This window comes from Pezoporus flaviventris, unplaced genomic scaffold (genome assembly GCF_033815535.1).
Source record: "Pezoporus flaviventris isolate CSIRO_AGI_PZ_B2104156 unplaced genomic scaffold, CSIRO_AGI_Pfla_v1 ptg000001l, whole genome shotgun sequence".
Lineage (NCBI taxonomy): Eukaryota > Metazoa > Chordata > Aves > Psittaciformes > Psittacidae > Pezoporus > Pezoporus flaviventris.
This window is the reverse complement of record NW_026892549.1, coordinates 10,393,128-10,969,843: the sequence shown is the minus strand read 5'-3', so window position 1 is coordinate 10,969,843 and position 576,716 is coordinate 10,393,128. Positions and strand designations below refer to the sequence as shown.

Here is a 576,716-nt window from a genome sequence, read left to right as displayed (position 1 = left end):
CTCTTGTGCTCTGTTGAGAGAATAGAACTTGTTTGGTCTATGTATTTATTCCACAATAAATAAAACCTCCAAGGGGTTTAGTTATGGACTAGGTATAAATTTGGGCTTCATGAAAAGTTCAGGTGTTATGAAATGCTCAGAACGAGGCAGATTCACACCAGTGACAGCTGGTGATCAGAGCAAGATGCCCCAGGCCATCCAAGAGGTTGTGAAGTCCATGTTCTGTCCAGCCCCAGTGCAGGCCCTGTCTGCTGGGGGCTGGTGTGAGGATCTTGTGGCACTCCTGCCAGGAGCTTGCAGTTCCAGTGTCTGGAAACAGTGATAGCATGGATCCTTTTCTACTGAAATCCTGCACTAGAATCTAAACCTAGAGTAATTCAGCCATTGTTAGCCTAAATATGCCATCTCATGTTTCATTCAGGCTTACTTCACCATGGTTGTTTCTCACTGATTGCAGCTGAAATGAAGACAAATCAGGCTTATTATTTTTAAGGGTTGTGAATATTTTTATTTTTGGTTTTTCTGTGGGCCTGATTCTAAAGTGGTAGCCATTTCCACCAGAGTAAATTGGGAGCAATCACCATGCTTCTCGTTGTCATTCATCCTGCGGTTAAAGTAGACTCTCATTCATCGGAGTGAAAGGTCCCTCGGTCTTGAATAATCAGTATAACATGGTGGAGTATTTAGTGGAGCAGGGACTGAAACACAAGTCCATTGTTCCCATAAGTGCCCCAACAGGTGCCTGCAGAAAGTGGCTGCTGTCACTTCTTGCTTTCTCTCTCTTCTTCTGTTTATATAAAAACTGAAGCAGGGAGAGAGTTTCATTTTACCCAGGAGAGAATCTTGGTGTCAGGTCACTGTAATGGGAGATTTGGGGTTTAATCCCACTGGAGAAATCAGGTGTTGATTCAGATACCTGTGAGATGAATGAGTTAAGCTGCTGGAAAGGCTTTACTTTACAAAGGAGGCAAACTGGTACTTTCTGTCTGGAAAATAACATGGTGGGCGGATATGACAAAAAAGTATAAAATCATGAGCGAGCAGGGACTTCCCAGTCCCTCTTCCTAAACAAGAGCAGATTTAAAACAAAAGGAGCTTTTTGCATTTGTTTGGGCTTTGTGTTGTTTTGTTTTTTTTTCCCCAAACTTGTGATTTAACTTTGTAGCTCCTTGCCAGAAGAGGCTGTAGTAGATGTTGAAGGTTTAAGTATGTTTGCAGAAGACCAAACACGTCCATGGAAGAGTGATCTTTTAAGGATTAGAGAATATGGAGGAATTACCCTTTGAATAGGAATTTCAGGAACTGCAGGTTGTTGGATTCTGCAGTTATGTCCCAGGGGAGGGTATGGTTACTTCTGCCGATGTAACGAGCTGCACAGAAAGAACTGCGCTTTTCCTGCCACTCCCAGGGCTGCTGCCAGAGGCCAAGCCATGAGTTGTAACACTCTTGATCTGAGCACCACAGCTGGATCTGCATGGATAAGGGACTGGGGAGGGTGCCATCTCCTACCTTTCCCCACCTGTGAATCCTGAGCTTGGGCCAAGCCCTCTTGCAAGATTGGGTCCCTGTGTCCAATTCAGAGCCAGAAAGTCCTCAAGATTATACATAGGAGAGAGCTGCTGTGTGCCAGGGGAATGTGAAGTCTTTCATACTTCTCTGCTGTTCACAAGCAAAACTTCACATATATGCATGTCCCACATCACCCACAGAAGTGCTTACAGGCCTGGGGTACCTTCAACTATAGGCAACAACTTACACTTGCCTACCTAAATCCTTTCATTGATCCATCCCTAAAAAACATTTCAAGGTCACCCAAAGATGCCGTGGTAAAGACGATGGCTGAAATCTGTCTCACCCACTGGAACCACCCTACTCATGATTATTGGCATAAATGTCTTAATCTTTTCACAAAGATTTAGCAACATTTTAAAAAATAGGTTTATCTTTGGTAATATTTGCTTTTATTTATGAAATTCCTAACATAAATAAAGTCTGGTTAGTGTTAACCTGAAAACACAAGGCTTTAAAGACATTTTTGTCAGATCATGGTAAGAGCAACCTTGATGCGGTTTGCCAAGCTTTGCATTATAATGTATGTCATCAGTAATGTAAGTTGTTATAATTTACTTCTGACATTAAGATCTTGCTTTTGGGCATATAGTTGCAAATGTATCCTATTCACTTTCTTACTTTCTAAATGCCCTTCATGTTTCAGTAAGACAATCCAATCAAAACTAAAGACCAAATGCACTGTAAAACAAACCAAGCATACAAACAATTCTTAAGCGTTCCTCTTATACGTTAGCTTGCTTGCCCAAGGCTTCTAAACTTCTTAAGCTATGTAATTGTGAAGTGCACAAAAGTTTTTAAAGGAAACATTTATACCATGTATTTTATGCGGTTTTCAGGTTCAAATTTGTAAAAAGAGAATCACACAGATAAGAATTTATCATAAATCTAACCAGCCTGGCCTAAGACTCACCGCTACTGAACATTCTCGTTCAAAACAGTTTGTTCTGATTTTCTTAAGTGACAATTTAAAATAATAAGTTTTATGATGACAGCACTTTGGAGGTGTCTAATTGTGCTAAAAGGTGTGCAATCCTTGATTAAATGAAAGTCCCCCACAAGGAGAGATGCTTTAGTTTAATGATGGTCATAAAGCCAATTTTTAAAGCGATAAAAGTCACTGATTTTCTGTCTTTAGCCTTAGGCTGAATTCCATATTCTATATGTGCTTTCCATCAAAACCATTTTATGTTCTGCTCATAAGGGCAGAATACATCTGGTTTTGCCTTTTACCACCCATTAGTACAATGCATATAATTTCTTTTTTTTTTTTCCACCCGGAATCCCTGAAAAACACTTAGAAATCCATGGCAGGAGTTTGGATTTTATTAAAACTTGATATTAACTTGTGCTCCAAAGGCAGTGGGGCCCTTTGCACCATTGTGGCAGTGTGTCTGGGTGGCCCCTGCTTTGGTAGTGGCTGCCTCAGTTTGCAGAGTATCCAAATTGCTCCATTCATTTTGTCTGGCAACTGGAAGAACCACTGGGGATATTTGAAATCCCAATGTTAATGTCTTTGTTGCTGACTGAAGCATGTCAAGGAGCAGCAGCTTAGAGACTTCCAGGACGGGGTCTGCATTCGCAGAGATTGTGGACATGTGCTTGCAAAATCCCTCTCAATTTCTGGAAGAAATCACTCCTATATAAAGCCACCAAAAAGAAAGGGTCGTGTACTAGTTAGGAATCCTCACTGACTTCCCTGGTTTGGGGTTTAAGCTGATAAAGGATTGGATTTTCCCTGTGCGATAACCATTTCCCTGCCCTCCTCAGCTGCAAATAATTAAATGAGTTTCAGTAAATGTGACATAAGATCAGATCCCAAGAGCTCCTGCCAAAGAGCACTTTTAAGGCATGAATTAAATACAGGTTGAAGTACTTTTAACCAATCAGCTGGTTTCTCACAGAGAAACGGGAGCTTCTTCATTTAGGAGCCTGACATTTTGTCCAAGTTCTGCTGAGCAGAACATATCACACCAGTTAACGCGGTAATGAAGAAGTGATGGTGGTATTTGCACTCGACTTGTACGTCAGCATAAATTCTGTTACTTGTCCAGATCCATACAACTTCCCTGAAATAAAGCGTATTTCAGCCCCATTAACCAATTTAAGATCTAAAATGAAATGAGATCAATTTAACTTAAATCCATCATAACCAAGCTGGCTTTGAGAATTACTTTCTCTGGGTCTGTAAGGATACTTCCAGTAACTGTTCCAGCAAGATAATGTATTCTGGGCTTTTTAAAGGGCCCAGCTACCCACAAAATTTTAATTGCAAATACTCAGATCAGATATATGGACTTCTGCTTTCTTAATGTCACTACCACCCATGAAAACCTGCAGTATTCCTGCATTAGAATTTCAGGCAATAAATGAATTTTAATGTGTTAAAATGGTACATTTATAACTCAGCCACCAACACAAAACAATAAATGGTTTTAAAAATAATTACTGCACTTTAGAACAGCCATTATTTCAAGCAGTGGATTTCAGTTGTGTTCACACAGTGCAGTTAAAAACGTTTAAATATTTTCAGTTTTCAACAAGATGGTCACCCAAAGTGGATGTCTGAGAAATAAAAACTGGAATTAAAACCTCAAAGAGAGGTTACGTTTACCAAGTTACTTGTGAGAGCTGCATCATGGTTCTCAAGGCTCAGCCTGCTGCAGTTAGCCAAATAGGTGTAGTTTCTGCATAAATTAATTCATTTTCTCACAACACCCATATAGCCAAATATAATTCTCAATTTAACCTGTTTCTATGGGGTCACCTTTGTGTGACACCCCTGTACTGGTGTCATCAGAATTAATAGGAAAACTTGCCTTAAGCTTAATTGGTATTTTAATGCCTACATTTTTAAATTACTTGAACACTTTCTTAATTAAACTGGAACATTAAAACTGAAACTGCTCTTTATTTTTTGCTGTTTTCTTCATATTAAAATATTTCAAAGATAATTGCAATCCATATGGAAGAGTGCTTTTTGTAAAAAAAAAATTAAAAATCTTGTACTTGATACTAGATGTTAATTATAAGAAAGAAACAACTGGGGAAAAAATGTAATAGGTAGTCCAAAGGCCAGCAGTGATTTCACCTGAATGACTGAACATAGCAATTGCTTCCCAGCTGTTTAGATTCTAATCTCATTGTGGATTTGTATTGCTTTCACTGACTATATCTTTAATATCTACATGGACAGATGCTGTAGTGGTTGTTAAGACATTTTAGGAAACTTGCATCTTCCATCACCATTGTCACAAGTTAAAGGTCCAGAGACCTTAAGCTGATGGTTCAAACTCATCTTGCCAAAGCAACAGAGTGAAAAAACATATCTTTTCTTTTACTGCCCATTTTAAAGAAAACGAAGTGAATGACGAATTCAACATCAGTAAAGTCATTCTGTCCCTCAGCTTGCAATGTTTGTGGAGCTTTATTTAATGGAAAACTGAGATCATTCTCATATACAGATTGTTTATTGTGTAGATGTTTGTTTTAATGCCTATCCTGTTCCTTCATCCTCACCATCCTGAAATTAACCATATTCAGCAGAAAAACCATATACCTTTCTTCCCCAAGCAGTGTTACAGTTAGGGATGGAAATGTGTTATTGAGCTTAAATTAATGTATGAATTCACTAAACATTTTCAAGCTCTGTGCCCATATTCCTTAGAGACAAAACGTTAGCCAACTGCAGTGAAAAAGTAGAAAGCCTTTTATGCTCCAACACAAGCAACCTTAGTGACTTCAGCTTCCAGCTTACACAAGCCTACCCCACTTTGAGCTGTAGTCACTGAAAATCAAATAACTTTCTACTGATGGTTTTAATCTGGTCTCATTTTTTTTTTCAGGTATACCAGTGCCAGTTCAGAGTGACTCCACTTTGCCCTGTGTTTTTTCCAGTTTTATATCAGCATAAAGAAGACCAGAATCAGACCCCAGTTTCTCTCTGATGTGTTGAACCAGTTTTGGCATCATGCAGTTCTGCATACAAAGAGCCAATGGCTTACAGCAGAGTAGTGGGCTGCAGGAGGTTTGCCTGTCTTTTCTTCTGAATTAAGCTTGGTATTTGCTCAAAGAAAAAAATACACTGCTAGTGCCAATTAGATAACTGGATCATTCTTTTTCTTCCATCAGAAATTCCTTTCTCTTTTATTTTCAATTCTAAAGGCCCAGCTTCTAAAGCACACTGTTGCACATCTGATTAAATGGGCTGTTTGTGGGACTGAGCTCCAAAATTATAAATGTCCTCTGAGTTTGTAAGCAGGTAATATTCTTCAGAGAGATTTTCACTTTTAAAATGGGAAACAAAATAGAATTTTCATCATCAGCTGAGCTCAGAGCTATTGCTGTCTTTTCTCTTCTAAACCTGCTTTTTACTCAGTTACTAGACCAGCCTCCCTCATGAGCCTCTTCCCAGAAGCAGCAAAAAAGGCAGAATTAAAGGAGAGACAGAGTAAGGGTGGTTGTTTGTCACTTGCCCATGTCTTGTCTTCCAAATAGAGCTTCCCTTTTCTCCCATAAGAAACTAGAACAGTTAATTATGTAGTCTACAGTCCACGTCACCCACAGTAGCTGCAGCCATGTACCTTCACCCTGCTCACCACAGACCAGTGCCCGTTCCTGCATCTCAGCCTGTGATGCAGCATGACCCCACCAGTCACCACACGGCAAATCCTCTGGAACGGTTTGTCCCATACCACACACCCCGGGGCAACGTGCTGGCTTGTTCCTGGGCAAGGGACAGAAGCTGGAGGCACTTGTTCCTTTTCTATTGATAAAAATGGGAGAAATTCTGCTGCCTTTAGTTGTTTTGAAGGCAGCGATGTTTGATGTGCTGGTTCTTGCCTCTGGCTTTTTCCTCCTACTCTTCACCCAGCAAAATAAGCTGGAGCTCTCAGAAAGGGCCTCTCTTTTCCTCCCAGTTAATTACACAGCTGAGTCTCTGGTCTTTGTTGCTGTGAACACTGATAAAACTTGAAGAGCTTTAGAGCATGAAAGTTCCTGCAACCACTTTTTCTGGCCTTTTGTGGTTCCGTACCCTATCGAGTCAGCAATTATTTTAAACCTTTATTGCAAGTCAATTCAAAATAAAGGAAAAAATTCATGAAATCATGGAATGGTTTGTGATGGAAAGGACCTTAAGATCACTCAGTTCCAATCCCCCTGCCATAGGCAGGGACACCTTACACTAGACTAGGTTACTGAAAGCCCCATCCAACCTGGCCTCAAGCTTCTCCAGGGATGAGGCAGCCACAGCTTCTCAGGGCAACCTGTGCCAGTGCCTCACCACCCTCAAAGAGAAGAACTTCTTCCTAATATTTGATCTAAATCTCCTCTCTTCTGGGTTAAAGCCATTCCCCCTTGTCCTATCCCTACCTGCCCTTGTAAAAAGTCCCTCTCCAGTTTTCTTGTAAGTCCCTTTTAGGCACTGGAAGGCTGCTCTAAATTCTTCTGAGACCCTTCTCTCCAGGCTGAACAAGCCCAGCTCTCTCAGCCTGTCTTCATAGGAGAGGTTTCCTCCATAATTTCTCTGTAATCATTTTTTATGAGCCCCTTTAGCAAGATCCTGCTCCACATGCAAATTCACATGAGCTTGCTGGGTTTTGTAGTGTTACTGGGATTACTGCTCAAAATGCTTTTACTGTTATTTCAGGTGCTGGTGACATACTCTGGTAAGGTTTGCTTTTAGGAGAGAAGGGCGCATCCACCCAAAGACAGTCCTGCCAAGCAGTGCCTGGCATTGCTGGCAGAATTTACCCTTCTGTGCAACATTGCCTCTTTTTGCATTTGTAATAATATGGCTCTTTAACACACTAGAAAAAAGGTTCTGCATTTAAACATGCCACAGGAGTGAAGATTAAGAAAGCAAGTGCAGACGCCCAGCTGTTGAAAGGAAAAGGAGTATGAAATTGGGGGTGGGGGACAGAATTAGCATTCTCCTCACATGCTCGCTGCCTGCTCGAATCACAATGCAGGCATTATCAGTGAGGGTTGAATCTTTGTATTATTTCCAAGTTTCCCCTATTGTCAGTCATTGTGACAAAGTGCAGGACAATCTGACACAATGATGAATCACTCCAGACACTGAGTTTTCACATGGCTGTCACAGGATCTCAGTAGGCTGTGTCACCTGAAAATGCCACAAGACTAAAGCTGTGGTGTACTTCAGAACAAAAATGGAGTTTGGTATAAACTCCACTCATTCAGGACTTAAACATGGGAGTCTGGAGGGATGGCTGAGATTTTCCTCTTCCTTAGGAAATCTCTGCGTTTTCATCCAGAATGAATGAAGTAAGGAGCGGAGCTTAGGATTTATTAACATGTCTTGCATGCAAACCAGGAAGATATGGTTTGGATTTTTATGTTATGGAATGGAAGGATTTCTGTTCCTGCATAGAAGGGTTTGTACTGTGTGCATTTTTTAAAATACTTTGCTCAAGATGTAATGCCTATCAAAGGGTATTTTATCCCAATAGTTTCAGTTGCATATATAAAAATGAGTTTCTTGCACTTACTTTTTTTCTGCATGGTAAAGTTATCTAGCATGCATTTTATTTTCTCTGTGGGTCAGGTAAGATGTAGCTGTACTGATAACTGATTGATATATAGTCAAATGCAAATATGCTTGTTTAAGTACATGCCTTGCCTTCATGTATATTTGCTTGTAGGTGCTATTGTGAGTCTAGCCCGGAAGAACATTGCTTTCTCCCACATTATTATTCACAAAGGCAGCTTTCTGAGTTATTTCTGTTCCTGCACAATATTCATGATAGCAATTTGATACCTTAGCAGTTTCAAGGTTATCAAGTGATTGAAAATCCTACTGCTTATTTCAAGGTGTTACATATAAACTGTACTGCCATCCATTCTAGTAATATAATAGTTTTTCTTAACGCCTTTCATGAACTCCTGATTTAAAGTGTAAGCTAAATTCAGAAAGGGCCTATCAGCCCCAGACTTTCCAGTGCAGCTCAGCTGCTGAATACAGTCCTCTGAGTTTGTACTGCTGCATGTACACTTAAGCAGGCAATATTTAATCTCTTTCAGAGATATTGATATATCAGCTCCCAAGTGAGGACACTGAACCACGGCCATAATAAGAAACAAAGAAATGGCTATTTATCTCATGTGTCGAAGGGCTAGTGCTCCTTTGATATGAATCTCATGAGCAAGAATTGCAGACTGTACATCATATGGATTAACTTTATACCAAAGAGCCGCTACAGAGCCATATGATACTGTAGCGTTCATTAGCGATGAACAAATAAATGCCATTGAATGCTTAATGAGGGCATTGAAGAAAAGCCCATCATTTCTCAACCTGTTTTGGGGGCTCCCAGCCACCCACTGAATTTTGGCTGTGGATGTAGTTTGGGTGATTTCTGATTGGTGAATAGGGTTGCTTGATGGAGTTTACATGGTGGCATCTGCTTAAGTAACAGATGTCTGTGCCACTAAGGTGCTATGTTCTCACTTTTTATATAGAAAGAAATTGCTTCTCAAAGAGTTTTTATTGTCTTTATGCAAATTAAAATACAAAATTCCTCTCCTTAAAGGATCCTCATTATAACAAGAACCTTAAATAATCATAAATACATATGCAGCCTCATAAAATCTTTTGCTCTTTGGATATTAAGGAACTTCCTTCTGCGCTGTCAATTGTGCATGAAATTAGTTCTTATTTCAACTACCAGTATGAAGATACTAGCTTTTATTCTGTGAAGCCCCACTGGATTTCTAAACAAATAGTGCAGAATAGTTGCTTGTGCCAAAGTATTTCGAGGAGGAAATTTTGCATTCTGCTTCTCATGCAGTGCTGAAGAGTAAAATAGAGCTCTATACTTATTTCCCAGAAGCCTGGTGACAGAAATATACATGTTTTTTATCTTTCTTTTACCAATTTTCTTTGCTAGGCAAATGTGTGACATCTTTAAGGATTCTCTTTTTCTTTTAACCAGGGATTGAAATCTGTGAGGAATCATGCCTGGAAAAATGCCCACAGTTGCCAGCCTACTTCGGGCTGAGCGTTAAGGTATACAAGTGCTTACATTCCTGTTTCATCTCACATCATAACTTTGCATCAGGTATGACTTGCACAGCCCTAGTTTCCCTATCTATTTTGTTTATTTCCAGTGACAGGGAGGAATGAAGTCCCTTTATTCTTTGCATTACGTACATATGGACCAAGCAAGATGTCAGGTAACATGGTACTTTCAGGCAGGATGAAGGGCCTGCTAAGGGAGGCCATGGCCCCAACCCAGTTTGTGCAAGAGTGATACCAGACCCTGAGACAGGTAAAATTGTACTTTAATGGGATGTTTTGGGATTTTCTCCTGGCTACAAAGTTCAGGACAACAGCTCCTGTGCTGGACAAAATGATCCTTGATGAGGTCAAGATGTACATGCTAACACCAGACTAGAGCATCTACCAGCCTCATCCAGGACCTTTGGAAAAAAAAAATGCGTGGAGTTCAGTCAGCACTGAAAAGCACCTACCTGTCACCTCATCGCTCTTAGGCAGAAGAAATTGCCCCACAAGGACCTCTGAGGTCAGCATCATCTGCCAACCCCATGATGATTTGGCTGCCCCATTCCTCCCTGCCACCCAAACAACCGGGGCAACCTGGGCAGAGCCGTGGCTGGGGTATGTGTATCTATTCATCTTGTTTTCCTTCATGTGGGCTCAACAATCACCAAACCCATGGTAAGCTTGAGAGAAATGGCTAAATTCCTGCAGAGGGGGGAGCCTGGATCATGCCCGGTCTCATGTACTTTGTGCTCGGTTTTGTCCTTTTAGAGTATGTTGTATTAAAGGAAAAGAAATTGAAAAAGAAAGCGTAGAGAACAGAAATGTGATTCTTTATTTTTTTCTGACCTGTGGGATGTGATGCTGTAGGAGTCAGAAGCCAAAGTCTGTTCAGTGTTTCAGTGGATAAACCTTATTTTAGATAGATATTTCTGATATGACCTTTTCCTAACAATATTTTTTCACATATCTATCCAGTAGACTGAGTAAGGAGGTGGTGGATGTGCAGTGTATTTTTAACCTGATGGCAAGAACATTAGTAACATAGAAGGGTGCTTTATTCTACTGCTAGCGCTGGCATCTGTTTCACAAACATTACCAAGATAATCACATTCTTCCTGCATCTGTTTTGCTTTAGCTCACACAGATAATTCAAGGGTAATGCACCTTGTCTAAGCTAATTCTAAATACATGCCTCAAACACAACAAAAAGCGCTTGGTGGGTATTTTGACCCAATGCACTACATCAAAGTAACCAAGTAAGCTGTAAATGCTTTGAATAAAATAGGACAAAAATTGGCATTTGTCCAGCCATGTTTCTGTCTGGCAGTTATTTGAGTTTTAAACTTTCCCTTTATGTGAATATGCATCAAACTGAAGTGCAACCTGTGAGCTATTCAGGTGCTCAAGTGAGAGCTGTGCTGAGGGATAAAATACACAATGGTCAGTGTGTTCTCATGTCTAAGATAAGTCCTGGAACTGAGACTTGACCTTTTCAGATAACCTGCAGGATATCAAAATTGCCTATATGGGACAACACCTTTGGGATGGTGCCCCTGATGAGGGGGAACTTGGAGCTGTTCACTGGGACTTTGACCTCTGGATCCATACATTAACTCCTGAAAAATGGAATTATGCAGATGATTGGTGAAAGTGAGGTTACATGAAACTAGCAAAATTGATAAACATAGTAAAGGATGTACTTAAATAAAAACAGAATGTTTGTTGCTTATGGAAAGTCAACAAGAGGTCACACCTCTGGAGACACATATCAAATTCTGTTTTGTATGGTTAAGAAATATCAGTGACCATTAGTATCAGCAGCTTCTTTAGGTACTGTGATCAAGTAATAATCTAAGGTGTCAGAAGCTTGAAATGACTCCATTAGAGCCAGGAAAGAGGAGAATTTATGAAGACATCATTAGCATTTCCTTTTCAAGCTTCATGCAAATTTCTTGGAGGGAACATATGCCAAGAGTCTTCCGTTAGCTGTTGGAGCCAAGAGGAGTCCCTTTCTCAACATTGGCTTCTGCCTGTCATCTTCTAAACAGTATGTCATATGGTTTCAGAGAGCTAACACTACACTGGACATCATTCTATTCATAAGATTGATTTCTTCTAAACACTTTAAAATGGTTTTGAATGTTAATTATTTTTAAAATATTACTACTCCTAATAAGCAGTATGATAAATGCATTTAAAAATAAATTATTAGCACTCTTCCTATTTTCAAATGCATTCAGACTTTATCAGTAAAGTTTAATTTGGGTTTGACTGACGTTCCAGTAAAATGCTCATCAACATAAGAGAATAAAGTAAAATGAGGATTTTTCAACGGACTCCTGAGAGTGTATGGACAGCAGAGACCACTCTGAATCCCTCCTAAACAAAAACAGCTTGTATGTAGCAGGTCAACATTTGGAAACACACTATGGTGAAGAGGAGTCTGAAACAGGTCTTCATTCCTCATCTTTCAATGCTAAAAAGCAGATTCAAGCATTTGAAAGCAAAGGCATCAGAAAATGAACAGAGAAAACAAGTGAGTTTGTCTCCAACAGGAAAATCATTTAGTGCTATTTAAAGTGATACACTAGTTACCTTCTTATTGCACTAATAAATACTCACAAAACTATAACACAGATTGACTTGAAGAGAGTCCTTGCTTTATTTTGAGTAACTGCATTAAATGGCAGGGTCTTTGTCCCAAGGTTAGGAACTGCTTCAACAGTAAAACCATCCTGGATTTGATCGTACACCCAGCATTGTAGCATTTGATCATACATCTCAACAGCACTGTAGCATTGGGTTTTGGGGACTAATTTCTAATTTACCCTGGTATAAGTGTGAGTTAATTTATGCCTACTTTATTTTTCTTTGCTCTCACCTGTTCACATCATTGATATTTTGCTTTCCTGCCTGTCTCTGTTGTCCTTACTTTTTTTGTATCTATGTATGGTTTAACTCAAAACTTTTTATAACACTATTACTGGTGGAATTTTATTGGCTTTTTTTTATGAGGAATTACAGTAATTTATCATTTAAATTAAAAACAATATATGATAGGAAAACTTTGAGCATGCTTAGTGGTAGACAGATAGATAGGTTGTCTTGCCTGCAACCATTGGTGCTGTATGTGAGAATTCCTCAGGGCCAACAGGAACAAAGAGCAAACCAGGATGAAAAGCTAGATCTTCAGCTTGTAGTAAGAGACTTTAAAATGTCTTGTTGAAGCATACACACAAAACACTGCTCTGTCATTGGGAATAACAGGCAATAAATTGATACAGTCTTTAGGGAACTGAAAATGAGAAGTACAGGAAACAGCAATTAAGCAATTTCAAGCCTAGATGCTGTCGCAGCCTTTCAAATAATCACTGGATAAGTTTTGCCAAGAAGAATAAAAAAAAACAAAAAAAAAAGAGAGAAAAAAGACAGCAAAATCAAGGCGCATACTCAGGAAAACACAGAACTGCAAAATCAAATTAATGAGGGGAAATTCCCAGTGGATGGAAGAGGAAAGGACTTAAGGACTGCATCGTCCCCTGGGACAGTGGCACAGGTCACAGCTTTGCAAGGAGGAGCCATGCAGGAGTCATGTGGCCAACAGCCCTGTCTCTGAGCCCTGCTACTGCCTTTGCATGCTGTGCCCTCCCAGGGACCTCCTTGGTTTTGGCATGGGATTTCTGTAACTGTGGTCGTGGTGGAGGAGATTTGCCCTAAATGGGTGATTCAGGAAACTGCAGAGATCTCCTCTGGGAAGCTTCCCTGAGAGCCTGCTGTCCTCTTAAGTCCCTGCAGCCTCTCCCCAGGCTTACACCACACCAATCTGATTCCCTCATCAAAAAACACAGCTGGGTAGCCAAAGCATCCAGGAATACCTGCATCTACTCCATGTGAACCAGCTGATTTGGGCAGCCTGGCAGCTAAGGAATGTCCTAAGCAGAAATTTAACAGCAATGCTGCCCCTTTTCTGACTCTGCTTGGGAGTTCATGTTTCGATCATCATAAGTAGCAGCCCTCTAAATCTATGCGATTACTCAGATTTATCCTTCTAAGCAGTCATACAAGGGAAATAATTTGGTTGTCCTTGATGAATTCTCTAGGATAGTTTAATACAGAATCCCTAAGTCTCTTTGCCTGATGATGAAAAAAATACTGAGGTTTAACAGGCTTGAAACTGCTTATGGTTTTTCTGATGATGACCCAAGATGAAGTCCTAACACTGCTGAGCATGCAAGGACTCATTTTCTGCAAAGCAACACTGTCCACGTGTATATGGAGAATTCGAGAGTTTTATCCTGATATTTTAAAAGTATTTCCAAACTAACTCCATGACTAAGGAGTGTGACTGGGGGTTACGCACTGCAAATACCTTGTATCTGTTTGTGCCATGTCCAGAATGACCACAAAATGACATTTATTCCTTTTGAACTACAAAGTTACTTTGTCTGTTCCCAGAAATCTCAGTATTTCGGAGAAAAGCTGGATTTGCAAACATGTGCCGATCATCTGGACAGCATGCATGTGGGAGGGTGCAGGCTTTCTGAAGGAACAGGACTCGTGACACATGGGCACATTCTTAGCATCTAATGTGAAATATGTCTTGCCAGAAATGCGTCTTTTCAGGACCAGTGAGACCATGATGCAGGGGAGGTCTTGAGCATCTGTTTAACAGCATAAGCAGAAAGTCATGAAAATCATTAAAAACAAAAGGAAACCAAACTAAAAAAAAAAATCCCACAACAAGTAAGAGACAGCTAACTATATGAAATCCCAAATCTTAGCTCCAGGTAATGCAATCATCTGAATATCTATTTCTTCCCATTTGCATGATTAATTGATATCTTGTTAAGTGCTCATTAGGGACACTGCAAATCAGCGTGGAACAAAATAAACACTTCACAACAGAGAAGAGAGTCTCTAATTGTGAGTTACACTGGAAAAAATGGGTTTTAAAAATTCATTTGAGGAGTCATCCTGTATTATATGCAAGGTAAACATGATTGAAAATTTCCCAAACTGTTACTGGAGACTGTATGGAGCAGCCTGTGCTTTCTCACGATGCTGCTCTGACTTTGGTGAATTCCAGACTGCATGTCTGGCCAGTGATCTGAATAGCAAGAAGTAGTCACAAAAAATGTTTCTAAAAAGGTATTCAAGCTTATTGACATATGAGTCCAGAAGACTGTATATCTTGGTTAATTTATACACATATCTGAATGCTCAGGTTTACATGTGAATAAGATTTCAAGTCAAGAAATTTCCTGTCCTGATGATGGAGGCTCTGCTGCAGAGTTGTTTTCTGTAAATATAAATGCTGCATGTAGAGCAGGAATATCTAATCTGTAAAATGCCTGCTTTACAGAGCATTTTAGAGGTAGTAGTGTTGACAGCAGAAACCAGCAATGGTCCAGCATGCAGAAATCCAATGCTTAAACTCCTGAAAAATCCCATGTCCCTTCTCTCCATGTCTGCAGGCAGATGTCCATCAGTTTGATAGGACCATGTGCGTGCTGAGAACAGTGCCTGAACAAGTGCTTTTGCTGGACCATGGTTATTGCACAGGCCATTACACAGATATTGGAGATTTGGAAACCAGTCAGTACATGCAAACCAGCTCTTCATTATACTACTGTGGATCCTGAGTACTCTGGTAATAAAATAGATTAGTAATAAATAATGATAAGTAAGGAATGGAATTAACAACAAACTTCAGTTCATACAACAGGGCTAAAAGTATACCTCCTTTATTGTTAGAGTAACAACACAAAGTAAGAAGTGTTAGCATAAGGCCCACACAGTGCTCTGAACCTGTAGGGGTGGTGTGGTGAGGATGACTGTGATTAAGGAGTAGATGGCTGTGGTTCTTCCTAACTGGGAACTTCCTAACTCCCTGGGGAGTTTCCACCACAGCACCATGGCTCTCCGTGTCCTTGCAAAGGGAGCAGTACGGGGAGGAGCAGGCAACTGTTGTGCCTTCCCATGCACCCTGCTTGGCCAGGAGAGGTAACAACCGATTAATACTCTTGCACATTGTAGCAGAGGTATTACAAGCTTTTTCTCCCTGTTGCAGCCTGACAGTTCCAGTGGGAATTCTGAGCTAAATGGCTTTTTTTTTTTCGTGCACCAGAGAGTAATTTAATTTATTTTCTCTCTTGCTTGTTTTCCATTGCCACAGCAGAAAGGACAATGATGGATAAAGGGAGAAAGCAGGAAAGCTGCGGCAGTGATTTTCCATTTTATTTATAGTGACGCTATGTAACAAAATGTAAAGATAGATCTCATTGCTGACAGTTTTGTCGCTTCTTGATTTCAGGCTGGCACTTCGGACCTCCCACCTCCACCTCCTGTGAGGAGCGCTGCCCAAGGAGAGGGATCAGGCAAAGGCCTGCATTCGATGAATGGGGTGACTCACAAGAAAGAAAAGGTGCAAATAAAACAGTGAACAATTTAGAGTTTATTTTTCTTGGAGGAGACACCTCAGGCTAAATCTTGCTCTCCTGAAACTGAAGTCAAAGGGATGAATCCAGTGAATGATGGGAGAAGACTGGAAACTAGAGACATAGCAAAATCCTCCCAAAGGAGAGAATGAGAAATATCATTTCAGCTGAAAACAGAAATGCCTGGCTTCTGTTACAGCCTTTTCCAGATAGTAACCTATTTGCATGACAGGTGAGCAGTGAATCATGCTCTGTGAGACTTTTTGATCAAAAAAAAAAAACACCGTACTGAAGGAGACAATGAACATTTCAAAATCAATGGCCTGAACAGCCAGCAAGGTATCAGTGGTGATGACTGCCCACTTGAAAATAGCAAAAAAAAACCCCTACTGGGGTGCAACCTGAACAAGTACATCAGTACTACAATCAGTAGTATCATTAGCTTTTCTTTTGAAAGCCACTGGTACAGAAATGCACCTCTTATTCACAGCACTGCCTGGCCATGCATCTTATTTTAGTAAAAGAAAAAAAAAAGTATTTTAAAAGCATGTAAGCAAATATTGGATGAGAACAATCAAATGACAAAGGAGTCAGAGAATGATCATGACTTGTTTTTAACTCCGGGGAGGTGTTCACAAACCACAGAGAGAAATAACATGCAAGTAACTTTTCAAGTAGGGAAAGAAAACAGTACTTAATGGACACGTCAGCCTTGCTTTTTGTTTGTTAAGTTTTTTTATTGCCTGTGGCTGGAGGAAGCAGCTGCAACACCCGTTTTCATTTACACTGCAGGTGCGATGGGAGTCTGCCACACCGGGCTACACTTTCGAAGTCCTCGAGGGACTGTATGAGAGAATGACTTTGATGGATTGTAGTTGCACTTGAAACCGAGCTAGGAAAGATTAGCGCGTCTCAAGCAGAGAGATACCACTCACCTGATTTTTTTTGCGCTGATGAGATAATTTTTCTAATTAACCTTGATAACATTTTCAGACACACAGGCCTGTCCACACAAAAATGGAAATAAATTTTCAAATGGACATCTCACTTCTACCCATGTTTTCTAGCAGTAAATACAGAATTTTAACACCTTGGTTTCCAGCTGATTCAGTGGGAAGACTAAAGCTGACCCTGCTTAAGAGAAGCAGAAATTTCCCACAAGAGCCTTTAGCAGAAGTCCACACTTCCATAGGCATCAATGTGTTTTGTAAACACTGATTGAATAAGGAGAGTAATATGAACTTAAAAGTAGCCTTACAGTGTCAGATGCTAATTTCTCTTCCCTGATTAGCATCCCTGTTGATGCTAATCAAAGTCAGTGATGCTATCCTTTTCCAGCAGGGTCTCAATCACTAAAAATATTTTGGAAGCCAGAGCATGCCAGAACCTGGCCCTTTGGAAATATTCAGTGTCTGACCTTTGCCCCTCACACCATCCCACTTAGGAACAGGAAAAACCGTCTCATAATCCTGCTGAATTCACATGAAAACCATCCTGGAAGCAAAATGAACTATTCCCCCTGCTCTCACTTGCTTTGTTCAGTTTTGAAATTACTGAGGTTCTTCAAAGTTTCCAGAGTCCCCTTGGTCTTGTCTACCTTTACAGCAGCACAGATTTTGTACTGCATAGAGCTGGGAAAGCAGTTCTCCACTTCCCAAAAGGAGCCATGATACCTGTGAGAAAGAGCAAGTAACTCCCTCTTCACCCATTCACCATGCCCTTTGAACCTACTGTGGGTGACCCAAAGCAAGTACCATTCTGAAAGGCTTTCCTGAGGTGCTTGCTGGAGGTAGTGTTTTTCTCTGCTACCTGAAAGATGATAAAGCTTGCCAAGAATGCAATATGAAAAATAATCTAACACATTATCTAGGCTTCATAAACCTTCATACAGGCAGAGGAACTGAGAAACTGTAATATAGGTAACAACCTGTATTTTCCCCAGGAGCTAGGAATCTATATTGTGGGAGAAGTTTTAGCAGGATATTTGGCTACAGTTAAACAGAATTTAAGAGGGGGCCAGTGAATATTTGAGTTTTAGGAAGATAGCAATTTTAGAGATACCACGATCTCTTTCATCTCTTCCGAGGTTATGCTGATACCTCAGCAGCAATCTGCCTTTCCCCTTCGCAGAGAAAGCCTACCCCAGCTTTTGCTGCAGCTGGTTTTGTAAAAAGCCAGTAGTTAGTTGACCACTTTAATATGACTTTATAGGTCTTTTAACACATCTGTTAAAAGATGCAGTTGCTTTGGGTGAGCATTACTGTCTTAGGCAGAAGTGATTGCTCTGTGGGATTGGCTTTCTTTACCTGTAGCAAGTTTATTGCATTATTATTCTCAAAAAAGTCTATGACCATTTCTTATCCAATTTAAAAAAAAATTGTAAAATAAAAGTGTTTAGAAAAATAAAACATGCCAATGCTCACAAGTTATTTTACTTTAAAACTCAGTTGTGCCATTGGCCTGAATATGCTGATGAGGTGCCATTCACCCAAGCCCCAGAGACAGTCTTCATGATGGTTCACAAAATAATTTGCAAAACTTTCAGACTTCATGTTACGTATATATTTATTTCTTTTTTCTTAAGGAGTAACATGGTTCTGAAAGTGTATTTTGTTCTTTCAGACATGCTTTGGTGAGGGTTTTTTTTCACTTTCCTCATTTCTGAGGCATACAGTCTTTCTACCTTGTCAGCCTTTGCCATAACTTTTGAAAGACACAGGCAGAGAAAGAACAGATGGAAATAATGATAATTACTTACTTTGAACATTGCAAGAAGTGCACGAGGTCCATCCAAAGTAAATGGAAAGACTATTAATCTATTGTACTGATATTGCCTCTGTTACCATAGGATCTGAGCACCTCAGCAGCTTTCAGGAATTTATCCTCAGGAATATGTGAGGTAGGGAAGCATATTTTTCCCCATTTCATTGAGGTAGAGACAGACTTTTTGTGCTTCCCACAGCCATACACACTGATGGAGCAGGAATTTGAAGCTGAGTGTTTCAACTCCTTTGCCTTGATGGTAACCTGATCCCGTGTGACCAGCAGAATGAATGGGTTCTGGATCCAGATCACTCTGACAGGCATCTGTCATCTTTACTCCCAAACACTTCAAGCCATATGTGGAGTATAGTACCAAGCATAATGACCAAGTGGCCTATAACAGCTATTTAACGGTCTCACAAGCCTTAGCACATCAAAAGTTGGCTCTAGTGAAGCAAATCTCTAGAAATTAAGGCAATATGAATCATACCAAAATCCATGTGATTTTTCTACAACTCACTAAAAGAAGTCTTGTCCCCCTTAAATGAAATGTATGTTAATTACTGAACGGGGTGTGAACAGAAAACCACTTACAAAGGAGCTTTACTACGCATGAATAACATGACTTGCATGATAATCAGGAGCAAAGCGTGTGAGGACATCTCACTGATGTTTCTTGCCCACGATTCACTGCCCCAAGCACCTTGTCCTATGACATCTGTCATCTCCTTTAATCCACCTGCCACATTCCTGCTCTGGCTTGCTCTTACTTTCTCACAGTACATTCCTGGGACAGGGTTTACCGTCTGGTATTTATTGGCATACAGAAAGTCTTGTGCCCTGACCTCCTGGTACCTTTCTCCTGTCGGCGAGTCACCGTCCTTATGGCTTGCCCCCACAGCTGCATACACCACAGCATCCCTGTAGCACTGAGCAGCTACAAAACTCCTCCACAGACCCACAGCCCACACAATGACCTGCAACAACCTGGTGTTGGCTATGCAGTTCCCTCATAAACAGGATTGCACACAACAGTTTGGGATACAGAGTCCTGGGTTGTGAAGACCCTCCTAATTTAAACAATGTGTTTGGACTAATCTCAGCTGAAGATTTTACACTACTAGAGGAATTAAAACTATATGCTAAGTGGTAGATCTCACCTGTTATATTTTGCTTCTGGGTGAAAGCAGTATACAGTTCTAGTGACAGCAAACAGAGTATCACCAGTGATCATTTGTGAAACAGGAGGCAAGAATATTTGGTCTAAAAAAGAAATATGTTTTAAACAACACAGAGGACACAAAATATGATTTTGGTGTTAAAGGCTTGATTGTTTAGGTTTTGAAGAAATAAAAACTGGAATATTATACAAGTGGTCATCAAATGTACCTACGCATCCACTACATGTGCAGTACATGAAGAGTAAAGTTTTCAGGTGTCATGCGCGATACATGTACAACAGTAGCATATATATTCATTTGAAGTAAATGTGTAAAACATATAGTGCTCATATAATTTCCAGGAACTATGTAAAGAGAGCGTGAAGGGCTTAGCTATAAGGATTGAAATAGTAGGGAGAATTCAGAAACCATAGTTAAAGAACTTAAAAAGAACATCTGAAAAGATGAACCTTTTGATAGGATTTAAACTGCCTATGGGATTCAAGAGCTTTAATCAACAAAAGCAGCTTATTCCATCAATGTGAGCAATAGCAGAAGAGGCATCATCAGTAAAGAACATTGTAGAAAACAATTTCTTCAGTTTAAAAAACTGTTCAGAGAAATCTGAGACTCCTCCCTTTGTCTGGTGACCATCTGGATGGATTTTGCCTTGGAAAGCCTGTCTTGAACTTGAAGCAAACAAACATTTGTTCACATGGTAGGAAAGAAAAGATTGAAGCAATGTGCCAGAACTGGAAAAGGCACCGACGCGTATCGGTATATTTACCCAGAGCAAGAAAAATGTTCTCTTTGTTTCTGGGACATTATCTTTAGTCCTCTTGTAAAGGTCTCCTTGACCACCCTGCATAGTGCAAAGTCAGGGAAAAGATACTTATTTTTTCCCGTAAATGACATCTATTTCTATGGCATACATTTGCACTCAAAGGTCTGTTACCAGAAGACTCTCTGGACAGTGCTATATTAGAGTCTCTGAAGCTTAATTTCTGTGTTCCTTAACAAGGTTTTAGTCACCCCCAAATCAGTTTGTGTTCGGTGGTTCCCTGCAGGGAGGATGTGCCGCCCTGGCCTGGCACTGCTGGCACCCCAGCCCCGGAGCTCCGCAGGGTTTCTGGTGAGCTTTGCAGGACCAGTACCCGGCGAGGTGGCGGTGCCAGATGGCTCCTGCCCTGCTGGGCCAGGCTGCCAGAGCCAGACCCTGGCTGCCATTTCAGGCAGCTGGCTGTCACACTGATGGACTCAAAGCCATCAGCTTGCACCAGGGCCCTATCCAAGACCTATAAAGAGGGATTGAAAGTAAACTCCACAATGGGGAGGAATAATGCAAAGAGGCAGAAATTGTTATTTTCCTCTTCACTTAGGGTTAGCCATTACAAATTTGGGTGGCATTGTTTTGGATGAACCCTGGACAACTCTGTACCGCAATATATTCAATCAAACACTCATTTAAATAAGCTCACAGTTCAGGTGTTGGTTGTGAGTTGTTTCCCATTTCAAGCTACTTAGCATCCCTGGCTGTTTCTTCACTAACTGAAATATCTGATATCCTTCAACAAAAATAACAGTGACTGCTAACAATATACTTATCAAACATAGAAGCAACCTTTATGCTCTTCAGCATTCCTGGCAGTTAGTATTTACTAGATCTCTGAACCTGACTTACCCAATGCACAGAGGCAGGAGGAATGCTGTATTTCATATTTCTTCTTTTCAGAGCTTTGAGTACAGTGCAAGTAACTTTTTCTACAAAGTCAGCTAATACAATCCTTCATCTTAGACATGTATAATTTGCAATGTAAAAGCAATGGGTCATCACATTTGTATGAATGCACATATAGGGTAAAAAGTTTGAATATTTTGGAAGGAGCTTATACATACTTCACAAAGGACATTGATAAATCATACACTGGCTCTTCCTTATTTGTGCATCATCATTGCTCTGGCAGAAAGACAATTGCATTGCCTGACTTAAAAGCAAGTAGTTTAAGGCTAGCTTGTTAGTGTACATTTTGACAGTTTAATGGGCATTTTTGAGAGTGCAAATATAGGTATATCTAAAAGATATACGTGGAAGATTTTACGTTCAAGATGAAACACACCTTTTCCTTAGAGATGATTTTGACTTTTTTATTTTAAAATTACCTTGAAGTGAACTATGAATTCGTGTTAAAATGAACAGCAAAGGTTTTTAAAAAAGGATATAGGTTAGAATGCTTTAAATTCCAGTAAAATCTTTCTGAAATGTTTGAGCAAATTGAGGGCACCTATTCAAGCACATATTACTTTCCCACCAGCACTGCAGTCTGAGAGCTGAATTATTAGGAAAGTTCTTTTGTTGGATTTCAGACAAATCACTTTAATGTCCCAAAATTGATTTGGCATGAAATCATCAATAGACCCTCCAGAATACTAATAGCATTAAAGGCAGAGGCCAGGACTGTCAAACTTGCTTGGCTAAAGTTAGGCTCATAAATTAGTCGTTAGCCATCCAAATTAAAGTCTTCTGCTTCCAGATGTGCTCTGTGTCCTATGGTCCATCTGAAGAGATTTCAGCAAGTGACACATGGGGGAAATGGGAACACTAGGAACAAGGGGAAGAGTTTATTTAATGGCTTTGCTTCTCAGCTCAAATCTTCATCTGTTGCTGTAGTATTTTGTAAAAATGCTATATATGCTGAAATGCTGTAGTAGTTTGTAAACCACCCAGGTAGTTTGTAAAGAACTAAAGTTCTGTGCAGTTATTTTTTAACAAATCCACAGATCTTGACTCTGACCCGCACATCTTTCTTCTCATCTATTGGAAACACTGGCACAGCCCAGTACTCTGGGCAGAGAGCAAATTCCTCATAGGTGAAGATGATTAACCTCTTCTCCCAACTCCACTTTCTACAGCCCTCATGGCCTTGGGTGAAACTTCTCCTAGTCTGTACTTTCTTGTCTGTAAGAAAAGGATGATGATGCTTAATTTCCAGGTATGCAGTGAACATCTCTCATTGTATTCAGCTACTTTCACTGAAGCACAAGTTTTTTGTAGGATCTTTGGCATAAAAGTACAGAGCAACCTTCTTCTCCCAAGTAGTTGTATTTATGAAATTTAAGAGTGTGAAACAGTATTTGGACCAGGTCTTTTGGCAATAAGATATGTAATGCACTATCTCTGTAATATCTGGGGACAGGAGCCTTGGGTGACATAAATCTGCTTTTTTTAACTTTAGTCAATTTGAAAGAATTTCCTTTAGTGGAGGTATTGATTCAATTCAGCTGAGGTCCAGGCCTCTGCCTTTTCAGTAGCAACGTTTCCTAAAGCAACGGGGACAAGTACAGTATAGGAGGAGTTCTGCAGCCAAGCAACAACTCAAGGGAACTAAAACCATCATAGCTGATTAACAGAAATGAAAGCTGCTCAGGAAAGAATCAGAGTATGAATTTAGAGCGCAAGAATTAATTGAGAAGGGGATTCTCTTTGTACTTCTTCTAGTAGGTCAAACAGTTCATTCACTAAGATGCCTTTGAAGCTGCTAGCAAAAAAAGCATCACTGCAAAGATGAAACAAACCACTGAGTGAAGTCATATGTTTGTCCTAAACCCTACTATTCTGAGTGAATTAGTTGCACAGTGAATAGCAGAAGACTAAGCCAGAGATGCTCCATTAGCCTTTCCAAAGAGAGGGCAAGAAAGGGATAGCTGTGGCAAGAGAGGAGCTAAGGGTAACATGCAGCCTTAGTACAAGAACAGGGACATAGTGCTGGAAGGTTGAATTGCTGCTTTGTTTATGCAGCTGTGCATGAACTTCTGCTTTTCCTGCAGAAAACAAGGACCGAACACAAATTCGGAGCAATATGCTCCCTTCCTGATGGCATTCCTTTAATGATGGTGGGGGCAGGTGAAAGTTACAGTGATATTGTGGTGACTTAGTAGATGGTTATTCAGGTAGCCATGAATTCAGTGGGAGTTTTTACACTGATTTTAATGGAACGTGGCTCACAAGAAAGAAAAGCAGATGTAGGCACAGGAATTGATCGGTAGGATACAGGAAAAAGACCACAGCTCCTGCTGAAGTCAATGGGAGGAAGGGTTTTCAGTAGTAACATACAAAATCATATCGGAGAAAAATAAACGTGCATGCAGAGCAAAGGAAATGCAGTGTTTGGTTTTTGATAGCCCTTGGCTGCTTGAAGATACTGACAGTAGGAAAACTCACTTTTCAAATTTGCCTCTGCTTTTGATGTAGAAAGGCAATGTGGGATGTTTGTCCCAAAGAAAGCAGGAATAAAAGAGATATTAAGATTTCACAGTCCTGCACTTCCTCATCAGATAGGAGTTGTGGCATATCATGCCATCCTCTGCCTCCAGCATCCAAACTTGTACTTATGGAGTCACTCATCTTTTGATGAGGATCAGTTAGGTATAAGAAATGGAAGAAAATAGGATGTAGTCATAGAATATGGCACATTTTGTGATGTAAATTGTGAAAACAATAGTTGCTTTCCCCATATTTTTCCTTACCTAAGCCTCCAAAACAAATAAAAGAGGGTTTTCTTTTTGTCATGATGCTGTATTCTGTTGTATTTATTGTATTTTCCAGCCTAAAGTGCTTTGTGTGTGAGATTAAAAAGCTGCAAGTCTCAGGCCATCTGGCCAACCAAATGGATTTAGTGTACAGGATCACTGCCAGATGTATGCCAGTTGTAAGTTTAATTTTTGAACATAGAAAGTGCCTGGGGCTCTGTGTCTGTTATTCAGAGGAAATCAAGCTCCACTTTTCCAGAAAAATCCAGATACAGTTTGAATCTGGGTGTATGGTCTTTTCTCCTTCACATGGTTTAGGGGTGTATTCTTTGTTTCTCCTAAAGAAAAATTATAGCAAGAGGATTTTTCATATATCTTACATGTTACGTATGTTTGATCACATCTGTCTGACCTTACAGAACAGTAGGGACCGCAGCAATAAGTTTTTATAAGGAGCTGCACTGAAATTGTTTACTCGAAAGATAAAATTTCAGAAAGTATTTCTAATTAATTTGCACATATATTTATTTATGATCAATTTGGAGAATACATATTTTTTCAAGTATATAATAGGTTATAATATCTCAGAAGTGATATTTAATTGATTTATTTAAATGAGTAAAGGAAGATGAGATATTTCTATCTTTACAGACTGTAAGAAGGATAAAATGCATTGTTTTTTTATTTTGCAAATGATCTCACATAACAATGTCTACAGTACATCTGAGACAGTTATTGTGAAAATGAGGAAAGGTGTGAGCACAGACTGAAAAAACACACCAATTGAAATCCAGGATAAAAGCAGGATTTAGGCAATGGGAAACAGTGATTTGCAGGTCTGGCTCTCCTGCCTAACATGCTGCTGCCTACATCAGTGTATTTCTTTGCAGCTGAAATACTGAGGTTGAATTACTTTCTCCTAAACAGACCTGAAGACCCAATGAATCAGAGATAAATGTTTTGGGGAAAAAAAAAGAAAGACTTGTTTGTCAGGGCAGAGTTACTCTCCCCTGTCTGATGGAACAGTGAGAGAGGAGTTGGTGAGTGCCAGACATCCATTTGCAGTAGCCAAAGGCACCTGCAGCAGATCTTAGTGCCCTTGAGAGGCACAGCATGCGGGACTGCACAGGATCTGGCAATTTCCATCACAGTCCAGTTTAAGTATATGTAGACAAAAAGAAGTTCAAATGTTCAGAAAAGGAGAGTGGTGGCAATGTTGCTGCCAAGAGGCAAAGCCTCTGATAGGAATTTCATTGCAAATGTCTCTGACACTAAAAATAAATCTCAGTCTTCCAAAACAAGGGCTGCATTAGCCTTGAAATCAGCAGGTCTAATTGTATTCTTGTGCCTGGAAATAGACAAGAAGATTTGGTTAGCAGCTCAGATTGGTATGTTAGCAGCTCAGATGATAACCCATCATCTGAAAAAGGCTCCATGTGGTTTTGGGTCCAACTTTCCAATGAAGAGCCATAAAAGAAAAGCTGGCACTGTAATTTGTAGCTTGTTTTATGCTTGAAAGTAATTTTCCCTGTGATATTAGCTGTTTTTCTCTTCTCCTGCAAACTCATTCAGGGGGTTGGAATCAAGGAAACCAAACAAATAGTAGATTTCATAAAGTAAGGAACAGCAAATTGAGCAAAAGGAGGATTACGAAGACTAAATCTTTTGTTCAAAGAGTGATTAAAAAGCATTAAGTTGGATGAAGTCAATCTGGAGCTTAGCTGCATGAACCTTCTGCCCTGTTTTTCTTCTGCTTGGTTTTCCATATATTAAGAAATTAAAGAGAGGGAGAGACCTCTTGAGGACTGCTGAGGTGGGGCTTTTTAAAAGTAATAGGCAAAATCAGTTGGACATAAGCTCTGTTTCCTGGTTTCCAGGGAATGTAAATTGTCCAGGCCAGCTGCGTCTGAGAACAGCAAGAATAAGTTAAGTGCTCTTTTCCAGCAGAGGACTAGGGCAATTCACACCCAAACATATGTGCCTAGGGGATTCCTCCAGGCAATGAAATTTAGGGATTTGTAGCCTCCTCTTCCCATGGTTAACAGAAAACAGTTCCCCTGCCCAACAGCAAATACAGCTGCAGTTCATTGCTGAAATAAAGTGACAGGGTAATTGCTATTTGCTTTGTATTCAAAATACCTTTTTTTTTTCCCTTTTCCTTTGGTTTTAGATTAAATAAGCACAAGATGAGGGCATCCAGCTCTCAGAGCTGTGTTTGCCTTAAAGAAATCTACTTAGAGGAGCACAGCTCCCTTGCAGGAAAGACCAATAATAGTATGAAGTAGGAGTTATCAGTGGATGCTGTATCATAGCCATGGACTTATATCAAGAGAGACTAAAAATAACAAATAGTCAGGTTTCTGCACTCAGCTTTTGCACAGCACTTGGAAAGCTCTAGCCTTTTTCCTGCACTGTGTTTATACAGAAAGATCAAGGGTGGGGAACAGAGTACAGCTGTAAGCATAAATGAGGTTGGTATATCTTTTTTCCACAGCTTTTCCATATTTACTGACTTAATTGTTGTCTTCTGTTTAGACTGTTGTTTAAAATTAATTGCCAGTTTGATTTAAAGCTAATTGTTCATTTCAAAATCACCTGTCTCCAGCCATTTCCCATGATGGGCACTTTGGTCTCTGCATTTTCGTATCCTCCCTGTTTGGCTTGATGACATTTCCTTTACCTGAAATATTTGTATTTCTGGTCTTTAATGTCCTTATGAACATGGTAATTTTAGTCTTTATTTCCGAAGAATACCACCCTTGGGCAGCAGCTCTGCCCCATTGCTCTGCCACGTGGAGCAATGGCTCATAATGGAGCAATGTGAAGCACTCCCAGTGCCAGCAACATTAAATGGAGTTGTACTGAGCAAAACATTTGCTCTGAAGCCTTTTGCTTTCCTTGGATATTATTTTCCCCCCTGATTTACACTTCCATTTCTAATGAAAACCAGAAGGAGGAGTTCTCCACACCCCCTTCCAAAGGCACTTGAAAAGAGTTTGGAGGAAAGCTATTTTCCTTCCAACAGTTGTTTTTGATATTTCATCTTCTTCCGCATTCTATGACGAGGTGAAAATGGGGATTTTGGTAAACTGAAGTTCTCCTTTCCCCCAGAAAAAGCTAATAAATAGTCTAGTGGCGAGAGCACATGTCAAGGGCTGAAGACATTGCATAGCTCCCCACTCTGTTGCTTACCAGAGACTGAGTTTAGGTCTTGGCAGTGCAGGGCCTGGGGTGCCTAATTGTCTTAATCTCCACTCTTCATTTCCTCCAATCATTCTCACTTCTCCCCCAGAATAACTATTATTCCCATGGAAATTTGCTTAATCCGCCATTTTACCAAAACTCCGTGTGGTTTTCTCTGAGAAAGTTGAAAAACTGAAACAGGACTTGAGTTGAAGGAGCTGGTTAGCTCCAGCCATAGGGGATAAGCATTTTTATGTCGTCTTTTTTCTTTCTATTTCAAGTACAGTGGATTATCATAGAATCATAATATCCTCTCAGAATTGCTTTTCCAAGGGGTGATGCTGTATAAATCATGAAAACTAGACATGGAAAATGTTGAGCAGGTCTCCTGGTCCAACCATCTGCCAGGAGAAGATTGTTCCCTGCAGAATTTTCCCCATTGCTCTGCTGTAGCAAAGTAGCAAAGAGGTGCTTTATCTGCAAAACAGCTCCACACCTATTTATAGTCCTGCAGAACTCATTATCTTTAGTTACAGAGAAATTACTTTACACCACTGTTACAGAATAAGGTCCCTCTTTCTATACTTTCACAGCTGAATTTGCTCACATGCATGTCCCTAAAGCCACAATTGTGAAAGCTGATATACATCTGCAGCTTGATAATTAAACCAGAAACATACCTTATCCACCACAACCACATATCCTGCCCTTCCGTAACACACTGATAACCAACTGGCAACCACCTGATTACTCCCCCACAAATAACAGGGAGCACAGCAAAATGTTCCTCTGTGTCTAAAGCAGAGAAGGGGCATTTCATTACCAGATCCTCTCCCTCTTTGCTAGAAGCTACCAAACAATAAAATGGAAAGGAGAGATATGGCTTCTGACATCTGTCAGTGCAAGTAGCCTTTGGTTCAACCTGGGCTGTTATAAATATTATATTAGAAGTATTAGCAAGAGCAGATTGGATTGCAGCAGGTCCAGAATGAGACAGCCTGAAGGCTGGCAATAAAGCTGGAAGAAATGAAATGGTTTGGCATAGGCATGTTCTGCTTTGCATTGTTTAAGGAATGAAGAGGACTGGGGGAAATAGTTCTGCTTCGATTCAGCTCATCCAGAATATCTATTTAGAAGAGCCACTATCACCACCTTGGCAAAGATAGACAGCCCCTGCATGAGCAAACACTGACATACGACACTGTCCTCACAAAGTCTATTTAATTACCCTCATCACTCTTTTATGCTTTTCTGGGCATGTTTCTCTATGTTTAATTAAGTTTGCATCACTAGTGGAGGTGGGCTCAGTCTGGGAGTGCAGATTCAACTTGCACAGGCTTCGCTGAGTGAACCTAGGCACATCAATGAGGGACAGAGATTGAAGACATTCAGGTACTGAAAGATGAAAAAATAGTTACTATCTCCTCTTTGTTTCACACAGTGAGAGCTCCTGAAACTGGCAGTTTGTTTTTACTCTCAGCTATAGACACCACAATGATAATTTTTTTTTTAATCTGGTTCAAATCTCTGTATCTTGGTCCCCCACCTGCATTATGGAGAGAAAACTATTTCTCTAGCCTGAACTTCTGTGAGACAATAAAAACTTTCTGGCAGAGGCCATGTGAGTTCCTCAGCTAAATAGGAAAATTCATTATATCAGTTGAAATTCTGACAATTTCAGGGGAGCAAAGAAAATCAAAAGTATCAATATATCTTACACCTTCCTGTTACTGCAGTTTTAAGGGCTACTTGTAAATAAAAATAGTTGATCAAAAACATTAATTTTTCAGGTCCATGAAGTTACTTGGGGGGGGGGGGGGGGGGGGAGAAAGAAGGGTAAAACAAAAATACTTTGATGTTTCTCCTCCAGCAACAAGAGAAAAAAGAAGGTGAAAATCATTGAAGAGGTGGACATTTCCACACCACTAGATAAACCCTCTGCCTTGGTGTACACAGGGCATCAGGGGAGGGACATGCCAGAAATTGGCCTAGACTATATTTCCCTAGAGGCACAGAGAGATATTGAGGGAAATCACAGTCATTCTGTATCATGTGATGGAGAAATCAGGATCTGTTTTTTCTCCTCATTTTAAGAATGCTACAGACTCGACAGAAACCACATGAGAAAGCTGATGAAAAGAAGAGTGGGGAGAAATCATTCCAGTCAATACTTCTGAAGTGTGGGCTTGCATCATTTGCTCTGCAGCCTTTTTATCATAGCAGAAATGCTCATATATGGGAGAATAGTCTTAATCATCTTGGGTAGAAGGTTATTATATAAACAAGTATATATTTAATTGACCTCTCTTTGCTCTCTAGAAGGACTTTCCTCACATTTCAAGTTGGAGGAAGGTCTAAAGTCAAGAGCACTCATCACAAAAAGGTACTTGAAGCTTTCTCTTTAAGGATGTGCAGTTGCACAGCCCCTTCAAGCAACTTTAAACGGGTGCTGTGAATGGCAACTCAAGAAGCTGCTCTATCATTAGCTTCCACCTGAGTGTAAAAAAAAAAATACACTGTCTGACCTTCAGTGGATAAGAAACACTGGCTGTCAAGAAAATGTCAGTAAAATATCCCCAACTGCTCTGGTACTGTTAGCCACTTCTGGCATTGTGCCTGCCTTACAAAATGCACTAAGGACTGTATCCTCTGCAGGACAGGCTGAGGCATCTACACACCCTACACTGTAGTTACAATGCCCATCCAAGGATTGGAAATGTTTTTCTGTTACCACCCTCCTGGACTATCAATTTGGTTGGTTTGAAACATCTGGGTGTGGTGCTTTCCTCTCAATCTTGACTCATCTTGGTGCTAGCAAATAACCCCATCACAGATGTGTTTTACACATCTGTAAAAGCAGAGTGGTGCTCCTGTCTTCCCAGGTGACACAGATTTGTGGTGTGAGATGCTCCTGCCCTGCCTGCCACTATACCTCATCGAGGTGTTGCCCACCAGGCAAGACTAGCCCAGAAAAACCTGCCCATCACTCTACCACCATCCTGCTGGGATGATACCCAGTGTGCAGCCAGCAGGTCTGGCCACAGTGCCTCTTGCTGTCACTTTGCTGCAGCCCATTGCTATTTGGGGGTGTATTTGTGTACCACATACAGCATAGGGTACATGCAGCCATTTGCTTTCTCTGACTTCTTTCACAATTGCCACTACAATTTCTGCTTTGGCTCTCTTCCTAATGACTGTATTATTAGCTCTATTTTCATCCGCTCTCAGTTGTTTATTTTGCATAGAGTTACTTTGGCTCCTCTACATATCACAAATTGATTAGCTGAACCAAGTCCACAAATGCTAACAGAGAAAGCATGTTGAGCAGGGTTTTGTCCACCCAGTGTCATTTTCACCCTTGCAATGTGCTGCTGCTCCCTGGCAGCCCGACTGCTGTCCTACTGCACTTCCAAACGTACAGTGGCACAGGGAGAAGCAGACTTCTCAAAGGTCCTATTTTATTCTGGCTCACTGGAAATCTTTGAGGGAACGAGGAGATGCAGGATATTAGGATATTCCCTAAGAGCAAACAAAAGCAGAAGGGAAAATCTGTCATTGTCTAGGGAAAATCGGAGAGGGGACAAGTGGATAGAAGTAGAAATAGGTGATCTCCATTCAGCTATTAAAAATTAAATAAAGCTGCCTATCTCCCAGGTGTTGGAAGAGGAAAGAGCACAGGTTATATGCATGCGTAGTTGGAAGAAAGTCCTAGCTAGAAAAGAGTTTTATAACAATTCTACCCTGCTCCCAGCCAATCCATGGGTTTAGCATGCTGGGATCTCTGGTGGGCGATAGCCCACTTCCCAGCAGAGAGAAGTTACGGAAGCTGCGCACAATTTTTAATGTTTAATGACACAAAATCAATTGGAAGAGGTTGCAGTTTCCACAATTAATTTAGGAGATCTCTCAGAACAGGAGAAAGTGGGAGAGTTTCCATTAGCCCTGGAAATCTCATCAATGATAGGAAAATGGTTATAAACAACCCCGCACTCAAATAAACGTATTAATAACCTTGTCCTCACTCATTTCTCATGTCTCCCTAAGACAGCAGTTTTGTCACCAATAAGGTCATACCTTGGTCTCAATTCCACCCTGTCTTTACACAGACACAGAACATCCATATGGTTGTAAGCTCTTTTAGCAGAGTGAGCTCTAAACCATGGCTCGTGGTTGCTGCCCCATGAGCTATCCCTGGTCCAAGGGGCAGGAATCACAGATGGATAATCCCTCTCCCTATGGGCCCTGCCGCATAGTGAGAGGCACTTTATCCAAAATACAAGGTAAGAAGCTGTCCTGCCCTGTAGCTGGGTGGGAAGGGGCTCCTAGTCCTGGGTGCATGATGGCGCTAGCATGGTTGATGAGAAGGTACAAGCTGATTTTGATGGCCCTGATGCCATTTGCCAAGCTTAATGCTGCATGGCATGAAGTGCCCGTTTTCTGCCCTTGTTTTGCTCAGACGGGGGGAGTGTGATGCCTTCGCTAGCTGGAATCTCAAAAAATAAATAAAGTTATTTTTTGTGTCTTTTAAAAATCCCAGGGCTAAGCAGAGGTAGCAACAGTCCTCACTGCAGCTCAGTGCAAATCAAGAAGCTGTTTTCAAATCTTGCAGGTTGTCTCCAGGACTCCAGCTAAGTGAAGTCAAGGCAGGGTTTGTAATGCACAATTTAATCAGTGAATTTGTAGATCTCAAAAGGCGTGCTTAATTTAATATTGTTTCTAATGGCTATTGTCTTCATGCTTGCCTGTTTCCCCGGTGCTTTTCCCTTTTGTAATTACTTGAATGGCCATTTCCAGGTGCACTGCATATATTAGCAAGCACTTTCATTTTAGTAATGAGTAAGACACTTTCAGTGTTTGTTTCTTCATTGCCCTAATACTCAGTTTATTAAAGGTCCTGATTCTACTAAAAGAGAAAAATTAACATTTACCACTTCTTTCTGCCTCATTTTCCTCTTATACCTTATGATGTCTTTGAAAACAGAAGTGTTAAATTACTTACTGGCCAGGGTCAGACCAGATTTAAATAATCAGAGAAAAGTAAACTAGATGGAGATGCTTGGCCAATGCCTGTCCTCACTCCTTATCAGGATGACAAGTAAGATTTTGTTGAACTTAAAGCCATTCCCCTGGTCATCAGGACCTCGGGGCTATTTTAAGCTCTGAAAGGAGTACCTGCAGTATGTTTCCTACACCCCATTACTATCCCTTAGCATTAATGTGCATTTTCCCACTCCTTGCCCTGCAGCCTGGGGACTTGTGGAGTGTAGGAGGCAGAGCTTTGCCCAGTCACCCCAGGCTGCTGATTAACACTGTGGCAGAATTTCAGCATCAGCTGACAACCTTCATCCTGCTGCTGAGCAGGATTTATTATACATGCTCAACATCCCTTTGCCACATGCTAGTCTAATTTCAGATTAGCTGTTTATTAGCGTTATTACAAACATGGCTCTTCATCTTCTATTAAATGGTACTGCAGTTGCTGGGCTTCCCACATGAAGCCTGTAAGGAAGCACTTGGTTCACTAAATTACCCTGAAAATGTCAGACTTGCTCTGTATTATTAGCTGTACGTCCTACATCCTCTTTATTAGGATTCTGTGTCTTGAGGGTGCCCTGTGGCATATAGATTTTTTAAAATACAAACCCGTGTAATTTTGCTGTTTAAAAGAACATTTAATTAATCTGGATTCATTGCTTGTATGGGGCAAGTTAAATGAAAACTAAATAGAAGGCATATGATTGCATGTTATTAAGAAGAGCAACTGCTCCAGAGACCAAACTCTTTTAACACAACATTAAACTGAGCTCATTTCATATGCACAGGTTAGGAGAACATATTCTGAGAAGATCAGCAGAATGGTTATGGGCACTAAACAGCTTTTAACAAAATGCATCTTTCAGGGAAGAAACCTTGCCTAAGCTAGACATAAATATGCTAATGACGGGAATGAAAGCTTCGCACAGATTCTAGGTAACCTTTTAAAAATGACCACTTTTATAGTGTCAGATGTAAATGATAAGATTGGCTTTGTTTATTATTTCACCATCTATAAATTAACAAGGGCCACAATGAGCATAAAAATAAAATACAAAGTATTCTGCAGGCTTGAGTCATTGGTCACATCATGACTTTTTAATGGTTTTTAGGAAAGCAAAAGGAATTGTGATTAAAAACTCTATTACACAATTTCCCATTCCCTACTCCATTTATGTTAACACTATTGGTACAATCAAACTATTTTAAGAAAAGCACTCACCAAATTTCCAAGTATCCTAAGCTGTTTTTTCAAAGTCTACTGCACCTATGTCTTTTTCCAACCCCATCCCTAAAATTCACCTTGTCTGTGAGACTACAAAGCCTTCAGCAGTGCTGTGGCCCTCGGTGGGCAAGAGCTGCTATTTTTTACATGAATCGCAGCCATCTCATCATACCTTTATAGCTCTCAACTGCTCTGAGGTTAGGACTGCCTTTGGTATTTTTGTCCCTTGTTTGGAGGAGGAATAAGGGTTTGGATGTGCATCACTGCATGGCACTGGCTGGATGTTGTAGCCCTCTCCCCCCTGCTTTCCTGTGCATCCTCCTTGCCTGTTGATTTACCTGTTACTAAGGTTAAAACCACATCTGCTGACAATTTTCAGCTCAAGCCCTCTTCAGAATGTGACAAGGACACCACATCTATTTTCCCTGCTTGCAATGAGCATGCACAGCTAAAAGAGGCAGCTCTCAGCAGGAGTTTCATGACTGAAAAGCATTAGAAAAACTAGAATTACCTGTTTCTTCCAATGAAGTAACTTAAAATCAAGCTACTTGGCATTGTAGCTTCTGGTGGGACCAGCAATGTGTGTCCCTGGTATGTGTTCCCTGAGCACTACTGCCTTTCATGCAAATAATGAATGTCAACAGTGAAGACATTGCTGTGAGAAGCTTTTGCTCACAATCCTTCTCACAGTCACAGGGAGAACACAAGTAAGAGGCTTCCCACATATGAAGTAGATGCACTCAGATATGAAGCTGCACCATCTCCCTCCAGTTTGGCTCCCCTGCTCTCTCCGGAAGGAAGCACTGGTCTCCCTATTCTGCCTGACTCCCCCAGCTCCAGAGAAGCTTTAAAAATCCCCTGGGCACGAAGATGCCTAATGGCCAGAACAAATACCTATGTCCTAAAACGGGCAGGCCTTAATTCCTCTGTTCATCCATCCCCTGAGCCGGTGTAGGCGGCTCTGCTTGCTGCCTGGTGCTCCTAGCATGGCCCCAGGGCACCTTTTGGTGGGTGGTACAATCCATGACCCTGGGCTCCTCCAAGGGTTTGGACTGCCGACAGGTGTCACAGCACATGCCCCCAGTTAATAAACAGAATAACTTTTGCCTGTGTGTTAGGCCAGACATGTCCCTTTACCTCTATCTAGGTCAGCAAGAGCCATGGGAGTATAGAAGTGTGCTCTGAAAAAAAGAGGAAGAGACTTTCCTATTTTTAGGTTGGTTTAATTGTTTTTCATGCTTTTCAGAACATCTGAGAGGAAACTCTTCCCCAGGAGTGTCACTTCCCCTGTTCGCCCCTCATCTGGGAAGACCAGTGCTGTAGGAGGTGCCTCTCCTGCACTGCAGCCCAGGCACAGCACCAGCTCTGCTTCTCTTGGGGTACCTCTGTCACTGATCTCTCTTGTCTTCTCAGTGTGCCTACTTTTTATCTTTCTTTCCAACTGCAAAAGAAACGGAGCCCCTCCATGCATTGCTAATATGAGCATGCAGAATATACAATATCCATAATAATACAACAATACAAAATGCATAATAATGCACCATATACATGGGAAACTGAATTATAGCACACAAATGGAAACAAATAAGGCAGACTTGGAGCAACTCTGCCTTCCAAATATAAATGTGCTTGTCCAGAGGTCAGGCTTGTAACTTCTGGGTTTTGAAACGAGCTCCTAAATGGAGACCCTGCATCTTTTTTGTTCGTTAACACAATCCACCCCTGGGACACATCAATACAGCTGCGGCTTTGAGATGAGTTGTAGCTAATATAGTAATGAGCAGGGATGTAATTAGCAACATTGGAAGGGCTGCTGTGGGCAGATGGGAGCTGAAAAGACTGCGCTTGTTGTGAGACAGGCGTTTATACATATTGGCCTGGGAGTCTAAAGCAACGTGTGATGAATGACCTTACTGATAAACCATTTGAACAGTAAACCATGGCATCTGTGTCCCTTGCTTTGGTACAGGGCAGTTGTTCCCTCTCTATAAATCATGGCAGAATGAGGTTTCCCTCAGTAATCTGGGTTAACCTTTCCTGCAAACTAATCTGAGTTAGATAGCTGAGAGTTTAAATCAACTCTTCACCTGAAAGGCAAGAAGCCCCAAATTTCTCTGGCCATGGTCCTTTGCCTTCCAGCAGACCCCAGTTTCTCCCTTAGAGCAAGTGCCGTCTTCAGGCACAGCCTCAAAATTTCTGCAAGGTGACAGGAAGAGTAGCCAGGAACAGACCTGAAGGAAACAGAAATACTGCAAAGTTTATGCTGCAAAGCCTCTGCCTTTGTCAGAGTGCAAGCTTTTAGTTGGTTTGTTGGGTTTTTTTTAATCATATTTTTTTATCCCACATGCCATTAGCTACTGCCAGGCATGCAGCATTACAGCAGCCCATAGGTACTTGAGTATTTATTTCATAGTTTCTGCCCTGGCAGTGCATGCCCCTGAGCAGCAGTTCACTGGACTTATTTCAGGAAAGATCCCAATCCCAGTAATAGCTTCTGATGGAAATATTCTGTGACTGCTAACTCTCAAGCTTTCTCGGGTTTTGTTTTCCAGAAGGCAGTAATTTCAGGTAGTCTCAGCATCTGCTTTCGCACTGAAAAACCCAAGAGAACCTATTTTTCAAACATGTACAGCAAAAAGCCTTTTACTCTGTTTTCCCTGGGACTTAATGCAGGACATCAGGGTTTATGCTCTCGTGGGCTGTGCAAGCACTGCTATCAGCAGCCTAATACTTGCCCTGGGCTGAGATGTCAGTCATTGTTAGGAACGAATGACATTCAGGAAGAAGAGATTTAGTGTGTAAAATGGGTAACTATACTTCTGCACTGCAACGTCCTGTATAGTGTCTCCAGTGATGGTCATTTCAGCTTGGGCTACAGGCAGCTCCAAATGGTTGGACTGTCATGATTGTTTAGTGTTTCTCCAGCTGTGGTTAAAAGTGGTGACCCAGGGAAGAGTATCCTATGTCTCCTATATGTACAGGGCAAACACATATGATAATTTTTCTTTTTTTTTTTTATCCACCTATTTCTGCCCAGGGATCTCCTACACTGGACACTGCATGTTCCTCCTCAAAACAGTTCTCATCCACTACGTTGCTGTCTTCTCTTGAACCCTTGAAATAAAGGTTTAACATGTGTTCCTCTTTCAGAAGGAATTCCAGAGGTCACCCAGCTGCCATTTCTTTGTTCAGGGTTTATAGATACCAAGCAACAGCAGCCATGAGGGAGGTAATTTCTGTCAGGAAACTCATCCATGATCACTGATCCTAATTTATATCAAATCTTTACAGTCCTCTTCCATAAATAATGCTCTGTTTTTCATATTAAAAAAAAAATAATCATTTGTTATTTACACAAAAGATGCACCTAAAAACCACTGACTGAGATGAAGACTCAATTGTGCTAGGCACTATAAAACAAGCAGTAATCCCCAAAGAGCTTTTAAAGTAAGGGATTGATAGTTTAGATCTCCTAGGAAGACGAGTCACAGTGAATCTTTATATTTCTATGCAAAGCAGAGAAAGTTGTTGGGCTTTCATTCCCTTCAGTTCTTGATAGCACAGATAAAGCACCAAGCAAAATAGCTGTGTGACTTTGCAACTTGAATCACAGACAGAATATGTGTGCAGATTTGGCCAGAGGCATTCATTGACTTCTAAGCAGAAATTTCTTCCTGAATCGGGAAAATGGTGAGCTGGGTATTGCTCCTCGCTTAAAATGTCAGCCCCACAGTGGCAGGTGTGATTGCTACAGGCTTCACAGAGAGGAGCAATCCCAAACTCTTTACCATAAAAGCATGTTACTGACTTCCCGCTATTGCACCATGTTCATGGACATGCCCCAAACAATCATTTTTAGAGTGGCTCAACTCCTGAGCTTGCCTTGGTGTGCATTGAAGCAGTTTGTTCTAAGCAAGTCATGTTCACTACCCTAATCTGACATGAAGCCTGATGGAAAAATCTGTGATCGATTATAGCAGCAGGACAAAGAGATATGAGAAGAAAGCAATGCAAAAGAACAGATATCAATCACTGGTTCACAACGAGCCTAAAGAAGGTAGCTGGTGCTATTACTGAATTTGAAGGCAGTGTAGCACATCTTTTTGCTGTTGTAGGTAAACACTCCGAGCTGCAGACTGTTTGTCTTACAGACAGACCGATTCAGTATGAAAAGTAGATTTTGAAGTATGGATTTTGTTGGAAGGGGACAAAATGAACTATTGGTTTGCTACCTCGAAAACAGTGTAGCATGTAATGAGTGTTTGCAGTGGTTTCACAACTGCTTATTACTGTTATTTTTAAGAGTGTTTTTTATAGTTATAATTTTTAATTGATTATGAAGTATATGGTGGAACAAATTTGTATTGAACAGCAGACAGAATCAACAAACTTTAGTGTTGAGTTAGCTTTTTTCTTGTTCCTAGACAAGATCATACTTCAAAGCAAATTAAAAATGTGAAGCCAAATTCTGATTGCAATGCAGGCAACAGAAATCTTCCTGTCAGTCCCAATAAAAGCAGGCGTAAGTTTTCAGTATTGGTCCGGTCCATCCAATTCACATGTCTTTCCATCTTTATCTAATCTAATACATGGTCACAAGATAAATTACAGAAGTATAAGATAAATTGCATTGCTATTCATTTTTTGCAAGATCACCTATACTCTGGACACTAATTCATCTCCGACAGGATCTATTGTAACATACCAGATCCTCGCAACAGCCTCCGAATACTATAATTCCATTTTCTTTAAGAAAACAAAGAGATTGTATGTGCTTGCCCTCAGCAAAATAAATGATATCTCATTGTCACCCTGCAAAATCAAAGTTATAAAAAGATCAAAATGTATTTATAGCATTAGAAGTCTCAAAAGTATTAGGTTCTTATATTCTATTTGAGTAGAAAACTATTACATGATTTAGATTGAGGGATTTCAAGTGGGAAAGGATGACAGTTTATGTTTAGGGATTTCAAAGAGTCATTAATTTGGTTATTTCTGTGTTTGTTTTGTGGTTTTTTTTTTACTTTGTTAGATACTTGATAGTACAGATAGAATACACAAAACTGAGTGAGAAATCTGCAGTATGCTGTAATAATTATTTCTGGTGCTTAATTAGAGCAGTTCAGCTCTCTTGAACAAAAGCACCATCCTGAATCGCTCCAGTACCACTTTGGACCCAGACATTCATGCATCTCTTTTAAGGCAACTTATTTTCGCTTACACTCATCAGATCCACCCCTACCTTCCATACGATCTCTGCTGGGTAATGAAGGATGGCAGTTAAATGCCTCTTGATGTGCAAGAAAACAGTGAAGAATTGAATGCCAGGTGTTGGGAGGTACAAGCTAAAGAAGGCTGCCTTTGCGAGTTGTAGGAGACCTCCCCATTGCCACTAGTGTGAAGGAACACCAGGACACTGCAGGCTGGTACGATTGCAACACAAAAGCTGGTGTCAAGCCCATTGATGGTAGACACCTTTGGTTCCACCACTAGTATGAGCTGTTGAATGAGCTAGGGTGGTGGTGGGCACTGGACTTCATCCTGAACCAGCCCCATGTCTCACCCCAATGTCCCACCACTCTGCTGCTTTGGAAAAGGGGAAGCAGTAAGCTGATGGCAGTTTTGGCCGAGGATACATGTTAACACCAGCCCACGTAATTGCTTTCTGGAAGTCGGCATTGCCACTTTGACTGCCAACAGCTGCCTTCTCCTCCTTGCGCTGCTACAAATCACTGCGAAATGGTGCTGTGAACCATTCAACAGCTGCTGAATTTCACCCAGGAGATTGCTGCACCTCAGTGGTAAGTGAAGTGGCTTTGCATATCAAGATTTTAAAGCAATTTGGGACATTTTGAGATGGAAGACAGTATTGATGTGAAAAGACAATTATATTTCCTGCAGAACCCACTATGCACCCCATGAACACAAGAGCGATATTCAAGACAAGAGCATGTATTGCAGGATGATGTGAAAACCTGGCCTTGCTGGTGGAAGCAAAAGTTTTCCTTTTCAGGGAGGTGCAAGCTGCATCTTACACTGTTTAGGAGCAGTTGAGGCATAATAGTTACATCCAACTAATTGGATGCATTGCTATAGGCACTTAAGAAATACAATAGGCATCTGCACTCAGCTAGATAGTTATCCTTCGGTGTAGCAAGCTGAAGTCAATTATGGAGTTAAATTGTGAAAGATTTGACCTGATGTCATTTATATCTCAAATCATAATTAACACTTAAAGTTCAACTCTATGGCAATTTTCTTTTAATAACACTTAAAACCCATCTAGAGCTCAAAGAATTGCATAGACATGATGAAGGGTGGCTTGAGTGGATGCTAGAATTTTAGCATTAGTAATTAATCCTCAAAACACCTTTGCAAGGCATATGGGTAGCATCATTTCTCTTCAGTTTCTTCTTTAAAGAGAAGTGGGTTTTGCCAATGCCTCCCAAAAGTCCATGGCACCTGTAGATAAGGACTGAGGCTTTTTCAGGTATTAAACCAGTGAACACTCAACTCAGCCACGCTCCCATCTTTTCGTCTTGGTATAATTTTAAATGTAACCAAACTCTTTAGAAAGATTATGAACAAATTGCTTGTTAAATGGCCTGGTTTTTTACCAATTAGAAGCTATGCAAATGCAGAAGAAAAAGTCTGCCATAAACACAGCTTCTGCTTCTAAGATTTTCATGTGGATGAAGTACAAATCTCATGGGGAGGGAAGAAATGTGCTCTTGGACTAAGACCTTGTAAGCCAAGATTCAGCTGGCTGCAGATTTTTATGGTCAAGTTATAACTGCCTGTAAAGCAGGTTAAAATGGAAGTGCTGACAAAACTTTTAAACTGCAACAGCGGAAATGGTGCCGCAATAATTTATAATCTACAGGCAGCTTGGATTTATTATCACAATGACAAATGCACTGTCATTGCTAATAGGATATTTCCCAGCAAGGACTTCTTGTTATGCAAGCCAGGTTCACTATGTCATGCAGCATGATAGCAATAAAGTCTACAAGAATTTGTAATGAACTTCAATTACTAATAGATTATGGTTAATGGGAAATATGTGCAGTAAAGATATGGGTTTTTATATGCGCCTTCTGGTACTTTACAAGGCAATGATTTATGCTACAATTTATGTTAACATTCTCCAGTATGAAAAAAAGCCTAAATTGGTGGAATGCCACTCCATCCATAACAAATATTTAAGATAATTCTGCACATCATGTAAATTAAGATGTAAAATTAGATATTAATCCATTTCATTTTAGCATTTGTATTTTTATTAAAAATGAGGACTTTGCCCTACTGTGTAATGACATTAAAAAATCCTATCATGGGCTGCAAGCATGAATTACACTGATGCAGTGTAATGGCCACAGCAACTGAGCTGTAAGTGCATTTGTTCAATTTGCTGTTGTAATTAACAGAGCAGTGAGAGTATTTTTCTATGTATGTTTTAAAGTAACAGCCCTTGAAACCGCTCAGGCAGGTATGTCTGACTCACAGGGCATATATACGTGATGACGGGGCTCCTTTGGAGGGGGTCAGCCTTTTCATTCCCCATTTTTGTTCTCCCCCTGCCTTCCTGTGTGGCATTGCTCTAAACCCATGCCTGATCTGTGGACATCGGGCTATTCCCTTCCCTGCACAGCAAACCTCCCGCAGGAATGACTTTGGGAAATAATCACTTGATGCAGCATCAGAGCCATGAGCTCATGTCCCTTATCAGACGGACACAGGCCCAGGTGTTTGACTGCTATTTCAAAGGAGAGCTGTTGTTCTTCCTCCTCCTCCACTCCCTCCAGCTTTTTTTCTCCTGTAATTGTAATATAATCTGTATATTTCATCCCTGGCAGTCTTCAAGGCCAGGTTGGACAGAGCCTTGGGTGATATGGTCTAGTGTGAGGTGTCCCTGCCCATGGCAGGGGGGTTGGAACTAGATGATTTTAAGGTCCTTTCCAACCCAAACCATTCTATGATTCTACGATTCTATATTCCAGATTTATGTAAAAAAAGATGTCCCCAGTTTAAAAACAAACACTGTTCAGAACCATCTCTGATGGTGGAGGGCATGCGCCATTCCCGCCAGTGCCAGGGCACATCAGGGACATTGGTCGGTGGGAGTGGGAGAGAGGCGGCCATGAGGGATGAGGGGAGATCGTGAGGGGAGATCATGAAGGGAGAGCATAGGCAGCCATGAGGGAAAATCATGAGGGGAAAGGTGGGTTGGTTATGAGGGGAAACCATGAGGAGACAGGAGGGGCAGTTATGTGGGGAGAGCAGGGGCTGCCATGAGGGTGAGGGCACATTGTGAGGGGAGGGCAGGGACAGCCATTAGGGAAGACAGTGAGGGGAAAGGAGGGGTGGCCATGAGTGGTGTGGGGAGATCAAGAGGGGAGAGCAGGGGCAACCACATGGGAAGATCATGAGGGGAGTTATGGGGCAGTCATGAGGGGAGATTGTGAGGGGACAGGAGGGGTGGTCATGAGGGGTGAGCGGAGACTTGATGGGAGAGCAGGGGTGGCCATAAGGGGAGAGGTGTAATTTTGAGGCGAGAGCAGGGCAGCCATGGGCCATGAGGGGTGGCCATAAGGGGACATCTTGAGGGGAGCTGAGGGGTGGCCATGAGGGCTAGCAACAGCAGCTCTATAGTGTGGAGCCACAATGAGATTGCAGATGAGGGGCAGTCATGAGGGGAGATCAGTTGCCCTAAAGTGACATGGTTTAATGGTGGGCTTGACGGTCCTGGGGTAATGGTTGGGCTTAATGTTCTTAAAGGTCTTTTCCAACCTAGCTGATTCTGTGATTCTATGATGAACACAGAATATAGACGCAATGTTAAGGATTGCATTTACCCAGTCACACTTCTGCAGTATTTTTACACTTCGTATCTGAAGCATACCCAAATACGAAGAACCTGCATAGTATTATACCAGAAAAATATTTCTGATATATTTTTAATATAGGTAGCCTGATACCCAGCTTGTGTCCATCGGTGTTATTCTGATTTAAGATCATTGCTCTGGGTGAAGCTCGGTATAAAGACTATAAATTCACTTTCTAGGAGTGCAAGCAAGGAAGATGCATCCTGTTAGCCCACATGTCCGCCTGCAGGTTTGCAAAGAGCGAGGCCTGTCTGGAGATGTGCTTTTGGAAGAAATTGCTGCTGGTTGAGATAAGGCAGACTTTCTAAGAAGAAAACAATTAATTCAATGCAGAAAGCACATGGGTAAGTTCAAAAGTGTATAAATGCCAATCCATGGACAAGCTGGACTCCCCAGACATGCTCTGGAATAGCAGTATCTTGCCGTACAATTAAGGGCGATCCTTGCATGAAAATGTGGTTCTTCAGTTGGAAGTTGTGTGAGAGATTTACAAAAACTCCTTCAGTATTTATAGTCAAATAAGCATAAAATTGTTCTTCCCCACACTCATTTCCTACTAAATACTTACAGACTCTACTTCTTGGAAATCTGTGTGTTACAAATTTAAAATTAATTTATCCCTTAAGGGTGCTCTTCTGATTCAGTTTTTCCCCAGCCCCTTAACAGCAGCAGCTGCATATACAGAATGGAATTTATTGTGTTTTTTCCCCCAGATTTTTAATGAAATTCTCCTCAGAAGCAAAACCAGTGGAAGAGGGCCACTCCAGCATGTCTGCTTTCAGATAAGGAGTTTTTTTCTCCAGCCTGGGGTGAAAGTGCCTTTTTCTCCAAGTGAATTCTGCTTTTTAAATAAGACCCCATGCAATGCCATGCACCCAGCAAGTACTCTTTCTCCCTGGCCTCTCCCTTTCTTAAAGGGGGAAGGAACTCCTATATGCTTTCACATTGAATCTCAGGGGTTTTGTGTGTGTGTGGTCCTATCCTCCTCTCTTCTCTCCAGATCATCTCTGTTGTCCCTTGTCTTTCCTGGTCTTTCCCACATTTTCAGGACATCCCCAAAAACTCTAAAAAGCTTTTTTTCTTGTATTTCTTACCTCTGCTAAAGCAGAAAACAGCAGGACCTGCATATGCATCTTGTTACTAAGTTTTGTTGTTGAATTTTGTTGGGGTTTTGTTGGTTTGGTTTTTTTTGTGTTTTTTTTGTTGTTTTTTTTTTGTTCTGGCATTTCTGTGGCTCCCAAATATATGTCATTCCTGACATGGTTGATGTGGCAATATTCAGGGGTCACCTCCTTCACAAGCACCATTTAGAAGAGGTCACTGATAGCACAAAAGTGCTACAGAAATAATCGCAACTTTGTTTCCAATTAGAAATGCATGCAGCAATCTGTCCTAATGAGAGATTTTCTTTCTTTCCTGCTTCAGTATGTCATCATAGCAACTCACAGATATACTGAGGTCTTCTAATGCAGGAATCTGTACACAGCACTGTGTTAAAGTGGTAATAGATCTTCTTCTGTTTAACAGCTAAGAAATGTAACGGAAACACTCTAAAGTACACTGGAATTAATATTTGATCACTAGGAGAAGTGTGTGTTTTGAATAATTCACCCTAAAACAGCTATTAATGCACAATATAGTCTCTTGAAAATCACTTCAAATCATTAATAATCTATATTGTACTAGAAATGTACATGCAGAAATAAAACATAATTTCTTGCAGCTAAAACATTACCTAAAGTAAACCATTTCAACATTGAATCAAATTATTTCAGTGGCAGAAATCACACCTGTCTCACGGGATAAATTGGGTATTCAGACTATTGAATTCATTCAAGCGACTATATTGTATCCCAGTATGCATTGTGCCTTGTAGAGAGCATAACACTTCTTAAAACCATAAAATCATTCAGCAAAACACATGCATTGACTATCAGAGTAGAGACAGCCCCACATGGAGAAGGAACTGAGGAACACCTTCTTGCTGAACATCCTATACAATATACTAAACAGATTTAGCTGACACAACTCCACTGAAAATCAAACAAATCCCACTGAAACTTGTCAGTTTGGCATCAGTGTTTAATTCTACATTTTCATTGTTACAAAGCTCACAAAACATTGCTTCCAGGCTAGAGAAAGGTTTGTGTGGTAAACTAAAAGTATCAAAAAGCCCTATGTGACAATAGTAGCTGATTCCTAACAAAGGCTTTGCGTCGGAGCTCACTAGTAAAAATGACCTCTCCAGGACAGTTGTCACCACTGCTATGTCTTAACCATCTTCAATCGCACTCCTCTTGCAGTGCCAGAAGGACCTGGTACACAAATCACTCTGCAGATGCGACATCATGAAAATAAAAATGTGGGAAAAAGGAAGGGAAGCAGTGCCATTAAATAGAGTTGGCTGCAGAGGCAGGAGCAGGCAACCACTGCAAATGCAGAAGGCATGAGGCCACTTTCACAATAACTGGAGGTATGAGATCAAGTCACAAGCTCAAGAAATCCCACTTAGCAGCCACGCACATGGTCAGTCATTCTGAGCCTCCACTCTTGCCAGCTGCACTGAGAAGTTGTCATTTGCTTATTTGGTCTGCAGAGAGTTTTTAAATGATGATGAAAAGGTTATAGATCTTGATTATTTCTTAGGAAATAGGTTTCTGCAGTGCCTGAGTGGATGGTACGAGTTACATCTGATTATACACTATCTGATAAAGCACAATTAACTGCTTAGTGAGTTACACATTCATAGATTGGTACAGAATTAATCAGGTATTAAAGCTCACTCATAACAACAGATATTAATACGGATTTCTTAACAGGCTCGAAAAATAATGTATCAATACTGAAGTAAACTAAGCCATTTCTAAAGGATGAAAAATGTATTTCAGCTGTTAACAGTTTGCATTTGACTATTTGCTTTAGATCAGGAAGCAAGAAGAGGTTAACTCATGGCTCAATCACTACTACGCTCAGGTTGTTATTAAAAAGTACCTTCCCATCTCTTTCTTGACTGCATTCAGGCTTTCTTAACTCTTCTATTACCTGACGCTTTAGTTCAGGAGGAGCAGTTTTAGAAAACTCACAAGTTTCTGTCAGGAAGTCCAGCAACATCTCCCCATCCTTGTTCCCTTCAATAAAGCAGCTTGTTATGTCCATGTGGGATGGGAGCTCATGAAGCTGGCACTTCAGCCCAGATGAATCCAGTATCCTTTTTATGTCAGCAGAGGAAACATAAGAGCAGAGATCATCTAAAGGGAAGGAAGACCCGTACTTCTTCCATAGCGCTTCCCAGCCACTGGTTCCTGGGATAAACCACCAGAAAAATGCTCAAGAATAAGGAAAACCACAAGATTTTTATCACGTATTTTTTTTAGCAGTTGTCCTCACTGTGAGCAGGATCTTTCCAGAACTGGGACATATGTCCTGAGGCATGGTGGAGATGGTTGCCTCCCTGCTTCTGGCGGCCTTGGGATTGGGGGTTGCAGAAGGGAATGGGCACGTTACTTACCCTGGAGCTTCAGCACCTCCCACCAAGCCCCCAGAGACAAGAGCACCTCAGTGCACTTAATCATCCTCCCTTCCACTCTCAACACACTGCGCCTCCCTGCTTCCTACCCATAGGCAGTATCTTGCAGTGACATCCTTTTATAGTTGACATGCTGAACACCAGCTATACAGTGCCATCTTCATGAATTAAACTATTCCTTAGGTTTCTGCTGCGGTTTGGAAGACCAAATCCTCTCCTCTCCCTTCACCTGATCACATGGTGGTTGAGCTACATTTGAGCTTCATTGAAACACTTATTACCAGTAAACTATCTGCTATGTGACCTACATGGGGTACAAAATCCTGATCACATTGTCCATGAAGCTGGATGCGTAATGGAGAAAAGGGTGGGATGGACAGAGTCCAGAGTGAAACTGCACCATCCTCCCAGCCTTCAGCTTTCTCTCCCACCATGCTCACATGCTGTTGGCCATGGGCAATGAGAGGGTTGCCCCTCACCCCAAGCAGACCTCCCCAGTGCTGGCAGAAGGATGTTTTGGCTGGGTACTATTTGGATCTGCAACAATGAAGAGTGAGGAAGGAAAAGGCCCCTGTGGCACTGCAGTCACCTAGAGAACCAAGCCCAAGCCAAGCCCATGTTTCTGCATGCACCTCTTCTCAAGGGACGTTTTACAAAGAAAACAAGCTGGGTGAACTGAAAAGTCCCCAGATATGCCTTCACATCTTTATTTTCCCTCAGCCTGGATTTCTGATTCAGCATTTCTTCTATAAATCATTTATAAAGGATCACCCAGAATGACTGGACCGGATGAAAATAACTTCAAGCCTAATGAGCAGCTCTTGAGAGTTATGACAATAAATCTCCATAACTACTAAACCCAGTTGCTCGGCAATTTTGCAAATGCTTTATCTGCAAACAGTTATTTATAGCCAAATAAACAGTTTGGTGTTTAGAAGAGGGGCTACAATATTTTCTTTCACCTTGCGGAAATTGAATGCAGAACACTAATTGCAGAAAATTTGCTGGTGTCAGTGTTGTGTGACTCAGTGCCATCTCTGAGCTGAGCAATTATACACTACCTGAACGCAGCATTATTATAATAGCTCTCAATAGGCCCAGCATATGGCACTACTTTTGTTTTCAAGGCGATGTAAACAGATTTTTTAAGTATGTTAAAAATACCACCACATAGCTCTTGCAACTCACCTGCTCTCCCAGCAGGGGCAGTGCAGGAGGGACTGCAGCCCTCACCAACTGACCAAGCCCTCTCCTATCAATCCTATTCCCTGTTTTTTAATTAACACATCCTAATGTGTTTGTGTTGGAGATGACGTTACATTCATTTTTTGAACTGAGCTTTGTTCTGCTTATCTTTCAGTGCCTCTTTTTGCTTCAGTGCTCATTTTCATAGCACTTCTTCCTTCTCCTCCTCTGCTCCTCTTTCCCCCACGGTTTTCCCCTTCCTTTCCCCTCTGCTATTCTGAGCCCTACTCCTTGTGTCTCATTTTCTTGCTGGGCCCAGAAATTTATGCTCCATTCTGCTTCACTAGAAAACACAGAATTGTCTGGTCCAGAGAGGACTTCGAATACTTTTCATTTTTAATGTGATTTCATAATGTGATTTTTAATCACATTAATTTTGAATACATGTGTTTCCCCCTGTATTCACATTTCATGAATATCCAAAGGGACAGGTTAAGCAACTGGAAAAGAGTTTCAATTAACTATACACAGGTAATCAGCAATAGTTTGATATTATGATCTATTCCACTTCAGCCAAAGAATGAGAACAGTTCTTTCAAATAATTTAAAATCAGATCATTTAAAACAGGGATTTCTTGTAGTGAGATGCTTGAAAACACTTTAAACTAAAAATAGCTTGGAGACAAATAGTTTGAATAAATTAAGGTCAGGGAAGTGCCACTTCATTGCGGACACTTCATGAACACAAAAAATGAACTTCATTAAACACATTGCAGTTTGCAGACACGACCAAATTCAATTAAAAATTAAGCTTAAACCTCTGAACAAATAATATATCTGGCAAAATTATCAGATGCGACTGTTTACACAACTGAAATTTCTATAGCTTGTGAACCAAATTAAAGGCTTTCTAGAGTCACATTAGACCCCACCATTGCAGTATCTCTAGCATACTTTGCCCACAATAATAAAAGGTCATCATTTACTCTGCTCCCACATTTTCCTGCTGGATTGACCACAGAACATCTCTTTTGAGATCCAAAACAGCTTAAGAATGCTGTTTTCCACCCAAAATGATGAAATTAAGGAAATGGGCAGTTTGAGAAGAAAATGAACCATATGTGCTCTAACACCTGCTGTATGGCAGAGCCGAGCCCTGTCGTAGCTGTTTGCTTAATGCTGCAAGTCTCCAGGAGTGAGATAATGTGGTACCCGGCCTGAAAAGTCTTTTACAGAAAATAGCTGATGTTGAAAGAGCTCTTGTGAGTGAGAGCCGCTGGATGAAGCTGCTCACCTGCTGTGGGGTTCTCTGCAGCGTCCATCACTGGCCGGGCTGTAGGATGGGGAAAGGTAGAGGGCGAGAGAAAGATGTTTTGTGTCCTTGGCATGGGTTTTCTGGCTTACAAAGCCTTCTACTTTACAACCTGCAGCATCGAGCTGTGCAGGTATATAGACTGTGCAGATTTCAATCTATGTAGACGAGTGGACACCATTTGTTACTCAGTGAGTTCACCTCTACTGGTGAAAAAAAACATGTTATAAATAAAAATGCGCACTGATTTCTAGATGGCCTGTGTTGAACTTGCAGGAACCACAGAACTCCTCATGGTTCTTGCCCAGTTGAGCAGCACTGGTAGAGCAGCTCTCACCTGACACCAGGATAATGAGGAGCTTCGCCTGCTCTTCCAGGAGGCTGTGGAAATACTGGATAGTTGCTGAGACATCTTTCACATAATACAGCATCTGGAAAGAGCAGAGATACTTGCAGATATGGTGAGGTCCTGGTGAATATTGTAAGTGGTACCACTAGGTAAAAGAAATCAAATGGGGGCAATATTGACAGAACTGCAGCAAGACAATAGGACGTTAGCACAAAATTGGGCAATGGACTCATACTGCAAGCTTGTGGCTGTCGCTGCCCTGCCTGCTCTCTGGCTCTCCCAGGACTAAGCTTATGGTCATTTGTTAACCTGAGATAAACAGATTTTCCTTTCTTAACATTGAAGATTACTTGTAATGGTTTCAGTAAACTTGGAAATACAAAGGCAATTTCATGGAGAGGACACCCACCACCTGGTTATTTGGACTACTGTGCCCAAAGCTGCTTTGCTGTAACTCGTCTTTCATTTTTACAGTGCATTTTAAATTACAGGGAAATAAACTCACCTTTCTTCCCCTTAGAGTGGATAATGAGGTCATATACTTCATGCATACTTTTAATAGCCAAATCTTTGGCAACATTTATTTTGCAGAGATTTTTACCTGGATCATGTGAATGAAGTCCCATCTTTTAGACTTATTTTCTGCACTCATTCGACTTTCATATTCATATGCTGTCTCCTCATGCCAGATAAACTTTATGTTCTCAAGGTTTGATGCTGCAGCCACATGCTCTGAAATATGAGAGAAGGCAGGACAGAGTTATCTCAATTGCAAATACTAGACTGATTTCCATTTACAGCTTTTATACATCCAGAAGTCATATTTAGGTAAAGAGATCTTGTACCAATTCAACCCAGCAGTAGAATATTTAAAATCTTGAGCACATATGTGAGAAGGGGGCTATAAAGGTCTTTGTAGGATGAAATCTTAAGAGGGTCTGATGTTTTTCCCTTTGAACCCTCATTTGGGCTCATCCAGTCTTCACCTGATCAAAAAAACCCAACCCAACCCAACCCAAACCTAACCAAACCAAACCCCAAACAACTCTTCCCCATGACTGAATTTCAAGATGTTGGCTGAGATAAACAGTTCTGAGGCCATGAGCAGTACATTCCATGCTGAATGGGGGAAGAGTTGATGGCCTCTTCACTTAGGTGCCACACAAGCCCTACATGGCTGTGCAGAAGCCAGGCCATGGCAAAGGGTTTTCTAGAGACTGAACAAACGAGGATGGATCAAAGGGGATTTAATTTTTGAGAGAAGCACAATTAAAAGCTCAAGAAGGGCAGAGAAAGTAATTGGCTCACTCTGGGAATGTGTCATGGGGATGGTGGGAGAGGGAAGGAGCTTTCCTCCATGAGCAAGGAACAATCACTTGACATTTGTCTTCTGCTGTGTCCAAATAATTTTTCAAAAGCCCACAGTTTCAGCCAACTGCTTCACGTAAAAGGCATAATAGTATTTTAAAGCAAAGAGAAGTATAAAGAGTGACACATGGCATGTTTTCATACCTTGACAGAATGCATATCCAGCACCAGAGGAAAGCAGAAAGCTGGAGATGGAGTAAGTTATACCAAGGCCCTGGCTCACTGCATTTCTTTGCCTTTTATGGGAGCAAAAATGAGAGATAACTTCAGAATTTAGGGGATGCCAGAATATTAATGTCCATCTGCTGGCATATGGAGCTCATCTCACTGCGCTCCTGCCTGGAGCTCAGGATTGCTCCAGGACAAAGCTAGCCCTGATGCGATTTCCGTGCTTCGCTGGAGTTAACATAAATTTAAAACTCAAATGGCCCAAAGGCAGACTGAGCCTTAGCTACAGAATACATGTTCAAAACAACATGATTTGCTAAGACCAGGGCCTTTACACCACTAATCACAATGTTTCTCCTTTAGGGCTCTGATTAGGCCATACCCCTATTGTGTAGATGAGAAATGGTTTATCAGTCCTCATCTCCTCTCTTTTATGGCTGGAAATAAGCCACCCTTTTTGATGCTGCTACTATTACTCTGTTTGCTTCTATTTATCAGTCACCAGCTCCGGCACTTGCAGTTCAGATTTAATTTGCTGTTTTAAACTCAGGCTCCATTCAGCAGCAGTTCATATCACCATCACAAATAATCTGGTGCAATGTGGTTCAATTCAATTTCTAGAGAGTCTGAAAGGAGGTGCTAGGAAAACTGAAACCATTTCCAGGGTGGGATTTTGAAGTCGAAATTTCAGAAAGGGCAACCTCATTCTGATTATGGGAACTTTCTGCCCAAAGATTCATCTGAAGCTAAAATGTATCGCCCTAACCATTTTGAAAGTTTTTCCTTAATTTTATCCTGGTTGTGTGCCCTAGCTGGGTGCCATCAAAACTTCAGTACCTGCAGTTGTGCCATACCATGCAGGCAATGTCAATGCACCTCAGTTGTGGGGCCACCAACACTCCAACCACGGTCACCAAGGAGCTTCACCTGGACATGGACTGGGAATGAAGGAAAGCCACAGCCTGCTCATGGGGCTTTGAGGAGAGCCTCCATTCTACCACGCAGCCTAACAGAAACCTCAATTTGTAATCACTGCACGTCCCCATCCCAGTATGAAACTTCTCCTGTGAGCCTGGCTTCTCCTTCCCAAGGGGAAAGTATCTGTTTAGGCAGAAAATATAACTACTGAATCCTCAAAGGTGCAGATAATGCTTCCAGTTCTCTCTGGAAGATCTTAGGGCTCAGAAACCTAATTAATGATACCTATTGGGGACACAATTAATTACCAAATAAGAAAGTTTAAAGAAAGAAATGCAGATTAATATTTCATTTCTAGTTTAACGTAAAACTTAAAATAAGGACAACGTCTTACATTAACTTTATTCTGGAAAGAAACTCACTGAAGTAGGACTGCCAGTTAATCAGTGGTAGGACCACTAGGAAGATTCAGCACAAATCCAGTCTCCCATAGCCTGTGGTCCATGGCCCAGACAGGACAGAAATGCTATGTGCAAGTGCTCAAACTGTCTTATAGGCTGAGTAGATGATCTGTTGTCCATGCTTCACCATCTCAGCCTGGAGCAATGTAAAAGCTCCTGGGATTTTGCACATGCCATCATTTCAAGGATCAGGTCCATGTAATACAGAGACAGATATAAAAAAATACATTTCCTGGAAGCCTTTGGTGCTTCTGGTGACTGGGAACTCCCTCACTGCAGGGAGAAAGGGATTGTTACAAGTTTTATTATTTTTCCTTCAACTTCCACAAGTTGCTTCATACTAAGAATGCTTCATTATTAAGGACTTAAGCAAGAGTAAGGGTTGGAGATTTACAGTGTGGTTTATAATCTGTTATTTACTATGGTTTGGAGCATTTCCAACAGCTCGGACTGCTGACCAGTTTCATTCTTTTCTGCCACATTCATTCAGCAGCTGTTTTCTGGCAAGGTGTGCTCTGCTCAGGGCTGCTTACAGTCTGTACTCCATAGGCGGTGTCTCCTCCATAAAGGACCACAATTACCTGGTAAATTAAAGCCTGGTAGGTGTTAATCCAGTCATACTCAAACTGTGAATTGATATTTAATGCTCACTTGGTAGGGCAATTTGACCAAAGCACCCCTGCTAACATTCAATTCTCCTTAGAAAACTCTTTGTCTTTCCTTCACAAATGTTGCTCAGACCTTGGGACTGGTGGAAGGAAACAAGCTCTAAGCCACTAAGCACACAGCAAAAGTCCTTCCTATCCCTCTTGCTTTCCTTACAATGTTTTCTAATTCAAAGGATGCCAAGTAATTTAGTGTAACACTGTGAGGTTTAGCTAATTGTTATTTGTAAGCAATTTTTAAGATATGTGAGAATTACCATGAGACACTAGAATTTTCCCTTTGATGCTGAGGGGGGGGGTCCTGATTCAGCGCAAGTTGAAGGAGAAAAACTTTCTGAAACGTGCAGATTTTACTCTATTCCCGTACAATCACCCATCAGTTCCCACCTAGTTTAGCTTTTTAAGTTTGTCTAGCCCAAGCATTTGCCATGCAGAGCTCTTCGCAATGTGAGAAACTAAGATTTTAATGAAAGACTAAACATCGTTGAAAAGCAATGATGGCAAAAAAGCATAAAATAGGGACTTTTTTTTACTTTGTCAGAATTGGCTCTTAAAAGTATCTGAATGCAGAGTAATTCTAATGAATTTAGCATATTTAATTAAAATTTCATTTATTTAATGTAAAAATACCTTTGTACTTGAAGATTTGGTCAGCGCTTGGTTCTATCACATGGTTGTTGATGGTGACCCCTGGATATCTGGCTTGTACTTTTGAGAGTATCAGCAGGTCAATCTCACCTAGGGAAGCAAGCAACATGAAATACCAGATGAAAGTAAAGCTCAGGCAACTCCTATCTCCACGATGATCACATCCCCCGTTGGTGATGCCTGCCATTCATGTACAGAAAATGTACCACACAGGTACATGTAGCTGCTTTGTATTCTCACCAGATTGCCACTGAAGGTTTAGCTCTAGGATTTGAGAAAAATTTCAGTATCAGTTCCAACTATCTTTATTCCTCCTCTCTGACTGCCACCATCAGTGCCAAGGGAAAAACAGACACATTCATGTACATGGCTTGACGTCCTATTTTCTGGACATGGCCTAACTTCCTAACTTCCCCGGGCAGATCCTAAATGGCTTTGATAGTACCAGTTCTGATAGTCCCAAATCACCAGCAAACCTGGCAGGATTTCTTAAGAGTCAGCAAAGAGCATTTCTAGCCAAGTGCCTCACTGGTTACGAAGTCATGTGGGTGAGGGAGCAGAGAATATGTGTTTACACTGGTATCAGAGGCAACATTCATGTCTGTTTGTCTTTACTGTACTATGACTTTTTCCATAAGTATGTGCACATACCATCTGTATTTATCTAACCCCTGTTTGCACAGTACCCCAGAACTGACTACTTTTTTTGGTGAGGAATAGTTCTCTCTGGACACTGTTCAGGCCAGCTGCAATTATTTTACTGACAGAAGTACCAATAGATCCAGCATTTCAAAATTTAAAATGAGCTGCCATTGCTCTTGATCACCTCTCCCCATCCACAATATAGGAAGCGGAAAAAATAACAGAATTAATTAAGGTATAAAGAGTGAAACAGAGGGGTAGCTGTGGTGAATAACAGATCCAGAGGCTGTGTTACAGACAAATACTGAGCTTCGTTCTGAAATATTTCCTTGTGCTTGCACACAAGTCCATTTTATAAAATTCTCTACAAATGAACCAAATTATGTACTCAATGAAAGATCACCCAGCAAACTCTGATGGCGAGACAGGCCCTTGCTGAGGGAGGGCTCCCCCACTGTATTTGCACAGCCTTTACCCATCTTCATGATTTTCAGTGGTCCTGGGCTCCCACCACTTCAGCATTAGCTACATTATACAGAAGATTTGAGGTACAAAAGGAAAATACCATGGATTCAGTAGTCATAATGTGCTCCTCAGAGCTCAACCCAGCATATCAGCTCTTTCCCCAGGAGGGTCCTTTTCACTATGAAGAACTCTCTGCCTATTTCTGACCCCACCACACATCATCACAGGTCAAAATCCAGCACTCATCTCAGGTCTCATCTGCTTATTAATGCCCTGAGAATTTAACATAAAAAGTGAAGAAGGGTTCCAATTTTTCAAACTTACATGTCTTTCTTACAGCACTAACAACACCAAAATTTATATGGCATATGATTCTTTGAGGGAGGGAAACTGAATTTCTGAAGCAGCAGAAATAGCTGCAGCTTTGCAATCACTGCAAACCCTGTATTCTGCTGAAAAATCGGAGCAAAGCCAGTCATCTGCTCACTGCCATTGTAGAATTTGAGAACAGAGAATTTGTAATGAACTACTAGAATATTTTGATTTTTGGTTCCTTTACCAACTTTCTGTAAAAGGGATTAGCCCTTTGAAAAGACTTCGTAGTTCCTCCTAGAAAAAAAAATGAATTTTGAATTTATATATGTGGTTAATATACTCTTCTGTTGCCAAACCACCCTTGTATTGCTTCTAAACACCCCCCCACACACACCCCTTTGATTAATAATTTAATCCACAGCCTTAACTGACTTCGGTTAGCTCTTTTATATGCAAACAAGTGTCCCGAGGCATTTTACAGTCAAATCTGTGGCAGCTTGCATTATCAACAATTTGGCAATTAGGCTATCCAAATTATTTAAACTCTCCAACACAATTACCTTTTAAAGGCTACCACCATGTTCACCATTAAGCTTCTAATTAAACATTTTACGTAACGGAATAGTTTATAGCACAGTTGCTACTTTATAGCAGCATTGATGACTTTTATGGTTTTTAAAGGTACAAAGTCCTGTGTGCTGGAGTGTGAACTTAATAAAGCAGAAGCTGTAGGCAAAGGCAGGCGCTGTACATGGGCTGGTGCAATGGGATATGATGCTACATTAAATGGTGTGCTTGTCTCTCGAGGTAGGAAAGTGGAAAGGAAACTTTCCTTCCATGCTCCCTCCTTGCAAATCACAGGGGCAGATGAGGCCAAGGCAGCAGCTTCATCACTGCCCTCCACCATCCAGGATTAGCCGGGGGAAGGGGGGGGGGGGGTTGGGAATTTGCTTCCCTTACCTCCCAAAAACAGGGGAAGAGAACAAGCCAGAAAACAGCAGGGGGTTTGGTGGTTTGGCGATTTTTGCATCACAAAATGAGTTTTGCCTGCATAGTATTGCTTGAATGTCCACTTAGCTGGAACATCCCTGGTTAGGGAGTTGAGTACCTCACTAAGTGTTCCTGTTAGAAACAACACTTTTTTTTTGGCAGAATAGTTTCCTTTGTGTGGAGAGCAATATTACTGCTCTCTCAAAGTGTTTTATACTAATGCCCACCATTTGCATACAATTATTTTTACTTATTAGGAGAGATTGACAAAGCTGAGATCAGTCTTTGGAGATGGCATGACTAAAGCATTTAAACTAAATTAACTGTTAATATAAAATTTAAGTTTGATGACTTAATAGGCAGAGCAGAATTAGAAACAGAGGCTTTAATTATGGGCAACTTAAGCAAGAATTTAATGAGAGAAAGCCATTTGATGTTCTTCATATTGTTTTTCCATCCAGCAAACTCCAGATTAGAAATTTATTTCTTCCACTTTCTTCTGGATTTATTCTGGAGCTTATGTTCAGCTCCAGTGTTCTGGAGAACAGTAGCTCCACGAGGGGCTCGTTTATTGACTGTGGTCAGGAAGTACATACAGGCAAAACAGCGCTCAGCCTAGGCTATCACATATCAGGGCAGGAGGCAGCAGTGATGGGTAGTTACTATCTCGGTAAGTAGGTACAGGGAAGAATAACTGTAATAAAATTAAAAAAAGAAAAATGAAATTTTTTTTGCCAATACAAATTGAATATTCTGAGGAATCTAAGCAATTTGGGGGTGGGAGTGTTGCACAGAAGTACTACGGGGCAGTCAAGCCTGCCTCTGCCCTTGAGGAGGGATGGTGTAGAAGGAGGTCTCTCATAGAGAGAGGGCGGGGAGGCACAAGCTGTTCCCAGATGATGTGGCCACACACCAGCTAGCACCATCTGTCCCCAGGAGCTGACTTTTCAAGAAAAAAACTTATTTCCTCCTCTGCTCCTTTCTGCAATTTTTAATCCCCTATTCACTGGGGGAAAAAAAAAAACCAAGATATCAATATTGAAGTCCATAGCATACCTGCTCCACCACCAACGCTTAGAATATTGATTGCAGATTTCCCGTTTCCAATACTGAAAAACATTATTTATACATTTAGGAGAGCTACCCAGTACTGGAGAGCGTAACACGTTTAAAACACCTTAGTGAGGCTTTGGCAGAGCCATAAAAACCTGAGCCCAGAGAAGGACCTCCTCAGAAACAGGGTTTAACGCTGGCTGCCTGCTACCCAAGCCAGCCCACAAAGCAAGGGGTCCAGAGAAAAACACACACCAGAGCAGGACTGTTATTCAAACACGTGAAAGAGAGACTAAATATTACCTGAAAAGATTACTTTTAAGAGGATGCTCACAATCAAACTTAATATTAGAACATAGTATCTGCTAGTGCATTTTATAGTTGATTCAAGGCAAGCTGTATTTGCATGCAATGAAACAATTCAGCCTTATCTCCTTCCTGATAGGCGGGACCCATCCCGAAGAACAGCCATTCAGCAATGTGTGCACTTGAAATCTCCAGCCAAGCCCTAACAGAGACCCACAGACACTGACAGACAGGATGGCCAGCAGGGAACAGCAATATGCCTCCTGCAGACAGCCTTCTGAGAACTTCCAAGTCTGTCAGTGCCATTCAGCTCGATGTGACCACTTCCATGTTACCTCCCTATCACAGCTGGCAACTGTCTCTCCATGAACTCCTGCATGCACTGGTGCTCGGTCGAATTCGCGAGGAAGAGGCGGAAAGACTGGAGGTATCTCTCAGGGTCACTAAACAAGCTCCTCATTGGTGATGCCATATTAGTGGTTGGAAGGCTACAGGATCGGTCAGGCTGCTCCTTGCAGCTCTTCTTGCAGATCTAGGGAAGGAATTGATGCAAGGGGTTAACCGATGTACAAGGGGGTAGGTCAAGCCGCTTGCTTAACAATGTTACTACTCGTTCATGCTTATCATACTCGCGATGTATGCTAGAACAAGATAATAAGGACATAGCTATTGTTAAGAGGTAGGGACCGTGACTTGATTTCCTTCGGATGCCTAGGCCAGCTGAAATTGGCTCTGCGGTTTGACAATGACTAAGCCTCCAGGGAGCATGCATAATAACTAGGGGTGAAAAGTTCAGGCTCGAGGAAGACTTGTTTACTTAATCTTGAGGCCCATGACCACCAGGAGGCACTGCACAAGTGCAAAGGACCTTTCAGCTTATTATAATACGAAGCAGGAATAGGACATGAATATGTACATCCGTGTTGTGCAACCTCATGCATATGTATAACATTAGAGGATAAATGTAAAGGGGAAAGGATGCTGAGGTGCACATGTCTTTGAAGGAGCTATCCCCCATGCGCCTCAGCGCCGAATAAGGCATACCTACTTTACAACTTTAACAAGTTGTGGAGTCCATCCGCGTATCAGAATAACAAATGCTAGAGAGGTAAAAACCATGCCTGGACTTTGCTCTGCATTCTCAGCCCTGCTACTGCACTTTAGAGCACTTAAAAAGGTATTATGCAATTTTGAAATAGAAGCTGTAAATCAGGTTTGAGCAGCAAAGGTAATATATCATCTTTAATCTGCACAGAGGAAATGCCAACATTTTTTAACTGTGCTGACACAGGACTCTGTTAAAACCCAGTAAAAAGGCCTTTAGATGGTTCTTAAACATAAGAAAAATTCCCTTATTTCTTGAAGTCATGGAGAAGCTCCAAAGACTTGGTCTGGATTAGAAGAAAGTGCAACACACATCTCCAGAGGTGCTGGAAGATGCCTCTATCTCTTTTTTTTAATCTTTTGATGTTCTTAGAGGGAATGTTGATGGTGGGGTGAGAACAATAAAAACCTTATAAATGCACTCTTTATTTTTCTAGTTCCTCTGAAGATACTGGTATGACTCCCACAGGCTAAGTGGTTAATTCATGAAAGCCATGTGAGTCACTGGAATGGATGTTAAGCTAAACCCAGTTTTACAAGTTGGGAGAGAGGGAGGCAGAGCATGCTACTGGGAAACACCCAGCTGTACTGTGAAAGCTCCACAGAGATGTGTTCATCCCCTCTCAAACCACAGTTTAAGTCTGTCACGTCTTGTAGCAAATGGCAAGGAGAAAGAGGAACCCCCTTCCTTCTCAAGGGTCCCAAGCTTAAGGATCACAGCGTACATCCCCAGTGTCTCCTACAGTCTCCTCTGGCTTTCCTGCAGAGGTTACATCCTAGCCACCTCTTGCTATTTTTATTGCTCCCTTTGGACTGTCTCCAGTTAAACCCCGTTGTTGCAGAAGTGCAGCAGCCAAGGGTGAAAGCCTCCCACCTGCTGACACCCCCTGGCTTCCAGCACAGCTGGGATGGCTTCCCTCACCCCACCGAGACCCCACACCCCCTGCCTTTGCTCACCAGCATGATCACTGAAATACAAAGCACAGGTTTTTTCCAGACTACTTCTCTTGTCCATTTGAATTATAATTCTGTTCCCTGTTGTGCTCAATTATCTCCCAGCAACAGTCCTGTCCCTCCTCCCAATCATAAACAGAAACACAAGGAGTAGTGGGCTCAGGTTCCCACTCATCATTACCTCCGTTTCTGGCAGTGAACTGCTGATAAATTTTCTGACAAACTGTGCAACCAGTTTTCCACCCACCCAATAGCTGTCTTATCAAGGCTATGTCTTCCTCGCTTGCTTACAAGAATGTCATACCAGATGGTGCCAACCCTAAAGCCTCTGTATAGGAATGACTCCTTCTCCCCTGTACACCAAGACAGTTACACCACTGCAGAAAGATGGTCACAATTTCTCCCTGACATCTCCACATTTCCTGGCAATCACCTCTTTCTGGTGCTCACTCTTTCTTGAAGAACGATTTCTCCTACGGAAAGCTGTCACGCTCAGCAGATCCACCCCAGCTCCTCCTTCCTTTTCAATGATAACATAAGCTGCTTGGCTTTGCCCACTTTCTCTTGATGCTCATAGAATCACAGAATAGTTTGGGCTGGAAAGGACCTTAAGATCATCTAGTTCCAGCACCTTCCAGTAGACCATGTTGCCCAAGGCTCTGTCTAATCTTGCCTTGAACACTGCCAGAGATGGAGCATTCACCACTTCTTTGGGCAACCTGTTTCAGTGCCTCACCACCTTCACAGTAAAGAACTTTTTTCTTATATCTAACCTGAACTTCCCCTGTCTAAGTTTAAACCTATTACCCCTTTTCCTATCACTATAGTTCCTGATGAAGAGTCTCTTTCCAGCATCCTTATAGGCCCCCTTCAGATACTGGAAGGCTGCTATGAGGTCTCCACGTGGCCTTCTCTTCCCAGGCTGAACAGCCCCAACTGTCTTCATACGGGAGGTGCTCCAGCCCCCTTTTCATCCTTGTGGATGATCCTCCAGACTTGCTCCAACTGTTTCATGTCCTTTTTATGTTGAGGACACCAGAACTGCACACAGTACTCCAAGTGGGGTCTCACAAGAGCAGAGTAGAGGGGCAGGATCACCTCCTTCACCCTGCTGGTCATGCTCCTTTTGATGCAGCCCAGGATATGGTTGGCTTTCTGGGCTGCGAGTGCACACTGAAGCTGGCTCATATTCATTTTCTCATCGACCAACACCCCCAGGTCCTTCTCCGCAGGGCTGCTCTGAATCTCTTCTTTGCCCAACCTGTAGCTGTCACTGGGATTGCCCCAACAAGTACAGGACCTTGCACTTTGCTTTGCTGAACTTCATGAGGCTGGCACTGGCTCACCTCTCAAGTGTATCAAGGTCCTTCTGGATCCCACCGCTTCCCTCCAGTGTATCAACCGAACCACAGAGCTTGGTGTCATCGCCAGACTTGCTGAGGGCACACTCAATCCCACTGTCTATGTCACTGACAAAGATGCTGAACAGGGTAGCTCTCAATACCAGTCCCTGAAGGACACCACTCATTACTGGTCTCCAGTTAGACATTGAGCCATTGACAGCAACTCTCTGCATGTGGCCATCCAGACAATTCTTTATTCACCAGCTTGTCCATACATCAGATTTATGTCTCTCCGGTTTAGAGACAAAAATGTCTTGTCTCTAAAGATATGCAAGGGTAACACAAGGATGTCTTGTGTCTGAGATAACATCCAAACTGTGATGTTTTGGTTTTGCATCCCATGAAGCCTCATCTCTAAACATCCCAAGGTTCCTGAAGGCAGATGCATGGTGAAGGTTTGCAGCAATGCACTTCCTCCAGTGCATGCAACCTCCAGAGCAGGACCCAAGGTGTGATTTTCCACCCATACTACCTCCAAGGCAGACTCAATTTTTGATTCACTCGCTGTTCCTCACCCTCTCAGTCAGCAAGGATATTTTCAAGAGAAAAAAACAACAAAACCAAGGATGTTAAAGAGCAATGATGAAACAAGACTGATAACTTGGAGACGGGAGAGCTTTAAAAACTTTTTTGGGTCCTGGATGCCCACGACAACTGGTAGGAATAAAATGTGAAGATGATGCCCCCCCCACCCCCCAGCCACAAAGCTTTCCCTTTGCTACCTGTTTCAGTGAGCCTGGTGGTGGTAGGTAACACAGGCAAAACAGCCCATGCATCACACAGACCAACAAATTGCAGATGAATTGACTCTATGGTGGGGGACCATCACTTGTCTCGCAGGGTGATATCTGCCACTCACGTGCATGGAGGCAGCACAGTGCCCCCACCAGGCTCAGCTACCACACATGAGCCTCAGAGCAGCAACCTCTCCTTCTCACAGATGACCAACACTTGAATACCCAGAAAAATCTGAATTTAGCTGGGGAAACCAAGTATGAATTTTGCCATAGAGAGTAAGGAAGCACACACCTGGCCGTAAGTCAGGTGAGAATTACTTGCTGCTAACCCACTCTGAAAATAAAGTGGTATATGCCTTGTTTGCCCATTCCTCTGCTCTGCCCAACACCTTGCTTTTACTTTAAATGCACAAAGAGGCTTTGCAATTTGCCACTAATGTATTTTACTGCATTCGATCTTGAAAAAAATATTTTGCAGTTAATAAGAGGAGATTTAGACAATCAACCTTTCTTCTGTGCCTCCCTCTATTTCCCATGATTTAATTTGCCTGTGTTCACTGCTCGGCGGTCTCTAATGAGCAGCTGAGATTCATTTTCATGTTAGACGCAGTTCAAGAAATTTGTCTCATTTCTGTCATTATGCTTTTGGCTGTTTGCATTTGCCCCATTTATTTCACTTACATGTTTTGCTGTTTGAATTGCAGCCAGTTAACTTTAAAAATGAGTAAAGAGAAGGAGGAAAAGGATTTTTTTTTCTGAATGAGGCTAATGGAAACTTGGATAATGATGTTCATTTGGGCATGCTCCCTTCAACGATAATCCAAATTTATATACAGCTCCCTAGAAAGACTGAGAAGTTTTGAAAACAGACTGTGTTTACACTGCAGTTACTTATCTACCCTTTGTTTGGGCTGGTGCTAGTAGAATTAAACCTGCTTTAAACTCACCCCAAACCGCTTTAAACCTTCCCCATGAAGACAAAAACCAAGTGTGCGTGCTCTCAGCTGTAACCTATTTGCAGCAGGAGCTTAGGTTTATTAGCACAGGACTGCATTTGCCCATGAACACCAGCAAGACAGGGATTCCTCTTGGAGGAATTTAACGCAATCTGCTAAGCTAGTGCTTGCCTCGCAGGCAGCTGTACTTACATGCAAGTGGTCTGCGGCTCTTGGGGCTGTGGCCTCCCAGGCACGACGTCGCTGCGGTGCCCAGGACACACTCCCGGCTGACCAACTTCCCAGCCGCCACTGCCGTCCCACCCCCCGGGCTGCGACGTGGCAGCATGGAGGAGGTTGTGCCGCCTGAGAAAGGAGCAGTAAACATCTTAACCTCGTGCAGCGGCAGCTGCCTGCAGAGACAGTGGGAGCAGTTCAAACCCTGCCCTCCCAGCACCCTTTGCACCGACCCTACCGGCTGTGCCCAGGGACACGCGTGGCACAGCCACCAACACCCTGGGAGTATTTAGATGCAGATCTTTACAATGTGTTAATTAGTGTCTGGATGAAAAATAAAGCCCTGCCACTGGTGTATAAGAAAAGCAAGTCTTGATAAATTGGAAATAGTTGTCTCAGTGTGTGGCACACGGCAATGTGCAGTATCATTACAGTTTGCCTCCCATTATAGATTACTTTGCTTTTTAGCTCGTTTTCATGCCAGCAGCTGACGTTTTGCTTATCCTTTACTTTTCATGGCTTAAGCATTGGGAAGCATTTTCCAAGATGTGTGCACCCTCCGTAGCCCTGTTAGGAGCATTTTTATCCCACAGAACAGAAGCGTGGAAAAAAGCATTAACCCATGTCTGCTATCACACTGTGATTTGGTGTTCAGACCATTAAAGTATTTGCCCTGTGTGTGCCTCAAATTATTCATTGTGCCTTCATGTTTAGTGTGAAGGGGTTGGTTTTGGTTTTTTTAAAAAGTTAAATGAAGTTTTCCTTGGGGCCTTAGGTGGAGAAATGAGCGGTTCGTGGAGAAATGAACTAATATCACAAAAGTCTTATAAAATAATGCCAGTAATATTAATTATTATGCTTTCAAATGCACAGTTACAGGAAAAAATGGATTTAATTTGACATTTAGCTGAAAGTTTACTGAAATATAGATTTCATATCAACAGTTAAACTTGTTCAGCTAGAACGATGACTCTGTGTGAAGGTAACCCACCGTATGTTTTTCTCTCTCCACACACAGCACCATTTCCAAACCCCTTTGAGGGAAGGAGGTACAAAGCTGTTTGCCAAGCAGCAAACCCAGAGCTGCAAGGACACAGTGTTTCAGTACCTTCTGGTGGTCCCTTGGCAAAAAATGATGCCAAAGCCAGTCAGGAGGGACGAGCAGACCCACAACTAATTTGCAAGTGGACAATCACAACTTTATTTTCAAAGGCATTTTAAAGGAAATGAAACCCCAGCTACTCTGTGAGACAGCTACAAATTGAGCCAGCTTCTCTTGGTTTGCAGCATCCCAGCTAACAATCATTTTGCAGCAAATAGTTCCCACGCAGGCTGTGGCTGCTAACCCTGCTGCAGCAATAGCTTGCAATGCTGTGCAAAGTCCTGTGCTGGCTCTGTACTGGTGATAAGCACTGCTGTTCAAACATAGCTGAACAGCAAGATTAGTGGTGTTTTCCTGGCTTTCTGTGCAGTTCTGGAAATCCAGACTAGTTGACATCACCAGAGCTGTGCAAACTGGTAAAAAAGAATACAAACTCCGTCCATCTGACCCATGCTTTCCTCCCTCTGCAGTTCACCAAGTGTGAGTTTTCTAAGTGCCAGTTGCCTTTTAATATGAAAGCCTAAATTTAGAGATCCAAAAAGAAAAATTATATTCATCTGGTTATTTTAAGTGATTCATAAAAAAAAAAAATAAAATTAAAAATGCTACTTGTTAAATTGCTTCTTTAATTTCCCTTGGAGATACATTTTGTGAGCTCTAAGCCAAATCCCAGCCATTTCAGTTCTACATGGGCTCAGTCCTGTCCTGATGATGAGTAAATGGGGAGGAAGGATGTTGCACCATTGCCTAGACCTTACTTTCCTTGTCTTCCAGCACCTTCCCTTCCCATTATAAACATTATAAAATCATTATGGAATCATAGAATGGTTTCTGTTGGAAGGGACCTTAAAGATTATCTATTTCGAACCTTCCTGCCATGGGCAGGGACACCTTCCACAAGACCAGGTTGCTCGAAGCCCTATAAAACCTGACCTTGAACACTGCCAGGGATGGGGCAGCCACAGCTCAATATTTAGAAAAGTTTTTCACCTCCCTGTGGCATTTTACCATGTGTCCTCCTGTATATAGCACTGTCCTAGATGGCAGGAGCCTGAGTTATTGAAAGGAGATCCCACAAGCCTTGAAGTCACCAATATATGGAAAATAATAGTTTTTGCGCATTAAACATCTCTCTGTCATGACAGGTCAGGGAACAATTCACATCTCTGTAGAAAATTGGCCAATAGTGGTGTAGTATAATTATTAAAACACAAAGTTGTAAAATGAGTCCACCCATAAGCCTGTCAAGGACCCAAATAGTTGTCACTGGCCCCTTAGGTGAGGAGAGAGCTGTGAACAGTCAACATCTGCAGATTATTTCGTACTCTGGAGTACATCTGCATGGTATTTGGCTCAGAATTTATTCTCTGGGAAGGAGGAGAAAGGATTTAAGTGTTACGGTCTTGATACAAATGAAACATCATAAATTTCTCCTTCCAGGGATGCTGCGAGTGATGCTGGGAGACAGTCCTCACTGAAGGAGGAAAGGTGCAGGGGAACGTGCCCTGCCACATGCTCCTTGGGAGGCCACCAACCGTGCCCAACCTCAATGCAGGATTTCCCGTAGGTTGTGCTTCAGCAGCCTCATTGGTTCCATGACAAAAGTAGGAATAAGCAGCACAAAGGTACCCACAGAAGATTTAGAAAAGCTGTGATAACCGATTAATCAATTGATGTCTTCAGAGATTAAAAGTGCTAAAAAAAGCTGGGTACAAGCAAGGTGTGGGGGCTGAGTGCTATTTTCATGTGAAGATAGGTGTTTAAAGCTGCATGGTGCTGATTTTTATCTTGGAAGATATGGGAGTGCTGGAATAGACCCTCTGTCATGTGCATGGCTGCAGCGACCTTCACTTGGGTGAAGACCCATCCCTTTAGAACAGGGACCAAAGCCTGGAGTCAAAGCTGAGCAAAGCTGAGCTTGGGAGCAGGCAGGGGGAAGGATCTGAATGTCATGACCCACCTGCCTCAATAAAACCCAACAGTCCAAAGTATGTGGGTCAGATGTAAGAAACTGGATTTTCAAGAGACAGCAGGAGTGGGAAAGGTGGGGCAGGAAAGACCTAATTGCTATCCTTTCACCATACTTCAGAGCATCTGTTTATGAACCATATGACTGAGCCCAGAGATCCAGGAGTTTATTGGGCTTACCTCTGGATCTGATTTAATCACACTCAGACAGCCAGATAAAAGCAAAAGCTAGACGTTGCTTAATGTCTAAAGAATTATTTCTGCTGTCCTCTAATAAAGCACACTGATGTAAGCTGGAGTTGATAACAAGATCGCTGCACTGGGGTAGCAAAATCTCATTTTTCAGGACAACTGAACTGTCAGTGCCAAAGAACAGACAGGTTATTGTTCATGCTCCTCCAAGGTTGCTTTTATTAAAATGGAAATTTCCAAAGCTTTGCATGCATATGCACACAGCTACAGGTGCAGACACCTCTTCAAGGGGAAGAGGGTGGATGCCCCCTTCATCCTGCAGCTCATTAGTTGCAGCAGCCCTTATAAACCAGGGTACCCTGGGGAAACTGCCGCACAGCTGTTTCTGTGCTGGGTGAAGGGGCGCGTGTCTTCACAGCCCACATCCTCACCATGGTTTTGAGGTGGGTTGGGCAGGTTTGGCAGCCTCTGGTGTGTGCAAGGTGCTCCCCTACAGCTGCAGCCCATGAATTTCAAACACAGTTTGAGTGAGAATTTGCCCTCCCTCCTCAAACCCAGCATAGGCTTCATCACCTCAAAACTGGGCCTTTAGTTCTGGGCTGCTGCAGCTCTTCATACAGGAGGGGCAGAGCACACCAGCCCCTCTCCAGCATGGCCACACTCAAAGCACTGCAAGTGGTTCACCCTTGTGGGCAGTCCCCACCCAATAGAATAGAATGGACTGGACTGGACTAGAATAGAATAGAACTGAATTTTGCATTGGGAGAGACCTACAGTGATCATCTGCTCCAACTACCTGACCATTTCAAGGCTGATCATAAGTTAAAACATGTTATTATGGACATTGTCCAAATGCCTCTTGACAATATTGACATTGACAATATAAAAAAAAAGGGGGGGGGGGGGCAAAAAATTCATGCCTAGCTGTATTTTCACTTGTTGTAATACATGGAGTAACTGCAACAGGCCTAACCGGAGCTTGGCTATCAACAACAATTTATTCAACAAATGTGCCCTTTTATCTTCCCAAGCGCTTATGAGGAACAGATTAAATTTTTACAAATGTGTGCCTTAGTTAAAATAGTTTTGCTTTTTCCCCTCCCAGAAGTTAACTGAATCAAAGATTGTTTGCAAAATATCTCATTATGGAACACTCCAAACCTGTGCCTCGTCATTAGCAAAACAAATCAGTGCCCTATTCCCAGCCTGAAAAAAAGAAAGAAAAAAAAAAAAGAGTATTTCAATTAGTAATTTGACACTGAAATTCTTAATGAAATTAGTCTCGGAAAGAAACTCAAGTTCAAGGAATTTCATTACTGTGTCTGGGTTTGGAGGTGGTAAATGATGGTGCACACCTCCACCGACTGGTGCTTCTTACCAGAAAGAGCTGGTAGAAAGTGATGCTGCTAGAAATCAAATAACGCAGAGCTGCAGAAACTGCAGCTCTCAGCCTGCAAAGCCTCAAGGCAGTGATGGACCAGACATGAGACCCCCAGCCTCTCTCTGCCCCTGAGTGCTATGCAGCTCAGTTTTTCCTTGAGACTTCAATCTCTGACAAGAAACTAGTTTCTGTGCTGAAGAAGCATGAAGGACTCGGTGAAGACCTGGCTCAGGTTATTGATGCTACGGGAAAGCAGAATATGCCAGAACAAAGGAGCTGGATTTCCTTCTTTGCCACTTCTGTTACTGATTTAGGTTTTCCACACATTTTAGCAAACAACAATCATTCATTACAAAACATTTTGGAAGCATTTTACCCATATATGGGAATAATTGTTTTCTCTCTTCAAGATGCAGTGGTACGAGGACAGAACTGACAGAAACACCCAAATATCTACATATGAATAATACCCCCTTGGACAATTTTTTCCTCAGAAACTGTCACATGGGGCTGCCCCTGGAACCATGCCAACTTAGTGGAACTTCAGATCCACAGAGCCATACAGAAGTTAGGCAGCAATTAATACTTGCTCATGCTTAAGATAATTTCCACTTGTAACAACAACAGTCTGTTATCTATTCTGAAACAAGTATTCCTGGCTGAGAAGATCACTCCCTTTCCCATACCTATGCAATATCCACGTGCAGCTGGCACCTTCCGCGTTACTAATTTCCCTTTACCTCCTCCTCTAGCTGTTCCCTAATGAGCTTGCATGGCAAAGAGGATCTGAACAAGCCACATTTGAAAAAGCAATCAACTGAAATTAGAAGGGCTTTCTTCTAGCCCGTGTCTGGGAAGCCATCACTCCCCCCGGGCACATGGCACTGACGGCTCCTCACACTCGGCTCTCATGTTCATGTAGGGAGCGTGGCTGTTGCCTTTGCAGCATTATTTTGACAACTGAATATTCCACTTGCAGCTCCTCGGCATAGTTCACATGCCTCCTAAATCTCTCTGCTTGAAGTGTAATATTTTCTTGGTATTCATATCTCTTCCTGTGGGAACTTACGATAAGCTTTGGAAACGGCTTAGACACACTCACTCCCCTCTGATAGAGTAGCCGTGTATGACTCTCATAGTCAAAATCTTTGCATTAAGATGACTAAAAAAAACATGTATTAGGAACACTTCAAATGTTTGTAAGTCATCATTCATGCCAAATCCCAGTGTTTAAATTACCCTGATGTCATGAAGAGTATCCTTTGACAAAATTTGTTTTATTATCTTTAAGTCTATGAGATCTTGGTCTGGACTGGACAGCAGCTGTCAATACCAGCACAGGGGTAGCATTCCCACTTGGTGTCTGTGCAGCCCAGAGCCTATGCACCCCTTCGATCATGGAAATACTGTGGCGACGTACATATACTAAGCATCTAAAATGATCCATATGTCTTTTTGAAGAGTTTCTGCTTTCTGAGACAGATAAAGTTGTCCTGCAGCAAGTCCAGCCCCTCCACACTAGTCAGTTGTCTTTGCCTTTTTTGCTTTCAGCCCCAAAGTCTTTTTCCCTTCTGCCGACTTCGTTACAATGATGTGATGTTCTCACAGGTTACTGATGAAAATGTTTGATGATAACAGAGGTTCAGAGAGCATCTGGACTGCCTGTGTGGGAAGCCAACTCAGCAACACTGGACTTTCCCTGGGGAACCATGTGGCCCCAGACTTTGGGCACAGATGGGAGGAGCAGCTCAGCCACGATGTTGCTGTTTCTCCCAGGCCTAACAAGAGGCCAAAGGTGAAGGAATAAGGAAAATGAAGACCAAGGGAAAAATGAAAAATGAAAGTGAAGTACAGGGAGGGTTGCTTGCTGCGTGACCTCTACCTCTCCAGTCCTCGATTTCAGGAAGCACACCCAGCAGAGTAAGTTTTAACACACCATGTAACTATTAACCACAACAAACCTTATAATTAGGACCACTGAAACAGGCAGAAATTTTTGCAAAACCGAGATTAAGAATAATTTATTTGTTTTTTTAAAAAATGCCAAATGTTGTGATCAACTACAGTCATGTGCAATTAGACCTTTGGATACTGCTATTCAGAGTGGAAAATGAAATGGTCTGTGACTCACCAGGGCCTCGCATTGCCACACTCTAGCTTGGCTTTGAGAATAGCCATGCTTTAATTTATACTACATTTTGTACGGCAGTTTGAACTAATATATTAGTTTCAGAGCTGAGTGTACCACCTACTGCCAAAAAGAGTTGCAAATGTGGAATTTCACAGTGAAATATCAGTACAAAACCACTGCTTTCTTGCTAGCAGTTATCAGTACTAGGTACATGGATCATGTAAAAGCCTTTGGCATGGTACTATAACATTGCTCAAGTGAAAATGTACAAGAGCTTTTCATGGACAGTGCTGTCATTTTTATTTTTTTTTAATTACAGCTTAATTTGGAGCCAGCAGAAGCTTTGACTGGATAGCTTCTCCCTGCAGAATACGTTCATGTTTTAGCAAGGGATGCTGAAAACACCGTCTTAAAACTTCCCTAGAAGTAAAAGCACTACATATTTCCACCCTCCTACCCTCCTCTTATCCCCCACCCCCCTCCCCAGGAAAAGTCATTCCCAAGGAAATGACTGTTTGTAACTCAAGCCTTAAACTGAAGGTGTATATATTTGCAGACGTGAAGAATTTTGCCTGAAAAGGTATTTTTCAGAAGGTTATGTGTGGGAGAAGAGGACTGTGAGGGATACCTGCAGGTAGTCTGACTGTCAGTTTGCAGCAGGGTGGACCTGGAAGGAGGCAGCTTTGTGCTGTCCGCAGCTACCCGCAGTCCCTGATCACATCCTTTGAGCTTCTTACCCTGTCACAGCCCAAGTAATTGACATTCCTGGCATGATGTCCTCGCCTTTTCACTTGCCCTCCTTATCTATTGCATTGCTTCCTGCTCTCACTTCCCTTTCTGCCCTGCAGGCCTACAACTGTTGCTTGCAATAATTTTTTTTATACCATTTCTATATCTTGCCTCAATCCAGCCGGTACCATTGTAGGCAGTTTCCATGTGTCACTGCTTCTTTCAAGCATCATATCCTCCTGCATGATACTGACACATCCAACTCAGCCAGCCCACTCTCTCCTTTGTGCAGTTTTTATATTGCAAGTTATTTAAACTCCCAGCTATTTTCCCGATTAAATAAACCCAGGACCTGTTATTGTAAAAGTATCAGGGTTTTATTAGAAAGCTATATTGCCATCTTGTTATTTTGATCCCTATTCACCTCTCATCTTCCCATAGACAAGGCCTCTGAGTTTCTTTATGTATATATGTGTATTCATGCTTTTATTGAGCAGGAATCATCTTTGCAATCTCTACTCTGAGAAGAGCCTGCTCTGCAGATCATATTCAGTGTTTTACTTGGGTTTGATTTTGTCTCTGCTCTGACAAATGCCTCATGAAGTTAATAGCAAGAAAAGAAGGACTTGAGGATTTGGCCCTGATTTCAGTCGTAGGAATTCATCTCCTTCTCACGCTCTTCTCTCCCTGTTGCAGCCACATCCAAATTCTAGGAATATCTTCTGGATTAGGTTAAGGAAGGGTGGGAATGGCACATGAAAATGCAAAGAAAACTGAAATTCATTAAAGCATAGCATTTACGTCAAAGATAGATAGATAGTTTTAAAAATACACCATCTTGATGTAGTTAGTGGATTTTACTAACCATGCCATTCAGAGCCCAGAGGAGGGAGAGATGGGCTGTGGTGGTATCCCCTGGCTGTGGGATTCTTCCTGGTATCACAGGGTTAAAGCTTCAGCCTCCAGCCTTCAAGCAGGAAAGTGCAAATGTGGTCCAGTTTTGGCTTTTCGGGGGTCTGCGCAGCCACAGGTGAATAAAAATGTGGAAACATGCAAGAATCAGCAAGGCAGCTGGTATTCTTCTATATTTTTTAAATATTTAATTTTTTTTTAAATAAATATGTATTTATTTCCCACTCTTTCAGCCTGCAAACAAAAAACCCTGTTCTGGCACCCTATTCCAGCCAGTTGCTGTCACACACAGTGCCTCATCCAGTCTAGAGCTGCATCAGCACGTAAGTATGAGCTTCACAAAGGACACAGCTATTTTGGGGGTGCCCACAAGTCCAACCCCATCTGTCAATTAACAAATTTAAGCAGAGCATGAAGTGTCAATCGGACTGATGCCAACACACAGAGAAAACCTGGCATTTTCTGCACTGCACTGCAGCTTTTTCCCCAAGGCATGTACCACCCTCAGGAACATGGCATAGGGGCAGTTCTCATGGATCCTTCAATTCTGACTAGACATAGGGGTAGCAGTTTTCACAGTAACCCCCTAATCTATTGGGGGCCAGATTTTATCCCTCCCCTTCCTAAATTACCATGGGCTGAGCTGGGCAAGAGCCAAATCTAGCCATGTTTTAAGCAAGAAGAGGAGACTGTGGCTACAATGGCAAGGTGAGGACAGGGTCTCAGCTATGGGTGTCATGGGTTTAATGCACTGCTGCACTGTGGTCCCCAGCCCTGCCCATGGATCTGTGTTTAATGGTGGGAGACATCACCAACATATTTGCAGCATCATTCTTTGCTACAGCCAAACCCTTCCCTGCACCAAACCCCACAGCATCTCCTGGACCAGTACACTGTGTCCTGGAGAGGGTTTTTCAACCCTTTCCCAGGCTGGAGGGTTCTCCATCCTAATTCAGTGCTGGGAGAATCTGAGGACTGCCAGGGTCAGCAATACTCCTGGCATCAGTGGAGGAATGAGTGGGACAGCCTACCAGCCAAGCACTCCAGGTCAGGAAAAAGGGGTAGAAAAGGGATTTGGACAGCAGGGGAGGGGGGAAAGTGAAGCCTGTCCCAGTCTCTGCAGCTGAGCTTGGTCTCCTTTGGGCACCAGGACCCAGGATTTCCACAGCCCCTCCAGCCGCTCCTGCTTTTGACATCATTGTCAGGATTTTGGGGAGCTTGGTGGGCTGTGGAGAGCCAACCTGACCTTAGTTTGGACCCTCCAAAACACAAGAACTTCCCCAGCAGTCTTAAAAGCTGCATCTGCCATACACAGTGGCTTTAAAAGAAGCTTAATATAAAACTTTGGAGCCACCTTTTCCAGATAGAGGGTTTACAGCATGGGAACAAGGCAGAAAAATTGGGGAAAAGGGAGGTTGCTGTTGTTATTATTATTTAAAATTCTTATTTATTTCCCCTTGTTATTATTTATTGCAATTTGCCTCAAGGATTTTCTCTCTCTGGAGTAAGGAAATAAGATCTTCAGCAGTCATTCAAAACCAGGGGCACATCTCTAATTCAGGCCCCGGCAGCAGACCCTCCTGTAGCCAGGGAGATGCAGCTGTGCCATCCAAAATACATACCGAGCTGCTGGGTGTTGTGGTAACATGATAATGACATAAAAAGCCCTGATAAAAATATGCCTTATTCTTCCATTGATCAGTGCTGGATGTGGCAGGTTCACTGAGAGAAGTAACCTGCCAGACACCCAAATGGTGGCTGTTTAATTTTCCTGAAGTTAATGGAGAGAGTGCCCATAATTACACATGGCCTTCTGTAACTTTTCAGCTTTTGTGATGAAGTCAGAGACAGCATCATGGCTCTTACAGCTATTGATTATTTAAACTAATGGACTGAGACTGGTTGAATCTACTGCCGCAGGTCCAGGCTGCTCCGACCATGGTCTTGGGGTGCAAGGAGTGGGCTTTTCACCTCAATGTGGCCCTGCATCCAGATATCTTGGGACCAAAGCTGGACAATATCTTGTTTGTATGCACAGAGCACTGTCCCTGTAAAGGCACAGGTTGCTGAGGAAAATAGTTCAAAACTTCTGAAGATATAATTTAATCTGAAAAGAGGGGAGAAAAGGCTAAGGTCTAAGTAAGCACATACAGTATACAGCCTGTATCGATATCTTACAAATATTATGGGTCTTTGTGTATTCTTGACCAGATAAAACTGTAATGACCACCAGGCATAAAAAACACATGAAATCTCTGTGTTAAAAGCCCCAAATGACTCCTGTTTTTCAAAGCTTTTAGAAATCTCACATTCAAACAAAAGTTTCCATCTCTTACCTGCCCAACATTGGCTCAATGCACAAAGATATTTCTTAGCATTGAAAGTATGAACCATATTTAGGGCGATGAAGATTTGCTGCCACCTCTCCCCTGTGGTTCAGATCAAGGCTTGTGCACTAAACAGCTCAGCCCCAGATAGGAAGACTTGTGCCCTTCTGCCCTGGCAAGGCCAGCTTCCCTCCATGGCTGATTTCCCACGCAGGCAGTGCTGTGAAGGGTTCCAAGGCCTTGGATTGTTGCCCTGAGGATCTGTTCACATCTCTGTTTCCTCTCCTGGTCCCATATGATGTCAAAAGTACATTCATAAAGAATAAGCTACTATTTAATGGACTAACTATACTGCCCATAGGCTGTTTAGAGGTAATGTAATTTTGTATATATAAGGACGGTTGGATCAGTCACATACTTTACAATATCTTAGCTGTTTAACAAGCGATTAGACAAAAATACAGTCCTGATATGAAAAGGACTGGGGAAATTTCCCCAGCATGACCAAGACCCCCAGGCTCCATTGCCTGACTGTGTCTGGGGATGTTTGTGGTGCCAGGGTATCAGCCTCTCTGCTGCTGCTACTCTAGCTGGACATAGGTGTCCCATAGGTCTCAATGGCAGCACTTGACAACATCTCAGATGTCCCCAGGCACCTTGAACAGGCTATGACATGTGAGACCACCTCACAGCCTCCCTTGTTACCTCCCTTCCAGGCACATCTGGTGGCTTGGTCACTTGCCCCTCAAGGAGCTGCTGTAGGTCAGACACAATTCATGCCCGTTTCATTACAAGAAAACCACAAAAATCAATAAAAATGATCTTTGCCATGTGGTGGTGTTGTCCACAGGTTGGAAGCCCGGCTGCCCATCAGCAGGGCAATGCTGACCTCTGCTGACTGAAACCAAAATTATGAGAAAGTACCTGCAACAGCACCTGTTTAGGCAGATGGCTTTGGTGAAGTGGCTGTAAAACCACCCAGATGTAATACGATTTCCATGTCACCTGATCTGGGTGAGCACAGGTTTGTAACTTCAGACCCACAAGCCAGATCTTGAGGAGATGCTATAAAAGCCAATCAGGCTACAAGTCTGGGCTAAGCCCTTTCCCAGTGGTGATTTTGCAGCAGGGAGAGCCAGGCAGCTGATGCTGACATGTACACCCCATCCAGCACAGTGGGTCAGAGGAGCTAAAAGTGGAGCAATTGCATTACAAAGCAATTGCAATCCTGTCGAGCCCCTGACTCTTCTTTTTCCCTATACGCATCAGTCACTTGATTCCTCTGTGTCTCTATTTGCCCAGCTGCAGATTAGCAGCAGTAATAATACGCCTTATGCAGGTACCAGAAGACACAACTGATGGCAAAACCTCCCCAAAGGTTTTCCCTTTACATGCTGCCTGCTCAGGAACGACAGACACATCTTGCGCCTCTTTGTATCGCCTGTACACCAGCTTTTAGTTCCCCTGAACCCTTTTTTCTTCTCTCTTCCTCCTCAAAGAGTTGCCAGATTTGGTGGACCTGAATCCAGAACCATCTACCCCATCTTACTCCCTTATAGTGAAGGCAGACGAGGTGATGGCTGACTGCACACCCACTCAGTGGGTCTCCCAGGATAGACCACCTTGGCCACACACTGTGATGAGAACCAGTGAGGGCTTTTTGCTAGAAAAACTCTTTGACTTCACATACAATACAGAAAACTTTCAACCCAGCTGGCATACAAGGGAAAACTCGTGTTAATGCAACACCTTTGGGGAGGTTTTGCCATCAGTTGTGTCTTCTGGTATCTGCATAAGGTGTTTTATTACTGCTGCTAATCTGCAGCTGGGCAAATAGAGACACAGAGGAGTCAAGTGACTGACACGTATAGGGAAAAGGAAGAGTCAGGGGCTCAGCAAATGGTCACCGACTCCTTGGCACACGGACAAACCCAACAACACTCCCCCCTGAGTGACTTCTGGCTAAAGGGTACAACCCATAAGCCTCTGCTGCTCCTAATCAGAGGGAGAATTATCTGTGTTTGTGGTCAAGGTGGTCTATCCTGGGATGTGTATTTCTTAGTCATTGTCACAAGGGCTAATTTATCTTTGGTAATTAGTTACTGTGCCTTGGAGCACTGAAGTGCAAATAAGCAGTTAACATTGATCTATTACAGCACTTCCCTGTGTAAATAGATAGCTCTGGTGTTGGCTGCTGCTGATCATCAGTGTCTTTCATGATCAGAAGAATCACTCAAGCATCGGCTCAGCTACAAGCCAACAAGCATGTCTAAGCTTTTAAAACCAAACTCAGGGAACATATCTTCTCTCACCTGCTTGTGCTCTAGAAGACAACAGCAGCATTTCCTTCCTCTTGTTCTGAGGCACAAGACCAAAGAGCTCCTGAGGGGCAGGTCATATCAAAGACAAGCACAGAAGCTTGAAGACTAGGGCCAGCAGAAATGTCCTTTGCTTTTCTAAACCTCATGACTGCTTAGGTTCAGGCTTTACAGCCACTACACAAGCTGCATGGCCAGCTCAGGACCATAGTCTGCCCTCATTGCCCCATTGCTGTTTTCTAAGTAATTACATGTGATTAGGTGTGTTTTCTTTTTAGATGCAAGAATGTAACGTCACAAGCTCAGGAGGAAGGATCTGTAATAAACCTGTCAAGACAGGATGTCGTGGTTTAAGCCCAGCCAGTAACTCAGAACCACACAGCCACTCACTCACTCCCCCTGCCCTTCCTCCCCCCACCCCCGGCTCCCAGAGGGATGGGGAGGAGAATCAAAAGAATGTAACTTCCACGGGTTGAGATAAGAGCAGTCCAGTAACTAAGGTATAACACAAACCACTGCTGCTACCACCAATAATAACAATGATAAGGGAAATAACAAGGGCAGAGAATACAACCGCTCACCACCCATCGACCGATACCCAGCCTGACCGAGCAGTGATCTAGCCCTTCTGGGTAACTGCCCCTAGTTTATATACTGCACATGATGTGCTGTGGTATGGAATACCCCTTTGGTCAGTTTGGGTCAGGTGTCCTGTCTCTGCTTCCTGCTGACTTCCCCTCCTCCCTGGCAGAGCATGAGACTCAGAAAGTCCTTGGTCAGACTAAACATTACTGAGCAGTAACTAAAAACATCAGTGTTTCAGTGCTGTTCCCAGGCTGAAAGTCAAAACCGCAGCACTGCACCAGCTGCTAAGAAGGAGAAAAATGACTGCTACTGCTGAACCCAGGACACAGGAGTAGAGCGATGAGACCACAGACTGAAAAATGTGAGGCAGGAATCCAGAGTCCTAATAGCCGTACCTTGGTTGTGGGGCTTGCTTTTGTGCAAAGGCTAGAGGAAATTTTAAGTGAAGAGGTTTAAATGGAAAACATGGTGTAATGCACCACAGGGTCCTTGGGAATGGCACAGGTCATGCTGGATGAGCACTTCTTTAGGAAAATTATTTACCTATTTACTTAAGACTGAAAAAAAAACCCACCATTCTAATCTTTCCTGTCTTTAAATAAGGACTGGATAAGGTGCCACGTGGGGTGCAATTATTTCAATTAGAGAGTCATCTGGAGATGATGAAATGCGTGAGGAAATGGCTACAAGGGTGTTTTGAAAAGGCAAATCTCAGACCAAAGTTGATTTATGATGGAATGTCTCTGGACTTATCACGGATAGTGATTTCATTAAAAGTCTTAGCAAAAATGACAGAAACATGAAATCTATTGATGACAGACAGGTAGGGGCTATCACCAATAGCAACAGGGGTAGGGATGCCATGGGGAAAAAAAAAAAGAGCCCAAACAGCTGACTTTGAAGACTTTGGTAACAGAATCCACCAACAATTCATTGCAGCAGCAGCAGCAATGGTCCCGAACAAAAGCACCTGCTCTAGCCCAAGCTCATCAATGGGACCACCAGGGAAGGAGAAATGTACATGTACTGGTTAAGCCCCAGCATACAGAACAGATGCAGACATACAACGTCTGGCAAAATTAATGAAAGAAATAGATTTTCATTCCAAGGAAACTATATTAATAAAATCATTGAAAAGAATGCATGCAACGCTTGCTAACTTACATGGAACAGAAAGAGAAATAATAATTAAAAAACCCCGACATTATTATACACTAAGTAGGGTGGACTATAAAATACCTATTCATCTAGAAATAAATTATAGATACTAAAATCTGTTAGAGCTAGAGCAGTTTTTCACTTAATTAAATGTGATGTTATTATTTTGTAGGGAAGTGATTTATTCTGTGATACCTAATTATTTCTTTGAAAAAGTTGCATGCTCGTCTTTACAACTGTGAAATTAAAAACAGGCTGTAAAGTCTTACTTTGATTGAGAGACTTTTCCAGAATACTGAAAGAAATGTGTCAGTGCCTGAAACCTGGATACACTAGCCTGGATATACTGGCTTTTCCACAGCCATATTTAACAAAGTGCAGTCAAAATCCTATTCCTTCCTGCCACAGGGGTTGAGAAGCATTAGCTGCTTGCAGTGCTCAAAAATTATCCCAGTTCTTCATCTGAGGTATGAAACTGGGCTGCACAGATTCAAAGTGGCTGATTTTATCATGACCCCAAAAATGTGAAGCAGGTGGAAAAAAATCTCTCCCCAGCTGTTAGCTGCATTGTCCTCATTCAGTATCTTTTCTTTTGCTGGTTAGATTAGAGATGGAGAGGACTTTGCTACTCATGATCACATTACTGACAACAGTGGACAAGTTGCAGTGACCAACATTTAAAATTTGGGTATTTCAGTTTATCAACTGAAGTCCTAATTTTCAGACATGTTTTCTTCATTCAAGGCTGCCAAAATACATCCGTGAAAATCAGATCACTAGTATGAGCTCCTAAAACAGACGTAGGAACTAGGTAGCTAATTTTGGGTGGCCTCATTTGAGGTGGTCTCTTTGGCTACCTAGGACCAGTTCTAATTGCAGTTCAACAGGAGCTGCCAGTTTTATAAATGAACCAACACATTGCACATATATGATTTTAAAAATCTTCTTATCAATTATTCTGAGTCTTTTTGCTCCCTCTGGATTTATTTTAGTCTGATACCTTCCACTTTGTTTGAACTTCCACACTTTTTTCCCCCTCTCTTGCACTTTCTTTCTTGAGATATCCAAACCATAGGGAAAATAAATAACCGTCATGGTTGGACTTCCAAGCCTGTGTGGTATAAAGAGAGTCACAATTAGACAAAACCAATTGAGGGTCTGGTGAACTGATGAATAAAACATGCTTCGATAAAAGAATCTGCCTAAGTAGAGAGTATCATTATAATGTAGTTTGAGTGCAAGAAGGCTTCTTTCCTCACTCGAACTTTCTCCAAGCCAGAAGAGCATTTACAGACTACTATTACTGAAATAACCATCAAGGTGTTCAGTAAAGTAGTTATCCACCTCAAAAATACAGGTTATCAAATAAAACTCTGTTTCTGAGTATTTCAAACATGGAATTTTCTCAGCTGCAAATTCAAAGGGAAGCAGATGCCTAGGAGCCTTATTATTTGAGGAGTTATTAAAGAATAGAAATCATCAAGAGAGAGCACAATAGCAGATCAGGTTGAAAAGTTACAATTCACTTTTTTTCCTGGCAAGTCAAATATCAAAATAAATTCACTTCAGGCACATTCTCATCAGTTTTCATCAGTTTTCTCGCAAGACTTTTATTAGCACAAATGATCACAGGAAGCAAACTTCACGCTGAAAGTGCTCTACCTACCTCTGAAGGGTAAGTTCATTAGGAAGGATTAATTGGGTGAAGGCATTATCTCCTTTGAGAAGTCTTTTTCATGTCAGCACTTAATAATGTTCACTCTATTCAAGCTAACTCCGGAGTGCAACTTTCCACTGTCATTCTGAATAGGCAAAACACCACTCTCTCATGTCAACTATTTTTATTTCCATTGTAATGAAACAACCACCTGTTACTCAATGATCAAAGGAAGATAGATGCCACTGTAGAGGACAGAAAATGAGGTACTGGAGGTTCAAAGGACACATTATATCTGCTGATGTGACCTGCTTTTGCTCAGTGAACTTATCTACGAACATCTCAACTCAGCTGTACAGGGTAGGCTACAGGCTTGTGCAATGCTTTGTGCCAGAGCCCTGCAGTTGCTGAGACCAACTTCTGTGTGTAACAAAGAGCTTAAGTCACTTTTTGGGCATTGTGAAGGCCCTCTACACACTCATCACTGAATAATAGCCTGCAGGAAAGATGTATGAAATCAAATTTTTATAAGCATCTAAAAGCATTGCCTCCTGTTGAAGTCATCTAACACCATCTCTGCTTGGGACTGAAAAGATTTAGAGCATTTGCATTCATTGTTACAGGAAAAAGAAAATAAAGTTTCCAGCTCTTTAGAAGAGGAAGAATTTGATGCCAGTGCTGTATTTCTGCTTGTGCAATCAGCCCTATGAAATTTGGAAATTGCTCAGGATTAGGTCTTACCAATTTTTTATATGAATGACATTGCAAAGTGCATGGTTTACATTTGCCTAAGCTTTTTAAGTGGGGTCTTTCTCCTGTACCGTGATGGCAGCATCAACTAAGGTTTTGTAGATGTTGTAATTTCCTTCTCTTTCAGATAAGATTTAACTGACATGCAAGATATTTTAGGAAGAAAAGACATTAGTTTTAAAGAACTCAGGATTTTCTATTGCTGTTTAGCAGGATGCATAAGTCTTTTGAGTCATATAACAGGAGAAACCTGCCACCTTGAAGGTTTTCTAATTGGTTTTATTCTAAATTTTGGGTTTCTATGTTTAAGTACTTTCCCCAGATTTTCATTTTTCAAGCTGAAATTTCTCAAGGTCAATTTCACCCAGGCAGTAAATGTCTCTGGAATGCATGAAAGCAAAAGACATGAAGAGAATGGCTTTACACTGAAAATTTTACCAGGAAAAAAAAAAAACAACAAAACCCCCAATACCAAAAAACAAAAACCCAGAAAACACAAAAATATTTTCATAACTTTCCATCACATGGCAAAAAGAAGTAATGGTTGTCAGGGAAGGGGCTTTTAATTGTTCTGCAGGAAACTGATCCTGAGAAACCTTTGCAGGTGAAGCAAAGTTGGGTTTTTTTTTTTCATCCCATTTGAGGAAGACAGTTCCCTTTGCAAGGTGTCACCAGCAGATCATCATGTGCTTGAAGGGCTGAAAGAAGCCTGGGGTCTGACAGGTGGCTCTCCTGGCCTGGCTGGAGAAGAGGGATGGTGAGGGACCCCTTGGGAGAAGAAGCGATGGTAAGCTGGCATGTAGGACATTTGAGGACAAGTTGCGTCCCTTGCCCAAAAGCAAGGATGTGTGCCCTGGTCCTGCAGGGTTTGCTTTTGTAGATCTTCTTTCCCTGCAGCATTTAAATATTATCTGCTTAGATACATGTTAGCTAAAGGATTTATTTCCATCTATAAGGGATGAAAGCAGAAAGGGCTGAGAGAGGCAGAGGGGCTTCTTGATTAGAGGCATGTAAAGGCAGTAAATTATGTAAAGGCAGCAGGTGAGGGCACAACAAAGGTGCTTTGGGGCAGCATAGGGCTTTGATTCCAAAGTCCTGGGTTGCTGTTATGAGCAGGTATTTCAGAAGGGCCCTGATGGGAACAACACAGAAAGTCTCCTTTGCCTGTGTATCCTGGCAGGATGCTCTTGGGAAGCCTTTCACTTCACTGACTCATAATCACAGATGAAAAGGGGCTGAAATGAATGTTGTGGGAAAATAGGAAGCAATTCTGAAAGCACAGAAATAGAAAAGCTTACAAGATCAAGTGAGACCTCCCTTGCTTCTCAGAGGAGTTCCCCTCCACCTTTGCCTCCCAGCAGGGTAATCTGAAACCCAACTGGAGTGATGGGGTCTTGTACAGGTGAGAGGTTTCTTGCTGGGTCAAGGCACCAAGGACATTTCAGTTGAATAAAAGACATTTATTTCCAAAGTGAAAAAAACGTGAGCCTGAGAAAAACCTTCTGTATGTTCTACATTCAATTCCAGTCCACACACACTGCAAGTGCTTGAAATGTAATTTATAATGTCAGACCCTTTTACACTTTCAGAGAATTATTTATTATTACTATTGTATTGGCATGACACTTATCACCTCAGTAATAAAGCCTCTCATTTATAGTAATTGATCTAGCCTTATGACCTGCCTGCAAGGAAAGGAAGATTTTAAAGATGGAAAACTGGGGGCCAACAAGAAGAAGGGATTATGGCCAGACTGGGAAAGCCTGTGGCAGGGCCCCATGCAAAATGCAGCTCTCCTGACGACAGGGACAGCTGTTAATTACAAAAATGAACTTCTCTTTGCATGCTCAGATTTAAAGGTTTCTCCATTGAACAGCCAAGTTTTTAACAGCAGGTACCCTCTGATATGATTTCTAGCTTGATTTTGTAAGCAGAAGATGACAGATCAGACGCAGTCAGGGTGTACCTGAATGTCAATGGCAGATCGAAGAGCACAGTGGCACACCAGGAGTCATGACCAGCCCTGACAAACCTGCTGTATGGGCTTTCAAAGACGGCAGATTCACCTAGCACAGAGGCAAAGTCCTGCCTAAACCCAGCCCACCAAAAAGCAGCATCCTACACCACAATGCTGATGTTCTGCCCTCAGAACAACTGAAGACTGATAATAAAATCACTATACCTAATGGAAAAAAACATAAGCAGTCACTGACAGCCAACCGCCAGCCCACCAGTTCTGCTTTGCCAACTGTTAACTGTCAGCTGGAAACACACTCAGTGTCGTTGTGATGAGCTCATGTGTTTTTCCCCAGAGGACTGAAAGGTGTGATCGAAAAGCTTTTCCTCCATCTCTTCCCCTTGCAATGTTAGGGAGCATCTCCTGGCTGGCTCACAGTACCCACCTCTCATCCCCTGGGCCACCAGTGCTGGGGCTGGTAAGGGCTGTTTCTCCTCCTTGCTGATTTCCTTCTTCACACTGTTCTTACTACCTCACAACACCAAGGATGTGGTGACTCTATGGTGAAACAAGTGCCATCCAGTTCACTGCAGACCTGAAACAAAGAGCAGAGCTGAGCTGTCATGTTTGCAGAGGCCAGATGGTCCTCACATTAGATGAAATTCAGAAAAAAAGAAGAGATTATTCACCAAGATGGAAAGTGGGTGTGGAGAGGCATTGGAAAGGATTTGTTTGCTGCTCATCTTTGCAAGATAAATGGAAACTAATTAGGCAAATTAATGAGGAAAGGCAAGGAGGAGGTGTGATTGCCTGGATGTAGCCTTCAGTCCCTCACTGACAGTTTGCCAAACAGGAGGGGAGGATGGAGGAAGGAAAAGAAACATGTCAGAGCAGACTGACTATTTTCTATATTCCCCACTTTCCTTCCCTCCTTAGACAGGACAGGATTCTGGTCAGGTGTGGTTTTTGCCTGAGCCTGGATGAAATTTCATATATTCCTACATTTTTCAGGGACCATTGTAACACCGTCTTTTGAATATGGAATGCTTCATGAAGTCGTGTGTCATCCTTGTGCAGGGGCCATGCTAATCTTCTCTATATCGTTCCAGTTTTAGTATATGAGCTGCTGAAGCTACCAGTATAAATGCTAATTATTTTCAAAAGCATTTTGTTGCTGAGTGATGGAATTGGAAGATTTGTTTAAATTGGAAGAATTCAAATTCTTCTTCAGTTCAGAACAAGAATGAATTCAGGGACCATATTTGATGGAGGGGTGAGGCTGCTCCTTTGTATGTACAGGGACATGAAATACAACTCACCCATACAGATGAGAAAGCAAGTTTACTCTCCCATTAATACCTTTACCTGGTTTTGTAGTATAGCTCATATTAATGTCCTTAGTTCAAAATTTCAAAACCCTTAGAAATATTAATAAACATTATGCAGTAGCTCAGGAATAATTTATACAAAGTGCAGTGAAGGTACTTTCTAGCAGTGCTTGTTGTTTTAAGGCATTTCTAATCAGGTGAGACACTCCTAGTGAAACGCTCAGATGGGCACATGTCATTTGTTTCATATCTCCATAGGCTCTGAAGCCAAAAATCTGCATTAACTTTTGGCAGGAATTGCAAGTGAGGCACTATGGGGGTTGGCCATGACCCCAAATTCCCTGAGCACAGGAAGAAAGTTTTCCTTGATTTCTCTGCCTTGACATAAGGCCATGGAGCAGGGATGCTCTGCCGAAGAAGGGAGCTGGAAAGGGCAAGACCTTGGAGGGAAGCTGTAAGAATTAAATAAGCTCAGGAAAGATCTCCAGGCTGAAATTTGTACTGTTGTCTTTGTTATTTTTAAGTGTGTACAAAAACAAGTCCTGGCACAAGGGGTGAGTTTGGGTGAATAATTTTTAGACTGAAGGTTGTTCACAGTTGAGTTTTTTGATTCTCCAGTGTTAATTATTTCTGCGCTGTGATGGATCATGTGAGGCACAGGGATTTCTTTGCATTCCAAAGTGGATAACCGATATGTAAAATCGGAGAATAACCCGTAGTTGGTAGTGAATAATTGAGAAGGCCTATGAGATAAGTGTATTAAATCGGTAGAATTTTAATCTGAGGTTTTTGAAATATTGTTTCCTTTTCCCAAGTAACAAATGACATGATCTGCACAAGCATGTCAAACCAAAGTCAACATTTATCTACACGAAAACATCTGCAAATCAAGATCTTACACACTGTTTGTTCAGCACTGAAAGTATATCAGCCTTTCCAGAAATAATAAAATAAAAACATTTACCTTCTGGATGATCATTCAGATATCTTATAAAGTAAACCCACTCTGAGTCAGGAAAGCATTGAAAAGTGTTCATGAAATCAAGGGATTTGGTCTTGTCATAGTGAAGTCAATGGCAAAGTGCCCATAGAGTTAAATCCTAAAGAAAACAGCCACTGGAGCAATGAGCTGTAATCTTCCTTAATCCATAATATCAGCTGTTGACAGATACATGGAGAGTGATTAATAGGATGCTAAAAAATGTTAACAAAGCAATAGGGACTTAGAGACTGCTCTGAAAATTTCTTTATCACAGTTCTAAATTCACCAGAGGTACCATGATTACAGTGTATGACAAAACATATGTTTTCTCTACCAGCTTGCTAGCAGGTCTTATCAAAAGTGTCATCAGACTATCAAGAAGCAACTAGTGGAAATGAAACTCCTGTTCTTCTCTTCCCTGTTCCTTCTCAGAGATGAGAAGAAAAGCCCATCTGGGATCTGGCTGTCTCACATGTTCTACAAACCCTGGTCAGACCTAAGATCTTTCCAGCTCTAGCTCGTACTTGAAACATTTCTCTCCGAGGGATTTTTATGATTAATTTTATTTTTAACAAGACTTTAAAGGAGAATGGGGAATGTACATCACATAGCCTACATTTTGTATCAGCTGCTGCTTTAGCTAAAACCAGCAGCCTTAAATAAGACAGTGTAGGAGGGCTGCTGCACAATGTCCTCTGGGTGTCCAGGCTGCAGCCCCAGCTCCCGTGCCAGGCAGATCACATGAACATATTTGTATTAGAGGGATAAGCTGTCAGTTTATTTGTTTTCCTGTTTTAGGACTGATTGAAAGGAACCTTTGCATTGATAAGGGGGCTTTTAGAGCCATCCATTGTACAAAACCAAGGAGATTTCCAGGCTATTGCTGTCAGGTGTCCCAGCAGCTTGGTACATAGTAGAGGGACCATGCACTGGTCCATAGACGTCTTCAGAGACCTAACCAGGATTCTTGCCATCTAGCAAGATTTAGGTTTCTGTTGATACTTCAGTACTGGATTTGAATGACTCCAAAGAGCAATGGTTAACCAAAAAGTTATTTTAGACTTGGTTTGGATATTTCTTCTCAGTCTGGAGGATATGGCCTTCAAAAAATACTGTACTTTAAAAAGTAGCATGATAAACACCTTAGAATGATGACCTATGAAGGCCTTTGTAAGCTCCAGGAATGTCAGTATGATCCTGTCACCAGTACGAAGATGCACAGCCAGCAGCTTCAGGGAGATTTGTCTGGCTTTTGCTGCCTTCTCTGCTGGATACGGAGCATGCAGAGATGGTTTATGGTTTGGGTCATCAGGACTAACTCAATCAAAAGACACTGCATGTTGAGCTCACAGTTACTCCTGCCCTTCCCACCATAAAGCTCGTTGAGAACAGTCAGTCTCTCAGGAAACCCAAATTCTGTTCCTACCAAGGACTGTCTGACAATATTTTCAAGGAAACAGCTCTGAACCATGCATGGATTGAGGGCAGATGGAAACTTATTTCTAGGCAGAAGCATGTCCTGAGTCTTCCTGGGATTTCCTAAGTACAACTTTGTGGCAGCCTCTCCACCACGTCTAGATTGTGCCTCAGGTTTCTTCACTCAAGGGACCTCCAGAACTAGCATCTCAAATCTGAAGACTACAGGACAAAGCTTGGTGTCTCAATGAAAACTATTAATACAGATGCTGTATGGCTCATGATTGTTAGAGATCTCACTGTACAGGCATGCATTTATTTGATATATTTCTTTATGAGGAATGTGTGGAGTAACCAAAGATTTTCTATGTCCTTGATATATATTTCTGTGGGCAAATATTGAAGGGTGTGAGGAGGAAGTCAGCATCTGTATTTTTATGTTTTGTTCCCTGATTGAGGTTAATTTTAATTTTTTCAGTATATGCTCCAGTATTTTACTGAGCTTGTCTTTCAATGGGATTATTTTGAAAAGAGCTATTAGATTTTCCTGTGCTACTTTCTTTCCCCTCCTAATGTTCATGGATAGAAAAGGCTTAATGTTCACTACAAAGGTAAACCATTCAGCCCCCAAAACTAAATACAAGCCCAATAAAAAACAAATTCTCCTTCCTTGATATATAAAGAGCTGCTTTCTGTAAGTCATTTTTAAGAGGCTGTAATACACAATCAGAGCAATGACATGCCATTGAAATAGGCATATTATTAACTTGAAGTAAGGATAAAACCTGTAGCTGAAGCATTTAAAAATAATGTAGTTTGGGTTGTGTAGACATTACTTCTACTCCAGAGTACACGCAGCAGCTTACTACATGTTCACAAAAGCATTCACTTTGGGCTGGAGCTAGCTATCATGCTGACAGAGCAGCACAGCTCCCTCAGAGAGCCCTGGACCTGCTCCTTCCTAACTGCAGCACTACAAATTGCCGTGAAACTCACTGAGGAGTAGGGGTCATCCTGGACTGAGCTTAATTCAACTCAAAGGTAAAGCAGAAGCAACCTCTTACTCCTGACACCCCCTTCCTTGTGTTTTTCTGCCCCGGGCAGCCCCTGGTTAGCTCTCTGCAGCTTGAGAGTCAGCCAAGCTGCAGCACTTCGGTTGTTGAGTGAGGACAAAAAAAAACAACCCACGAGCAAAACCTGTGTAGCCCTTGTTGGCACCTCTGCTGTGCAATTTTGACTTATTTATGACCTGGAGCTTGGCATTAAGAACATGACTCTCAGGAAGAAAAAAGCGTGGTCCCCAACAGCTAGAATCAGGATGCAGTGACCCAGCAAAGAAAGCTGAGCTAAACAACTGCCCCATCCGCCTGCCTGGCTGCTTGACTCTGCCTCCAGCTCAGCATCTCAAGTGTGTTGGGAGGCGGATTTAATCCGCTGGCTGCTGCAGCCCTCTCGTGGCCACGCAGACCCAACTGCGCTGCTGCGTCCGGGCTGCTGGGAATGCGCAGGCAGAAGTTCCCTGTGGGAGGAGAGCCTATTTTAGAAAGCACAAGTAGTTATTAAATAGCGTATTTGCCCAAGAATAAATATGTATATAAATAAATGGAACACACACTCACGATAGCATTTGTTCCAGGTGAACAGGCAGGATTGCCTTTAAATAACTTGCTTTTCAAGAATCAAAAGAAAAAAATACAGATAAAGCATTAAGCAGCCATGTTTTTAATGGGCTTCCCTGTTTCATCTCCTTAGGCTGTCACTAAAGAGTCTGCTTTGAAGAGCTCCTTTTCTTCTGAGCATTTGCACATTGATTTACAATGGTGTGGGTAAATTTGGTGCTCACAGGTTTTGCTGAGTATCTGCTTACCGGAAACATGTCTACCTGCACAGAAAACTCCAAGGAGGGTTAAAAACCTCTTGGTTTGGGGAAGATCTGGGGGAACTTGGGGTGTTCCAAATGTCTGCAAAGACTAACAGATAGTTCTTTGGAGCTTGAAAAGCAAGACTGTTTTTTTGGTATATTTTGGTTTTCTTTTTAATCTACCACGTAGAGACAGAGACATCACCAACACTTGGAAGTATACCATGGGCATTAACCGTGGAAGGAGAACACTGATGAGAGCAGTGCTGAGAGCCTCCCAGCAGTACACTCACTGCCCAGTGCTGCAAGCAAGCACAAGCAAAGGAGATAGATACCTTCAGAATAAAAAATAAAATGGATCAAAATGAAAGGCTTGTGCATAGGTATGGAATACTATGGAGGAGACTGTCTGGTTTTGACTGATGTTTCTTAGACTGACAGCAGTAGTACTTACAGACCAGTGTGCTGCAGTCCAGACAGAGAGATGATGTTACGTTTTCCATTGCTTTTCTCTTTCATTCCTTACAGTGGTTTCAGGACAAATGGCTGCATGTCAAAAAGGTATGAAAAAAAGTGCAAACCAAAACAGAAACCCAAACAAAGAAAACCAAACCAAACTAAGTAAAAAAAAACCCGCCCCAAAACAACCCAAACAAGCAAAAAACAAAACAAACCCTGAAAAAACAAAGGACAAAGTAGAGCCACGATGACCGTATGAACTGACATTACCTTTTCAGATATGAACACTGATACTGGTCAGTCGATCTGGGCAGAGAGATGGTGTGTGGGCTGCAGGTAGGTTTATTGGGATCATAGCATGTAATAGTTTACAAGCCAATGTGCTGACCCATGTGCTCATGATGCTGGAACAAGCCTTTTGATTAATAACAGGCATCACTAAGGCAGCTCCTTAGGGTACACACAGACATGTGCTTTCCAGCTTAAGCACGGAAAAATCAGTTTATAGTGGCAGGCTCTGTGCCTGCAGGTATCTGAGCTGGTGCTTCCTGCCCTGAGAGCTCTTTGCAATGAAGCCAGTGGGACTGCAGGCAGCTTTCCCCCCTACGCTCAGGCACAGCACGACGAGACAATGCAATGCCAAGCCTCACTAACATTCCGTGCAGCATCTCCCTCTAGAGCTGGGCCCCGGGGGCACATCCTTCAGCCCTTTGAACAACTCAGGTCCCTGTGGAAATAATCTTAACTTACCTGTATTAACATCTTAACTACATACATTATATTTAAGTAACATTGGTTCTGTTTTGCTGCACTGCAGCTATGTGGCTTTGAGTGAGCCAAGCTCCCTTCCGCAGATGCAGCGTAAGGACAAGCTGCAGCTCGCTCACAGCTTTTCCACATCCTCAGGCCCATCTTTCTCACAAGAAACCCTTAATGTTTCCATAAAATGGCATTTTTGTTTTGTTTTGTTTTTAACTAAATAACCTCTTTGCTCTTCATTTTCTGTAAGCCCACATGTGCAGAAAAAAAATGTGACCTTTTTGGTTTAAGATTGCTTTTATTTTAAATGGAGAAAAACAGTAGTAAGAAAGTAGCTAAATTAATGTCTGCCTGAAAGAACACAGGGCAGCTATCATCCTGGGATCCAAAAACATCTCCAAACATAATAACTGGTAATTTTTTAAGACATGCCTATATTACGAGGTGCTGAGATGATTTTGGCAGTAAATACCTACACTGATACCCGCATGTGAAAAAGCCTAGCTCAGAGCAACGTACATCTCGTATCTGGGTGCAACAAGGCACATTACTTGGGTGCAAAGCAGTAGGGACACCTTTCCAATCTTGCCCTGGCACAGCTGGAAGCAGTGGGTCTCTATGCAGCCGGCACGGAGGCTGCAGCTTCATCCCAGCTGAAAAACAGCACCTGGTCATATAGACATGTAAACATGCTGGCTTTATAAAAAAAAGTGGAAATCCCAGTGTCAAAAGCACAGACAGGATGCATACTGTCCAAAACCAAGTCCATGTAGGCTTTTAGTGAGATGAAGCTCTTCACTCTCTGCAAAACGTTTTCCTAGGGCTAGACTAGGACCTGGTGTAGCAGAAGTGTCCCTGCCCAAGACAGGGAGGTTGGAAATAGATGATCTTTAAGGTCCCTTCCAACCCAAACCATTCTATGATTCTATGACTGAATAGCCAGGGTGGCCCCGATGACCTCAGCAGGACAAAGAGCTCATCTCTGGTGTCACAGGTGGCCCTGGCTGGGAATGAGAGGCTGCAGCTGAGCCTCACTTTCTCACCTTCTTGCCCGTGAGTTGCCTTCTTTCTATGCTACACCCTTCTGCAACTGCATTGCCTCCATACCCACCTAATTTGTCTTCTACAGTTGGTCCGGACTCTAGGAATCAACCACAATCATACTCAAGTTGTTGCTGAAGATGATCCTCCCATCCTTTTTGCTGCTGCACTCTGGCTGGCAGAGAGCCTCCTGCAGCTGCCGCCTCAGACCTGGAGGGGCCGTGCCCAGGAAGTTTTTTGTCCCTGTCAGGAAATCCATCATGCAGCCTCCAACCAGGTCCCCATCAATAAAGCACTCAGTGATATCCCAGCCCGACAGGAACTCATAAATGCGGTATTCAATACCAAGTCTCTTCAAAATATCTGTGATGCCGTTGGAGGTGATGTAGTGGCCACTGTCCGTGGAAGGCAAACAGTGTCTGTAGTTCTTCCATAGGCTGGCCCATCCACTACTGTCTGACAGAACAGGAGGAAAGGTTACTTTTGCAAAGCCAAAGCAGTCAAACACCAGCTAATGCAACTACTACATGAGTTTGAAATGCTCCCTTGCTGCTGACCCAGAGCTTTCCCTTTACTTGAGTCCACTTACAAACATCCATGCCCAGGGAGAAGTAAACCTGTGGTCTCCCCACTTCTTCCAAAACTCTCCCATTAAAAGAAAATTCATGGGAGATGGCCTCAGGCACTGGATTTGGCTAGAAGGATTACACACAGAGGTACCAGTGTGCTGAGGCTGCACATGCACACTACCTATTAAGTGCCCTCTGCTAGAACATTGTAGATGTTTTTATACATCAAACCTCAATTTTAAGTGCATATTGAAGAATACGTAGCTGAAAAAGACAGTCCAAGCTAGCAAGGGAAACAGCCTACCAGCAACGTGAGAGGGAGTATTAACGGCAAATATGGGGAGGAAGCCTACACCCAAAGACAGGTCCTTCCAGAGCTCAGGTAATGTTTTTACAGTGATGATTTCACCATGAAGGTTTGATCCTCATTTATGAATAGCCACACTTCTCTCTAACCAGTAATTTCACAGCAGGAGGTCTCTTTTAGTTATGGAGCTATTTATCTATTTAATAAGCATGGAAACAATGCCACAAAGGGGTCCCATCACATATTGGGGTCCAAGAGGCTAAGCTCAAGGTTACATGCTCCCTATGAAATACAGCACTGGTTTTATTTAATTATTCTAGAAGAATAAGTGCTACTGAAATCCTGAGAAACAAAAAGTAAAGGTGCCTCTTACCTGATAAAATTATGATCAGGAGTTTACCATGATGGTCAAGGCAGCTGTGGAAAAATTTGATAGTACTGGGAATATCCTCCACACGGTACAGCATCTAGGACAGAGTTACACACAGCCACTATTCCTCCTTCACAGTGCAATGGCCCTTCAAAGGCTTAAACACTTTCTCTATAGAGCTGGCTTTAGCTACTTCACAGTTGCTTCCCAGCCTGTCCTGACTCAGCATGCACAGTTAAGGATGCCCCACAGGACTGAGCATCACCAGCTCTCCACTGGCACCAACAGCCTGGGGGCCAGACCCAGGGACCTTCTGCTCAGCTTCAGCCACCAGCCAGGTGCTGACCTGCCCACAGAGTGGAGTCTCCTGGTTTGTGTGGGTGGTCCTTATCACCAGGGACATTTCTCAGACATGCCTGGGACATGGGTAGGATGGGTCTCTTCCAGATATTGAGGAATTTGCGCTAAGGCAAAGCAGGGCTCATCTCAAAGGCTGCCACCAGGACTTGTAACTTGACACATCCATCAAATCCCCAAAACACTTTCTGGTTGTGAAATCAGCTTTTATGAAATGAAAGCAGGATGTAATGAAAGGAAAATGAAAGAAAAGCCACTAAAGCAAAAGAATAACAGATTTTTTACAAAATATTATTTTGCACATACAACAGCAGTGTCATCAGTATCAGAGACACAGCAGCAACATTTCTGACCCAAAACCTGACACAGGTGTTCTTTCACTAAACTTCTCTTCAGTGCTCTCCAAACTACTCTGATAAAGCAAAACAATCAAGGTCTTTTGCAGCAGCAAAGCATGATTGTTGGTTTCTGTGTGACAGCCTGAGACTTGTCCTGCTTTATTATCTACCATACACAGTTAAACCAGTACAAACCAGGGACCAAAACCAGGGTGGATAGAGAATGAGGTTTGATGTTTGTATAGCTGCTGCAGAAGTTATGGCTCATGGGAGATCTCAGTGAGACCAGTGCTCAGCTCTGGTACCCTAACTTCATGCATATGGCAGAAATTAAGGGAGTGGCTAAAGCTAACACTCCTATATTAAAACAATACTCCATTACCTGGATCATATGGATGAAGTCAAATTTCTTGTGTGCACCTTTCTCTTTCACCTGTTGCTCATACTCTGAGGAAGTGAGCTGGTGCCAACTAAAAGAGACATTTTCCAGGTCTGGAGCTTGATTCACCAGCTCTGTTTAAAAAGTAGTAGAAAAAGATGATTTTCACAGAAAAAGTCATCATTCAAATAGGCAATTCTTGATGTACCCCAGGCAGAAGGTATAGACTTACCTTTGTAAGCTGCCACATGTTGTGGGTTGGGCTCTACAATTTCGTTGTCAATAAGGACACCTGGGTGTGCAGCCTGCAGTATCCTGATCATTTTCAAATCCTGCTCACCTATTCAATAAACATAAAATCATTGCTTCAAAAAGTACTTAAATGTGATGAAAAGATGCAGTGTACCTGCCACCTCCCTGCTGCGAAATCCCCCAGGCAGAAGGGAGACACTTTCTACCTTGCAGCCTGCATGGTGGCATCGAGCCCAGTGGTAGTCTTACCATGATATTTGACTACTTCAGGTAACATATCATTACAGATAAGACTAAGAACAAGGACGAGATAAGCAACAGTGCAGAAACCTGCTGGTGGCATTACTCTGTGTCATGGGACAAAGAGGTCAAAATAATTAAAGGTCAATATTTAGAAAAAACAACCAGGAAGCCTTAGTTTCCAACAAAACCACAAAGTTTGAATTGATGCAAGGAGCCAGTTGGCACAACTGTGTAGCTTCAGCATGGCACAGGGTGGTCCATGCCTTGGGCAGTGCCACAGGGACGTGATGACTGTTCTGGTGTGACACAGCTCCCAGACTCAGGGAGCAGCATGGCAAGAGGAAAGTCCCATTGACATGCAGTAACCTGGATCTTCCCTCTTCAGGGACCAGCCACCTGGTCTCAGCTCTGAGCATTGACTGATTTTGGAGCTGCAAATAGAAACTCACGTATTTGTGTGTAGGTACCCTGCAAATTTGGCTGTTGGTGCTCCTCTGTTGCTGTGTAAGCTCTGAAGGAGCAAGCAGCATCCTGTCCTATCCTAGGAAATTTCCAGCCTCTTTTGAAATGATGCAGGTTACTCCTGTTTTCTCCCAGAAAGGCCACAATACACCAAGTTCATCTGGAACTACAGAAACAAACAGCAAAGGTGACCACCTTAAGTGGACCTCTGTGTGAATCCTGTCTGTAGCTTATGGTGGGGCCTAAAAATAGGCCTGCACATGCAAATGCCACACACAGAGATCTTGATATTAAATACTGCATCTTCCCTAGCTGACGTACAAGCTATGAGAAGAGTCTTCATCTTTGACAGGTGTTGCAGTAAATAGAATTCAAGGAGGGAAACAGAAGCCATGCCAGCACTACATGGACATCCAAGGAAGGACGAGCCTTTTGAAATTGGAGAAAAAATAACCAAGACCCCTGAGGAATGCAGTGGCAGCAGTGCAGGGCTGGCCAAAAGCACAAGGAAAGAGGCTGCGGCTGCATATGTTGAAGGACCAATAGTTGACAGGATGGAAGATCCCTATAGGAAGGAGCTGATTCATTTTAGGCAGTCCTAAATGCCAGTTAGTATGTGCCTGGGATGGGGAGCACCAGCAATCAGAGGTGCTGACATGGGCTCCTTGCAGGCTCAGGGCAGACAGGAGGTAAAGCATCGCTACCCCATGCCCTGGAGCCACTGTTGGTGGCAAATAGGTGTATCACAGCAAACACGTTTCATAAAAGTTGCTTGGGTGGGGTTTTTTACTCCATCTCTGTAAAATACCCTAATCCAGTCTTTGCAAGAGCAGTGAATAGTGTCCTCATCTGGGGTATCTGCAAAAACTAGCAGTAAAATACAGTGGTTCAGAGTAGGAATTTCTCTGCACCAGCTTGCCCTGCCAGCAATTCTTCAGTACTAACCACAGTGAGGGTGAAGCACGAGTGAAACCGCTCTGCAAAGAGCAGCCCATGCATCACTAACTGGGAGGTTACAGCCCAGAGAGTTAAATCAGCCATGGGTAAACATAGGGCGAATGAGAAAATGTGATCTGGAGCTGGCAACAGTATTTTAGGATGTAGAGTCAGTCCCTAATCCCCATTAATATTTTCATCAACTAAATTAATTCTGGGGTCTCTGTGAAATCAGAGTCCAAGCCTGAAAAGGTCAGGGATCAGATATAACCTTTTGCTCAATGCCATCCCAGCTTACTCCCTGCCTAGCCACAGAAGTTCAGCTCTTGCAGCTGTGGACAAGCTGTGGGGGTGCAACTCTGTACCACGTCATCTGTGAGGGGCAGGAAACCCAGGACATTTTAAAGGTTTTACTTTTCTATTAAAACACCTTCTGAAAAGGAAATAAAAAAAAAAAATAGGACTGTGCAAAAAAGTTCATTTTCCCCTAGTGTTTTCCTGGAGTCAGAATTTCGGGTTTGTAATACTTAATGAAAATAGAATGCAATTGAGAACTGAGTGATTTCTTCCTGCTTGCTTTCTCATCTGCTCCAAAATATTCCCAGCTGGGGAAAATAGTTTAATGCTATTTTTCTCTCACTCAGGAAAAGAAGGGAAAAAAAAAAAAAAGAAAAAGAAAAGTGAGAAAAATACTTGCATTTGAAAGTATTAGCACTTAACATTCATCTGAAAGTACTTTTTAAAGCAAAAGCAAACTCTGACAAATCAAAGTGCCACTTCTTTTCTCTACTTCTTATTTATCCCCAGTTTCCCTAGGAGCAAAGTTGGATGTTTCATCACTTTTTTTATTTTAAACACAAATTCATTTAGAACACCTTCAAAGCTATTTTCCAAAACACGGGTTTCTCTCTGGGGGGAAATACCATTTGCAGTTAAACCTTACTTATCACTGGATATAAACAAAGTAGTAACAAAAACGCACATCTTGAAAAAGCTGAAGCAGCCCCATGCTAATGGTGGTTTGCACCACCTGGAGCAGAGCATCGCCCAGCTTTGGCCTTGGGGATCCTTAAAAGCAAAGCAGAAAGAGAGGTCCTTTCAGATGGGATAGTCTAAGATAGGACTTAGGGTGGAACAAACCACTCAGATCTCTTTAATTCTCTCTGAGAAGGTTTGAAGATGCTCTCATACCTAACCCAGTTCTTGCTTTGAGACATACAAAGCCAGGTGAGAGTCATCAAGAGGAACAGACTAAGCCAAAATCATCCCACTCATCTCACTTCTCAGAAAGATTTGAGAAGCAGTGTTTCAGAAGGGAGATGTGAGAGGGAAGGAGAGGAGATTTCTGTCATCCTGGCTCAACACCCCATATTGCCATTCTCTGCCTCAATGAGAAACATGTTATTAAAACCCGATTTGCTCAGAATTTTGGCATCACCTTCTGCAACCCATAGGGACCCCCAGCCCCTGTCATCAGGAGTGCTGCTAAGCTCCTTACCTGTGCCACTTCCAACGCCCAGAACATTTATAGTTGATTTTCCATTGCCGAGACTGAAATTATAAATACATATTACTTAACCACAATACGTCACACGACTTCACGTTTCAATTCTAGTATCTCAGATGTGACATTTGCCTGGAAATTTTCCTGTTTTGCCACATGAATTAGGCTAGAAATTCAAGCATCACTTTGGAAAGCAGCTATAACCAGCTGCGTGGTGGGAGCCAGCCCCATATTAGCAAGCTCACATATCAAAGTACAGTAGGCATCAGGACATAGTGTTTCTTATCCTTTGCCAGAATGTTTCCTTCATGCAGTGAATGGCACCATGGAAAAATGCCTCAGGGAATCCGAGGGTGAGGGGTTCCCTTTGGGGGTAGCAGTGCTGTGCCTGGCTGGGGTGGGCACTGCTGGGCATGCAGGGACAAGGTGAGCCAAAGTGAAACCTATACACCTTAAGGAGAGAAGTTTGATTTTCCAATATTGGACATAAATAACCAGAGAAAGTAAAAGATGAGGTTATTCAGGTGATGGGAAAGTCTACCTTTTAAAAATCAATCTTGATTTGAAATTGGGAGGGAAAGTCAGAATCTTCAATACTTTTTATCTTAGAAATACTACTTTTGAGAAGACCAAAAAAACCCCAATCACGTGGTTCATAGCAGAATATATAATTACAGCCTGGCTTGAGGAAGAGTAGCCCAGGCCAGAGGCTCCTTACTGCTCCGACATGCTTTATGGCCTTGTACTGCTTTGAGGCATGGACTGTGCAGGGTGATTGAGTTTCCCATACACAATCTCAGGAGACTCCACAGAAATGATTCAACAAGAGGAGAACAAGTAGGAAATCCTGGAGGGTGTGAGTTAGTCAAGAGCTTAGCCCTAACTAGGGCCAAGACCCTTTTACAGGCCCATAACCATCATCATAGGAAGCTGCAATGTTTTACATAATTTAAAATTCACATAAATAATTAAATTAAATCTCCCCCCAAAAATTATTTTTTTATTAGTATTTTAATGCTTTTTATATATATCTGATATGGAGAATAAAAATTTGACTGCCTAAATTTTTTTCTCAATGGAGAATAGAGTTTCTGTAACAGCCAAAAATTACCCAACTTGAAAGGGCTTTCATGTGGTTTGTATCTAGGCTGTTCTAAAACTATCTGCGGATATCCAGTCTTAATGTATTACATCAATACTTCACAAACTGATTATCATTTGGTACTTAAGCAATGCAAATCGACTTAGGATAGAAATAAGGAGGTCTTAGGGGATTGAGAAAACCAAGAATTAGTCACTAGAAGGGAATTAGAGATGTGTTTCTGTTTGGGCTGATGTCCAAATGTCCCAAATGCAGGGAGAAAGTACAAGAGATCTTTCTTTTGAAAGAAACAAACAAAAACCCCAAAACCTTTAATCCTTGGAAAAGGACCTAATGAAAAAGGATGGACATGAAAATTAGGTCTTGATTCTTTCCTTAAGATAAGCTGAGAGGCAATGCAGTGTATTAGTTGCAATGGCATGTATTCTGGAGTCATTAAACGGAATATCCTTGTTCTGATTTTAGCTGGGATAATTTTCTTCCTAGTAGCTGGTGCAGTGCTTAGTTTTGGATTTAGTCTCAGAACAATGCTGATAACACACCAATGTTTCAGTTGTTACCCTGATCTTGTCTTAGTGACTGATCTTGTCAGTCTCATGCTTTGCCAATGAGTAGGGGCACAAGAAGCCAAGAGGAAACAGAGACAGGACACCTGACCCAAACCAGCCAAAGGGGTATTCCATACCACAAAGTGTTGTGCCCAGTGTACAAACTGGGGGGAGTTTGCCTGGAGGGACTGATAGTTGCTTGTATTAGGCAGAGTATCAGTCAGTGAATGATAAGCAATTGTATTGTCCACCACTTGGGTTTTGGGGGAATTTTATTTCTCTGTCTTTTTGTTGTTTCCCTTTTCATTACATTATTGCTATTATTATTATTATTACAATTATTAATATTAATGTTGTTGCTGTTGTTATCATCATAATATTTTACTTAGTTTCAATTATTAAATTATTCTTATCTCAACCCACAGGTTTTACCTTTTTCTGATTCTCCTCCCTATCCCACCAGGACAGGGAGGGGGGTGAGCAAGCAGCTGCATAGTACTTAGTTGCTGACTGGGCTTAAACCATTTCAATCCTAAAGATTACAATTAAGGGACTTAAAAATTAATAGCATTAAAAGTTCATTCCTGCTCCAGAAAGTCCATAAACATGTTTTCTGATTCTTGAATGCAGGTTGCCCTTCCAGGATAACATGCCTTTCCCACCTTGGTGGAAGTGCTTTCTTACCCAGCCATGATGTTGGGCAATTCTTTCTTGTTGAACTCATCCATGCACTGATGCTCTGTTGAATGATCCAAAAATGACTTGAAGGCCTCTACATACTCCTCAGCTGTGAGACTTCTCATGGAAGGGATCACATATAGCTCTTGAGAAACAAATACAAATTGTGTGTTAGTGGTTTCAAGGCAAATGAAGGATGAAAGCACTTACCTTGTGGAAGAAACCCAACACAAAAGAAGCCAGAGATTTGGGAATATGGTACAGAGGACACATGGGCTAGGAGCCGTTCAGAACACTTCCCAACCTGTTCACAATCCGGTTTTGAAAATTATTCTTAGATGTCCTTTTCTATCAGCATATTTGTTAAGTGCTTTATTACTACAGGTCAGCCTGAGGAAAACAACTCCAAAATGCTTAGCCAGATATGGGGTACTCAGTTTACAGAAAGGGAGGTAACTGGAGAGTTTTTCTGAAAGAATCAAGGCAAGAAGGTGAAGGGAATTGCCTAGCAGGTCCAAACCTGGAGGGGCCATCGCTCACACATATGCTGGATGGTGTAACTGAAATCACCAGCTGTTGGCACACTTGCTGTTAGGGAGAAGGCAACGCAAAAACTGCCACCTGCAGCTCAAGCAAATATAGTCAACACCGAACACCTGATTTCTGAATCTTGCCAGCATGGGACTGCAATGCACTGCCAGAGAGGTGAATTTCTGACTAGGAACTGCAGGCTGTGGGCAGGAAGGACACCAGCAGCAAAAGCATTTCATCTGAATAGGCTCATGCTTAAACATGCATGGCTGAGAACAAGAGTTCTAGCTCTAACACCCAGGTTGCAAGCAATTATTGCAAAGACTCACTTCATCACTGTCTCATTCTAAGGACAGCCCTGCTCTAACCAACTGCTTGGGTCTGAGGAGCAACAGTAAAACTGAGGTTCATGAGAAGATTCCATGAGCCGAGTACTCGCCCTGGGGTCTATCTCAGAGGGCTGCAGTAGGAAGGCAGTCATAGTGCCAGCCTCAACATGTGAGATCAGCATAGGAAAGGTAGCATTCAACAGGAAAAAAAACAGCTTTTCCTCCTAAATAAAATGAGAATGAAGGACAGAACTCAGCAGAACATCTTCATCATCAGTTTTGCCTTTTGAGGAGCTGCTTTTTAATTATCAGCTTTTAGTTGCACTAGTAAGAAAACTGTATGTCTCATATGAAACTGTGCTGTTTCCAAATCACATCATTGGCAGCTGTGTTTCTGGTAGGCATGTATGGAGATCCTACATGTATCCAGCCCTATTGGAGGTAAGTATACCAACATCTATCCTCAACACTTTGACATATACCCTAAAACCTGAAATCACCTGAACTGCAGTCAGTTTAGCATCCTGGGGTTTTGTTGTTTTGTTTTGGTTTTTAATCAATCTCAAACTCCAGAAGAACTCAAACATGTCTGCAGTGATAGCAAGCTGAGTGGGCATTTTACTTTAATCTCTTTATTTTTTTCTTTTTCTCCCAAATACCTGAGTTATCGTGTGGAGCTGTCAGAATCTCTGCTTCAAAGTTCATGCTGGGGAACCTATTCCTGTAAGGAAAGTATAGCACTTCAGTTATTTGAAGAACCTGTATGCTTTTTTGAAGCTGCATTGAAAATGCAGAACAAAGAGAAGATGTTCCTGGACAAATTTTCCTTGTCTGATAATCAATACTGTTTGTTCTCTTTGACTAGGCTAAAGAAAGTCAAAATTTCTCAATTAGCTGATCACCTGTAAGTATCAGCAACAGACTGGCCACCTGCACCAGTGCTTGTCTGAGATGTGCTGTGGAAGCTTTTCCTGTCTCTGAAGAATCATTAAGCAGTCAATATAGCGGATATCACATACACACTCTGTGAAACCTTTAATCATGAACAGAGTAAAAGAAATAGCAGTGAAATTAGGAAAAGGCTATAGTGAGCTTCAGCATCTGAAGTGCTAAAAGATCTACTTGGCCCAAAGTTTCATGGATCTTTCTGCTGTGACTTTTTTTTTTATCTTAGGATTTTTCTGTCTGCAAATACTACCTTGGTAACTTCTAGAAGGTACAGGACTCAAGGGGCAAAAGGCCATTTGACAATAAATGTTTTCACTCAGTCACGTGTTTTCATTCTTAGTTTAGGGGGGTTCTGTGAAGATTTCCAGCAATTAAATCACATCTTCACTTTCCTTTGACAGTGTGCCTCATCTACGAAACAGGGATGAGGTGCCACTAGCAAAAGGAAGGGATGAAATTAAATTGGAGCAAGGACCCCAATTCTGCAAAGAAAGTGTTGGGGTGAGGTTATCTATGCAAGGGGAATAGTCATCTTCTGGGTAACCACATTTCAAAATCAAGATGCACAGCAAGACTTCGAGGTGACATTCCTGTATAACCTGGGTTTAGACATGTTTCTGCTCCCAAAGCTTTGCTGTTAGAACATGCTTCATGATAAGCAGTCTGCAACAGCAGTAAGCATCCCCTGAGTCCCCTCTGTCAGGGAAAAAACTCCTGAGTGAACAAGAAATGAGCCAAGAGGCAGAAAAGAAAGACGGGAGTCTTGTAGTGGGGCTCTGATATACAAATATGCAATGACTGTGCTAGCAAGTAGCAAGGAAGTGGTCATATGTGCAAATAACACACTGCTTTGGTTGATGAAGGAAAGAAAAGACTAAGATGTCCCAGAAGTCTTGGAGATGCTGGGGTGGGCTGGAGGCCTATAACACCAGTTGTTTTCATCTGAGTTCACGGCCAAAGTTGTGTACTTGGCTCCCACAAGGTATGTCAAAGGTCTTGGTTCCACCACCTTGACTTCACCTCTCTCTAGAAAAGACGTCAGAGAAAGGCTGAAGTCAGCCCATCTCCATGAGCTCCAGCTTGGCTGCAGGCCAGTTCCCCCATCTCCACTCAACCCTGTAACCTCTTCTATCTTTGCCTATCAAAACAGAGGACTATTCTGTACTCTCAGCTGGCTGAATCAAGCAACATGGTTTTCAGAATAAATCTCCTACTAAAATGCTGAAGGGCAGTGTGCCTTCCCCTGTGCAGAGCGGAGCTACTCTTAGGGTCCCGGAATACAACTCAATTTCTGACCGGTCAAATGTTTCCAGCCATCCCAGGAGACCTGCCAGGTGACCTGGACAGACTGCAGCACAAGTATTCACCAAGATGGATGATGCCAAGGTAACTCTTCCACCGAGACTTTTGCCATTTCTCCCCAGGCAGGGTTTCTAAGATTAACACTTGTTGCTGGGAAGGCGAAACAGGCGTAATTATCGCTAGGAACAAATGGACTTCCTCTAAAATCTGGCTTAAAATCTAGCTGTCCATCCCAGCACCTCAATACGCAACAGCAAGACTGAAGCAGTGACTGCCAGGGAGTGAGATGCTCATGGGCAGATGATCCTGACATGGTTCCTTGCTAAGTCAGAACTCAACGTTAGTGAGGTTAAACCTGTTCCCCCCTCTGAACGGAGCAGGTTGCATTACTGAGTGTAGGTGCAGGACACAGAGGGAATTCAGAATGTCACTTTAAATGATGCAGCACCTTTAAGTTCAAAAAGTCACTAAATTCAAGACGTTTCTAGCGACACAAATTGCAAGAACATCTCTAACTCACCATTACACCTAAACTTCGGCTGCTAAGGGACTAAAGGTCTCCTCACAAAGGCTGGTTTAGACCCCATCCCTCCCAGGACACGGGTGCATCTGCTGTTACTCCCATCTTGCGCACACCCATCTGTGACACAGGGACAGCAGGGGCTGGCTCTGACACCCAGCCGGATGTGGCAAAACTTGCACCCTCACTCCCTTCCAAAATCCACGTACCTCTTCATCTCTGGGACGGGGTCCATGGTGTGGCACGTGCCGTGCTGGGACACGGCGGCTGGGCAGGGGCTGGGGGCTAGCCAGGTACCTGGTCCCTATGTTAGCATGTCCACCTGCCGTCCCGCTCCGTGCTCGCCATTCAACCCAGCACGACGGAGGTGGCGACCCTGGCGTGATTCCGCAGCTCTGCCGGCACCTGTTGGGACAGGCAGCGTCACTGGAGAGGGAAGGGGAAACCTGAGCTCTGTGAGGAAGCAGCAAGGGGCCGGGGCGAGCCGCGCACGGGACCTGACGTCTGCGGGGCTGTCCTCATCGCACAGCAGCTGCGCTGTTTTCAAGGGGAGGGAAACAAAAGGGACAGATTGAGACTTCTAAACCTGAGTGGAAGTGGCTGAGGGGTTCAGCCAGCGCCGGGAGACCTGGGGGCCGTTTCCATCCACGTTTTAACATGCTTTGAACCCTGCTGCTCCATCTTCACTGCCCTGGGCGGGAGGAGACGATCTCCTGCATTCTTGCCATGCTGCTGCCTGAGGGATGGACATGCTGGGGATGCGCTGAGAGATCCCTGCTTTCTCCAGACAGGAGAGGCTCACTGGCTGCCCAGACACCTGAGCAAGTGATCTTTCCAGCTCTGATTCGGGGAAATATGGGGCACGGTGGCAGTGCCAGGGGGCACTGCAGCCCTGTGGGCAGCCTGGACCCCCCGTCCCTGCCCCACGAAGGGGATGGGGGAGCTGGGGAGCCAGGGTGAGGGGCAGCGAGCCCGGCCTGCTCCCACTCTGCTTGCTGAGCCACAGGGATTAAAAACAAGGAAATATTTTTAGGGGAGAGCTGTCTGAGACAGACGTGGATGATGTCACCCAGGGTGGGATGGCACAACAGGAGATTCAGTCGTGACAATCGCAAATACAGAAAACCCCATGTGCTCCCTGCACCTGGATTTGGCCTTTTCTCCTACAGCACCCACAAGACTGATGCCTCTTTTGACTAAAATCTAATAACACAAGTGTAAAAAAAGAAGGACTTAAGGACTTTGTACTTTCAAGTGAGGCCCAGGGGTGGGAAGCGCAGCATTAAGATCCTCTCCACTCCCATTCCCTGAAGGCAACATGCAGAACAGATTTAACAAACCCTCCTCCCTTGCTGAGATCCCTCCCCCAAAATACCACCTGCCTCATACAGCTCAGGGAGGGTAGGGATCATGTTCTCAGGTAGGGATGCTTCACCACAAAGACACCTGTTTTGATTCATACTAGATTTGGTTTCCAATTGAATTTAAATTGGAAACACCCCGAGGCAGGTCTGCAGCAGCAAGTTAAGCTAGAAATGGCCACATCATTGCTCCTAACTAAAATATTTGAATCAAAGGTGAGGAAAGACCGGAATACCTTTGCTAGGTCTAAAATGCAGGTTTGGCTCCTGGTCCTGTTTGCCCACCCAGGCCATGATTCTACATCTGTTGTTTCAGTCCCTAAATATTTGCACCAGAGATGCCAGACACCACCTGCGCAGTGGTGGATGGCACCTGGCATTACCCAGCCGAGCCCCACATGCTGCAGCCACAACTGCCTCGTGTCCTCCAGCCACCTCCACCTTGTCCCAGCTAAGCCACACTGCCCAGCCAGGCCCAGGAACCCATCCACCCCCCCATGCTGTCACCAGGGATGGGTACCCCACAGGTTCCAGCAGGAAGCCGTACCTCCCCGGAGCAATAGGAGATGTAGAGAGCCCTTCAGCCTCCAGGAGCTTGGAAACCTCCTTGTACATCCACCGGGGGCTGATACGCCTCCCTGGCCCCCCGTGTCCTCCCCTCCCCGCAGCTCCAACAGCCCACTTAGGCGCATGCCACAACTGAGCCGGCATTAGCCTACAACAACAGCCTTTGTTCCCCTGTTGCTGGAAACAACAGGACATTGTGGGCAGCTGCCTGAGCTGGCAGGAATTGGTGGCAGGGTGGCTTTGGAGGATATACCCTTCAGACCCTGTGCTTTGGTTGTTCTGGCAAGCTCGTGACTAAATCCGCTCTAAACTGCATTTTTCGTGTGAATTGGAAAAGCTGGGGGTTTTGATTAGGGAGACGATGGTTAAATCTTGAGCCAGGCTGCAGTGCGAGATTAAACAAAGCAACAGTGATTTTCCCCGCATGCTGTGGCTGTGGAAATCAGTTTGGGGCTAGTCGTGCAGAAGTAGGTCACTCACTTTTCCCAGGGTGAGCCTGCCCAAAGCCGATGTCACCCATGGTGCTCAGCCCCCTCAGCGCTACACCTCCGTCAGCCCACCATGACAAGCATCAGACTGTGCCTTCAGGCAGGAAAGCCTTGGCATTTGGAAATCAAATTTCAATGAATTTATCATCTGAATATTGGTCAAGTGTTAGGCTGATGAGCGTCAGGAAGGTCCTTGGCATTTTTACGGAGTTCTTTTTGGCACTGCTAGTTTATTGTTTGAGATCCTCCCAGCTCCACTTAAAACAACTGATTAAGGCCCATGCAATGTAACTTTGATTTTCCTGTGAGCAGAGCTCTTTTCTTCTGCAGCAGTGTTTCTTTTTTTAATTACAATGGTTTCATCAGTTAGAGAATTTCAATTTCCTAGACACATTTTCTAAGGTATAGCCAGCAGTTTCTGTACTGTCCTAAGTGAAACATTTGATTCAAACGTGTTATTTACATTAGGCAGGTTCTGGTAGAGAGGAAGGTAACCAGAAATTTGGAGTACCCATTTTCTTGATAGTTAAAGACAAGATTTGCCATTAAAGGAAGAGGTTTTGTTTTGTATTAATCCTATTAAATATTTAGCAGCTCCTGGGCAGCAGTAGGTCTTGGAGCTCAAGAACAGTATTTGTTTTTAAATGTGTATACAGGGTTTTTTTCCTATAGGAAAAAGAACAGGACTTCTGATAAATACTGAAAAAGATGACATGGGAAAAGCAGAACCTGTCTGTCCTGGGGACACAGCATTCACTGCTGCTGGGCCCGGCCACTTCAGCCACATTTCAATTCAACCTCACAAAATAACAAAGCATCTAGGTGTGGAGATCAATTATTTTTTTTTTAACACAGCCCTTCCTGCCTCTTTACTGGAGCCTGGCTGCTGGTGCAGTTCTTCAAGAGCTTTCAAAAACACCCTTTTCAAACTATTTGACTGCAGGTCATATCTTATGTAGCTGTAATTACAGAGCTAAGGCAAGGGCAGACAGAGAATCCAACGTGACCGCCTTCAGAAAAGGCCCTTTGATTCAAGGTGAAGACCAGCTCTTCCCCTACAGACCATACAGTGTTGCAAAAAAATGATATCTGAGAGCAAAGCCAGGAGCAGAGGCGTGTGCCCTTCACCCCTCCAGAGCTCGTGGGTCTTCAGCCAGGAAAATACACTCAGAATTTAAATCCCCATGGCTGTACCTGTGCTGCTGCTGCTGACATGTGCTGGGAGCACAGCACTGGCAGGATTAAACACATCCGACAGGTACAGTGCTCCAAAACCAGGGCATCTGTAGCATCCTGCTGTATCATGGAGAACTGTCAGCCAAGGAGGGTTTGTCCTGAGCTCAAAGTCAGCAGTGCAAATAGTAAGGCCATAAAGACTGGTCCTGAGGAAGATTTTCTGGTTCAAGAGGACAGACTAAGGGGGACAGGAGTTTTTTGTTGAGAAACAAGGCTGTGATGCATGACCCTTAGAAGGCTGCTGGGGAGGGGTACATCCAGGAGAGCTCAGCACCACAGGAGCTTTGCTTTATGTTAAGGTTTCTCAGCTGTGCTGGTGTGCTGAATTGGTGCTCCTCTGCCTCAGTGGGACTCACCAACTAACCTGTAACTGGGAGCAAGTAAGTCTGCAGGTCCAGGAGTTGTAGCTGAGCAGTTTGGATCACAGAATGTTGCAACATGATGCAAACTGCTGGCAAACCCAGAGACCCATGGGTGCTGAGCTCCCATAAGGGCCATAAAGAGCTCAGAGAGCATCTAACACAAAAGTACCAGTGAATTATCATTATTACTGATTACATTTTAATTGCACCTTAAATAAAAGATCAGAACTGAAATTCTGTTAGCTTACCTCCTCTTAAAGCAAGGCTGAGCCCAGTCTTCACAGCAGATGTGACATGGCACTGCCTCCAAAGAGAAGAGGCCTGAACTCTCTGAGCAGCCAAGGTACCCCAGGAAAACCAGTCTGCCAGGCAAAAATCTGTTACAATCCTGGAATACTTCTTTTCATGCCATCTGTGGAATGAGATGATGAGTCACCCTTTTCTGGGTAAATAGCAAACAGTGGAAGAGAGGGTACGAGTCCAGTGGGGGATGCTCACCTTACACAGAAGGTTTGGCTGATCTGTGAATCTTTCTGGTTTGTCCTACTCTTAAAAAGAATGTCCTTAGCTAAATTAACATTTTGTTGAAAGTTGGGTTAATGTTTCTCTTACATCTTACATCTTACTTAATGGTAAGTTCTGCGATCTGTCAAACCTTGGTATTTATGCCAGGCAGCAAACGTACCCATTGGTCCCTTTGGAGCCCAGCAGTTTTCTGCTACCACAGTAGTTTTGGCCACAAAGTGATCAGAGATGAAGAAAAACCTTAAAGCCTGAAAACTTACTGAGGAATATTTATAAAAAATTGAATTCAAAGAAATACATCAAATTGAGAAGCTTTGACTCAACCCAGCACTTCTGACGCAAAGTCTAGCAATGTGTTTGTTTATCATTTAGCAGATTGCATTAGCACGTAGAGGAGAAAATGCCCAAAAGAGAGGGACTACGGGTTTATTTTACCAAAAGCCACTAGATGGGGATGCAAGGACACTTTTCTGCTCTCGAATCCCCATTTAGTTGTGCTTGAGCTGGCCTTTCCAGCTGCTGTCTTTGCTTTTTCTTTTGAGGAGCTGACAGAGGTCATTTGGAAACTTACCACTCGCTGACTTTTCATCCTGTACGAGTCAGGCCTTGGGCAACACTTACGATGTGATTACTGCTTGCCAAGTATTATACTCTGCATTAAGACTCAGCAGAGGGAAGACTGAAGGATTTGGCTTTCAGTTTGTGGATTAGTCTTCTTTTATAGTCTGTGGAAAGGAAAAGTTCTTTATATTGAACACTATGAGAAAAAAAGGGTATTCAGCAAACTGGTAATCTCTGAAAATGGCTGTACTTTGGAACAGTTACTGTGGAAAAAAGCCAGCAGATTTTCTTTGGGCACAATAGTCAAGTCTCTGGGCAATTATTTTTTCTCTTCCTTTGAAGTCCATATATCTCCTATGAAGAAGAGAGATAGATAGAATCAGAAAGATCAGTTTGGCAGAGGGGTAGGCAGGATCAGTCCTGCTCTCTAGGGCAGAAGCACTCTATAGATGCAGATATACCATGAGCACATATGGGGAGCTGGAATCTATGCAGTGAAGACGCAATGCTACAGGGGTAAGGAGTGAGGAGGGCTCCAGCTACACAGTACTCTTCAGCTCTGACCTCCATTCACTTTCGGTTTCTGCAGTGAGCACCCACTCTTATTATTTCATCCTAAGTGTAAGGATATTTAGTGTTCTTACTAATTCCCAGTCCCTGACTCAGGTGAATGTGAAGAAACTCTCCTAGCACATTTTTAATGGTAAAATTTCAGCTTCTGTGTTGTGGTGGGGTCTTCAAAATTCACTCCAGGGTTCAAAACACAGAGATGCTTTGAAAAAAATCTGAATTAATTTAAAAGCAATTTCTTGAAAGCTTTCAGTGTTTGGCAGAGAGAGGGGAGAAGGTGTCATGTTGTCTTGGGGAGTCTGAGAAAAAAAAGCTCTGGTAAGCACCCTGAAAGCAAAATCATCTTACATCATAATCATGAATTCAGATAACTGGGAGAATCATTCAAATACTGAAGTGATGAAATATCTTTCCTACTGAACATGCTTAAAGCATGGCGCTAATGCTGCAAATACATAGCAATCCATGTTTTATGGACTGAGAGGCACAGGCGGGGGGATTGTTTTGTGTTTTAATTTGCATCACCATTAATTGCTAAAACCTGATTGTTATGTTTCATTTAAAATGAACAGAATACAATTGCTTTTTCTGGGCGGGCGGTTGGAAGGGTTGCAGAGATGAGGGCTGAAGGTGCGTGGGACTGGCAGTGGTGGCTGTTTCCCTGCACACTGGCTGCCAGACACTGCCGGCAGCTCCTTGAGCCCATCCTTCCAAGTGCTGCCTGTGCTTCCTGTCAAGGTATTCAAGCTTGTTCCCAGCTCAAGCAGGTCCTGAAGACTCTGCCTATTTTTCTTCTGCTATTTCCCCCCCCCCCCACTGCTTAGTAGTCTCCTCATGATGACAGCAAAATGTCTGTTTTCCAGGAAACCATTTGAGCTTTATGGATTAGCTATGGTAGGCACTTGCAGACCTCCATAAAGCACGTTGACAAGCTCTCTGGTGTATTACTAACTTGACTGAAAAATTGATCAAACCTGATAGAGTTACAGGGCCCTGAGCCCCTTTACAATCTGCTGCTGTGCTGCTCGGCTGTTACAGAGGCAGCAGAGCCAAACTCTTGCCTGGAAAATACACCTTCCTCCTGCCCTTGGCTTTGCAATGTGGCAATAGCTCTGCATCCAAAGTGGATGATGTGCAGGATGTGCCCTCACAATTGCTATTGGTCCTCCTGGGGCAAGCTCCCCCTGGCATCTGTGAGTATACCTGAAATGCAACAGAGAGCACTTGCAGGGTCCTGCCTTGCCACAAGGCTGGGACACCAGCTGCGAAATGCTCAGGGCTGTCACATCCTCACCCTGATGCGGGTATGGCCTCAGGTACCTCCTGCACCCTTGCATCCCCCCTCCCATCTGCTCCAGCAGCAACTCTTAGGAGAGACTGCTTAAATTACAGGGATATTTCACAAACTCATTAAATGTGGGCATAAGCTTGCTGGGAAAGATGGGATGCCGTGCAGTAGAAGAGCTGCTGGTATACTGCAAGACCTTAGAATGTCTTTTTTCTTTTCCTCCCTGCCTCCCAACAGCTATTCTTTTTGCTCACTGAGACTACCAGTCCCTAAGAGCAGAGTCTAAGTATTTGTGCTTTATTTCATCCCAAGAACAACTAGTCTTTGGGAAGGCAGGTGGGTGTCTGGTGTATAGAATCTCCCCAAGCATCCTCTAGTATCTCAGTCCCACAGAAATGCCTCCTGCTTCTGTTTATTATTTAAAGTTTGATTTTTGCTGAAATCCCAAATGAAGACTGAATAGCAAAGCCAATACCTGATTCAAAGTGTTTCCAAATGAGGGGTCAGGTGGGATATGAAGGATGTTAAGATAATTAACAAGGGATCAGAAGTGGATAACTGAAGAGCTAAGGCACTTGCTTTCAGTCCTAAAAATGCAGCCAGAGCCAACATGCTCTTCGCCACATGTTAAGCTGTGCCCACACTTGAATGAGACAGCAATACTCTGATTACCATCAAATTCAGTTCAATAAGGCTGATCAATAAACACAAACAGGTGAGTATATTGACAGGGGAAGTACTACTGTCATGGAGTGATGTCATGTCATCACTCACATGGGTCTCTGCTGCCTTTGAACCATGCACTGCCAATGGGGAAAGGACAGTGAGGGAAATGCTCAGCTCCTCAGTTCCTTGGAGTCATAATACAGCTTACAGCCTCCAACTACGTTAACTTAAACATGACTTTGAAATTATTTCCCTGATGACCCCTGTTGCCTCCTTCTGTCGTTGCTCTCCTATGTGACCACTAAATCTTGTTGTCTTCCCCCAAACCAGATTTCAACTACTTATCCCAGAAAGGGTCAGATTGCTGAGCTGGGAGGTGACCAACAGCTCCAGGCAGGTGTGAGGAGTCACGAAAAGACCGGCACCAAACATCTCAGTAAACTCAATGTGCTAAGACCATAATGGCTTCAAAAATCCCAGGGAAGAAAAACAAATGAAGCAGCTCCAATGCAACCCAGCCATCTCCTCTCTCTGACTTTAGCTGTGTACCATGCCATTGGACGCATCTTTGTACAGCCCATGTCCATGCTGCAGATCTTGTGTTTGCCCCTGTGTAGTAGTCCTCTGCTTTAAAATGCATATCCCTGGTCACTTCCATTCACATAGTGCCTAAGGAGTGCATCCTAAATACAAATAACATTGCAGAGGCTGCTGAAGGTACCGCCTGCAGCTTAATGCTCTTTGAAGAGCAACTTGGTTAGCTCTGGCACATTCCCTTTGGTGGGATTTAACATGACTCCTGAGCTTTCAGCAGACCTAACCCAGAACTATGGATTTTGTCTTTTTTCTTTCCTCTCCTTAAATAATACATATGTGAGTGAGCTTTCCTAAAGCAGTGAAGACGCTTTTTATCTCGATTACTAGTACCAGCTATAGCATGAAAATTAAAATTCAGTATTTGTTACCAACACTTTAAATACTCACTGTTATCAAGTTGTCACCAAGCCTTTAATTATTTTTCAGTTTATACCTAATTTCCCACACTATGATTGCTTTAGTAATGTTAAAGTTGATCTGCAACTGTAATAGAAAACGTCCAAGTCCTTTATGATGCTGAGGATTCGAAATGACAATGTTAATAAAATTCACACATCACCTGTGCCACAAGCCATCATCAATATAGTGCTCATCTGCAGTTGGCATGCTATTTAATTATGTTCTTTTGGTACCAATAAAAACACTTAATAATACATTCAAAATGAGTAAACAGGATATAACACTGACTGTGATTCTGCATCTACTTAAAGATTGGGCTCAGGACCATAAAATCTCACTGCCAAAGCCTCTCTGCAGTAGACTCTGTATTTTGAACAATGCCGTGACACTGGAAAGTTGTTTATGAGGTACAGGGTACATGCACCCAAGATTCTGGAGATCTGCCTCACAGGCAGTTAAGACCAATTATGCAGGTAGTTCCCCTTGTTTACAGAGATCATTTGTTTTAACACACCGAGCAATTTTGACTCAGCAAAACGCTATGCAAAGAAGGAAGCAGTGGCTGCAGTGACAATGCTGCTGTAGAAACTCTCACAAACCTCACTAGATACGGCAAAAAAAGCAATTTGCCAAGTTTCTTGTCAAGTCCAGAGCAGGAAAATAGTGGTATTATTATACCTGCTGCAGATCCCTGTCACTGGAGGAGCCTCTGAGGAGCTCTTCCTACTGCTGTGCACTTAATAACCCTGGATCTCTGAGGGAAGATATGAAACAGCTATTTTCTCCTCTTTTCCCCTAAAAGGCCATTACCAGCCAGGGCACACTTTGACTCTGATGTGCAGGCAATGTCTGATGGACACCTGAGGCAGCTCACCTCAGACTGATGGCTAAACTTCACTTAGCACCTATGCCTGGCTCCCCTTCGCCTCCAGCCAGGCCCAGGGCTCTCAGCTAATGCACGTGTCTGGGAGCACCATGAGCATTCCCAGGCTGTGCACAGAGGTCCCATCAATGTTGTGCAAGTCAAGCACTCTGGAGACAAGCTGGGTTGAAGTTTTCATACTGTTCATGCTAACAGACTGAAGTAGAGGAAAAAGAGGTTTAGCATAAGACCTGCCCAAAATGCCTGCAGTGTCACCAGCTGGGAGTGAGAAGGGAGAGCTAGCACTGAATGGAGGCACCAAGTGGGAGACATGCTGGGAATGAAGCTGGGCTGGAAAAGCAGAGAAAGGTTTTGGGGAGAGCTGTACATAGGGAGAGGTCCCTGCAATCAGCCTTGGGAGAGGAGGGGACTGACCCTGCTCACTAATCAATGTGCCGAGGTGGGAGACCAAACAGGAACAGAAAAGGCACCCAAAGCATGCCCTGCTGTTATTCCAGGTTTTACCCAGGAGCAAAAGCAACCAGCAGCACCTCATGAGGGAACTGAGGTGGCATCATCATTTTTTTTACATGCAAGTTTAAAGTCCTTTGGCATATCTCATTATTTTCTGTCTTGGAAGATTGTTTGCAATTACTTAGAAAACCCTCCAAGTCTCGAGGCCCATCCCACTGCAGAGCCAGAGGGCTCTCCCCTGACATCCTGGCCTCAATGCTTCCAACTATTAGGACTTGGAAATTTCATCCCATGCATTTCTTTGCAACAGGAAAATTAGCAAGGCCTGCTCCCTGATGTACATAAACCTAGTTCATAAACCTGATAAACAGCAAAATAAGGAAATTGTGTCTGATCCTGCCCCATTTTACACTGTGTTTGAGCACCCTGAACCTAAAACGCAGGGGGAAACCTCGAGCAGGTCAGCATCTTCAGACTAGGGTCTCCCAGTCACCACCATAGTTTGCTCTTTCAGCTAGTGTATAAGTATGTAAGTGCGTAAGTGTATAGTATATAGTATGTAAGGCTTACAGGTGCCTGCCTGCTGCATGCTGGCTGCAGCTCAAATACGTTGTGTGGCATGATGTTCTTTCTTACTGTCTAATGACACTTCTTGACCAGAATTAATTAGCAGATGTACAAAATAACCTCTCTAACCAGCACCTCCATTTCTAGCCTGCAGCACCTTCTGCAAACAGATTTTACATGTCTGAGATTTAAATTCAAGTTAAATCATAAGAGCTGATCTTCCAGAAATGGGGAAGCAAAGGTTGCTAACATACTACCCATGTGCTCAAGATTGTTGCATATTTTATGCTGTTCCTCTCGGGTAATTGACTTAATGCCACACACAGCTGGGAGCATATCTGCATCCCCAAAAGGACCACAGCACTCAGAAGACGTGTTTTTTCACCTTCCCGTCTAACAGCTTGACTCACAACTGACTCCCACCAAAAATACTCACTTTACACAGATGTTGATGATTAGAGCCTGAACCAGAACTAACTTTTCAGAAAATTGTACTTATTGTAGGACAAATTGTGTCTGCTACAGCAGAAGCCAGCATAATTGCTCAGGGGAGCATGGGGCTTATCCAGCAGTTAATTCATTATTTGTACCTGCTCAGAGCCAGGATAGAAACAGCAGGCAAGGCATCAGCAAACAAGGTACAAACTTGAGTATCTCAGGATCAATTTATCCAAATAAAGATATATTGCCATCACAGCAAGGTTGCAAAACATTGCTACAAGTGCTTATGGGTGGGGAAATAAGAGACGGAAGCTGTTTTACTACTGTCCATAAGTTTGGTGATAAGCTATACAGACTTGAAACAATTAATACTGAATTTTGGCCTTTGCCATGTCTTCATATGCACCCCAAATTCAGAGTCTAAAGGGAAAACACATCTCAAACTGGGAGGGCAGATTCTACCTTCACAATGCTCCCAGGATAATGCAACCTTGTACCTGCCAGCGGCAGCTGTGGCTGGTTTTGCTATGTGTCAAGCTTGACGCTTTAGAAAGAAATTGCAGCTTGAAAAAGGTGTTAACAACCAGCAGCACCAGTAGCGCTGCAGATGCTGAGCTCTGCCATCTTTCTAGTAACACGTCATACCAGGGCTGTTTTTGCTGCATGCTCCTGAGGATACCCCTCTAAATACACCTCCCCAAGGGACAGAGGCTTCTCCAAAGCTGCCTGGAGCAACCCCGTGTCAGCCCCCTTCTCTACTGCCCATTCTGTGCATTGCATCTGTGCATGCAAGCCCAAGAAGGCAGCTCTCACCCCTGCCCCAGCAGTGATTTTCCCTCTGCAGAGTGGTGTCCCATGTCCACGCAACAAGACAGGCGGTGGTGCCAGAGCTTAACTTCTCCAAGGGCCTCTGCAAGATATGGGAAGCCAATTTAAAATAAAAATCAAGCCATTCATCAGAGCACACAAACAAGCTCGGGTGCACAGGCACTGTGTGAAGTTCAGCCTGGCCTCGAGGCAAAGCAAAGCTGCTCCTAACTGCAACATCACCTCTAACAACCTCCACAAATTGGAATAGGAAGTGTCTCTATTGAGTGTGGATATTTCTGCACCATTTTTTTTGTACTCCTGACCAGTGAAGGGAATCACCATGAAACTTCCTTTGCTTTGCTGCGTTCACACTGGGTTTGTGGTAGCATATTTGTTTGTAATACTAAACAAACATATACTATTTTGGCTAACGTTCACCTAGATCTTAATACGTTACCTCTATCAGATCTATTATTGCTTAATAATTTTATAGAGTTTAATTATTTACTAATGCAAAACATAAGAATACTGCCAGTTCTTTCATTCCCATAATATAAAATGCAGAACTGCCAGGTGAGCAAGGCGTTGGACAGAGAAGACCAAGATGACGTGGTTGGGGCAGTCACATTTGCTGTGTGAGTGGCCATGAAACTTCCCTACACGATACAGGCAGGGACATTTTTTTTATTTCAATTGAGAAATATGTTAGTTAAAATAATCTCAGGCACATTTATGCTATTTGTTCTGTGTCATTACACAGCCATTTTTACTAAAGCAAGCAGTAATTAATCTGTTTGTCACCTTTGTATTTGTAGGTAGTACAGATACAGTCATTTTTCTACTCCTTAAATATAATTACTTCCCACACGGTAAAGCAGTGAATATGTTTGATTCAGTAGGGGCACTTGTATAGCACAGCCATCTTTCTATTGGTTCCTAAATGCAACAGAAACAAATACAGTATGAATTCATGCAATACACTGGTCAGAGAAATACTGAGAGAGAAAAGAATAATAAATCCAGCCTGCACCATACTGCACAAACCACCCCATTGCCTTCATTACTGGCTGCAGCACAGAAAGACCACTACAGACAGAAATAACACCACCATCTTCAGTCATTTCATGACTTTTATCACCACTTGGGCTGGACCTGCATCTAGCTTTGGAAAAAGCAGAACCCAGGGAAGAGAGAACATCCAGAGTGAGTTAGTATATCTGGAAGGTGAGCAGCAAAATCCACCCATGAGATAAAGGAGGGAGCAAAAAGCTAAAAAAAATGATTTGCATTTCCCTTCTGATCCTGCAAACACTTTAAAATATGCTCACAGTTACACATGTAAAATATCCACATTGGAATTATTGACTAGCAAAGATTTGTAGGAAAAAGAAATTGAAGAAACCTGTCAGTGAAGACCTGTATCTGATCTCAGCCTGTGCACAGCAGTGTACACAACTGGGGCTGTGCGGGTGCAGCCGCTCACACACTACTCGGGGCTGACGCTGCGCAATCAGTGCTCACACAAAGCATCAGTGGTTTGGTGCACAGCTCCTGGCTTGAGTCCTGCAGAGACTGCGGAGATGCAGCCAGCTGTGAAGTGGGTGGGAATAACCCGTGCTCTACTGGCCCTAGTGATTCTGCACCATAGTTATGGATTAGCACCTTGGTTTTAGTCCATGCCATGCTGCTGAGCATCCAGATGAATTCCTTTTGCTCCAGTTTAACCTTGAAGGCAAAACTGTTCTTTCAAACATTAAAAATGTTTGAAATATACTTGGGAAGGGAAAAAAAAAAAGTAAGCTGTTAGGAGACCTTGTTAATGCGAATGCTGGTGCTCTGGTCAGCACTAATATGAAGTGCTGCCTCGTGTGCAAGGCAGCTTGTCTGCTTCACTCCCTGCATGGAGAGCAGCTGAACTTATCCACAAGGAGTGGGAAAGTCCATGCCTCGGTGACAGCTCTGGGTGAGAAGAGTGATTGAATGCATTACAGGTTAGGGAAGGTAACACTTCCAGAGCTGTCCTCCAAGTACAGGAATGAGAAAGGAATTGATTTCACCTCCCCCTAATTCTCCTTTCTAGTAACAGAGTGTGAGCTTGTTGCCTTGATAGTAGTAGAAAAAAATCCCAGCCAGCCCCTTTGCTTTCTGGAAAGGGTAATTCACAGGGGAACACAAGCAACACAACAGCTGAGCTCTCCTGCAAAGGGGAGAGAACGTGGGGGATGTTCTCCAGCTCTGCCTGCCACTGTCTCACCATCACTCATCTCCCACCTGAAGCCACCCTTGCACAGATGGCCACAGAAAGGGGCTGAGGCATCCAACGCAGCTCTGCAAGGAAGCCACAGATTCCTCCTCTGCTCATCAGCAGATTCCCTCCTTCCCCGGTAAGGGTCAGTGGCTGCCAGCATTGCCATGCCATGGCCTCTGGATCTCCCCAGGGTATTTTGTGCTCCCAAGTTCTCTCTGGTGATGTTCAGCCCTTGCTCCACTTGCATGGATAAAAATGAGTGATTTGGGGAGCTGCTGGCACAGCAAGGGTTTGGTCCCTGATCCCTGGTCACATCAAACCAGCAAAACTATCAGTTTCATGAAGAGCAACCCATCACCTTCCCAAATTAACCCAGATTTTTCACCTTATGGCTGCTAGAAGAGCCACACTGGGACAGCACCACTCCACTCAAGCAGCAGCAGAGGAGCAGAAACCAGGTCTTTATTTTACAGCCAAGGTCTGCTTTCAGCTGGGCAGCAAATGAACTCCTTAGGAAAGCAGGACATACTCTCTGCAGAAGAGATTTCCCATCAGTGTCTAGGTCCATTCCTGAAATTGGTCATTCGATGAAGTAATTCAGGAGTAGCGCCCCACATCCACAGCCAGACAATGCTGACATTTTGGTTCTTTCCCAGCCATGCTGCAATAAATGGAGCTGTCAGGTCAGAGCATGCCGTTTCATTTTCATGCAAGCACCTATTTAATATTCATCATGTTATAGGGGGACATTTTTATGTCAGAAAACCCACAAGTGCTCTCCCAATGACTCAAGGGCAATATAGAATAAATTGTCTTTAAACCTGTATAATGGATGCTGAAGTCACAAACAAGGCATAAAATAATATGGAGGTAGAAACTACTTTTTCCTTATTAGGTTTATCAAAGTAAAACTAGACTGGCAAGCTTGTTCTATCAAGCAAATGGATGTGGTAAAAAAAGGAAATGAAAATTCTGATCCATATTCATTGTTTCAGTGTCAGCAAGGGAGAAAAAAGCTCCACTTTATTTTTTTCTTTAGAAAGCTGATCTGAAGTTTTACAGAAAAAAAGTAAGCAAAGCTGATAAGGAAACAAAGGAAAATCAAAGATAATTAATGGACACAAAGCAAGCAGCAGAAGAGCCCAGACAAAATATCTAATATTAAGCAAATTGCGAAATGCAGGACATGCTTGACTGCACCAAACAGCAGCTCCAGGCACTGACAGCATCTTAATAGGGAGATTTCTTTTCCAAAGCTCCCAGCGCTGGCCTGGGCAGAACTGCTGCTGTCACTGGCCTGCAGCCGATAGCTACTGACCCCTGCATTGGCAGTGGCGTTTATCTCCAGACACATAGCAGATTTCTCTTTTCTGTTTAAATTAGGTTCTAACAAAGTCCTGTCAGTACTTGAACAGTCGTACCCATGGACCTGTTGCATTTGTAAAATAAAGCTGGACTGTTTCTCCGGTTAATAAGCCTTCGACAGCAGAAGTTTAAAGAAGATTACACGGACTAGACTAGACTAGACTGGGATGGGATAAGATAGGATAGGGTAGGGTAGGGTAGGGTAGGACAGGACAGAATAGTAGACCTCTAAGATAAGAGTCCAACTGTTAACATTGCCAAGTCCACCACTGAACTATGGCCCTAAACACCACATCTACATGTACTTTAAATACCTCCAGGACCTCCAGGGATGGTGACTCCACCACTTCCCTGGGCAGCCTGGTCCAATGCTTGACAACCCCTTCCATGAAGAGATGTTTCCTAATATCCAGTCTAAACCTCCCCTGGCACAACTTGAGGCCATTTCCTCTCATCCCATTGTTTGTTACTTAGGAAAAGAGACCGACCCCCACCTCACTACAACCTCCTTTCAGGTAATTGTACAGAGCAATAAGAACTCCTCCCCTCAGTCTCCTTTTCTCTAGACTAAACAACCCCAGTTCCCTTAGCTGCTCCTCATAATACTTGTTCTCCAGACCCTCTGGACATGCTCCAGCACCTCAATATCTTTCATATAGTGAGGGGCCCAAAGCTGAATACAGTATTCAAGGTGCAACCTCACCAGTACAGGGGACGATCACTTCCCTGGCCTACTGGCCATACTGTTTCTGATACCAGCCAGGATGCTCTTGGCCTTCTTGGCTGCCTGGGCACAAGCTGGCTCATGCTCAGCCACTGTTGACCATCTGGGGGTCCTTTCTGCCCAGCAGCTTTCCATCCACTCTTCCCCAAGCCTGTAGTGTTTCATGGAGGAGTTGTGACCCAAGTGCAGGACCCGGCACTGAGCTTCGTTGAACCTCATACAACTATCCTTGGCCCATTGATCCAGCCTGTCCAGATCCTTTTGTAGAGCCTTCTTACCCTCAAGCAGATCAACACTCCCACCAAAAGAGTCTTAATGCTGGTGTGGCTGCACGTGTATTTTGCGTTTCTTCAGCCTTGACAAATGAACACGTTTTCCTCTGTAGGACAATGACAGGACAAAAAATTTTCAAGTCAGTCCCACATGCTGCAGCTGGGACCAGGTCCTACAGCCAAAGCTGCATTATCCATGCTCTGGGCTGCAACACTCTTCATTGCATTTTAAATTTCACTGCATTTGGTGCTTTCCCTCCTCCCCGCTACTCCCCAACATCCACTTCCTAGCTTCCCATGAATAGGTGTGACAGGCAGCTTTCTGGTTTTCAGGAAATGCAGAGGGGATCCAGCAGACACACCTCAGAGAGCAGCTCTTCATTTCTAAATCATGTTCTGCCAGTACATAAAAAATACTACACAACTTCACAAAGTGAAGAGGTTGGTGTTTTTTTGGTGGTGGTGGTTTTAGGGAATTCTTTTTGGTCAACAATGATTCATGTAGAGGAGTGACAAGGGAATAGTAGTTTGGTCACTTCTGCCTTTCTACAGCCCACTGAGTGTGATGAACAGATTTGTATTCCTTTCCCTTGGTCCCACGGACTCATCAGCATAATTTTTTTTGTGGAAAAAGCTTGATGAGACTGGGAAATTATGCCAGCCCCATACTCCTGTGGAAAACACAGAATTATTGGAGAGCAGTCTTTGTAAATATACTCTTTCCTCTGAAGAGGACAGTGGTTTTAATGACAAATCAAGTGAAATCTCACTTGGAATGAAGCAAATAAAATAGTAAACGTTTCAAGTTACCGCTCTGCTGTAATAGAGACTGCATTTAAAAATAATTGCTGTGGATCTGCCGTATCATACAAAGGAATAGAGGACAAGGCAACTGTGATGTGACACATCTGCGTTACAGCTTTTCATCTCAATTCAGTCCTTAACAGGCTCAATCAGCTGACTGCATTCAGTACATGAAATGATATTTTCCACCGGCCTCTGCTGTAGAAGTAGCAATCTCCTGATGCTTCCCAGCAATGAGAAACCTGCCTGGCTGTCATCACTGCCACCACAGAGTGCAGCCATCAGTCACGGGGTAGAGCTTATACAGACATATGTCTTTGATGCTCCTCTGCTGAGCCTATCATTCACAGCCTATTGCAATAGAAACCAGAGCTAGACTGGGATTGAGATATAAAACCCTCGTTTCTCTGTTCCAGGACTGTCGGACACTAGAAGATGACATGTTTTGTCCAGTTAAAAAAGTGGTGTGGGGCCATCAGAGAAAACAACAGATCACTGAAAATTGCTCTGGTAGGACCTGTCTCTGCTGTGACTTTTCCTGGCAGTCCCTCAGCATGTCTGTCACTGGGAGAGATGGCTCAGACACACTGTCTGGGTTCCAGAAAATGCCCTTCTTGCACCTCTCAAAGAAAACAGTTCACTGGTGCGTCAGCTGGGCTACAACCACCACAAGCTCTACATTGTGTACTTTGGAAGAACAAACTTTTCTGTCACAGAGAAATCTCTTATTAGAGAGAAATCTCTTATTAGAAGTCCTGCTTTGGATTGCTTATCTGAGGATAAAGCTTTTGTTTCATCAGAGGAAAAGACTTAAAACACCCACTACAAATAGCAAAAAAAACCTGATACCAACTATCACTGTGGACTTGCAGCATTGCTTTTTCTCAAAGCAGGGAAGATGATAGTTTAAATCTCTGTTGCATCCTGTTGCTGAAACAATCCTGGATATCCATCCTCAGGTAGACCCCAATTATTCCACTTTAGTAACTTTGGATATATTTGGTCTACTTAGTGCACAAAAGCCAAGAAGCTTAATCTTTCTGCTGCGGAAAAGCAGCCACAGACCACATTTCTCATGGTACACTTGCATGGTACACTAGTCTGACCCATCAGTTGATGGGATGCTCTTCTCTAATCCAGTCACTGAGCTAAATTGACTAGCAATGTAGATGATAGAACCAGATTGTGTAAGTAAATCACTTAATTTGCCACATTAGCTGTTTCAGGATTGATGAATTCATATTTGCAAATGACACTGAAGGTGGAAAACATCAAGGAAGCAACAGATAATAACCTCCAAATGACCTGCTCATATCCAAGTGAAGTCAATAGGCATCATTTACTCACTTTGGATCAGATAATCCCTCCTTTGCCATCTCCAAATACAGTTTAGATTGATGGTACAGCAGTGTCAGAGGAGTGACACCAACTACAGTAATTTCTGCTAACCCTGAGTTTCAGAACACCATTACCAAAGGCTAGTTGCAATGAAGAGAGGAAATGTCTCATTGTTCCTTGGCCCAAATCTACTGCTGCACAGTGCTGTGATTACTGGCCAATAGCAGCAGCCTGGAAACACCATTTCTGGGCTGCGTTCATCTGCTCAGATACTTCTGCAAGAAAAGATACTTGAAGCTACGTTAGGTAGAAGCCAGATTGCATAAAAAAAAAACCCTGCCGTCTTCCTCATCCATAAAATTAATGCTTGGTGCTCCACTTGATCCATGTACTGTTGAAAGATTCTTCACTGTTATGTTTGAAGAGGTTTTTTTTCCAAATGTCATATTGGCATGTAACAACCACAATATTCATAACATGCAGGTGAACTTTCATAAAGCAGAGGAGAAAATTAATATTCTTCCTCATCAGAGGAAACTGAATCTGATTTTTCATTCCATCAAAACATCTCTTCACAGACAGGGTAAATCCCATAAATTGCTTTAACGCAACGTATCTGCCTACAGTCCATTCTACACACTATTGTAACAAAAGCATGCAATCAAAGTAAATGAGTATAATTGCCAAAGGATGCAAATATGGAGTTTCTGGATATTTTTTCAGACATTTCATATGTGATCATTTTACCATATGTTTACATTTTAAAATAAGAATAAACTATATTTGGTTGGAGGACAAAGGCTATACATTAAAGATTCATGCAGAAAGCATCCTGTAGCCATGATTACCATTATAAGTATTCATTCAAATCTAGTCTTTTCTCCCCAGATGTAAATGTAACCAAATCACAAAGCATGTCCAAATAATAACCCGTTTAAGGGCCAGTGGGGTCCTGTGCTATCAGACTTCACAGCAAGACTCCCTTTTTATTTTGCTCTACCAGGTAGGAACAAGAAATTACTCTGCGCAATTCCATTTATTTAATGGTAGTTCAGGTGAATTCCTCGGGTTTTTACCCTCCTGTTTGTAGTCTTAGTTATCCTGAGGGTCAGACAGACTTCCTTAAGGCAACCTCAGAGCTGTACAACTCCGTTGACTGGTAACAATCCCCTAATACATCACATCCCCATCTGTGCAGCTGTACCAGGCAGGGGTGACTGCTGCAACCCTACAGAGATTCCCTTCTCTGCAGATGCAGAAAGACCAGGAGGAAATTACATGCAAATTCCTTTATCTTCCATGTCTGACAGAAATAGAAGGCATGACCCATTGTAAGCATTGTGAGTCAGGTCATGTCACATCACAACAGCTTAACAGCATGGCCAGTGGCCACAAGTCATGTCAGCAGTTAAATGACAGTAACAGAGTCACCTGTCAGGTCATGGCTCCAGGAATCCAGTAATACATGCATATTGATGATGCTTAATAGTATGCGCATAGATACATCTTCATAAAGATAACATAAATCAAGCTCCTGTCCAGGACAGGTGCATGTCACAGCTGTAAGATGTGGAAGTTAATTAATTTAAATTACATTTTAAACCAGACAGAACCATAATCTGTCCTGAGGCACGTTAATACATTAAGATATCCCGGTACATCTTTCAAAAGATCCTGAGTTAGATCATTTTCTTTCTGCATTTACTACCTCCCAATTGAAAACAAGCCCCAAAATTATATTTAAACTATATTTTCCCTTCCATTAGTAAATGCAAATTAAGTTATATATTTAGAAAAAATATAATCAGAGGGCTGGAGCACCTGTCCTATGAAAACAGGCTGAGAGAGTTGGAGTTGTTAAGCCTGGAGAGGAGGCAGCTCCAGGGAGACCTTAGAAAAGCCTTCCAATACCTAAAGGGGCCAACGACAAATCTGAGAGGGACTTTTTACAAGGGCAGGTAGGAACAGGACAATGGGGAATGGCTTTAAACACAGAGAGGGGAGATTTGGATTAGATACAAGGAAGAAGTTCTTTATCATGAATGTCTTGATACACTGGCACAGGTTGCCCAGAGAAGTTGTCGCTGCCCCATCCCTGGGAGTATTCAAGGCCAGGCTAGACAGAGCTTTGAGCAACCTGGTCCATTGGAAGGTGTCCATGCTCATGGCAGAGGGGTTGGAACTGGATGATCTTTAATGTCCCTTCCAACCCAAACCATTCTATGATTCTATGATTCTGTCATAAGTCTTTCAGGAAATCATCTATGCCATGCTAGCACCAAATAATAATTTCATACTTATCAGGACTGATGAAAAAAAGAAGTACTCAAATGATTTTTTTTTCCCCAAGGATAATATTTTCTTCATTTCCTGATGAAATTTGCCATGAATGTAAGTGCACTTAAGTAAAGAAACTACACAATTAGGCTCTTCTTCAACACATATGAATACAAGCACAAGCTAAGCAGTGGTTGTCTCAAAGAGCAGCCTTATGAGCCTTCCGCTTGTTTTATTTTGTTTGATTTTACAAAGCTGAACAGGTGCACTGATTTCCTAAAGGATATTATTGAAGTGCAAGAGCTCTGCAGCAGAAGCTGTCCCTTAGCCCTGTGAGACAGCACCCTGCAAAGCGAGCAGCTTCACAAGCAGTACCCAGCCCCAGTATAGAATACAGCCAGTCCCTCTGAAGATCCCGTGGTGCTTTGGCCAGAAGGTGCTATAGGATGAGGTGGGACATAGACTGCATGAAGACCACCAACTGAAGCACAATCCCAGATCCATCTGCTCACCACACTTTGCAGTGTTATACTTTGAGCTCCTTGCCTCCCCCAAGCAGTTTACCATATAGCCCATACCTCATGTGCTGAACATTATGATTTGGGCTGTAATTTACCCTGACACGGAGGGCAATGACCACATGTTGCAGTTGTCATTTTTTGTTACTATTACATCAACTTTCCCATTTCAATGCCATTTTGAACAGTATGCTTAATTGACCGCATGCCTTCATTATCCAGAGTACCGTTCTGCTCACATTGTACACTGCAGGAAAAATACATTATAGTATGGCAGTAGTCTTCCTAATAGCACTAGATTATTACTCCCCATGTAACTTTTACACTATACATGTTACTCAAAGGTTTAGTACAGATCACTTAAAAATGATTTAGTCCCCTGATGTTACTGGGCAACACCAGATCTTGCTTCTTATACCATAACCCATTATAGCTCTAAGGTAGAAAGTAGGACCAGCAGAACATCTTCAAGGCCATAATTAGATGAGACGATTTCCCTTCACAATTCCATCAGTCTTTCTTTTTTTAATACAAGAAGAAAGCGCATTCTTGACCTCGCTTTGATGACACAGTATGATCTAGATTTGATGCTGTGAAAGAAATGCTGGATGGGTGGGATCCTGGCCAGGGAAGGGAAACCTATCTACAAGTCCATAATTTTTTCAATGAAACTGTAATATTCAAATCACTTTACAAAGCTTTGAATAGCAACATAAAAAGATGAGCATTGCCTTATACCCTAGTCATACCCTTCTATTGTGATGATCCACTCTCAAGCAATTGCAGACTGAGAAGGACCGAATAGGTGCTAAGCTGGTAACAGGTTTTTTTTCTACTCTTGTCTTCCTCTTCTCTTTTCTCATCCTCTTCTCTTCTCTTTTCTCATCCTCTTCTCTTCTCTTTTCTCATTCTCTTCTCTTCTCTTTTCTCATCCTCTTTTCTCTTCTCTTTTCTCTTTCTCTTCTCTTCTCTTCTCTTCTCTCCTCTTTTCCTTTTTTCTTCTCTCCTCTCTTCTCTTCCTCTCTCTTCTCTCTTCCCTCTTCCCTTCTTTCTGATTACTGAAATAAGCAACAGCATTGAGCTAAAAATAAGACCAAGCATTCTCCAGATCTGCAACTGTTCTCTCAACTTGTACTTGTCTACATTTCTTTCACTAATCACTACAGCACAAAATATGCCAGAATTGTTTGAAATCCAAGCCTAACCTCAGACACAGTCAAAGACTAATAATGAATGTTGTTTACACATATTTAATTCAACATACCAGAAGCAATTTTCTCACTCTCTTTAGCATTTTATTTGTTTATAAATACAAGTCAATACCACAAGATGGCACTTTCTTACTTGCAACACACACTACTATAAACACTTACCCTCTTCAAATGTTCCCAGATGTTTAAGACAAGTAACTTCTCAGTGGTTTTGAAACATTTAAAAAAGCAAGACCTTCTACAAACTGTATCTGTGTTTGATGCATATTAAATGAGGTCAGGTAATTAAATTCAAAAAAAGAATTTATAAATATTTCAGATAAGAAAATTTAAATATAAAAGCAGAGTTTGTATTAATTCAACTGAATAGCAATTTAGACTGGCCGTAATGCATCTACATGGTTTAATTTAATTTAAAATACTTTTTAAACAACCAAATCCTCTAACCATTCATCAAAACACCTATCTACTCAACTCTTTAAAAAATATTCTTGGTTAAGAAACCACCTATGCTTTTCCACAACAATCCTTATTCTGTCCTGTAGGTGGAAATGAAGGAAAATCATATTCCAGACTAGAAAACAGGATAAGAAGGAAGAAACTTTAAAAAACCTGATAACTTCAGACACTTCAACTCATTCTTCCTTATGATTCTCAAAATATGTGATCCAGTTCTAAAGTCTTTGAACGAAATGTAAGCACTAGAAAACTCATTGTTGAAATATGTGAAGAATAAAGAACCCTGCACTAATATAGTGCATAATGATGCTGTGTCAAACTTGTCATTTACAGTAAATGTCACATTTTCCTCAGGATTGTCATGCCTTTTTTTTTTTTTCACTAATTCCTCTTGATGTCTGTAGATTCTCCTTTTTTTTTTTTCATTCCCATTGCCCAACAGGAAGAGATGTATGTTCTGGTCTCCTCAGAAAAAGTTTCACAAGATCCAAGTCTTTGACTCCATTATTTTTAACAAAGAGGTGGCAAAATTCTAAGCTTGCAATACTTCTGTTCTGCCCTGTATATTACACATCAGGAGATTCCTCAAAAAACTGAGAAGTCGGAGAGTTCCAAAAAAGAAAGCAGTTAAGGCAGTTGATGTCTACATTTGGATTTCTTTTTTACGTTACATATCAATGTCACCGTCATAAGCTAAGGTTAGAGGCTTCTGCTGTGGAGGAGTGCTTTGATGCTGCTTTGTTCTTTTGCTGCAAGAAAAATATTTCAGGAGACAAAATTATAAACTGTAATAAGCTCAGAAACACCATTAAAACCCAAACTTCATCAAAAAATCAACTTCCCATGCTGGTTATTTTATCTTGCAGTACAGTAACTACTTCCAAAAAAGCCACATGGATCTGCTTCTGTGCTATTACATGTGTGGTATGAACACAGCCTGCTGAAAACAGGCAGCCAACTGTGCTCTTCATCTGGAGAGGAAATAAAGCATATTTGTTTCCCATGTCTTCGCAGAGCTGACAAAACAAGGAACACCTCGCAGAAAAATTGAAACATGAACTGTCTAGGAGTGGGATATTCTCATTTTTCTTTGTCATGGCATTGAAGCAACATTAATTATTATTGAGAAATACACTTCCTCACCAGCCTTCAAGTGATGGAGAACTATGTAATGGAATTCAAAAAATCCTCTGTGTGCTCCACTGTGAAACCACAGAGAGATGGTAGCGATATGGCTTGGAAAATAAGGAAGCTGCAACTCCTAAGCAGACTCCAAATGCTGTTATTTAAGCTTTTAACTGAAGAGAGGCTGAGAGAAGGACTAAGAGAATGAGTGAGAATAAGCACATTTTGGATTAAAGAGGGCAGTAATGCTGGCAGGCCATGGTCGTGACTCTTTGGTTGCCTGTCCTGATCCGACAGGGGTTGGGAGAGCTTACACCATTAATGTTAGTAAAGACCAAGCCAGCTCCATGGTCTTCAAGGACAGCTACAGGCACTGCAGGACACATGGATGCTAGCCACTGTCCCCTTCTTATCCTCCAAGATGCATCAATGGCAGTGTCTTTCCAAATACTGGAACCATATAACACAACACTAGCTCTGCCAAGCCAGGCCTACCACCCCTGCGAGGGGTGACGGCTGCTTTGGAGGAGGGTAGACATCCCCTCCCCACCAGTAAAGCCCACCACCAGTGATGCACTGGTGTAGAGCAGAGCTTCCATACATCCAGTACCGTATCTCTAACAGTGGCTGGTAACCACAGCTTTAGATACAGAACATGTTTCCACCTGATGTATTCATAGCAAAAAACCTATTTAGGGATTTCCTGAGCTAGAGCACACATCCAGAAAACCGTAATTAACACCAAGAGATCCAATCTCCCATGAACTGTTATGCTGTCTTTGAATCCATTTATCTTCCTGGCATGCACAGTCCCCGGCAGCATTAAGTTCAAAAGGTAATAATGCACTGTGTGAAAAATAAAATCTTTTGTTTATTTTAAATGATCATTTCATCAGATGCCTCCTACTTCTGATATTGTGGGAAATAAAAATTCCCTAGCACCCTCTTCTACTCCATTCATGATTTCATAGATCTCTATTGTATTTGCACGTCAAACACAATTTTCCAACTGAATGCCCCTATTCTATTTAGTCCTTCCTTGAGCGGAAGCCAGCTCCTTGATCCAATCGGCCTCCTTGCCGTTTTTCAGTTTTACTTTATCCTTTTTTTTTTTTTAAGAATACAATAAAAAGCCCTTTCTAATCCCAGCAGAAGTCTGAATAAATATAAGGCTCTATTGATAACCAAAAAGAATTCTTTCCCTGCATGGCCATCATGCTTCTTCACAGTTACATCCGTTAACATTACAATTTTGAGAGTTTTAAATTCCTGTGACACAGGGGCCAAATAAAGGCAGTTAAGTAATCCAAGGCTTTCATAAAGCCCTGAGAATTAAAGCTCTGCAACACAGACTGTTGTGATATATTTTGGATTGTTTAAATAAAAGCAAACTAGCTTTTATTTAAGGACAAAATACTTGCCATACTCACCACATCAGGTAGGATGTAAAGATCAGGAAAACTATGATGAGGAACCCACCAGCTGATACTCCATATACCCACATCTTCAGTTTACCATCTGTTGGAAGATGTGGAAAAATGACAGAGGAAGAATAAAAAACTTTATTGTAAAATAAACAAATTCCTAACAGTGTAAGTAAACAGCCCACAAGCAAAACTAGAAGCATCTTGGATGGGAAACAAGCAAGGACTGACTGGAAATAACCCATAAAGCCCACATTTTTGAGAGGAAAAAACAAAAGATTCCTGTAAAAATCAACTGTTTTAAAGACAAAATCTTAACTTTGGTAATGAGTGTAGATTTTCCTCAATGAAAACTTAAAATGAGCTCTTTGCCTCAGTTTTCCAAAGCAGCATTATTTTATAATCTCCCCTCTGGCTAAATTCCCGCAGTTCATTACAGGCAGCCTGGGCTTTTGGTGCAGCGTAAGAACCCAGCCAGGCTCCTGCCTGTGGAAAGGACCAGGGGCATGAGATAATTGCAGTAAATTGCTCAGGAGCTTCAGTGGCTGTTCTGGCAAAGGTGGTTCAATATTGAGCTGACCCAGACAGAAACAGGGGGAACACCTGATATGTTTAGCCTAATGAAAGGAGGACTGAGAACGGATGGGATTGTTTTCTGTAAATACTTGGGGGTCAACTGGGGTAAAAACACCAGCAAGCACAACTGAACCAGCTACTTGGAGCTAAAAAATGCTTGGGCAACAAATGGGAATAGATTCAGCTTAGAATAAAAAACAAGAATATGCTTTGTGTTGGTAAGAGGGATCAAGTTGTGCAAGAGCTCTCTAGTCGGGCCACAGGAGCAAGAGACATAACTGGCTTTCAGACAATGTAATGCTCTTGAAAGGACTATTTGGGCAGCAATGACAGTGGATCCACTCTGTGACCCTTGCAGGAACCTCATGAACGTGAGCTTGAGTGTGTTGAAACTTTTCCTTCTGATAGAAAGTCTCAAAACAGTATTTGGATACATCCTTAGTACTAATAATTTTTATAAGATCAGTATTTCTGTTTGTTGCTTTATTCTGGCAGTACAGCTTTCCTTGTGAGGAGAAGCATTGGTATTTTTTCCATGCAGCAGTAATCTGAGCTGATTCACGTCAACAGAGCTGTTAATACTGGAGGCAGGAATACGAACCTGTGCTGTGCCCACAGACATGATTTGACAGAGGCCATTTCAAATTCAGTCATGCGAGTGGGAAGTTACTTCATGGACAATCCCTAGGACTGTTTTACATTTGATGTCTGAATGCTGATTTTTTTCAAAGAGAAACATATTTAATCAGATCCCATTCTTTCTCTTTTTTTTCTTCCAGGCTTTGTGGAAAAGACAAGTACCTCTCACAGATTTTCTCTTCTCCACAAAACACATAGAGCTTATTCCCCATGTCAGAAGAGCTCTGTTCATTTGGTCTGGGTTAGTTTTGTTGTGGGCTCTTTTTTGAAGTCTAGCTATGAAATTTTTCACCCTCTCAACTGGGGCTGGCCACAAAACATTTAGCAGTCCTGTGAAGGAACTGTCACAGCCACAAAAATATGCCATGCCTGCTATGAAAGCAGCTATAGTCTCAATTCCCAACATAAAGGCATTGGACCATGCCATCCTCCAGTTTAAACGATCCTATTTAAATTGCCTCTCATGTTGAAAAAAGTTTCTGTATCTGAACTGTGGCCTCCCAGAGTATGGCAAAGAAAGTTAAAAAGCAGCCTGATTAAAAATCAGCTCTATGCTTTCCAGCAGAGCTCTTGAAAGACCAAAACCAGCAGACTTATTAAATCATAATAAAATTTGTGTTCCAAACTGTAAACAGGAAGGGAAATCACAAATGCACTGGAGAAAGGCATGTATATTTTTACTGACAGATGTAAGTCCTCAGACGTACACAAATGTCAAGGGCTATGGTACTGAAGGGCAGTAAATGCCATCCATACAGGGAGCATTCACCATAGGCCTGCTAACAAGAGCATAACTGGTTTTGTTGCAAACCTCCAGACTAGTAAGCCTGAGAGCCTGTTTAAGGGAATTACATATCTTGTCAAGTTAGACAAAAGGGAGTGATTTGAAGAGCACCAGCCTTGATACAGACTGAAGAGTTACCTGCAAGATGCCATGGGGTTGGTGATAAAATTAGCACATATGGAGCATGGTTATTGCTTCCCCATATATTGCTTCTATAACATTTCTGCCCTAAAATTAAATAACACCATGCTCTGTAAAAGCTCCTTAGTCCCTATTTCTGTCTTGCAGTCCCTGGGGGAGCACTGGCTCACAGATGCTGCACTGAGGTCAAGCCCACCAAAAGCTTTCAGAGCTATAACCTCAAATGCTGATTTAAAAAGAGAAGGTTGCAGCATCCACCTACACCTCTCTCCCTTTTCTAACCCTGTAAAGGTACCAGCTGAAGAGGTGACACCTAAGTAAGACAGCCTATCGAGGGCCACAGAAGCTGACAAAAAGGCAATTAACCCCAAACCTGTGACTCAAACTGCTGTGAACTGCATGGGCTTCAGGATGATGGGTTTGTTCAAAACCCAGCCAACTTCAAAAGGCTTTGGACTGAGCTCTGTGAGCTTGAAGAGTGTCAATGCAAAGGTTAACTACTGTATGCAAATCAAACATGCAAATGTAACATTCAAAGTGTGATCACATATATCAGATAGAATTATGGCTCCCTGAATCCTGTAACAGAACCATTCGTTACATGTTTTCTGAAGTCTTATGTTCATTACAAACTAATAAGAAACAAATGCAATGTCAGGTAACAGAGGAGGGGGAAGACTGTGCTGCCAGTGTTTATGAATACGGGGAGAACTAATATGTTTCAGTAAAACTTGATGTGCCTGACACCGTTGTCTCTCATTTTAAAGTCCTATTTGCATTTTAGAAATGTATTTTGAACAAATTAATTTTTCAAAATAAAAGTCAAAATGGCAATCAGCTATTACAGCTACAGCACCAGTCCTGTGGACTAGTGTGGGCACATCTGGTATCTGGTTCCAACTGGGAAGCATTTTATGATGTAGAAATCAGAGATCCTCCTGGGATGTACTTCTTGGGCACAGCAACTTGCCTGCTTTTTGTGTTTGGCTTTGGGGGTTTTTTAATCTCTTCAACATTTTAAACTCTACACTTTCTATCCTGTTTTTTTCATACACTTTTGAAATATGGCAAGAAACAACCAATGTTTTCTGTAATGAAATCTTAAGTACTTTCTGCTCTGAATCTTCTAAAGTGCTAGTGATCAGTGTCTTCCCTGGTCCAAACATATTACTTCTAGAAACATCATCAGATAAAAGTTCTAAGCATCCCCCCAAATCACATATGAGTATACTTTTGCAAAATATTATTGCTTCATCATGTCTTTGTTATCTCTCAACATAAGAGATTGTGATTACTCTGAATAGGTACAAACAAATGAAAGATGGCATGCAAATTGGAAACTGGGAGGTTTCTCTGCAGCTTACAGACACAATCTCTGATGTTATGATCTGCAAAGCTTGTACCTTTCCTCTATAGAAATGTTGTAAAGACAATTTATTCCATTCATATTTAAGTTTTTCACCTGGATTAAAAGGTTGAATAGACCATCCTTTGAAAATGTCATGCATTTTTGAGTTGACAGGTTTATTTTTTCCAGCAATGGTCTTAACATCAGCTTTCTTATCTTCTAAACCTGGTACCTTCATGCAGTAATCCAGGAAACCATTTGATCTCATTATTTCTGTATATCCTCGCTCACAACCGCAGACTCCTCTCTAGGCAATAAAAGGGAATTCAGTATTAAACCAAATAACATCCTCTCACAGAACAGTGCAAATTGTAGGCATACCACAAAGAAAATGCAAGGTATATACTGCACATGCAACTTAACCACCAAAACAACCAAGCCAGGAACTAGTGTCTGTAAACCCTTTTCAACTAAAAAAAGCAAAAGTCTATTTGGGGAACTGGTTGAAAAAGAGTTGGTAACTACAGAGAAGCCCAACATACAAAAATTTGCATCCTAACAGGCTTAAGAGGCATCTATGGCTTGATCTAAAATCCTCAGTAAAAAAATTCCCACTGACCCTGCTGGACATTACAAGAGACAAACAAAAACCAATCCCACTTCAGACCCAAACCATACCCATGTATTTCCATTCAAGTATTTAACAGGGCTATCTGAAATGAAGCGTGCTTTCATATAGCCAAATATCCACTGCCCTAGATCAGCATAAGCAGATTCTTCAAGAGGTTTCTTAGAAGTCTGTGGTTTGGTAAATAGATAATTAATTTTCTGGACTTCTACTTTTAAAAAGCTTTTTTAGATTTTTGTTTGTTTTGTTAATGTTCTTGTAATTACAATGCCTGTCTGACAGTCTGATAGCATCACTTATGATTCAAACAGGTGACTGATTTACAGTCTCTGTGATAAGAGGTTAACTTTTGACATCAGTTTTGTTGCCACTGTGTTCCCCACGTGTTAAAAGACATGATCCTGAGCTTTTCTGGTGAAAAGGTGAAGTCTAAATTTAGAGTTTTTACAGCAAATAAATTCACGTTTGCATTATTTTTACGTTCCTGTAGGCTCTGAGTACTCCCATGACCACCCTCTCAGCCACTTTCAGTTACCCATGAGCTAGTTTCAATTGTAATTTCTCAGCTGAAGCTGAGAGCTGTGGAGGCTATTTTCAAAACATAAATATCTAAATCCCAGCTGCCCCTGGCTACTTTAAGGGTTCTAGGTTTTATACTCCATCACAGTACTGACATGTATAAGGCATTCTGGGAAGCTTTTACTCTGGAGTTCAGTACTGCAGGAAGGGAAATTCATAATCTCTTGTCTCGTGTTTGCTCAGAGGAAAAGAAGTGGCAGTGGATCCACAGTTCAGCAACTGTTGCAGAAGACAGTATGGAGTTTGTGGGATCATGATGCTGCAGCTTCCCTACATTCATGAAGGCTTTCTGTGCCCATGGAGGAGCAGGGGAGGACATACTCTTTTATCTCTTCTACTACAGAAGTTTCAAACAGTCCATTTTCTACAGGACTGTTCAATAGCATTCAATTAAAATTAAACCAAGAGGTTCCAAAGCTCCTCCACAGAAAAAAAGCAAACTCGTAACACCACATAAATACTCCATCACTTGTTTATGCAGATAAACAGGTGACTGAAAATTCCCACAAACTGAAATTCCCACAACTTCCTCGAGGTGGTACCATAGACACGCTAAAATATCTTCTAGGTCCCGGAATGCATACACAGACTAATTGAATAGATTTTGTAGTGTTAATTTCTCAACCATATTCTGCAGGGAGCAATTACCTGTGTGCAGTAAGAGAACGGTTTTGTGCACGCTGGGCTGCAGTACCGAACTTCCGCAGGTTTTGTCCGAAGTGCACACCCTCCTGGTAAAAGAAAATATGGAGTGACTTCAAGGGCATGCTTTAAAATGTTTTTGACTTGGATCACAATAGTGTAAGAAATGCTTGCTTGCTTGCTTTATATAGTTAAATACTAGCCTATTGAGCACATTAGCATAATATCTGTAGGCACTGCATTAATTAATTTGCCTTAACAAGGCAGGGAATTATTATCATACCCATCTTGTTAATGGAGAACAGAGATACACAGATTTAAGCAATTTGCCACAGGCCACATAGGAAGTTCGGGACAGACTCAAGAATTAGATGCAGAACTTCTGTGTCCTCATTAATGCCTTATCTACATAAGAAGACATAATTCACATAATGCCTTTGCCCATCCTCACTTGGGGAAGTCTGTGGTTCTATAGGCATAAAAACATGTTAATGAGTTCTTAACTGCTCAGCAACATTCGCACATAAAACTTTAGTTATTATCTTAACTAGTCATTATAAATAGAACTAGATAAGAACATCTGCATTTTCACTTCTACTCTCTCTCCATTCACCCTGTGCATATTGAGAGAGATCCTACACATGTGCAAGCCCTACTGCCTTTGCCAGTCTCTCATGGAGCTTCAAAGTGCTGACCATGAATTTCCTTTTTCATCCTGTGTAGGCAGAATTTGTAGGTCACGGCAACAGCAAACATCTCACAGTTTGAGAGATTTGAGATACCTGTGTGTTGAATAGAAGAAGAGGTACAGAAACTGGGCTCTGTACCACGTGGTGTGATATTCTCTTCTGTTCTCCACTATCACAGAAAGGTTGCACTAACAGCTGGGCAAGCCAGCCCAGGCAGCCCTTTTAATGTATGTGTACTCATTTCTTTCCATGACCAACTCAACAGTAGGGGCAACTCACCCAAATACTGTTAACACATGTGTGACATTGACCTGTCAGCAAGGCTGGTGAGATCCCATCTGCCTTTCCTACACACAAATCTGAACTGAAATTCTGGGGGGGAGTTAGGAGGGATGTCCAACTTCCCTCTGAGCAGCTGATGCGCAAGAAGAACCTCGATGGTGACTTTTTATTCATAATTGTGCATGAATGACAATTTGTTGATATACCTGTGACATTTATTCCATCTGAGCGCTGACACCACACTGTGCGTACGTTGTCTCGCCATAGGCTGGTTTTCCACAGGTAGTCATAACACTTCCCTCCTGCGATATTAATACCAGTTAGTCTTCACCTTGCAACAAAACCAGAATAAACTCTTTAATGGGAGGAAGCAGCACTGTGGCCATGTTACCTGAGCAAGGCCGTGTTTCCATTGCTTGTCCAGAGCAGCTCTCCTGGTTCTTGGGAGACTGAAGGATAAATGCCCTGGATCGAGACTGGTGTCCCATTGTCTCAAAGCTCCTGCCATTGATGCAGGTGAGCTCGCAGGAGCTCCATTCTGACCACTCTGTCAGGTGGCAGTCACCTGCACATTATAAAAATAAATCACAGGTTTTCAAAAGGACTCAGCTTTAAAGGATAAAGACAATCCAAGCATACAACAGCTTTAGTAGTGAAATACCCACAGTTTATCGCTTAGTGGTATGCAATATTCAGATTTTATCTTCATGGGGAATCTCGTTTTCTCAAAAAGCAAAAGAAGGCTTTTCCAGGTGATCTAGAAACAGCAGGCTGAGCATTTACCCGATCAGCATTTACCTGATTTACTTTAAGTGCAAATTCTTATGACAGTTGACACTACTCAGAGCTATGGAAGCATCGCCATCTCAAGACAATTATAAAGGCAGAAAGGCATCTTGGCTTTCCAAAGACTTTACCTGGGCATGGCACAGTGCATGGTAACTGCAGCACACTCTCCTTCAAAGGCAGTTCATCACATAATGCGCTTTCTACTGGTCTAGATGAAGCAGAAACAGATGCATCATGCACTACACATGTGAGGTTGCGGACTTGCAATCCATCTCCACACTGTCCACCCTACAAAATGATAGAAGGGAATAGAGACGCCCATTGCTGATGTTAGCAGATGACAGAAGAAACACAGTTGATTCCACCTAAAAAGACTTCAAAGATACAAATTTGGTCTTTAGACTGCAATAGTATCCCCAGTTATGGGAAGACAGATGGAGATCTCCTCTGTACACATCTCTAGAGAAGCTCAGAGGCAAGGGCAGAACCACACAGAAAAGCATGCTGTAATCAAAGCTGGAGAAGAGGTGGGTACCATGAAAGAATACCATCTTTGGGGACAGACCTTCGTACCTTTTACTAGAGCTAGTGAATTTACTGATTCTTAATTAATGCCCAATTACACAAACACAGAAATTTTTGGCTTTTCTGAAGAGGCCAAGAGAAGAGCCTGCCCATAAGGAATGGACATTTCTGCTCACATCCTTTGATGATTCGGCCCAACAGAAGCACTCACATAGTTTAAACTCTGCAACAGCAAAAATTCTCCAGCACACTTAGTTAGACCAGAAGGGTTATTGCTCACTAGGTTGTTTGTGCAATTTATTAAAGGGAGCTGTTGGTTCTGGAGTACACACAGATCAACAACTCATGTCAAATACTCTACCAAAACATCATCCAAAGCGAGCCATCAGCTGTTATACCCACATTTGAACAAGCAATAGGAGAGGCTCCATCTGAGTCACTCTACGCTTGTCACCCCAGTTCTGAAATACTTAATAATACACCAAACTGCTTGCTGAAGAAGACTTCCTTTACTGGAAAATCAATATTGTTTGGCTAAAGTGATGATCCAGTGCTCAGGATGCTGTAAGAGCTGAAGCAATAAGGCTGTTTCCAGATGCTGGAATTGTTTCATTCTCATCTGAAAAACAGAGCTGCAATGATGTCTGAGGTGCACACTTTAAACTTGTGCGATGCTTTACGAAACGTGCACCTGAAGCCTTGTGGAAATGGCACTTTGCAAAATTTGGTAAATAAAACTCAAGAAGAAGGACGAAACATTGCTTTTATATAACCAAGGGAAGTGCTCCTTTGGATCACTTGGCATTGGATTCTTTTAAAATAATAGAGTTCATCTGCAGAACAGAATGGCTCCTGCCGAGTGCATTCATTCAGCAGTGGGTTTGCTAGCAGGAATCTCAGGAATGGCTTTCCTGCACACACCTGGCTGCTTTTTAATTCTCCCCATCCCTTCTGTTGCAGAGCCACAATGAAATGGAAATAAGAGCATTAACTAGCTGGATTTAGAGTAGTTGCTAATCAAAAGCATTTGAGAGAAGTATTGGTGTAGATTTATAATATGTATCCAGATTTAAAGGTTTTAACACCATGTCTCACTTTAGTCAATATGTAACTTACTGTTCTAAATTACTGTTTCACCACTGAAACCTCTATTGTGGTCTGAAATTAATGGTGTGTGAATAACTCATGCAGCTGTCAATTGGGTTACAGCTCTTAGAAATGGCTACTGGAAACTAGAAGATGATGTGGAGAAAATTCTCAGGGGAAATGGGCACTAATCAAACTGCAGTATATTTCCAGCTCGAAGTTGCTCAAGGAATGATTAAATGACTGGAAAGGACAAAAAGAGTTCTTAAAAAGAAACTTATTCTTTTGTAAACAATATAGAAGTATTCATACATGAATTAATATGTAAATATTCACACGAATATAGAGATAGAAACAGAAATATGTGAAAACTGTAGTTTTTTCAGGTGCAGCATTGCTCACTGTAAGAGTCCACATGCAACATTTTTCATTATTCTTTGTATCGTGCAATATTGGAAATACATTCATATTTTCCAATGTTCAGAATAAAAAATAAAAAGGAACCATGAACTTACAAACAATCACACAAAACCAGTGTGTTTTTACAATCAGCTGAACGCACTGAAAAATGTCCTGTCATTTACAGTAGGAGATGGTTTTTGGTATATTTGGTAAGGTCACAAGCAATACAGGAGCACTGCATTAACTTCACTATCATCTTCACAATTATTCACGTCCCCCAAATTATACATTTGAAGATCTAATTAATAGGTATGGAATCAGAGGAAGTTCACTGCTGCAACAGCACACTGAGGATGCAGGGAATAGCTGCTAATCAGAGGGGAACTGCCAAGGTAATGATCACATATTCAAAACTCAGGGGATCAAATCTGTATTGTAAATGTTCTTCCTTGGAAGATGTGATCATCTCAGATTTGCCTAGAACCAGCAATTGCTTCTTGAGCCATGAGCTCCTTGTAGGAAATGTGAGGGGATTTAACTTCCAGAGGGGATTCCCTCCATTTGGCTGCAAAAGTTTCTACTCTGACCCTATGGGAAATGCAGAACCTACCTTGGGTTCCCTAAATACAGGCTGGAGGTATAGGCCCTTCCAAGAGCAACCTCATGGAGCCTCCACCTCTCATCTCCTTGCTGCAACTGACCACTGGTAAAATAAGGAGAAGGTTTATGCCAGGTCTGTGTTCTGACAGCCAGGTATCTTCTGAATTTAGCAATACACTAACATAAAGCAGCATCTACATAAACTTCTCTCAGATCACCCTCTTCAAATTTAACACACTAATAAGGCAAGAGATAACAGTCCTAATGAGAGGCTTTACCCAGAAGTGTCTTTAAGAAAACTCTTCCCTTTTCAGCTTTTACTAGGGTGCATGTGTGTTCACAAGTCTTTTAGGTAAAGAGTTGATTGAGCAATGCTTTCACAGGTTGATGAGCATTTAATCAGCTAAAAGTTTTCTCTAATGAGGAAGTGTTGTGTGACCACATTTAAGGGAGTGCTTTCAAAACACATTACAAAGGAAGGACTACATTCTTAGTCTTCTTAGGAACATTAGGCAGTAAGTGCTTCATAATGTCTAGCTACTTATATTCCCTTAATGGAAAAATTGAGAACAGTGTCAGCCACTGCTGATTTATTTTTTTTTAAAGCTAATCAGGGTAAACCACTTCAACTCCAGTAGGAAAATGATTAATGTAATGTAACCCTTTAAGATTAGGTGTATTGACTACTTCCCAAGTTGTGCATCCCTCTGAATGCAGCAGAAATGCCCCATGCCCACCAGAAGTGTGCCTGTGATATGTGTAATTACCTGGAGAACGATGCACTGATTCCTGTACCGTGAAAATCGGCAATACAGAACACTTAGTAGGCTCTGTTCCTAAACATGCAGACACCTCTAATTTTTCACATGAAGTCAATTTAGTATAAAATAGTCCTTCTGCAATTAAGACAAGCAGTCTTAGTTATCTCATAATACAGGAAAAAATATTTTAGCTCCGTAATTGCTTGTCCTGTTTATATTGCTACAGGACGACACTTTCACAATACTCATTTTGGCCTTAGCATAGTACGCATTTACCTTATTTCACAAAGCACCCTTGAGAACAGGGCTTCTGAAAGCTTTCTTTAGAAAGTCAGCTTAAGCTTCTTTTCCAGTACAGCACAGGAATAAATCACCCTGTATTTATGAACTACATTTAATTCCTAAGCACCTCATTAAGGAGAAGTGAACCTGAATAAAATGGCTCCTCTCCAAAACAAAGCAAAGGGCAGAGAAACTACATCACAGTAATTTAAGGAGAGACACAGTTTCTACCTCCACTGAATGCACGGGATGATATCTGGGTTAGGGAAGGCTGTGATTACTTGCTCTGGGCTGAAATTTAACTGGGTTCTGGATGTGCAGACTTTTAATTTGCATGATGCGTTATCTATCTGGAGTATGCCAAGGCTTTAATTCAGCTTCCCTACTAATTCTTTTATCAGCTGCATTAGTTCCTATGGTTGAAGGTCTCTTCGCTAATGTTTAACAGAATTTACTTATGTTAGCTGGACATCAGCTGATGTAATCATTTTGTTACATTTATGTTATACATAAATGAATACTGAGTGCAGTACATACAAGGACTATATTCATATCCCTGGCTGCAATGAGTTGTTCTTTGTTATATAAAATACAAATATATTTCTGTTTCTCTGATCTTGGACTGTCCAAAGACTGTCATTCTCCAGATTTCATTTGTGAAAACTTGAGAAAGTTCTGGGTATCTATTTTGCCACCTGCAGTATTCACTACACATCCATCTACTGCACCTAGAAACCATGTAGGTATTCAAGGCATCTGTAGAAGGCAGAGCAGAAAACACATGGGATGTGTCTATGTACATTATTGGCTTCAATGTCCTATATGGTATAAAGTGGACAAGAAGCCACATATCTGTGTACAAGTCTTGTCCCCTGGGACCAGGCAGGCCACTTTTCCACCCCAATCAGCCTTCTCTCATCACCACCTCAGCAAACCCAGCTTTAAGAAGCCCAAGTGGACTTTGCCTGAAAAACCTCACTGTGAAAGATTCACCTCTGCTTAAACAGGGTTACTGACTAATATGTTTTAATATTGGAAATGCGATCAAACAGATAAGGGTAAAAGAAGAAACACAGAGGGGAAGAAAAAGTCAACTCAAGACTCAGGCAAATCACTGGCAGTGAAAAAATGACTGCTCCAGTGCCAAGCAGAGGTGCTGAGTGTAGCTAAAACACACTGCAACTGAATCCAGCCATTCTTAGATCATTAAAAAGATAGCCAGGCTAAGGAGAAAGTATAAAACAGCATTACATATAGTAACTCATGGTACTGTACTGAAGACCTTGTGAGGAAAGACCTGCTATACAGTACTTTACTTAAAAAAAAAAAAAACAAAACGGAAAAGAATAAAGATAAAACAGGCTAAGCTCTCTTGAAATCTAGTGCATCTATTTTCTTGTTAGAGTTACTTTATATAATTAAATTATAGGTCACCATGACTATGTTCACTCAAGCACATTTACTCCATAAATCTCCTTTAATACCTCTATAAGCTCATGGTTCTTGAACCTGTATTGCTATAAATCGCTGCTGATGGCTAGAAGATGAGGTGCAAAGGTTTACCGCTCCTGAATTTCCCCCGCTTTCTGACAGATCTTACCAGCACCTTCAATGCCCACAGAGACACCTCTGACCCATGAACAGTAGCCTCAATCGATTGTGCTATGTAATGATGATTTTGTTGTTGACCCTGGCCGCAGGAAACCTGAGGAGCCTTTAGGGAGTGCTGGAGAAAGCCGTACCTGGACTCTGCAGGGAGACCACGGGCCAAGCAGCCAGCTGTAGCAAGGCTTCACTGGGCAGCTCCTGTGCTGGGTGAGTTGCTCCGGGCAGGGTCTGCCCTCGCCCTCTGCCTGCAAGACCACGGAGCGTCCACGCACCATCTGGCCTAGGTGAGGGAAGAAAACAGGACACAGTGAAGGAGACCCAGAGGAAGAAGGAAAGGCAGATTTTGTGATGTATCAGTATTCCTACTTCATTTTCCACTAGTAAAATCTGTTAAAACGGCAATGAATTGGGAAGACTTTTTGGATAACATGGATGCAATTGCTAAGTCTAAATGATGCAGTCACTGACATTTTCAAACGCAGTTTTAAAACACAGTTTTATATGTTTTCCAAATATATTACTTGTTTATGCAGCATTTAAATATTTGACTAAACCCTGATTATTAAATATGACAAGAAAATACTTCCAATAGCAGCATCATTTCTAACATTATGTTTCCAGAGATTCTTAACAAATGAAATTTTCTTTCTATGAGCAATTATATGCGGCTAATTTGAAAACTGCAGACATTGTAGTGGCTATTACCGTCCATAACCACTTCTGCCATTCCCATTAAAATCCTATTTATTATTAGTGAAAACTTCTTCAGCCACTGAATAGAAAAAGCAATTATGTTATTACCTTTGAAATAATAAAACTGAATATGCTCATTAAAGTTACAGCAATTCCATTTCCGTCTCCTTTGCCATCCATTTACATCGAGGAATGTTTTCACTCAAAATGTTTCAATTAGAATCCAGCTCCAATTAAAAAGAAAGGTGAAAAAATAAGAAGTCCTTATGCAATGGGATGCAGAAGATTCTGCTGAGGATAAAATTTCTGCCTTGACTTTTCATAGGCATGGATTTGAGAGGCATTTAAAAAGTAAATAAAAGGTGTGGGTAACACGGCACACACATGCAACAGGACAGAGGCAAGCAGTAACTGCTAACTCCCTGAGGTGAAGCTCTCCCATTTGGCTTGCAGTTGTTCAGCTGCAATGCAATTGGAAGTACAGAGGAGTCTGTGGGGTAGAGATCTAACATCCTTGTGGAGTGGGAAGGCTGCAATATCCACCCAGATCTTTCTCCCAGCTATTTATGCATGCACTTTTGAATTACTGATACTGCAGCTGGGTTTAAGGTGCATCTCTAATAACTGTCATCATGACTGCCTATGGAGCAAGGTTTCCAAAAACATTTAAGCAAATAAAAATTCAAAGCAGACACACCTGAAAAAGCTACTGATGGATACCTTAGCAAGCTCTCTTACCATTCGAATGCTGCTCCCTTGCTCTGACCCATTGAATTCCATTTTTAAACCCATTTAAACCAATTTTAAGACTTATTCCTTTTCCAATTTTAATCCTCTGGACCTGGGGAGTTTGTAACAGAAGTGATGATAAAAGCTCTTATCCACATGACTGTGCACTCAGCCATCATGGAATCAGATACATTAAGATATAGAAAAAAATCACACCAGCTGGGAGGAAAGGTAAGATACTCCTGCAGTTCACTGGGAGTCAGAGCAAGGAAGAAAAATCTCCCAGCCTGCTGCTGGCATACTGCAGCTCTCTGCTGCCCAACAGGCCAAAAGTAGCTGTTTCTTCCTCTCCAGCAATGGACCCAATTTGCTGGATTCTTCTTAATTCTGAATGCTGAGAACTGGTAAGCAATGGAAAAGGCTCTTTGGGAAATGGTGGGAAGCCTGTGGCTATGGGGTTTTGGGTTGTTTTTGTTTGTGGCAGCTCACCCAGGGCAGGGAGCTTCATCGTCCCGCCAGGCAGGAGTTCCCAAAAATGCAGCTGTGGAAAAGGTGGTCTCCTAAGGTTAAAAGATCTGATTTCATTAACAGGGACTTGAATGCCTGAAGCATCCATCAAGCTATTTTAATTAAAGAAATAATTTCCTTTCGTACACTCTGTTTAACATCTTTCTAGCAAAATGTAAATGGGAAGATCACTGGATAGAAAACACAATTTCCCTTTTAAGAAGAATTAACAACCATTCCGTATTTATTTGCATTCTATTTTCCTACAGTTGGTTATCCAAACCATTTAAACTCACTACATTCACACTGGTCCGCTGGTGCTTGACTCATTTAGTCTAGTACTTTTTTTCCTATACTTTGAAGAAATCAATGAAGAAAGAAAATTCATTGAAATCTTTCTTTGCACAGTCACTGCAGTGAGTTTCTCAAAGCTTTGTGATTTTTTTTGTCATTCCACTAACATTATCTAGGTGCGTGGTTACTCAAGTGGCAGAAAATCTGCCTGGTTTTACTTTTTAAATAACTTATCTTATGCTGCCTATGGAGAACAAGAAGAATCTCAGTGCATCTGAAAATAATTTGCTTTCAGTACAAACTCTGCAAGAGTCAAAGCAATCCCAGTTCTTTCTTTAATTTCCCAGTGAATTTTTCTTTGATTTCCCAATGAATTGGCCACATCTCTGGTTCCTCTGCTCTGTGGAATTGAATGATACTAAAATTAAGACAAAAATGTGTGCTGAAAATTGCTGTCCTGGGTTCAGCAGTAGGACTCGTTTTTCTGCTTCTTAGTAGCTGGTGCAGTGCTGTGGTTTTGACTTTCAGCCTAGGAACAGCGCTGATAACACCGATGGTTTTAGTTGTTTCAGTAATGTTTACTCTGACCAAGGACTTTCTCAGTCTCATGCTCTGCCAGGAAGGAGAGGAAGCCAGGAGGAATCAGAGACAGGACACCTGACCCAAACTAGCCAAAGAGGTATTCCATACCACAGCACATCATGTGCAGTATATTAACGGGGGGCAGTTACCCGAAAGGGCTTGGTCACTGCTCGGTCAGGCTGGGTATCGGTTGGTGAGTGGTGAGCATTTGTATTCTCTTCCCTTGTTATTTCCCTTATCATTATTATTACTGGTGGTAGCAGTAGTGATCTGTGTTATACCTTAGTTACTGGACTGCTCTTATCTCAACCCGTGGGAGTTACATTCTTTCGATTCTCCTCCCCATCCCACCGGGAGCTGGGGGAGGAAGGACAGGGGAGTGAGTGAGTGGCTGTGTGGTTCTGAGTTACTGGCTGGGCTTAAACCACAACAATTGCAAATAAGTGCTCTTCATATCCTCAAATTTGTCATTAGTTTTGAAAGGAGAAAAAAAAAAAAAAAGAGGCTAGTGTTGTTAATGCTGGTTACTTAAAACTCCGTTTTACATCAGCTGCTGAAATTTCAGCTCAGAAACATAGGAGCATATTTTGAAATCAGAAGAATAAGATTTTCACCCCCAAAAAATTCCTGTCAGTCTTTGTGTTTTATTCTCACAAAGTGATGTGTTGCAGCTGAAACCAACACAATTAAAATTCCTGCTAGAGTTCATCCCACTGAAATTGCTGACATGTCATTATCTGTTTGATGAGCATAAGCACATCATATAAAACATGGCCCTATCAGGCAGCCACAAGACTAGAGAAGGGATCAAGTTACTTCACAGCCTTGGAGGTCAGGTTTGGTCAAGTCACAAAACAATGGGACTGGTGACAAAGGGAGCTTTTGATCTGCTTCTCACTGTCAGTTCCTCCAGCAGGTACTGGGGCATCCACAGCTCAGAGAGATGTTTTGGTGGCCCCTCTTCCAGCAGTGTGTCCCAGCACCATCAGAATGGAGCTTGCAAAGTTTGAGTAGCAAGTGAAAGTCATGAAAATTTCCTCTTCAGAAGCCAAAACCAAACATGTTTTCCCAAATCAGTAACAAATCAGTGAAAAATAAAACCACCAAATTTTTTAGTTGCACACACCTTTGTCCCCCTCATTTCTGTTACATGGATCAGTCTGGAGTTGGGGTGCACATCTCTGCGACCCACAATGGTCTCTGCTGAGCTCTGAGGCCTGAGCAAAGCATGTCAGTGTGTTCAGCCCTGTGTAAAGCAGGTAAATCCCATAATTTATCTGATGAAGTCAGCTTTACAAGTAGCAAAGCATGGGTTTAGGTGGGTTTATACTATTTAGCACTCCTGTTAGACAACATGGGAGAAATGCTACGGGATTGGAAAACGTTTACATAGAAAAATTCAGGATCCTTATGTATTTATCTGCTTTAACAAAAGAAATAAAATTTGCTGGGGATTATCCCTGCCAAACATCTTTCCAGTAACTTTTTTTTCAGGCTGTTGGAGAATCATCCATTACTATACATCTTTTCATAGTAGTACAGCTACTGATACAAGGAACCCTAATATATAACCCAACATCAGCCTAAAGCCCTAACCAGAATCCTGAACAGATGTTGCCCAGAACTACAGCTGCAACAGGCGAATATCAGTTATACATCTCCGTAGGCTCAGTGCAGGCAGGAAAGAGAGATCTACTTTACTCATCATCATTTATAAAAATCAATATATTCGCCTTTGGCTGCTGTGTACCAGAGCCATATTAGCTGTCAGTGCCACATACATACCACTTCATGTTTAAATGCAGTGTTCGATAAAATAAAACCTGAGCAAGAGAGCTACCATCCATTAAAATATAACACAGCAAACAGTTATTGGAAGAGATGGACAGAATAAAAATACTGGTAACAATGCTTGAGGTAAGAAACACAGGAAAATATAAATCTTGCAACACTAAATTTTGATCTGAACGATATTTAAATTATGTTTCCATTTGAAGTCATTTATGGCACTTCAGCAGGCCCTTCACACACTCTCCAAGAAAAGTCAGAAAAGCAGCATATTATTGTGAGCAGAGCCATTAACAGTGTGTACAACTGACTTGCTGTGAATTACTTCTGAGAACCATGCATCTAAGTCCTACGTCTTAGCTTTATCAAATAGCAGACAATTACTTATTTGGCAAAGGGAAGCTGAATCAGTGTTTACTGATCCCCACAGCTCATTTTATTGTCATCCTTTGTTGTTCCCTGTCTAATTTGAGGTTTCATCCTATTCTTACAAATGCCTGTGAGAAACTCATGGTGATATCCAAGGTATGGCAGTCTATGCACCTTCGGGTAGGAAACCTTAACTGTATTAATCTTTGAAGTACCACCTACAGATGAGTACATAATTAATGTCTTTTCTGTTAATACCATCATGTAGTATTTATAACCAACTGGAACTCAATGAAGAAGTTGAAATGACGGTGTTTCTGCTGTTGGAACTACACAAAGGCCACGGCCACAGGACTGGTTCCAAGGTCCCTCCATCACAGATGTTTGAGATCAGTGTAGTTCCATGCTTGATAGCTGCTGCAGCAAAACTCAAATGAGGACTGGGGCTGCAGTAAAATATACCATGTGCTTGGAATTACCTGGATGCAAAGCAGTTTCATTTCATTGACACTCCTGCTTTGGGCTGTGATTCAAGACTCTTAGGTCCCTGCAAAACTATTCAAATGATAGACAAGTACTGAAAAAACCTTGATTTCTTTATGATGTGATTATTAAGACAGCTTTTCTAGCTGCTTAGCTGCCATAGGTTCAGAAAACAGTATCTCCAGCTTTTAAATCCTACACATCTATGGTGTGAATTGTATGAGCCAGCTCTCTTGCTAGCAGCGTAATGAAGTTACAAACTTTGAGGATCAGAAGATGACCCATAGACTGAGCTCAGCTTGGGCTTGACTGTGTGGCTCAAGCAGCCTTAATGAGGTTTGGCATCTACAGCCACGACACTCACTGGAGTGCTTCAGCAGGGCAAAGATGTTTCCAGTTTTCCTCTGCAGAAGCCCAGTTCTGACTTAGGACATGAAGTAACTAACTGCCTCTTGCATGTATTGGCAACCATTGGCCCTTTAACTGGTCTTGAGATTTTAAATAAGCATTTGAGGATCAAAGGCAAATACAAAATGTACCTTTACTTGAGTACATCCTTCTGCAAACTATGCAATGTAAGAACACAGGACAAAAATAAACTTCAGGCATTATATACAGTCAGCATGCTAAGAGCTAAAAAGAAGTTGTTACAACCTGCTTGTGCACACACAGCTCTGTTTATTTTATTAAGTGTTTGAACACTCAAAGAATTAATTTAAGTCAATTCTGCAACATGAGTGTTAACACTCCAAAACAGATTTTGGGGAAAAAAAAATAAATTTGGAATTAATAGTACTCCTAGTATGTTGTTGTTAAAATGCTGTCCATGAATTATTCATTTCTGTTAAGAAAGCACTGCTTTACAAGAGGGCTAAAAGCTCAGCAAAGAAAGAACACCACTAATCTAAATATTAAGCTTTTTCTGTATCATGCTTTGATCTCTGAAATCCATCTGAAGGAATCACTTTATGGACGTTAAGAGCTTTTTTCTTTTTAACCTTAAGTGAATTTGATTCAAATATACATTATGGCTCTTGAATCTCAAAGACCATTAGCTGTACATTTGCTGAACATCAGAAGCCTGGGAAATAATGTCACAAGCTTATTTTGAATAAAACTTTCAATGCATTTCCTCCTGTCAATACTGAAACGGTTTTTAAAATCACATAAAGTTAAAAAAAGGCCTAATCCTTTCACTTTTTGTATGCTGGTCAGCATTACTGGCTTTAGAAAACCTTGCTAAAGTTACTGGAGTCATACAACTATTAAGGCACCTGTGCGTTCAAGATGGAGACAGAGGCATATAATAAATGATGAAAAGTAGACTTAGCAGTTTTTCTTCAATGGGATGTAATTATGTTTATCTGTTTCTTAAGAACCCTGTAACTCTCCCCAGCTCTACATACTCCCTCTGTCTCAAGGGTTAATGTTTCCTAGGACTGAATTCTGACAGTTTGAATTAATTAATAAATTAACCCTCCAGACACCTGTCTACTTGTTTCCTAAATTGCATTTTTCACTTTAGACTACTTTGAAAATAGCCTGTTTTGTTCAAAAACCCCAAAACCTCAGGACCCCAGTGCAATCCCTGCACTCTCCCCCCCTGCTCAGGGTCCTCCTGGGGCTGGAGGTCCCATCTGTGTAGCTTTGCTGAGGTGGATGGGGGAAATGGGACAGAAGGGGACTCACCGCCAGTGCCACATGTGTGGGAGCACTGAGACCAGGCTGACCACGCTGAGAGCTGGCAGTCCACTGTGCACCCCACCATGCACCGACTGCTCGTCTGCACCGGCTTCTCCAGGCGAAGCTGTGAGATGACAAGGAAATACAAGTGTCAGCCCCACCGGGTTCCCCAGCCACCTCCTGCCACAGCTGGGCAGCAAGTCAAGACAACGAAAATTGGCAGCAACCCTGGTGGGACACCAGAGAGTTTACAGGGTGCTTTCCCAGGGGTGCAGTCAGTGAAAGCAGTTTCAGTGTTGAAGCATTTCACATCTAAGAGTTTCTCAGTGTTTGCGTCTTACACTGAAAGGACAATCCCAAACTTCTAGTAGAGCACAATCTCCCTGGCCACCAGCTTTGTCAGAGCCACTGGGATGGTCAGGATTGGTAGCCATGCCTCATGCATTTCAGTCAAAGAGTGATACCACCCACTAACATGCCAGGGATGCTCTTGTTACCCAAAGCACCCAACTGCTGTGCTCCCATCACTAAACTCAACTTCTCCACTGTTCATAGAAGATGTCTTGGCATGGGTCAGAAGGCACCAGCTTTCTGGAAACAAAATGAACCTCTGGGTGTTTCCGTGCCCCATGCACATGTGTGGCAGAGCTGCGTCTCACCCGCTGGCAGAGCTGTGTGCTGACAGTGGCCCCATCGCTGCGCTGGCAGCTCAGGAGGCGGCGCCGCTCTCCATGCCCGCAGGTGGCATTGGCATCCAGCTGGCACCCGCTCCAGCCTGTGGACACAGAGCAAAGGGTGCAGTGCTGCAGGTCATGGCTGTCCCATTTGACATCTTTTTACTCAACATGTGGGCTACGTTTGCTGAGAGCAGTGCTTCCCCACATCAGGGCATGCCAAACCAAAGAACAACCCACACAAAAGAAAGCTGCTCTCAAAAACTGAGCAAGTCTCTGAGGTGAAGCCACTCGTTTTGCACTCAGATATCCCCTTAATGAAACCAGTACATCAGAGTGCACAGAAAACTGCTAAACACTGCTAAAGTGAATCAGTTCAATCCAGTTGGTGCATTTACAAGTCTGAAGTAAAATTTCACTTTGATAAAGCAGCTGGGAAAGTTTCTGCAGGATAACTGGTTTAACCTATTCCTTGTCTCAAGGCAAAACTTCCATTATTTAAAACTAAGCTCTAACACTCGTGAAATAAAACCGGTATTTCTAGTGGAAGAAAATTTATATCTTATTACTTGTCTGAAATTATGATAGTCAGAATACAACTAAACTGAAATAAGCCTCAAAACACCACTTAAAATAAACAAAAAACATGACACAAACAACTAAAATTTCCATACACCACCAATAAACAGGAAGCATGAGAAGAAAACCTATTACTTTGTGTCTTCCACCTCTGATCAACATGAACACATAAATGTTCTGCATTTCTGAAATGTGACAATAAAAAAGGCATCGACCTGCTGCCTGTGTGTTTCTGGGCCTTTTATTTCAAACAGGCTGAGTTTATATTCAGGTATTTTAACCTGCTTTGTTGTCCCTTCCCACAGCCCCCAAGCTCCTCTTAGATCTCTCCTCTCTCTGCCCTTCTCATTTATCCGAGCTGGTCAAAACAAAAGTTTTTCCCTATTTTGGCTACTCTGTTTGCAACATATCTAACTGCTTCTAAGGTCCTAAATAATGCATTTTGCTCTGAATATCCTACACCTGCCCATATAACCCATACTGTCTTCAAACCAGACTTGTTTGACTTCAGACTCAAATGATAACCTTTTAACTGGAATTTTGTAATACTGTTGATAACCCACCAAAAAGAAGAAATTCCATTTAACCTGTTTTATTTCCAGTGTACCTGCAATGACAATTTAAATACAAAAAATATGCACTGTCTGCTAACCTGTACAAACCTAGGCATGCAATTAACTTTACTGAAATCAGTGATGTCTACATGTAGCTCTTTAATGTGAAGGCTTTAACCAACATCACAAGCAAACATAACTAAAAACACACCTGAAGAAAGCCTTTGAGGAGGTGAATCTTTTATGGAAAGATATTTGGAAAAGCAGAACATCAATTTAATATGCATCGCTATTGGTGTGAATTCCCACTAAGAATATACTGGAAAGTATCTTCCTACCTGTTAGATTGTATTGATACTGGAAGCAATTTTGGTTAAGAATACATGGCTTCATTTGTGAATCTTCAGGGCAGGGCTTTGTATTGACAGAAGACCTTAGCACTTGTCTAGTTCGGATTTGCATAATATTCGGATCACACACCTATATACAAAAGTGACAGTACAAGAAACCCTATTAAATCATACAGGCACTGACCACCTGGGGTTGTTACACGCATATTCATGGCCATATCAAGGTACAATATAATCACACTTTCATTCTAAAGATACTTAAAGGCACATGAAGGAAATGTGGTTCAAAGGCAAAAATCCAATATTATAAAAAGTCATATTTTTTTTCACCCTGATTTCCTATTTTAGGCACTCTTATACTATTTCTATACTTTCTTAAAAGGATTCATGGGGACAATAGGCTAAAGACTGTGCCATTTTGCTGTGCTCTACTTTCTATCTCTTTCCAAGGCATTAGGGTTAGGCAAATTGCGTAATACTGAATAATGGGACAGGATTTCTGATACAATTAATACATTTTTAAGTAATAACCGATGTTACAGCAAAGCTTTCATTTCCAGGAAGGACATTTGTAATTGCCTATCATTTAAAACGCTGACAAGAAGACAGGGTGACTTTTCAAAGTATGCGACACAAATACCGATGCCCAACTGCCCAGGATTTGCTTGTTTACATTTTCATGTGAACATCATAGAATCATAAGAATACTGGGTTGGAAGGGACACCAAGGACCATCTGGTCCAACCTTTCTTGGCAAAAGCACATTCTAGACTAGCTGTCACGGCACCCTGTCCAGCTGAATCTTAAAAGTGTCCAACACTGGGGAATGCACCAGTTTCCTGGGGAAGATTAGTCCAATGGCTGATTGTTCTCATTGTGAGAAAGTTTCTTTTGTGTCCACTGAGAATCTCCTGAGAGTAACGTGTGTCCATTACCCCTTTTCTTTTCAATGTGACTCCATCTTTGTAGCCACCCTTTAAACACCGGAACATGGTGATAAGGTCTCCCCTGTGCCTTGTTTTCTCTGGGCTGAAAAAAACTCGGCTCCCTCAGCCTTTCCTCACATGGCAGGATTCATCTTTGATCATCTTTGTAGCCCTTCTCTGAACCCTCTCCAGCCTGCCCACATCTTTTTTTTATAGGGGGGACCAAAGCTGAACACAGGATTCCAGGTGTGGCTTGACTAGTGTTGAGTACAGTGGGATAATGACATCCTTATCTCTGCTTGTTGATGTTGGCCTTCTTGGCTGCAGCTGTACACTGTTCACTCCTATTGAGCTTCTTGTCCACTTGGACCCCCAGGTCCCTTTCCACAGAGCTCTTCCCCAGCCAAGTAGATCCCAGCCTGTGTTGCACTCTTTGATAGTGCTTACCCAGGTGCAAGACCTTACACTTGTCCTCACTGAACTTCATAAGGTTCTTTTTAGCCAGCTCCTCCAGTCTAATACAAACCAGCTGAGACAGGTTTTCATTTGTGTTTGTACATCACAGGAATGAACATTGTTTTAGCAGCCTTCCATTCTTACTCTGTTAGCATTGTGGCATGGGGCTGTTTTGCTTTCCATTTCACTGCAGATTTGAGAATAGTGACCAAATACTTTCAGTATTCTAAGAAACATTCCCTTTATGGTAGAAGGAAGCATCTGTTCACACCTACAAATCTCCTCCTGCAGCCTTCTGGTTAACACACCTCTGCAGCACGAGAGCTGTTCTCTTTGGATGACATACAAAGGTGTCACCTGACTCTGTTTACATGTTTCTTAGTTATTTCCCTTGGTGTACTTAATTTGGGGCTACAGCATAAGCACTGGCTGGGCCATGAGGAACATGGTTCCACTGCTGGTGCCCCAACCCTGGCTGTCGCATCCATGTCTCAGGCCAAAGGGAAGTACTTCAGGAGGAAGGAGTCATAGCACCAATGATTAAATGCCTGTGACACAGGGTAAGGCTGAGGTGAAAAACACTGAGGACTGCTATTTTGTCTCATCTAACAAAATTATTGTCTCATTTAACAAAATCACAAAAACATCAAAATAAGCTTATTCTGAAGCCAGGGCGATTACGTGAATATGCAATAGCCATTTTGACTGCAAGGCTGGGACAGAAAAGCAGCCCCAAGTGCAGGGGAGCTGACCTGCTGAAACATTCCCCTGCAATCCAGTACAGGGGGAATGAATCTGTGGTAGTGGGCACAGCTAACTTAATGGAAATAAATCCCTATTGAAGGTATTCACAGCCATTTACTGGAGAAGAGAACCTATTTCATTCCTAATGGTCTCTCATTAGGACTAAAGACCACTCAGGAGCAGAAAATAAACCAAAAAAATCCTCAATGCGTTTTCATAAATGCTTGGGAATTTAAAACATGATTTTTCTACTAGAGTGGTTTAATTACAAAAAATAACTAACATTTCAAAACCACAGGCGGCTTATCATACAACTGACTGCTAACACTGAACCCTACATGGATAAAGCATGGATAATTCCTGTATTGTGAATATTAAAGAGAAATGCAATGGCATTGCAGCATAAATCTGCATCTCGGACTGCTGAAAATTGGATTAGTTGCACAGATGATAGCATAACTAAACAGAATGAATATCAGGAAAAACAGGAAAAAATTCTGGTCTGGTTTTAAAAATGTATGTTCAGGGACAATATTCCTTATGTTTACACAGTGTGAAGGGAATTCTATTATGTCCTTATTGCTGACACAGACCTTGTCATATAATTTTAAATGTTAATCTTATTTGAATATCCGCAGTCATCTAAAATAACCAATTGTTCTTAATTATCTGAAAATTAAATTTATGCTAAGTGTTTACCAATAGTTTACTGCCTTTTCCACAACTAGTCTGATTGCCCGTCCTCACAGCTAACAGTAATAACTTAAATGATTTGCCAATAAAACGAAACAAATAAAAAAATCAAAGAAGGTATCTCAGTAGCTACTCCTAATTAATGTTTCTCTGCATTATGTCACCAAAGGGTAAAAAAACCCAATAAATGCTGTGGCAGAAGCTGAGTCTGTGCCATCTCAGAAATACCTGCTTTTGCTCCCTTCAAAATATGAACCTGTAGGGAGAAAATACATCTCATTTGTAGATAAGTAACTTCTTTAAATAAAATGGCATGCACCCATCTAGCATGCATCCCGCTGGGCTTGATTACAGGGCATTGATGCAGCTCAGTGCTGCACATGCTGTCATACAGCCCCTCCGAAAATTTCCTGGCGATCAGGACCATTTTCCCACTCAGTTGTCCTCCTGGTGGGTAGCAGACCAATCTAACAGGTAAAAAGCTATCTGGTGTTTGCCAGGATCTAAATAAGCGACTGGTTTACTGCAGCTCTGAAGCTACTGTTCCCACTGTACTGATGAGCCATGTTGTTCAGAAGCCAGAGCTGATGTGATAAGCTCCCCACTTTTACTAGTTCTGAATAATAAAGAATCTCTGTAGAAAATATGTTCATTTAATCAAGCTGAGTACATGGGAAACATGCAAAAATTCAAAGCCGGCAAACCGTAACTAATATCCTGTAATATTATTTGTTGAATTTCTCTTTACGTCAATTGAGAAGTCAATTTAGTTTTATAATTGATTTTCTGGCCTTACTCTTTCAAGTTAACTATGTAAAAAACTTGAGCCAAATACATATGGAACTGAATAAGCAGTAGGAGGGAATGACTTGCAAAGAAAAAGATGAAAGTTGGGATTTTCAAAGGAGCAAGAGGGAGAGGAGCATCCAGTTACCCTGGAAACCCATGGGATTGGGTGCACAACTTTTGCAGGACCTCTCCAAAATTCCAGGCTGGAAAAAATAAATACTTATGACATGGCAAAGGTTGAGGAATGGCTTGGCAGATTCAAAGTCATTCAGGGATGTGAATGGTGACAGTTAAAGAGGAGGGATTGTTTCCAGTGGGGAGTTGCTGAGGGTATTAACAAGCAGTAACAAACAGATGTGTGCAAGCTGCACAGTAAAAGGAAGGTATTATGTCACTATTATCACCTCTGCTATCACTACCAATGGTATGCATCTAGTCCTGAATTTGTGTCTTAAAAAATACCAAGCGAAAAAACAGTCACCATCAATGGCAAATTACATTTTTAGGAGGTAGGACAGACACAGCAGTCAGTAATACTATAGCAAAGTATCGAAAGAAACAAATATTTGTGTAATTAAAGTAAGAAATCATCTCAGCATTAATTAAGATTTGGGCAAGATTATGGAAGGGGTTGTTTCTGAGTATTCTCACATAAGAAAAAAATGACAAAACCAATTGACTGTTCAAATACTCTTCCCTACGAAACAGTGATGGTGCTGTTCATGGATCAAGACTGGGTATGCTCTACCCCATTAGGAATCCCAATTTCTTATCAGAAGCATATATGAATCTACAATTTTGGGGGTTTAAAAATAAATAAAACCCACTGTGATTCCGCAACCCGCTACTGAGTATATTCATTTACAACTCCTCTCTTCCCACTGAGTGGATGCTATACTTTCAAAGACACTGTTTTACTTCCCACTGTTCTATTAATAACTACTACTTTCAGTGATCAGATTAAGCTTTTTTTTTCTATTATTTTTACATTAATTCAGCCATTACCTCCTGTAAAGTAATCATAACTGGTTTGTGCTCAGCATTATCCAACACTTCTACAGTGGAAGAACAAGGAAAGCTGAAAATGGACAGCCAACAACACTGTTAAGACAGTACATACAACGGAAGTGTTCAGTAGTGGGAGTCTGACTTTGACTTGGATTTCTGAGATCATCTCTTTATGGTCATGCTACTTATTTTTATGCCTGTGGTTATAAATCCCACAAACAGTCTCTATAGTTGGGGAATTTGGTATGTACCAATGAGGTAGAATTGGGCATAACAGCAGATCTCCTAACAGCAAATCTTCAAGGTGATAGATTGCAACAACTTATTAGAGCGGATTTAGGCAGCGTCAAAATCAGGTGATGGTTAAACTGAGGGCAATGCAGAATCGCTTGCAGATGCTGAAGCTCTCCACATGCACAGAGCTTGCGGATACGTGCCAGGGCCCAGATCAAGCAACTCTTACACAGACTTCATGTAGAAGAAAGATAAAAAGAAGATGGGGTGAAATTCAGCCTCTCACTTAGGTCTTGGCTCTAGGCACATCTCCAGTAAACTTCAATAACATCAACTCTGTTAGCACCTCCACTTGATTTTTCCAGAGGCTCTGCTCTGCCAGACAGCCGGGGCTACCAGGAAGGAAAAGTAATTCTTATTGCAGCCTGAGGACCATCAGAGCAAGTGGAAAACCATTGTCCAACTTCTGCCCCTATTCTGAACAAACGAAACCCACTTCTGACACCACCCAGACTAGAAATAGATTATAAAGATTTAAGGATCAAAGAAGGATGATGAATATAGGTGCTGATTGGCCATAAACAGATGAAAAAAGTCCTAAGACACTGAGGTGTCTGTGATGCATAGAGGTAGAAGGTGAGAGGCTTGGAGAACTCTATATACCTTCAAGGTTATGTGCTAACTCAGTGTAGCAGTTAAGTTTTACAGACTATGCGGTTTGTTGGATTTAGTCCAGGTTCCTTCTTGATGAGTGTAAGCAATAGGGGATGTAATTCAGGCATATGATTCCTTTGGAATGGGTGATAGGAATGGAATTAATTTCTGGATGGAAATAATGATGGGGACCTAACTCAGGTCACACATTAATAACCTACAGAGTAGGATGTCATATACAGACACAGAAAGTTTGTTTAGGTGTATAATTATACTGCCCCAGCCTACTTTATTGTATTAAATCTCATCATTTACTTTATCCTTTTCCATGAAGTGTGAAAAAGTTGAGCTAGAGCCAGGGATCTATAGGCCAGGTTATATAAACCACTACAGAAACAAAATATTCTGAAGCAATGGGAGGCACATAAAATTTTAAGTTAGAAACGATTCAGAGCTTTTCCCAAAGGACCATTCAGAAATTGTAAAAGCCTTCATCTTGATTCTATGAAGGAATTCTTGGCAGTATTATGTACTGCATTTTTTAATACTTCTTTTAGCCAATCACAGTTCTCCACCATGACCACTTGACACTAGTTTAAGCTAATGTAAAAAGTGAGGGACACAAACATGCACAAAGGATGTACCCAGCCTTTGCTCTAGCCAGTAAGAGAACAGACAAAGCACAGAAAGTTTGTTCTGGAAGACAAGAATAATATCTAAAAAAACCTGAAAAGTTATGAATGCCAAGGTCCAGGGTAAAAGCTGTTAACATATCACACATTAATTTACATTATTAGACTCTCCTTGTGGTGGATTTTAAAAGCTGTCCATTGATCCAGGCTTTCACATGCATCAAAATTGTACAACACAAGCGTTGTAACCCATTAGAGAGCCCTTTAAGCTGTTTAATTTATCAGATTGTATAATGCATAGTGCACTATAAATAGCTGGCCACATTATATTTAACTGGCTATTCATAAGGAAACATACAACCTCAAACTCAGGTAAATGGATTGGCAGCAACAGGATTTGACTATTTTTAACAATGCAATGAACCATTATATTGTTCATGTGGATGTTTTGTAACAATTTAACAAGTCATTTACAATAACATGAGCAGTCTTTTGAAATGAAAATGCATTTGCATAAATTTTTCTTTTTGAGATGCATCTAGGTTCTAAAACCTTATCTGCCTCAAAAAATAATGATTACTTTTTAAAAAAATGATTGAGATGAATAAAAATAAAAAATAAATCTAAAAATACAGCAGTTACCAACTTCTTGATAAAGCTATTAAAAAAAACCAAGCTACAGCTATGCATAAGGAGCAGTGTATGTTCTTACAGAAAGCCTCAGACTAGCATAATTCTCATGCTTGACCTGAATAAATTATCTTTTGGACTAGAAACACAACTCTGTGCAAGCTTCATTCTCCAATCCAGTCTCCATACTGCAAGTTCTCTGCCAAACCTATCTATAAAGGTACCAGTTGGGATGAAGACTTGGGCAACACACACAGTAAGCCCCAGCTCTGCAGGAGTCCACAATTTCTCTTCCAGTTGGCATTTCCAAGCTAATGACTCCAACTTCTATTTATGATGAAAGTAACTACACAACCTGGGGTCGGCTGTAGTGCCTGGTGCCACTTTTAATGCAATCAGTTGCTGCAGTACTACACTCCCCCCCACAGATTCAAGAGAATAATAATTCAATTGTCTCAAGTCCTGAGCATTGTACATCGCTACTGATCCATGAGGAAAATGCTCACTGAAAGAGAGACAGCTGTTCTCACTCACTACACATGTAACCTCCTATAATTAACTAATTTCAGACCTCTTGGAATTAGCTGCTAGAAATGCCAACAGCTGAGGCAAACAAGGAGGCCACTCTGATAGGCCACAGGGGCTGTGACAGCTATCCACACAACAGAGAGCTAATAAAACAAATTTGAGGTAATTATTTCAGAGACTTGTAGCACAACTCACATATTAACTCCTTCTAAGAATGCTTTGATGAATTCAATTGAAGTCAATTAATTACATTTCCAAGTCAGATGAATACAAAGTTGAGGCACCACAGGAAGTACATGTTATTCGATCACTGAATATGTAACAGACTTGATAGGATTTCAGTTTCCAGATTGCTTAGCTGGGTCTTTAGGCAATCAAGTGATGATGTCTGACTGACTATGCTATTGTAGCTGGAATGAATATGAAATCTCTGAAGCAAAATGCAAGTCAATCCAATTTGCTCATCATTTTTTTTTCTAACTAGCAAGATTCAAACTGTTATTTTAAATGGCTTTAAACCCCTGATATTTAAGTTATATGGATGTTACTTATTGTCAAAGAAGAAAACTTTATGAGCCAAAAACCAGCCTTCAATCAGAAGGAAAATTATTTTGAATTTACTTCTCACAATAGAGAATGTGAGAATAACAGGGATGCTTTAAATAAGTAATTATGAGTTTCTTGAATTCAGTAATGAGACAAAATCTCAAAAGTAACCTCGTGGTATTACGGTTCAGACAACTGCATTTCTGGGTCACAGCAAAGTGCCATTAGAGGAAATATTAAAATTTAGCTTTGTATAGCAGTATTAAATGGCAATATAATCAAGATGCAAAAACTGCCATTCACTTGGAAAATACACATTAAAGAATTGTGGGACCATGTGAAATTACAAAAGACCACCCTAGAAATACAAATATTTAAAAGCAAAAGGGAAATGCAGCCACAAAAGGAAGAACAAATACAATGCTTTAGCAGAAAGAAGTATTGAAGGAAAATACTCCCCATTGACAAAGCAGTCCCCACCTTTATGACCCATTGATTTAAATAAGATTCAAGAGCATTTACTGTGCTGAAAGTAGAAAATACACATGGGTAGAGTATTGCTACAAGATAAAACCAAGTAATAATCTAGAAAGCATCCAGAGTACAATAACATATTGACAAAAGGTACACTAGATAATCTAAAAGCCCTTTTTATATTCAGCTGATAAGAGTTAGTTATTCTGCTATCAGGATGAATTTATTATCAACACCATAAAATATGAGCAGAACACCAAAGCAACTGGAAAAGAACTCTAAAAAATCACTTTTTTACTTTTCAAAAGAACTGACCAAAATCTCTGGTAAATATCTCAAAGAGCTACTTGGGCAAAGATGAGGCTGAAATTGTGATTGCTCATCTTAAAAACCAGCATGTGCCAAATTTCATAAATCCACTTTATCTCCAGGAAGCCAAACATGACCAAAGATAAAGGAAGGTTTCCTGGAATGCTCTTTGGCAGCTGCCTCACAAGAGTGCTATGACTATAGGAATGCCAACTATTTTGGTATGAAATGTAAACCTGCTTGAAGAAGGGCAGCCTGAATATAGTGGTTTTCCAGTCCAATATGATGTGATTCTTTTTCGTATTACTTGGGGAAGAGAAAGGAGACATATTTAGAAAATGGATTTTTGGTGAATATTCATCCTCAAAAGACAGGCCTTTACTTCCAGTTTGGCATGAGTCAGACACCATGCATGAGTATACCAACTATAGAGCAAAATTCCCTCTAACACAATTAAAAAAGCAGCCCAAATGAGCAGGAGGTTCTATGCACACAAACTTACTGATGTGCTTTGGGGCACTGTGGGAAGCCATTCGACACAAGGCTGGAGGCACAGCAGATCTGGCCAAAAGATTTCACATGAGATTCAGCTTCAGATGCAGACTCCTATATTTGGGTGTCTATATGTAGGGTCTCTGTGCAAGGTCCAGACACAAGCTCTCACTCACAACCAGTGGAGCTATTCAACTGACCACACGCAGCTCTTATAACAAAAGCAGGATCCTCTGCAAGCTCCATTGCCTTTGTAACTCCACTGACCATGTCCACCAGCTCGTGGTCATCCTCAGTGATCACCTTTCCTAGAGCAACTCGAGAGATGAAGGGTTGAATTAATTATCCTGGTGCTGGTGATGCCTCACTCCTGGCCACCACTTTTCCTTTGATCCCTGCCCCATTAGACAAGTATCCCTACACATACTGAAGATACACCACTGTCTGTCATAGTACAGCCATTCTGCACTTAGAGCAAGCCCAGCGGTTGCTGTGGAGATGCTAAGCATGTGCAGCCTGAGAGGGACTGTGCTGTGTGGTCCTCTCAAAACCAAACACAAATGGCCAAAGTAGCTATAAAAGGGAGACAGCACTGCTGTAAATTCATCAAAAGAGGGTTTTATCTGTCCATAAAACTTCAAGCTGTTTATTGCCTCATATCTGGACAGAACTATTTAAACACATGCTCCATCAGCACGCGGTCATCTCAGTTTCACAACAAAGCATTGCAGAACAGCTTGTGAAAGCATATTGTTCAGTTAATTGGATTGGCATACAGATGCCCTCGCATTTATGAATTAACATCAACTATGGCAAAGGAACATACAAGGAGACACAGGGACTGTGGCACTCAGCCTGCAACTGCCAAGAGCTATGCTGCCTGATGGAGTGCAGCCCACAAGTTCTGGGCACCCCTTTCCTGCTTCACCATTACCAAAAAGGAGCATTCATGTAAAAACTCAGGGTGTCTCCCTATAAGGACACTCGGGTACTTAAAGCTTCAAGCTGTCCTTCATAACCAAGTGACTGCCACCAAGGCACCTGAAAATACCCAGTGGCCTGAGGATCTCTGCATCTGTTTACTGCATGCTGAAAGGAAGAAAATCTATCTGTGAAAAGTCCATGGCAAAGAAACAGCCCAACAACAGTGGGACATTGAAAGGTATCCAAGCACCTGTATTGGTGCAAGACTACTATACTTCATCAAAGCTATGCTGCTCAGGAGGAGGCGAATGCAGGAAATGAAACACAAGGTTTTATTTGACATGTTCTTACTCAAAATGTTGATACGCTACACAAAATATTATGGAAGGAAATTACCTGTGTCAGCAGTAGTATAAATACCTGTCCAGTAATAACTCAGACTTTTGATAACGACTGAGTTAACACAGGGGCAATGAATATATGTTTGTCACTTAAATACATCAAGCAAGTCTGTTAAAAAAACCCTGACATTAAACCTGACACCTATTTTAACACTGAGAAAGAGAGAAACAATCAGTTTGAGATTACATGCTTTGAGGCCAGAGAGTTTTCACAAGACAGAATTTGCAGCTTCTTTCTATCTCATACACTTCGGAAAACACTGAGCACTTGGCAGTGGCTTGAATCTCTGCATAATTCACAAAGTTTCAAGTGTTTTGTGACATGACAAATTATTCAGGCATCTTGCTGCCATGCCTTTCTGTTGCTGTTGCCTCAGATGTTCCCTCAAGGTTCTGAGGAGGAATAGACACTGGACAGAAATAGCATCTGCTGGGAAGGGAGAGCTGTCTTTCCCGCAGGCCAAAGACTTTTCCAGAGTGCCACCACCACACTTTACCAGCAGGTTGTTATGGCAGTCATGCATTACTCACAGACATCTCCCTGTAAATATGTCCCCTGTAATATATCTTCCCTGTAAATATTTACTAACACAGCTCTTACTGGAGCAAGAATACTGGTCCCTTCCACCGCTCTTCTTGTGTGGGTCCTCTCCCACAGACCAAGTACAAAGATGTGTTGAATCAACTGGCACAGTAATAGCTATGTGTTTTACTACCTAACTTTCTATAGCTCAATCTCTGTAGAAGTATCTCCAGATTCAACCTTGCTAAATAATTTACTTTTTCAGAAAATAACTATATTCTGAAGTGGCTGATGGACAGCGAAGACCGACGCATGAGAATTGCCACAGACACACAAGCAAGAGAGCCTACCTGTGGGCACTTGCTCCACTGTCCCCAGTCAGACACTACACACTCACTGGGACAGTACAAACTACACTTCTGCATCACGTCTGGGATTTCAGCCTGATTACACAGTGCACTGGGCACAGTCTCCCCTCTGTGGTCCTCAGCAATACTCACACACCTACACAGAAAACATTTTCATTAGAGGATCATCACTGTACCACAGAAGTAATGGATATAAACAAATCCTCTTCAGCCCATGTAGGACACCATATGTAACACAGTAGCTATATGCAGTAAGGCTGGTCAAAAAGTAGAGTTCATCACGTTAATACAAATCAAAACCAGCTACACACACAACATGCTTCTGTTACTCACAAATTTCAATAACAACTACTTTAAAGAAACATTTCAGACTGCATACAGAAGGATTTAAACTTTGAATAGAAGAGAGGTGAGCAAACAGAAAATGACAATCAGCAAGAACATACCTTTGTGCTCCTGAAAGAAACATCTGAACATTTGGAGATAACTCACCATTTCCCCACGCCTGGGGAATGAATATTCACTACTAATGAATGACACTCTGTTGTGTGCAGTGCCATTACTTGGGGAAAACATTAGCAAATTTGAACATGGAGGATTTGCCCCTCAGGGGGCTTTATGTATATATATGGCATTTAGGTTGAAGAATTCTAACTTAAATTTCATGCCTTCTTCCTGAAAGACATCCTGATCGTAACACAAGGCTGCATCTCTGAGATGCTTTTCCTGTAAACCATTACACATAAATGCATGTTTGTTTTCATTTGAAATGCACTGGAGTCAGCAACATACTCACTGTCAGATGGCCAGATATCGCAGCTTTATGCAAGTATGTATCAGCTCTTTTTAATCTGGAGTACCTGTGCTTTTGTCTTCACGCACCTGACTTTTCTTGTTTGCATTCCTTCTCCACAGTGGAGGGAATTTTGTTCACTCTTGATTTTGCACGAAGACCATGGCTCTACTACCCAAGAATACTGATTGCACTCACTGTAGCATGGGACTGCCTCATACACCTGCAAGAAGAAAGAATCAAAACTGTTCATCTGAATTATACGGGTTAGCATCTCTGCAGAAATGTCTCAGCCAAAGCCAGGAAAGAGTATACTGAAAAACATCCTGGCTTACACTCCTGATGCTAATTATGCAATGGATATTGCAATAGCTTTAAGTTCATTTATTCATTATTGACTTGCCACAGGATTTCTAAGTATATAATAAGCAGTAGTATGTAAGCAGCATCTTAGGAAACAGGACAAATAACCGCTGTTTCCTGCAGCCAGAAGAGGAACTAGATTACAATTTCATTTGTTCCAACTGCTCTCGCTATAATCTATCACACGTTATTCACCAGGACTGTAAGCATTGCATCCTTTTGTGTTTCAGAAGGTACAAACTTAAATCAGCACTCATTTACCTTTGCTTCTGACATATCCTTGTAAGTCATTTATCATAAAAGAATGAAATTTCATGCATCCTATAAATTTCATTTTTATACACAACACCTGTAAATGTTTTTTTCCCTGCAAGTGGGAACGCATCTAATCAACTCTAACACATCTAAGCAAACACGACTGCGTGTTCACCTGAGCTGTGGTGTCTATGTAGAGAGGAAAATACAGCCAAAAGCCTGATAAACTTTTTTTAAAAGGTGCCAGATATCCAGGTTGTTAGAAGCAGCACACTGAGATACAGTACTTTAGCAGGTCTTTAGGATTAAACAAATGAATGCATGAACAGTTCTATTACAATAACAAATAAAAGTTATTTATTTTGAATCCGGTATGCCTGCAGAAGCTGATTTGAAGATACAGTGTTCTTTGTTGCTTTGTATGAAGCACAATGCGCTGCCTTGGAAAAATATAGCACACCTAAAATTTCTCCTTCCACACACCAAAATCTCCTTGGTCTTGCTGCTGTGGAGCCATTCAGTTCTCACCATTAAAATTACTGTAAACCAATAGCTTTCCTCACAGTTACCACCTCTCCTGTCTAGTCCCCCTCCCCCCCCCAAAAAAAATAAATCAGGTTTAATAAATTATAGCTTCATTTTAAAATGACTGTGCATGTTGTGGCCACAACAATAAAGAAACCTTACTTGCAACATTTTGGAGGTGGGCAGATGAGATCAAGGTACTGGTCTGAAAACAAAACTGGTGCCCCATCTGAAAATCACTTTCATACCAAATAAAATGAAGATAACTTGCTAAAGAAAAGTATTCAGGAACATAAAATGCCACAAACTAATTTTAATTGTGGGTCTGCATATACGTTGTGCACAGGTTTAGCAGAGAAGAAAGAGTAGGAGAAACTGAAAAGTGCAAAATACGTGAAGGAGAAAAGAAAGAGGGACCAGAAGTCAGGACTGGTGGAGGTAAGTATGGCATGAACTAGTAAGAGCATCACATTTTATGGAGAGGAAAGGGATGGGATTGAAGGGAGAAAAGGCAGTAGTAAAATTAGTACCATTTTTCCTACTTATTACTAAGCACAAATCCTTTTTCACGGTCTGTGCACAAATAACATTGAGAACGTGCAAAATTTATTGGAACTACTATTTCAGGGATGAAATACACACAGAGATAATGTTTGGTACAACAACCTTCTTGCAGAAGCGAGTGGGGCCACCCTGCAGCATCTGGGGGAGCACCGGAGCTGAGAGACATTTCCAGCTTCTGCTGGACCTGCACAAAGGTCTGTGAAAGATCACAGTGGTCCTCAGTTGCTCGATATGGGCTAATGACTTCTGCATGCTAAGGTGGCAGTATCTGGCCTAACTATAGGTATCTGTGTATTGTACAAAGTGCTAAGTTTCCTAGCCTGAGCAAGGGGCACCACGAGTGTCACTAAATAGCTGTGCAGTCATGCTTATTAACTGATGTACACAAGAGTAAAGAGAGGAAGTACCTGCTGAGCAAGTACTCAGCACCAGCAAGCAGGGAGACTGCCAGTGTGGGGGATGCATCAGGCAGCACATGAGCCCACCCAAACCACTGTCCTGCCCCAGCTATTCTGTCACCTTTGGAGAATTACTGACTCCTGCATTCATTTCCCTGTACATACCAGGGAGAATAAAAATCTCTTTTTAGGCACTGTGAAGCCTTCACGTTCCCCAAAGACAGCCAGGAGATGGATATAGAGACAGGCAGTATTTATTGGTTTCCTGCTCCACGAGGTAGAAGGAAAAACTACACTCTGCCTATGTTGTCTGACAAAACATACTGCTGTCTGCAGGAGACGATTAGTTGAAGAGGGAACTGTGTGCTTGAGGCATGATCAGAGTTTCCCTCATTGCAGAGGGGAGGCAAAACTGGGAGAGAGCGAAGCACTAAACATTGCAAGAGCTGGCTGCAGCAGACAGGAAATCTGCAACCTGCAGAGGAGATATCTCACTGTGCAGTGTTAAGGGAGGTAAAACTTATTTACTAATACACTTATTAAGAGCCAGGTGGGTACTTGTTCCTGCTTTTTAGACTTTTGGAGAGAAAGACAAGGTTGAGAGCGGCTGGGAGGTGATGGTGCATATGCTGCCTGCGCCCCTTTGTAAGTACAGAGGGGTAGCCAGGGCAGGCACAGCACAAACAGTGGCTTTAGGGATTTAAGATCCTTTCCCCTTCTCTAATTAATAACCCTTCCTCAGGGTTAGAGGCTATCACTGTGAATCCCACAGATCAGGATGTGAGCACTGGTAGCCTTTCAGCGCTCACCCCCACTGCCTGCAGCAAGAAGCCTCTGCTCCTCACTCAGATAAGACCAAGATCTTGGAAAATCCCACACTGTTGTCTCAGTGACCTCTCATTGCTCTGTGTTAAAATCCATTAAACCTCAGAACTCTCCAAACCAGCAAACCCTCACTGTGGATAGCAGTACAGGACTAACACCAGCAATTTACCACAACTGTGTTTTGGAGGTCAAAACCTCCTGTAGCATTTACCTGAGGTGATTGCAGTGTAAGGAAGCCAGCAGGGTTTGGGCAGGGATGGGATGCCACATGAACTAAAATCTATCCAAGGAAACGTGTGGGGACAAAACAGAGATTACATACACAGTGACACAAATACACGTAATGTGAAGTGATATTTAAAATATGCTCTTTCAAGAGCAGGCAGGATAGCAATAATAAAGCCATTAACAGAGCATTTGTATTCTGCTGTCTAATCATGTCAAGACAGCATGATTACACATGAAGCTACATCAGCTCTCCTTCTCTGTCACATATCCCATTCTGTGCAGGAGCAGGGAAGGCATTCGATACTTGCTGTGTAATCCCTGAAGCACCTCCATACCCAGGCAGTCTGCAGTACTTCCAGTTGGGCCAGGATTCCCAGATTACACTCACCACCAAAAACCTGGAATGTAATTGTAACAAATAACCTGTTTTCCTACATTATTAGGCTGACCACTGAACATTCTGTCTGTGAACCTCTCTCATCTACCCTGCATTGTGGCACTGAGCAATGCCATCTCCAGTAGTACCTCTGGGACACTGGGAAGGTGTAACTAACCACCAAGTGTCATTGGCAGGGACAAATTTCTTCAGAGCAAGTTACAACATGTATCAGTAAACTCTGTTACACTTCTAAATGGGAATCTCAAAGAGATACAAGATTTCCATGAGTGAAACTCTGTGGGTATGCACTTCAGAAGCTGTGAATTTAATTTGTGACTCTATCTTTGCATTTAAAAACCATGGTGATGGGGCATGTGGTCCTTTTCTCCACAGGACAATGTTTTCCTCCCATTTCTCTCTCCTGGCTTGCCATCATTTGTTTTCTATCACTTCCGAGTCCTCTTTTTTTTTAATTTGAAAAAAAGAAAACAAAACCAAAAACCCAACAGACCTTAAAGCTTTTCATTACTATCTTTTGCTAACAGCTGTGGTACTTAAGGAGGTCAAACAGATGATGTTCTTGACTGTGTTTTCAAAGGATATTGGCTAAGCTTTGCTGTTCTTTGGGCACCACCAACCAAGGGACCCTGGAATCACTTCTCACCTCCTGGGTCCATGGGAGCACTCTGTCCTTACCCTGAACAGAGGCTGGGACAGGATGCGGTGTCCTTACTCCTAACGCAAAACAGAGACCCAAAGTGCCTGAGCCTGGAGGCGGTTGGGATGTGCATCCACGGATCCCTGGGTGTAACAAAGAGTGTATCCAAGCTTCAAATTAGATTTAGTTTCAGTATCCTGGCCCACATCACATTTGCCATCTGCTACCTCTGCTGCAGATATGGAAGTCTCTTGTCCAGCTACACCACTTCTTTTCCCAATCATGAAGACAACAGTTTCTTTGAAAATAATCTGCTTAATGCTCACCCTTCCCCAAGCTTATGCAAACCCACTATGAGGGTGCATTTACAAAAACCTTCAGCCTGAGAAACCCAGTACATATATGAAGCTGCACTACAACAATCCATCTCCTGACGGACAAGAACTAAATGGAATCCACACCACCGGACCATGGGTCCATTACTCCAAACTGCTCAGGGTGGAAAAAGATGCTTGAAGCTGCAGGCACCTGACATGTGCAGAGTTGCAGAGAGCTCAGTGCTAAGGGAACCAGCCTGGCTCCATCCCTCAATGCATTCCCTTTAACCCCTTAGGGAAACAAACACAATCAAAATATTTTTAACATTTTAGGAAATTAACTGCTTTCCTCAATTCTTATTCATATTCACATGCTGTGTTTTGGGCTCAATGAACCAAGGAGTGAAACGATGTCTGATGAAAGCCAACGGGAGTTTTGCTGCTGACTTCCATAGGACCACTGTCTCACTCTTCATAGCCACGACTAACCTGGAATACATTAACATCTGTATCCTAAAATCAAATTGATGGAACCAGTTCTAAATTAAAGAGAAGAATGACAAAACCTATTCTTTAAAAGAAAAACTGCTATAGGCTTGTCCAAATAAAAGAAGCTGGTTTCCATTCATTCCAATGTAAACCCTGAGTCCTTGTGAAAGTATCTTGACGTCAACAGTTACTTCAACAAAATATAAAAACATTAATTTATTTATTTTCCCTTTTAATAGCTGATACTTGCATTTTGATGAAAAGTCCAAATATCCAACCACCACGGAGTTCTGCTGTGATTTATAATGTTCTGTAACTTATTTAAATATTGGTCAGGAATAATACTGACCTTGCAAAGGACATGCAGAAAGAAGTACATTCACTCAACTGATGTGATTCATTAAAAGAAATTCATACCTATACTTCAGGTAGCTTTTCTGATGAGCACCTGCAGAGTAAGCTAGAACAAGGTTCAACATTTCTGAAAATCATAGTGACTTCATATTTCTGTGAACATCAAGATTTATTCTCCCTCAAGGTAAATATTGACTCCGGTTTTCCCTCAGTCAATATTTTAGCTTTCAAGACAGTAAATCTTGGTGTTCACCTCAACTAAAGTCAATATCTGCTTATTACATTAGAACAACCAAACTGATCACTGTAGCGGTTGCCCGAAACCCTGAGGACAACCTCTGTGCTATTCATTTCTAATAAAAATGGTCTGAATTCATTGCTAACATAAGTTCATTTCACATCACAGCCCTTATACCAAGGTTACATTAGACCTAATACATTGAAACAGCCAGAACCAAAGAAACAACCTACTTTTAAACTATGGAGACCACCGTGAATAACACCAAAGCTAGAAAAGATCCCATAGGAAACAGCTGATTTGCTCTGGTTTGCAGACACTTGCTGGCAAGGAAATTCAAGCACAGATATTGAAACCACTGCTATTGAGACTGGCTAGCAATTTCCCCACTTTTAATACTTTCTGCACAACAACTTTGATGTTCCCCGCATATCCAGGCTGTACAAGGAGGCAGCAGTGGGGTGTCACCTCTCCTCCCCTCCAGCTTATGGACACTGCTTTGTGAAATCTGCATCACAGCCAGCACTTCTCTTGCAACCAGCCTGACACAAATGGATCTGGTGCACGGTGGGAAATACAGCTCCAAAGATGTCCATCCATTGCAATTACCTGCAAATTTGACTTCTTTGTTGATTCCATCTAGTTCATCCAAATGTCTATTCTTGGTTGTAAGCTGCCTATACATTAACTGAATCATTTTTATAACGCTCTAAAACTGCCTTTGCAGTTCATATAATCCAGACCAGATAATTTCTTATAATGAGTTTCTTTTATTTAATTCTTTAAAACTGAATTCAACATGGAGTACTGAATTTGTTAATTACTTAAGTGAATGTTTGATTTGGCAGATCTAAGCACACATTTAAAAGCTTTACCGAATTAAGTCTATATCTGAAAGACAAGTACTTGCACATTAACAAACACTACATCACAGAAATGACCTCATTAAAATTTCAACATTAAATAGTTCTCTTTAAAATAAAATTGATTTTATTACATGCTAATTTCTATATTGATCACAATCGCCAGAAATATGCTAACTGCTCACCAGTATTAAAACTGGTTGAGCAATTAATTTTCAAGCAATTTGGATTTTGCAAAGCAGTGGTTTCACTGATGAATATTTGTCTTTCAGTATTTGGATGATGCAAATAGCCACCAAAATTAAATAAATATTGCTCAAGAATGACTTACAACATAAAAGTTTGAATAGATCAGCATGTGGTAAGACTTCTGAAATTACTGGAATTCCTGAATTTTTTATGCCTACAGCAGATACTCACACAAGTAATGGTGAAGTAAATTCAGCACTTTAAGTTTTCATTTACACCCAAATCAAAGGAGTTAGTGTTTTTTTACCTCCTTTGTGGTACGGAAAATCAATTAGAGCTTTGTTAAGGTTATAAAAAACCTTCACTGGTGTTGAACCAAGTCATAGAAAACCCAGACATTCCTAAAACTTTGTAGCTGGCAGAAGGATAAATTTTATTCTAAGTACAAAATATGAATTAAGAGTCAGGACAATGATTACTATAGCGCACAGACAGAAAGACACGAATTCCCAGTCTCTGCCCTGTGGGTAGTATGGAAGCACCTGCAGAAACAGGCCCTTTACCATTATCCTGAGGAACATGCCATGGTGACAGCTTTCAAAAACACTGCCAAAATATGATTTTCACTGAGTACAAAGGGTAAAAACACTTATAAATCCTCTGAAGTTTCCTCAGCTCTTGACTACGTATTGATAGCCTGACCCTCAAAACTGCTCAACTTTAATCTTAATTTACACATGAGAAAACTAAGGATGAAGAACTGAGACAGCACATTTATTAGAGGCTAGCAAGGGAGCCCTTATTGAGTGGGGGACTGAATCTGGAAATGCCCCGCTTCTTGCACTGACTGGATGACACCTCAGCTTAAAACCAGACACTGAAAAGTTCAGATTAAGACATTTCAGGATGAAGCCATCAGAGAAAGCAGCACTGTAAAACTCTGGCTGTAAATTGAGGGAAAAGGGAAAGAGGAGCTATTAGAAAAGCAGCAGAGTATTCTTGCTATAAAGGTATCTGGATGTTCCACTTTCCCTCACCGTGGCCTTTAGATGCTTTTACTGTATCTACTCTTTTGATGGACTTTACAATGCTCTTAACTAAATCCCTTATTTTCTTCTAATGGATGATTAAATATGCAAAGACAGACACTGCTGTATTTCAAATTCTTAAGTGAAATGAGTGGAAAATGCTTTGTTTAAGAAGTTAATTGGAGTGAGCTCTGTCAAATCCCAGTCATTATAGCTCACATACACAGAACTAACATGTTGCTCAGCAAGGTTTATTAATTCATATTTACTAGTTATAAGTGGTTTTATTTTCTGTAAGATTGGTTCAGGCATCATTCAATGTGAGAAAATATGGGAGAACACACAACTCCCAGATGTGAACCTGCCTCCCTCGTTTTATTCAAGGTTTTACTGTCACTACAGCCTTTGAGGAGCAGAACACAGCACGGAGTATAACCTTGCAGCTATCATGCAGATATTAAGTATTTATTTCTATCTGAAATACTCAGGGCAAGGCAATTTAGTTGAGATTGTTAAAGTGTGAATGGAGGATATGCGAATACAATCACAAATGGCCAGTTCCTCAGGCTTTTTATTTTATTTTGTAATTATGTTTCTTCACTATCAAGAAACTATTGAATCTAGAGGAGATACTAACAAATACAATTTTACTATGTTGTCAAATACTAGGGTCTAAAGCAAGACAGAAACTCGTTAATGAGAGTTTCACTGCATTTCTGCTGATTCCAGAAGCTGTAGGTGCTGTAGCTTCTGCTGTCTCCCTGTCACAAAGCTAGGCAAGCATAGCAATTTTAAGTAGATATAAATAAATCAATGTCCCATGTTTCTGAAACAGCACGTTTTGCTGCAGCTGAAGGATAGTTTCAGGGGCAACAAACATGGAACCTCTCTGGATGACTCTGTTATGCAGTCATAATGTCGGATCCCATTTGAAAGAGAGGAAGGGGAAAAAAAGCTGATTAATGAAGGACAACATCAAAGCCCCTCTTTACTAAATGAGAATAAGACAAGATGAAGACAGATTGCAACACCAACCTGAGCCTTTGTAGAGGTCCATGTTAGCAGGGCATGACAAGCAGAAAGGAAAGAAAATTATATATTCATTAGTTTAGCTGCTGCATGATAATATTGTGAAGAAAAGCAGAAAATCTGCTTAAAATAAAACTGCCACAATCTAAGGTTGCATTCATTTTTTTGATTTTCCCATCTTTGGAAAAAAAAAAAAGAAAAGAAATCCCTCAAGCAGAAATCAGACATTTATTTGTGAGTGAATGAAAAGCACGACTATGCTGAAGAATAAAGCAGAGTTCATTCAGCTTCATCCAACAATCCTCTAGATTTCGTGTGTCTGACAATCAAAGCCTAAAGAGAATAACAACAAAAAAAAAATTAAAAACATCTATGAAGCTTTAACTGAAATTTGGTAAGAAACCCCACAATTACTGAATATCAATCATGACAGACACAAAAGGCTTTCAGACATTTAAATCTTAGTTGTGTGGCACTGTCTTTAGTGCAGCCTGTAGATGACACACAGAAAGCATGCCAGGCAGCAGGCAGCCGACTGGCCTTTATCAGGCAGGGCCCAATCTTCATGAGCACCATCAATAACTCAAAGTAGATATCATTAAGGAAAAACTATTTAAATGATAAAAGTTCAATAACATGGTCATACAGCACATGCACATCCTACAGACAAGGAGGCCTGTGCGGGAACAGTTGACACTGAGATCGCCAGGGGTCCACCGGCAGTACAGGAGCTGCACTATGGAAGTTCATATCAAATGGTCCTGCAGTCTGTAGGCAGCCTCACTGAAACAGCATGGAGAACATAAACATCAGCCTTTGCTAACACAGCCCAGGCAGCCTGGTGCTCCAACTCCTCTCATCTGACTGAAACACCAAAGCCAACACAGGCATGCGCCAGCAGTCATCCGGGCTTGGGGGCCATGGGGCTCCTGCACCCCATGCTGTCCTCTGTGCAGGCAGGCTGCACCCCCAAACCAAATGACAGTGTTTCAGTAGGTCAAAAGCTGTGCTGGTGGCATGTGAGTGAATAGTTACTAGATCCAGAAGCCAATTCATCTGTCACATGAAAAGAAATAAATGCTGGTACTAAACACAAACCGTCCCAAAGAAGCACTTTCTTTGTAGGCATCTGGACAATAGGCAATTTAAAGAAAGAACCATCAGAGCTTACTGCTAAGTTAAAAATGATGCCTTGGAGACAAAGTTTCAACCCTAGTCTTTCTTTTAAGAGATTTTAAATCATTTCAAAGTATAAAAACTTCAAATTGATATTCTATCAATTTATTTTCACATCTTAAGCAAGAATAAATTAATGTGGCAGAGCAGACACGTGTTTGCCCATAGTATAATATTGGACTGATAATTTTTCCATGAGATTTAAAACTGGTTAGCCAACAAGAAGAATCTGACTGATAGCCCTATAGACAAGAAATAGAAGAGACCGGGAAGTGTCAGGCAGTTGAAAGTTATGTTTTCTGAAACACACTTCCATGAGACTACACCAAAGACTGGAAGCAGACAGAACTGCAAACTGCTCCTGGGGCTTCCCACAGTCACAGCAAGAAACAGTCCAGTTTTAGGTTCCTGCAAAAGCAGGAATAGAAATGCAAACCATCTCATAACCAGATTGTTTCATTAGGATAAGACTGTCACTCTCCCCCGTGTCTGCTCAGCAGCAGGTCTGATTCCTCCTCAGCAGCATCCAGACATAAACGGATGCTCATAGGGAGAGCAGGACAGATGCTGATGGATGAGTGACAGATCCCACAGCTTCAGAGCTCAGAAAGATCACCCACAGCCTGAGCAGTAACTTGAGCTGGACATTTTTTCTTAGAAGAGCAAGTTACTGCAGAAGCCAAGATATTTGACAGCCTGTTGCACTGCATATTTGTGGTAGCTGTCTTACTGCCAAGACAGGCAGATGTTAGTACTGCGTTTAGACACAGCATTAACTTAAGCAATTTTCTCTGTATAATTAACAGGTAACTCAGACCTCCCAGCAGTACTGCTGAGAGGCCAGCCTCATGACAAGGCAGCTGAATTCACAGATTTGAAGGCAGCTACAATCATACCACTGCATACTTAGAAATCCTGCAGTTGTTATGACCTGACATTTTTTATTGATGGTTTTTTATAGGTAGATTGAGACAGAAAAGATTACAGCACAGAAGAGCCAAGTTTTCTTTTTGAATACATACATTCAAGAAAAGTGAACCATGCTTCGACCTGCAACCTCTCTCTGGCAAGAACACCCATATTTAATAAACTAGAGGCTTCCTTGAGCCAAAAATTAAATTCTTCCCAACCTATTTCAAACATCAGAGTACATGTATACTATCCCCTAAACCAAAAGATAAGAAAGAAGTTCTTGTGAGCCACTACCTTGCGGTTTAGCTGGTGTCTCTGTAGTTCTGGGTATCTTTCTTCTGCATTTTCATTCCTTTTTTTTTTTTTAAGAGCAGGAACTATATGTTTTCAGAGTCCTGCATTTTTATCATAGGGCCATATTTTGAGGTTAAATGCTATACATGGAGCTGTACAAATGAACATGAATCAATGGAAAGTGTACTACTGACTTCCACTTTTTGGGAAAGCAAGGAATGTCTCAACATTTAGAGACACATCACTAAAATTTAGGAAAAAAAAGTAGTGATCATGGTGACCGTTTGCTGCAGTACCTGTGTCTTTAAAATGTACATCAACAGTGCCTATATATATATTGCTGGTTAATTAGAAGCTACATAAAAACTGAACAGATGTTTTTTTAATCCATTTGACCAGGAACAACTTCATAACTACAAACACACATGCACATGCTCCACAGACATCAGTATCTAGCTCATAGTTAACGCTTTCTTTGTACCACATTTTCAAGGAGTTTGAGTGTCTGACTATTGGAGCCCTACCAGAAAGCAGAACTTCCTATTTTTTTATGTACCAGTGGGTAGTGTACCCCATAATAACAACACAGTGCACTAAGTCTTGCTCTGTACTGCAGTATTCAGAAAGGGTATGACAGGGTTCGAGTGATTTAGCAGTTCTCACACCTCTGTCATTCCCTAGAGCACCACCTTCATGCATCCATGCTTCTGAAAATAATGGAGTGGAAAAATCTGTTTCCCAAACAGTAAAAGGAGAAAGTAAATGCATATGGTGACCATGACACAGCAGTGCTTTGCAGTATCATACACACAAACCACACTACCTGAAACCTTTTAGAGAATTAAATAATGCAACAGAGCAAATAGCATGTGGTATAAATTAAAATACACAGTAATTCAAAGATCTTGAAAACAGTTTAACAGAAAGTATTCACTCAGCCCATAGCAGATTAGAAAGAGAAGAAAATTAAAAAGCAGAGACAAGAACCTGAACGATCTGAAAGGAACTGAAAAATCACAGAAATAAAGAAAAGGAAAACACTGTTACCCATGACAGGAACCACACTGAGAAGGCCCAGCACTACAAATAGTCGATTTAGAACAGAAGGAACAGTAGGAAATGAAAGATCACAAACGGGATGAAAGGAAAGATTGGTGAGACAAACTTGGCTAACAAACAGGGCAAACTTGAGGAGACACTTGAAATAACTTCTGTGCCAATGTGACTATTTAGGAATGATGGAGACAAGATTTCTTAACATCTTTCAGAAGACGCAATGCAAGAACGTTGGAGGAGAAAAGAGGGAAAATAACAGTGAACTGTACAGCAGTCAAGTAAACTTTTACTCTTAGAAAAATATTTTCATACAGACATTATCTATAAGCAGCAGAAAATAACACGGAGACAAGTAGCAGCCAGTATGGGTTTGTTAAGAACAAACTGTGAGAAATCATTCTGATGTTCTTTGGTAACAGGATAACAGATGATGTGAACAGGGATGAAATGGCAGGTATTATGTTGACTTTAGTAAGCCACACTACAACTCAGGCTAAGGAAATATGGTCTGGATGAATCTAATACTTGGTGAGTACAGTGCTGGAAAATCATATTCTGACTAGTTAATAGGATAAAACAGGCAAGAAACCTCACACATGGCTCTGCAGAGCATTATGGTCTGTATCCAGTCATATTCCTTGTTTTCATTAATGTGAGGCTGATGGATTGAAAATGATTCTTACTGACTCTGTGGATGCTACCAAGGTGACAGGGACAGCGAGGCAATCAGATGACAGGAAGGGAATTCAAAACAGGCTTTATGAATTAGAGAAATGGACTGAAAAAACAGGTTAAAAGAGAGGTACAGAACTACAGTCATGAGAGCCCAACCAGTCAACAGTGTGAACACAAGATGAGAGAGAGACAGTCCCCTAGTGGTACCACTGCCCTGGATCCAGAAACTGTAGAGAACCATAAAGAGAATGTGATTCAATAATATCACAAATAGAGAAGACAAATGTAGAGTTTGTAAAACACTGAAGTTCCACTTCAGCTATGGCATTAATTCATATCAGGAAGCATGTCCAGATGTGTGCACCCATGTTTATGAGAAAATTCAAGGATTTGAACCAACTAAGATCCAACAAATGACAGTAAGCTTAGTAAGACCAGAATCAAATTGCTAAGGTGCCCGGTGGTGATGACCTTGAACAAATTTCCGCTATTGCTTTACAGGTAAACAGGTCTGTCAATGAAGCATAATATCATTGTCAGATAAAAGAGCAACAATGAGTCATAAAAATAAATAAATGCTGTATCATCCCACCAGATGCAGGGTTGCAGAAAGACACCTGAGAGAGTTTTAGAGATCTTCAGCATCTTGAAACCATCTATCTGCAGCACCACTGAGCTCTGTGCTGGCTAATTCACTGCTGCCTTGAATAAATCCCAGACTGTCAGACTGCATTTTGAAAACTTTTATACCTCATACAGGAATAGGGCAGTGGAATTAACATTATATTAAATATTAACAGCACTGTTATAACACTGCTTACTGTCCTAGCACCTCATTGTCAAAAAACATTTATACTGGCAGAGTTAAAGGAAACACAGAAAAATAATTCAAGGTCTGAAAAACTTGCCTAAAAGTAACAAAATAAAGAAACTACCTCTTTGGTTTAGGTGAGAGGTGAAGAAAGGGAGACTCAATAATTTGGGGGAATATGCAGAGCAGATTTCTCTTAGAAGAGCTCTATTTAAGCTAGCAGGTAAAGATATATATTCCCAAGGCTGAGAGCTCTAGTTAGAAAAATTCATATTGAAGTTATGAAAGAGAGAGAACTTTTTCAGCATGAAAGAAATTTATTTCTGGATCATTTTATCCAGGGTAAATCCTCCTTCAGCCAAACTGTGTGCCCAGGTGGAGTGTCTTTGTACAAACCTGCTCCAGCTCCACAGGTAGGCAGGGATTTGATTGCAATCAAGTAGCTTACGCTGTACAAGAGGTCAAAACACACCATCATCATCATGGGCTATGTCTGTTCTTAGGATCTCTGAATGAGGAAGTGAAGACTTCTAAATCATGTAACAATCATTAAGTGAGCATGTTTGTTAACCTATACTACATACACAAATTATAAGTTATACATTAAAGCTGAAGGAATGCCTTCATGGATCTTGTATGCATTTTGAGAGGGTGTCAAAAAAAAGCAGCTCTACATTATAGATAAGAAGCACACTGGAGTTCAGCCAGTCCACGGGTCATCCCATAAATGTTGATTGCACAAAGACAACAATATTTTATTTACTGTATCAGCTCTAGCTACCAAGAGAGGAGCTGGAACTGAGCAGACAATATGCTTTTTAGCAAGGTCCTGATGTTGCCAGTAGCACACAGGATGGAGGAGGAAAAGTAAAAAGCAATTATCTAAATAAACACTCTCTTGGCTGTACCTGTTCATTAGTGACTTCTGCCATTTCTCGGCTGTTACTCCGGTGAAGGTAAAAGAGATGGCATACTTGGAAAGGCAAGTCATATTCCCCTGCCTCTGAATAGAGGCTTCTGGGTCTGTGGTTTGCTTCTCAGCCAACTGCTCCTGTTAGGTTTTAAAAAACCCTCATTTAGCAATGCCTCCCTGTCCCTTCACCAGGTCAGTGTGTGGTACCTGGCTCCTGGACAAGTATCCACATGTATGCATGGACATCACTAAGAATGAGCTGACTGACAGGAAAATCAAAAGAAAGAAAACAGAGAACAATTGTAATTACATGGTAGCAAAGAAGGACAAATATTCACTGTACAGAAACGCATTTCAGTCAAAACAAGAAAAAGAAAAGAAATGTGGTAACAAGGAACACTGGCAGTGACACAGAAATGGGTAAAGGTAAGGAAAAGACAAAGGAAAATATTAGAGGAAGGGGCTCACTGTGTTTTACAAACACTTGACACAGTACAATACAAAGCAAAATATGTCTGAGGCAGGACAGAGGAACGTGGAGAGGCAGTGCCAAAGTTACTTTGCAATAGGGAATATGTGGAGCCTTGCTGGGCTCTACTTCAGTTGTTTCTTTGTGGTTTGGCAAGTCCTGTAACAGCTTCCAATTACATGAGACATGTGCAATAGATCAAAATACTTGGAAAAGAAGTTACACTTAAAAGGCTAATGCTTTTATACCCATCAACTGATGGTTTAATATTGACATTAGTGCCATCGTTTGCTCTACATACAAACAATGGGCAACATTCCTACAGCTATTTTCAGTTTATTTTACAAAGTCACTTTTGGAAATCCTTGCTCCCAGTGAGCAATGTAGGCATTTTGAGTCAAACTCCATACGCTTTGTATCAAAGCCTCTCCCACAGTGCAGCTCCACACCAGCGTGTAGGATCCACATACATACACTTCTATGATTGCTTTTGGCCTGCTGAGCCAAAAACTGTGTGTGCACAAATCCTCCTTGCCTGTGTATACTGGGAAACAACCCACATTCCATTGTCCTTTCATTTAGACTGATAAATAACTTAGAGATAAATACTAGACAGCAAGGAAAGTAATTGCTCACTCAAAGTTGCATGTAAAAATACTTAAGCACGACATTAAGTCCTTCTTAGTGTCTATCATACAGACATCAGACAGTTTGCAAATAACATGTTTAGTCACTAAATGCTAACAGGACTAGACTGTGAAGGACTGACATACAGTACATTGTTTCAGATGGGTATAGAGAAATACACCCTGGGTACAGATCACTGAAAAATCCACTGCATTTGGTATAAATAATAGTTTGGCTTGGAGGTTGGGTTTTGGGTATTTTTTAGATGGTACAATGGAGTACTCTAGCTGCCTCCTGTTAACTGCTATTATACCAGCAAAAATTAACAGAGAAGAGAAGTGCTAAATTCCCTCTTGTGTACCATAGGGAAAAAAAATCTTGAACCAGCTGAGTAACACTGGTATTTGTGCTTGTGTATATTTAGACATGACAACATTTTTCTTAATAAAACCAAAAGACATTACAATTTGGAGGAAAACAGAAGCCTGAGATAACATTTCCCTTTTAAATCCTGTGAACTGAGACTTCTCAAGGACAATGCCTGACTTTCTAGCTCACGCAAATGATGGACACCAATGAAAGCAAACCAGATTTATCACCGTGATGGTGAGCAAAAAAAAAATTCCAAACCATGAAATTTATGCCTCTCTGTTCCTGCCTGGATTCTTTATGTGTTGGACAGAGGGCTCTGGAGCAGGACATGCTCTTGTTAAACACAAGGAACATGGGTGGGCAGATGCCAGTACTGCCAGCTAGTGGTCCTTCATGAACAACTGAGTTGAGGTTTCACGCACAAAAAGAAAGGGGATTTCTCTTCCTCCCTCATCCCAAGACAATGATTACACCTGCACCTGAACACAACAGAGTGAAAATAAAGCAACTATGGAAAAAGCTGTCTCATGCACTGGACAGGAGCTGCAGTTTTACACTACATGCAGAAGACATTAGAGATATTCCCACTGCTGGCACTTGAGATTTCCACCCAAAACCAGGAATGTGTACTCAGAAACAGCATCTCTCTGTGTGGAAAGCCATTGGAGCCACCCAGCACTGTCACTGCAGCCCCCTAGTTTGGGTGCAAATGCAGCAGCAACTTGAAGCTGTTGCCATGTACAAATGAACATCAGGAACTCAATTCCCTACCTGCCTACTAGAAAAGAATCTTTGATGTCTTCCAGAAATTAAAGTCTTCGAGTTCTTTTGCATTTCCGGCATCAACAAGACATGTCACAGTGGGGATGATCAGGGCAAAGAAAATGCCAGTTAAGAGACACCAAGGCAGAGAAAATGACAGTAACTCAACTTTACTGTAATAATTATGCTTCTAAGACCTCCTGAGGATGATGCTAGATGCCACAGTGGGTAAAATACAGAAAACTTAAGAAAATTAGGTTTGGTACCGAAGGAAGACCCCAGTGGTCTCCAGCCCAGGTGTGTGTAATGGTAGCTCTAAAATACAGGGAACAAACCGGGATATAGTAAGATGATCTTATCTTTGTTGGACCAGTAATACATGTAGTCAGACTTCTTTATAGCATATATACTTATAACAAATGACATTCTAAACAATTCCAGTGGTAAGAATGCATGCTTTTGCTGGGAGCTATCTTCTTGGACTGAATGCCTACAAAAGTCTATCCTTGGTTTTCCCAAAGCGTCTGATACTAAGCATTCAGACACTTCTCTGCCATGTTGTTTCTTCTGGATTGTTTTCATTGTGAAATTCCAACATATCTCAAGATAAGTGCAGTTAGACTGTATTCAGCACAGCTCAGCAAGAGAATGCGGTGTATCTTTAACTATGTGGCATGGCATGGCACCTAACCACTACCTCCAAGAAGCAGCAGACTTCACCAATGCAACCATTTCATCTCTACAGATGATATCACATTGCACTGCAAACATGCCAACATGTGCAGACATCTCTGCAGGATGTCATGCTGCAAAGTGCAGACATAGCAACTGCAGGACTGGGGAGTAAGCACATCTCCAGTGAGGTTGTGTTCTCCATCAGGCTGACACAGTAGCAGAGAGGCAAGTGCTTGTCCAACACAGCAGAAATAACAGGGCCATTCCCACACATGCTTTACAGCATGCACATGGTTTTTCTTCTCCTTGGCTTCACTCTGTCAGCAGAACTACACACAGCAAACCACATCCCAGCCTCTGCTAGCACCTGACTTGAGAAACTCATGAAGGAAGAATTAGTTTGCTGCCGTTTCAATATAGTTTGCTGCCGTTTCAATTGCTCTTTCCCTCTGGAAAGGGCACTGTTGTACAGGTTGATCAGCTAGGAAGATTATTCCTTATAGTCAGCCTCTATCTCCACTCTTAATTCCACCCCATTACCCTTGTTACACCCCTGGGCCTCACACTGTATAACTGCAGACTTTCTTTAATATGTATGCCCTTTATAGGTTCAGAAACTGTTATGAACCCCCACAGTCACTGCTAAGCCCCAGAATCCTTTTCACACCAGTATTTGTCTCTTCCAGTTCCCCTAGCAGATGGATTATATGGCTGGTGTTAAATACAGCACAACCTCCCATTCAGAAACAGCCTAGGCAGCCTGGCCCACCCCGCACAAACCCTTGAAGTCTTTAACATAAGCACACCTAGGTTTATCCAGACTTTGATGGAAAATTGGAATGTGCCATTCAAACATCACACTGCTTGCTCTCCCCTGGCATCTTGGCCCATTTACTATGTGCTTCCCATGTATTAAAGGGAAGAGAAGCTCTCTGTCAATTTTATATGAGCATATTTAACTTGTTTACACTGAACCCTGATGTCTTGGCAAAGAACCACTGAGCTGAGTCTTAACGGGATTAAGTTCAGCATTTTCTCTTAATTGGGCCACAATGGTGTATCTCAATATTGCATAACTGTTTTTACTCTTCTCTGAGATAAACCTAAGAAGATTAGACTGGTTGGCTTCTCTCAAGATTCCTGCAGATTATCACCTGCAACATAACTGCCCCCATGTATGTGTCCCTTATCTCCCTCCAACACTTCGCAGTTTTGAATGCTTCTGATTATATGATAGAGCCTAAAAAACAGCCAGGGTCTACCTCTGTGTTTTTCTCTTTCTAAAAATGTACTAATTTTCTCATTCTTTCCTTCACCTGTTCCTCCTTCAGTACACCATTTGGGACAATAATCTTAAAGCGTTTATTGCAATCCGTATTTGATATATAAGGGCTGATCTTCCAAAATTACTTGGTCTGCCAACCATCAAGATTCATCACAGCATTGGATTTCAGAAACCTGAAGACAAGGAAACAACCAAGACTTCCTTGAAGTTAGAGAAAATCCAAGGAATAGCCTCTACTGCCTAAAATTAAATTAAATCTACATTCAAAATGCACAGCCTTGTATAAGTAGGGCATGGGACTTCCTGCTGGAGAAGCAGATCAATGAGTTGACTTTCAGTTCACCAGGAGGTAATTTCTGAGAGCAGACACCATAATGTGTGGCAGGGAAATTATGACTGTCTCATGACAATGCTAGCCAGTGGCAGAGACTGCCAAGGTCAGCTGGGGGAGACCCCAGCCTCTGGCACAGTGGCAACAGAGCTGTTAGGTATTAATTCACATCAGCAGACAAAGACTGCGAGAACTCAGTCACCAATTCAGCCCTGGGCCTCTGGGAATCAAGGGTCTTCCTGAATTACTTATTTAGTCCAAACGGTGATTTTTGGTCTTTAGATTACCTGATTCCACTCAGCCACCTCCATAATATAATTATTTTCTTTTTCATCTTTTGCCCCACTTTCCCAGTGCAACTTAATTTTCTCTCCTTTTTTTTTTTTCCTTTTGTTCAGCCATGTGCTGAATCCCGGATCTCCATCTTTTCTTAGAGGAATATATAAAATAGGTGCTCATTTTCCCAATAGCAACATCTAATAAATGCGCAGCTTAGAATCAGAAATCCTAGAGATAAAACATTCTTGAATAATGTCAATATATCTTTCCAACTAATTCAACAGAGTATTAGTTTCAACATGACAAGGTCTTATTTTCAAACAGTTATTTATAGGGCTTTCATCAGCTTACCCGGGATATCACTTCACTGTGCGTAGCTCTTTTCTTCATAATATTCAGCCTAAAACACCTCTGAAATCAGAGCTGAAAAACTTCTTGGTTAATTTGATGCTTTAAGTGCCAGTACAATTTCAAGAAAGTACAAGAATTAGAGAGGTTGAAAGAATCACTACAACTTACACTTCAGTGTTCATTCATATTGAGTTTTAAGATATCCTTTGAGGACAAAATATTTTAGCCCCATGTTTCAATAAAGGTAGCTGAATTTCGGTGGCCATTCATGATTACTTGAGCTCTTTCCCAAACTTAGGTGGCTATTACCATGCTACTGGATGCCACTCTCTCAGTGGCAAGTCTGCTCCTAGTGCTGTAGGTGGTTTGCAAAACCCCTTTCTTATTTTGCGCTGTGAACAGCAGTACGCGCAGTCACCAACACACCCCCTGGGAGAAGAGAGCTAATGTGAATGGATGGTGGTCTGTAAATCTTCTCTAGAGAGGCACGTACAGCACATCACTAACATGCTCCAAGTGCTGTAACTTCAAAGGCAGAAGAAAAGGGAGCAGTTCCAAAATTGGAATTGCTCTGAATGGGCTAAAAAGCACTTTCACCTCAGTTTTCATTGTGGGAACACATAGTTACAGAAGAGCTAGTAATTACCAACTTTGTTTTGTAACTGCTAGCTTACCATCTTGAGTGGACTTCTGTCTGTACAGCCCTCTAGGAGATACCTACCGTAAACTCTGCTAATTGGTCAGGTGCAACAATTGCTGCCAAAAATGTGCTCAGTAGGCACTTTCTTATAAAATCTCCCAAAATGTCAGTTAGAAGTTTAGCCCTCAGAGATAATAAGAATGGGAAAGCCATTTATGAATTTCACACAATTTTACCGTAAAAGCTAAGGGAAGTGATGACGGTTTGGGAGACACATGCAAGAGGACAACCAATTGCTGTGGATTCAGTACAATTATATTGAGGTCAGCCACTGGCAAAGCACCTGTCTGAGGTTTAGCATTGTACTAATGGAGGACACTGATTTCCCAGACATCATGCTGACATATTTTAACACAAAAGAAAATGGTCAAACTATATTTGGATGCCTCTAGGAAGACTCTTCTATTTCCTACAGAAAATTAATTCATACATATTCAAACACCTACTACATTTGCAAAGTCTTGTAAGGTGCCAACTACAGAGCTGTGTTTGGCTGTGCAAATTTTTCTGCCATGCCCATCTCCCTGTCAAAAATTAAAGAGGTTCAGTAATACAAAATAAAATGCAGCTGCTCTTATTAAAGTTATTTGGCCAGTAAAGAAAGCATTGTATTTGTTCAAAAAATACAGTTAAATGGCTAAAAAAATAAGTATTCTTTAAACTTGTAATCCACACTTGAGGATGAATCTTTACGGAAAAGCTCACTGCACTGCAAAGAAGTAATAAACATACATTAAAAGACTCGTGCATTAATACAAGAAATTGCATTACAGAGATAAAGCCACATCTGCAAGAGAAGGAGCATGCAGTCAAATTTTCAAAAATTTTCAAAATCAATTTAATGCTAAGCTGCAATCTCATTTACCTAAAAATAATTAAACAGGAAGGAAAAAAACACCCCAAATTATGACTAAAGTAAACAGAAAAGAACATATACCAGATGTTCAGGCTTTCCACCTACCCTTTATCCTATCTTGATGATACCTTTCTTTCGTTTAAAAAATGCGCTAATAATATAATGGATCATAGCAATAAAATAGGTGGTATAAAACCTCCTAGTTAAGGTGTGTTACAGGCATTCACCTCCTTCCATTGACTGCTGAAGGATGTCAGCCTCCCAACTTTAAAGATTAATGGGAATATATCCACAGTGTCTTTTTTTTTTTTTTTTCAATTTTCTTTTAACCTCCAACTTATCCTACCCTAGAAGCTAAGTAATTCCCATTTCTTTTTCCCTTGTCATGCTCTACAATCCAGTTCCATACTTTAGCTAGTTCTATATATTACTGCTGTCAACGATGAGTTCAATGAGGTTACTTCTTCTATTGACATTGAATGATGTGCATAGAAAATCACAAGGGAAGCAAAAAACTCAGCTACCTTCCTTTTCACCATCTCATTCATAACTGAGCAACACATCAGTGAAAGTCAGGAGCTGCTAAACAGCCTCACTACTGGCAATTACCCATTTGTATAAACAATACTGCTGCCTGCTCTTTCTATCCCCTCCTTAGTGCCTTCCTACAGGAATAAGCAGACAGCCCTATGCCAGCTGCAAATTATGTGCTTAGTTTTTGTTCAACTCTTGTTTAACTAGATGTGACATGCCTGAGTGAATTCATCCTGAAAAAGTGGGAAAAGCTACACCTGGAAACTGATGAGGGTCATCAATAATCCATATTTAGCTTTATGGTAAATGAAGGAGGAAAGTGAGCAGGAAGAGGAACTTATAGCTGAAGAAGAAACTATTTACTAGGGATAAGGACCTGCATTACTCAAGGAACATCAACACATGGATAAGGTCAGCTAAACCATCAGTAAAATACACTGAACTAAATAATTATTAACACTTTTGCAGAACTGGAAAAACGGCAGGATCACAACAGCCTTTGCCAAGCACGACACAGGCATAGGCAAGGTGGGAACATATAGAAAAGAATGTAAATGAAAGAGATTACTAAAACTAGGAGTCTCATGAATTGTCAGACTAATATCAGAAGGGATGTTATCTTAACGTGGTATTTGAGAGAAGGTAAGAAAGATAATGCCTTAAGGAACTAGAGAGGTAAGTTTTGTCATGCATGGAGCCCATATGGGACATCACCCAAGCTGCGCAGAGAAGAGGGGAGCAAACAGGTGGCTGAGTCTGTCATGGGAGGCAACACAATCTCACAGCACATCCAGAGCTGGATTCACAGGGTTCACACTGTATGGAGGTAGGGGCAAGGACAAGTTCAATGGGCTGATGTGGCTGAGGAGAGGCAGAGCTTGTGGGTCTGTGTGGGAGAGCTGTAATTCTTGTGAGAGGTGATTGTACATAAAAAATTCTCTTAGACAAACTGCCAAACCCCTCACAGCACACCCTGCGACTCCAAATGCAGAGATGCTTTTCTGTACCTTATAGCACAGGCACGGGGGGAATCTTCTTCTCAAGGGAAGGTTTGAGTTCACACTCCTTTGACTCTTCACACAGTTTACAAAACCACAGTGGAATATTTTTTCCCTGATATGGAGAATATAAAGGAACAGAATTACAAGCTGAGCGAGATGAAAACTAACTACTGCATGCAAGATACCACCTCTGAGGCAGGAGAATGGAAATATATGCAAATATTTCTTGCCTCTGCCAAAGATCAACCAAATTTGCCAAGGGAGAGCCTGCTCTTATTTATATTATGGGTTTTTGTTTGTTTGTTTTAGTTTTGCTTTTTTGTAATTCTGTTAGAAAATCACTCCTGACATCCAATAGTGTGAGATCTGCAGAATCAGATCCAAAATATGTTCATGTCATGAGAATAACGATTACATATCATGGAGGTACTTTATATGCTGCACAGGTGTATCCTGGATTATAAGCTTCCTGAATCTGAATTTGTTTTCTGATTTTGACACTTTTACTTGTGCTTTCTGGTACATATTCCACTATACTTTTAACTGCAATTGTTACAGTAACTCCTTTAACCATTTTCAGTTTTTCCACTTTGATTTATTTATGGAAGAATTCTTTTTTAATTAAAGTTCTTAAAACTTGCTGCCAAGGACTTTGAAATTGAAGGATTTGATTTAAGCTACCAGACAAAGGCACCCATGATCACATTGGGATCCTGGTTTCTTCTTTTCAATACCAAAGTGCAATTATAGCTCTGTAATAGTTATGCTGAATATTAAAGGGAGTGATTATTACGGGGCATTTTAACTATCTGAACAATAAAAACCTAAAAGCACTAATCATAATTCCTTCGCCATATTAAAACATCACATGAGTAGAGCAGGAGCTGCACTAAAGCAATAGTCATTAATCAGTATTTAAAGTAAGCCTGTTGCCAAATTATCTCTTAGGCTTAACTTCCTTGAGCAGTATCACCCCACAGAGAGAAGTCTGGAGCATAACCTGACATATTACTGTTCTTCAAGAGATTAGCCCACCATTGGCAATTTCTCACCTGCATTATCTGGCCCCTGCAACACTGCTATCACATCTCCAGTTTAGAGAGGAGCAAATGTCAAATACCCATCTGCCTTCCAAACCAGCCCAAGGCTGCTCATTAACACAGGCAAAATTGAATGAGTTATTTTGCCCTAAGTCTACAGGCTGCAAAATTGAATTTGGTGGCAGCAGCAGAGCTGGATCCTGGAGAGGGCACAGAGAACTGACAGCAGCCTGTGAGAGCTTCAGGAAGCAAAGGTAAAAAGGGTTGAAGAACTGTATTTCAGAGGCCACTGATTTAGGGCGGAAGGAATAAGAGAGCATCCAGTCTTCCATGCATGAGGGAATGCCAATTCTGGTTCCTTGCAGAGCCTCTCCTGCCTGACCCCCATGCACCACTGTCTCAGTCCCCTGCACCCAAGCAGATGGTCCTCACTCTTGTTGGGAACAGCCCCCTCACATACATCTGCAGCTTCCCCATCAGTTTCATGTTTTCACTTCTCTCACATTCCATACCAGTAGATAACCTGGCAAAAAAACAATTAAAAAAAAAAGTAATCTAACCATTCTAATATGAAAAGCTCCACTGAGACTTAGAGGGTGCAGTGCTATAAGGGAGAGCATATGGCTGTGACATGGGTCTCTGCCAGGTTGGCCAAACTTTCTGAAGTTATGAGCTAAGTGCCAATTGCAAAATTTCCTACCTGCTGGTGATGAAGAACTTCTTCCCTCCCTCCTCCTTCTAGGTGGAAATGTTCCCTGCAGGGGTACTTCCATCTCCAAAGGCAGAAACTGCTTATCCCTGCCTGTCAGAGCACACTCCAGCATGCAAACATCAGCAGCAGACACAAACTGCCATTCAGAACTCCTGGCCAGACAGGTAAGAGCATGAGTACTACTTACCACCTAGATGTAGTGCTCCTGCCAGAGTGCCCCACTGGTGATTTGTGTCTGTATGGTGTTAAAAGCCTGAGGTCCAAAGAATGAACAAAAAAGCTGGTCTGTAGTCCAAATATGTTACATACTATATTATACATATATTGCACCATGGAATAACTATACAGAGAACAGGAGTTAGCTGTCTCTTTGCTATGCCTTTCGTAAGTTTGTTCCCTCCACTTATCCTCCTCTTTATGGGGCACAGGAGAAATATCCCTCAGCTCGCCTGCTTTTCTTTCTTCCTCTCTTGTCCATAGCTAATTTTATCTCCTCTGTGGCTTCAACTTCCATTTTCAACTAGCACTTACACTGTTATATCTGAAATGCTCCTCTCTGGCCCACACATTATTTTAGACCATCTCTCTCTCTCACTTCAATTGTCCCCACTTTGCTCCATCAATGACACCAGCGAGGAGCACTCATGTCTGAACTTCTGTTATACCTTTTCTTTATGCTGTCCCCCTGGAATACTTAACTGGAATTAATATGAAATATCATTCACTTTCCCAGTGTTCAGTAGTTTCTCAAGATCAGCTCCTGCAGTAAGCCTCACCTCTGCCTCCTAAAACCAGCCAGACATGACATCTAGGCTGCATGACTTTCAGTAATACTCACTGCTATTTACTGTACTTGTTCTTTTAAAAAATAACATTGCATAAACAGCATCACCATTCCATTATGTGTACTGTTAACCTGCACAACCAGTCTGGGCACTACCACCCTTTTCATTGCTCTTTGATCCTTCGCCATTGTTTTGTGATTTTTTAAATTTCTTTTTACACTTTTCTCAACTGATAAGCAACCACTTTTAGGAATGAAATCTGTCTTATGTGTATATACAGCAACTACATCAGTGAAGGCATTACCATAAAAGTGATAAGAAATAGCACTAAAAGCTAGTTCTCCTACTTTAATCCATTTATCCTACTGTGCCTTCCAATAGTCAAAATGAAGATATGTCCATGGGACCCAGAAAAGAATCAAATTTACATACCACAATAAGACATGAAATACTTACAACTGCAATTGCTTAAGGATAATTTAGATTATGATCCCCTCCTGTGTTACACTGAAGTATCTTGGCTATTGGAAAGTTGATGCACAGAGAAAAAATGTATTTTGTGTGACAAACAGAAGAATGCTTCACTAACTTAGAAGAGTCATGAAGAATAAAAGGAATTGCAAATTAAAAGGAGAATGCAGTTGTTCAGGGGATTTGGATACTTGTGATATTTGTACTGGGACCAAAACAATGCTTCTTTTAATAAAGCTGTCATCATCACATATCATATAAATGGCCACTTTTCAGCCCAAAGCACCATACAAACAATGCATCTAATCTGGCAGTCATTACTTAGTTTTCATGCTCATTAGTTTTTTATCTAAAACAGTCTGATCTGATCAGATTTTCTCATCTGTTGTTTAGCTAAGGATCTGGATGCATTTTATCAGGGTGTATCTGTTAGCTTTGCAAAATAGTTTAATGTCTCTCCAACACTCAGTATAAGCAGCATTACAATACACAGGTTCTCTCTTGGGAACAATGCACATATTCCTCTGAAATTGGCTTTTACCTGCTGTTTAAAGGATAAAAAAGTTCCTTTAAGGTGAGGAATAAAAATGTAACTGTTAGGTAGCACACTGATAGTTTAGAAAGCCCCTTCATAATTATGATCGCTCCTATTTCTAACTTGTTATCCAGTCTGGAGCACTCACTTCAGGAATGCCACGGCTACTAGCACTGAAGCACTCTCTGGGTGTATCTCAAATTTAGTGTATGAGTGTCCTTATTGAAGCCCATCGCCACACAAAATGACTGGGCTGTCTAACAAGAATCTGAGATAGAAGACTAGAGGAGAAATGAATATGCAGACAGGACAATGGCTCCAGCTGCATATAATTTGCCATTTAAGTGTATTTAGGACAAACAGGAGAGACAGAACAGACACTTCCACTGATGTTGTCCATTTGGTACTACCCTGTGGCTATGTATTCACAAACAAGTCCGTCAAGCCTGACCTTTCAGTGTTCAGCAGCTTGGGGGGTAAGTGGGAAAAAAATGACAATGGTACTTTACAACAGGAAAAAAGAGGGAGGAGGTGTCCTAGATTTGCACTATTTATAAATGAAGACCTTTATGAAAACTGTTCACATGGGTCTGTCTTTATTATCTTTGAACTCACACTTAGCGTCCCCAAAGGTGAACATTTTCAGAGAACAAACAGGATACACTACACTAAAATACTTCTTCAGCTGTTTTACTGAAAAATCTAAACTCTTCCCAGCAAATTACAATTCAAGCATCAGTAAATAAATACAAACATTTACACGACCTGCCGAAAAGCAACACAGCACGGCTCTGTAAGGCTTTAAATAAAGATGACAGTTAGCTAACTTAAATTTCTTCTTACAGGCATATAAATCAGGAGGGACTTAACTGATGTCATGAAGATTCACCAGAGTGAGGGGTAAAAGAGACTCAGTGAATTAAATTATTGAAGAACTTTATCAAAACCAGGATGAAATTATCTAGGGACCAGAAAGTAACATTGTAATGGTTCCACTGTGACAATGCTGCCGGGTAACATGCCACAGACCTCTGGAGCTGGATTTTAATATAAAAGCATGTTATCAGAGAGCTATTTTTTAACAAGACTTCTCATTTACTGGAGAAGAAATGCTGTCGCTAATAATAATATTAGAATGAGGTATTCCCAAAAGCAGTCACTGACAGGTTAATTCAGCCACTGAAACAAGGTGATGCTATTCTAGATGTCTTTTTGATATGTAAGAGGAATAAAAGAGCTGGTTATAAAAATAAATCTTGAGTGTGTGATTATATGCCAATTCTAAATTAATCACCGATGTTCACAGAAACTTTAGAAAAAGCAGGCTGGCACTTTCAGCCACAGCTCTTGGCTTCAAAAGGGCAACCTCTACCAAGCAAGGGAGCCAGCTGGGAACTCACTAATTACGAGGTTGAAAGGTCTGCCTGGGGAAGGAGACCAGAGTTTTTCAGTCAAAGATGCCAGTACTTACAGGGATACATATGTCAAGTAAGAAATAAAAACTCAAAGGCAGTGTGTCCGGTCCTCACCTGCCAAGGAAACTAATGGACAGAACAAGTCCTGTGGGGATAATGGAGTTCATGTGGAGATGAAGAAATCACAGAGAGAAGCCCCACTTAAAGCTCAGGAATGGCTGAGGAGGAGAGTGGAGGAGGCAGTGAGGGGCAGCTACCAAAGCCCAGCCAAGGGAGCTGCTTCAGAAGATACTAAAACAAGCAATGAAAGATGTGTTGGGCACATGACCTGTAAAGAAGCAGAGCTACTACACAGTGAGGTTGGAGTACAGATTTAAAACAAAGTAGGTAACTGCAAATTACATGAATACATGCTTCAATTCTCATTGAAGTCAATGATGATAACCATGCAGAAACTATCACAGCTGAGAGGAACACATATCTCAAGAAACAAAATGCCAGAAAGAACTGGCATATGAAAATTAATGTGGGGTAGCAAGTTTAAATAAATCAAGGAAGACAAGAACGGTATCATGCAATCAGAAATAATAAATGTCATATCTGTATGTTAAAAAATATCAGAGCAACTAAAAGTCCTTTCTTCTACACTCAGTAGCAGCAGCACAGCTTTAGAACAATTTTTAAGGGAAGAGTAATCAAAGCCAGTGAAGCTAGAAGAGTTTGGGGGAAATATCACATGGGCTTACTACAGGTAAGGCACACTAATCTGACATCTTCCTTAGAGAAAAAAACTCACTTTTGAGAGAAAGGAAATGAAATCTATCTCAGCTGTCTGATTTTGGTAAAGCTTTAACACCATGTCACCTGGGAAGTTATTAGTTAAATTGAAGAAGATGGGGGATTAATACAAAAATTTTAAATTGGCCTGAAACTGCTAGAGGTGGGACAGTAACAGCAACATTAAATGGGGAATGTCAGGCTGGAGGGAAGTTATTAGCATCATTGCTGAGAGACTGGTCTTAGAGCCAGGCTTGGTTAATAATTCACCTGTTATACTGGCACACAAATAGCTATAGTCCTGTTAAAATTTTACTGAAGACAAGAAGCTAAGTGACATCTTCATACACAGAGAACTGGGACGGTGTGGGACAAGAACTGCATGGCACCTTGCCCGCAGTACCAGAGAGAGGTTTCAGTTCAATAGTACAGATCACATATTCAAAGACAAAAAAAACAAAAATCAAAACCCAAAAAAACAACTAAACAAAAACCAAACTCAGCCTTGAGAAACTACAGGGGGGCATCACAAAGATGAAACACCGTGTGATGTGGCTGCAAGATAAAACAGAAGAAAATGCAATCCATGGAAGGTTTTATCTCGAATTTCCCTGCAAGACAGGATACAATTACCAGTGTTTTACAAAGCCCTGCTAAGACCCTCTCTTAGTGTGCACAGATCCAGAACCTTAGTTTCCCAGATTCAAACAGAACAAATACAGAAGAGAAACATCAGGGTGATTGTGAGAATGAAGCTCCCATCTTGCAATAAGAAGCTAAAAGGGTTTGATATGTCTGGAAACAGAATGCTGTGAGGCATGGCTCTCTTATCATTACAGAATAGAGATGTTTTCTCCCTATAAAGTCTGCAGGGAAAGAAAATACCAGGGCAGAGCTTTTAGTACTAACAGAAACTTTAGCAAAGTTGAGACAGGAAAAAAAAATCCATCCACTCAGCCTAGGAATGACAAGGTTTTTCACTAGGAGAGGTTGGGACAGTCCTTTCACCAGTGTAATGCAGATCATTAATGCCAAGGCAGAGTTTAATAATGTTTTCAACAGGTCAGTACAGTTGCCTGCAATTCCTGTGACTAAAACAGAGAAGTAAGTCCTGTGTCCTGTGAAAATACCATGAGCATTTCTCATGTGAACCTGGTTATTCCAGGACAGTGCGATACCTGCACCTCCCCTTTCCCATGGGTGATCACATTAATTTTCTGGCAAACCTTCAATTAGAAGAGTGAACCAACAGACAATTAGCTTAATGAAACCTCGAATTAAATGCAAATTAAATTCAAGACCACTGAAAAAGTGATCTTTGACTGGAAGTAGGTAATGAACTGGGTTTTGTCGTCAGCAGTTGTTAACTGGGTTTAGGTAGTTCTGAAATATCAAAGAAAAGATAAATTGGCTTAAGCAGTGACTCACGTAAAGCTATTAAGATAAACTCTTGGGTTTTATGGCTTGTTACAAAATATAATTTTAAAAAATGCAAACAAATAACAACAGACTTGTTCTTAGTAACTGCCTCTAGATGAAAAATGCTTCTCTTTTTCTACTCGGTGCTAGTAGCTAACACTGCAGCTAACACGGCAGCTAACACTGACTGCCGACAGCTCAGGTACGGGAACCAAGTAAGTCTGGCAGGAAAAAACAGATAGAAGCATCACAGAAGTGGTCTATTCTAGTTTCCATAAAAGCCATTAGGAGTTTTAATCACATGAATTCAATGGGAATATGAAAAAGCTTGCTATTTAATGGGAGAATTTACCTCCTAACAGATTAGGAAAGATAGGTTACTTTTCATGATTTAATTACACTTACACATATCAAATACAATAAAACCAGCAACAGTTTTACATGATAAAACTGAAAAGTGAAGGTCTTCCCTAAGCAAAGTCTAACTACACACAGAGAGTTATACAACATAACTAAAATGAAAATAGATGTGGTTTTTCTTTTCCCAGAAAACTTACTGGAGGGACAGTACTGTAACTGAAGCTACAATTTAAACTGAAGGAGCATATAGCAGGGACCTCTGACAATACTTTTATTTTACTTTAAATAGAATTATAACCTGTTATCTCAGGTTATTCTGGGCTCACCTTGTTCCCTGTAATTCATTCCTGGGAAGCATACTCCTTTCCCTTAGAAGCTTGCAATACAATCCATAGAACATTTCACGTTTGTGTGACTTGGAGACCTGCTCCAAACTTTTGTACTTTTCCCATTTGCAACAGACAAAACCTTTTTGAAAAACTAAATGTTCCTTATTTCATGACTTTAAATACGCTCAAAGGGTGTTGCAAATACTATTGGACACATGTCAGGTAAGCATGTGGAGACTGACTGCCCCTTTCATTATTAATTCAACTGATAAACATTGGTTCTAGCCAAAAAATTATCTTTTTGGTTTTAGAGTCAAACTTCATCTGTTATCCAGTCTGCAAATTAGATCACAATTCAGTCAAAATATGCAAACTTCTGCTATATGAAATGACTGACTATTCTATAGGGAGGTCCATTTCTAGGGCTTTACATATGACTTGGATCAAAGGTCTTGCCTTTGCTGAATAGACAAAAGGGAAATATTATGTAAAGTAATACTACTTTCTTAAAAAAACAGAGCCAATCCCAGGTGTCTTAAAAGTTAATTGGAATTTGCCTTTATTTAATTAAATGATGAGAGTTAGGCCAGAGACACTTGGTTAGAATAACAAAGTAGTTAGTAAAACACTACATGGAAGACAGGACATAAAACTGGTGTTTGCATCTGCTGCCACACAATCAGCCACGGATTTATGGGCACGTTCCAGAAGTGAAGAGCTGCCATAAACCCCACCCGGCTAGGCAACACAGCCGCCAGGCAGCACATAGCAGCTGGAGCACACATCCTAGTACTCACAAAGTACTGATCACCAGTTCAGGCACAGACAATTTACTGTGAATTACGGGGCTTTGGCAGGAAGGAATAAGCCATGCAGAGCCTGGATCCATACCCAAACTTCTCACAACTGAGCTTACAGGGCAGCCTTTTCATATGTGGTGTTGCAAGAATTACTACTGTTCAATGCTGTTCTGCACAGCCAGACATGAAGATGTCGTAATTCCCTTAGTATCATCAGGAACTGAAAGAAAAGAGTCTTACCCGCAGTTTTAAACATATTGCCAATTCAAAAACCAATACCTGTCACACCCTGATTATTCACTTGATTTGATCACAAATGAATTTTCATTCAGGTGCATAGAAGTCAGGTGTACAGAATCAGCGTTGCAAGGTCTCTGCAGTGTAACAGGCAGTGTGACCTGTTAGAAAGGATTTTGTTTTTTTGGTTTTTTTTGTAATCTGTCTAAAATTAATATTTTATTCCAAAACAAGTAAACATTTTAGTTTTATCTGATGGACTTGGGAAATCATCTGTGGAGCCTTTCCTCACTAAGCTCTCAGGTAACTATTGTATGCTACATCAGCGTTGACAGGGTGAAAACAATGGAATCAAGTTAAAAAAAAATAGTATTTGTTCTTCCTCTAGCTGGGATTAATTTCTGAGGTTAGCATGCAGACATGACCCAAATACAACTTGTACTTAGAATTTCCTCTGTGATAACTAACTATGCTGAAAATGCTGCTGTTTGCATACAACTCCTGAGAGGATACTTATTATGCAAAAATGAAGACATCAGAATGCTGATGAAAATCTGCAAGTCATTTATCAAACACTAACCTGAAATGAATATTAAGAAAAAGCTCTTTTATATGCTAATGTTAGTCCAATTCAGTTTAATCATTACTTTTCTTTCTCAGGACTGATGAGTTGTGTACGTACTGTGCACTGTAAGATACAATCTTCCACATCTCATTCTCAAAAAAAACCCAGTTGTTTTGTCAATGGCTGCTCTGGGAACACACAGAATAGAAAATTAATCTTTTCTTATTATTTTACTCACCTGTGAGGCTATCCATAAAGCCTGTTTTGTCTGCCCACCTGCTGATCACTTGGGTAATATCTGGTTTACACGGACCAAGTACTTCCATTCTCTCAACAAGACAAACTATAATTAATTTCTCTGATGGATTTTTTAATGAATATCTATTGCTACTCTAGTTGCTGAAGTATTCACTGCTGTTTGTGTTCCAACAAATATAAATCTGTTTATTTACTCTGCAACTTTACATCCAGCTACTAACTGGGGAAAAGCAACATAAAAAAGAAAAATAATAAATGCCCATACATTTAGAAACATTAGGCTCCAAAGCAGCGGCCTGTTTGTTTGTTTGGGGTTTTTTTTGTTATTTTTATTCTTTTACATCAAAACTTGGTTTTAAAATCTGGATTTAAAACTAGGATTTAACTTGTCAAAGAGGACACCATGTACAAGATGCTTGACATTTCGGCATGAATATTTTGATCCAGGTCCAGATCCCTACTTACAAAGGAGTAATTCCTTAATAACCAGATTAATAGCAGCAAGGATAGTACCACTTGGTTGTCGGAGGAATTATTTACATATACAAATACATGTTCCAGATGGCCACTTGAGAGCACACTGAATGTAAATTAAAGCAACAGACTGGATTTATTTTAAGAAATTTTGAAAATCTGCAGACTCAAAGGGGCATATGTTGGACTTAGTGAGCACTAAGCATTCACCCTAAAACCAAAACCAAAACCAACTGAGGTGCCTCAGGGAAGTTTGGCCACTGCAGCTGCATTACATGAACATATGCACCAAGGAGCACAGGTCTTCTAATACACTGAAGACTGAATGAAAAACCTCAACTCCATGTATTAAATAGAACACTGTATAACAGCATTAGCACATATATATTATTTTCGCCAGTTAAGCAGATATATAATAAGACATTATAAAAATAGCATACGACTACTAGGTCTTTTCAAAGTCTTGCTTAGAAAAGACTGCTAAACCTTAGTATTTTACACCAGTACTCTTTTTTACTTAGATTCTTCAGAAGAATAATGAAAAGATCTTTATGCCTGGTAGTCAATTAGAAAGTTCATGAACCTCATACTGCCACTCTAAAAAAGGAAAAATTCTCATCTTTACTTCGTGAAGTAATAATTTAAAACTAACTTAGAAGAGCATAAAGAACACCTAAGCTCAACAGATGTTTGAATAAATTGTTGAATGTAGACTGACCAGCAGAGCTGACATATTATTTGGTTTAGCATTTCTAATTTCCAAAATTCATACTAATTAATAACAGTTGTCCACTTTTCAAACTCCTGCAGAATTGCCTGGATAAAATCTTTCTGACTATCCAAAAGACATCTACAGTTTTTATCTAATGTGGCATAGGACAATAGCTACATGACTTCATATCTAACCATTTTCATCAAGTAAAACAAATTTCACTATTTTTATTAATGATTGTAAAATACTATTGTCAAGAAAAGGGTTAAAAACATTCAGGAAAAAGTTTTTGTTTCAGAAACAATTAAGACTGTTCAGTGACAACACTGCAATTATATATGAAGTTACTTAGAAAATCCAAATCTTAAAAGTAAGGTTAAGCGAAGCTGAGCTTTTTTGCAGTGGTTACTCTTTGCACCAGAGGTGGATTACTGTTAGAAGTCAACTGATTTCAAACACATAACCAGCAGGTGGGACTCAGGGAAGGCTCTTCCTGTCCATCCCACCAGAAGTTACAAGAAGCACAAATGAATACACAGCAAAGCTGAACTAACCAACAGAGGGCAGCTGACTCACAGGTATATGAAATTCTTATTCCTGACAAAAACAGTGGCAAAACTCTTTTACCACCAATGAAACCCAAACAGATATCAAATCTTTTTACCTGTAATCTGTAGCACTAGGATAGGACAAAGCTTTGCTACTGGAACTAGCATGTTTTCAAATAATAATAATATTTGAGAAAGAAAGAGATAAACCTAAGTTCAAATCAGATGAGTGTTCTGAAACATGCAACTCAAAACTTGTTCAATTAAAATTTTTCACATTTTGCAGAAATTCTCAAGCTAGCCATCTCTGCTATCACTACAAAAGTTGAAGTTTGTATATCATACTTTTTCTTCAACAGTAACTCATATAAGAAAAATCTGTTTTTATAATAAATGCTAGTTATAACCTTAATTAAGGAAAATACACAACAGTAACCTACCAACTAAAACAAACAAACAAACAAAACAACACCCAACAACCAAACTAAAAAACCCTGGTTGTTCTATTGTTTTGACAACAGCATGTGGTTCAATACTGCAGTCAAATTAATTCTCCATTAAAACATAAATAACCATCTTGAGCCTGCTCTTTAAATTATTAAAGTGTAGCTAACATCTGTTTATTGTGAAACCACAAATGAGTCTCATCACTATTAAAATTAGTCTGTAACTCTAGCAAATACATAGACTGCATTTGCCATCAAATGATAATCGATGCTGAGTAAACTTTATTAAGTGCACTAATATTTAATTATCTTTGGTTCTGAGTTTGAACTCCAAAGTCAATCTGGAACATCTGAGACAGTGTTGTGTGCCTCATCTGTCAGTGAATACCAGGACTCACAAAATTCTCCCTTCATAAAGTAATACAAGTTTCCTAGTTAAATTACAATATAGGAAACAGCTGACTCAAAAATAATATAAATTATAGACGGATTAAAAGCCCTCATAACTTTTAATTAAGCAATAAATCATAACAGACTACACAGGACTGCTGATTTATGTACTCCTCAAGTGAGAAGCAGTAAATAAAATCAGACAGGACAGAATATACATCATATCGGAGAAACAGAATCTATCCTTTGGCGTTTCATTCACACATAAAAGTCTGCTCATGTTTAGTTTCTCTACTGGTGCCCATAGCCTGTTAACACATACTTAAAACACAAAAATGTGACACAATTATCTGTAATGATGAAGAATTGGCTGAGTTTGTGCAAACTCATATTTGCGACTCTTTTCTTAGTGTCCCTGCTAAAACAGTGACTTCAGGAGGCAGGGAGAGCCCCAGACACCTGTACAAGGGAGACAGCTTTGATTTCTCCCTTCTTTCCCCAAACCTACATGTGACTAGAATGGATTTCAACTTTTGGAGAACAGTCCTTACAAACAACAGACCTTCCTGACATGGGGGTTGTATTTGACAACTGCTCAGAAAGCTGTAATTGGGTCTTGAAATCCAAAAACTCAAAGTGGTTTATATTCCAGCTAGCAATCTGGTAATGCTGACAATCCCGATGCTGTCACCTAAAAAAGATGCAAAATTCATGTATTCAACTTGCAGTTCAAATGCACACATTTAGCTGATGGCAAGTCTGGCACAATCCTTCCAGTCATGTGTGGAGAGAGCAAGAGGAGTACAGAAGGTCATTTGCACTTTTATTCTGCTGTTTTGGAGGAAGAAACCAATTAAACAACATAAAATAAAAAAAAAAAGAAAAAATCCATTCCTGAATCTATCAGTCGGCTACAGTACATAAAACAAAGCAAACTGAACAAATGATATGGGTACTATTCCGGGCAATGGCCAAAAGAAATGCCTGCACCAGAAAAAATATTAACACTTGTTAAGTATTAATCAATGATAACTGCTGTAGACGGAACACAGCAATATTAAATACTTTAAGAAAGCAAGATGAGGGTTATTTTAAGTACCATAATGCAAGAGGTGCCTGAGTGTTCCTGGGCTTCTCAGTAGCTCTGACAGATGAATTCATATAGGACATCTTCATGAATATGAGAGAGTAATTGGAAATGAAGTTACTGCTCAAACATATTCATAAAGGAGAGTCAGAAAGTAGGAATTTCATGCTCTGAGTGCTTAGGATATATTCACAGCATGCACGTGAGTCAGACCATGCTTAATAAACTCTATTCCTTTTAGAATAAAGACATCCACTGGTATGCAGCCCACCTTAATCTGAGGACACACAGTATCTGCAATACATCTATGAGAAAATTCAGTCTGTCTAAAAGACTCTGCTGTACACTGGAAAAATGAAAAAAAGTGACCAAAATCTTTAATAACCAAGCTAGAGCTGCATACCTGGCAGACAGAACACAGAAGAACTCCACATAGAGGCCTATATGAAACACACCCAGACTTAGATATTTGGCTGACCAAAGGATATATGAGACACTCTGCCCTGCTGAGTGGAAACTCATTTCTTTACTGCAGTCTTTTCATCAGTGCTGGGGCCAGATTGCCATGACATGCTTTTTACAATCTTCTTCCTAGAATAGCCTCACACTGGTTTTTTGACGCTAGGAGATGCTAAATCAGTCCAATGCTGGTACCTAATTTATCGACTCAACTAAACACAACTCAGTCCAACTCAACCTTCATTCAGGCTGGATGATCTGCACTGTGATTCAGGCTGTGCACACAAGCTGCTAGATTGGACAGATCTGGGTGCCTTCTGTTTAATGCACTCCTGTTCAGTGTCTTGCCAGTATCTTGTTGCATTCACACTACAAAAAGTTTTGAAGTAATTATGTGGCAGGTTCTATAGAACTATAAATTACTGTCATTAATTTCATTACTTGACTTAGAATCTATTTCAGAAAAAATTTCCACACTCATGTCTTGTATTATAGCAAACATTATTTTGTAATCCACAAGATAATACTTTAGAAACTAATTCTGTACAGAAAAGAATTATAGAAGACAGTAAAGAAAAGGACAACATGTCCAAATCTTTATTTAAGTTGCCAAAAGCAAGAAAAGGGATACTTCTGTGTAATTAAGACTTTCTGAAGACATGTCATAAAAAACATGATGCCAAATAATGCATCTTCTACCGTAGGAAAAGGTGGAGATGTGCTAACATCTTTTATTCTGAATATTCTTGGGTTTGTTCCAGTTAGAAAAGAAGCTAGGTCCTTATTTTATGCGTTATGAAGCATTTCCCCTTCCTTAACGATTATGAACCTAAAACCAAGAACAAATTACACTGCAAAACTTTGCAGAAAAACATAAAACTTTCTAAAAGGAGTGAGGGACAGGAAAAAAAAAATTACATCTGCTGCTAAAGAATAACCAAAGCATCAATCCTTTGTGTTCTCCTGCTCCTAAGACAAAGACAAGCAAGAGTAAGTTCAGTCTCAGTGTTAGACGCTGTCATGCTGATTTACAACATACAGGGTTTGCTGGTCCTCCAACATGACATATTGTCCACAGGAGATTCAACAGAAACCAAACTCCTTTCCTTAAAAAATGTCACGCAAACCAATTGAACTCCAGTTCCTTAGGTGAAAAGTTGATACTTTCTCCACTGGGCAACCTGACCTTCTATGGCTGATTTTCCATTGAATTCCATCTTCTCTACAGAGAAATAAACAGGACAAAGCACTTCTGGTTTAACTCCTGTCTTTTCTATATTTTTCAGTATGCTATCATATTAAACAATAGATTTATTTTCAACAACAAATGTAGGCACATCTGGAATTTGGTCCAGAAATAAATACAGGTAAATTTTCAGTTCCACAGATGCAAATATATTACTCTTTTACTGCAAAAAGTCCTGTTTTGATACATATTTCATTAAGAACTTGGAAGGGCCTGCAGCAGGCAGAAAAATGTAGTTTAGTTAGCACAAGGCTACTAATTTTTGTGGATTCGGAGTAGTTCTAGGAAAGAGACTGGCATTGTAAGATATTTAATTTCACAAAGTGCAAATGTACTCTCACCATTACAGAAAATACCATTATACTATATATCAAGATACATTATTATTAAAGAGAAGTTTAAAGCAGCTATGTAGAGGAAAAAAAAAAGCCAGGTGAAAAATACTTCTGAGGAAATTGTTTAAACTGCTCAATTTTTTGGAAAGCTAAAGCTTTTCATGACTGGCAATTGTGAAAATATGTTTATATGACTCTTTACTCAACAGAAAAGCTGCAGAAGAAATGAAAATCAAGTGTGGATAGCTACTAAAGCTGAATAAAAAATATATGCTGGGAATTAGAGTAGATGCTACAGGGTTATTATGCCGAAGGACAACATGGGAAATGGCTGTATTTACCTTGGGAAGTGAAGCAGTACCTACCCACACAGTGGATTCTCCAGGCACTTACTTCAGGAAGAAGAGGCAGTGCTCAGAGTACACACATTCGTCTTGCTACTTTTGCTTATTTAATGAACTAAGTTACAGTCACAGGAAAAAAGAAGTAAGGAAACCAAGAGTTTCTTGTTATTTTGTGACAACAAAAATTCTACTGTATTAATGCAGCAGGCAAAAACCCTTTTCATTTTTATGACACTGTAAATCCACACTAGAATCAGAGGACTTTTTTTTTTTTTTTTTTAAATGCTGTAATTCCTTCCTTTAAGGCAGAGTGGGAGGAAATCAGACCTTCTGAAGGTAACACCAAGATTAACAATAGGATTTTTGTTTGCAAAGTTAAGTTGTACACAAAGCAAATGAGTGTTGACAGGCAGACCCAGAGCAAAATATAGGTCATACATGTCCTTGCATGCCACAGAAAGGTATCTTACAAAGCTGATGCTACTGATAACAGCAGTATAGGACTAGGCTCTGAAATAAACTACAGGCAGCTGAAATCTGTGAGACAAAGAGATTTTTAGCACCTCAAGAAAGTTCAGTGACATTTTTGAAAATTAGAAATCTTATAAAAAGAAGTGCTTTACAAGGAGTTAATTATAGCTAATACATTATTAATAATATTCTTGAAAAACAGATTCTGATACTGAGATGCAAGGATTATACATGCAACTCACTATCCATAGATTGTGATACAGCTCACATCCATGAGCTAATTCAGTGACAGCAATGACAGACACTGGGTTCAAACTTCTAACACAGGAGCCTAACAGTTTTGAAAACACTTCATACAGCGTGTATATGCATACATACGTAGGTATAAAAGATATAGTTACACAAGGGAATAGTACAACCAAGTACTACAGCAAAACAAAGCATGAAAATGAACTCTTTTATAGTCAGACACAATCACAATTAAGAGAATAAATACTATTTTAATAATTTCCAATCAGAGAGGTGACAAAGATAAATGAAAGATTGCAAGTATTTTGTGTTCAGCAAGTTAAGGACAAGAACATAAATTGAAGGAAGGAAAACAGGTGAAGTACAGTAGTGTTACATGTTGCTTATTCAGAAACTTTATTGTATACAAAATTATGGCTCTCAGAACTGTTACAGACCTAAAAAAAAAAAAAAATGGATCTTGTTTCATACCATTGTCCTGTGATAAGCCATGTCACACTGCTCTTCCTTAGGCAAAGTTCCTTTGACACAGTCTAAGGGCATTTCTGGATAATGGAGACTTAGACTGGCAAATGTGAGCCAAAAATTGCCCAGAGAAATGGCTACTGAATGCAAGCAAGTCTGTGTTGGTTTTCTTTGGGGTGGTTTGTTTTTTTGTGGTTTTTTTTTTTTTTGGAAATGGTAAAAGCCTTTTCTTTAACAAAAAGAAACAGAAGACCTTTCTGAACAGGCCTTTCCTAAAATTACAGATTAGAAAAGGGGAAAGAACACACAACCCTCCTCTCCACCTCTAGCCCAAGCCCAGCCTTGCCTCACAAGAGATCGTGACTTCAACAGTTAACAGCACTCCAAGCCCAGCCAATCTTATCCATTCTAATGGTGAGGTTTTAAAGCCTGTAATTTTGTAAGATTTTCACTTACGAAAAGGAATCTGAAATATTTTTTTTGCTGATTAAAACAAAAAAAAAATGTTTTCTCTGAAGTGCAAGGACTAAACGAGTCAATTTCTACAAAAAAGTTACAAGAAATTCATACATCACACCTGCATCTGAGAGATCTGATCTGTAAATCCACTGCCTTCCTTTTCCCTTTCATTAAACTTCTGTATGCAATTTCAGGAAAAATACTTGCAATCATAATGTGCAAGGTGTCTGTATTTCTCATATTCTAGAGTGAACACTGGAAAATGTCATTAAGAATAAAATATTCATTTTCAAGAAAGCAGTAAGTTTAAATTTCAAAACTATTACATTTTTTTTCCTTCTATGCCTGCTGTTACAAATGCTCTCAATCCTTTAAAAATGCTTGTTTAAATATATACAGTGTATATATAAAGGGAATAAACTACTTGCTATGATATTTGTTCTTTAGCAGGACTGGGTAAGAGAGAGGGAGAGGAAGGAGAAGGAGGGAGAATCTTGACAAGAATATATATTACAGCAATCAATAAAAAAATAATCCTTGGAATTCTTGAGTCTTTAAAAAAGATGCATTTTCTTGTTGTAATCATAAAAACCTATAAAAGAATATTCAAGCAATAAACCCCCCGTAATTCATATTTAACCTTTCATCATGTAGAACTACATATTAAATAGCTTAGAAACTGCATGCTGTGTAAGTGCACTCAAATAAGAGTAGAAATAGAAAAATGTAAATGCTACTTCTCTTTTAACATGCATTGCACAGCCAAGAACATCTGCCAGCTGACCCCATAATCCAATTGGCTCTTCAGAAGCAATCATATCCTTATACAAGGGTTTCAGTGCTCCTACATGCAATACCTATTTTCTTTAAGAGATAGAGCAAAAGGTAGTTAGCCAACTCTTCAATGATTTTCAGAGGTACAAAACGAAGGTAATTCAACATACGACATGGATCTGCACTAAAATACTGTCATCTCTTCCCCCAGATATTGTAATTAATCTTTTAATTTCACAGGGCAATAACACAGAGGAAGTTTAAGGCTGCAGTGACTATATCAGTACACCAAGTGCATACAGCCTATGCAAACTGTTTGTCACTTAGAAAATAATGAAACCTAGAATAAAATCTGTAAGGGCACAACTTAGCTCATCACCTATAATGAGAAAAAAACACATAAAATCTGAATTAACTTTCCTAACTCTGATTTTACATCTCACAACAACTGCAAAAGAAGTGAACTGCTTGACAGGCTCTACAGGCTGGGGTGGGGAGAATGACATCTGAAAGAACAGCTTCAAGATCAGAAAAGCCGAAACACCTGTGGAACCAAAACCTTTGTGGAATTAAGAGTATAAACTCCATGGAATGTCATGCAATAATAAGATATGTCATTATCTCTGTATGAAACTAAACTTTTGCTAAAAAGTTCTGTTCTAAATACACAAGCAAGCTGTACGACTGTCAAGCTGAACTGACTCTAGGAGGATAGGCTTGTTTATGTGACTCAAATAATCACTTATATCATCAGATCAATTGTTTTGATCATGCAAATTGCCCCTCTCTCCAAAGCAGTAGCTAACATATCTGTATCAGCAGGGCCTCAGACATGGTGGAAAATTGGTAAGAGAGAATTGCTGTAACAGTGTTTCAAGTAATGCTCTGTCTAGTTAAATTTATGTCAAATATCTGAAAGGCATTAAAAAAAACAGCAAAAAAAAAAGCCATACAGGGGTCTGCCAAGAGGCCTAGAAAACACCCTTCACAAGAACAGGGTAAAAAGATGATTTGGCTTAATGAAAAAAAGACACAAACTGACTGAGGGCTTTAATTGTAAGACACTAGAAAATGGAGAGTTTGCCAAAGCAACTGATTAAGCAATGTCAATACCCAAGCTCAGAAGCAATAATTAAAAAGCAAAACAAAAAAACAAAAACAAAAACCAGAAACAATCCCACCCCCTCCAAAAAAAAAAAGAAAAAAAGAAAAAAAGAAATAAAGAAAAAAAGAAACCCATCAAAACCTAAAAATACAATAGAAAAAAATAAGGTACATGGAGGAGTTTATTATTTGTTCTGAATTTATGTAATATCTTTATAAAATGCGAAAACCACAATATAGCACAGTAGCCAGTGAAAGAGCAAATCTCAGCACCAAGGTGATTTAGCTTTTCCCATGCCTGACAGCAAACAGAAGCAAATATTTTACAGCAGGTATTTCACTAAGATTATATAAAAATAACTAAGATGTCATATATTTGTATGTGAAGAATCTATAGAGCTCTGCTTTAGGTTTTAAACACCGCCCAGACCAAAGGAAACAGAAGACATTCTGCCTTGCAGTGGATTAATAGTATGTGTCCATCTTAGCTAATCAGCAGTGGGATAGCTAATTTAGTTTACCATCTGGGTAGGCAACTTGTGCATGCTGCAATGTGCCTAAAGACCTCAGTGTGTTTAAATCTGTGCTGGAAGTCAAAGTCCAGTGGGTGCAGAGCAAAACTTTTTCTGAACTGTGCAAAAGATTTTGAGAAGTGCTTGAGGAGGCAAGGAATAGAATATTAATACAATATGTGTATATTTGTGCATACCTAATTGTACATATGTTTTTACACGTATGTATATACACACATTTTTCTTATTAGCACAACAATTTCTTCTTACTTTAAAAGCTCTGAAAATATATAGCATCTGATCCAATCCTATAAATCTAAATTGTAAACAGGTAATCCATTTGTGCACTAAACCAGCTAGAAATAGAACCCAAACCCACATACAAAGAAACAAAAAAGCCCCCAAACCCACCCAAACAAAAAAAAAAAGCACTTGGAAAAACAAAGTCACAAATCTAAAGAAACAGACCTCAATGTACTTGTGTCACTATTTGAGCCTGCAATAGAAAGCCCTCTAACGAATTCAGTGGGTTTTGTATCAAGACATGTTCCCAACAAAGTGGCAAAACCCACCAACTAACTTTATATTAATACCAGCCACAGCACTTTACAAGCACAGTGCACCAATAAACCGTACAAAGACATAATTTCTAAGTTTAAACAACTTCTTTCCTTTAATATCTTCTGAAAGGCTTTTGAAACTAGCAAATTTAATGTGTATGGGAATAGGTAACACTTTATAGCAGTAAGTTTGCTTTTAATGGAAGTAGTCTGCTGTGTCTATGGGTAAAAACCCCAGTATCTTTTCATTACAAAGGAGCTTATTGTTACCATACAACTTACTGAGGGATTTGATTTTGCCTCTTTGGTGATCTGTCTGATCTATTAAGAAAAGCACTGAAGTATGGACAACATACACTTTATTGCAGTTTTATATTTTTGTAGTCCCTGCTGCTTCTGTTAGGCTACTGCCTATGAATTTCAAATAGTAATAAGGAAAAAGAAAAGTATTTACCAAGTTTCTCACCAAAAAAAAAAAAAAAGGAAAAAAAGGAAAAAAAGGAAAGTGAAAAAAATGAGGCAAGTTGAGAATCAGGCGTTAGAAGTGGTGCTGCAACTCGGGACAGGACTGCTGCAGCAGTCAAATTCTGCTGTTACATGAGCATCTCCCCCCCTCAATCCTCAAGAAGTTTGAGGACTGCCTACAAAATCTAACACACGGTGTGATCCCAAAGATAATTCCTATTTTTAATTTCTTCACCAACACAGCACCTTTCCATCACAATTGAAAAATACAGTAAGTACAGACAGAATTCTGTTGGCTATTTAATGCTGCTCACCTGATTCTTGAGATCCAGCTTTGGGCAGGGACGACCTCCATTGTAAGGCTTCTCCTTGAGCCACTTGTATCGGACTTTCACCCCCGGTCCACAAGAAGAGCTGCAAGGGGACCAGCTGGACCAATCGCTTAATTTGCAATCAAATGGGCAGGGGACTGTGCAAGATTCTTCAATGTAACCTAAACCAAAAATTTAAGAAAGGTTTTAATCACCTCAGCTAATGAATTCTGATCCTCTGTTGTCTCACGGCAATCTGTGTAATCAACACAAAATGAGAACTTCTGAAAGAGGAGACATTTGGCAGGCTGACAACACCTTCCTAACACAAGATTATGGTATTATTATTTGTAAAGAACAGCAGTGACTAAATCTAATTTCTACTTGGTTTAGTCCAATAAAGGCTGTGATAAAACTGACTGATATAAAGGACTCACACTTGCCAAAGTATTTGTCGTGAAGCTGGTGGTCATCAACAGGTAGTAATTATCTTCCCTATGAGATTGTAGCCATAAGGCTAGCTATCTCCAGAGCCAGCATAGGCAGGGAGTCAGAGGCTCTCTTCCCATCTGACAGAACCAGGGGTTGCACTGTGCTGTTAGCAGCTCGCACACATGTGTGAGGGACCTGCCTGCAGCCTGCCAGCTGGAGCAGCGCCGAATTCTTAAGTTTAAAATTTTCTCTTTTCCTTTTTTTGTGTTGGAAGGGAACTTAAAGATCATCTGGTTCCATCCCCCCTGCCATGGGCAGGGACACCTTCCACTAGACCAGGTTGCTCAAAGCCCTATCCAACCCTGAACACTTCCAGGGATGGATGAGGCAGCCACAACTTCTCTGGGCAACCTGTTCCAGTGCCTCACCACACACAGAGTGAAGAACTTCTTCCTTATATCTAATCTAAATCTATCCTCTTCTACTTTAAAGCCATTACCCCTTGTCCTATCATTACTTGCTCTTACAGAAAGTCCCTTTACAACATTCTTCTAGGCCACTTTAAGTACTGGAAGATTTAATTCTGGGGAGAAGCAGATGAAACCTGCTTCCCACTTCTTTCTGGTAGTTCTCTTTATACAACTGTTTTGCCTATTCTAGGCTTCATAAACGGCATTTTGATGCCTTTTTTCACCTTAACCCAGCTTGAAATATAAGTCCTTCCAAGATCATAGTCTCTTAAAATCAGAATTCCAGACATCTGAAGGACCAACACCTTGTCAAATTAAAATCCAACAGGGTTACTCCGGGAAAAAACAAGGCACAACCCCACAGCTGTTTTAGGAGCTGGCATATGGGAAAAGAGATTTTGCAGAGCCCAGTACTGGCCATGGAGCTCCTGGTGGGCAGAAAGGCAGTGGAGGGCCACCAAACCCTAGGGGCCTCTGGGAAATTACTGGCACCAGTCTCAGGCTGGCAGTCTGGAACAACTTCTGCATCTTCCTGCCTACCATGCTGCATTTGTTCTCCTTGAGTTTCTATTATCTGCTTGTCATCTCTGTATGTACTATTTTAATTTAAACAAAAAAGAGATTTCATGTTAGACCATGAAAGTCAGTGGCTGCTAAGATCAGCCTTTATTAAAGGCAGCTTCGGCCCTCTGATAGCGCTGGAAACTATGGTCATGGAAATAACTGAATTTCATCCCTACCGTATTTCTGATGTTTTTCATTTTTATGCCTTCTTTCTGTTTGCTTTTCATCGCATAAACACTCCTTCTACATTCCTTACCTACAGAATACCAAATTAGCTCATTCAATTACTCTTTCATGAAGAGTTTCCCCACTCTATCAAGGTGACAGTCACTGCAGCAGAGAGGGAAAAAAAACCCCAAATAAACCCCAAAGACCAGAAAAACCCAACACAGAAGCAACTGCCCTCTAAAACTCCCAGACAATAACCCCAAAAAACTGGGAAACACTAAGGCTGAGACACAAGGATTATTCCAGCCTGGAGCTGTATTTACTGACTTTGCCATACCTGAATCTGCAGCTTACTCCAAACCAGGACTGTGTTACATCTTGAGCATTGACCCATGGCAGCAGTATGCTGCTTCTGTCCTGGTCTTCACATTGAAGTCAGCATCAAGAAAGGTTTCAGACTAATTTAGGTATCCCCTACCAGAAAACATCCTTTTCCTAGAAGAAGCACAACAAATACTGCTGTTTTTCTAAACAGTGCCTTAAAAATGCTAGAAACAACAGTTCCCTTCTTCAGTTCACCGATGATGTATTTCTTCTCTTTTTTTTCCTTCATGATGGTACTGTTCCCTCTTCCTTTACAGAGGCCACCCTGCACCCTGATGGCTGCAATCATTTCCCCAGTAATTCATGCTGTAACTCTTCCCTAAAGCTGCAGACCTGTCCCCATATGGTGTTCTGATTTTTCTTTGATACCTTTTATCTCCATGTTTTGCATTGCCTTTTCATTTGCAGCTCCAAAGCCACCAGAATCGGGTATCTTAATTATTTAATACATATTTAATATACCACAAGAAATCAAGGGGAGGGGGGAGGGGTGGGAAGAGAGAGGAAATTAGAGAAAACTGAGGTCTGACCGAAGTTGTAGTATTATAGAGGGTTTCCACTTTCAGGATGGCTGGCATGCATAGAATCCACTCCACCATGGTTCCCTATGCGACACACCCTGCTATCCTAGAGGAGCAATGGAGGGTGGAGCAGAGCGGAAACACCGCAGCCTGTTGTACTCCCTGCAGGATTGGAAACTTGATGGTACCATGCAGTTGATAAGCTGCAAAGCAGCTGTCAAATGGAAACTATAAGAGGTCAGTTGCTAAGCCAACAACTGTGGGAAAATCATAGAATCATAGAATGGTTTGGGTTGGAAAGGACCTTAAGATTATCTAGTTCCAACCCTCTGCCATGAGGACTAGACCATGTCGTCCAAGGTGCTGTCTAACCTGGCCCTGAACACTGCCAGGGATGGAGCATTCACCACTTCTTTGGGCACCCTGTCCCAGTGCCTCACCACCCTCACAGTAAAGAACTTCTTCCTTATATCCATCCTGAACTTCCCTTGTTGAAGTTTAAGCCCATTATGCCTTGTCCTATCACTTTCCTTAGGTGAACCTTGCTCATTATAATCTCATTATAATACACCTCCATTTCAAAGTTAGCCACCTCCAAGGCACAACCACCCCTCACTGAGCATGTGCTTTGTATTTTTTATTGGCTATATCTTTAAACAAGAAGTGACAGAATTTTACACCAATCAATAATAATGTATGACTAGAGTCACTCAAGCTCTACCAGAAAACATAAAAGTGAATGAGAGACCGGGAGAGACAGGGCAGACTCCATCGTTAACTTCTGGGATCAGTTGATGGCCTAAACCTGTTTCCTCCACCACAGGTATGCCTATTGTGTAAGAACTTTATCTTATGCATGTTAAATAACTAACTCACACTAGCTGTTTTTAGTGATTATAGTCTGGTTGTGTATCACTTCAGGCTTGTTTTTGCAGACAGTCTCTATCACCAGCGATCACAAACATTATTTGGTCATGTTTCTATATTAATAGTGTGATTCCATAGACTATTAGCGTTGGTCCTTCATGGGCACTAGCATTCGCCTTCACCAGGTAACATATTCAAATAAAGCGGGAAGAACTGCTGAGGGGTCCCCTCTACGCTGCTAGCATGTTTCCCTGAACTAGTCAGTCAAATCACCAGATCCCGCAGGACTGTTCAGTGAAGGGTCCCTATAACGGGATGCTGACAGACTGGCCAGGCACAAGGGTCTCAGTTTTCCCGGGGAGCTGACAGACAGTTGACAAAATCTCCCTGCCTTTCACATGACACTGACTCGATCCATCACCATGGTGCTTGCATATATTTCAACTTTGCATGCTTTGTATTCTCATCTAGGTGAGGTTATAGCCATGCACACACATGCACAAATATTTCCAAAACACATTTGCTATTTTTCCCAAAATGAAACTCCCAAATATCCCACTAATATTCTACTCCACCTGCTTAGGTTGCCACTCAAAGCAATTCATAATACATTATGATAAGTAAAAGAAATTTTGTCATGATAGATTTATGAGAGGCATTTCCTAGGCAGTTCTCCAAAGGGTTCTGTTCCACCACCGTATGAAATATCACTTTTTCTTGGGTTGTGTGACAGCCTAGGTAATTAACTCTCAACAGAAACAAAGAAAGTGCCTTGTTTCAAAGTAGAATTAGACAGAGGGGTTATCAACTTATCAGTGAAGGCAAAATGGGCTAAGCCATTGACAATTCAAGACCTACCTCTACAGGAAAAAAAAATATAAGAAAAAAAAAAAAAAAGAAATATAATACAAAAAAAATCATAAAGAAGAGGAAGGAAAAGTTATAATATACAAAACTAAAGAAGCCTATTGTATTCCATCCCTGGGAGATCTCTCAGCAGACCACAGAATTTCTAAAGGTGTCCTGTTGCTAAGAGGCCAGTTCATTACCTTTTGAGTTTCCTCACCCATATTTCTAAATTACATTAAGTATAAACAAATAATGTCCAGCTAACAAAGCATTAAATTACCATACTGCCCAGAGGAAGCCAATTTTCCATATCGAATAATGCTTCAGAATCAAAATGGGAACATAACTTACTTTCAAGCTCTTCTCACAGGCTGCCATTACTTCTTCTGTGAACAACTTGAGGGTAATTCTACACTGAGATACCCAAGGATCAAAGTTTTCATTCAATAAAAATTCGCCTCCAAAAGTCTTTCTGTGATGTATCCCCTCTGCTCAGATAGGGGATGCCTTTATGGATATCTTTTTATGAGAACTAGTAAATAATGTTGTACTCAGCTCAACCATTGCCCATGAGAACAGGATGTGGGATTTTTTTTTTTTCTGTAGGAGCCAAGCAATGGCTTGCCATTGTCTGGGGGCTGAAAAGACACACAATATTCCTAGCATTAGCATGCCTAGAAAACTTGTAACAAAGGAGATATCCTATTAAAAGCAACGTATTAACAAAGAATTCTACATTCAGGGTATTACCCAGAGAAATAATTCTTACCATAACAGAATATGAATAAAGGATATAACATAAACACATTTCTGAGTCACTGTCGCTCAGCCTGGGGAGACTAGCTTAAGGTTGAGTTTATGCAGCTGCTTTTGTCAGTGTCATCCTGAAACATCTCACTCATTCTTCATTTTTCTTTCCTCTGCAGAACCTGGTACCAAAAAGCTGAGTTTCCAAGATATTATACGGAAAAAGATGTCCTCTTCTTCCCAGCCATATTCAGCCTGTTTTCTATGTGTTCTTATATTATTACTTGAAGCTTCCTTTAACTTCTTTTGTTCCTCAAAATTTCAACTACCGTTAAAATAAACCCCATTCAATTTAGAAACAACATAGAAGAGCCTCTGTCCTATCTGAACCAAGAGCAGGCTCCCGAACACCACAGATTTGGAGCTACACACAAGATGTCACAGGAGATAGTAATAGAAACACCAGCGCATGGCATATTTAAGCAGGCACTTTGAAATATACTACTGGGAATAGTCCTGAATTGGCAGCAAAAATGAGCTGGATGATCAAATAAGCCTTTTCAATGTTTAAGAGCTACTGTGTTATTACTGAGGCACTGCCAACATAATGGATGAACAAATGCATTTACCTAGGCTGCACAGCTCATTTTACTATTATTTATTCATTTAGAACAATGTGTTTGCTGCTCTACAAGCCACAAATGGAATCTCTTCCTTAAAAAGTCTCTAATAAACAAAGCACCCACAGTTTACACAGGATGTACTGGGAAGGCTCAAACACACATGTAGCACCACACTTTGCTACTTGTCTCGTTTCTTCTGTGCAGCCCAAGAGACAAAGCAATAGCAGGCAGATGAATAAAGTGAGGAAGATGGTCTGGTAGGCGTCAGTGGTTATGGCTCAAATACACAGTATAAAGACTGTTGTCTCATTTTTTTGCTGTTTAACCCAAAAGAGCCATAACAATAGGAGGCAGCTGAATGATGGGCTGGTAGGTGTCAGCGCAGAAGCACAAACAGGTTGTGGGTTGCACTGCAGAACTGGAGGGAATTTTTTGCAGTAGCACAATTTCTTTCCCATCTACACAAGATGCCATACACACCACATCAGGCACAGCCAGCAAGGGGCTACAGTGTCCTTCCATGTCCCTCTGTATTTGCAAATGGATTGTGGTGGGAGAAGCAGGCAATTAGTAGGCTTACAAGCTAAGACACAGGTTTCCACCTGATTGCTGCACTTCCAAATGATAAATTTGCTGCAGGTGTAAGGTGTGCACACAGCGTTAAACAACAGCGCCAACAGGATTTGAAGAGGCTGACTTAAAAGTGATTTGAAAATAAATATTTCTCTAGCAGCTTTGGAAACAGATGCACGTCTAATTGAATTGGCATTAAAGTCATTTGTATCATCTCTAACATATTTCACCGTTTCAATTAACAAACTTCTAGTGGTTCTACTGTTTTTAGTAAACCTTGAGGTGCTTCATAATACTCAAGGTCATTACTATGAGAGGAACAATTCTGTGCATCACTGCAACCACCCCTGGTGGTAATGCTACTAATTTCCCTTGAAGTCTATAGGATAAAAGAGATCACCCTTCAAGAAACAAGTGAGCAGCATAGTGGACAGTGACACAGAAGAAATGTTTTTAATCACACAGGCTAAAAGTAAAAGGGGAAAAGATGATTCATTTTGCAATTAATATTCATTTGGTTACTGACTGTGAAATACATAGAATAACACCAGTAAATCCATGCACTGCTGAAACTCCAATAGCTAAAGACTTTATAAAGCAGACCTAGCGGACCATGGCACTCAGTGAGCCAGATTCTGTTCAGCTGAATCTTTGGGATCTCCTACAAAGCAAACCTCGTGTTTTACTTCAGGCTAAAACTTAGAATCAAGCATTGAAAGCAGTTAAGAGATTAACTCCACCAGCTGATCATAGTTCTAAAGCAAGGGCTTTCCCAATGTGCTGCTGATAAGGCAGCCACCAGCCATGGGCCTGCATACAAGAAGAGCACCTCCCCCTAAGAAATTCAGGTCCGAACATTTAAATCATCCTTCAAAGGAGAACATTATTAACTGAAGGACACTAAGCACAATAAGTCTGGGAGTCAAAGTTGCTAACAACTTCGGCTGCATCTGAAAAGGATGTAATAATGCCATGGAACAAGTGTTCAACTGTTTGGGGGTTTTGTTTGTTTGTTTTTATTTTTGTTGGGTTTTGCTGTTTTTTTTTTAATATGAAAGGATTTGAGAGATTTTGTGCATTATTAGTTTGGTAGCTGTGAAATTTAAGAGATAATCTAATGAATACATTCAGTAAATGCACAAGCAAAAAAAAAAAAACCCAGAAAAAAAGCCTTTCACATCAAACATTTTGCAAAGCTCAAATAATTGACCCTTAGCTAAATTATTCCACTTGCTTTTCTCAACAAAGAGGCACATGGTCTCATTATCTCATAGCAGACTGATTATAGATTCTAAATAGACCAGAGAGGACTTGCAAAAAACATTGGTAAGTTTAACACATTATTGTTATTGAAATTCATCCAAAGGTTGGTTTTATTGCTCAATTTCACAGTCTCTATAAATCCTGATGAGGCAGTTGTGTTGATGCTGACTTTGCGTTATGATTCCTAATTTCTTTTGATTTTACATTATGTTTTCTTCCTTAAAGAATTTGCAAGCTTACACTTTGTGTTATATATGACTATAATAGCTGATATGTTTAATATTTTAACTAAACATGGAAAGCTCTACTAATTAGCACCCTCCTTGCAACAGATTGCAGAATAAGCTGAGAACTCTTCTGGAGAAAAGAGACTTGCCTGCTGCCTTCTGAGTCTAAATAAATAGTGCAAATAAATAGGACATCACAGCGGGCATTCCTCTCACAGAGAACTCTGGACACACAGAGGCAGAAATCCACTGCACAAATGTGTCTAGGCTCCAAAAAAACAGCTGTGGAAATGATTCCCACTCCTCATAGGGCTCCACCCCAGTGGGTGCTTGGGCTGGCTGCTTGGGAGCCCTGATATCTTACGGAAGTCCTTACTCAAATCAAAAATCATCTGCAGGGCTCAACAGCAGTTAGGATAGTAGCTCAGCTGTGGTTTTACATATACTTTGCTCATTACCCGGCCACTGGGAAAATCATCTACTTTGTTCAAACAAAACTGAGCTGCTTTTTATCTTTACCAGTGTCATCATCCTCTGTATATTGGGAAAGAAACTCAGCCCACTGTACTTTATTATGAATTATTTAGCATACATTCTTCAGGCTACTCAATTCATAATAAAAGCAGATTTTAAAACAAGCCTGAGATAGTGTTTATTTTTTATTATTATTGTGAGATTTATAGAATAAACCAAGACTTTTTTCTTCAGGGTTGAACACACTTCTGCAATATATCACAAGGACAAAATTAAATGGTCCAGACCATCAAATTCCTCTCTTTCTCCTACATCTTACTTCTCTCAGTGGCCCAACTGCACAGTAGCTCCGAAAATAGATGTGCATTGCAGAGTGCTCTGAAGATCAATATAGACTTGGGCAATTTGGACCAGGCAGGAAGCATCTTCCAGAGCCACGGGCCCATCACTGAGAGAAAGCTGCTGCCAAATGTCACTAAAAATATCTACCCCCATCAGTAAATCATATATGGCCTGAAGGTCAATGGTTTCAGGCTCTGCTGGAGCACACTAAGAAACTCCATTGCAGAGCTTGGGGCCTCTCCGTAGACAGCATCTTTCTGCCAGTTTCTAAAGATACAATGTTAGACACTGTCAGCACAATATGCCACCTCATTTCAGCTGCCAAGCTGCAACCCCAAGACACAGACAAGCCTCATTTAGACAACTTCCCTTAGACAACAACGTGACAGTTTCCATTTTACAGAATGGGGAATGCTGATGCATGTCCTCGTATCCTGATAATCAGCATGTATTACGCATTATAATCCTGCTTTTATTTCAGACAAAATAATGCAGCAGATGACTGCAAAAAAAGAACACAAACAATTAGACCCATGTGCAATTAATGTTATCAAGAAGGCTCATAACAACATGAAAGAAAACTTTTTTTTTTCCTTTCTTTAAATGTATGTTCCTAGTCCTTTAATTCACAAACTCAAAAGGTATTACTGAGTGTAAATGGGCCTCTGTTCAAGCACAGTTGCACAGGCACTGAAAAGGCAGGGAGAAGCTTCTGAACCCACAGCGAAACCCACAGCCCCCCTCCCTGCCGACACAGGAGGCGAGTGACACAGTGACCTCTCAGATCAATACATTTAAATCAATACACTGCCTCAACTCCTTCTCATCTAATAGACACTAAATGAGAAACCTAACTACATGCTTTAATTATACTGGTGCTGTTTTAAAGATGCCACTAACCATTACCAGCATTAGGAAGATCTGTGAGCACTTTCCCATATGCCAGGTAGCTGCTGTGAAGATCCAGCCTGCTTGGATAAGGAGTTTCACTCTTGCTAATAGAGGTCACCTTGCTACAGAAGCAGGGACACAAAGGCATCTGACCTCCTTAAATAAAGCTGTGCTATAAAAAACATCTGATGGAAACAGGATTTTAAAAAAGGGAATAGTCCTGTTTTCCCACAGCATAGGCACAGGGAGAGCAGTACAACTCATTTAGATGATGGAAAATCTTGAGATGGAAACAGGACATTTTTGTGACGTTAGCACAGAGTATTGATGTCATAAACTCCTGATAGACTTTTGTTACAATTTTGCAGTATGACTTTGAACACTCTGATTGTGTATTTCAACCTCCTCTGCTAGAGAATTTCAACAAATTCAGACAGAACCCAAAAGCAATGCAATCTTGTTAAATAATGCAATTTTTAATGGTGACTCCTCCATGCTACCAAACACAAATGAGTTTCAATATTTCCCATAGGGAATCTCTGTCCGTACAGAGGAATACTAGAAGTTTTGCAAACCAGGCTCTCAGTAACTTAACTTACACCATCCCCATTTGCAAACCTTGGAGGATGGAGAGATTTCAAATTATGCCTCAGACCCAGGAATAGACCAAGGTAGGAAAAATTCTCAGTTACTTATCAATATCATCATGATAATCCTGAGAGCCGCCCAAGCTGAAGTTTAATTTTATCCAGATTTCCTAATTCAGGCTCATTTCCTCAAATCTTCTAAATTCAGCTGTTGCTGTGTTTCTTAGTTACTCTCCCAAACTCTTTAATCAAGCAGACTACATAAGGCACCTCCCCCTGTCATGCTAACTTTATTGCCATATGCAGCACTCCAGCAAACACATTGCTTCTCAGGCAGTCAGCTCATTTTATTTAGACACTTGCCTATGTGCGAAACCCGGAACTCTTGTTTTTGGAGGAATCTCATTAAATACAAGCAGAAACACATGGTGTTGCTTCTGAAGGTATTCAGAATATATCAGGTAAAGATGTAAATTGTGACTTTCCACTTGCAAATGATTTGTCATCTGTTTATTTGCCTGAAATTCCTGTTCATCAGAGCTATATTAAAGGCAACTGGGCTAAAAACACTGCAAAAACACCCATGTAAGACATGAGAGGAATCCCGTGAACGAGTACATGCCACTTCCCAGTACAGCTACACATCTCAAAGGCATCATGAAGTTCTCCATGAGCAGGGAAAGTGTAGAGGTCTCAACACTGGAGTACATAATTCATGAAAAGACTTAGGTTAAACCGGTATTTTTTCATACTTCCAATGGAATGACACATAGGAAGAGAAAAATAATTATTCTAAATCTATCTTTGTATTGTAACATTTTATCAGAGCCTTGTTTCATAGCAGGCTGTATTTGTGACAAATGCATTCTTAAGGATAAAGAGACAAGCCACATTTCAAAGAGATACTCTCAGAAACCAGGGCAGTAGATCGTCCATTGCATTAACTTGCTATCAAAACTCTCCTAAACCTCCAATAGACTATTTCTACACCAAGTTACTATTTCTACACTAAAAACATTCCCTACTCCCATAGAAGAGCTTTAATCAACCTGTCAAAAATAGATGAAAACTGAGTGAGCCTAATAATAGAAACAAAAGATACCAACATGAGCAAGGGTGAATAGCAGTAATCCTCAACTGCAGGCTGTCAGTGATCATCAAACACAAGAAAGCCTGTTTGAGGTTAGTTAAAAAATCATTCCTTTGCATAGTCTGGTACTGCCACCTCTTCAAAAGGGTCACTTTATGGAATGCAGCAAAACACATAAAAGAAATTTGGACAAAAAGACATGATATAAAGATTTGTATTTCGAGCCAAGGAGTAACAACAGACATCATTGTGGCTAAATACAGCACTACAGAGGATGCTGCTCAAATAGCTAATTGTTTAAATATTTCCTCATAAGATGCTTGCTTTCTCTAAGAAGATAATGATCTGGAAGTATGAGCATTTCTACGTACTAATGCCTCAGGGGAAGTCCTAACTTGCTTTAAATAAACTGCTCTGATAGCCAGTTTGACCCACTCAGAAATAATGTTTTTGAAGGCTGCTTACCTTTGATTCTATTGCCAGAAACACAGAGAATAGCAATGTCTGAACAGTTGTCTTGTGATTCAATTTCATTTGATAAGTCTTTTTAACATCCAGAAGGAAGAACTGTGGCCAACTTTTCATATGGCAAATAGATTTTAGAAGACAGGAAATGAAAACATAGGGAATAAAAAAGTGTTCTTTGAACACTGTTATACATATGTAAAAGTCCTTAGTCAAACAAGAAACGGAGGACAGGTTCTTTACAGGCTCTGTTTCTGTGCTTACAGCTTCCTTGGCAACCACAGCTGTAATTAAGAGTGTCACTGCACACCCAAGGAGATGTGTAGAAATGTCAAAAAAAAGGTCCAGAGGAGAACCCAGCCAGGATTTTGGGGCTAAATTTAGAAGCTATTTAGCTTTGAGATACCAGAAAAACAGTCAAAGGTGACAGTGGCTTTGAAGAGTCCTGAAATAAAGGACACGGGGTAGAACAGCCCCGTCTGCACCTGGCAACACCTTTCAGCCACCTGTGATCCAAACTCAGCCTTAATTCCCATGGAGGGCGATGGGACAGGCAGAAAATAAGGTGAAATTTAGCTGATTTTTTTTTTTTTTTTCTCAAGTAGTCTTTAAAAAGCTTTGTCCTCATAAGTTATTTCTGTAATAAAAAGGCCACGGAGAGATAGAATGGCTTTAGCTGGAGTAGAGTTAATTTTCTTTACAGTAGCTACTAGCATGGGGCTATGTTATGGATTTGTGCTAAAACCACTGCTGATGACACAGGGATGTTTTTGTTACTGCTGAGCAGTGCTTACACAGAGTCAAGGACTTTTCTGCTCCTCACCCCACCCCACCAGTGAGTAACCTGGCGGTGCACAAGCGGCTGGGAAGGGACACAGCCAGGACAGCTGACCCCAAATGACTAAAGGGATATTGCAGACCATATGGTATCATGCTCAGCATGTGAACCTGGGGGAAGAAAGGGAAATGTTCATAGTGATGGCATTTTGTCTTCCCATGTAACAGTTACATATAATGGAGCCCTGCTTAACTGAAGATGGCTGAACACCTGCCTGTCTATCGGAAGTGGTGAATGAATTCCTTGGTTTGCTTTGAACTGCTTGGTTTGCTGAATTCCTGGTGTGTGTGCATGACTTTTGCTTTACTTATTAAACTGTCTTTATTTCAATCCATGAGTTTTCTCACTTTCCTGATTCTTTCTCCCATCCCACTGGAGGGGAATAAATGAGCTGCTGTGTGGGGCTTAGCTGCCAGCTGGGTTTAAACCATGACAGATATACTGCAGAAGCACATAGGAGAAACCACAGGGAGAAACAGGAGTACTGTAATATCTAATTAAACCCAAATGCCAATAGGTTTAGGGTAGTCTGAGCACAGGGTTTACATATTGTCTTTAACTGATGGTGCCAAGACCACCTATTACTCCCACACTTTCAGAGAGGAGGAGGAAGCATCCTGAGGCTGTCACCTGTGGGGTCTGGAGCTGGGAAGAGGACAGCCTAGGCAGAGTTGCCCATATTCTTTGTAAAAGAGATCAAGCTGCCAAGAATAAGGCCTCCAGAAATGAGGCCTCATTCATAAGATGTTTGTAGGATGCTGTTCGTTAAAGCACAGAACCCCCTTAAAACTAAAACTAGTTGGATTCTAGAATTAATGGCTTGTGTTAAAAAAATAAATTTCAATCTAAAATTTCAGTTAGACTAAGAATGAAATTAAATACTTAGGAATATTCTGAAAAACACATATGAATATCATGGATTTCTGCAACAATTTCATTCTTCAAAATAAAATTTACCAGATATAGAGAATTGTATACCACAGGAATTGTCAAAACAAGATATAATTTCAAAAATAAACAGGAATATATTTAACATAGCTTTCCAACTTTTTTTTTTTTTTTAAATCGTTACCTTGTAGGAAAGTTAAGTTTGCTATCAGTCCGGGATAGACTTGGCTCCTATTTCTTTAACCTATTGTGCAAGGATTCCAGGTTGAGAGAGGGGTAAGACACAATGGATAAAAAAAAACAACTAGCTCATTACTGTAGGAAAAGATAGTGAGGAAGAGATGGCAAAGGGTAAAAGAAACAGTGATGGGTATTTTCGGTAAGTGTTTATCTTACCAACCCTAAAGACCACATGATGACGATCAGGAAATCAGCTCTGAGAGACCTCCGATGATCGCAGTGCAAGGTGGCAGGCTCAACCTTAGGAGGTGTCCATGTGGAGGGAACGTTGACCTGGGTGGTATGAGGGTCTGTCTCCCTGCATTGCATGAGGTTCGGGCTTTTATGCTTGAGAATGGGCACACTCATTCTGACGTAGGGGGCCAGCCTACATTGGAAGGAATGGCCCATTATGGTTATTTGCTACAACTGCACAGTTAGTACAAAAGGGTCTCTGTTTGGGGATTTTCAAAGTGGACTGTAGAGCTTTCAGGGGATTTTCGGGGAGGAGTCACCACGGACCATTATCTCGTTTGTCTTGCAACTGGTATAAGACTCCCTTTTGCTAACAGCGGTGTTAACTCCCCTGTTTTCCCGGTTATGCTCCCACAACCCATCCCAAACAGTACTGTTCTAATTTTTGTGCGTTTCACCACAGACCATTGTCTACTGGCATTGATGCATGCCACCACGTGGTCTGCAGTTGGAACACACAAAAGTTTTACCAACCGTACTACAGTTTTGTATAATATACTCTCTATAAGGAAACAGATTAATGCTCTTATAACAGAGGAGGGCATCCCTCACATCAAGGTCTGGCATGGCATGTGTCCCCACCGCTCAACGCCTGCTGGGTTGCAGCCAGCAGTGGAGCTAAAGGTTCTTGGTGGCAAACACAGAGGCCAACCCAGTCTTGCCCTTGACTATGGTAGGAGGCATTTGGCCAACCTCAATCCTTGCACCTTGTTGTCAATGCAGAGTTTAACCTGCTTCACCCAGTAACAAGTCATTACTATGGCAAAGCACATACAGATTTATTTAGCAGTACAACTACTACAGGGTGCAGCAGAGTGCTGAAGATGCTGGTGGCAGTGGGGACCAGACAAGGAAAGAATTTCCCACCAGTGGGGTTCTCCCACCCTCTTAATGGGTTCTATTACCTGCTTTATAACACTACCATCATATTAGAATCTTACTAGCTTCTGCCTTAGCAAATTCTATCAGCTGCTGTAAATTTGCATGCTCTAACATCTCTTTTACAAGTGACAAATCCATATGATACAAGATGTAGTTTCTAATTAGCAACTGGCTAGTAAATACAGTTGGTTTATGCACAAAATCCCAGCCTCTAATAATTGCTACATTGCAAGCACACATATTCAAGTCGTTACTTTTCAGTTGCCCCCAAGCAATGTTTTGCAAATCGCTCCTTTTTCTGTTCCTCTGTCACATTCCGCTCAGGGACTTCAAGGTCAGCTCCTGCAGCTGAGGCATCAGGCTTAACAAACTTTGCAGGCAGCCATCACAGACTTGTAGGCAGGACACAAACATACCCCCTCCCACAGGTTATCAGTTCCACTGGCCCTTCCCATTTCTGCAGGCTGGAGGGTGGCTTCTTTTTGAACGTGGTTACTCACAGCTAATAACTAAACAGCTTAAGTGTGGCGCAATCCAGTAGCTGTGCACTCCACTACATGGCCCCACTACACACAAAGATGCAAGACGTGGAACCCAGGGGCTGTATACCCCGTCACCCAGCCTTGCTATTTCTCGTATACCCAAATATGCTGACACACAAATACATGAGACGTGGAACCCGGTGTGAAACTTGCTACACGGCCCCACTAATGCTTGTTATACCCAAATATCTCTCACAGTCTCCCAGACCTGGAATCCCATCCTCATATCATCAATTACGTTCCAGAGTTCAGGGTTTTCAGGTTGAGAGAGAGAGGTGAGACACAATGGATAAAAAAACCATAGTTTATTATTAGAGGGAAAGGGGGGGGGTGGAGGTGGGGGTAAGAGCTAGGGAGAGAAAGCCAGGAAAGGGTTAAAGAAACAGTGATGGATCTTGTTATCGAGTGTTTATCTTACTAATCCCAGAGATCATGTGATGGTGATTAGGAAACCAGCTCCAAGAGACATCATCACGGTATGAGGCGGCAGGCTCCACTGTAGAGGGCATCGCCATGGAGGCAACATTGACTTGGGCGGTATGAGGGTCTGCCTCCCTGTACCGCATGAGGTTTGGGCTTCTTATGTTGTCAAAATGTACAGACTCCCTCTGATGAAGGGGGCCAACCTACATCAGAGGGAGTGGCTGGTTTTACATATGCATCAACGGAGGGTAGGAGGCGCTTTATTCAAATTAAGGGAGCACCTTCTTTGCATTTCGCACTACCCCCCAGTAGTCTCATGTGGGGGTCTTTCTGATGAAGGTTCAATGTCTTCCTCGGTCTGAATTTTTGAACCGTGCGCCATTGCTCATGCATGGCAACAGTTCAAACCAGATAGCTGGTGAAAACTGGTTTAATTCCTCTCTATCTATCGCCTCGATGCCTTCTTCTGATAGGTTCACTACTCCTTGTAGATTAGGTAGATACAAATGCATTACAAGCATCAGCGGAATTAGTTGCAATAAGCTGCAAACCTAGTCCAACTAACAATAAGGTCTTAGACTTAGAACTCTCCCCCCAGCTCCCAGGCTGGGGGTGTGTGCGAGTGCAGGGGATGTTTTGGGGAAAGGCCACCACGGACCATTTTTTTTCCTCTTGTCAGGTTTGCCTGACACACCTATTCAACTCTGCTTATGGTTTTTTGAGCTACAAAAGTACAATTTTGCAGAACGATTATTATAAGCTACTGATTAAAGGTTACCTGAAAATAGCTCATTTTCTCCTAAAATGACAGTGCAGGGATTCACACACTGTAGGGTTTTAGAGAAGGTCCTTGTATTAACTCACAGGTAGGTCATGCAATGTCTGTCAAGCTGGTGGCCAGGATTTTCATGTAAGGGAGCGTAAACCCCAGAGGAATGCCCTGGGTGGAAATACAGCACTACTCTCAGCTGACCTTTCAGAAAATCAAACTTCATGAGACTTGATACTACCTGGCTTTCAGCTGTGGGAGTTGAAACTGCCGATCCATGACCTTTGCATACTGTCCTAAATCTCTCAACACTGGGGACATGGCTGATCATGACAGAAGCAGCACTGTGACTGCTGGCACATGCTCCCTGATGTGCCTCAGAGCAAGAACATCCCTCCTGCAACCACAAAAACTATGAGTTTTCAAATCACCCAAATTTTTAATTCCTCCTGATGCGTATCTTTGTTAATCCCACCTGTCTGGGATTAAAGATGACCTTGCCAGCAGCTTCCCAGTAGCAGTTTCATCGACCTGACTGGGAGGAGCCAAGTGACACCCCTGCATCAGAAGGTGCTGGGGAACCCCCTGTGCAACCCTAGTCCTCTTTGGTTTATCCACCCACAACTAAACCATGTACAATAAAACACGGCACTGTTGAGAATAAGGAAGTGTATGAGCATCCCTACCGTGCCCTTTATAAATTTAGAGATAATGAAAGCTTTTCAAGGTGACTGTAGATTGAAGCTAACCGCTGTGATTTAAAGCCAATATCAGTTTGTCTGTTGTGTCCAGGTTCCTGTTGTTGCAAGCACAGTGGAACCTGAAAAATATAAATGCTCTTCAGAAATTCCTGCTTTCCATAAATTGTGGCTTAAATCAAATCAGAACCTCTGTGCAAAAGAACAGAAATCTCCACTGTTTGATTTGGAACAGATGAGGCACCCTGTGTTCCTCTAAGATTAAAAAAACCCTGTTGGCACAGCACACAAGAAAGAGAAGCAAAGGAGCTACATGAAATAATTCAAAACAAAAGGGATACGAGGAACTTGGATGACAGATTGAGAAGTAAAGGAACTGCAGTGAAGAGGACAATTTCATGTCCAACAAGGATGCTCCAAATACCAGCCAGCAAATGGAGAACTAGCAGTAAGCTGAAGGCAGTAAAAGCCAGTCTTCAGATGGGAACGCATACTGGGGCAAACTATCAATTACATTTTTGCAATGTAGTTAGAGATAGTTAGCCCTATCCATGATTGCATAAGTTACAAATTAAAAGACGACTGAACCAAATCCAGGAAAACAAAAAAAAAAATTAGCTCTATTTGAAAACTGCAGGCCACTCATTTGTTGAGCTTATTGGATGGGTGATCAAGGAAAACAATGGCTTATCACTAAAATGAAGAAGTGGACTAATCACAAAATCCAGTCATAAAAAAATAAATAAATAAACGGAAGAAAAAAACTATACTGTGTTTTTTTTCTGAACATCAGAGAAAAGGTTTGGTATAGAAAGAAATAAAATTCAGACAGTTCTGGGTTTTGCATGTTTAAGCATGTCATATCTAATAATCATGAGCTAAATTTGTTGTATCTAATGATCGTGAGCTAACCTTGTCATATCTAATGATTGTGAGCTAACCCGCATGACTAAACTTCAGTGAGGATAGTTAAATTACTGAGGTTTGATATGTGTACCCACAACAGCTGACCCAAAGTATTCCCACAAACTGTGCTCAGTTGTGCTGGGTCAGGACAGAGGTCCCTCCAACCCACGTCTTGCGTCCCCACAGAAGAAACTGTAGACACCAGGCAAGCCACTAGTGCATTTCCATTATGGCACACAGAATGCTTTTGTTTTCACTGATTTTGGACCTTGGGATACTCTGTATGCAGTAACTATGCCAATAGGGAGAAAATCCATTTCCTGTTGAAAAGGCATGCTTAAAGGGTTAATACATTTGTAGATAATAGGCTTAGGAGAGTTGTAGTCTAGACTGCAACAAACAGATGAACAGACTTTTTTGGTTTGGGTGTCTCCTCCCTTAAGCTGCAAATGAAGAATTGCTCAAAAACCTCAGTGTAAAATCAGAGCCTCAGACCTCGTGATTAATTTCTACACATTAGACTCAAACTCACAGTACGCTCTCTCGGTAACTACGATACATTCACATAATAAGTCACATTGACATAAGTGAACTAAACCCTACTGAATTGGTAAGTTCAACAGCCAGGTTTCTGTCACGTAAAATAAAAATCATTGCAGCAAGAAGGCAAGAGCCAGAGTTTACTCTCTAGAAAAGCCATAAACTGATGTATTCTATTCTATTTTTGTTGTCCTACACCTTGGGTTCATGGCATTATCAAGTCTTGAACAAACTTAAATCTACTTCTACGACAAAGTTTACATCCTTACGTCTTTCTTTCTGAATTTTGTAAAAGTTCTTTAAAAGGATGTAGCAAAGAACTAAGGTCTAAGTCTTACAACTTCTCATTTCTTCCTGGTTCAAGAGAAAGGAAGGAAATGCAAAAGTAAAAGAGCAGGAAACAAAGAGATGTCAGAAGACCTGAAAGAAACAATGATAGGACAAGGGGGAATGGCTTTAAACTGAAAGAGGGTAGATTTAGATTACGTATTAGGAAGAAGTTCTTCACTATGAGGGTGGTGAGGCACTGGAACAAGGTGCCCAGATGTGGCTGACCCATCCCTAGCAGGGTTCAAGGCCAGGTTGGATGGGGCTTTGAGCAACCTGGTCTAGTGGAAGGTGTCCTTGCCTATGGCAGGGGGATTGGAACTGGATGATCTTTAAGGTTCCTTCCAACCCAAATCCGTTCTATAATTCTATGCATTAAAAGAGGAATATACTTACCCCCACATCGTATAAAGCAAGAACAGTGCCTAGGTATCACAGTGATTGGCATTCAATACGTAGGTCAATGACTCAGCCATAATATGGTCAGTTGGCAAATGTTAAAAGGTCACCTGATGCTAATTGTGAACAAGACAAACTGAGCTACTTAAAAAAAAAAACAACTGTTATGAACAATTTCTCAGGGCTTAGGAATTCTGCATGCTTCTGCAATTTGCTCTTCCCTTTTATGGTTGAATAACATTCTGCTGATTATTAATTGGATAATGATTTGTTTCTATCACTAATTCAATAATGTGTTCAGAGGTATATTTTGAAAGCTCCCAGCTCTAAAGATCGTAAATATCAGGCTTATCCTCACTAAACTGCTCTGGATGGAAAGCAGCTCCAAAGTGATAGTAATGGAGTCCATGGAACTTCTGTCCACTTTTGCACAGTTTACACCCAAAGTCACCAAAATATCTATGTCCTCTGGAGACCAAGGCAATGCTTCTTTCCCACTTGCCTTGCAGGGAAAGGAAGGTTTTTAACATGGGTAGCAATTAGGAAATTAAACATACTGGGTATTAAACAGGGGTTTGGCTGGAAATTAATAGTCCACCCTTAGGAGGACTCCTTGTGGGGCATCCAGAAGGAAAACATCTCACCCCTCCTTTACATCCCACTTCCAAATCTAAAGGTCTTCAGAACACTCTGAAGACAGGCATATGACAGGGCTCTGCTGTACAGTACTGACCACCCCTCTGGCCTCTGACATGGATCCTGGGCCAGGGCTGAGCTGCAATCATTTCTGCTCAGATACAAAAGCTGAAGACAAGAAAGCCAGAGATAATTCCCTTGAGCTACCACTCCCTGCTACCTCCCTAAGAGAAGCAAGACCATTAAAAATGCCACATAAATATCACTGACAGAAAACAGGCTTCAAGGTTATTCAGAAAAACCCCACGCACAACCTACTCTTTTTAATAGTGATAAAACCCCTGAGTTTTTTGAAAGAGCAAGTCACAGCACAGGCAAACCTGCCTTTCAAAACCCAACAGCTCCCTTTTTGCAGAAGAAAAGGTAATGTTGTGGGGGAAAGGTAGTGCATTCCTCCTTCATGGGCCACAGAGGCATAATCAATTGGTACAAAAGCACATTGTTGAAACACAAACCATGGAAAGCTGCTTTATGAAGACGTGCAGCCAGCTGGAACAGCCATAACAGCTGTGAGAGAAATTCACTCTAGGACTGAATCACTTCATTTTGGTGTTTTTTTTTCCTTTTATTACATGCAGCTCAGGCTGCTGAGCCTCATCCTGAAGACCCTCCACAGAGCAGCTCCACTTCTTTCTCTGCTCCCTTATATATTTGGGAGCATTAATAGTCCTGACTGCATTACTGAATCTCCTCCTGAGACATCATTTCTCCCTCTCCCATCATATAGCAGTCTTCCTACCTACTACATCACATTGTGTGGTATCCTAAGCTTTTTGACTGTAAGTCAGACAGTGTAAGTAAGTGGTTTGGGAGCAGGATAGGTACAGAATTAGCCCTTAAGAGAAGGGCTTTTTTGTGTAAATTGATTTAGTGTAATGATAGTAACAAACTGTGATTCACAGAATCATAGAATAGTTAGGACTGGAAAAGACCTTAAGTTCACCTGGTTCCAATCCCCCTGCCATGGGCAGGGATGCCTCACTCCAGCCCATGTCACCCAAGGCTCTGTCCAAACTGGCCTGTACTTGAATACTGCCAGGGATGGAAAATTCACAGCTTCCTTGGGCAAATCATTCCAGTACCTCACCACCCTCACAGTAAAGAACTTCCTCCTTGTATCTAACCTGAACTTCCCTGTTTAAGTTTAAACCCATTGCCCCTTGTCCTATTGCTACAGTCCCTGATAAAGAGTTCCTCGCTGGTGACCTTGTAGGCCCCCTTCAGATACTGGAAGGCTGCTATGAGATATCCACATGCTCTTCTTTTCTCCAGACTGAACAGCCCCAGTTCTCTCAGCCTGTCCGCATACAGGAGGTGCTCCAGCCTCCTTACCATCCCTGTGGTCCCCCTCTGGATTTCCAACAGTTCTATGTCTTTCTTACGTTGAGGACACCAGAATTGTACACAATACTCCAAGTGAGGTCTCATGAGAGCAGAGTACAGGGGCAGGATCACCTCCTTCGACCTGCTGGTCATGCTCCTTTTGATGCAGCCCAGGATACGGTTGGCTTTCTGGGCTGCAAGTGCATACTGAAGCCAGCTCATGTTAAGTTTCCCGTCGACCAACACCCCCAAGTCCTTCTCCACAGGGCTGCTCTGAATCTCTTCTCTGCCCAACCTGTAGCTGTGCCTGGGCTTGCCCCTACCCAGGTGTAGAACCTTGCACTTGCCTTGGTTGAACTTCGTGAGGCTGGCACTGGCCCACCTGCAAGCATGTCAAGGTCCCTCTGCATCCTATCTCCTCCCTCCAGCAGATTAACTGAACCACACATTTTGGTGTCATCAGCAAACCTGCTGAGGGCACATCAATCCCACTGTCCATGTCACTGACAAAGACGTTGAACAGGGTTGGTCCCAACACCGACCCCTGGGGTACATCACTTGTTATCAGTCTCTGCTTGGGCAACTCTTGAGTGCAGCCATCCAGCCAAGTCTTTATCCACTGAGTGGTCCATCCATCAGATTTATGTCTCCTCAGTTTAGACACAAGGATCTTTTCTGGGACAGACCATGGAAGCTGGGAGAAAATATCTAGATGGAATGACATTTCCTGCTTGCTCTACTTCTAAGTCTGCCCTCTTTCTGCCTGATATAGGCTACTTGATTATATCTTGTATATACTTCATTTTATTATATGTGAAATATAAGTGGACAGAACCACAGCCCAGACACCCAGCAAGCAGTGACATTGAAATATACACTGTGAATCAACTTAAGCTTGAGACTGGCACAAAATTGCAAGGAGAAGACCACTGGCTGCTGAAGTCATGTACTTGGCATGAGCGACAGCAGGCGACGCCATAAGGGTATTGTAATTAAATATTATCTCAAGAAAATTCCTGATTCCTTCATTGAAAAAACCATGCAAACCTGCAAATTTAGTGAAAAGGTATAAAAATTTCTGAACAAGTAGGTGATATCTTCAAACAAATATAGCTTCTAAGCCTATACCTTTACTGGATTTTCAGACAAAGAAAAGAAATGCCCCCGGTATTCTGATAGTGTAGCCAATTGTAGCTCTCCTCTACTTCATTTCCATTGTAGAAATGCCAGCACATCCTTATACTGAGAAAAAAATCAGTATTAAGAGCAATAAAAAGATATTAGAACAATGTTCAACACTTACAGCAACTTTGTGAAAGCTATTTCACCACAGGGTGGCTCTAAAATGAACCATTGAGTGGATAACCAAGATCAGCATCATGATTATTTACATGTGTTGTACACTTTTTTAGATCTCCTTACCTGAACTGCTACAGTGAGATGGTTCCACGAGTCTGCCAGTCTTATCATAACAGGCAATAGCTCGCAGCCGTACACCCTTGCCACACTCCTTTGAGTCTTTGTAGGATTGTGTTCGAAACTGTGGCTCAGAGGTACCTCCTCCGATAATGCAGTCAGACCAATTTCCATGGGGCTGGGAGGTAAACACCTCACAAGGGCACAGCTCTGTTTCAACTTGAGGGTAAACTTCTGTATTCTGGCATTTGTCTCGCTTTCTGCTTCGCCCTGTTCCAACCATAGAAATTTGTTCATTACTTAACATCTGCTACTTTTGATAACACCACATCATATTACTTATACTTGCATGAATTCAACACATTAGAACCAAGACAATCTGAATGTTAACATCCAGGAACATTTCTGAAGTATCTACTACCTTCTGACGGTGCTATGGTGTGTGAAGACAACGTATTTATCTTGAGGGGCAGCCAGAGAACTTGGAAATACTGTTTTGATGAGTAGAGCAAGGATAAAAATGTAATGCCTTACTCTAGGAATGGTCTGCCCAGATAATACTTTTTAATTTTATATAGCAACATTTTTCTTTATTTATCTGATGAAAATAAATATATTGTTTTGTTTCTATTTGCTCACAATCAATGGTTACCAGGACAGCTTCTGGAGAACTCTACATTAGCCGCAACTTCTTTGAGGCTACATTACAAATTAGTTGAAGATGCATTCTGCACACAAACCGTGTTTTGAAGAAAGCACAAAAGATAATCCTCAGGAAATTATTAGGGCTGGATAGCATTTCAATGGTTATATTTGGGTTTAAATTTTCTTTGGTCTATTCCTTCAGCAGGTTTTAAAAGAAGGCTCTTTCAGAAGCTTCAGGAAGCAGCAGCATTCAAATAAACCAGTGGTACAGCTCTCTGCAACTGTACTCTCCATGACTGTTCCTGCAAGACTTCTAGACATGTGAAGAGGTCCCCAGTACAAGAAGAGATAATGTAAATAAAAGAATTCATGCTCCCTGCATCCCTATACTCACTCAAGGGGACAAATGTCTGTATACAGCCTCTAATGATAAAATCAATGCTTTTCATGGCATGGGTTAACCAACATGATATGAAGCAATCTTTATGCTGCTGAGCTCAGAAACATCTTTGCATTTGTCATCTGCATAGAAGGGGGAAATTCATCTTCACTAACAGACCACATCTGTATACCGTACTCAAAATGTTCACTAGGGATCTTGGATGCTCTAAAAATACTTCTGAAAAAAGTTTATAACGCTTTGATCCCTAAAGAAATGTTTTCTCTTTGGCATTCCCCGCAAAAAAAAAGATACTAAGAACAAAAGGCAAGTTGTATAACCCCCAAGACTGGAACCAAGAGTTTTTTTCACAATATAATAGAAGCACAAGCTGGCTGTCATCAATAACTGTTTGCATACAAACATATACTTCCAAAGATAACGGCAAGGATTGCAGACCTCTTCCACCACCTAAAGGGGCCTATAAGAAAGCTAGAGAGGGACTTTTTACAAGAGCAGGTAGGGATAGGAAGTAGAAGGTGTCCCTGCCCATGTCAGGGGAGTTGGAACTAGATGATCTTTAAGGTCCCTTGCAATCCAAACCATTCTAGAATTCTATGATACGATTCTATGAATACGACTGTCCTTCAAGCCCCAGTTCTTTAAAAACTGTATTTTCAGAGTTCAGGGGAATGTAAAGTTCTAGCACAAAGGGATAACAAACACAAAGAAGTGCTGGCATCTTGATATTTCTCTCTGTGCATATATATATACATATTTATATTTATACATATTGATATATAATCTTATGTATTATATTCATAATAAAATTTGATTAAGGTATAATAAGACGTACAACTCCACATATTTCAAGGAAAGTCTTTTTAAAGGCTTTTAATAGATTGGGAGGTCTGCAGTGACATTTCCAGCATGTTATGTTTGATGAGCTGACAGAAGCCACAAACTCAGTGTATACCTACAGCTGTGTGTTCTGCATTGTATTGGTAAACATGGGAATTTGGGACTTGGCCATGTTTGCCATTATTGCATGAAGCACATCAGACACAGGTAAGGATGCTAATAATCTCACACCCATATGACACTTTTTTTCCAACTTTCTCTGCCACCTGTTTTGTAGGAATCTTCCCTCTAATGAAACTGGCATGAGAAAGCCCTAATTTGAGGGCAAACGTGACATTCATCCCATACTCTTCACAAAGAAGTAGTTTTAGAATTAGTGATGCTGATATTTTTATCACCTTCACAGATAGCTTTAAATTACTATTAAAAATATTATCTCCAGAAATTTTGAAGATATAAATACTTCAATTAAATAGTATTTTCTTTTTAAAATTAAATTTCTAAACACTAACAAATATTATATGCATTAAATATTATCAGGTAGTACATACTGTACATAAAAATCCATGAAACATTAAAAATCTACCTTCCTACAGAAAATACACTGTATCCATAATAAAGTGAATTAATTGACTGTATTAATTAACTGAAGACTTCCTTAAAAACTGTTTTCATTATAATGACTTTGAATTTTGATATGTTCTGTAACAAGTCTTTCACTTCTTAAGTAATGACTAATTTCATAAGTCTGTGATTACTAACAAACTAAAATGAATAATACTATTAAAAACTGAGTGGGAGGCAAGCAAATACTTAGCAAACAATTAGCAGATTCCTATGAAATGACACTGTTAATGAACTCTGCAATGCGGCGGCATGGTATGTAGTTAATGGCTCAGTTTAAACCAAGACAAACTCTCAGAATAAAGAAAAAACATTCATGTGAGAACACGGAGAGTATTGAATAAGGAGGTACAATTCTTGTACTCTTAAAGAAAGGTGAAATACAAATGGATAAAGGACTCTCCTGACATTGTGAAATACTTCCCAAAATAGCACGTTCCTTAAATCTTTGGACTGAGTTCCTATGGATGAGATTTTTCAAGACTTCTGGCTAGCTCCACTTTTCATGAACTTTTATGCAACCACAAGTCAGCACTAATCTCACAGACTTTCCCTTTTGAAATATGGTCAAACCAAAACTGGTATCTGATTTGGTCTCCCCTTGCTGTAATCTACGGTGTCGTGCTGTCCCCACCCCAGCACAGCCTGGGACTCCTGCTGCATGTTGACCACTTGCTTTTCAGAACTCCTTTGCTGGGCGGGGGCTGAGGCCATGAGATGCTTCCCAGCAGGAGGAAGGGAACCCCACAAGGTCATATGGGAGAAACTGGTGGTGTTTGGTCACAAATGCTTTGCTGGTGAGGAGACAAGCTATCAAAACCTATGAGAAACCATTTCTGGTCCACTTACTTGAATGGATTTATGTCTGATATAGAACATAGGAAGAAAGAGGATAGGTCGAACCTATACTGTTTTGTAACTTGCATAGATGTTCATAAAAAAAATTCAGATTTAAACTGCCTGGAAGTAAGTATTCACTTAATTCTTACTTATTTTCTACAAGAAAAGTCACCTATTATTCTGATACAGATAAAGGATTTCTACTACTATAAACATACAGAGAACATTTTAGAATATGCTGTTTAGCATAAATAATAGAAAAATGTGTAATAATGATTTTTAAGTAAAAGAGGAGTCTTTATCCTTCAACGAGCCATACTGACAAATGGCAGCTTGAAGCCATTATATATGCATACTGTAATTGTAAGTTGCTAAAAACTTGGATCATTCCAGCAGTAGCAAACTGAATAAAAAGACAGCCATGCAGCCAGGTACAAGTGAGTCTAGAAGAAAGGAGCAGTGGTAGCCACCATAATTCTCTGCCATTCAGTTCCCAGGCATTATCGCAGAAGATATTTTTAAAGCAATGTTAATATTCTACACCATAGTAGAAGTCTTTCAAGTTTCACCTCTATAAATGAAGCAAACTCAAGCCAGCTACACCACAGCTCTCAAACACTACACAGAAATACGAAAAGATGCCAGTTTTCAGAATAACAATAACAGAAAATTTCTTGTAAACCTTCTGAAAACAGTATAATTCATTTTAATTCAATTTAGCTATGCATGTGTGGGGAAGACAACTCTGAACAAAACAACCAGTTCCAAACTATTCATGTTATAGAGTTTTAAAGCTTTTCAGTTTAGTCAGCATTCAGATAACACAATAACAAACCACAACAGCAAGTACGGGAGACTGATCCATGTAATGGTTTGAACTAGAGTTTTTAATGGATACATATAAAAGAACAAACAAAATTAGTTTAATGATACTGTTTTTTCTTTATTCATGGTACTAATTTGCCCCCTTGAACTACTGGATACTGCTGAGCACAAATCTCCCAGTTTTAAACTTTTCCCAGATTTCAAGAGTCTTAAACAGAAAATCACACTGATTTGTGCTTGTACAGTATGTACTTGTATACATATTTACTGCATGCTTCCCAGATTAATAGGTCAGATAAACTCGCACAATGAATAGTTGCACTTGGTTTATGACTAAAAATGGCTTTCAACCGCTTAGTTTTTCTGCACTATTCTCATACAAAATGTATGTGAATAAAGCAGGCAATGATCAGTATCAGATCAAAAAACAGTTAAGGATGATCAGTACTCTGTCTGGGCTTTCCCAAAACCTCAACAACAGTCCACCAACATCTGAGAGGCATTATTCACAAGTATCGCCATCAGATTAATATTATAAAAGATTATACCTGTTAGTGACCGCCTCCTACTTCTAGTTGATTCACAGTCAAATGAACACGCTGTAAATTTTGACCAAGGCGTAAATGTGCAGTCATCTTTGCAGGGAATGAGGCACTCCTGTACAAGAGATGGCATAGCTCCAGCCCACCGCAAGCAGTCACCAACACTAGCGGAGTCGTTGTGCTCTGAGAGGCAGGTAACAGCTGGGAAGTAAAAGTACAGAAATCTTTATACTCTTATATATCCTGTGCTATACTCTATGCAGTCAGTACTTGTGTTCTATGTGAGATTCTCTCTCCTGGGTTAACAGGATAATGCTGATTTATTTTTAGGTCATTATGCATGCATCACTCAAACATGTGCTTGAAACTTCACAAAACCATGAAGACACATTCTTATTTGAGCCATGTGTTATCTAAAGCATGATATAAATTCAATCTTCTCAAGGAGGCAGTCATTTTAAGGGTGGGGGCAACGGCTTCAACAATGATACATTGTACGAACAAACAAGAAAAGATATAATACTGTGGCTATGTTCCAGAAAACACAGTTGGTCAAGACCAGGATTCCCAAGCTTTGATGTACACAACATTCATGCAACTGAAACTGCAATTTCCTAAATATTGTGCTATCCTTTGTGCTCTCCCACTCTGTGGCCATCCAAACCTTTGAATCTCTGGCATAAATGGAGATGTGTAAGAGGAAGGGCACAAGCATTCAGTCTGTGGCCATGATACAAAAGGACTGCAGCTACTGCACTAGAAGTCTCCTTTTACAGTGCGTGACAGCTTGCTATGAGGATGGATGAATGAGAACTACTGAATGGATCCTTTAACAGGGGAAAGGAAAAAAAAACAAACAACCCAAAACACAAACAAACAAACAAATAGGAAAAAAAATAATAAAAGAAACCTGCTCTGCAGGTCTCAACTGAGGACAGTGTCACTCTGCTGAGCTCCATCCAACCTGAAATGCCATTGCACGCAGGCAGAAGCAGAGCCCCTGTGCATATATTGAGATTTGTCTTCATGCACAGCACCATCAAGGCTGCAGCCCACATTCCCATGAGATGCATTTCTCTAGTGCCCTGCCCAAAGCTTACAGCTCTCTAAGACTGGGCCATGCCAATAGGAAACAAGAGGCACAGGGCTGGGCTAATGCTCTGGTCTCCAAATTTGGATGTAGATGTCTCTGGGGCCAGGCAAGAGTCAAACAAGGTTTGCCCAGGACTTAAGATTTGCCACCAGTTTTATTTTAGCTCAATCCCCTTTGCCTTCAACGCCCCTATCCTTTTTTGGACTGTAATGATTAATTTTTCAGGGTGGATAATGGCACTGGATAGCCATGACAGAGGACAAAATTATTAATGCGTAAATCTGAGTCACAGGAAGCCTGTAATAAAACTTGCTAAAGTTTCAGTGAATTAATAAGTAATTATAATAAATAAAAATAGTCTGCACATCATGGAGTCTTTCATTTCATTAATAAGAATTAATTCTCACAAAATCTCTAAGATTATAGGCTATTTATATCCTACTTTGTAGGTTAACCAAAGGAAAGATCATGACTTGATTAAAGTAATAAAGTCAGGGACAGAGATAGGAACTGAATTTGGCCCCAAGAGTTTAGCCATCTCATGCACTTTGATCTCAGGCAAGTCCACACATCATATTATAAAGCAACAGAAAATGAAATTATTTAATCCAGATTTTATTATTTAACAAACTGAGATATTATTTTGTGGAGATTCCTAAATAATTCAGGTTTTTGAGACAGCATACGTTTTTCCTTGTTGCCAGCACTTAATGCAACTAGGAGTGCATGAAGAAAAAGGAAAATGAGAACTCTGTTTTCTTACAGTTAAAGGATTTACTGGGGTGTAACTTAGCAATGAGTACACCTGATTTTTGTTTTTTAACTACAGAACTGTATGGGATCAAGGGATGGGTTGGCAATCATCTTGAAAAAAAAAACAACCAGAAAACGGAATTAGATTTCTAAGAAAAAAAAACAGCATTTTGAAGAGCATGCAAAAGCTAAGCAATTGTTAAAAGTCTCTTTAGACTCAAATGACAATAAATCAGCATATTAATAACTACCTCTAAATTGCTGATCCTCGCCTTTGACTTTCCATGCTTGTGACCCTTCCTAGCTCTCAACTCCGGCAATCAGAAACTTGGACACATTCCCCTTCTCAGTTACAAGAGTGTAAGGACAGAGGTCACCATTCTGTATGGGAAAGCAGGGTAATTGCCCTCTTCAGGAAGGTTAAACAATAGAATCGGATGCCCAAGGTCTGTGAAGCCTCATTACCTTCAGCAAGGACACCAAAGATCTGGCAACACAAATATGTCCATGTGAAGTATGGCCAAGTATATGCAAACCATCCTCTCAGCATCATGACAGCCACTAGCATCTGCAGGGAAATGAACAGTATCCTACACCATCAGCCCCATGAAGCAGTTTTTGCAACTGCATAATAAACCATCACGTTGCAAAGTTTACTACTGTCTGACAGAAGACCACAATTCATTCCTGACATTTATTAATGGCAACACAAGTGATGGAACTTCTAAATATCAATGTTAAACTTGACACTCCATGCTGCAATGAGTTATTACCTAATAGCCTCATCTTCTGCACAGATGTGCTTAATTTTAAACATACAAATAAGTCACTGAGATTGTTGAGCCTATTTTGATGCTAAAAGTGATGGATATATAACGACGTATAAGATCAGGGCAAATATTTGACAGAGATCATGGAGCTTAAAGAAACTGGTGTAGAGGGAAGTTAAAATTACAAATAATATAGTGTATTATACATGTATAAGCATGGAGACATGATGGAGTTGAAACAAAGAAAATACAATGGATAGTCTAGTAAGAGACCTAAGACTTAAAGGAGGAGAGAAGGATGATCTCCTGTGAGGTGATTAGGGACAGGAAGGTGGTTGAAAATAGAGAATTGCTTCTTTTTGTAAGCGCTGATCCTGGTAACTCAACCCGGTCATTCCTGAGACAGCAACAAAACCCCCACGCCAGCAAGGAAAGAAGGCACTGGCCAAAGAGCAAGGAATCCAAAAAGCATTTTTTGATGCCTAAGACACGACCTAGAAAGCAAACATTTTGCTTTTCTGGACTTCTGCACTTATCACTGCCAGGGGTGTTATTACCAAGCTGGTAGGCCCAGATGAGCACCTTCTCGGAGACCCAACCAAGCAGCTCCATCACTGCTGTTAGAGCAGGCACTTCTTGTTTCACACGCATAAATAAAATGTCAGCCATGAACATCTGGTACCCTTATATACCAAAAACTCAGGCTGCCTTGGATTTGCCTAAGCAGTACAGTGCATTTCAGTCATACTAGGAGCAATTAATTTCTACTCAAGAGACTGCTAACATCTTCAAAGACAATGCCAATGTATGACTTCTTCAGTTTGAGCTGAATTACCTTTAAAAGCTTGAGCTTAATGGGCCTGATATTTACAGCATGTCAGTCATAAAAATGGCAGGATTTCTGGTACATGCTTACAATGATGCTTCAGGTGAGCAGCATAAACTGCTAAAATAAATTAAATAATAAAACAAATGCCCCATTAGGGCATTTTAATGGATTGAAAAGGGCCAGACACGAATCAGCAGAGCTGACAGATCGACTCCAGTGATTCATTCAGGAACTCATCACCTCATTTCTGCCTGCTGTGAACTTATTTCTGAGTTGTTAGCTTTAACACTTACAAGAAAAATATTTTCAAATACAGGCACTTCTGGAAATAGAATGAGACAAATCTGTTTCCAGTGGACCTTCAGGAAAGTTAGTAAAATTATTCATCCTCCGTGGTTTCAGACTACTGATTGGGTTGGCTCATGTGTGGTTTATGTTGCATAAAAAATATTTCCCTGTAATCCTCAGTTCTGTCACAGTGGTTTTTAATAAACTCATACCGCAAAGCCATTTCTGCTATGTCAACATCTCTTTTTTTTTTAAAGCGGGTACCACAGGAGAGCAAATGCAGTCCATTTGCAGCCCTATGCACTGAGGAAAAAAAAAAAATCACATAGTAACAATAAATCCCTCCTAGACATAATGTGTGACTTCTACCATCTCTGCATCATTTAGAATGGCCACAAACATACAAATAGAAACAGCTAATAACAGGACACTACCAGATAAAGGGATTCAAATTATAATATTGATTCCCATAAAGAGGGGAAATGCAGGATTTCCTTTTGAACTCCTGCTATTCTTTCTTATTACCACCAGTCAATGCCACCAAACCGGAAATAATCACTTTGGGCCAAGCTGCGGGATGACAATATAATGCAATTCTGTTGAATTGCACAAAACAATGGCTGGCACCCAAAAAAAAGTACATTTTCTCTCATAACAACAGAAATAATATCATGAATTAAATTGAAAGGTAATCAGGTTTAAAATGCTAAAAGATAATACCTTTTTTCTTTTTTTTTCTTTTTTCCAGGAAAGAGCTGGAATTGTTTAACACAGTGTGGATACACTCGTTAGGGTGTCAAGAAAAGTTAACAATTAATATGAGCAATGAAAATAGCTGCAGATGCAACCTCTTTGCTTCAAGACGTAAGTCAAGTGCTAAATGTACAGCTTGGGGAGGAAATTTCCCTTTCTGCAGTTACGGAGTCCTGTCGGGACACTGAACAAGGACTGCTAACAGGATATTCAGTCTAACAGGATGACAGACTCTGCCTTCTGGTTTTATTTTGACACCCACAAGAGTATGTTTGTATGCCACCATGTTAGCATATGACACACAGAAGCATATGGAAGCTATATTATTTAACTACATTTATCTTAAATTAAAAGCAAACCGTAGACACTTCTATAAACTTTTATTTGGTGAGATCAAATGTTTGCATGCTGCCAAATTGCAGAGGCACTGAATGCATCCTTAGATGATGCTACAGCACCACCAAGTAAGTATGTCAGCATCAAACTGGGGTAACTCAAGTGCTCTCAGGAGACACATGCCTGACTTACAAGTACTACAGATGGTCTTAACAAAAGGAGTATATTGAGAAAGAAATATTATAGGTATGGCATTGCATCCAGGAAGGAAAGATAACATAAATATAGTTCCTCTTCAGTAAAAATCCAACTACAGGCAGTCTTGGTAATTACATCCATTTACCAAAGTTATAATCAATTCTCCTTTAAAAATTCATTTCAACAGTTTCCAAAGGGTAAAAAGCTGAAGAGTGAAAATATCAACTACAAACCAGTAAAATTATATTGTCCGTGGCACTTCAATTTGGGAAACCTAAATTAGTGGTTTCAAAACTCTGGAATTAAATGTCATTAGAACATCTGAAAACAATGACTGATAATTCCAGAGAGGTACAACTCAGGCCAAACACTGAAACTAAAGCTATGCAGCAGTGTAAATGAAATAATTGGACTTAGTGCAGGAATAACAGGATGACCTATGAGGTTAGACAAGAGGTCTAATGCCCAAGAGGTGTAGACACAATGATATAATAAGCTTCTCTGGCTTCAAGCTCTAAAAATGTGTGAAAAATCAAAGCCAGCATGAAAGGCAAAGGAATCCTTTGAATGTAGCTGCTTACCTTCTCATTGTTCAGAAAAATTCTCATTTGCGTTACTTAATTATTTTCATTACCACTCAATGTAAGAAGATAACATATCACTACTTACACATATGACTAATGATAAGTGAAAAAGGAGTTCAGATATAACATGTTAGGAAAAAAAGAAGAAAAAACTTTAAGGATCTAGACTTGCTGACTATAAGTACAGTTCCAGCTCATGATGACCTCATTTATTTTCTGTATTGATGCTTCTTTATACTTAGAATCATAGAATCGTTTGGGTTGGAAGGGACCTTAAAGATCATCTGGTTTCAAACCCCCTGTCATGGGCACCTTCCACTAGAGCACATGCAACATTTATGTTACTCTCGGTACGTTAACATAACCCCTAGTTATAGGAGACCAGAAGCAGACATAAGATGTAAGAAAAAGCTCTGCTGACCCTCAAGTTTAAGTCTAGGGTCCAGCTTCTATAAGGACATAAACACACATTCCATTTTAGCATTGTGACAGCCCCTTTGGATGTAGCAGCACTCCCTGCAATTAAGTGTTTCTAAAGTCTGGACTAACAGAAGCAAAATATAAAATATAAAATTAAAAGATAACCATTAAAATTAAATCTGAGGAAAAGAACAAATGATGCCAGGAAGGACATCGCAGACACAATCTAGGAAAAATACCAGAGTAAGAGCTGGGACAACTAGTTATGCAGCAGGGACACTGGCTCTAAGATCAGTTTCCCATTTTATAATTATTAATTATATTGACAGTAGTGCTAAAGGGCTAACAATGCCATTGAGCAAACACAGTACTGAAGAAACACAGCCCCCACCAATACGCTCTATAAACAAACAATAGGAACCTGAGGTAATGTTGGGAAGCAATAAAGATGGTAAATATCAACTGAAAAGATAAAGGAAAGCAACTTAAATGATTTGCAAGAAAAGAGGTCAGAGAAGAATTGGGTAGAAAAGTTTGGTACAGAGCAGTAGCATGGAGAAAAGCCTGTAACAAAGGAAAGGGGAGAAGTTTGGGATAAAATTAGAATGGAAATAAAAAAAAAGCATGCAAAACTGTGCAGATCCTTCTCAAGCTAAAGGTCCATGGTTTAGCTGCTATTTGGGTTGGTTTCTCTCTGCAGCCTTCCCACAATAAGGCATGCACATGGGGAAGAAGATAGGTTAATCTAAGTACAGGGGGCTCAGAAAAAGAGGAGTCGTAGCTGCAGCTTTCTGGGGGCCAGCATGGTGGGAGGCGACCTCCAGCACAGCCAAAGCCATGCCTCTGCTAGGGTAGCCATTTGCATGTGTCTGACCCAACCACAGAACTTCCTCACAGCTCCATGCCATTGGCATACACCAGAAGGGACAAAGCAATCTGTACAAAAGGTCTGCATACCAAAAGCACACATCCCTCCCACACTGTTCATTCTTCTTGGCTCATGACTCTCAGCCAACATGAGCAAGCAACAGAAGAAAGCAGTTGAAAGGGATTACATTCCAGGGTAATAAAGTCAATGCAGGCTGACTTCTGTCACATAATGCCTTAAATTGGACTCATCTCTGTTCCATTTTAAAGTAACCTCTTCGGAGTACAATTTTTGATACTTATGAATGAGTTTATGGATTTTTTGGTTTGGAATATATGACTAGAATCACTGTAAGAACTGAGCTGTACATGTCAATTAAGCCAAGCTATGTTGATGTTTTAGTTTTTCCTCATCTGTGAGAACCAGGACTGCCCACTGTGTAAGGAGAAGTAGGAGAGAAATACATTGCTGTAAAGACCATTCCTCCTCCCACCCACACAGGGAATGCAGAACATAAGATTGATACATCAATGTCTAGCACCATTTTCATTTTAATACAAGTATTTTCTTATTGCAAATGGTTCACAGTCTGCCTGGCTAGAAAGACAAAACAATATGATTTTTTTAATGTTTCAAATTTACTTCGGCCAGAGCATAACTGCAATCTGAGTGCTCCTACATTATGCAATCAGTCTAAGGAGCCTTTCACAATTTTCCCCCTTTTTTTCCTAACATTATTATAGGTTTTGAATTGCTTTTACTTTCATTTTCTAGAAAATATAAAATCAATGAAAGTGCGTTAGATGATTAATGACAGAAATTATGCTTCTGCTTCTTTCACAGAATATAACAAAACGCAAATATATTCTTCCTTTTTTCCTCTTTCTGTGCCCCACAATTACTAAAATTACTTGAGTTCAATTTATTTGTAGCACCTATCATCAAGTTATATTTAAGATGAATTATTTATCACATAACTTGAAAACTAAGACATCTTGTTAAATACACACATATTGAGACCACAGTAAATAAAAAGAATCAAACATGCCAAATAATACGAGAGAAAATGTAAACCAAACACATTTACAGTAACTTAAGTAACTCAATTCTAGTAACACAAGTTTGAAAAGCACTTAGCTGATTAAGAGAGCACTGACTTCCTTTTGAAAGTTTTGCCTCAGTTATCTATTCAATGGCTTTTCCTTTGGCTGTACAACTATTAGTAGCACCCCATGGTCATCTTTCATGACAGCAGTAAAGAGCTCAACACTACGCTCAACTCACATGGCAAAACCAACCTTATGAAGGTCTCAGAAGACAGCCTTCTAAACTTGTCTAGACAAATGTCCATTTCAGGCTTTCAAAACTCCTCACTGCCCTTGGCTGATCAAGGACCAGCAACTAAGCTACTGTGGATATATACATGCCCTTCAACAATTTTCAGTTCATCCTGATGAAAATCCTGATGAGCCTCCTGCTCTCAAATGACCGTTCTCCTCTTGCCCCTGTTAATTCTGTTGTTAATACCCAAATCCTGCTCTACTAGGCATGATCCAAAGCCCCAGGCAAGATGGCACAAATTAACCTGCTGTTGCATAGATCTCATTACAGAAAGGGGTTGTGTGGCAGCCTGCTGTCCATCAGTGTGGATTCATTCTCCAAAATTCATATTTTCTCACTACTTGGTCACATAGCTAACATCTAACAGAGAATTTTTGTCTGAAATTACTACCCGCACAATGTTATTTATAGCACTGTACCTAAGATATGAAGATTTGGACTGGTATAAAAAAGAGCAGCATGTGGTCTCCTCTATTTAATTGTATTTTTAAATAACCACACTCTACCAGAATTCAGACCACAATGGCATTTTTTACAGCATACGGATTTGTCATCTTTATCAAAGTTCAAAACTGTAATTCAGAAAGTAGTAACATGGAAATTTGGAAACATCCCATAACTTCCTACATTCCATTCATACAAACTGCTGTTATGTTTTTCTAAAGTACCAATGGATTTTGTAGATAAAGTGTAGTTAAAACTTTCCACTTCAGTTATCACTTCCTTAAAGTAAATGAACAGATAAGAATACTAAATGCTTTGAGGTTTGAAGTCTGGCTACTCATCTCCAGCCTAAAGCTGTTAAAATAACTAAATCTACTTTGACCAAAGCTAATAAAAATGCATACTCATATAATTCATGTTATCTAAATTAAGTATCTTACAGCCATCATAAAATAGTCTACTTTGTGAGACAAAATAAAGATATCATACTTGAGACTGAAGGGTCAGCACAGTCTAAGTACAGTAAAGTACCACTACTTAGATTAAAGGTGAGAGAGGCAGAAAAAGACTGTGAAAAATTTCCCATGAACAACCTTAAGAAATCAAATGTTTGAGGCCTTTCTGGAGATTCACCCAATAGGAAACCCAAGTATTCAGATTAGAACCCAGTAAGAGCAAAGTCACACTCTGATGTGTGGGAGTCCCATACATATAATACATAATGTATAAATTATACATACAGAAAGGCTTTTTATACTTCTTCCTGAACACTCCTAGTGTGTGGGAGAAAAGTGCTTTAAAGAAACCCTACCTCAGAGCATCCTTTCTTTAGCAGGAGAAAAGAAAGATAAACAAAATCAAAACAGAAAACCAAATTCCCCTCAAAAGACTAACAGTCCAAAGTACTGAAGGATATATTTCTGTATTGGGTGTATAAAAGACCTTGATTCATGTAAGTGTAAGAATTAGTATTACCCCTGGATCATGTTCAGTGGACATTTTTGTGTGAGGAAAGGAGTTCCAATAGGTTTGCTTCTTAAGAATAATAAAAATAATTACATTCATCTTCCCTTATGTTTGCTGTTCAGACCGTTCTCACTGCTAGAACATTCCTTTTTACTCTTCTTTTGAAGCTAACAGATCTAAAGGGACTATTTGCTTTCCCCTTCTAGTCTCTTAAACACAAGGTAGAAGAGCAGAGAAGATGCAAAGGGTGGTATTTTACAGTATGTTATGTTTTTGTTATGATGATCATTTCTTACAGGCAGAAAAAGAAAAAAAGCAGCAACATTTCTTATGCAGCTTCTATTACTCTTCCTAGATTTGCAATAAATTCTTATAATTGAGTGGAGATTATAAAGCTGATTGTATTCTTGCTGAAACAATGGGATAACTCACATTTATTTCAATAGGAAAACAACAGATCCTATTATATTTTCATTTTAATATCTGTGAACGAAGCATTTGTTTGCAAGCATTTGTTTCTAAAGCAATTGCACAATCCAAACACCAATGGGTCACTATAGGATCATTCATGTTTAACAGATACAATATTTGGACACAAGAAGTTCTCCACTGTGATTTCTTTACCACTGATTCAGATCATATAATTTATGGTTTAACTGAAGAAAAAAATCAAATGAAATAAAAGCAAATTAATATAACAGAAAATAATTGCATCAGACTTAGAAACACTTTCCACCCAGCTGGAAGATTATTAGTAGAATCATAGAATCTTAGTGGTTTTAGCTATTTTTCACATGCTTCATTCTAGCTAACCCCAGGGTAGAGCTGACTGGGACAGTACACTACATTTTCTTGCATTACAGCCTTTCCAGTATAAACCATTTTAATCTTCACTATAATAAATCACCAGTTTATTCTCATTTTATGCTCCTTTTCACCTGTGAAGATTTGTTCATCTTTGCTGGACCTCAGAACAGTTTCTCCCACAAAATTGCACTGTGTGTGAATCTCTTGTTGTAGATTTTTTGCCAACTGTCATCACACTTAAAGTAAGGAGCGCTTGAAGCAGAGGAAGGTCATCTTTGGAAAGTAACTTGAAATAAAACTCTACAGAGTGGTTTATGGATTTTTTTCTGACTTCTTAAAAAATATTCTTTAAAAAGAAATCAAGAAAACAAGAGTCAGTGGAAATGAAGAGAGAGACAGTAACCTGATTGCTGTTCATATTCTGCCAGTGCCACAACAGTGGACCCACCACCTATATATACTAACACTTCTATTTACCTTCAGCATGCCTCTCCTGGCTCATTTGAAAGTAGTTGGGCCACAAGTATGTATCATCAGCTTCCTCCTCCAAACCTCTGAGAAGTCCTCAATGTTCACACACAGTGTCAGGACCTGTGCTGGTCCAGGAGCATATCAGTGGCTCAGACCTGAGGCTTCCTCAGGGATACATAGCCCAGAGGAACATACTATCCTGTCTTCCTTGGAGAGGAAACAGACTGTGGCCAATTATGCCCAGCATGACCATTTCCCTTAAAGCCAAGTGAAAGTAATCAGAGAGTCTTCCAAAATTTCCCAAAGTAGTAATTACTTCTTTCATTCTGAGTAAGTCACTTAGGAAATAAAATTTAAAGCAAAACTAACTCAATACTTTGAAAATCCAATAAAGATTCATGTCACATTTTCTTTTCAGAAGAGAAAACTCATATTTGAAATTTTAAGTGTGTATTTCAAAGAAACAGTAAATAGCAGCTTTTTCATCAGAAGCCCAAAGGAAAAGGAACTATCCAGACAAATGCGCACTACTTGGGAAACTAACTCTTGCTGTTGCTGCAATGAAAGTATAAATATAGCACACCACAAATTCATAGCAATTTTTTTCTATGAGCAAGTTTGACATGGCACGGCCAAATAAATTAAGATTGTATGGTTATGCAGAACTGAGAGATTCTCTAAGATACTGCATTGTTTTTTTGCCTTTTCTTCAGAACTTTGTCTCAATTTCTCTTTAAACCTTTGTCTTGTCCTATTTCAAGACCTATGCTCCAGGGTTATATCTTATACGTTAATTAACTTTTAGAATGGAAACATAGCAAAAATGACTATATAAACTTTTGTTCATACATATCAAAGCCAATGTCAACCAGTGTGGGTCTTGTGTACTTAATCCAGGAGATTTATAATCATAGAATCTCATCTTCCATTTACAGCCTGAGGCAAAAGCAGGTCTTGCAGAAAGATGTGGAAAGTGGCAAGGTTTAGTAGAGCAATAACATTGCTCAACAGTTTGAATATTGGTCTAGCTACTAAACTTTATACCATGAGGTTCTGGCAGTACATTATTAAATACCAAGACTTCATCCATGATTTTCACTTCCTCAGAATAATGCAAGATCCGTTTCAGAAAAAAAAGCCTGTAATGTATGTGGGATTTTTTCCCACAAACCCTTGAAGATAACACTATTCCTCAGTAGATTAAGGAAACACTAATGGGGAAGTATGGAGAGTGGGTGTGTAATGTATCAGTCCTTCTGAAAAAGGAGGACTGATACATTACACACCCGCTGTAAATTAATGAACAATTTGGCAGTGAAATATTAGAAGCCTTGAAAACCAGGCTTTACAAGGTCACTACCAACAAGGAATAAAGAAGAAACCAATTAGGCTGGAAAGTTTGAATCAACAAATAAGAAAGAGAAGGCTCCTTGGAGGCAACTTTGATTTTTATTTCACTGGCTCTTCACCCAACATCAGCAGATCTCATTGATGTGCATTAAAAAAAAAAAAAATCAGGAAAAAAAGCCAATGTTTGAAAATCGTTTTGAATTCACACAGTTTAAAATCACCATAAAAGATCCAGCAGTAAAAAGGATGAAATACAGAAAAAGAATAAAAACTGAATGGTAATCAGAACCTGAGAGGATGATGCAAGGGCTGGGAGAATGCAACAGCCTCTCCCCCAAGAGCCAAGCAAGCCTCTTCCCCCAGGTGAGGATCAGGCCCTTGGGCTTCTAATTCCTGTCATTTCAGAAAAGCTGTGGGATCTGGCACTGAGATATACATACATATATACATGTATATATATATATATATATTATAATTTACCACCATCCCTGATTTTTTAATTTATTTTTTTTTAGTGCAGGGTTAAATCTATATAGGTTTGTTAAGAGTCTCTCAAGGAAGTTTCCCCAAGAACAGTTTTAAAGTCAAGAAAACTTCTTATCATTTAGTTTCAATGAAAGCAAGAGAACATACTGTAGATTTAGATCACCGTATCAGTACTTTTGATTTACTCACATTTTCAACGTAAAGACAGGCAATTCCCATATATAACTTTATTCCAAAGCTGTGACCTTGACTTTTACTGAAAGTTCAATTGCAGGGATATTGTTTTTGAGTGAAGATGAAGGAAGAAAGGATTTCTCACAGATAAGATAATGAACTGTCAAATGCAGCTTATGAAATACTACTGTTTCAAATAGATGCTCTGGTTTAAGATGGGTTGACAGTAGCTTCAAAAATTATGACTAGATCATTATGCAGCACACTGACTACAAAGCTTGAATTACTTATTTGTTTATTTCATAAAGCATTAGGTATATGAACCAAAGGCATCCCCCACAGCCTTCCATGAAGGGATCAAAAAAACCAGAATAATACTAAATTAAATACAATATATGGAAGGTGGATGATTGGAATTTGTCAAAACGTAAAGAAAGAAAACATTGAAATGTACTATTAGTAAAGTTACTGATTACACCAAGGTAAAAAAACCAGAAGTTGTTCTCTAGTTGAAAATAATAAAGGAACACACAAAATGGCTATTTAATCATTAACCCACTGTCCTAAGTACTCATACAACTGTAAAAATACAGTGAAGCTTAAAACAAACACCCAAAACCACAAGATTCTCTCCAGGGTGTAATGAGAATCATGTACCCATATACACACAGAAAATAATCTTTTTCTTTTTTTTTTTCAACTTTGTAGCAAGGTGGTTTTTTTTCTCATAAAAAGACAAAAAAGATGAGCTGCCAATACTAAGATGTCTGGTATCAATAAATGAGAAGTCCTGATAAGACTACAAGGTTTTTCACTACAGTAAACATGGAAGAAAAGGTGACATTCATATGAAGCTTTGCACAGATTCTTGTATTCTATGTTGTCCAATATAACAGAAGCCCATTTCACAGTGCTATATAAAATTATTCTAGAAAAAATAAGTGTACACAAACAGTAGGGACATGGGTTAGATTTAAGTTAAAAGACGTAAGATTGACAGTCCTTTTCCAGCAAAAGAATGAGCAAAGATTGTGAAGAAGTGAGCAAATGCTTAACTCTCTGTTTCAAATGCTTACCTACCTTTCTGTCACAGATGTTTAAAATTAAGCTTAATATGCTTTCCATTATGATTACAGTGGGATTCTTCAGTAACAAGCTCGAACAAACATGTTATATGTAATCACCTTCCAAAATCAAATCATCCTTTATCAACACAAAATCTGCTAAACCTACAAAAACACTGACTAAATAGCAAACAACAGTCATCTGCTACCAATATTAACCTATTCTTTTCAGAGTAACCTACGTAAGGAAATAAAAAATGGGACCTGATTTTTCTCCCCCACAAGACAGCTGTACTTTGTCCCAGTACTGCCAGAGGCAGTGCTCAATGATGCATTCATATCACTCTCCTGAGCCATGACGGCTGCTTCATCATCTTTATATTATACTTCAGCTAAGGTAACTGAGGTTTTGCAATAAGGCTATATTGCGAAACTATGTAACAATCAACTAAGCATTAAAAAATACACTGCAAATGTTTACACAGTTACAGCATTAACATACAGTTTTGACTGAAAGCCTGTTGTAGCCAATATTTAACAGGTGAATTCATGTGACTGGTACAATAACATAAAGGGGTAGATCTCTTCTGGAAGGACATGCAAATGATGGTGGTATGTTTTATTTTATCTACAATTTATAGACCTTTTCAGTCTCTGGGCTAATCTATAGAGAATGACTGACCTACTGAGTGCTCAGCTGATGATTAAAAGTGAAAGGAACATACATGCTATGCTGCAAAAAGGACCTCAAATGAGATGAGCTCAAGAGCAAGCAGGAGGACATGATACACCACTCTATCTGGTGCTTTAGGAACTCAGAATGGCCCAGAAAGTATAATTAATTCCTAGACTGACTGGTGAATTTTCTGTGAGGGGAACAGGCACAACTATGGTAGGGATAAGCCAGATCAGCTAAGCTCGGTAAAAAGCTGTTCACTGACCTCAAACAAACAAAACAACAGCAATATAAAAAAAGGTGGAAACTAGGTCATAGAATCACAGAATCATAGAATAATTAGGGTTGGAAAGGACCTTAAGATCATATAGTTCCAACCCCCCTGCCATGGGCAGGGACACCTCACACTAAACCATATCACCCAAGGCCTCGTCCAACCTGGTCTTGAACACTGCCAGGGATGGAGCATTCACAACCTCCCTGGGCAACCCATTCCAGTGCCTCACCACCCTAACAGGAAAGAATTTCCTTCTTATATCCAACCTAAACTTCCCCTGTTTAAGTTTTAATCCGTTACCCCTTGTCCTATCACTACAGTCTCTAATGAAGAGTCCCTCTCCAGCATCCCTATAGGCCCCCTTCAGATACTGAAAGGCTGCTATGAGGTCTCCATGCAGCCTTCTCTTCTCCAGGCTGAACAGCCCCAACTTTCTCAGCCTGTCTTCGTACGGGAGGTGCTCCAGTCCCCTGATCATCCCCGTGGACCTCCTCTGGATTTGTTCCAACAGTTCCATGTCGTTTTTATGTTGTGGACACCAGAACTGCACACAATACTCCAGGTGAGATCTCACAAGAGCAGAGTAGAGGGGCAGGATCACCTCCTTTGACCTGCTGGTCATGCTCCTTTTGATGCAGCCCAGGATACGGTTGGCTTTCTGGGCTGCAAGCGCACACTGAAGCCGGCTCATGCTCATTTTCTCACTGACCAACACCCCCAAGTCCTTCTCCACAGGGCTGCTCTGAATCTCTTCTCTGCCCAACCTGTAGCTGTGCCTGGGATTGCTCTGACCCAGGTGTACGACCTTGCACTTGTCATGGTTAAACTTCATGACGTTGGCATCGGCCCACCTCACAAGCGCGTCAAGGTCCCTCTGGATGGCATTCCTTCCCTCCAGCATATCAACCAAACCACACAGCTTGCTGTCATCGGCAAACTTGCTGAGGGCGCACTCAATCCCACTGTCCATGTCAGCAATAAAGATGTTAAACAAGACCAGGCCCAACACCGATCCCTGAGGGATACCACTCGTTACTGGTCTCCAGCCGGACACTGAGCCATTGACCACAGCTCTTTGTGTGCGGCCATCCAGCCAGTTCCTTATCCACCGAGTGGTCCATCCATCAAATTGATGTCTCTCCAATTTAGAGACAAGGTTGTTGTGTGGGACAGTGTCAAATGCTTTACACAAGTCCAGGTAGATGACATCAACTGCTCTACCCCTGTCCATCAGTTCTGTAGCCCCATCAGTAGACTGCAGCACATGCATGCAAAAAGCTCAACTGAGCAACACGGATTACAAACAACAAAGGATCCTTCTGCAAATGTGGTAAAAACCAGACACTCTCCACCCTACCTCCCCATAAACTTGCCTAAGCTTGAACCACCCATTATTGAGTGGACCAGCTGCAACCACAGAGATGTTACAGTTACCAGTTACAACCAGGTCAAGATCTCAGGCCTGCAGTCCTCTTTCAGGGAAACAGCTGCCAAGGATAAGCAGCTATTTTGAAATTGCCTGTCCCAGTGAATCCTGGCTTTAGCAGTCTGACAGAAACCAACCTTGATTTGTCAGAAATTAGCATATTTGAGACCTCATGGAAGAAGTGCAACTTGCCAGCAAACACTGTGCCTATCCTTATAACAGCTCTATTTATTTATCTTTTTAATTTAAGATGATTGATATGGAAATAAAGGGCCATCAGCTTATTTTTGATTTGCACAAAAAATACTGAAAGAAATAATTATCCAGCAGATAACAGTATCTACCACAGATAATAAAACAAAACAAAAGACCAAACAAAAAAAATAAAAAGTTAAAAAAATCCACTTTATTTCTGTAATAGCTTGATGGACTCAGAAAGAAAAGGAAGAATGGTAGCCTCATTTTAAAATAGCTTGTTTCCTTCAGGACAAAAAAAATCTAAAAATGATCAGCACTATGAATCCTAAATGACATCCAAATGACTTTCTCAATAATTAAATTATAGTGCATCAAAAAGCACATGCCTTTAGCTGTTTGATTCGTGTGTGTGCATTCTAACCATGAGTAACTCGGTAAGCAAAGATTGGGTGGAGTTGCCATAAAAATATAGTATGTTTAGTACTAAAGAAAATCTCTGAAACAGAATAGAGCCTTTTGCTTTATGATTATCTCTGGACCTGATTCACCGCTGTTTTATTACTGACTTCTGTTATTGTATCTGAATACAATTTGATTTTATGAGATCTTAAATATTACCTTTATAAACATTTCATGGGATGTTGACTCTCTTATCTGCAAATTGCTTATTTGCTTATTGTATCTGTTTATTGATGCCATTGCAATAGCTTATTTTTGCATTAACTTCTTTGTTGAGTCTAGTTTATCTTCTGAGAAAATCCTGGGATAGAATTTTTAATAAGAAACCCTTGCATAAAGAGATACAAGTGTAACTGGTAAAGACATTTTCCCTTGCAGTGTTCAGTTTGCAGTATAATTCAATCAGGGAGTTTATGCCAGTAACTGTGAGACTTCAAGAAAGTACTTTGTTTATTATTTAATCAATATGGTTTGAGAAACCCAGAAAGGTTTTTAAATAGCAAGCTAGATTTTGTACACACCTCCTGAAACTCTACCAGAATTTTGGACTTTTGCTCAATAAGTACTCTCCATAAATCATTTCTTTTGATTCCACCATTCTTACCATGCAAACTCAACACCAATAAAAACCTGTAGCTCTGTTAATTCAACATATTAACCTGTTTTCAAGTAGTGGAAGATGACTGCACTGGGAGAAAATATAACAGGATCGCTGGGCTCCCCCAGTCCTACTTGACAGGCTAGCTAATTGATAGTTATACTTGTATACCCATCACTTCTACTGTAAACCTGAGAGTTTGCATTCCACAAAGCCCATACTCAAATTTTACTGAATGAAAGCCTGAGAATTAAGTGTATTTAACTTCTGGAAACACAATAGATATTTTTTTTTCACTTACAGTAAATATTTAATACTTGCAAAACCATAGGACCAACTGCAAATTGCTAGTACATTTCATTATTATTAACTTTGTCCCTTGGAAACACCAGCTCTCAGGGTCAAATGAAATGCCATAATCCTTCTAAATTTCTTTCATGGTTACTTTCAATATTAACATTTACCTGTGAAAATCATCTCGCTAGGGAAGCCAGGAATCTTTCAAAGCCTTCAGATAAGGCAGTTTAAGCAGAGACATATTTTGCCCTGTTTCTCATCAAAATGCTTAAAATTGGAAAGTTCATGCTTTCATATCTGATTTGCAGAGTATTTACTTTTAAATAAGCTTTAAAAAAGGCAAGATGAATGATCTAAAACCAAAAATTAATAAAAAGCAGCCATCTTCCTATAAATGCTACTATTCATCATTATGATGAACAGGTAGAAAGGAATCCATCGCGTCATACCATAGAGCTGATGTAGCTTTTCCTTTCATACACCACAGAAGTTAATTATTATGAGCAGATGTGTTTAGATTACATGAAAATTTATACTCCATGAAACTAGGCACTAAAGATATCATTTATTTTAAAGCACAAATGTTTTGAGGTTCACTCACATGCAACTTCACCAGCAACATGGGTGTTGGTGAAAAACAAAACCCATCCACCTTGCAGGCAGTGATTTTTATGTGCTCCGCTAACCAATCACTTCAAAGCGATACTGAAAAAGCACTGCTGGTCATAGCAGCTTCTTACAAACATGGTGTGTCTGATTTGCCTGTCATGGTTTAAGCCCTGCTGGTAACTCAGAACCACGCAGCCACTTGCTCACTCACCCCTCTTATTCTTCTCCCCGCTCCCACGGGTTGAGATAAGAACAGTCCAGTAACTAAGGTATAACACAAACCACTACTGCTATCACCAATAATAATAATGGTAAGGGAAATAACAAGGGAAGAGAATACAACCGCTCACCACCTGCTGACCGATACCCAGACCAACCCGAGCAGTGATCTGGGCCTTCCGGGTAACTCCCCCAATTTATATACTGGGCATGATGCACTGTGGTATGGAATACCCCTTTGGTCAGTTTGGGACAGGTGTCCTGTCTCTGCTTCCTCCTGACTTCCCCTCCTCCCTGGCAGAGCATGAGACTCAGAAAGTCCTTGGTCAGAGTAAACATTACTGAGCAACAACTAAAAACAGCGGTGTTATCAGTGTTGTTACCAGGCTGAAAGTCAAAACCACAGCACTGCACCAGCTACTAAGAAGGAGAAAAATGGCTGCTACTGCTGAACCCAGGACATTTGCCCCATCAGATTCCCCGGTGTGCCCCAAATGAAAACTGCCATGACAACATCACATTCTCTGGGGGTTTAAAATGCAATAGAAGAGCTAAATCCCTCAAAATCTCCTGAGTTCATGTCTGCACACAGCTGCTCAGTTCTGCCAATCAATTTCTGCTTAATTTTCTCACGTATCTTTAATAACTACCTATTATTAAGATGCCCTCCCAGAGCATGAGGAATAAAATAAGCCAGTAGCAAAGGCTTGTGGGCAGAAAGGGCAGAGGCTGTGGAAGCCCATATATTCCAACTACACAGCAGTGGTTGGGAGTGCTGCCCTCTCACGTTATACATCCCCTAAGGATGTGTTGATCTGCTTCACCCTGAATTAAACAAATGCTGAAGTAGATGGCCTTTGACAAGCCTATTACATTTTAATAGGCCAGTTATATTCCCTCACACTGCGTACCACTAGTTCAGGCATTTCCTCTGCCTACACAAAGACCAAGATAAAAACAAAGATACAGAAAGTTAATACCCAAAAGACAGTAGAAGAGAGAGAACTTTAAGAAATTTCAATCACCTTGGGGCACGTATCAAAAAAAAACAAATACACGATTGCAGGACTGAAACTTCAGTGAACTGTCAAGAAGAAACAATAGTACTGATCCGAATTGACCAGAAATGCCATAAAAAGTAACACTTGCTACAAGGCTCCACATCCAAGATCCAAATTTGACATGACAAAATACCCTTCTTGAGGAAAACTGCCAAATATCAGAATATATTATTCCAAACTTTCTTTATTTCACAAAGCTAATATCAGCAATCCTTTAATAAATGATGCACGCACTAGGCAAAACCAGTGGCTGCCAGGAAAAGAATTGACTTTAGAAAAATCTTTGTTAGAAAGTGACATTTTTTTCATTACTATCTATTGCCATCGGAGTACAGAGATGGCTTTTTCTCGTGCAGTAATTTTATTCCACTGGAATTCCAATTTTTTGGATGAAGTTTCTCTTGATTTATTATAATATAAAAAAGACGGAATCTTCTCCCAAGCCTTTTGAGAAGCAAATCAATGACAATACTGTTAACAAAAGGGGAGAAGGGGTGTTTCCAACAGGAAAGCTGCTCAGAAGTATTACTGCTGGAATCATCAGACTGCTTTAGAAAGTGCTAAACACACTACTCAGTATTTTTAATATTTCTGAACATATTTAGAAATGGTGCCAACAGAAAAAAAACACCACTTGTCACATAAAGCAAATGTAATATTGATCAGGTCACATTTACCTGATGTATTATTGCAAGTGCAAGTGCAACTGCTTCATAAGTATCCCTATCACTTCCAGTTACTCTGCTGTCACTTTAGTGCACCCATTTGAAAGTAAGATGCTAGGAAATTTGAAAGATAGTTTCAGCCAAGGTTATTCATTTCTTTTTTAACTAAATCTCATGTCTAACACCTCTACCACAGATAGAAAGCTATTGGAGAAACATTAACATTCAAATTCAGATTCAGTGAACATGACATCAGGATTCCTTTTGCACCTTTGTGGCATGTCACATTTAACAGATCTTCAGTGCCTGAGGATTTATAGTAAGCTACACAGATAAGCTCTGCCATTTAGGATGCTAATATTCATGTTGAGTATTAGTGCTTAATTATTCAAAGAAACCTGACTCTGTAATTTCCAATAATAAGTGCTTTCTAACTAGTGCAGAATAAGGGAAAATGCAAACCACAACTTTTAGCAAGCTCCTTTGAACGGAATTCCCCAGGCAGTCCAAACCTTTGCATCCTTACAATAAACAATATCTGCTACAAATCAAACTCTGCATTCCCCTCAACATCTCCCTTTTTCCTTTATCAATATTTGGTTTTATTTATTTGCTGGGGTGGTTTTGATGGCGTGTTTTGGTTGGTTTTGGTTGGATTTTTTTGTTTGGTAGGTTTGGGTTTTGTGTTGGTTGTTTTGGGTTTTCTGGGGGTTTGGTTTCTTTTTTTTTCTTTTTTTGGGGGGGGGGGGAGGGGTGTATTCAACCAACCAACAGTCCTTTAATTTCATTGATTTAAGTAGAACCAGCATTTCAACTTAGAACTGTCCATTTCTTCAGCTAGGTAAAATAAATATCACACTAAGTCCCTTTGATACTACTGTACTGGAAGAATAAGCAACCAGTCTTTATCCTTCCGGTTAATGAGTGGAATTTCTCACAAGCTTATATTCCACTTGACTGAGATCATTATGGACAAAGTATACGTTATTCTGGTAAAGACTGGGAGAATAACGTCTCTAGTGTTTTCCCAACAACTAATAGCACAAAAGCTTTTTAATAAACTTGCTTACTTTTTTGGTCATGCTTCAAGATTTCCCATTTTATAGTGTCTATCTGAAGTCCTCCTTAAGGCCATTTTCCAGAGAACCTGGATCTTATCCTACTCAGCTCAGATGAATTTTTTAACAATTTCCCTATGAACCACAGTGGCTTTGGCACAAATTATCTTTGGAGTTGTAAACAGCACAACCGTGACAAGGAGGAAATTAAAATTTCATAAAAGCAAAAGTAGATCTAAATCAGTACTGGATGGGACTGCTTGCAACACAGAAAGGTGAACAAGGGACAAGAAAGTTTTATATAAAATATCAAAAAAATGAGAAGACCAAATGGGACGCAAATGTCTTAAGAACAAAGGATGATTCATTAAATTGAAAATCAACAAGAAACTAAAGTAGCTTACTCTCTGCAGGAGAGGTATGCCTGACACTGACAGAGGCAAAAAGATTAGGAAGAACATTGAAAAAATCAGGTATTATTATAGGTAGTTACAGTGACAGTTACATAAGCTCATATAAAATATTAAGGATTATAAACCCTCATATTTCAGGTTCTAAGTCAACAAAACAGTTTTAGAATGAAATGGCTCCTGTATTTCTGATAAGATGCACACAAGGCTGTATGATCAGGTCTATTTAGAAACCCAGCTGTAGCCATAGAAAAATATTCTGTTACAGAATCACAGAATCAACTAGGTTGAAAAAAACCATTACAATCATCAAATCAACCCTTATTCCAGGACTGACAAGTCCATCACTAACCCATGTCACTGAGGGCATCTACACGGTTTTTGAACACTTGCAGGGATGGTGATTCCACCACTTCCCTGGGCAGCCTGTCCCAATGTCTGACTACAATTCCAGTGAAGAAATTCTTCCTAATATCCAGTCTAAACCTCCCCTGGCACAACCTGAGGCCATTACTTCTTGTCCTATTACTTGTTACTGGGAGATCAGTCACCTCCATAGTTCATAGCATCCTCTGCACAAACCATAAAGCATGACCACCCAGGTCTCCTGGTTCACATAATTAAAATTTCTCAAGATTTGTATGAAAAATCCAAATCAACTGTTCATAGCCAGCATTTTAAACCACTCAAAGCTGGTTCTAAAACTAAGTCATAATTGGAAGGGCCTTTCTCCAGTTTAAGGGAGAGATTGCTCTTCATTATGTCTCTCATTATGTCTTTCATCCTCCTGAGTAAGTCTCAGCACAGTTTGGTTCTTCTTGGGCCTCTTTCATCTACTCTACTCTGTTTAATGACAATCCATCATTTAAAAAAGGATCCCAAAAATGACTTTCACCAACGACAGTTGCTTAGATCATACAGACTACACATAGATGAAAGAAATCTTAGGAGGACCAAAGAGAGCAGAACTTAATCAGAGGGATGAAAGACGGAATGAAAATCTATCTACCCTTACATTTAAAAAGGAGTTTCCTTCAGATAAGATGACCTCGACATCTCTCTGTACCTGTTAAATACGGTGTGAGCACTGTCAGATCATTTGGGACTTTCATGATTTAGATGCTCTAGCAATTCCTGTAAATTGTACACATTTGGATGGTGCTGTCTTTGACTTTGAGGTGATTGGGCCATTTCCTATTGATCTAAAAACATCTTTCCCCCCTTCTTCCTAATCAAGGCAAAAATACATAGCCTGGAAAGCTTTGATGTTCCTCTGCTGTACTTCTCATTATTTTGATCTTTTAACAATCCCTCTATTGGTACATGTGTGTAATATACATCTTCAGTGTTCATGCCTTCTGGCTTCAAAAGACCTTTCTTCTTGATCAAGACTTTTTATCCCCAGAAAACAAAAGCTGTGTGTGGTACTCAGCTACTGATATTTGTTTTGTTTATAAGATAGGAACAGTACATAGTTAAGCTAGAAAGCCTGCTTATTTCCTTCTACAGAGTGGAATAAACCATCCTGTTTTTGAAGGAAATCAAATATGTGTAATTTATCTGATGCAGACTTCATCATCTTTATTTTACAAAAAGTCTACAGATTACTGAGTTGCCTTTAGATAAAATGTTGCACTGTAGATTGCTGTCAGGACAAATTCCCTACGTGTCTCTTCAATTTTTATGTTGCTGGCGTAAGCCTACAGTGACAGAAATGAGTTGGAGTCTCTCTTGCTATTAGTTAGTGTCTATAAAGTAATGTCATGTCAATTCTCCCATTGCCTATGAAATACTCTCACAGCATAGCTTCAAGTGGAAGCCGGGCCAGACCCAGACTGAAATATAGTAGCACTGTTTTAAGTGCCTTGTGATGCCTGCTGACATCTCCCGTGAAAGAGGGAGGGTAGTCCACCATCACTCTTTTGTGAACAACCTGTCACTAGAAAATCAGTATCAATCTTTCTTCCCCTTGTCCTATCAACTAAGACCCAAGGAAAGAAAAATTGGTCTACAGCAACACATTACCTGGAGATCAGTAGGATGTAATACAATACAAGGATGAATTTCCATTCCCCAAGCCGGTACCCAGCTGCAGACTCCAGGACAGCGATGGACGCATTTACATATACAACTCTGCTATGCTGCCAGGTTTTAAAAATCATCCCAGGATGATTTCTGTACAAGCAGGTGATTTTATTTCTCATAAATCAAACTGCAGGAATCCCAAAGGCAGCCACAAAATGCTCAGAGATTGATCCATCACATCGCACACAGCCTAATCTGTCCCTTCCCCTCTCCTCCTGCTCCCATTCGATTCTAATGTTGCAAACCTGAAATAAATCCCACTAAGAACCTGTCTGGTAGACGGTATCTTCCTCATTCCACTACTACATGAAAGGCTAAGAATGCACACATGTATCATGCATACATTCATTACTATTGTATTCTTGTCTCCTACTCCTTAATTTTCCTTGTTTGCCCCTACGTGAAATGCTGTCACACATTTTTGCATGAAGCTAATCTACTATCAAATCCACAATTAAACCCAAGCTTTGGGAAATAATTTCAAGATCAAATTCTATTCTTAAACTGATAGAAACTAGATACAAACAATCTGGACTCATGTAATAAATCATCCATATTGCAGTGAAAAATCTCTCAAATTCCATGCGCGGATATACGTAGTTCACCAAGAAGGCAGATAAGTTTTAAATGCAAAGTCAAAGGTAAAGTTTCATTAAGTTCGAAAGATACTAAGTCATTTACTAGTATTTGCCCAATCTTAAGACTCCTACATACCTAATTTATTTCTGTTAATGAAATTTTATAAAAAAAGTTCCTAGCTATTCTGAATCTATTGGCAATCCATGAACTGTAACTACTAAAGAGAAATCTTTTATGTTTTTTTTTTCCCTTAACTGTTTGTCATTATGTACAGTAGCAGAAGTGCTATGTTACAAAATAAAGGGAGGATTAAAAATATTTAAATATGTTAAAAATATTGTATTTTATGAATCAGAAGAATAAATTTCAGGAACTTGGAGATTAGATGGAAAATATAAGAAATAAGTGATTTTATGATGAGCGTTCTTTTACAACAGTATAAGGCTACTCACACATGTAATTCCAGACTTACCCATACAGTACCACTCCCCATCTTTCTACATAGTCTGAATGCTGCACATTTTTTGATTTAATGAATATTTCACTTTTCTGATGTCAAGAGTATGCTCAAATTTATTCAATGTGCATTTTTTGCCTATCGTTCAAAGTACTTACAATTCACAATTACCCAGATGTGTTATAGATGTACTCTGTTTCATTATACACACTGCTAGTGAAAAACATTGAAGCAGTCAAGAGTATGTGTGCCCTGCAGGAAGTCATCTGAAATGGCCTTCCTGGTTGACAGTAAATAACTGATAACAGACTTTGAATGTGATTTTCAACAAGTTGTACAACCACCTCAACCTGCGTTTCTTTAGGTCATACTTTCTTATTGCACACAGGAGACTGTCACATGGGACGGGACTCAATGTTCTCCTAAAGTCAAGAGAGTTATCTGTGCTGCTTCCTGCCTAGCTTATTGCCTAACCTCCAGCCCATTGCCTTGTCAAAGAAATCAAATTATCAAGAACAAATACTAGTAAATCAATTCTGGTTTGATTGTTTCTTACCACCTTATTACTCTTCATGTGTTTATAAGCTAAAAATATCATCAGTGATAAAAAACAATACAGATAACACATACTTTATGAATTTGCAATATGACGTAAAGGAGCCACATTGGTAAAGTGTTGGCAAAGCCCTGGGCAGACATGGTTGACAAACTGAGGCTCTCCATCCTGGCGAGGCAACCCCCTAAAACTCAATCCCCATCCTAGGGATTCACAAACTTTCCTTTCAAATGTGTCTCAAACAAGACTCAGCTCCTGTCCTTAATGCTGGTAATTATTTTTCCCTCAACTATTTGCTAGCAGTGCCACCAGCTGCCAGGCAGGTGTCTTCCAGACCATGAAACTGGCTGGGAACACTCCAGATCAGCTCACTGTGCTCCCATAGTGCCCCTGCAACCCTTGACTAGTATCATCAGAAGAAACACCAAGAAACCTAATGGACCTCCAGCACCACTCAGAATAAGGCTCAAGGTGCCACTGTCCTATCAGGCAAAGTTAATATTGGAGGGAGTTACTGATGACAGGTAAGCCTCTATCAGTGGGACAGATTTATACACAGGATTGTATACAAAGCATGGCCCATAAAATATCACCAACTAACTAAAGCAGTCTGTGTCTTCACTACATTTACTATCATAAATGTATGCATTGTAAACTTTGGGTTATCACATTGCCTCTAGTGTGTAAATTATAACACAATTCCAATAGGTACCTCTTGAAACTGGTAATTCTGTGCAAAAGCATCCTGCATCTGTTAATTTAGCTAATCAGCAGTGACATTAACTACCTCTAAAACTGGGAATAAGAACTATTGGGTGACTATCTCACGAGCAAAACAAAATGGTTACACTGAAGCTTTTCTGATGACACATCTCATTATAAAAAGGTTACCATATAATAATATCATCAGAAACAAAAGTATTGTAATGGCCATTACTGTGTTACAGATTGATAATACAGGAGATAATACAGCTAAAGGATAGCTGTTTGAAAAATTTTTGTAGATACATCATTAACAGGCAATACCAAAATTCATCCTTTCATCTTGCTTAGTATGGAGCACAACTTAGTCACTGATTTATTACAAATTACATTTGTAACCACAGTTCTGCCTGTATATTATGTAAGATTTTACTGGAACTATCACTGCATTTACACACACTCAGAAAACTTAGATAGCTATTTGTTACAATTTTTGCTCTCATAAAGATAAGTTTTCAATCTGCATCTCAGTCTGAAACTGTCTTGTCTGCAAAACCCCGATAGGTATCAGGGAGCTTCAGCGTAGGAGCCAGAAACCTGCAGTGAAGGAGACAAGAATCTTTAATTGCTTGAGTTCGGTGCTGCCTGCATTTTACTTTTTGACTGTCAATTCATACATCAACTTTTCAACTGAAACATACTATATTTAACACCAACTATCTTAGCAAAGTCCACATGGTGTAAATTTACAACCCAGTTAAAGAAGGAAAGAAATACATCATATGCGGTTTGATAGCAGAGCATACCAAAAGAAATATTCTACTGAGATGCCCAATGAGTCTATCCAGTACTGATCCCCCCCGTGACCTCAGGTGAGTCTCTGAGTCTCTGAAAGTGCACTTTTCCACAGCAGAGGAGTAGTTTCTCATTACTGAATTGGTGGGTTTGTGGTTGTTTTCCTGTACATAAATCAATAAATTATTCTCTAAGAATATTTGCAGCTCTGTGTCATAGTATTTCTGTATTCTTCCGATGGCGAGCTACAACTCTGAGATAGACTTACTATCTTGGTAATTGGGGTAGATATGGTCAAAACTCCCAGATAAATCAGAGTTAAGAAGTGGCAGGAGAAGGAGAAATAAGACGTGACATGCTCCATTGTTGCAGCTTCTCCCTGCTTTTGGAAAGTAACTACTTTTTGCATAACCATGTTGTCAGTGTATTTCCAAGACTAGTTATTAAAGCAAAATCTCATTACATCAGTCTGGTCTTTAATACGTGTCTGCTTATTTTATCAATGGCTTTTGAAGCAGCCTTCAAAGACACTTGCTTAAAACAGGCTTTCCATCCACTAATTAAAGCTTAACAATCCCTTGTAATGAGCAACACATTTTTCCATAAACATGTAAATGTCTAAGGTTACTGTTGAAGTCAGCACTGAGGGGAGACGTCATTTTTGAAGGATCTTCCATTACAAACATCAGAGAACAGTAAAGTCACTGAAGGGCATCTGAAGCAGAAGCAATTTTTATAGAATCGTAGAATTATTTGGGTTGGAAGGGACATTAAAGATCATCCTCTTCCAAACCCCCATCCAGCCTGGCCCTGAATACTTCCAGGGATGGAACAGCCACAGCTTCGCTGTGTAACACATTCCACTGCCTCACCACCCTCACAGTAATGAGCTTCATCCTAACATCTAATCTAAATCTTCTTTCTTTCTGTTTAAAGCCATTACCCCTTGTGCTATCCCTACAAGCCCTTGTGAAAAGTCCCTCTCCAGCTTTCTTGTCAGCCCCTTTACATACTGGAAGGCTGCTCTAAGGTCTCCCCAGAACCTTCTGTTCTCCAGGCTGAACAACCCCAAGTCTCTCAGCCTGTATTCATAAGAGAGGTGCTCCAGCCTCCTCTGGACTCACTCCAACAGGTCCATGTCCTCCTTATGTTGGGGTCCCAAGGCTGAACACAGTACTGCAGGAGGGGTCCCACCAGAGCAGAGTAGCGGGGGAGAATCACCTCCCTTAACCTGCTGGTCACGCTTCTTTTGACGCAGCCCAGGACACGGTTGGCTTTCTGCACTGCAAGCGCACACTGCCAGCTCATGTTGAGTTTCTCATCAATCAACACTACCAAATCCTTCTCATCAGGGCTGTTCCCAATCCAGTGTCTGCCCAGCCAGTATTTGTGCTTGAGATTGCTCCAACCCAGGTGCAGGACCCTTTCTCACAGTCTTGACGCTTTCTAGTAAATTAGTCACTCATCGAGGAAAATGACAGCTATGTAGCAATAGAAAAGTTTGCAAAGCTCTTCATTTACTGTTAGAAATGTTGTCTATACAACTGTCAAGCAATAGTAACATCCCCACCTGGTTTTACTCTCGAATGCCCTATCTCAAGGGCTTTTTGCAAATCATGCCCTAATGAAGTTTAAATAAAAACTGTATTTCTTATTTCTAAATGTTACTTTTCTTTTACCTGCCTGTTTTCTGAATAAGTTAGTCTGCTGAACCTGATATAAAAAAAGAAATGCTATTGTAATTAGTGCAATATTATTCCAAGATAAAGCCATGAAAAGTGAAGCTTGAGACAGCTGTCATCTCTTTGGCTATTCTGCTTATTATTCACAGTCAAATTCTGATATCTTCAGCATGCTACACAGAACATTTACATGCAATTTCAACGAAAAACACTCACGGAACAAGATCTCTAAGTATCTATCTCAGAATCTAGCCTAGACAAAGAGCAGAGCTTGAAAGTAATTTCAGACTTAATTTTCCCTCAGCACAGTCATCATTCTAAATAGGTACTCATAAACATACACTTTCTTTCACTAATTTCAGAAATAATTTCTATGAATGTAATGTCCTTATATAATTGTCTAGATACAACAGACACTGAAAACTGAAATCCTCTTATTTATATGACAGTCAGGGTATGGACAGCAAAAGAAAAAAGATTCTAAAAAACGGATGCTCTAAGGAACGGCAAGACTGATTATCTTCAGCGATAAAAGGGTAATTGCTGTTACATGGTAAAACAGAAACAAGGCAAATTCATACAAATACTCTTTGGAGTACAAGCACTTGCTAAAAATGCTGACACATTATGCAAGACGATTACTGTGTGGAGTGGTGGTAATATGTCAAACACAAACTCATTTGTAGGATGCCTGAATATTGCAGGAAAGCATCTATCTATAACACCTGGCAATCTTCCACTGATGGCACACTTTCCCCTGAAAAGACTCACAGAATCACACGATGTATTTTAGAACAGAATGGACCCCTGAAGATTCAATGCCTGCTCTAAGTGAGACTGAGCTCAAAGTTTGGAAAGGCTCCTCAACAACTTATTCAGTTGAGTTTTCAGTATCTCCAAGGAACCTACAGTCTCTCCAGGCAACCTGGGAATTCCCCTCACTACAGCCTATGACTTTTATCTTCTGCTGTTTTACTGTGACCTATATGAAGACTGTGCCTCCATCTTCTCTAAGAACCCTTCTCCCATTAGACACTTCTCCAGCATCACCTCACATATTATTTCAGAAATATCTCCAAAGACCCCCTTCATGATGGAGAACGAAAGGATCAGAAGTCCTCCAGTTTCAACGTCTACCAGCTGAGAAGACCCTGCAAGGCATGTAAGCAAATGTCACCCCTGGCTAAACAGCTAGTCTCTGACAATATGGTGACACAGCACCTCTTCACAGATGCGAGCTGGTCTTGAAGAGTTCAAGTAGCACCAAGGTGAGGTATTAACAGCAGCTTCTAGGCACTTCTGTAGGTAAAGAACTGCTGAAAATCCAACAGCTTGTTTTTCAGAAGCAATACGCTCAGAGTTAGCAGCTTGGTTTCAGCTGCCTTCTTCATGGAGAACACTCCCCTTTGATCATAGGAAATATCTTGAAAATATTCTTTCATGGGTTCTCATCTGAGATCTCACTTTCCTGAAACCCTACTCATTCTCAACAATACCTAGCAGATTGGTTCTCTGACTACATGTGATTAGGAAAACCAAAGCTGTTCGCAAAGACCACGTTTAATGACAAGATGTGAATGTGGCACTGAAACAAATTTTGCTTAAACTCATCACACTATGAGATTCGTTTTCCATGATTACCCCAGAACAGCACATAGCCCACGTAATTGTTAGAGGACTCTCCACAGAGCACAAATAGGTGCGATACTCCTCTATTATACTTCAAACTCTACCAGAGAATGATTAACACAAAGTTCATGCACCTACTGGAGCATTAAGAGTATCATCCCTTCACGCAGAGATTGAGGAATACATTTTAGGACACCTCAATTTACAGAGCTCTCTTTGAAAACCTTGTGGAAAGGCCTGTGGTCAAAACCTGCTTAAAGATATTTACTCTTTTGAGCTTTAGTTTAAAACACATTTCTTCTTTCAGACCCACATACTGTCAGGGCTTCTTTTCCTCTTCCTTTGTTTCCAGATTATACAAGAAATTCATTTCATCTTTAAAGAACACAGTTTCTACCCTTTGCAGGAGTAAATTATGATGTCAAGTTTCTTCAGTTAGCATACCTGTACAGTAATTTTTTTTTTTTTAATAAAAATAACCTTCTGTTAGAGATTTCATTAGATTTCCTTGGAGACTGATAACAGCCAAATCTCCAGTCATCTGCCGGAACCACTACAGACTCTGATCACATAGTCTGAACAGTGAAATTTTTCTCAACACTTTAGTTCAGACAACGGGATCACTGTATTTTCCAACTGCTTCATTATGCCAAGAGCAGGAGCCCAAAGCCTTTGCCCACATTGAACTTCTTCAATAGCCTTAATGAAAATCAGGCCTCAGGCAAAATATTAGTAAAATTTAAAATCATGTGGAAATTATCCTTTCTGGTTTTAGCACCAAAAATGGGTTATTTCATAGGGGCTATAGATAGATAGTTCTTTTAAAGCCAACATGCTTCATCTTCAGGCAGAAGAGCAGGTTTCTATAAAGACATTTGACTATCAAGCACAGATCCCCGCCTGTACTCTAAGCATACTATCATATTACTAGTACTTTAACATCCAGCACACCAGCAAATGGGTCCACTTTCCAAAACACTTTAAGTGCATCAGTCACTTGGTTTCCAAACTAGCTACTGAAAAAGAGGAAAGAGTCTATTTAAATGCCATGCTCCAACACCTTAAATATTTGGAGGCTGCATGTAGAAAGCTTACCCCTTGACTGCAAACCATGTCCACATGCCTCATTATGTCCCAGCACATGTCTCACTGAATCTGGCACCAGTACACAGTGACTCCAACGGTGGGTCTTCCACCTGAAAGAGGAAAAGCTTAACGATTAAGTGGAAAACAGCTGACACATCCAGGCAAAACCTGCAGTTACAAATTATGATAAACTGTAAGGACTTAAGGAAAAATAGAGTCAAAAAGTGATAATTACTCCTGAAGTAAGTATTGTGAACTGAAATTCAAATGCAAGGTTCACCTTCTAGAAAGGTACATCATCCTCCACCAATGTTTCCCTTTCTCATTTTGTAGGGGGTGGTTCAAAGTTACATAAAATGCACAGGAAACATCTTCAGTGGGCTTTGAAATCAGGCTCTCCTCATGCAAGCCTGTTCTAATACAACTGATGTTGTTCCCAGTCTGCTTTCTGCACTAGGATGCACGCCAGTCAAGAACAGGAGAAAGCATCTTTCCATAGCACTATGCAGTACGGAGCCAGGCAGAGCCGGGTGGTGCAGCTCCTGCTTTGGCACCACCTTCAGCTCCCTGCTTTGTGACCATGTCCTACAGGATGTGCAGGCTGGAGATCGGTATGCAAAGATATAATGCTTTTCTATTTACTAATATTGTATAACAGGTGGGTCACAGAATTTTAATGCAGAGTGGTAACTGTCCTATTGTACCATTTGTCTAATGAGAATTTTTTAAAATGCATATTATTCATTGGAATGGGGAAAAGACAAGTGTTTCTGCAATAAGCATACAATTATGATTAAAGCAGTTGAGTGCTTGTGGTCCAAAAATACATTGATTTTTAGATACATTGAGGGGGGAGCTCCCAGTAATAGCTTCCTTAAACATATTGAACCCTGAGGTTACCTTTCTAGGAGCTGTGCCTGTTGGTGTGCATTCTGATAATGTCACATCTACTGAAATCTCCACTTTGAACTCTACATTTACACATTTTGCAAGGTACATTATTTGTTTATATGTCTGCTTTTTTCCAGTATTATGTTGTTTTCTGGTGAAAATTTTGCAGGACAATTGCAAAAGAGTAGTTTCCGGAGAAGCTAACACCTTTTACCTATACACCGGACAGATGGGAATATCTTCACATTCTCTTTCCTCATACAACGTGTCCGGGCATGTCTGTCCCCCATTGGCAGCATCCTGAATGATAATTCTATACCGGGACTGCTTAACTGCAGTGGCATTGCCTGTAAAAAGAAAAAACAAACAAACAAAAAAAAACCCTTCTAAACACAGTTGGCACGCTGAGTTAGTGATCTGGCTGTCCTGGTTAAAAACATGCTTGGTGTTATGTTTGTGTTTTAAAACTATCAGCAGTATGGAAGGAATGGCATGTTGGATCAAAAGCTACCATTGCTTGCTTTAAAATTACCACTAGTTCAGCAGAACAGCACCTGGAAGGTTGATAAATCAACAGCCTAGAAGCTGCATCAAAAAATGCCTATTTAACAGAACATCGAATCAGGCAAGAAAAGTATTAGCAAATACTTAAACACCCGAACAGGCAAAAAGAATAAAACCAAACCAAATCAAACCAAACAAACAAATGAAAGAAAAAAAAACAAACAAACCCAAACTTCATAATGAAAGGTTTTGTTTCTGAAAACATTCTGGTGATCTCAGGCTGGCAGCAGTAATCCATCTGTCCTCGTTTTACCTGTGATAGAGATAATTTTCTTCCTAATAAGAAGGGTTTAAACCAGAACACCATCTTTTGGGGTCTAGAAATTACATACAATAACTTCCTGATAGGAAAACCTTTGCAACCAACAGAAGTTAACTCTCTGCTTAACCTGATTTGATGCAAGATCAATCCATCTAGAAACACTGTTCACAAAATCTACAGTACAGAATGCTGCATGGAAGAGAAGGATAAGATTTATCTATGTATCTCTATAGCTAAAACAAACACAATCCTTGGCTGCGTAAGTGGTAAGCACAGAGAGCTGGTTTAACTGCTGTGTATTGCATTTGTACTTTTTTGGATGCTCTATTCATGTTTCAGAAACAGATGCTACAAAACTGAAAAGGGATCGCAGCAAAACTCCATAAAGAATTCCAAACCAGGCAAACATATTTTAATAGTGGACTTCATCCAACTTGTCCAACAGAGGAAAGCAGTGTGTAAATTAGCTCACCTATGAGCATTATTTTTTCAGCTCAAGATAAGACAAAGCTGCAGTAACAAGGTTACAGTGCATTAGAGTAGAAGGAAAACATAGGAAAAGTCACACCATGAACACAACGTACAAGTAGAGATCCAGTAAATATGGTTGATTCTAAAGATACCAAGTCATACAAGCCTTCACTCACATAGTCACTGTGAGATCACCACAAAGGGACTTTGGACTGCAGAAAGTTGCTCACCCCAGCTGCTCACCTGAGGCAGGAGGGCATCCAGGGCAAGCCCCTCCTGCTTTTTTAACAGCCTCTACTTCAGGTCACTCTACTGCTTCCTACAGTCTCCTTTCAGATGCCTGATTCAGCACTTGTAGAGTCTCACAGAGAGCCTTTTCTTAAAATCTAGACCAAGTCATCACTCTGTAAATTAAGCTAAATTCTAATCTTCTGTCCACTACATGCAAAAAAAAGTTTAGCCCTATCATCTGATGCATAACTTCTATGAAATTCCAAGGGCTTGTATCCACTGTCTTCTCTAAACTAAGCAAACCCAGCTCTTCATAGCTCCGATTCAATTACCTCTCATTGCCCACTTTTTTACTTCAACACTGTGCCCAAGGAATGCCACCTGTAACCTGTACTGTACAGTGCACAGTACACTAACACTTTGGTGCTTTACATACAACATGCCCACGAGTTTGACAAGCCTAGCATGAGTTTTAGCATTTTAAACTGCTGACTTTAATTCATTTTGTAGTTCACTGTATCACCAGAGGTGCCTGAGAAAGTACTAAAATCTTAACTTCCCACTCTTTCTGCAATTAACCTTTTTCATCCCAAGTTGCATTTTGAGAAATTTCTCAATTATTTTAATATCATTTAATATATTGTCTATTTTGTTTGCTATCTCTTTCTGAGATCTATCCACTAATGTTATTATTCAAGCACACAAGCTGTTCAGACACACATCACACAGAATTGGGGCAGAACAGTTTTCTCTAGAACTCCCTTTAGCTAATGTTCCAGTTTGATTGTGAACAGTGGACACCTATCAGCCAACTGACTGGAAGCAGGATGTGGGAGTCATGACAGACAAGTTGACCATGAGGCAGCAATGTCCCTTTGCAGTCCAGAAGGGCCACAGCATCCTGGGCTACTTTAAGAAGAGCACCACTGGTAGGTTGAGGGTGGTGATTCTTTCCCTCTACTCAGCTGTGGAAAGATAACGTGCTGCGTCCAGTTCTTGGCTCCCCAGAAGGAGGACATGGGCACACTGGAGAGGGTCCAGTGAACTGCCACAAAGACTGTTTTGGGACTGGAGCATCTGACAAACAAGAAGAGACCAGGAAATTTGGCCCACAGGATCTTATCTATGTATATCAATACCCAATGGCAGGCAGTAAAGGAGACAGATGCTTTTCAGTGATATCCACTATGAATTTTTTCAAGCAGCTGATTACCCATTTAACAGTCATCTAAGTGAAGTCACTGTTCCCCAGCTTCCTGATAAAAGTTTGATGTGTCAAAAATTTACCACTTCCTTTAATTAGAGAAGCTACACTGTCAAAAAAAAGGAAAAAAAAAGGAGATTAAATTTTTTCTCAATAAATCCACACCAGCCAGTTTATTAGAGTCTTATTCTCAAAATGTTTATATATATTATTCTCAAAATGTTTATATAGCATCATAGAATGGTTAGGGTTGGAAAGGACCTTAAGATCATCTAGTTCCAACCCCCTGCCATGGGCAGGGACACCTTATGCTAAATCATATCACCCAAGGCTCTGTCCAACGTGGTCTTGAACACCGCCAGGGGTGGAGCATTTACAGCCTCCCTGGGCAACCTATTCCAGTGCCTCACCACCCTAACAGGATCTACAATTTCCCTGACTGCTTTGGGGTTATTGTTTTTTTCTTTGGGGGGGGGGGGGGGGGGGGGGGGGGAGGAGGTGGAGTGAGGGTGTTGGTTGGTTTGGTTTGTCTTAGTATTACTGTTTTAGTTCCTTAGGATTTATCAATTTCTTACCCAGAAGGTGGTCAATAGATGCTTTGGCATCACTTTGTTACTTCCTTCTCTATTCATACAGCTCTACTGACATGGAAACATCTAATTTATGAAAATAATTATTCTTTTGTCCGTTCCTTTCCTGTCTGCAGACAGGAAATAACAGCAGCAACTGCACATTCCCCATGTTTACCTTGTTTGTCAGAATGCAGTGGACATTTCATTCAGTTTCCCCTTAGTTTTAATCCACTTATGTAATTCTTGTTACCTAATATCCTCCTATCACTTAATTTACATTCTCAATTTCTTGTTTCTAATTTTTGTGAAACAATAATCAAAAAGGAAAAAAGATTCTGAACACCTCTGACGATGAGAAAAGGGCTTTTCTAGCTGTGTATGATGTGTTCTTTTAATGATTTGAAGCTTGAATATGCAAGTTATACACAGAACTACACATGCCTTTTTCCTCTGTGCTTGCTACTATAATAATTTCAGGATAGAAAGTAGAGTCCAGATGGGGTTCATCCCTTCATATGTTTTTTCTTGGTAGCTTCCAGGTCTTCTACACTCTTGTCTGCATAGAACATGTTCTCAAGAGGTATAGCTACTGATTTTCTCTGTCTGCTGAAGTCTGTCTTTTTTATTTTTTAAATGTCTTGCTGATACTGCCATCCTTCCCTCCTATTAAGAATCGTGAACTCTATCACTTTGCGATGATTTTCATTCAAATTATCTACCACCATTAGAACCTTAGCCATTTCCTTCCTATTAATCAGTACCAAATCTAAATGAGCTTCTCACAGTAATTTTCTCCACCTCAAGAAACTAAATTATCCTCAAAATTTATTGCACATTACTCAACCCCCATTTTCAAAATTGAATTTCCTCATTGGTTTTTCTACAGCATTCCTTACAAATATTAATGAACATAATTTTTATATCTCATTTAAAATTGCTATAGCCTGATTTTCCAGAGTATTACCGTTATGTAGGACTGTCCTATTAAAGCCAAACTTCAGCTGATTTAGGCATGGCTACTACTGCTTGTCCTCCTCCAGATAAAAATCAAGCCTCAGGATCTCAAGACCATCTGAACTTCTATGTTCTTGACTATGAACTCCGATAATGCTGTTTGAGAATTCTGGGAGTGCCTTACCTCTGCTTCCACTTACACCTCCCTGTCCCACTAACCTCCAGTGTCCTCTCCTTACACACATACGACTTCTTCCATCAATCCACTCTTCTCATTCCCTCTTGTTGTCTCATCTTTTCTTCCCCTGAATTTGACCCCAGGTTCCTCAGTACCCCGCCCAAGACTCAGAAAGGTGCATCACCATTCTCAGGCAAGGGAAAAAATCCTAGTTCACTACTGTAAAGTGTGCTATATCTGGTCAAGCTTACACAGGAAACATCCAGCTTCATACTCTTTGCTCCTGACAATCTGGTCAAAACAAGCCTCTGAGCACACAGATTTTCCAAGATTTCAGTCACCAAAATCAGAGCTGTCTCCATTTTTATGCAAAGAGCTTTTGAAGGGGTAAGTCTAACTCTGACTGATTCTGGTTGAGTGTTTTTGAGAACTGGAAGTGCCCGATCCTTTACAGAAACCGAGACAAGGTATAGATCATTGGAATTCCTTATCATGGTATGCCACACATTTTATCCACTTTTACTCCATCCCATTTCAGATCTGATTTAAAGCGTGGGGAAATAAATAGAACAGTTACTACTAACATTTCATGTAAACTTTTTTAGAGAATAAAGTAACAGAGAAATTTCTAACCTTCCCCCTGGACAACCAATACTCAGAAGAGGAGTGGTACTAATAGGTACCATTTATTTTCAGGAGGAAGACGAAAAACATTATTTATTATCAGGTGTTTTCTTTTTTTTAATCTCCCCATCTTAAATCTATGCTGACAGACTAGAGAGCACATCACCCATGCTGAAAGCAGTTAGTTCCCCAGGAAACCTTCATCACTAGGAAAGCAGCTGATAGAAGAAAATCTGCACGCTGCTCATTCAGATCATTTCATGATCTTTGAGGTCCCTTCCAAACTGGTATTCTGTGATTCTGTTCTATCCTGAAACCTCCATATTGATCATTTGATTCCTGTTTTGATTCATCCTCAAAGACCTATTAAAATCCATATATTATTGAAGACTGCAGTAGACAGTTGTCACCTGTATGTATCTGAAATGGCAGAGAACTTGCAACTTCCTCCCTGCTCCTGCCTCACCAACAGGTGTTGGGATTCAGTTACACTTCTTTTGTGAATTGTGCTGTCTGTCCATCTGTTATTGCCTGAAGTTCACAGCTGTCTACACTTCTGAAGTATGACATAATTCTTCACCAAATGACAGATGGTTGTCTGATGACATTTAAATGTAGGGCAAATGTCAGCTTTTTTATTGTTAGATAGTAAAGTTGGACACATTTTCTTAGACAAACTACAAACAGCTTAACTGGTAAAGTTCTGTGTAAAAGTGATTTAGTGATTGCCATGTTTGTCTAAGTTCTGATCCTATACCAGTACACATTTAATTTTAAACCTGCCAGGCAATACCTGTTCCTGCTTGATATGCTTGGTAATTCACCATCTGTATATTGTTTTCATTAAACACAACTTTTCTATTAAAAAAAAAAAAAACCAACTCACATATGTATAGTGGTTCTGAAATTTCATTATCATGCTGAGGTTTTAATTGTACAATGCAACTAAAAAAAAGTAAATCTTGCAATGCAGCCACATCAATAACCGATTTAGCAAAAAACAAACTCCCCCACCTAGGAAGTTTTAATTTAGAATTATATTAAAGTGATAACGCTACCAAGAAGGTTAAATAATTAATTTCTTCTCATTTTAATTGTAGACTATTATTTAATAAACAAAGTCATTTACCAGGTAATTTATTCTACTTCTTTATAGGCAGCTCATTTAAAGTCTAAAAATAAATTGCTAATTAAAACAGGATTCACTGTTGTAGAAAGCAACTCATTTTCCCATAAAATCTAACAAGGACTATGTTAGAGCATCCACTGAGAATCTTTGAAGGGCAAAGAAGCCACCAACAATAATGAAATATTCTGATTACTGAGAAAGCTTTCATCTGAATAATTAATGAAACACACACGTTTGTCATAAAAACCAACACTAGATCATTATAAAGAAACTTTTTTAAACACTGTCCAAAAGCTAACTAACTAGATCAAAGAAATACACAGTCCTTGAAAAAACACAAAGCACAGGAGTTATTTGCACAACCCTGTGTGTACATCTAGTTTGGTCAAGAGAAATAAATTTCATATAATGTAGGAATTCCATGTATAGCCATACAACTTTGGGAACTTGAAGGCAGAAAACCAGAAGGAGTTTATTCCAGGTGAAGAGAACTCCTATCTCCAAATATGCTGCAAGGATCCCATCCCCTCAACAACATCACATCAACAACACCCCAGTCCAAAACTCTTCAGATCAAAGCCCTAAAAATTATTAGACTGACACGAACTACATCTACCATACATTTCTAGGCCAATTCTCTGTTTTTCCCCAAACTTCTTAAAGGCTTACCAGGCTGACATGCTGTTGGGCAGCGAGTCCACTCACTGAAAGGTGTGACAACACAGTTTTTCTTGCAGAGGAGGAGACACGGCCGCACAGTTTCAGGTCTGATGGACTCTGGACATCTATTGATCCAAACCCAAAGATAAAATATAGAAAAAATTAAAACTACAGGGAAATGTTCTCCTCACAAGTCTCTCACAGGGCTGTGCAGGTACCGCCATACCAAAGGTAACACTCCTGGTCAGTCACAGCAAGCCTCATTTTTCTTCTCCTTTGCACTCGTGTAACCCAACTGAATTTAGCATACTTCAAAGATTAAAAACAAAATAATAATAATAACAAAAATGTGGAGTTTGACTTGATGACTACAGGCTACATCTATGCTACTCTATCTATGACGCCTAAAACACAAAACTCACTGCAGCAAAACAGATATATTCACTATCCAAAAAAGCACGTAGTTATGTTTATAAATAGCTTAAAGTACTCTTTGATTGAGGCCTCAATTGTTATTTAAAAAGTTGTACAACACAGTATAGTATAACAGCACTGTGATTTGGTTTTCATTCCTTCTGAACTCTTAGATTAAGAATATATCATGCATATTCTAAAAAAGGTTTCAGACACAGTTAACAAATAAAAACTCAAAGGGTGGAAGTTGAAAATTTTCCTGGCATCAGGCAGATCATGCACATCAACTGAGGGATCAGAACAGGAATTATTTCTTTAATTTTTTTATTAATCTCTAGTAGAAAGATCACTCGAAATTACTTAGTAATGCATGCAACCTCAAATAACCCCATTTGAAAGAGGAATAGGCCACTACAACATACTAGGAGAGAAAGTAAATCTTAATGTCACAATTTTGTTACTGAGATAGTAATAAGATACTCAAGGGTATAATTTAAAATAAAATAAATACAAAGAGACATGTCTTCTCATTAAGCATGATTATCCTAGAGGGCATATTTCTGTTACCCAAGTTGAAATATTTTTCTGCAAAAATTTTAGTTTTATTTGGCTATATAACAATTTCAGGAAGAAGCTCCTATAAGGGCTCAGCAGTCCTTCTTGATCCAGCTACTTCCATTACACAAGGAACACTACAGCACTGAAGCTACCACACCAAAGCCAAGGAGATAGCCTTTCTGAAGTTCCCAGTACACAAATCTCTCCTTTTGGCAGGACTTTTCCACCTCTGAAATTCTGTTTGCCCTCAACATACTTCACTAAAGTATTTACTTACCCCCTTCAGTTTCATTTCCCCTTACACAATCTCAGAAGTGGAGGGGGCAAACAACTTTTTTAGACATCACATAGCTCTATAAACAATATGTTTAATTAGGTAAAGTTAAAAAATATCAAGAATTCCAGGTATAAATGAATACTAGATTTCTTTCCTTTTATTTAATTAATCTCATTAACCTTAAGAACTTTAATTAACTTTACTGAAATCAACACAGTCTGCTTATACGAGCAGGATTGTTTTGAGAGCTACAATAAGACATGAAACTCAGTTGTAAGTCTCTAGACTCATTAACAGTGCAAAAAATAATTAGCAATGTCTTGATTTTTTCATATGAGGGAAAACATCTGTGCTACTTTTTTTTCCTCATTTAGTAAAGCAAAGGAAAATTCAGAATACTTGTACTGCAGAATACATAATTTTGTTGTGTTGGTATCACATTATAGAAGCTCTACAAGTGAACTGAAAGATATAGATCACATATGGCTCTTCCTTATTGTGGTGTAAATATAATGCAAAATCTGTTTACTTTTTCTATTTTATTAGAGCATTGTTAATAATGTATTAATGAACATTATATTCAATCTACTTAACATTTTCCTCACACCTGTCCTTCAGGAAAAATATTTGCAGAAAAATGTGAATTAGAATAACAAAGGAGCTATAGCAACAAATCTACACCACTAAAAGCATGCATTTTCCATGGGTTTACACAGAAAATTAAAAATGCTCTAGCTATTTATTTTTGTTAGATATTTGTATCCCTTTCATAGTAGTGATGAAGTAGTAGCTGGAGAATTAGTCCTGAAATTATTTTCAAGGATGCATGGATTTTCAAGGCTATGCAAGGATTCCATAGACCCGCTGAAAATGCCTTTATATGTCATGTATTGCAACCTCAAATAACCACTAATAACCCTTTTTAAATACCTTTTGGGTGTGACCTGGCCAGAATTGCTCTTCATGCAGAAGACTTTTCTTGTCTGTATGCCCACTCCACAGGTGGCTTCTCCGCTCCAATTAAGTGTGGCATTGAGTGCAGTTACCAGCATGTCTTCAGAGCAAGAGCTCCAGGGAGAAGTTTCCCAGAAGAAATGCATGCACGGGTGATCATTACAGGCACGGTGCTCCTGCAGGGCTTGGTCAGGGGGACAGGCTTTTCCACCTGGAGTAAAGAGAACACCCCAATTTATATTATGGCAAGTGGCAAAAGGAAGACATAGAAAAATAATTAAAAATGTTAAGTTTGCTTAGTATCTTCCCCCCCTCCCCAATTAAAAATAAATAAATAAATAAAGTTTAAATAAAGCTGTTGACCTTTATAGCTGCAATAAGAACCTTCTAAAATATTGTTTCCCCATTAAATTAGCCTTGCATAAAATTGTATTCCAGCACATAATGGAAACAGAAATAGGCAAAGTGTATTTCTGAGTAACCTTATTGATACTCCTACACAGACCCAAGTTAATTCCATTTAAATGCCAGTATCACTCAGCAAACATGCAATTAGGTTTAAAGACAAGTTAATATTATTTTTATGTTCATTCTTTGTGCTAGTTTCCCAAGGAGGAGCATCGCGTTCTGATATTTGGACTCTGTTCACACATTGCCTTAAACAGACAAGCTTTAGAGGGTCCTGAACCATACTGATGGAGGAATGCATCAAATTATACCCATATCAGAAAATCAAGGGAGGGAAAACTTGAAAGAGGTTTTGTGTATGAAGTCTTTACTTTTCTGAAACAGCATCATTCAAATTAGTGTTGAAATATTTTGCTAAGGTACTGCACTTTGTCGACAGCTGTAATAAATCCACAAAGTACAGGCGTTTGAACAGCCTCCCCAGAAGTTTCAACACTGTAGCCAGCAGTCTGAATTTACCCCATAAAAGCAGGCACTGTTCTTAGCTCAAAAGCTAAGGAGCAATGCAGTGAAGTTTAACAGTAAGCATTGTAATTTTAGGAAGAAAGAAGTAAAAATTACTAAAACCAAAGCCATTTGCTTACAGGCAACTTCTGATACAACCAAAGTGCTGCAGGTTTTCAAAGAACTGTAGCGTTCGGGCCAGATACCACAAGACTCAGAGCACATTCATGCCCTACTAAAATCATCAAGCGATGAAGGTATATTGCTTCTTGAAGGGATGTCTATTGCCTTGTAGGCCTGAGACTTCTCAAATAAGGTATAACCCTAAATGGCCACAATAAATAGTACCAAGGAAAGAAAGAGAGAAATTTCTTAGCGCAATGATTAGGATAATCATGTCACATTCATTTTCCCCATGAAAATGGACTGTTTCACATATTACAGTACCACAGTATCACAGTATGCTAGAGATTGGAAGGGACCTCAGAAGAACATCTAGTCCAATCCCCCTGCCGGAGCAGGAACACCTAGATAATGTTACACAGGAATGGGTCCAGGCGGGTTTTGAATGTCTCCAGGGAAGGAGACTCCACAACCTCCCTGGGCAGCCTGTTCCAGTGTTCCGTCACCCTCACCAAGAAGAAGTTTCTTCTCAAGTTTAAGTGGAACCTCTTGTGTTCCAGTTTGTACCCATTACCCCTTGTCCTATCATTGTTTGCCACTGAGTAGAGCCTGGCTCCATCCTCGTGACACTCCCCCTTTATATATTTATATACACTAATAAGGTCACCCCTCAGTCTCCTCTTCTCCAAACTATAGAGACCCAGCTCCCTCAGTCTTTCCTCATAAGGGAGATGCTCCACTCCCCTAATCATCTTAGTTGCCCTGCGCTGGACTCTCTCCAGCAGCTCCCTGTCCTTCTTGAACTGAGGGGCCCAGAACTGGACACAATATTCCAGATGCGGTCTCACCAGGGCAGAGTAGAGGGGAAGGAGGACCTCTCTCGACCTACTAACCACCGCCCTTCTAATACACCCCAGGATGCCATTGGCCTTCTTGGCCACAAGGGCACAGTGTTGGCTCATGGTCATCCTGTCGTCCACTAGGACCCCCAGGTCCCTCTCCCCTACACTGCTCTCTAACAGGTCGTTCCTCAACCTATACTGGAACCTGGGGTTGTTCCTGCCCAGATGCAGGACTCTACACTTTCCCTTGTTATATTTCATCAAGTTATTCCCTGCCCAACTCTCCAGCCTGTCCAGGTCTCGCTGGATGGCAGCACAGCCTTCTGGCGTGTCAGCCACTCCTCCCAGCTTAGTGTCACCAGCAAACTTGCCATTTACTGACTTTATGGACCTGATGTTCATCAGTTTCCTAATCCATTCTAAACCTGCTGAGACTGCCTACCTCCACAGTTGCATAAGTTTACCTCATAAAGAAATATCTTTTAAAACCTGTTTTAAACCAAATCCCTCTAGTTTCATCAATAGCCTCTTGGTTATCAAACTCCGGGAGCTGGTCAGCAGCTTGGAGAAAACTGAGGGTTTGAACTGCCTGTGAGATGGCATCCAGAAGTCAGACAGCAGAGCCATGGCCTCAGTTGATAGAGGACAAATGAAATGGCACTTGCAAAGGTAACGGAACTCTGTAGAATCAACCACTATTTATCTGTATGCAGACATGTGGCTCTGTATAGCAAACCACTATACTCATTCATAAAGATGTATAAAAAAGTTGGGCTATTTGATTTTAATTATTCCTTCCTGAGGAACTTTAAAGTCTTCACTTAGATAAAGACACTCGCATGATGAGTGCGGATTTGTGTCATCCAACAATTTCTTTAGGATAGGATGCAGCTCTCCTGAAGTTAATTCACACCCAGACTAGCCCTCAATAGATAACAATTCATAGCTGAAGTAAATAATTTGGAATTGTGACAGAATTTCTTTGACACATGCATTAACTCAAGCCCATAAAGATTTTTTAGTCACCAGGCATGAAGTACAGAAAGTATTAACTATTGCTGCAGTACTGGGATTACTTCTGATCTAAACACAGTTTGGGTGAGGATTGCAAGTCAGCTCATTAACAAGCAAACAATGATTAATCCAAAATTTTTACCACTTACTTTCAGCTGGAAGGGCCAAGATGGACCTACTCCTGCTTTGACTGCCCTCAGCATTTTTACTGGAGCATGAGTGGGAACACGGGGACCATGCGGACCACTCGCTGATAACACAGTCCATTGCACAAGGGATTTCACAAGCCACAAATTCAGGATAGAGAAGCTCTGAGCAGAGGTGATGTGGCACTTCTTCACCTGGAGCAAACAAAACAAGACAGACATGGAGGAAGGCTCAGCTTGGTTCAATATCCAGTCAAACAGACTATATCAAACATCCGCCTGTGGAGGAATATACTACAAAACAGCACATGGTTAGGCTTTAAGCTTGAAAGTGTAATACTTGAACAACTGAATTATTTCTTCAGAAGAGCAAAAAAGAAAAAATGTGTTTCAAGATTCGTGTGTGACCTCTTGGCTGCAGTCCACTTCATAAAGCAAGTCCTTCTGCAACCTCACCAGAATGAACCATTATTTCTGACTCTGCTTCTCACACAAACACAAGGATCCAAAATTATGGACCTGTTGGACCACCCCCATCTAAGAGAGAAATACTTTCTGTTAGAGATAAATCAAAGGATCTGAACCAAAGCATACCTCCTGATGAGAAGCATCTTTCCAAAACCCCTTTCAACAAGAAGGTAGAACACTAGGGACTGGTGAGTTAAAACCTACTAACTAAAAGAACCGCTGGCAGAATGAGCAGCAAAAACAAAGCACATGAGGGATCCATGTGGAGTCCAACATGCAGAACTATTGGTTTTAAAATGCAAAATAAAAATATACATTTATTTTTTAAATAAAGGAAATGTTCAGTAATTTTAGCAATTACACAGAATTTACAAGGACATCATAATGAATAAAAATTCATAAAACGTAAGTCTTTAGAACTGAGTAACACCTAATATCTTACAATTTAAGCAATGAACAGACATGACTGACTTTATTACGCTGTTCTATTGTTTAGTATTTCTGGACCCTTATGAATTTTTAGCTACATAGCCGAAAATTCTGGAAGCTCAAATCTACCTGTTTACAAGCAACAAGCTCACACTGAATGTTACGTCCTTTTTTGCCCTTATAATAGTTACAAAGCTCTCCTTTGAGGTTTCTTTAATTATGAACTTAGGAAAAAACATAATAACTATACAGGCTCAATTATACGTAGGAAAAAAATAATTAAATTTATAATAGCAACAACTGGCTCTTTCACCTCACCCTACAGGAAAAGGCTCCATAACAAGGCGGTCCAGAATGCAATTATAACTAGGAGGGTAGAAAACTGCACTGCTTTTGCAAGGCAACACATATACAAGTGAGTAAAAAAGAGGCTGGCTGCTAGCAAGAGTGCATAAACCTGTCAATAGCACAGTGGTATTATCTGCAGTTGCATTTCTAAATGAAGACAGAATCATCATCCTCAAGGCACAAATAAAACTTTTCAAGCATATTATAAGAAGTAATGGAGAATCTAGCAAGCAAGCAGACTCCAAGATACGCTTTAAAATACTTTATTCTTATAATCCCTTTCCACTGCGTATGCTATGCTCATAAGGAAGGGCTTGGTATGCCCAGTCTTTGAACTACTATTTTATGTCTAGTCAATAATGAAATGGAGACCAACACCCACCCTACAGACAGCCCCCATCCTTTGGTACTGCACTGTTGGCACCCTTGCAAACCAAGGTGTCCTGGGCTCAGCAGTAGCAGTCATGTTTTTCCTTTGTGGTAGCTGGTGCAGTGCTGTGTTTTGACTTCCAGCCTGGGAACAGTGTTGGTGAAGCCGATGTTTTCAGTTGTTGCTAAGTGATGGACTTTGTGAGGCTCATGCTCTGCCAGGGAGGAGGGGAAGCTGTGAGGAAGCAGAGATGGGGCGCCTGACCCGGGCTAGCCAGGGAGGTATTCCATACCACAGCACGTCATGGCCGGGGTGGGGGGTAACGGGGAGTTACCCGGAAGGACAGGGGCTTCCGGGTGGGACTCGTTTCTTGGCTGGTGGTATCGTATTCTCTTCCCTTGTTATTTTCTCTTATTATTGTTGTCGTTGGTGGTAGCGGTGGTGATTTGTGTTGTACATTGGTTGCTGGACTGTTCTTGTCTTAACCTGTAGGAGTTGCACTCTCTCGATCCTCCTCCCCGTTCCTCCAGGAGCGGGGAAGGGGAGAGCCCCGGTGGGGAGGGGCGGCCCTCAATTGTTGTCAGCTCGGCACCACTCACTGGGAGTGAGTGAACAAGTTGCCTGACTGGGTTTAAACCACGACAGCTCTTTTTGGCACCCAACGTGGGGCACAAGGGGTTGAGATAAGAACAGATCTGACTGGATTGATAGTCATTCGTCACAATGCTGATTTATTGGCTCTCAAGGTTGTTCCTCTTGATCTCATAGTTTCAGTATACCATATCTTACGTCCATCCGGTATTGGCTGTATTAGTGTTTTTCAAATGTGGGGCTTGGGCTAAGGTTTTTATCCCATTGTACTTTATGGTAATGACTTGTAATACAATAGAATCATTGATCATGAAACTGATCTGGCTTATGTTCCCAGTGTGGTCACCACCTTTATACTTTGGGAGGTATATGATGGAGGTGCTTAGCAATTACACATCTTTTTTCTCCTTCTCAGGTGCTCAACCTGTGAAGGAGACATCCTTTTACCCTCCCAGTCGTCCCCCCAGACCATTTACATTTGAGAGTTTTGAATTTTTTGAATGGCATTTTAATGCTGTTGAGACTTGTTTGCTGATCGTGATGGGAATCACCATGCTAGCACGCATAGAGTGTGTTTTGCCCACTACTGATTTCAAGAGTTAAGCAGAGTCAGGTTTGGGTCTTGTCTGGGGTCAAACGACGATGTAGGCGGACCGAGAGATTTTCCCTGAGGCTGGACAGTCATGAGTGGCAGGGTGTGTGGGATAGTATGGGCAAGTATCTAGGTCAGTGGGCCCCTCCAGTACTTTGGAATTTCACTATCGAACAACTGCAAAATCCAGACGAATTAGTAAAACACTTAAATGAGGTGTGTGGTCATTCTGGCCATACCAGAGATGGACAAATCATAGCAACGTGCTGGGGCTTGGCCTATGCTTACAGGGCCTTGTTCAACACTATCCAGCACCTTCAAAAGGAGAAGAATGTCGGATCTGAGGGCAAAGCAACAGTCGCTACTCAAACTTTGGCCTCAATGAACAGAGCAGCTACCCCAGTGGCAAGTACAGCAGCTGCTCAAACTTCAACTGCAACAGACAGCACGGTTATCCCAGCTCCAAGAACAGCAGCTACACCACCCCCAGCAACAAATACAGTTGCTACTCAAACCACAGTGATAATCACTGCAGCCAAACCAGAGGACCAATTCGTACCAATATTGGTTGCCCCTGTATGCAAGAGAACAAGCAAAAAGGAGGCAAGAAGGGTGAAGCGAGATGAAGAACCAATGAATTCACCACCCGGTCCAGAATCTGATCAGGAGTCATCATCACATGACGAAGAAGAAGAAGAAGAGGTAACTTCTCAACCTCGGACCTCAACCGAGCTGCGGAATATGCGAAAAGATTTTACCCGTCAACCAGGGGAGCACATCATCACCTGGTTACTCCGATGCTGGGACAATGGGGCCGATGGTCACGAACTAGAAGGTACAGAAGCCAAGCAGCTGGGATCACTTGCTAGAGAAGGGGGAATTGACAAAGCAATTGCAAGAGAGAAAAAGTCCCTCAGCCTTTGGAGGCGGCTCTTGGCAGCTGTGAAAGAAAGGTTTCCGTACAAGGACGATGTTACGAGTCGTTCGGCCAAGTGGACTACTATAGACAAAGGCATCCAGTCTCTGAGGGAATCAGCCATCGTAGAGATGATCTATCACATCAAGCCGAATAACGGGGATACACCTATAGATCCAGATGAAGTTGAATGTACACGACCCATGTGGCGAAAACTTACACAGAATGCACCGTCATCATATGCCCATTCACTGGCAACAGTAACCTGGAATGACATAGTACCACTAACAGTGGATAAAATGGTTCATAAACTCCGAGAGTTCGAAGACAATCTCACCCCTTCCATCATCTTAGCTGTGAAAAAACTGTCCCAGGACCTCGAACAATTGAGGGACGATGTATCTGATTTATCCAGCTCCTCACATGTACCAACACACGTCTCAGCTATTAACAAAAGGCGTCCTATTCTTCAAGAGAGGAGATACAGAAGGTATACGCCACGGGGTACCCTATGGTTTTACCTGCTGGATCACGGAGAAGACATGACAAAGTGGGATGGAAAACCTACTTCAGCTTTGGAGGAATGGGTGAGTGAACCGAAGAGGGGAGCAAGGGCCAAGACTGATCATCCCATGAGAGCTATGGCTTCAGTCTCTGGTGAGCAGTTTCCCAGATGGAATGGAAGAGCTGATTTTACTCCAGCTCCTGTGATAACAAAGAATAATCCCTTTTACCCTGATTTAAGTGTCCAACGCTGTGACGACCATTAGAGAGGCCCTGCCTCCAGCCAGGTGGAGGTAGGGGACAATTGGATTTACTGGACTGTGTGGATCAGATGGCCTGGCACATCAGTCCCACAGAAGTATAAGGCTCTAGTAGATACCGGTGCACAGTGTACCCTGATGCCATCAAGCTGTCAAGGGGTGGAACCCATCTATATTTCTGGAGTAACAGGAGGATCCCAAGAGTTGACTGTGCTGGAGGCTGAAATCAGCCTGACTGGGAGGGAATGGCAAAAGCACCCTATTGTGACTGGTCCAGAGGCTCCATGCATCCTCGGCATAGACTACCTCAAGAGAGGGTACTTCAAAGACCCAAAAGGGTACCGGTGGGCTTTTGGTATTGCTGCTTTGGAGACTGAGGAAATTGAGCAGCTGTCCACCTTGCCTGGTCTCTCAGAAGATCCCTCTGCTGTGGGGTTGCTGAAAGTTGAAGAACAACAAGTGCCAATTGCGACCACAACAGTGCACCGGCGGCAATATCGCACCAACCGAGACTCCCTGATTCCCATCCATCAGCTGATCCGTAGACTGGAGAGTCAGGGGGTGATCAGCAGGACCCGCTCACCCTTTAATAGCCCCATATGGCCAGTGCAAAAGTCTAATGGAGAATGGAGACTAACAGTAGACTATCGTGGCCTGAATGAAGTCACACCACCATTGAGTGCTGCCGTACCGGACATGCTAGAACTTCAGTATGAACTAGAGTCAAAGGCAGCCAAGTGGTATGCCACGATTGATATGGCCAATGCATTTTTCTCCATTCCTTTGGCAGCAGAGTGCAGGCCACAGTTTGCTTTTACTTGGAGGGGTGCCCAGTTCACTTGGAACCGACTGCCCCAGGGGTGGAAACACAGCCCTACCATTTGCCATGGACTGATCCAGACTGCACTGGAAAGGGGCAAGCTCCAGAACACCTGCAATACATTAATGACATTATTGTGTGGGGACGATACAGTGGAAGAAGTCTTTGAGAAAGGGAGGAAAATAATCCAAATCCTGCTGAAAGCCGGTTTTGCCATAAAACGGAGTAAGGTCAAGGGACCTGCACAGGAGATTCAGTTTTTGGGAATAAAATGGCAAGATGGACGTAGACAGATCCCCACAGATGTGATCAACAAGATAACAGCAATGTCTCCACCAACTAATAAGAAAGAAACGCAAGCTTTCTTGGGTGCAGTGGGGTTCTGGAGAATGCACATCCCAAATTACAGTTCGATTGTAAGCCCTCTCTATCATGTGACCCGGAAGAAGAATGATATTAAATGGGGCCCTGAGCAGCAACAAGCCTTTGAGCAAATTAAACGTGAGATAGTTCATGCAGTAGCCCTTGGACCAGTCCAGACTGGGCCAGATGTAAAAAATGTACTGTACACTGCAGCTGGGGAGAACGGTCCTACCTGGAGCCTCTGGCAGAAAGCTCCAGGGGAGACTCGAGGTCGACCCCTCGGCTTTTGGAGTCGGGGATATAAAGGATCTGAGGCCAGCTATACCCCAACTGAGAAAGAGATACTGGCAGCCTATGAAGGGGTTCGAGCTGCTTCGGAAGTGATTGGCACTGAAGCACAGCTCCTCCTGGCACCCCGGTTGCCCGTGCTGGGCTGGATGTTCAAAGGCAGGGTCTCCTCTACACATCATGCAACTGATGCTACATGGAGTAAATGGGCTGCACTAATTACACAATGAACTCGAATAGGAAATCTCAGTCGTCCAGGCATTCTAGAAGTCATCATGGACTGGCCAGAGGGCAAAGATTTTGGAATGTCACCAAAGGAGGAGGTGGTGCGCGCTGAAGAGGCCCCACCATATAATAAACTGTCAGAAAGTGAAAAGCAGTATGCCTTGTTTACTGATGGCTCTTGCCGTATTGTGGGAAAGCATCAGAGATGGAAGGCAGCTGTATGGAGTCCTGGACGACAAGTTGCAGAAACTGCTGACGGAGAGGGTGAATCGAGTCAGTTTGCCGAGGTGAAAGCCATCCAGCTGGCCCTGGACATTGCTGAACGAGAAAAGTGGCCAGTACTTTATCTCTATACTGACTCATGGATGGTGGCAAATGCCCTGTGGGGGTGGTTGAAGCAATGGAAGCAGAACAACTGGCAATGTAGAGGTAAACTCATCTGGGCTGCTGCACTGTGGAAAGATATTGCTGCCAGGGTGCAGAACCTGGTGGTGAAGGTACGTCATGTAGATGCCCATGTACCCAAGAGTCGGGCCACTGAGGAACACCAGAACAACCAACAAGTGGATAAAGCGGCTAAGATTGAAGTGGCTCAGATGGACTTAGATTGGCAACATAAAGGTGAATTATTTTTGACCCGGTGGGCCCATGACACTTCAGGCCATCAGGGCAGAGATGCAACATATAGATGGGCCCGTGACCGAGGGGTGGACTTAACAATGGACACTATTGCCCAGGTTATTCATGAGTGTGAAACATGTGCTGCAATTAAACAAGCCAAGCGGTTAAAGCCTCTTTGGTATGGAGGACGATGGTTGAAGTATAAATATGGGGAGGCCTGGCAGATTGACTATATCACACTGCCACCAACCCGCCAAGGCAAGCGCCATGTGCTTACCATGGTGGAAGCAACCACCAGGTGGCTGGAAACATACGCTGTGCCCCATGCCACTGCCCGGAACACTATCCTGGGCCTTGAGAAACAGATTTGTGGCAACACGGCACCCCAGAGAGAATCAAGTCAGACAATGGGACTCATTTCTGAAATAACCTTATAGATATTTGGGCCAAAGAGCATGGCATTGAGTGGGTATATCACATCCCCTACCATGCACCAGCCTCTGGGAAAATCGAACGGTACAATGGGCTGTTAAAAACTACACTGAGAGCGATGGGTGGGGGAACTTTCAAGCATTGGGATACACATTTACCAAAGGCCACCTGGTTGGTCAACACCAGAGGATCTGCCAACAGGGCCGGCCCAGCCCAGTCAGAACTTTTACATATTGTAGAGGGGGACAAAGTTCCTGTGGTGCATATGAAGAATTTGCTGGGGAAGACAGTCTGGGTAATTCCTGCTTCAGGTAAAGGCAAACCCACTCGTGGGATTGCTTTTGCTCAGGGACCTGGATATACTTGGTGGGTAATGCGGGAAGATGGGGAAGTCTGATGTATACCTCAAGGGGATTTGATTTTAGGGAAAAACAGCCAGTGAACTCAATTGTATGCTGTTGCCTGCTGTGTAATGCTTTTATAGCCCATCAACTAGATGTCTCCAGGTCACCAGCGACTGGCCCTGACTTCCTTCCAGCCATCATCCCAACAGAGAATGAACTTTGAACATCATGGACCGAATGGACTCGGCAGCATTATAGGGATTGGTCCATGCACTAAGAAAATGATCTTTTCCTCTTGGTCTGTATGTATATGGACGTATATATGTGGGAGAGCGATGGTGTATTGAAAATGTGGGATCTGAGCATGACATGAATGGTATGGAATAAGGGGTGGATAACGTCCTGGGTTCAGCAGTAGCAGTCATGTTTTTTTTTTCCTTTGTGGTAGCTGGTACAGCGCTGTTTTTTGACTTCCAGCCTGGGAACAGTGCGGGTGAAGCCGATGTTTACAGTTGTTGCTAAGTGATGTTTACCCTGACCAAGGACTTTGTGAGGCTCGTGCTCTGTCAGGGAGGAGGGGAAGCTGTGAGGAAGCAGAGACGGGGCGCCTGACCCGGGCTAGCCTGGGAGGTATTCCATACCACAGCACGTCATGGCCGGGGTGGGGGGTAACGGGGAGTTACCCGGAAGGAAACGGGCTTCGGGGTGGGACTCGTTTCTTGGCTGGTGGTATCGTATTCTCTTCCCTTGTTATTTTCCCTTATCATTGTTGTAGCTGATAGTAGCGGTGGTGATTTGTGTTGTACATTGGTTGCTGGACTGTTCTTGTCTCAACCCATAGGAGTTGCACTCTTTCAATCCGCCTCCCCATTCCTCCGGGAGTGGGGAAGGGGAGAGCCCCGGGGGGGGGGGGGGGGGGGGGGGGGGGGCCATCTCGGCACCACTCACTGGGAGTGAGTGAACAAGTTACCTGACTGGGTTTAAACCACGACACAAGGCTAATCTATCATCTGTTTTGACCAGCCATTAGCATCACCGCTGTTTTGGATGCTCACATAAGGCTAAGAACTACTTCTAGATAAAAACAATGTAAAAACACCAAATAAACCTGTAAACCTTATTCAGCTGTCTTCTGTAGTCACTTAAGTATAAAAATCCCTGCTAACATTTTGACAGCTTGTTTGTACAGCAGCAGATAACACAAGGGCATCCTGGGCAGGCATGATTTTAGGAGTCAATGGTACAGTAGCATCAAGAGATTATAGGCTTTGGTGAAGTAGTGTAAAACATCTGTCCTCCTCTCCCATCACTGACACTTACAAGGAAGCATGTGAACAGTCACTGACAAGCTTCTGAATGAGAAGGGATGACATGTAACACCGGCCCTGCAAGAGTGCTCCCTGTCCCACAATCCATGCAAGAGGCTACCCTCATTATATACAGACTTCACAGCAAGGGAACCCCATTAAATTCACCAAATCCTGGATTTAGCCCAATTTTCCCCACCAATCAGATTGTGCTAGAGATGCAAGCAGCAGAGAAAAACCTACTTGTTGGAAGCCAGGAGAGCCTTTCCACTGATTTAACGTGATTTCAGACAGTCTAAACTGCTACACTCAGATGGTTTAAAACACTTGAGTCTCCTTTGGGGTGGCTTCCTTCACCCATGAGGAGCTCAAATGCCACAGCTTTTCAAGTGACCACCCTGTGGGGAAGGGATGCAAAGGAGCAAAATACACCTTCCACTTCTTCCCTTTGTGATTTCTTTTCACACTGGATTTACAGCAGGTGACAGCAACAGTAATGCTGCAAACAGAGGCTGCAATTCATGGTTCCTCAGCAAAGAAAGGAAGCTTTTGAGTTTCGTTGTAGAGAGTTTACCACTCGTTGCATGAAGGTACAATTCAACACTCACTTTGATTTACTTTATAGATCTATTCACTGTGTTCAGGTTTAATTACTGGCTTGTATTACTGTAGAAGGGGAATGTTCTTCTGTACAAGCCACTTGGCAGAGAATTCTCAGAAAACTACAGTATACTACAAAGAAAGGTAATAATCTTTCATTTTCCATGAAAAATACTAGTACAGGATATGTCTGAAGTGTGCTTTATACATTGTCACAGAATTACAGGAAATATTAAGCTCTCCAGAGCTTCCAAATTGTCTGCCCAATACCTTAAAGGTATAATTCTTATCTCAGATTTTCTGAATGCTCTTTCTAGATCTTTCTATAATCTTTACACACACAAGTCTCTGAGGCCAGACAGGATCCACCCCAAGGTACTGAGGGAGCTGGCAGAACTGCTCATGAGCCACTTCATTTAACGGCAGTCCGGGCTAACCAGGTCCCAGTTGACTGGAAGTTGGCAAATGTGATGCCCATAAACAAGAAGGGCTGGAAGGAGGATCTGGGGAACTACAGGCCTGTCAGTCTGAACCTTGGTGCTGGGGAAGGTTATGGAGCAGATCATCCTGAGCGCCATCACAAGACATGTACAGGACAACAAGGTGATCAGGACCAGTCATCATGGGTTTATGAAAGGCAGGTCCTGCTTGACCAACCTGATCTCCTCCGGTGACAAGGTAACCCACTTAGTGGATGAGGGAAAGGCTGTGGATGTTGCCTATCTAGACTTTAGTAAAGCTTTTGACACCATTTCCCACAGCATGCTCCTGGGGAAGCTGGCAGCTCATGGCTTGGATGGGAGGTGTACAGTTAGCTGGGTAAAAGCCTGTTTGGAGGGCCGAGCCCAAAGAGTGGTGCTGAATGGAGTTAAATCCAGTTGGAGTTAAATCCAGCCAGTCAGAAGTGGTGTTCCCCAGGACTCAGTACTGGGGCCAGTTCTGTTTACTATTTTCATCAGTGATCAGGATGAAGGGATCGAGCGCAAGTAAGCTCACAGGTGACACCAAGTTGTGTGGGAGAGTTGGTCTGCTGGAGGGTAGAATGGCTCTACAGAGGGATCTGGACAAGCTGGATCAATGGGCCAAGGCCAACTGTACGAGGTTCAGTAAGGCTCAGTGCCAGCTCCTGCTCTTGGGTCATAACAACCCCTTGCCCCCTAATTTGAATTCTTTAGCAAGGTAACAGAGAAGCTACATGGAAAAGTACAATTCCGAGTGGAATTTCTGATTCACCAAAAAGGAAATTAAATTCTTTCCAGCAAGGGAAACAAAAGGAATAGGGTAAAACCCTCCTTAACTAAAGAGCTTGTTTTTTTCCAGCAACTTTGTTTTTTCCTTATTCTCTTTTCCATTCTAGTAGAAGCCACTCCCATGGTCCTGAATAACACATTCCAAGGTGAGGCACTGAATCTACAGGAAAATTTCATTCTGAACCAGTTCAATATTAAACTGCATCTGTCTATTTTACATAACGCCTTGCAGCTATGGTGCATTAGCCTCATTCATCTCAATAACCTGTGTACCTATCTCCTCTGACACAGTTTAATTACTCTTGCCACAGACGTCTCTCCTGGCTCAGAAAAAGAGTGTCCACTGGAAAGGATATGACTAAACCAGCAAAAATACAAATCCCATCAGGCAGCAGGAATCAAAAGATCAACTCACTGACAAACTGAGTATCCTCCTTTTGACACTCACCACTATACACACCATGCTCACTTTTGAAAATGGAAATTTGCAAAATTACTTTGAAGATTTCATGCTTGCATGCTGTGTGTGGAGGCCTGAATGACCTCCATGGTGAGGGAAGGCTCAAGATGAAGGAATTGCATTTCAGACTGCTCTGCATTGCTACCTAGAAGTTTAGATTTTTTTTTTTTAATCACAAATGACTGTTGTAAAAGTGTTGCATATTTAATGACAATTACTGGTTTGACATCAATATTTCTCCTTGTAGCAGTTCAAATTATTCAGTGGAAATAATGAAGCTGTCATCTAAAATACTATGTGTATCGTAAAATTTTATGTTGCACTTAAATCTCAGAAAAGAATGACAATAAACTTTGATTAAATACTTGCCTGTAACAGAATAAGATGTCAACAGACAGTAGTAAATTCAGAAGAATTCCTATTGACTGTATGCCAGTTTGCTAACGGCAACTGCATTCAGAGAGCTGTCTGCTGACAATATCTTGGCCTAGGCATCTCATCAGCTAACGAAAACGTTACATTTAGAAGCAATAACAATCAAACAACAACAATAGGATAAATTTCATATAATCATTTTGAATGTGCTCATCTCATCACAAAAAATCATGGATTTTATGTGTTGCACACCCAGCTTTAGATACATCTTAAAGCACCCAGGGCTTGACGTCTTCAACTCTCACTGGGGGACCAATGTCACACTTCACTGAGAACCCTGGCTCCTGGTTGACTTTTCTTAATGCCAGTCAACAGGTAAGAACAGCGGAGAAAAGTGGTGTCAGTTTGTCAGGGAAAGCAGTGGTGTATGGAATAAATTTAATTGTAGTGGTCCATCACTATTATCAGAGCCCTATAGCAGAGAAGTAACACAGTAGCAATGAAGAATGGAGGTGAAGACCACAAAAACAGAGGAAGCAGTGAAGAAGAACAAGCCATTTACAATGCAAAAGAGGAAAGAAACACAAATACAATTCAGGGGGGTGGGTGGAGAGAAGGGAGGGGAAAGGAGGAGGAAGATTTAGAAAAAAAAAATAAAAATAGATGAGACAATTATTAACGGTTTGAGTCAAAAGACTTGGTTAAAATGCAACTATGAAAACCAGTGCATTAGGTTAAGGAAAGCATATTTTTAACCAGGCAATGCATAATGAAGAAAAGGGGAATAGTAACTCAGAAGAATAAGTAAAAGGAAAGTAAGATGGAAAAGTACAGACAGATGGAATAATAATAAATGTGGAAAAGAATCAGCATGTCTGAAAATACATTACAAAATCCCCATAAAATCAGAAGTCTTGCCCAAATCCCTGCATCACTTGCCATGATCCTGTCCCTTACCTATCTCCAAGTGATCATTACATGAGAAAAAGATGATGACAAGTATGCAAAAAAAGTGGTACTTGTTTTTCTTTCCTGTACATCACTTACTGCAATTTGGGCTGTTTACCCACAATTCGTTATGCACATACGAAAATTGATTTGTGACTCTCAGGAAACACCATGAAAGCAAGCACAGGGGAAGCATCTCAGCAAGCAGCTGCCAAGCCTGCAGAAAACATCCTGGTATACCTCCATGAAGTATTATACAGCAGCTACCAGTCTCAAAGTTAAAGAAAAGAAAAAAATAATACAGCTGCATGAGGTTACCTACACAAGAGCTTATATTTCCTATCCCACACAGAAAGACAAGCAGTCATTTAAAGGCATTTGCTGCACATTCACCTGCTGGGCTTCAGCATACAAGCAGAATTAATTCTAACTTGTTGCTGTTTGCACAGCCCCTCCTGAATTAAGAGAAATGGCTCACGTGGCAGCCAAAAGTAAACATGAGTTCACTGTATCCCCAGAGAAGAGCACAGAAATTAAGGCTGCTGTTCCTAATAATTAACATAGCACAGCAATCTGAAAACATAAAGTATAAAAACTAAACATAATCCATATTAGTGTTCAGGGTTTTTTTTCCTCTCTCTTTCACTTTTTTCTTTTTTCTCCATTATCCCTCCACACTGGAAATGAGGGAATCTACACAGGTGGGTTGATCAAGACTGATTGCAATTAAGATTTATTGTTGAAATTGGTGCTGTGGTATAATTGAAACAGGTGTCCCTCTATTTTCTTCTCTGTAGTGCTTTGTTCCAAATGCTAATCAGCACAAAATATTGTAGAAACCAATTACACACCTAAGTAAAACGCATTAATATATTTTAAAATACACATATATTTCTGAAACTTTAAGAAAAAGAACAAGTAAGAATAGACTGCAGAGTCTACTTCATCTTCTACATCTGTGCAGTGGGGCAGAACAATTTTAGTAAAGAAATTAAGGCATTTTAATTTAGAATAAAGAAGGTGGCATTTTATGCATCAAATTCAGAAATTTCTAGACATTTCATTTTTGCAGACTTAAGGTGCTATCTTCAGTCTGAAAACTCTGAAAGAATTGTAAGGGACATATTACAAAGGGAAAATTGCAGTAATCATGCTCTCACACAGTTAAGTGACCCCAAAAAGAAAAGTTGTGTGTGCATCCATGGAAAAGCGTCATGCTTTTATACCAACTGGTTTGATTATTATGATTTTTGTTCCGATTATGCTACTCTTTAGAATGACATATCTTAATGGCTTGCTCATAGCCATCAAAAGGCTATGACTGGCTGTTATCCAAGTGATATTCACAAAATAAATTAGCAATTTGTCATATATTGTGAATAACAGACCATTTTTCATTTCTAGCCACAAAAATTGCCCTAAGAGTTTTTATTAACATAGGACACTGAAAAATTGTAAACAATAGTGCAGCAGATGAGGTTTATGTAAGTTGGCAAAAGTCTTGTTTTCAGATACAGTGAATGCTAATGATAATAAATAATTGCAAATACCATCTGGAGGCTTTAAGAAACATCTTTCTCCAAGTCTGCAATTGAATCTCTACAAAAAGAGGATCAATGCAAAAGAAAATGAAAACAGTAAATTAAAATTAGATTTATGCCAACTACTTAAAACTAAGTGCTCATTTAGAAGCAGTTAACACAAAAATGTGTTCTAGTTCAGATGCAGTCTGGCCTAATCCCATAAAGCAACTCTGAGAGCTGCCACAGTCTATCAGGAAATGTAAAGAATTTGGAGGATGAAATACTAAGCTTTTTTTTTTCTTTCTTCTTTTGTTATTAGTGATAACGGTAGTAGTTTTGTTTCCAATTTTGTCCTAGAATCACAGAATGGTTTGGGTTGGAAAGGACCTTAATATCATCTCATTCCAACCCCCTGCTATGAGCAGGGACGCCTCACACTAGACCATGTCACCCAAGGCTCTGTTCAAACTGACCTTCAACACTGCCAAGGACGGAGCATTTTCCACTTCTTTGTGCAACCTGTTCCATTGCCTCACCACCCTCACAGTGAAGAACTTCTTCCTTAATTGATCCACAGACTCAGAACAGAGCAATATTGAGATATTCTATTTGATAGCTTTTAAGAGATTGCTATAAAAAAAGAAAACACCCTCAGTAACACAGATGATCATCAGTCAAGAGTCTAAATGAGTGACTCAGATCTGTTCTTGGGAAAAAAAAATATATATACAAATTGCAAGCCATGACCTTCAGTTATTGAGTAAAATTTCTCGTGGACACACAGGTTTTGCCTAGTATCAATTATGCATCTAAGCTTCTACATTTGTCAGATGGCTTAAGTTACTTCTGGCTAATGTACCCTGACCTGTGCTTGAACCATTTTTACATAATGAAGTTGTGAATTTTAGAAAGAGCATTGAATTTTCACTGTATTTTGCATAGATCATTTAGTACTTAAAATGTGAATAAATCAAATGTAGAAAACACAATATTAATAGTATTTTCTGTGTGTTTCTACTTTGCCCATGAGGTGGAACCTTAATTACACCATTAATAATGGTGCCTACATTTTCAGTCAGTAGTGCATCATTCCTCTAGTGTCATTTAAAGTGCATTTGGTCTATAAACTGCTCCACCCTCTGGAACTGGTTCAGTGATTATACTGTAACAACAGCCTCATTCTGCTTACAACTCAGCTCCTGTGGCATCAATGGAAGAATTTAAAGGCAGGAATCACTTACGATGACCTTAAATGGTTTAATGATTTATTCAGAAAAAGGCTTGTTTAGAAAAGTTTCTTGTTATTTTCCATCTTCAGAAAGGTTTCATAGATTTAAAGTAGATAGTTGCTATGGAGAATTAAAAAAAAAAAAGGAGAAAAAAAATTCATCACTGGCTTCCCCTATTACTCAGAGTCTAAATTGTCTCAAACATGGACACACAAATATCTAAAAACTGGCACCTCTGGGTACACTTTTTGCTGGGAGCTTGGGGGAGAGAGGGGGAAGTTTCCAATCAGGGTTTCCAAGGGGAAAGTAAACAGCACACAACCTTATATTTGGGTATTGTAATTAAAAGGTGACAACAGATCTGCTACCGTAAAAAAAAATAAATTATGTATATTACTCCGAGGAAGTCTTACGACACAACTTTGCCTGAAGCTTGCTCCCAGTATTACTGGTCCAGGTAAGGCAGCACACTCTGCTTCCCCTTGTTCTTAGCTGATGAAACTCAGCCAAGTTTCCTGTAAAGATGCTCACTCTTTCTCTAGGCTTCTGATGGAGGTGGATACTGCTGCATGAATTCTTACAGAGCAAGATGAAGCATCCTCACAGCATTGGCCAGTGTTATCATCCCAACCTGGGAAATGGGGTCTTGCCAGCAGAGCAGCGTTTGCCAGAATACAAACACTGCATCCCCAGGAGGTCTCTGCTCAGTGGAGTGCACTGATCCTCCATCACCACATCCTTTCAGAGTTTGAACATATGGATGGGCTTGGTCACAGCAGCTGGGTTCAGGGTCTGGAACAACCTGAGCTGGATTGAACTTGCTCACTGAACAAGCCTCAGACTCTCTCCTGTAAAAACAAAATAGGGTGCACCTACAGATGGTGATATTTTCCAGATTGAGTGATGGTGAAACTAAAACCTGAAGACTGTATTAAAAAGACTTCTAAGAGAGGCCAGAAAGGCCATTGTCCATGTTTTCTTAGTGTCCTCGTGGTACAACCCAGGCTCACAGAAAGAAAAAAGAGGAAGACGACAGAGCAAGTAGAGAAAACACAGGAGAAGGAATTATCTGTAAAAATTTCATCAAGCTGGTGCTTTCACAGAGATGCTGAAGCTGGGACGATGTGCTGAGCTGGCAGTTCAGACAAATGTTGTTTGCCAAGTCCAGAGACACCCATGCCAACAGTTGCCCTCCCACACTGACCTATTCCTTATTTGCTCCAAAGCAGAAAAAAGACCAAAGATTTATGAACACTAAACGGCCTACATAGATACCAACCAGTCATTCCCTAACAGGTTTTTCAGCTCCTGTTGGAAACCTACTATTTTAACTTTGCTACTAGATTAAAGAAAAACACAGAATCAGTAAATGAAATCAAATGAGCACCCCTCCACCCCCTGTTTAAACACCCTGAAGTGTCAAGGCTGTCAGGAGGCATTTGGACATGCTTTTCAAATATAAGAACTGAAATAGAGAAACCGGAGAGTATCTGGATAAAATCTGGTTTTCTACCACTAAATTTCTTTGTGTGAAAAAAGCAATAACCTCTCTGCAGCTTAGAAAATATTTCTGTTCTGATTATTCAGCTATTAAAATAGGAAAGTGTCATTTTATGGCAATTGCTTTCGGCAGGAGATATTTTATACTTTTATTCTCAAGGAATATGTACATAAGGAAGAACAATATTAAAACCTTCAGTGTTAATCTTTATTTTAAGAGCTAAGCACATTTTGACAAACCTTCTAATAGACACTCTTCAAAATCCATAACATATATGAGCATGATTACATTACTCTAATTTACTTTTTCTCCTCTCATGTGCAGCAATAAAAATTTACCTTTGAACTTATATTTAAGTTCAGGAGGATATGCAAGCACAGAAATATAATAAAGTTTTACTAATTCCACACATTATTGAAATCCTAAAAGCGCAAATGGTATTTTACTTTCTTCGTGCATACTTAAAAATTTCAATTCAAAATATATTTCATTAAAAGAGCTGGTTAAGCAACAGTATATCATTTTTTTTAAGTTTATGGATTAATGCACTAGAATTATATTTTATATATTTGGATAAAAGTAGGTAATGCTAGTTTTTGTTTAGGTGCTGTAAGCAAAATCTTGATAGATGCTAAATAATTGAGTGCTCCATCCATCAGATTTCTAAGCACTATAAAACTGAAGAGAAGGAAAGTGCTAAAGAATAACCTTTGCTTACCCACAGGCTGCTGTAAACTGGGACTGATTCCAGTAGTGAAAATACCACTGACTTCACCAAAACGGGGAGTGTACAGCCATGCAAGATAGCTTCCAACTAAACAAAGCACAAACAGGCTAAAGTACAGAAAGAATTTAGTCCATGAAGATCAGGGATCATCACATAACAGTAATGATACCTGACCAATGAAAACATCACTACTAACACATGTGACAAATTCTGGGTATCTCATCTCGGTTATGTAATGCTAAATGATGTGGCCATACAAGTCACTAAGCAAGAAGCTCATGCAACCCAATACATGACAAAGTGCAAAAGTTGACTCAAACAGCAAGTAGAATATTTTCACAACCTTCTTTCTGTTAAAAGGTCACTTTGCACATTAGTTCCAGCTTCATTGATTAGCAGCTGAGATAACAGCCACTCACACACACCTCAGAGTTATTGGGAAAAAAGACAAGGGGATGACTTTCTGCATATGACTACATTTCTGGTGCTTGTTCAATCACAGATAAGGCACAAATACAAAAAAAAGCAGCAGAACAGACTACTCTGAAAACATAACAAACTTACTAACCCTTACATTTGCAATGAAGCATCAAAAATGATAGTTATTATTACTGCTGTAATTACATGGCTGGAGCTCAGAAGAATTGCATTTTGCTTCCCTGGAAGCATGGCCCCATGATGTTTGATGGCTCCTAAACCCATAGGAACAGATCTGCCCACCATGGCCAGTTTGCACAACACCTGCAGGATCAAACACCTGGACACTTGAAGACATGCTGCCAGAAATGGTCCAAACAGGACTCCCAAACCCACAGCGTCCATCACCCCAGTCCTCCTGGAGGCAGATTATGGCAGTTTACCTCCTTGGTATATTGATGCCTGTGAGAGTCTTGAAAACTCAACAGCTAGGTCTGCTGTCTGCTGCTAACTTGGGCTCCTCTAATCATAAAGCTCTGAGGTGCACCAACATCATGATCTTTCCAGAGTGCTACTCTGTTCCCACCATCTGTGTCCTTACATAGGATTACAGGCCAACCACTGAGGACTAAGACAGAGATTTTCATATCTTGTCAAGTGAACTACAGTAAAAATCCTCTCCCTGTGAGTCAGCAGTGGTCAGATACATCCTCTCAAGCCAGCTACAAGAGGGAAATGCAAGGGAATAAATACATGGAGCCAATTAACCTTTTTGACTACTAAATACCAGACCAGGCTGGGGAAACATGAGGGCCATATTTTAACTCCACAGAGGTAATGAAGTTGCCATGCTGAAGGATTTCCCATAGTCCAGTAGGACTCAGTACATGATACCAAGCTCTCTCAGGCTCAATTCATCAAATTTAGGCTACTGAGCTATCCTGTGCCATGGCAAACCTAGACTGGACAAGGCAAACCTCATCTTTGCATGACTTCCCAGCAACAAGCAGCAAAGCAGGGAGCAGTTTACCACAGCAAACTATGACTGTCTCCTACATTAAGGTGAGCTTTCAAGATCAGCCATCCCTGGTGCAGAGTCAGAATTTAACAAAAGCCTTCAGAAATATGGTCTCTGCCAAGTTTGTTTTAGAGATAAATACTTGCTAAAAAGTCAGTGAAAAGGTTTTCCTTTGAAACTAGGTAAGCAGAACAAGACTTCTACCTGCTCTCAAGCACTTGGTTGAAATGTATTCCACTACAGACTTTGAAGTCACCTCACTGGCAACATAACCTCCCAATGTACTGAAAACCAGCACGAAATGTTGAATTAATACATATATGCTAGCAAGCACTCCTACAATCATGAATGTTTAATCTAGTTTTTCACTAGCTGACACTGTACCCCCATGGCTGCTATGTGGTTTTGAAGCCTTGAGAGGGGGAAGAATTAGAGGGAAACTGCTGGAGAGCAGGAAACCACAGAAAAGCAGTCAGAGGGAAAGTCTCTGGAGAAAGCCCAGAACAGAACACTATCACAGCAAAAGAAGCAAGGCAGATATATGTTAACATCTGGAGCGGGATGGTGGAGGTAGAGAAGGGAGTTAATATGAGCACCGGGAGGGACTCAGCCTCTACTTTCAGTAGTCATGGGGCTACATTTCAATGATGCGTAAAATACTTCCCAGCAATATATAAGATGTTACTCCTTACATGTTGCGTATACAAAGAGATGCGAACAAAAAGAGTTTTCAGAGAGTGTGTAATACCGACTGTCCTGGGTTCAGCAGTAGCAGTCATTTTTCTCCTTCTTGGTAGCTGGTGCAGTGCTGTGTTTTGACTTTCGGCCTGGTAACAGAGCTGATAACAAGGATGTTTTGGTTTGGCCAAGGACTTTGTGAGCCTCATGCTCTGCCAGGGAGGAGGGGAAGCCAGGAGGAAGCAGAGACAGGACACCTGACCCAAACTGACCAAAGAGGTATTCCATACCACAGCACGTCATGCCCAGGAGGTAACTGGGAGTTACCCGGAAGGGCTGGGAGACTGCAGGGTTGGAGGAGGTATATGGGTCGGTGCTTGGTCGGGCTGAGGGGGGCGAGTTATCAGTCGGCTGGCGGTGAGGTGTTGTATTCTCTTCCCTTGTTATTTCCTTTATAATTATTATCATTGGTGGTAGCAGTAGTGATCTGTGTTATACCTTAGTTACTAAACTGTTCTTATCTCAACCCGTGGGAGTTGCATTCTTTTCGATTCTCCTCTCCGTACCTCCGGGAATAGGGGGAGGGAAAGAAGGGGGGGGTGAGTGAACGAGTTACCTGACTGGGTTTAAACCACGACACCGACTGACTGCACAGGGAAAGTTATGATGTACCAAAAGACTGCCGGAAAAAGGAACTTTTATACACCTTTGGGGTCTTACCCATATATCTTAATGTTCTAAACCATGACAAATGATTGGATAACAACTCTTACTCCCCTTGTCATCACTGATCTTCTTAGGAGGCTTATTTCCTCAAACCATGATGATGAACATCTGTAGTCACTTATTTGAGCAGCAAAAATTTATTGCCTTTACTAGAAAATGAAATTTTCCTCCAGGAGAACAGCAATGCATACAAAAGGGCAAATTTCCACCCTGGAGCATGTGAATGCATTCTCCTACTCTTTAGTGAGAACTACATATATTTATCCCATGTCAGGACGTGGACCAAAGGGTATCTCCTCTGTTAATAAGAATGCCTAATTTCCAATTAAATAAGCTTACAGATCATAGAAATGCCCTAACAAGGAAAAAAATATTAGGCCCTATACTAATCCTGCTTTCACTGCACATACTTAACAGGGTTGCCAAAGCAGAGTCTCCAAAATACTTACTAATTACATTGGACTGCCTCCAGCCGTTGTCACTGGCTGAGAATGGGCAAAGTTTGCAAAAAAGCAACCCACCAAGGGTTCAAAAATTATATCATTATTTTTGGGAAACCCTTGAAGGAGTGAAGAGATAAGAGAACTGTGAAACAAACTGGAACTGTGGAACAAAGTATTGCAGGGCTGGTTTGGATGGGAAATACTGCTATAGTGTGTGGACTTCATAAGCAGCTGTATAAAAATATTCCGGCACAGCTGGCAGCAGCCCCCAGACTGATAAAATACAGAAGTGCAGACTAGCACTAACTCCATGGCATTTATTGTGCACTTAAATACATGCCATCTTCAGCAGTTACAGAAACCTGTTGTAGAGACTGGAGTATAAAAAGAAGAAAAGCCATAGGGCAGAAGTCTATAAATTCAGTTGAAAGAATCCACACACATCTTTTCCACGTGTTCAGTGGCAAGGGTTGGTACACCAAGTGTGGTTTTCCCCAAGAAAGGGAGAGCCAAAACTAACACCACAGAATGACTGAAGGACCCATAAGTACATCACTGAAGAAAACCAAATTCCTGCTTTTGTCTCATCAACAAGAACTAGCAAATCTGTGCAAGTTGCATGTGACTTTCGTAAGAAACAATACTAAGAACAGTCTCGTCAGATTTCTCATCAAGTAGCGTAGTTAGCCATTAATTAGCTTGGAGTTCAAAACCTCTATCCCAGCTCCGCAGTGCAAGAAGGGCTGAAAGAAAGGCAGGTGTCCAGAGTGACACCATAAATAGTGACCACAGTGCTCATTCCACTTCATTAGCCATGAAGCAAGCAATGATCCTTAAGGGAGAGGAAAAGGCAGATCCAATTTTAATCAAACTCCCATCCTAAAAAGCAAACTTTGTGGAATATTATTTCAATTATTGCCTTTACTCATGACAATTGCAGTCTATGAAAAAAAAAAAAAAAATGAAAATGGAGATGTTTCTGGACAGAGAGCCAAAACCTTCAGCTGCCAGGAAGGCGCATCTACACTACACAAAGCAGCCCTATGTAATGACACCCAAGTGAGCTCTGTAACCAGCAAAAGCAGTTTTCCAGCTCAGCACTTCACGCTGGGCTTGTTAGAAACACAGTTCATTAACCAGCCAAAACTTCATGCTACCACAGCAGTAGTGTTCCCAAAATACAAACTGGTGTCTGGCAGTGAAGGGGCTGTACAGACTTATCGGCTTACTCAGGCCAACCTACTGTGGCAGGTTGACTGTGGCTGGATCCTTGTGCCCACCAAACCTTCTCTATCACTTCCCTCCTAGCTGAACAGCAGAGAGAAAACATAACAAAGGGCTCGTGAGTCAGGATAAGAACAGGGAGAAATCACTCAACAGTTAATTGCCATGGGCAAAACAGACTCGACCTGGGGAAATCAGCACAATAATCATAATAATGAGAAATAAAGACTACATCTTAAAACACCCTCCACCCACTCCTCCCTTCTTCCCAAGCTTAACTTCACTCCCAGATTCTCTACCTCCTCCCCTCTCAGTGGCGCAAGGAGACAGGGAGTTGGTACTGTGGCCAGTTCATCACACCTTGTCTCTGCTGCTCCTTCCTCCTCAGGGGAGGGCTCCTCACACTCTTCCCTTTCTCCAGGGTGGGGTCCCTCCCACAAGAGATAGTCCTTCATGGACTTCTCCAACATGAGTCCTTCCCACAGGCTGCAGTTCTTCAGGAACTGCTCCAGTGTAGGTCCCTTCCATGGGGTGCAGTCCTTCAGGAACTCCAGGGTGGGTCTACCGCTGTCTCAAAACTCATGCAGCAAACCTGCTCCAGCAGGGGCTCCTTGTTCCGTGGGGCCACAGGTCCTGCCAGGAGCATGCTCCAGCTCAGGCTTCCCACAGGGTCACAGCTTGATTCAGGCATCCCCTGCTCCAGCACTGAGTCCTCCCCAGGCTGCAGGTGCAGATCTGCTCCACCATGGACCTCACGGGCTGCAGGGCACAGCCTGCCTCACCGTGGGCTGCAGGGGAATCTGCTCCGGTACCTGGAGCCCCTCCTCTCTCCTTCTGCACTGGCCTTGGTGCCTGCAGAGCTACTGCTGTCACATGTTCTCACTCTTCTTGCAGTTGCTTCTGTGCAGTTTTTTTCCCCCTTCTCCATTATGCTATCCCAGAGCCACTACCACCATTGCTGATGGGCTTGGGCTTGACCAGCAGCAGGTCCCTCTTGGAGTTGGCTGGCATTGGCTCCATTGGCCATGGGGGAAACTTGAAGAAGCTTCCCACAGAAGCCACCCTGTAGCCCCCCCCCCGCTACCAGCACCTTGCCATGCAAACCCAATACACCTACATAGTATAGTACATAAATCCTAAGCCATTTAAACTTCAAAATATATGTCTGGGAATACTGCCAGTGAATATTTTAAGGGGATTACAGCAAATGTATTAGTTGTCACTGAAAATGAAAATATGGATTTCAATTGAAACTCAATATAAGGGGGACTTTTCCCCCCAAAATCCGTTAGTCTAGCAGCCATGCTGAACAAAGGGAAATCACACAGCTAGCTCAGACTACAGAGTACACACTGATGTATTTTAAAAGCTACATTTTTATCTACTGAAATAAAACATTTTTCTTTTTCTTTTTCTACTTTAATCAGAATATAACCTCATTAAATGACAGTGTGTGAAAAGAACATATAAACTAGAAAGAAAATATAAAAACTTTCTGAATAAATTAATGTTTATTTCTTTTAGACTTTGATTTCCTGGTCTTTACTACTTAAATGCAGTTTAAATGTATTACTTGCCACGGCCTTTACGCTAAACTCAGTAAGTCTGCAATTTGCGATAAATTTCCTTATCTCTCTCTTTCTGAAGCTATGCAAAGATCCAAGGTTAATTTGCAGATAATATTGCTTTATGAAATAATTATCTTAGTCTATAATACTTAAAATAGCTAAATTCAGGACAGATATTTTTTAAAAATGAAGCTGTTGCGGCTGTAGGATGGAGTCTGCTCCCTCTCAGCATGCATCCCCACACTGGCAGCATCCTGAGTGGGGTGCAGAGTCTGGGTACTCCAAACGCAAACTCCCCAGGTAAGCATGTCCTGAGTCAGGGCAGGGATGCTCCATGCCAATGCATGTGCCTGGAGCAGAGACCTCCCTGCAGTAGTGAGGGAAGGGGATCCAGCCCCAAGCAACCTCATTCTCCTAGCTTCTAAACACCAACAGCAAGGCAGCCTGCCTTCCTCTTCGCAACCACAGCACTTGCTGAAAAATTACTCACTTGAGCCATTCTTCTCATCCTGCTAATTTTTCCAAACATTTTCCTATTAAACTATACAAATATATTCATTTAGTAAACATCCCATTAACCAGGTCAGCATACAGTATTCAGAACTTATTACAGAGCAGCACCAAATCAATCACAGCAGCAATTATGCAATTGTAAAGCAGACAACTCACTTTAATCTTAATATGGGGCTGGGGATGTACATGCCAATGTTCATTCACATGGCTCATTCAACTTCCAAGTATTGTACACCATTTGTTTTACCCTCACTTATGCAGCACTCTCATGTATTTTGATTTGTAAGCTTTGTGGACTGTCAGAAAATATTTTCAGTGTTTCATCCTTCATGTAAGCTGGGCTAAGTATTTGGAATCTAGACCTAAAAAGTGGTTTTCTCAAAAAAAAAGCCAAAACAAACAAACAACAAAAAAAAAACCACCAACCACTGAAGATCTTTCCGGAACTATTTAAAATAGGTTGTAGAGAAGATAAATCGAAGCTAAGCTTTATGGAATACTACAGTTACAATGGGGGAGGAGGGTGGGGAAAGCGGCTTTTAAAATCACAGCTCTATCTGCAAGCAGTAATTTGTTTGAGCATCTTGGTAAAACAGGTTGCCATATAATATTAACAAACAAGAACAAACTCTGTCAACCACACGAAGTACCACAGACATTTTGGAGACCTAAATAATACATTCGAAAACCTAGCCTAGTCTGAACTATTGCAGATTCCTAGGATATAAATGAACAGCAATAGTGGAATTATTTTCCTGGGATTTAAGTCGTATATAGCATTAAAAGTAAAGGCCTTAAGATACTTATTGATAGGCAAGAAACTGCTATCTTTAGATCTATGCATGCCTGGGGAGCACTCTGGCAAATTTACAGTCTCAGAGAGTTTCCAAGAGTTACCAAATCAGTCAGCTTTATTTGTAAACACCATGAAAAAGAACAAAACACCCTCTTGGCTGCAGTCTCCTTTGACAGAGCACTAAGCATACAACAAAACAGGGCTGACTTTGTATTTAACTTGGGAAATCTGCTGAAACTGGGGGGGGGGGGGGGGGGGGAGAGTAAAGGGACACAACATTCTTTCTACATTAAATTTAATGGAAATTTTGCATATGGTAAAAAAAAAAAAAAAAAAATAAGAATTTGAACTTAAAGGATCGTCTTGGTTTCTACAATGTTCTATGGGCAGCCAAGACCCATCTAGCCCCAGCTTCAAGCACGAATGGAGCCATTTCTACCAAGTGTTATTAACTGCATCATTAACTCCATGAGGACTTACCAGTTCTGCTAGGTCATCATGTTTTCACTACACAAAAGACTTGGTATTTTATATCACATGCACATTTGCCAGTAACAAATGGAAACAAGCCCCAAATCAGGAGCAGACTCAGGTGCAGTGCCACAGGAGATGTGGAAAGGGAGCACAGATGGGCCTCACATCACCTGGAATTAATGATCCCTCCAACAAAGCACCCCGGGTTTACTCAGTCCCAGTGAACTCCGTGATTGCTTGTTAGGGGCATATAAGTATTCTCTTCTTCCAGAATAGACATTTCTCAAACTACATCCATCTCCCACTGGACATAGTGATCAAATCCCCACAGATAACACTAGCCACAGGACCAAGGGAAGAAATAAATTTGTGTCTGTTTTTTCACTTCTCGGTGATATGAAAGGAAAAAGCACTGTCTGATGCTTGCATAGCTGCTGACCTAGTCCTCGTGGATGTGTTGACTCATCAGTTTCTCTTTCTGGACTTTGTACTTACTGGGTCAATATGAGGGATCACTGGTAGCAACACCATTAGGCAACTGATGGCAAAATATAGACTGCAGCTATCAAAAACGGACTGGACAAATTTGTGCTTACAGCTAATTCCTACATCCCCATGGGAATTTTTTAATAATGGATCTAATAACTAAAAAAGTATACACTAAAATTTTTACAGTATGGGAAGACCAGGCTTCAAAACTGGAAAATGCAACCCAACAATACAGGATGATTCAGTTTCTAAAGAAATTCCATCTCACATATGCATTCTTGACAAAAATTTGCTCTGACATTTGCGAACTGCTAAAGATAAAAACTGAACAGGCTGCTTATTTAAAAAGGGAACTATGAAATATACTGTTACTTGTTTAACTCCTCTAAACAAAGGCAGTACCTAATTTGAAACAACTACAGATGTGCCTCATACAGACAGAAAGGAAAACACTGAACAATGGAATTTTGAATTGTTCTCAATCTCTTCAAAGAGCTAATCTTTCTTGATATACTAATTTACATTCATTGCAGCGCTTCACAAAAGCCACCATTTATTAAATATAGATTCAATTCACAGATAAACAAATTCAATAATGTAATCTACACTTAAAGTAATAGCTTGGCTTCAAAATTTTGAGGGAATTGTGTCTTCCCTTTTATGGCTCTTATTATTTCTGGTCACAGCTTCAGAGCTCAAGCTCACTCGAGGTCCACTGAACTCACATTTCTCACAAGCCAGGATCCCAGTGACGACTGAATACCATCCCACAGAGGGCACTGAATTTAGTGGGATATCTGCCAGCAGGAAGATGTTAAAGAGCGTTTTGGAGCTGCATCCTGTGGCCTTTTTCCCTTCTCTGCAATTTCTCTACCATTCATCTCATTCTCTTCTCTTTCTGTTATGACCACCTGACTAATCGCAAATTGCTGCCTAATGAAAAGTACTGGCATTATAATACTGAAGTAGAATTAAAAGGAAGATTTACTTTAAAAACCTGACAGGCCAATATGCCCCAGAGCAAACCTTGCTAGTGCAGAACTAGCCCCAAATTCCAATGTCCTGAATTCTTAATTAAGTTTGTCAAAACTTCTTATTTTAAGGGGAAAACCTTCCCCTCCAGCATCCATTAACTTCAAAACAAATGACTAAATTGTTTTCAATCAGCCCTACTTCATAAACAGCTTGATAAAAAGAAACCCAAAGAAAGTGCAACGCTTATCTTTAATTTCCACTCAACTGCCTTCAGTACTGTATAAAGGTGGCTCTCACAATCATTCCTGTCCAGCATGCAAGCTGCAGCACTGAAAAAAATTCAGCTAGAGAAAAAGCCTTCTGTAGGGCCACCCAGCAGGAAAGGATTAAATTACACAAAAAAAAAAAAAAAAAAGCCCTTCATTTTTCCCCCACTAAAGGGCTGTGGTCAGAGATCAACGTGAGAAGCTGTCTATTGAAGTTAGACTTGAATTATTCCATTATATAAGCCTCAGGAGAAATTTACTGCTGAGCCCCACAGCATGGAACACAACCAGACTGTGGGTGCAGCTCCTTCACCTTGTCTGAGGAGCAGCTAGCATAGAAGACCTCATGGCTGCAGGCTGCTCCCAGCCTTTTCCTCCACCCTGGCTTCTCAGCATCTCCCCCCCACCTGCAGACTGAGATGGAAGGAAGCCCCCACACACTGCCTGTTGTCACAGGCAACATTCACTACCAAGTCTCAGTCTCGAGTCCACAAAATCAGGTTGAGTTTACTTCTTTTAATATTATTTAACAAAAATAAATTCCTAGATACTACCTCATACAGAACTTAATTGGCTTATCTGGAAACATTTTTTTTTCTTTCTATCGTATAAGTTGGATTCCAGCCCACTAAACTTCACATACAGAATGCAATAAAATACAGCCAGTCATTTCTTTATCCTAATGATCTTCTGTTTAATTTAAAACTGTTATATTTTGACTATTTCTCTTAGAAAAAAAGGTATTGGTGAAAACAATTTTGAACTGAGAACTGGGCAATTTTCTGTCTATTAAGACTGAAAAACATCAAATGCATTACAAACTGCTTTCTGGCTTTTTTTAGTCCAGCATCCTAAGGAAATGAGGACACGCCACTGTGCTGTTTAATTGAACACCACAAAATTTTGAAACTGTTTCATAATGTAAACAAAATTTGGCAGAAGAGTCGATCCTGTAAAGATTCAAATGCCTACTTGAACTATCAGCTGAGTGTTGGAGAAAGCCATAAACCATTGCTACCACTGAAGGAAAGTCATCCTTCTGCCATGTTTGCTGGTTGGACACTGGCCGGTCAAACACCAGTGCCCAGAAGAGGAAAAATGCCACAAGCATGTAGAACATGAAGCTCTCCCCATTCACTCTTTATTTTTTCTAAAGTATTCTGTGAACATCCCTGTAAACTGTCAGCTGTGTCTTCCATACAACAAGTTCGGAAGAGTTGGTTAAATGAAAGGCTCATGCCCGCACATCCCATGCTGGGCTTTCCTGCAATTCAGCTACAGCATCCTTCAGAAAAATTGAATAAATGGTGCCTTAAGCTGTAATATGTGGTTAAAGACAAATGGTTTAAGGACAATGTTAAAGCAAAAAGCTTTGCATTCATGTGCCTCAAGGGCATAAAACCCTAAGGAACCTAAGGAATTTAGGAATAAAAACCTAAGGAATTTAGGAATAAAACCCTAAGGAATTTTTGAGGTCAAAACTGTGTAAAGAGGCTCTAAAAGCACCGTATAAAAACCTGATGAAAATACTACTGACAATGCTATGAATAGCCACTGTTTATTTTCAGAGAGCCCCTTTCATATGTATCAGAACCGACAAGGGGGGGACTAAAGAATAAAATTCCATACAGACTCTACTTGGGATGAGGAAGGTAAAAAGATGTCGCAAAGCATCCCCACATCTTACATTCCTCAAGAGCGTGTGCCCAGTGCTTTACATTTGAGAAACTTAATAAATACGTTACTAGATCATATACAAGTAGTGTGGAAAGGACCTAGGTATCTTAAACACTACCTTCACAAGTAGAAAAGCAGTGAAGTCCTTAATCACTTTTGGAATCCATTTAATTCCAAGAAACAGAACCCTTATATAATAGATTAACCCTCACTGTGACAGCTTCCACCTGGTCCTCCTGGTCACTTCAGCCACTTTTGGGTCACAGATCCAGGATCATGTCTTTAATCACAGAATCACAGAATAGAGAGGGTTGGAAAGGACCTTAAAATCATTTAGTTCCAACCCCCCTACCATGGGCAGGGACACCTCACACTAGACCACATCACTGAAAACTCCATCCAACCTGGCCTTGAACACTGCCAGGGATGGAACATTTCTCACTTCTTTGGGCACAGTATTTTTCAAATCAATCCTTTTACCCTTCTTCCTCTTCTATCCACATAAATTAATTTTAGAACTTGTCTTCTACCTACCTTTGCAACACATTTCAAGGATCCTATTTTGCTCACTTATCCCTTTTTTTTGAATCAGCATTCCCTAAGAAGTACAATAGCCCTTTAAAAAGAATATGAACTCAACATACATGTGAAGATACACTTAGTTTAAAGAAACAGCCTAACAGGTATTTTATGCTGCATGCTTCATTTCACTGAGAAAACAGGAATTGCTCTTAGCACTTTACAGATACTTTTCCCGTTTCTTATAGACACAATCCAAGACTTTTGTCTACAACATACTGTGAGGGGCAAAACCAAATAAATCTATATTAAGATTTGTTTTCTAGACTTAAAAAACTGAATACAAATACTTTCACAGTTACAAAATACAATAAAGGACCCTTATTTCACTCATAATTGAAAGAGTAGAAAACATCAAACTGGATAAAAATATCCTAAAAACCAGTTTCTAAATAAATAGGTGTCGTGGTTTAAACCCAGTCAGGTAACTTGTTCACTCACTTCCAGTGAGTGGTGCCGAGCTGACAACAATCGAGGTCCGTGTCCGTCTCCCCCCCCCCCCCCCCCCCGCACCGGGGCTCTCCCCTTCCCCGCTCCCGGAGGAACGGGGAGGAGGATCGAGAGAGTGCAACTCCTACGGGTTGAGACAAGAACAGTCCAGCAACAAATCACCACCGCTACTATCAGCTAAAACAATGATAAGGGAAAATAACAAGGGAAGAGAATACGATACCACCGGCCAAGAAACGAGTTCCACCCGGAAGCCCCTGTCCTTCCGGGTAACTCCCAGTTACCCCCCCACCCCGGGCATGAAGTGCTGTGGTATGGAATACCTCCCCGGCTAGCCCGGATCAGGCGCCCCGTCTCTGCTTCCTCACAGCTTCCCCTCCTCCCTGGCAGAGCATGAGCCTCACAGCGTCCTTGGTCAGGGTAAACATCACTTAGCAACAACCGAAAACATCGGCTTCACCAACACTGTTCTCAAACTAGAAGTCAAAACACAGCACTGCACCAGTTAACACAAAGGAAAAAAAACATGACTGCTACTGCTGAACCCAGGACAATAGGTTAAAAGTATATATTTGAATTTGCAAATTTGCATTGCCCTAGTATACAAATATTAATCCTTCTCTACTGCTTCTTCAAACCTCTTGCACCAATGTAACAGACCTGTGGGTCATACACACGTGCCATGCTCTTTAGGTAACCTTTATCGCAAATTTGGATCAACTTAAGTCAAACTTATTCCATAACATTTAAAACATAAAGGGCAGTACAGATCTTGCCATAATAACTGATGTTTGTATTTTTCTTAATGTTGTAATTCGCCTTTCTGAAAGGGCTACTTTGAACCTTTGTTCCAAATCTGCAGGTGTTTGAAGCTCAGGTTCATTAAGAAAAAAAAGAACCAGAACCTGCTGCTCCCTCTCGCTAGTGCAAGTGGGAGCTGGATCTTTGAAAATTCGTATCTTCGCTGCAGAAACAGCCATAGGGAAGGAATGGCCTTTGCCCTCACTATTTTAACACTGTTCTGAAGTCCTGAAAAAACATCTTTTTGAGACATTAGGTATCAAAAAGGAGCACTAGATACTGAAAAGAATTGTGCATAGAAATTCATTTGAGGGCATTTGGTACTGACCACAAGCTCATGCTTAGCTGGCCCAGAAAAAATATTTTCACAGGTAGCTGTAATACCTTACATTGACAAGCACAGAAAGGATGAAAGCTGGCTATATCCCTAATCAACTCCACTGGTATCTCTGTCTGCCAGCTACACAAGAGCTAACATCACCACTGGATGCCAGTGATAGCTGCCTCCTGGATAACTGACACAAATCACACCACCAGCATTTGAAAAAGCACAGCCACAGTTCAGCTGGAAATCATGCAACATACCTGCATTCAAGGATAAAGAAAATTAATCAAAATATGTTTGAGTGTATCCTTTAGATTCAAACCCACAACCTTCCAGCTTTCCAGCATTATATATTTTATAATATATATATATATATTATGTATTTTAGCACAATATGCCTGACTCTAAGGCATAGATATTTACACAAATGTAGCTACTACAAGAATTGTAGTAACTGTACAAGAATTTAGACTTTCATGTGACTATCTTGCTTGGCTTGTGGGCCATATGTTTGCTATGATCTTGAATGAAGAAAACTGTTAAAGTGTGACAAAGCAAATAAAGCTCTTATTTTTCAGCAGCTTATCCTAAAATTAACCTAAAGCTTATCTTGGCAGCAGAGGACACAGAGAGAGTAAATTCTCTTGAAGTCATGATGGTGTCTGCCCTCAAATTGTCAGTACACCAGTCCTAAAGCAGGTCACAATCTGCATTGTGTCTTTTTAAACGTTTCCAGTAGGAGATATCAAATATTTGGCATGGTACCAGCTGCTGTAAGGCTTTATTGAGGTAACCACATCCACCCCACCTGGCTCGTAAACAGCCAGCCTGCTCAAAGAGAACATCAATCTTTATGACTACAAAAAAAAAATAAAAATCCATAGAACAAACCACACACCATTCTTCAGGATTCCTGAAACACTCCTGATACTCCTCAGCCTTGCTACTACACTGCAATATGCTCCTTCAACCATGCTGCAAAATGAGAAGATGAGACGTATGGGTCCTATCTGACTGCTAAAAGGCTCTGCATATTGCCTTCTAGGATTTGTGTTTCTAACAGGCAGGAAAACACACCCGTTTGGGATTAACAGCTTCAAAAATGGGGTATGGTGGAATACACTCATGAACTAAGAGGAGGAATGAGTGATATGATACAGAAGGCTGAGCCCCACAACAGTAATTGAACCTGCATGCTTAGAAGAGATGGTATCTGTTTAATTTTATTGATTACATGTGCAAGTGTGTCGAGCAACTGGATGATTTTACCATTCCTACAAAGGAATTCAAAATCTCGCTGGTTTAAAGTTTTCTCACTTCCAGTTTGCATTTACATGAACAGTCCGTAACATTTATGTATTAATCACACCCCCAAGACAAAACTCTCACTGTCCTGTTAATGCTGACAGCACACAAGATTTGATTGAAGCGGTATATAAATCTGTCTTTTTGAACCTCAATGATTTAAAAAGCCAAGACAAAACAGTTCTTTATCTATCAACTGAGCTATTTAACTTTAAGCTATATATCATTCTCTCGTTCACTGTGTATTACTAGAAGCACACTCTCCACCCATCCCTCTCAGTAAGTCAAAGCCCTCATGGGTATGCTCCGCTACAGGCAGATCTGAGAAAAAACATCACTGAAGAAAAACTGATTTTTGTTACTCCAGGTATGAAGATCAGATTAAAGACAGGTGCATTTCCACTTCAACTTCAAAACAAGTCTTTTTAATTTTACAAACAAAACTGCTTCTTACACTTTCCAAAAGTTTTAGTTTCTAAAAGAACGATACCAATCTACACTTATGCGACTCTTACAGAAGAAACAAAATCTAGGTATACCATTAGACACAGTGTTGTGTCACTGAATACAACACATCAATGGAGATTTAAGATCTTATTCCAATACGTCACAAAGAATTTATTTAAAAGTTACTTTCAATAAATTGAACACAGTAAATCTTTTCTCTGAGAAATGAAACAGACTCTGCAAATTCATTCTATATTATTAATCCATTAAAAGACGATAAACCAAGAATTCTACTCAGGTAAGAACTCAGCTTTGCTGAGATTTATGTTAAAATAGAAGATCTCAGAAAGGTGCTAGCTTCATGCCTTCAACTGGGAATAAAACTAGACACCACCTCAACTCGCAACCTCTTCCTTTCGGAGGATTCAAGCAAGCTGTTGAAGATGCTCCTGCTTCTCATGATGCTGTGAGCCAAACAAAGCACGCATGGCAAGCTGCCTCTGCAGACCACCATTCTTAGGGAGAACAGGACATGCCGGTGTTGAATTGGAAGCACACACAGGTAACAGAGCACACCATTATTGATACTCTACCCCCAAAGCGTCTTCAGCTTCCGTAAGTGAAGAGCTTCCCTGTCAAACTCCGGAAGAACATAATATTGGATCTTAAAATAACACTGATTTGATTACATTACTTCCCTTTACTCTTCGCTTAATTCCAACACGATTTCTGTGTCTGCTCTGTCAATAGAGCCATGTGAATAATGGATTTCTGTTTGAGCACCGAACCAAGGGAAAGAAAAATAAACCTCTATAACTGTTTTAAACAGACTAAAGAGAGACTGGGAATGACTGAGGAAAAAAGTAATTTCACAATAAGGCAAAATGCCGGTTTAATCTAAAAGGAATATTTGCTTGTATATTAACAACCTCTTTTAAAAATATTCTTTTAATTTTGTTTAAGACTTGGACTAGTTCATTTACCAAATAAAGCAAATATTAATCATTTAATCTAAAAATGCTGAAACATTTTTACTCTGAAACACTGTTCTCCAATTTTACAAATAAAACTGTCAAACAGAATAGAAATTTAGAAGTAGATGTATTTCAACCAAAACGTACTCTTTCAGTGAACTTATTAACACTTATAAGCAAAAAAACCTCTCATCTTCTTGGAAAGTGCTACATTCTGGATACCGACTGCCTAGAACCAGAGATCGCACAGAAATCTAAAACAAAACTGTTCTGCTGAATTGACTCTCATCAGTACTGCCAGAACAGCAGCAGTAATACTAGAATAAAGGTGAAATGAGGGTAACCGATTTTTTACTCCACAGTCATTTATGGTCCTGACTGCTCTTTGCTGCTGCTCATGCAGCCCCATGTCCAGCATCAGTGAGGCTCAATAAGCCCAGGCTCAGGCAATGGGTGCTGCCCCCAACTCAGGTAACTCTTGCAGATTGAAGCCAGCCACTTATTCCACTGAGAATACTTAAAAGAAAACATCTTGCCACCATCACAGCTAAGACAGTAGGATTGCAGCATGTTTCATTTCTAAGGTACCATCTAGGAAGATTGTCTTAGCAGAGTGGTTTAACCCTTACAGGTGCAAGTCCCAGGATTTGCTAGATATTTTCCTCATATATGGCAGGGAAAGGTGAACAGAAACCTCCAAAGTACCTGGGAACATCTAAGTGAGGCAGAAGCTGCTGAAGAAGGTGGCTTGTGACAGGTCCCAGGTACAGTCATTTGAGTGCTACAGGAGAAGATAGAATCATAGAATCAAAGATAGAAAGCAGTGCTCTTCTGGAACCTCTGGACTCTGCTCCTCTGAATTTGGTACCTCCATTTCCCTACCACTGTGTGAACTATGTATGAATAAGGAACCAAGAGATTATTAAGCACTGTTCCAAATCCTGTACGCTGAAAGGAAGACATCCCCACAAAATTAAGAAAACCTGATCCCCAGACTGACAGTTTAGAAGGGCAAATACTTACCAGCTTTTGAGCTGTAGTTGGGCTGGTTAAGTAGAAAACAGCCGGAACCCAGCAAAATCATAAAACCTTTGCATTAAACCTCATAGCCAACTTGATAATTTCTGATTAAAACAATGAAGCCTTTGGGTATAAACTATTTCTTATTTTTGATTATTTAGACACTATGCTGTTCACTATGACAGAAAAATCATTCTTGTTATTAATAGTTCTTCTGGTAGGAATCAGAATGAGCAGAAGCAAATTAATAGCTGATGACATGGAAATTACAACAAACTAGACTGACAACTTGCAGGTACGATTCTGAATAATAACATTTTGCATCTGTTCAAGAGTACTGCTAATAGGTGAGATTTAGTTTATATACTGTCAGAAACAGTTCTAAAAGGGTAGAAAAATGAATTGTCAGTTTATGAGTCATACTTGTTATTGCATGAATTTATTATATGAATTTACTGTAGTTCCTTCTTATGTATGTTCTCAGGTTGTACTCCTCATTAAAAGAACTGTTGTGTTCACAAGCTACATGACCATAATGTGCATTTTTAAATACTGTAATTTAGTTCAACATTTGTCTTGTTTCAATCTATTTTTCTATTATTAATACAGCCTAAAACAGATATGGAATATAACAATTAAAAGGGTTCCCAAATTCCTCCATCAGATAAAACTCAACACGATTTATAAGTTAGATACAGTTGTATTTCCTAGCATCTAAATCAAAAGACTGGGAAACTACCTATGAAGGCACACCAGCTCCTGTTTGGACTGAACTTTTACCTGCTGCACCCTGAGCCAAGTCTTGCTGTCTAATGTTATCTGCAGTTTTCTGCACACTACTACAACATTGAATTCCCTTTGTCACACCATACTCAAAGTGCTTGTATCTATCACAAAGGAAGAAGCAGCAGAGCACTAAAAAGATTATTTTAGTCATTGTTCTCAAAAAAATGAAACCCAATACATTTGGGCTACTGTCCAATTGCATTTTAAAATTAAAAAGGTTTGACTGTGTTTGTGGTTTTGTATCTACTGAGCAGCATCATTTAAGGAGACCAAGTAAACTGGAGAGTTTTTAGAGAGTTATTTTCATCTGGTCAATACATAGTAATGTTTGTCTGTTCTGATCAAGACTGCATAAATTCAAATGTCAAATACGTGCAACCGCCTGATCAAGAATACATTACAAACAAGAGATTATGCAATTCTTTGTTGAACAACCTAAAACAAAGACTGACAAAAAACACAAATAATCCTTGGGTTATGTGTGAACATAAAAAAGAGTTTGCAAATAAATTCTTTGATCTAAATTATAGATCCAGGTACCCAATGATACACTTACACGATCCACTTGTAACTAGCATCATCCATTTTCCTGTACTATTCTTTTGTCTTCCCAGGCTTCCTCAGAAGTATCCATTGTCCTTCACTAACTAAATAAATAACAGTTTGCTGATAAAATTTTGCTTGTAAGAAGCATGCAATATAGGTCTTTTCCCATATTATGCATTACTTTATTTCATTTCTATACATTATTTAATTTCATTTGATTTATTACACTACTGTCTTCTGATGCTACAGAAGAGTTGAACTCGAGTTTCTAGCAAGCATAATATACATGTTTAACAACTTATTAACAGAGATTAGAGATGCAACTAGGTGGGAACAGAGACACCTAACAGTGACAAAGTTATGAGATGATTATGGTCTTCTCATTCCTCCTCATCTATGCTAACTACTGCAAATCACAGATTCCAGCCTCCCAATGAAAACGTGTGGTATGTCGTATGTGCTCTGTGACAGCCCTTTCATTATGGACCCCCTAGAGTAACTTATTTAAGAAACAAAACTTCATTTTTGTACCTCTAGGCCAAGTGGAAGTAAGAATGTAACATCACTGAAATTCATACAAGCCCTTACAAAGAGAAACTGCTTTGACAGAGAAATCTTCAGAGAAACCCTGCAAACCAGAGTAAGACCCATGCGCAACTTGCTCCCGAGTTGTTCAAGCTCCAGCTCAGGCCAGTGGCAGTTTGTTACTTGGGTCAGTACCACAAAATCTTCTCACCATAAAGGATGGCTTCTTAAAACGGAACGAAAGAACACTAAAAGGGGCTCTGAAGTTGAGGTTTCTGTTAGAGAAATATGTTAGCCACTGCTCCCTGCTCACCTCCCAGACAGGTTCCTCCCAATCCTCTCTCATGACCCAGGCTGGCACCACAAGCATGCAAGAGATGTGACATGGGAAAAAGACACTGGGGTGACCAAGAGTGGGACAGAGAAAGGCTAATGCCTTGTTAACCTCACTCACTATCTATCAACACATACAAGAGACAAAGATGAACCTCCAAGCTATACTTTGCTGGAGAGAAGTTTAGGCCAATGGGATCCCACAGGCTCTGCTGACAGCAGCAAAGTTGTCTGCCATAGGAAAGAGGACTAAGAAACCCGGCCAGTTCCCTTCAACTGCAGTCAATGTAATTAGAGCTCAGTTTTGTCAAGCAAAAACTGCATCTCCTCATGACAAAAGGCCTCAGGTCTCTAAGCCATGGAAAGCAGTATGCAACTGCATTATACAGCAGAACATGTCTAGCAAAGGACACAGGTTCAGCCATGCTGTGGGTAAAGGGAGAGGAGAAGATGGGCAAGGGCAAGAAGCCATGCTGCCAAGCTCTTCTGTAGCATGGCTGACACAAAAAGGACTGATATATCAGCTATTTCTCACTTCTAAAGAGCAGTGAACTAGCACACTGAAACAAGAAGAGGAGAGCATCATGCCAAAAAGTCTAGCATTATATGAAGACAGCTTACAGACAAGGATACACGTAAGACCCAAAGTACCCTAATCAACATACTCCAGGCCCAAATAAACTGTTGTTAGGATGATGATACATTGGATTTTGTCATTTAGCAGAGTCAAAAAAAATGTTCTATTTTTTAATCCCTTTAGGCATTCAGTGGGAATACTGAACAAAAATGCCAGGCACAGAAGACAAAATGACTGCATAAATGACAGGATTTTAGGATACAAAGCTGAATTCTACAAATGATGCTTAAGTAAATGAAAATACCAGCCCATAATGCAGCTGTTCTAAATGCTTTCAGCAGGCCAGTTACTTGCACAGAATTTTTAACTTCTGTATAATGCTAAGCATTAGCATAGGCCTTATGCTATTTACCTGTAATTGATATGTCTCTCAGTTTCACACAACTCCCTACTGGCTTCCCACTACCAAGTAACCAACTATTCCAGGTAAAACACTTTATGCAACTCTGCAGCTTACTCCAGCTTTTATATCTAACAAAATAGACCACTTATTGCAATTAGAATCTGTCTAAGAGAACATCAGAGAAGAAACAAAGGTTATAAACAAAGTAACTAGTGTTACTGGATTGACAGAAGAAGAAACAAATCTTTTTTCCCCCCAATTTTTTTTATCCTGGTGGATCAAAAATTCAGGAAAGCTTAAAAGTAGTTCTAGCCAGTGCTTCTAATCTGCCTAGTGATCTAGATAGTTCCTTGTTAAACCTCAGCTAGAACTGGGTGATGAACACATCCAGTGAAAATGTTTACCTTGGGCTGGTGGGGTTGGAAGAATGTCACAACTTTATTGTTTTTGTAACTAAAACATGCACAGGTAATTGAAATGAAAAGAGTACTATGAGACTTCCAATCGCTTGTTGAACAACTAAGTGAAGAAGGGACACTTCAGAGGTACGGCTTCTTAAGGATCATAGACACAGAGAACAGTTTGATCAGAGATCAATGAGCATCTGCCATGTTTTATGCTTTCCTTCCGAGTCTCACGTTGCTGCACAAAAATGGATGTTGGCACAGTTTTAACAGTGTGAAGTACATGGTGCTCCTTAGCAATACAAGACTGCATCTGCAAACATTGCTGCAGGAATGGACCTACAGTTACGATTACACACGAGAAGAACCACTCAGACAACATTCAGAGACATCTCTTGGCTCTTCCTTATATTCTGACTATGTCATTTTATAACAGTTACAGATTTTTTTTTCTTTCTTTCCCATTGTCACAAACTTACAAGAAAACCACATATACTTAAAAGTATTTCAGGAGAATCTGTGATCTTCAGACAAAGCAGCCATCATTTCATTCTGTCAGATTCTAATGCCTCAGAAGCGTCACCCTTTTTTTTAGCCATTTGCCAATTAACCCCTCTGGTTATCAACTGAAATTGTTTCCTGTGAGCGGTCTCAGAACCATATAAAAGAAGAATTCTCCATTTCCAACATAATATCAGGCTCTACAGTTCCACAATTTTGCCGCTTTTGAGATGATAGCTGTCTCACCATGACTAAGGACTGAAAAATTGTGCTCCATGTAATTGAATCTAAAGATCTGACAACACTGACCTTATCAAGAAATGAAACTTTTGGCTGAGGTTCAAACCATGCACAAGAAATAAGCTCTTGCTAGTTCTTTGTAAACATCATATAAAAAGGTACTTATTCATTAACAATTTGTAAACTGAACACACTGTAGGTCTCAAACTGCTGCCAAGTAAACTATTATTTAGTACTATCATTTCATTTACATCTAATTCTTGTATAAATTTTGGCAGCACAATTGAGCATTCTTTCTCATAATTGTAAAAGGGTTATTCTAAGATATAAATATGCAGACCATACGCTAAAAAACAGCATAGAGGAAATGCTAGGGGCATCAAAACCTGAAAGTTTCATAAAAATTCAGTAAGGAGCTATTGTAATAATCACAATTGCTGTGCACGAAAATGCCATTTTAGAAGGGGGCACAAAACATATGGGGCTGTTAAGACAATACCATTGCATACCTTTCTTGTTCTTGCATACAGCTTTCAGGATGCGTTTTCCAGGTCCACATTTTCCATGGTCAGTCACACATATTCCTTCTGAAACAACCCACTCATAACACACTGGGTCTTCACAAGGAATAGATTCAATTAAATGCGGACAGTCTGCCAGGGTGTCTACTGGATCCACGATCACTTGCCTTTGTCTCATTCTAAAGCCTGGAAAAATAGAAACCAAACTAACTCGAGAAGCAAAAAAATTATTTATACCAATAATCTAGTTACAAGAGGACTATCTAGGTCATCTGGAACTGGGGAATATAAAGAAAAACCAGGGTACAACGCTTAAAAACTGAACTGATTAGGACAACACTTGGCTGTATATGTATGCAAAATTTACGAGCGTGTAAAGGATTCCAACAAACCACATTTTTCATATTTCTTTTTCCCTTTCATCAACATTAGATAGAAATATACTTGTCCAAATATAGGAATTTGCCAATGATGCATATATTAATCTAATAACATTAAGATAAGAAGAGAGAAACAGTTACAGGAATTGAAGATATAAAGGACATCTATATTCTGCCTGGGAAACCACTAATGAAAAGACTTGTTTTGAGATGGAGCAGAGCAGTTTACTAAGAAATTAATATTCTGCTTTATGAAGGTGTAAGGATTTTTGATACATAATGCATATCAGACCTCTTTGAAATGACATCTTATTAAATTGGAAGATTCAAATGTAAAGTGGAAGGAAAAGGTTACAGAAATAATGAAAGAATTGATTACATAAACTACCTCCTTCTGAATAAAACTGAAAGTCATGTTGCTATATAAAACGCAGAACTAATGTGCCAGTATCTTTCAGCATGTTTTGTTATGTAAATGACAGAATTCTAAGAAAGACATCAAAAAAATACATGTTGGTCTTTCTTACAACAGTCTCAGACAAGGGGCAAATACACAGCATTAGTGGAGGCCACACGGAAATCTCTTGGCCGTGAAACAGAAATGAAAACAGAAAATAAAACATTCCAGAGAATACAACAGACCAAACTTCCACCATTTGCAAATCAGTAAAATGAAATCATTCACAATAATTTAAAAATGAAACCTTTATATTAAACCACTATTATTTTACTATTTCATTTTTAATTTGAAAAATTCTGACCAGCTCAAATCATTTTGAAAACTTATGCTATTTTCAGATAAGTGTATTTTTCAAACAATAGTATTCATTCCCTGACATGAACTCCAACAGTCACCTTTTCAACTCAGACCCTTAGGAAAGGCTTTGCAATGAATTTCAAAGTGTTGCAGCAACAAACATTTAAGCTAGTCAATTAGGATCCAAGGGAGTTCAATTATATTTGCATACTCTTCTTCCAGGAATTTAAAACAAACCCAGACCAATGAGAACAATCTCTTGCGTCACCTTAACTCCAGGATGATAGGGTTGTGGGATAAACACCACCCAAGCATTGCCCTTGAATCCAGGCATGCAGCTGGACTTCCGAGTGGGATCAGAGATGGACAGCCTGGCACTGCGGAGGTCTGCAGCTGTTATCCCAGGAAATCCTCTTTTTCTACAAGTTCAGTGCAGGACAAAAGGATCTGAATCAGGCTGAAAATCTTATCTTATTCTTTTTTTTTTTTTTCCTTTTCTCCTCCCAAAAATAACTGCAAAAAGCTTTCAAAGGTCATATTCCATTCCTGAATGTACATCACATCAACGAGCTTCATCCTATGGTTAGATTAACTTAAAAAAAAAAACACATTTAGCCTCCTATGTAAAATTTGACACAACTGCTTCTGCAATCTTAAAATATTCCATTACCTGCTTTAGATCCCCAAACACTGCAAAAGCAGTATTTAAGAGTAGCCATTACCTCTTCCTCTGTGGTGGTCCTGGCAGTTCTCGTGAAGACAGGGGCCCCACACCGACCAAACAGATACCACACATTCAGATGGGCACGGCAGGTTACACAGCTGGGAGGCAGAGGGAGCAGGTCCTAGACATAGCTTCCCATCAACTGGTCTAGTAACTGAGAGAAAAAAAGAAAGGAAAAAAGAAAAGCAGGGCTGTAGCTTTGCCCTGACCAATGCATGGAGCTCCAGACTCTACTGCGGGCCTTAGGTTTCCAGAATACATCAAACTCCAGTGCTTTCTTAGGGTCTTACCTCCTAGAGCAAAAAGTTAATCCTGTGTTCAGAAAGGCACTTGAAGTTTTATCTAAATCATCCATATTCAGCAGGACAACTAAAACTAAGCTTAATGGTAAACAGTGCTTTAAAACTAAATTCATTGTTGATTTTCAACAATGCTGCTTCAACAAATTAGAATCTAATCCCCAAGCACCTACGATCAAGGAGACCTCTTTATATCATACTAAAGAGAAAGACACATGAGAAGGAAATCCAAAAAAGCTCACACTGCAACTGGGAGCCAGGCAGAGGCAGATAATACAAACCTGAGCACAGGGGAATCTACCCATGTTCATCCCCACAAGGGGCACTGCCACCTCTGCATTACAGATGCATGGTCTAAACCTTTGAATTTTTCTCCATCTACTTTCAATAAAATTGAAATAAATTGAATAAAACTGAGCAGAGCTCTCTTTCTTCTACACAGACATATACATAAAGCATCTTAACATGTACTTGAGCTGCCTACACCCAAGGCATGCATGACTCTCCAAACCTCTTCATCCAAGAGATGAACTAACCCCAAACTCTGCCGAGTACCAGTTTAGTTGATACTGACAATAACTTTCGAAAGCTAATTCCCTTTGTATTTTCCTTTATCATAAGAGATTTCAACTAACTTTAAGTTTCAATTAACTTCTCCGGCCTTTTTATGAGGGGCAGCGGGAAGAACGAAAAGAAGGAGAAAGACTCTTAAATCTGTCTTCTAAGTCATTATATAATACTGCATTTTAATTACACTATGGGCTGAATTTGGCTGTCTCTTTAGATAAAGCAATATCAAAGCAGTCTGTCAAAAGGCAAAAGCCTGTTTGAGTTTACTCTGCCATCTCTTACAGAGACTTCATTAATTTTTATAGCTACTGATTTTGCTTTATCCTCATTTTAATGTTTAACATCTATTTTTCTTTGCTTCCATGCATGGAATTGACTTGAAAAGAATTTATGAAAATAATAAAGTGGAATCTTTAATTTTTCTGATATTTTACGATTTTCTTTAAAATGGGCAGTTTGACGAAAAACACAAGTCGTTTGTTTTTTTTTAAACACAAGACTTCAGTGCTCAAAATCCCAATAAATTTTGAATGGCACATACTGAAGCTGAGACTTCAGACCAATATCTTTGGTTATTATTCCAGCTCATCAGAACAACAGGATTAAACAACATAAGTGATTTAATTCTAAACTGAAAGATATGTTAGTAAAAATGACTATTTTCTGAATGTTTTCTGTGACACTGTAAGGTCTTTGACATGTCCATTTAGACATTACAATGAGGTGACATAAATTCACCTGAATGTTAACATAAACAGACCTTTTCTAGAGACCTTGCAAGTGAAGTGACAGAATGAGATTAACGTTAGAGTTTTAATGATAAGAGTATTTATTTTACCAAGAGGTCTCATGCATGACTTAACCTACCTTTCAGCATCAAGTTTTACAAAAACTGTACCATTTTTATGAAGTTCACTTGAAAAAATTAAAGGAAATAGAGGACAGATGGTCTACCCAAGGAATAAAGTCCAGTCCTACTCTGCTTTAACTCAGGGTGTCATTGCTAGCAATAGCTGTTCCCTCCTCAGTGATTTTTATATTGTTTCTATATTATAATTTAACTATTTAAACATGGAAGCTACTAGATAAAGCAGGCTGGTTCTCCTCAAAAACTAACAAGCTACAACCAGTGGTGCTGAGGATATTTAAAACTGATTTTGGATAAAAGAAAAAGAAGAAAAAATCATTACAAAAAAGTAAAGGGGCAGATTTTTACTGGTAGGCTGAGCCTACCAGCCATCCCTGACTCATGCTTGACCTCGTGCTCACCAACAGGGAAGGGCTTGTTGGAAATGTGACTCTCCAGAGCAGCCTTGGATGCAGCGATCATGAGGTGCTCGAATTTGAGATCCTCAGGACAGTGAGAAGAGCGTGCACTGCCCTGGATTTCAAAAGAGCAGACTTTGGCCTCTTCAGGAACCTGCTGTGGAAGGTTCCATGGGATACAGCCCCAGAGGGCAGAGGGGCCCAAGACTGTTGGTTGATATTCAAGGATCACCTGCTACAAGCTCAGGAGTGTTGCATCCCAACCAGAAGGAAGTGCAGCAGGAGGGCCAGGAGACCTCCTTGGATGGATAAGGAGCTCCTGAGGAAAATTCAAATGAAAAAAAGAGGCTTATAATAAGTGGAAGCAAAGACAGGTGGCCTGGGAAGAATACAGGGATGTTGTCTGGGAAGCTACGGACGAGGTTAGGAAAGCTAAAGCCCAGTTAGAATTAAACTTAGCTAGAGGTATTAAAGATAACAGGAAGGGATTCTACAAGTACATAGCAAATAAAAAACAGACTAGGGAGAATGTAGGCCCCCTCAGGAAGCTCTCAGGAGAACTGGCTACACAGGATTTGGAGAAGGCTGAGGTTCTGAATGACTTCTTTGCCTCAGTCTTCACTGGCAAAGGCTCTGACCCCACCACCCAGGTCTTGGAAGGCAGATGCAGGGACTGTGAGAATGAAGACCTTGTGCCCACTGTAGGAGAGGAACTGGTTTGAGACCATCTTAAAAATCTGAACGTGCACAAGTCCATGGGTCCTGATGAGATCCATCCGCGGGTCCTGAAGGAGCTGGCAAATGAAGTTGCTAAGCCACTGGCCATCATATTTGAGAAATCATGGCAGTCAGGTGAAGTTCCCGATGACTGGAAAAAGGGAAATATAACCCCCATGTTCAAGAAGGGGAAAATGGATAACCCAGGAAATTACAGAGCAGTCAGTCTCACCTCTGTGCCTGGCAAAATCTTGGAGCAGATTCTCCTGGAAGGCATGCGAAGGCACATGAAAATCAACATGGTGCTTGGTGACAGCCAGCATGGCTTCACTAAGGGGAAATCCTGCCTGACCAATTTGGTGGCCTTCTATGATGGACATACAGAACTGATGGACAGGGGGAGAGCAGTTGATGTCATCTACCTGGACTTGTGTAAAGCATCCGACACTGTCCCACACAACATCCTTGTCTCTAAATTGGAGAGACATCAATTTGATGGATGGACCACTCGGTGGATAAAGAACTGGCTGGATGGCTGCACACAAAGAGTTGGTCAATGGCTCAGTGTCTGGCTGGAGACCAGTAACGAGTGGTGTCCCTCAGGGATCGGTGTTGGGACCGGTCTTGTTCAACATCTTCGTCGCTGACATGGACAGTGGGATTGAGTGCGCCCTCAGCAAGTTTGCCAATGACACCAAGCTGTGTGGTTTGGTTGATACGCTGGAGGGAAGGAATGCCATCCAGAGGGACTTTGACTCACTTGTGAGGTGGGCTGATGCCAACCTCATGAAGTTTAACCATGACAAGTGAAAGCTCCTACAGCTGTGTCAGAGCAATCCCAGGCACAGCTACAGGTTGGGCAGAGAAGAGATTCAGAGCAGCCCTGCGGAGAAGGACTTGGGGGTGTTGGTTGATGAGAAAATGAACATGAGCTGGCAGTGTGCACTTGCAGCCCAGAAAGCCAACCGTATCCTGGGATGCATCAAAAGGAGTGTGACCAGCAGGTCCAAGGAGGTGATCCTGCCCCTCTACTCTGCTCTTGTGAGACCTCACATGGAGTATTGTGTGCAGTTCTGGTGTCCTCAACATAAAAAGGACATGGAACTGTTGGAACAAGTCCAGAGAAGGGCCACGAGGATGATCAGGGGACTGGAGCACCTCCCGTATGAAGACAGGCTGAGGAAGTTGGGGCTGTTCAGCCTGGAGAAGAGAAGGCTGCTTGGAGACCTCATAGCAGCCTTCCCGTCTCTGAAGGGGGCCTATAGGGATGCTGGGGAGGGACTCATTATTAGAGACTGTAGTGATAGGACAAGGGGTAACGGGTTAAAACTTAAACAGGGTAAGTTTAGATTGGATATAAGAAGGAAATTCTTTCCTGTAAGGGTGGTGAGGCACTGGAATGGGTTGCCCAGGGAAGTTGTGAATGCTCCATCCCTGGCAGTGTTCAAGACCAGGTTGGACGAGGCCTTGCGTGATATGATTTAGCCTAAGGTGTCCCTGCCCACAGCAGGGGGGTTGGAACTTGATGATCTTAAGGTCCTTTCCAACCCTAACTATTCTATGATTCTATGATTCTATGAAAGACTCCTTCCTATTCTGGAGGAAATCCCTATCGACCACCTTCCTCTCATGTCCAACCATTACCGCAGGACTGCCAAGACCACCACTAAATCATGTCATTGAGGGTGCCAGCTTATACTCACTCTACAATCTTCCAGTGAAAGTCTTCAGGAATAAGATAAGTACAAAAAGAAACAAGCTGCATTGATAAATGCATCTACAATAGCATTCTTTTCCAAAACCAGGAAGTATGAAGAGTCACTCTGGCATGACAGCCAGAGTGACTGGATGGACCAGTGGGGTCCTAGATAAAGGAATTTCATCTCTTCTTCAGCCATTTGATCGACAACCCTGATTTCCATCTATTTTATTTAATAGCTTGATGTGATTTTCTAGCGCTGTTCTTTCATATTGTAATAAATTATTATTTTTTTTTTACTATTAGGTGTTTTTTTTCCTGTGAACCTTTTAAATGCCAGAATTTTCACACACTGCCTTTTGCATAATTATTTACCTTTGAAAAACATTGGCCACTTTTAGGGTGAAGGGGAAAGGCAGAAGCCGGGGAATTAAAGGGTGCGAGAGGGAGGCAATATTTCTGACTGAAGTAGCAGCTTATTTATTACGCTTGTTCATACCTTTTAAAATCCTGTGTTCTTCCCAATCTATAGAACAAACTTGAAAAAGCAATCAAGCACTAATCTGGGAGCCTCTGAAACATTGCACATTTCTATAGCTGTTATATTGAATCTATCCTTTATAAATGTGACTACAGCTGCTCCCAGCACCAGTGTCTGCCTCGAGTTTGAATTTTACTATTTGCTGTTATTTTCAGGTTATTGCTACCAGCAGGATATAATAAATTGGGTTCTAAAGTATCTTGTTTCCCTATATATTTTTACTCAGGCAGTGATTTGGAGGAAGAGTGGAAGACAAAATCAGCTCTGATAGGATTATTTCCATAATGTAATTTTAATACAATAAATAAATTATCTGTGAATATACTCATATGCACATATACTTGCAGGCATACATACCAACACTGTGTTAAAAAGCAATGATGACCAGACACAGGGAGAAATACATAGGATGATATTTTGGTTGCAGTGATTCCTTTCAAATGTCGGTTTTCAATTCCTCAGTAGATAAATAACTCATTTTTTTCCCAGACCTTAACTTTAGTTCCCTCTTCCAATGAAAAAACAAGTATTTTTGACATTAACACCTAAATGAGGCATTTCCAAATACCACTAACGTATCTGGGATACACTCAAAGAATACCAGGACTGTCTCTTATATACTGATACAGCCATATTTTAGCTAATACTCAATTCTCAAAGCATTAAATCCAGATGCTTACCTTATCTTTGGCAGGACTAAGCCAAATTAATGATTGCCAGGGTACAAGAAAGAGATGGCATATCTTTGTGAAAGTTCCTACTGCCTTTGCCAGGACTCATGAACCAAAGACACTCGGATCAACACAAGGGGAAATTACTTGAGAAAATCACAAAGGAATGAGTCATGTTATTAAAAAACCTACATGTGTAAAATGTAATAGGGATTAACCCAGCAAAACACTTGTAAGTAGTTTCTCTAACATGAAAGCCTAGTTTTTATAGCAAAACCAAAACATTAGACAAAGGAGAAGTAGTGAAGGTAACTTAACTAGCCTGGAAATGGTGCCAACCCTAGTCTAGTGCACCCCTCCACCAAAAAGCCCGATGCACCCCATGCCTGATGGAAAGGGTTCCTTCATGCCTTTAAGAAGAATCAATTCTTTTTGAAGCCACAAGGCACAAAGTTAAAGTCCTATTTTCAATTAAATCTATCTAATAGACAAGAAACAAAGTATGAATAGAAAGCTAATCACAGCATGAAAGAGGGTTAATAGCAGATTGCCAAGAGCAACAACAGTTTAATGTATTTCAGAACAATAAAGATCCTCGCAATTTTATTAAAGTGACACAGACTATTAGCACTCCATAGTATTAAAAGTTTCCCTGTGTCCATACCCTCTGCTGCACAATGGGATCCTGATCCCAACTGGAATACTGTGTTGTTTTGCTACAGCAGAATTTGTAGAGATTATAAACAGAAACTGCAGATCTGGCAAAATTCAGAGTGAAGATGGGGCTTCACACCAGTGGTCACATGGCTGAGCAAAGCAGAGGAGAAAAGTCATCAAGAGTGTCCAGGAAAAACAGTAGAAACAATTGGGATGCTGAGGTGCTAGTGAAGGAAACGACAGGAATGAAAAAGGAATTCTCCAGGATGTTTGAGCCTTGATAGCTATTATTCAGAAAATGCCATTAGACGCTGAAAACCACTGGGACAGACCTGGTGGGGTGACAGAAGCCACAGTGAACACAGGGAAGAAAACCCAGAAGTGATGATCTACTTCACGAAAGACTCATAAGTGGGTGAACTTTACCCATCACTAAGTTTAGCATTCGTTCAACAGGAAGGAGCACCCATGAGCAGAAATCTGTTCTGTGAAGGACACATCACTGCAGCAGTCCTGGTACAACAAGAAAAGCACCACTATGAATGCTTCTATGATACTGGAACGTGGTAAAGGTGGCCCAAAGCTTAAGATAGTGACACATTAAGCTAGTCCACTCATGGCATAGCCATGCCAGCTCAGATCCTGAAATCAGCAGGACTGCTCCATGAAGAGTTGACCCAAATTCACAAGATTGATTTATCTCAAATGTTTCCTGTTCCAGGACAAGCACAGCCACCATTGGCTTCATTACCCCTCCCCACTGTCTTAGTCTGTGGCATAGCCTCGTACATACCAATCCCCTTATTTTTTCATATGACTCAACAATAGTGTTTGAACACAACATAGCTCCCCGTCCCAGTAACAACAGCAGGACAAAATTACTTACAGCAAACCACTACCATTCTAAATAAAATTAATCCAGTTCAGGTGGCAGGAAATCATGACAAAAATACAAATGAAATTAAAATCTTAGGTTTCAAAGATAAAACCCTAAGTCAAAACTTATTATCTCATATGAACTGACTGGGCAGCATATTATTTGCTGCATACCAAAGCCAGTCATATAAATCAAAGTATTCATAAAGGGATAAATATTTCATGGTCATATCAAATAGCTTGTTGACAAAAAAAGGCATATTATTTATAAGGCACCTTTTAGAAGGCACACTTCTTTCACTGTCAAAGTCTTTTATACATTATTCTCTTCATTTTACTTTAATTAGTTTCTAGACATGAAAGAACTGAAAATATTACACCTCTAAAAGACATTAGGGAAAATGTTTGGGTTTTTCCCCTAATGGATTCAAACTACAATTTTTGAAATACACATTTAAACAATACTCTCAAGCACTGCAACAAACTGAATAAAATCATTTCCTCTCTTGCTTCTAAAGGGTTTCCCCTGAAGAAGCCAGCTGTTACATATTTATTTTTCCATTATATGAGTTTTATCTTGTAAATTCTGCTCAGCATTTGGTGAGCTTACAGATCAATAACTCTGCATCACAGAAATATAAATCTGATGCAGACTTGCCTGAATATATTTTACACTTCAGAGGTGTATTTCTCATTTTCTCAAAGCAGCTCGGTCATCCCAATGATAAATAACTAGTTTGGGATGAGAGAGATCCTTAGAGGGGAGTCTTCCACCTGAGAATGCGGGTTTGTGTGATTCAGGACAACTAAGCCCCAGGCTGGATGCTTCTACTGCTGCACCACAAGCCAGCTGAACAGAGGTTTTTTTCACACCACTGCTGACCATCAGTTATCTCTCTATGGTCCTTGCAAAGTTTTCTCATTGTTAAGATATTCTAACCTATTCCTTTTCAATTTTATAAACCAGACAAGGACAACAGGATTTAAACATCAAAGTTCCTAAACTCTAATTTCCAGTGAGTAAATCAATCTTGTAATTCCTGCAGCTTCACCAGCATAAATTTGAAAACAAAACAAAACCCCCAAAAAAACCAAACCACACCCAAACAAAAAAAAAGTGTGCATTTAATCTAGTGTTCATACTCCACACAGGGTTCATATTCACTCCAACAGCGCATATCCCAACTCCTATCTGTAGCTTATCTCTAATCAACGCATCTTTTCCCAATAAATATGTGGGATGGTAACAGCCATAAATGATAACAACCTGCACAAGCAACTTACTGTTTCTGAAAAGTCAGACAAGACAGATAGCACCCAAAGGGTGGTGGCATGTTCAAATGCCAATGAAGAGTTTATTGAACAGATGCCTTATGTACCAATTTGAAACAGTAATCCCCCAAAAGACGTACATTGGAAGATCATGATTCACAGCAGAACAAAGAACTTGCAGGGGGAAAAAAATGTGGCACCCTCATTAGGAAACAGAACATACAGAGCAAAGAGGCAAACCCACATATTTTAGAGCTAGAAAAGACAAAAGGGCAGAAAGAAAAGAATGAGAATAAATACAGAATAATACAACATATAAATAAAGGAGACCTCAAATTCATCTTCGTGTAACTCCAAAGAGACATTAATTTCTGGAAAATAAAATACATTGCCAAAACATCTCCCATATGGGAATTAAGAATAGTCTAAAAAGTTCACTCATCAGATAAGAAAGGATTAAACAGTTTTGCCTAACTGAAGTAGAGAGAAAGCTCAACATTTTGTGGAAAACAAGAAAGGATAAAGGCCATTAAATTATCATTTTGAGACTTGTATAAGTAGGGCTTAGATTAAAGTGCAGGCAACACTTTCAGACCATTTGGGGATTCTGTCAGTAAAGTGGCTTGTAAGACAAAAATACATAGGGAAATACACACAGGGATGGATCAGAAAGCAACCATTAGACCTGAAAAGGCACTTGAGTATTTACTAGATCTTGAATTGTAAACAGACTAAAGGAGTTTGTTCTTGCTGCTACAGCTGGTAACACACAAGTTTATAAAAAAAAATACAATGCAAGATGACCCAGGTGGAACTGCATGCTAAAAATAAATCAAAAATGGTTGAACTGCAGTGAAATAAGTCAAGAAAATATATCTACTAACAGGTGAGGGCTGAGTATCTCTCAAAGGAAAGAGGGCTATAAAAGTAATAAAGACTTCCGTAAGAAGTAGTTTTGCAGGGTAACACTAAAAGGTATCTGAGAATAATGAAGGCACAACTACCTCACATACCTTCCACTGAAATTCAAGATAAAATAAAAATAAATATATGGAGACAAATATGATGGAGACACTTATTAAGCCAAAAAAGTGTAAAAAGACTTTAGAACCCTGTACAGGTATGAGAATTTAATGTGGATTTTCAGATGGAAAATAAAAAGTATTAAGAAGATAGGAAACTGCAATGATTTGCTTGTGAGCTGGTAATAACAGATACATTTTATTAGCCGATTTTACTATGCTGGGTAAACAATAAAGGGGATTCAAGGAAGAAAAACATTTCATAAAAGTCTTTTCAGTCCTATAATTAAAACTTAAGCAGACAGGCTCCCAAAAACATTTTAAGACGACTCTGAAAGTGAGAGGTAAATTGGATCTCATTCAAATAAGTAAAAAAGAAAAAATGTCAAGATATATAAGGCACAAACCTTATGAAAGAATGACAGGACAGGCAGATCCCTACTTAGAAAACCACAGAAAATATGGAGAGACGTGCAATCCCAGTCACTAGGGACAGCAGGTAACTAGTTCAGAGAAGAGAGGAGATGCTTCTGGAGAATTTTATAAAGGATGCCACCCCCAGACAACTGATTAAGGGTTACAGTCTATGGACAAATCCAAAAAGCAAAATTTAATTAGAAATCAAAAGGATGCTCCCTGGCCTTCAAGAAAGGAAGTAAAAAAATCCTGAGGCAGAAGAGTAAATGTAGGAATCTCGTATGTTCATTAATTGTTTGAATATAAATTCAGACACCATTCCCAGGCTCTAAGAGGAATTTTAATTCCCATATTATTGGACTTTATGTGATTGAGAGAAGAGTTGTATTGCCAAACAAGGAGAGAAATTTCATAAAGTGATCATTGCATAATATCCTTCCATACTTTTACCAAAGGTCTTTTTTGTTGGTACACTGGGGATTGTTAGTAAGTGATGCTCGCCCAGATTAATTAAAATTTATTGTGGGAAAATGTATCATGGGAGAACACATTCCAGATAACATTTTATAAAATCAACAGTCACAAAAATGTTGTATTAATTCAGAAAAGAGAATAAAACATGTGTTCACTTAGCCGTGCCTGGCTTTGAAAATAAGTTGAGGATCTGCATTTCTGCTTTATTGAAAACACCTTCCATAACACTGAAGAGATTTACATTAAAAAAGAGGTATGAATAAGGGTATCCACCACTACGCCTACAGTTTGCTCCAGACACAGAACGTTCAGGCCCAGTGATCAGGGAGTATGCAGAGATGAATGACAGAAAGGGCAGACTGGAGCTGTACATAGGTAGCTCACTTGCATTTTCTATGCTACTTTTTGTGCAAAATTTGTCTCCTCCTTAAATGCAGCATCATTTCAAACATGTAGCTTTGCTGCTTCCAGCTCTGGATATCAAAAAAATAATCATAAACTTTAAGTATTAGAAGACCATCTTTGTGTGAAAATTATAATTTTTAAAATGTTAAAATTCAATTAGATTCTTTAAAAACACATGGTTCTGCTTAAAGCCAATTATGATAAAGTTCAGTCTAAATTAACAAAAGCCTCACAACTGAGTAGAGATGTAGATTCCTTCAACTGAATAGCCAACATTAAAAATAGCACAGTCTCTTAAGTGCCTATACATCAGCTTACCTACAGGTACCTGAATGACAAAACACTTTACACATTTACCAAGTGTCCCTGCCAGCTTTGTCTAGATTCAAGTGTCCCAGAATGCAAGAATATTACAAAGGACTTCAAAAGTTGGAAGACCTTCTGTCCCCAAATACTCATCACCCATCTTAAAAATATGGACTTCCTCTTCAAGGCCTAAAACAATATATAACTTCAATTGGATCAAGACAGGTATTTCTTAGTTAGGTCACCTCTTGGGAGAGAAAGATATAAAATCTTATCAATGCATTTCTGAAAGTAATACCTGAATATAAGTTTCCTATTTCCAATATCTGCAAGTTGGAATTTTATAATCAAAATGTAGAAAGCTTTCAGCAGACTTAACCTTCTATATATAGGGACACAAGAAAACAGGGTCTCCCTTTCTAAATATACCCATTTTAATAAATGAGAAAGTAGATGGGAAGACTAAGCAAATGAAAAATGAGAGAGATATCCTTGGGGGATAAAAGAGCTTTGAGCAATATGTATAAATAAATCACAGATGGTACCTGTCTCCAACTAGGATTCAACATACTTTATCCAAGAATGCTGCTGGAGAGACCACAGGACACATTTCTTTCACATATATTATTGGGCCTAGGTCCAAATTCTCATTGGAAGTAATCAAAAGAGTAACAACTGTGATGGACTGTAATAACCTATTAGACTCGCTTGTTTGATCCTGAATGATCCCTTTAAGGACACTCAAGAGGTGAAGAAAGAAAAATTACTATACTTCTGATGGTAGCAATTAGACTCTAAATTGGCTTAGATATAGGATTCACTTCTTCGTCTTCCTCCATCACTGAAAAAATGATACAATAAAATATAAGATGATGAATAGATAGTATTAGTGATGAATAGAAGTATTCTATCAGTTCAAATTGCCAGGAAAAAAGGCCTGAAAAGATGTCATTCCTTATTTATTCAAAGAACAAAAATAGATCAGCTAGCAAGTGAGACACACTGAATATTACTGGATAGGAAGGGATAACTGGGAAGGCCCTCTTTCTATTTGCATGCAACTATGTTGGCAGTAAATATGGTTCTCACTTTGTCAGGACTACTGCAAATCTGCACTACTGTCTTGCAATGGCAGTAATAATGTTTACCTTGTACAATTGCTCTGCATATTTTGTTTTTTTTCAGTCGCTTTTATGAATTATTTTTTTTTTAAAGAAAGGGTTAGAACTGTAAAAAACAAGGAAGAGTTATCCCAGTGTTTCCTTTTCACTGAGGGGACAGTTTGCAATCTTTACATTGAACTGAACTTTAAATAAGGAAAAAACTTGCAGGTGATCACACACTGGATATAGAGCACCGATTCTGTTACAAATTATGTTGCTGCAAGAGTTTCAAGATACACTCCTCTAATCTTCTTGAGTAACCCACAATACTGAAAAAGAATAAAGAAATGTGAACAAAGTCAGTTGAAGTTTGCTGCGTACCCACTTGCCGTGTGCTGGCTGCAGGAACACAAAAGCGGTTAGAAGGATGAAGACAGTCAAGAAACGTTACACACTTCTCATAAACAGCATTTTTCTTACTTTGAAAGTTATGTACATCGCACACTTGTGCAAAACAACAATAGGGTTTGTATTGGGAGAGCAAGGTAGTGCCAGATGTTTGGGAGAGGTGAAGCAGCAACTATGCATGGATTGAGTAGAGATTAAAACGGCCCTGGCTTTCTATAATCTCAGAGTCTGGGGGGGATGCTAGTACACACTGGGTGTCCAGGAAACATTTGCTTTTGCCTTTGTAAGTAAATAAATCTAAGATATGATATTGTGTTCTTATTATCTTACATCTCTGCTCGAAAACATATTCTGCAAGAGCACCACACAGAGTAAATAAAACAGTCTAAGATGAATTATTCATCATGCATCTGTATCTACTCATTATTCTTCTAAAAGAAATATAACTCACTTCTAGAGTCCAAAAACCATCTGTCTGCTCAGAAGTTGTGACAATATTATTTTTGCTTTCCCCTTCAGATCACAAGAAAGATTGTGTACCAGTCTGAAGCAGAGGCTAAAGCCATATCCGGAATGCAGTGACACCCTTTTTTATACTCTAAACCAGGACTAAAACCACAGATGAATGTATTCAGCTATCAAGGGGCTGGGCTACCTGATGTATGAGAGAGGAAGAAAACTCAACTCGAAGCAAAAATTAGCTTTTTCATTCTTTGAAACCCTCCCTTCACAAGTAACCTACAGAACTGGCAGCAATTCACCCCATAAGATTGTAGCTCCTGGCAGTTCCTCGGGACCCTGAGGAACACATGCTCCTGCTCCCTCTGATGGTCAGTAACACTTCACAATGTAAGCATGGATACAATGCTTAGCATCAGCCAGCTGAAACCTACTAATGACTGCAAGTTATCTACTTTTTTTTTTCTTTGCCCTATTCACTTTACTCAAATCTACTTGGGCCAAACATTTCGGAATGACTACACGTATGTACCTTCCTTCAGTCGGTGCATCCCAAGTTCCATGGTGATTTGGACACAGTAGACTTCCCGGGTTTGTATGCCACCTCCACAAAGGCCTACGTGCTTGTGGTGGCGAGGGTCCTGCTGGTCAAGCAGGAGAGACACTTGGCAAGCTTTCCATTCCGAAGTCCTCCATGCAAATCTTAGGAAATAAAAGAGAGCAGGTAAAACGAGTTTTTGAAAAGCTGTGGGTGAGGGAGTGGTATTTTATTAGATGACAAACTACAATTGGTTTAATCTTTATATCAGTGCTTCCCTGTCCAAAATGGAGTGTTTTGAAACACTTGGAATGTTAAATTTACAAAGGTTGAGTATTTGCTATTTGTCTGAAGCGTTTGTGTAAAACTTTTCAGATCTCCAAAGCATTCTGAAACACTAAATCATCCTGACAACACTTTGAGCAGGGTGCAAAGAAGAAACAAAGATTAAGAGGTTTGATTAAGTGCAAAAACTAGTTTTCAAACATGCAGCTCAAACCACTAAACCACCCCTCTCTGCCAAGAGCTGAACGTCTCACTCTGAAATGCACTTAATAGCTAAAACCCCACATACATCAGTGGAGCTCGAAGCACCAGGTGGCTTTTCTATAGGTGACAGCTTTATAAACGCCTAGGGTACTACCAATTTCTTCAAGGGATTGGCTAAAGTAACTCAGTTCTTGTTTCAGTTTCCAGAAGTTGTGATCCACAGCAAGCTCCAGATAAAAATATTGTCATTCTGCATTCCCTTCACACCTAAAGAGCATTAATGCTTTTCAAGAAAGAATAAAGTACTTGGGCAATGAATTGTGAATGTTGTACAATCATTACTGGTATGTACCCAGTTTAAATTCCAGGAAGAACTTATTAAAACTAAGGGAAAACAGTATCGTGTATCAGTGGAAAGCATAAGTTATTTCAGCAACGTGTCTGCAAATGTATAGCATATTTCTAATACAACAGCTTTTAACAGGCATAATTCATTTTGATTCACAGGTCACAGTATCAGGGGAGTAAAAAAGGCTTGAAGACTTTCTTAGCTTCCTGAATGCAAATCTGAGGTAATATTGTTTTTATAACCAATCTGTTCACACTTTGGCTGTTTTATTCCTTTGCTCCTCTAAATTTCATAGTTTACTTTTTTCCATACAATCTTTGAGGGTTGTGTAATGTAAGCTAAAAATAATTTACTTCTTTTATCCTCAAGACAAATGCTCTCTCCTCTTACAGCAGATCCACGGCTGTTAAAACAGTGTATGTTTGTTAACCTGACAACTGATCGCTGTAAACTCAAGCACATGAGGTGCCTCTGCAGAAAAAGCCTTCCACATCGTAATTCTGTGTATGCTTCATAGCAAGTATCTGCTCTTGACTACAGCTTGACAAGAAAACACGCATCTTAAAATTATATAAAAAATAAATATATTAGTTTGCCTGAGCACACATCGATATTCTCTTATGTTGTAAATATGGGTAAAAGAATGATTTCTAGCCAGAGTACTTACAGATTTTGCAACGTACCCATGGAAAATGTTTGTGAATACTGCCAATTACTTTTTAATTTACAGGTACTTTTCAGATGAGCTGTCATGCTCTCTTAAATAACATACAGTATCATGTGCAAATTTGGATATCCTCGCAGAGTTTATTATCAACAGAAAAAACAATAAAGAATACACTTCTCATATGAAAAGCATGAAATACTTGAACTCCCACAACATATAAAGCACAGCCATGAATTTTTTTCTTCTAGTAGTTCCTTCTGGGAATTCCTAATTGCATTTCTTGGGCCTGCGGTATTAAATGCAACCTTCCTCATCATAAAGGCAATGAAGAGTGCTCTTCATCCTGAAGAGGAATCCTCCACACCACTTCAGGACATTGTGCTCTTCAAGTCTACAATTTCAAACTAGAAGCTTAAATGCAGAACACGCACATCTTTCCACAGCCACAGAAATAGCTGTTTTAGGGAAGTATTTCTTAAAACTGACTATCAATATCTGGCTTAGGGAGTTAGCTGTGAACTCTGGGTTCCTTTAGGAACGTAAGCACCTGCTTCTCACATTCAGTGTGAATTGTGAGAGTTAACACCTACAAAAAATAGGCCATCAGTGATTAAAATTATGCAAAATAACTAAATCTTAACTCAGAGATAATTAAACTTCATCAGCCCTTAAATCTTAAGAAAAAAAAGAAAAAAAACAAACCTTCAGATATTTTCATGGAGTAGCTGGATATTGTGCTACTCTGCTAAACCACAGAGCAGTCTTTAACAAAGAGCTACTGCATGCTCCAGCCACTGCCTGCTCTGCTGTGAGCAGCTTAAAGCCTAAGCCCCATCAGCCCATATTGCTTTTTCCCAGCTGGACATACCCTTGGCTGTGCAGAGTTTTCCCATAAGAAATCCTGATCCCCAAGCATTAGGTGTTTAGAAGGTACACATTTTCGTGACCATTAACAAGCGCGCCGCAACAGAAACTTATCTAAGGCAGCACTATCCCTGTGAGTGGGAGACCTAATGCAAGACCTTTTCAGATGGATTAAGCAACCTTGGACAGCTTTGTGGCAGACTCCTTGCAGGAGTTTAAGCAGCATGGATACATGGTATTAGTTTGCCCATCTACACACTAAAGACAATGAGAATAAACATTACTTAATGACAAGAAACTGACTACATAATCTCTATTTATATTTAATCAGAAGCTTGTTAATAGCCATTAGCAAAAAACTGAGATTACTGGTGTGCAAGTACTTGGGGCTTTGTGTAACTTTGGCAACCTCAAGCCAGTACTTGCAAATTATTAGCAACATCCACAGTGGGTTTACCACATGGCTGTAACTTCTCCAGTTGAACAAAGATAACCAAAGCCACCAACGCCACTATGGACATTCTATTGTTAGAGCAGACTATACCAGAAATGCACTGTACCAGCATTACGCTAAGGGGCCAATGCCACCCAGCCACTCCATTCACTAGCCCCAGAGGCTGAAGAGTGTAATAACTCAGTAAGTGGATGGGATATTACACATTTGGACCAAAGCTGGTCAGCTCCAGCATATTCTTGCGATCACTCTGCCAAAACCCATCAGTGACAATAATTTCAAATGTCAACAGGTTTAACATCTCATTTTAACTTTCACCAATATCTAGTTAGACTGATACAAACTCAGTATAATTGCAGTCCATATTTATCTAGAGATCTCTTACCAGCTGAAAAATATCTCAGCCTTTTCCTTTGGCTTCCCAATAGGTTTGTTTCAGTTATTGACACTACTGTTTGAGTTGCAGAAGGTCTAGCTACTTCAAAGATTAACAGATCCCATTGCTGATGGTTAGAGGATTAGCTAAATAACAACCCAGATGGGGACTCCACAATCCACAGACAGTTGTATCAGTCTGCTTAAGAAAATGGGCAAGCAAAAACTGCTAGTTTAAGAACAATGAAGTGTGTGCTTGAGGTGTCTAGGAGGGAACTTGGCTGGTACAGCTGAATAGCTTTTCACATCATAAGCAGTGCTCTCAATTTCTCTGCTAGAAAGTCAGTTCAGGAAGCAGAAGAGCAGAACCCAGAGGTTTCTGTTACCATCAAGGCAAAGCATGCTCTTGCACTGTGACACCCGACTGCAGCCACAGGAGAAGTGCCTGGCATGGAGTTGGAGAGCCAAAGCTACACTACAGATGGTTCCTAGTCCAAGGGGGGGACAACAAAGCTGCTCAGCTGAATGGAGGTCATTGCTGCAGCCCATGACTGGTGACGGTCCAAGAGCTGAAGAGGAGTGTTGCTACCATTCCCAACGCATATCTCCAGCAGCCTACTAGCACTGTTCACTGAATTTCCTTTCAAAGCTTTCCTACTTCACACTAATGCCTTATCTTTAATTGGGACGCATAATGGCCCTCATTTACAAAGTGATACCATCACACCTGTATCTCAGCAGTAACCTCAAGCCTTTTGAAATAATCAGGTCTTAAAACTTTCCCATTTTCCACCATTTAACTTCTGAAAAGCTTTGAATTTCCAACAAAGCAAAGGCTTTTTTTTCTAAATCTCTGTCTTGTAACATAGCAACCACAACAAAAAATGAAAGATTTAAAGACATAACCACAATTCTGGAAAATCCATCTATTCCCAGTGAACATGAAAGCTATGCAGCAAGGATAAAAATGATATAATACATCGTTTTAAAACTGATGACTCAGTGACAGTTATGCAACAAACAAGTACTAAATATCTCTCTGATTTATAGTAATCTTTTGGTCTTTCTACTCTACAGGACTTATGCTCTTAGCACTTACACAAGTTTTATACCTGTATACACACATTCACTTTAACTGAACTATCCCAAACTTATATCACAATATAAGAAAGTAGAAACACTTCCTATTTATTTAAGCTTTTTAAGTGCTTAATCTAACCCCTTCAGAACAAATGACCAAAAGTAAAACAAAGTACAAAGCTCTGGAGTCCTACATGCAGTTAAAGTGTTTTATTTTCTTGCATTTAAACTATTGATTAAAGAAGTTATTGTAAACTTCAGCCATAAAATTAAAAGCTCTTCCTATTTAACAGGAAATTTACACTAATTGCATATACCTGTGACGGGACCTTTAACTTTCAGCCTTGCTATGGACATAGAGGTAATACTTAACACAGCAGTCTTCAGACTGAAGGTATTTTTTCCCCTCCTGGATCCTTTTTAGGAAGCTGGAATATAACCTCACACATCTGCCCTTGCTGAGTAAAATCTGTAAGTGCTACCTCTTGAGCTGCTGCTTTTCTGTGTTGGTGGATGCAGTCTGCAACACATACCTTCATTCCGCAATGGGGTGCTCTCTGTCCCCGAATTAAAACACAGCCTCTAGGGAATCCCCTTCCTTCTGCTGCTCAGAGACCTGCTCTCTTTCTAGGCTATTTTCTTTGCTGTGCCTGAAGCAGGCTTTACAAAATTCTTGCCAAAAGAATAAAGCTAAAGGCAAGGCTACTTGTCTTAAAATCAACCAAAAAACAGGAAAGAACAGCTTTACAGGAACTGGAAAAGTGAGTAGGGCTCTCACCTTAAAAGATTTTAAAACTAATCTGATTAGGAAAACACAAACCGGAAAGAAAGAATGGTTTGTGTTGAGACCGGACATATGAAGGAGAGAGCCTTTTATTTCTGCCTCTGAATCTCCTTAAATTCATCATCTTCTTGTAAGGGGAAGAGAAAAAGATAACTGTTTGGTAAGCCTCAGCAAAGCCACAGATGAAGTGGCATGTATTTAAGGGGAAAAAAAGCATAAGCTGTCTAGGTATTACTGTGCAAAGAGAATATGCTGAAATAAGGAGAATAGGAGCATCAAAGACCCTTTATATTATTTCACAGGGATTAACACTACATCCTTCTAAGGCTGAAAGCTACTAGTTTCCAATGTGAAGTACTATCAGTACTATTGGTGACCACTATCTTGGTCACCAATTCCCAAAAACCCACACCAAATCACCAGGCTGCAAACTGTAACATGGACTGCTGACAGCCGTAATCAGCTGCTAACACCTAAATAACATACTGTCCTGGGTTCAGCAGTAGCAGTCATGTTTTTTCCTTTGTGTTAACTGGTGCAGTGCTGTGTTTTGACTTCTAGTTTTGAGAACAGCGTTGGTGAAGCCGATGTTTTCGGTTGTTGCTAAGTGATGTTTACCCTGACCAAGGACTTTGTGAGGCTCATGCTCTGCCAGGGAGGAGGGGAAGCTGTGAGGAAGCAGAGACGGGGCGCCTGATCCGGGCTAGCCGGGGAGGTATTCCATACCACAGCACGTCATGCCCGGGGTGGGGGGTAACTGGGAGTTGCCCGGAAGGACAGGGGCTTCCGGGTGGAACTCATTTTCTTGGCCGGTGGTATCGTATTCTCTTCCCTTGTTATTTTCCCTTATCATTGTTTTAGCTGATAGTAGCGGTGGTGATTTGTTGCTGGACTGTTCTTGTCTCAACCCGTAGGAGTTGCACTCTCTCGATCCTCCTCCCCGTTCCTCCGGGAGCGGGGAAGGGGAGAGCCCCGGTGCAGGGAGGGGGGGGAGACGAACACGGACCTTGATTGTTGTCAGCTTGGCACCACTCACTGGGAGTGAGTGAACAAGTTACCTGACTGGGTTTAAACCACGACACATACTTAAACATATTTGACTTCTGTTCATTAATACAGAATTCTGTACCCCACAGCCTTACTGTGCGGGGCCACAGCCCCCACCACCTTACCTGGTAGACCCACAGCACATACTGCAACAGTAGAGCTTTTCATTCCTGCTTGTTTCTGCAGTCCTGAATGGCCAAATCAAAGCCTACTAACCAGGCGCTGCTGTAAAATTCTCTTCAATGGTGCATCATGTGAGGAAGTCACAGCCTACCCTACCACCTGCATTTTGAGATATTACATTCCTAGAAATAACTAAATACCAGGGTTTTTTTAATTATTTTTTCTATTTTTATCTAAGTGACTCTATCAATCTGTGAGTCTAATGTCATTCTTAGGTAGTTTACCTCACCTCACACAGATACTTCACTAGAGATGTTGCCTCAAGGACTGAAGGTGTGCAGGTATGGTAGGATGGGGAAGGTTTAAGAGTTCATAGGCTCATGAAAACCTGGGCATAGCAGAGGTATACCAAATGAAGATCAGGTTTCTTTCTATAGCAAAAGTGTCACCTCCATAAAATTATCAGTGTTATGAAGGTTCTCACCTTTTGGACTCTCCTGGCTCTACACCAAGCCACTAGAATCAATTGCACTTTAATACAGTGCAACGTCATAAAGTAGAAGTGAGAAACTAGGGACAGACACATGTCTATTCGCTCTCTGATTAACTACCAGCCAGTATACTCCAATCAGGTGTCACCTGCACCCACGCTCCTATACAAAATCAGCAAGACAATGTGTTACTCTATTGTCTTTGAAATTGATGTGCTTTTGGGCAGGAACAAAAACCACTCTGCAAGAGCCTTTCTGTAGGGTGTAATCAAGCAACAGATTTTTTTTTTTTTTTTATCGTTCCCCTCTTCTGATAGCAGGGTGCATAAAAATGATCAGCATTTGATTTTGACATAGAGATACTTTTACAGGTTACACCTTCCTAAGAAATGTCTTGCACGGGCTTTATCAAAGGTTTTAACAAGATCTGGCAAAGCCCCAGGAACTCATGATTTGAGCACTGAATACTCCTCCCATTAAATGCACTCATTCACAGCGAGATTTGTCTGCATGCATATAAAATTTTATCAGTCTTGAAGCATTTTACAGTCAATCTCAGAATACGTCACATGAAATATTAAGCAGTATTTTCTTTTCTTTGCAAAGTAAATTAGCAACCTCCTATGCTAGCCTAGCCAAGCATAACAGCACGTATTTGCAGACCAAAAAAGTGAAATCCTCACCTTGTGCCAGAACAAAAATTGCCATAAACAAAGCAAACACTCAGGGACTGCAAAGTTTCCCATTTCCAGAAGTATCCAGACAGAAGCTGAGTAAAGTCCAAGCTACTACCTCTGATCAGTTCCCATTTTCTTCAAGGAGGACTGAGAGTTTTTTATGGGGAGATGAAGGGGAATCATCATATCTTATGTAAAAATTACTATTTCAGAGGCAATAAAAGCATAGCCATGGATACCTGCCCAGTCTATGTGCAGTTAAGGAAATTCTCCAGAACAGCAACTAGTATAAAAGCCCTACAGAGAACAGGAGTATCTGCTCTCAATTTTTAAAATGAGAAAAAAAATTTTAATATGAGAACATAAACTAGTGAGTATAATTTAATTTTTTTTCTATATATGTGTAATTACTGTAATAGCAGTACCAACAGATAATAGTACTAATTACAAGAATACTACTAAGAAATAATATCACTAATCATAGTTAACAATGACCAAATCAATGATCTTTTAGACACAGAGAGAAAGCATGACATGTAACCCTTTCCATGCACAAACACTGGGCAAGGCACAGGGCAGTCATCAGAAAGGGGCTTCTTTACTTCCAAAAACTGGGCTAAAAGCACTTGCTGTACCTTGGGCAAGGCTGCAGTAGCTCTTTCCGTCCCGTGCTGCATGCTTCCCTCTCTTCCAGCTCCAGACACTGCTTCCCGGCACCCACCGCCACACTCCGTATGCCACGGTGCCGGCTCCGAAAGCCCCCGGTGAGATCTCCCCAGCCGCAGGTCTGCGAGCAGGCACTCCATGGAGACCACTCAGACATTTCACAGTCTTTAGCAATGACACAGGACTTGAAGGTCACAGGGACAGGATCTTGCATGCAGAGGCTGTGGTAAGAACATAGTAAAACAGCTGAGGAGGTCTTGCTTAATAAATTACTTTTTTTTTTTCAAGCCAAAATCCCAAAGGAGAAATCCATGCTCATTTGGGGTAAATCAGACAACCTGCATCAACACCAATGCAATGCAAGTAGAAAAGCTGCAATGCAGCGCACGGAACACATTTCCAGGGAGTTCTGGGTGCAATCTTGCACACCGAGTAGTTTGCAAATAATATACTTCATTTATTTCAAGTTAAAACAGATGCAAAAGGCATTTTATTTACTCCTGTGCAGTTACAATGTCACAATTTATCCAAGACAGAAAATGAAAGCCAAGCCCAAGAGAAATACTGCCACTGATAACCATCTCCATCATCCCACACACACGACTAGCACGTCCGTCTATCCATCCAGGTGTCAGCACGTCCTGCTGAGCAATCCTGTTCTTTTAAAAAATAATTAGTCACCCACTAATAAGAAAGGTGTTGGCTCTGTGAGGCTGTTATCAAACAAATGCTGTCAAACAAGGTCAGAGGGTTTTCAAACCTGACACACCACCAGAGAGCCAGCAATGCTGCAATTTGTATTTGGGCTGTATTTCTGGGGACTCAATTACTCCTGCTGACATTAGGACATGATCCTCGCTCATTCTGCAACACACCAAGACATACACCACATAAGGCCCAATACAAATGAAAACTAAATTTTAAGAGCTGCCAACTGTTGAGGTTTGGTATCAAGATACAAAGTCCCAGAATATTTTTTAAGAGTTCCAAAGTTACAATAGTTTTTCATAATATAGAAAATTATGGCAAATGTAGGAAACACTTCTGGGTGAAGACAAAACCTCCAGACTAAAGACACCAACCTTCGCTGCTCCTCCACTTCAGTCTCAGCCAGCTGATGGTTCTCCCACCTAGTACACAATGGTTAGGACCCCACAGAGCATGGATGCTGCTGCTCCACCTCACGCCAGTCAGAGCTCAACCAGAGTCATCACTCATCCTCCAAAATCACAGAAAATCCTCTCTTGTCTCTAAAAAACCTGAGACAGCTGACATAACAGAGAAGGAGAGGATATTCCAAAAGAGGACTGAGGTATGCACAAGCAGAGGTAGCACTGAAGCACCAGGGAGGATGGGACAGGGCAAAAAAAAAAAAACCCCAAGAAACCTGAACAAAAAAGGAGTCACTAGGGAAAAGGAACCAAGATTTTCTGACTTCTCCCTAGTCTTATGTGGACAATGCAAATTGGCCTCTAAAATTAAGACCATACATGAACTCAGTGTGAACTCTCTCTAAATTTGTACTCTCCAACCTCCAGTTGCTCACAGTCAGGCTTTTGCCAACTGTAAGTAGCAGATACAGGTACACTTAAAAGGTGTGAAATCCAGAGCTGCTGCCAGGGAGCCAGCTATTACCTCATTTAGTACTACTTACAGCACAGTTTGACTAACTGAACTTCCTCTAAAGAAAACAGACTGGGGCAATCATTTCAGGATTGCTGGGCAGTCTCATAGGGGTATCAGAGAAGATAAAAGACATTCATTTGCTTCTCCACAAGTCTAGAAATGGGTCCTGTTTTCACAAAGGTCAATATGAATATGTCCATGGATACTTCATAAAATTTGACCAGACCCTCAACTACCAGTAAAATACAGCATTTCTTGCCTTCAATTTATACTTCAAAATAAATTTAAAAACCAATTTTTTTGTTTTAGTTTCTTCACCAGAATGCTATGAGGATGAATTTACTGAATTTTAACAACTTCATAAAGTAGAAACAGCTTGTGATATAGCCTCCTCAAAATGAAATTATTCTTGCTTAGAACACTAAAAGCTGTCTCATTCTTCTGTTACATGTCAAATGTAACTGATTGCAAAGCTGCCTCTGATACAAAACATCAATAGTAGTGAACCAAGGACTGAAAAGTAATAATCATTATAACTGTATTTACTAACCCAAGGATCTAGACTCTTGTTTGGAACATTAGGTTAGGTGCAGTCACATGAACAGTAACTTTACTTCCCTTTTAATACTTTTTAACAGTTATCAGGTGAACCACCCATGCCACAACATTAACAAGAAACAAGAATTCCTCATTTTAAGTAGATAAAATAGTTGCACAGACAAATCGCTGTCCTCATTTATGGTACTAGAAAACTAGAGTTTACCTAGGACACAAGATGGAGGGTAACTGATGTCACATTAAAAAGTGACTAGAACTTTGCAGTCAGTAAAAAGTACAAAACCACAAATCCATATTTGGGGTTTCACCACTGCAAAGAAGACTTGAGCCTTGCCTGATCTTTACTGAAATACCAAACAAAATGAAGCCCTGAAAAATCTGATTTGGGGTCTTCTTTAAAATCAGTATCGCTACCTCCGGTTAGCACGACAATACCCACAACACCTCTCCTGATGGATTTGAACCTACACTGACACTCTTTCTGCAAAAGACAGCGACCATCCTTGCTTTTTGCAAAAGGCTTTGAAGCATTCCGAGACTGAACAGCTGTTTCTTTTCCTGAAAATCCCTCCACTGCTCCTACTATAAAAGGCTAAAGAAATAACTTTGTTGACCTAAAGGTGAACAAGATGTGGAGCTGGCAATTTCCACCTTCTGCTCAAATAAGTTTTTGAGGGAGAATTGCATGCAACTGCCTAACAGGAAGAAAATCTAATTAACTTGTACCTACTCATTCAGAGCCTCAAAGTCAAATTAATTGTGACACTGAGCAACACAAAGACAAATGTAAAAACATGCTTTTGCATGAAATTCAGACACAGCCTTTCATGTTGCAAGTGTATTTAGGACAATCTAACACAGATAAAGCCTAGACATGCAAGATTGGAGGCCACAAACCGGATGTGTATTTGCACTGTTGTAGCTGTATCCAAACTGGCAGGGAGAGGACAGAGATCTTGGGGACAGAAAATACTATGTAAGCCCTGTTTTTAAACTAACTTTCCCTGTATTAATGTATCAGGTTAGATCTTCTAACTGTGATATAGTAGGGTATTTAAGTGTTTGATCTTCTTCCTATGTTACACTCTTGGATTGATACTGTAAAACTACATGAATTGTTTCACAACCCAACTTGCTCAAGTAGCAGAGAGCGCTCTTTATTTCTCATGTATTGAAGGGGAATAAACCACACATAAAAAAAAATACATTAAACCAAAGGAAGCCTACTCACGCTTCTTTTACACTTGCATAGTCCTGCAGCTACAAGCCGAAAAGCAAGAAGAAGGAAAGAAAAAGCATCCCCACATATCACTTCCTACTGTGCAGCTCCACGTTCTCTGTGACTCTGTAACTACAGGCTGATGCCAGCAGAGTACCACTGCTCTGCTCCTCCGTCTCCAGCCACACTCTCCATCAGGAGATACAATAACTGTGCAGTCTCAGGCTGAAATACACCACCCTTCTGTTCTGGACAAAAAAGCAACTCACCAAAACATGGTAAATTTTCTAACAGCTCAGTGCATCCACGCTACGTGCCTTACAGTCTACACAGTCATGACATCCACCACAAGGAAATGGGTGGAAACATACATACCAGCAGGAAAAATGAGGAAGAGCGACTAGCAGCGCATCATCAAATCAGGTTGGGCACAGGACAAAAATTACCCTGGTTTCCTTTTAGAACCATATCAATGCAGTCAGAATGAAAGGCAAATGCTTTTCCTTACATTAGAAGGAAGAGACAGGTGGTTACTGTTGAAACTTATATACTGAAAGGATCATCTCCTAAATAACTTGACACATTAAGAAGCTATCACCATGCCTACGCTGCTGGTACAGAAGGCAGCACGAGGAGGACAGGATACTGCTTCAGCAGCCAGGCTCTGCCCTGGCAGCTCAGGAAGGCTCCTGAGGAGTGCCAAGCCTCACCAGGAAATGCATGCTCAAACCCACACACTGCAGAGCAAGAAAATCTTGAAGTGAGCTAAGCTACACTTGACAATAACACATATTTTTTCCCCTTTCCTAAAGTCGTCTCCTATTCTGTAATTAATGATCCAACCTCACATGCTGCTGGAATAAACACTACCTGTTCTTTGCAATTGGCTAATAATATTAGGGTCTAATAATGGATACAGTTTTGCCACGTTTCTAGCAGCATTGAAACAATTGTTCCCTTCTGACAATCAGTGTTAACAGGCATACTTTCAAGGATTCATAATGTATTTTAGGGTCCTCAAGGGCTGCCAAGGCTATTTTAAATAACTATGCAGTGGAGGCTTCTTTGGCAGAAGAAATACTGGCCCCTTCTGCACCAGCATGGTACAGAAGATGAGGATATTCGCCTGACATACAACTGACAAAGGGAAAGGGAGCTGGGAGACTTATAATCCAAACAAACACAGGGCTTTGGTGTCTAAGATATCTAAGTTTTGGTATCTCCAAAACTTACCACACCAAATTCTCTATTTCAACTAAAAAGAAATGCTAACTTATATTTGCACTACTTAGGTAGACACTGAGATGATAAAGCTACAGAAGCAGATGGCTTTTAGCACAATTTGTAAACAAAAGAAAAAAGCCCAATTATTATTGGACACCTTCTAAAATCTTACTTATTCTAATTAAAAAAGCAGTCAGTGTTCCTTTGGTTTAGGTTATTTTAATAAAAGCAAAGGAAATGAGAAATTAAACTTTTAAAAAACTCCTAGAAAATAAAATCTCCTTATCCAATAGCTCAGGAATTTACCTGAAAGCCTGAGCACTGGGGATTGGTTCCTACATTTATTGGGAGGAATGTGAACACACATCTCCTCTTCCAGATTAGAATCACAACCATCAAATAGCATATTACAGCACAGAGTTTCCACCTCTGGAATGCAAAATTTTGTATTCATCCAGAGAATAGAAGGATGTCAACACTAGAAACTGCAAATAATTTTTTCCTATAAACATACAACAGTACAGTGGTTAAGTACAACACACTAGGAAATGCGTAACGGAAATTCAAATTATAGAGGCAAACAAAAGAGCTGAATGCTGCTCTACCTTAGCCTTGTCGAATGGGTTACTCCATGAGTGAGTTTGACCTAAATTTTCCACTTACAAAGGCAAAAGTAAACAAACCCAAATCCAACTCTATAATATTACTGCTGTCATCTTATACATAGAATGGAGAGTTTAAGAAATACATACCTGAAAGGACTCCTAATCCATATAATAATAATAATAAAACCCCAAACCTGACTAACTTCTCAGTATGCTTAGTGAGCATACACATCAGGTTAGAAAATCAGGTTAAATTTATTTAGGAGTTCAAGGTCTAGCTATGGGCACTCGTTTCCCTAAATTACAATTTAGTGTCTAACCTAAATAACTTTGTCCCACTATTCGGAAGTTTTGTCACAACTGTGGCAAGACAGAAAAGCTAAAAGAGCAGAAGTTCTAGCACATTCATTTCTTGCAACTTTTCCAAAGGTTTTTTTTGTTATTAAGTATATTGAAGTGCTTATGCTTGAATTTATTACTGGATAAGAGATATAATGCAAAACAAACTTTTTTTCTGAAATAGAATGAAATCTGAATTCTATGTGAATTTTAAAAGCCTTTAAGACCTTTAAATCAGATCCATAAAATCATTCTATTTTGATGTTACCCCTTTTATTTTCACAAATATAAAGCTTCTACACCAAATTTTTTTTCTGAGCAGAAATGAACCTCTTAAGATCTATTGATGTTCTGCTGTTCAGTTGTCTTCAAGTGCTTTCAAAAAAGTCTGTCCTTCCCTTTCCTCTTCCTTTTTTCCCTTTTTCTTCCATTTTGACAAATGTTGAACCTCTAAAGTGAAAAAACATTATCCAGCTCTGTTTCCCTGATACAGCATGTCTAATCTTCCACATGCTTGTGCTCCTCTCCAAGTAATTCCTGCTTACAGTTTTTACCTTTAAAGCTGCTAGGATTTTTGCTTGCACTGTTAAGGTTGGTACGGACACAAAGATCTTCACCAGATGACTTACTTAAATGCAAAAAATATTTTCCTTATAACGCAAACAATTCTTTGGCTTCTACCTGAGCGTTCAGTATAAAACCAAAGAACCCTTTTTTCAGGGTTTGATGGCATAATTTAGATGGCGAATGAAGTTGCTAAGCCACTGTCCATCACATTTGAAAAATCATGGCAGTGATGTGAAGTTCCCAACAACTGGAAAAAGGGAAATATAACCCCCATGTTCAAGAAGGGGAAAATGGATGACCCAGGGAATTACAGAGCAGTCAGTCTCACCTCTGTGCCTGGCAAAATCTTGGAGCAGATTCTCCTGGAAGGCATGCGAAGGCACATGAAAATCAACATGGTGCTTGGTGACAGCCAGCATGGCTTCACTAAGGGGAAATCCTGCCTGACCAATTTAGTGGCCTTCTATGATGGGGCTACGGAACTGATGGACAGGGGTAGAGCAGTTGATGTCATCTACCTGGACTTGTGTAAAGCATCCGACACTGTCCCACATGACATCCTTGTCTCTAAATTGAAGAGACGTCAATTTGATGGATGGACCACTCGGTGGATAAAGAACTGGCTGGATGGCTGCACACAAAGAGTTGTGGTCAATGGCTCAGTGTGCAGCTGGAGGCCAGTAACGAGTGGTGTCCCTCAGGGATTGGTGCTGGGACCGGTCTTGTTCAACATCTTTGTCGCTGACATGGACAGTGGGATTGAGTGCGCCCTCAGCAAGTTTGCCAGTGACACCAAGCTGTGTGGTTTGGTTGATATGCTGGAGGGAAGGAATGCCACCCAGAGGGACCTTGACACTCCTCTGAGGTGAGCTGATGCCAACCTCATGAAGTTTAACCATGACAAGTGAAAGCTCCTACACACCTGGGTCGGAGCAATCCCAGGCACAGCTACAGGTTGGGTAGAGAAGAGATTCAGAGCAGCTCTGCGGAGAAGGACTTGGGGGTGTTGGACGTGAGAAAATGAATATGAGCTGGCTTCAGTGTGCGCATGAAGCCCAGAAAGCCAACCGTATCCCGGGCTGCATCAAAAGGAGCGTGACCAGCAGGTTGAAGGAAGTGATCCTGCCCCTCTACTCTGCTCTCCTGAGACCTCACTTGGAGTATTGTGTGCAGTTCTGGGGTCCTCAACATAAAAAGGACATGGAACTGTTGGAACAAGTCCAGAGGAGGGCCACGAGGATGATCAGGGGGCTGGAGCACCTCCCGTATGAAGACAGGCTGAGAAAGTTGGGGCTGTTCAGCCTGGAGACCTCATAGCAGCCTTCCAGCATCTGAAGGGGGCCTATAGGGATGCTGGGGAGGGACTCATTATTAGGGACTGTAGTGATAGGACAAGGGGTAATGGGTTCTAACTTAAACAGGGGAAGCTTAGATTGGATATAAGGAGGAAGTTCCTTACTGTAAGGGTGGTGAGGCACTGGAATGGGCTGCCCAGGGAAGCTGTGAATGCTCCATCACTGGCCAGGTTGGACGAGGCCTTGGGTGACATGGTTTAGTGTGAGGTGCCCCTGCCCATGGCAGGGGGGGGTGGAACTAGACAACCTTAAGGTCCTTTCCAACCCTAACTATTCTATGATTCTATAATTTAAGCACCAGTAAAAAACTGAAAACAAACATCAGGCACGTTTCCCACCACTGCCACCTATTTCACAAGAGAAAGGACACCCTATTTGCCATTCCCATCAATCACAAATTTGTTAGCAAAGAGGCCAAAATGAATGTCTTGCCAGCAATCTAACATCCATAACAAATTAACATGTTCAAACTTTTAATCTTTAAAAAACAGTCTGCACCCAAGACCACCAAAATCCAATTTTTGGCAAAGTACCGTCTGCCATGCTGAGGCGCACACCAGGAACCCTCGCCTGCCAGTGAACATAGTGGCTGCTACTGCTGCTTGCCATCCTTGCTGGCTGCTCCACAACCCTGAGATTAGACATCAGCAAACTAAAAAACCTTGATAATTAATTAAGCATCTTTGCCACTGCATTATAAATTAGGAGGTGAGATGAGCAGACTGTTCCTGTCCTCACATGGCTTGGATCACTCAGGGGCTAGTTAGCTGACCACTCCCAATATCTACCACTTTCCTTCAAGAATCAGGCAGCGGCAGGAGGTGAGGTTGATGGCAAAGCCCTGGCAAACCAGCAGCTCAGAGCCCGCTGTTACAGCACATCTTGGGATATTCCTCTCTCTTGCCTCATTTTTCCAGATATTGAATCTGTATCTCTCATCAGTACTTACTCGATGGTGTTAGCTGAAATAGGAAGCCTCAGCCAAGAAAATGAAAAAGCACAAACAAGGTGCTTCTTCCCATTTTTACAGCAGACGCTTGGCTGCCTGCCAAACCCTGCTACAGGGTTATGCAAATACATTTACTCTTCTTTATCAGTAGCCAAAATATCATCGCTCATGTAAAGCAACATCTGCAAGATTGGGCCCATTCTTAAGAAGAATGGCAGCTAATACGTTGCACAACAAAACAAGGAGGTCATTAATTAATGGCTTAAAGGGAGACATTGTCAGGTATATTTGGTATCAGTGACACTCCAGCCCCGAAATGAAACACAGACTGGATTTTACGCTGGATTTTTAGGTTTGGATTTTAGGTGCAAAAAGAGAAAGGAAAAGCGTGTGACCATCTCAACTCTGTAACATGACATGACCAATTGCACCCTATTCAACTGACGTGCTTTCCTCTTGTATTTGGAGTAAGGGATGGGTCAGACACAGCTCTCTCTGCAGTAGATCTGAGACACAGGCTCAGCATGAAAAGTCTGCCAGAAGGCTGCTAATGGACCTGTACACTCCCAAAAAGCGAGTTACATCAGCAAGAAAAAACCCAGAAAGGAGCAGGGAAGGAGACAACTTGATCAGCAGTAGAGTCACTAAAACTAAAGCTCCTGGGACCTTCTGCACTGTCATCCAGAAATTCAGCAAATAACTCACACAGGAACACAACAAAAAGAAAATACCTATAGAAACATACAGTGTCTTCCATTCCCCATTCTTACAGAAATATAGCAGTGAGTGTGTGAGGGCAGAGCAAGTGAAGTTTTAACAAAATGAGAATCCCCTTCCCAGAGCCTCTGATAAGGAATGAGATACAAGCGTCAGAAGGACAGCTAACAAGTGTTAGCAGACATAAACCTGCTGCTGGTTGCATGGCAGTATAAATCACAAGAGACTCCATTAAAGTCAAGCAGCTACATGAGCATAAAATCTGTATATTTAGAATCAGCATATATTTAGAGACAAGTAATAAAGTCAAGATGTTAGAAACTGCTGGAACATTCACAAACCTTGACTTTCTTCCAACCAGAAAGAAAAAATCGGCACTTTACCATAGGTGTAATAGGAGGGGGTAAGAGAAAGGTAGAACGTATATTTTCACCTCAGTATGTGTGCAAAAACCTCTTCAGGCACTAACAGGGGTAGAGAGTTGGACGTAAAATAACCCCTTTTCTCTGTCATTTGAGCTTGTGCAGGTGCTAGGAGGTATAGATTACTGAGAAACAGATTGATTTCTGCAAAATTCAGGAGCAAGATTATTTTCAAGAACTTCTAATTTCCTTGAAAAACAGAACACAGACTGTTCTCCAGAAATCTTGACTTTGTCATAACTCAGTTTCTCAGTCATGTATAGCTCCTGGTACTTGCTCAGGAACCTGAAGGTGCACAAGTCCATGGGACCTGATGAGATGCATCCACCTCCATGGATGAGGCACTTCCATACTGAGAGAACTGGAAGGTGAAGTGGTTAAGCTACTGCTCATCATATTTGAGAAATCGTGGCAGTGCACTGATGTTCCCACTGACTGGAAAAGGGGAAACATAACACCCATTTTTAAAAAGGGAATAAGGGATGCAGGGAACTACAGGCCATTCAGTCTTATCTCCATGCCCAGCATAATCATGAAGCAGATCCTCCTGGAAACTATGCTAAGATACATGGGAAAGAAGGAGACGATTGGTGACAGTCAACATGGCTTCACTAAGTGCAAATCATGCCTAACAAATTTGATGGCCTTCTATGGTGGGGTTACAGCATAGCCGGATTAAGGGAAGAATGACTGACATCATGTACCCGGGCTTGTGCAAAGCATATAATACTGTCCCACAAGACATCCTTGTCTCTAAGCTGGAGAGGCATGGATCTGATGGATGGACCACTCTGTGGATAAGGAATTGGCTGGATGATCGCACTCCAAGAGTTGTAGTCAACAGTTTGATATTCAAGCGAAGACCACTGAAAAGTGGTGTCCCTCAGAGGTATTAGGACTGGTGCTGTTTAACATCTTTGTCAGCAACATGGACAGTGGGGCTGAATGCACCTTCAGCAAGTTTGCCAATGACACCAAGCTGTGTGGTGCAGTTAACCTGCTGTACAGAAGGGCTGCCATTCAGAGGCACCTTGACAGGCTGGAGAGATGGGCCCATCATGAAGTTCAACAAGGCCAAGTGCAAGACCCTGCACATTGATCAGGGCAATCTCAAGCACAAATACAGGCTGGTCAGGGAATGGATTGAGAGCAGCCCTGAGGGGCTGTTGGTTGATGGGAAGGTCAACATAACCCACCAATGTGCACTCACAGCCCAGAAAGACAACCATATCCTGGGCTGCATCAAAAGGAGGTCAAGGGAGGCGATTCTCCCCCTCCACTCTCATGAGACTCCACCTGAAGTACTGCTCTCTGGTCCGCAGCGTAAGGATGTAGATTATATATAAGGAAAAAGTTCTTCACAGTGAGGGTGGTGAGGCACTGGAACAGGTTGCCTTGAGAAACTCGGTGCTCCATCCCTGAAAGTGTTCAAGGCCAGGTTGCACAGGGCTTTGAGCAACCTGGTGTAGCAGAAGGCTGAGGGGTTGGAACTAGATGATCATTAAGGTACCTTCCAACCCAAACCACTCTACGATTCTATGAAATCCAACCAGAGGTGAAATACCAAAGCTTAGAGTGCTTAAATTTAAATGTGATTTTCAGTGGTGCCCATCGACAGGACGAAGAGCAATGGCCACAGACTAAAATACAAGAAGCTTCACCTCAACATGAGGAAGCAGTTCTTTACATTGAGGGTGGCAAAGCACTGGAACAGGTTGCCCAGGTCGGTTTGTGGAGCCTCTCTCTCTGGAGACATTCAAAACCTGACTGGACGTGTCCCTTTGTAACCTGCCCTAGGTCCTGCCTTGGCAGGGGGGACGATCTCTAGAGGTCTCTTCCAACCCTAATGATTCCGTGATTATTTGCTGCACATTACTGTAACTTTCACATTTGAATTATAGCAAAGCAACCTACTAAGAGAAATTATTAGAAAGAACACATGGGGACACAAATCAACAAACACTACCAACTACAGACGTGCAACTCACCTATCTTGTATCAGCATTCAAGGGTTACACCCAGACAGGAAGACTTATTAAGTAGGAGACAATCACAGGTTTGCTCACTAATCTGTCTTTCCAAGAAACATGTTTTAGTAAACTCTCAAAGCCAAATTTTTCAGACTTATTTTATCAGTGGTGATTTGTAAGAATGGAGTTTAATCTGGTGCAATTTTAGCCTCTTCTGACAATTATATGCAGTACATGACTGAGAAGGAAACCTCCCTCTCCCACAGCCAGGGCCCAGCAACAGTACAAAGTGATATATATTTCCATTTTCTTGATGTTTCTTCAAAACAACAACAACAACAAAAAAGATAAAAGAATTGTTAAAAACATAAACTGAATTAAACAGTAACAATTCATAGAAGGATGCCAAATATTCAGCATATGCAAGCTTTACAAGAAGGGAATTAAATTAACTAACAAACAAACAAAAAGACCATAAAAAAAGCACATAAAAATTTGCATTAACAACTCAAGAATGGGAGCATGTTTGCTGTGGTGCTGCCATGCAGAGCAAGCACTCCATCAAACAAATCCACTGGGGATGAAATAGAAGACAAAGCACCCTTACCTCAGCGCTGCATTTTTTCCATCACTCCTTACACACCTGACCTGCCTGGTTTGGTAGCCAATCTCCACCTCCCTGGGACGGTGGTGGGGTTTATAGCCTTGAAGTCCAGATGTGCTTGGCTCTCCAGAGTCTGAACCCAAATCAGGCATAGTCCTCCCAGCCAGGTCAATGTCTTTTGGATTGGGCAGCTGGCATTCACCCCAAGGTCCCACTCGGAGGCTGTAGGTGTGCTCCTCCTCCCCGAAAGGACAGGCGGGAGTGCTGCAGGCTCTAGATTCAGTGAGATTTGGACACGGGGCACCCCCGTAGAGAGGAGGAGCGATGACCGCCCGTGTCCGGTACTGCAAGCTCTTGGAGCAGCCTGTGCCACACTCAGACCAGGCAGAGAACTCGGACACAACACAGTCCCGTGGGCAGGGCACCAGGCAGGCTTGCTCAGCAGGTGGCTGCGGTGTGAAATACTCACATATTTCATTGGCAACAATGGTTCTGTTGAGCTTCTGGAGGCAGCGGACGCTCCGGCGCTGCAGCCCGTGCTGCGCGGTGACACAAGCCCCGGTTCCCACCTCACCGCCGGCAGAGGAGATAAGCCCACACCTGTCCCATGCCGAAACCTCCCACTCAAACAGCTCCAGGTGCCAGTCACAGATTTTAAAGCACCTCCTCTGGCTTTCAGGCTTGTCCTTCTGGTCGCAGTTTGCGTGGTACGTTGTCCAGCCCTCCACGTGGGTGCACCAGACGGCCCGACTCCGAATGCCCCCCAAGCCACAGTCACCCACACACCGGCCCCAGTGACCTGCAAAGGAGGAGGTGTTGAGAAAAGCCATGCAGTACTCCTGCCACAGACCTGTCTTGACGGATTCACAGTAGCATCCAAACCACACCCTGCCACGCATTAAAAAGTAAATAACTACCAGCTGGTCCCTAAAATTGGTTAAATGCTTCCTAAAGGCTACAAGTAATTTCTCCTCCCAATGTAGCTGTATCACTACACCACTCAGAGAAACTTGCAGGGAAGACAGACAAAAGAAAATGCCCTGTATCATCTCAAATTAAAGGCAGGCCAGGCACATTTCTGTAGCATTAAAACACACCCCAAACCCTGAGGAAACATGAATACTTAATTTCACTTGTACAAGTGAATTTAAAATGATCATAAAGGAATAATAATCTAATAGGAAAAGGAAGTCAAATTAGATAAAAGAAAAATAGCCTTAATAGAGCAATTAGTCAATGGAATAAACTGCACTGGGAAGCAGCTGAATCATCATCTGCAAGGATGAAACAGTGAAGATAAATGCTACGAAAATAAAAGCATACTTGATAGGGGCTCAAAACAGAGGAACTAACTAGGTATGATAGCAGATGTACTGCAGGACAGGTGTCACAGGGTTCTGCTCTGAGAGCAGAGCCTCAATAGCAGAAAAGGCACCTCGCATGCATCAACTTCTCAATTAGCCTAAAATGTACACCGAGCAAGCCGTTTCCACCTCCGGTACGTGGCACTGTATGAGGTGGTGAAGCTTGGGAAGAGAAATTAAAACAAAATTAAGCACAGTGATGTCATTTTTAGTTGCAGAGCACATGAACATATGTAATCAGATGAACCTTATTTGAGGATTTGCAGGTGAATGTAATCAGACATGGCTAAATAGAAAGATTTTTCTGTGACAATATTATTCAACAAAATTCCACCAAGTCAAAAAAATAATCTGATGGCTATAAAGTACAAAATCACTTGCAAACTGAAAAGCTAGAAAAAGCACTCAGGCCAAACTTTAACATATTTAAGGGATTCTGATGATCATATCTCAAGAGGGCCCCATCTCATTCCTGAGTTTAAAAACTTTCCAATATCTCGTAACAGAGCAATTTTGCTCAGTACAAGCACCGCATACATAATTCTTGCTTGAAAATACACTGCAACTACCCTATCTTTTGCATCTTTTCAAGGCAGAAAATGAACTTGCAATAAGAAGGTCAATTTAGATTAAGAAAAGTTACTCCAGTCAAGTTATCTAAAATTGATTCTAAAACTACCAAACATTTACGTGCTTACACTACAAAACCAAATACACACATAAAAACAAAAAATAGTCCTATAATGGCTGCAATTATAATATCAGCTATTTCATTCACCTGATGGTGGTTTTGTTGGTAATCCCATTGTTCTGTCTTCATGAATAGAGGAGTTAATCCTCCAGAGCCAGGAGCTTGACAGAAGTATAATTAAAAAAAAAAAAGAAATCGTGTTCCTTTTTCACCGTTAATAAAGGAGGAAAGTAAATAGGAATTCAATATAGCCAAGCTTCTCCTCTTCTTGCCATGTCCCTTCTGCGGGCGCTCCTCCTCCCCTCATCCTAAAGGCCAGGACTGGAACTCTACCCTCAGACTGACACCTTTCTCCATGGTGGACATGCAGAGGGCAAGGAGGTTTTCAGAGTTGTCAGGGTTTAGACAGCTCCAGCTTTTGTTGAATCCTTCAGGCTATGCGAAAAAACGTTGTCCCTTTTATGCCTCTGTTTCACACCAAAAGATATCAGACTGAGGTAATAACTCAGCCGTGTCATGTATCTTGAATGAAAAAAGGTTGCATCAAACTATAATGTGCTCTACAAGCCGTACTACACTAACGACAGGCTTTCAACAGAATCCACTATGCTTAAAAAATGAATATTCAAAACAATGAATCTTTAAATATGCTTTTGAAATTCAGTTACATGAAGAGGTCCACTGACAATTTAAACATTCAGCCTTGATACTTCGTTTCCCTCTAAAACAATTTTCTCATACAAATGCCAGCAAGATTCAAAACCAGACATCGGATTATGTATGTACTGTCATCTTACTAAAAATAATAGGCAAAATTCAAACCTCAGGTACTAGGTGGCTTTGTATTAACAGAAAGTAACTACCACAAAGACTATGCATTGTGACATTATTGTACCATTTGCTTATTTCAGCACTTATTTCTTCTCGGCAAGGGCAGTTTAGTTATTTGATATATGGAAGTTTCAGTACAGGAAAAGTCTGGGTTTCACCAGTTTGCTTTTAAAGCAAATATTCAAGAATAATATTGTTTCACTTCAGCATTTTGTATAACATTATTTTATTCATCAACAGGACCTTGAAATACAATGCACCAATTAAGTATCTACTACTTAGGATGGCAGACAGCATTAAACTTTCCCATGGAGTAATACAAAGCAGTTTTAGCAGAGGACTGGCCAAATTATACTCACCATACCTACCACCACTCTTTCACTACTCTACAGAACTCGTCATGCTCATATTTTTAATGCATTTCTGGGTGTTGCTCATGAGCTACTCCATGTACCAGCTGCAGATTTACCAATCCTTACATTAAGAGGATAGAGAGAGATGCAGAGGAAGCCAGAAGCAAGATATGGCCATTATGTAATGTCAAATATGAATTTAGAATGAAAAATTACTGAAAGGAAAAAAAGTAAGCAAGGACTCATAAGTAATTACACTATCATTAGACACATCACAATTTGCAATTATTCTCTGGCAAATGTGCTAAAAACCTATGCTCTTGGCATACCAAAAAAGGAAGCATGAAAAATAAGGTTAAGAATCAGATGCAAAACCTGTTACTATGGATTTTTTTCACTTCCTGATGATCTCTTCAGAATGTAGCAGTAAACTTATCCATAATGTTTCACTGCTTGGTTAAATATCCTGTTCAGTAGCTTAAATGAGGAGAAGGATGTAAATACTTCCTATTCAATAGTCTGCTTTGTAATTAGAATTTAATTATTTTTAAAAGAGTCATGTTAAATTTACACATTCCCTAAAATAATTCTGAGTCAATTAAAAGACACATCTTGGCACAATGTGAAAAATAATATTAACTATGTTTTATTAAAAACCCATTGGAATTTAGGCATCACAAGCCCAAACTTCAGAAAGATGCTTTAAAAACTCCCAATATAAGATGGGATGCCACTGGTTATTAAAGACTGAACAAAATTAAACATCATTACGCAGTGGTCTGTCTACAGAAAGTACACAAAGATGAAAATAAAGGATTGATATTGTCTCCTAACTATTGTAAACTACTCCGATACTGGATGGATGCTTGATCTCATCACAGCAAGACACAGGTGGGAGGAGAGACCGTGAATGTATGCAGAAACCAGGGAGGTCCCTCACTATGAGGATAACCCTTGGAACAGGCTGCCCAACGGACAGCAGAATCTCATCCTTGAAGGTCTGCAATACCCAACTGAACAAAGCTCTGAGCAACCTGGTGTGAATTCAATGTTGAATCTGCTCTGAGCAGGATTACTCTATAAAAGAGCATCTAACTGAAAGTAAGGCTTTGTCCACTAGGATGCCAAAAAAGTTCTTCCCTAAAAAATAGCATGGAGATCTGCAAAATACCAAGGAACATGCAAAAGCACAAATAAATCTGTTAGTCAACCAAGCTAAAGAGAAATTAAATCAAACCACTATTTCCAAAAATTGACTTATATAAAAATTGTAAGAGACAGTGGGATGTCTTTGTTTATGGAAAACTGTAAACAAAGACATCCTACTGTCTCTTAAAGACATTGATAACACTATAAGTGATAATGACATGAAAGAGATTAATTAATCAAGATAAAATAATAAAGAAAAGCTACACATTGTTCTGTTTGCCATCTTTTATTAGCCAGAAAGAGTACTCTACTATCATTCCATACAGCTTCTCTAATCCCATTAAAGCATGCAATAATACAGCAATTGTAGTTTATTTGATGTAATGTGCACTGATTTGCTTTTCCTGCCTGTGAGACATACCTACAGCTATGCAATACTTAAGTCTGAAAGAACACAGTGACATCTGCTCTTTGACACACAGGTGTCACAAGCAGAAGGCAAGCAGGCTTTTCAGATAATAATTACATATTACAGACAAAAAGAAACACCAGTAAGCATCAAACCTAGAACAAGAAACTGGGTAAGAGCTGCTTAAAAAGTATGTTATTGCTTAATAAGGTTTGTTACAATAATTATGCTCTGTTTAATGTGACATTTAGCTTAACTGCAACCATTTCACCATCTGAGAATTCATTCAACAATAAGCATCTTCCACAATTATTCTGTCCCTGTAGCTATGTACTAATCTGCAAATTTAGGACAAGATCATCAATCAGTTAAATAGAGTATTCTGTTAGTAATTTATTTCAAACAGGTAACAGATATGTTCCGAGTCACATCTGATACATAGAACAGAGAAGAAACACTGAGAAAAAAAATTAATGGACAATCACTGCAATAGTCCTCCTATTGTGTCTTTCAGTTGAAGTGCAAAATATGAAAGGAATTGTTCTAGACCTTAACAATTAGGTTTTAAACAGAACCTCCTAATTCTTAAACAAATATAACAAAGATCAACAACTTCCTTAATGCCTGACTAAGGAATAACTCCATCAGACATGACTAACTCCAGAAGATCACTGCAGTGTCCACGTTCATTGAATACTTCTGCTTGAAAAGTCCTATAATCACTTTGGATGCCATTCCAGCATTCTTCCACCACAGCATGTTTATATGAAATGGAAAGATCCAAATTCTGTGATTTCTGAGAACATATAAAACTGACTTGGACAACACGAGTTCTATTCCTAACAGCATTACAACCAATTAATATTAACTATCAGTAACAGCAACAAAAAATAAGTTCCACTGAATTAGTGTCATAAGAATTGGTTATTTTATGAGACATTTTCATGAGATTTATGTAATTTCACAGGAACAATGTCTTTTTTATGAGATTTGTACATATTAATTATGAACCAAACTTCAATATTATATGAACTATCACTTATTTTCTCACCTTTTTTTTTTTTTTTTTCTTTTCCACTAAGATGCAAAGCTACTCCACATTATAACAAGAAAAATATTTCTAATGATTCGGACAAAGTTCTTACTATGCTGATGAAAGTCATATCATTTGCATACCATGCTCTCTCCATGGCAGTGTACTCGGTCCAGTGACACCTTTATTTGCAGACTAAACACTCTAACATCAACATCTTGGGGACGAACTCCTTAGAAAGTCTAGAACACCTTATCTGATACTTTTACATATTATATATCACAAAGTAATATTTGCAGCATTTACAGCTATACTAAGCATTCGACACTGTCCCGCATGACATCCTTGTCTCTGAATTGAAGAGACGTCAATTTGATATGTGGACCACTCAGTGGATAAAGAACTGGCTGGATGGCCACACGCAAAGAGGTGTGGTCAACGGCTCAATGGCTCAATGTCAGGCTGGGGACCAGTAACGAGTGGTGTCCCTCAGGGATCGGTGTTGGGACCGGTCTTTTCAACATCTTTGTCACTGACATGGACAGTGGGATTGAGTGCGCCCTCAGCAAGTTTGCTGATGACACCAAGCTGTGTGGTTCGGTTGATACGCTGGAGGGAAGGAATGCCATCCAGAGGGAACTTGACACTCCTCTGAGGTGGGCTGATGCCAACCTCATGAAGTTTAACCATGACAAGTGAAAGCTCCTACACACCTGGGTCGGAGCAATCCCAGGCACAGCTACAGGTTGGGCAGAGAAGAGATTCAGAGCAGCCCTGCAGAGAAGGACTTGGGGGTGTTGGACTATGAGAAAATGAACATGAGCTGGCTTCAGTGTGTGCTCGCAGCCCAGAAAGCCAACCATATCCTGGGCTGCATCAAAAGGAGCGTGACCAGCAGGTCGAAGGAGGTGATCCTGCCCCTCTACTCTGCTCTTGTGAGACCTCACATGGAGTATTGTGTGCAGTTCTGGTGTCCTCAACATTAAAAGGACATGCAACTGTTGGAACAAGTCCAGAGAAGGGCCACGAGGATGATCAGGGGACTGGAGCAGCGGCCGTATGAAGACAGGCTGAGGAAGCTGGGGCTGTTCAGCCTGGAGAAGAGAAGGCTGCGTGGAGATCTCATAGCAGCCTTCCAGTAACTGAAGGGGGCCTATAAGGATTCTGGGAAGGACTCTTCATTAGGGACTGTAGTGACAGGACAAGGGGTAACAGGTTAAAAGTTAAACAGGGGAAGTTTAGATTGGATATAAGGAAGAAGTTCTTTACTGTGAGGGTGGTGAGGCACTGGAATGGGTTGCCCAGGGAAGTTGTGAATGCTCCATCACTGGCATTGTTCAAGGCCAGATTGGACAGAGCCTTGGGTGACATGGTTTAGTGTGAGGTGTCAATGTCCATGGCAGGGGGGTTGGAACTAGATGACCTTAAGGTCCTTTTCAACCCTAACTATTCTATGATTCTATGTAGTTAGCATAACTGCCTACCCCCCTGCTTCCTGGAAGTGTCCCCCATTATGCTTGCCCTGTACCTACTGCTACACCTGAGCCAAAACGCAGCTTTTCCTCCTTGTCAGTACTTAACTGTCTCAATTATTTAGTTATTTATTATTAACAGCAATTCAGTAAAACCCTTTCTATTATAACCTGTATGAAAGATGCTGTACAAAATAAAAGACTACTGTACCATTTGCAATGTGTCACACAGGGCATATAAAATTACTCTGATTCCTGCGATTAATTTTAAATACTTGCAGCACTTTTTTAAACTTTCATGACCTACACAAATGAGTAATTCAGCAGCTTAGTTATTCATCTTATTTTAGATCTGAATAGAAGTGAAGTTTAGTGACTTACAGCCATGCAGCATTTTGTTCCAATTTTACATTTCAGCTTTTCCCCTTATTATCCACGCGCGGTAACACTCAAGACACACTACAGCAAGAAAGACATTCTGCAACAAAATGTAACGAACACTGCTGTTTATGAAAACTCAGTGATTTACTAACCCCTTGGCACTTGAAGGCAGGACTTCTCAATATAATCACTAATACCAACTGCATTGCCTGAGCTACTCAATCATGTGCCCACACCCCAGGGACGGCGCAGGGGAAAATATTCTATTCTTTCAACTCTCAGTTTAAAAATACAAAAAAAAATAAAAACAACAAACACACGTATTAGAATGCATTTCTGTAATACTCATCTGACACATTTTGAGGGCTCATGATAGCAGCTGACATTAGGAGATGAGGACATAATGTAGGCCATAAATTTAGGTATACTGTAAAAACAAAAAATAAATAGATGTTATCATCACCTTATAAATATGAGTAGTTTACTGCAGATGAGATTAAAAACATCTCAGTACTGAATTATAGATAGTTATAATCAAACTCTGGCCTTTTTAAAATTCCAAATGCCTATGAAAACCGATTCCTTTTAGAACATGGATAGCCTTTATAAGATGTTTGTAAATGTAACCTTAATAGAAAAAGCAGCTGAGAAATGTTTCTTCAGTCACTCCACCTCGAATCAAGGGCTTGTATGTCCCAAAGGAAACTGTTACTTGCCTGTGGAAAACACCCAGAATCAATAAAAACACTGGCTACACAGCATCGCCTGCAACACAAACAGCCTGGCTTACCAGTGGGAACCAGGGAAGATACACAGGCATTTCTGGACACACATCTCAATGATACCTTCTTCTGAACCCAAACCTCCTCTCTAGTTATGTTTAAATCCTCTCTCAAGCCCATAGGAAAGCTCAGACCCCTTCAAGCCCAACCAAGTAAGAAGTTGAGGAGATCTACTCTGATTATTTGCAGGGAAGCAAAAGGGACCTTGGTATATCTGTGAATGAGATTATTTCATATTTGCCTGTAGAAACTGTGTGATTCAGAAGGCCCACTCCGGGGTTATACAGGTCTTTACACTACTGGTTCAACACCAGGAAGCTTTGCAAAAAGGTGTTTCTGCTCTTCCATACATTGGCTCCCTCTCACCTCCCTTCACATAGGCAGTTGCTCGGAGTCATTTTTCCAGCATGCAAAGCCTGGACTCCAGGTCCACCTTCTTGCTGATAACCCAGCAAAGGGTAGAAGGACTCCAAAGGTGATACACTCAGCCCTGGAAGAGACCATCCCATCCACATCTTGCCAACGAATCTTACCATACAACATCAAGATCACCACTAATGGACTCCTAAAGGAATCACACCAGGAAAATCGCTGTCAAATGGTTGATGCTCTGAGATAGGGCCTCAGTGAGACAGCTGGGGGGGAAGCACTGGCAGCAATTCAACACCTGCTTGGTATTCAAACTCCAAGACACAAAGAGACTTCTTGTATCAGTTCTGCAATAATTCATTACCTGCCAAACACCAAAGATGCTGCCACCCCTTATTCTGAGTTGTGACAACTGCAGTTTCTAATTTTCTTACTCTTTCATGAAGCTTAAATTATATTTATTCAGTGAAATAATAGCAACATTCTGTTTTTAAAAACTTTAAAAATTTAATGGTTCCTTTTTTCACAAAAAAACTTTCACAGGAAAAGTTGTGAAATAATACAGCTATGTGCACACCTGCAAAACCTTTCTGAAGTATCAGAATTTATTTCACATGCACATAATCACAGAAATTTCTACATCCCTCTGCAGAAATAATTTTAAGGGAGAACTGCATTTTTTTCTACTCACTTTCATGCTATTCCCAACTTACCTATTTTATAAGCCACTACAGCACAGAAGCCAGCATACTTTTTCAGATATTATACTGGTCAATATGCTATGGCAACGGAATCAAAATCAAGAATTGCACACTGAGGTGCTACCAAGTCTAGCTAGGGTTATATGGTGGAATTGTATTAACTCTCCCTCAGACTCCTGCAGAGCTGACATGCATATACCTACAAATTCCTTACCCTGTGATATTCTCCAGGTGGGACCTCTGATGAGCCCCAGCTCAGGCAGGCCCTCTGCCTGTGGGTACTTCCCTTGCTCCAGAGCAGAAACAGGGATGCCCAAAGCTCTTGGAACAGAAAAGGTAGATGGTAAAATATAGACACTATGTACATATACAGAAATACCTTCTCAACCGTATGGGCCAGACAGTTATTATTCTTACTAAGCATTATAGAAGAGCTATACAACAGCCAGGATTTCCCATGGTGCCCAAAAATGCTGTTAATTAGCATTTCTGCATAGATGGAGAACACCAATGATAACAATTCCCTGGCAACAGATAGCATAATTAATTCATGTGAAAAGTACTATTTAAAAATATGTGCACGTCAATTTTATAAACACTGGACAGAGGTTATTGCAGAATTTTACAAACTGCTTTTACTGGGCACTTTCTCTTTTTTGTTTGTTTGTTAACAGTCCACATTTAGTTATCCACCTGTAATTATTTGCAATTAAATTGCAGTTTACTCTCGTTACTCCTCTTAAATGCTCCAAATTCTAAAGCAAAAGTATTTAGGAAAAGCAAAATTCACTGCAATAGTTAGAAATAGCTGTGCACGAATAAACAATACAAATAGATAGCTATGCCAAAGTTTGGAATGATAAGTGTTCTCCAGCAGTAAATCAATCTGCTCGTCTCACAGACTCTGTGAGCACAGGCTGCTGACAGGAGGAATGGCTGGTGGTTGAGCAATGTCTCATCAATCTAAAAGGGTCAAAGAGCTTAAGTTTCCAGACAGTGTAAATCAGGATGAAGGGCTTTAAGATACAAGTGGGTTTCACTTCAAAGGCAGACATACTTTAAACAAACAAACAACTGAACAACAACACACACACACACACAAAACCCAAATCCTGGACAAACAAAAAAAACTACCAACCACAAAAAACCTAAATAACTAAACTCTATTGGGAGGAGGCAGGGAAACGAATATAAAAGGAAGGCAATGACAAATACATTAATTGCCAAACTGAGATAATCTCCCCTCACATCATAAATTCAGCTTCTTGATTGCATGGTCCATAAGAACAGAATAACTAAACTACTTGAATATTTTAGAATAAAACACTTGAGTTTGCAGTCAGAGGACATGATCACATTACCTCATTTAGACACCTCATGCAGGTGTCAAGACCAGAAAAATCTTGGTAATCTTGTGACAAGAATTACAAAATATAAGTAAGCATAGCATATCTAGATACCTGTATGAAGAAAGAAAAAGCTCTGTCGCACCTGGAGGCAGATTTTGCCAGCCGTTGCTCCGAATAACTATGCGTGCAGATAAGTGAAAGTAAGATACTGTCAGACTAAGATCTGTGCATCAGGCTAGACTGAGATCCACAGATCTTCTGAAAATGTTGCAATATCCTGTCATGCTTTTGAACTTCTTTTTTTTTTTTCCAAAATAGCACATTAGATATATTTCGTTTCTGGAGAGCAGGACATGGCATTCAACTACACCCCATCCAGAGAAAGCCCCTCTGCTGCAGCACTTCTCTGTAAACCTACCTTCCAAATGACCTAGAACATTCCAACATGCAGAGCAATTTCCTACTCATTTTATTTCTTAATTTAGGTTTTCCTTTTCCAGATCAGTTAGATTCCTTGGAGCAAAAGCCAGTAATGCTCTAAGGATAAACAGAGAAAAGAGTATCAGAGTCTTGGCCATAAATCTGTGTCAGTACATTAACATGAGCCCCAGTGTTGCAAGTCCTGCAGCAGGCAGAGTGCTAAGCCATGGTCCCAGTGTGGGAACAAGCATGTTCAGAAGACAGGGCAGATTTTGTTGTTTTGTTTGGGGTCTTTTCTGTTTGGTTTGGGGTTTTTTTTCAATATCTACACTGTTGAAATAAAGAAAACTGGAAACAGAATGACAGTTCAGTAATTTAAAGATGGAAGTGCTCAGACATCAAACCGCATCCTAGAATTATGCAGAGGTCAGCCGTACAATGCTGGTACATCTCTACTACTTTTTTGGCATATCTTTTGACCATGTTATTCTGCACTTTTGCTGGTTACATATTTCTGAATAGTCTTCAGCTATCACTGAAATACAGTCATGCACCTTTACATGCGTTTTCACAATGAATAAAACCACATCCTTCGAGATGTTTAAAGAGCTGAGAATATATATCCTGAGGATGACTTTACTGGCATAGACCCATGTTTCTTTTGAAAACCAGTAAGAGATGTGGCAGGGTGCAGGGATCATTCACGTATTCTGCTGGGGCTGTTCTCTGAGCACAGAAGAACAGTTCTGAACTTGGAAATCTGGTCACATCACACTGACTTTTTGAACTAAAAGAATGCTAACTTGGAAAAAGATCAATTACAGAGGCACAGAGGTATGCATATTTTACACCCAAACGTAAGCATCTGCTTTTACAATGTTAGCCCACACTTTGCAACTGAAGATTTTAAGAAACGTTTTTGTACATAAGTAATCATTTAACAAGGCCTCAGAAAATACAGCCCTTATAGATTTAATTAACAGGTTAATGATGTGGATAGCATGCATGCTTTCAAAAGCAAAGATTTTCACATTAAGCTTGTTTCTGTCTCACAGAAGTAGCTTTCTTGTAGAGTATCTGTGCTAATGTAATTACACATCTGGTACTTCTGTTGCTTTCAATTGCAGAGATATTTATAAACAGTGGTCCTAATTTACACAAGAGTACCTAGTTGTTCCATTGTTTTATACTACAAATAAAGATATTTGTACAAAAATTAAACTGTGAAGAGTTCTCTTTTGTAGACCTGAATGGTTCTACTGAATATATAAAATAATCATTTAGCCTGCAAAATAAATCTAACACCCTATTGTCATAATTGCTTAGGAAACCTGCATAAACCAAGTGTGCCTCAAGTTCAGCTTGATATAAAGAGGTCAAGTACAAATTTTTAGACAATTTTAAATTAAACATCAGCATGGCAATCATCTTTGTTCCACTGTGTCACCAACATGGCAAAACTAATGTTTTAAACTATCATTTATTAGAGATGTTCATTCATCATCCTTACTGAAACGGAAATGATCAAAAACCAGACCACAATAATGGCAATCCCACATTATCTCTACCAGTATTGTCAAGAAAATGCAGTAGCTATTAATTTAAATATGCTTCAAAGAATGATCACAACTTCAAACACAATTCAACAAGATAAAAAGCCTGCCACAAGGTGCTTTCATTTCAATTTAGGTCACATATGAGTTCACCATGATAGCACCTGAAATTCCCAACTTACTAACTATTGACAGAAGATGCTCCTGCCCTAAGTGTTTAATCAAAGGAGTGGTTGAGTCCCAAGTCCTGTTGGAGCATTACTGAAAGGAGACACTATCAAAGTAACCTTTCAACATCTGTGTGCTCAAGCTCAGAAATGTCTGCACGAGAGAAAAGATAAGCCAAGAAATATACCCCTTTCTGCTTCCTATTTTAAAGGCACATCTGATTAAGAAAAATCATGAAATATTTAATAAAAGGAAAAAAATACACATGTGAATGTGAATAACTTTACTGTCAAATACATATACACACACATACGTATATATAATATATGCTATGAGATATTTATATCTAAATTATCCCATTTTGCTCACATTTTTTATTCAACCAGTATTTTTATGTGCAGTCTGTACCCAGTGCAACAGAAGTTTATGTAAAATGTCATGATTGCCCCATCATGGGTTCTGAAACACCGGAGACAGCTCCTAATCCTTCTCAGAGGAAACACTTCCAGTGTTTTGGAGGTCATGATGAAGTCTGTGGATAATTTTGAAGATTAGATTATGACAGGCAATGGACAAAACACTGAAATCTGCTCATTTAATTACTCCAAACCCCTGACAGTAATCCAGAAAGACAGAATGAGGAGTGATCTGGGGGGACAGGGCAATAAAAACACTTAGCTAATACTCCCGAAAAACAGATTTCAAAGGGCTTTTAGTTTTGCTGCTTTTGTGAGAGTAAGCTGTTTCCATATAAACTAGCTCATTAGCATGTCCCAGCTGGTTCATTAACCAGTACATAGAGATTCCATATCACTGTAAGAAAACAATAAGCTGCTACAGAAAGCTCTGTTGAGAAACAGAGTGGGCTACCTGGCCTCTCCCGGAAGGAAATCTACCTCTCAGTCTAGTCCTCAGGTAGGTTTAAAGAATAACAAAGTTCATAGCAAAGCTGGCATATCCATCCACAAACTACAGCATTAATAAATCTGTCTACATCCTCAACGGATGGACAATACTCAGATGTGGATAAATCAGACTGATAGTTCTGTAAAATAAGAAAAATCAGGTCTTCCACTAAGGATTTATGATTCCCATAATAAACATTATTCCGAATATTGTGAAGTAAATTAAGCCAATTTGATTTGAGATCCTTTTAACAGTAAGCCATATATTTTAGTACAAATAAAAATGACTGATTGAATGGAAAAAAAATCAATAAAGAAAAGGGAGCTAACAAAATGTAAACCATAATTATTACATGTTAAAATCACTTATAGTCTGTCCTAGCTGAAAGTTTAGAAATTCAAGATATTACTCATCTTTGAAAAATTACTCAATAAAGAAAGATTTTTAGCTTACATCAAATCTTGATGCTACTGCAGATATAGAAGGAGTGGGTTCTAGAAAGTATAAACAGAGCACATGTATATAGTTAATATTGTGCATACTCTTCAGGTGTTTTTAAAACAAAAAAAAAAATCTAGATTTTTTTCAAGAATATTTACTGTTCTCAGGACATGCTCTTTAAAAAAATTCTTAAACTAAAACTGTATGCTAAATTTAAACTGTTTCTACTTTACTCCCTTAAGAATAAAGGACAGGAAAATTTCTCCTGGACCTCTGAGCTTAATCTAAGAAGGTAATGTATGCAGATTTACCATAGATTCTTCTACTTAAAAGTCTCAAACAGCTGAATCAGTTAGACCAGTTAGGTTTACTGTCCTATCACTCTTCCCAAACCATTCCGCTGCACTACCTTCACATTCTCCCAAGTATTCTAATTTAAACCAATAAAACAATCTTGACAGGCAAACTAAGCAATGAAATACATTTTCCTACATTAATTTTTAACACACGCAAACACACATTATTAACAATTACTCAGCCAACATTTCCATTTATATAAATTTGTCTGGTTACAATAGTTGCTGCCCAAAGAATTTTCCCTGATTAGGATGGATATGCGATCACAAACCATATCCATGTGATAGCCTTTTTTATTACCACATGCAATCGGTTTCCACCAGACTAAGAAAGCATGAGCTTCCCACTATGCACTTAGCCTTGCATCAAACTCTGTAATAAAGCAAGAGAACAAAATACTGTATGTACTCAAGATAAGCTTCTCCAATAGCATCACCTTCAGGACTTTTTTCTGGATTACATTTCCCTGTATCTTCTTTGCCCTTCAGGACAGCTTCCCACAATATCCTAATTCCCTGAACAAGTTAAAGTTTGTGCTGCCAAGATCAAGGAATAAGCTTTAATCCCCTAACTTCCTTCCTCACTTCTCTCAGGATCTTAAACTCCATCATCATGTGGACCAACTCCGCTCCTTGTGGCCAAGGATACTGATTTGCCTGCTCCTGATCAGTTCCTCTATATCAGTGAATCACTCATCACTCACTAAAGTGATGACCACTTTAGTTGGCCTGTCCAGCACTTGCAATACGAGGATGTAGAGTAGAAGCAGGGAATAACACATAACAAGGTGCAGACTGGCACTGGAAACCCCACCACTATTGCTAACTCGCTAGTTATCAGTTAGAGAAATGTACGTCTGTGGCCAGACAAAACTGGTTAGTGCAGTGAAACACAACATGGTGAGATGGACTGATAAAGAAAGATAAAGATGTAAAACTGTTAAGAAATTAATGTGATCTCATGTCGATCCCATAGTGAGGAAGAAGAAACCATCAAAATGAACATTACATTCCACTTGTCAAAAGACTCCAGATGCTGAAAACCCACCACTGCTAGGATGAAACCACCAACTTTAGGACACAGAGGAGGAAGGCAGAAGTAACATTGGGAAAGGTGTATAAGCTGAGAATCGTGTGTATAACTTTAACTGCACTACTCCTTTTTCTTTTTCTGTAACAATTAGATATGGACAAATAATGATGAGACTTTTAGGATTTCAATTATACTAACGATAATTAGCTGTATTTATCTCTAAGGCGTGCTTCCTCCTCACCCAAGAACAAGGAGAGAAAAATTTACCTTAAGAAACACATAGTTTGACTTCCATGAGAGATGGACTCTCTCATTCCATTCAGAGCTGTAGATTTCATTCCTGCAACTGCAGTCCCAAGACCTATCAATACTGCAATTAAACAAGATGGAGAATGATATTCTCCCAAACGAGACCAAGCAGAGCACTCTGTCAGAACACTGGTAAAAAGAGAAGTGCCTGCTGCAATACATGGTATTCAGATAGCTTAGTCCCAGGAATACATCAGCTTCAGACATTTGTGTAAGTAGAAATAAAGATGTTTTGCATCAGTCCTCTTACAAAAGATTCTTCACATCTATTAAGAGCTGCAATGCCTTGGAAAAACAATTTCACTACAGCTCCCTGACTGCAAAGTTCAGAATCTCAGGTATCACAACCTTCATCTTTTCAAATAATTAACTTAATTTCACATGCAATAACTAAAGAACACTGTGCATGAAAAAGATACTTATGATTTCTTTTAAATACCAGCTACACAAAGCATTTTATAAACTATTCCTTAGATTAAGGCTGGACTAAAACCTTTTTTTGAGTTTCAGATGTGAATAAACCCATCCACAACAAGTCTGTAGGGTGTCTTTTACATTTACAATTTCTAGGCAAACAGATCTTCCCAATCAAAACTTCAGCAAGGCTCAGAAATACCCTTTTATGGCCACCTTAAAAACACTCCTTAATCATGCGATTACAATGAAACTGCTTATATAAACTACATTAAAATATTAATTCAGCATCAAGTATATACATAAATATGCACACAGCAGTAATAGCATATGTCATCTGACCCACAAGGATTACAGCATTCAACAGCTGGACTGTTAGAATGTGTCACTAGGTGCCAATCACACTGATAAAAGATAGGGGGTTTTACTGATCACAATGCATATCCTTTGTCCCAGGGAGGAAGAACAGCTGCTACTTCCTGTAAAATCCTTCACATGTCCTCTCTTCTGGGAATTCAAGCTCCAGATAAATTAAGTGTTTGGGCAGGCATGAGAATTCATTAACTTCTTCAGTCTGCTTTTATGTATGCATTTGCTAGCTCAAGGAGCTATTGTTAGAACAATGTTGTTACAATATTGTTACAAAATAACCGAATATTTTTCCCTAGTACCTCCATGTTTTCCACTCGGGGGTTATGCTTCTCAGGACCTTCAGTTGTTTGACAGAAGTACCCATGGCATCTTCCAAATCTGAAGCCAGAGGGACAAATTCTGGTCTCTGTTACGCCAGCATCAATTCAAAGTGAGCAGACTGAGTCCACATTCCTACTCTGTTCCTCATTTATCTCTGTCCTACATTCTGGATGTCCAGCCGATTGCTAAGTTTCATTGATGAACCTCAGTTCACCAACAAACATTTTAAGCGCTGTCTTTGAATTTCCAAATGGATCTCAGACTGTTAAGTAATTTAAGATGTCTCAGGAAAGAACTCAGTATTGACTTGGACTCACTTCCAGCTGATGCCTAATCCATATTACAATAATAATGTAAATTATCACTAAGGAGTGGTTAGCCATTGTGGTTAGATCGCATGGCAGGCAGGCAATCTCAACCAATAAGTAAACTGTGAGGGGAAATGGTAAATGTGCTGATTATGTAAATGTAACTGTTTGAAGTCAAAGATGCAGGCCTGTATTTCACTGATAACATGACTAACGCAGAAAGAAGATCTGCGTAAGCAATTAAATTTAACTTTTTAATCAATAAAAAGGAAACTGGGACCTAAATCCACTTTATAGGATTTACAAATCAAAGTCTTCCTGCAACTCGAAGACAGCTATGATACCCATTTCACTAGAGGGGAACTTATCATAAGACAAAAACATCACACTCTATCCTGATACCACACACAAGAGTCATCTATCACTAGATTAGATAATTTGGTGGTCATGATGTTCCTGTTTCGTTATGGTTGCCATCCTTTGTAAATAACGCTATTCTCACAACAGTTTTGATGGCAGCATCTCACACGAGTTTGATGTAGGAGCCTGCCTGTCCTTAACACTGGATTTGCTTTTTCTACGTCCAGTATTTCCCTAAGGATGCCAGAAATAGGAAGTCTATTGTGCCTTTAAACTTGCACTTCATTTCAAAAATTTCAGCATTGACAGAACTTGGGTTGGTACTCAGGTGTTATGAATTCATCCACTCTGCTCTAGGAGGAGGCAACCCAAGCTATAAAACACAGTGGCCCATCACCAAGTTGGAAAGCCATTTTGATTTCGCTACCATCTACCAAATTCACTGCCCACTTAATTTTTCTTTCTCTCCTTACTGATTCATTTCCCTGTGTTGCCACTCAAACATAGCAAAATCTGCCACGAAATATCAATGCCTCCTCTTAAAAAAAATTCATCAGTTTCCACAGACACAGCTGATGCCAAATTTCTTCCAATGCCCTTACAATTGCATGTGAACTGCTGTCCTGTACTTTACCTTACAAGAACTGCAGCCATATCAATTTATCTGTTTTGTAAAGTACTGTATAGTTACAGTCGTATTACAACAAATACCCTTATTCATGATATTTCCACATCTGAAAAGCAAATAAGAATATATATATATATGTAGCAGATAGAATACATATATAAACACATAGTCAGAGGTACTTACTGATGCAAGATTAACTGAAAAACAAATTTTGTACATACAGTTGAGGCTGCAATGGTCAGGCTTATTCTAAAAAGCACAAAAATGACTACCATCTGCGATGCCTTTGATAGTTCACTAATTAATGATCAAGAATGCATTTGCTCCAGCATAATTTTATGCTTTTATATGGATATCTTATTTGATTATAATTATCACAGTCTGTAGAAGTTTATTAGGGCCAATCATTTCTTAATACAATTAAAATCCCAAGGGAACAATATGAAGTAATTTTTATTGGCGAAAATGATGAGAACTTACAACCAAAGTTCTTGTACTGCAAAGTATACTACCAAAAGTACTTGTCTACTGCAGTTATTCCAATATATAAAATTAAAACAAACTGCATGAATTTTTCAATACATTTATGTGAGTACCTGATTTAAAACAACCAGTAGGTGTTAGAAGTTGCAGAATGAGCTCTTCTTTAAACTCCTCTAGTATTCTTCTCTTTGGGATTATGCAGCCTTTTTCTCCTCCTGGATGAAATAGCTCTCAAAATATCTCTCTGGGCTATTGCCTCTGCTTCTCAACCCTGTTAATACAACACTTCTAATTCTTTCTCTTTCACAACACTGTGACACTTCCTATTAAAATGAGTCTAAAAACCGTTTCTCCACAACACAAATAATTATTTGTTCTTTCACCCAAAGGTATTAACATGAACATTGGAGGGTAAAAACAGTAAGAATTCTTTATGAATGCTTTCTGTGTACGTACACCTTATCCTGTTCTTTTATACATTTTTAGAATACCTCTATCTCGGAGCTGGTAAAACAAATTATTCTCTTTCCCATTCTGTCATTCTCTCTCTATTGTCATCCTAAAGGTGCTCCTTTTCTTTCTCTGCCCAGACAAGAGCCTTTTAGGTTTTAGCATGCTCTTTACCCCAAGACCTGCTTAAAAAAAGTAATACATAGCACACCAATGGGTGCCAGAATGTGATTTATTTCCCTTTCACAGTTTCCCCTGAGAACGCAAGTAATCACTCCAAGAACATCTCATCACCGCCACTGTTTTAGTCCCATTTGCTCTCCCTTAAGAGTGCCTTTTGATTAAACACCTTGCATTTAACAAAGATAACTTTACAGTGTTCTAAAAATGTTGAATTTTGAGAAATAAATCTCCAGCAAGTCAATCTACATCAGATGGCTGTTTACACAGCTCTTTTCAGACAACAGAGACCAAGTTCCACTATCACTTACACCGTTTTCTCATCTATTTGCGCATTTTGTAGTTACACTGAATAAGCCCCAGTATCTGGTATGTCGTAAAACACCTGGAGAGAAACTAACTTAAAAAAAAACCCTAGTTCTAAAAAAGATACCTTACATTTTCTTAACTCAGACCTAAAAAAAAATGTCTGTAGAGGAAAAAAAGGCAAAAAGGAAAACATTAGCTGGCATTAGCTGAAGCAAACAGCCTCTTTCTCCAGACATCTACACCAAGCTTAAAAAGCAATTACATCTGTTGGGATGTTTACACCAGAGAAGAATTTACACCAGGGGTTCAGGACAACAGGTATGGGCAGCAGGCGCTTGGAGCCAGGACACCTTCACTGCAATCAGCTGCCAAATGGGAACCAAGGAGGAGAATCACCAAAGGCAAAGTGGAACAAGATTGCCTTCAGTATAAATCAGCTTCTTCTGATTGTTCATATGAACTGATTGTTCCATAAGAACAGTAAACTGTGACTGGCAGTGAACTATTTTCCTAAGTATTCTTAATAGCACAGAATATATGCAGTTGTTCTTCAGAGTGTCAATATTCCACTGCAATAGCTTTTCTCCTGAGGCTTAGAGAAATCCTTCCTCCTTTAATCCTGTTTTCCAGTGACAACTTCAGAACTGAAATGGCAACAATTTCCCATTCCCCCTGCTAATTCACAAATTGCCAAATTTGGGGTTTTTTCCCTGCCATTCAGCAGCACTCAGTATTCTCCCAGAATATGAGTTTGAACTGTTCAGCCTGGTGGCTCTTTGAGGGATAACAGGGATGGGCAGAGAAGGATAGCAAACCGCGTCAACTTGCATGCTTGCTGATTTTTATTTCTCTTCTTTAAAAAGAATATTAAAGCCATTTTACATCAAGGCCACTTAGCTCAAGGTAGTGATGCTTAAGCTCTCTAGCCCTGCCAGGCACCCAAGACTGGGTACCTTAGTTTTACAGAATAGTAGTTTACTGTGGTTTGCAATATACAGAATAGTTATTAATTTAAAATACTTCTGCTTGTCTGAAAAAAGAAAAAGGAATACTGAAGCAAAAACTTCCACTAATAACTCAGCACTGCTTAAGTTTGTCAATTTACTTGCCACAGCTAAGAAGTCCAACAAACCTGTGCATTGGCAACAGCACCGGGAGAAACCACTGTCGAGTTGTTAGTTACAGCACTTTCCAATGATGAACTGCAACAAATTATAATTTTATTTCATGATTAACCATTTCAGCACTAATAAATTAGCAAAATATATAGACGCATGTGAAAAGATCTAAGAAGAGGGTACACACTCACTTCAGACCTCATGCATGAGGCAATTTTCTACAGCAGACATTTTAATGGCACATAAGGGGTTTTATTGTTTTGGGGTTCTTCTAGATGACTGGCACCAGCTCCAAACCAGAATACTATTTCATACGAAAATGGAATAGTATACAGCTGGAGTTAATGCCTGTGAAAGTCAATGAAATGCTTAGATATATTTGTATTTTTAAGATAAAAAAAGAAAGCTCTATGCCAGCAGTATGACTCCATGCCAATTAAACATTAACCTCAGGTTTTTCTCCTTCTGGTCTGATACTCAATTCCAAAAATTGTAAGTTCAAAGGGAAGAGTTTTTTCAAACCCACATTTGGGCATATAACACGTTCCCTATGAAATGGAAATCACTTGATCACCTTGTATTAGTGGCTAGTATGGAAACCAAAATGAGCTAGTGTTTTCAAAAGGCAAAATGTTATGTTTAGATGTCCCACATTTGCATCCTACAATTTCACAGTACTTATTTTACTTATTTTCTGCAAACTGGCTTACGTGAGAATGCACATATGTGTGGAGGAGGAATCACACATAACTAATTTTTATTGGCTAGGTATCATGACCCAAAGACAGGCTTGTAAGAGATAGTTGTGATATTTCTGCAAGAGCAAAACAGTGATGATGAGGTGGGTATTCCACATGCATTAAGTTTCGCCATCAGCAAACTAGGAGCATCCAGATTATGCCCACCTTATGTGGACCTTCTCCCCAGAGAAGCTCCTCTTTCAGTGATACGGATATAGGTGAGGTTAAAGCTGGCCTTTCTGTATATCCCTGAATTTCCCCCACTGTTTCAGTAGGAATCTGTACCTTTAAGTCAGTCCTGATTTAGGGCAGAATTTTAAAAAATATTTTGTAGGCATTAAGCATGTAAATCCTTTCTTTTAGGGAGGCATATCCCATTAATTACCTGAAATGGTTTTAAGCCTTTAGCTATTCCTGAGAAGTAGATGATGAAATGGTCCATTGAACCACAAAATACTGAAAACTGGGAAGGTTCATGGGGATAGACTGGAAAAGATTTAATTCAGTACAAGATGGTAAATCAGGTTAAAACAGAAAAGCATGCATGTCTTCCACTGTGAATACTTTTCTCAGCAGAAACCCAACTACCAGATCACCTTGAATTTGGGTTTCAAACAGGATTTTCACCATCTGCAATCTCTCCACTATCCATCCACACCAAATATTAAGCTTCTAATTAAACAGCAGAGATTTCATCCAGTGTCTTGCCTTAGCAGCACTATTCTTAGTCTCTGCCCATCAAAAAAAAGTACACTGAAATTGAAGTGTTTCTAAATGGCATTGTCCAAATCTTGCAAGAAATATTATGCCAACAGAAATCAACTGGGTGCACCAGTATAGCACTATCTTCGACTCACCATCTTAAATTGATTCTTAACTTTATATGCATAATCTTTTAAAGCCTGTGTTCAATACTTTAGCACACCCTATTATGTGTTTGTAAGACATACACAGCAACTCATAACTCACTCCTTGCTCTGCACCATGAAGTACACTTCAGTACAGAGTAACAAATATCTCATTTTAACTGAAGACTGAGAGAAGAAGGTCCTGTATGGCCATGGCTACAGCTAACTGTCTGAAACTGAAGACCTCACTGCTTGCCTCAAAATAACTTCAGCCATCCACACCTTTTTTCTGTATTCACTTCCTTTAGCTGAAAAAAAGTACATAACATGCTTTTCAGCCTGAATACATTTCCCCTTTCCCAGTACCAACACTGTGTATACTCCTGGTTTCCTCCAAGCAAATGACTGCTACAAACTCAATAGCACTGCATAAAGTTTCTCACTGGCTTTGGTGGAAGTCAGCATGTGCCAAGGCCCTCTTCTCTCCCACTTCAGTGAAGAGAGGTATGAGGGCTTCTCCTTTTCATACCAAGGGAACAAATTTCTAAGGGACAAGAATTTGCTCTTTACTAGGGGGGATGGAATTCCTAAAAAAAATAAACTCAGACTCTATTTGCAACATACACCAGCCATCTAACCTGAGACAGTTCCTTGACAGTATTTATGGCAAAGTAATGGTTGTGTTGCTGAACCAAACTTACACTTATAATTAATCAAGAGATGAGACAATATCAAGTGACTACCTTATTTTGATTGCGGTTTAACTTTTTCTGAACAGTATATAGTATGAAATTACTCCATCCCCAAATATAGGTGCTTTTTCAGTCCATTCTCCTCCAATTCCACTCAATTCTAAATTCTCTTGCAGTTACAGCTGTCATAAAAGGAAACAGGAACTTTCTTTTTTAATTGGTTCTCTCAACCTAGAAGCAATTTTCAAAGTGTGGAGACATTTGTAAGACAGCATTTTTATGTATTATTTTTTCATCATTTAAGGAGGTCTTGAATGTTGTGAGGGTCATTATTACATGATGAAGAGTATTAGGCAAAGCTTTTTATCTTGGTTGCTATTAAATGCCCTTTTATTGCTGTATCAATCAACTAAATGATTTCCAAAGTCTGGTGTAAAATAGTATGTTGGTAAAATGGGCAAAGCTGATGGTAGGTAAAACTGCTATATCTTTACATCTTTGGATTTGATGGCTTACATTGCTGGAGAGGTATTTTCTAAATCTTTCATTCTTTTAGTGGCTGGAAGACAAAATGAAAATGAGGAAGAGATTGTCTGGTGTTAATATGACTCCTCTAATATTCTGAGAACCAAACTGCTACAGTGCAAAAACAGGACCCATAAAAACACTAATAAAGAACTTTTGTATGTTTTACCTGTAGATACAGGGAAGCAAGAGAGACCAGAATAACCTAGGAACTAGCCAGCAGATTGAAGGAGGTGATCTTGCCCCTCTACTCTGCTCTCCTGAGACCTCACTTGGAGCACTGTGTACAGTTCTGGTGTCCACAACATAAAAAGGACATGGAACTGTTGGAACAAGTCCAGAGAAGGGCCACGAGGATGATCAGGGGACTGGAGCACCTCCCATATGAAGACAGGCTGAGGAAGTTGGGGCTGTTCAGCCTGGAGAAGAGAAGGCTGCGTGGAGACCTTATAGCAGCCTTCCAGCATCTGAAGGGGGCCTATAGGGATGCTGGGGAGGGACTCTTCATTAGGGACTGTAGTGATAGGACAAGGGGTAATGGGTTAAAACTTAAACAGGGGAAGTTTAGGTTAGATATAACCTAAGATATAAGGAAGAAGTTCTTTACTGTGAGTGTGGGAAGGCACTGGAATGGGTTGCCCAGGGAAGCTGTGAATGCTCCATCCCTGGCAGTGTTCAAGACCAGGCTGGATGGAGTCTTGGGTGACATCATTTAGTGCAAGGTGTCCCTGCCCATGGCAGGGGGGTTGGAACTTGATGATCTCAGGGTCCTTTCTAACCCTAACTATTCCATGACTCTATGATCTACGAAAACTATGATGATGCTGATGGGATGGAACCAAAAAGAAAATGGAACAAAGATTCTCCATGCAGTTTTTGTAAATTAGGCGGGGAAAAAAAAAGTGGATTTTGAGTTAACGTCAGTCTTCAAATTCAACAAATGCAGTTACACCTTTTTTGCGTTAATTCCATGGCCCAGCATTGCTTCCCTTTAAGCAGTTAAGCACTTCTGTCACCGACTTCCACCTGAAGCACTCGGTTTCTTTTATTATACATGGTTGCTTTCTTTCCCAAGAACTGAGCATTCAGCAAAAAATAACCAAATGCCATGTGTTAACACCCTCTGTGAAACATTAGTGCTGGGGGGGGGGAAGTCAGGTGTATTTCTTTAACAAACTCCATTATGCAAACCACTGAATTCATAAATGCACAAGCAAAGCAGCAATTTGAAATAGATTGGTCACCGTTTATACAAGTTTGCTACAGACAGAAAGTCAGTATAAGTATTTTGCTACATCCCACTTTGAGCAAAACTTTTATAAAGCAAGTAATTTTCTCTATATATACTGCTCCAGTCTTTTTTATTAAAAAAAAAATAAAGAAAAAAAAAGAAGACATTTTATTTTGCAATGTCAGAGAACTTCAATTCTCTAAAGAAATGCCCTGCATATATTAAAAATACACACTTCTGTTCGAAGCTTCCTTTTCCATGAAGGGAAGAATCTCCAGGACCTTCCATACTCTGCCCCTTGTGTTCAGATATATGAGATTACGTATCTGCCACCATACTTGTATGAGCACAGGCAAGAGCTTGTAGTATCTTAAACCAGTTGCTACAGCATGATTAACAATAATAATCTTCTGTTGTTGCAGGACTGCCCGGGTCCTACCACCAGTACTCCACAGGCAACTACTCACCCCATGGCAGCAACATGTAGACCTGGTGATGTCTGTGAAGGGTGCACCATCAGTCCCATGCCTGGAACAAGGTCTTAACTGGGAGACAAGTGCATCTCAGAATGGGGGACTAGCCTTAGGACACCTACATTATGGAGCTGGATCTCTCCAAAAACAGTTTCCTTGATCTAAAGCTCTGAGTAAGGTGATTAGGAGCCCTGAAGCATGCAAAGCCCAGCTGTTCCTCACAGTGCAGAAAAAGCCCTCTTTAGACTATTTTACAAGCTATTACTTTTTATCTCTTTCCCTCATACGTGTCACAGACTACATGTTGCTTTTCATTAAGTCCTTTTTACTAAGCCTATCACCACTTTTATCAGTAAATTTTACTGTACTTAAAAGTTTCCTGTACTTCACTGTACAGCTTTTTTTTTATTTGATTTTCTCTTCGACTAGATAGGTTGTCAAAAAAAATTCAGACAGGGAACCTGCTTTATATATGAATTAACAAATAGCAGTAGCTTTGGAACATCATAGGTAGAACAGTAAAATATGAGACTCAAAGATCCACAGTAATTTTACTCCTCCTAAGGGCAATTCATGCTTTTCAGGCAATGGTTCAACAGACAGTTCACACATCTCTGAAGTACGGAGGACTAAATTCCTGCCTTTATTTCCTGGGTTTAAATGCCATGGGAATAGAGACAAAAATAATAGAATGTGCTTTCATTACAAAATTCTTGCAAAATTACTGAACTACAGGTTATATCAAAAGAAACTGTATCCCACCAGGCAGCATCCTGCTGTAGCCATTTCCATCATTTTCTCACATTCATGATAAAACAATTTTACAAGAGCTTGTAACACAATAATATTTGTATTAAACACCTCACTACTACACAGACGAACACACTCTCCTGAAAGTCAAAAACTCAAGGCCAATTTTTACTATCCATTAACTCCAAATTATTCCACCAGCTGAAAGAATGTAGCATGAGTAGATTCAGATTTACTGGGAGATTCAGTAGTATTAAAGACGTTAAAAAACCACGAGCAATTATTTCCACATCAGTATCACTTGGAAGGTATCAGTTAAGTTTCACAGACTGCTTTGTGAGGCAAGTATGACAGTACAGTAAGATGGGTGATTTTATTAAGCTCCTACATGGAGAGAGGCTCCTCTCCCACAGCACATGCAAAACAGGGGAGAGATGAACATCTCCACCCAGCCACGTGACCACAAGCACCTGAGACCAGAGAGATGTGCTGGTGTCAGAGGTGGGTAGATACACAAAGGTAATCTCTCCCTCATTCCTCTCAACTAAAAATAAAAACATTAAATAAATAAATAAAAAAAGAAAAAAGAAAACTAAATACCCTCCTGAAACACGCAGCACTGCAGCGGTGACACGCAGACCCCAAAACACCCTGGCACCCACCCCCAGCAAGGCAGATGGGGTGATGTTCTCCCACAGTAAGAAAAAAGGCCCACACAATATGCATGAGAAAACTATTTTTTCACTGTAATACAGGAACATTTAACACTAATGGCAGTAAATCAGTAAATGTTATTTAAATGGCCAAGCTCTAACAACTTTCATCCCCTAAAAACGTACTTCAAAGCCATATTTGCATAAATTAACGAGGGCAAGGGTATGATGATGCATCAGTGAACCTGCACTGGGATGAGTAAACATGGTAAAAGAATCTAAATTTGAAAATACTTCCCATAACACTGTTAGAATTACATGGGAATTAGGACTGTGGGAGGTTTCTTAACACATCTTGTCGAATTTTTGGCTCAGGTTAACATACAGCTGTGGCCTTGGTAAAACTAATTCATATACCATAGACTTTAGTTTCAAGTGGGGATGAGTCTCTAAAGTTTCAGCCTAATAATTCATTTTCAATTTTTGTATACTGCATGTATACTATCAAAATTTTAGCACTTTAGCCATTGGGAAACTGAAAACATGATTAATTTCAAGTTATAAAAGGAACAACAGGAGGCAGATTACAGCCTGCACCTCGGATTTCCCCTTAGAAACCATTTCATTTACAGATAGGGCTATCGAGACCTGCTGGAGTGAAATGCTGAAAGACTGGATTTTGCAGCCTGCCTTCTACTCACACAGCTGCATGAAACAAGCAGTGAGCATCTTTGAAAAATGCATTTGTGAGACTGGGCTGTTACAAAACTAGGATTTTAATAAAAAAAATTTAAAGTCACTGCATCTTAAGCACAAATTTTGTTTGGTTTACGGAATAAAGGTAGCACAAATATTCTGAAATACATAACTACACAGCTTTCAATTCCTAGGTACTGAAATGCTTTGGGTCATAAAAGGCACTTTTGGAAAATGCTAGTAAAGGCTTCCCCAGGACAGCAGTTATAGCACACCGGGCAACCCGCTTTGCCTGACAAGGGGACACTTCGAGTAAAAAACTGCTAACAGATGGCAATGTTTTACTTTATAAGACTGATTCCAATAATAGAGAATGCAAATTTTGTCTCTTCATTTCTGCTGATGCAAATCCATCAGAAACCCTGATATACAAAAGAAGTCCACTTCTTGTAATAATTGAAGTGACTGCTCAAAAATCTGACACAGAGATAACAAGTGTTATCTAGGCTTCATCAAACCTCAATCAGATTTGCTCAAAGAATTAGCAATACTTATACTCACACTGCTACTCTCCTATAAACAAACACATACGAGATTCAGGAAAAGAGAAAGTTTATATTACACCAATGTATATTATTCTCCATGAAGATTATATGAACTGCTCTAAAGGTATATAACATGTGGAGTTAATCAGCCCACATGTGTGAGCATAGTATCATATTGGGTTTTTTTAATATGTGTTTTAAATGGTAACTACATTTATGCGTGTATTCTATGACATGGGATACAGAAATAAAAAAAATCTTAGTTACAGTAGTGCTACACATCAGTCAAAATTTACTAACTAGTATTTTCTGACAATTCAGTCAGTTTCAATTATTTATTGTTCAGTGTCAAACAGATGCTTTTCACTTTTTTCTAAGATCGTATTTTTCCTGTCTTGTCAATAGGATGTCATATTTGCTATTCAATTTACATAATGTGTAGGCTCTCCTGAATCATCAGAATAAGCTGAAGTAGTAGGGAATTGACTTACATGAATATCAATGACTCCTGTTTTTCATTCTGGGTGACATCCTTATGGAAGCCAAAGTATGCCCGACTCCAAAAAGGAGTAGGAGAGATAGGTAAAAGGACAGAACATTGCAATAGGAGAAACATCTGGCAATCTGCAAAACAGCAAGGAAATTATACTGCAAGAGGGGATTTTCCTTGGAACACACGCGTATGTACATGCCCACCAGTGCTGTATCAAGCAAGAGGGTTTCCTGAAGACAATTTAATTTGGACCACAGCACATCTCTGCTGATCAGCAAAGGAATGATATCCCAGGTCTAAACTGCTGTAAAGAAGAACAGACTAACAACACAGCCATAGCAACAGAAAATAAAACTAGTTTAAAAACCAGCTTGCCAAAGGATTTGGTATGCAATAGCTGAAACAGGTGATTTGGCCCAAAAAGGCGTCCCTTCAATCATCACTAACACCCAGCTATAGTTATGCTGGTGATCACCATAGTAAAAGCCAAGGAAGTAAAAGTTACTTTTCCAATAACTTCTCTGAATGATATACCAAACCACATCATTCTTGCCCAAAATCTGTTATATGAAATATATGTGGGCACAGAAATGACAAGTTAAATCATTCTGGTAGAAAATATATACATATATAGATAATGTTTCTTCCAAATTTATCAGGAAATAATTTCTTTACATAATGGTTAAAAAAAAAATGCAGTTATCCATGCTTAAGTGTAAAACAATACTAGACATAAACATATCTTCACTGGCAATGAGAGTGTGTTCCACTTTTCTGCACAACACATTACTGACAATACCCAGAGAAAACCTTTATAATGTTCTGTTTCTTGTTTCATGAATTTTTACGGCTAATGTGTTCTCAGTCAAGAATAATGTAGTGATTAGAACAGAGCTCAGTAAGAATATCTGGCAATGTAATACCTATAGAATTTAATGAATTTCTCTCAGACTAGAAGAAAATTATTGATCACCAATTTTTTTTCAAGCTTTCGATCAATTTTTACATCATTTAGCATAAAGTTTCTAGAATTAATTCATGAGAAGGTACAGATAACAAGCTTTGAAGGTAACAACATATTGATTTGTGCGACTTTCTATGCTAATTTTAGGATTTGATCACAGCTAATTTAATTTGACTACTGCTTTTTTACTTTTAGATAGCTATAAAAAAAAATTGAAGATGAAGATTCCCTTTGACAATAACTTCAGAAGACTTCATCAGAAAATAAAATTAGAAAACTTGTGGGGTTTTGTACTCAGTTGTTCACAGACACTTAATACATGAAGACACACACACCAGCTTGTTTAGTGAGAAAAATATTACCTGGGAAAATCTGACAAGAAAGGAAGCAAGAAAGTCTCTGTAGCTACCTTTTGATTAAGAGTCTCCACTTACAGTATAATTTGAAAAAACTCATCAGTAAAAAATGCAAGTTATTTTAGTAGTATTTAACATTATCTCATGTCAAATCATTTCGTGTGTTAAGCATCTTGTGCCAAATTAATGCAATTTCTACACTTATAAATAGGCTGAAACATGATTTTACGCATTTGATCTTTCACATGCCTTTGCACTACTGTATTTCCTGCAACACTGCAGTACTGGACAAGCCTCTTGAACAGAGATTTCTAAAAGCACAATTCCTGATCTAAGGTAATAAGTGTTTGGCAGCAAAATTAAATAAAATCTAGAAACCATCTGTTTTAGAAACTTTCATGATTAATTTTTGGAAGTTGTTCTAAAAATGAGGTTATTTTTGGCATAGCATTTATTTATAAGACGTATCACTAGCAATCTTGCACTTTTCATACCGGGTTTATAACTACATTTTCCAGTTATCCATCTGGGCCCTTTTCAATTCAGTGGTTTAATTAAAACTCAATGGTATTATCAATCTGTTGCATTTTTCATTTTGATGGTTATTACATTTATAGTACAGCAGGAGTACAAATTAGAGTAAGAAGATAAATTTCATCTTAAAATTTCATTTCTGTATCTTTAGTAACTTTCATTGTCATAATATTTTCTAGCTCATTCATGTTTATGAAACAGTTTTAATGATCTATCTTTTATTATTACAATAAGGAGAAACAGAAAAAATATCTTTCAATAGCTTTACACATCCCACAGGGTATCTTTCATTATTCATTCCGTAAGTCTGGTCAACAGATGGGCATTACACAGCAAGGATGGGAAAAGGTCCATAGCAGAGTTGATATTAAGATTTTTCTTTTCACCTCTTAAACATGTAATTTGGCAATAAATAGCCAAGTACATATCAGAGACAGAACCAGAGAGATGTAGGAAAAAAATAACCAATTCCCCAAAGAAGAGTATGGTGAAATGAAAATGGCAAAGTTGCAAGTTGCAACTAGTGTCAATTAATATTGAGGAAGAGCACAGGGCATGTCTTCAAACTGCCTCAACAGTCCTGCAGGACTCCAGCTTTAGGCTGCAGCATCCAAATGAGTGAAATTTCAGGTCACCATTTTGGCTTAGGTCTTTACTAGTGGGGATTATTTCTATAAAATAATAATAAAATGTAGCATTATAATAAATAATAACTTTATTTTTTAGTGGCATATAACAACAAAACCAGCACACACTCGATTTGCTTACAATTGGAAAGTTAATCAGAGCAAGCTTTATACGGTCAAAAGGAAGAGGGTGAAAAAATAAAAACTACAGCTCTCAAGTAAACTTCCCAGAAAAGTGGAAAAAACAGCCTCAGCTACTCTTTCAACTCTCCTTATCACTACTACAGAAAGAGAGACAGGACCCAGACTACACAGTTGCCCATGTATGCTGCAATCAAAGTTTTCAAAGCTTTGCATGGCTTACAGCACTTCAAGAAACACAAAAGTCAGTCTCACACTGGTGCTGCCTGTTTTTCTAACAATTTCATCTTTTTATAGCAGTAAAATCCCTACAATTCTACTCTTAATCAACAGAAGACATCCCTGTAGATGTCAAAAATTAAAGACCTCTATCAGGTCCCCCAGCCTGAGACTAAGACATTAAGGAGTCTATCGTTACCTTTCCCTAGGCTCTGTACAGCATTCCCAACACACTCACCAATTCCTCGGGAGAGGTGATTTCACTTTTTATTTCCCACCCCCAAGTCGTGCAGCAGAGTTTCTACCATTCCAGAGCTGCTTGCCTGGCTCTGAAAACAGCAGAGCACTTAGAGCAACATTGTTAAAGACTTATTAAACCAAGTTTTAGAGCTGGTTTTGCTGCTTTTGATTGCTACCCGAGCTAAACAAATGGGGGGAAAAAGTCTCTGGTTCATATATTTAGTGCCACTGAATGCTTTGCGTTTTCAGGAAGAAACACTGCAAATACTTCCTATAGAGATAGCAAAACAAGGTTAACTCTGGCAGACATTAATAAAAGTACAGGGAAAACCTTATTTTTATTAAATGGCAAGCAGATATGTTAGCAAAAATGTTATTTTTTTCTCAAAATCAGAAAAAATATTTGCTATATATTTTATAGCAACTATTATTGTAAAGCAAGGAGAACTCTAACATTCAAATATTTAAACTGGAAGAAGCTATATCAATGGAATAAATAGATACACATAACTATAATGGGGAAGCGTCAACACAAATTTGATAAAAAGCACCACACTTCAAAAACAGTCTTTGAAGGAGCTGCAAACCCCACAGATAAGAGTGTAGCTACTGACTACATAAAGCAGGACATTACCAAATTCCCTGACTTAAGATTGCACACAGCAGCAACCTGGGAGCAAATCTTCCTTTAATCAGAGAAGACAAAGCCGTAACTACATGCAATTAGTAACATGCTCCGTAATTAGTAACATTTCAAAAAGAGATCTTGGAGTCATTTGAAGAGCGGTCTGAAAACACAGAACATTCAGTTCTGATGAGAGAGACACCAGGATATCAGGAAATACCAGAGCCTAAAGCATCCCTGGGCAGGGGATGGTATGTGGGATACTGCACTCCCATTTGGAAGACTGCACGTAGTCCTAGTCCCCATTTCAGAAAAGGATAATAAAATCAGGAAAAGTCCAGAGAAGGGTAACAAGTATTACTAAGGCTTTCTTTCAAAAAGGGATGACAGAAGTACAAATTGTTTCACATAGTAACTTAGATTCATGGCAGAAAGTCCATCGGGGCTATTAAGGTTATTATCGCTGAAGTGCAGGCACCATCTTCAGCTCAGGGCTTCCTAAAGCTTCAAACTGTCAGAAGTGGAAGAAGACGCAAGAAAGTGTCTATATTTGCGCTTTTAGTACACAGTTTTCCCAGGCAGCTAACACAGCCAGTGCTGGGGACAAGGACAGCCTTAGTGGGACTACAGGACTGCTCTCTGCTGCTACTACTCTCTTGGTCTTATTCATAGAAAGGGGAAATCAAGGTTTGCACAAGGTCAGTAAGAAACATAAATTTATTCTCACACACATCATCTTCTGGCCTTACACCAACAAAGAAGCTACCACGAAGCATTTATTTGATTAATGTTTTCCAGCAATCAACCTGTCCATTGGGACATCATTTATTAGAAGCTGTGTCTGGATTTGTGGTGCTCTACTTTTTTCCTACAAACTTCTCACAGAGTCAGTGGGAAACTCCTGCTGACTCAAACCCTGGATCAGAGCCACTGTTTCCACTAAAAGAAGTGGTTCTACACCTCAGAAGAGGAGTAATTATTTGCCTGCTTGGTCAAACAAGATTACAGCTTGGGTGCTGATCTTGGTTACTGATGAAGAGCAAACAACACAGTAAACCCTGATAGGCATCAGGTAAAAAAATCATGAAGTGCAAAAAACAGTCTGTATAATAACAAAAAATGTCATCTATAATGGCTTTATGTCTGAGGATTGATATCTGGCTTTTCCTTTTACTGTCAGCAGAGGGTTCCTTTGGCTAAATAATTATAACACCACTATTTAAAAAAAAAAAAAAAAAGTTAGGTAACACTGTTTTAAAAAAAAAACATATGCAAATACTAATTTTGCAGCTGATCAGTTTTGACACACCTGGCTATCAAAATGTTAAGCCTGCTATGAAAAGCCTATAGTTAGCTCAAAGAAGCCTATGTAGTTGACATTCCCAGTAACGATTTTGAAAGTACCTAAGCATTACTTACCATACCCATCACCTTCTGCCAACACCCACAAAAGACACATCTTACTCCACACACACAAGTGTCACTCACTCCAGCCAAGTCACATACATTTCACTTGGAAAAAATGCTAAAAAAAAAAAAAAAAAAAAAATTTATATAAAACTTACACATAACTACTGCTGGGCCTTAAGAGTGGGAGAACTAACTAGTTATCTTTCTGAACGAGATACCTGGAGGCACAAAAAGGGCCCAGCACTCAACTTGCATTAACTTTTGATATGAGTCAGACACCCAATTATCCTTTGTGCTACTGAAAAAAATCCACCCTCTCTAATTCTTGCATTTCCATAAGAATTGACATCTATTGAAACATCATTAGGTATGCAGTCAAAACAACGTAACATTTCAAATAATTACTGTTAGTCATAGTTAATTGTCTGCAAGCTATTTCTTTAAAAATTCAATAATTGCAGTCAATATTTCAGATATCTCTTCCATGTATTTTCGGTTTGCAAGTTTTCTGAAAAAGCATCAGCTATTGGTATTTGCATCAGAAAGAATAAAATGAAACGACAAGATAGCAGTAACCTATTCTTTGAGTAGTGCTGACTTAACCACAAAATTATAAATAAGTACCTACCAATTCAAAACATATTTACTATACTACTTAAAAGGGGGATGTCTTCACTCTTGAGACAGTTTTGAGCCCAGATCAAATAGAAGAAAATTTTTACCAGAGATGTAAATGATCACCACAAAATACTTAAGGAAAAAGCTAGAAAGACACACAAGCTTGTGAAAAAAGATCACAGAAAAACAAAAAAATACAAAATATAAAATGGTAAATAATAATAAAAATTAATATAGATTAGCCTCTAGAATTTATTAAAAAATATAAAGAAAAGTGTAAGAATGCTAAGAATAATACGAGGTCTCAAGAATATTATGAGCTCAAGGAATCATGCCAACAATATGATTAACTGCCACATGGGTTCTACTGAAATCTTCATTAGACAACCTCATCCCCATCCCTCTCGGACATTGAGTGACACACTCCTTGACCTGAATTGAATGTTTTAGCTTTACTGTGCACCTGAAGGATACCCGTGTGGCCAGCACATGTACAGACAAAAAAGTACTTCTCACAAGTACCTGGTCTGATGCCCATCTCCAGACCAGCACAAACACACATTTCTACCCTCACTTCTGTTGTGGTCATTTTTCGCACAGTCTTGTCAACGCACAATGTGCAGCATTGGCTAAATACTCTTAGAATTTAGGTACCACGCTTCCCACCATCAATGACTTCAAACACAGAAGCATGCTGCGCTTGCATGTGAAGGTAAAAGGAAAAGAAGAAAAAAATAAAAGGTAAATTAGCAACAGATCCAAAACCGGCAAAGAATATGTATAATATGCCAGCAATATAAACTGATACCCATACTTTGGCTTCAAACAGAATGAGAGACCGGAGATGTGGCCTGTCAGATTATGCCAACTGAACCAAACAAAATACAAAAAAATGTATCTGTGTGATCCATCACTCTGAAATTGCTGTAGACAAACTATTTACCCAGAGGAAACCAGCTATGGACTTGAATTAATATTTCTTCATTTTTTAAATGAAGATACCATATCCTCTCTAAAGGCGAGGTATAATAAAGGAAAAACTGCAAGTGTTTTCTCATCTATTCTTGTGTCCTTTTTCTAAAGGGAAAGGCCACTTAGCAAATAACAGAAATGGATGGAGCCACAAAGTGAATGGAGATAAGTGGGGAGATGCACAGCCATGCCTGTATCATGCTGCTTGGTAAACTAAATTTTGAGTAAGAAAGTCTGTTCCTCAAGGTAATCCCATGGCTAAGGTTTAATATCATCTCCAGAAAAAGCAGTTCCACAAATGATGAGGATGACCATCAGCCAGATCAAACAGCAACCAGGGAACTACTCAGACACTTTTGAAACAAAGACGGAAGTCATCTTGAAAAGAATTTTAAAAAATAAAAGAAAATAAAAAATGTATGCATTTCTTCTTTCTTAGAGCAAAGAGGGGAAAGTAGTTGGAAGAGAGCAGCGGTGATCTCACCCCAGGGCGGCAGATATGACAGGCAGATGGGTGCACACAGGCGCAGCACCCACATGTCCTGCACAGCTCAGGGTGGAGGTATAGCTTCATGTGTAAGTGGTGAGGATGCTTTTGGGGAGGAGGAGGATGATTAGAAACTTCTGGAGATTAGATCTAGAAAGATGTTTATAAATTTATACTAAGCATCTTGTACTGTAGCTCATCTGAATGTAGTCTACTGACTGCTGACTAATTATGTTCCATTAATAAATCAAGGAAGAGCTTTGATCCTGATATGATTTATATTAGATTATTGGAGCAAACTCTCACTGCAGCAAGCAGGTGCCATAGATTTCCCTGTCTGGCCTTATGAAAAACTGAGAAACTTAATACAGTCCACATTTTACTCTCAAACATCACTAATTTAGCCACTTGAAGGAAATTACTGATGGGTTAAAGAACTGCCCTGGGAGAAAAGAATCTCCCATGATTTTAGAGGGAGTAAAACACCTTTACTTGATAAAAATAAATCCAAGTTGACTTTAAGTAACCTTGAACACTCTAAAATTACATAAAAGGCCACTATGTTTTGGGGCAGCTAATGAGTTTTAATTGAAAGTTTATTACTTCTTCAGTTAAAAATACATTAGAATGACAGAGACCTGAAAAAACTATTTAACTACAGATACACTGTACTAGCTCAGACTGTTAATTCAACTGTTTTTCTCCCAGAGTAGACAGGCACTCACAACAGCACAGAAGACAATCAGCAGGCCACAAAGCAGGAGGACACTTGCTACCACAGCAGCAGTTAGCATCTCACAATCTGTTCTATTAGATTTTATTTTTCTGCTGCAAATTCTGTTTTTATGCAATTTCTCTAGGCCTGGGTAAACTACATACCACGCACCAGTGTTTAACTGTCTGCAGACTGTTCCTCATAAACAGCATTTCTTGCCAAAACTATGAACTTAGAGTAAATGGAAAAAAAAAAAAACAATCTAAGGAAAGAAGGGTGACAATTACATTCCTTTTTATTGATGACCCTGAACACAGTAACATGCTGACAAACATCCTTCGTCCCACACTGTCATAGCCCTCAGCACAGCATGTCCTACACGACCACTAACCTTCATTTTGCTGTTTTTCCTCTTTTCCCGACTGATGCAAAGCTTCAGAGGGACAAGGGGAGATCCAGGTGAGAGCAGGTAGGAAACAAGGCTTGGGTTAACAGTACAGGGGCAAAAGAGAGAAAAGAGATCACAGCTCTTAGATACCCTCACTCTTCGTTTCTTTAGAAGTACCAAAAAACTAGATGGTTTCATTAAAATTAGGAAAACTTGGGATGGCCAATTATATTATTATCACTTAGCAATATCCTTCAAGAGAGCCACTAAAGGCTTTTAAGACTGAACTCTTTCTGGAAACAAGATTCGCAAAGTAGTCTGTATGCTCGAGATGGTGGAGCCAACCTGAATGGTGAGAAGTCAGCTGGCTAAAGATATTCCCTGGAGGGTAAATGTATTTATTCCTTTTATGGCCTTCCTGCTGTATGTTAAATATATGAGCTTTTTATGCCCCATTGTATTTTCAGCATTTGGCTCAGAAAACCACAGTTATGGCATAAAATGAAAAAAATCACATAAAGTCAAAAAGCATAAAAAGAGATTTAACTGCCTCCTTTTAATTTCTCTTCCCCCCTAGATAAAGCTGCTGAACAGCTCAGCTACTCTTTGGTGAGGCAGGGGGAAAGCACACCTCCTACAACTACTGCACAGGTCCTGTGCTGTCACCACACCCCAATCCAAACACATCGCAAACCCAGCGCTCAGAGACGGGGGTGGTGTCTGCTCCCTGTCCACCCCACCAATAACTCCACAGGCAACAGAGAAATAGGGCTTTTCCAGAGCCTTGATACTGCCTGTGCTGCTGCTGTCCATAAATGCCTATGTGAGTTCAGCACCAAAACCCCATCAGCTCTGTCTAATCTATCTTCAATAGGTGCAAAATGCTGAACCCTAACAGACAACAGTATGGTAGTCAAAATTATTCCACTTTCAAGCTACCATACACACACACAAAAAAAAAAATCTTTGACGAGGCCAGACAGGTTTGCCAAACAAAATCTCTGTCTAAAAATCTTCCAAATTACAAAAATAGCCCTACTTTATTTAGCCTTGGTTGTTCTCCTTCTCTCCAAAAGCTGAGAACTATAAATCTGTCCAGAACACAGCCCATTAACACAGTCTCTAACAACCTATACACCAATGGTACCAGACAGCTGTCACCAATGCACCTATATATATATATATATATATATATATATTTGTATATTGATCTTGGAAAAAAACGGCAACATAGTACCTGTGGGTTTGGGTTTGGATCAGACAACACAAGGCTAGAAGATAATTATTATGTTAAAAAAATACATATACAAGAGCTACACAGCAGATATTTAATCTATCATCCTGTCTGGTTTCTAACTGAAAGGAAATCAGTCGGCCTTATGAAAAAGACACCAATATGGGTTCCAATAAACTGAAGAGGAGAAGACGAAGGTTTGAAAATTAAGCTTTAGAAGTTTGTAATCTTCGAGACTAAAGTTCTTCCTTCCTTACTCTCACAACTTTATTCTAAGCAGCTATGACATTTGAAGCCTTAAGCCTACACCTGAAGCCATGCACATTTTAAGAAAATACTTTCATATGTATATATATATATATAAAGTAGTATACAGCACACAGCATATATTTTACTTGGATTTTAGGAAAACCAGGACACGGTGTTGATATTTAATTTTAATGTCACTAAGCAACATTCTTTTTCAGAAAGCTTTTCAGAAGCGACTCCTGCTCTCTGACAGGAGGAGGTTGGTGGCATCAAAACTTGGAAAAGAAGTTTCAACTTCCAGAACTTCATTCTCCTCACCACCTGCATACAGAATAATTCAATTCATGTCTGTTATACAAAAAATGCTGCTGCCCTCATTTCTGCACAGCATCACTAAAATGATGAAGCCATAAGATTTTACATTGAAAACATGATTTAAATTAGATAATGTACAACAGGAACCCAAAAGATTGGATTTCTTGTTTTTCCCTTCTCCTCGCATTGCATAAGAACCTCTCAGATCATGTTTGTTTTCTCTTGGTGTTGTATACAGTACAGTCCAGCTTTTGTTAAAGGACGCTAATCCTGGTGCCAAAGGTGCTCTTGGCAGCATGGACTGGCTGTGAATGAAGTTGAGCCAAGAGCATCTCAGGAGTACAATGCTAATGCAGTGAGGTTTTTACTACTGTAAAGCAAATACAAAGCAAGTCTGGGGCACATTTGAATGTTCCTGACTCTTATAATGTCATCCAGCAACACAGACGATGCTGTGAAATGCGCAGTCCTTAAGGTTCACAGAACAGATGGAGCCTTAGCCTTTACTGGAGACTCTGGTTACACAGCTTCTGCATCTTAAATAATTTATATGATATGATCATATGGGAGCTTCAGTTGTGAAAACAGATGATGCTGAAAAAGTATCTCATCCAATCTGTTCACTTGCCATTGTTCAAAACCTGGGAAAGGTGAACAGGTCACCCAGCAGCCCACGGTGCTTAGACGTGGGACTTTCAGCACCAAATACTTGTTTATTACTGTTTATCGCATTATACACAACTCAGTGTAGGTCTGCAGCGCACCACATTTACTTCGGTTAATCAACTTGAACCCAATTTTGCTCTAAAACCAAGCAAATGATTTCCCTAAATTACAGTTCAGACGCTCTGCAGAAGAATATATCAGTTAGGCAATCACTGTATATGTTATAATACAAATATTTAAGTAAAAAATAGTAGCTTACTCTTAAAATAAAATATTTACTAACAGGTACCAGTATTTCTGCAGGACTGGAGTGGTAAGTAGGACCACTATTTTAAATACACTGAGAAGAAACTGCTGAGAGCAGCATCTGTGCTGACTCTCAGGCAGGCAATGTTGCACAGGGAAGCATGGTGCAGGGACACTCAAGGCTGTGGACACCATCAGCTTCAATGCCAGAGCAGAGCAGCCACATAATGGCACACATTTACATTTACGCACAGCAGCAGACCAAGAAGATGCAAGCGAGGAAGCAGCACGAGTACATTACCAAGTCAGCCTCAGAAATACAAATAACATCCCATATTTAGTATGCCTTTTTAGACAGCTGGGGAAGTCTAAAAGCTCCCCAAAATCATTTAGGAGAAGCATATTGAAGTAAACCAGCCCCAGTTCAGCTTACTTCACTATTCCAGACTAAAAACTGTTTTATAGAAGCTGATTCATGAACAGACCAAATATTGCTGTTCTGGGATGCACAACAAAGAGCAGGGCAGATGGTCAGGGGTGGCAGCAGCTTCGTTCATCTGATTTTAATCCATCACCACAACCCTGTCAGAGCCCTCAGTCACGTGTGTTTCACTTACTCATTGGTTCGGTTCATGCAAGGCATCCAAAAAAAGCCCGCTGAACAAGATGTACAGCTCATATTTACTATTCAACCCTGCCAGCATTCCTGTTTTTTTTAAACAAGCTTGGAGAAATAAATTTGCTTTTGGCTGAGAGGACCTCTGCCAGGTTTTCCACCCTAATGTGTTTTAATCGGATCGCCGCTAAAACTTTCCAGAAGACGGTATTTAATGAAAACAAACAGATGTACAACTGCCGAATGTCACTGTGAGATAGCTAACGTGTCATCACCACGTTTAAATAGCAAAACTAAAAAAACAAAATCAAGAGTTATGACAGGGAAAGATGGTTGCTATAGAAGTCCAGCTTCATAAACAGAATCTTCCCAGAAGAGAGGAGCTCCTACGCACAGACCAAGCAGGCGCCCGTGTCAGCATCTGCGTTCATGTTCACCCACACAGCTCCCACATGTAGGCCGGTCTCAGCCCCCTTCCCAACCCATGGTGCCCTCCTGCCCTCCCACAGGTCATCCTCACCATACCAGCTGCAGCACAGGTCACTTCTCAGCTCATTCAACAGAAAACCCTTAAAACTAGGGAGTTTCCATCACACCAAGCTATCTGAATCAACCCAACCACATGGCCACAAAACCTGACCTGCTGAGGAGTGGGGCTACAGGTGGAAACCTCTACCCATGGGAGGACACAGCTCCATTTAGCAGCAGTTCTGCAAGCCTACACTATAACCTCCTGCATACATACACATGCTTAAGCAAGTTCCAAGGTATTAGCTGAGCCAGATTTTCCAGAGGATAATTCCACTCCCAGCAGGTGTACTTCTACAAATTAAAAGGAAGAGCTCCAAGAGGATAATTTGGGAAGATACACTGGGGATACAAAGAGACCATAGATGCCAGATCCCTTCACCCAGCTACATTCATGCTTCAAAATACCCACATCAACATTATGACTCCTTCTAAAAGTAAATCTGAATAAAATGGTTTCTCACTCTACTTTCCATAAAAAAGCAAAGCAAAGACCCTGTCAAAACTTTCCTTACTTCCTTAATGAAACTCTTACTGATTTTTCATTTTTGTGAATCACTGCCTTGGACCCATTTCTTTTAGCCACGGGTTCCCACATTTAATTGTATATGTGCTTAAGGGAAAATTTATCAATACAGTCTCCAGAGATATATTAAAATGGTTTTATGAGAAAGTTATGAAATTTTGCATATGGCGTTTACCAATCTAGTTTAAAAAATAGAATAATACGCATTAACAATTAGCAGTTTCACATAACATCTTACACCACCTCCGTGCAGCTATCAGTGCATAAAGACAACAGAAGTCAGACTGAATAGATTTATGATGACAGAGTAAAAACACCACAACAGAAATTTATTCAGATATATGGATCTTCAACATGTTAATAGCTACCTGAAGACAAGTACACCAGAGCACATGTATGTGTCCATAGGATGCAAGGACAGTTACTGGTACTAAAATTTATATTCAGGCCAGGCATGAAGCAACTGTTAAGATTTAAAAAAGAAAAAAATATCCATCAGCAATACATTAACAGTTAGCTTTGCCAATACCACCAAAGACAAAAAAAGACAAATCTCTGATAATTTATTCTTGAGCTAAAATTTCCCAGCTGCTTTAATTTCTATTTACATTGGAAACAAAAATAAAATGGTACGGACCTTTTCATTCTCATTCATGAAAAATATGCTAATTTTACTAGACAATGGAAGAAAGAAATTTATCGGCTAATGGGCATCATCCAGGATACAGTAATTCAACTAACTACTAACCAAGTTCACATCTGAAAAATGAGATACCCTTTTGCTTAAAAGTTAGTATTCTGCACTGTGATTAATATTGTCCAAATGACACTATCTGCAAGTAAAAAGGATTGGCTAGAATTGATTCCAGAAGACCTGAAATGAAGGATCTTTCACAAAGTATCTAAGCTTCTGGAAAGAAAAATGTGGAAACACCAGCACAAGGAGCAAAAAGGAGATTTTACAGAGATAGGCAGATTAAAAAAAAAATCATCTGTTGCTCATGTCAATTTGGTCTTCTACTCCAAAGATGTTTAATAACTATAAAAGTTAAATTGGGATGAGAAAAGGTTAGGGAAATCTTTAAACTCTCACGAAATAACCAATACCAAAAATACTGAGATTAAAAGGAAGAACATTTATAAAAACCTACATGAAGCAAACATGAAAAGGTTGCTCAGCTGCGAGATAACTGAGTAATGTAACCTTTCAAAGCAGCAACAAAAAACGATTAGACTGTCCCTTGGATTGAAAATGATTGATTATTACTGCTAATATTGGAATTGAAGTTGACTATGATTTTTTTTTTTGTAATTGCTTTATTGAATGCCGCATAGCTTTATTTGGTAATATATTCAGAACATGGCAAGTTTACTATTTCTTTAGCTTCTGATACACTAAGACACACATATAGTTACAATATATTTATTCTAATGATATTGTATTAAATGGCATATCCTAAGGTTAGCTCTTGACCTTTCAGGTAAGGTCTATGGGGAACCTTCTGCCTGCAGAATCATCAAGCAGTTTTGAATACCAGCAACTTTCTATCATATGCACCTGTTCACTGGTTTATTTCATAAACTGTATCAAAATACCTTAAATCTGATTTGAGCCCTGTGTGCTACAATAATTAAATCATTTTGAGGACTTTGCCAGCTGGCTTATCTATTACAAAAAAAAAAAAAAATCAAGGCCAAGTGAATCACAGTGAAGAAGGTGAAAAAGTAAAACTCTTTTATATATACACATTAAAATTTTAAAATATCTACAGGCAAAACAGGGATTTTTTTCTATTTTTCACCTTTGTTTTTATTCAGAAAAGCAGCCTTCAGTATTTAAATGTAACTGCATAGAATCCCATTTTCTCACCTGCTTCTCAATTTCTTTGATTTGTTATCCCCTAGTGTCACTCCCTGCTTTCTGGAGAGGGTCACTGCAAAGGTCAGTAGTCAATTAGCCATCAATAAATACCCAACATGAGAGTGAAAATTTTGGGCTGCCTGAACTCCCATTACTAAACCAAGAAACACGTTTGAAAGGTCGTAACAGAAAGCATAGAGTACTTTAGAGCGTTCCAAACATAATGTTACCTGTAAAGCAGTAACTATGAAAAATATCAAAGCAGGTGTGTAATACCAAGCTTTATCACCTATTGCACACGTATATTGACTTAACTGAGACACGCTCACTTATCTACAAAGCAAAAATTGGGTTTTAAGTACTGTACTTTGCAAGACCCTTAGGGCACAACAACATTACTGTCACCATTTACTCCAGCTTCCCGGTTTCTCATTTGATCCCTCTCCAGTCTTTTCAAAACATTGCAGTTACATTTCTGTTTCTGCTACTACACCAGTGTCCTTGGCTAGATGGCGACACAATTATACACCGCTGACATATAAATACACTCAAAAAATAACGTAACATGTAAGCAACATATTTAACACTTGCATCTCAGTACAAGGATATACTTGGGGCTGTTTTAGGGGAGTGGCACACATTTTCATGCTTGCAGCCAATTCCAGAAGTAAGGTTTTCTTGGCACTTTGCAGAGGAATGCAGAAGATCGAGAATTGATATTTCCTTAAGGGAAAAGTGTGATTAATACTAGTTAAAGTTTGGATAAACCCTTATTATTGGATTTCTACAACTTCAAAACCAATAAACATCAGCTACCTGTTAAGAACAGACACAACTTCACATGTTACCAGCTCACCACTGACAGTGAATAAAGGGAAATCTGGGAATACATATGTGCAGAATCAAGAATTTTCACATTATCAATGGTTTAAATCAAGATACAACTATACTTGGATTATGAAATATTTAATGCTAGATGAAAAATAGATATATTGAATTAATACCAAAAATATTGAAAGCTTAGATAAATTACTTATTCTAGTCATACAGCATACATATTTAACACACAGAGCTGCAAACAATTTATTGAAATTCTGCTTGAATACAGCATTACTTTATTAATACAAGGAAAAATATTAAGGGAGTGACAAAAACTTTAAATGAGCACTACCTTGTGTGCACCATATTTAATAAAAGAGCTTCTAAAAAGTTCATGGTGTTTTATCATTACAGCCCCTTTTTAGTCCTTGTCTGTAAAAACCCAAATTTTGTGTTCTCTCCAGGCAGCTGCTTTTGAACCATACAGCTAATACACATCAGAATTTATTAAATATATAGAAATAACTTTTCTATAACCAGTGACTCCATCTTGAAGATTTTCAATAGCTAGAAGAAAAGTGTTTATTTTGCTTAAAAGTAATTGCTCAAAAGCAATTGATACTTATCAATTTAACTAATGGGTCAAAAGACCTTAAAGATTTCAGAAATAAATACTGAATTCATTTTTGGCAGCAGCACTTCCAGACTTGTGAAATTTATGGTTATGAGTGTCATACTGTAAAGAAGTAAAATGTGCCTCACACATAGGTGGATATTTTTAAACTATTGATATGTGAATGTCTTTGGATCTCAGGGGTGATAGAATAAACCCAAGAGGACACCAATTAGTGAAAAAGTTCAGGTGATAACCCAGTAAACACCAGATATCCCCTCACTTTACATTTAATCACATGGCTGGCACCACCAGCCACATTTTATACTTCTGTTAACCTATTCAACATGTCAATAAAGTCCTAATAAAGACTTACTAAAGTACCTACATTATACATTTAATTTTTTAAGTATATTGAAAATGTAATGCTTTAAATGTCAGGATTTTTCAGCAAGTCATACGGTGTGAACTATTATTGCAAATAAAGCGTAGGAACATTTCTAAAGTTACTGTTGACTATGCCAGGGAATATGAATGCTTTTATTACCACTCCATTCTGTACAGGGTATAAACATAACTCTGAATTTGTTCACAGTTACTTAGGCTGTGCTGGTGGCATCAGCCCCTTCTCAAAGTCTTCTGCTGAAAGCCTGACAGCACTGCTTTATAAAGAGACACAAAGAGCTTTTAAAATCCAATCCTGTGAAATACAGGGGGGTGGTAAATACACATCAATGAGTGGTCAAAACCAAGCAGCAAATATACTGGCTTAAGATAAATAACATAGGTTTACTGGTACTTTCTCCAGGAACAGTTGGGTACCAAGGCAAGCAAGCTGCACCACAGCAATGACGTGGGCTCCACATTTGAGGCCTTGGGCTGGCTCCTCTTTGAACATATGCCCTTTCAAGTGAAATTAATCACTCTCTTTATCACTCCTGCAGCATCTGGAGCCATCATCATTACCCAACTGCTGAGAAAGAAATGAAACCACTAATCGCACGGGGAGTAGGGCTTAGTGTTCAGAGAAGGAAAGTTTTTATTAAGTTCTCATTTGAAAAGTGATTTTTCATGGTTAGCCCTCCAGGACATGCCACACAAAAGGTGGATATACCTTGGCAACTGTCTACAACTCCTCACCCAACATATAGAATCAATATACTTAGAACCACTACAATGAGGTTCCAACATGCTTTTCCAAATATAGCTCTATAATCCTGAATCACAGTTATACTCAAGTATGACATGGAGACACATTTAACTGCAAACTTTAAAAAATCTCTGGAAAAAGGTACTGCAGAAGTCTACAAAGCAGTAGACACTGGGCAGCATAATCAAAAGTAAGGATCAGATACTGCCTCTAGATGCACGCACCACACTCCTAATGATCTCAGCATGAATCCCCTATGCAAACTGAAGCTCATATATTCAAAACTACTATATTAAGTGGGAATTTCATCATATCTATCCAGTAGCTGAGGTTGATTAAAATAAACCATATGAACGCTATGTCAGTAATCTGGACTACCAGAAATCTGGATTACCAGAAATCTGGATTACCCCATCCCTTTCAACATCTCCATTTCACTTTCCTGGCTTTTACCCATCAATTCTTTTGAAAAGAAGAAAGAATACAAAGGAACTATTTTTTTCTTTCTGAAAAGAAAAAAAGAGTAAGTTGATGACAGCAGGACTATTTGCATAAATACCAAAGTGGAAAAAATTAAATCTAGGGAAATATGGGTATCAGTGGACAGACTACCCAAAACTCATGGCCCTCGAAAAAATCAGCTGCATTATCTGCATAGTGAGAGCAACAGGATGCATCTTAGAGATTTCTGATCTTGTGCATTTTCACCCATAATAATTGTACTCTACACAAGAGCTGACTGAGGTGATTACCCCTATATACTGAAATCGTTAAGCAGGGAAGTGAAACTTATTCTAATTTATGATATAATTATTAAGAAAAAAAAATCCTGCAGGGTTCTGAATAAGGGCAGTGGAATAATTAAATCTAGTACTCCACTGAAACAAGATGAAAATGTGATCATCCATTTTTAATGCTCCATCTATACGTAACAACAGAAATCTTTCCAACAGCTGCATTCAATTAAAAAATATTAACCCTAAGGAAGAAGTACAAAAACATGCTCATCTGTTTTTCTTGCCACTCACTGTGCTTCTTTTGTGAGTAAAATATGGGTAACAATACGATCCAACAAAGTTGAATGAAAAGTACTACAATTCTAATAATATGTTACCTTCTTTTTTTTTTTAATGAACAATTTAAGAAACCACTTTTGCAGATTTTCCCCTGTGACCCGCAGCTCTGTTCCCATAGTAACTATTGAGGAAAGAAAAGGATAAGGCACCTAACTTATACTTTTCCCAATATCAACAAAAAACAGGAAAAAAAGCACCTTATTCTCAAAAACCATTATTCTCAGGAAGGGAAGAGGGCCATTAAAAGATTACTGTGAATCTCCTGTGTAATCTAGTTTAAACCACCACCTACTGAACATCTGATGTCGGTTAGACAAAGATATTTGTTAAAGCATGTAATCTTTGTGGAAAAGAACTATTGAAACATTTTTGCAAGCCCAACAATAACAAAATTACCAGGCACATGCTATAAAAGCTTCATCTGAACTCAGCAAGCACCACCATCAGTTTACAGCTGTGCTGCTGCACAGTACTCATCACCACTGAGGAGCTGGTACTCAACATATTATCTACAAGCACATAAAGCGTTAACATTAACATATGTTTCAGTGTCATTTCAGTTCCTCCTTTGCTTGCCTTTTTAATTTTACTGATACTGCTTGCTGTAGTGCATTTTTCCAGGAAAAAATAAGGAACCCAGTGATTGATTCTTTAAGCAGTGCCACCAAGAACGTTTCACTGGTCTCTTCAAGTCCCAGTGGGAAACCAGAGCTGGTAAGAACATACCAAGTTTTACAGAGAAAAACAGCATGAGTTTAAGCATCTCTGAATCTCAGATTACGCTTTCTAAACTTATCCAGGAACAATCCTGGTGTCTCTGACACTAAATGGCATTCTCTGTGCCAGCCGGTTAGGTTCTTCAGCTATGCCCCACATGCTGAGCTATTAGCCCTGTAGATTAAGGATAAATCCAGAAGCTACAGTGGACAGGACCCAGGTAAGCATGCAATGGGCTGCTCTAGACTGTTTATCCAACACAGCACCAGACCTCAAGAACCTGAAGGAAAGGCAAGGCTGGAAAATGAGCTTCCTGCGCACAAAAGATTCTTCAGGAGAGAGATTGAGCTCTTCTCATGTATCTTTGTCTCGTTCTCTTATCTGTATTTACTGCCTGAGGATACAAGTTATACACCAACCGTGAAACACCCACCTAAATATTACCTGTACAACCACTGCAGAAGGTTATAAAGGAAGGCAACAGATGCACCTCCACAACTACAAGACAAGTGGAATTCAGCTCTTGAGAAAACAAGACCAGATGAGGCTATCATATCAGAACTGAAATGAAAAGGGTGAGGTAAAGAGCCAGAACTATAGAAAATAAAATTTACATGTGTGTGAAACAGAAAGGTGAAAATGTGGATAGGAATGGGTAAGGAATAATGAGGAGAGAAACGCAAATATTTAGCAATCTGAAACTGCATTCCAGTCTAAGGAAAAATGAGATTAGCTTTAAGGCCACTCTCAAATCTTCTCAAATTATATCAGCCAGCATATCAAGTTTTGCTGCTAATGAAATTTTGCAAAACAACTTCTTTTAAAATTACAATTACTGTTGTTTTAAAAAGTTTTCCAGGAATAAAAGCATAATTTATACTGTCTCAAAAAATATTCTTTATAAATAACTGAGACAAAATTAGAACTAAAGAACTATTTTTTATATTTAAATAACTTTTTGTAATGGCTAGTTAATGAAACTTTAACAACAGCTTAAAACCAACTAAACTACTTCAAATTAAACTGTTTATTACATAATATCAAAAAAAAATCACCATCTATATGATTGAGATATTTTAAGCCAGCCACTTAAATTAAAATCATAAAATATCAGTGAGTGAAATCTCATCTGAATCTGACATAATTCTGAGGAGTGATATTAAGAAAAGATCTAATGTGACAAACCAGTTCAAAGAGAATACGTTTACTAACACGAGTCCAGAATATCTCAGTTATCATTAATTCACAAATACCTTAGGAACAACCACCAAAAGAAGAGTTACTTAAAGAACAGTCTGGCTCAAGTACAAAGCTGGGAACTACAGAGCAGTCAGTCTCACCTCTGTGCCTGGCAAAATCTTGGAGCAGATTCTCCTGGAAGGCATGCTAAGGCACATGAAAAACAACAAGGTGCTTGGTGACAGCCAGCATGGCTTCACTAAGGGGAAATCCTGCCTGACCAATTTAGTAGCCTTCTATGATGGGGCTACAGAACTGATGGACAGGAGTAGAGCAGTTGATGTCATCTACCTGGACTTGTGCAAAGCATTCGACACTGCCCCACACAACATCCTTGTCTCTAAATTGGAGTGACATCAATTTGATAGGTGGACCACTCCATGAATAAAGAACTGGCTGGATGGCCCCATGCAAAGAGTTGTGGTCAATGGCTCAATGTCCAGCTGGAGACCACTAACAAGTGGTGTCCCTCAGGGATCGGTGTTGGGACCGGTCTTGTTCAACATCTTTGCCGATGACACCAAGCTGTGTGGTTCAGTTGATATGCTGGAGGGAAGGAATGCCATCCAGAGGGACCTTGACACGCTTGTAAGGTGGGCTGATGCCAACCTTATCACATTTGAACAAGCCAAGTGCAAGGTTCTGCACCTGGCTCATGGCAATCCCATGCACAGCTACAGGTTGGGCAGAAAAGAGATTCAGAGCAGCCCTGCAGAGGACGTGGGGGTTCTGGTCGATGAGAAAATGAACATGAGCCAGCTTCAGTGTGCACTCACAGCCCAGAAAGCCAACCATATCCTGGGCTGCATCAAAAGGAGCGTGACCAGCAGGTCGAAGGAGGTGATCCTGCCCCTTTTCTCTGCTCCTGTGAGACCTCACTTGGAGTATTGTGTGCAGTTCTGGTGTCCTCAACATAAAAAGGACATAGAACTGTTGGAACAAGTCCAGGGAAGAGCCACGAGGATGATCAGGGGACTGGAGCACCTCCCATATGAAGACAGGCTGAGAACATTGGGGCTGTTCAGCCTGGAGAAGAGAAGGCTGCGTGGAGACCTCATAGCAGCCTTCCAGTATCTGAAGGGGGCCTATAGGGACGCTGAGGATATTCATTATGCTGATGCTATTCATTAGGGACTGTAGTGACAGGACAAGGGGTAACAGGTTAAAACTTAAACAGGGGAAGTTTAGATTGGATATAAGGCAGAAATTCTTTCCTGTTAGGGTGGTGAGGCACTAGAATGGGTTGCCCAGGGAGGCTGTGAATGCTCCATCACTGGCAGTGTTCAAGGCCAGGTTGGACAAAGACTTGGACAACAGGGTTTAGTGTGAGGTGTCCCTGCTCATGGCAGGGGGGTTAGAACTGGATGATCTTAAGGTCCTTTCCAACCCTAACTATTCTATGATTCTATAATTCTATAAACTGGTCATGGTTGAAGGTAAAAATAAGAACATTTATCATTTTGAAACAACTCCTCCATCACCAAGCAGCAATCTGAATACAACAGAACTTAATAGGGGGTTTTTAAATTATTTATTAATTCTTGCTGCTGTCTATACGACAAGATTGCAATCTATAACCCAAGAAAATCACTGCAGTTCTAAATTCTTAGAATAGCAAAGAACCTTAGAATCATTCAAAGTTTAATTAAATCAAGGCTGAATTTCCACGTTAGTTTAAATATTTAAAATTCAATTCACCAAGACCACATAATAACCTACGATTAGAATATCTGCCACAAAACGAGAAGTTTGGAAGCATCAGAAAGTCAGAGATACCATAAAACTTCCAGATACCACACAAAGATCCTTAAAAACACATTTGCAATTCATTCATGAATTGTTGTCCTATCAAATAAAAAGTAAAAATAAAAAAAATTAAAACCACCAAACCTTAATCTAGGATAATTATCATTCTTCATCTTGTAGAGCTTCTGGAAAAATACTATTTGTTGCAGAGATATCTTTGAATCTCTTTCAGCAGGTTTGAGCTCTACTGTCCTTTGAGGATCTGGACTCCTTTTAACATTTGGTGTTTGTAGGTAAAAGTTTGTCTTTTAAGACATTAAGGTCAAAGGCATTTCCTAACCAGAACTTGGCCTGCCTGAAATTACTATCTTGAGAAGGGCATTTTATGGCAGTATTATCTGCGAACAGAGAACAAGGGATCTTTTTCATCTTAGCAGTAACTGGCTCACCCACATTCACAAGTAGTTCAAAGGTTCCTCTGCGTTAGAAGTCGTTCTCTGAAAAGTTCATTTCATACCCTTTCCATTAGGATTGTTTCTGAAGAAAGACTAATGATCAAAACCCATTTGCTAATCCTATTTTAAGAAGGACTTTCAAATATGGGTAATAACTCTGAACTAAAGGGGTTTTTCTGTTCACTTGTGGAAAGAGAACTTGCAGCTCACACCTCACTCCCAGAAGCCCACATACACCAGAAGATTAGTGCTTTCTTTCCTAGGTAAAAAGCTCTCTAGTGTGATCATCTGTATTACAGATGCATTTCCCAGTCTGATACCTCACTTTCAGTACTCCCATTCGTAAAAGGGAGTGTATTCCTACTGGGTTATATCATCATCCCAGTTTAATTTTTCGAGAGAATTACAGATGGAGAACTCACTGGAACACCACATCTGGGTTTCTAATAGCCTCTTTCCTCCCTTCTGTAGTAGACAGGGTATTATTGCCACATTAAATAGCATTTTACCACAATTAGAGAATTATTTTCCTAAAAATCAGAACATTTTCATCCAAAACGTTTTTACGATATTCCCCTTAAAAAAAGAAAAAAAAAAATCCACATCACTTCTTTGGCTCTGAGAGACACCTTTATGGGGTACATCCCTGATCCCTTTCATTCTGTTAGTATTTTACAGGAAATAGCACATGCACAGTTACTGAGGTGGTATTTATGCAAGAGCTGAAGACATTACAGCAGTAATGGCAAGACTGCAACCTGCCCATGGGGCAACTGCAAGTGTCTCTGGGAAAGGCTACTTTTTAGCATTTTTTTAATCCTAATTATCAGCCCATCTCCTGTAAAGCACCCAAAATATTTCTCCGCATGGCACACATTTTAGACTTAACTTAGACTTTAGAACTAAATTGTAGAGTTTTACTAAGAAAAAATAAACCAAATTCAATCACGCTGCGGATACACTTCTGTATAAATATTTTATGTAAAGTTTTAAAAGCTTGAATAGCTATTACTAAAACATAGACATAATTGTATTACAGAAATTCCAGGCACTTTTAGGACCATTCAAGAGCTGAAGAAAATCAACATGTTGAAATATGTGAACTGATAACTGGCTATTACATTAAACAACATTAATTTACAATATTAATTTAGATCCATTTATATTTTCATAAGATTTTATCACTAAAACTGCTTTGTTAGTTAGCAAGTGTTGGAAAATTATTCAGCTATTGAAGGTTGCTGAGTAATTTAGTTGGTATAATTATTGCTTTCATGTTTAGGCTGGTGGCCACAAAATAAGTACTGACAAAGAATATCTTCAAAACCAAGAGAGATACAAGAGTGTACAGATATTTAAACATTAATGTATTATCTCTTGAAACAAAAAGCTAAAAATAAATGGTTTTAAGACACGCCAGAAATAAGAAAATGAAAGTGATAGTCCTTTGAATAGCTGAGTGAAAGGTATGTATTACCTATCTCACACTGACAAGTTCTTACATCTTAGAAACATGAAGCCTATGTTTTCTGTGATTTCAATAAGATTGCTTTCACTTTCACCAAGACCACCAAGCCCAGCATAACAATGTATGAATCTGCATTACATAAAGCCAAGGATTTAGCTAAAAACCTTCAGTGTTCATACAATGCTACTTTTTTTCCCCCCATTCATATTAAGGATGCATTTCTGGGCTTCTATCTGCTAGGAAAATTTACTACAGTACATATACACTCATTGTATTAAAGTCGGAGCTTTCAGCAGCATAACCTTATTTAATTATAAAGCATAACACTTCAGTAAGCTGAATTTCTCTACAGCAAGTAATTTGCCATGCTAGTGACAATTCAAGATTTAAAAACAAAACAGACCATCTCATCTCCCATTAGGGATTGCTCATTTCTCAGTAGATTGTTTCATTAAAAAAAGACAACAGCTGCAGGTTTTCCTTTTATCAGAACAGATTTGCTCCACTCTGACTTTAAAAGCTACTTCTTTTTAGGTTCACTATGGTGTGCTTTTTTTTTTTTTTTAATTGGGCATAGAAGTCTTCAAACTACAGAATTATTTATATTTTTATTAGTATAGAAAGCACAAATCTCATTAGGTCAAGACCTCCATGATATACAACCCAAAGTTGTTTTATTATTAATGTATCTTGTCACAACATGTGTTAACCTTTCTACCTCTCCAGATCCACCTGCTCCATTCAATTTACCATACCTCTCCTCCCAAAACATTTCCCTGTAATCTTTTGAAAGATACACCTTTGTGATGATGTACCTGAAAAAAATCATTTCAAGCAAAATAAAAGAAGGCATACAAAAGCAAGCAACATATGCTACCCTGACAGCAGACTGCCATTTACACTCTTTAGTAACTAGTTCCAAGATCACTGTAGTTTTATTTTGATATATATGCTTCCAAATACCTCAGAAAGGAAACTGCAACACATGCAGCAGAACTACCAAAAGCAAGCCACTCATTTACTGCTGCAAAAGACAAAGATGCAGGATTTAGAAATGTTGCTGCTTCACTACTACTGCAGAGAAAGTAGGGGTTTCACAAACAATGTCTTGTCTTTTTAGCAAAACAAAGTTTTTTGGGGGAACATACTATTCGTTTCAACCTAGAATTAAACATTTTGGATTTAGATATAATTTTCACCTAATTCTCAACAAAATACTCCAATGAAAATAATGAAGATTTTGTTTACAAATACAAAAATATTAAACCAGTGGAAAAACAAAAGACAAAAATAAAATAAGCAAACAAACAAACAAAAAACCACACAAAACAACACAAAATAAAACAAAATAATTAAAACCACTTATTGCAATCCAGACAATGAATTTTGGCGCACACTCACACGCTATTTTCATTTGGAAAACATTTCACTCAAAGTTGTTTTCTACCTCTCATCACTACATAAGCAGAGAAAATGCATCAAAATACTGTTAGGATTGAAGATTTTTAAAATTACTCTGGAGAGCTCAGATATTTCTAATTTACTGTGGAAGTCACAAGAAGTGACAATTTCCTTCCGCTTCTGGGAGACAGACCTTTACAACGAGCTCATCACAGGGCTTTCAGAACATGTTAACCCTGCATCCACTCAAACCTGTGCAACACCTTTTCTTAGTTCTAAATACATCTGCCTCAGATGCCTTTGAAGCATTGATAACTATTGTCAGCTGGAATCATCAAGTCAAATTAAATTTTTATGACTTCCAACGCACAACCCTAAAGACTGACAGTACAATACACTCTAGAACTGAAGACAGACAGCATTAAAGGGTCTAATTTGTATTAAGAAAACAACTCTACCTTTCAAAGCTTGTTCAAAAATCACATAAATAACAGTGAATTGGAGAAAGACAGTTCGTGCTGTTTATTTCCTTTTCATTTTACATGCAAGACATCATAAAAAAATGTCTTTAGAAATATAGTGTCAGAGTTGTACACAACCAGCACTTCACCAGCGCTCAGCCTCCCATCCCAGCAGCCAGGGTAAGAAGCTTGTGTTGATCCTATCAGAAAGATAAGAGCCCTCCCAGAATAACTGTTTCACTATTCAGCTAATTCAGTCTTCTATAGAATTATAATTTAAAACCAAATAACCAAACCAGCAAATAACCTCTCACAAAAAGGACTGAAATTATTTTTCCATTAAATTTAACCACTCTGTTGCTCAGGCATAAAAGGCCAGTGCTCAAAGGGATCATGCGCAATGAAACCTCTGGTTCAGTTGCATCTTTTTTATGCAGTATTTTGAGTAAACATTTTGCAAATTTGCCAATCTTTCCATTTCATTGAACATTCTTTGTTGCCGTGTTGTGCTACAAAGTATCCAATATGTCATGCTTAGTTTTATTCATCTGTACTATACCATCTCCTATCTACCTCCTCCCTGTCACCAAGAATCAAAGTGCTAGCAATGCATCTTCACAAAAATTTCCAAACATTGTGTGTGCACTTTCATGTATCCAATATGACTGATGCACAGAAATAATTCACTAAATGTGAATTAAAAGTAAATGGAAGTATAAATAGATCAAGCAAGAGTATGGACTTCTGGCTCAATTCATCCTGAAAGATGCTGGTGTGCCTTTTTCATTCAAACGTAAAAAGAAAATTATTAAATATTTCAAAGGAAGCAACATTAGGATGATGATACCAGGATCCAGTAAAAATTTTACTCATTAAGCAGTCCAGAATTATACTCTAGAGTCACTCTGGTGCATAACTGCAACAGGCATGAAGATAACTAATTTAAAATAGGGATTAACCTCCTCTATTTTTCAGTTAAAAAAAAAAAAAAACAAGAAAAAGAAAGACATTATTAGGCTTTTGTAATTTATTATTGAGCTAAAACAGAATTGAGAAAGTGCAATCACTCCATCCTCAAATACAGGAATCTTACAGCAGATAATTTACTTTTTTTTCCTACCTGTTTTCCAGACAAACTGATGACCTCCCCTGGCTTCCGGATCAGCTGTTTGTAACATTAAGACAACAAACAAAAGGAAGGACTTCCCCAGGCTCTGCCATGCCCAATGAGGAGAAACCCAGTTCTGTTGTAGAAGCATAATTCAGATAATTCAGTCTCTTGTTTTATTTGGTCCTAGAATTACAAAAGAAAAAAAAAAAAGCTTGCTCAAAGACTTAAAACACCAAGGCAACAGACTCAGCTTAAAGGTAACTTGGTGACCACTTTGCATTTGAGTCCGTGGGTGCCAGATTCACTGAGGACAAGATTTTTCTGAAGGCTTCTCTTAGAAAGTGGAAAAAAAGCTGCAGGGGGAAAGAGGGTCAGCTCCCAGAGGACGTGCATCCCATCCTATAAAGTCAGCCGTTCTAAATGCTTTTAGCAGGTTCTTAAGAAATCTACCAGTACAAATGAATGACAAGGGACCTGATAAAACTGTGTGATGTGTCCCTTCTTTTCTGTTTAATTTATCTTTAGCATTCATATTATCATGATATAGGCAGACTAAACGAAAGCTGAGAATGGATTGCAGGTGCAAAATTCAGCTCTGAATACAGACCCCATGTCCTACATTTAAGATCCCCAAAATACCAGACCTGAAATTGTTTTAGCTCCATGTATGAACATGGAATATACCAAAGCAATATAAGAAATGCAACAGGAAAAGCAGAGAAGCAGGGGTTGCTTGTCAGTATATGGTGAACCAGCCTGAAAGGGAAAACTAGACATTACTCAGGCATTTCTCTGGAATTTGGGACTCACATTCACATCCCTGATCTTTGAGCTCCGTATCAGCAACCAGCTACTCCAGAGAGGTCCCTCTGACTAAGGGATTTTAATTAAGCTCTCCAACAGTTCAGACGAATACCAGAGCCATTTTGTGACTGAGGCAAGTATGGATCAAGTCCTATTGCTGGAGCAGTTTTACACCACACAACTCATTAAAATAATCACTGTGCAACACTGAAAGGAAGGAGAAATGTCTTTCTGGTTCCCCCATACAAAGCAGGTGCCCATCATCTAAATACCTGCTTCAGCAAACAACCACATGGTTTATATGCCATGGAAAAGCTCCAAAGCAAGAGAGATTACAAAAAGATGATACACAAAAAAGTAAAATCTTAAAAATTCCAATTCAGACCAGTAGTTCAAATCTCTATTTTTCTCATCCCAGAAAATGACCAACTAGCCACTTACTTAGGCAGATTTTAAGTGAGTTTCAAGATGTTTTGGATTCATCCACATTCACGTAGGAACAGTTTTGAAGTCCCATAAAATGTTAATGGTACTGCCACATCAAACAAGGGTTTTTTTCTGATGTAATATACGTATTAATTTTTTTTTATGTAATAGCTTTTGTATTTATACCATGTTTAAATTCACAACATAGATTTACTTATTCGTGATTAATCTTACTTGTATAGGTTAAAATGTCAAATCCATATTAGTGTAAGGAGAGAGATAACACCTATCTTCAAGATTTGTCTTCATTGGCATAATCTTGGCAATGCTCATTAAAATTAACAGTTATTAGAAGTTTAGTCCAGAAAAATTCCATTACATTCCTAACCTTATGAAAAGCAACATTGTCATTTTACATAATACACAGGATCATTCTTGATAAGAACCTGAAGATAAACCTGAAAATAGTATATATTGAATATACAGTAAAACTTTTAATTTCAAGCTGCATTTAAATTACTTGCAAACAGTTTCTATCATGATAAATTCATGCAATTATGTTTAATCAGATATTGACTGACTACAGCAGAAGGTACAATGTAGTATCTGTTATCTGGTTGAGTTCATTCTAGCGTTTCAGATGAACATTTCATGTAAGACCTGAAACACCATCAAGCTGACCAAAACCAGTAATGCAGGCAAGGTCCTGGATTTATTGCTTTGCTCATGTCTTCTGGGTTATTTAGTTAGAATTCACATTTATTTCAAAGTGCAACCTGCCGTGTCCCAACATGTGGGACATACAAAGCACAAGTGAAGCTCAGAAATCGTGAGCATCCTTCTGAAATGCAATGTAGCAGGGAAGTCCTCAGAATGGGGGGAAGAAGGGCTGTTTAACATCCTGCAAATAAGATTTTTTTCGTCCCTGTAGGTGGCTGCTTACCTCACACAGAAGAGCTGAGGAGGAGTGACCTGCCCAGTGTCTTCAGCATTGCAGTTACCATCTATGACGGTCAGAAAACAGTCACTGACTTTCTGCCAAGGGAAAGAGATAGAATTAGTGACACTGGCTCCAACACTGTTCACACCTGAAAACACAAACAGGGAAAGAAATTATTCAGATGCTCAGATTTAAGTACTGAGGGGATCCAGCAAGCTCACCTGTGCAAAAAACACTCATTTAAATTGCAGGGCAGCTCTCCAGGTCCAGAAGAATGCCATAAGAACAACATGCCTTAAACAGGTGGGGGCATGAAATGGGCAAATCCAAAGAAACCTGAGATAACAGCTGATAAAGACGCTGAGACTTTTAACAAAGCACCAGTAGGGCTCATCAGCTGCTTTCTCAATACACTGCCTTCATCTCGGCGTTCAAAGGGCCGGTAAACAGCAGTAAATCCCTGGGACTAGCAGTCTCCTGCCCAAAACGAGGGGTTTCACACATGTTTATTCTTCGGGCAAGACTATAAAGATAACTGGTTGCTGCTCCCCATGGAGCAAGAACAGAGATTACATTAAATCAGGAAAAATAGAAATAAATTAGTCACCATGACACTGATCCTAATCTCACCAACCCCAGCAGAGCTCTATAGAGTCCACTGATTTACACCACAGCCAAGCACAACAAAAATTTGTCTGTATATCTAAGTCTGTATAACACAATATGGAACAGTAGCTGTGCTGTCCTGTTATGATAAAAAATTATTGCACAGGCAACATATGCTATCTACAGAAAAAATTAATACATTATGAAGGCCACCAACATTTCACATCAAATTTAGTTACAGTATATCTCAGCTCCCAAATGTGTCAGCATGGCTAGCTGTAAACTGGCAAATACAGAGAAAAAAAAAGGGGGGGGGGGGGGGGGGGGGGAATAAAGAAATAAAAGGAATTTACCCATGGAAAATAGTTTTAAAAATTGACTTCACCAAGACTAGTCATGATTAAACTCATGCAATTACTTAAATGTGTTCAAGATACGTGTTTTATACTGAAAAATATCTCACTTTTCCAAAACTGATTATCTGGATTTATTCAATATACTTTATCATGCAGGCCTAGCCAATTAATAGCCTGCACTAATAGATTATCATGAAATTAAACAATGAGGTGTTGTTTTCATGTATTTGTAGGATTAGTCACAAGCATCCTTTTAATTTTGTTTGGTTTGCACAGAATCTTGTTCAGAAAAACAAGGATATCATACATTAGTTGTAACGGCTGGGAATACACAAGCAGTCTTGAAAAAGCCATGTGCAAGTTTCCTAATGATCATTACAATGCATTACATTATCTAATCTACTGCTAATTCTCTTAATGACAGGATTGAATAAAACAAGTTTTGAATAACAGACTTAATTTAGAAACCTACATTTCTGCTGAAAACATGGCATTCAAGTATAGTGTCAAAATGTTATCAATAAATAAAAATGCACAGAGCTGACAAATAAATATTTCTGATGAGTTCAAAATTTTATTTCAGTTTCAACATCAATTTCATTTCATTTTCAACATCGATGAACTATCCAGCAGCCAAACCCTGCCCTAACCCCAGCTTAGCTAGGGAGGCGGAAAAGCCTCTGGGTAACTTTTGCCATCTTCCAGCCACTGCTGAGCACTCAGAGGCAGATGTTTCCAAGTCATAGTCATTGTGCTAGTCCAAGACAGATTAGGAGTCCTCAAAAGCATCCAACACTGAAAGACAAAAGATTGATGGTCCAATTTTGACTCCCCACTCTACACATACTGTACTGTTACGTGAAAGCACCAGTTGCTCTTTCTTCAAGCTTCCACAGGACAAGAGGTTTCTTCAGTCATTCTGCACCATTTCTGTGGCTTAGGAAAATTCAGTCTGGCTCTGCTCCAATGTAGATTTACACAGTATTTATTACTGAACTTAGAAAAAGATCAACTTAAACTGATCCAAACCTGAGACACGATTTTAGCCTTGACATGTCAATTACATTCCCCCTAATATCACTGGGAGTTGTGACATTCCCCATCATAGGTAAATCTGACCTACTTTTTTTGTCTACAAGATGGGAATGCTGACAAGGACACCTGGGTAGCACTCTCCACTTAAAATACACGATGCAGTTAGAATAATCCCAAACACTATAAATAGTAACAACAAAAAAAGTAATTGCGGATCATATGCGTAGCTATAAATCATTTGGCAGGTGTCTAGCATAAAGATAAGCATCATTAATCATGAATAATTTTTCTTAACAGAAACTTAAGCAGTAATTATGCAACTGTTTGCCTACTACACGCAGCACAAACCCATTGTTTATGATATTCCAAGATAATGTGGAAGTTTAGAGCATACTCTTTATCATCAGATACCAGCAAAATCTGCCTTGCCTTCTCAGAAAGCTGTTACCCAAAAAGCTAATTCTGTTCTTAGAGCAGCAGAATGCCTGGCCTGTAGCAGCAGAGGCTGATCACCACAGCCGTGTGCTGCAGACCATCCCTGGGGGAGGTACTTCCAAAAAAAGCCACTAATGCTAGTGCTACAGGTTTTAAGTTTAATAAAATGAAAGTGGCACATATATCAAACTAAGAAGAAACCTTCAGATAGAAATGCGTATGTGCCCATGACACAGGTGTATGTGTATGCTGCCCAATCTTTTAGCTATTGATTAAGTTACACTAAATCCCTTTTACTTCCACATGGAAAAAACACTATACATTCTTACACACTCGGAGAAAGACAGTCTTGTGGTTAAAGTAGGGGCACCCTACTAAATCGATTCCACTTCCAAACGTGTCAGAAACCTCCTGTGCAAAAAGTCATTTAAGGTCACACTCCAACACTAATACTTGATGCCGCAAGCGCTCCCCTTGATTTCAGAGGAGTGACTTTGCATATATAACAGTAGCTTAATTTTCTATACCTCTACTTCTTCATTTCCAGTCCTTAGTTGGGAATATTTATTCTTCTTCCAGGAGAATTTTAGAAAATATTAAAAACATACAGCATGAATGAACTAAATTTATATATCGGGTTAAAAATCGCCTGACAGTATTTTTGTACTAACTGGTCACTCATCAGGAACCAAAACTTTAAGCTCTACAAACAATTCTTTGGTAATTCGCTACAATAACTGTAAGGGTTAATTATGCCCAAAAGAACATCTGGTGTTAACACATCTTCATACAGAGGACAGCTCCAAACTACTAGCAGACAGTCTAAATCAGCCTGCTTTGGGCTGGGAGTAAACCTGCACAACCTCCAGATTGACAAAGCTGAACAAAAATTCACCACGGTCCATTTTCACATATAAGCCTTACTTAACTTTCCTCAACACTCAGTTGCTGGAAAGCTCAGTAAGTAGTCAACTTCATTCAATAGTCATATTTGAAAGCTCAGATATTTATTTTGGTGATTTCAAATAGTAAGAATCTATTGTTTCATCTTTTTTCTTTCATTCAATTGTACCTGTTTCTTGTCCCAAAGCTATAGAAGATCCTGGTAATTAAAAGCAATAATATGAAATTACTGTACTGTCAATAAATTGCTGCTTAACTTACAACAATTTGTTTGGGGTAAAACCCCTGAATCCTAAATTTTTCTGCTTCAGTTTTCATACATCCTTTTGTTAAAGCAAGTTTGAATTTAGAAGTTTAATTATAACCTTAGATAAGTGGATTATAATGAATGAAGTTCCAGCAAGGGAGTTTAAACTGATGCATTATGACTACATTAAAGGAAACACTAGAGAATAGACTTTCCATCAGTAGAACAAGTTTAATTAAAACAGTGCTAGAGCAGAACTGTTCTGTGAAATGATGCGACTGTTCCCTCTCATGCCTAAGTACTTGCAAAGGACTCTATGGGAACACACTTCACTTTCAAGAGTAAAAAGTATATGAGATTTCAGACTTTTTGAGGAACCCAGTTCAGAAGATCAGTTAAAAGTAGTTAAAGCAAAACTTGCTTCATTTGTACACAAACACATATGGCTTACACAAACACAGAAGAGTGGAGAGATTCAAGAGCTCATGTAAGGCACTGTCCTGATGATACACAGTTGCACCATCATACACCCTACAGCCCCCATGCTCACTGAAGCAAAATTAATGATGCTCAACATTGCCACATTTTCTTCTACAAAAATCATTTAATGGGACCCAGGATGCAAGTACTTAAGTGTTATCCAAGCCTTGGAGTTCTCAATGGTATTTAACACCCATGGACCTTTGGTGTTGTATCTTAGGACTCAAAGTAGGCTAATTTACTTCACAAATTTTCTTCAAGCTACTATCATACTCCACACAGCAGGAACAAGTACAGAGCAATTAAGATCAAAATGCTCAAGTCTGTCAATAGTTTCTCTTGTGAACTCAGGCATTGATTTTTTCTGAGCAGAACACAGAAAGTGCCCAATAACTTTTAAGTAACCTTTTCAGACTGCTTGTGCACTTTTATTTATTTCATTAAATACAAAGAAGGCTATAGCAACTCAAACTAAACATCCACCAAGTCCCAGATCCTCCAACAGGAGAACGATACCAAATGACCAAGGTGCAGTGGAAGGACGAAGTGTGCACTAATAGTACTTCTTGCTATACCTTCCTAGCCTCCAAAATGTTGTGGCTTCCACATCTTCAGAGTCAGGAGGCCTTTCTATCTGACAGCCGTCTTTGTAAACTTATGTCAAAGTCACATTCAGAACCTATGTAAGTTTAGTTTTGGGTTTGTTTGGGGTTTTGTAAATAGGTTATGTATATAGCCTATACACAGCTACATGTGAGGCCTCCTCATGCAGGCTTGTCAACCAGCACCACGGAACACAGCCCACAGTAAGCTCAGTGATGCCTTCACGCTATAGGACACCACTTCCATAACAGCAAAACTTTTTATCTTTGAGGGGAAAAAAGTTTCTTTTTATTTTTCAATGGATAGAGAAAAGTTTGACTCTATTATCAATATACTGTTCTGCTGTAGGTTTTATCATTGGCACTGGATGAACTAAAGGTCCTTTCAAACTCAACTATCTAAGAATTGTTATCATAGTCGTATAGATCTTGGATTACTGTTAAATTGCAATTAAGTATACAAAGGGAAAGAGAGCTGGCACTACTTCCAATGCTATTTCAGTAAATGCTATTGCAACTAGTTGTTCAAAGAGGATTACTCTCACTTCACTGGCAAAACACTGCATATAATGCACATTCAGCAGTATCATACTGTTTGAAAACTAGTATTTGAAATTTTCCTTTAAGAGGCAAACCTGGAAACCACTCAGTAGAGCGCAAACTCCCTACTTTAGCAGCATGACCATTCACACGGGAAAAAACAGAAAGCTTCAAGTCACCAATTACAAGGCAGCAGAGTTTAAAAAAAAAAAAGAAAAGAGAAAAAAAACTACCTCATAACCTCTACTGCGGGAACAATGGCAGATTTTTCTTAGCATTCCCATTAAAGTGCTTTCAGTTCACAGGAATTAAATTGCTTTACTGCAGTGATTTTCTTCTGCATTCTGATATTACTTTATATTATTTGACATTAATACAGCATTGTGAGCTGTAGGTCAGGATTTCTTTTCCTCCTCACTGGAACGTGGCCACCACACAGAGTTTATCAATCTTAAACACAAGGTCAAAATGTAACTATCAAGTACCACCAAGCATATGAGCTCAGTAAAGGCTTAGGCTCTGCTTAGCAGGGGAAGGACCATCTGCTTCCTTGCCACAGGACTGCCTTATCTGAAGCTTATCTCCAATTTAAGTTATTATATTCTACTCTTCTACAGAACAACAGAGCGCACGCACACACCCAAGCATCCAAACAAACTAATGACAGATAGTCAGGAAAACGTTGCAGTTTCAACTTGTTATTCAGTTTTAGGGAGAGTATTTGGGGTTCAGTTTTGAACCTCAAGATCGGTGACTGTGGCTAAAATAACACTACTCTTGCATACACACACACAGGCCAACATGAATGCTTCTTGAATGTATAAAGTTTTCCTTCTGCTGTAACACATTAAGAACAATTTCTTTTCCACAATATTTGTACCTCTATTTGTATGTAGTCATTACTATTTTGCCATTTGCTCTACATAGCTCTAGTTTATACCCAAATGAGCTAATATGAAAAGACACACACACATCCACAAGATAAATTCCATTTCAAAAAACTCATTTCCAAAGTGCTGAAATAAACATTTTTTCCAATGCACCGTCATCAGCTGTTTATTTCAGTGCACCAAACACAAACTCATAGGAAAGGAGAAAATATGGAGCACAATGCAATGCAAACATTCTATGAATCCAAAACCACACAGGCTCTTCGGAGGAGCACAGTTAATCAAACACTGTCTTTGTAGTTCATTTCCTATCAAACATCACCAGTGAAGACTTGTAATGGTGTCTCCAGCAACCAAGGTTTATCATTTCTATAGAATAAAAGCCTGTATAAGTCAAATCCCACGTAAGAATACATACTTTAAATAATTACAGCTAGCGTTGTCAAATATATTTCGTGATGCTTTATTATTGATTCATTCATTTTCCTTCCATTCACTTTGAAAAGGATGTCCCAGTCATTGATGACACCTGGCCCAGGCAGACAGTGTAATAAAAGGGTTAAGAAAAGATTATACTACTGAAAAAAAAAAAAAAAAGAAGTGAAGTCTGAACACTCACAGAAAGAAAGTGACAGTGTGATAAAGAACTTCTGGACACACACACAGATGCCAATGTGCACACACCGCACTCTGAATGCAGCTTTTGCTAACTGCCATACAGACTTACTCTGGCACACCAAGAGCAACACAGTTACAGAACGCACACAGTGTACTGAAAAGTACATTTGGGTTTTAGGTGGAATTTACTTTCAGAAACGCACAAGCTATGGCTTATACCAAATTTCCTCATGCCACCATGTGAGGGTCTTCATAGAAGGCTTCACAGACCTCATTTTCCCCCTGCAGTTGTAGTACTCAGGAAAAATGTGTCTCCACAGAAGATGCACACAATAGCAGAAAGCTCACACCATCACATCACGTTGCTTCCTCCAGAGTGGAAGAAACACCAGGCCTGCACTCCAGCTCAGAACCTGGCATTAGTCTGCAGAAGAAATGGCTCAGGTGGGACCTTATCACTTTCTACAACTACCTCAAAGGAGGATGGAGAGAGGAGGTGGCTCCTCCTCCCAAATAACTTCTCCAAAGTAACACCTGATAGGACAAGAGGAAATGGCCTCAAGCTGCACCAGGGGAGGTTTAGACTGGCTATTAGGAAGGATTTCTTCACCAAAAGGGTAGTCAGGTACTGGAACAGGCTGCCCAGGGAAGTGGTGGAATCACCATCCCTGGAAGTGATAAAAAATTATGTAGATGAGGCCCTTAGTGATGTTTAGTGGTGGACTTGGGTAAAGATTGGACTTGATGATCAGTCTAGCTGATTCTATGATTAGGATGCAAGCCTGAACTCAAGCATTTCCAGGCTCCTTGCAAGAGCTGCAAAACCAGGTTTAAGAATGTTTTTCATATGAAAACCCATTCAGAACATCAGCATATTTATTTAAAAGTGGACTTGCTTTCCCCCCAAGATTCACTATGCATGAAAAAAAAAAAAAAACAAACTGCCATAAGGACAGTTAGAAAGAATGATACTACCCTTTAAAGCAGTTGGAACAACCAGCTGGGTAAAGCTATATTATCTATTTAAAAATTTTGTCACTGTCACCTTTTTCATTCCCAATTCTTTTCCCCTGTAGCTGGTTATAGTCACTCACTGTATTTTATCACATTGGAAAGTCTAATTTCTTTAGGGTGAGAAATATATCTGCCCTGAACACAATATAATACGATTCACACAGGAGTCCCTGACACTATTGCATTATTGATACGAAAAAAATGACCATAATGATATCAACTGATAAAAGCCCTCAGTATAATATTATTTAAGCAAGGTCAATTGCCCATGCAGGTTGTTCTTATCAGAGTTCACATTACATCACTGGTCCCATCATCCTGACCTTCCCTGCTGCCATCCCCATCACAGTTCAATTAACAGAGGAGTCCTGCAGTGGCTTGATGAGCATCTGCTGCCTCTACCCGGCAGTAATTCAATAAGGATACGCCATAGGAAGAGATAATGAGAAGGCAGCCTAGTTGTTCTGTCTCCCCCCAGGAAAGCAGATGAGTTTGGTTTATGGGAAAGAGCGTGACCTATGAAAATTATTAGTTAGTTTTGTATTTCAGAGCTTCAACACACACTGGTAACTTACAGTGCTCTTCAGTTTATCTGATGGTGCAGCTCACAAGGATCCAGAATCTTTTTTCCAGGTGGATTTCTGTTTAACAACCCTTCCCACATTTAAAGGATACATCTTCCTGAAAGCATTTTCTCTTTGCCAGTTCTACCAAAGAAACTGTTTCTACTTGTGCATTCAGCAGTGGTAGGTCAAATTTAAAAATTAAATATGTGAGCATAGAAAATGGACCAAAACTACTATAAAGTAATTCCAGGTAGAAAAACTTTCACAAAACCAAAATCTCCTAGGTTCTTCTACACTGCATTAATCAGGTTGTGTTTTCTCTCCCTGCCCCAAAGAACAGAGTTATCAATGCTGTTAAAATTACCAATGTAAAGTGAAGTGACCACCTCTTCCTCCTCAATGGTATCCAAATTCAGGTTCTCCCTCCATTTCCTTCTGCACCTTTCCTGCAGACTCATTGTCATGTCCCATCCCCCACCTTAACTCCCACCTATCCTCTCTAACTCTCCTGTTGCTTTAGAAACACCTATTCCATCACTAAAAACCCAGAGCCACCTACAGTCCCTTCATCTCCTACTCTATCACTGGTTGCCACAGTGACTATTTGAGAGATGTGGCTCTGCATTGTCTCTGGTAGAGTGCTCTCTTTCTCTCATTGCTATGGATCAAAGAGCACTGGAAATGTTGAAATTCTCTGCCTCTGCTCTTGGGAAAGAAGCTGAAATCAGGACATGCTATGTCCCACATTTCTCCTTTTCTGGGTACTGAAGACAACTACATTCTTCTTTCTACACAGCCTCCATTGATGTTCAAACTCTGACCAACTCCTCCTAAACCCCAAGTTTACTCTCACTGACCACAGATTCTAGCGCAGGGCATATTTTGCCTTGTGACTGTAGTACCCTCATCAGTTTTGCAGCCTTATTTCAACAATCTCATTCACCAAAACAGGCATTTTCAACTTTATTTCAAAAACAATTTTCTATTGTTATGTCTCCTTAATATGTTTCCTCCCTAAGCTCTGCCAGTGCAATGTGGTCAGTGAACCACAGTGAATTTACATGGCTGCATAGTCCCACACCTCCACATTCACAGCTTAGTTTCTCTCAAGATCAGCTTCATTTGAGACACATCCTTTCTCATCACACAATTATTTGCATTGCACTGAGGACTCTACCTGATTTGACCACTCTTTTACATGACTACAGTCATCAGGTCTGCTCATTCCTCATTCATAACCCAGCTTGGCAGTTCCCTACCTCAGGAGGTCTCTAGCCCAACCTTCTACTCAAAGTAGAATCAGACAGCTATGAATCATATAAGATATTTTACACCGTCCCAAATTCTTTTATTTTGCTTCTACTTCCCACTAGAAAGTTTTGTCTACCAAGCACACACCAACAGATTGACACCGGGTCTCAAGCAGTGGTTCACCTCTTGTGAGTTCTACACCAGACAGTTTTCCCCCATTTCAATATAATTCTCTTCATCCAGCTCTGCCGTCTCTTTTCATTCTTCAATTTAAATACCTGCTGCATCTGCTCCTGGTTACCTTTTCCTTAATCCTCAAACACTTTCCATCCTCTGCCTCTAATTCTTTCCCATACTAAACTAGTTGATTTCTCCCAAAAGATAACAGGTATCATGTTTATTACATTTACCACCTTTTCTCAGCTTTGTTTCTTATCCCTTTCTTAACCTACAATATTTTGTTCTCTCTCTTTGTTTTCTGCTCACATTCATCTCCCCCCCTTAGAAAAAAATAATAAAAAAAAAAAAGCCTAAAACTAACAACCCTGAGAGAAAACACTACAGGCATGCTATATCATATGCAAAATAGGACATTAAAACAGCATTTAAGAAATGCTACAATTAAAGTTCCATTGCAGGAATGTATCAAGATAGTCAGGTTTCATGATTACGTCTATTTTTACTGTATTACTAAAGTCTATATTAAAAAGCCATTTAAATCTATCTTTGACTTCTTTTGCTTTTATCTATTCATCACAATTGCTTTCAACCCTCTTTTGAAGCCTTACTCATACTCCTCTCTGAAATAAGCAGAAAGCACCTGTAAATATCCAACTGCAACTACAGAAAATGTTATTTGTTAAATGTTTTAATAGTTACGTGTACCAATAAAAAAATATTTTTATTTACTATATTAGGTTAAATAACTTAAAATTTGATAAACATGCTATGATCTAGTTTCCATCTAGTTAAAGAAAGAATAGGCAGAGTCTATATAACAAACACTACCAAGTCAGTTGATGTCCACTCACTACTTTTGCTTTAAAGCTACATCTCATTACTAACATCAAAGTAAAACATATAAAGTTATTCACACTGGGCACAACTATAAGCTGCAAGCAAGGAATATAAAACACTGTTTCAGGGGAAGGACCAAGAACAACTCACATGGTGCCAAGACTGGGCTAACAGGAGAACACAACAGTCAACAAGAGACTGCCCAGCTCTCAGTTCCAATTGCCCATACTGGACTTTCATTTTGTCTGCTGGAGTTTGTGATGGTTACAATAAGCAAAATTTATTTCTTTATTTCAATTTATTTCTTTAAATAGAAAAATATGTTTTTCATACCAGTCAAGGTAAACTCAAACTTTTCCAGGTTAATATATTTTACTGCCACTTTTTTTTCCCCACATGCTTCACTTCTCTAAATTAGGTGAATTAATAAATCAACTAATGCATAAATGCTTTTGTAAAAGCATAAACAGATGGATGTTCACCAAACTTTAGCCTTCATTTTCTACGTGTTTCAGAATTTAAATAAAAATTGAGTCAACCTTCAGGAGAATTCAGTGCTGGCAAAAGTTCTCTTTGTGGATTTACTCTTAAAGAGATTAACAACTCCTGCAGTGAAACACCTGTACTTTAAACTAAAAAAAAAAAATCTGTGTCAATAGCTTTCTAAGTCTGATATATTCTTGCTTGCTGAAAGTATTTGGGACTGTGTCGTGGTTTAAGCCCAGCCACACAGCTGCTCTCTCACTCCTCTGCTTTCCTCCCCAACCCGCTTCCCAGAGGGATAGGGAGAAGAATCGAAAGAATGTGACTCCCACGGGTTGAGATAAGAACAGTCCAGTAACTAAGGTATAACACAAACCACTGCTGCTACCACCAATAATAATAATGATAAGGAAAATAATGAGGGAAGAGAATACAACACCTCACCACCCATTGTCCAATACCCATCCCAACCCGAGCACTGATCTGGCCTTCCAGGTAACTGCCCCCAGTTTATATACTGGGCATGATGTGCTGTGGTATGGAATACCTCTTTTGTTAGTTTGGGTCAAGTGTCCTGTCTCTGCTTCCTCCCAGCTTCCCCTCCTCCCTGGCAAAACATGAGACTCAGAATGTCCTTGGTCAGGGTAAACATTTGAGCAGTAACAAAAACGTCGGTGCTATCAGTGCTGTTCCCAGGCTGAAAATCAAACACGCAGCACTGCACCAGATACTAAGAAGGAGAAAAATGACTGCTACTGCTGAACACAGGACAGACTGCTACTATATACACTTTCAATATTAAAATCTTCAAACATTTCCAGGCTTGTATTGCACATTATTAGAACTAATTTACCCTCCTTTAGCATTTTCTTCCTTCAGAAAGATGGGAATCTGAACTAAATACAGGACTTGATAGTAGCAGTAATCCAATATATCTACGTAAACAATTCTAAGGTAAAATTATAATTAAAATGGAAGAAGATAATATATTGCAAGCCCTGGGCATTTCTTTAAAAATTGGTCTACCAGACAGTATTTGCCAGAGGCAGCACAAGATCTGGGTCGTAATTTTGTTTGTATTATTTTTTTCCTCATGTGGTAAAACTAGCAAGGAATTGGGTTACTACTGGAGTTAGAACTCCCATTTACTATACAATTTTTCTCCCGTACTTGAGTCTTTTTTTAAAGGACTGCAATTGCTTTGAGTTATACAAAAAGATTGCTCTGTAGAAGGGAAAATGTCTCCTGTCCTACTTTTGAGATTTGGATTTTGTCATGCCAGCAACTGTTTCATAGGACCATTCCATCTCCAAGATAGAGGTAAAAAAAAACAGAGAATTTCTGATCCTGTGGGAAGAATTTCCCCTGACTTACATGAAAATACACATTTGCAAATATAAATACACTTAAAATCATACACTCTACTTTCCCTCTATTTGTTACTTTTCCTGCTAGACAAAATTAGCAGATATGGACATGGTGTTAATGAATGCCGAAAGGAACCTGGCATTCTCACACCAAGGACCTCCATAAACTGCAGTTCAGCAAAATAAGACAATCTGCTCATCGTGTGTAAGAGCTCAATTAAATCATCATTTTAATGTAATCCTATTTAATAGCTGTCATATTTTCTGTTCTGATGTTAGTGATATTAATATCTTAAAAAACAAGGAAGCAAAAATACAGAGGTAGAAGGGGAAGGACAGGAGACAGGAAATTGCAGCTTCTGTTTCATTGAAGATCATTTGATTGGGGGGGGGGGCAGATAAAAAAAATAAAAAAGAACCCAAAACTCAGAAGCATGGAAACAGCTTACAGCTGAACATAAAACCCAAAGAGTTTTTCTGGACCCAAATCCATTCTGACAAACATGCTATGAATTGTGAATTGAGAATGACTGCTCTAGCCAAAGACTTCCAAAGACTTTCAAGGACTTTTCAAGAGTTTGCTTGCCTCCAACTGCAATGCTTACTAGGGGTAAACACTTTGCTAAAGAAATCAATTATTATTATGCCACACATTCCAAAAAAGCATACAAGAGGAATAAGGAACACCCTTCAAATGCACAGCTCTTCATACATGAGCAACAAATCTCTACACAAACTGACTAAGCTTAAAAGTTGCATTTAAAATCATCCTCAATATCCATTACAAAAGAAAGTCACCTACCCACTGATAAAACTACCCACTGATAAATTAGCAATTGTAATAAGGGCCTGTGAAAGCTAAGGGTAAATGGATTGTTTCTCCTAATTTTCTCTTTATTTTAATCCAAAACTTTCAAATTGCAAGAAATAAAAGTATGGGCAAGAGGGTAAGTAAAAAGCTTGACTGCCATATCAGACACCTAAAAATAGTGTTTCAGTAAATTTCCATACACTGGAAGTAGCAGCGAATATCATTATATAAATCTACTCCTAGCAGAGGTTTTCAGCAGCATCCAGGACTTGAGAATCAACTGTAAATTTGTATTTTAGAATAATCAGTAAGAAAAAAAAAAAACAGAACAACTCACACTTAAGCAATATGCAGTATTTAGCAGCAAGACACAGCCATTCATCATCTTATACAAAATAGAGACATTATTATAAGCCACATATTTTTAATCTTATGGAGTTTAGGGAGAACTTAAATGTTTTTTAGAATATCCCTTTATTTTAACAGTTTTGTTAGTGATGTAAGACATTGCCAGGGCTGTGGGTTCAGATACATATGACTGATCTGGCTGGTCCTGATGTCCCTGTGGGCACAGATAGCACCTATACACACAAAACGGAGGGTTTACCATGCAGATCACTTTGATGCACAAACACCTTCAACAGATTAAAAGCTGTACTGGAATCATAGAATGGTTTGGGCTGGAGAGGACCTTAAAGATCATCCAGTTCCAACCCCACTGCCATGGGCAGGGACACGTTCCACTAGACCAGGCTGCTCAAAGCTCCATCTATGCTGGCTGATGTCAGCGCATCATCTATCTCCACATGAACAAGCTGTCAGTAAAAGTGAAAAAGACAGGTCTGTAACTTCACTAGACCCTGCAGGAAAAGCTATAGACTCCTTTGCCAAGACCACCTTGGGAGAAGGTTACCTCACCAAAGCCATGAGGACTCTCCAAACTCAGGTCTATGTTGCCAGTACACACTGAACTGGTTGCTATTCTCAACGCTTCATAGTCCCTGGACCCCATGGGAATAAGTGACAGGTGTCACATCTCCCAAGTGTAAAGAGATAATAGCATATACTCAGGAAGGGAGGAACTAATGGCCAACTCAAAAGTGTTTGCTCTTCTTGCCAGCAAGACCAGTACCTAGTGTATCAACTGGGAATAAGCATTTAAACCATGAGGAAACGTTATATAGATTATACAGACAATTGACTATCTCATACCAGTAAAATTTAAGAGAAGGAGGTTTTCTCCTCCTCTTTTTCTGGTTTAGTCCATTTACTATCAGATATTTGAGTGATTTTTTGAGAAGTGATTGCTTCTCTAGCAAAACTTGTACTGGCATCAGAACTAGATTTAGCAAAATCGTTTTATTCAAATGCCAGTGTGTCTTCCAGGTAATCAAAGTAGCACTGCATTCAGTCAGCAGCTTTTTCAAACAATTCCCACTGCAAACTGGTGCATTGAGAAAGGCTATGAGACCCAAATTACTGCACAGCCACAAAGGTGAATATGAGATGAAATATGAGCAGTGACCTGTCACAAGAAGACACAGTCAATTATTTAAAGAAAGTGCCTGTCATGAAGCTCACTAGGGAAAGTCTATGTGATGTGGAATCACAATCAATGAGGCACAGAACAGCACCTGGTTAAATAAGAAGGGAAAGAATAATTACAAATCATTATATGGTTCCTTGGGCTCCAAAAAGAAACAAAAATTAAAACCCAAAATATTCCTTGGAAAAACAAAAAAGAAACAAATTCCTTGAAAGTTTTTGGAAGTCTTTGGCTATAGGACTCTGACCCTCTGTAAGTGTAAGATTAATAACCTGAGAAGAAACCTCACAAGGTCTCTCAGGTATGAAAGTGCCCATAGGTAGTCATATACCAGCTCCAGTGCATTTACTCAACGTTTACCTGCATGTTTATTTTATTTCCTAGCCCCTTGATGAATGGTAGACACACCATGCACACTTCAATGATTTCATTCGGAACAAAGCCTTCAATTTTAGTGGTATTTCAGTGGATGCTTTATACACTCAAAATGATATACGGACACTGAAACACAGGAAGAACACTGTTCCTTTTCCTCACTTTACATATCTGTGGTATTAAATATCATTGTTTATTAATGCAAAATAACCTGTAGAGGGAAATAAATCCCTTTTTTCCTTTCCCTTTTTTCTCCTCCCATGAGCTGCCAGCTTTTTTCTCTCACCATTCCTCATCAGAGAAGAATCAGGAGTTGCTCTTAGAGCTAAAAATAAATATATTATTCTACGAATACAGGTTCTTCAGGAATGAAGTTACAGTACAGCGGTATAATTCTTTCTGATTTTGTACATACACACTTCTCTAAGTGTACTCTCACCCAAGTCTGTAACTTAACACCTCTCTAAACAAACCCATCAGAAGCAGCTTAACATGTTTCCATTTCAGAGAAGCTTCTGTAAATTTAAAATCTTTTCAAAACTTGTTTACTGCTTTATTTATTTATTTATTTCTGAGCAAATTGTCAGATACCTGTTTTCCTGCAAACTGTTAAAATTTTACTTTTTCTAATGAATACTGACATCATTTAAGTAGGTCACTATGCACATTCAGTCCAATTTTCTGCATTAAACAGGCCAAAGAACCCTCCTGAAAATATCTGCATCCAGGCTGTAACTTCTGCTTAAGAGATGTACTTCAAATATGAATGGGACCTTGTTTTGAAAGTATCAAGAGTTGGAGGGGAGAAAAAAAAAAAAAAAAAAGATTTTATATTTACTTAAGTTCTTCTTGTAGTTGCCCATCCTTTAAAGCTGTACATCTGAATCTTAATGTCCTAAACAAACGAACAAAAAAGCATGCAAGCAGTGAACCCTGTCCCTTCTCTACCTTTCCCTTCCAATACACTGTGAACCTGACTGCTAAAAAAATAAAAATCACTGTAACCTTTTTAGCAATACTCGCAAATGTGAGCAGTGATTTCAGCTGCTCCTTACAGGACACAGTAAATGGGCTAGGATTGCAGAAAGCAGGTGATGAAACACTCCAGAAGCCAGCCTCTTCTACAGGCATCTCAGAGAAATGAAAAAGAAACGCATCCAAAATTATTCACATTACATATACTATAGCAAGTTCTCTTCTGATTGCCTTAGAGGGGTTAAAACAGTAGCCTGTGAAAAATAAGTGTCCATCAGGCTCATCGTGATTTCCAGGCACACTCAAAAAAAAAAGGTTACACTTCTATATCCTGACATGTCAACTGCTGTTTGAGGATTATAAGTAACTTAACAGGAGCGATTATGTATCGCAATAGGATATGAAAAATATAAAGATAGATTTATAATGTTAAAGAAAACAAAACAAAACAAAACAAAACACTAGTGCAACGGCCTAAGCTTCTGGAAAGAACTGACTCCATTCTGAAAAGACCCAGTTCAAAAAGACTGTACTAGAGAAAAAAGAGGTAGTGTTAATGGAGAAAAACTGTACAAAAAAATTATGTCTAGATAAATCGAATACATATGCTTCTTAACTAGTGTATATGAATTTTTCATGACAAAAATTTCAATTTCTCTCAAAAAAAAGAAAATCTATATGAATTAAAAGCTCTCTAAATTTTCTTTAGACAGTCTAAAAGGAGGACCAGACAAACCCTGTATCAAAGGAATTCACCCCATTTAACATGAAGTATTACAAAACTTAACCCAATTTTGCCACCACTGAACTCAAATGAAATTTCTTAGCAATTTAATCCACCTCAAAAACAAGTCAAAAATTCCTTTTTCTTCCAGAAGGGAAATGCATTTCTGGATAAAGCACTCAAACATGTAATATACACAGATGAACAGTACTACACACAAAAAAACACTCATTAATGTACCTATTAAATGTGTTCATTAATAACACTTCCATATGTGGGAGATGGAAATGCTCTGTCATAGCAAGAAAGCCTGTATATCTTGAACCAAAGTGCAAAGAAACAAAATAAAAAATCCAGCAGAAAACCTCCAAGTCTGTAACTGCAGTTTTCGTCTAATTCTGAAATAGTCTACGAATCTCAGCGAAACTAAAGCTTTCTCCAAGAACTACAGCTGCAAAGAGCAATAAGCAGACACACACAAACCCACAGAGATAATAAATGTGGGTCTATCCTAAACTGGTGTGCAGTCACCTTGTAGGAAATGAACTATAACCTGCACCATGGAGATGTGTTTATAATTTTAGACTCTGAATCACAGAAGATTCCTATACCCACACATGAATCAAGCCTCATCTGTGAAAGAAAATGGCAACATATGAAGCACCTTGCCTTCATACATGCCTTCTTCTTCAATCAAGCTGCTTAGCACAACTCCTCATTGTTTCAGTGTCTTGAATAGAAGAGTGGCCTTTTATACTTCTGAAGTTATATTTCTAATGTAAAACAGTGTTACAAAAATTATCCAAATGAAATCTAGACAGCAATTAATTAAAATAAAATCCATCCAAAAAAAAGGCAAGTTTTTATTTCCTTCATGATTTTACCTAATTAAGGTGTCCCACAGATGTACTGAAACCTGGATTTGTATGGATACTCCCCAGATCCCCAGATGTCCACTTCTCTTCCCTCCAGTTTCCTACACAACCTCAGCTGTCTCATCATTTGACCAATGCCTCTAATCCCTCCCCATGCCCCCTACACTCCTTCTCCTTCCAGAGGTTCTGCAGCTGCAACCTCAAGGGCCAGCCAAGCAAGAGGCAGCATTTCCTGCAGCTGGCTGCACACCATACACACAAGTGTTGGCAACAGATGGGATGCTCACCACATATGCTGCAGCCTTCCCATCAATAGGAGCACTCATTTCATCTTCCTACTCTAGGCAGCCACCAAATCTCATTACACACACAGGAAAAATAATTGCCTTTGAGACATCTACCACTTTATGAAATTTGGTTTAGAATGTGCAGCAGACACACACAACCCAGGCTAATAATTAAATTTAATAATACATTATACATGAGCTCATAATTAATTAGCATATATAATTGGACAACACATTCTATATTATTTGATATGAAATAGATTGTCTGCAACAGGCATGGTATGACATCTCCAATTGAAAATAAGCACCCTTGCTATAACAGCAAAAAAAAAACCCATGCCTCATGAATATTCCTCTTACAGTCCACCGCTAACTTGTTTCTTTTCCTTAAGGACCAGATCTACACATTATGCTATTCTATGAGAATCCCCTTTATCTCTGAAGAGGAAGTTTTCTGTCTTTCATGGTCACAATATAAAATCTGCAAACATCATCTTGAATGCATCTTAATGGATGCTCAGGAAACCAAAAGAAAATTAAAAGCACCTCGACACATCTTATTGCTTTAAGTAGTACAAGAGGAGGGGGGAAATCACCAGATGTTTTCGCATTAAAATAGCCAATACCAAATTGAAACACAGAACTATCACAATGGGAAACCTTGGGCAAGGGCCAAGTCTTCGGAGGCCTACAGAGCACAGGTGGTTTGAAGTAACACCCACTTCTTTATTTGCTGGTTCAGGTGAAGTGCAACGGAGAAACAATCAAACAAATTGGAGTACTTCAGGGAGGCAGCAGCAAGCAACCATCCTCACATGCCTCCTGTAATGGCATGGTAGAGCACCCCAAACTGTCACCTGGCTGCTCTGGAGCCACCTTACTAATGGACTGCACCAACCCTGCTGCCAACCCAGGCCAGGAGCTCAATCTCTGAGCAAGCCTCAGGTTATCTCACTGCCAGCTGTGACCAGCACTACTCAAGAGCCTGTGCATATCACCTGCTCTGCAGCAGCTCTCCCGGGCAGCCTTGCAAAATCACTTTTCCTTTCACCTCACAGCAGTTAAGCAGCACACAGAAAATTGAATCATAAGGGTAGACAAATAATACATCACAGATCACAGTGCTAAGAAATCTTTCTGTCTTTTCAAAGAAACTTACTGCTGAAGCCTTAATTTGTGAGAATTGAAAGCCTCATAACAATTTATGTTGGATTAAGGTTCCTGCCCAGTTAAATACCAGTACTGACAGTCCTAGATGAGTTCCCATCTTATGAACAACCATCAGCCACATGCTTACAGGCAACATGCCAGAGCACACTGCACTTTATCTACCTTCCCTCGCTGCAGATTATGCTCCTCTGGGGATAAAAAAATCTCACAGTTCAAATATATCAGCTAACTACACTAAATCTTCCAAGTGCCTCTAGCAGCTGATGGGCACCTCCACATATCTTAAAGCCCATGAGCACTCCAGTTTTCTTCAAATTCTGACACACATAGAGAAATGAGGACCTCTTCCCATAGTTACTCTTGACATGGACAGCTAAGTCATTGGCCGTCTTCCCACCAGCAAGCCCAACAGTAGTTGGAAGGATGCTGGCTCATATCAGCTGGAGCAGGCATCCTTCAGTCTCATCCATTCACCTACATTGGTAGAAAAGATGTTCTGACTTATGAGAGCCTATAACCATGGTGCGAGATGCAATGCTCTGTGAAGGAACAGCCGCCCAGCTCCACGAGCAATGCAACATCCCTTGCTGCAGATCAGCCCATCACCACTACACCTGCAGCTTCAGGCAGTGAAGGAAGTGTCAGGTTGATGCTAGCAAAGGTTACGTGTTTAATGGTCAAATTGTAAGCCTATCAACAAAGGAAAAACATGAAAGTGTATCTGAAATTTTAGTCCATCTATAGCCACTGATTCCTTTCAGAGCATCTCCAAGCTGCCACCTGCAAAGATGAATTCAGCAGCACTTCTACTTTGTGCTGCTACCAAACCGACCCCTTCCACCCCCATCTTGTCACACACCACGTCAGAGCTGGAGACCAGGACATCACACAGTGCTAGGAGCTGGGCAGCTAATGCTCTTTACTAGGGATGGAGCTTCTGAGACTAATTTTGGCTTTTATCTCCAATGCCTCTCTCCTCTCAAAGAAAGGTTCCCTGAGGCCACACCTGAGCTGGCTGCCAAGACAGCCATGCCGATTAGTAATCCCTCATCTCCCCAGCTCTCAGAGATGGATTACACAACTGCAAATGTAATACTAGAAACATCCTCTTCTTATGTACTCTCTCAAATATAGGTATCTCTGCTTTCCCTTATAGCTTTCTCAATTTCTATTTTATTTTGAATTTGCATACTTGTTCCAGCCTAGCTCGTTTTAGCCCATTTACCACACTATAAAAGATTTATAAAGTTTAACAGCAATCATGTATCATCTTCAAGATACATATGTTTCACTAGACTCACAGCATATAGCTTGCTTTAGCTACTCCAAAACATTATTTGCTTTATAACAACACAGATGATTCACTTGACATCAGCATTTCTGGCAATATATTTCCTGCACTCAGAGTAAGGAGCCACAAGACAAATCTGAAGCAAGATTCAGAATCTTCTGGTGATTATTCACTGTTTTGCATTCTTGCAGAAGTCCTGATTTATTCCATGTCAGATCTCAGTGACACCACTCAGATATTCTGTCTGAGAAAGCCCTGACGGGCAGTGTCCTTAACCTGTCTTCAAGAGTCCTCACCATGTCTGCCCTTTGTAACTAAACAATACAGAGCATCCAAATGGACACTGTCAAATTATGATCTGAGTTTGCCAACAATAATCAGTTAGTTCCTAAATTGACTTGGGCTGCAAGTCCACTCTGAATATCAGTATCACTGGGAAAAAAAATTCATTTGTCTGGGTTGTGTTATGTCCTGAAACCTTAACATCTTTCATTTCAAGCTACCATTGTAGTGAAGAGCTTAAGAAACATCAACAGCCATCACCTGCGCTATTGCAATTCACATGTGTTATCACCTATTACTCCACAGCACAGAGCAACAATCTACTGTGATTTTGAAGTTATCATCTCTTTCTGGTTAGAGACATACAGCATTGTTTTCATAAAGTGGTGGCAACTTCTGGAACCCCAAATCATACTGATTTTATCATTGCTTTGCCCTGTCTGTCTGTTTATACATCTGTAATCCCCTAATGACTCCTGCATCAGTATCGGGCAGCATAAGCATTTATCTTTCAGTTTTCTGTTGAGCAAAACACCGGCAGTTGACTAGCCCTGCTTCACTGGCATCTCTCTTCAATTCAACACTACAAAACAGGATCTAGTTCTGAAGCTTTCTCAGTTGGCATTTTTTTATTTTGCCACATTTTTCATCAGTTTATTAGATTAAAAATAACGCTGACTGCCAATGACATGTCCAAACTTACACTCCCCTCCAAAGTCCTTAAGCTCATCTCTAAAACTATGGCTTACTGCTAGATGTTACTGTTACTGGCTACACAACCTAGAGATCAGATGAGTTTTTGTCCAAACCCCCATTTAGCTACAGTATAACCAAACAAGGCTGTCTCAGGGAAAAGAGTGGGATAGTACAAAACAAGTACAAAGGTTTCCCAGCCTTTTCATGACTAGTTTGCTTAAAGGTATCAATATTCTCCAGTTCCATTAAATGGGCTCTTCACATTACCTGACCTGAATTTTTCACATCTGCAAAATCACTGACAGCCTCCTCAGTGTCACTGAGAATCTGAGGCAGTATAAAATGTTTTAAGTCTTTTCCTTTCACCATTCAGGGACCTCTAATGACAATCCTGCCACATCTTATATACACACTGATAACAAAAACTTGGTACCTCTATATTCTCCTATTTTTGGCAGAGCATCTTTCTGAACTAGGGCTCTACCAGTCACCGTTCCTTTCTCTGTTGTATCTTGCATATACTTTTCCAAAACTTTCTAAAGTAAAAAAAGAAAAAAAAAAACACAAAAAACAACAAAACCACAAAAAATGCAAACAACAACCCACACAACTATATTTAACACAAACTCAAGAACCAGCTGCTTGCACTGCCATTGATAGGAGGAGCACTTTGCACACCAGCACCTTTCTAGGAGACGATTAACTCGTATCAGCTGGAGCAAGCATCCTTCAGTCTCCTTCCATTCACCTAAGTTGGTAGAAAAGATGTTCTGACTTATGAGAGCCCATAAGCATAGTGTGAGGTACAATTCTCTGTGAAGGAACAGCCCCCCAGATCCTCGAGCAATGAGACGTCCCTTGCTACAGCAATTAAATCACTTAGGGCTCTAAAAAGCTCTATATCAGTCTTTGCTTTCATAGGAATGCAGGGCAGTATTTCTAACAGTTTGAAATTCAGCCTGATGGACATGCTGCTAGTTTGCATAAATCATGGGCATAACACACTACTGGTGGCCATGGACAGTTTTAGGTATATATAATATCTCTGAGTTACCAGGTATTATGTAGTTCTGCAACACCCAATTGCTAAGCCAAATCACACACAGCATCTCCACTCCAAGACAGAGAAGAAAGAGGGCCTTGGAGGAAAGACATACTTTTCCCCCTATTTCTCAGCCCACATCCCAAAACTCTCCCTTCAGCAAAGTCAGTTGTTTTTACACAGTTTGACAGGAGCAGCCTGCAGGCAAGGAATTCCACCACACTCAGACTTGCGTTTCAGTGTACAGCCAACACACCGATCCATCCATCATCTGGCCTTCCCATACTCATCACCAATACTGAGACATTGCTCTGTGTTTCCAAAGAGCTCACATAAAAATTGATTAAGCAGAAACGTAGATACCCATGTTCATGCTGTCTGTAAAAGATAAGCTGAATGATTTTTGATGACTGTTTAGCAATAGCTATTTAACATAAAACTTTTGACTATCATCTCCATTCATTATTTACCAGACCCTGAAGAGTATTTCCAATGGTTAGAAAAGAGCAGCCACGTTATTTAAATTATAATACTGCAAGTCCAGAGGAGGGTCATGAGGATGATCAGGGGGATGGAGCACCTCTTGTACAAAGACAGACTGAGAAAGTTGGGGCTGTTCAGCCTGGAAAAGAGAAGGCTGCATGAAGACCTCATAGCAGCCTTCCAGTATCTGAAGGGGGCCTATAGGGATGCTGGGGAGGGACTCTTCATCAGCAACTATAGCAATAGGGCAAGGGGTAATGGGTTTAAAATTAAACAGGGGAAGTTCAGGTTAGATATAAGGAAGAAGTTCTTTACTGTGAGCATGGTGAGGCACTGGAACAGGCTGCCCAAAGTGGTGGTAAATGCTCCATCCCTGGCAGTGTTCAAGGCCCGGTTGGAAAGAGCCTTGGGCAACATGGTCTAGTGTGAGGTGTCCCTGCCCATGGCAGGGTGGTTGGAACTAGATGATCTTAAGGTCTCTTCCAACCCTAACTATTCTAGGATTCTATGATTGTAACAACCGCAGTACAAAGCGGCATTTTGTAATATGCAGATTTACCAGAAGAAAATAAATTCAAGCTTAACAATTTTGTTCTAAGACAGCACTAAACATCTGACTCAAGGAGCTAAGTACACAGGTGAACAATCACTTCCAAAGGGAAAATAAACTGACCAGAAGCCCAGGGCAAAAGCAAATTAAAGAAAGACACATCCTTTTCTTTTTGTGTTCTCATTTCCTGTTCCTCAAAATTCCATTTGTAAAGGCTTAAATTCTGCCACACAGCTTCTCCTTTTCCTCTGTATATGTATTACAGCTTATTCGGTATCTCGTACTCACTTTCTTCCTAACATCTTTGTCAAAATATTAGCAAATTTACAGGAAGAGAAGTAACTGTCAAAACTGGAGTACACACTGAGACATGCCCACCTGTGTTTGACCCCTATGTGATGAGATTGATGTGGTTAAGATTAATGAGTCAATTATTTCTAGGTGCGGTAGAAGACACCCAATTGTTTCAGAATTTCAGTACTAACCACCACACTCCTGCAATGCTTGATACCCATAAAATAATTGTGAGCAATTGTTCAGTACGACATCATGAGTACAAGCCTTATACCAAAAACCAAACAAAAAAAAACCAAAAACCACTGAGATTAAAAGGAAATGGGATAAGTGTACAGTTAGAGCAACCCTCCAAAGCCACTGGCTTTAAAAGTTTTTCACTTGACAAATTTAAGTTGCCACAAGATACTGTGCAATACAGCACGATTAATTGCTTGCCTTTCAGCTGACCTCCCACAGGGACTTGGTCTTACAGTTCCGAACACCATCACATTAAGGCACCAACAGTCACCACATACCCTGACAGGGACAAGAAAACCTATACGCATACACCTGCTTTCACACAATGACCTCTTCCAAATTTGGCAGGTCTCCATTTCAAGAGACTTCTCATAGCGCCATAGAGTATTCCTTAATATTTAATACATACATCGCTGTTTTAGAGTGGGTGCAGCCTCACAGATGGGTACAGTGAAAATCAGGTGAGGCAGTGGTGATGCTCTGCTCTATCATTCTTGACAAGCGCCTAATAACTGGTTAACAAGTATGTCTGTTCTGTAACGCCTACAATCAGCAGAACAGGGAATGCAACATTACTGACAAGAGTCCAGCTACAGGAGTTCACCCACTCCCTTTAGGTTAAACGACATTTAATAAATAAGTAAATAGATAGATAAACATTTAAAACCCACAAAACACTGCAAAGCAGAGACAGTGCCAGTTTTCTCTGAAGAATGAATATCCAGGTTCCTTCATGTGAAACCTCTCAACATATTGGGATGGCAAGAGAGTCCATACCATGTAGTAGCATTGCATCAATGCGCTTTTTGTGAATTGGTCAATGGACAGAACTCCTGGCCTACAAAGATACCTGGCAGAATAAGGAGATACGGAAGGACACAATTTTGGTATCTCCACCTCCTAAAGACCCACAATATAATCTCACTTTCAGAGCTGACCCAAATTCATATTGAAAAAAAATCTTTTCAATTCTCAATATATAAGATTATATAAGCTGGGCTTTAAACCAGCAGCTTTTAAAATATGCATTTCAATACACCAGAGGAAATCAGAAAAAGATTTTAACAAAATTCATTATAAACCCTTTTAAAGATGACCTACATTTGAACTTCTGTATCTTGTATGGCAAGGGTTCACTTCAATTACTCTATTAACCCAAATAAAGAAAATGGATCAGTCATAAAGACCTCCAAAACAGGTAACTGGAACAAGTGCCTCAAAATCAAGTAGACCTGCAGAAGTTAAACTTAAGGCTTTGGTCTGACTTGAGGAAGTTAGGTTTGTGTTATTTTCAATTTTAACTGAAAACATAAAAAGCAGAAGCATGGCTTACTCTATTTCTGGTCCCCAGCACTGGAACCGGATGGCCTAGCTTCACCAGACCACCACCATTGAGGGACATCACGACCTGAGAACAGGACTCCCCCATCATGGGAGCAACACGCCTCCAGAGGAATGGGTCATTCAACCTTCCCAACAACACCTGCTCTCACTTTCTGCTGAGCTCGCTAATAAAAGTACTGGTGGGAGTGCTACAAGTCTCATGCTATATGTGTATCATGAGACTCATAGCAGAGGCGTACGATTAACTCCCCCAGGCTGAGGCAGGCAACAAATGTATGGCATCACCAGCTGCTGCTCAGGGACTCCCCCAGTGCACTTTTATTTTTATGGTAAAGCAAGGAGCAGCTTGGTGCTCTACAAACCTCTGCCACTTTTGCCGGAGCAGAAGAGTAATAAAAATGACAAAGCTCCTACTGGAGAACAGGATTCAGAGAAGCTAGACACTGCTATGGGCTTTTGGGCATTACTGTGCAGGAGAGGGAATAAAACTCAAAACTTCAATAGAGTAAACCACCTCTCACAGTCCTCTCCCCTGCTTTTGGGAGGGGAAACCTCAGTTCCCAATAAACCAGCTATCAAAACAAATGTCACCTGCCCCAACTACAAAAACTGCCGCATTCCAGCAAGGTTTTGCTGCTGTCTCCAACAATAGTAGGATCAATCTCATCAGATGTTAGCTCCCCAGTATACTGGTAACAACAAGATTACGTCCCCTAATTGAAGCTGCAAAAAGCACTTTCCAAAGCACAACCAAATTGTGAAAGTGAATAAAAACACTTTTAAAAGTTTGTGATTTTTTTCTTTTTACATCAGCAGTCTTCAAAAACATTTTGATTTTTACTCTGTTTAACATTAAAAGCCAACCAGTTAGATATTACAAGAAGAAAATATTTGGGATTTAGTTATCAAATTTCCTTGATGGGAAGAGCTGGAGCTTTTAATATAAATTTATCTCTTGCTTTAAGCACTGAATTGAGGATTCAATCAAACAGAAAGTAAAATGCAAGTTCCGCATTACTTCCATGGAGTTTAGTTAAAAGAAACTTTAGTTACTTTAGTTAAAAGAAACAGTCCTTAATATTTAACAGACTATAAAGATTCACACACATCTTGCCAGTGCTTCAGCAAGTGGTAGTTTCCATCATTAAGCACAGTAATGACATATTTGCCCAGTCTATATGCCCACCACTAAGTATGTGGCAAGTTAATGAGATGCTTTGCCAAGGGTTCAGCCTGCACCTGCGGCATCACCTCTGCATACAAAACACGGCTGATGCTGATCTCAGCACCTCATCCATATTTGCAGAAACACCTATCAGGGAAAAAGAAGAGATAATGTATTAAAACTGTCCACAGCTACCTTCAGGCATCAGGAACAAGACAGGAGACAGTACATTAGAGCTTGCAAATTTAATAACCTATTTTGGAGGTAAGATATTTGATCATTCAGAAAGTGACTGCCTTTGGTGCAACTGGGAGACTGAAGCCTGTCTGTACAATGTTTTGCCAACAACAAAGAAGAGTCTTTAGGAAAATTTCCTTAAATCCTACCTCCGTTCTTAGAGTAACCAAAAATGTGCCCTTATATGTACTTTTGGATTGAAGGCAGAGGTGCAAATGGAAGCAATCAGAAAATCACAAATCACAGCTAGCAAAGGCAGGACAGCATCGAGCATGCAAGGGCAGCAGCACGGCTTCAGGACTCACTGCACGACACCGACAGGAATACAGACACCACGCACCAAGCAGGCTTGTAGTCCTTGGGCTCTCAGCAGTCACCCAGATAGCAAGCAACAAGTGCAATTAAAACTTGTACATCAATGAAAACTAAAGCATATTTGCATCCATTCATACCTGTTATCTGCAAAACCTCTTGCTAGTGTTTAACTTACTGCACTGTTTATCTCACTGCTTAATTAGGCCCCAAGGGTGATTTTTAATCTAATTCACACCAAATAAATCCTAAATCAGATTTACTCCAATGTAAACAAGGTGAGAAACTGCACAAAATGCCCAACACAAATATTTTTATTTCCCATGTTTCTAGTTGCCAAAATCTCCCACAAATTCCTTTCAAAAAAAGTTTTAAATCACTTTTTCTCTACAGACTTTTGATTAACCCCTTTGCAGTGCAGCCTGTAACCTGCTGGTTTAACCTAGAAAAACTGCAGGTACAGGGCACTGCTTCTCTACAATCACAGAACTACTGAAAAGAGGGGAAAAAATAATCCATGCTGAGTGCCAGGTAGCTGCCACCAGAGTGCTAATGGCTTAAATATGGCTTAGTTTAAATTTTGTGTAGTTGTTTCGGTGACCAGGTGTAGGTAAACCACTACTGTCCCCTAGGACGACTCTGACATGGCCACCACTCTTGGTGTTCAGGGCAGGAGCTTTCTCCTGCTAGAGGTTTATTGAAGAAATCAGTTCTTGCCTGATCTGAGCTCACTTTAGGAATGACTCCCAGCTGCAAGAGAGATCAGAGCCCTGGCTTCTCTCTATTTGCATTTTGCTCGAGGCAGATAAATGCTGCCACAGGGAATGATACACAGGGATCTCCCACCTCCCTTCATCCTTGATGCACTTGCCCATAAGCCCCCATGGGCAAAGCTACGGCTCTTCTCCGGTCCTGCTGCCAGCGACATTATCTACAGCCTGGAAAGACAAGAGAAGGTGTTTGACATGTTCTTTTCCTGTGCCCAAGAGAAATGTATTATCTGCCCAATAAACCTGGTTATCTATTGAACAGACAAGCTGTAGTCCTACGAGCCTCCTCAAAATCAGGTTGGTTACGTACCAGCAATCATATTACACAACACTCCCCCCATTTATCTTTTTATTCAAAAGCACTCTTTACAGAAGACAAATGAAAAGCTGAAACAGCAGAATCCCTCATTGCTTCCAGCATTCTTCACTGCTAGCAAAACTTGTTCCAGTAACAGTGGAAGACAAACGAGATTATTTCAAGACTGCGGGCATAAATTATGAAAATAAATGCGACAGAATACAATACTTCACACTGCCCCTTCTCACACATGGTCGGAGAACCAAAATATGTGCATATAGGGAGATGAACAGGATAAAGCCAAACAGTAGTTTGTCTTGCCCCCAACACTTACACTTGGCATAAATACATATTTTTTATTTTGGGGAGGGTTTGTTGGAGATTTTGCCCAGCAACATCCCTGCTTTCTGGCCAAATTTGTCATCATTTCTCACCCCTTGGACAATTAAAATTAAAGCAGCGGTTCACTTTAAAGCCCTGTAGCCCTGGAGTCCCCCATTTTTCAAAAGGCTTGCTCTATAAGCCCAAAATACACAGCTCTCTGAGGTTTTTTCCCATTATCATTTTTCAAAGCTTGCTTCTGGATTTCGTTTGTGGGGGTTTATTTGTCTCTACTTTCTATGCTAAAGTGCCAAGAGGTACAATAAGAATAGGTGCACACTGTTAATATTGTGACTTCTCTGTGGATTTATTTGAAGAACAGTAGAAAAGGTAAAGTAAGTAAAGACTGTAGCTTTCCTCTTCATTAAACTACTCTTCAGCCATGCATAAACACCTAATTCTCCATTGAGCTTCCCTGAGTATTAAAGTCACTTGAGAAAGAAACTCAGCATCTTACTTACATTTTGTTTTATAAAAACACAGTTACATTTCTGCAGCACAACAGCAGCAGCAACAGCGGCAGCTGTCACCCTGCTTGGAAAGGAAGCTGCAAACTAGCCTGGAGGTGCTCCAGCAGAGAAACAAGACAACAGACAACCTTCTCCCAGGCAATCTAACCTTCAGCCTTGCACCCACACCAGGAAAAAACAGCAGGGCAAGGAAGTCAGTTAATGAACTCTCAGTAGGATGGCCCACACAACCATTTTGTAGGGCAGCTTCTTAACGCTGCTGCACAGAAGTTGGAGAAGGTACAAAAACACTCACAAAAGCACAAGGCCATGCCACTGAGCCAAAGCACTGGGGTAGAAAAGTACACAGCACTTCAACCCACCCTCTACTGCACTCTACTGCAGGAGGGGCTGGCTCCAAACTGAAATGTTTTATGAATGCCAGTACTTAAGTGTGAGCTTCAATTTTTTTTATTTTTTTTTTTACTTCCGAACTGGGAATTTTGATCCCCACAGACCTGCTATCAAATTTTCCTCTTTTACAGATGAAGTATAACTTCAGGTCAAAGGAGGTGATTCTACCCCTTTATTCTGCTCTTGTGAGACACTATTTGGAGTACAGTTCTGGTGTCCTCAACATAAGACAGATATGGAACTACTGGAACAAGCCCAGAGGAGGGCCACAAGGGTGATAAGGGGATTGGAGCACCTCCCATACAAAGACAGGCTGAGAAAGTTGGAGAAGAGAAGGCTGCATGGAGACCTCACAGCAGCCTTCCAGTATCTGAAGACGGGCCTCCAAGGATGCTGGGGAAGGACTCTCCATTAGGGACTGTAGGGATAGGACCGGGGGTAATGGGTTCAAACTTAAACAGGGAAAGTTTAGGTTAGACCTAAGGAAGAAGTTCTTTACTGTAAGGGTGGTGAGGCAGTGGAACAGGTTGCACAAGGAAGTGTTGGCTGCCCCATCCCTGGCAGTGTTCAAGGCCAGGCTGGACAGAGACTTGGACAACATGGTGTAGTGTGAGGTGTCCCTGCCCATGGCAGGGGGGTTGGAACTTGACTATCTTAAAGTCTTTTCTAACCCTAACTGTTCTATGGTTCTATGATCACAGAAGCTGCAACTGTTGTTTTGAAGTTGTAGCTCATTTTGGAACCCATGTGCTATTTCAGTTCTGACTACCATGGTAAGTGCAACTTTCTGTACTTAAGATACACCCCTGGATTTAACGTGATATTTAGAGAATTATAATAATAGCTTAGCATTAGAGCTAATCCATTCACTCTTTAATTCAAGGCTTGGTGCACAAAGTAATGAAAACATAGTTATGGAAATGCACTGAATGATTAGGCACTGAAACCTGAAAAAAGTACAACTTTCAATAATGTTTTATTTCTCAAAAGCTTTCTATCAGTTACATTGATTATACAATCATACAGATTTTTTTCTACTTAAACATTAAGAATTGCATTTAAAAGTTAAAGCGTTAGCTATGGATCTTGTTTGCTTTGTTGTAATTCTAATTGTTCTGTTCTTGTCAGCAACAATTGTCCTGTTAAGCATCTTCAACCTAAGGAAATATTCACCCATTAGACTTTTACTATGCCATTTGCACAGAAAGTAAAAAGTGGCATAGAAATAACTCTACAAAAATATATTGTAAAAAATACTACATTGAAGAATTTATGTTTTATGCGACAGCCAGAGCACAGCAATGTTTTGAATGGAAGCCACAGTCAGTGCCTTTACCCAGATATTCTGCTCATGCATGCCAGCCTCGTGACTACACAGATAAAAGCATGCCTGTGATTAAGTTAAGTAAGCATAGATCATCATTTAAGATAAACCAATAAAAGCCAATTAAGGCCACAACATATCACACATGGTTTTATATACAACATTTATTTGACAGCTACACACAAATGTAAGCTGTTAGTTTCAGTAATTAGCAGTTTTCATGCTTTGTTAAGATAATGGCACTAATCCAGAGAGAGAAAGGTAATTCACAGAGAAAGATCTCACCATGGCTATTAGCAACCCAGCTAACAAAGTGTGGCTCTCCTACAAAACCCATCACAGAGTACATCATAGAGCAGTGCATAATCGGGGGACGCTTTTATGTAAAATTTAGTATCAGACAGCATATTTGAAACAATGAGGCCATCTCCACCACCTCACACCATCTCCAGCTTCTGGAAACTACATCAACTACATTAACTTGCTGTTAAAGTTTATGGTATTACCCCAGTATCTTGCTAAAATTATACCTCTGTAACTCCGAGTAGCCTATTTTCCAAGTCTAGTAATTTCAGTGCAGGTTCTAACACCTTCCACTAGACCAGGTTGCTCAAAGCCCCATGCAACCTGGCCTTGAACACTGCCAGGGATGGGGCAGCCACAACTTCTCTGGGCAACCTGCTCTAGTGCCTCACCACCCTCACAATAAAGAGCTTCTTTCTGACAGCTAATCTAAACCTATTCCTTCAGTTTAAAGCCATTCCCCATTGTCCTATCACTACCTTCCCCAGTAAAAAGCCCCTCTGCAGCTCTCTTGTCCCCCACTTTAGGTACTGGAAAGCTGCTACTAGGTGTCCAAGAGCCTGAGGATCAGTCATTAACCTTCTTCCCTACAGCTGAACATTTGCTCAGCATGGCTACCATACAAGATGTTAACAGTCATGGTAGCTTTGCTATAAAGGTTAATCACATCAATTCCATTTTTTAAAGGAGAAATAAAGATCGATTGGACTGTTCATTGTACCTCTTTCAAAACAGAGGCAAGATTGCTGAGAAAAATCTTCAGTTAATCACTTGGAGGGATGAACATGCAGGGAATTTTGCATTATTAATGAAAAAAAATCAGCAATTAGATAAGTAATAGTCTCCTTCCAGTTGCTTATAAGGCTTCCTGATAGACCACATTTCAAGCCAAGTTAAAGCACCTTTCCCAGTTATGTACTGTCTTATACACTTTGGAGTTGTGGGGTTCATCCATAACTGCCATTAAAACTCAACTGGAGTGGTTTATTTCATCCTACAGTCTTTTAGTGTGTTGCCCGATTATGAAGATTATCTTTCTCACATACATTTTCCATCAAAAACATGAGAGAGATACACCTCAGTACAGCTCCAGATTCAAAATATTCAACCGAATGCCAGAATATCACTCCCAGATCAGAATGAAGCCAAGAAATGTTGATTTGAACACAGGCATCCCTCATCCTAACTAAATCTCCATCCCGCATCCTACCAGCTACAGGCTCGCTGGTGCATTTACAGAAATTCCACTGTGAACATGAAAGAATTATTGAAGAACTTCAGTCAAGCCCAGAATAGTTCATTAAGCTGTCTCAGCTGCAATCAGAGTTTTACGATAAAAAAATCTTTTGCATAAGGATGTTGGAAAAAACTTTAGACCTTCAAACGATGAAATCTGTCCCTAAGGATGTATATATGCAATTCAGAAAACTGTAGGAAGGATACACACACAGGCCATCTGTTGTGAAGTCAGACAAAGAACTGTATCTCACTCTGATACAAATGATCTTCACTAAGCAACAGATCTGTCAACACAGTATTATGAAAATAAATATGAATCTTGGGTAACCTTTCCCACTTAGTCCCATATGAGGTCCCGTATGTTTATGGGACCACAAGTTTAATTCAATGTCTTAACTGAAGCATTTCCGCTTCTGTCCTGCATTTGACAGTCTTCACTGACTGCTCCTGGGTCTGCACTATGCGCCTCAAGCAGCCTTGTTCATTGTATGTGCCATAACCTAGATACTTTCAAATATAACAGCAATTATGACATACACACACTGATAATATTCTGAAAAAGGAAATACCTGATGCCTGGTGGAAAAAAAAAAGCATAGGAAAAAAAAATAAAGAAAAAAAAAGAGAATAATAAAACCATTAAATGTCAGAGTGTACTGGCTGAATTTGTATGCTAGCACACTTGCACAGCATAATGTACATTGTTAGTAAGTCTTGCTACCTTTTACACTAATTCACACCTATTAAAAGGTGCAGCTTTATGACATCCCAATGAAATCAGGAATTCTTTTTACATTTCATCAATTCAATCACAAAATTTATTGCAACAGTAATAAACAACATGCTCCACTTGGAAAAAAAAAGCGTAACTAATATATTTGAGGAACATGAAAAAGGAAGAACCACCTGCATCACTGAGCTCAGCCCCACACATCCACATAAAGATGTGGTAGAAGTTTAATCTAGAAGTCCATAAAACACCTACTCTGCTTGTCTCCTCATACACTATCGTCAAATCCAAACATCCAGTAAAAAAACAAGTCTAGAGTAAAAAAATGTAGTCAGGACTGTAGGGTGGAACAGAAATACAAAACAACAGATCATGGGCATCACCATCTGTTGGGTCAAACACCAGATGATCTGGGAACATGCATGATCCCATGTGCTACAGCAGCAAGCTAAAAATCTCAACTTTCTTTGATCAGGATGAACATGTTTTCCATTCCTTAAACCTCATAAACTGATCAACCCAAGCACATAGACACCAACACATGCCTAGTGTGACCTAGCTTTAATACACTGTTGGCAATAATACAAAGACCCATAAAAATCCATAGACTCAAGTTGCATAACAGAAAGTGAAACTCCATTGGATGTAAAAGCAGAGACAAACTCCAGATACACAATCCCTCAGTCCGAGATGCTGTTCCGGAACTTCTCTCATCTATCGTTTAAATACTCTCTAAATTTTCAGGCTAAAATAATTTTGGACAAATGTGTACCCAGGTCATCTGATGCCAAATTATCATTCATCTTGAGATGCCAGGCTAATCTTCCCTTTCTGTCATTTATTTATGGAGGGGTATGAGAGAGAGGATGTGAAAGACTGAATGAGCAAGTGAAGCAGAGTCATCACATCACTTCTGAAGATGCCTCCAATAACACACTACATATGGAGTTCCCAACACACACATTCCTCAAAGTATTTTAGAAACAATTCTTAAGGTTCATAATAAATTTTTTGTCCTCATGATAGGGACACATCCATTACTGAGACACAGAACTTAAACTTGAGAATACAACCCCGAGCCCTGGGGCGTTGTCCAGCTGATAATGCAACACTGCCCCATGCTGTAGCTATAGTTTTCTTTTTTGGAGCCTTATGGACCCATGAAAATTTCACAGGGTACTCCAATATTTCCATGTTTAAAACTGCCTTCACATCCTTTATACAGCAGTTTCCTGTTTCTAAAATAAATACATGTAGTGTACAAAATGGACAACTAAAAAGGCCAGATCTAAGCTCTTTCCAAATCAACCACCCTCTGAACATGAGTGTAAATGTTGTCTATTATTTCTCTGTTGTCGTTACATTTTATCCTCAATGCTCAAGCACTATTTCACACATTGTGAAAGAGCACCTTTGCTTTTTCTTAGTAACTATCTGCTTCAAAGTAGTCTGTAAAATTGACAAAAACTGTATCAACCTGAACCATTTAATTTGCATTGGTTTAATGCCAATTCTGATATAGACTTCCTTTGCAATGGAAAGAGCATTTCCTGCTTTCCTCCTGTGTGCTTTACAGCCTTTCCAAACACTCTGGACTCCCTCAGAAAGCTGAAAGTCTGAAATAGGTCCTTAGTGCAATTATATATAAAATGGCTCAGAAGATGAATGTCAGGACCAGCAGTGATTGGAACATACCAAAGGTTTTGTTATTTAAACCACTTCCTTTCTTCCAATTCATTTAGCAACAGGTCATTTAACTGCCCCAAAAATGGTCTTTAAATGCAAATGCAGAGTTTTATCATTTCTCCACTACTCGATAGCAGTACAGCTGGCCAATTAAATATTTAATGCAAAAGTCCTCGATATTTAATTAGGGAAAAATAGCATTATTTGGCAGTTTGTTTGAATTTGAGAACAACCTTTCCCATTGTACCTATACCTGAACATTTAATATAACAAAGATGTATTTAATTATTATAACTTTATTGATAATGATATTACAGTGAATTCATTTCTTGTCAATGACTGCTGCACATTACAATCTCATTACTGGAACAGGTTGCCCAGGGGGGTTGTGGAGTCTCCTACACTGGAGATATTCAAGGCCCGCCTGGACAAGTTCCTGTGTGATGTACTCTAGGTTACCCTGCTCTTGCAGGGGGGTTGGACTAGATGATCTTTTGAGGTCCCTTCCAACCCTTGGGATTCTGTGATTACTATATCTAAAAGTGGATTAACATAATAATGTTGCTGGTCTTAATGTAATACGGAAAATACACTTGATTATTTAGAAAATACGGAAGAATTCTGAAACAAAGTTAAAGATGTAACTTCATCTATCATAGCACTTTATAGTGAAAGTTATAATTTAAAGTACTTATTTAATAATCAAGCCTTCATATAAACTTGGTCACGTCATGGCTAGCAATAACTATTTTGAGATTCCTACTGATTTTGATTAGTGTCCACCAATGACAGTAATATATAAAATTGGACTCTACCATTCTATAAGCTAAGGTGCGAACGGTCAAATTTTCAGTTTAAATACATTCCCCCCTCAAAGAGAAAAAAAAAAAAACAAAACACTGTAGAAACACAGAAGCACAATTTTTTCATCATGCCCCTAATACATCACTGCCCCTACACAGACCAAGCAATTTCTAATCAAGTTCTGCCTTCCTCTCAGATGTAGAAAAACAAAAGCAATGTCCAGGGCCTGAGACCTTGGATCAAAGTCCTCCATTGCATCTGGGCTCTCAGGACTTACTCAGCTATAGTTCCAAGAGTGCCTTTCTGCTGAATTTACAATCGGTTGTATCACTCAATTTCATCAGTCACTTTCTGCTTGCGTTCCTACGTGCCCAGTACCATAACAGGTGACGAATTCCACCATGATGATGGTAGTCTGCACCATACAATGCTTTCACATCACAGATTGAAGCTGCTAGTGTCACAATTCTTTGCTATTGGGCAAAAAATTTCCAAAAATTTTGATTATGCAACTAACACAAGCAAGGAATCCATGATACCTGCACCCACCATTAGAAGATGCAGGACTCATTTCAGGCCTGCTCCACCACCCTGAAACATATTTCCAAAAGTACCTGAACCTTCACTATCTTCCATAAATTAAAATTCTAAGAAGTTTCCAGAGGCAACATTTTTTAATTCTAAAACAATAATCCTACACATTGGAAAAAACAAATAACATTATCTAGTACTAACTGCAAATAAGTTATCTATTTTTCCTACATATATTTTAATAATTTACATAGGCCTAAATGAAAACAGATGATATAGACATGCTTGTAACTTTAAGAAATCTCGGTTCCTTTAACTTAAAGGCAAAAACTCCCAAACCACTCAATTTTTGCTGTTTCTACTTTCTCATGTGACATTTGCAGTTTTAATAATTTACCCACAATGCTCACAGGCTGGCTGGTCTGCAACTGTAATGACAGCCAGGACATAACTGCAACCTGAACTACCAGTAACTGCCAAGAACTCTGAAGACAACTTTTCAGTCCAAGGATCATCTTCTCTGAATTCAACCTTCACAAGATCAAAGAAGGCATTAATTTTAACAAGAAAGATATGTCAAATAATGTTAGTGAATCCATCATCATCATCAAGCAATGTATTATACTCATTCAATGTCAAGTTGTTTTGAGGCAAGGATCCCAGCTGGAGGTTACTGGGATAGATCTCTGACAGAGTAATAAGGGATTTGATTAAGAAACACTTGAAGGCAGCCCTAGGTCCTCACCAGCAGCTCTTGTGGTTGCTTCTCCTCAACAAGAACCCCTGGGGAGCCAAGTAAAAGCAGGTATCAGCAGCAGCTTGTAGCCAGAAGAAACCATGGCATTAGCTGATTAAAGCCCCGCGAGAGGGACTGTGCCCCCAAATGCCATGCCTTCAGCATGGTGGTCACCAAAGACACCACCACCAGTATTGGGCCCCAACTCCCTTATGCTCAGCTGCTCTTCTTGGCTATGTTATCTGCGGTTTGGTGGGGCTTTTTTTCCTACTACTTACATTATTCCAAACAAGAACAATCTTGAAATAATTGTCTGTAAAACCAAACTGCTTAAGTCTGATCAAGTGACACAGTGCATGCTAGAGTTGCAAACGCATCAGCAGTATTGCCCTCAACAGGCATGAGGTAATAGAACATGGGACAAGTTTTCCTGAGTCAACAGTCAGTTCATCTCATCCATGTTACTGTTTCATGAACAAAACAATATTTGGTTTGTTTGCTTTCAGGTTGGTTTTTCTTTTTTATTTAGGGGTTTGGGTTTGGGGGGGGTTATACTTATTTATTTATTTGGTTGGGGGGGTTGTTTTGGCTTGGTTTTGTTTACATATATGAACTAGAAAACTTACTTCTAATTATAGCTTAATAGCTTTGAATACAAATAAGAAATTATTGCCTTATAAGCCAACATATTGTTTATATTGTTATTTGATTAACCTTTTCTTCCCCTTTCTCCCCTTAACATGCTGAAACTACAGAAAGTAAAACATTGATTTTAATAAGTGCTAACATTTACACAGGGATTTCTGGCTTCTGCCTATGACCACCTGTCTTACTGGATTTGAAGACCAATCTTCTACACTGCAGAGTAGCTCTTACTTTTTTCAATATAATCAAAGAACATTATTTAGTCTCCAAAGTCCTATCATACAGCCATTGCTTCTACTATTAAAGAAGGCAAAGCTGAACAAATATTCCCAACACTTGGTGGAGAGGTTTTCAATAATCCGGAGCTCCCCAAGTGAACTATTCCAGGGGTAGCTCACTAAAATACTGCGTCTCCCACACCAACAACTCTCTCATAGAAGATGCTCCAAATCTCAAGTTAAAAGTCACGTGGCCTTTTAAATCCTGTTTACTACCTCAAGAGGTTCCTTTAAACAATTTTATAACCTGTCCTTTCTGGACATTTATAGCAATTTTCCACTTGGTTTTAAACAGACTAACATTATCTATACCTATAACATAACCTGTGATTCTTGTTGCCAAGTAATTGTACATGCAATTACTTCTGCAGAGCTGAAATATCCTTCCTGCATATATTATGCATTATTTAATAGTATATATTGATATCAAAGTACCTATATATAGTATCCTTATAAATGTATTAACTTGCTGCTTTACAAGTGCTGGCTTCAGTTCATTCTCATCTCTACAGCTGCTGCCATTCCACCACTGCAGTAGTCAAATTCTAAATTGTACCAAGAAGCAACCAGAAAGGAGAAGGTAGAGTGGAAACACCAGTGGACACATGCTTGAGTCAGTCAACCAATTCCTATATAGATGTCAGTAAGTCTCTGTAGAAGAGTAAGAATTTACAAGATCAGACCTTAATTTTATGCACCAAAGACAACAGCAAAGCAGGGCAAATGATGACAAATTAAACTAAACACAGTAACCATTTGTATCTATTAAACAGAATATGCAAATTCACTTCTATATAATGTTATCACAACTCATTTGTTTTATTTTTTCAAATATTCAAGTTTTAATGGAATAATTACTTACAAATTTTGGCATATATATAAGCATATATTTGGAGAAGCTAAAGATGCATACAAACAACCTTTCTGGACTAATTTTCAGCGTGCCACAGTTGCCACTTATGCCCATCTATAAGAGGTAAGGATGTGGCTGCATGCGCCATATCAGTTCATTTCAAAGAGCAAAGCTCCTCCAAGAAGCACTGACTCATCAAGTCAGTTACTTGTGACACTGGCAGCAAACCCAACACAGAACACTAAGTACTGTTCAGCAAATACAGAACATTGAGACATAAAAGAGCTAAATAACTTAGAGATACCCTGTTGAACACTACACACCAAAGGGCAGTCTTCCTTGCAGGATTCTGATCTGTGCACTACCCAGAGTGTCTCTCACTGTGCTGGAATTGCTCCAAGTATATTCTGCAGTTCAGACAGAATATTTCACTTTTTTTCTAATCAGAAAAACAGACATATTTCCTTGTTGTTGTTTCAAGAAAACAGAATTTCAGTCATTCTGATGAGCAAAAAAAGTACAACATACCGATACAAATGTGCTTCTCTGATTTCCTTAACTGCCCACACTATGATGCTGGCTGTGTTTTTGAAAACAAAACTACTAATGAAAAGAAACTACCTTTCAAGGCTAGTCAAATGAAACACCTCTCTAATATAAAAATGTTTCCCTCATTTCCATTATAGCAACAGTAACTTCAGACCAACCTAACTGGGGCAATTTCAAAGTAAGCAGGAGAATACCACAGCTAGACCCACAGACAGCAAAAGAGGAAAAAAGAGGACAAAACTCTACTCCTACTTTCCTTTGATTTGCTATCAGTTATTCTTGTAGATTCATCTGCCTCAGGAAAACAGATTTGTTATTACTTTTAAAGCATTCTTAATTTTTAAACAATTAAAAAAGTCCAAACTTTGCTCCATTTTAAAAAGTGTGTGGTTTCAAGGGATTTTCCTTTTTTTCTCTCTAAAAATAATAAGCTGAAATGTTCTGCATCTTCACACTAGCAGTTCTTTCTCATTCACCAGGATTAGTGAAAGCTTACAACATATACATGAAACCCAGAGAGGCACACGTGTATACATACAGGTCATCTCTTCACAGGAATAATAATACGTAAGAGTGCAACTCTTCCAGAATACAAGGCATAAAAATCAAAACTGCACTTCAGAAGACTCAGTCACTCCAAACACAGAGTTCGGTCCATGCACTTCTTACATACTATTCAGCACCACAAAGCATTTGAGTATTTCCAATCTACAATCTATGGACTTTGGTGTAGAGAGGATATGGCATGGGATGAAGGCTTTCCATACCTTCAAAAGAAAATCAATAGTCTATTAGACTTTTGAAGACATCTTAAAGGCACATTTGGTCTTGAATTTTCAATTATTCTGCAGAGCTGTCAAAGGCCTTTGCAAACATTTTTTTGTTTGTTTTTTTAACCTCCATCAGCACATATATCTCCATCTGGGACACAGACAGGGTGCATGACTTCCCATCTCCAAGTACCTCCAGATACTAAGGGAGCTAAACAGCACTGGATACCACGTCATTAAAGATTTCTAGTGTAACACCTGGGGGGAAGAAGGAAAAAAAAAAAAGAGAGACAAAGGTTCAAGCACAGCAAGTATTTCTACACTGTAACTGTAAAATTATTTGCCTGAGCCCACACTGCAAACCAATAATACCAGTCTTGGCTCCAGATCTCACAAGCTCCCAGCTATGTGCTCAATTCTTTTAGGCCACATTAACTTAGTTTTAAACTAAAAAAGACTGCCTTCAAGGGCTGCAAAATTGAATCAATCACTGATTGACTAGTAAGAAGGTACTGATTTATAGTGTGCCTGAACTGACGTGAAGTAAATGACAGCTCTGACTAAACGAGAGGATCAGTGAAGCCAAAGATTAAGCTCTGTTTCAACAGGAACAGCCTACCAGATACTTTCCACAAGCAAGTAGATATTTTAAAAGCTCAGGCTGTGATTCTGTGAATTATTCAAGGAAAAAAAAAATATAAAAATCTGGAATATCAAAATAAAAGTATTAAAAGCTGGAAGAAGACTGTATTCAAGCTTTTTCATTTTTGCTTAAACTCTTTCAAGGTATGTTGATTTTCAGACTTAATATTGTTATGTTACTAGAGAAGCGGAAGGTATATGAAATAGCTTATTTCCAGACAGTGCCTCTATACCGTAGGAAATTTATTTAAAACTAGCTTTTGTATTCCCATTTGAATCAACAAGAAACCTCATGCTGACTTCAGTGAGTTTCAACATTCCATTTTACATTTCCTCTTTTGGCTGAGTTTGTGAAAAGAGGCAACAAGGGGCAAAAGGGTGCAAAGACTGAGAACGTACCAGAGAAGCTGTCAGCTCAGTGAAAGTTTTTCACTTGTGGTTGTATTTCATACACATTTGTCTTACAGAAATTAAACTTCATCACTATAATTTTTCATCAGAATAAGGATATCTATGTATTACAATATTCTTAGAGGTTATATGGACTTGGCCAGTCACATCAAGTCAGGTATTTGTCATTATGTCACAGTCCCAACTGAGGGCCAGTAATGAACCATGCATTTTAAGCATTTGTATGTAGTATCCCAGTTACTAGACACCATGACACAAGAGTCAGGAGAGGAGACACCAGACACGGACATAGTCAACAAGTCACCAAAGAGATAGGAGAAGGGTTTTACGCTTCATTGCAACAAGGAGTAAAATATATGAAATTACATACATTTGGCACCCCAAAGAAATAAAGCATTGTCTATTTTAATTAAGATGACTGGTCACACTAACTCCTGGATAAGAAAAATAAACTCGATTATGGTTAAAAAGTTAAATTTGTCTGTATGTTTTGTGAGACTGCAAAAGAGAGACTGACCATAAACACCAGCATAATTATGAAAATTCTCCACTGAGCAGTAAAGGAAGCATCAAGAACACAAGAAGAGGGAACAACACCACACCAAGAAAGGTTTCAACGTGTCATGCAGACAAATTTTCCCAGTTTAACTTCTGTAAATGTACAAGCAAGTGAAGGTTTTCTCTCATCCCTCCATCTGTAATTTTAATATTCTGAATTTTGTAAATAAGTGACTGTTTGCATTTTGCCTTAACTGTTTTGAATTAAGTATGATCTCAAGTTATCTGGAGAGAAACAAGCACTCGTCATTCCACGTGGCTAATCTATTGAGTGAGGGCAGCCATGAGCAGGCAGTAAGTGCTCTAGTTCAGCCACAAGCATGCAAAGGTTAAACATGCTTCCCAGCTGCAGCTGCCAAGGTCAAGAGATTGCTCCAATCCTAAGGATCAATACAAACAGAAAAACGTTGGTAACCAAGGAGGTTCTCTATTATACAAAACAAGATACTGGAGAACACATTTGACTCCTGAGCATCCCCAGTGAATTTACTGCATGTATCCAGCATCTTGCTGAAACAAAGTATCAACAGTGGTTTCTGGAAAAGCAAACATGACTTTTTTCCCCCCTTCCCTGCAACCTCAATAGACTTTTTTTGTACTTCTCTCATACTATTTTCCTACTGGAAACCCCACTCCATTAAAAGAACGAAAGCCATCATCAACCCTTATTCAAGTACCTTCACAAACTGCGCTGGCTCTCACAGCAACTATCAAGTGTAACGTTAATGATTACGGGGAGACTGAGTTTATCTTTTGGTCTTCAAGTAGGTAGCTCATCATTCAAACTTTGTGCTATTGGACTACAGTTAACTGTTATGTGACCTTCGCAGTTTTCTAATTTACTTCGTTTCCTCTCTCCTTTTTCTCTATGCATGGCTTTCCCTTAGAAAAATGCAAGCTCTTACAGATTAGGCTTCCCTATTTAAAACTGAATACAATATCTTATACTCTGGTTTCAGCTCAAGGCATAGCAAATACTGAAAATCTGTCTTCCAGGGAAAGAAAAAAAAAAAAAAAGAAGAGATCAGTTAAAAATTACTTTTAATTTATGTTTTTGACATGGACTTTCTTTCACTTCTTCCACAAAGTAATTGCAGTAAGCTAGAAACCAACAATGACGAAATTTTCATGTCCATCATTCCTTCACCCAGTCCAGCAGCCTATCTTAACTCAAGGTTTCCTAACAATAGCTTTAATAGAATTAAGACATTCTGGGATGTGTACTACTTCTGCTGGTTAGCAATGGTTCTTCCATAGGAGAAAACAATGGAAATTATTAAACTCCATATAATTTGAACTGCATCATACAGGCTAATTTTTCTATCACAGCTTTCAGCATTAAGTGGCCCTCCCATTCCAAACCCTATGGAAAAGCGTGACATATACCCCACTCATATGTCAGAAGATGACAATCTATGATTTTCACAAATACTCAAGGGCTCTAACACACCACTCATGTTATAACAAACACTTTCTGCTTTTCATTTTTCTTCTCCAGCCTTTCCAGGGTCACCACTGCATTTACCCCAGACTCTCAGGTGCAGTAAGCCACAAAGCAACCCAGAGCTAAACTTCTCCAAGCCCGCACAGAGTCTGTCTAAGGTGTTCAAACTCAGCTCCCAACCTTTCAAGCACTTGACACCAGTCTGCTGTGCTGTTAAGCAATCTGTGCTTCCATCAAGGCTACATGTAGTAAAAAAAGCTAAATTGGTAATCCTTTCTTGCAGAAGCAGATTCCATGCCACCTCAAAGCACAGAGGCTTACATCAAGTGTACCACTCTCCCCTGAAGAGCATATGTACAGACAACTGAAAATATTCTGATACAGGTTTTAGAGAGATCAAGAGCAATTGCAAGGGGGGTAAGGAACCAAAAATCCCTAGTATTTTCTGTTCTGGTAAATTGAACTTACTTTCTTAGTACTGCTCTATAACTAACAAATGAGAATCTATCAAAATCTTTCACAAAACCATGCAAAACTTCATATAAAAATTTAAAACCACCTCACAAATAAAAACAGTAACATCTTCCTCACAATTACAGCATAGTCATGCAAGAAAATTCCACAAGGAGAAAGCTGAATACTCCTTTCTACACTGATGACACTTAGGCTACTGTGAGATATACAAAGAATCATTTAGCTTAGAAAAGACCCTTAAAGTCAAGTCCAACCATTAACACTGCCAAGTCCACCACTAAACCACGTCCCTAAATGCCACATCTACATGTCTTTCAAATATCTCCAGGGATGGCAATTCCATCATTCCCTGGGCAGCCTGTTTCAGTGCTTGACAACCCTTCTGGTGATGAAATTTTTTCTAATATTCAATCTAAACCTTCCCTGGCACAACTTGCTCTACAAAGGCTGTTTGCTCTTGTCCTACCACTTGTTAATTCAGAGAAGAGACCAACCCCCACCTCAGTACAACCTCCTTTTCAGGTAGCTGTAGAGAGCAGTATGGCTTCCTCCCATCCTCCTCTCCTGCCCAGGTGCGTTTGATCCCCTCGTCCACATCTTTGATAAAGATATCAAACAGAACTGGCCCCACTACTGAGTCCTGGGGAACGACACTTGTGACCGGCTGCCAACTGGATTTAACTCCATTCACCACCACTCTTTGGGCTCGGCCCTCCAAACAGGTTTTTACCCAGCAAACTGTACACCCATCCAAGCCATGAGCTGCCAGCTTCCCCAGGAGCATGCTGTGGGAAATGGTGTCAAAAGCTTTACTAAAGTCTAGATAGGCAACATCCACAGCCTTTCCCTCATCCACTAAGTGGGTTACCTTGTCACAGGAGGAGATCAGGCTGGTCAAGCAGGACCTGCCTTTCATAAACCCATGATGACTGGTCCTGATCACCTTGTTGTCCTGTACATGTCTTGTGATGGCGCTCAGGATGATCTGCTCCATAACCTTCCCCAGCACCAAGGTTCAGACTGACAGGCCTGTAGTTCTCCAGATCCTCCTTCCAGCCCTTCTTGTTTATGGGCATCACATTTGCCAACTTCCAGTCAACTCGGACCTGGTTAGCCCGGACTGCCGTTAAATGATGGGAAGTGGCTCAGTAAGCATTTCTGCCAGCTCCCTCACCACCAGGTGAGTTCCCCTCTGGCTCCATGGATTTGTGCATGTCTAAGTGGTGTAGGAGGTCGCTGACCGTTTCCCCTTGGATTATGAGGGCTGCCTTCTGCTCCCCAGCCTTGTCTTCCAGTGCAGTGGACTGGGTACTTCTGGTATTACTGTTAAAGAAGGCATTGAGTACCTCAGCTTTTCCCTCATCCTTCGCCACTATATTTCCCTCCACATCCAATAAGGACAGAGATTCTAGATGCACTGATATTACATAGAATCATGAAATCTTTTAGATTGGAAATGACCTTTAAGATTGAGCCCAATCGTTAACCTAGCGCTGCCAAGCCCACCACTAAACCTTATCCTTAAGTGCCACATCTGTATGTCTTATAAATGCCTCCAGGGATGGTGACTCCACCATTTTCCTGGGCATCCTGTTCCAGTGCTTGACAACAGATATAACGTATTACAGTAATGCATTTCTCTGGGAATGAAGGTCAGCTTTAATAAGCTACCTGAAGTCCAAGTAGCTTCAAAACATGTGCTCAAGTGCTAGCAAGTGTTCTCCTGAACTGTGATCTAAAGCAAATCCAGACTAAAAAAAAAAAAAAACAGAAAAGGAAAAAAAAAAAAAAAAAAAAAGAAATTGAAGATCAAGAATTTTAAAAGTAATCAGAACATGGAAGCCAGATACGAATATTTTTTCATCTCAGGAGGATAAACAGGTACATGTTTCATAAATGTTTACAAGCCTACTGCCTAATGACTAGAAATTGTAAAGTTTCCACTTCCCCAGAAAGTTCCAGCTACTGTAGGAATACAAGTCAGTTTCCACTCATTACTCTAAATTACTAGTTAAAAACAAAACTGAAGTCCATTTTCTAAAATTCCTTTTCTTGATCTTATTATGGCTTATAAACGTGGCTTTACTAGAGTAATGTTGGGTTTAACCTCATATTAAATAAAACTTGTCCTTATTTCTCTCTGTACAGAAATATTTGTACAATTTTGACAAATAAAGATGAAAAAAGCATGGTCAAATAAAAAATAATGCTGCCACAGAGAAAGTAAAAAAATTCCTAATGAACTGCAAAGACCTATTGTAGCACTCGGTGCTTAAACCCAGAAGGATTTTTTCATTTATTAACACCCTGTGCTTGTGCCACAGCATACTAATGAAGTTAATCTAAAGGATAAATTTCAATTATGAATCACAGAACCGCACCTCTGCTCCTCGATTACTCAGATAACCTGAATCAAGCCTTCTCCTATACAAAGTACAATGGCTGACTGCAGATGAAAGTTCCCAAACATCAAAAATACTCAGTCCAGAAGGTAAAATCTGACAAACACCTGTTTCCACATCCATTCAGTAACTCTGTGACAAAGTAATGACTTCTAATAACTTGAAAGACTGCTTTGCTCACTGAAAATATGCTGCACAGGTTTGAACAATAAAAAGAACAGCAAATGTTTAAATCTCTCAGGCTCACAGCCAAGACAAAGTCTTCAGCCACAGTATAAAAAGGGTTTCCATTTGTTAAAATAATTTGAGAGAAAATGTTTTCCTCTTGAATACGATGCATTTGTCCTGGAACAAAACCTGAGAGAGCAACCAAAACAAAACCAAGATCAGTGAATGGCAGTGCATCATTTGACAATTAATATGCACAACTACAGACCAAGATGTGGCATTTCATGACGTGTCAATGCAGCTCAAATAAGGAGCTGAAGCCACAGAACCAGAAAGAAAAAAAAAAAACACCCACAAAATATGAGTAATAACAACAACCTGGGACATTTGCTTCCAATTCCTTCTGCAAACAGAAAAGTGATGAACGCTCACAAGAACAAATCATGTTGCTATCCCATCTGAAAGACTGATACAAAGGAAACATTGCCTCTGCTTTTTAACAAGATAATAAAGAGAAGTTGAACAGCCAGCCTTTAATTTTTAGCTGACAGAATGAGGCACGAAAGGACCACTCACTTCCAATGGGAGCCGAAGGAGCAAATGGGAAGCAGAACACAGAAAAGCCATGAGTTTCAACTTATGCAAACCTGGCTCAAAGATACCAGAACCTTTCAAATGATCTTTCAGAAGAGTTTTCACCATACAGCGCATGTGATTTCCACAACTCTAAGGTCAATTCCTCCATTTCTTGTGGGGAAAGAAAGAGTAAATGCACTGCAACCAACCTTTTTCTGACCATCTCTAGGAGTAAAATATTCAGAGGAGATTTTCTTCCAAAACTAGGGCAAGACAGTGATAAATTCCTGCTTTACACACACCTATTAGCTCCTGTTCATACTCCAAGAGAGCTAAGCTCACAGACAGAGAGAAGACTCACAAGATTTGCTGCTATTCCATAGCATTCAAATACAGGTCAGATACATCTGACTACTTTTTAATGGAGTAATAGGAGCTTTCCCCCCTCCCTTCTTTCAAGTTAAGCAAAGCCAAACATACATACCCACACCTCCAGAGCAGCCAATGCACAACTGAAGGTTTCTACTGTCCTAAACAAAATACTAATCCCTACAGTTCACCAATTCTATTTCTTCAGGATATAAGCACAAACAGTACAATTTTTTTACCTCCAACCTACTGGTACCCACTGCCTTTATCCTTCAAGTACATGACACCCATTGGGAAGCTATCAGTGCCCAGACAATCCTCAGGCTTTTTTTCTTTTAAGTCATAAAAATAAATGCTCATCATTAAAAAAACAAATCAGATTTTTTACCAGATCCACAAGATATTCATGATGTTATCTGATTTGGCAATATTGATTATTACAACACTGATATATATACGCAAAATGATTTGGCAACTACATCCTTCCAGAAGCACAAGCCTCCCATTGTTGAATACCAAAACACGAGCTTTGCTTTTGTATTTGAGTGGATGCTGTGCAAGTTTTCCTTCATGCCTTAGTCCTTAAATAAGCTGTTTTTCAGCAACACACTTATTTTTGTCTGACTGAGCAATAGGCACATATGCGTATGCTTAGCAATATATTTGGAGGAAGCAGGGCAGTTGTCATTCATAGTTTTTATCAAAATACATCTTAATTGAGTAGCAGCATTAACCACAAATGAGCCAGAAAAAAGGACAACAATAATGACAGGCCACTAGAAATAATCTGTTGTCTTCTGGGTAAACTGTTCAATGCTGAAACTTATTATCTGTAAAAGCACCTTTTGAATCACTTTTGTTTTGCCCCATGGAATACCTTAATGTTTCTATCGGTAATAAAATTTCTGGCTCGCAATACTGCCCTTGTCTGTAAGACTGCAAGAGAAGGGAAGGGAAAGAGATGAAAACAGGGAAACACAGAACTGCTGTTATTATTAAACCTTTAAGTTACAGAGTTAATTCCAGCTAAACATTTTTATCTGTTGCACTGTTTATAGGAAGTGGACTTTTTTCTAGAAGGGAAATCTAATTTTTGCACCCAAGTGTCAAATCACTCCACAGCCATCTATATCTGCACCGACTGTACTTCTACAAGTAATCTGTTAAGCAGCACATCCCCAGCTGGGGACTGTAATTAGGGTGCGAACTGCCATACAATCCCCTTGCCAGATTGATGAAGGAGACCTCTTACAAGGTGATCCAGCAGTCAGTGTTGAGACCATTAATCATTTATCCATTGAGGAGAATACAAAAAGCTCTGCCACCGAGAGCGTTACACTGCAAAAGTATCATGACAAAACTAATACCTAAAAAACCTAATAAAGTTTTAATTATAAGGTCAGATATTAGTTACAGTATCATTTTTAAAGTTCTAGGTAAGCTCACACCAAGAAAGACATATTCAGATTTCAGATAGGATTTGACACTCGTGCTTTGCTACTCCTTTTAAAGGATTGATAACAATCGGCTCAGAGGCTTTTTAGCTCTGCTAGCAGCAATCCCAGATATCAAAGACATGTAATACTAAGCTACAGAGCAAGCTTAAATACACTGCCAGTATTTCAGCTAGCAACTATTTATCTGGGGGGGATCTGAACTTACAGAAAATGCAGGTATTTCCTATAACGTGTGACTACAGATATTGTTAGTACAAAAATTCAGTCTACAGTGAGTACACTAACTTTTGAAAACCTGCCTAATGGGGTCTTCACTTTCATCCTGATCACGTAAGTCTTGACCCTGCCAAACTCAGCTAAAAATTTTTAAATAAGCTTACTGTTAATGAAATACCTCAAGTGTTTAAAGTTGAGTTTAAGCTTAGGTGTTTCTCTTCTTCATTTTTGTTCGATCCAGTAAGCAAATCTGCACCGTCCTTACAGAACTCAATGAAATTACGAGATAAAAATGCAAAAAATCAAGATCACTTATGTAGTCTAATGGTATATTACTAGAATTTGAAACATTTCTCTTTGGAAAAAAGCTTTTAACCTTGTTTTGAACGTACCTCTTATTTTACTTATCACACATCATCCAAGAATTATCAGCATCAAAAGGTTCTTAACTATATCCATCAGTTTCAAGTATGTTTCACCTGAGCCCAGCCTAAGGAGGAGCAGGTTGGGCAGGGAAAAGGGAGGAAGTACACTCCACCCCCTCCCTTGAATTACCTGGAATTTAAAATAATTGCCTAGGAGAATTCTGCTGTTTCAAATGCAAACAAATTCTATCATCTACAACTACCTACCAGACTAACAGAAAACATATTTTTCTGTAGAATGTGAAATAGGGAGGAAGCTTAATCCAAACACATCATTACATAGTTCAACAGGATTTGCTTACAAACTCTAAAAAATACTGTAGTGAAGGCGAGCTCCTAGTAACCTAGCCTAAAAAGCAGTCAGCGGGCAAGTACCTTTTCTTTCTGACAACTGAAAAACATAAATTTAAATCATTTTCCACAGATAATCAACAAGCATATCCAAAAGAAAGAGGAAAAAAAATCTGTCAACTGTGACTATGAAGTTAAACCATTTTAAACATTCAAAAAATATTCTTATGTGCAAATTATTATAGTTCCCCCACAACTTTCTTCATCCCCTATAGACAAGAGGATTTTTTTCTTAAAGACACAGCAAGGGAGGCAAAGAATAGGAAAAGCACCTCAGGAGCAAGGAAAGCCCAACAAAATTTTTAGCATCAAGTGCCTTTACAATGAGGACTGTTTTGCAAACATAACTGTAGACACAGCAAAGCTCTTTATTTGTTTCTGCAACATTGGGAATCTTCTGATTTCCAAAACCCTTCCTTGCATGAATAAGCATGCAAGTAATCTTCCAAATATGTCAGTGAGAGAAGGAAAGCAGAAATAGCTTCATTATCCTTATACAGAACCTTACAGGCAGCTGTGGAACCCAAGTTTCTTAAAAATTATTGCCATGTTGAAAAACCATAATCCATTTCAACAGCAAGTTCTATCATATATCACTGATTCCCTCAGTATTTACATTTTTCCAATATTGCCTGAACTAATATAAGAGCTCAGCAACACAGCAGGAGAATACATAGGATAATTCACACGTTCAAAGCCACCAGATGTTTTTCATAGGAGTCAGTAACATTAAAACATCACCTAAGGGAACAGAGCATAACTTGCAAACATGAAGATGACAAAAAGTCTTTATATTATTTCTTGAAGCTTGATCTTGCACAATGGAATAGAAAGTGTTAAACACAGCACATAAATTAATACCACACTATTTCAGGTACTTAGTTAACATCCAAGTTACTAGTATGTTGATCTTATTTTGGAGTAACAAGGAAAAAACCTACCCTCCCCAACCTCCTTTTTGAGTCTTGCTGCATCATCACTTACTGGCATTAATATTGCTCTCATCCTTAGGCAAGCCCTTAAAGACTCTGATCCTTTATATCCCTTACAGGGAGCTATTAATGCTGCTACTCAAAGTTTCTGACCTTTAATTCTCAGTCCCAGTAGTGTTATTCAGATTTTTCTTTTCAAGATTAGCAGAAAATAGTAACTATTCCCAAAGTTTTCAGCTCCAAATGTGCTCCTCTGAAGGATCAGACACTTCCCAAATTCTGCCTGACCTTCCAAATCACTTCAGTTTAGATGTTCTGCCTTTCAGAAGTATTCTGGCAAATCACTTTGAAAATGCTTAAATAGTTGCATAAAGTTTTACATCCCATACTGAATTCCCCCTCATCATCCTCTGCAGGAGGATGACTATTGCTGTGATTATTTTCAGTGAAGCCACAGTGCTAAGTTCCATTTTCTTTATTCCTGGTAACACCCACCCAGCCTTCCTGCCCTCTTCTCCACAAAATTACTCAGCTTCCCTGTTGCCTCTTTCAAGAATATTCATGAGGAGCATCCCAGAATCAAAATAATACAGTTATTATTTGTTGTCTTCATCTAATGTGTATTTTTTAACTGCCAGACACAGAGGCTGCATACCTAGAAAACCAAGCGTGTCATTTTCGGAACCACCCCATGAAGTCATCTTGCATTTTCTTTTCAAAGTGTAATTAATATATGGTGTCTTTTACAAAGTGCAAAACACCTTGCACACACACTCAAAATAAACCCCCAAAATAGCCTACCTCTCCCAATCTCCCAAAAATCAAATCCGATCATTTTAGCCCATCAATACCTTTCTGCATTAAATCTTCCCCGATATGAAAATCATTACAGCTCATCTGGAAGACTGACAAGCTAATATTTCTCTAGACCCAGAGAAAGGGTATCCCACTGCCGAGACTCTTCCAAATAGCCAGGGAAAAAAGTTACACCTATTCAAACAGAGAGTGAGCCAGGCTCAACCAGCACTGCACAGGGAAGAGGCAATCAACTTGACAGTAAATGTAATTAGTGTTATACTTCCAGCCAAAATTAAGCATGATACAAGCAGATATATCAAACAAATTTGACATGATCTATTACCACCAATGTGCCTAAATATATAAAATCACTGATGTGCCTAAATATATTAAAGGGGGGGGAGGGGGAATTTGGATTTTAGAAGGGTGAGAGTAGGGGTTTTTATATTTTAAGTGGGGGAAAAAAAAAACCAAAACCAACTAATCTTGACATGCTTCCATCACTTCTGTCTCTACTTTGGTCGTTAAAGTTTCTCCTCTCCAGTTTCTATTTCCATCATGATCAGAGTGACATAAAACATCCTCTTTTTTTGTAGCTCACTAAAATCAAAGTAGCATCATGTCTCTTTTTCATGTCTTTTCTTCCCCTCTTGTCATTGAGAGGCTTCAATCCATTTGCTTTCTAGACACATTTGCAGGCCAAACCTGTTTCCTGACATGAGCTCAGTTGTTTGCCTCTCCTCATTTACACTCACCAAAACTTGCTCTCATAATATCACATCTCCTTTCCAAACTGACACCATCTCCTGGTTGTCACTCCCACATCCCTTTTTCCTGGTACCAATACCAAATTCCTGTCATCTCTGCAAGTTTCCTAATACAAGTAGTTTTCTATTATTTAAACACATTAAATCACACCACGCTCCCCGTCAACTAGCAAAGCTTCTCTACATTTGCTCAGATTAGCTTCAGTGCAACATGCTGCCCCAGATACGCTTGTTCTCAATCACTTCAGTATGCAGACCAAACATCTCAGTTTCATTTCACAGGTCCCTGTGTTTAGCAAAATAAGACAAAATAATAAGATACTGCAGCAACCTCTGCAAAGAAATCCTCCCTTCCCAAATTCCAGTCTCAAGATCCAGAAAAAGAGGAGAAAAAAAAAAAAAGCCAGACCATCATCTAGAACTGAGAAAGGTTCACAAAAGTCTTGGAAAATAACTTATTTGAGAGCTACTCTATCAAATATAAGTCCTCAATACCTAATTTAGACCTGATACTGGAGAAGAGGGACTCATTCCCAGCTCAAGACAAAAGCAGAAGAAACAGGAAGACAGCAATCCTCAATGCTCACAGAGTTAGACCCAGAGATTAAAGGGCTTCTCTGTTAAACAGAAAATATATTTTAAAAATAAACAAAACCAAACCACACACCCCACATCTCCTTTCCCAAATGAGAAAAGAACTGAACTAGAATGGAATGTTTATTTTCTTCTTGCTTCTGCTAGAAAGCTACACTACAGCTTTCATTTAGAGGCAACCAAGCTCTGTTCCATGACCCTTCATTTGAGGGAAATTTAACCTTTTGATTATTTTGTTCAATTTCTCCTTTGAAACAAACTTTTACTTAAAAATACTATCATGAAATCCAGCAATGTTTAGACAAATTCAGTAATTTCCTAAGTCATTCCACTTCTTCTGAAACAGTGACCTTTCACTAGCAATATGCTCTGAATACACCAAATCGTGTCCTTCCTAACTAGAAACTCTCATACACCCTGTTTTATGCAGCACCTGAACTTGCCACTAAAATACTTGAGGCAGAAAAAATCTAGGCCAAGCAGAGGTATTTGTGACTTTAATGGAAAGTTTTAAAATTACCTCAAAAAAGCAAGTCTTTAACTAGACTTGTCTTTGCTATTCCAGCAAACACAGAGCACATTGCTGTTCATCTCTGATAAATTACTCTCCCAGAGAATATAAACCACCCGTGTTGAGCTCCAGAAAGGCTCTGGAAGAGAGCTCAGTTTCAATCCACTTGAGACAAAAAGCCAGTCACAAAACAGACTCCATCCCAGCGGAAAGCCTCCCTCGCTCACAAACACAAGTTTTAATCCCATTGATTAAGAGCTGAATTGCATTCACCTTTATTGTGCTACATCTTCAGGTTGTTCTTCCATCCATTACATTTTCTGTTGTGGGCGTATTCTCCGTTTTATTAACTGTAATTTAATTCAATACAGATTCCTACACAGGACAGGTTATTTTCCTGACTGTTTCAAAACATTTCACAAGATGGAGCACAGATGAATTTTTAAATAGCAAAACAAGACCAAAAAAAAAAAAAAAAAGCCCACACACAAGAAGAAACCCAGAAATCTACTGCGTGTTTCTGTTGGGCTGGTCGTAAAGTTTGCCGTATCTGTCAAGCCTCCCACCACCTGTTTTGTTTCATGAATGAAAAACCAAATGCATAAACTGCACATCACTGCTTGAGATAGCTGCAATCACAGGGTTCGCTGCTTTCACCTTCACTGAAGCTGTATATCATGTTTACTACAGATACCTGAAATTAATTACACAATCTTAAATATTTGCAGCCTACACTTTTCCAAGTATCTCAGAAAGCACATGTTCATGCCCAGGAGTCATTACCCCTATATTACAGTACCCTCAGCCCCAATGCTCTGCTCTCTGCTGACATCAATTTTGCAATGAAAACACAGTAATTCAGTGAGAATAGGTGCCTAAGGGAAGATAAAAGCATCTGTCTAACGAGTGAATATCACTGTCCTGTCATACACATAAAAAATATATATTTTTTTTAATATATATATTTATATATACTTACATAACCTACAAGGTGCTATGGCAAGTTACACTCTCCACAGTCTCCTGTCCAAAACACAGCAGACAGAAACCCACGCTGCTCTCACCATGTGCTGAAAAGATACCAGTATGTATTACAAGCTCTGGTGGGACATGGATCAGAAACAGCCACAATTATACCTAACAACTGAAGAGACTGTTTCATTTGATCTTTCCCTTGGAAGGTGATGCCAGTCTGAAAGAGCCAAGTGGCACATAGCATCTTTCTGTCCATTCTTGGCAGCCTGAAGACGGACACTCTGAGCAAGGCTGAGACCAGAAGTTTGCCACATTAATTTAGGCTATCTCCAACCTTCAAAAATACCCACTATTCACTACCAGAACACCCCTTTTCTGCAAAAATACATTTTCTATTTCAGCACTGAGTCAGGAGGGTGACTATTTAACAACTTTCTAATCGTTTTTAAGTAGTTTTCAGTGCTACAAAGTCTTCACTCTCTCGTCATTCATACTACCCTTTCAGGTCACACCACCTCAGCTGAAATACCTTCCATACTTTGCTGCACTGCAACTGGGTTTACACACTCTGCCTTTATCAACAGGGACACTGGAGCCACTGTAGGTATCAGACAGCAGATTATCTTGCATGTTATTCTATCTTCAACAGCGCCTGCCCCGCACATGCATGGATACACCATACATCACACACGCACCTTCTGGCTCTGCTCAGCAGCTCCACAGAGGACCAGTTTCCAAACCTCAGCAAAGGGGATAGGGCTGCAAGAGGCAGGCAACGACAGGAAGGCACAATCCACTAAATAATATGAAGATGGCTTAGGCAGGTATGATTTACTACATCATTAACACAGTTTTTTTCTTTGGTTTCTCAGTGGCCCTTGAATCTCTCTTTCCTCTCCCATTTCATACTCTTCCTCAAAATAGCTGCCTGCTATGCGAGTGCAGGTGGAAAAAAAAGAATAAACAAAAAAACCCAAACATTTTAAGTAGCTAGCTCATTTTCAGACACAAAATATGCGCATTACGTAGATTAGACTCAACAGAAAAGGGAGAGAAGCAATCAAAAAGCTTTGCCACAAAAAAAAAAAATAAAAGATTTTGTTTTGGTCAGAGTAAAAGCTTAACAAATAAAAATCATAACAGAAAGGAATTGCAACTAAAAGCACTCCCAACAAAAATGATGCAGCATATCCTTAATACTCAAGTGTTTAAACTGAATACAGCAGAAGTACAAAGGAATGCCTAAAGGTGACTCAATAAGGAGGAATTCAAAATAGAAATAGCATTACCAACATGTTTATCTTAAGCTTGCTAGTCCAAAACACAGTATTTTTTTGTTCTTGTGTTCAAAACAAGACCGCAGACAACCAGCACTTGTGCTTAAGATGCAGAAGTACGGTAGGAAGGTTCATCAGTGACTCAGAGGCTGGACCTCTGCAGACTCACAGAGCAAGCAGAGAAACCTGCCTTCCTTGCAGAGTATCTGGTTTTAAATGACCAACACAACCCTAATTCTCTGACACAAAACCCTAGGATTTTGGGGTTCTTGTTTTGTTTTTTTTTTGGTTTTTTTTTTTTGTAGGGTTGTGCATTACCTGTTTCCCTACCACATTACCCACTTCATCACAACCTAGAAGCAGCTTCAGATGTTTTGGGATGCGCGGCTTCCAGGAGGCACACCATCCTGGCTTCACCTGGCAACCCACCTTCATTTCACAGCACACCCTCCCATTTACTTAATATGATCTTGGGACAAATAACAGCAAAGGTAGCTTTACCAATATCTGGAATGCTACCTCAGTAATAAATTAAGATTTTCAATGATCAGGCAAAGAGGTGGATTGAGATATGAGCAAAACCTCACAGCATAGGACAACCCAGAACACACTGAGCAACACACCACGACAGCACAGAGAACTTTGACCAGGAAGTCCAAATGAAACTCAATTATAATGATGCAAGACAGCCCATCCACAGCTTCTTAACTGCTCTGGTTTACAAGCAAACACCATGAGTCTCCCCCTCTTAAACAGCCCCAGCAGCACTCCCTTTCCTCAGCCACACTGGTAACACAAGGGCCTGTGAACTGCAGCCAGGACAAGACAAATTCTCATTTTCTATTGCGTTAATAACACAGCAGACATGTTTTGTGAAAACAATGCTTTTGTCTCACCACACTGAAACATAAATCACTGATAGTTCAAGATAGTTCCAAACACTTGTCTTTCTGAACACACATCGAGGCAGTCCAGCAGGACAGTTTCCCTCACCTACAAAACACCCTGAGAAGTTCCTGGTTCCCAGAACCACCTTTGTGTCAGGCAGCTCAAGAAGACAGGTCTCCACTTTCCCCCCATCCAGCCCACTCCAGCATAGCACACATCATTAAAGCACAGCGTATATCTCTAAGAGAGCACACACCATTAAAGCACAGCGTATACCTCTAAGAGAGAACTTACCTCCCTGAACAACAGCCTGGAGGCATTTCCATCACCTCCTTAATCTGCAATAGCATCCCTGTTGCTCAGCTTTCATAATGCCTTCCGGTTAAGGCACGGGGTGCGAGTAGCATCGCAGGGCAGGGAAGCAGAACAGACGCAGGTATTCATGTTGGTGCAGCACTGTCAACTCAGGTATTTATTTAAAAAAAATAAAATATCTTATCCCACTCTTTGCTTACAGCCTGCACAGCCAGACGAGCTTTAGTTGCCTTGGACACCCGGATAAGACCATTCACATCACATCTTCCAGCACTGACCCCCCCCCCGCCCACCTACCAACAGCAACGGGGAATCAAAAGCTTCCAAAGTGCACCCACCACCTGGGTTTTCCACTCCCTAAAACCACTCTCTCATTGCTACCTTTGTGCTGCTATTTAGCAGCAAGCTTGGCACGGGGTACGCGCAGCATCTGGCACGTTTCACCAGCTTCAGCTCAGGCTCCTCACATGCTTCCTTCTGTTGCCAGTCACTGGGATAGTTGCTGCTGTGCTCAAATACAAAAGGAGCAAGTGTCTAAAACAGGCATGAGAGCTCTGCTCATCTGTCTGAGGGCACAACACAAGAGACTGAATACTGGTTAGGGAAAAAAAAAGATCAAAAAAATTTATCCTGAAGTGCAAGGAGGCACGTGGGAATCCCCACCTCTTCCCTGCAAACCCCAGAACTTTTGTGACATCAAAGGCAGCTAAAAGCAGCAGCCTGAGTGCCTCCTACCAGAGCATCGTGTCAGCAAACACACGTCAGTGCGATCCTTATCGGTATGACTTTCTAGTGAAGAGACGTCCCTAGAAAGCAGTCACTACAAATACAGTTTTCCTGAATATCATTACTGATCCAGAAGTAATGAAATAGCAGATAATATGGCCCCAGGGTACAAATCAACCACCTACCCTAATGCATACAGATGGAGCTTAACAGCTCTTCTGGTCTTCCATTACCAGAGTGAAATGGGATCTCTGAAACACCATCATGGCAAAGCAGAAGGGAAGCTTACTAATGAGTGGTGTTTATTTCCAGTTCTTCAGAAAAGGCTTTTAAATGCTGCAATCTGAAAAAAAAAAGACCCCTTTTTCACGTATGGAGTAGACACAGCTTCCCCTCACAGAACCAAGATAAAAAAGCAGAATGCACTGCTCTTCCCAGATTTTGCAGAAAAGGCTTTGCCAAAAAACAGTGTCTAAATACTTTCTGTAAGAATCTACAATGAAACTTTACCCAGTCCCACCAAAGAAAGTAGCAAACCTGTCATGACTTACAGCAGGATCATGTGCCGCTTGTTGATGTTCGCATCAGTTAAAGCAGTAACTTCCACAGGGCTCTAACACCGACCCAGCAAATGTATAAAGTACAAGCAGGCACAGAATCTCTCTGCTTCCATCCCCAGGAAATTTAGCACTTAACACCTAGTGCCGACTCCCACAAAAACATGATGTTACGCATTCCAAGCTGGTCACATCCCCACAAACCAACCAAGCCAACGTGCAGTCCAGCACCAATGTCACACACCCTGAGGTGCCCATACTTATCTACATTGAGAACATCCCTGTACGCAATCAAGCATGTTACTTTAATGCTACCAAAGAGATATTTAACATCAGATTATTTAAACTCTCAGAAACTAGAGAGTTCACCACTTTTTAATCCATTCCCTTAAAGTTTGAACGTTTTATGATGCAAGTTGAACATCCATGCAAGGCACCTGCCTGGCACCAGACACAAGAAACAGCCGCTCGCTCCGTTCACAGCATCCTCTCTCTCCTAGGTGTCTTCAGTGACACCTATTTCTAAGAGGCACATTATCCTGCACACACAAACATCACCTGGACAACTTCCTTCAAAAATTACGCTCTCAAGAAATCAATTCCTTAAACTGATTCCTTAATTAGAGGAATTAATATCTTTCAATTATACAAAAGAGCTGGAGGCAGCGGTCAGCAAGTACTTTTACGACCCTCATCTATTCTTCTAAAAGCCTTCTCCAGAGCACTCAGGCAGGGGGATGAGCGGGAGAGAGGCAAGAGGAGGGCAGAAGGAACCCGATTACAGCAGTCCTCGTTCACTCGAATTAGTCCAAACGCTACCCAGTTTGACCTTGAATTAAGAACAGCACACAAAATAAGCAAAAGGACAAGTATGATAAATTAAGAATAAACGTTCAGAGTAATGGAAGTGGTTAAGGAAGAAGCGTTAAATCGGAAGGTACCCATTTAAAATTGCTGAATGAAGAATCAGTGGAGGGAAAAATGCAACTCAAACACGTTTCAGTACTGTGCTTGGGGTGGGTGGGTGAAAAAGTATGATTTTATAAGCCATCTTACACAACAAAGAGCACAAAACCCAGAAGCGGCACCTCGGCGAGGAGAAGCAGAGCTACTTTTAACAGCTCTTCAGCAGGCGCAAGTTCATAGCAGATACCTCACCCAGCGCAGGGAGACGGCAGCCCCATTGCGCGCTGCCCAAAGCGGCTAATGTCCATTAAAACTTCACCTGTGTCTCGGAGGCAGCGGTGCAACGGCACCAAACACCCACCACCCCGGACACCCGCCGGGGCAGGACCCGGGACCGGCAGAGTGAAGCGGAGCGGACCAGAGCACAGCGGGCGGGCGGCCGCGCTCCCCGCCCGGCAGCGAGCCAAGCGATCCCGGCCGGAGAGGTCCCCAAAAAACCGCACAGCAACTTCTCCCGCGCGGCGCCGAACGACGCGACCGGGCCGGTCCGTCCACCCGCCCCAGAGCCCCGAACCCACCCGCTCCCCCGCCACCGGCGCGGCCGCACCTCCTCGCAGCACGGGGCGCGACATCGAGCCCGGCGCGGTCCGCTGCGGCGGGAAGGTCTGCGGTGCCGGCGCCGCGGGCGAGCCCGGGCGGGCGGGCGGCGGGGCGGTGCCGGCCGCTCCGGCGGGAGGGGCGCGCACTCACCGCTAAGCCCCGCAGCGCGGAGGGGCGCGGCGGCGGAGCGGTGCCGCGGGAGGGGCGAAGATGGAGGCGCGGCGGCGGCCGCCCCTCCCGACAGGGCCGCCAGGACCCGCTCCGGCGGCGGAGCCGGCGCCGCGTGGCGCCCTCTGCCGGGCTGCGCTGCCCGCGCCGGGAGCGGCGGTGTGAGAGGAGCGGGGCGGCAGGGAAGAGGGTTCGGGTGAACCCGGGCGGGTCTCCAGGATGCAGCTGTCTCCGCCGCGCTTGCCCCCTCGCCCGGCTCCACAACTGACTACCGGCCCCTGGGCCACTGTGCCCGGCCCGAGAGCCGTATGCAGCAGAGGGTCAAAAACCCCCGGAAAGTTGTTTCCTAGGCTTTTAAGACAAAGATAGACTGAGTTTTACACATATCAAATATGCAGTATCTCCATAAAATTAGCCAATACCGAGTTTAACTGTGTATTTAGCCCACACCAAATTCCCAATATTCCATTTTTCACCAGCCTTCTGATCCCATGCACAGTGTGCTGCTGAGGATGCTTCGTAACAATGCCAGATGATTCCTAATGCGCTCACCCAAAGCTTTGCCCAAGAAATGTTAGTCCCATTGACTTTCAAAGTCATCCAAGTCATATTTTCAGGAATTTAATTAGTGCGAGATATCACCAAACTGGCTGAAAGCCTCGATTAAGGAGGGAACATCTATTGATTGCAGGGAAAGGAGGCAGGGTAGATACTGAATCCATCGCCTTTTAAATACATGAAGTGAATTATCTCAGTTTAGTTCAGCTGCACTGTTTAAAAATTCAAGTAAACGTTATTCAGCACAACCAACGGGGTTTTTTGTACACAGTCAGTAAGTTTAGGTGTTATCCAGGAAAAAAAAAAAAAAAAGAATACATAATATCCAACTCAGCATCAGGTGACTGTATGAATAATGAAATCACTACCAAATTTATTCCCGCTTTTCATGCAGTTCTTATTTCTATGTTGTTAAAGAAGGTTCATTCTCACACTACGTGGGGTGTGAAACTAATTATGACTAGTGAGAAGGAGAAATAACTCCACTGATGTGAAGATGGTATAAACGAACAACACTCAGACACTTTCAGACTACTACATGTCCTTTGTGCTAGCACTGTACCCTGAGGATAGGCTATTCAAAAATCAGCTCACCAGATGTTTTCCATTCAACAAGAATAACGTATATAAAGTTTTAATGGCCATGGTCGTATTGCTCATGTTTGTAATTTTTTTCTTTACAGAAATACTAAATACTGGTAAGCCCTAATGCAAGGATTGTTCATAGCATCTACAGACTCCAAATGAAACCAGAAATTTGTTGTGTTGGGTTCTGTATAATTAGCCAGTGTTCCTGCCTCAGCGACCTTCTGTCTTACAAAGGCAGGAGACAGCAGAGTAGAAACGAAAGCAGAGAGATGTGATGATCTTATCATAAGGTATGAATTCCAGATCAGAGATTGAAACATGAGTTTCCTGCCTCAAGGTTTAGTCCTGCCTCTCATGAATTATTAGGCATCTCCCTGGAAGTTCACTGGGGAAGGAAAGTCCCCCAGAAACTGCACACCGGCTGGTCAGGAATGTTCCAAATGAAGTTTTGTGCAAAAAGTTCTATTTGTCAAAGTGGACAAATACACAAGTGGACAAGGTAATTTGTTTCACAAAGGTTTTTCTCTCAGATCCTTCCCAGGTCAGAGAGCCGTACCCTTCGCTTCTCTGCTGCCTGCTTCTTTTTTTCTATTGAAAAGTTTTGAAAGATCTCATTCTTGTTCGATACAGAATAGAAAACACCTCTTGAAATGTCAGGAGTTCTTCATGAGAGACACTTCTTTTTTTTTCCTAACTGGCCCTGGGCTACAGGCAGTTACGCTCTGTTTGCCTTTCTACAGCCCTAGCATTGTTGTCTGCCAAAAATAGCTACATATTGCACCTCACTCTTAATCTGGAGTTGATGCATCTGGGAAGTGGCACGGTTGCAATTCTTATCTTAATCTGCCAATGTAGAGTTTGAATTAATACAACTAATCTAGCATCAGAGTACGGGAGCCTGAAGTCCCCCTCCTCCCCCACCCAGCCCCAAGAGGAGTCCTCATTAAAGGAAGAGGCAGCACAAGAGGGCAAGAAAAAAAGTCCTTACTGTCCTACAGCCAGCTGAGTGCCAGCTCCCTCCATTGCACACATTCTGGCTTTAACTCTCTTCCTTGAGGCTTTAGCTTCTTTATAGAGGACTACATATACACCTAAAAAAATGTGTAGGAAATCAGTATGGAGTTAATATGTAGATGGTAAAACATGAAATAAACCTGCTTTTCCCAATTTGAGTACAAAAGCTGAAGTAAGACACCAAGAAGCAGCAACAGGAAAATGAAAGCACAACCGTAGTTCATGAAGGAGCTTGAAACTCAAAGTAACCTGTTAGGCTGGGGATTAGCCCAAATCAATTTCTTCTTGTTTCTGCTATTTGTGATCATTCTGTTACATGGATCTTGTCTGCTTTGTGGGGCTCAAAGAAAGAAAACTGGTACCCAAGTACTGTGAATACTGGAAGCATTAAGCCAGCTCTTGCTTGTGGATGACTGGCTCAGCCTAAGAAAGGAATAACAAAGCCACTTGAATGACAGCTTGGATCAAGTTCATAATGACCTGGTTTGTACAGGCCAGGTGTTATGTAGATTGGAGCTTGTTATTGTGCAAAATTTTGGCAAGCCTTGCAATGCAACAGCCAGTTCCAGCAGAGCTGGGCAAAAAGCCACAGACTACAGGCAGGTCTGTCTTCAGCAAGATGGGCAAAGGAGCCATCATTTTCTGTACTTGGCACCTTGGGGATGTGAACCAACCTGCCCGCACAGCATCTGGAATAAAGCTTATAAAGGAACAGACAACAGTTTCAAAACATGGAATTCCAGGCTTAAAAATGAAGAGGAAAGCTTGTGTAAAAACACGTTGCCAAGTTTACTGCCTGTTTCTTAGGGAGCAAAAATTCAGAGCAAAACAGTACAAGACAGAAGCCTCCCACTACAGCATTAATGGAAAGTGAGCAAGCTGGGTTATAAAATTTCCCTATCACTATGTTCTGTGATTGTTGGGAAGTCTTTCATAATACTGTATCCATTTTTATGTTATTTAAAAGTAGTTACTAGAGTAATGCAGATGAAGAGCTATTGGAATTCGGGTTCACCTATGATTTGTTTTCTCACCCTTTAACATTATTTCCCATTACTTACCATTACTATGCACATACTGCAATTTGTTATTTAAGTTAACTGGGCTTAAATTTTATTCTTTCTTTAGATGGCCATTTCTTAAAAAGAAGATGATAAAACAACCAACAAAAAGAAAAACAAAAAATCCAAACCCAACAATTAACAAAAGTATCTTGGGTGCAATTTTTGTAATAATAATGTTGTATTTCAGAAAATCTGTATTTCACCAACACTCAGAATTTACATCTCTGCTCAAAGTTGAGAAAAGGGACTGTACAAATTGGATCAAAGCCAGTTAGACGATTGACCAGATTTCATTTTTTGTTATAGTAAAGACTTCCTAAGTGTGGTGGTAGTGATGTTTTTACACAGTACCACAAAAGCCAGTACAACTCAGGAGAAGAAAAAGAAAGGAAAAAAATAAAAATAAGAGCTATGTAATCTTTACCAGGATATTACAACTGCAAATAAGTGACAGCTTTTTCCATATACGAAGTATGGCACTTTTATTGTAGCAGTATCAGCTTTCATATTGAAGTCCATGGCAGCATAGAAAAGTAGCAGAAAGCCAAGAAGCTAATGAATGCCTGCCACAATGGATTTACAGCCAAAAGGCACAGCTTTAGGTAAGTGTTACAGGCAGGACAGGTCCAAAGTAGAGTGGTTAGTTGGGCTTTAATGCTCCACAGAAAGGTGGGTTACGAGTTTTTTTGAATCTCTCACTGCTCCTGAGCTTGCACCGAGATTTAGAAGTTATTTTTAATAGTCTATTAAAAGCTGGGATCATGAGAACCTGTAAAAGAAATTATCCTCTCATCCTTAGGGGCAGTGCCTCAGAAATCGATGCTAATGAACAGACTGCAGCATACGGAAGCTTGCATTTCCCCTGCTGCACCAATTTTGTGCACTCACAAGCGACACTGCAAGTGCCATCATGTGTAATTAGAAACAGGAAAGGGGGAAAAGGATATCATTCATTCACACTTCTCATGGTGTCATTTCTTTGTGGCAGATTTAACAGAGATTAAACAGTCATTCAGTTTAATACTAGTCCTATTAAGAAACAACAATAATTTATTTTTAATTATGGAGTTATCAAGACACGAACATAACTGGTGGCAGTCCTGTTGTGAACATATCCTTAGATGATGACTTCTTTAGTGACAGAAGACATACACACAGGCAGGTTATTTATCTTTACTAGCATTCTAGTTAGAGTATGCCTCTGTAAAACAGCCAGTCTTAATGTTGGCTCCAAACCCAGCACACACTAGTGAGTACAACACCTCAAATCTCAGGACACATCCCTGCCCAAACATGAAATAAATGCTGAACTCGGATTTGAAATCAATCCTCCCTGCAGCATGGAGTTTGCTGGACATGCAGACATCGATTAGCACACCAGCCCCTCTTCCCCCCAAGCCATCTGTCCCTTCCTGTTCTTCTCCACCCAGTTTCTGCTCTTTGTGTCCCACAAATGGCACCATTTCCTAAGGGACACACGGTTCTTTATATGACTTTATTACACACTACAGTTCAAGGCACAGGTAATGGAGGATGTAAATTGCAAATCAGACATAAATATCAGTGGAGAGAGAGCTTTTCCGATAATGGGCATGAAAGTAAAAAAACTCCCTCCATGGCTGACTGGTCTTGGCCAGCTTCTTTTTGCAGACGTGTCAACAACACAAGGGTTCAAGGAGGACTGAGGTCTGCTTTCACTACCTAACAAGCATGGTGACAAACAACAGCCATGCAGTCAGAGCTGTGTTACAGCTCCCTTAACATTTTACACATTGAAAATCTTTCCAAACGCAAGTTAACTTCTACAAAAGGGAGAAAAATGTTTCAACGTTTACATTATTCACATAGAAGATCACTGGTTGTTATAAAATAATTATAATACATCATCATTTAAACTTAAGAACTGATGTCCTACATTCCTTCCACCAAAGGAGACCATTAACTATTCACACTCCAGATCCTTTTGGGACATATCCTCTGTCTGCACGTCTGCTAAAACAACTGCACCCGCGCTGGTACACGAAGAGCAGAAAACACAACCTGCCTCCCATGGATTTTGTCTTTCCAATGGCTTTTTTCATTGTCACCAACCCTGGAATCATTTGTTATGATCAAATTTCAAGACCATCTTGAGTGTTATTTTTTGAGAATGCAGGATCAGATCTTTTCATGCCAATGTTGTGTTGAAGAAGGAGGAATATTTATCAAATAAATAATCCCCACAAATTATAACACAGATCAGAACTACTGCAAAGGGCTATTATCTTCTTGGCTGGAGTGCCTCGAGTTTAAAAATGTGATACCCTTGTTAACGTTCAAGGAAACACGATGACTGTATTGATGTGTAAGAGAAAGTCGTTTTTAAGTACCATGGCATGCTGGTTAAAGAAAAGCATGAGTAGGGTGCAGCATGAAGCAACGCATCTGCCACCTATTCACCAGCCAGGCAGGGCAAGAAAAGCTTCAATGGAGGCGCTTCACAAGCTATTAACCTTTCCTGATTGGAGTCTTGCTTTACAGAAAGAGCAGCAAGTATCTACTCAAAAAAGGGCTTCCCTGCAAATAGTAACCGGCAATAATTTAGCAGCCGGGGAACCTGTCAAGTGTGAAGGTTCTTTGTGTTCTAAGAAACTACTTATTTAGTAGTGAAAGTGACAGTAAGAGATAAAGAAGGCTCATGCTAGTGGCTAATTATTAGATTTTAAATCTATCAATGACTGTGGAGGAGAAAACTAAATTTCAATATATTTTCTTATAATTTCAGTTTTGCTTTGGGTTTTCTTGCTCTTTTTTAGTGCTTCTGTTCTTCACTGCTTTAATTAAGGGTTGACTAGAAGGAAAGCGATTTGCTCAACACAATCAATAATGGCATTCTGATGCTGATGTTAAATTGACGTGCTATTTTTAACATGCTGCTTAGTTATTGCCTATCATCCTTAGCCACACCTTAGGGTTCTGCAGATATGCACCACCATAAGAGATTCCCAAGAAGAGCTTTTGCCTTAAGGTGGTTGAATCCTGTCACGTACCTCTGAGCATCCATGCAAGAGGTTAAAGGTACCTCCAAAGATGTCAGTGGTGGGAAGAAGTTTTTACACGTAGAGAGCTAAAATGTTTGTGCATATGTAGTCTGCAGAAATACGGTTTGACCCAACCACACTCACAATGAACAGCTTTTACTTACTACCATACTACACTGGATTAGCTGTCTTTGTCTAGTAAATGCTTTGCAAAGCCAGTACACATAAGTATTTCTAACACAAAGAGTGTTAAAGAAACACCTTGCTATGATTTATTATTTAAATGAATTATTATTAAATTCCATGTCAACATGAAATAGGAAAGCGTTCACAGTATACAGATGGCTGCAATTTAAAAAAAAAAAAATTCCAGAACAAAAATAGGATGAATGAATGAACAGAAATTCTGAAATTCAGTCAACAGCTTAATATACAGCCACCTTTTTCATAAGTTTCTCTTACACTAAAAAGCAGTCATCACTTTTTGCCTAAAGAGCCAAAGATGAGAGGGATGTTCAGCTCAGCTGAGAGCCTTCCCTTCACACCTGGTCTCTCCGCTTCTCCAGCAGCTCCCTATTTTGTGCCTAAACATCACAGCACTCTTTAGAATTTGTACACATATGGTGCACCTTTGCAAATCATTCAGGAATGTGCCCTATCTGTCTATACACACAAACACAATAAATGCATTATACACAATTTTCCATCACCTCATCGAGCTTTTCACGACTTCCTAAAATTGCAGTTTTCTGCATTTTTGAATATAACATAAAAAAGGACATGGATCTGTTGGAGCAAGTCCAGAGGAAGCCATGAAGATGATCAGAGAGCTGGAGCACCTCTATGAAAACAGGATGAGAGAGCTGGGGTTGCTCAGCCTAAAGAGAAGGCTCTGGGGAGACCTTAGAGCAGCCTTCCAGTATCTAAAGGGGCCTATCCAAGAAAGCTGGATGGGGACTTTAGACAAGGGCACGTAGGGATAGGACAAAGGGGAAAAGACTTTAGACTGAAAGAGAGGAGATTTAGATTAGAGGTTAGAAAGAAGTTCTTCCCTGTGAGGGTGATGGGGTGCTGGCATAGGCTGCCCAGAGAAGCTGTGGCTGCCCCATCCCTGGCAGTGTTCAAGGCCAAGCTGGATGGGGCTTTGGGCAGCCTGGTCTAGTGGAAGGTGTCCTTGCCCATGACTGAGGGTTGAAACTGGATGATCTTTAAGGTCCCTTCCACCAAACCATTCTCTGATAAAACAAGATTAAATTTAACAAGTTTCCAATATTAAGGATTCAAGTCAAACATAATTCATATCTATGCAAATAGGCTATATGTAAAAAAAGAGCTAAACTAAAGTTCAAGAACAGACACAAAACAAGTTTCAAATTATTTTTGTTTCATCTTTTAAAAAATTATTTAAACATTTTAAAATGTTTAAAAACTTTTATCTTCTTCTGTAATTAAAAGTGACAGTGAATTTCTCTGATGCTTACAGTCAAGCCAGGTATTTCAGTGGGTGTTCAGGTTCATTTCTCCTGAATGCTTGCCATGGCTGTCCTGCCAGAGAAATGTATTACAGCCCATGTGCTTGTAACTGCAGCCTCTTAAGAATGTTTAGGAATTAATTCAGTGTATCTGCTCCTCTCTTCTCTGCCACATTTCTCCTGTTAAGGATCCAGATCAGTGTCGTTTCACAAATCAGATAATCTGTGAAGCAAGTCGTTGACACGTTCTCCTGCTTTTATAATTCACAAAGCCAACCTGTGCATCACACACAGAAGCATAAGCAGGATTGAGAGTTACCTACTAAAAGGCAACAATCATGTGCTGTAACATGCCTTCATATTACTAATTGACCAAGGCAACAGTTACTGTCTTTAAAAATGTCTTCCTCCCTCTGAAATCCTCATCAAGTTATTTCTGTCTATGCTCTGTAGTAATTTATTTTCCACTCTGGATGCATATAAAATAAGCTGAAACAGTTTACTTGAACCATGGTCGTACAAACTGCAAAGTTTCATGTTTGAGTGACATTTCTGTGTTGTTGCTTTTCTCACAAAAATATTTTTAAAAGACACTTTATAGTTCTGAGACCTACATACATATGCTGAAATACCCCTTCTTTCACTATACCCTTGGTTTTCAGCACCCTATCAAACATATTTGTTAAGCAATGTGGTGGTTTTGTTAGATGCCAAGAAACAATACAATTATTTTAAGCCAAGTCTCATTGCTTCCTAAGGACATACCTAACTGCTGGTGGAACTCTCTGAACTCTGTATTAGTCAGTGATAGAGCGCTGCAGCATTAGTTATAATTAACTGTCATTGTGTCATTTTTCACCCAACCACTCAGAATACAAAAAAAAAAAAAAAAGCCACCCAAAACAACAAAACAACCCTAGCAGCAACCAGGATTGGTTTCCTATCCCAAACTTCATTTTTAACTCACAGAGCTCACAAGCTCTTCCATTCCTCAGCTTTCACACAGGTGCCTTGTCTATCACACATAAAAATAAGTGTTTTTAACAGCAGCTAAAGAGTTAGCTGTACAGAAGGTGTAAGAAGCTTGAGACAAATATTTCGTACTAAATAAGCACTTTCTCACGAAACCATTTACACCTCTGATGTAATAGTTTTGTGGAGTCCTATGGCTGATTTATTCATTTACATTACTTCAAGGAGCCTGTTAGAGCCTGTAGGCACACATTCAAAAATAATTTAAAAGGACGTGAATTCATCAGTGAGCCAGTGACAACTAATGGTAACACACTAGTTGAACCTGTGCCAACTAGAAATAACATAAAACTACCCACACTTGGGTTTCTCCTGGTTTAGGATAGATCCATAAGCTCTGCATCACCTTGAGAGTCATAAGAATTCGTATCTCCCACCTATATGGTAGGTGATAGCATTCACCTAATGTATCACCTTCCACAGGACAGGTTTCAGAATGCAAAGCCCATGTCAACAAGTTAATATAAAGATATACTTAAATGAGGTGACTGTGAGTGATCCCTAGCTGTGAATGTTAGGAGACAAAAGTTGTCAGTTTCGCATAGGTCATCCCAAAACGTTGTTGATATTTACAATTCTTATGTGAACAAATTTTAGTTAAAGAGGGGGAGGAATAAATGGCATTACAGAAAAATAATGCAACATTAATTAAAGTCACATTTTATTTTACAATAATCTACTTTCAGTTAAAAATCATGCTCTACCATTCCTAATTCAATGATTCTGGAGAAATGGGAGAGGAATGGGCACATAGGAGGTCAGGGCTCTCATGGTTGCCCTGAACAGCATCTCCATTGCTGTCAGCAAAGACAGAACACTAGACAGACCACTGCTCTGATCCAGTATGACATCTCTTATATTGTGTTAAGAACCAGGAAATAAAAGCAGATATTATGACAGGTGAAAAAGATTTGTACTTATTTCAAAGATGCAAACTGATGGAGATTTTTCTCCCACCACTTCTTTGGCCCACTCTCCACCTTAAATGAATAAAATAAAATAAAATAAAATAAAATATTAAAAAATATAGACTTTCTGTATTCAGTCATTCATTTTCTAGAACTATGGCTGGAGTTTCCACTGTAGGAGGTCACCAAGCCTCACGGTAGCAACTGTTGCTGGTTTTCATTAAAATGCTGTACCGAGTAAGAGGCAGCAGCAGAAGAGTCTCAACACACTGGTTTTGGGTAACTCTTAGCTGCAGCTGATAACTGAAACACTCTGTGTAAGGTGGAAGGGTTTCACTGGCTTGTCTTGGAGGAGGCTTCTACCCAAGTTAAGGTTTTATTTTGCAAAATGGGCAGGTAAGCCATACCATGCAAAGCAACTTCATTCCTCTATGATCAGCTCTGGGAAATGGCTTAATTCCCTCTCCCATTTATGCAGCACAAGCCTTTTTTCACCAGCCTGAAGGGCAAAACAGTCGCTTTCTGCACTCTTTCTACAATCTTCTAAAACTCATTACTGTGAAAATTTAAACTAAAAGATGACTTAAACTTTTAATACATAATTCAATACAAAAATATTTTACCTGGATGTAAAGAAGTGGGAAAATGACACATTTACTCACTTTTTTGTGCTGTACTTTTACTGAATAGATGAGATAATATATCTCACTGGCTGGTAATCTGCTGTTCTGTAACTAAATGATATTTGCAAATGATACTGTAGTTTCTGAACAAAGACCCACCAGATCGAGGTATAGCTCAATCTGGTCAATAGCATATCATGCTACCATGACTATAGCATGCATTGGGTAAAGCAACCGAAGAGGTTAACCAATGCTACCGGTGCCAGGCTGTTTTACATAGGGTAGATAAAAGCGTTTATATCCTCATGCACTTCAGGACATGGAAAGACATAGCACAGCTCTAATACCACGTTCTGGGGTGGATTTGATCCCAGCATTTTAAAGGAAGAACACTTAGAACCTGCCTTTTATTCTCAAACCAAAGCTGTGAAAGCTTCAAGAGAGAGAGAACAATGGGGTCAGTACTACCATTCACTCAAACATGAACAAGAGAAACTTTACTACATAATTAAATCTCAGTAGCAAATGATGAGGAATTTCATACCTGGAATAAAATCATTGCTCATAAAAGCCACCAAAGGAAAACCGACATGGTGGATTTTTCCCAGCTGCTGCAGGAAAGTAATGGCTTTCTTTACCATGTCAGACATCTGTAGATGATTGCATGCCTCCACAACTCCCTTAGACCTATGCCTGATCTTCAGAAATCCTTCAAAATCAACTTTGTAGGGTTTGAGGTATTGATTCAATTTTAAAAAATGTTTGTTCCTTGAAAACTACTCTTCCCATCTAACACTTCAGGTTGCCAGCAATTGCAGGAAGCTCCAAAATTGTTTTTATACCATCAAACACTCCCAATTGCCAGACAAGTTTTGGAGCAACATCCCCCATTCTGTCGGTCAGATTTGAAACCTTGTCACTAGCTATGGATTTCTGGGAGTCTGACTTGCTTTACCATGGCAATGTAGTAAGACAGCAATAGCAAGTGAGAGACTACACTACTGCACTTTGAAACAGGTGAATCATAACAAGCCAACAACTTCTTTTCTTTTCCGCTTTACATTATTTCTGGATATCATACAAGTGTGTCTAATTAATTCAAATCAAACTTCTTTTTCTGTTTAGTTTTGTATCTAGCATTACATGAGCCCAAATGAAAATAAATTAGAAGAAATTCAGTGCTTCCCTAACTCCTACAAAGGGCAGCCTGGCTTAAATGGATTGACGTTTTCAAGAAAATCTGAGACTCGTGTGGATTACATCTGTCATTCTCAAGAGCAAACATGGTGAGGAGAAAGGGAACGGGAAGAGAAACTTGCAAGCTGTTCAGTTTAACTTTTTTTTTTTCCCGGACTGTTAAATATTACACTAAATTCATTCATGCTCCATTAGCAGCAGATCAAGTCCTTATGACTGCCAGCAAGGGTCCATAATTTGATTGATGTCTTCTCACCCATCTAGAAATCTGAAAATAATCCTTGTAAGTGATTAAATATTTGATTCCTAGCAGAAAAGGAATGAAGAAAAAACCTACATGAGTATATAAATGGCAAGTCCACTGGGTTAGGTCCTAAGGTAGCTGGAAGTCCACAGCCTTTACTGAGCAAAGCAGAACAAAGGTAAAGTTTCATTTGTGCTCACAAGCATGGTGGCAGTGAGAAGGCATTTTGACCCCTGGCACAGTAAATTATTTCCAGATCTGACAAGCACTAGAGAACATTTCACAACATGAGATCACTGTACAACTGGCTGCTGTGGCTAGTACAGAGGCTAGGACCTCTGCGCACCGAGTGCTGAACTCCCTGGGTTCCTAGGGAGACAGAAAGGGACCTTAATATGGGCAAGAACCTATCTCTAGGCTTAAAAACAAGTTTTGTAGTGTTATATTCATAGTTAAAGCTACATTCTGAAGCACAGCTATGACCAAAGAGTGGTCATTCACTTTTTTTGAGGGGTTAGTTGCACCCATGAATTTGAAAGAAGATAGCTGTTATTTAGTGCAGTCTTTTTAAAAGGAAATCAAGAAAAGGCAGAAAAAATGAAGACTAATGAGAAAAATTTAGAAGACCACTTTTTCTAGAAATGATTTATTAGAAATGAAATAACCTGAAAGCCAGAATTTACAATCTTCCAACCAATCATACATTGCATGTAAAGTTGCTGCCTTAACCTGCCAAAAGAAATCAAGTGTAAAAATGTAATGAAAGAAATGACACCTTCCTCTTGGACTTAAAGACAATGTTTAGCTTTAAAAGTGTAATCTAAAAATAAGCACTGCTGCTCACTAGTCTCATTGTATACTCAGATTCATTCTTCTTCATTTAATAGGAAATCGATCTAATATCCATTAGGCATCCAATAAATCCATTAGCCAATGGAAACACACTATTTTAATACTTGTAAAAAATATTTATTTGCAGTAAGGAAGCAAAAGACATCTGGCAATTAACTGACATACACAATCCATGTCTTTTTAGATTGCCATTATTTCTACATAACCAGCATTTCATATGTCAAGCAACCTCCATCTGAGCCAAAGTGATTGTTAAAATAAAACTATGAAATATACTTACAGGAACAGGCAATTTCAACATCTGTGCCAAAAAGGTGACACAATTGGTGTAGTGGTTGCACACGGCTTCCAATTGCAACATACCTGGAAGGTGAAGGGTGACCATCCTCTCAAGTGGTAAATGCCAGAACATTTATTGGTTTGAATATCAGTAATTCTGAGAAGTCTTCCTTGAACTGTATTCAATAGCATCCAAGGACTTCCCTGCAATGAGTAACAGTTACTGCAGATTCAACACAGCTATAATATTCAGGAAACTTCCTTCCCTCTATGAAAAGGTTATGATGCATGCACTTTCTCCAGTTTCAAGTTAAAGCTCCAGACATTTAAGGACCTAATGCTGAAGAAGATTGCATAGTGTACTCTTATATACATTAAAAGAAAAAAAATTAAATAATAGAAAAGGTATGCTATAAGAAATTTGTAGGTCAAAGGGAAAAAAAACCTCCACTTTTTGACAGTGATAGTATTCCTGTGCTGAAGGTAGTAGCTTAGACCTGAACACTGATTCTCAGAGAGCTAACTCTTCTGTTGACATTCACTTCATAAATAATCTGGCAGAACAACTAAGCACATCTTGTCCTGTAAAAACAAATATGATCATTCACATTTAGATCTTCACAAGCAGGAAAGAAAAGAGACTGCAAGCCTCATTTATATCATGTAGCTTCCTTACTACTCCTAACTTAGGCATGCATTGCTTATTTGAAACATGTAGGAACACAAACAGTAGGTAGGGCTAAAACACACAGCATATCTTGCTGCCTGGGAAACTCTTCACAAAAAAACATAAATCTGGGCAGTCTGCATGCTGTCATCCAGGTAGAAAGAAGGAGGGAAAAATCGCTTTCTATTCTTCAGACAATTCTGGAAATGGTTGTGGGTCATATGAAAGAGCCTGACTTTCCAGCTCTCAGATAGAGTGCAAATTCAGCTGCTGTCTTCCACAGTGGAAGAGAGAGAAGATAATGCCACAGCAGGACATTCTTGAAGAATTTCTTTTTGCTCCTATGCATGTCATGATTGCACACTTCTTCTGCAAAGTGTTAGCTCACAAAGACAGGCTAGTCAGTGAAGAAAAAAAAAAAAAAAAAGAATTATACCTCAGACATCCTATAACTATAGTGATCAATAGAGGGAATAATTAATCAAGGTCTATCATCTCAAAAGTAGATTCATACTTAGTAAAAGGTGAACTGGAAAATATAGAGCATACTGTGGCCTAAAAGTTCCTTAATCAGTTTGTTACATTTCAGATTGTACCATGACAGTCCACAAATCAAGTGAAGGCCAAGGAGACTGGAAATCACTCTGACCCAATTGCAGACTTCAGCAGTGGTAAAAAGCTCGACAGTTGCTTCCCAATAAAACAAAAGCTGCACTGGCGAGAACTGCACTTTCGCATCTTGAAGCTTGTCTTATGATCACATCTAAGAAAAAACATTAGAGTTTTTACTTCAGCACTTCACTTGCATGTAAAGTCATATTGAGGGTGATTGATAACATTTTTCTCTGAAGCATCTGCCTTGTAAAATGAGCTTTACAAGTGAGTTCAGATACTAAGTATTTGTCTAAGAAAAGAAAGGCTTTCCACCATAGCCAATCCACCTTACAGTATAATCTTTATCCAATAAAGCCATCAAACACTACTTGATGTTCTGGCAGCAAACTGATCTTGGTATATTTGCTAGAAATAAGAGGGAAGAAATTTTTGCATGGGATTAAATAATATACAAATAATGTCTGCACTGACCTGAAAGATTAAGTTTAGATACAACTTAAAGTAAAAAAAATAAATAAATAAATTGTTGGGACATATTAAGTTTTCTAGCCGGATGAATCACGGTATGCCCAGCCCAGAATTCCACTAAATCTATTTTATCCTAAGAGCCGGATGGATAAAACTGACAGAAAAACATGCTGCTAAAACTGATCACATCGGTTATTTCACCAACACAGATCATTCCTCCTCACTGCATCCTAAAGATGTATCTTTTACAAGTGCAAGTAGGGTTAGGGGAATGACTTTAAACTGACAGAGGGTAGATTTAGGTTCAATATTAGGAAGTCCTTTCCTATGAGGGTGGTGAGGCACTGGAACAGGTTTCCCAGAGAAGTTGTGGCTGCCCCATCTCTCAAAGTGCTCAAGGCCAGATCGAATGGGGCTTTGAGCAACCTGGTCTAGTGGAAGGTATCCCTGCCATGGCAGTGGGGTTAGAACTAGATGATCTTTAAGGTCCCTTCCAACCCAAACCATTCTATGATTCTATGATCTTGGACCACTAAATTTCTCTTCCATATTTGCCTTCAAGTACCTGTCCTACTAAAGGACCAAGTGCATGTTATTTTAAAATTAATTATAATTTAGTAGAGAACTTTGTCTAATACTGTAAAATCCCTGTGAACTTCATTAGGAATGCTAAAAGCTTGAATTCCTAGACCCAAAGTGGGTTTTGTCATCAAAACTTTAGCCACCTGCCAGAGCAGTCAGCAGCTGGTAGTCATCACCCTCATCTAGGTGGTCACAGATCAGCTGCTCAAGAGCAAGGGCTTCACCCCAGGGAGTGCCCCAGCCACCACCAGCAAACTGCTCGAGGGCAGGGGGCTGTGGGGTCATGCCAGAAAGGGAAAACACAAATCCCTTAAAGTCACAACATTTATCTTGCAAAGCAGAATTATTTGTTCTACATTCCAGCTAAATTAAGGAAAGATGAACTGAGACAGGAATGTGTAAGGATGAAAATAAGGGATTTTGGTTATTGTCCAGCTTCTGTTGTCATATTGGGCTATGAACAGAATCTGTCTGCCTGCACAAGAGCACACTGTAATACCAGGTGCGAGTAGTGATATTGGGGTTTATTCCTTCAAGGGTAGGCATAAAATAACAAGGAGTACAGGGTTTGCCCACTGACTGCAGCAGAAAACTTTCAAGGTGCAAGGAGGGGATCATTAATACTTGCAGTGCACATGCACAAAGGAAGAGTATTCACCTTACTCATACAGCCTTACCTTTGACATCACCGGAACTTTGAGTAGTTCATTTGTCATTCATCTAAGTGTTTCTTCATCACATTATTCTAGCATAGAATTTTATAATTATTTCCAATTACTGTCTGTAATAAGTGCAACTTTCTGCACTGCAGTTGTATTTTACCACTGAACTTTAAAACATCTTAATTTCAAATATACTCTGACAACTGTGTGACACACCTACTTTGAGATAGTTGTTAAAGAAAAATCAAGCATAAATATTTACCTCATTAGTAACAATAAGAAGATTGCAGTTAGGTAGGCACAATAAAAATTATCTTGAATCCTGTCAACATCTGTGTGCTTCCTACAATAATTTTAGAGCTACATACAAAAATATAGAGAGCTAAACATAATACAGAATAACTCCCCTTTTCTGCATAATACTGCAATAGCTCTTCAGGGTTTGTAGTCACCAGAGAAAGGCATTAAAGAAGCACAACTTGCCAAAACTGTGTTTATTTGCCATTGGACAGCCAAAAATGGACCTGTTTACTCAGGCTCTGCTGTGTGTTATAATTATGATCATCAGCCCAAAGGACTGCTAAATTAGCAGAGCCAATAAAATCAATAAGATCAGGGGTACAAAGAGACTCAGGAAGGAAAGGATCTGCAAAGAAAACTATTTAGTATGACACAGCTGCCCTCTACTTCTACACTTTGTTGACTCAGCAGCTGTAGTGGACGTTGCTGACTGAGTGTCTGGTGTACACCTTCAAAATAAAGCAATATACGATATTCAATGGGAAAGCTCTTGTCTTAGAACAAACCATGGCAACTTTTGTAAGGTTTAAAGTATTTCCCATTCTGTTTCACATGGCCTTGAATATCCAAGGAATCCTACTGCGGTTCAGAGATAGTACAGAAGTGGCATCATTTGCACAGTTGAAGGGCAGAAAAGCATCCCAAGCCACAATGTTTAAACATGGTAACTAAAACTAGCAACTGAAGCCCATGAGTTCAGCCAGCTCTACATCCTAAAACTTCAAAACCTTTATAAGCTTGTATATTTTGGTCTTAGGGAATGTGATTCAATACTTTAATTTAATTTGATTTAAAAACAACAACAAAAAAAAAAACCAAAAACAAACAAAAAAAAAAAACACTAAAACTAGGGGTAGACTGAAAATTTCTTGCCCTGAAAAGAGCAAGGGAGAGCACAACTGCTTTACTCTTCAGTTCTGTAGTGCTGGTGAGCTTCTCCTAATAGGCACCCTGTAACACTAAGGACAAAGGGTAGCAGGTTTCCAAGAAAAGGGCATCAGAGTTTCTCACCTCATTAACTCTAATTTCCAACTCAATAGGGAGTAAACGACTAGGCTGTAGTTACAAAGACTTTTCTGCCAATGGTCAATGAAAATTTAGTTCCAATGAAATAGTGCAAAAACTTTACTGGTCTCAAATTCTCTCAGCTTTATATGACAGACAGAAATGTTCGGGGTTGCAGGGACAGGGTTTAGATACTTCTCACAGCACAGGTACTAAAACTAGATCAGTATTTGCCATTAAAAATACCAAAAGTATAATGCAGGGTGAAAATGTTAAGCTTTATACATCTAGTAGAAATTGGTGGCTAGCATGCACCTATCCATATGTGGCTTATTACAGTAATCAACTTCGTTGGTTTCGCTCTATTTTGCTTTTTATTCTATACTTAAAAAGCAGTACCTGAACATGGTTCCAAGACAAATGGTCTGGTGTAACAGAGACTGAAATTAGTCTGCATCTTTTAAATTCTGTAATTTATCTATATTTAAATGAATTGTTGCATTTTTACATCTTTTGGGAAATCATGCACAATTCACTGCAGTGATCAAAATCAGCATTTAGAGAATTATATCAATAAATAAGTCCCTCATAAAAGTATGCTAAAACCATAAGCAACCTTTCTGGTACATTTCAGCTCTCATTAGGAGGTAGCTGGAGGCTGGCATCTAGATAATGCTGACCTTCAGTTGTGATTTGGTTTATCTGGATTAGCATCGTTATTTGCTAGAACCTTAGAAAAACAAAAGGCTAATCAATATAAGGTCAAAACAAAAGTGTCACAGATGGCTTTGACCATTCCAAAAAGGTGACATCTGTCACCAAGAGTTACTGCAGGAGCTGGCACAGTGTTCCAGTGGCTAACACTGAGGGCGTTTATGTGGGCAACCAGCAGGCAACATTCACAAGCCATTTCTCAAGCATGCTTCATGACCCCGGTAGTGGCATGAAACTGACAGGTCAGATTGATCAGCAGAATTTAAAAAAAGTCAGAAAAGAAACAAAAAAGAGAGAGAAAAATAACAGAGTAAGGAACAGAGGAAAGTTTTGTGAAGGAGTTTAATTCTTTGATACATTTACTCCAGCAGCTCATCCTCAATATGCTAATCTAAACACCATAGCTGAAACCAGAGACAGTCAGGATAAGCACAAGGTTTAAGCTATATAGTACCTCACATCTTAAGCAGTTTATTCATGTACTATCGTTCACTGATAAACTAGGCACTCTGACACAAAGCCTTGCCTGCAAAAGAAGTGCTCTAATAGTAGACAAGAAGTATACAATACACCTCCCAGACAAAACTGCCAAAAAAATGGAGATGAGTATAATGGTTCACAGTGGATTATTTTTCTCCCCAAGCCATGGGGATCATCATTCTTACATTTGTTCCACAAAACCTTATAATGAGCATAAATGATCTTGCTCATGCAAGTCTCTTGCAGGGCTGGTGTAAGAGTTGTGCCTCTAGCACACACCTCCAGGCATCAAAAGGGGATACCATCCACAGAGGTCAGGTTGGAAAGAGGTAAACCTTTTCAGCACAAAAAGTTTAGAGCAAGCTGTGCATACTGAGGAACTTATATACCACCTAGACTCATGTTCCCAAAGAAAGCTTTGAGGTACAACAGTATTCAAACTTAAAATTCAAGCTCATCCTGGGATGCTCTCAGGGTGCGATCCAAGACATTCAAAGAACATTATATTTTATATTACAAATACTGCTAAGCCACATCTGTTTATTGCACAACCATTATGCAGATAAGGATTCAGGATGAACTTGACTGCCTTGGGGAAGGTCAACCTTAGACTTAGATTTTTGCATTCTGCATGAGGAGTTTTAGGCCAAAAAAATGTATCAGGTATTTGTTTAAGGAAGAAAGAGAACTGGAATGCTAGTCTACATTCTGCTCCACCTTCTCACTCTGGGTATTTCGTAGGAAATGGAAGCTTTGGATATCTACTTTGCACATTATATTTAATTGGAGCTAAGTTTCTATGAGTTTCTGCTTTCAGAAAATGTTTCATAAGGCCTTTGGTTTTCATTTTTGTCACGGGGCAGGTAGGGAAGAATATGCTAATCAAAGACTCCAGAACTACAGCTTCTATAATTGGCAGCTCAGTATTCTCCTATAGCCTTAATTTATGCATACTGTTAAAAGGTTAAAGTTGGTCACAGGTCTCCTGTGACTGTCATCTGTGAAAAATGCAGTTGGAAATGCAGTTTTGGTTCTACCTCATTCGTGCCTGCAAACAAAACCACACATATTCTGCACATCTTTCCCCCTGAACATTGACACCTCCAGCGACATAAAATCCGGCAAGCAATGTGACAGCTGCCAAGGTCAATAAGAGTTATACTGAACTGCTGAGTAAGTGCTGGTCACACAAATCAAAGCTGTATAAGGGCAGCTTAACATACTCAAAAAAATGCAGCTTATTCAAACTACTTTTTTTGGACTCAGATATTTTTATCATTTTTCTCTTTCATGAAATGTTATACAATGAAATGTGATGAAGTCAGTTATTTCATGAAATCTCAGTATTGTGTTCTTTGTGTCAAGTTAATGATAGTAAACTGTATTGAAAATACACTTAATATTTTTGAGAAACTTAACAGCAATTTTAGGTGGGCAATAATATGAAGAAGAAAGTAAAAATAATGTAGCAGGAAAATTTAAAGACACAGTGGGCAATGCTATCTAATTACGACCTAGATTCGGCTATGTAGATGAATTCCTAAATAAGGAAGTCTGTGTTGAGCATTTCCAAGGGTACTTTAAGCCTTCTGCCTTTGCTATAGTTATCAAAAAGGTTTCAGTATTCATTCACAGTTTCATGTTAACTTTTAATTATCAAAACACATTTCCCAAGATGTTACCAATTGATTGGTAGGGATAATAAGGTATTTCTGCCAGCCCCAAGGGTTAGACTGGATTTTATGTCTGAACTCCTCACTCAAAGTCATAGACATAGAAACTGCTGTATCAGATCTGCAAAACTTGTATTTTTGTTTTGCAGTCATGAAATACTGAGATTTAGAACAAATGCATAGAAAAATCATTCTGAACTTTGAGCCTTAAGTAAGGACTTCTGTGCCAAACCCTACCTGTTAGCAAGTATTTGCAGCTGAGCTGAAAAAGCCCTGGAAATAGAAATTGTTAATAGAAGCACTGCTGCAACTCTAACTGGATTGGTGTGACCAGTAACACTCCAGTAATTACAGTGAAGTGTTAAAAGGGGAGTGAGGACAGAAAGCTCTCTGTCATCTGTCAGGCACTGCTTACTCCTGGATTTTTCTCAGAGAATGAGAGTTACCAGCAGAAGGGCTCTGCAAGGGCTTCTGTCTTCCTTTATTCTACTTTAAAGTTGCTAATTGATCCTCTAAGGGAAGGTTTAGGCCTTTTAATGAAGTCTCTCCATTAACAGGGAGTCTGTACAAGAGAGGATGGAGGTGTGTGGGTGTGGGAGCCATGCAACCTTTCATGCCAGATTTCTCCATGATGACTCACAAGGCAGGGATGTTTGAGAACCTCATTCCCTGCTAATAGCGGGGGGGGGGGGGGGCGGGGTGTTACTGAAGCCCTAAGCTTTGTTTTGCCTGAAAGGATCCGGGCTGACCTGAATTTTCCAGGTATGGGTATGATAACAGGTCAAAGAATAAGGGGACAGGGAGATGAAGAGAGAACACTGTGCTGGAATAGTTGTTATCTTAACAGACATATTCGTCCATGTTGCAGGAACACAGCCAGTGATTGCTCTGCTCTGCAGTAGGACATATTGCTTTAGATAAGCAAAATAAATATCAGGAGCAGCATCCATTTTAAGTTATTACCTTTGCACTAGCATAAAAATAACTTTGCAATAGCTAACTTTCTCTTGTTATGCAGAATTGTGAAAGCAAAAGTGATCAGACCGATGGCAGTCACTGGTAATACCAGTCACATCACTGCATAGGAGACTGACAGCCTGTTCTGATCTGACTAATGGGTTAATTTTACTGAAGCACTACCAGACTAAAGAATAGTTTTATCAAGTGTTTCACCATTTAAAGCAGCAAGGCAGTTTGCCAAGCAAAATGGTCCATCATTAAGAAAGAAGTGTTTCAGTTTACTCATTGCCTGAGCAAAGCACAGTTTAATTTAGGTCTAGGGCACTGTCTAGGAAACATTTCCATTATTCTTACTGAAGGATACTGTAGTTACACCTACAAATACTACTACCTTGTGAAATGGAAAGAAGCTTTTTTCCCCTTTCATCTATGACTCTTTTTTACTTACCTGTTTTTTCTGCTACCAGCCAGAAAGCAATGCCTGATTATTTTTAGGTATGTCCAGAGCCCTTTTTTTAAGTGTCAGTTTTAACAAAAACCCTTGGAAAGATTCTGTGTTTCCATTTGAAGTCAGAGCTTCAATCTGAGTTGAGCAGGCTGTCAGTTTTTAAACATGCAATCTTTTTTTTTATAAGAATTTCATGTAGGATTTCTACCATGAGTTATTACCACACCTGAGTACCTTTTTGTGACCCAATGCACAGACCACTAGTGGCAGAAAGACCAAATACAAGCTCTCACTGGAGTCCTAGGACATTGCCCTCAGTAAAAGGCTGGTTTCAAGTACTAATCTCAGCCACCCAGAGTCATGCCTTAAGTCTACTCAAGAGTCTTTAGTTCTATTTTGATCATTCACGTACATTTGAGGTCTACTCTAGTAAGTTCTCAGTACAAGGACCACTCAAAATCAGGAAAAAATCTCCAATCTTTGGAAATACTATTCATTTTCATTTTATATACATATACATAAGCTAGAACACCATAAATATCTATTTTTTCACTAATTATATGTAAGTTTCTGATACGCAAAATCATTATTCTCTTCACTATAATACATTCAGTTTTCATTCAGTTTAAAGCTAACTTTCAAAGGGTGTTTTTATGCAATTTTTATGAGGTTGATTTTAGAGCCTCAAGTGAAATATTAAGGTATTTTCTGCCATTCTCTTCAAATACTGTACACAGTCCAACACCAACATAAGACTCATGTATAAACACAAGGAATATGAACCCCAGAAAAAAATCGAAAAGCCCTGGTGAGACCGCATCTGGAATATTGTGTCCAGTTCTGGGCCTCTCAGTTCAAGAAGGACAGGGAGCTGCTGGAGAGAGTCCAGCGCAGGGCAACTAAGATGATTAAGGGAGTGGAGCATCTCCCTTATGAGGAAAGACTGAGGGAGCTGGATCTCTATAGTTTGGAGAAGAGGAGACTGAGAGGTGACCTTATAAGTGTCTATAAATATATAAAGGGGGAGTGTCACGAGGATGGAGCCAGGCTCTACTCAGTGGCAAACAATGATAGGACAAGGGGTAATGGGTACAAACTGGAACACAAGAGGTTCCACCTAAACTTGAGAAGAAACTTCTTCTCAGTGAGGGTGACGGAACACTGGAACAGGCTGCCCAGGGAGGTTGTGGAGTCTCCTTCCCTGGAGACATTCAAAACCCACCTGGACACATTCCTGTGTAACATTATCTAGGTGTTCCTGCTCCGGCAGGGGGATTGGACTAGATGATCTTTTGAGGTCCCTTCCAATCTCTAGCATACTCTGTGTGTGTGTGTGTGTGTGTGTGTGTGACTAGAAGACTACAATGCATGACCAAATGGAGAAGTTTTCAATTTATGACCCACAGAGCCCTGGTGGTCAACAGAGTAACTGCAGAGAGCTGGATTGTATTGAATGCTTTTCCTCTTCAAAATGCAGAAAGGGTTTTGTTTCATTCTGTCTCCAACCATTTTGTAGGTATTCGTGCAACTCCCACAGAGGACTACTGCTATGAAAATGATGTCCAGGAAACAGAAGCCAGCCGCAGGGCACTAGAACAATTAGTGGGATTAACTCCACATCTCTCAGTCAACAAGTGGCTACAGGCCAAATTCTTTCCCAACCCTAACCCACCACATCACTGGTCATAAGTTGCTCCGAATCAGCACAGATGTCAAATAACATAACCTTTCCCAGTAGGTAATTACTAACAGTGGTCGTGTTTACATCAGTTTAGAGATACCACAGCCACACTCAGATAATGAGTCACATCTCCAGACTGGAGTGGAGACAGTTCAGCAGTCCTGCTAGACTGTGCCTTTCTCACCTCCCTAAAGAGGGCTCAAGTGGTCAACTGTTGCAGACTTAACCCATCTCACATTCTGCAATTATATCTGGAACTTCCTCAACAAAAGCAAGTGCTGTTTGGCAGGATCAAGTGCCCTGCATTTCTAGATGTGCTGCAAACATTTTGGCATCAAAGAGAATGTGAGTTATTGAATCTCAACTCTCAAACTTGTTATTGGAAGATTCTTTCAGTGCAGACGTAGACTCAATGGTCAAAATACTCAGCAGGCCTAAGGTGGTGTGATTGCACTGAAGTCAACAGAATTACAATATTTATAGATATAAAGAAATTACCAGAGTAAGGGATCAATTTTTTTCTAGGAACCCCCAGTGACAGCCATCTGTCTTTATTTTTCTTTCATGGTCTTTGGCATGGCTTTGCTTGAAAAGAGGTTTTATCCCTGGATTTCCTGTCAGACTAATCTGAGCTGTTAAACATTATGCTACCTCTGGTGCTGCAGAACAAAATTTAAGAAGCAGCTTCTAGACACACACAGTAGTAATCACATCTCTCTGGGCTGGATCTTTTTACACTTTCATTCTGATATTGTTTTGATTGCTTTGATTTTTAACAAAAGTTCAGTGATTTGCCTAGTACAGAGACAAAAGAGCTTATTTTTGACCCTTTTTATGCTGTTCTTCAGGGTTTTGTTGATAAATGACCTTGCAAACAGAGAACACACATTCTTGCACTTGCAGCATAAGCCACACAAGAGTTATTGGCCAGGGGGCTGGGGGCTGCCTGGGGCTATCTGAGCATTCCTGGTTTTAGGTTTTGGCTGGTATATTAAGGCACACATAATAAAATAGATCTTTTATTTTAAAAATCAATAAAATGACTGATCTTAAGTCAGAAAACCATTTTGTTTTACTTTTACCATCATTGGTTTTTTATTGCATCTCACATTTTGTTTTTTCCTCGTCTTTTTCCTGCCAGACAATCAGTCTCGGCTCTTTTTAGTTTCAACTTTCTATAGTAACATTGTAATTTATTTTTCTGAGGTAGTTCCTCCCTTGTCCTCCTCCCCCCCCCCCCCCCCCCCGCCCCTTGCTGTTTCTGGTTTTGGATCTGACACAGGTTTTCCAACTACTTTATCCATCAGGCTGTTAAAGTTTACTGTAATAGGTAAGTAATGGTATGGTGAATATTTATGCCATTTAAAGACATGTTTTTTTTTTTTTTTTTACACTCTGAGCTACTTGGACCAATAAAATAGGAAACCAGATGAGGCAATGAAAGATAAGTTACACAGTTAGTTCATGTGCTACTATTTATTCTATGTCTGGACATTCCAAGACTATGCCAGAATTAATCTTAGAAGATTCTGCTCTTCCACCCTGCTCTCAACTGTTCATTCCAATTTCTATCTCAATCTGTCACCTCACAGGGATGCCACCTCCTGTGGTGCCACAGTACAGATCAATAGAATTATCCAAGCTAAAACCTACTTCACCCAGATCATTTTACTGCTCTAACTTATGCTGCCACTTCAAACAATTGCATAAACAACCACAGCACAGGCGGGAATTCACTGACTGAGACGAGGGGCGGCAGCTGGGTGCTTCTTAAGCTGGTGTAGCCGTTTCACATTTTAGTGTTGCAAATCTAGTATAAATAATTGTGTTCTCATTCGCCTGGCTTCTTTCGCTGTAACTCATTAGTAAAGCATGCTAGATAGCTTGATAGGAAAGGCAGCAGCCTTTCTAGCTTTTTTGATATTCCTCCCAAATCTGATTTCATATATGACCTTGTGACTTCCAAAAAGAATGAAGAAAAAAAAAGAAATCACTCCCGACCTCTTTGAGATGTTGCAAAAATGGTGGGTCTCTCTATTTGTTACACTCCTGTGTTGTTAATATCATTAAATGTTAAACACACAAAGATCAGTTCCTGTATAAATCTTGGTTCAAGGATGACAGGCAAGCAGCTAGAAAACATTTTTTTCATGTCTTTTTCCCGTAATGTAAAACTTTTAATAGAAAAGTGATAAGGATAAATGGCACCTATCCAACTGATTCCATTATAGAAGCTGGTTTGTCTGAGACAGATGATTCACTATTTATAGTGTCTTTAGTGTGTGCATCACAGTATACTCTCACACTCAAAGACATGTTATTTAGGCAGGGTAATGTACTCATGTTCTCCAAAAGAGAGAAACTTCTGCACACAGGGGGAAAAAAAAAAAAAAAAAATAGAACATCTCAAGGGATAAAATATTCCATACCTACAGCCATTCAAACCCTACATAGAGATTGAGTACAACAGAACACCAGGACAACGCCAGGACAATCCTTCTGACTTTGGAGGATTCCAAGATGCTCTGAGGTATAAGAGGAGCATCTAATAAAACTGTTGTTTCCTTGTAGAAACATTTAGACACCCCCCGCTGGAGCCAAAACCCCAACAAAACCACCTCCAATTTCTCCCAGCACACAGGGCTTCAGCTCTGACATACATCAAATAACAAGGTGAGAAAATACAACTCCTGTTTCATGACAGGCAATTACACCAGAAGCACTCCAGACTGCAGCATATAGCAGTTACGTTCAAGATAGCTTCAAGCCCCTTCCTCCTGAGGTAAAGCTGAAGCATACAGACTGAAAAAACACAAATATTTCAGACACTAGTTAGCAGTGAGGACATACCCACAGTGATCTTAAGTCCAGCAATACCAAGAAGTAGGTAGTGTGATTGTTGCCCTGGTAAGTTGACAGCAAGGCAGGGTAAGCCCCAGAAACTGAGGGTATTAGCATAGCCTGAGCATGCAATAGCTGAAAAGCAACTATAGAATCTATTTCACTGATACATGGGTGTATAATCAGTATTTTAGTTGCCTAATGTGAAATTGCCCTTTCCACAGTAAAGCCCCAAAATAACTGCTTCTTCTTCCCCATTTCAAAGAAAAATACACTTTTACTATTACAAACATTTGCTCCCAGAACTCTCTGGCCCCTAGAAGAAGTGTTTAGCTTTTGTTTGCCTAAACATTGTTATTATACTACATACACTGCAAAAAAATGGAAACAACGAGATGTTTTTAAAGCAGTTTGGATAATAAAAAAGTAGTGTTCCATTCTGAAAAAATATTACAATGGGAGTGTTTAACATCAAAGCATTTGTCAATAAAATACACAGACCTATCACAGAACACTGCAGCCCTTTTATTTTTATTGTTTAATATTTCCAAGTCACTGCCATCAACCACTACAAATAGAGGTTGCAATGCTTTGTTTTCCCTTTTTTTCTTATTTTTTAAAGCCTTCACACAGTGATACCCTTCTTGAAAATACTCTTCAAAATACTGAGATAAACCATCATAAAGAAACACCTACATTACCTTTGAGCCCTCATTTTCCAGAAAATACAAAAGCATTTAAAAATGTATTATTCAGAATGTTTCAGACAGGAGTAAACCCGTTTTATGTTTAATACTCTGCATGAATGATACATTGGAAAACTTCATAACAGATGCCTCCTGGTTAAATATGGGGGTTTTAGCAGCAGTTACAGAAACTTTAAGAAAAAATACAAACTGAAATCTACATTACAGGTGAGAAAACACGAGTTAGATCTGCACAGCACCTGCAGATCCTGAAAACACTGGGGTTTAGCAGTTATTATCAAAGGGCAGTTTGAATTTCCCAGGGGACACTGACATTTTTTCCAGCAATAAGCGCAAAACCTTCTCTTGTTGACTCTTACCAATACCAATTCCTTGGTTCTCAGACAACCTCAGTTAATAGATCTGGTGGTCTCATGCATGTGCTCTTCATCCCAGGTTTGCTTTCATGGATGTCTCTGCAATAAGCTATTTTCTGGGAGTGATTCATTGCAAATACAGCTTCTCACATAATTTCTTTTGACTCCTTCCTCAAGGTAAAGAGGAGTCTTCACAGTATTTTCACTTCAGTTCCTTTCAAATAATATTAGATCTACAAGGATGGGGTTGGTTATGCATACGAAAGCTAATGTAACGGGCTAACGCCTGACTGTGCTGGAGGTCAGGCAGTAACAGATACTGGGACATGACTGTCAGTCAGGCAGCAGTTCATTAAACCTTCCTGCCCTATCAGAGCCCCCAGATAGCTGCTTTCCTCTGACTCCAGACACCTGGACAATTTTATTTTTTTTTTTACTTTCTTTTAATTTTACCATGACATCTGCCTCCAAAACCATGAAACATACCAGCAAACTTTAACCAAACAGCAAGTCAAAGTCTTCCATATTTTCCTCTCATTCTAGCTGGATGTGAGGATTTGATTTTTGCTCTTCCATGGAAACTTCGTCAGTCTGCTTCCACCCAGAGCATCAGTACTGGCCCACCTCTATTGAAGTCCCCGGTAAGGAATGGGCATTAGCTTGTCCCCAACAAAACCAAAAGTTTCTCAGCAAGGGGTGTGGGGGACAGCAGGGCATTTAGTCTTGGTGAAAAATCAAATATTAAGGAAAGAAGTGAAAAAAGCAAGGAGCAAAGAGGGCAAACAGCCTCAGGAGAGAAATAAGGATCCTGTGGCAACCAGAACACCCTGCATTTCTCAGTGTTGCCTCAAAGATATTAATTCTCAAGGGACAGAGACATGAGCATCGGGGTAAGAAACCCTCCTTCCTGCAGTCCCTCCCCAGCATACTCTCCCCATAGGCAGGGCAGGTATGGTTGCAACCCTCTCTCCATCCCCAGATACTCTCCTGATGAAACATTACACTGGGAGCAGTTTCATGAGGGAGAGGACTTTTAAGAATCAAGGACGGGAGCAGGGAGAGTCAACTTTGAGGAGGATATGAGAACAGAGTCCAGAACCTCAGGCTGCAGGTAGGAGTGGAAGAGAAATGGTGTGACTTGATGGCACAAACGAGAATAGAAAGGAAGGGGAATATGGAACACAAGTACAGAGAAAAGGTTAATTGGTGCAGGAATAGGACAGCAATAATAATAATAAGAGGGATTCTGCTCTAACTCATTCCTGCTGAAAGCTTCCTTCCCAGGAGGTATGGTGGAGAGTCAATGCACAGCAATGATGGCTTTTGGGGTGATGAGCAGGACAAGCTACAGAGAAGGGGCCAGAGCTGAAGCCATGACCCTCAATTTTTGCCTACTGTTGCACGTGAAGGTAAGGCTTTATCACCCAGGGACCTATGAGAGTGATAGAGACACCAGCAGCAGTGATATCAGCAACTGTCTCTAGAGTGGCTCCCTCCTGGTGGCAGGAAGGATGCAGAATTCAGCAGTCAGGGTAGATGCGCTCCTGGCCTGACGCAGTCAATCCATACAATCATAGAACCACAGAATAGTTAGGGATGGAAAGGACCTTAAGGTCATCTAATTCCAACCCTGCTGCCATGGGCAGGGACACCTCACACTAAACCATGTCACTCAAGGCTCTGTTGAGCCCAGCCTTGAACACTGCGAGGGACAGAGCATTCACAACCTCCCTGGGCAATCCATTCCAGTGCCTCACCACCCTTAAAGGAAAGAATTTCCTCCTTATATCCAATCTAAACTTCCCCTGTTTAAGTTTTAACCCATTACCCCTTGTCCTGTCACTACAGTCCCTAATGAAGAGTCCCTCCCCAGCATCCTTGTAGGCCCCCTTTAGATACTGGGAGGCTGCTATGAGATCTCCACACAGCCTTCTCTTCTCCAGGCTGAACAGCCCCAACTTCCTCAGCCTATCTTCATATGGGAGGTGCTCCAGTCCCCTGATCATCCTTGTGGCCCTTCTCTGGACTTGTTCCAACAGTTCCATGTCCTTTTATGTTGAGGACACCAGAACTGCACACAATACTCCAAGTGAGGTCTCAGGAGAGCAGTGTAGAGGGGCAGGATCACCTCCTTGGACCTGCTGGTCACGCTCCTTTTGATGCAGCCCAGGATATGGTCGGCTTTCTGGGCTTCAAGCGCACACTGAAGCTGGCTCATATTCATTTTCTCATCAACCAACACCCCCAAGTCCTTCTCTGCAGGGCTGCTCTGAACCAATTCTCTGCCCAACCTGTAGCTGTGCCTGGGATTACTCTGACCCAGGTGTAGGAACTTGCACTTGGCATGGTTAAACTTCATGAGGTTGGCATCAGCCCACCTCACAAGTGTGTCAAGGTCCCTCTGGGTGGCATTCTTTCCCTCCAGTGTATCAACCGAACCACACAGCTTGGTGTCACTGGCAAACTTGCTGAGTGCGCACTCAATCCCACTGTCCATGTCAGTGACAAAGATGTTGAACAAGACTGGTCCCAACACTGATCTCTGAGGGACACCACTCGTTACTGGTCTCCAGCTGGACACTGAGCCATTGACCACGACTCTTTGTGTGCGGCCATCCAGCCAGTTCTTTATCCACTGAGTGGTCCATCCATCAAATTGATGTCTCTCCAATTTAGAGACAAGGATGTCATGTGGGACAGTGTCAAACGCTTTACACAAGTCCAGGTAGATGACATCAACAGCTCTACTCCTGTCCATCAGCTCCGTAGCCCCATGTAGAAGGCCACCAAATTGGTCAGGCAGGATTTCCCCTTAGTGAAGCCATGCTGGCTGTCACCAAGCACCTTGTTGTTTTTCATGTGCCTTCGCATGCCTTCCAGGAGAATCTGCTCCAAGATTTTGCCAGGCACAGAGGTGAGACTGACTGCTCTGTAGTTCCCTGGGTCATCCATTTTCCCCTTCTTGAAATCCACTGCCATTTCCATCAGAATTCAGCAAAGGATCCAGAAGCACAGTGTTGCCTTGGAGTAGGGACTATCTTTTTGTCCTGACTGTAGCAAGGCAAGACTCCAAGGATTTTTAACCAAGCCCGGTTGCTTTCAGTTTTATAACACTTGTATCCTTCATAGCTCCCCCTACGTGCTACCTTTTCCTCTGCACTCTGGACTGTATTTTGTTCAATGATGTGTGAAAATGCAGACTGGTGCTATTCACTGCAACAATTAGTCAGGGGTTTCATTGGTGTCATCAACAGAAGAATCTGGCTATCATCTTCCTAGTCCACAAAGTAATAAAATGCAAAACTGAATGAACCAGATGAGCTGGCAGTCTATCACTGATTTATTATTTCTTTGATGTGAAGATAGTTTATTGATTGAAATGTTTTAATATAAAAAAAATCACAATTCAGAACAAGAGTTTTATAAATGGCAACAAATTCTCAAGTGGATTTTATAGATCAGTTAATGTCTAGATGAGTTACAGGTGAAAGGTAAACTTGACATTAAATTCTTAGTTAAGAGTGCCAGAGGATTCATCATTGCAACTAAATGGATACTGAAGTGAAACTCCACTACTTTTTTACCTTGTTGGAAAAATAGAACGCTTAGAGGAACATTCAATCTCTTTGGAGTCTGAGAAAAATAGTGCAAGCTTTATGCAGCTAACACTCAGACCATTAAAAGAGGTTAGTGAAAGAGAAAACTTAAAGATTTAGCTCCGTGTTTGAGCTGATTTACAATTTTATACCTTGTTGACCCTGTTGGGGTTCATATATCCTTGATGAAAAACTACTACTAAAGTAAAATCAGTCTTTCAGCAGAATGTTTCAGTTTTCCCAAAATGCACAATTTATATTTTGGTTTTAGCTACATGGCACCACCCCTTAATCTTAGAGGAAGATGCCACGTAAGGCAAACTACACAAAGCAAAAAATCACAAGTCTTCATGAACCTTATCTTGTACAAAGCAAATTCTATTGACCTCTGCACACACCAGCAGCTAACAGGAGCTGTATCCATTTGCACTCAGACATCTTTCCCGCTTTCAATTCCAGAGGAAAGTCACACACAGTATTATTTCGCACAGTATTATTGCAATAAGGTAAGGCATACCCAAGTCACAAGTCAGGCTGTCCTTCACAGCTGAACTGAAATTTCAGGGGATTTTATTTGCCTTCCAGACTTTGAAACTTCATGTTTCACTTTTTCAAGTCTGTCCACGTAACTTCCACTGCTAGAATTCATCTCCAAAGCACTACCTTCATTGTATCAGTGCCACACTGAAAAAGCTTATCCAGGAGACTACAATTAGTATGTAAGTCTTACCAAAGCAACTAAAAATCATTTGGTAAGAAAGGATGAGTGACACAATCAATATTGTCATAGACCGGGGAAAAATTCTGAGGCAAGAAAAGAAAGATGTTAACTGAAAGGAACAGCAATTTTTAGACTAATAGGAAATACAGAATACACTTAAACACCTTATGAAGACTAAAGAACCTCACTGTCAGATAATTAAGTGGAATATGACACACCTATGAAATATAGGATATGTAACATTATAAATCATTTTAGGTATCAGGATGCAACCCACACCTGTCCAGTGCTTATTTAAATATACCTTAGACCTATAAGATTGTGGTCATATGAATAACATATTTAGTATGGCACAAATGTTAGAAATTAATAAAAATGTGATATTAAGAAAATGAAATATAAGCCTGTTATAATATAGAGACTACAGAACTGAACAGTCACTATTTGGACTTCATATTGAGAATCTTATAAATACATATGTTCATTGGAATTTTAATAAGACACTTATGGCACCATAGGAGAATTTGGGGAACAGAAAGAAGCTGATCAGCTTATACAATCTAAGCTCTGCAATAAAGTGAAAACGAAAAAGACCATTTATGGATTTTTTGTTAAGAGAACAAACAGTGCAATACACTAATATGCATGCTTGCCATTGAACTACATACTGATGGCTCTACTTTTCTTCCTGCAAAAGACACCCCTATATTTAGCTCAAAGATGGATCAAATGAGCAAAAATTGGAGTTGATCTTCAGAGGGAGAAGCACTGCACAGGTCTGGGATAAATATCACATAAGGCCAGGCAGCTGTGGCTTTTATTTCCCTTGCTCTTCTGAACTGATGAGTTCTCTACATGTCAATCATTTCTAAGTTGTGAAAACTGGCTAGTGTTTTTTGAGTGCTTGACTTGAGATAGCAGTGTCACTGTTGTCAATAACCACAAGTCCAGCTCTCCTCTAACACACAAGCAAGGGTTGGGTACAGAAGTAAGTGCTGGATGTCCAGAAATTCAGTTGCTCCTTTCTAAACTGGAAAGAGCAGCGCTATTTTGTTGTAAACAATTAGCCAGCATAGACACTTGTCAATGACCATGGATCAGCTCCTCCAGTGGTGCCTTGGTTAGCTCCTCCAGTGGTGCCATTAGTTGATCCTCCTGCCTCTTAGTCTGTATAAGGGAAATACTTGTCCTCAGGCACATGCCAGGTCCTACCCAGGAGACTGGCACTCCCTGCCAAGCCATGCCAGTAGGTCCTTAGTCCTCTGCATCCTCATGCTCAGAGCAACCCCATCCCCTCCTCCACCCCAAATATGCCCTTTATAAGTTATTTGATTTTGTCTCTCTAACCCCTCCTATTTGCTAGTTCTAGCTTTTTCTGCTCATCAACATCACTTCATCATTCCTTCCAGAGCACTTTCCCTCCCCTTTTGCAGGCTGAAGCTCCTTCAGAAGAGAGATTTTTAACTTGCAGCAGTTAAAAGCTATCCTCAACTGACCTACGGAGGCCACTGCCACCAGGGTGCTTACGGCCTGCCCACAAGCCTATCCATCCAACAGTCTCCACTCAAATGAATCAAACCCAAAGCTGTCCTTGCTTAGCTGCTCTGTTTGCTGCTAGACTGCATTCACCCAAGAAGCAGAGATGTTAAAGGTATTTTCTTCCTGCACTGGTGGTTAATAGCCTTTGCAGCAATCCCTGCTCCGCTGACCAACATAAACTATTGTTTATGTGGCAGCTTCAGAAACCTCTAGAAGAGATGAAACAACTCTGCTTGACCTTTCATTACAGACATCAGCAAGAGCATGACCAGTGTTGTGCTGGCTGTTTTCTTATCAGCATAATAAATCTAAGCTTTATAGTAACTTATGTCCAAAATAGCTCCCACCCCCCCACCCCAACACACCCCACCCCACACCCCCCCAGTATTTCCTTGTACTTCCCCTTAGTGAAAGCCAGAACACTGCATGCCATAGTAATCTCTACTTAGTTACATGAAGTTACAGCAAAATTAAGCATGTCTTTTGCAAAAAATAATAAAAATTAAGAATTAGAATTAAAACATTCAATTTTTGTTCCCTTAATTTACAGTGAGAGGCTTCATGACTTCCAAGACCTGGCAGCTTTTCAAAGCAGACCTGTGAGCCTTGATATGCAAATGGCTCCTGATCTGAGACTTTTTGCCAAAAGGCAAACTCAGCAGAGCAATAAATGGAACAAATCTAGACTGTCTTTGGAGATTAGCCAAGCGTTCATAAATGGCACCACTTCCAAAGACAAGCAAGTGAAGCATCAATAAACCAGTAAACCAATAAACACTGAAATCTCTCTGTTGTATTCATTATATATTCACAGCTGTTTGTAAACTTAGATAAGAACCAATAATAATCCATTTGATATCCTGAATCTGATGTCTGGCAAAAAAAAAACAAACAAACAAGCATACAAACAGATTTGTTTCTATTCTTGTTGTATAAACTTTTCCCTCTAACATGATTTGAAAATCAAATCATTTCTGCTGTTTATTCCTTTTTTGAAGAGTTTGAATTTTGCTTAAATGATATGGCTCCCAATTTCAAATTTTATCTTTATCCCAGAGGTGTGCCCAGAGAGTCTCACTCACTCCACAAAGAAAAACACTGATAAAACAACTGTAGAAGCACTTAGTTAACACTGTCTGATATACTAGCTAAGAATCTGAACGTGAATCCAAGTGGAAATGCTCTAACAAAATAAAAATCACAAGTTTAAAGATATAGATGCATTATAGTCAAACGTGTGACAGCAGCTGGAGCAAGCACTTGCCGAGACACTGAATGGCAGCAGCACCTTGTAGAGACAAGGATAAATACTCAGACAGCTCGCAGCATAGCTAAAATACTATGTGAGACACAAAAACTTAGATCACACATGTCAAGCCAAGTTAGTCATACAGTCTGTAGCATAAAAAGAGTCTTTAATGTGCATCATTATGTCTGTTCCTAGTAACTGGATTAGAGACTCTATGTCTTGCCCAGAAGCATGAGATTTTGGATCCACTTCCCATCATAGTATCTGGCACACCCCATATAAAACTTCAGATACTCTCAAGAGACTTTGAAAATCCACTTGAAGCTCTTTGTCTGCAGTTGCAGAGAAAAGTTTCATTTGCTGTCTCCTTCTGCAAACGACCAAGACTTTGTGACAATATGAACCAGGGGCTTGACATCCTAAAATGCAGTGACTTCAGTCCTGCTAACATAGAGCATGAAGTCCGAGGGAGACTTAGCTGAGGAAGAAGCAGTGACCAAGAGCTGCAGCTGTGCCCACCTCACTAGCATCACATCACTAGTGTCAAGAAGGGAAGATCCTTCCCTGGTCGCCCTCCTCATTTCCCACACCATGTTTCTTCCCTCCTGCTATACCAGCGCAAGTGCTCAGCAGATCTTTTGCTGATTTAACCCTCTGTTCCTGAAGCACATTGACCCTTGCCATGGAAGACTCTGCCATGCACCAGACACTGTGCAAGGTGCAGGACCAGGGGTGGTAGGGGAGATCAGGACCACACTTAACCTCACACATGGGAGGAAGACCCCAGATTCGGACTGGCTAATTATAGACTTGCACATGGCACAGTATTGTTTCTGAAAGCAGTAGGAGAAACAGTTTGAAGAGCAGGAATGTGATAGTGGTACCATCAGAACAGACAGCGCCTAGTTTGCAGTATAAGCAGCACTGCAATACAGTCTTTGATACCATCAGTTAAGGAGTAGACAAGTTTTGATTTTCTTTCTTTTTTCCTTTTTATTAATATCCAGTTTCAGTTTGAGTGAACAAATATACAGACATCCATTAATATTTTAGACTAAAATCTTTATCCAAACTATTACCACTATTTTAAAATATTTCACAAGAACATGATCAAAAAGCTTGCTTTTCTATACTATATAAACACCAAAATGAAAAAAGGAATGCCCATTTACTGCCCATGACAGCTTAAGCTCTGAGTACATCATTACTTATTTTAAAAACATACACGAGAACATACATTGAGATTTTTTTGTTTTCCCTTGCACAACACCCAACAAAATCTTAAGCCCTGCAACAAAAACTTACTAGTTGCTCCTATCACAGCAACCTAACAAATCACCTTTTAATTCTAGCAAAATGAGACAAGATGAGCTCAGAACTGAAGCCTCACAACAGTATTTCATCTAATAATGGCTATCAAAAAACTGATACATTTCAACTCTGGAAAAATATCACTTCAGCTATGGAAACTTTTCCCAAGAAATACATTTTTGTTCCCTGTTAGCAGCAGTTTCAGATGGATTGATCAGCTATACTCCAAAAAACCTCACCTTACTAGCTCTAACGACTTGCTTGGATAAGTTATCAGAACATCTTACCATTCTTATCTGGAGCTCTTTTGTGCAAACACTGCCATGGAGCAGAGCTGATGCCCATAACAGTTAGCAGAATATTTTATTTGAGTTAGGGACTGGATTGCACTTTATATGCTTGAACAGCACTTTGCAATGCATGTTCTGTCATTTTGGTTTACTCTGAATATTACTTTTATTTCTACACTGGTGTCTCTCTGAGCCATGCAAGTGACAGAAGTTAACATATTTTACATCTTGCCTCTGCTTTGATTTCAAGGATTTCATAACCCATTTGAAAGCTGTACCGACTACTGTCAGTGGCAGATGTCCCATGGGCGACTCAGTGCCAGGCAACCCTGCCCGTTTGAACCCAGTGCTCTACTCTCACCTTTGAATTCTATTTCTTGGAAAATGCACAGACAAACTGACTGCTGCATAAACTTTCTCTTTATTTAAACCTGACAGCTGCATTATTTTTTATTTAAATAAACAATATTCTTAGGAACAACATTAACATTAATGCAAAATGATTTAAACTATGGCAAAAAGTAATATTTTAAATGGTATTTAATGAAGGTGTTATTGTCTAGAGAGCTGCATTTGTTAGACCCTCAACCCTGTGAACACCTGAGGTCATTCCAATCCATTTCATAAGAGGTCTAATTCTGCTCTGTGGAAATGTGTAAAAAATATATGTGCACAGATTGCATATGAAGAATGGAGCTATATGTATTACAACCATGCAAAAAAAATTAATGCTGGGGGCATAATATCATACTTGAAGAATTGAGTTCAATATTACCTACAGCTTCTAGATCTCCTCTGCTGTTACATGATTTAATTTTTAATTCAGAAAACATGGTGAAAGGTTCCATTTTCTTTCCTGCTACAGGTACATTGATATAAAAGCTTTGCTTCTGCATTATGATAACTATTAAGAGTCTACAAATTGTACTTCAGATTTACAGTATCACAGCCTATTTGAGAAACCCTCTAGGTTTAAGATGAGAAGTACAAGTTACTTTTCAGTACAAGTTCTTCTGGAAGCACACAGAAAAAAAATAATAAAGAAAACTGTTTATCCAGCAGCTCCAGCAATTCAGTCTGTAGCACTTGGCAATCTGAATTCAGCATGAAGCACCTACTCAACCAGGCTCCACCATGTTCCCATCCAATGACCCAAAATGCCTAAACACAATTATGTGACAAATCAGAGGATGCCAGAATGACAGTGAAGTTTAAAAAAAATAAAATAAAATAATAAGCTTCTCTCTATTTCAGTGTATTTTGAAGAAGACAAAGACAACTGCTCATGCAAAAAGGAAAAACAGACAAGTGTCTTAAGGTAAGCCTGTTTATTTCATGCTTTATTAGCACAATCCGACTATATTTATTTTTCCTCTTCATTTTAATTAACAAAACTGCAGTATAATGGACCCATCCTGAAGGCCTCATATTTAAAAGTTGTAACTTCTACTATAAACTCTATTTTTAGTGGTATACAGTTTTGTCTGGGGAATTAAAAAGCAACTTAGACTGAAAACTGTCAGGTTTATCTTGAAAACAAACAGAAAAAGAGATTGAGTTCTACAATTTGAAGACAATCTCACAGTGTTAAGTTACAGATCACTAACATTGTTTTATTTTGAATTGTTAACCCCCTCCCACAAAACTCTTAGATCTGAACACTGCAGCACTTAATTTCTTCATATGGAAAGTATGCACAGCTTAAAGATACATATTTTGCATCTAGGTATATTTATAGTTAATATTTGTGCACACATGCCCACAACAAAAGCAGTTTCTGCAAGAGGCAGTAGTAGGGGAGGGCTTTAGGTAACCTCACTGTCTGTCAGCCCAAGGAGAAGTCTGTCTAAAACCAAAAGAAAGAGGTCACCCAGCCCAGTGTATGAAGAAGAGAAACTGCTGTCATCTGGGCATGAGCAGCTCTCAGCTTGGGTCTAAGGGCATACAGATGAATCCTCCCATAACCAGCTATCAAGAGATAGCCCCTCAAAAGCTCTCACTGCACCCAGGGATGTGTCTTAGCTGTGCCATATCTTGCTCCCACCACCTGGCCATCATGTCATAGGGATGATCCTTAACACCTGTATGTTTTGATATGCACCAGGACACAGTTATTTTTATTTCACGTCCTTAGGGACCAAATGTGTATACAAACTACACTTCTGAACTAACAAAGCCCTCATTTGAGTTAAAATCATAGGCAAAGTGTTCGTTTAGGAAGGACCAGGGCTTTTATGCCAACCTAGCAAAAAGGTGCTGCTTAAACACACGTACGACTCAGCTGGCCTCACAGCTCAGCTAGAAGGTGACTAGTCTGTTACACAGACCCAAACAGCACTGCATAGTCCCCTGCATCTGGGCAGAATGCAACTAATATTTCTACCTCTGACTGTGAAAATAAAGCTATCAGAATCACCACCTTGTCTGACATTCAGGACAAAATAGTGCATGGGTATCTTGCTATACAGCCATGCACCATTTAAGAAATCTGTAACATCTCTTGGTCACTGCAGCAATCTACCTCAGAGCTCTATCTGTATTAAAGCACTATTATTTCCATCCAAAATCCTTCAGAGTGCTGAGAAATTAAACCAAGAAGCATTTATTTAACAGCAAATGCCTTATACCAATCATATAACTCTTAAAAAAGAAAAAAAAAAAAAAAAGATGGTACAGATATTCCAAAACATTATGAGCCTCATACACAGACTTTCACTGAATAAAAATAAGAGTCTGCATCACAAGGGCAGACATTAATGCTCAGCAAAGCAAAACTTATTTTGCATGAACCTGATATTTACTTTTTATGAAGACCACATCGAGCTAAAAGAAGCAGTTGGCATGGATTGAATGGAGAAACGATTGCAGTGGTGCCTTAGGAAAGCATGACAAGATTTTGAATTGCATACAAGGAGGTTACTAGATGAGCAGCTCCTGCTTTCTGCCTCATCACAGGCTGGTATATAGATGAAGTTGCATTTTCTGAAGTGTATAATGGAGAAAAAAATGAAACACATCTTCCTCTTTTCTGTAGAGGTACATTTCAAAAAGGTAAAGACAACCCTGGACTCCCTAGACAGCAGGGGAGAAGTGAGATGCTATCTCTAGCCCACAGTCTGTTATGCTGATTTTGGAGCCATAAAAGATGGGAAGAGAGGCCTAAAGGAGTTTGTTTCATTTCCCAAAACAACTAATGGATGAGGAGATATTAACAGCTTTTTAACCTTCACTTATCAAAATAAGTAGGGAATGGTTTGGTTTTTTTTTTACCATTGACTTCAACAGTAGAGGATCATGACTTCATAAATGTGATACTTAGGCACTGTAACTTTTGTGGCGATGCAGTGGGAGAGTAGTTTGCCCTCCCTTTGCCATTAATTTCACAATCTTAAACAGTGTTATTTAACTGTAACATTTCTCTTATATTTTTATATCCATATCACAGTTTTATTAAGTTTAACTTTCTTTCGAAAGGTCACCTTTCTTATGACACAATGTATGTGTACCATACTGTAAAAATACCATACCAAACACTGTTATTGCTAACATAGGAAGATTTACTGGAGAAAACTACTCTGAGAAACACACTGAAAAGCCATACTGGGGTGATTCTTGTGTAATGATCAGTCCAAGGATCACTTTATCCAGCTGTACATGCTTGCAGATCAGTGTGTTTACATAGTGTATAGGACATGAGGGCTAACACATAATGGTAAAGCAGTGCATGAACTAGTGAAATAATCTGTAAAAACTGACTAGTTTGCTTTATAGCATGCTGAGGACACTGAATAAAGCAGGTAATCTCCAAGTAATAGGCTAGGAGGACTAATATGCAGAAGGACAGTGAGTCTACAGAAGAGCTGCAATGCTGAAGCAGGTCCACTACACATCGAGTTTCTCACACACAATCCATTTGCCATTTACAGCTTGTTATCTCATCATCAGTGAATCAATGGAATTACAAGCTTATTATGCACAGCCAGGCTTGGATTATAGCACATATTAAGACAACAGCTTTGTTAATACTGAAACAATGTTTTGCTTGTTTAATTTTTAAACACCTACTACTACCAGAACACAAATCCTATTACCAGCTTTTTAAGTTATTACCTCAAGGTCATCTTCAGCAGTATTTACCATCATGTTACCAGTTTCAATAGACTGTTTTTAGAACAGTTTTATATATTTACCAATTGCAAGTTTGGACCTTAAATCAGTCAAGTTACTTGATTTTGATGCAAACTGGGGAAAAGTGTATGAATTAATTTCAGTAGAGATGAAAGTTACTCACTTGTATTTCTATTCAGGGAAGCACTGTAATCTGTTGTGGTGGTATTGGTAGCAGGACAAGACACATTACATTTGCAATGGATCAGAGGAAGGAGAGGAAGTAGGCTTGCCCATGAGGGATGGCAAAGCCAAGTTAAGTTGTCAGACTACTTCTCTATCCCACAGGAGGCCAAGGATGACAGCATTATTTTTGTTTATTATTTGGTCAGCACTCCTTGGTGCCTGGTCCTGTACAAGAGAGGAAGGACAAAGAAACCAACCAGTAAAAATGAAAATGAGAGTGCCCACAGCAGATCCAATCCAGAGCATTATGAAATACAGAGGTAATGCTTCATAAATCGAGCATCTTCCATGGTGGCTTCAGACTGGTATGCTCTGTTGCCTCCTAATCAATATTCAACAAACAAGAGGTGGCCTTCCTCTCTCAGGAACTAATGAGTGGTTAATGACTCTAATATGGTGTATAACAGATTGTTAATACCAGTACAAGAAAAGCCCTAGTGAGAACAGGAGGGCAAAAGCATAATTTGATTTAAACTGGTCACAAGCTGCACTTCTCTCAGAAAAGTTATGACACTTATTTGTTATGCAGCTCTGCCTTATGCAAGCAGAACAAAAATTAAAGGATTGTGATATTTTTAATATTACATTTATGAAGATGATTACCCAGCTGCTGTTTAATTTCCATCTGTGTTCTGCTACATTTATACCATTAGTGCCACTCTGTGATTAGAGAGACAGGCTCAGAATTTGGATAAAAAAGTGGGGCTGACAATTGCCATTTAACTCTGTGGAACAGCAACAAATGGTTTTATTCTACCGACTGTTACCTATAAATTATAACAACTGCTTTCTTTTTGCTGGCTTTTCAAAATCACTCAAGAAAAGGAAAGGCTCATGCAAACCCCTTCTCTGCTACACTGAAAAAGGTTGTCTCAATGGTAAATTTGCAAAGCTTCACCTCAGAGTAAATAAAGTCCCTCCCAGCAGGCAGTACACAATATTTTTTTTTTTATATTAGGGAAAGATTGCAATACACCTAATATCCATTTGCTACCTTTTTAAAAGAATCTTTTTTTATATATATTTCTACGTTCATGCACCATAAAACTGATCTTCATCTGTCTGTTACCCTACCCAATAATACACTGCAGCTTTCCACATGGCAAATTAAATTGTGTTTTCCAGTCAGTCATAAACCAGGGTTTTACAGGATGCTCTTGATATGCTTTAGAAAGGATGAGGAACCTTGTGGCCATCTTGAACTGTCTTGCATCCTAGGTCCTGAACAGGACAGCAAATCACTGCTAGGAAGTTTCCTAGGCTGTCTCAAGATGATGTCCTATTTCCTCAGTGAAAAACAAAATGGTGTGTACAACCTAACTGCAAAATAACTGCCCCCTTTTCTCCTGCACTTGTTTCGTGTCCTGCCTATGGCTCTTGGGCTGATCCTCTAGGCTTTGTTAATGGAAGCCTTAAAGGGCTTCAGAATCTCTGAGAAAGCCATCTGGGATTAAAAGTGCCATTAGCTACAGGAAAAGAAGCAACCTGTAGAGAAGAGTGCACAGAATAGTACTTGCACCCCCCCCCAAACCTTCTTCATTTACCCATGGGAGGTCCCCTCATCCCAGCTAACCACCCTTCCCTCACCAAATAAGCACAGCACTGTGCTCACAGCTCATATTCCTAGTCATCTGCCTCTCAGATCCTACTATTTCCTCAGGCCAACTCACTTAAAGTTATCCCTTATGATGCTGGATATTGATTTCAAGAAACTACAGTTGATCCAGGTTGTTTTGACCCAGGCAGGAAGTATTTCCCTACTGATGCACCTTTTTACCGTTGCCTCACTCCCTGTGAAAACCTCTCTATAGCTGCCTTCGATTTCACTGTTTCTGCTGCAGGGCAATGTGATACAGGGAACCCAAAAGCAGAGAACATTTTTGAGGTTGTTTTCCCCCCTTTTTTTTAATGTTACATACTATTACCTATTTTTGACAACAGGCTAGTCAAACTCCACCACAGCATTTCTTGAAGAGAAGCAGAAATCAGCACTTCTGCTATTAGTCCTTTACAAATAAGTACAGCAGGCTGATTTTAATAGAACGAGCCTCAGCTGTTTTCCGACTGTCACTTAACCTCTATCTCTTCAGCCTAAAAGCAAGCACGTCCTTTTCTCCCACATATGACACCTTTGATTGCGAGTTTTCTCCTTTGTAGCTGGTTTTTCACACTTAGAAGAGCTATAAATGGTAAAAAAAGATGCACAAGCCTTATTTTCTGAAAAGCAGATGAGAAATGAGGGTTTGGGTTTTTTTTATGTATGTTATTTCTTGAATTTTTCTTTTATAAAAGAAAAACCACTTGCTTCTCTTACTGGGCATTGCTTTCAGAGATGCTGATCATTACGATTTGCTGCTGATTACAACATTAATTGGGGGTATTTCTTAGATATAAAAATCAGCCCTATTCTAAAAATACATTGTTCCAAACACAGACTTTGTGCTATCTCAGGCAATTATCCATAATCTCTTTCAGCACTAAAACTCAAGGACTTGAGCTTATCAAGAAACAGTTATCTTTACCCATATATCAAGTCAGCTTTTACAAATACGCAATTATTTATATGTCTAATAGAGACCTGAATTCTGTCCCAGTTCACTGTGGTAAATTCATCATTGTAAATTCAGAGTAACTACACTGTTTTCAAATATTGAGGCAAAGTGTGTATGGTCAGACACCACTAATGAGAACAGGAGGGCTGCCTTGCTCCCATTTTGTTTGGATGCTCTGGAATCCTCCTATGGAAAATTAGAGCAATATAGAATTAAGAATATTTATTTATTGTACCACTGGTCAAAAAGTTGCAAAATCATACAACTGAGCTAAGAAGAGAAACCACAGGGAATACCAGGAAACTAACTTGTACTTTTACCTTTTAAAGTCTCCTCTTCAGTTAATTAAAGACTGTTACCCTGAATTGAAAACCATACATTTTCATGGATTTCAAATGCACAGCACCTTCTTCATCCCTAAGAAATACAATTTTTTCCTGAGATAACTTCCTTCTTCTCACAGACAGAGAAAAAATGAAGCAGCAAATCTATCTTAAAAGTAATAACTTACCCATTATATTGGAATAGTATTTAAGCGACAACAAGGCAATCAACAAAAGAGCAACATTATTTGTTCAGTCAATCTCTTTCAGAGTGATAAAACAATTCAAAACCCAGGCCATTAAAATGCTGAGGAAAGAAGGGAGGAAGAAACCTGAGGAAAAGAAGCACGTCAATATAAAATATTCAGAGTACTTACATATGATGTAGTTCCAGAGACAGTGGCCACAAAATAGGAAAACAATTGCAGTGTCTGAAAACTAGAGCTGGGCAAATCAATGATGGCTAGTCATCAACCATGCCTCACACACATCATTTATTCAATCAGAATCCTTCCTTCATTCTTCTCGACAGAACCAATAAAAAACTACTCTATGCAGTTAAGCCTCAATCTGTATATCTGAGGAAGACAGGAATCAGATAAATTCATTTTAAGGGGGAAATTCTTCTTCTAATTTTCCTCACAGGTAGCAGCTTTCCAGCCCTCCAACCTTGTGATTCTCAATCACAGTTATTGCTGAAGCACTCATATGGAAGCAGGTGGTAATAGCTGGGTTCAGGGGACCCTTCTGCCAAAGGAAACTGAAAAGCATCCAGTATTGATGACCCTGGAGGTAATCACCTAACTGGGGGGGGGGGGGGGGGGGGGTAAAACTGGGAGTTTTTTGTATCATATGTATCAAGAAATACATGACTAAAATACAAGGAAAAACTGTTATTCAACATATTTTTTTCAATACACTTTTATAATTCCTTTTAGCATGGTGTAACAGCCCTGTTCTGGGAGGTAATCATATTGTTCTAAACCCTTTATGAACAAAAAGCAAAAAGATGGCTTCAGCCTCAAAATCAAAGAGGACCTAAGATGGAGGACATCAGAAAAGGAATACAAGGAGACAGGCTCTATCGGGATGATAGGTCATGGTTTCCACACATGAGAAGCCTCATGTCCTTATCTGTAAACAGCATGAATCTTAAGGAGCAATGTGAGGAAAAGCAACAAAACCATTTCCAAGACGTGCCTTTGACTTTGAAGGAGCTTGGGAAAAGATACTATGTTTGTAAATGCAATGAAGCCATATTGGAATCACAGGATGATCTGTCACTTCTCAGAGAGAGATGATCCATTAGGAGAGGCTGCAACCAAGGGAATGGGTAAAAAACAGCATTTGGCCCAGCTCCAGTTGTCAAGGTCAGAGAAAAGAATGCTGTGGTAACCAAGGCACAAGCAATTAAAGTCTAGACAAGAGTATTAAGTACTTTTTGGTAGGTTCCTAATCAGAGACAGCTCTTGAGGTCTGAGTTGTGTTTATGTCCCACAGTCACTAGTGACAGGGCCCTTTCTCTCTTTCAGCCCTTCCATTTTCCTCTCTTGTACCAACTCTTTCACCTTCTGCCCTTTCTTCCTTTGTTTTCAATTAAACCTAGGCTAAAAAACAACAGATGAAGCAGCTTCTGTCATAACTGACATCACACAGTAAGCATTATATTAGCTAATACATTAAATAGACACTGAAAAACAGGGAAAGGGATAAATTATACCCTTGTCTGTTTGTTCAGCTGCTATGCCCTGTCAGATTCGTGTTGTGGTGTTTGTTTTTTAAACCTTCCTTGCAAAGAGCAATATCCCGATTGCTCCCATGCTGACGGTGCCAAGGCAAATGTCTCCCTGCCCATGCTAATGGCAAGTATTCCCCTTCCTTTCAAAAGGGTCTGTAACCTCTACCTTGTAGGACTCTCTTCTGATTTTTTTACTTCAGGAGGAAATTTTTACAGTGGTGGAACTGGTGTATTGACCTGGAGCAAGCACAAAATGAAGATGGTTAAAAATTGAAGCCATATGTAGGATTGTGTGAAATTCAGAAATACATGAAGAAATCAGGAAATTTCTATCTCAAAGTTGTAAGAAAAGGAAAGTGATACTTCAGTTATCACTAACAGGAAAAGCGTCTTTTACCAGCTTTTCCCATTCTAAGGATAGATTTGGGGAACGATACAGGCTTTGAACTAGTATTGCAAAGGAAGATCAAGCCTTTCTGCAGCTTCTTTTTCTGACTGATTGATGCATTCATGGCAAGTATTCTTGCTCACAGACCATAAATGACAAGTGACAATCCATACTCTTACACAAAATCACCTGTAAAGCAGTCTAGCTAATCATCTATGAAGTCCTAAAGAGATTCTTTTATATTGTACCCCACTTCCCATTTGTACCAGTTAGTTCTCATCTTAAGTTCTGACAAATCCATAAAGATAAATGTGCAAAAAAAAAAGGCAGAAAATAGAGGAAAAGAGTTAAAAATTAAGTAGTGAATTCTCAGAAATGTCATTAGAGATTCTTAGGGATTTAAAAAAACAAATGTTTATTTTTAAAAAAGCTAGAAGTAGAAGCAATTAGTCATGCAAGCCTAGAGTCACACAGGCAAGAATTAATTTCAAAATGGATATTGGCCATTCTGTTTAACTCATGAAATGTATTGGTTTTGCTGGATCTAGCTGCAAAGTATACTTATTCAAGGAAACTTGCCAGGATACACTACGTTTAAGGATTAAACTAAGGATTAAACTTGCAAGCATTATACAGCACTCTATTTGTAACATACAGCACTCCTTACCATAGTACTTGTAATTCAGATTTTTCACTAATCACTTACTCAAGACAACCTGGGTGGGGGATTCTCATACTAGGAGCATTGAAAATACAAATCCAGAAACTCATTCAAATTTGCCATTGTTCCCAAAAGAGCAGGAATTTCCTGCAGTATAAAACATCAAAAAACATTTGGCCTAAGTGTCGTGGTTTAAACCCAGTCAGGTAACTCGTTCACTCACTTCCCCCTTTCTTTCCCTCCCCCTACTCCCAGAGGGACGGAGAGGAGAATCGAAAAGAATGCAACTCCCATGGGTTGACATAAGAACAGTTTAGTAACTAAGGTATAACACAGATCACTACTGCTACCACCAATGATAATAATTATAAAGGAAATAACAAGGGAAGAGAATACAACACCTCAGCACCAGCTGACCGATAACTCGCCCCCCAAGCCCGACCAAGCTCCAACCGATACCTCCTCCAACCCTGCAGACTCCCAGCCCTTCCGGCTAACTCCCAGTTACATCCTGGGCATGACGTGCTGTGGTATGGAATACCTCTTTGGTCAGTTTGGGTCAGGTGTCCTGTCTCTGCTTCCTCCTGGCTTCCCCTCCTCCCTGGCAGAGCATGAGGCTCACAAAGTCCTTGGCCAAACCAAAACATTACTATCAGCTCTGTTCCCAGGCCGAAAATCAAAACACTGCACTGCACCAGCTACCAAGAAGGGGAAAAATGACTGCTACTGCTGAACCCAGGACATTATCCACCCCTTATTCCATACCATTCACGTCATGCTCAGATCCCACATTTTCAATATACCATCGCTCTTATCTCAGTGCACTCTTATCTTAGTGCACGGACCAGTCCCTATAAAGCTGCTGTGTCCATCTGGTCCATGATGTCAGGCTCCATCTCTTGTAACAGTCTTCCAGAGCAGGAGAGACTGTGTGCAGTGTTCACACTTGTGAATAACCTGGGCAATAGTGTCCATTGCTAAGTCCACCCCTCGATCATGAGTCCATCTCTGTGTTGCATCTCAGCTCTGATGACCTGAAGTGCCATGGGCCCACCAGGCTCAAAATAATTCACTGTCCCCTTCAGCAGTTTCTGCAGCTTGTTGCTGGGGACTCCATACAGCTGCCTTCCATCTCCGATGCTTCCAAAGCACTGGAGGGGCCCAGTGGACTAGATACTTGCCCATACTGTCCCACACACCCTGCCACTCATGACTGTCCAGCCTTGGGGAAAACCTCTTGGTCCCCCTATATTGTCGTCTAACCCCAGACAAGACCCAAACCTGACTCTGCTTAACTTCTGAGATCAGACAAAATGGTTGTGGGTAGAACACAGCCTGTGTGTGTGCCAACATGCTGATCCCCATCACAATCAGCAGGCAGGTCCCAAGGGTACCCAAAGGCCATTCACAACCTTCAGAACTCTCAAACGATGCTGCTGTACTTGTCACTGGGGCTGGTGTAGCTGCTGTGCTTGCCGGCTCTCCCACCAACAGCTTCTCTTTTCCTGAGTCCAGCTCTTCCTCCTCTGCCTTGCTGGGAAATGCTGCGTGGTCTCCTGCATCCTCCTGGGGCTCGGCGGGCGGCTTCCGGGGAATGCTCTCGGCCGTCGCGGAGCCGGGCTCCTCCGCGGGGCTTGGCTCCTCCGCGGGGCTCGGCTCCTCCGCCGCCTTATCCCGCTGCTCGGCAGCCGCCTCCTTCTGCTCCTCGACCGCCCCGACCTCCTCCACCGGCAGCCGTCCCCTCGCGGCCTCCGGCCCCGCTCCCGCCGCCGCTCAGTCCCCGGGGCCGCTCTCCCGGGCCGGTTCGGCTGCCGCCGGCTCCCGGGGCCGCTCCCCCTCGGCTCCCCGCAGCCTCACGAAGATGGAGAGTAGGGTGAGGGCCAGGACGGTGAAGAGCAGCCGGACGGCCAGGTACAAGTCCACGGCCACGTCCGTCCCGCCCTGCTGCTGGAGCCCGACGTATTACAAGTCATTGCCATAAAGCACAGTGAGACAAGAACCTTAGCCCAGGCCCCACACTTGATAAACACTAACACAGCAAATACCGGCTCTAAGTAAGTTACAACATTCTGAAGCTGTGAGATCAACAAGAACAACTCTGAGAGCCAATAAATCAGCATTGTGACGAGTGACTATTAATCTGGTCAGATCTGTCGTTATCTCAACCCTTCGTGCCCCACATTGGGCGCCAAAAAGAACTGTCGTGGTTTAAACCCAGTCAGGTAACTCGTTCACTCACTTCCCCCTTTCTTTCCCTCCCCCTACTCCCAGAGGGACGGAGAGGAGAATCGAAAAGAATGCAACTCCCACGGGTTGACATAAGAACAGTTTAGTAACTAAGGTATAACACAGATCACTACTGCTACCACCAATGATAATAATTATAAAGGAAATAACAAGGGAAGAGAATACAACACCTCAGCACCAGCTGACCGATAACTCGCCCCCCAAGCCCGACCAAGCTCCAACCGATACCTCCTCCAACCCTGCAGACTCCCAGCCCTTCCGGCTAACTCCCAGTTACATCCTGGGCATGACGTGCTGTGGTATGGAATACCTCTTTGGTCAGTTTGGGTCAGGTGTCCTGTCTCTGCTTCCTCCTGGCTTCCCCTCCTCCCTGGCAGAGCATGAGGCTCACAAAGTCCTTGGCCAAACCAAAACATTACTATCAGCTCTGTTCCCAGGCCGAAAATCAAAACACTGCACTGCACCAGCTACCAAGAAGGGGAAAAATGACTGCTACTGCTGAACCCAGGACACTAAGCTATTCAATGAAGGCACAAATAATGGGACTCTGGGGAATGAATGACAACCACCGACCCTGCTTTCTGAGAGCTCCTTTTGTTGCAATGTTGCTCCTCCCTTTCTAAAGGTAAACAGCGGAGCCCCTATAAATCAAGACTCTTCTAGACTTCAAATCCAGTGGGATATCCCTATCAATACATCACTCAAGTCAGAAATTAGCTTTAACATGCTATACGATCTGTAAATAGTCAGAGTTAGCAGTCAGAGAGCAAAGGAGTGTTGATAGGTCCAGTCAATTATTATTTTCCTGATAAAATACTATCTCCAGGAGATCTCTGAAGCTAATACAGAGTCATGCTTCAAACCATGACCCTCAGATGCCATAAATTTCAAGGATCTGCACCAGAATGCTCACTCATGTCAGACACTTAAAACTATAAAGCTTCAAAGGAGATAGAACAAACATTAGTTTAAGCTGTCCAAAAGAACATCTGCATCTGCACCAGCCACATGTGAGGGCAAACAGCTTGAGCTGCTGTCTCCAGCTGGGCTAAGTATCCTTAGCTTAAATCTTCTTGAATTGTGACTAATGACCCAGAACATGCTTTGCAGCAATTAAAGCAAATAAATAAACACCCTGACATTTCCTGACAGCATCTGAATATTCTCTTTCTCTGTGCCTGGTATCTTTACAGATCATGTTGATACTAGCTATGAAAAACAGTCGCCAGAATTTGTGAGAGCTCTTGAAATACCAAGCTATGGGCCATAATTTGCCAGAGGGCCATCTTAGCTCTAGAGTAATGGTGGTAGCTGGCCAGGAGGTCAACAGCACACACACAAACTGGAAAGTCACACACATAAAGCCCATAAAGCCAGTAGAGTCAAACTGGGTAGATTTTGCCATTGAATGAAGAAAGTGCAACACGTTTCATGAGGTTTAAACCTATTGAGTGTGCAAGAAAATGGATAACAAACTAGCACAGACAAAGAGGGTCCAAACTCATGCTAAACGGTGTCACCCACAGGCTAGTGTGAGGGAAGGTAGCCATCTGCTGCTCAAGGCCAATCCTATCTAGGAGAAACTGAGGCCAGTTCCTTCTGATATGCAGTATCATAACCATGAAGGCCAGCTTTGCATATGCACTGTTAGAGAAGGAGATGGTGGCCACTGCCAGCTTTTGCCCTATTTGGATGTTATTCCCAAGGACTGGAGGGCATTGTCCCTGATGTGTCACTGGTAGGCTTACAGCTCTAGATGTGTCTGTGCTGAATTTCTGCTCCTGAAATTGGGTAACTGTTTCACAAATACACAGGGCCAGACAGGGAACTTGTCCTGTAGCCCAAAAGTAAGGGGATTCAGGCAGGAAAGCAATGTCCTGGGGTCTGGTTCCTACTTCCAGCATCCACTCTGCCTTTTGCAGTAGAGAATAATTGGATAAAGTGCATAAACAACACCAAGGGTCACTCCAAGACTGCACAGCACAGCAAGGACATGATTTTGTCTGTGTCCTCACCATTTATTTCATCAATTCAAATTGTCCACACCAGCTTTATGTTCAGTTTGAACACCTTTTTAGTGAAGCTTCATTTCTGTTAAGTTCCTGCAAAAATTGTATTTGGTTATACTATGATGGAATTATCATAATCAAATTTAACAATGACTAAGCTGTGTGTAAGTGGTCTAGTTCATATAAACACACACAGTTATTTTGCCAGAATGTGAAATGTTGGCCTTCGGTTCTTTATCTACAAGTAATGATGGCATAATAGTACAAGGAAATTATAATACGGCTTCTTTGAAGCAGACTTCTCTTTTGAAAAAACATTCTTTAGAGCCACTAGAAGACCTCTTAGTTACATTTCTGCTGCAGTTGCATTTCAAAATCTTTGTAATTAAACACACCTAGATAATGGGAAGATATTCCTCTTCCCAATGAAGTCTTAGTCTTGCAAAGTCAGACAAGAAAAAAAAGCCTGCTTTGGGTTGATTGCAAGTCCCCCTCCTCCCTTCTAGCTTTTTCTACGGTGACTATATATTTTGTCCCAGAATCTCTGCTTTCAATTATGAAGAAGTTTCTAGCCCCTTTGATCACAAAGAAAACCTTTGAAATGTGGAATGAGTTCAAACTGACGCAGCAATGTGTGCCCAAGTCTTTAGACACCTGTAATAACAGTAGTTGGATGTGCGAACTGTCCTATTCACATCAGCAGAGTGCAAATTCTAAAGCCAAGTTAAATACAGGACACATGGTCTGGTGATTAGATCATTATTTTGGCATTTGTGATGTTCAGGATTAGTTTTCTGCTGATCCACAGAGTTATGGGAATTTGGATAAGTCAGCTGGCAGAAGGTTTGAACCATGTCTGCTTCTCACCAGGGACCTGGAGTCTGGCTCATGCCAGAATGGCAAGCCTCTGCCACCTTCTCTCCCTTATCCCACTTGCCATCTAAGGTTAGATTTGCACAGGATCACAGCATTTGGCCCCAAGACTGGAGACCCGTTAAAAATATTTGCAAATTACCAGACTGTAGCCTTTGAACAGACCAGGGTCTCGGAGTTCATTAACTCCACAGATTTTGAGAGGATGCAACACTGCATTTAAAACTAAAATATACAATAAATTAAAAGCAGTACAACAACAGAGCTGAACAATGAAGGGAAGAGATTCATCCTGTAACCACAGCCCTGTGACTTGGGCTCTGACTGAGTTCCTGTATGACATCTGAAAAGAGGAGTTTAAGGATGTTCAAACATTTCTTTTTCTGACAGCAGATGAAACAGTAACTCAATGGAGAAATAGCTGCCAAAGATTAGTGCAGGAAAGTCTGGTTCTCCTAAAAACCACAGTAACATGACATGGAAGTCATATGACAGAATTATCATGATCAAATTTAACAATGACTAAGCTGTGTGTAAGTGGTCTAGTTCATATGGACACGCATATAAAAACACAGTTATTTTGCCAGAATGTGAAATGTTGGCCTTCGGTACTTTATCTACAAGTAATGATGGCGTATCTCTCCTGCTCTGAAAGACTGTTACAAGAGATGGAGCCTGACATCATGGACTGGATTGACTCAGCAGCTTTATAGGGATTGGTCCATGCACTAAGGAATGATCTCTCTCTCTCTCTGTGGATATATATGTATATATAAGAGTGATGGTATATTGAAAATGTAGGACCTGAGCATGAAGTGAATGGTATGGAATAAGGGGAGGATACTGTCCTGGGTTCAGCAGGAGCAATCATTTTTTCTCCTTCTTAGTAGCTGGTGCAGTGCTGTGTTTTTGACTTTCGGCCTGAGAACAGCGCTGATAACACTGATGTTTTTGTTACTGCTCAAATGTTTAGTCTGACCAAGGACTTTCTGAGTCTCATGCTCTGCCAGGGAGGAGGGGAAGACGTGAGGAAGCAGAGACAGGACACCTGACCCAAAGTAGCCAAAGGGATATTCCATACCACAGCACGTCATGCCCAGGATGTAGAACTGGGGGCAGTTACACAGAAGGGCTAGATCACTGCTGGGTGGGGGGGAGGTATCGGTCAGCCAGTGGTGAGTGGTTGTATTCTCTTCCCTTGTTATTTCCTTTATCATTATTATTGGTGGCAGCAGCAGTGATTTGTGTTATACCTTAGTTACTGGACTGTTCTTATCTCAACCCGTGGGAGTTACATTCTTTCAATTCTTCTTCCCATCGCTCCGGGAGCAGGGGGAATAAGGGGGGGGGGGGGGTGTATTAGACTGCGTGGTTCTGATTTATGGCCTGGGCTTAAACCATGACAGGTGTGTATAAAATTAATATAGTTGTATGTATCATTTCCCAATTAAGTGCAGGTATATTTAGATCAGGAACCCTACAGAAAAAAAGAAGAATACACTGTTTTCCCTCTCCACAGTTAAGACAAATTCACAATACCAACAATATTTTATCAGACTGCTCTCCAAAATAGCTCTGGCTGCAATTTATACTTTTTATTTCATCAAAACTCTTGCAATCGAAAGCTCAGCAAATCCATAACTTTACAAATGCAGACCGTTCTGTTGACTCGAAGAGGACTGTTAGGAGGAACAAAAGTGTGCCTAGGCATGCTATTGAGAAATTTGGTCTACACCATCTTTGTTCTGAATTTATATCTATTTATATAAGTGTTCATAATTTAAAAATGTGTAAAATGCTACCACTGAAAACCATCATAGGGATCAATAAAACTTGCGTACAAGAATCAAATCTTCCCTCCCATTCCTCAGTCCGTTGATGCTGGAAAGAAGAAAATTCTTCCCTTCAAGCCTGCCTTTTGTAGAAAGTGAGGCCATCCTATTTTCTGCCAAGCTTCAGGTAGCTTACAAGGATAAGGTCATATCTTTTAAGATGTACCATTAGCTTCCTTACTGCTGGAGAAAATTAAGACAGAAAATTGCCTGTCACACCCAGAGCCAATGATGAAGGCTGAAGTCTGCTTAGATTTTCACTCCCAGGTTTAGACTTTAAGGTTACCCTGTTTATTTATTTTCATGCACCTGGAGTGCTGCTTAAAATACAAAACCTACCAAGTATTTGCTTTCTTAAAAACATGATAAATTGGGCTAGATTTTCAATGTGCTGCATATATGCAATCCCAGCTTTTAGGTGATCTGCAAGGGTCTCAGGTAATTCTATCTTTTTGATGGCATGCAATCTTCAGTGCTAGAATGAGACACTTTTTGTCTCGGTTTTTCCCTCACCATCTAACTTGTGGCTCAGTTGATGATGCCAGGATTGATGTGCCTAGGAAGAGACACTTCCTATTTTTATTGCTTATATATTACCTTTTAGTTCTACTATTATTTTTTCTGCACACCTTTTGGAGAAAACTCCAAACACACTGCATCTCTTTCCAAGTGTCAGATTATTCATCCGAGCAATGACCTTACTTTACTTCTGGAAGCCTAAAGATGTGTTTGTTAAAATAGGCAATTGGACATATGCTGCCGGGCACGGTAACTTTGTCCATATGAAATATGCTACAGAAACTGATGTATTCTGAAGTATCCTTTTACTTGGATAGCTGATAACTGACTCCATCAGCTTAGCTCCTGTTTTGCTGATATGCCTCAGGGAAATTTTTTAAGCCTTCAAGATGTAAAGAAAAAGGATACATTAAAGAAACCATAAAAGTCTGTTTTAAACTAACAGAAGCAAACAAGCTTGTTTGTAACATCTACTCATGCCAAGGTACAACAGACCTTGAGGGTTATTTCTGCTGGAGAGATGCACAAACTATGGCTCTGTTAATAATAAGGATGATGGCAACAATAGTGATGGTAATAATAATGACGAGAAGACGAAGAAGGAGAAGGAAAAATGTAACAGCATGCTCAAATTATCATCTGACCTCATTTTGTGAACCATATAAGACCATTAAATCCATAGAGAGATGATCTGCCTGCCAGATGAAGCCAGCTTACTTGTTATCATAGCCCCTGCAGCACACAGTCCAGAGCCATACTGGAAACCAGTCAGGCATGCTGCAATGTGAGCTTGAGGGCAAGGAGTTGTCCCAGGAGGTAGTCAGGGACTGGTAGGTCCTGAATGCCAATGATGTAACTTGAATTCTCCTGGGAAAAAAACAATGTTGGCCAGTTACCGTCACAACTTTCAAGGCAAGGCAAGATTTGCAAGTTATTGTATTACAACAGTTAGAGGTCTTGGAAAAAAATAGACTAGCTGTGAAACAGATGAGGCATAATCACATGATATCAAGATATCACAATTTTCAAAACTAAACATCCTGTTCTTGCCTCTGCCCTCCCAGTTTCTAACCTTGCTATGCAAGGGTCAGCAAGTAAGGAAAACATTTTCCTTCTTCGACAGATAGTACAAGGCCCTTTGACTGCAACAGGATTATCTCTAGTCACTAGAAACTGGTTGACCCTTTTTTCACTTGTCTATGGGAGGAAGAAAACCCAGAACACCACAGAACTTAAAAGAATGATAACAATGCCCCACTTAATGCCTGAGAGGGCAGAAGTCATCAGATCATGTGGTCCAAATTGGCAAATACAGTACAAAATAGTTGGTTAGAGAAAAAAAACAATTTTATTGAGCTTAGATAGACACCTCTTATTGCTGCCTTCCCTACAGTACTTCCTTCAAGTTTTGTGGACTCACTCAGCACTCCACTCTAATCAGCTTTACAATCCATCTTCAAAACACTGTTACTCCACACTGGAGCACACCCAACAACTGAACCTGCTCCCTCCAAAACCCTGCTAGTATTCACCATTGTAAAAAGTAGCTGCATTGAACAGGCAACAACCATCCACCAGCTTTTCAGACAGTATTTCAGTTAATGTCCGATTAAAGGCAATCAGGAATGATGATCTCGAGAGAGCTAAGCAAGGACAGAAGAACCATGGAGTATGCTTCCCTGTTACCATGTAAAGTGTCACTACCTTACCCATACAAAGGTTCTTGGTGGCTAAATCATCTTCCAGGAAAAGGCTTACAGCAATAAACCCCATCCTGTGTCCAGTCTGTCACATATACAGACACTCTGCAAGACTTTAATAAAGTGATGGTTTGATGTAAAACCAGAAGTTCCAAAAAGAAAAGCAGAAATCAGGTATATGCAGCAAAATATGCTCTTGAAACCAAGAAGATTCCAGGAAGCAAATGCTTTACATTTTAGGCCATTTCCTCTACCTTCAATGCATTTCATCTTTTTGCAAAAAACAAAGGAGACATTATAGGCCAAAAAATGCATTTTTCTTTGGATCACCACTAAATGTACACGGTGTTTAATTCACAGACCAAAACAATCAACAATACGGAAATAGTATTTACCAACTAATTCAAGTTTTATTCATATATGCAGTATACTGCTACGCATAAAACATGATGTGAAACATAGCTTTATGTATTTTTACTAGGCAAACTTAAACTTTGATTTATGTCCATTTCACTAAAACTTTATTGCTTCCTCGTCAGATAGGACAGATTCCTTTCTGTATCTTAGATGGTAAATATAGTTAATGTGCTGAGGCTGCAATGGATCAGCAGTGAAGCTGTTTAATAGTGACATAAATTATTTCAGTGACTTTTCCGGCAAGTGAGAGATGACTCCATGTGCTATAAACTAATACCAAAGAAATGATGCTCTTTCATGCTAGCAAAGTGCCTGAGCTATATTGTTTTTGTATCCTGTTGGGGATGCTATAAATGCAGTGTGTATAACAACTATATGCACTTAGGCCATTTTTCTTTGCTGTTTTTAATGCTCCCCTGCCCTGAAAATTGAGCTTCAGTGTCTGAATGAAGGCAAAGCCAATTACTTTATTTGAAACCTCCCTTTAAAGTCTGCAAATCCCAACAGATTTTTAAAAACCTTTCCATTAGCTAAAAAATGTATTTTAAAATAATTATGCCTGTAGAAACTAAGAAGGGCAAGGCATGAATGAAGCTGGATGGCTGGAGTGAGCCATATGCACATGCCTGTATGCCCTTTCCCACACTGCAGAAGCTGCTTAGCAATGCTCCATCTCCATTAGCCTGCCCCTGTCTCCAGAGGCCATGTTATAGTTTCCAGAGCATTTTGTTCAACTTGCAGTTCAAGTGCACTTCTACTAGGAAACCAGTTTCTATTTGTCCTCAAATTGGTCACTTATAAAAGACCTTTCATGTGCATTGAAGTTCCTCAATAGAAATCACAGGAATATGGGGGAGCAGAGCAGATGTTTATTACAGTGCCACAAAATATGTGCCATCAGAGAGTTAACTGATGCAGAAGTTCATCCTGTGAGTAGCTTTCACCTATTTAATACAGCCATGTCGTCTGTTCGCTTTCATCCTTGCCCCCATAGAAATTCATCCTCTTTTCTCCCTTGTACCTGTTCTTGCAAACTTAATTGCACTTTCCCTCTTTCTGTACCTCCCATGAAGCCAACTTTGACAATCCCAAAAATATTCCTTTGCTGTTTTGTTTTGTCCCTCCACTAGCATACATACTAGCATACTCATACAGGATATTGGGACCTCATTTCCAACTTTTCCTCTCTCACCCAAGCACTTCTTCCAACTGTGTTTCTCCCTCCTCTCCAACTCTTTGCACAAATTTAAGCTAGCCTCCTTCTTCACACTGTTATCTATTTCTCTGCAGACCAAAGTTAACCTCTTTTCCCCTGTACCTCTAAATGCAACAATATGGTCTACAACTGCTTCCTCAGTTTCTTTCTCTATCACCAAACATTGAACTCCATCACTCTCTGTCCCAAAGAGCTGATGCAGAAGCTCCACAGCCAAGTTGTTCTTTCCTTGAGCCTTCTTCTCTTCCCATTCATGAATACCACACTGCCTCCTCACATTTTCTCCTCTATTTCCTATTAAATCTACTTATTCTCTTTCCTGTATGCAGAACTGTAACCTGCAGCTCTGTATCTGCATGTCACTTCTGAGTACCTGCCATTAGTGTCTATTCAGGCTCATATTAAGTCATCAGTTCCTCTTAGGACTGGTATTACCATCTCTCACTCCTGCCCTCCCATATTTATACATTGTCATTCCCTGCACATGCTCCTGAACGCATGTGCATTCACGACAGCAGCAACCGTCCTTCCCTCAGGAGCCCTCTGTGGCCACTGGCAAAGCCTCTGCCTCTGCCTCGTCCTGGTGCAGCTGCAGTTTGTCCACCTCCTCAGTCTGTTTTAAACTGTTTTTCCACTCAGACAAACCTTTTGATCATTTTAAAATATATTTCTTAAGTGCACAGAAAAAGTCTTCTTCAATCTGTGTACTTGTTCTCACAGACTGTAAAACAGGAACAACTAAGCATTTTCATTGTGAGAAGTAAATAGCAGACAGAGGCCTCCTCCACCAGTCGCTGTGGAACATTTCTTTTTGAGGGAGGAAAGGAACTGGGGGACTCCCCTATGACTAACTTCTCATTGAATATAAAGCTTATAAAAGCACCAATGTAACAGTTATTTCCCTATGGTTCATCCTGCTTTCAAGTTACGGAACATACACAAAACAAAATGCACAAAACTGTGCTGGCAATATAATAACTGAAGTATAATCACAAAGAATCCAAATTATATAAAAATTAAACTTAGTGATAAATATATTGCATTTTGGAGTGTTTATTTCTAAGTTTTCCCAGATAAGTCTTCACTTATGTCTTAAGACTTTAAACTGGCTCTCACAGGAGGAGGTTCTGTAGGTTATCAGTCTTTTCTGTAGTAGCTAAAGACTACCTTAAGACACAACAGAGAGCACTCAATCTGACAGATCTCCATCACTTTAAACATTATTTTATTTAAACCTACGATGAAAACTCAAGTCATCTGCACAGAGACCTCCAAGATGGTCTCAGGATAGCCCACTTTATTGCGAATGGGACTGTCTACATGCTGCAACATTCACCCTTTTCCACTTGAATGTACCATCTGTTCAATTTACTGTTTTTTCATTATGCTTTAACGTTCTTCTTGTCCTCCTTTCCACAGCACATGAAGCATCAGCCTGACAGTCCCAGTCCTCCAGGAACCCCAGCACATGAAACATGCTCCAGAAAACACTTCAGTTCAGAGTTCTTTCATTGCAAAGATTACTGCTATGATTTAATTTTCTCCTGAATCACTCGGAGATTTCCACAGAAATCAGTGGAATTGCATCTTCCTAAAATTCCTATAGCTGAGTTTGAAACTCTGTGTTTCCAGCATTTGCAGGAAGGTAACACTCAGTTTAGGTGGCTTATGTTGGTGGATGCAGTGCTTCCTACCCCCAGGCTGACAAAACAGCTCAAGCAAGTTTTCTTTCCTCTACCCTCTCCTCCCTTTTACATTTTCTTATAAACACAGGTTTCCAGTCCTATCACTTCCCATCTAAAAGCAATGTGATGGTGGAGGAGGCAGCTGGAAACATCACCTCAAATGCTAGCATCATTTAGTACTTTTTTGATGTTTATTTCACCTGGAAAGTAAACGGTTATGGAAGTACACAGTTATTTACAATTATTTATTACTTCCATTATTAGATATGATAACCACAGAGAACAGACTGACATAATTCAAAATTTGCATAAAATGACAAAAAACATTTCTGTGATGCCAGGCTGGTTTCTGCCTTACTGTAAAGGCCTTTTCCATCCTGGACACCTTTGCTTAGCTGTATGTGCGACAGCAAGTCTGAATGCCCAGGAGAATTGTGCCATTAGTCCGTGATTATAGTACCACACTAACCCAGAAGAACTGGTAAATGCAGAATAATTCATTGAGATGTTCCTTTCACATTTTCTGGATAAATAAAACTAAATTTTGGAGAAAAATACCAAGGAATTTCTGAGAAATGAAGTTTTGTCCTAAAAATACCAGTTCTTGTAAGGGAGGTTGAAGTTGACTGCCTAAATCATTGACAAAATCCAAATGATTTCTGAAGTCGAGACTCCCAAAAATTTTGTTTTTCAGCTCTTACCCCCCCATTATTATTTCTTCTCTTTTTGCCTGAGGACGCATTCAGAGAATCACCATTTGTAAAAGCACAGGAGGACAAGACCAGATACACGTTTTTTTTCATGTACAGACAAGTTGTAAGTACAGATAAAACAGAGATCAGCCAGTCAGAGGTCTATAGTTCATCTTGTCTCTCATTTTCCCCTGTGATTCTTTTCTTTTTTGATCATCAAGAAAATCAATAAGGTTATGTCCAGGGATGTCTGGGACTTCTCTATCAACTCTGTATACATAAAGAGTGATCGATTCCAATGATACTACAGAAAAAAATAGACTGCCATAATTTTTACAACCCAGGATCTATATTTGAACTTGACTGAAGTAATTAGCCCATAATCAAATGCTTGCTGTCTCTTTCACACTTTAAAGCTAGTAGACCCCATTTCAGTGATGTGTGTTTACTCCAAAAAGATAAGAACACAGTATTTCCTCTTTTTCCACTCCCAGCTGGTTTATCAGTTTTGAAACAGCCATTTGACTGTTTAGATAAAGTTGAAAATTACATGAAAAAATATTTCTCTGTACTGCTGTCAACAGTTCCAGTTCCCCACAGTTAACTGATGGATTCCAACTACTCGTGACCTGCCCTTTTTAACACTTCATTTATGTACTATATTTTAAACTTTTTCAACATCTATGAATCTTGCATGTAGCATAGCTGAGATCTCTACTGAATGAACTAGCTCTGCGGTGATGGTGCTACAAAACAGGCAGGGCTCATGCACCTTGCTTCTTCTTCATGCATCCCGCTGTAGCCCTACCTGATCCTAGCCCTACACTTTGCTTTTTGTATCTACAAGGTAGCTAGACTGCAAATGCTGAGATCCAGTTCAGTTTCAGACATTCAGATTTGCTTATACTAAGTAAGCCCCACTCACTTGTAGAAGTCTGTGCCACCCACTGAATAGCTAGAAAAGTTAAAATAGATACAAACTGGTGGGTTAAGAGGGAAAAGTGTCAAAGACTTTAAGTTCCCCTCCCTAGCACTGATCAGCTCTGACAACCTCTTATCACACCAAGTAAAGTGAGGGCTGACTGGAGCCATCACACTGGCTAGCGATGGGCAATTTCTGTCTGCCTGAATGGACCTCTGCTTTGAGAGGTCCTCTCTCCCACTTCATGATATTTCAATGAGTATTTACGTTTAGCTGGGGTTGAGTGCTGAGGGTCACAAAATGCTGCTCAAAAGGATTTTAGAGAGAAGCAGGAGAAAAGTCCTCAACAGCTATAGCTGTGTAGCTCGGGATCATGACATGGATCTGACTAGCTGGAGGGGCACCAGTGGTAATTAACCTCCTCTATACCACTAATAGAAATAACAGCTCACAGTAGTAGCCAGAATTGGCAACTTTTCACACAAGAAAGAAGCAGAGAAGGTAACAGGGTGCAGAAAGGAAATGCAGACGGGAACATCAGTATTAAAACTTTCCTTTAATTAGATTATAACTGCTGAACAAGTTAACAGAACTTAGAGAAATAAATGTTAGGTGAGTAGGAATTTAGATGGGTCCAGAAGGGAAACCATGAGCAAATATTCAACCCTCTTAGATCAATTCTCTACATATACACAGACTGTAGTTTAAAATACTAAATATTGTTTTCATTAAGAAACCTTCTAGAGTTTACTCAGGAAATATATTTTTAGATTCACCTGTGTAATGGATTTGCTCTATTCTGAAATTAGCATACTAAATTTTACCTAGACTTGCGTCTTAATAGAGTTTACCAAGCAAATGCATAAATAAGAAGTTTTCATCCATCATCTCTCTGACAGGCATGCTAAAGTCACTTTTAATCTCTGTATAATAAATGGGATTAAGCATTCCTACATATGGTTTTGTCTTGCCAGTTTACAAAAAGCCTGGTGGATAAATTCTCCTGAATGGCAATCTACCTTTCCCCACTCTTCTTGCTTGAGTATTAGGTTTAACATCTCATGCAAGTACCTTTCTTCCAGTGAGTCAGCTACTTGACAGTCTACACCACACAGGTTCCCTCTGATAGGGTTCATGAGCTACTATTACTAGCATAGCTTTTGATTTCTGTAAAATAATAGAAGGTCAAACGATACAGAAAAGGAGAAGTGGGTTAAACACCCAGTTAGAAAAAAATGAAAAGCACAAATAAAAGGCAGAAGGATAGTCTTTCTAGAGAGCACTGAATAAGACTTTTTCCCTGAACCTTGTTGAACTCCTGGTCCAATTCTAGGCTCTTTTAAATATCTACATTTCCTCTCAGTTCCTCATCTGTACAAAATGGTGCATCTCTGTGTGATGTACTGTGACCACGATAAGTAATCACATGCAATGATTACCAGCACATAATGTGAACAGCAAGTGCTGAAAACAGGTTTGGAGTCTCTCAGCGCCATGATCTTTCTGTCTCCTGCTGTGCTTCCTGTGTTCCCCCACGAAAGCTGTACGATGAAAATGCCATTAGGTGAACCTCCCAGTTTTGAACGTGAATTGAAAGAGCACTCATCCTGTAAGGCCAGTAAATAACTACTTGGGATAGATCAAGTTAAAGACCAAACTAAGGAAATACAACTTCATGTTTAATACCGACAACTTTTCATTTTCTCACTTTACTCCCCCCACTCCCCAAGATGCTGTTCATCAGATTCATTAGCTGTTCACCTCTTGATTATCAGCAGATATCTCATATACTTTTCGGAAAGCTATAGGATCCCCAGCACAGCACCAAGACTGATGCCCAAGGCCCACAGGGTGAAAGCATACATGCTGACATTGTGTATCCAACCCCAAAACAAGTGTGGGTACAATGGATGATTCCTAAGAGACATAGGTAAAAACAGACCATTAAATCAGTTTAATAACATCAGGCAGAGGCACTGGGAAGGAAAGAGGCCAGAGACCATACAGCCACTTCATTCTGGTCAAACTAAAACAGTTGACACTAACCACCACATCAAATGTCCAAGGTGCAAAGGCTTCTCCAGCTGCCACCATCTGAACTTCCAGACAGATTAGATCATAACTGCAAGGAAGGCATTTCCTCCACAACTCTAATATAGTGCTGACATTTGAAGGGGACATAAAGGCAAGCCCTATTTCACTCCCAAGAGGAATATCAAGTAAGGGTCCAAAGGATATTTGCATTTATTCCTCTATGGATGTGTGTTCTTTTCTTTTGCCTATTCTTAAAAGGAGATGGGATTGAGTCTGAATCATATATGATCAAATTTTCAGAATCCCCCAAATAATTCAGCAAAAGAAATCCCTTTCAGTAGGCTATATAATCCCCATAGTCCCCATAAAGTCTTAGGTAAACCTAAGTTAAAATTATGTATGTTTTCAATTATCCATAATTGTAGCATTTTATTATTACATTAGGGGAAAAAAAAAAGTTACATTTGTGAATTCAAATTTATGTCAGCTCATTAAAGACAGAAAAATTTTAACACATTTCCATGTTTCTTCTTCATTGGGAAAAGTAATTTAAGTCATGTGCATAATGACACTGATATTTCGGTATTCTAAAACTGCTCTCCACCAGTTCAGCATTTTTGTTTGATATCTGTAGTAAGACCAACATCAATATCATCATATAATTGACTTTTTCTTTCTTTTTTCATCTGTGATTTACTGCTCAAGTTTCCAAACAAAGAAAAAATTTGAAAACGGGGAGTAAGGGAGATACATCTGGCATAATGTCTTCATCTGTGCAACCACCTACAACTGTCAATACAGAGGTGGTATTTTAAAACGATTAAAGTCTCACTGCAAGAGCCTCAAAGCTCAGACTCTGAAAGACTCTGCTAATGCACAGAAGTGCTGGACACTGGTCTCCTGCTGTATATGTGTTCAGAAGAAACACTCTGATTTTGCAAAGGGCTTGGGTAAGGTTCTTCATTTCTATCTCTTTTCTTTTCCTTTTTTTTTTCAGTGTGAAGGGTGATGATTCTTACTTAACTCAGTAAAACATTCCGAGATCAATAGATGAAACAGTTGATACATCCATTTAGAAATATTATTAAGTACTATGCAGCAGATAGCATTGTGCCTGAAAGCATGCCAAATGCCCCGTTTCTTATTCTACAATTTAGAGTAAGGCAGTGAATGCAGCAGGATCATGATTAAACTTTTAAATGTCACAGCTTCTAAACAGCAATATCAGTGAGTCATTGAGACAGTCTTCTATGAACTTAGCTCACATCAGTGACTGAATTATACATTTCTTTTCCCATAATTTGTTTCAATAGGATATCTACACCTCATAGCTACAGTCAATCAATGTGTTCCTCATTTAAGGAGTATGGAAAATAAACAGTCTATTCAGCTCCACTTCAGGAAAAAAAATACATATATTTTATACACTGTACAGCACAAGATATTATCTCTATATAAATCAGCTCATTGGGATTTCAGGCCTATAAAAATCAATAACAATGATGCCAGACTGTCTTGACCTATTTGCACCTGTATTGGGTTTGCATGACAAGGTTTTGCTAGCAACAGGCTACAGGGGTGGCTTCTGTGAAAACTGCTGGAAGCTTTCCCCATGTCCAAGGGAGCCAATGCCAGATGATTCCAAGATAGTCCCACAGCTGTCCAAGGCTGAGCCCATCAGTGATGGCCTCTGGGGTAACATCATTAAGAAGGAATAAAAACTGCACAACAGCAATTGCAGTGGGAGAGAGTGAGAACCTGTGAGAGCAGCAGCTCTGCAGACACCAAGGTCAGTGCAGAAGGAGGGGAGGAGGGGCTCCAGGCACCAGAGCAGAGATTTCCCTGCAGCCCATGGTGCAACCCATGGTGAGGCAGGCTGTGCCCTGCAGCCCATGGGAGTCCACAGTGGAGCAGATCTGCACCTGCAGCCTGGGAAGGACCCCAGGCCAGATTAGGGGGATACCCTAAGGAGGCTGTGACCCTGTAGGAAGCCTGTGCTGCAGCAGGCTCCTGGCAGGACCTGTGACCCATGCAGAAAGAAGCCTGCACTGGAGCAGGTTTGCTGCAGAACTTCTGATCCTTTGGGGGACCCACACTGAGGCAGTCTGTTCCCGAAGGACTGCACCCATGGAAGGGACCCACGCTGGAGCAGTCTGTTCCCGAAGGACTGCACCCGTGGAAGGGACACACGCTGGAGCAGTCTGTTCCCGAAGGACTGCGCCCGTGGAAGGGACACACGCTGGAGCAGTCTGTTCCTGAAGGACTGCACCCACAGAAGGGACCCACACTGAAGCAGTCTGCTCCTGAAGGATTGCACCCATGGAAGGGACCCACACTGAAGCGTTTCATGAAAAACTGCAGCCTGCGAGAAGGACTCATGTTGGAGAAGTCTGTGGAAGACTGTCTCCCATATGACAGAACCCCACACTGGAGCAGGGGAAGAGCGTGAGGAGTCCTCCCCTGAGGAGGAAGGAGCGGCAGAGACAAGGTGTGATGAACTGGCCACAACCCCCATTTCCCAACTCCCTGCACCACTGGGAGAGAGGAGGTGGCGACTCTGGGAGTGAAGTTGAGCCCAGGAAGAAGGGAGGGGTGGGGGAAAGTTGTTTCAAAATTTGGTTCTATTTGTCATGATCCTGCTCTGATTTGATTGGTAATAAATTAAATTTATTTTCCCCAAGTCGAGTCTGTTTTGCCCATGGCAGTAACTGGTGAGTGATCTCTCCCTGTCCTTTATCTCAACCCGTGAGCCTTCTGTTATATCTTCTCTCCCCTGTCCAGCTGAAGAGGGCAGTGATACAGTGGCCTTGGTGGGCACCTGGCATCCAGCCAGGGTCACCCCAACACAGCACTACAGAAACTGTCTACTACAAATTCTATACAAGGTCAAGAAATAATGAGCTGCTAATTATGAGACTAGGACAAAGGATGCAAGATTATTTCGTTATATACTAACTTTTTTTTTTTTACTTCCTTATAAATACATTTATTTAACTTAATCCCTTCCTTATTATACAGTATTTGTATTCAGATTTGGACAGACAAAACCATAGGATATAATTCATAACATCCATCTGCAGAATCACAGCATTTGTAAATACCAAAAATCAATCAAAAAGCTGGCTTGATGTGCTCAGTCACAGATCAGAGCTTTTTCTCATCTCTGGAAACAGCCACAAAAATCTGTCCTACAGCAAAGAAAAAAAACATTGTTTAACTTTCTACACTTATCCATGCCACAGTAAATGCTCGCTTCCATGGCAGAGATGGGCATGTTTCTACAATTATGCTCACTGATAGCCATCAGTAGTTGAAGCCAAAGATTCAGAAAGACTCAAATTGTCCTAAATTGATTTAAGGACTGTAACCCAGTTCTGCCTTTCTCTAGCCACCATTGCCCATTCTTAGGCAGAGCTGGCCAGCTACAAGCCTTCTACCAGGAGAGCTTGTCTTTGCTTTCACCGTTACAGCCTCCCTCTAGATTGCCTACTCTTTTGCCTCACCAATGACAAATGAAGGAACATCCTACAGATAAATCACATCCAACAAAGGATGGTTCTCCTTGCAGAAAGACTGTATCTAAATACGTGCTGACGCTTTAAAGAAATTAAATTTCTTTTCAAACAGGAAAAAACAAAGGTATCTCAATGCTTTAAGCAACTTTTCCAAAGATTTAAATGTTGACTCAAAAAGTGATAAAACGCATCAGGAAAGTTCTAGGCAGCTGAAACAGTACATGCCTCCTTCTGAACAACCTTCAAGGAGCAAATATAAAATGTTCATTTTATCTGAAAACACAGATTGCTTTCTTCCTTTTAAGTCCATTGGATGACAGTAACAAACTTCCATGGGATTCTTCTGAGATCTTCCTTAGGCAAAATCCACAAGCCAATGTATTCAGAGCTACTGCATAACAGAATGGAAACAAAAGATATCCCTCCCTGTGTCTTCCAGAAGTCAGATTTAGACTTTTATTTGGGGCAAGTGGATTTACATGTCAGGAACAATTTCTACTTCTATACATAACATTAGCAGCAAGGAAAGCCTTAGAACTTCAGACAAAACGAAAATGCCCAATCTTGAAATACAAAGTGACTCAAACTCTGCTGGACTGCAAAGCTTTAATCTTATGCTAGGGGGGGACACAAACGGAAGGTAGTGCCAAAATCTGCTCTCAGACACTGTAAGGTTTGAGCAATTCCTTTTACATTTCAGTGTAAAAGTAAAATCTGGAGCAGTGACCCTCAGCCTTCTTTGCCAGCCACACACAAAGCATACCCCCTATGCGAAAGGTGCTCTGTGGAGCACTACTAGCCCAGCAGGAAGCAGTGCTCACAGAGGCTCCCTCATGCTTCACCATCTTCCCTACCCTCCTACTGCTCTCTAACTGTGCTTTTAAAGGAAGGATATTAACAGCTAGGATGTTTCTGATTAACGGCATAAATACTTTCAAACTGCTTGTGAGCTTTATCTGTTGCTGCATTTAAAAAGCAGTGCATGAAGGGTTAAAATGCACAGACCTTACTAATAATTAGAGCTATATGACTATATTTCTGTGCTTGTTCCTAAGCAGTAATTTTTTGTCTTACTGACAAGGTCCTTCTCTCTCTGAGCAGTGGGGTCACAGAAGCCATCAGCCAATTACCCTTTCCCAGACCAATGACTGCCTTTTCACCTTGCTGACTGAAAGAACTTAACAGTGTTATTCACACTTCCACAAGTGTAAAGCTCTTCGTGATCTTTATGGATAAGACATATTCTCCAGATAAAAGCCAGAATCCTCACTATGTACTCCATTCTTTTTGGCATACTTGCACTGCTCTGTCACAACACAACTGGAGTTACAAAGTCAGATGTCTGTTTATTCTTATTTCTTCCTCAGCCTCTTTTATTTCCCCCTTCTGCAGTGACCTCATAGACTTGAATAATGGCGAGAAGGGAAAAAACCCTCAGCAGTATATGCATGCCTGGCTTCATTCTCTTTACTGGAATTGCATTAGGGATGGATTTAGGCATAAACTCTTTTCATTAGCTGTACAGGAAGTAGGGATGCTAAGCAAAGGGATGCTATGCAACATTGGTCCAAAGATACTCAATTTACAAGCCACAACTCACCACAGTAGCACTGTACACTGGTATGTTACACCTATAAAGAGTGGAACTAGAAATAAAATAGTTAGATATGTGAAGCCAGAGCTACTTTAACCAAAGGCAGATAGTGGCAAGAGCTGAATTATGAGTCATGGGTAAGGAGTTATTGCCTTTATTCTGATACTGTGCACTTCAGTCAATTTTTTAAGGTTATATCTTCAAAGCTTGATCACCAGGTCATCTAATAAGATCCTCAGTCCCAGTCAGGCTTTCTGTATAGTAGAAGACAATGGAGTGAATTGAGATAATTAGTTAATTAAAGATTGTATTCATTGGTGGAAAGGAGTTTTGTATATTGCTGCAATTGCCTTGAAGCCATATCTGACTTTGTATTAACCAACTTGAACTGGGGTTTTTAGACATTTATATGCATGAAGTGTATGAAAAGAGACCAGTAAGAGTAAAATTAATGCATTGCTCACTCTCCCTAGTCTAAACTTTGAAAAGCAGTCTAATCTAAAGAACACACAATGACTCACTCCTCATCTGCAGCTTTTGCTAATCTATAAATATGTCTACTACCATAGACATTAGCAAAACTTAAAAATAAATAAATTCAGGCATACAAGTCTGCCAAGAATTCACACAGCTCTCATCTACAGCTGGTAAGAGAATGCAGTCCCACTGCTGAGTCCATCATGCCACTCTAAACTGAAAAGACTGATTTATCCATTTATGGTTAGATTTGATGTTCTAAAGTTGGATTCAATGTTCTTAAAGGTCTTTTCCATCCTAAATGATTCTGTAATTCTTAAATCTTCCAATTTAATTTAAAGTGCATTATTTAAAACATATAGTGGGCTGCATGAACTGAACTCATGTGAACTCTTAGGGTTTGAAAGGATGTGAAGTGGCCCCAGATGTGATAGCTGCTGAGCTGATATATAATTTTTCAGAGAAAAATATTTGAAGATTGGACAGATTTCTCAAATTCTCCAATTAAATGAAAACAACATATCCAATATGAGACCTGATCATAGAGCAGATATGAAATAAAGATTCAGGCTTTCCTGAACAATTAAAAAGCAAATACAAAAAGACTATTAACCATTGTTTGATATTGTGGAGAAGTTGAGAATTGTGACCACAACTAACTCTCATGCTGAAGCCAGCAAAGGCTGTTGAGAAAGTGAGCAGATTGTGTAAATTTGCACTGGAGATTTTTAACATCTTTGAGGCTACACCAAAACCAGGGTGCTGCGTGACTGTCAGGACATGCAAAGAGAAGCGTCTTGCCACTTCATGGGCATACAGCATCTTCATCATGAAGGCAATAACTACAGACTGGTAACACTTACTACTTTGAGGGCTATGAATTTTCACTGCAAGTAATTTCCTAACCATGTTTCACTGACCTCATTTTCAACACTTTTATTTTTACAGGTCATCATAGCCCAGTTCCTTTTCTTCTCTCCATAAAGGAATGTGTGTGTATAAAAATACTGCTACGTCTTGGGTCACTCCCAAATTGTGCTAGAGACCGCCAACAGCATGCGACACTGCCTCTTCAAATAGAGACATAAAGGCAGAGTAAGATATGGGAATGACTAAACCAAAATGCTAAGAGAAAGTACAATGATAAGCTCTCTTGAACTGACCCAGGAAACCATTTGTGTCCAGGGGAACTCCATTTGGTGAGCAGTGCTGTCAATGTCAGTAGGTAATCAAACCTCAGAGCATGGATAGTCATGTAGCCCATGGCCACACTGATGAATGCCTTATTGGCCACATGAAATACATGACATTTCCACTCTTTACTATCAGTTTTCTCCCTAGCATCACCACAAGAGCAGAATGAAAAAGGATGGAGAGTTCATCTTGGTTCAGTTACAGATTATAGTGAGAATATCACTCATCAAAGCCACAAAGACACCTCAAATTCTTGCCCAGAATTAGTCAACCTGCAGACAGTCATATCAGTGAGGTGCAACTTACTCCACATTAGTAAAAAGATCATCCTTAACCAGAAGAAGTAGATTAGCAGAGCACTTTGCTACTCCTCTTCTTGTAAGCTTTGAGAGTTTACGCACATAGCAGGTGACCTATTCCTCATCACAGGCATGCAAATGCCAGACATCAAAGAACACTTCTAACTGAATTCTCAGGATAATTAATTTTCACCAGAAAGTGTTTTAACCTTTTAATCCATCTAAGCTAATAGATAGTAATGGCCTTCATTACTGCAACATCAGAACGGCTCCCCATCTTTTAACGTATGAAGGCCTGTCACCACTTTTTGTGAGGTAAGAAAGTACTCAGCACCTTCTTGCACAGAGGTTAAACACCAGGAAAATGCCAACTAAATAAACTTTTCAATTTTATGTATAAAACTGTACTTGATAAGGCCACCATTTCTGGTGGACACTCTTCTCTTCTTGGAGAATGGTTTCACATGTCATAGGGTTAAGGTCCCACCATTTATTGCAGCTATCATGCCAGCATATGCTCTAACACCAGCATCATCTGTGGAATGACAGTCTTACTCCCAGCTCTGCAAGCAGCATTACAGCTTCATTCTGCTCAGCTGAGGTGCCCATTCATTCACTGCACAGGGAGTGAAATGTGCTGTTTGTTTTCCTAACAGATACTTTCTTCCACAGAAATAAATTTGGGAAGTTTAAAACTGCCATTTCCCACAAAACATTGCCTACAAGACACATACACCTGCATAGTAAAGATGCTCACTCTGGCTCCAGGGAATTGAGAAAAGCCAGAAAGGACCATTAACCCCTCAGATAGATCTCCCAGTCTGTACACTGCTGAGTCACAATAGCAGTCTGGCAGCACCCTCACAGCTCAAAATGGGTTTGAACCAAAACTCTGGATGTAAAAACCCTGAATGCCCTTTGGTCTGATGAGTCAGTGTCTGGAATTCAAAACAGGATTCAAATCCAAGTTTACAAGTTTGATAGCTGAAAACAATGAAGCAAACCAGTGACTCCAACCTGAATTTCCCGGGAGCCACAGTCCAAACTCCCTGCTGAGCTGGGCAGGTCAGATACAGCACAGATGTTGCAGGCAGTCATCGATCCCCTTTGTCAGAAGGAGGCAAAAAAAGTTTCCACAATGTGAGGCAGCACTCAGCAGTAATCTGTTCTCCATGAACATGTACTTTCAAGAGCAGAAGAATTCACTAGAGAAATGCAAAATTAGAAGAAGTTGTAAAGGGTCAAACGAAAAAAGCCCACCCAGCATCACACCTCTAATTTCTTTAGTGAATCACAATGCATAAGGGGATTTCTGTTTTCTTCCAAGTCTGACAGCAGAGATTGGATTTATGCAAATTATAAGGTTAAAATAATTAGAGATAGGTCAAAGGTGTAAATCAAACAACCAAAGCTGACATGTCTAAAATCCTGCATGTTAAACAATCAAGGTTTAACAAGTCAAAACATTTACTGGTGCTTACTTATATAAAGCAAAATTTAAGGGAGGATTTGATAAACTTCCTTTCTGGTTGTTAAAGTAAGTTTTCATCTGTACATTTTACAAGGGAAGACAAAGTCCTGCTGTCATCTGCATTTCTGCAGCATAATTAACATTTATGGAGTTCCAGGTGAAAACTTCAGTCTCCTTCTCCATCCCTAGTTTAAACACAGCTAGCAGAAATGATTTGGGAATTTTAATTCCTAAATTGCTGCAGCAAGAGTAAAGTGGAAAAAAAATAATGCTCAAAAAACTAAAAGAATACGTAATCCACTTACGAATATGCTGTGTGGCTTGCATTTTGTCACACTGTTGTGGCTGAAATGCTGTTTTGTAGTCTGCAAACATGTAAAACAACAGGAGTCGAGCCTTGGTCTTTCACACTGTTGCGGGTCTAGAGAGACTGCGCCAAAAACCACTCAAGAAACGGGTTACCACAGCTCTATAAAACAGTACATCCCAGCCATAATGCAGCAACACAACCCGAACGTGGTGGAGAGGACAGCGAAAGCAAAGTCCCACTTAAGGCAGATGAATAAAAACTTGCAACCCTGTTTTTTTTAAAAATGACAAGTGGTCACTTGCTTTCTGTGGAAAAGCCTCTGTTTCCTCGAAGAAAAAAGAGGTGAAAAAACAAAACAAAACATCTTGTCTTGAAAACCAAAATACTTTTATCCAAAGGCACTTTCATCAGAGTGCCCCACCCAGGACCTCTTCAGAATGGCTGGGTCAGTCCTGCATCAAACCCAGGATTTCAGTGCAAGAGAAGAACATCCACACAGGTAGTTTACTGGAAAGTGAAGCACTGAACAGCTAGCGTACGAATTGCAGGAAACTTCAGAACACAAGATGAAATTTTTCAAGTTTAGACTTGGACATTTCATGAGAGAAAAGAAAGCTATTTTGCTGGTAGCTGTAGCAAAAAGGTATTTGCCATGGGTTAAAATAGGTGATGACTCACTTAGATCTGTGTCCCTTGTTTTGGCATAATTATTTGATCCATGTCCTATGAATAGAACCATAGAATCATAGAATAGTTAGGGTTGGAAAGGACCTTAAGATCATATAGTTCCAACCCCCCTGCCATGGGCAGGGACACCTCATACTAAACCATATCACCCAAGGCCTTGTCCAACCTGGTCCTGAACACTTCCAGAGATGGAGCATCCACAACCTCCCTGGGCAACCTATTCCAGTGCCTCACCACCCTAACAGGAAAGAATTTCCTCTTTATATCCAGTCTAAACTTCCCCTGTTTAAGTTTTAACCTGTTACCCCTTGTCCTGTCACTACAGTCCCTAATGAAGAGTCCCTCCCCAGCATCCCTATAGCCCCCGCTTCAGATACTGGAAGGCTGCTATGAGGTCTCCATGCAGCCTTCTCTTCTCCAGGCTGAACAGCCCCAACTTCCTCAGCCTGTCTTCATACAGGAGGTGCTCCAGTCCCCTGATCATCCTCGTGGCCCTTCTCTGGACTTGTTCCAACAGTTCCATGTCCTTTTTATGTCGAGGACACCAGAACTGCGCACAATAATGGATGTAAGAAGGGATATGCATTTCAACTACGCATTAGTGTTACCTGAAATTGCACGCATCATGGTCAATATGAAATAATTAATATCCCTCTTGGTTAGTTTATGAGTAGATTCACATAACTTTGAGTATTATATGGCAGAAAACGGGTCCCTGCATGTTTCATGGTGAAATAAATTACCAAATATAACTGTACATTGACTTTTGCTAGCTAACGTGGCAGATAAATAAATAGATATATGCATCTTTTAGTAGTCTGAAGTTTTTGTCCCTGTATTTATCAGGTGAAGAGGGAAGGGAAAATAGATCTTGAGTTTACTTTATGACTTTTTTTTTTCCCCATGTTATGCTTGAAATATCAGTGCCTGATAATGGCCTGCATTTCCCAGCAAAGAATTTGTGCCTTTTTCAAAACACTGAAAGAAGTGGCACTCATAAGGCTTGCTCTCTTCCTTCTCCCAGTGTGACAGAATAATTTTACTCATACCTGATCCATTCAATTTCTTCAGTTCCATGGCCTTTTTCCCCCATTCATCTCTGTCCTCTCCTTCTACTTAAAAAGTCATTTATGTGGCCCCATAGTTCATTACAATGTTCCCAGATTCAAAACCCTTTTAAAATAACATATTACACATATTTACTTCTCCTTGTATTAAATTACTTTAAGGCACTTTTTCTTTTACAGTTTTCAAGTGACCTCCAGTTTCCACTCTCAGATCACTTTCCCTGTGACTGAAGTCCATTTAACACAATATGCACACATAACAATTTAGGGAAATTACAGAAAAATTCTCTTAAATACTCCCTACCAGTGAGCAAGTGCTCATGCTGGAGCAATGTGAAGATGATCTGAGTTTAATATAAATATCCTTTTCTTTCATTTTCCTGACACTAAAAATTTGGTTACAGTTGAGCTGGACAAAGGTTTCACTGAATTATTCACTTGTTTAATGCAATCTCTTTTTGTTTTATTTATTTGTGAATAATTAAAATTTTCTCACTAATTATTTGAAATAATTTGATAAATAATTTCATGTTCCACCAATCTGCATAAGCCAAGCCTTTTAAATACAAACCTTCTGTTTGGAATAAATAATTCTAAGTATATCTGAGTCTTTTGGGGGCATTTTTTATAATTATGGCCATTATTCTAAAGCAGTAAAGGTCCACTTAAAAGAAAATATTTCAAAAGTATGTAAATTAATTCAGTTCAGAGATTCTTAATTTTTATTTCATATTTTAAAATAAGTATTTAATTTAGATATATAAAATTCATATATTTAATTTTATCCTGAAAAAATATATACATAATTGATAAGGGAGAGGCACATGTGTTTATAAGAATTGTTTTTCCTTTTTCCATCTAAAGAAAGGCAGTTGAGAAGAAATATCATATAAGATACTTCAGGGATGACATTCTTAAAATATTAAATATACTTTATTTACTACAGCAACATCCTTAGCAGCACTATAACAAAAGCTCCCTCTGTGTTCCCATTTTTTATCCTAACTTCAAAAATTTTATATATAGCACTCATAAAAATGTACTGTGGTTTAAAATTTAGCTTGGAAATGAAACATTAGGGAGAAAAGTTGCTTAATTTTTATTTTTTGTTTTACAATTTACATACTAAAAGACAGTTATTCAGAAAGTATTTACAGATGTGTAGAGACAGTTTGCACCTCCTGCCTGGAGAGGAAGGCCATTTTTATTTTCTTGTTTCTTTCCATCAGAAGTTGGTCACTGATCTCTGAAGCCTAAGATTTTAAACATATGACTCCATAGGCTCAGATCCAAAACATGTTTGCGCCTTTTGTTGTTCTTGTTGTTGTTTTAAAGGAGAGACTTAAGTCCTTGAAGATTTTCAGAATTTGATGGCACAAAATCCTGAGGGACCCTTGATCTAATGTTAATCCTGCCTGGGGGAGGAGGCTGGACCAGATGACCTCTTTAATGAAAGAATTTAGCTGCCATTTTTCTTTGCAGAAGTGCAATTGTGGTGGCAAGATTTCGGGTGCTCCCATGATAAACTCCTAATAAAGACGGTTTGTGGTTTGTTTGTTGGGGGATTTGGGTTTGGGTTTGGGTTTTTTTTTTAACTTAAATAGCCTGTAGACTACCAGTTTACACAAAACCTAAAAGCTTTGAGTGGTTTGATTGAAAGAATTAATAACTGTTATTTCCTAAATGGAGACATTTCATTTTGAATGCTTGTAAAATACTTTGCTTTTCTGAGGCACCTGAAATACAAGATTCTAAAAGCCTTCGCTGACATTTATTTTCCTTTTCAAATACTTCTGAAAGAAGGGTGAGAAATGAGGTTAAGAGAGACTCAGAATACACCAGTGAGAGACTCCATGACATTTCCAACCTCCCATTATTCTGCTCTAGCCAGTAGAATTATTCCCACACTCAAGTTCAACACCTGCACCAGCATGATAAACCCTTGGAGCTATTGTAGTCCGTCAAGTTAATGACATGCATTTTAGACAGTCATTTTAACTAAGCTACCAACACTATCAAGGAGCAGTTAGTCTACAAATGCAACAATTCAGACAGCTTTATAAGGTCCCTAAATATATATTTACATGACAAATGGTAATAGACTTGTCACACACCCATCATGTGCACCAAGGAAGGACCAGCACACCAGCCCCTCCTAAGCGTGGTGCAGCTCAGCCATGTTCAGAAGTACTAGTTGCATATGGGCCATATTTGCCAGTAAGCCAACCTTGATGCTGGGTCTGTGCCAGTAAATCAGATCACTCTTAATGTTGTTCTACATTAGCATTGCATCTGAGCCAACTCTGTTTCCCAAGCAGATCAGATCAGACCAGATCACTCTTACTATCACTCTACACTACCACTGGTTGCCCAGAGCTTTGTGGGAGAACTGTCAAGGTGTAGATAAAACCTAAGTAAACATGTTGATAGGTAAGATAAAGTGAAATGGCAGCGCAGGCATTCCAGCAGTGTTATTGTACAAAAGACAGTTTTACTGTAAAGAAGTTATGTTTTTCTTGACTATTTAATCTCTTTGCAGTTTCTCAGTGAGATGTGAGTCTGAGTTCCTCAACTACACAGTACACTTACAGCTGCCAGTAAAGAACAGATCCTTTGCCAGGCTGTTTCTTAATGAATTTCATGTGCCTTCTGTGAGTTCTTCTGAGGAGAATTAACCAAATCTAGAGCCAATATGATAGATGACAGTATGTTTTCACTTGGTTTTCCATAAGTTCTCTAATTGGAAATGATGCTAGAATAGACTTGAGCCTCAAAGTGCTTTCAAGCCACAAAGCAATTCATTGTAAAACACCCAAACCGACACAGAATGACCAACTTCAGGAATTTCAGCTCCAGCTTCCCTATTTGTTCCCTTCCTTGATGTAATATAGCATATTTGCCTTCCTAATGGCCTCAGATGTTTCACGCATCAAGGATCATGGACATCTAAACTCCATTTGCAATTCTCTCTGCACAGGCCTTCACTTTTTTATATATTTGTCATGGTTTAAACCCAGCAGGTAACTCAGAACAACACAGCTGCTTGCTCACTCCCCCGCTTTGTCCCCCCACTCCCGGAGGGATGGGGAGGAGAATCGAAAGAATGTAACTCCCACGGGTTGAGATAAGAGCAGTCCAGTAACTAAGGTATAACACAAACCACTGCTGCTACCACCAATAATAATAATGATAAGGGAAATAACAAGGGGAGACAATATAAAACTAAAAGGGGAAAAGGAGAAAAAAGCAGTAAACACAAGTGATGCACAATACTATTGCCCACCACCCACCGACCAATACCCAGCCCAACACAAGCAGTGATCTGGGCCTTCGGGGTAACTCCCCTCGTTTTATATACCGTGCATGATGTGCTGTGGTATGGAATACCGCTTTGGTTAGTTTGGGTCAGGTGTCCTGCCTCTTCTTCCTCCCAGCTTCCCATGCCCCTCTTCACTGGCAGAGCACGAGACTGAAAAGTCCTTGATCAGCGTAAACATTACCTATCAACAACTAAAAACTTTGGTGTTATCAGCGTTGTTCTCAGACTAAAGTCAAAAACACAGCACTGCACCAGCTACTAAGAAGAAGAAATGCAACTGTTTCAGCTGAACCAAGGACAGTATTCTTTGCTTCTTACTTATCTATTTGAACATCACCTCAACACTGTCCACTCTAACGCCATCTTATAGATTTACGGGGTACTAAAAGCAAGACAGTTCCTCTCTGAAACAGTAGTGTGTCCTGTAGAGATTCTAGAGGCAAGGCATACTCATATCAGCATGCCTGTATTGTTGTCAGTACCATCACTAATGTATTCAAGGCCCACATAAAAGTCTCTACAGATACTAAGACATACCCATGAAGTATACTCCATTTAAAGATGATACGAGAGGGCAAAAATAGTATTTTTCATCTGCATAAATAATCATCTAAGGCAGGATGCATATACTGCACCTGAAATCCTCAAGGCAAAGATTAAAGCTAAATGTACTTTCTGGAAGACCAGCTGCCTTCTCCCGTCTTCTCAGATCAAAAATGGCAAGTATGGAAACAAAATAATAAAAAAAAGGATTCTCCTCAAAGGATTCTCCCTTTGATACCATGTAGCAAAAGAGTGACTACTGAGTCACAACAGACTTAAAAGCAAAAAGAAACTACAGAAAATGGGCAGAAGGGCTCAGTTTTCTTTCCAACATGGTCCAAATCAAATAAAAGGATCTCTACACATCAGCTTACAATTCTGTCTGACTAGCTACACCCAACCTAATGATTCAAAGCCTAATTATAACATTTACTTTACAGCCCATTTGCTGCAGTACCAGTGAAATATTATCTAGACACAGTTCTTCCTCCAGGGCCCAGGAAGGATATAATGTTGACAGAATTTTTAATGAAAAGAAAAATGAAATTTCCATTAAACCTTCTCATAAGCAGATCAGCTTCCATTCATTCCTGTAAAGGCCCAGTACTCTAGCCTTGAACCAGAAAAATACTAAGTATATCCTTAAGATTAAGTGTAAGCGGCCTCAGTACTTGTGGCTTTTACAGTGTTCACATCTTTAAAGTTAAGCATGTAGTTAAATGATTTCAGAACAGAGCCTTGTATCGCTGTCTGTGACTCAAACAGTTTGAATGGTATCCATTAGCATGTGTATTCAGAGAAGAAAGAAAAAATAAGCTAATCGAACTACAATTTTGTTGCTTCTGTTGCATTGGTGGCATAACTCCTTATCCTGTCTAATTAGCTGGAGAGAACAGAAAATTTGACATAAACCTGTCAGTTCCTGTCACAGCTAAATTTTGTAAGTGCTCCAGTTACGCAAACAGACTCACTCTGAAACTAAGAAGATGCTGTAATATGTACATCTTAATAGTGCCTTTTAAACTAGATAATCAGCTTTAATAGTATTTCCTTTTGGATTACTGTATCACTAAAAGATTTACTGTACTATAGGAGAGATCTAGTACTCAAAAAAAGATCCTGCTTCCGTATCTGTCATTCCCTAATTACTGCTTTTATTTATCTTTGGATGAGGTACACTCACTAAACCTGCAAGATCTTCCCTTCTTCTGTATTGCCATTGTGGAATAAGCACAGGGTACTAGCTGTATTTTCTTTCCATATTTGGTTAGCCAAATGACCCACTAACACTTGTGTTGGCACAGCTGAAGAGGTACTACAGAAGGGGACTGAAAAGCTGGAGGGTAGAATTCAGCATCTCCTTAAATCAGAGCTGCTGCTACAGACGACAGTAAATGAAATCTTAGTGCTTAGCTTTAGAAAATAGGCAGACTGCAAACAAGAATAATTTTTATGAGCCAGACCCTGCTGGTTTTACTCATGTTGGAAGTCTTATTGTCATTAAATGTAACTGTATGTGTGAATTAAGAAAGCAGTATTTGGACTTTTATTTATGTAGTCTCCTGTGCAATAACCCTGAATGGAAATGTGTTTGTTTATTTTTAAAAGCACTCCAAGTTTTACTGTTACAAGAGTGGCACTGCCTTCACACTGCTTTTCTGCAAAACAAATATACTGTCCTCCATAAATACACTGTCTTTCAATTCGACTCCTCATTACTACATCTTCAGGTTTTTTAATCGACAATGCAAATAGGCAGGCAAGTGGTCATTACACAGTCTCTATATCTTCCTTACCTTAATTTAAAACAGACACAATGCTGTCTCGTGAATACAGTGGTTTTCAATGTTCTAAATATATTTTTAGTGTAGATACTTGTTCCGACTCCATTATTTTCCCTTTCACCCTAAATAAAGTTTTCCCAGATCACTGTCACTACTGCAGAGAAATAGATTTTCTATTTTGCCTTGAAAGAAATGTGGAAAAGGAAAATGCTGATGGCACAAGAAGCAATTTGAATCCCATGATAGAAAACATAGCCTTAGCAGACAATGCACAGTAATAAATAATAGTATAGGAACACTTTTGTTGTTGTTGTTATCAGAAGAGAAATACAAGGTACACATTTTTAAACAAATAAATGTTTCCTTTTGCCCTTTTTTTGGTAGTAAAAGAAAGGTGGTAGGAGACAAGAGAATAGATCTGAAAAATACATACCCTGTCCATCATTCAATAGGTGCAGAATTGGTTTTGGTTTTTAATAATGCATATTGGTTCCACTACAGACTACATATAAAGGACAGACAAAGATAGAGGTCAGACACTACTACAAGTCATTTTCTTCAAGGTGCTTTGGTACCTTTTGTTGTTATTTTCATTGTCATTGTCCTGTGTGTAGAATAGCAAAGGAAGCTATATATCTTACAACTGTGAATGCGTTGGGCTGTTTGTTTTAGGTTTTGCTTCAAGTAAATCAGATTTAGTAGGAGTGATTCACCAGGTACATATTCTTTCTTAAGTGTAACAGCACTACACAAGACTGTGGAGTTTCAGGGATGACAAAGCATATATTGAATATTCTCCAAGAGGACAGTTCATGTCCTGCGTGACTACCAGAGCTTATTACATTGCTCTTGATGTAACAGGGTGAATTTAAAACTTTGTGAAGTGCTGCCTTGTGACTGGCAAACTACTTCTGACATGAAGCTGAAAGCTGCTGCTATTTAATGGCTCTTTAGTGACCTTTCAGAAGAGAAAGGACTGCTTTGGTCCAAGTTATAGCACACAGACATCCATATCACTGCCACAAGCAGCTTCTACTCTGGCGGAAAATGAGTTCAATCATTTCTGCGGGTAGGGATTTCCCAATCAGACCCCATCTTTCAGATTCACTAATCATAGCTCACATTCTCACAATCACAGCTACACATTCTCATTCCTTTTCTTGGTATTACAACTCAGAATGTTAGCTACATGGCTAATGATGATGAGATGCACAGAGGATGATGATGCACAGATCACTGGGCAATACTGCTTTTCTCATCTAACTTCTTATGCAAATGATCATACAGAAAAATCAGCTATTATTGCTTACGAGTGTTATTGCCACCAAAGTAGAACAGAAAGTGAACACAAACAAATAAATGGACTCATCTGAAACAAATTCACAATTTGGCTTAATCAGGCCTTTTGAAAGGGTCCCCATTACTGAAGCACCTTCATTAAGAGTTGATTTTCAAGTCATACCATTTCTGTGCTACAGACAGGCCAGTTAAATGAGGAATATAGAGAGGAATATTAAAAGAAGTTTACACTTGTGTGACAGAGAATAGATATCCTCTTTGGCTGTCATTGACTGCCATATGGGAAATTACCTTTGTGGGCCAGAATGCAGCCACTGAACCTTTACGCACATAACCCACAAACAGGAAAGAACATCCTCTATATCCCCAGCCAGTCTATTAACAGAACTGTTTATTTTATCTTTGGCTGTAACAAAATTTCCCATTTCTTTTTAATTCCTCAGTGAGTTTTTGCAGACATTTTCCCAGAGTTAGCTGGTACACTGTATGGTATTTGACTGTTACCTTTCCCAGGTGGGAGCTATATTTCCGGAGTACATTAGGTAGGGACTGTAAAGCAGCTCTATTCTGCATAATAGAAGCTATTATTCTTATTAATACTTTTAATGTATAGATAACTGTAGAGCACTGGAATATGCTAGCAGCTTATGTCTAATCACCACTTTTGCAACAAAACGTGCTTTATTTTACAACGAGTATACATACCATTTTTGTTTCTATTTATCACCAACTATTTGGCACATCAGAAAGAGGAAGAAATAGGCAATCTGAAGCAAAAAAATATATATACAACCAAGAGAAATTGGCTCTCTTACAGCTGAGTTTATCTCTTTGAGTGTGAATAGGAAGGAATGTGCAGGAGTGACACAAAAGGAGAAGAGCTTATACCATCTTTTTTAATGGAGTCAGTATCCAGTGTATATAGACTGGAAAATACGCAAAGGCATGCAATGCAGAAAACTGTGAGCAGTCTGCTTCGAAGTATTGGCTAGCAGTGACCATTAGGTCACCTTATTAAAGACGAAAAATGGCTTGGCTTTGAAATAAAAGTCTGCTGCCTTCTATTTAACGTCTTGATGCAGTTGCAGGAACATAGAAGAAAAATACAAAAGCCAAAGTACAACTATAAATACACAAGGAAACAGCAACATGAAAACATTTTCTAAGTACCTGTGTAATAAGTAGAAGGAGTTCATCTAGAGGGAAACAAATCAAGTTAACAGAAATGTTTTGTGTTCTTTTGGTTCAAACCTAGATCCATTAGTAATTTACCTTTGAAATCAGACTGGCAGGCAAGTGTCTAACTGTAAAACGCAAAATAGTGTCAGTCTCTAAAGGACAATATGAGGAAATCCCAGGCTATTTGAAGTTGGTCTGACTCCTCCATAATTCTGAAAACAGTCAAAACCAATACGCACCTATAAAACAACAGGCTTCATAAAAGTCAGCCTGATTTTCTTCTAGGACAAGTTAATAGGCTTCTGAGTTCAAAATTAGTTTTAGATTAACCTCAGAAAAGCTTTATACACAGTTTCTTCTGATATTGTCAAACACAAGCTAAAATGGTACTATCTCAATGAAATTTTTGTACAACTAATAAAAAACAATCTGCAAAACTGTTGGTTTACTGATAAAAGAAAACAATGCATAAAGTAAAGCTCCTGCAAGAGCCTGAGCTGAGCTCAGTGCTATCCAGCATGTTTATGAAAGACTTGAATGATGGAATAAAACACACAGTAATTAAATTTGCAGATAATATCAAGCTGGAAGGATGCATGAAGACTGTGGAGGACACCATTAATATTCAAAACTTATCTGAACAAACTGATGATACAAATAAGATATAGTTCAATGAAGACATGCAGTATACAGTATTTATGTAGAAATCATCAGTTGCACAAATACAACATGGGGAACACCTAATTACAGCAACAACTCATTAGATGAAAGGTGTGGAGACTAAAGGATAACAAACAGAACACCAGTCAGTATTTTCTCTAATAAAATTACCCTCCTACTTGGGTGTGCGATGAAGATGTCACACACAGGACATATGAAGTAGCCCTCAGCAAGTTACAGCCTGAGGCTGAAGCACTGTATGGAGTTTAATACACCAAACATCAAGAAAGATATGACTCAGCTGGACAGCTGAGAGCAGCAAGAATGATCAAAGGTTTGAAAACAAATTCTGTGAGGAAAGGTTGAGAGAATTTGGTTTAACTTAGCCAAGGGAGACATAACAGTCTTCAAACAACAGAGAAGTTTTGCAAGAAGTTACTCTTACTACCCAATCTACTAATATGTTTAAATTGCAGGCAGGACTTTCTAATGACAAACAAACATTAGTCAGGAATGACTTGGAATAATTAATCCTATCTTAAGGGGCTGAAGGATCTCTCAGAGCATCTTCCAACCCTATCTGTTGCCCTTGTTTTCTCAATGTTATTCTTTAAAACTACATTAAAAGCATGCTCATTCTGCCCATGAAAATCTAAGAAAAAATAACAAAGATCACTATGATTATTTATTTTTAAATTTATATTAAAAGCGTAAAAATTCTAGAGTTATTTTAGGTAAACTTTAGCAAACGCCATATTAAGTTACCCAGAATTAGTTGTCATTTTTTAGGCTAAACAAGGGTACACAGACCTAAAAAGGGAAATTATTGCAATTAACTGCAGTCGTGCAACTGAAGCAATGACAGGTTTGAGGGAGTGAATGACAGATTCTAGATAGTCTGATGGTTTTATTATCATCTATCTGCCTATTTTAAAAACCTACACAAAATATCAAAGGTACATTAAGGAGGGAACTTAGGCCAGAGCTTGTCCAGATAAAGCATTAACTGAACAGATGGTACTGACAGTGAAGCTGGATAACAAGAGCGCTTTGCACAATGAAAGGTAATAAACCTGTCAAAGGGTTCATGACAGGATCCATGGTACAACATATACAGGCCGGAAAGCAGAAAGGTAGAAATGAGGGGTAGTTTAAATTCTGTGGATGTAGGGTGCCAGAAAGTTGGACAATATCACACGCTGTTTGGTCACCTGTAAAAAGCACATTGCATTCAGAATAATACTCAGGGCTCATTCAGTCAGTCAGCAGTGGGACAAGGTACAATTTTAAGTCTTGTCCTGAAAAACAGGATCAGAAACTGATCCTGGAGTAGCCAGCAGTGGCTCTTTGGGGACCAACCCAAAGAGTTGGCACACTTGGGGCACCAACAGCCCTGGAAAATCCAGAGTGGCCACATGCCAGTAAGAGCAGCAGTCAGTGGAAGCAGCCAACTCTCAAAATTTTACCTAAGAATCTCTCTCAGCAAAGTGTTAACAATGAAAACACTGGGTTAGTTCAGCAGTGTTCAGCTTGCTCCAGTCATTATTTTGAGTCTGCTGTCTTTTAACTGCGAGGAAGTAAACTGAAGCATGCCTTTCACTTCATTTTACAGCAGATTCGCCTGACCATCATTCATCATTTTGTCCCATATTAATTTCTGCTTAGCACTGTCTTAAATATCCTGTTTACTTCTCCAGGAATTGTTTTTTGTATTTCTTAATCAATTTCGTTGCTCAATTTAAGACCTTTTCTATTATTTCGTCTGCCTTTTGAGATGGAATGTCTGAGATGAAACACCTTAAATACAGGCAAAAGTGTACTATAAATTCCTGTAATGATACTCATTTTGTCTTAATACAATCCAACATCTCAATTTCTTTCTAAACTGCACTGAGCTGCAGCTTGCTCTATGCTGTTCCCTGCAATGACCAAGTTCTCTTCTTGGAGATGTTACAGCTAATATAGAATCTATCAGGCAGTATGATTAGTTCCAATTGTCCATTCAGAATCAGTTACCATCAGCTGTCTACCCTGAAGCTCACCTGTCATTTATCACTGAATGCTCAATCACCATTTGATCCTTCTGCACGCTTTGTACCTCCTCATAGCTAACAAGCCCCATCTCATTTTACCTTGCAAAAAAAAAAAACTAAAGTACTATGTCCAGTCTGGGTCATTACATTACTCAACTATTAATCTTTTCCTCAAGTCCTTATTTCTTACCTTGTTAGAACTCTCTAATCCACAAGAGAACTTTCTTATTATGTTAAATTATGTGATATGATTTAGCGTAAGGTGTCCCTGCCCACGGCAGGGGGGTTGGAACTAGATGATCTTAAGGTCCTTTCCAACCCTAACGATTCTATGATTCTATTAAAGTAATTATTTTTTTTAAGTGGCTTTATCCACATAAACTGCATTTACAACTGGAGTTACAAGATTGCCTCTCTTCAAGTAACAAAAGAATTTCTGATAGGCTGCAAAGATAATGTGTTCCTTAACTATTTTGATTCATTCCTTAATAACAGTTCTATTAAAATGTTTCATAAAATTCCATACCAACATGACCTCTACATTTCTTGAAGGTACTAGTCACCAGGCTGAGATCCGCTCACTCAAACCATTTGTACTCCCTACATCTTCCCTTTGTCTATTTGCTTTATCTTTATGTTTGCCTTTCATCTAGGTTTTCAACTGTTTGAGGATGATTTTTATTTTTTTTTATATTTGGTCAGTGTATAGCATAGTAGGACTGGAGACCACACATGAGAAGTACCTTAAAAAGACAATAGTGACTTATTGCATGGAAAATGTTTCAAATAAAGTGATTTAGTTCTTATCAAGTGCAAACAGACATTTCTATCTCTTCTGCTCAGGTAATTCTCTGCTCAGGCCTGCTACTAATAAAAATAATTCTTTTCTATCCCAGTGATTTTCTAACCTCAACACCACACTGATCCAAAAGAATGCTACTCTTAGATTAACTCTACTGGATATACAAGAAATTAATCTGGAGACCTCTGCTTATGCAGTTACCATCCTTAGACTTAAGATGGTATCAATTCAGACAATGATTTTTTTCCTTATCTCCCCTTCAGAGTAAGTTTTCTCCTTTTTTCCCAAGAAGTAATTCAGTATAAAAAGTTAGAAAACTCCATCATCTTGGTACATGCCTCTCTACTGTCAATAAAGTGAACTGCTTGTTTGTGGAAGTAAATAATGCTTTAAGTATTTTTACCAAATAAAATGCTATTTACACACATTAACAACCTCAGGTGATCAACTATTGACACTATACACTCAAAGGGATTGTACCTGGCCACAAAGCTACCTCAGGCCACTCATTGCACATGAGGAACAATTAGGACAATTAATTCACAAAATTACTATTTAGTGGTAAATGCTCAACTATGGTAGATAACTACAGTCTCCTGTGTGACTGACTATGTTGGAGGAGGAGGAGGAGTAAAGAAGAATGCAACAGAGCAGAAGTCCAGGGCATACTTGGAAGACAACAAGCAAAGGAGTCACAATCAAGGATCCCATTTCCACTTCTACAACTTGATTTGTCAAAGGCAGAAGTATGAAGTCAAAGACCAGCAAATTAAGAGGGACATCTCATACAAAGAGAGGATGGAGTTCAGCTTGTCAACAACAGAGAGATTCCAGAATATTTTGAAAAGAAGCTGTGTCTTCCTCAGGCTCAGGGAAAGGTATGACTAAAGGAAAAGCCTAAAGCAAACTATATATGTCACCACCTGTTGTAAAGATGCTTTCATTTAAATAAATGCGATGCTTTAAAAAACTGTACATCATTGTTCTCAGAGAAAGACAGAGTGCAAGGTCTGAGATTAAGACAAATTACCTTACTCCAGAAGAGAAAGAGTGAAAACTGTATGTTACTTCCTCAAGAGAAATGGTATGTAGATTTTACCTCAGAGAATTGTAGATTAGAGGTAGGATTCAACAATCTGGTAAGTATCGTAAGAAAGCACAGTCGTTTTGCCATTATCCACCTTGTCCTGTAAGTGGAGAACTGAGCCCTCTTACCAAATCATCTTTGCCCATCATTGACATGGCCTGTTGCTCACTTCACAGTCAAGCTCAGGAACACTTCAGCAGAAGGCAGCCTAAATATCCTCTCTGCCTTTAACAAGAGGTCTGAGTTCATGCTTGGGTAAGCCGTAAAGATCAGGCCTGGAAAGGGCTAAGCACTGTGCAGACCAAGCTAGCAGCTATCAAGGCTTTTCACTTCCTAAACAATCTCTGGATTAATTAAGAATATCCAGATATATATCTGTATAAAGGTTACACTGAAAACAGAAAATATGAGTCCTAAAACTCAAGTAGTTTCAAATTATTTGTTTCCTAGTTTAGACATAGCTTTAGATGTTCTTCTATGGTGCTATGAGCAGAATACCCACAGTGAGAGCTGTCAGCTTTCCCTACAGAGGACTGGAGGCTTGTAGCGCAGTTGACTGTTGTCATGTCAGGAGCAGGACAAGAAACTCCACTAAGCAGTGACAGTTGCGAAATACATTGTTTAATCCACAGACTGAATCATAGAATCATAGAATGGTTAGGGTTGGAAAGGATCATCTAGTTCCAACCCCCCTGCCATGGGCAGGGACACCTCACACTAAACCATGTCACCCAAACCTCTGTCTGACCTGGCCTTGAACACTGCCAGGGATGGAGCATTCACAACCTCCCTGGGCAACCTATTCCAGTGCCTCACCACCCTAACAGGAAAGAATTTCCTCCTTATATCCAATCAAAACTTCCCCTGTTTAAGTTTTAACCCGTTACCCCTTGTCCTGTCACTACAGTCCCTAATGAAGAGTACCTCCCCAGCATCCCTGTAGCCCCCCTTCAGATACTGGAAAGCTGCTATGAGGTCTCCACGCAGCCTTCTCTTCTCCAGACTGAGCAGCCCCAACTTTCTCAGCCTGTCTTCATACAGGAGGTGCTCCAGCCCCCTGATCATCCTCGTGGCCCTTCTCTGGACTTGTTCCAACAGTTCCACGTCCTTTTTAAGTTGAGGACACCAGAACTGTACACAATACTCCATGTGAGGTCCCATGAGAGCAGAGCAGAGGGGCAGGATCACCTCCTTGGACCTGCTGGTCACACTCCTTTTGATGCAGCCCGGGATACGGTTGGCTTTCTGGGCTGCGAGCGCACACTGAAGCCGGCTCATGTTCGTTTTCTCTTCGACCAACACCCCCAAGTCCTTCTCTGCAGGGCTGCTCTGAATCTCTTCTCTGCCCAACCTGTAGCTGTGCCTGGGATTGCTCCAACCCAGGTGTAAAATCATTGCCAAGAGGAATCAGTCTACTTTTCATCTCTTAGTGTCCGCAAACCTTCTAAGTTTTATATATGAGGCTATTGTGAAGAAAAAAGAAAAGTACTGAAGAAGAAAAGAAATTATACCTAGTGAAGTGAGGCCATCTCAGGATAGTGAGGTGTTCTATTAAGTACAACATTCAATGTAATTTTAAGCTCTAGACCACTCTTACACACAGGCTTGTTGCAAAATGTGGGAATAACTGGGTTCAAATGAAGGGAGACATTGGTATCATAGGTCATCAGTTCTACCAAAGATCCCTAAAAGCTCTGAACACAATCTTTTCTTGCAAGTATGTCAGTATTAAATGTATTTAAGAAAATTAACCCAAACCAGCGAAAATAAAGATAAAAATATATATCATTATATAAATTGATGTATGACTGATTGACAGATTGTTTATGATCATACTATAAACACTAGAATCTAGTTCTGGAAATTACCTTAAGAAATCGCCCAGCCACACCTATTGGCATCCTATATGATATCAATGTGTGACACTCAGTATTAACAGGTTCAGAAAAACTGAAGTCACGGTTTATGAAAACACAAATTTTCACACAATTATTCATATACTTTTTAGAATATCTTGTACTTCAATATCTGATGAAGCATCATATCATTCTCCAACACCTAAAACTACTGGGAAACTCGCAATAACATTTTAACAAGGTAAACATTTATGAAGTCTCTACTAAGTAAAGCTTACAACTCATAATTCATGTAAAACCAAAAATCTGTCTCAATAATTTCAATGCAATCTTTATTTTAAATGAAGGTTAAGTGTATGCCAGCTCTGTTCTTACATGTACTATTTGTTTCACAAAAGAGTAAATTAAAAGAGATCTGGAAATGCTCATGAGATCCCAGAGTCAAAATTGATGTGTTATTTTCTTTCTAAACCTCTGTTTTCAGAACTAGCAGCTTTGAATTTCACCTTCTGGGGAAAATTGCTTGTGCTTATTCTCAGCATAGAGATGAATGATTCTTGAGGGAAAATTTCAAGAAAAGCCATGACTATATGTTTTAGTTAGCAAGTTTAGAAAGTGTATCCGGCACTTAACCATGTACTTCTATGTATTCATCAGACCAGTGATCGAAGTTCATACAGCAGCCCTTCCTCTCTCATCTGTCCCTATGCCCAAGGCAGGAAGGGAGCCACAAATGCAGTTTACAGCCCCTCCTTAAGACACGATACTAGATTTTCAAGCTGTCGTGGTTTAAACCCAGTCAGGTAACTTGTTCACTCACTCCCAGTGAGTGGTGCCGAGCTGACAACAATCAAGGTCCGTCCCTCCCCCCCCGACTGGGGCTCTCCCCTTCCCCGCTCCCGGAGGAACGGGGAGGAGGATCGAAAGAGTGCAACTCCTACGGGTTGAGACAAGAACAGTCCAGCAACCAATGTACAACACAAATCACCACTGCTACTATCAACTACAACAATGATAAGGGAAAATAACAAGGGAAGAGAATACGATACCACCAGCCAAGAAAACGAGTTCCACCCGGAAGCCCGTGTCCTTCCGGGTAACTCCCAGTTACCCCCCACCCCGGCCATGACGTGCTGTGGTATGGAATACCTCCCTGGCTAGCCCGGGTCAGGCACCCTGTCTCTGCTTCCTCCCGGCTTCCCCTCCTCCCTGGCAGAGCATGAGCCTCACAAAGTCCTTGGTCAGGGTAAACATCACTTAGCAACAACTGAAAACATCGGCTTCACCAACACTGTTCTCAGGCTGGAAGTCAAAACACAGCACTGCACCAGTTAACACAAAGGAAAAAACATGACTGCTACTGCTGAACCCAGGACACAAGCCCACAACATAATCTTGAAATTATGTACACACTGTGTATTATCAATAAATTTGAACTAGAACTTAGGCTGCAGTATGCACTTGATACACAGCATGCATATACTTTGTCTCAGCTGGACAGAGGAAGATCAAACAGGATTTTACATTAAAGCTCTGAAAGAGACATCCATAGCTCACCTTATTCTTAGTACTTATTGATTTAAATAGCAATAATATTCACCTTTTATGCAGAGCTTTCACCAGTAGATTTCAAAACATTTTACAAAGGAAGTCAACAATATTATCACCATTTTGCAGTTGTGAAATCTGAAGTAAAAGGAGGTAAAGTGCTTTGTCAAGAGTCACACAATAACCAGTGAACTGAAGGAGAGTTGCATTAAGTCTGGCACATGGATATTGTGAAGAGGAGGACAAACATTATAAATGCAGTTTGTGGAAAAGAGGTGCTAAAGGAACAGAAGACAGTAAAGGAAAGAGAAAGGCAAGGATCATACATAAGCAGCAGCTTAACAGGAAGATCAGGAGCAGTGCAGTAGATATGAGTAGAAGCAAAAGGAATTATCAGAGCTGGTGAAAAGGGGTGACAACAGGGGTGTGAAAAAGAAAAATGAAAAAAGGAGCTCTTTATCATGAACCATAAAGGGTCCTTAAAGGCCAGAAAAGAAAAGGCTGTAGCAGTCCAGATAAAAACTACACATTGGCAAAAGAAGGTTGAAGTTGTGCTCAGGTGCTTCCTGACTTGTGTGATTCAAGGTTGTGGAGCTTTTCTAAGTTCAAGCCGACAATGATGCTGCAATACACACCGAGGCACTGCTAAATGTGAAACAAAGGAGTCGATTTGCTTTTCATGTTTCTCTTCTGCTCTACTTAGATTTTTCTCCAGGGTGGTTTCTCTTTTGTGCTGATTTATTCTCTCTCCTATCACGTTTTTTCCCCTACACTGCTCGTTAATATCGAGTTCAATGTTCCTTCTCAGATTTTGTAAGAGTCACTCCCTCCCTGGACAGTACGAAGTTTTTTCGTTTAAATTGATTTAAGCTCAGTTTTGCAATAGGAGATTTTTCTTCTGCTCCTTATGACCAATACTTCTGCCCTTTACTTCAATCAACATGATAATGGCATTTGTGCTGCTACGTACAACCTATCTAGCCTTTCTATCAGAATATTTTGTTTAGAAAAACAGAACGACAGAGAATTCATCCATTCTAGATGCAAAAATATTGGGAAATTTTCTCTTACTCTATTACTGAACATGCCTGTGCATTTTCTATACTGATCTATATCAGTTTAGAAATGAACACAGTATGAGAGTAATGCCCTTACATAGAAGCAGTTTTATTCATATTTTCTTCACTGCTGGAAAGCAATATGTAGGTGTAAGATCCTGTAATTGCAACTGCAGTAATTTACCTATATAAGCTTGAGTGTGTGCATGTATGGAGTTCACATCTTTAATCGGTACAAAAGCACATGAATTTTAGACCTGAACGCTATGTATAAATGCAAGTCCAAATCTCTGGATTACCTGTGGCTCAGAATCATCAAAATCCTGTTCCCGTTGCTTAAAATTACAACATGCATTTTCTTTATCATAGTCACATATACAGGATGTGAAATACAGGCTTCACTATTTTGTCCTTCTCTCTCCAGTTCACGTGCAAATAACCGAAAGATTGTTTATTGACGGTGCTAAGTATATTTAATGCACATGACACATTTAATGTGTTGACTCATATGAGGGCTCTGCTGACTGCTGAGCCTGGGTGAGAATGTCTCTTGTTCCCTGTTGAAAGTTTAGGTGCTTTTGAAAGCAGCTCTTCTAAGCCACAGATCTCTGGGTTTTCTTCCATTTACTCTTTTGGAATAAAACGCCAAAAGAAGTAGGATGTTATATTTGTTTCCAGACTACTTAGTAATTCCAACCTATGCCATTTTTTAAAGCTCAACCTGACTGGAATTTAAGAATACAAACCTAAAAGTTAAGTATTGCTAGTCGGTGTAAAACATAGCATGTTCTTGAGAGCATGTTGTTTCTTCTGATGTTTGCTGAGCATTATTGATACTTTTCTGATTAATATTTCCTGAGACCTAAATTTCTCTAAAATTGTCTTCCACCTTGCACATGTGTGAGCATTAGGCAATTCATCTCACTACTTCCTTTTTGGTGTCACAGAATATTTTTTCTAATAAGCATCTACATATCCTACATTTTTTAATTTATTTTGGTGAAAAATAAATTAAAGCTATTGATACTGACAGGCCTCTGCAGTACAATTTTACAAGCAGCTTTTCTTCAGGAGAAAAGAAAAATCATGAAAGGAAAATCTTTACACCCTTTGACAACAGTTTCATGGATTAGAAGTCACTGAGAACTTCTTTAAGTATGTCTGTCACGAGACCCAGGGATAGGTGAGAAACACACTGACACTAAAATGTTTTTGCACATAATTCCTTGAGTAAGCGCTTGAAGAACCTTGGCTCCCCATCAAGATCTGGTTCTAAAAGGCTGAACTTGGTTTTGTAAGAAAGCTGAAAAAACAAAACTGAAAAAAACACCAGGCAGGGTTCTGTTCATAGCTGCATAGTGGAGTCCTTACCTGACTTTGGGCAACTTTACGTTGCAAATAAAAGACTAGGGACAATGGAGACAACGTGGGCCCTCTCCGGAAGCTATCAGGAGAACTGGCTACCCTGGATTTGGAGAAGGCTGAGGTTCTTAATGAGCCAGCAGTTTTCACTCACAGCCCAGAAAGCAAACCGTATCCTGGGTTGCATCAAAAGGAGCGTGAACAGCAGGTCCAAGGAGGTGATCCTGCCCCTCTACACTGCTCTCCTGAGGCCTCACTTGGATTATTGTGTACATTTCTGGTGTCTTCAACATAAAAAGGACATGGAACTGTTGGAACAAGTCCAGAGGAGAGCCACGAGGATGATCAGGGGACTGGAGCACCTTCCATATGAAGACAGGCTGAGAAAGTTAAGGCTGTTCAGTCTGGAGAAGAGAAGGCTGCATGGAGACCTCATAGCAGCCTTCCAGTATCTGAAGGGGGGCTATAGGGATGCTGGGGAGGGACTCTTCATTAGGGACTGTAGAGACAGGACAAGGGGTAACAGGTTAAAACTAAAACAGGGGAAGTTTAGTTTGGATATAAGGAGGAAGTTCTTTACTGTAAGGGTGGTGAGGCACTGGAATGGATTGCCCAGGGAAGTTGTGAATGCTCCATCCCTGGCAGTGTTCAAGGCCAGGTCGGACAGAGCTTTGGGTGACATGGTTTAGTCTGAGGTGTCCCTGCCCACGGCAGGGGGTTAGAACTAGATGACCTTAAGGTTCTTTCCAACCCTAACTATTCTATGATTCTATAGTCCACACACAACCACGTTTTCAGCCAATAGAGTAATACACATTTTAATTTTTACATTTAACTTGAAACAGTCTGTATCTTTTTTTCACATTACTGATGAACTGGTATTCCTCCGAAGCTCCCATAAGAGCTCCAGGCTTGCTACAGTACATCTTAGCTTAGGTGCTTCACTAGTGAAATCTCTCAGAATATTTCTGCATCATCTTTGGCATCACCTGCCTTACATCTTTCCACAGGTGGTGAGCTGAGGGGTCAGCGTTTAATGCTGGCAAACACAAAAGTCTTCATTTGTGTGGAACTTTCTCTACAAAGGGAAAATATTATTCCAATCTTGGGAAGATGATTCCTTCTCCTTCTCATATGATAAAATATATGTTAATAAATCAAGGGGCGGGTTGGGAGTAGGGGGAAATATGACACACAAAACAATGTAGCAGGAGCCAGATGCAGATAAAGACAGTTTCACTTAGACATTGTCCGCATCTCCTGGGACTGCTTCACATTACTGCAGACATTCTGAGGAGTCATCTCTGCCTAAAGTTGTTACCTTCCTTACTTCAGAGAACCTACACCTAGGAGGTTTACATTTTAATGAGAGGAAATAATCTCTTCTTACCCAGCTTCTCCTAACAATCTCTTTTCTGGATGAGAAAGCAAGCAGCAGTCCTTGTAAAATGTAAAACTAAAGTAAGAAACCCAATCAGAGGAAGTACATCCTCAAATTTGTAATATGTTTTAAATTGTATCAATATGGTTGACTGATTAGAAATATGCAACAGTAAACTCCTATATATGTCTTTTCATTTGCAAAGAATCACAACATAAAAATCAGATCTTGTTTAACGTGACTGTTGAAATGGTCCATTATGGATTTTTCTTCTTCTCAAAAGTCCTTGTACTCCATATGTAGCATTTTGGATCTAATAAAAAGATTAAGACTTAGACAAATGTTTTCACAATACCACGATCTTCTGAGCTCTCCAGATATGAAAAGAAATTTTATAAAATACACCACAATTTGAACCTAAATAATTAGATTTTTTTTTTTTTACTTATATTGTGAGGAAATACCAGTACTTCTGGCAAGTGACAAGTGCATGTGACAAAATCAAGAACCTTTTTTAAACGCATATGAAGAAAATAATATTGAGGCATTGCCAAAAAATGTCACTAGCAACTTCTTATATCAAGAGCCCAAGAATGGACATCAAAACAATATATATACCTAAAAGTAATGAGCAGGAACAAGTAACACAACTTCTAAAATACTGCTTTGCTTTTACAGCTGTCCATGTATTCTCTTTTCACCAGCACCACACATTTCTGACATATGAATAAATAACTATTAAAGAAGCTTAACAAATTATGCAGTATGGACCGCTTCCTTTTCTGCATATTTCACTACCAACTCACCAAAGGCAGATCAGAAATTAAGCTTTATTTATATAATGATTTATTTTAAGAACAAGTTATGGAAGATTGCCAGCTACATCTGCTGATTAAGAGCCTGGAACACCCTCTGTTGGCTAGCATTGCCTTTTCTTCAAAGAAATCACAGGAGGCAATTCTGTGTGTTTGTTGTCCACTTCATTTGCATGTCTGCCTCCATTACAAAATCATTGTGCAATATGCATGGATATTTGTCACATATTATTATCAGTATTTCCAGACCTTGCTTTCCAACTTACTGAGGTAATTACTGAATTTCAAAATAATGCACACAAGAGCATATCTCTAGAATTGTACAGTTCTAAAAAAATAGGAAGAGGCTGGATTTAATAAAACTTGTCAATGAAGGCATGTCTGCTTAGGACTGTAAGGATCAAGAAAAGAGGATTGTTTTAATGTTGAAAACAATATTTTTAATGAAAGAGCTTATATTCAGGTCTTAAAATGAATCTTTATAGAAGACTTACAGTAAGGATATCTCACTGAGTCTGCAGTGCATAACTAAGCACGAGGAGAATGATGGACGCTGTAACACTGTACAACCCCAAGACATCCAAAATCACTCATGACTGAATCAGTCCAACTGATACTCACATTAGAAACAACTCACATTCTAAAATAACTCACATTGTTAAAGAGGATTTTTTTGCAGTTAGCCTCTATCTTTAGGTTCCCTCTTCAGACATTACAATCCTGTATTTACAGACACTTACTTACATATAAAACATCTTAAAAGAAACAGAAAAGGTCTTTGGAACTACACTTATGTTTCTTATTTAGAAAATCAAAGATACAGGCTGAAGACACAAAATTATTGCAGAATTTCTCTTTTATATATAAATTGCAGAAAAGTAAAAGCTGTACTATTAATATTTCTAAGCCTAAAAGAACTCGCATTAAGTCTGTCAAAATCCTGAAAATTGTTTTTTTTTCAAGTCTTCAAATACAGTGTAATGGATTTAAATCCACTAAAGGATGATTTCACTTCAGATCCATAGCATTATATTCAAGTCATCCAGGGATATTTAAAAATTTAAGTCTGTGGTACTTTCAAAATTGATTACTTTAATGGCATATTAGATAATACACACCAACTGTTTGGAATTACCTGTCTACATCAGTGTCACATCAAACTAGTCATTCTTCCTACATCAAGACTTGTGGCTTTTTATCGGAATCACTGGGTTATTTCCCTCATTCATGCTTTTAGTGCTATGCTGTTATCCACTATTTAAGATAATGAATAAATAATAGATAATTTCCCTATTTCTATCAAATTAAACTTTACTTCAGTTAGTTCTTGGCTGTTCTTTCAGTTCCACTGAGAGAGAAAAGAGACTTACAAAGTGGGTATGTTTTCTGAATTTGGACTTAGAATAAGTCTATGATTCTTCCTAAGCAAATGAGTGTATTATGCCAATTCTAGCACTATGTACAATCAAAAGCAGAGACTGCTTGATTTCACTGCTCATCCCAGCCCAAGTCTATTTTATGGCTACAAAGGAAATATTCAAAGAATCAGAGAGATACTAAGAAGCCAGAATCCCACAAGTGCCAACTATATGGCAGATCTTCACATTTTATTTATTCTCTTATTTGTAAATTCTCTTGCCTCAGGATGTATGCCAGCTGTTCACCCAAAGAGATTTGGAAGGAACATACCCTGTATATACCTCCAAGCTTCCTAAAATCCCAGTATGTGTACATAACCTGGTTCTCTTCAGCACACCAAGAGGGACCCTAGTGGAGGGAAACCTATACATTTGGTTGCTTGACCAATTCAAGAGATCAACAGTAATGGAAATGTGAGGGACAGGAGGCAAAAGTGTCATGTAGGGGCAGCACTGCAAGTGCTACATTCCATTAGCTCACAAGCTTCAAGGAACAAGCCTGTTAGGATGACTACCCAAAGGACAGCTTGCTAACCTGCAACCATCAGAGAACTTGTCCCAAAAACATAACTGCTAATTACCAAGCACTTACAGTAGGTGTAATGGAGTTACAGTGGGTGACCTACTTACAGACTCTCTAAGGGATAGGAGAGGTTTGCTTTTCCTGAGGAGATGAAATAGTTTTCTTGTGTCTCAACAGCCACATGCTTTCAAAAGCAGGTGGAGAAGGTACTGTGTTACTGAAGGCACAGCTTTGTTCACTCATCATAAAACTAATTTTTCAGAATATTCTTCCACTTGCACAAAGTTCAAAACCAAAATATATTTATCAAAACCTGTAAAATTTCTTTTTCCCACCCAGAAAGACTGATATTAACCAGAGGTACTAAGAGAAGTATGTCATTTTCCCATCTTGTACACATAGGAACTCACTGTCCAGAGTATGTTCTTGTCAGAGTCAGAAGACTCCTTCATCCATGTAACCTATAGCTACCTGTATCTTCCATGTAAACTCAGCAATCACACATCTGGTAATCCCTATTTCCTTCTACAGGAAACAAAATAATTTCTGTGAGAACTGGAAAAAATTCTTCGAACTGGATAGGAAAAACCAGTCAGAATTAGCCAAAACCACAATCAGGTCACTAGAAGAAATCCTTGCCCTGCAGCCTAACCCTAACCCTAACCCTTGCTCTGTTCATAAGACCTGCTAGTGCCACAATTTACATGGCTATGCCTTTATTCAAGAATTAATCACACAATCTTGTGTTACATCCAATCCAGGTTCTATGATTAGAATGAGCATTTTCAGGTGCTACCTGGACCTTCATTCTGTGAGTTCAGCTCTAAGCATTGGTGCAGCCTGTAACCACTGTGGCTGAAATGCTTGAAGTGAGCAGTTAAGAGAATCCCATCTTGAGACTGTATAGCTTTTGATGCTATTTAGCCATGGCCAGTCTTTCATTTTTAGAAAACATTATGAGGATGGTTGTGACAAGACAGCTTTGTCATCTAGGAGTTTACAGACCTCCTCCCAGCCTTTCCATCTGGCTTCTGAGTTGGCTTGTAGAATGTCAGAAGTGTAATCTCTTTGCCAAGTCCCTATAGTCATGAACACAGGAAATTGCTGTTCATTTTATCAGCACCCTATGTTGGTGGTAATACTTAATTATTTTGATAGTTTTTTTTAATTCCTCTTCGTGTTTACTGAACAATTTATGGCTAAATCTTAATAGTTAAGAAACCCCATACAACACTTCCAAGTCACAAAAGAACAAAAATATATTACCTGTGGCTGGAACATAAAATAACTTAAACTATTTGGAAATTAAGTTTTTTAGATGTCATAGAAAATGTATGAGGTGTTATAATCTAAATGGCTACTAATAAATTATACAGGCACTTAGCAAACCCCAACAACGAATGTTAACATCCACATTTGTTCTTAGGATTTAAATTCTAGTTTGGATCCCAACTAGGAAAGGATATTTTCCAGTATAAATAGAAGTATATCCCCTTCCTGGACCCCCTAGCCTGCTAAGACTTAGAACATTTAGGACCAAAGACTTGTGAGAACACCACATTAGAATTACACTTCATTCATGTTAAGCAACAGCCTGTATGTTCATCCCCAAGTCTTACAGCTCTGCTCCAAACAATCTGGATCTAAATTTTCACAAAAGATATTAAGGGATAGGCTGTTCCATCCCTGTTGAATACTCTATCTTTGAATGCTTTATAGGATTTTATTTTAGCCTTTCAATTACAGAAACCACAAAAGCATGCACATTTGACAGGTACTTTTAGAGCTATTGTCTACAAAGTGTAACTCAATACAGTAGACATCAGACAAAACACACCTAAGGAGATTCATAAAGCATTTTCATAGAAGGTCATCCTTTGACACCTTCCTGAATTGTAAGGAAACCAACTTCCCTTTGATGTTTGCACTAAAATTGTCACATGATTAGTTTTCTCCTAAAGCAATTCACAGATGGATGGTTTCATCAGTGGCTGTTTTCATGTACTACAGAAAGATTTACCTCCTCTCCCCATACTTCCAGCTGCATAAGTGGCACCCACAGTTTCTCTGACCTGCACCAGCATCCTCCAGACCTGAGGAATCCCGTAAACCACAGCTGTCAGTGGCATCACTCGCTGGCTGCAAAGCCTGGGTGTGAGAGAACAGCATTCAGAAACCAAGCCTTTTTTCTCTAATGATGGTCAGAGCAAGAAATGCTTCAAACACCAAAATCTAAATAAGCGTTCTCCTTACTACAAGGTAGTAATTTTTTTTTAGAACAGATTTCTGAGCCTCTGAAAGGATTTTACTTGCCTTCCTCTGCTTATTTAGTGAAATCCTCTCTTACATGCATAAATTACAGTCACATAGGATAGCAGTTCAAAGGCAAAAGAGTGTCAGCAAATAAATATTAGAGGCTTTAATGGGGGTTTTGCTTTCACATTTTGATATAATCTAGTGTTAATGCATCTGGCATTACAACCAAATTTGTAATGCCAAACACTTGGGAGCAGCTAGTTTTTCCTTTACCCTTTTCTTTTCAGCTTTAGTATTACATCTAATTTTCTACCACAGCCTTTGAGTGGCGATGTTCATCTCTTTATGTTTGCACCAGAGGGATGCAGCTTAGGTGCTGGTACTGCAGAAATCACAGTAACAGAGCCCTACCCACTGTTCTCTATTGTTCTGAGAAACGTGGTGGGATTAAAGACTTGCCCTTTCCCTAAAGTGAGACCCCCAAGCAATCAGCTGGCAGTTAATGACACCTCTTCCCATACCACAATGCTGGTTTGGATTGCACTTCTGTCTGCAAAACCATGGGCAGGTTTACGGGTTCGAAGCACGGATTTTCATGGAAGCGTTTACTCATGAAGCCTTTCATCTCTGGGGCGCTTGGAGACTGGCCTCGCTGGGTGCAACGGCCGACTTCTCCTGACGAAGAAGACCCACCTCAGCCAACCCTGGCTGGCCCCAGGCAGAGCCAGGCCCGGCTAACCACACAAATGAGAACAAATCTTGTGATCAGCATCACCTGGCTACTTGCTTACCCTCCCCACTTTGCTCCTACCTCAGAGTCACTGGATCAGCTTGGCACAACTAACAACTGCTGTCACGCACTGGCCAGCCTGGAAACCTTGGGACGAAGCAGGTTGTGAAGGCGTAATAAATCACGGTAATTCCTTTACAACACTGCTGGGGGTCTGGCGCTGCCAGCCCGGCGGGCAGGAGCCGACACCTCCCCGTGTGCCGCACTACTCTACTCAGCCAGCGCCGGGGGCCGGGACGGGCCGAGTCCAGCCCAGCAGAGTCCGCGACGCAGCTCGTATGCTGCCCCCTGGCGGCGGCTGGAGTATGGCGCCGCCCGCCCGCCCTCAGCTCCGTTCCTCAGGCCGTCGCAGACTGTTCCCGGTCTCGGTTCTGTCCGCTCGTCCTCCTGACTAAACCTGGCTTGCAGCCGCCTCAAGCGCCGTCGCAGGCTGCAGAGCGGCCTGGGAGCAGAGATAGCTAAGGGAGGCCGAAAGCGGTCAGGGAAACTGCCTGTGAGGGAGGCAGTCTCCCAAAGTCTCCTGGCAGAGCTCCCTCCCCTTGGAGGAGCATGGCCTGTCGCTGTAGAGGGAGCAAAATCAGAGGAAGGATAATATATTCTTTCTCATCTCTTATAATCGGTTTCCAGCAGTTTTCAAATAAAAATCTAAATTGCAGCGAGGCAGCCTGTGTGCCATTTACTGTCGGTGGTTGGTGCTCCGTGCCGCCGCGGGGACAGCCGGCACCGTGTGCCTGCGAGTGATTCCTCAGGACACCGGTCCACGGCTCTTCGGTCAGTGTGAGGAAGGAAGTAATAATTGCGTTCGGTTTCTGCACACTACGAAAAAAAATTGCTTCGTTTAGTTATTACAGCAAAGTAGAATGGAAAATACTTCATGTTTATTTTCAGAGAAGGTGGTTGCTATCTGCCTCAACTCAACCGCAGCTATCAGTGTTCTGGGAAGCTATCAGAAGTTATGGAGTGGTCTCTTTTGCTCCCATTTGCTGCTAGTAATTTGTCACCGTGTGTTCAACAAGCAAAACCAGCTGCAGTGCAGAAAGGCCGCACCTGGGGCAGTGGCTGGCTAGTGGGCTGAGGGCAGCACATCTTACTTTCTGTGTTTGGTATTTGTAAAGCTCTTGCTTTCCTTCAAACTGAGAATTCTAGGGTTGTTATGTGGAAGATCACCTGAGCATCTTTAAGAGGGTGGTGACTACAGGAGCTCCATGATTATCGTGCAGTCTCTGCAAAATACTGGTGTTTTGCATAAGGTTACCTAAGCCACATATACTCTACAAATCTCAGTGCAGAGATGTTTCATAAGAATATGCTGGAGGTTGTTTCAACTCCTATGAGCTCAAAACACCACTGATAGTTTAACCTTGGCTGCCTCATAACAGCAGGAAACTGTCCGATTCCATGCCAGGTCTTCATAACATCAGTATTAAAAATGCAAAGTACACTTGCTATCCAAAGTTGGAAGGGACAGCCAGTTTGCAAAGGAAATAAATGGTATGAGGAAGCACTTTACTCAATTACACTATGTCTGTGTGAAGTAGGAGAGAAAGTATAACCTGCTCAGTGCTGAGATGGTTAAGAAGCACCTCACAAAAATGGTGTGAAGTGGAATATGGCTGTCGCATAGTGGAGACCCACTCACAGGTCACTCGTACACAACACCACAAACCTGGATGCAAATGGTACAAGCACTACCATAAGCAACTACCACAAAGAGTTTTAATCTAACCAGGAATCTGGTTCAGAATTTAAAACAGGAAGATTAAACCTTCTCTTGTTGCAGATTTTTTTTTATAAAGAGCTTGTAGCTGAATGCAAATAAGGTTTAGACCTGTTAGAAGATTAAGTGTTCTACTCTGTTCCTACTTAAACCAATTAATAGTTCTCAAGGTCTGAACAGTGGGGATATGCATGAATTTTCTGAATTCCACTAGCTAAAAGAGATCTGAATGACTTCTGCCTTACACTGTCGTGCAAACACTGGTATGGCTTGCAGTAAGGTAGATCAGCAGTAGCATAAGATTATCCATCAGTAATCCATTAGAAGAGTAAAACTTCATAATATATCACAGTAGGTTAAATATATGTAAAACTCATAGTTAAAAAAAAAAATCATAGTAAGAATGGGGGCTTTTTGTCTCTGGTGAGACAATGTCCTCAATCTAGACCCTGAAAGACCCATAGGCAACTAACTACCTGAGCCAAATTAATGATTTTTCTTGAGAATGTTTCACCTTTTTCCTTTTTAGTTTTTATTATAAGCTGCTTATATTACTTACATCACTTATATCATTTATAAGTGATAAAAGTTTCTAATCATTTGAAATTCTGCAAATACAGAAATTCCTCCTGACTGGTTGCTATTCACTCTTTGGTTGAAAAGTCCACTAGTCACAGAATCACAGAATCACAGAATCCTAAGGGTTGGAAGGGACCTCAAAAGATCATCTAGTCCAACCCTCCTGCAAGAGCAGGGTAACCTAGAGTACATCACACAGGAACTTGTCCAGGCGGGCCTTGAATATCTCCAACGTAGGAGGCTCCACAACCCCCCTGGGCAACCTGTTCCAGTGCTCTGTCACTCTCACAGTAAAGAAATTTTTCCTGATGTTCACATGGAACCTCCTATGCTCCAGTTTACACCCATTGCCCCTTGTCCTATCACTGGACATCACTGAAAAAAACCTAGCTCCATCATCCTGACACTCACCCTTTACATATTTGTAAACATTGATGAGGTCACCCCTCAGTCTCCTCTTCTCCAAGTTAAAGAGTCCCAGCTCCCTCAGCCTCTCCTCATAAGAGAGATGTTTCATTCCCTTAATCATCTTTGTAGCTCTGCACTGGACTCTTTCAAGCAATTCCCTGTCCTTCTTGAACTGTGGGGCCCAGAACTGGACACAATAATCCAGATGCGGCCTCACCAAGGCAGAGTAGAGGGGGAGGAGAACCTCTCTTGACCTACTAACCACACCTTTTCTAATGAACCCTAGGATGCCATTGGCCTTCTTGGCCACAAGGGCACATTGCTGGCTCATGGTCATCCTCCTAACCATCAGGACCCCCAGGTCCCTTTCCCCTTCGCTACTGTCCAGCAGGTCAGCCCCCAGCCTGTACTGGTGCATGGGGTTGTTCTTCCCCAGATGCAAGACTCTACACTTGCCTTTGTTGAATTTCATCAAGTTCCTCTCCACCCAACTCTCCAGCTTGCCCAGGTCTCGCTGAATGGCAACACAGCCCTCTGGTGTGTCAGCCACTCCTCCCAGTTTAGTTATCATCAGCAAACTTGCTGAGGGTACACTCACTTCCCTCATCCAGGTCGTTGATGAAAATATTAAACAGCACTGGTCCCAGCACCGACCCCTGAGGGACTCCACTAGTCACAGACCTCCAGCTAGATTCTGCTCCATTAACCACAATTCTCTGCCTTCTTCCTTCCAACCAGTTCTCGATCCACCTCACTACCTGATCATCAAGCCCACACTTCCTTAGCTTATCTATGAGGATGCTGTGGGAGACAGTACCAAATGCCTTACTGAAATCAAGCAAAATCACATCTACCGCTCTACCATCATCATCCACCTAGTTACTTGCTTATAGAAGGCTGTAAGGTTGGTCAAACATGACTTTCCCTTGGTAAAGCCATGTTGGCTGCTCCTAATGACCCCCTCATCCTAGTCATTCTGCTGTTGACTCTGAGTGACCTAACAAAAGGGGTATTGTTTTTTAGTTAAATTATACTTAAAGATATAACACATAAATGTTTGATGTCTGCTCCGCAAGCTCCTCAAATGAGCATGCAAACCATTTCATTGTGAAGATGTATTTTCATTGTTCTTCAAAACACTTCTGCCTGCAGGAGCACGCATTTATGTGGTAAATTGCTCACAAGTAAAGATACAAATTGATACCTGCAAAGTATCCAGCAAATCTCCTACAAAGAATATGTTAGAGAATACATCTCATTTGCAGCTTTACAGTTGTGCCCCATATTATCCGGAGATTTTGATTAAATTCTCATTAATTTTGGCATCATCAAAAAGGAGCCTTAACATTTCAAGTTCGTGTTAAGTTGCATTATGACTTGTGTACTCATTCTGCTGGAATTCATGCACAAAGAGTTGTAAGAGCTGTTTTTAAAATAAAGGGTGCTGCAGCCCTCACTGTAGAACTACGTGGTGTGTATTTTATTCTCCTCATGGTGTAAGTTACATAAGAAAAAAGCATACAGTGCCATGCCGAAGCAGGTTTCTCATTTAATCGTAAGATTGTTCCACAAATCCAGTCGGTCTGCCATAAATAACTTGTCTGCTTTAGAATTCACACTAAACATACTTTCACATTTTCTCTCAGGCAAAGTTCTGTGCTATGCCTGGAAGTAAATTTTTCTATAACAGGTATTTTCACTACATCAGGAACAGTCAATATGTATTGTTTTCTAGGATTTAAACTTCTAGGATTATTTTTGTGTGTGTGTTATTAATAAACTTTATTTATTTCATGTTCTATTTTACTATTTAGCTCAGGTTTTTATTTTCTTCTGCCTTATGCAAACTGAACTTTCTATTTTACTATTTAGCTCAGGTTTTTATTTTCTTCTGCCTTATGCAAACTGAACTTGTATTCCATGGGAACTTGGAGGAGGACTTCAAAATCTGATTCCTGATTACTGTTGCTTGTTTTCTGTCACCTTTGTTAAAAAGAATAGGAGATAGCAGCCTTCCTTTCGAGAGGCCTACCAACAATACTATCATCTCGTGTTTTAGGCTACGTGACCCACAAATATGCATAATAATATGAAATCTTTACTCACCTGCATAAAAAATATGAACCATTTAAACAGTTACACTGCCAATTGCACAATAGGATTGTAATTGGAAACACTTTTTCTCCTCAATTTCCCAGTGGTTCATAAGAACAAACTTGCAGAGAACAGTGATAGTATAAATAAAGCATACTGCTTTGCAAATAGTATGACTCTTTACCTAACTGTAGTGTAAAAATAGTGACTTCCAGCTAACTTCCTGAATCTGAAAATGTTGCACACATATGGCAGAAAGGTACCTGTCTCTACAGTACTTCAATTTTATGCTAGAGTTTATTTCTCTAGAACAGCTTGATAAGCTTGATTAATTGTCAAAAAATATTTGGAACTTGTAACACAACAATCTCTCTGCAACAGAAAAATATGTAACCAAAAGATATTGAGATTTAAGTATGTCTACGTGTCAGAAAAATCTTACTAACCAGTATTAGTCATATTTCATTTACATATTTTTTTTAAAAACTGACCCCCCCTCAGCTATTCTTTTATTGAATATATATATATAAAAAAAAATCAGTGTGTGAATTTTTTCATATCAGTGTTAACCTTTTCTCCTTTAGCTATGAAAAATGTAATCAATTTCTGTTCGGGAATTATAACCAGGAAACCTGATGTTCTGCTGGATGCTGTTAAAGCTTTTCAGTGCAATAAATATTGTTGATGTAATTTCACTGACACATGGATCAGAATAATATAGATAGTTCATAGCCAATTGTTTGAAATACATTTGTGTGTTAGCATCTTAGAGGAGTGGGAAATAAAACAAAAGCTTGTAAAACTTGCTGCCAGTATCTAGATCTGTAAAGAAAGAGGTGATTGAAAACATACCAGTTTTATAGCAGAGAAAGGATTTCTGTATTATACAAGGTCAAATACGCAGAAGAAAAATTATCATCCCTTATTTGAATAAAGTATAAGTATTGATTAGATTTAACATATGAGGCTGGAAAAAATAATTTATAAAAATATGTTATTATCTATTAAATATTCAGCCAAGAATCAGAATAATAAGGTGACCAAGAAATAGTCTAGTATATAAACTGGAACAAACAAAGAATTATAAGCAGCCTCCTTGCAGTGTAATCGATCAAAGACAGTTGCACTTAAAGTTATGTGTGTGAATGCGTACTGACAGAGTCCTTTACTAGCACAAATACAAAATATGGAAATAGCCAGTTCCCTGCAATCTTTGTTTCTGATGACTACCTTCTCAAAGCTGTGTTGGCTCATTTGCTCTCTCACTTTTTTTGTGAAATTGTCACCCTCTAACAATTTAGACCTTAGAGAAGGAAGCCTATCCTTAGTCATTAACAATGCTCTGAATACGCACATTGCTGCTGTCACATCCAAGGAGTTAGTTCTGCCCTCGTAATTGTAATAGTATGTAACTACTCGTGTGGTGTTCTCTGAATGACTGTGACTGCTAAAGATGATTCATGACCAGCAAAAAGAAGAATCAAAATCTAAGCATTATATTTTTTGAGAAGTAAAATCAAGGATAATTTATTACCACCCTTGATTAATCTAGTAAAAACAAAAAAAAAGTCAAGGCATTTTCCAAACTGCATGCTGTGTCCTTTTGTGTGTCAAGGAAGCACAAGAGTTCTCACGGAATCATAGTATCACAAAATGGTTTGGGTTGAAAGGGACCTTAAAGCTCAACTGGTTCCAATTCCCCTGCCATGGGAAGAGATACCTTCCACCAGACCAGGTTTCTCAAAGCCCCATCCAACCTAGCCTTGAGCACTTCAGGAATGGGGCAGCCACAGCTTCTCAGGTAAACATGCTTCAGTGCCTCTCCACCCTCACAGTGAGCAACTCCTTCCTAAGATCTAACCCAAATGTACCCTCTTTCAGTTTAAAGCCATTCCCTCTTGTCCTATCCGTATCTGCCCTTGTAGAAAGTTCTCTCCAGCTTTCTTGTTGGCTTCTTTAGGCACTGGAAGGCTGCTCTAAGGTCTCCCCTGAGCTTCTCTTCTCCAGACTGAACAAGCCCAGCTCTCTCAACCTGTCGTTATAGGAGAGGTGCTCCAGCTCTCAGATCATCTTGGTGGCCTCCTCTGGACTCACTTCAACAGATCTGCATCCTTCATATGTTGGGGCCTCTGAAAGAAACATCCATAATTCTGATATATAGTGAAGAGTGACATTGTTCATAGCTGCTGGCAATGCAGGAGGAGATTCTCATTTTGGAAGGACACCTGGAATGTAGGAGTTCCAAAGTTAAACAGCAGTTTCAGGTTGGCTGTCATGGTAAGGAGGTAATACATTGGTTGTCTAATGCCATTGTTTGAAATGTGATATCCACACTGGCCATCTAAATATACAGAAGCCCAGCAATGGAGAAATGGTATCCTGACCTTTTTGTAACAAGTACAAATTTGGAAGCCCCTTCTATCTCGTTCTTTAAAATGCTGCACTGTTGCTGAAGTGGGCTGGGAGGGAAAAGAATTTTCAATGTAGACCTACACACACAGATTACAGCTGTTACGAACAGACAGAACATTTTTTACAAATTTTACATAATGTGTCCTTAGGCAGTAGTTTCAGAAGGACCTCGTCAGTTTGAATTTTAAGTCTTATTAAAATTTTTCATTTCTTCCATGAATATTTGATCTTCAGCCACACAAAACTAGAAAATTGGAAGAGTTTTGCAGCCTTTGATTCTTTCTCACCCACTTAACAAAGAATTTGGTAAGGGTGATGTTACCAGAAACTGAATCGAGCAATTAGTGAGGCTATTTATCTCATGCTTCTACTGAAGAAGTAACATGGGGGATTTGAGAATATTTAAAGAGCAGCAGAGTATGCAAACTGTCAGGGTGTTTTGTAGACTGCAGCAGCTTCTGAGATAGAGTACAAGGATTAAAAAAAAATCTCATTTAATTATTTTGTCTCCCACTGTTGCTGTCACCTTCTATAAACAACTGAGTAAAGAAAGATGAACTAGGAAAAGTAAACTAAAGCTTAATTAAGAAGTTGGGGATTTTTTTCTTTCCTACTCAGGACTATGCATGTATCTTCTCCCTAGGATACAGCAGACATGCCATTTCCTTACTCCACTAATTAGAGATGCCATATTCCCTGAATAGAGCATTTGAGGTATATTCTCAACCATACTTTTTTAAAACAGAATGACAGTCATGTTTATAACCTAAAAGTAACAAGTGTTCATGTAAACGCAGCCTATTTGCACATAGCCACTTTAATCAAATTGACATATCACAGCTTTGCAAACCTAGAAGTGTTACAAAAGAGATCAACACTGAAAGACTTAGACATGACACCAAAAAAATTGTAGTAGGTGAGGCTGAGATGGGAACATTTATTTTAGGCTACCGATGAAACCTATGGAGGCCTGAAAGATATGAGTTCTAATTATATCTGAATACAATAGAAAGTGGGAAGTGACTTATAAGCAGGCAGAAAATAGACTAAAGTAGAATATCTGTGCACTATCAAAGGGCTAATGAAAATCAACCCAGCATATCTATGACATGATATGAGGACGTACAGACCAGGAACTACCTAACATGAGCATTTAAAGATGCCCATCATAAACTGAATAAATAGTGCTGCCAGTAATTGGAATTCTCTGTACGTTTAGGCAAGGATAAATAGCCAATTTAAAGTTGCATTATGAAAGGTAACCAAGGAGAGAATACATAACACAGTGTATAAGGAACTGGCATATAAAAGGAATGCATAGTTTTCCTCTTTGGATTCGGGCTATTAAAGCTCAGGGTGTATTATTTAATCAGCATGTAGTGTCTTATCTTACCACTGTCACAGGGAAACCTGCACGACAAGTGTACTGTGAAGAAGAGTGCCATAGCTTTATAAGGTTGGGTCAGACTTGGGGTAGGCAATAGGTGCCAGTAGGGGAACAGCTGCATGTTGGAATACAGTGGGTGAGTTGAGTCTCAAATATCTTGAGTACCAGTAGCTCCATAGGACAAATGTGCCTGAGATTCTGATTAAATCCTCGTTATTTTCAGCATTATAGAAAAGGTACTTGAACATTTCAAGTGGGTATTAAGTTGCTTTCATCTGACAACCATAGACCTGAAGGCTCTGGTATCATCCTTGTCTTGGGTTCAGCTGTAGCAGTCGTTTTTCTCCTTCACTAGTAGCTGGTGTAGTGCTGTGTTTCGGCTTCAGTCTGAGAACAATACCTGGCAGATTGACTATATCACACTCCCACTGACCTGCCAAGGCAAGCGCCATGTGCTCACCATGGTAGAAGCAACCACCGGATGGCTGGAAACATACACTGTGCCCCACGCCACTGCCCGGAACGCTATCCTGGGCCTTGAGAAACAGATTTTGTGGTGACACAGCACCCCAGAGAGAACTGAGTGAGACAATGGGATTCATTTCTGGAATAACTTGGGCCAAAGAGCATGGCATTGAGTGGGTATATCACATCCCCTACCATGCACCAGCCTCTGGGAAAATTGAACGGTACAATGGGCTGTTAAAAACTACACTAAGAGCAATGGGTGGTGGGACTTTCAAACACTGGGATACACATCTACCGAAAGCCACCGGGTTGGTCAACACCAGGAGATCTGCCAACAGGGCTGGCCCAGCCCAGTCAGAACTTTTACATACTGTAGAGGGGGACAAAGTTCCTGTGGTGCACGTAAAGAATTTGCTGGGGAAGACAGTCTGGGGTATTCCTGCTTCAGGTAAAGGCAAACACACTTGAGGTATTGCTTTTGCTCAGGGACCTGTGTATACTTGGTGGGTAATGCAGAAAGATGGGCAAGTCCAGTGCATACCTCAAGGAGATTTAATTTTGAATGAAAACAGCCAATGAGCTCAATTACATGCTGTTGACTGCTATATAGCACTTCTATTGCAGCTAGCTGGACTTTGAAAAGAAAATAGGTGCTGTCAGGATTATCAGCAGAGAATGAAGTCTTTCAATTCTCCTCTGCATCCTGCCTGGGGTGGGGGGAGAGGGAGGGAGAGAAGAGGGGAGATGAGCAAGGCTGTGTGGTTCTGAGTTACCCACTGGGTTTAAAAGGCAACAATCCTGTGCCCACACTTTCAAGGTACCTGCTACCATCACCTGCCTGTACTTCCATACACGCTGTTT

At 40.3% G+C, this 576,716-nt stretch overlaps 3 protein-coding genes, 3 long non-coding RNA genes and 1 other non-coding gene across 12 annotated transcripts; 2 read left to right on the top strand and 5 right to left on the bottom strand.

Annotated features, from left to right (window-relative positions):
* The first annotated feature begins 7,767 nt into the window (after positions 1-7,767).
* LOC133277181 (uncharacterized) lies at positions 7,768-10,264 on the top strand. Its single transcript, XR_009746194.1, has 3 exons — positions 7,768-8,025; positions 9,525-9,650; positions 10,084-10,264. It is a non-coding gene; the product is annotated as an uncharacterized LOC133277181 (long non-coding RNA).
* Positions 10,265-41,938: 31,674 nt separating this feature from the next.
* On the top strand, positions 41,939-49,228 carry LOC133264832 (uncharacterized). The gene is made up of 3 exons (XR_009741781.1): positions 41,939-42,149; positions 42,895-43,153; positions 49,109-49,228. It is a non-coding gene; the product is annotated as an uncharacterized LOC133264832 (long non-coding RNA).
* Positions 44,638-71,059, bottom strand: LOC133264826 (histamine N-methyltransferase-like). 3 transcript variants are annotated; one of them, XM_061444831.1, is made up of 7 exons: positions 70,919-70,937; positions 57,516-57,712; positions 56,878-56,930; positions 53,392-53,499; positions 49,783-49,913; positions 49,170-49,263; positions 44,638-46,111 (listed from the first exon to the last, which is right to left on the bottom strand). In XM_061444831.1, the coding sequence occupies exons 1-7, from the start codon at positions 70,919-70,921 to the stop codon at positions 45,756-45,758; spliced, it is 942 nt and encodes a 313-aa protein (XP_061300815.1). In that variant the 5' UTR covers positions 70,922-70,937; the 3' UTR covers positions 44,638-45,755. The 3 variants fall into 3 exon arrangements, with proteins under 3 accessions (XP_061300815.1, XP_061300825.1, XP_061300835.1); XM_061444841.1 differs by lacking the exon at positions 70,919-70,937 and adding an exon at positions 62,527-62,792; XM_061444851.1 differs by lacking the exon at positions 49,170-49,263 and having other exon boundaries at positions 45,913-46,111; positions 70,919-71,059.
* Positions 71,060-82,749: 11,690 nt separating this feature from the next.
* Positions 82,750-82,852, bottom strand: LOC133274060 (U6 spliceosomal RNA). The gene has a single exon (XR_009745016.1). It is a non-coding gene; the product is annotated as a U6 spliceosomal RNA (small nuclear RNA).
* Positions 82,853-88,784: 5,932 nt separating this feature from the next.
* On the bottom strand, positions 88,785-103,241 carry LOC133264820 (carnosine N-methyltransferase 2-like). Its single transcript, XM_061444819.1, is given in 11 exon segments — positions 88,785-90,019; positions 90,813-90,906; positions 91,887-92,017; positions 92,116-92,223; positions 95,275-95,327; positions 97,615-97,753; positions 99,128-99,189; positions 101,448-101,478; positions 101,481-101,513; positions 101,516-101,643; positions 103,147-103,241. Coding segments are annotated over 11 exon segments (1,203 nt in total). The 5' UTR covers positions 103,215-103,241; the 3' UTR covers positions 88,785-89,663.
* A 20,567-nt stretch (positions 103,242-123,808) lies between these two features.
* Positions 123,809-409,308, bottom strand: THSD7B (thrombospondin type 1 domain containing 7B). Of its 4 annotated transcripts, XM_061444781.1 has the most exons (28): positions 409,214-409,308; positions 407,050-407,223; positions 351,593-352,388; positions 339,404-339,655; positions 331,363-331,532; positions 317,667-317,822; positions 315,796-315,993; positions 276,319-276,510; positions 273,255-273,489; positions 271,085-271,200; positions 264,441-264,573; positions 263,345-263,445; positions 231,823-232,017; positions 227,107-227,370; positions 204,446-204,624; positions 160,637-160,770; positions 159,737-159,890; positions 148,412-148,553; positions 146,926-147,041; positions 146,273-146,390; positions 139,273-139,418; positions 134,003-134,162; positions 133,477-133,650; positions 133,292-133,387; positions 132,121-132,203; positions 130,380-130,572; positions 126,784-126,871; positions 123,809-124,977 (listed from the first exon to the last, which is right to left on the bottom strand). In XM_061444781.1, exons 2-28 carry the CDS (start codon positions 407,186-407,188, stop codon positions 124,896-124,898), a joined length of 4,812 nt encoding a protein of 1,603 aa, XP_061300765.1. In that variant the 5' UTR covers positions 407,189-407,223; positions 409,214-409,308; the 3' UTR covers positions 123,809-124,895. The 4 variants fall into 4 exon arrangements, with proteins under 4 accessions (XP_061300765.1, XP_061300781.1, XP_061300773.1 ...); XM_061444797.1 differs by lacking the exons at positions 407,050-407,223; positions 409,214-409,308 and adding an exon at positions 359,273-359,479; XM_061444789.1 differs by lacking the exons at positions 407,050-407,223; positions 409,214-409,308 and adding an exon at positions 353,732-353,810.
* A 52,255-nt stretch (positions 409,309-461,563) lies between these two features.
* Positions 461,564-468,605, bottom strand: LOC133276796 (uncharacterized). The gene is made up of 4 exons (XR_009746066.1): positions 468,426-468,605; positions 463,154-463,244; positions 462,448-462,571; positions 461,564-461,686 (listed from the first exon to the last, which is right to left on the bottom strand). It is a non-coding gene; the product is annotated as an uncharacterized LOC133276796 (long non-coding RNA).
* Between the last annotated feature and the right edge of the window lie 108,111 nt (positions 468,606-576,716).

Bases quoted from the DNA above. Each gene is read 5' to 3' on its own strand.
- LOC133264826 (XM_061444831.1), bottom strand. The intron at 53,500-56,877 runs GTATGCTATGGA...TTGCTTCCCTAG, and splicing joins AAGCGTTGGTGGTGGAGCAG to GTGAGATTGACCTGCTGATA. The intron at 46,112-49,169 runs GTGAGAGCTGCT...GGTTTATCCCAG, and splicing joins CCTCATTATCCTGGTGTCAG to GAACCAGTGGCTGGGAAGCG.
- THSD7B (XM_061444781.1), bottom strand. From the start codon at position 407,188: ATGCTTCTACAACAGAACTGGGTTTCTCCTCATTGGGCATGGCAGAGC. The intron at 160,771-204,445 runs GTGAGCAGCATT...TTCTTCTTGCAG, and splicing joins AGCTGGATCTCAAGAATCAG to GTGTATGAGGCAGTCCCATG. The intron at 139,419-146,272 runs GTGAGTCCCCTT...TCCCTCACCTAG, and splicing joins CCACACATGTGGCACTGGCG to GCCAGATGGTGCGTGGACGC.